The sequence below is a fragment of the Erpetoichthys calabaricus genome, chromosome 7 (assembly GCF_900747795.2).
Source record: "Erpetoichthys calabaricus chromosome 7, fErpCal1.3, whole genome shotgun sequence".
Lineage (NCBI taxonomy): Eukaryota > Metazoa > Chordata > Cladistia > Polypteriformes > Polypteridae > Erpetoichthys > Erpetoichthys calabaricus.
This window is the reverse complement of record NC_041400.2, coordinates 12,414,758-12,991,473: the sequence shown is the minus strand read 5'-3', so window position 1 is coordinate 12,991,473 and position 576,716 is coordinate 12,414,758. Positions and strand designations below refer to the sequence as shown.

The window sequence follows — 576,716 nt, the reverse complement described above, 5'->3', positions numbered from 1 at the left end:
TGTGTGACAACATATATACATTCTATATGTATATGTATGGGCGGCCCGGTGGCGCAGTGGGTAGCGCTGCTGCCTCGCAGTTGGGAGATCTGGGGACCTGGGTTCGATTCCCGGGTCCTCCCTGCGTGGAGTTTGCATGTTCTCCCCGTGTCTGCGTGGGTTTCCTCCGGGTGCTCCGGTTTCCTCCCACATTCCAAAGACATGCAGGTTAGGTGGATTGGCGATTCTGAATTGGCCCTAGTGTGTGCTTGGTGTGTGGGTGTGTTTGTGTGTGTCCTGCGGTGGGTTGGCACCCTGCCCAGGATTGGTTCCTGCCTTGTGCCCTGTGTTGGCTGGGATTGGCTCCAGCAGACCCCCGTGACCCTGTGTTCGGATTCAGCGGGTTGGATAATGGATGGATGGATGTATATGTATAATTATAATTGTAAATGTAATTACACATACACACACACGTACATATACACAAATACATATTAACAATATATAGGACATTCAGTTGTTTGAGTGTAGACTGGATTACATGTATTTAAATTCTAAACATCTGGGTCTCCGCTCCTATATGTCAGGAAGATAATTCAGAACTGAATTTTTTTTTTTTGTAACCTTAATTAAAAATGTAAGTAACGCTTCCTTAAAGAAATTAGTTACACATCTTGAGTTACTGTAATAACAGGCTTTAAACGAGATCCATCTTTCATTAGCAGAGATGACAACATCAGATAAGCCTCTACCGGTGAAATTCCACCTGTGTGTTACTGATGTGTCACAATTAATCACTTAATTTAATAAAAAAAAATCTTTGTTTATACCTCAACGTGTTAACAAACCCTAGTTTGCGATTTTTAAGTTCTGAAAGCACGTTATAGCCAAGCTTGCGCAGGGATGGCATGTAATTAACATGTCATAATCAAAATGACTAAGTTTGACACATTGTAATCACTGCATGGAGATTATAATGTAGCCACAGGCGATCCATGCGGCCTGTCTTAATATCATTTGCATAATGAAAGCACTGTGCCAGTAATAGCTTTTCTTTCTCTTATTATCATAATTTGACCCTGGGCTGTGATGACTCCGCCACTGTCAGCCATTACTTTGTAAGGCAAAATAACAAGGGAAAGAAAAAAAAACTCGGAACAAAGTCACCCTGCGCTCCCTTTCTTGTAGAAACTGTTTTCCATAATTGCAGACTTGTAAAGAAACTTCTGTTTTTAAAAGCTCATACAAAGTTTTTCCCATTAAGGCTTCAGTGTTTGCTTTCAAACAAGCCGAGCACATTTTGTGCTGTTTTTGTACTTTTACTGATTGTTTTCTTTGGTTTTATGTTTGTATTGCTTGGCTGGAAGCTTCCAGAGGTTAAGGTTGATAATTATCCAAAGGAGTTGATAAGTGACAATAATCACAAGACCCTGGTCAAAGGGGTCAGTATTCTGCGAGAAATGAGAAAGACACGGGAAATAATTTTGTAAGGGACCAGTGGTCTTATTTGACAAGCGTCTCAGAATTTCTCCAAAGAAGTCCGACTGGAATAAGAATTTGTCTTACCTCAGAGTTGGACATGAGAAGTAGTAAGGAAGTGTCCTACATCCGCGACCAGTGAGTCTGAGAATGAATTACGTCACACCCAGCATCACAATGGCACTTATGAAGGCGTTTTGATGATTTCCTAGGAAACTGCGTGATGTTTTGTAGTTTTTGAAAATTAATGCTAAGGCACCAAAAACATAATAATAATGAAAATAATAATATTCAGAGTGGTAGTAGAAGAAGAAGAAGAAGGATAACATATTTAAGGTAATTCTTTGCACTAGGCTGTATGTAATTATTGCCACTTTGCAACAATTAGATGGAACTGAGATGGAGAGTCCGAGGCGCACACACACCACATGAGAATAAAGAGTAGTAACGGGCATTTTTATTTGGCAATATATGATCCATAGCCGTACTTTTAGATGCATCACCTTCATGTTATTGTGGCCACGTGAAACACTGCATAAAGTAACAGTTACTGAAACTGGCCACGGCTATTCCTGCGCTGTTGCTGAAGTTGCGTTCGCTCTTCCAGTTGTAGCGGGGCCACATAGTGTTTAAATGTCAGTTCTGTGTGCGTCTCATTTCATTGTCCCGTTTACTGTTTATGTGCATCAGTTAATGCCGTCCCCGTAAAAAGGGGGACGGATGATGGAAGGAGACCACAGCCGCCAACCTGGAAAACACCTGTTTACAATCATTCAATCCCAGCCGTCACAGGACTATATAAGCCATCAGGAGGAGAGGGAAGAGAGGAGAGAAGGAGATTTTGTTTCAACATCACGACCACGAACCAACGGTACCAGTTATTGTCCACATCGCGCTTGCCAATCCAGTTTGTTTTTCCATCTGCCGGATTTATTTCACGGACCTCACCACGAAAGACCCCGGGGTAGGACTTAATCATCCACCATTCACACGAGGATTCACGGTGAGGCTGTTCCATTGTTTCCGGGGAGATTCAAACCACTCAATATCACTAATTCAGTCATCCGCTTTCAGGACAGTTTCATTATTGCCGGACTCACATTCTCATTCATTTTCAGTTTATCATTCATTGTTGTTTCCGTGTTGTGTGTTTATTTGTTACAGGGACAAGGGAGGGTTTTTGTTGTATATATTTATATATATTTGGTGGTGTTTTGTTATTGCTGGGGTGGAGGGATATTTGTATTTATATATGTTTCTATTTTTTGCATGTCGTCTTGTTTTACTTAATACATATAATCTGTTTAATTTTACATCCTGTTTTTGTGCTTATATTTTTCACCGTCGATTGTGGGGAAAAGTTCAAATGGTAAGAAGTACGGCTTGATAGTTAGATTATTTCTCAGTTAATTATCCAGGCCACTGGTCTTGGAGGTGTAGCTGCCGGCTGGGTAAAAGGGGTCGGCCGTTACACAGTGTTCAATTTAACAAATGTTCCAGGAGTCTCCACTTGCTTTCCTAAACCTTGCTGGCTGGTAAAGTTTAATGCGAATGTTCCAGGGCCACTAGGAATGCAGAGCTTGGTGTAACTTTGTGACCATTTACCTGTCAATCACACATCCAGCACCGCCTATCTTCAGGGTAATATACTGGCAACTACTGTCTGCATTCTTTCGTATTTTTGCTGGAAACGGTGAAGGCGGGAGGAGAAGTCATTGCGCATTAAAAAGTTGGTATGACGCTGGGAAAATTGCATCGCAAAGGAAGGTGACAATGTAGAAAAGTGATGTCATTTGTTTTTGAAATTCTTAATAGAGTTAAAAAAAGTGCGGAAACTTTTTGAACGTGAACTGGAAAGCAGACAAAATTCAGATCAGGGATGTCAATAAGCAAACTCTACAGAGGGAGCCAAGAAGTCCAAAATTGCTGAGTTTGAATTGAATAGATGATCATATATATCATAATAGAATGTATTTGAATATCCTTAGTGCATGGTGTTGTGTAGCACCAGAAAGGAGGAAGTGGAGCAGAGGTTGGAAGAGTGGAGGAGGACTTGGGAAGACAGAGAACTGAAGATAAACAAGATGATGGCAGAATAGTTGAGGTTTAATGATGATCAGAATTCAGAAGTTAGCCTGCAAGGAGGGCTATTGGAAAGAGTGGATATGTTTAAACATCTAGGATCAGTGGTAGTCCAAGATGGAAAATTAGATGCAGAGATAACCCATAGAGCACATTAGAAGAAGAATTAAGGTAAGGGTTAAAGGTCAGGTTTTTAAGAGGGTGGTAGGACCAGCAATGATGTTTGGAGTTGAGATATGGGCACTAAAGGGAGAACAAAAGAAGTTAGATGTGGCAGAAATAAAAATGTTGAGATGGATATGTGGAGTTACAACAAAAAAAAAGGAATAAGAAATGAGACAATCAGAGATACAGCAAAAATGGGAGAGATATCTAAGAAAGTCCACGAAAGTAGGTTGAAGTGGTAAGGGCATGTGAGGTGGACGATAATGAATATGTAGGCAAAAGAGTGATGGGAATGGAAGTACAAAGGCAGAGAAAATGAGGGAGGCCAAAGCAGTGGTGGACAGATCCAAACGGCAATAGGGACTCTACAAATCCATTGACTTCTCTCAAAAGTGGCCCACATTTGCAGGTTCATAAATGGACATCAGGTTTTGGACATTACTGGTCTTATATGCAGATGTGGGGAGCTTAGTGACATCAGACAAAGTGATGCTAGAATTCTTCTGGATGTCCATTATCTACCCTGAAGGCAAAAGGGAAAGAGGAATTAGATAGATAGATACTTTATCTATCTATCTATCCATCTATCTATCTATCTATCTATCTATCTATCTATCTATCTATCTATCTATCTATCTATCTATCTATCTATCTATCTATCTATCTATCTATCTAATTCCTCTTTCCCTTTTGCCTTCAGGGTACATAATGGGCATCCAGAAGAATTCTAGCATCACTTTGTCTGATGTCACTAAGCTCCCCACATCTGCATATAAGACCAGTAATGTCCAAAAGCTGATGTCCATTTTAGTGACAACATTAACCCATTCTCCATCTTGGATGTGGTGGACAAGGGGTTTCCTTCTTACTTGGTAAAGAATAAAAAAGGCATTGCATAAAGATAAAACTTAGGAAAGCACTTCTTCTAGAGCTGGTCCTCAAACAGTGCCATGTTGGATTTGAGGTGAGCTGTAAAGTTCTGGAGAGCCATAAGGGGCGGGGTTAGAGGCGGAGTCCAGAGGGAGGTCACGGATTGAATTCTGGGCTGTGATCTTTCTGTCTGACAGAGTCTGTTCTGTACAGAGAAGTTTTTTTTAATGATAAGGACTTGGAGAAGAGACAAAGATATGAGGGACATTCAAAAAGTTTCCACACTTTCGTATTTTCATTGGAAACAGTGAAGGCGGGAGGAGAAGTAATTGGGCATTAAAAAGTTGGTATGACGCTGGGAAAATTGCATCACAAAGGAAGGTGACAATTTAGAAAAGTGATGTCATTTGTTTTTGAAATTCTTAATAAATAGAGTTAAAAAAAGTGCAGAAACTTTTAGAACATCCCTCGTACATCGATAGATAGTACTTGTACTATCCATCCATCCATCCATTTTCCAACCCGCTGAATCCGAATACAGGGTCACGGGGGTCTGCTGGAGCCAATCCCAGCCAACACAGGGCACAAGGCAGGGAACCAATCCTGGGCAGGGTGCCAACCCACCGCAGAGTACTTGTACTACATATTTTAATATAATCACACCAAACAAGATAAAGAGTTAGGGCACCAGCCTGGTGGACCCCATTAGAATAATATGAGATAAATGAAAACAACAATAGGGACTTTGTAAGTCCTTTGACTTCATAAAAAGGTGGCTCCCAGAGACAGGGTCATGGTCTCATAGTTGCAGGTTCAGAACTGCACGCCGGCTTTCTGGTGTTGTTGTTCTTATATGCAGACATGAGCAGCTTTGTGACAACAAACCAAGTGACAGTAGAATTCTTCAGGCTCTCCATCATCTTCACTCAAGGCAAATGGGGAGAAGGGGTCAGTGACAGCATTGACCCATGGTCCGGAGATGAATTACATTTAATTTCAGGATCTTGAGGATAACCCAAGAGTATGAATACTAAAGCTATGAGAGGAAACCACAAAAACAGGCAATAGCAATAAAATGGTACTTGACAAGGAAATGTGAAGGCAATGTTTGTAATCAGCAGGCCAAAATTCATAAGCTACACCCAAAACAGTTCAGGAAGGAAAATCTTTCTTGTCTACTGCAATTGCTTGAAGAGAAGAGCACAACAGCTAAAAGGCAGCAGAAGGTAAAAAAATTGGGGGCAAATAAAAATGTACAAAACACCACGGGCAACATCAAACAAGCCGATTGTAAATCCAAAATTTTAAATGGTTTTGACATCACATGCAATGAGCTGGACACACGACCGCTGTATTATCTTTAGTAGGAGCAAAACTTTCTTTGTTACTGGCTACTACAAGAGATAAAAAGTGTGACAGAGTTAATATGACGACCTGACACCAAAGGTTTATTAGCAAAACTCAGCACTTGTGTACTCCATGGGAAGGCCAGGAGGAGTCGGGCTCAAATCTCAGAGGGGTGGCACAACCTGGACCCTTCATATTAGACACTGTATATACTGTATGTATATATATATATATATATATATATATATATATATATATATATCCATATAATTCACATATGACGTGTTAACAGTGAGCTGTGGAGCAGAATGTCGCCATCATTCTGAAGCGCAGTATATTTCATATAGTACATATTGTTAGTCTTTCACAAGAAATTACAAATAAAGCCAGTGGCATCTTTCTCTTCAATTCAACTAGTTCAAGTGTCTACTAATCGCATATTTTATGACATTCTAAATGCCTCTTGGGAACAGATTAATGGTTTAGAAAAAGCAAGAAAAATCTGATAGGATTTGGGGCAAATCTGCAGAGTTTTAAGTTTCCTATCGGTAAGCTTTTAAGTATTTACCAGCCATTATATTTGTCTTTCCTGAGCATTTCTTCAGACAGAAAAAAAAGAAAAGCGAATACAAATCTCTTGACATAGATTTAAAAAAAAGATTACCAGATACAAATAAGATAAGCTTTTCTTTCCTCTTTTTTTAAAAAAAGCTTTTTACTGACACGATATGTGGGGATTATAGCCAAGCATTTTAAAAGACATGCATGGAAAACAGCATAATGCCTTTTTTCTACTTATAAGGGAGAAAGTGCTTTTTTAATGGAAATTACACAAAGCGATTTAACTTCTTCATCAGTTAAATAGATGCCACACCAAGCGGAAAGTGATTTAGCTCTGCCTTTTAACTCCAGCAGGACTTATCTGACGTTAGGCTCTTCTTTCCAAAACTGTGAGCAATTCCATTTTTTGGAATATTAAGGAATTGTAATTATTTTCTGGGACTGCAATACTTACCTACTTGTTTATCTACCTATCTTTTACATATATATATATATATATATATATATATATATGTGTGTTTATATATATATCTATCTATAGACAGATTAACATACATACACAATAGATATGAAAGGCACTATATAATAGATAGATAAATATGTTAAAGGCACTATATAATAGATAGATAGATAGATAAATATGTGAAAGGCACTATATAATAGATAGATAGATAAGGCACTGTATAATAGATAGATAGATATGTGAAAGGCACTATATAATAGATAGATAGATAGAAGAGAAAGGCAATATAAAATAGATAGAGGCACTATATAATAGATAGATAGATAGAAGATAGATAGATAGATCTATAGATAGATAGATAGATACATATATACACAGATAGATAGATAGAAAGATAGATAGATATATAGATAGATAGATAAATAGATAGATAGATGGAGAAGGCACTGTATAATATAGATAGATAGATAGATAGATAGATAGATAGATAGATAGATAGATAGATAGATAGATAGATAGATAGATAGATAAGGCACTGTATAATAGATAGATAGATAGATAGATAAGGCACTGTATAATAGATAGATATGTGAAAGGCACTATAAGATAGATAGATAGATAGATAGATAGATAGATAGTAAGGATGTGCAATATCTGCAAAAAATTGATGTCGATATTTTCTGTGACTTTGACAATAACGATGATTAGATGATATTTTGCTGCCTTTAACAATGTGTTTGCAAAAGTCTTATTGATCTAGCTTGGTCTTGATAATAAGATATTAATTGAAGTCTACTAATGAGATTTATGGAAACAACAGTTAAGGAAAACAGGTAGCAGGAGACAGAGCTGGAGTTAGCAGAGTTAAAGATGCTAAGATTTGCATTGGGTGTGATGAGGATGGACAGGATTAGAAATGAAGACATTAGAGGGTCAGCTCAAGTTGGACGGTTGGGAGACAAAGTCAGAGAAGTGAGGTTGCGTTGGTTTGGACATGTGCAGAGGAGAGATGAGGGGTATATTGGGAGAAGGGTGCTAAGGATAGAGCTGTCAGGTAACAGGAAAAAAGGATGGCCTAAGAGAAGGTTTATGGATGTGGTGAGAGAGGACATGCAGGTGATGGGTGTGACAGAACAAGATGCAGAGGACAAGAAGATATGGAAGAAGATGATCCGCTGTGGCGACCCCTAACGGGAGCAGCCGAAAGAAGAAGAAGAAGAGGTTAAGGAAAACAGGTCTCATTTATTGACTTAAAACTGAAGTAAAATAACACAAAAACATTAAAATCACCCGTCAAAGTACTACTGACGTCAAACAGTAAAAGTTCGAGTAAATCATGTAAAAAGGAAAGAAAAGACAGAAAGAGAGACAGGCGGGACAGAGAACATGCCGGAGAGAGCGAAGGCTGCTGGTCTGGTGCGACCCCCATTAGGGCTGCAGGAGTCTGAGCAATTTCCAGGGAACAGGAGGATTAGGAGCGACCCGATGTGTTGCGTCTCCCACAGACACTGAGTTACAGGCAGCAGGAGACATGTAAGGCTCAACACGGCACCCATGGTTGACAAGGGTCCGGGAATGGGAACTCAAGCAAGAAATAGACTGTTGACTGCACCTATCGTGAGGACTTCTCCTTTGACTGCAAGAGCCCAGTCAGGGTAAGCAGAGGAGACTTCAGTTTTAGAGGGAAGCATTGGGGCTTGTGAGTTTTTAAAAACACTGCCTTTTGGATTTTAACCTCATTTTTAACGGATTGATTTTAACCCCCACCAATTAGCACTGTCGTTTTTTTTTTTTTTTGGATTGTTAATTTATTTATTAACCCTTAAACCGCCAGAACCAGCTGTAGTCGGTTCCCAGTGCAATTTGCCAGCATGCCGGAGCCGAGTATAGTCGGCGACGTACATTCATTAAATGCCGCAAACGGCTATATTCGTTTCCGAGTGCAATTTGCCAGCACGCCGGAGCTGATCAGTCAGTTCCGTATAATCGTTGAGCAGCCAGCTCATGATCGCTGCAGCCCTCTGTTTCATCTCTGCCCCTGGAATTCGGCCGCTGCACTAGACTAGCCGGGCAGCATCAGTGTTGGCCTCTGTGTGCTTATGTGCAGCCAGTTCAAGCGCAGTTGCCGCAGTCGGTGATTTACTGAATTTCATCAATGGTGTCAGTTGCACCTTGTGCATATAATAATAGATTACTGCAGTCTATTTTTTATAGCTTTTACAGTTCATTGGCAGTGTGTAAAATGATCAGTGGTGCAGTAATTGTGATGATCTTTGCATGAAAAAAATATGCTATCCATTAAAATTTCTCTTTTTCTTGGTGAATTGTGACGTTTCCTTAAAAAGTGCAGCAAAAAAGTATTTGGGGTCCAGGGGTGCATTAACCCCCCAAGTATGTGGAAGTTTAAGGGTTAAGAATATTGCACTGCACTATAGGAGACTTGGATTTTTGAGTGTTTTTAATCAAAGCACTGAACACTTTTACACCTACCCTTTGCTACGTGTGTGTCCTCATTTGCCCGGCTCATCTCGGTCTATGACTATCGACAGTTTCAGGTCCAAGAGACTCTCAGAACGTGACGGGATCGTCACATGCTGTTAAAAAGCTTGCTTTTATTGGAGTCTAGTAACAGAGAATTGCATTCTATTATTGCTATTACTTTTGAATAGGATTCATTGTTGCAAAACTTTTTACTAAGCAAAAAACGTAATAGCTGACTTTTGAGTGATGTAAATGAAAAATGTGAACTGCACCAACTTTCATTTCAGTTAACTGTTAAGCCATGCCGATACTGTCTAACTTGTTTCTGTTGGCCTTATAAGGGGTGCTGGTTGACCCCCAACCCTTCAGTTTCTCCGTCCTCTTCATTCATTTTACAATACATTTCAAGTGCTGAATTACTTAATTTTTCTCATGAATTTTCTGTACAAAGCAAAATGTTCAGGGTTATGCTTGCTCAGAAGAGTCTTTCAGCTTCTGCCGTACATCTGAGACATGCACTTTGAACTGGAATGTGCATGTGGGTGCGGACCCCACAATAGACTGGTGTCCCATCCAGGGTTGCTTCCTGTTTTACGTTTATAGTTTCTATGAACAGCTGGAGCTTCCCTTGACCATAAAGAAAAGGTGGAATAATAATAAGACTGACAGATGAGTGGCTGAAAACCGTTGTATTAATATCACATTGATTGTATGATTGTAACTGTATGAGTTTTTACATTTTTTGACTTACGGCAATCGACTTTTATTATCCATCCTACTACACTTGCTGAACAAACAGGCCCTAATGTTACGTGATTGTTTACTTCTTTTGTAAGTCGCTTTGGATAAAAGCATCTGCTAAGGAAATAAATGTAAAAAAAAAAATGTTCAGGTAGAAATTCTTTGTGCTTATTAATGAAATCTGTCCAGGCAATCGTATTCAGCGATGCAGGAAATGGCTACTGTACATTCCCTGATTAAATGCCAGTAAATATTTTTCTTTTCAGTCAATGACTTAATTAATTGCTGTGGTACAACCGTGAGTGGTTTGACTAATTAACTGTGTGTCAGTTCTGTGGTTTGTGTTACTAAAAGCCATCTTTCAATTTATCATGAGTATGTTGTACTTAATGCACTTCAATGGAGTTTTTTCCTCTTGTTGAGAACAGTATTCAGCAATCGCAAATTTGTATGTCAATTACTTTATCCTTCCTTCCTATGAGAATCATAATAGATTACATTTAGAAGGGCAGATAATGTGGAAGCTACAGTATTGTTATGGATGTACAAGGGACAGCAAGCGGGCTTGGGGCAGATATGTGGAGAGACATTTGACTGATCAAAGTCAAAACTTTACCACTGTGATCATACCATGTTGTGTATCTGCAGGAAAAGATTTGCAGCCCACCCAAACAAAATTACAGATAGCTACTGACTTTCCCTCGTACATTAAATTGATCCCAAGCCACTTTCACACTCACAAAGACTCAGAATGGGTGCCACTGAACGCAGTCGCTCACCATCTAGCATCACAGGTGTCCGTGTGTTTGATACAATACAATACAATACAATATTTTTGTATAGCCCAAAATCACACAAGAAGTGCCACAATGGGCTTTAACAGGTCCTGCCTCTTGACAACCCCCCCAGCCTTGACTCTCTAAGAAGACAAGGAAAAACTCCCCAAAAAAAAACCCCTTGTAGTGAAAAAATGGAAGAAACCTCACAAAAGGTGGTTCAAAGAGAGACCCCTTTACAGATAGGTTGGGCGTGCAGTGGGTGTCAAAAAGAAGGGGGTCAATACAATACAACACACAGAACAGAACAAATCCTCAATACAGTATAAAAATAAAAATTTTAGAAGTACGGAGTAGAATTTAACAGTAGATGATATCACATAATATGAGTTGGATTTGTTTAGAGTCCTGGAGACCTCATTCATCAAGCTGCCTCACCCATTTGGCCATTCTACAACTGAATTAGCGCCAATCCGATGAAAGGACCCCTCTTTCCCGACGATTCCTGCGATCCTCCATCAAGGATGACTTTACCTTAGGCAGGCAAAACAACTTGGCAGGTGGACCATGGCACCAAGTGCCACATTTGAATACCGAGAAGAGAAACAGAATAGGTGAGAGTTAGTATCAAATTATAACTATCGTGTTACTTATGTTTTAGTGCTAATGACTAACAACAGAGATGCAGTCTGCACAGTTAATCAGCAGCTCTAGTCAGGGTGTGCTAAACTGAAGTAGTGAGTCTTATGCTGGGATTTAAAAGCTGAGATCGAAGGAGCCTCTCTTATAGTAGCAGGCAGATCATTCCACAGTTTAGGGGCCCTGTAACTAAAAGCTCGACCTCCCACCGTTGTTTTATTAATCCTTGGAATCATAAACAGACCGTCATCTTGACATCTTAATGTGCGCTCAGGTTTCTATGTCATGATAAGTTCAGACAAGTAAGCTGGACCTTGGCCATTTAATGCTTTATATGTCAAAAGGAGGATTTTGATATCCGCCCTAAACTTAACCGGGACCCAGTGTAAGGATTAAAGAACTGGAGGTATGTGTTCGCATTTTCTTGTTCTTGTAATAATTCTTGCAGCAGCATTTTGGATTAACTGGAGGCTGTATAAAGAATAGTTTGAACATCCAGTGAACACCGCATTGCAGTAGTCAATCCTGCTAGAAATAAATGCATGAATTAATTTCTCAGAATCCTGTTTATTTAGAAATCGCCTTAATTTTCCAACATTTTTAAGATGGAAGAAAGATGATTTGGAGAACTTTGTAATATTTGATGATCCCACTTTTAGTAGGTGGCCTTCTGGCTCCAAATTTGACAACCTCTGTTTGAATTGGTCATTGCTTGAAATTTTTTGATCACCCTTCTTGGTATCAAAGTCTCTTTTGCTATCTCTTTTCTCAGTCTCTATGGCTTTTCCAGTAACATGGCACATCTCAAATATTAATACTGCTTGTATATCCCATACCAAATGGCATATAACAGAGACAGATGCATTGCATTTCTCATTCCAATAGATGGCATATCACAAAGATTTATAATAATAAACTGCATTGCATTTTCTATTCTGACAGGTGGTGCATCACAAACATTAACATTGCTGTTATTTATGACTAAGAACTGATCTGATGTTCACACCCACGTGGCTTGTGGCTCTGGGGTGATCACGCCTGTAATACCCAGCATTACTTGTTTGTGGCTGTATGTTGGAACCTCCAAATCCTGCTACCTCCTCCTGCTATGCTTTCTGCTGCTTTGCTATCGCTACTCATCTGTGCCACCGCACCCCTCCTGTCTCACTGTGCTGTGCTGCTTCTCCACTGCTACCAGATAAGTATTGCTCAGTATCATGCTAAAATACTCTAGTGACAAACTCCTTCATATTAAACAGTTTGTCCAGAGCAAATGGTCTGACTGGAATATCCTAAAAGACACTGGTATTTTGCAGCACCCGAAATATGCACATTGCGGGTCAGGTCACAGCCACTACCGGGCTGCGAATGAAAAGATTCACCGGCAGCATTTGCTCAGGAATACGCCATCCTACTCATGGCTGTGGAAATAGAAGTGTCAGTGTGTCAAATTTACAGTATGTGAAAATAAACTCAGGTCACGGCTCTGTGCAAAAAGAAGTCTCCTCAACTAATATTGCATTGTTTAATTTGAGATCTCTTAATGGCAAAGCATTGGTGCTGTCAGAATTCATCATTGACACCAAACTTGATATGCTGTGCTTAACAGAGACTTGGCAAAAACCAAATGAATTTACGTCTCTCACGGAGGCGACTTCAATTGGTTACACTTTCCTCACAGAGCCTCATAGCTCAAGACATGGCGGAGGACTTGCAATAATTGTCAGAGTGGAGTTAAACATCAAAAGAATCCCAATTGACTGTCCATTGTCTTTTGAATGTCTGGCTCTTAAACTAATAACGGAATCAGGTCCTGTCTTACTCATTGTTCTTTATCGTCCCTCCAAAATACAATGCATCCTTCTTATCTGATCTGACTGAACTATTAACCCACTTAAGTTCCTTTTCCCAGAGAGTCATTCTTCTTAGTGATTTCAACATCCATATTGACATCCCCACATCTAAACTGAGAAATGAATTCCTATCCTTCCTGGACTGTTTTGACTTGACACAACATGTTGATTTTCCCACCCACTCTAGTGGTCATATATTGGATCTGATCTGTACATCTGGACTATCTGTTGCCAACACTTACAGCACCGATTTGGGGCTCTCTGACCATAAAGCAGTACTTTTGACTGTCTCATTACCTCTCCCTCCTCTTACCTGTAAATGACAAATTTCTTTCCGAAAACCTTAAAAATGTCTGTCCCTCTATTCTGGATCCATTTCTGATCTTTTACTGTCTTCACCTATTCCATCAATACTAGATAGTCTTGTTCACCACTATAACACAGCCCTTCATTCAGCATTAGATAAAACAGCTCCTTTAAAACATAAGGAGGTTTCCTTTAAACTCTCAGCTCCTTGGTATAACTCAGAATTGCGATCTATGAAAGCAGCTGGCCGACGCCTTGAGAGAATGTCACGTAAGACTGGCCTCACCGTGCACATCCAGGCTTTCTCTGACCACCAAACAGTCTACAGAGAAGCACTAACTGCTGCCAAGAACACCAAATATGGCAGAATAATAGAAAGTGGCCACGATAACACAAGGGTTTTGTTCTCTGTAGTTAATAAACTAATCGAACATCTGGCCCAACTACCTCTTCTACTGAAGTCTATGAGGAATTCCTCCACTTTTTCCATAACAAAATTAAAGATCTAAATAATTCAACTAACATAAATACATCATCTGTTTAGATCTCTTTCTGCTTTCCCACTCCATACAGCTCCTTCTCTAAGTTCTCACCAGTCACATCTGCGTTTGTTAATAACCTGCTTTGTAAGATGAGGCCAACTACTTGTGTACTGGACCCCATCTCCACCACACTTCTCAAATCCTGCCTTCATGCCATAATCCCGACTGTTACAACAATAATAAACTCATCCCCTGACACAGGCTCTGTGCTGATCACTTTTAAAATCACTTCTGTAACCCCAATGTTAAAAAAAGACTGGTCTTGATGCTGACAATCTTAACAACTTTCGGCCTACTTCCCACTTACCTTTTCTGTCAAAAGTTCTTCAGCGTGTTGTAGCCTCCCAACTTACCAATTACCTAACCTCTAATAATTTGATGGAACCCTTTCAGTCTGTTTCAGGGCGCAGCACAGCTGTGAAACTGCTCTGCTATGGGTAACCAATGATTTGCTTATGGCGGCAGACCAGTATATTAATTCTACTAGGGGGCTCTGCACCCTGCTCGCTTCGCTCGCCAACCCCTGGTTGTGGGTAAGCTGAAATACAGTTGAAAGAGATTATTGTCATTCTTTGTAATTGTTACATATGTATCATGCGCCCTCCGTACTTGAGTGTGGGGCGGGATGCCGAAGCCTCTTGTGTTTGTTTTTTCTGTGAGGACATATGTATGTCTGTGAGTACTTATTGTATTACTGGAATGTGATTCACATATGCTGTGGAGTCCGGATCCTTGGGGCTTCTGCACCATCTCGGGTTTTTGCCTGCAGTGTGTTAGACGCGCGTTGTAGGCACCTGCACCTTTTGTACTATGTCGGGTTTGATTATGCTGTGTAGTGTGTTGTTGTAGGCGCATGCGTCCTCCGTACTATGTCGGGTGTGACTATGCTGTGTGTTTTGGACGTTTGGGGACGGTGTATAGCGCATTGTAGGCAGGACTCAGGACTCTGTAGTCTGTCCTGTTTCACTCTGTTGCGGGGGGCTGTATTCTTGTTTTTGTGTGGCTGTGTCGTCACCTATGGGCACGTTGCCTCATTTCTTATCCACGTTAGGTGAGCTCTTTTGTTTTTGAGCTGTGTCTCCTTTGTTCTCGGAGGATCGCGCTGTAGCCGTGTCTCCTGCGTGCATGGGTATCTCGGGTTTGACTATGCTGTGTTTTGTGGACATGTGGGGACTCCGTACTCTCTCCGGTTTGACTGTGGTGCTGGATGCGGATGCTTCTTGTGTTTGTTGTTTCTGTGAGTACTTATAGTATTGTATTAATGTAATGTGATTCACATATGCTGTGGAGTCCAGGTCTGTGGGGCTTCTGTACCATCTCGAGGTTTTGCCTGCGGTGTTGTAGACGCGTGATGTAGGCGCCTGCACCTTCCGTACTATGTCGGGTTTGACTCTGCTGTGTGTTGTGGACGTTTAGGGTTCCATATTCTCTGGGCTTGTTGCTTTATTTCTTATTTCTGTTAGTTGAGCTCTTTCGTTGTTGGCGGTGTATAGCGCGTTGTAGGCGCCTGTGCTTTCCGTACCATCTCGGGTTTGATTATGCAGTGTGTTGTGGACTTTTGTGGACTCTGTAGTCTGTCCCGTTTTACTCTGGGGCGGGGGGCTGTATCCTCTTTTTTGTGTGGCTGTGTCGTTACCACTTTATGTACTATCTCGGGTTTGATTTGTGAACCTTTGTGGACTCCGTAGTCTGTCCCGTTTCACTCTGGGGCGGGGCGCTGACTCCTCTTGTTTGTGTGGCGCCTGCGCACTATGTCTCCTGCGTCCATGGGCATGCACCTGCGTCCATATCCGGTTTACCATTCTCAGTTAGTAATATGGATTAGACCTCAGTGCAGCATTTGACACTCAGGTCAGAAATGACATTCTACTGTCCAGAATGGAGAACATGCTGGGTATCTCTGGCACTGCCCTCCAGTGGTTCAAGTCCTATCTGACTGATAGGCAAGAGTTTGTTAGTCTTGGCAACAGCAGATCCAGCTCAGCGCCAGTCACACAAGGAGTTCCTCAGGGCTCTGTCCTCAGCACTCTTCTCTTCTGTATTTATATGCTTCCCCCCTTGGCCATATTATACGTAGCTATGGACTGGGTTTTCATTTTTATGCAGACGATACTTAACTCTATTTCAATGTTAAAAGTGGAACTTCATCAGAGCTTTCTCAGCTCACAACCTGCCTCAGTGAAATTAATACCTGGAAGGACCAGAACTCTTTAAAATTAAACTGCAACAAAACTAACCTCCTGCAAATTGGGACTGAAGTGCAACTTAACAAAATGAGCTCCTTACCAGTCCATCTTGGCAGTGATCTCATCAGACCTGCCTCTACTGCAAAGAATCTTGGTGTCATTTTTGATTCCTCTCTTTCTTATTCCACCCACATAAATCAAATTAAACTTTCTTACTTTCACCTCCGTAACATATCCCGTGTTCGCTCCTTCCTCTCCTTTTCTAATGCTGAGAAACTCATCCGTGCTTTTATCACATTGTAACTCTCTGCTGGCAGGTGCCCCTTCTAATCTTATATCACAGCTCCAGCTTATTCAAAACTCAGCTGCAAGAGTCCTTACACGACACCAGCAGCAGCGAGCACATCACACCCATCCTGCTCCACCTTCACTGGCTCCCAGTGTCTTACAGAATCGAATATAAAATCCTACTAATAACCTACAAATCCTTAAATAACCTCGCTCCAAACTACATCAGTGACCTTCTCCATCACTATGTGCCTGTCAGCCCACTAAGGTCCTCTGATTCTGGAAATCTTCTTGTGCCTCACACTAATCTACACTCCATGGGTGACGGGGCCTTCAGCTGTATAGCGCCCAGACTCTGGAATGACCTACCGAAATTAATCAGGTCAGCTGACTCCATGAATTCTTTTAAAAAACAACTCAAAACTCATCTGTTCAGGAAGGCTTTTAGCTCTACTTGACTTTATTACCCTTTTCTCAGTTTACCTTTATGTCAAGATCCTCATGTAACCTCTGTGTGTGTGCTAGACCATCAATTATGTTGTCTGTTAGGCTTTTTTTCTCTAAATTTACTACCTTAATCTTCTTTATTTTTTTATCTGGTTTAGTACCTGCGGTGGGCTGGCGCCCTGCCCGGGGTTTGTTTCCTGCCTTGCGCTCTGTGTTGGCTGGAATTGGCTACAGTAGACCCCCGTGACCCTGTAGTTAGGATATAGCAGGTTGGATAATAGATGGCTGGACGGATGGTTTAGTACAATGCTATATACCGTATACCCTGCCATTCTTTCTTAAACTCTGTGAACTGCCTTGAACATGGGAAAGGTGGTATATAAATAAAATGTATTATTATTATTATTATTATGAACTCCATACCAAATGGAATATAACAGAGACAGATGAATTGCATTTGTTTTTCCAACAGGTGGCGCATCACAAACATTCATAATAATGCATTTTATTACTACATACAATGCAAGATAAATTCTAACAGATGGTGCACTGCAGACTTTAATGCTGTGGTGTCCACTGATTACTTAGATTTCATCCCATCTTTGATGGTGGTACAACCAGTGGCTTATAATTTAGAATCAAACCATAACAACTTTCACTTTGCCAATCTTCTATAAAGTGCTTTGGAAAGGCGCTATATAAATAAAATGTATTATTATTATTATTTGACCAAAGCATGAGGTGGTGCCCAATGTGGTATTGTGTGGTGGTTAAGGCTTTGGACTTCAAACCCTGAGGTTGTAGTGACCATGAACAAGTCACTTCATCTGCCTGTGCTCCAAATGGAAATAACAAATGAAACATAAGTTGTTTCTGAAATGTTGCAAGTAACCTTCGACAAAGGCCTTAGCCAAATAAGTAAACCAGTAAAATGAATAAAAATGTCATTAAAGCCTACAGATGTGGTACCCATTCCACTGACGCACTCCATTTTTGAAAGAAAAATGTGTGTGTCATTCAGCATCACACTTGAGCAGAGGCAGACTGTGAAAAAGTAACAAGTCCTCAGCCTCTCTGGATATGATGAGGCCAGTGGGGCATCCCTCCCATTTCCTGGTAGACATGACAGATAACAAAAGCTCCTGAGGATTTCATTTTCCACAGAGTCAATTCTGTTCTCCCCTCTTGGGTCGTTTAAACAGACCATTCCTGTTGAACCTTCTTATTTTGAAAGTGCAACTGTTGAAACCATTTTCTTTCTGGTGCCTCATGCAGGTCAGGCACCTGTCACCAAGTAATTACTGTAGGCACTCATGCAAGACCTGCGGTGGTCCTGCCAACCTGTATCACTGCTGGTTTAGTGCTTGAGTGAGTAGCCAAAAGTCAAATTGAAAACTGAAGAACCTTCTCTTCAGGACAAGGTGGCAGTTTTGAAGATGAAAGAAAAGTGCAGTTGGAGGGATATCAGGGACGCTGGGAAATATCAGAATTCAGAAGTTCATAGGGTCACCATTGTCATGTGCAGAGAGCACAGTGCAAAATCTCACTTGCATGTACTAATCGATAGTTCCCTCAATCACTTTACAGAAAAGACAAGATTTCAAAATAGTCTGCTTGTCAAATTGCATATCAAAAACATTTTATGATTAAATCAATACAATACAATACAATAAAGTTTATTTTTGTATAGCCCAAAATCACATAGGAAATGCTGCAATGGGCTTTAACAGGCCCTGCCTCTTGACAGCCCCCCAGCATTGACTCTCTAAGAAGACAAGGAAAAACTCCCAAAAAAACCTAGTAGGGAAAAATGGAAGAAACCTTGGGAAAGGCAGTTCAAAGAGAGACCCCTTTCCAGGTAGGTTGGGCGTGCAGTGGGTGTCAAAAGAAGGGGGTCAATACAATACAATACACAGAACAGAACAAATCCTCAATAAAAAATAAAAAATAAAATTTTTTTAGAAGTACGGAGCAGAATTTAACAGTAGATGATATCACATAATAAGATTTGTATAATTTTAGACTCCTGGAGACCTCATCCATCAGGCTGCCTCCCCCATTTGGCTATTCCATGACTGAAACAGTGCTGGGCCAGCCAATCCGATGAAAGGACCCCTCTTTCTCACAATTCCTGCAATCCTCCATCAGGGATGACTTTACCTTAGGCAGACAAAACAGCTTGGCGGGTGGGCCGTGGCACCAAGTGCCACATTTGAGTACCGAGAAGAGAAACAGAATAGGTGAGGGTTACTAACAAATTATAACTATAGTGTTACTTATGTTTAAGTGCTGATGACTAACAACAGAGATGCAGCCTGTGCAGTTAATCAGCAGCTCTAGTCAGGGTGTGCTAAACTGAAGTAGTGAGTCTTCAGCCGGGATTTAAAAGCTGAGACTGAAGGGGCATCTCTTATAGTAGCAGGCAGACCATTCCACAGTTTAGGGGCCCTGTAACTAAAAGCTCGACCTCCCACTGTTATTTTATTAATCCTTGGAACCATAAGCAGACCAGCATCTTGAGATCTTAATGTGTGCTCAGGTTTGTAAGTCATGATAAGTTCAGACAAATAAGACGGTCCTTGGCCATTTAATGCTTTATATGTTAAAAGAAGGATTTTGAAATCTGCCCTAAACTTAACCGGGAGCCAGTGTAAGGATTTAAGAACAGGAGTGATGTGTTCGTATCTTCTTGTTCTTGTAATAATTCTTGCAGCAGCATTTTGGATTAACTGGAGGCTGTATAAAGAACAGTTTGAACATCCAGTGAACACCGCATTGCAGTAGTCAATCCTACTAGAGATAAATGCATTAATTAATTTTTCAGAATCCTGTTTATTTAGAAAGCGCCTTAATTTCCTAACATTTTTAAGATGGAAGAAACCTGATTTGGACAACTTTGTAATATGCACTTTAAATGACATGCTAGAGTCAAAGATAACTCCTAGATTGCGGGCTGATTCAGTAAAATTAATTGGGATTCCAACTGAGTTAAATGATGACAAAATATTGTTGTGATCAGCGTCATTCCCTCCAACAATTAACATCTCTGTTTTATCAGTGTTTAAAGACAAGTAGTTCTCATTCATCCACTCCTTTATTTCGCTAACACAACTAATTAAAGACAACATCGGAGAAACTTCATCTGATTTAAATGAAAGGTATAACTGGGTGTCATCTGCATACGAGTGAAAATTAACATGATGTTTCCTAATGAGAGATCCCAGTGGAAGTATGTAAAGTGAAAACAGTAAAGGTCCCAGTACTGAGCCCTGCGGGACACCATATTGAACTTCTGTGTATAATGATGGAGTACTGTCAGCACATTTCTGTACATATTGGAATCGATTTGATAAATAAGAACTAAACCAAGCGAGCACAGTGCCTTTAAGCCCAACATCATTTTCTAGCCTGTGTAGTAAAATAGAATGGTCGACTGTGTCAAATGCTGCACTTAAGTCCAACAACATAATCGAGTCAAGTATGATAAATAGGAAAGTGATTTCTGGCAGACAGGGTGGCACGGAGGTGCAGTGGTAGCACTTCTGCCTCGCAGTAAGGAGACTGGGGTTTGCGTTCCTGGGATTGCGTGGGCTTCCTCCGGGTTCTCTGTTTTCTTCCCAATGTACAAAGATATGCAGTCAGGTGAATTGGCAATGCTAAATTGGCCCTAGTGTGTGTGTTTGTCCTGTGAGGGACTAGAGTGCCCTGTTCAGGGTTTGCTCCTGCCTTACACTCTATGCTAGCTGTAGTAGGCACCAGCACCCTCTGCATCCCTAGTCTGTGCTAAATGGATTAACAAATGACATGGCATCTGGCAGACCAGGTTGTGGAACCCTTAGTGGCAGATCCTCCTCATTTCAAGCACACTGCTAATGCACACAATGAAAACTTCTAAATGCAGTAAGCACTTGCACCTTTTAGCACGGCGACAATTGGTGACGTTATAGTCAGACAGCTAACAGAATAAAAGCACAAGACTGAGAGAAAAAAGTTGTTACACACTGTAAGAAAGGCGCTATATTACTTGACTTGACACGGGAGGCATGTATAAAAACAAAGAAACTTTATTTTTCTTCAGCTGGAGGGCACGTCTTTCCCGTAATCCCTCCAGCCACAACACAGTCCCAAGTACAGTACTTAAGCACCACCAAAACACTCCGCTTTTATTTTACGAGTGATGGATGAGAAACTTATTTTTTACTTTTTAGTACACTTTACCTTAATATAAGTGTGGTTTTTAAAAAGTATTTCTTTACATATATATTTTATTTTAAATCCTTCAATATAGATTGAACAAATTTGTAACACTTTATATTCTCAATATTCTTCATTGTATTTGGCCACAATAAAAAGATAATTTTTTATTTCCCAAATTGAAATGAATGCAGCATTTAGTGATAAAAAACTTCATATGCTAGCTTTAAGGCTGTGCCAGGTTTATAAGTCTCTAATTTTGCATTTAAATTGACATTTATTTGCATTTACTTTATTATGCATTATTTACAATTACAGTTAAGTCCATAAATATTTGGACAGAGACAACTTTTTTCTCATTTTGGTTCTGTACATTACCACAATGAATTTTAAACGAAACAACTCAGATGCAGTTGAAGTGCAGACTTTCAGCTTTAATTCAGTGGGGTGAACAAAATGATTGCATAAAAATGTGAGGCAACTAAAGCATTTTAATAACACAATCCCTTCATTTCAGGGGATCAAAAGTAATTGAACAATTGACTCAAAGGTTATTTCACGGCCAGGTGTGTTCAAGTCCGTCGTTATGTCATTATCAATGAAGCAGATAAAAGGTCTGGAGTTGATTTGAGGTATGGTGCTTGCATGTGGAAGATCTTGCTGTGAACAGACAACATGTAGTCAAAGGAGCTCTCCATGCAGGTGAAAGAAGCCATCCTTAAGCTGCAAAAACAGAAAAAACCCATCCGAGAAATTACTACAATATTACGAGTGGCAAAATCTACAGTTTGGTACATCCTGAGAAAGAAAGCAAGCACTGGTGAAATCAGCAATGCAAAAACACCTTGACGTCCACGGAAGACAACAGTGGTGGATGATCGCAGAATCATTTCCATGATGAAGAGAAACCCCTTCACAACAGCCAACCAAGTGAACAACACTCTCCAGGGGGTAGGCGTATCGATATCCAAGTCTACCATAAAGAGAAGACTGCATGAAAGTAAATCCAGAGGGTGCACTGCAAGGTGCAAGCCACTCATAAGCCTCAAGAATAGAAAGGCGAGATTGGACTTTGCTAAAGAACATCTAAAAAAGCCAGCACAGTTCTGGAAAAACATTCTTTGGACAGATGAAACCAAGATCAACCTCTACCAGAATGATGGCAAGAAAAAAGTATGGAGAACGTGTGGAACAGCTCATTATCCAAAGCATAGCACATCATCTGTAAAACACAGTGGAGGTAGTGTGATGGCTTGGGCGTGCATGGCTGCCAGTGGCACTGGGACACTAGTGTTTATTGATGATGTGACACAGGACAGAAGCAGTCAAATGAATTCTGAGGTGTTCAGAGACATACTGTCTGCTCAAATCCAGCTAAATGCAGTCAAATTGATTGGGCGGCGTTTCATGATACAGATGGACAATGACCCAAAACATACAGCCAAAGCAACCCAGGAGTTTATTAAAGCAAAGAAGTGGAAAATTCTTGAATGGCCGAGTCAGTCACCTGATCTTAACCCAACTGAGCAGGCATTTCACTTGTTGAAGACTAAACTTCAGACAGAAAGGCCCACAAACAAACAGTAACTGAAAGCCGCTGCAGTAAAGGCCTGGCAGAGCATTAAAAAGGAGGAAACCCAGCATCTGGTGATGTCCAGGAGTTCAAGACTTCAGGCTGTCATTGCCAGAAAAGGGTTTTCAACCAAGTATTAGAAATGAACATTTGATTTCCAGTTATTTCATTTGTCCAATTACTTTTGAGCCCCTGAAATGAAGAGATTGTGTTCAAAAAAATACTTTAGTTGCCTCACATTTTTATGCAATCGTTTTGTTCACCCCACTGAATTAAAGCTGAAAGTCTACACTTCAACTGCATCGGAGTTGTTTCATTTAAAATTCATTGTGGTAATGTACAGAACCAAAATGATGAAAAAGTTGTCTCTGTCCAAATATTTGTGGACCTAACTGTATGTGGTGTTTTTCCTGATAAGCACCTTCACAATTTCCCTTTCAATCCTCACACAAGAGTATAAAACACGAGCAGCTGGAGTGTTCTTTGAACAGTCATCAAACATCAAAACCAACCATTTCATGTCAGCAGCAGTTTTAGATGTGATTTTTTTTAATAAAACCTACTAAAATTTTTCTTTTTTTTTCTTCTATATCTGTCCTTCCTAACACGACTCCATCTCCAGGGAGTAACAGATATGAGAATAGTAACAATACGCATAGTAAACTGTAGCTGGCTATCAGGCCACGGCTCGTCTTTACCCTACTTGGACTTGACTTTGTTTGTAATACTAACATGACAAAATTTTCCCCAGCTTGGCTTTCATCTTGTCTGAAAGTGCTTCCTTGTGTGAAATTGTATACCGATTCTTTCTATAAAGTAATATTATTCCATCAGACTTTTGCCCTCTGCTTCAAAATAATGGGCTTCTCTTCTTCTCATGTTTTACAAAGAGTGGATGTATTTAATTCACCTGAATTTGCATGGATTTTCTTGACCTCAGAATTCTAATTAAATCAATTTGTAGGTAAATGTTATAAAATACACCAACTCCTACGCTAATGTAATATCTATATTTGTTTCCTGGTGAGCATTCTGTGGTTGACTGACCTACTCATGGATTCTTGAACGGGCCTGGGAATGTAAGTACGGAGGGCACTTTAGGTAACTGAAAATGGAAGGTCACTTGCTGTAGACAGATAGACAGATAGATGCAGGGTGGTGCAGGGAAATGGGAGATTTTCAATTGACGTTCAATGCATGAATAAATACATTACAAAATACATTTAATGATGAAATGTATTGTACAGGATATGCAATTAATGACAGTTCATTCAATATTCATTTTTATTTTTTGAAGAAAAGATCAAGAAGGTGTTGTCCATTTCTCCATACACATTCTGATAGCCTGTTGTGGAAATTCTGCATTGCTCGACTGTAACATGTCAAGGGGAATGCCCTCTTCAATCTAAATTTTTAGTTCAGCGATGGTTGCTGGACATTTATGGTACACTTGACTTTTAAGATGTGCCCACAGAAAAAAAAATCACAAACAGAGAGATCTGGGGATCTCGGAGGCCATGGAATGTCACCGTTGCTGGAAATGACTCGCCTTCCAAACATTCGTCGAATAGCTGCCATCCATTGTCGGGCAGTTTATCAAGAACCCATTTCTTTGAAATTACTCACCTGAGCAGATGGGACACGATCATGACGTCCTAACTGGTAATGACACCAAAATTCCCTTTGCACAGTAGTCTCACTAATACCATTTTTATAAAAGGCTTTCACAGCGAATGCTTGTTGCGCACCACTCCACTGCTCCATTATAACTGATGGCAAGGGGTTCTAAATGAGGTCACATTGGTCCCAAACAACTGCCAACACCCCAGGGTCGCCAACACCTAGTTCCAAAATTTCCCATTTCCCTGCACCACCCTGTAGATATGTGATAGGCACTATATAATAGATAGATAGATAGATAAAAGGCACTATAAGATAGATAGATAGATAGATAGATACTTTATTAATCCCAAGGGAAAATTCACATACTCCAGCAGCAGCATACTGATAAAGAAACAATATTAAATTAAAGAGTGATAAAAATGCAGGTATACAGACAGACAATCACTTTGTATAATGTTAATGTTTACCTCCCCGGTGGAACTGAAAAGTTTCATAGTGTGGCGGAGGAACGATCTCCTCAGTCTGTCAGTGGAGCAGGACGGTGACAGCAGTCTGTCGCTGAAGCTGCTCCTCTGTCTGGAGATGATCCTGTTCAGTGGATGCAGTGGATTCTCCATGATTGACAGGAGTCTGCTCAGCGCCCGTCGCTCTGCCATGGATGTGAAACTGTCCAGCTCCGTGCCTACAATAGAGCCTGCCTTCCTCACCAGTTTGTACAGGCGTGAAGCGTCCCTCTTCTTTATGCTGCCTCCCCAGCACACCAGCGCGTAGAAGAGGGCGCTCGCCACAACCGTCTGATAGAACATCTGCAGCATATTATTGCAGATGTTGAAGGACGCCAGCCTTCTAAGGAAGTATAGTCGGCTCTGTCCTCTCTTGCACAGAGCATCAGTATTGGCAGTCCAGTCCAATTTATCATCCAGCTGCACTCCCAGGTATTTATAGGTCTTGCACCCTCTGCACACAGTCACCTCTGATGATCACGGGGTTCAAGTATGAGAGAGTGCTCTATGCTCCAAATGTTAAAAAAATAAAAATGAAATCCATCCATCAAGCTGAATCCGAACACAGGGTCACGGGGGTCTGCTGGAGCCAATCCCAGCCAACACAGGGCACAAGGCAGGAACCAATCCCGGGCAGGGTGCCAGCCCACCGCAGGACACACACAAACACACCCACACACCAAGCACACACTAGGGCCAATTTAGAATCGCCAATCCACCTAACCTGCATGTCTTTGGACTGTGGGAGGAAACCCACACAGACAACATGCAAACTCCATGCAGGGAGGACCCGGGAAGCGAACCCAGGTCCCCAGGTCTCCCAACTGCGAGGCAGCAGCGCTACCCACTGCACCACCGTGACGCCCAAAAATGAAATCTTTCAAGTGAATGGTGATGGCTCAGAGTTGAGAGGTTTGAATTCTGGCCTTGTGTGGAGTTTGCACCTTCTCTGCTGTCGTTCATGGTTCCCACCTTTAACACTGAAGTGGAGTAAATAGATTCACCGATGGATGAATGGATGGATGGATTGTGTTTTCCTTGTATTTGTTTTTTTCTTGTCATTGGAGTCTTTGTTTCTTTAGTCATTTGCATATAAACCCAGACATCACAGCATTTAAACACATATCGATCATTTTCCTAAACTTTAATGTACAATGGGCTCATTTTAATGAAATTGGAAATGCTATTAAAATACCGTGCTCTCATTGTAAAACGCAATGGCCCTGTAATTATGCAAAAGTTTTTATGGGAAGAAATTATTCAATGTACAATAGACAAAGAAAAAAGAAAAAAAAAACATATAAAGACAGATGAAAAGAAGAGCAAAATCTGCTAATTATAGGAAAATTGCAGTTTATTTCAAAAGAAGAGCCCAGGTCCAATCACCAATTTTAAGGCTAATTTCTATTTACAACATCCATTTCAAATGTTTTCCTCTTTTATATTTCAGGCCACACACTGATGGAGAACCTCTGGTGTTTTGTTGTTTCTTCTGTCCTAACCACCATGAGCTCAGTTGCATGTGTAATAACTGACTCCGTTATCCTGTTGGAACTGCCAGTCAAACTTTAATATATTTTTATTTTCTATTTGTGGAAGGTAATATGGTGGCAAAGTGGTTAGTATGCCACAGACTGAGTGAAGCATCTTTCAGTGCGGGTGAGGCAGGCCATGTTGAAATTACTGCAGAACTCCATATCACAAGAGACAGCACCAAAAGCACGTGATCAGCCTTCAGTAACATTATTTATAAAATCAAACAAAGATCTTTAAACACTGGTACAAATCATAACTCGTACTTGCATTAAAACCTAAATTTTGAATTGCCTTACCAGAGTATGCCCTTAACAAGATATAATCAGAATATAAGTTTAATATGTCACTGTGCTCTGTACAAAAAATATTTTATAAATTCACTCACATGTACAGTTAACACAAGGCCAGATTTAGCACACAGGGGCTCATCATTTAGAACTGTTAGGCAACCATTACAAGACAAGAAAGGGACAACTGCAAAATGGGCAATGTGTACTATTTCTGTGTGTCAGAGTCAGAATGATATTGGATCTTCTTTGCCTTGTTTGAAATGGCATGATTTATCTAAGTGGGGACCTGCACATGGAGAAAGAGTATAAAGCATTGGAACATTGCCCGGCACACCTTTGAAGCCGACGGACGGATGGGAGATAACGTCATCCAATCCTGAAAATCCTTCCAGCGCAATAATGAAAATGTTAGACTGTATACATCGAGCTCCCACTTCGGTGACAGTCTTGTCATGGCTTCCTCGTCTGTTATGTCGCGTAAACCTTCATAAAAAAGTGAAGTTATTTCTCCTATGAGATTTCTTACCACCGTATCACTAAGGGAGGGGTATTACCTTTTAATATCATATCTATTGTTATAAGGATGCAATATAGCGCCCAACCCAGCACAGACTGACACAGAGGCACGTGCAAAATCCAAGCACACTTATTTTTCTTCAGCTGGAGGGCACGTCTTCCCCGTGAACCCCCCCAGCCACAACACAGTCCCAAAAGCATTTAATACAAACAACACAATCCTTCCTCTGGCACCACCACTCCTCCCAGGCAACCTCGTCCTCTTCCTCACGATTCTGGCCTTGAGTGGTGGCTGCCGGCCCTTTTTATAGCCCACCCGGAAGTGCTCCAAGTGCTTGATCACCTGCTTCTGATTGCACTTCCGGGCGGGGCTGTAGAGTTGTCCAGGCCGGCTCAGGGACCCATGCAGCACCCCCTGGCAGCCACCCCAGATCCCAACAGGGCTGTGGAGAACTCCATCTCCCATGGAGCCCTGCGGGAAACTTAGACACCATCCTCAGCCAGGGAGGCTGCCACCAAGCGTCACGGGGGAGGTATTGAGCAGTCCACGATTGCTCCCCCAGAACATGTGTAGAAGGCGAATCCCAGCCGGGCATGGGACCCGGCCGTCTGCCACACTATATAGTTTCGGGTTATGAAACATGCCGCAATTACAAAGGAACTTATTCCAACCAGGGAGCTAGCACCCCCTGCTGGATAGACAAGATCAAGTGTTTTTTGCTCAGTTTCATGACCAAAGCCTTTAGGCAGGGCTGTCCATCGCCAGAGTAGTAAGTCAAGTATCTGCGTGTAACATCCTGAGTGCCTATTGGCATAAAGAACAGCCCATCTAAGAGACAACAGAGACATCAGGGAGAGGCTCTGCTCCATCAGAGAGATTCTATTTATGAGGATGGCATCCATGTATTAGGCCAACTACTGAATCTAAACAAGCCACCCAAGAGAACTCCTTCTCTGATATAGATATTACCTTTATGGAAATTATTGCTTAACTCTTTGAGGGCAGAATACTTTTTCCAAAAAACACAGTTTTCTGAGAATCATACAAAGCAATGGTTTCACACAGAAATAAACATAAAATGTTTGTTGCTTTATGCTGTGGCCGCCAGTTTGTCAGGAATGAATGCCAAGCTGCCTGCCAGGCTGGAGTCGTATGTATTCGTAGTGTGTCAGCAAATGCCATTTGTGAATACCCTTTTTCTTCTGGTAGCATGTAAAAGTTATTACGTTCCTGACACCTTTATCCCAGATGGACATTTAAGGTATGATTGGTTATGTTTCTTTTTTGCTTTGTGCCCTCCCCCCACTATAACCTATCATCTATGGGGGAGGAGCAAAAGCTTTAGATTAGTCAAAAATTTCGATCTCCAGTTTTCGACAGATCTTGACGTTTTAGGGTCCCCAATGCCGAAAACATGGATATCTCCATGACACGTGTGTGTCTGTCTGTCTGCGTGTCACCGTTTCTTGAGACTGGCCTGGAGCTAAAACAGCTGGACAGAAACATACCAAACTCGAAGCTTATGCCTGTTATGAGATGACGATGTGCTGATTAGGTTTTCATCTGGGCTGGAGTCTTTATGCATTCGTAGTGCGTCACGATCTGGTTTGTTCCTCTTATCATCGTAAGTGGTTGTCCTCCCAGGCAAAAGCTGCCATAGGTGTGTCAGCTACATGAACCTGTTCAGCATTGAGATCAGCTGATACTGGTACCTCCTGTTCATTTTCGATCACTTGTATCGAAATCAGAGTCTGACAAGTCAGAGTCCAATTCGGCGATAATATGCGAACCCTCATCTACGGAGTATTTTGCTTCACGCATTCGCTTCACTCTCTCACCAGATGTCGATGCCAGTTATGTCGTTGTTTTCACCTTCACTATTGACGCATTCGCAGGGAGTCTCAATCAAACCAATGAAGCTAACTTCCTTCTAGCAACGGGAGTCCAAGTAAAACATAATAGTGGGTTTTGTCACCATTTACAGTTAATTGCCACCTCCGTTTGATAGAAGTCGACATCTGCCTGTGACGCTATAACCTCACCGGGACGCTGATACATTATAGTATGGATAGATACGGGGCAAGACTCTCTAAGTTTTACATATGAACCACAATGAGCAATATACCAGCAAGTTTACAATGGGAAAAAAAGGAAATTTTTTTTTTTTTTTTTACTTTTATAAGATTTTTTGGTCTTACCATCAGGTTGTTTGTTTAGTTTTTTTTTTCAGATGTTTCGCCGTATGTTTCTGGTGCAAGTCTTGCACGTAACATGCCATTTTTATCGACCGGTGTTTTAAAAGTGGCACAGACGCTAAACACAGTCACGGGTGCCTGGGTAGATCAAACGACAGCTATAGGAGGAGTCCAAGTTGTATTAGTAGTGTACATGTACCGTAATGTTTAAGTTTGTATATTAGTAACCTCGAGGTTAGGTATAAATGTTTTTGTTGTTTATTCTTTTATTATGTATATGTTGTTGTCGGATATTTTGATTTGTACTTGAAGTGTATGATTTCCCCGGCAGGTCTTAAATGGTATCTCCCTATGATTAGGTAAGCTGATCCTGGTAATGAAGAAAGCTTTATAAGTACAGTTGTGGCCGCAAGAGGGGGAATGATCGTTTGGAGAGAATACTGTAAGAGGGGTTAGGTAGTGCGGGACAGGCCAGACTAGGAGGTGCCTAGTGGCTGAGCTGTTGGTTGCTGTAAAGAATGTGTTAGGCTCCTTTTTTTTGAGGAGTTGTACTTTTGACCTGGGCTGAAACAGAGTCCAGTTTTGTATTATTTTAAGGCTGCTATTGCCCTTGCATGGACTGGAATTGATTATATATATATATATATATATATATATATATATTAGGGCAGTGGTTCTCAATCTGTGGGGTGTGCCCCCCTAGGGGGGCGCGAAGATGTGAAAAAAAGAAAACAAGAATCGAAAGTATGAAAAATACATCTATTGAAACCAAAACAAATTAACTTAAACTACATTCTGATACTAGAAAAATAAATATAGAGTTAAATAAATGTCGATAAAAGTTAAGTAGGTATAATAAAATACGCATCAATGATACAGTGCATCCGGAAAGTATTCACAGTGCATCACTTTTTCCACATTTTGTTATGTTACAGCCTTATTCCAAAATGGATTCAATTCATTTTTTTCCTCAGAATTCTACACACAACACCCCATAATGACAACGTGAAAAAAGTTTACTTGAGGTTTTTGCAAATTTATTAAAAATAAAAAAACTGAGAAATCCCATGTCCATAAGTATTCACAGCCTTTGCTCAATACTTTGTCGATGCACCTTTGGCAGCAATTCCAGCCTCAAGTCTTGTTGAATATGATGCCACAAGCTTGGCACACCTATCCTTGGCCAGTTTCGCCCATTCCTCTTTGCAGCACTCTCAAGCTCCATCAGGTTGGATGGGAAGCGTCGGTGAACAGCCATTTTTAGATCTCTCCAGAGATGTTCAATCGGATTCAAGTCTGGGCTCTGGCTGGGCCACTCAAGGACATTCACAGAGTTGTCCTGAAGCCACCTCCTTTGATATCTTGGCTGTGTGCTTAGGGTCGTTGTCCTGCTGAAAGATGAACCCGTCGCCCCAGTCTGAGGTCAAGAGCGCTCTGGAGCAGGTTTTCATCCAGGATGTCTCTGTACATTGCTGCAGTCATCTTTCCCTTTATCCTGACTAGTCTCACATTTCCTGCCACTGAAAAACATCCCCACAGCATGATGCTGCCACCACCATGCTTCACTGTAGGGATGGTATTGGCCTGGTGATGAGTGGTGCCTGGTTTCCTCCAAACATGACGCCTGGCATTCACACCAAAGAGTTCAATCTTTGTCTCATCAGACCAGAGAATTTTCTTTCTCATGGTCTGAGAGTCCTTCAGGTGCCTTTTGACAAACTCCAGGCGGGCTGCCATGTGCCTTTTACTAAGGAGTGTCTTCCGTCTGGCCACTCTACCATACAGGCCTGATTGGTGGATTGCTGCAGAGATGGTTGTCCTTCTGGAAGGTTCTCCTCTCTCCACGGAGGACCTCTGGAGCTCTGACAGAGTGACCATTGGGTTCTTGTTCACCTCCCTGACTAAGGCCCTTCTCCCCTGATCGCTCAGTTTAGATGGCCGGCCAGCTCTAGGAAGAGTCCTGGTGGTTTCGAACTTCTTCCACTTACAGATGATGGAGGCCACTGTGCTCATTGGGACCTTCAAAGCAGCAGAAATTTTTCTGTAACCTTCCCCAGATTTGTGCCTCGAGACAATCCTGTCTCGGAGGTCTACAGACAATTTCATTGACTTCATGCTTGGTTTGTGCTCTGACATGAACTTTCAACTGTGGGACCTTATCTAGACAGGTGTGTGCCTTTCCAAATCATGTCCAACCAACTGAATTTACCACAGGTGGACTCCAATTAAGCTGCAGAAACATCTCAAGGATGATCAGGGGAAACAGGATGCACCTGAGCTCAATTTTGAGCTTCATGGCAAAGGCTGTGAATACTTATGTACATGTGCTTTCTCAATGTGTTTATTTTTAATAAATTTGCAAAAATTTCAAGTAAAGTTTTTTCAAATTGTCATTATGGAGTGTTGTGTGTAGAATTATGAGGAAAAAAATTAATTTAATCCATTTTGGAATAAGGCTGTAACATAACAAAATGTGGAAAAAGTGATGCGCTGTGAATACTTTCCGGATGCACTGTATATCATTAATTAAAAAAGAACAAATTGGTAATAGTGGGCTCCTTTCAAAAAAAACGTTAGGGGGGGCGCGATTAAAACTGTTATGAAAACTCGGGTCGCAAATACTTAAAGGTTGAGAAACGCTGTATTAGGGTAAGAGCCTCAGTATTTTCCAATTTCTATTTTTCATCCTTTTTTTTTCTTCATGATTAGATTTTGTTTTGTCACAGGATTATTTATACGTTTTTGTGCATCCTTTTTACATTAACAACTGTTTTTTTTTTCACTACTCTATTGTGGAATAATAAAATGACCTTTTGTTTTGAACATCTGCCTCTCTCGTGCCTCTCTTATCACCCCCTCAGTCCTGGTCGGTCCCAAACTGCTAGCAGGACATCTGTTTTAGTAGACGGCTTGTGACACCACCCTGAAAGAGTTAATCTTTCTGACTTTAAAGTAAGGGTGTATTTGGGCTTTACATTAAGACATTATTACTACTTACTGTTTTATTTAGCTGCTTTGCTATTATTTAATTCTTAATAAATGATGTTTTACTTTTAACTTTCTATACTTTGTTTGAATATCGTGAGTGATTGAGGTACCTGGTGTGGGCAGACTGCCATTTTCTTTCTCTCAGGGTTAGCCGGCTTTTGAGAGATGTTTCCAACAGAGGACCGCACAGTGGGAATAGCACATCATTTTTTGATATACCATGCCCTGCGGTGGGCTGGCTCCCTGCCTGGGGTTTGTTTCCTGCCTTGCACCCTGTGTTGGCTGGGATTGGCTCCAGCAGACCCCCGTGACCCTGTTGTTAGGATATAGCGGGTTGAATAATGGATGGATGGATGGATGTTTGATATACGGCATTAAGCAAAGGTCTTTCAGCCTCCACGCGTTTAGGTTATTCTTGAGGATCAAGATGTGTTAGCCCTTTGACCTGGGTTATACCAGGGGATACCACGTATAGTACGATATGCTGTCTTTACAGACTCTTTTTATTTACTTTGATAATTTATTTTCATACCATTCATTTATGCAACACAGAGTTGCATCACGTGACTGATCGGTGTATTGCTGACGTTAGCAGAAGTTCTGCTATAAAAATGGTGATGACTCCATGTAACACTGGATAAAACTCAAACTCTTTAGTGGTAGTTAGCTTGATATCAGTTAGGCCAAGTGTTAGGTTTCATTTTGGGTTTTAGATCTCCTTTTTCAATTTGATTTTTGCCTTGCCCCCACGGTTTGTTTGCTTGTGTATCTTTTTCATCTTCCGGTTTAAACCCTGCCTGGCCCGTCTTCCCGCCTCATGTTATGATCTAACGGTCCTTTTTCTTTCACTCGCAGAAATCTACAGAGACTCTGTCTCACAAAACCGTGAAGGTGCATCAGCCTTTATATGTCTAGGCTATTCATGGGGACCACAGTATATATGTCTTTAGGTCTAGGTTATATCTTTTGTGAGCTCTCATGAGGAGTACTGAGGAGTGATAGGCTGTGCAGACATCACTCATAATCAGTGCTTGTCTGGAAAGGATCTGTGTGTGTTAACCTTAGGGTGTGAGCGGCTGGCCAGCCTATAACTAACTTGGTAAGTTCCATAAATACACCCACCTATCATATGAAGGGCATGATAGAGTTAAAAATGTTCAGAAGAAAGAATTCTCTTTGTCTATATGAGCCTCCTCTTTGAAATCTGGTGTACTCACAGTAATCCAAAGATGTGCATCTTGGGTAATTGGCTTCCTGTCTGAAGAAATATGAGACTTCACTCTGTCTGCTCCCCTTTTTCTTCCGGACATTATTACAGTCACTGATTGGACAGCCTTATTTAAACATAATAAGGACGGGGCCAATGTATTCAAAATTGTAACACTTTGTCTAATGCTTTTGATTAGGAACTAAATCTTTTAAATTTAAATGTCCCTTCTCAAAGCTGCCATAAAAGGTTGAATGATTTGCACAGCTTATTGAAAATCCTCAGAGAAGATCATTTATTATCATGTGATCATTATAATGCCATTGAACACAAGCTGTGCAGACCATAACAGGGAACTGCTAGAGTGTGTTGTAGGTCGATGAGACGGGAGCTGCCCTTGTGCAGTGAGGAGAAGGCAGCAATTGCAAATGCCATTTGTGAATACACTTTTTCTTCTGGTAGCATGTTAAAATTATTACTTGGCTGACACCTTTCTCCCAGGTGGCTTAGAACATTTAAGGTACGACTGGTTACATTTCTTTTTTGCTTTGTGCCCTCCTACGCCATAATCAATCGTCTATGGGGGAGGAGCGAAAGCTTTAGATTCTTCAAAAATTTCGAACTTCGGTTTTCGACAGATCTTGATGTTTTAGGGTCACCAATACCGAAAACATGGATATCTCTATGATGGGTGTGTGTGTGTCTGCGTGTCACAGTTTCTTGAGAATGGCCTAGAGCTAAAACGGCGGGACGTAAAAATACCAAACTCGAAGCATAACCCTGTTATGAGATGACGATGTGCTGATTAGGTTTTGAGCGAAATCATGCAAGAGAAAGAGGCACTCGAGAGGAACCCTCAAATAACGTAATTCTGCAATTAATTAGGAATTCTTCTCGTCAATTGCTATTGTAATAACCTATTTTATGATCAGAAACATCAGCATCAAAATAAATAATTACTGAAATGATTAGTTTGGGAAACTTGGTTCCTAGAGCGCAAAGCCTACTGGTGCTCACGTCCAAATTATTTTATCTGGTTGGAGCACAGGCCTTGCTCATGAATTGCCTTGCTCATGGTTACATTGTGTTAGCAGTGGGATTTAAACACATAATTTCAGGACTTAAAGTCCAAAGTCATATTGCCTCCATTATCTTTCAGAATGACATGGACCCAAGTAAATCAATATAAAATAAAGCAATTACAGAATAACCTTGGATTGCGAGTAACTGGTTCTGCAAGTGTTTTGCATGACAAGCAAAAATTTTTAATAAATTTTAACTTGATAAACGTGCGAGGTCTTGCAATACGAGTAGTACGTATTGGTTTGAATCCTACCTGGCAGGGAGAAAATTCTTTGTTAGTTGTGGTAATTACAACTCAAAGACACATGATATCCTATATGGTGTTCCGCAAGGCTCTATCCTGGGTCCTCTGCTCTTCTCAATCTACATGCTTCTGTTAGGTCAGATTATCTCGGGGCACAACATGAGCTACCACAGCTATGCTGATGACACACAGCTGTATTTATCAATAGTACCTGATGACCCCGATTCTCTTGATTCACTAACACAATGTCTGTCTTGTATTTCTGAATGTATGAGTAGTAATTTTCTCAAGCTAAATAAAGAGAACTGAAATTTTAGTGATTGGCAATAATGGATACAATGAGGTTATTAGAAATAAACTTGATGCATTAGGATTAAAAGTCAAGAAGGAGGTAAAAAACTTAGGGGTAACTGTTGACTGTAACCTGAATTTTAAATCACGTATTAATCAGATCACTAGGACAGCATTTTTTCACTTAAGAAACATAGCAAAAGTTAGATCTCTTATATCATTGAAAGATGCTGAGAAATTAGTTCACGTTTTTGTTTTCAGCTGACTAGATTACAGTAACGCACTCCTCTCAGGACCACCCAAAAAAGACATCAATCGTTTGCAACTAGTGCAGAATGCAGCTGCTAGAATCCTAACTAGGAAAAGAAAATCTGAGCACATTTCTCCAGTTTTGATGTCACTACATTGGTTACCTGTGTCATTCAGAATTGACTTTAAAATACTGCTTATGGTTTATAAAGCTTTAAATAATCTCACTTCATTTTATATATCGGAATGTCTGACACCCTATATTCCAAATCGTAACCTTAGATCCTCAAATGAGTGTCTTCTTAGAATTCCAAGAGCAAAACTTAAAAGAAGTGGTGAGGCGGGCGGCCTTCTGCTGTTATGCACCTAAAATATGGAATAGCCTGCCAATAGGAATTCGCCATGCTAATACAGTGGAGCACTTCAAAAAACTGCTGAAAACACATTACTATAGATAGATAGATAGATAGATAGATAGATAGATAGATAGATAGATAGATACTTTATTAATCCCAAGGGGAAATTCACATACTCCAGCAGCATGTTACTGATACAAAAAACAATATTAAATTAAAGATTGATAATAATGCAGGTAAAAACAGACAATAACTTTAAATAATGTTAACGTTGGAACTGAAGAGTCGCATAGTTTTGGGGAGGAACGATCTCCTCAATCTGTCAGTGGAGCAGGACAGTGACAGCAGTCTGTCGCTGAAGCTGCTCTTCTGTCTGGAGATGACACTGTTTAATGGATGCAGTGGATTTTCCATAATTCATAGGAGTTCTGCTGAGCGCCCGTCGCTCTGCCACAGTTGTCAAACTGTCCAGCTCCATGCCAACAATAGAGCCTGCCTTCCTCACCAGTTTGTCCAGGCGTGAGGCGTCTTTCTTCTTTATGCTGCCTCCCCAGCACACCACCGCGTAGAAGAGGGCACTTGCCACAACCGTCTGATAGAACATCTGCAGTATCTTATTACAGATGTTGAAGGATGCCAGCCTTCTAAGGAAGTATAACCGGCTCTGTCCTTTCTTACACAGAGCATCAGTATTGGCAGTCCAGTCTAATTTAACATCCAGCTGCACTCCCAGGTATTTATAGGTCTGCACCATCTGCACACAGTCACCTCTGATGATCACGGGGTCCATGAGGAGTCTGGGCCTCCTAAAATCCACCACCAGCTCCTTGGTTTTGCTGGTGTTCAGGTGTAGGTGGTTTAACATGGCCTTCTCATAACTTCACTTTAATTTAATCCTGATGCTCTGTATATTCAATTCATTATCATAACTATTCATGGTGGCTCAAAAATCCGTACTAACCCCTACTCTCTCTTCTGTTTCTCTTCCCGTTTTTTTGTGGTGGGGACCTGCGCCACCACCACCTAATCAAAGCACCGTGATGTTCCTACATTGATGGATTAAAAGCCAGAAGTCTGTATGACCATCATCATCAAGTCCTTCCATGAGAACCCTAAATACAAAGAGGACTGTTTCATTTATGTTTGGTAGAATGCCCAGAGGGGACTGGGTGGTCTCATGGTCTGGAACCCCTACAGATTTTATTTTTTTCTCTCCAGCCATCTGGAGTTTTTTTGTTTTTTCTGTCCTCCCTGGCCATCGGACCATACTCTTATTCTATGTTAATTAATGTTGTTTTATTTTAATTCTTACTTTGTCTTTTATTTTTCTTTTCTTCATCATGTAAAGCACTTTGAGCTACATTATTTGTATGAAAATGTGCTATATAAATAAATGTTGTTGTTGCGAACACGGTGAACGTGGCCTATCCTCTGAAGCCCTCTCTTAAACAGTGATACAATGGGAAACAAATAACTTTTCATCTCCTCTTTGTGGGATCAGCTGCTAGCCTACTACTTGCTGCCATGCCGCATGATCTGCATCTTGTGAGGGGCTTCGAACATTTAAAAGACCGTACCGCGGCTGTCCTAGTGTCTCACTGTCTCTCTTCCCCCAGACATCCTCAGTTACACTGGGGGCTCATGAGCCGCCGCGCCACTTTGAGGAGGAAGATTTTGTGTTCTTTTGATCAAGAGGTGGAGATGTGGCCACTGGTTTTGACGCTCCTGAAAGAGCCTTGTGTTTGTTTCCCATGTATTTGAATAAAGTTTCTGTCTCTTGAAAACACTGTGTGAACCTGTGCCACTTTGTGACCCAAGCGTGACAGTATGCGCTTTGTCTACCGAGCGTTATGTGATCACAACTGAGCCGATGGTGGTTCTCTCTCTCTCTCTCTCTCTCGCTGTGGGATTGTGGGTAACCGTCTCCAATGCTCGGTCTCAGTCGGCTTGCCTCACTCGTATAGTCAACATCCGCACGAGCGAATACTGTGCACTACAGCATGGTGACCATAATTCTTTGCAAAGGTAAAGTGCAGGTTAATTTGTTTTATGTATTTTTACTTTATATTTTTTATTAATCATTTTTATATGAATATTTTTGGATTGTGGAATGAATCATCTGAGTGTCCATTAATTCTTATGGGGAAATTCGCTTTGATATACGAGTGCTTTGGACTACAAGCACGTTTCCAAACAAATTATGCTCACAAACCAAGGCACCACTGTAATAGTATTATTCAGAAGCAAAGACTACAATTTTGTAATCAGTGTAAAGTGTTTTATTACCACAAACAAGAGTCCATACATTTCACCATCTATTACTGAGCACATAACGCAAATGCATTCAAATCACAAAAAAATGTCAAGACACTACTTGGAAAATCTGGGCCCTTTGTGTGACTTTGCTGAGATCTCTGCTAAAACTCAAGAGGTAACCCTGGGTCTTCGGCGAAAAGCATGAGACTAAAGAGCACGCCTGCATTTTATTTCTTTCTGATCTCATTGTAGGCTAGGAGAGAGCAAAAAGATGCTACGGAGATCTCTTTTCATTTGTATGGATGGGGCCAAAGTATACTGTCAATAGCAGGATTGAACCCACAACGTCAAAGTTTAAAGTCCAAAGCCTTGTAGCAGTGCTACTCAAATGGACCACAAATCCCAGCAGCCCCAAACTGTAATGGCAAGTTTAGGTACTGTGATATTTTGAGTACTGCAGAGAACTTGCACACACCTCTTATTTCAGACCGTATTTTACTGCTAAATGGATTTCATCAGACTGAGTGGAAAACACAGGAAGGGGACTAGAGATTTTATGTGTATGTGCAAAGGTGAAAAAGAGAGCACAGTACAATTAAACCTAAAATGTGCGATCAAGACATTGAAATGAGAACTGAATTCGTCCACATCACTCCTCAGGGGAGTAAGCAACATCATCCTGGCTGAGTCAAGAACAGAAATGATTCACTCAGGTGCCTGAAAAGAAGGAATCAAGTGTCTGGTAGGCCTGTTCCATTTGTGGACACTATAAGCCACACTTGCTCTATCCAAATATTAATGGCTTTAAATATAAACCTGTGGTACAATCTGAGCAAGTCTGGTCTTATCTTAATGCCACCTACAAGCCTGTTATTGACAGCAGCAGCTCTCTGTTATCCAACCCACATGTTTTTTACGTGTGTTTGGTGGGGTTGTTGTTAGTTTTTATTTTATGTATTTATTTATTTATTGGACCTTCTGTAAAACTTGAATTTGCCCTTGAGGACAAATAAAGCATATCTGTTGCAGGTGCCATGGAAGAAGGGCAGGCATCCTGGCCAGGATGGAGGATGAATTCTTGCCTGGACATGAGGCCATAATGGATGGACAGGGTGAATGGGCATACCGGTAGAAGTTCATTCCCACAGACGGCAGATGGAACTATTCCTCAGGAGGAGGAGGAGGTCAGGAGCAGGAACTGATACAGCGCATTGCCGCACCCACCACATGACAAGTCAACTCAGTATCCCAGATTAGGTTTTTCCCTGCAGGTTGGAGGGCCTACTTGCAGGGCTGGATGCAGGTTAACTCAAGGGCACAACAGAGTATTCCTCAGGCCTGAACCCAATTAGGACACCCCACAGGGTAACATAGGAGTTGGAAGTCTGGAAACACAAACCTGTTTGGGTCTTCGTGTAGGGTGCTGCTCGGGCAGGACCGCCTTGGTTTCCGCATGACCTGGTAGTGCTCCAGGAAAACTGGCCGTGACCCCAGAAGTAGTTCCTGGGTCGGGTTCAAAAACAAGTTAGAGTTGGGAGGCAGCAGGCAACACTCTACAGGAGGTGGAAGGAGAGAATTTGTATTTGTGCATTGTGGCTGGTATTTCTGTAAGAAAGGTGCTGGAATCGGATACAGATCTTTTATTTGAACCCAGAATTGTGCTTGGACATTATTATGTCTGTGGTTTGGGGCTAAGTGGCACCCCTTGTGGCTAATTCTGTCTATCTAACTCTAATAAACACAATAAAGCAAAGCATAACAAGAAGCACACAGGCAGTAAAATCAAACTCAACATCTAAGTACAAAGGAGCAGGGTTAACCGCTGCCACCCCAGAATTACAAACTAGTGTGTGACAGTTTATGATTTACAGCTCCAAATCCGTCTTTCAAAGAGTCACCTCTACATCTGGCCCTCTATTTGCTGACGATGCAGAACAAAATCTTTATTACTGTAAATCAAAATTAAGCCACTAAATTTTCTTATCTGGTCTCATCTTTGTCAGGAAATAAAAGAACTGCAAGCTGTCTTAGGGCAGATAGGGATGAATGGAAAATAAGAGGGCAGCAGAAGAGGCAGTGGAAAGTGGATGTAATTTAGTGCAACCTCAGCGTCCCTACAGTCATGAAAACAAGCACATGCTGTGGTCCTGAGATGTGTGATGTGCAGGATCTGTGGTGAGTGCAGTATTGACAAAAGCATAGATCCACTGAAATGATTATTAATATTTCATAAAGACAAGACTTCACCACTGCTGTGCGGATGTAAATAAGTGAACAGCATATGATATTTACCCCACTATAAAACATTCATGAGGAAAATGCTATTTGCAAAGGCTAAATATGACACTGTATTTACTATAGGTCAGCTGCCAGGGTCATACATTAAAAAAAGTTTCTGGTCTAATGGAGAGATAGCATTACACAGTAAAACCCATACAGTTTAGGCCATGGCCATACGCTTTAGTGAAAACATAAAAGCCGAGTTATTTTCCATTTTAATAGAAAGATGTCTTAAAAGGAGAATGATAGCTGACGAGCAGATTATCAATAGTAAGTGATCATAAAAGCATATCATTACACTGTTATATATGATAAATGTCTTACTATACATAGGGGAATAATTTAAATATGCAATGTTAAGTGAACTTAACTTAATATGAAATTATAAGGCTATTTTGACATGCAGACTAATTAAATGTTTAACATTGAACAATTGAAAAATGTGTTAGGAAAGGACAGTTAAAGTAAGAGGATAAAGTAAAGACATCAACAGGTGTGGGAGCTGAAGCACTCTATATCGTATTCTAAATAACATAAAAATCTCAGACCCACTTCATTCTGTTCACTGTCCCGAGAGGGTCTGAGTCCATCCTAATAGCACAGGCCACAAGGCAGGAATTAGCCCATCACAAGCCCACTCATCCACAAATGGAAAATGGCAATTAATGTGAATTCACGTCTTTGGGATGAAAACTGGAGAAACCTGAGGTAAATGCACCTAGTGTTCTTTATTTCGCCTTATACAATTTCTTGTATTAGGAATTTGTTAGTTTTCGCATACCCCTTTGGGGTCAGAGCACAGGGTCAGCCATTGTACAGCCCCCCTGGAGCAATTACAGGTTAAGGGTCTTGCTCAAGGGCCCAACAGAGTAGGATCTCTTTTGGCAGTGACGGGGATTCGAACCGGCAACCTTCTGGAACTTGATGTTTTTTTGGAAGAAATAAGTGGATAGGACTGGCGAGCTTTGTTGGGCTGAATGGCCTGTTCTCGTTTAATGTTCTAATTACAGATCCACATTGTTATGAAAACACATTTTAAACCATGCAAGGACTCGGATCAAGAACACTCCTACACTCCTACAACTCAACATAACCGAGTAAACATCATTCTGGGGTACTGGATGGGAACAAGTGTTACAGGACAAGGACACAGAATTGGTCACCACAAGTGAAGTGCTCACAACAAAACAAAAGCGAGTTACAATTCCTAAGCTGCAAAAACCTAACAACTCAGTTATAGACAAATTCACCAAAAAATTCACCAAACACATTGAAGGAGTCAGCATTTCAGATCCTTCCACCAGGCAGGAGCTACATTTGAAGAGTCTGGATTGAGATTTGATACCATGCAGAGGTGGCATCACTAGACACTAAGTGTACAAGAAGGATCTCACAAGTGTCTCTGTGGTGGACAGTCAGTGCCCTTGTCTGACTGGGATGCCTCCTTAACTCTTTCAGGGTGGGTGTCGATTTTTGTCGAAATTCATTGGTAGAGCACAGTAATCAGCCGTAAACTGCAAGAAAACTTGCCGTTACATTTTAGTTTGACTCTCTTTGCTAGAAGGAAAGTTAGTTTCATTGATTTGACCTCGAATACCAGCATGTGCATGAGTAGCAAAGAGCAAACAATCTCTGAAATGGTTTTGACATCTAGGAAGAGACCAAAGTATATACAATGCATCCAGAAAGTTTTCACAGCACAGATCCATAGCCTCAGAGCCACCACTCCACCCAGTTGGGAAGAGAATATGCAAAATATACACATAGACAGTGACCATAACAATAATAATAATAATAACAATGAGAAGGATTTAGGAGTCATAGTGGACTCTAAGCTATCGACTTCCCGACAGTGTTCAGAAGCCATTAAGAAGGCTAACAGAATGTCAGGTTATATAGCGCCTTGATGTGTGGAGTACAACTCACAGGAGGTTCTGCTCAAGCTTTATAACACACTGGTGAGGCCTCATCTGGAGTACTGGGTGCAGTTTGGGTCTCCAGGCTACAAAAAGGATATACAGTTAGGTCCATAAATATTTGGACAGAGACCACTTTTTTCTCATTTTGGTTCTGTACATTACCACAATGAATTTTAAATGAAACAACTCCGATGCAGTTGAAGTGCAGACTTTCAGCTTTAATTCAGTGGGGTGAACAAAACGATTACATAAAAATGTGAGGCAACTAAAGCATTTTTTTTAACACAATCCTTTCATTTCAGGGGCTCAAAAGTAATTGGACAAATTAAATAACTGGAAATAAAATGTTCATTTCTAATACTTGGTTGAAAACCCTTTGCTGGCAATGACAGTCTGAAGTCTTGAACTCCTGGACATCACCAGATGCTGGGTTTCCTCCTTTTTAATGCTCTGCCAGGCCTTTACTGCAGCGGCTTTCAGTTGCTGTTTGTTTGTGGGCCTTTCTGTCTGAAGTTTAGTCTTCAACAAGTGAAATGCCTGCTCAGTTGGGTTAAGATCAGGTGACTGACTTGGCCATTCAAGAATTTTCCACTTCTTTGCTTTAATAAACTCCTGGGTTGCTTTGGCTGTATGTTTTGGGTCATTGTCCATCTGTATCATGAAACGCCGCCCAATCAATTTGACTGTATTTAGCTGGATTTGAGCAGACAGTATGTCTCTGAACACCTCAGAATTCATTCGGCTGCTTCTGTCCTGTGTCACATCATCAATAAACACTAGTGTCCCAGTGCCACTGGCAGCCATGCACACCCAAGCCATCACACTGCCTCCCTCCACCGTGTTTTACAGATGATGTGGTATGCTTTGGCTAATGAGCTGTTCCACGCCTTCTCCATACTTTTTTCTTGCCATCATTCTGGTAGAGGTTGATCTTGGTTTCATCTGTCCAAAGAATGTTTTTCCAGAACTGTGCTGGCTTTTTTAGATGTTCTTTAGCAAAGTCCAATCCAATCTAGCCTTTCAATTCTTGAGGCTTATGAGTGGCTTGCACCTTGCAGTGCACCCTCTGTATTTACTTTCATGCAGTCTTCTCTTTATGGTAGACTTGGATATCGATACGCCGACCCCCTGGAGAGTGTTGTTCACTTGGTTGGCTGTTGTGAAGGGGTTTCTCTTCACCATGGAAATGATTCTGCGATCATCCACCACTGTTGTCTTCCGTGGACGTCCAGGTCTTTTTGCGTTGTTGAGTTCACCAGTGCTTGCTTTCTTTCTCAGGATGGACCAGACTGTAGATTTTGCCACTCGTAATATTGTAGCAATTTCTCGGATGGGTTTTTTCTGTTTTTGCAGCTTAAGGATGACTTCTTTCACCTGCATGGAGAGCTCCTTTGACCGCATGTTGTCTGTTCACAGCAAAATCTTCCACATGCAAGCACCACACCTCAAATCAACTCCAGGTCTTTTATCTGCTTCATTGATAATGACATAACGACGGACGACGGACGGACTTGCCCACACCTGCCCATGAAATAGCCTTTGAGTCAATTGTCCAATTACTTTTGAGCCCCTGAAATGAAGGGATTGTGTTCAAAAAATACTTTAGTCGCCTCACATTTTTATGCAATCGTTTTGTTCACCCCACTGAATTAAAGCTGAAAGTCTGCACTTCAACTTCATCGGAGTTGTTTCATTTAAAATTCATTGTGGTAATGTACAGACCAAAATTAGAAAAAAGTTGTCTCTGTCCAAATATTTATGGACCTAACTGTAGCAGCACTAGAAAAGGTCCAGAGAAGAGCAACTAGGCTGAGTCCAGGGCTATAGGGGACGAGTTATGAGGAAAGATTAAAAGAGCTGAGCCTTTACAGTTTAAGCAAAAGAAGATTAAGAGGTGACATGATTGAAGTGTTTAAAATTATGAAGGGAATTAGTCCAGTGGATCGAGATGGTCATTTTCAAATGAGTTCATCAAGAACACGAAGACATAGTTGGAAACTTGTTAAGGGTAAATTTCGCACAAACATTAGGAAGTTTTTCTTTACACAAAGAACGATGGACACTTGGAAGAAGCAACCAAGTAATGTGGTAGACAGTAAAACTTTAGGGACTTTCAAAATTCGACTTGATGTTTTTTTGGAAGAAATAAGTGGATAGGACTGGTGAGCTTTGTTGGGCTGAATGGCCTGTTCTCGTCTAATGTTCTAATTACAGATCCACATTGTTATGAAAACACATTTTAAACCATGCAAGGACTCAGATCAAAGAGCACTCCTACAACGCACTATGAAAACATAATCAGAAGTAAAAAAGGAACGTTATTTACATTTATTTGCCTAGCAGATGCTTCTGTCGAAAGCGACTTACAAAAGAACTCAACATAACCGAGTAAACATCATTCTGGGGTACTGGATGGGAACAAGTGTTACAGGACAAGGACACAGAATTGGTCACCACAAGTGAAGAGCTCACAACAAAACACTAACAATTCCTAAGCTGCAAAAACCTAACAACTCAGTTACAGACAAATTCACCAAAAAACTCACCAAACACATTGAAGGAGTCAGCATTTCAGATCCTTCCACCAGCCAGGAGCTACACTTGAAGAGTCTGGATTGAGATTTGATACCATGCAGAGGTGGCATCACTAGACACTAAGTGTACAAGAAGGATCTCACAAGTGTCTCTGTGGTGGACGGTCAGTGCCCTTGTCTGGCTGGGATGCCTCCTTAACTCTTTCAGGGTGGGTGTCGATTTTTGTCGAAATTCATCGGTAGAGCACAATAATCAGCTGTAAACTGCAAGAAAACTTGCCGTTACATTTTAGTTCGACTCTCTTTGCTAGAAGAAAAGTTAGTTTCATTGATTTGACCTCGAATACCAGCCCAAAGTAAAAACAGTGCATCCGGAAAGTATTCACAGCACATCACTTTCTCCACATTTTGTTATGTTACACCCTTATTCCGAAATGGATTAAATTCATTTTTTTTTTCAGAATTCTACACACAACATCCCATAATGACAACGTGAAAAAAGTTTACTTGAGATTTTTGCAAATTTATTAAAAATAAAAAAATTGAGAAAGCACATGTACATAAGTATTCACAGCCTTTGCCATAAAGCTCGAAATTGAGCTTAGGTGCATCCTGTTTCTCCTGATCATCTTTGAGATGTTTCTGCAGCTTACTTGGAGTCTACCTGTGGTAAATTCAGTTGACTGGACATGATTTGAAAAGGCACACACCTGTCTAGATAAGGTCCCACAGTTGACAATTCATGTCAGAGCACAAACCAAGCGTGAAGTCAAAGGAATTGTCTGTGGACCTCCGAGACAGGATTGTCTCGAGGCACAAATCTGGGGAAGGTTACAGAAAAATTTCTGCTGCTTTGAAGGTCCCAATGAGCACAGTGGCCTCCATCATCCGTAAGTGGAAGAAGTTCGAAACCACCAGGACTCTTCCTAGAGCTGGCCGGCCATCTAAACTGAGCGATAGGTCCTTAATCAGGGAGGTGACCAAGAACCCGATGGTCACTCTGTCAGAGCTCCAGAGGTCCTCTGTGGAGAGAGGAGAACCTTCCAGAAGGACAACCATCTCTGCAGCAATCCACCAATCAGGCCTGTATGGTAGAGTGGCCAGACAGAAGACACTCCTTAGTAAAAGGCACATGGCAGCCCGCCTGGAGTTTGCCAAAAGGCACCTGAAGGACTCTCAGACCATGAGAAAGAAAATTCTCTGGTCTGATGAGACAAAGATTGAACTCTTTGGTGTGAATGGCAAGTGTCACGTTTGGAGGAAACCAGGCACCACTCATCACCAGGCCAATACCATCCCTACAGTGAAGCATGGTGGTGGCAGCATCATGCTGTGGGGATGTTTTTCAGAGGCAGGAACTGGGAGACTAGTCAGGATAAAGGGAAAGATGACTGAAGCAATGTACAGAGACATCCTGGATGAAAACCTGCTCCAGAGCGCTCTTGACCTCAGACTGGGGCGACAGTTCATCTTTCAGCAGGACAACGACCCTAAGCACACAGCCAAGATATCAAAGGAGTGGCTTCAGGACAACTCTGTGAATGTCCTTGAGTGGCCCAGCTCAGTTACAGCCAGAGCCCAGACTTGAATCCGATTGAACATCTCTGGAGAGATCTTAAAATGGCTGTGCACCGACGCTTCCCATCCAACCTGATGGAGCTTGAGAGGTGCTGCAAAGAGGAATGGGCGAAACTGGCCAAGGATAGGTGTGCCAAGCTTGTGGCATCATATTCAAAAAGACTTGAGGCTGGAATTGCTGCCAAAGGTGCATCGACAAAGTATTGAGCAAAGGCTGTGAATACTTATGTACATGGGATTTCTCAGTTTTTTTATTTTTAATAAATTTGCAAAAACCTCAAGTAAACTTTTTTCACGTTGTCATTATGGGGTGTTGTGTGTAGAATTCTGAAAAAAAAATGAATTTAATCAATTTTAGAATAAGGCTGTGACATAACAAAAGGTGGAAAAAGTGATGCGCTGTGAATACTTTCCAGATGCACTATACGCAAACAATATACTCTGTGGACAACGTTTTATCTTTTATCGCTTAATCAACTCTGAATTTTCGGACTCAGATTTTGCTGGAGATTGAAAACAAATGTGTGGTATCCGCATCAGCTGATCAGTCCCTAGCTGATTGTGGTGCTGAACATCTTTGTGTAGCTGACGTGTCTGGGAGGACCACCACTTACGATGACAAGAGGTATAAACCAGATTGCATCACACTGTGACTGCCACCAGCGCTCACCTGCAAATTGAAGACAGCCAGGCACCCAGCCCGCCATGCATTTCTGCTGGCCATGGAGCTGCCCATGAGCCACCACTGCTGCCAGAGATGCCGAACTGGCGCCAACAGCAGCCACAGCACACAGCAACAGATGTTTTATGGTAATTTATGTGTGAAACGATTGCTTTTAGTGCTTTTTAGAAAACTGAAGGGTTTTTTTTTAGAAAAAATATTCAGCCCTCAAAGAGTTAAAGGAAGGACAAGCGGAAACTGCATGCTCACGGCATTATCTCCCCCGGATCACTATGAGGCCACCCTCTGAGTTTCTACGGCACCTCGGATTCCCACAGATCATACTGGCGTACTGGGAATTGGTGGCTCAGCCCTGTTGGGTTCCATCAGGGGCTGCTGCAGGGACTCTGGAGCCCTATGTATTTGGGCTCCCATCCCACCTTACCCAGAAGTGCTTCCGAACCAAGTCTATGGGAGACCGGATAGATAAAAGGAACCCGCTGCCACTGCTCCGGGAGCGAGAGTCGGGAGGGAGAAGACCAAGCTTGCTGGAAGAAGAATGGAAGTGGACAGAGAAAGACAAAGAAAGAAGGAGACGAAGAAGAAGGAAAAGAAGAAGAGTGCTTTATTAGTGTGCTTGTGCTTTTTACTGGGGCTGTGTAGGTGGGAAACCAAAGGAAAGAGTTTCCCACAGCGAAATAAAAGCCTAAGTGTGAAAGAACTTGTGTCTGAGTCAGGTGTTGGGGAGCTGGTGTGCCCCCTGCAGGCCAGGTGCAAACCCACCGATCTACAATGTAGGCAAGAATCAAGGATTTGAACTTAATATGTCCCTCTACAGGAAACCAATGTAGTAATCTGAAAAGATGAGTGACATGTGCCCGCCTCAGCTAGTTGAATGCCAGATGTGCTGCTGCATTTTGAATCATCTACACCAGCTTGGTGGATCAACTGCCAGAACAGAGTTGCAATCAGTGAGACATATAGAGACCCTAGATAATACCGTGTGGTCCTCTGGAGAGAGTAACAGATACAGTTACGTATCATCAGCATAGCACAGATATCACAAAACATTTACAGAGTCTTATTATTTCTACACAGGTGTTAACTGAATAACAGCATATTACACTTGGGGAAAAAAGGATTATGGGACCAAAAATAGGTTCAACAAAGCTATAAAACCTACAGTGGATTCAGGAAGTATTCAGACCCCAGCACTTCATCGAGTTGTAGAATTAATTTGAAATGGATACATTCACCATGTTGGCTGGGATTGGCTCCGGCAGACCCCCGTGACCCTGTGTTCGGATTCAGCGGGTTGGAATATGGATGGATGGATGGATGGACATTCACCATTTTGTCCATATATCTACACTCAATAAACCATAATGACAACATGAAAATGTGTTTTCAGAAAGATTCAAAAGCTGAAATCAGTCAATCGTGGAAGTAATCAGACCCATCTGCTGTGGCACTCCATATTATGGTTGTTGTTGCTTTATCTCTCCTTGAGATGTTTCTAGAAGCTGATTGGTGTCCACCTGTGACAAACTGAATTGACTGGACATTGTACAGAAAGGTGAACACCTGTGGATAAGGCAGCACAATTCACACTACATTTCAGGACAGGGAACTCTCTATAGACCTCCACAATCAGATTGTGGTGAGGCATAGACCAGGGCAAGGGGATAAATCCATTTTTAAAGTTTCTGGCCTCAATATCAATTGTGAAATGGAAGAAGCTGAGAGCCACCATGTTTCTTCCTGGAGTTGGCCATCCAGTCAAACTGAATAAATGGGCCAGACGGGCCTTGGTCAGGGAGTTGGATAAAGAACCAAGTGTTCACTCTAACAGAGCTTCAGAAGTCCTTTGTTGAGATGGGAACACTTGTGTGGAGGACGACCATTTCAGCAGCACTCTATCAATCAAGTGTTTATGGCAGAGTGGTCTCCCTGCTTGGAGTTTGCCAAATACTATTTAAAGGACTCTGAGACGATGAGGAAAAAGATTGGTCTGATGTGACAAAAATTGAACTCTTTGGGCAGGACTCCATGCTCAATGTCTGGTGAAGACCAGGCACTGCTCATCACCTGCCTAATACCATTGGTGATGGCAGCCTGCAGTGACAGGGAGATTGGTGAGAATTGAATGAAGAATGAATGCAGATAAACTCAAAGAGGACCTTGAAGAAAATCTACTCCAGAGTGAACACAACCTCAGACTGGCGTTACTGTTCAGCTTTTGACATGACAGTGAGCTGAAGCATACAACCAAGACAATCCTGCAGTGGCTTCATGACAAGTCTAGAAGTTTTTTTGATTGGCCTAACCAAAGCCCAGATTTAAACCCCACAGAACACCCATGGAGAGACCTAAAGATGGCAGTTTAGAGTCTCTTCCCATCCAATCTAACAGAAGTTGAGAGGATCTGCCAAGAAGATTGGGATAAATTACTTATATCTAGGTGTGTAAAACTGGTAGAGACTCATCCAAGAAGACTCAAAGCTTCCATTGCTGCCAGAGGGATTTTACAAAGTACTGAGTGAATGTCTGGATGCTTACTGTACATAAATGAGAGTTTTCAGTTTTTGATTTTTAATAAATTTGCAAGCCTTTCAGAAAACATGTTTTAACTTTGTCATTATGGATTATTGAGTATAGACAACGGGTGTCGAACTCCGGACCTGGAGGACCACAGTGGCTGCAGGTTTTCATTCTAACCCTTTTCTTAATCAGTGACCAGGTTTCACTGCTAATTAACTTCTTTTCCTTTCATTTCAATAATTCATTTTTCTTTGCATTTATATAACCCACACTCACCTCAGAGTACTGCACCCTCCACCCATCCTTCTGCTGATACCAGCATAGGTGAGAGTTTACCACAACCCACAATTACAGCAGCCCAGGTAAGCAGAGAGCTGAGGAGACTTTGTGCCAGCAAAGCAGCAGGTCCAGATGGAGTATTGCCACGACTGCTGAAGGTCTGTGCGTTGGAGCTGGGGAGTCCTCTACAGCGCATCTTCAACCTGAGCCTGGAACAGGGGAGAGTCCCGAGGCTTTGGAAAACATCTTGCATCACCCCAGTCCCAAAGGTATCACATCCAGGTGAGCTGAATGACTTCCGGCCTGTCGCTCTGACGTCACATGTGATGAACACCATGGAGTGGCTGCTGCTTCACCACCTGAGGCCACAGGTCCGTCACACCCTCGACCCTCTGCAGTTCGCATACCAGGAGTAGGTGGGAGCGGAGGATGCCATCATATATATGCTACACCGATCCCTCTCCCACTTGGACAGAGGCAGTGGTGCTGTAAGAATTATGTTTCTGGACTTCTCTAGGGCCTTCAGCACCATCCAACCTCGGCTCCTTAGGGTCAAGCTGACAGAGATGGGAGTAGATTCATACCTGGTAGTATGGATCGTGGACTATCTTAAAGACAGACCTCAGTATGTGCGTCTCGGGAATTGCAGGTCTGACATTGTGGTCAGCAACACAGGAGCGCCGCAGGGGACTGTACTTTCTCCGGTCCTGTTCAGCCTATATACATCAGACTTCCAATACAACTCAGAGTCCTGCCACGTGCAATAATTCGCTGATGACACTGCTATCGTGGGCTGCATCAGGAGTGGGCTGGAGGAGGAGTACAGGAACCTCATCAAGGACTTTGTTAAATGGTGCGACTCAAACCACCTACACCTGAACACCAGCAAAACCATGGAGCTGATGGTGGATTTTAGGAGGCCCAGGCCCCTCCTGGACCCCGTGATCATCAGAGGTGACTGTGTGCAGAGGGTGCAGACCGATAAATACCTGGGAGTGCAGCTGGATGATACACTGGACTGGACTGCCAATACTGATGCTCTGTGCAAGAAAGGACAGAGCCAACTATACTTCCTTAGAAGGCTGGCGTCCTTCAACATCTGCAATAAGATGCTGCAGATGTTCTATCAGACGGTTGTGGCAAGCGCCCTCTTCTACGCGGTGGTGTGCTGGGGAGGCAGCATAAAGAAGAAAGACGCCTCACGCCTGGACAAACTGGTGAGGAAGGCAGGCTCTATTGTAGGCACGGAGATGGACAGTCTGACATCTGTGGTGGAGCGACGGGCGCTGAGCAGAAGACTCCTGTCAATCATGGAGAATCCATGGGGAAATTCACATACTCCAGCAGCAGCATACTGATAAAAAACAATATTAAATTAAAGAGTGATAACAATGCAGATATAACAGACAATAACTTTGTATAATTTTAACGTTTACCCCCCCGGGTGGAATTGAAGAGTCGTATAGCTTGGGGGAGGAAAGATCTCCTCAGTCTGTCAGTGGAGCAGGACGGTGACAGCAGTCTGTCACTAAAGCTGCTCCTCTGTCTGGAGATGATCCTGTTCAGTGGATGCATTGGATTCTCCATGATTGACAGGAGTCTGCTCAGTGCCCGTCGCACTGCCACAGATGTCAAACTGTCCAGCTATTATTGTTTGGCTGCTAATTAAGGAAAAAGAGACAAACTAAGGGGCCTGAGACAAGTTAATTAAAATTAAGGCAAAAGAAGTGAATTAGCAGCAAAAACAAGTCACTAATGAAGAAGATGGTTGGAATGAAAACCTGCAGCCACTGCATTCCTCCAGGCCTGGAGTTTGACACCCCTAGTATAGACAGATGGCCAGAAATGGCAAATTTAACCTTTTAAAATTAATTCTACAGTACGATAAAGTGTGCAGTGAGTCTAAATACTTTCTGAAGCAACTGTCAGTCACTTTGAACAAATGCATTGGCTAAGTACGTGCCACTTTTCCTGTAATATCTTACCTAGAAGTGTTAAACTAGGGAACATTTCTATTTAAAAAGGAAATGCAAAAGCTCCCCACATAGGAGTTTGTATTTCAGTCATATCATGGTGGTCACTTCATAGAGGTGCACCTTTTGTGGCAATTGTCAGTTGCACATTAAAACATTATTTTGTTCATTTATCATCTAACGAGAGTAGCATGGTGGCACAGTAGTAATAATTATCCATCCATCCATTGTCCAACCCGCTGAATCCGAACACAGGGTCACGGGGTTCTGCTGGAGCCAATGCCAGCCAACACAGGGCACAAGGCTGGAACCAATACCGGGCAGGGTGCCAACCCACCGCAGGGCACACACAAACACACCCACACACCAAGCACACACTAGGGCCAATTTAGAATCGCCAATCCACCTAACCTGCATGTCTTTGGACTGTGGGAGGAAACCGGAGCGCCCGGAGGAAACCCACGCAGACACGGGGAGAACATGCAAACTCCACGCAGGAAGGACCCGGGAAGCGAACCCAGGTTCCCAGGTCTCCCAACTGCGAGGCAGCAGCGCTACCCACTGCACCACTGTGCCGCCCAGTAATAATTATAATAATAATAATTCATTTTATTTATAAGGCACTTTACATTTGTAGTAAACCTCAAAGTCAGTCAGTCAGTCATTGTCCAACCCTCTATATCCAAACACAGGGTCACGGGGGTCTGCTGGAGCCAATCCCAGCCAGCACAAGGCACAAGGCGGGAAACAAACCCGGGCATGGCGCCAGCCCACCGCAGGGCATACACACACCAAGCACACACTAGGGACAATTTAGGCTCGCCAATGCACCTAACCTGCATGCCTTTGGACTGTGGGAGGAAACCCACGCAGACACGGGGAGAACATGCAAACTCCACACAGGGAGGACTCAGGAAGTGAACCCAGGGCTCCTTACTGCAAAGCAGCAGCGCTAGCACTGAACCACCGTGCCTCTGTTTATTTCTAATAACCTCATTATATCCATAATTGCCAATCACTAAAATTTCAGCTTTCTCTTTATTTAGTTTGAGAAAATTACTACTCATCCATTCAGAAACACAAGTAAGACATTATATCAGTGAATCAACAGAGTCGGGGTCATCAGGCGCTATTGATAAGTACAGTTGTGCGTCGTCAGCATAGCTGTGGTAGCTCATGTTATGCCCCGAGTTAATCTGACCTAATGGAAGCATGTAAATCAAAAAGAGCAGCGGACCCAGGATAGAGCCTTGTGGAACACTATATAGAATATCATGTGTCATACTCAGGATTAAACAAGCTTAGAAAATGGTGTGATATTTTCTAACAATAAGGAATGTTGTTGTTTTGAAAGAAAAAAAAAACCTTTAGCAAAAAAGCTATTGAATTCTTTTAAAGGTATCCATCCTGCAAGTGCAGCTCACAGTATACTTTTACCGTGTCACTGAATCCAGGGAGAGACGGAGAGGCTTTTGTTTTCAGAGTTTGGCTCCTTGAAACCATAGAAAGGAAAAGGTTGATGAGCCTTTAGTTTCTTATGCATCAGCATTAGGAGGGTCACTGGCTCCATCAGTCCACACAAAGCTTTAAAGGACCTTGCAGTTTGTATGAAGTCAAAAAAAAATAAAATAAATAAATAAAAATGAAAGCTCCGGCAGTATTACATCTTGATCAACAAATGACTGATAATATTCCTGTGCACATCTTTCAGGGCCCTCGTTTGATGACAAAGCACGGCCTGCATCCCACATCCATTATCTGGTGCCCTCCCTGAGGCTAGAGCATCAATAACGCTTGCCTCCCTCGCTGGATACTGCCTGCCTTTTGAGAGAGGGGAGGACACGGAGGAAAGCTGATGGGCATTTTCACACCAGGCGCTCCATTATAGTCCTCTAGTCTTTCAGAACATTTACCGTGGATCGGTGGTGGGTTCGAGGTCTTTTATGGCTGCGCATTATTAAGACGTAGACGTACGAGGCAGAAAAAGTTCAGAGTCTTACATCTTCATTTCTTTCTAGATTTTTGTATAAAATAATACAAGAATTACAAATCAACAATGATGTGACGTGGACTCTGCAGGTATAAGGGTCAGGAGTGTCGGTTTATGGTCACATTAAACACCAAATAATGTGATCTCAGTGATTTTGACTGTGGCATGATTGTTGGTGCCAGATGGGCTGGTTGAAGTGCTTCTGTAACTGTTGATCTCCTCATAGAACAGTCTCCAGAGTTTATGTAGAATGATGTGAAAGACATCCAGTGAAAGGTAGTTCTGGGGACAGAAACACCATATTGATAACTGAGGTCAAAGGAGCATGGTGGTGCAGTGGTAGCGCTGCTGCCTCGCAGTAAGGAGACCTGGGTTCATTTCCCGGGTCCTTCCTGCATGGAGTTTGTATGTTCTCCCCGTGTCTGCGTGGGTTTCCTCCCGAAGTCCAAAGACATGCAGGTTAGGTGCATTGGCGATCCTAAATTGTCCCTAGTGTGTGCCTGGTGTGTGTGTATGTATGCCCTGTGGTGGACTGGCGCCCTGCCCGGGGTTTGTTCCTGCCTTGTGCCCTGTGTTGGCTGGGATTGGCTCCAGTGGACCCCCGTGACCCTGTGTTAGGATATAACAGGTTGGATAATGGATGGATGGAGGTCAAAGGAGAATGCCCACAGAAAGGCTACGGTAACTCAGAGTACCACTGTGGTGAGCTGAGAAGCAGTTTCTGAAATTCACAACACGTCTCACCTTAAGCTAGATGGGCTATAATAGCACAAGATCACATTGGGTTCCACTCCTGTCAGCCAAGAACAGAAAACTGAGGCTGCAGTGGGCACAGGCTTACCAAAACTGGACAGTTGAAGGCAGAGAAAATGTAGCCTGGTCCAATGAATTTCGATTTCTGCTGAGGCATACAGATGGTAAGATATGAATTTGGCAACAACAGCATGAATCCATACACCCTTGTGTCAACAGTCCAGGCTGGTAGTGATGGCGTTGTGTAGTGGTGTCGGGAATGTCTTCTTGGCACAATTTAGGCTTCTTAATACCAATCAACCAATCGATCAATCATCACTTGAATACCACAACATATTAGGGGTGTTGTTGCTGACCATGTGCATCCTGCCATGGCCATAATCTACCCATCTTCTAATGGCTGCTCCCAGCATTGTAATGCACCATGTTACAATGCAAAAGTCATCTCAAGCTGGTCTAATGAACATGACAATGGAGTTCACTGTTCTTCAGTGGCCTTCCAAGTCACCAGATTCTCAGAATACCTTTGGGATGTGGAAGAATAGGAAATTCACAGCAGAATATGTGAATGTGCTGCTGACAAATCTGCAGAAGTTGTGTGATGCAATCGTGTCAACATGGGCCAGAAACTCAAAGGAGTGTTTCCAACATTTTGTGGAATTCATGATCCATGAAGAGCTGTTTTGAGAGGAAAAGGAGGTCCTACCTAGTATTAGAACAAGTCAAGTCAAGTTGGGGAGCATGCACTGGTACAATGCATTGCCGCACCCACTACACAACGAAACAACTTGGGATCTCGGTTTGCAACCCCCCAGGCAGACACGCGGTCCTGTTCCACCCTCCGGAAATGACCCTCTATCTGCCGCAGCCAGGTGTTACGTGGGCGACCCCTTGATCTGGTCCAGCCACTCAGGTCCCCAACAATGAGGATCTTACGAGCTGGATCACCCTTGGAGAAACGCGCCACATGGCCGTAGTGCCGTAACTGACACTCCCTCACAATGCAGGTCATGTGCCTCTTTCGGGACTCCATGAACAACACAAAGTCAAACCAGCGGTACCCAAGGATTTTCCGGAGAGACAGAGTACCAAAGGAGTCCAGTCTTCATCTCAGGTCCCTGGATAGTGTCCATGTCTCGCAACCATATAGCAAGACAGGAAGCACCAGGACTCTAAAGACTTGGATCTATACTATATATATATATATATAATATATACATTGTGGGCTTTTATCCCTTGAAAAAACAACGCTGGAATCAAGAAAATGGTTTGGGGACTGTCCCCGTATTTTGCCCTAAGACAGTATATGAAAAAAGAGATCTTTTAAATTACAAGAACATTTGACAGTCTTTACTTTGTGAAAATGGTGGATTGATACAAAAAGGGTTATGGGAACAGGAAATGGTTGGTGTTAGGAACAGGAACTGGAAGTAACGTCATCGAGGTGAGCCGGATGTGATGTGATCTGGATGAGCCGGAAGTTATGTCATTGAGGATGGCCGGAAGTGACGTTGTTGCGGCCATTTTTTATACCTGGAAGTGGAGGAAATTATTTTTCTTCTGGCTTTCTGTGGAAAGAAGAGATCCAGGTAAGTACCACGTGACCAACTCATATCTCGCGATAGTTTACTCCCCTTTAGGCTCTTTGATTGCCTCCTGATCGCCCGTGTGTGACAACATATAATAATGCCCAGGGAATTTAAATTTTACTTACTTTTCTGAACATATTAATGCACTGTCAAAGGTGTGATGATTTACACATGCCTAGTGCACTGGCATAGGGCAAAATTTGTGGAGCCCCATCAATAACAGGTTAGGACCCCACCTTGAGGAAAAAACAATATGTTTCAAATTCATCTGCCTCCTCTCTGATGAAGCCAGAAACAATTCAAATAAAAGTCTTCTTCAGACATCAAATCACATCAATCCATGCCGTCTATGGCCAATTTATTGTGGTGTTAACGTAGTGTTGTAGCCAGTGGATTGCAGCAAAGGTGAGTGAGACCCGATGCCTGAATGACACTAACTTTTCACAAAGGTACATGGATTTCATAAAATTCCACTAAAACACATTCAAACATAAATGAAGATGGAAACAGCAAATGTGATGTTGTGTCTTAAACAGGACTCATTTTGCATTGTAACCACAAGGGGGTGCCACTGAGCACCAAACCACAGAAACAATAATGCCCACAGACAATTCTAGTACAGTAATCCCTCCTCCATTGTAGGGGTTGCGTTTCAGAGCCACCCGCAAAATAAGAAAATCCGCAAAGTAGACACCATATATTTATATGGTTATTTTTATATATTTTAAGTCCTTATCAACTCTCCCACATGGTTTATAAATATTCCCCGTACAGTTATACAATATAAACCCTTTATATTCTCTTAGTTATTAGGTAAGATTCATTGAAATTATGTATGTAAACACAGTCTATATACTACTCACAAACATACGTATCGTATATCATTGAGTTTTATTGAATACGTAATACAGTTTTAAACATATTGTAATTGAGAAGGTAATATAAAAATACGTGAAAAATCTATAACATGTAAATGCTGTACATAAAACCAAAATGTTATTTTAAAGATACTGTAGAGCGTCTCCGATATCACATTTGTTACAGCCATTATGATAGACAGGCCACCGGCAATAAATACCAACAATGCAAGGAAAAAATTGTAGAAAATGTGTGCACAGTTACAATAAACGTACATACATGTACTAAGTACATAGAAAAATAGTTTTGAGTACTCACCAACTTGTCAGATAACGATGACATTTACTGCACCGTCACAGCTGTTCTAAAGGAGCCTCTTCAGGCGACTGTGTAGCACCGCCATCGTCTTCTTCCACTGAAGGCGTACTAGGCAGTGTTTTGCGTGTAAGGAACATCGTGATGGGCAGTTGCTGGCGTTGCTTTTTCATTTGTGTAAAGAGGTTCCTATACACTTCTGTGGCGCCATCAAGAGCATTTTTAAATTGCAAAGAACGAATCATTTGCGGGTCCCATTCTTCAACTGATGTCTGGAGATCTTCTGCCATTCGTAGAATCGTCGCGAGACGCTCGAGAGTTAGCCCAGCACCCAGGAGCTTAACCGCGTGCTCTGATTGGGTAGCTTCTCAGCCATCCGCCAATAGTGTCCCTTGTCTGAATTCAAATGGGCAAATCAACTGAGGAAGCACACGTACTGTAGACCGAAGACATCCGCGAAGCAGTGAAAAATCTGCGATATATATTCACATATGCTTACATTTAAAATCCACCATGGAGTGAAGCCGCGAAAGACGAAGCGCGATATAGCGAGGGATCACTGTATCAGATAAAGTATTTTTATTTGTTACCAACTGTCTTAAAGAAACACCAGCCAAAAAGCACGAGTGCAAATTCTCTCCTTCCACAGAGTGTTGTCCGCTACCTCCTGACTCTCACTCAATTAAGTAAGGTGGAGGGCTCTCTTTAAATTCTGACCCAGAAACTGTTCCTGGTGTCACACTCAGGTCATCCAGAATCCAGTGCAGTCTTCTCCCGGAAGCATCCTCTGGCAGTGACAGGGCTACGATTCCGGACTCCATCTCCCATACCACCCTGAAAGTTAATCAGGATCATTCTTGAAGAACGCTGCCACCTGTAATTTGGGGGAATAAACTTCTACCGGTATGGCCGTTCGCTCAGTCCATCCATTATGGTCTCTTGGCTGGGTAAGAATTTCTCATTTATCCCAGCCAGGATGCCCGTTCTTCCTTCACGGCACCTATGGCGTGGACTTGTATGTGACCTTTACGTAATATGTTAGCTTACCACCTTTAAGATTATTATGCAGTGTGCTGCGCAAACAGGAAGGTGAGATATGTTCAAGCTGCGTCTTGTTCTGTATTTGTTCAGCAGTGACACTGGCATGAGTGAGAGAGTAGACGAGTGAGAAAAACATCTGTGAGGTGAGGTGAACACCTGCTATCGAATCTGTTTGAGTCTTAGCAAGCGTTTAGACTGGTAAGAGTTAGTCAGTGTGCTTAATTAGTCAGTAGTACATTTGTTAAAAATACCTTTCAGTGTAAATTAATACTGGTATCCACCAAAGCCATCAGAATTTTAATGATACCATGATTTGGATTCTTGGCTATAAGCCCAACGTCTAGTTGGGAATTACAGACAGTGACTTCTACTGCTCAGAGCTTATTCTGTGACTGTGTTGGTTACATTTGGTGACAACATGCACATGAAAGGACGAATTTAATAAAAATGGTGACACATTCTGTACTGTGCAGTTGTATTGCTCACCATTAATGATAACTGCAATGTATTTCTCTGCATCAAACCAAGTTCATTTCATTCTTGAGAAAAAACAATTAAAAATTACTTGAAATTCAGCTGAAACGCAATATTTTGTAGGTTTTTTTTCTGATCATTCAAATCTGATGAATTGCTATAACTTAAAACCACAGTGATTCACCTGCCCCCTGTAGAAAACGTAGCGACGTTGTTTAATTCTACAAACAAAAATACGGCTTCTCCGTTATGGACACAGGTGTCGAACTCTGGTCCTTGAGGGCCGCGGTGGCTGCATGTTTTCATTCTAACCATCTTCTTCATTAGTCAGCCGTTTTTAATGCTAATTAACTTCTTTTGCTTTAGTTTTAATTAACTTCACTCAGGCCCCTTAATTGTATCTTTTTCCTTAATTAGTAGCCAAACAATAATAAGAAATTAAACAAGCCACCATACAGTATTCACAGCACATCACTTTTTCCACATTTTGTTATGTTACAGCCTTATTCCAAAATGGATTAAATTCATTTTTTTCCTCAGAATTCTATACACAACACCCCATAATGACAGCATGAAAAAAGTTTACTTGAGATTTTTACAAATTTATTAAAAATAAAAAAATTGAGAAAGCACATGTACATAAGTATTCACAGCCTTTGCCATGAAGCTCAAAATTGAGCTCAGGTTCATCCTGCTTCCCCTGATCATCCTTGAGATGTTTCTGCAGCTTCATTGGAGTCCACCTGTGGTAAATTCAGTTGACTGGACATGATTTGGAAAGGCACACACCTGACTATATAAGGTCCCACAGTTGTCAGTTCATGTCAGAGCACAAACCAAGCATGAAGTCAAAGGAATTGTCTGTAGACCACCGAGACAGGATTGTCTCGAGGCACAAATCTGGGGAAGGTTACAGAAAAATTTCTGCTGCTTTGAAGGTCCCAATGAGCACAGTGGCCTCCATCATCCGTAAGTGGAAGAAGTTTGAAACCACCAGGACTCTTCCTAAAGCTGGCCGGCCATCAAAACTGAGCGATCGGGGGAGAAGGGCCTTAGTCAGGGAGGTGACCAAGAACCCGATGGTCACTCTGTCAGAGCTCCAGACAGGAGTCCAGAGGAGAACCTTCCAGAAGGACAACCATCTCTGCAGCAATCCACCAATCAGGCTGTATGGTAGAGTGGGCCAGACGGAAGCCACTCCTTAGTAAAAGGCACATGGCAGCCCACCTGGAGTTTGCCAAAAGGCACCTGAAGGACTCTCAGACCATGAGAAAGAAAATTCTCTGGTCTGATGAGACAAAGATTGAACTCTTTGGTGTGAATGCCAGGCGTCACGTTTGGAGGAAACCAGGCACCGCTCATCACCAGGCCAATACCATCCCTACAGTGAAGCATGGTGGTGGCAGCATCATGCTGTGGGGATGTTTTTCAGCGGCAGGAACTGGGAGACTAGTCAGGATAAAGGGAAAGATGACTGCAGCAATGTACAGAGACGTCCTGGATGAAAACCTGCTCCAGAGCGCTCTTGACCTCAGACTGGGGCGACGGTTCATCTTTCAGCAGGACAACGACCCTAAGCACACAGCCAAGATATCAAAGGAGTGGCTTCAGGACAACTCTGTGAATGTCTTTGAGTGGCCCAGCCAGAGCCCAGACTTGAATCCGATTGAACATCTCTGGAGAGATCTTAAAATGGCTGTGCACCGACGCTTCCTATCCAACCTGATGGAGCTTGAGAGGTGCTGCAAAGAGGAATGGGCGAAACTTGCCAAGGATAGGTGTGCCAAGCTTGTGGCATCATATTCAACAAGACTTGAGGCTGTAATTGCTGCCAAAGGTACATCGACAAAGTATTGAGCAAAGGCTGTGAATACTTATGGACATGGGATTTCTCAGTTTTTTTATTTTTAATAAATTCGAAAGCTTGCATATTGTAATCTTTTTAGTTAGCCAATAAAAGGTGTCATTTTGCTTGGCTTATCTCTACATTCATAATGGCTAACACGGTACAACACCCTAGTACTACAAAAACCTCAAGTAAACTTTTATCACGTTGTCATTATGGGGTGTTGTGTGTAGAATTCTGAGGAAAAAAATGAATTTAATCTATTTTGGAATAAGGCTGTAACATAACAAAATGTGGAAAAAGTGATGCGCTGTGAATACTTTCCAGATGCACAGTATAACAGAAAAAACAGAAAAATCAACAGATTTGGAAATGTCTGCTGTGGCAGAATGAGAGCAGCAACAAGCCATTGAATTAAATAACAGGCTTAATTAACAACAAGAATCAGCTTCTCATTAAGAGACTGTTTGGAGTTTGAAATCCCAGTTTAGCTGGTCATCTGTTGGCTCGTTTCATGTCTCATTTCTGTTTGGCTGCCATTTAATGAAGAAACAAATCAATTCAGAGGACTGAATCCTTAAAAACAGGGCTATTGAAATGAAGGGAAAAGGAGTTAATTAGCAGTGAAAACTGGTCACTGATTAGGAAATGAGTTAGAATGAAAACCTGTAGTCACTGCGGCTCTCCAGGCCTGGAGTTCGACACCCCTGGTTGTGGAGGTCTGCTCTTTACGTGAGTGTGGTACAAAATAAGCGGTGAGTTTGGGACCACGGTTACTTAACTCACTCTTGGAGTAGAAGGGCGGTGTCCTCGAAAACCGTACCAGAAGTGATGCTACGGCCCGTCCTAGGACTTGTCCCCTGTTCTGTGAGGAAGAGAGAACAGGGAGTTAGCGATCGCCATGGCCCCTGCCCTGTGCTTGGTATTCTTGCTTTTAGATGCTCCTTAACTTTTTATAGGGCTAATTTTTTTTTTCCTTTTGTCCCAAGGTTGAATATTTTCCCAAAAAACTTTTTTTGTTTTCTGAAAAGCCCACAACACAATGTTAACTGAGGTCACAAAACTGGGTGGGATAGTCGGATATTAAAACGGTGTCTAGGTTAGATTACATGTAAGTGTGACCAGACATCTGTCACAGTATTTTGCTTTGCACATTTGTTTCGCTCTCTCACCCGATGTTGATTCCATTCTCGACATTATTTTTTACGCTACTCACGCACATGCAGGGATTCAACGTCAGGTCACTGACTTTTAACAGTTCTCTTAGCAAAGAGGGTCTACCTGTAATGTAACGGTGAGTTTTATCAACGTTTACGGCTTTTTTTTTCACCATCTGCCTCCAAATGTCGACTTTAGTCGACATCTGCCCTCTACCCCTCGTGTCGACAAAAGTTGACATCCGCCCAAAAAGAGTCAAATGCTCGCAGGTGACGATAGATATCGAGTAAGATTGTGCAAACCCTACACAGACAACGAGTGGTCATAGGATTCAAACCCCCAAAAATTTCAGCGTTAACAGATTTCATTTTACTTTTGCGTATTACACTATAAATGTGTGCAAGTGCTCTGAATCGGCACTCAGTAAAGACAACGATATAAAAATGAATTCATTTGCAATGGAAAGCTCAGCATCTGTTTCATGCAATCAGTAGTTCTTGAGCGCCATTAATAGCAGTCAGGCTCTGCAGGCTGTGTGCGTTGCAGTATTTTTCACGAGATATTGATATCACACTATGCCAATCATTTAGCATATGAGGCTTCCAGAGTATAAATATATTGTGAGTCATAAGCGTCTACATGGGGCAATTATATTCTCTCAAGAGACTTCATAATAGAAAAGTGTGTCTTCGAAAGTGCTTGAAAGCGCCAGCGTATCCTTTGTTATATCAAACTTGTGACACAAGGGACAACTTCTGGGCAGCTCATAATTTTTATCATCACTATACCACTGGGAATCCGTACATTAACCGTATGCTTATTTTTATTTCTTAGATACGAGGCGGCTTGTAGTGTGCATACAAGACGTCTGCTGTAAATGGAAGCAACGTGGATAGATGGTTACCACTAATTACCTGATCTCGAGTTAATAAGATCATTGGTAGCATTCTGCCAGTGTGGGCTCAAACTATTTCACAGCAGCAGGCAAATAGCCGTCCAAACAGCAGCTGTGATGAGCCCAATCCACCGAAACCCTCTCCCCCCCTTTGTTCCAACTATTGAAATAAAGATCTGTAGCAACATGAATCTTTGAAATTGTAATTGAATCTAATGCTCCTTGGTATATTTCCAGCAACACAAGCCTGTTGTGTTATTATTGTAATTACCAATGTTATGAAGAAAGAAATACTTGCCTCGCAGCACAGTTTCTCAGAGGGTAGCTACAATGTTAAAGAGTATGTGTTTATTTGTTTAAATATTATTTATCTGTATTATATCAATTAAAGCTTAAATTAATCATTACTCTGTGAACAACAAGCATTCAAGCAATGTTACATGTATACACAGAAGTATGAAAGTGTACACGTTTTTCATCCATTTTTGTATCCTGTATCGCACAGCTTCTTTCCAAATACAGCATGTGCTGTTATGGCAAGTTCGTATAACTGGACGGCTTATCAACTATCCATTGCTTTGTTTGGAGACCAGTAGAGGGATGCTCAAGAAGCATCCCCAAAACCACCACAGGGTGACTTGCTATTTAAAATAAGCACACAAGGATAGGTAATGACAAGAGGAGTCAAGATAGGGAAGAGATGTTAGTGAGGTCAGCATGGGGCACTTACTCTGTGGTTGTTGAATGGATCCTATTGCCCCAACGCCATGACGGTGAGGACTGGGCCTCCATTTGTAAAATTAAGGTCCCGACTCTGTGTGGTTGTAATAGATCCCTGAGCATCTTTTTAAAAGAGTAGGGTGCTTCCCGATGTCCTGGCTAAATTCCCCACTATGGCCTTGTCCATTCTGGCCCCCTAATTCATCCCCTGAACCTGACTGACTACTTATCTCCTCTCACCCCTTCACCAAGTATACTGGTGCAAGAATAGCTGCTGGGCATTAGTGGTGGCTGAAATTTCTTATTTTCTGTATAATGTTCTTTTGAGTTGAGTTAGAAAAGCACTATATAACTAATCACTTACTCTGTATATTTATTATACAAATAAGTATGCTTATCCTTAGGAATGCCTTTTTATACTACGGGGTGTTTGATCCGACAGCCCTTGAAGAACCATCCTACCAACACACACTTCTTCCTTATCTCCCATAAACCTTGTAACAGCGATACTTAAATTAACTACAAATCCCAGCAACCCTGGTAGCATTTTGCTAATGGTCAGCTTCGGGTGTTGTCACTGGGGTTGCTGGGAAAAAAAAGGTACGGCACATACTTTAAAAGGTACGCCAGATGAAGCCAGCAAAAAATGGTTGATTTCTGTCTTTAATGTTTCTGCGTTTCTCCCCCATGGATTACAAATTGCCCACTGGACTATAACAACAAGGTCATTATTTAAAAAACACTTTGCTTTCTTTCTTTAAGCCATTCTACAAATATACCCGGGCAACAGCAGGTACTTTGGCTAGTATATTATAAACATACATACATACATATAGTGACCAGTAGGGGGCATTGCAGCACCCCTAAAACTCAGACACAACCACACAGACACAAGTCCCAGGTGCACATGCAAGGTTTAATAAATAAATATCTTACAGAGGCTCCCTTCTACTAGTGGCCACAAGCACAAAACAATCCTTTATCTCCCTTTCATTATTACCGTATTTACCCATGCACCACGCGCACATCTTTTCCCAAAAATTAGCATTAGAAAATCAGGTGCGCGTCATACACGAGGAAATTTTTTTCTGTAATGTTTACTTCTTCTGCTTGGGCTCTCTCTCTCTCTCTCTTGCTCATTGCGCACGCTCTCTCTCTCTCTGTCTCTCTCTCTCTCGTGCTCGCTCGCGTGCACTCTCTCTCTCTTGCTTATTCACTCACACTCTCTCTCTCTCTTGCTCATTCACTCTCACTCTCTCTCTCTCTCTCTCTCTCTTGCTTGTTCGCTCGTGCTTTCTCTCTCTCTCTCTTGCTCATTGCGCACACTCTCTCTCTCTCTGTCTCTCTCTCTCTCGTGCTCGCTCGCATGCACTCTCTCTCTCTCTTGCTCATTCACTCACTCTCTCTCTCTCTCTTGCTCATTCACTCTCACTTTCTCTCTCTCTCTCTTGCTTGTTCGCTCACGCTTTCTCTCTCTCTCTCTTGCTCATTCACTCGCACTCTCTCTCTCTCTCTCTCTCTCTCTTTCTCTCTCTCTCTCTTGTGCTCGCTCACACGCGCTCTCTCCCTCTCTCGCTCGCTCTTTCGTCATGCAACAAAAACAGAAGGGCATTTCACGGAAAACGTGCCCTAAACTCTTCCTATACAATCACAACGTGCGTCATACACAGGGAAATTTTTTTCGTGATTTTCTTTGTAAAAATTAGGGTACGTGTCTTACATGAGGGTGCGTGGTACACGAGTAACTATGGTACTTAACCGCCACACTTCCCTGATGAGCTAGTTCATCCTCCACATCCAACTCCGACTCGCCTCGATGAGGTCAAGTGGTCTCTTTTATCTTGGATCTGGGAGTACTTATGGTGCTGGGGCATAGCTCGATGGAAGTACTTCCAGGTCAATCAGAAGTCCCACAAATTCGGGATTATGATTTATAGTAGTTTGTATGGAAAAAGACATGCAGGTTATGATTATTTCAATAGCTTTATTAACTCAATAGCTTTAAGAAGATGATAAATAAGGAGACAAATAATACAAATGAATAATACAATAATTAATAAATAAATAATAATACAAGAATAAACTGTGTTTCACATACTCACAACTGTAAACATATTTTTGCCCAGTCCTGTATGTATATATATATATATATATATATATATATATATATATATATATATATATATATATATATATATATATATATATATATATATATATACAGTGTTTATATCTATACAGACATTAAGCCCGTTACAATAACGGGCGCTAGAACAGTAGTCCATAAACATTAGTAGGAACAGTCTATATTAAATGGCAAGGGACATTTTACCTCATTAAATTTTTTCCGTAAAATGCCTGTAATTTTCTCTGACAGTAATATTGTCTTTGCTGTCCGTAATATGTGTTTGATTTTCTGTCACAACAGTGGGCAATCAGCAGATTCTCCCCAGCAACTGATGTAATGTACATAAAAATAAATCTGCTTTTAAAAGTCATCGTATTGTAATATCATGAAAATTCGTATATTTAGAAAAACTCCTTCAACTGACACTTTACACTTTACCGGGCCAAGCTTCTTAATCGCAAATCTGACATACCTCAGAGTGAACACTTGCACAACAACACACACTAATCCCACCTCTTTGGGGAAGCTGGTCTCCGCGTCTCAGTACCCGATTGGATTTTTTGTGTTTTATGTTTTAGGTCTTACCTCATTTACCAAAATCCGATTGGATCGGCCGCGCGATATTTTATTGGTCCTGCCCTCTCTGTCTTGTGTGACGCGTCAGGCGGCCTTTGAAGCATCGCACAGTGCCCCACGCATGCGTACTTCACCAGAAGACACACACACACGGACACTGGACACACACAGGGGTTTTATTAAAGAGGATATAGTAGAGGGTTCCCCCCTGCTCGCTTCACTTGCCAACCCCCCCAGCCTGTGCTATGCACCAGCCACTTCACATCTCTGCCGCTCATGTTATGAAGAGGGGGGCTGAACACACGCCAAGGAGACACAGTCGCTCCTCTGAAACCCCCTCTTAAACAGTGATACAATGGGAAAGAAATACAGCTTTTTTACCTCCTCTTTCCTCGATCAGCTGCTGCTGCTGTCACGCCGCATGATCTGCATCTCTCACAGCGCTTCAAATATTTAAAAGCCTGTACAGCAGCTGTCTTTGTCATCTACTCTTTGTCTTTTATTTCCGGCCCGGGCGTGGTTAAATATCTTTGCATAAACTCTCATTTTGCATGATGCTCGTTCTTGATAGTTCAAGTTTATAATTTAAAAAATAGAATAAGAACCTGAAAATCTAACAACATCACATTAACGTTCGATAAATACTGAAAAGAATGATACCAAACATATATATGTAGGTTTTAAAATAAGCCCGATTAAAAGCATGACAAAAAAGTCACATAAATAAGTTGCACAAAATCGTTGCACTTTTAGGCTTAGGATTTTATATATATAGGGTATATATATATATATATATATATGTATACACATACATGCATATTATATAATATTTATAAATATAAATTCACACACTCTATATATACTGTATTATGTACTGTAGATTTCTTATGCTCAATTCACAGTGAAAAGGTTTTGGGTTAAGGGTGTTATACTCACTAATTGTGTCGTTGGAAAGTGGTGATGTTGTTTACATGTTAATCAGCACATGCAAGTCAAAATTCCACTGTAAGTGTTCCAGTAATGACCCCATTGACACTGTACCCACATGGGATTTTTAAAACATACGAATATGTGCAATTTGACAAACCAGAGGAGGCAATCCATCAAGTCAGCTTATTTTGCTCATCGCTAAGCTGTCCCGATATCTCATCCAGATTCTCCTTAAGGGTTGCTAAGGATGCTGCTTCAACACCATGTCTGTGGTACTAGGGTGTTGTACCATGTTAGCCATTATGGATGTGGCAAGAAGTTAAGCAAAAATGACCCCTTTTATAGGCTAACTAGAAAGATTACAACATGCAAGCTTTCAAGGCAACTCAGGCCCCTTCTTCAGGCAAGATGTAATGCAGAAAATGGAGTTCCCTGCAATTATATGGACAGTAGGAGAGATACAGCATTGGAAAACCATTAAGTGAGGCATCTCATATGTAAAAAAAATAATAGACCTCTCCAGGCTAAGATTTCTGTATTCCGTCGTGCCTGAAGAAGGGGCCTGAGTTTCCTTGAAAGCTTGCATGTTGTAATCTTTCTAGTTAGCCAATAAAAGGGGTCATTTTTGCTTAACTCCATGTCTTGGTAGTTTGCTACAAAGTGCTTCCTAGCTTCAGTTTTAAATGCACTTCCCCTTAATTTCCACTGATGTCTTTGAGTACTTGATTCACTGTTAAGTTAAAAGATCTCCTTTATCATTGCCTTTGAGGATTTTAAATATCTGGATTCAATTTAGAAGCCCAATTTGGGAACAACTTCCAGGATTACTTCCAGGACTACTTCCACAGGTAGGAATATCCTCTGGAATTCTTAGGGTTGTTCTACCACTAGTGATCCCAGATATCATTGCAATCCTAAATCCCAACCTTTACTAAAGGCCCAAAGACAGAGGTGTAGCAAACAGACACAGATGTACAAAAGTAAACTTCGCAGACTTCACAAGCTTGTAAAATTGGAAAAAGCACACCATCACCAACAGGGACACGTTCCACGACTTAAGCACATGTCCTACTCTGACAGGCTCAGAGAATTAAACCTGTTAAGTTTCAAGCAGAGGAGACCACATGGGGTCCTAATTGGTCTGTGTACGTTTTGGTATTTGAAATTTCATTTTAGAAGCAAAAACGAAAAAATAGAAAATGAAAGGAATTTTCAGATTTTGATTTTTGATTAAAGAATAAAATGAGGGAAAATAAGGTATTTTTTAATTCTATGGTAACAAATAGCAGTCATAAACTTAAAATTACAGATACTTTTCTGGATTTATTTGTGATTCAAATAATGAAAGTGTAATAGCTCAAAAACAAGAAAACAGACACATTTTCGTTGTTTGAGACCGGAGGTACTTCTGCGCGATTTTTGACGACACCTGCGAACAGTCCTCCTCACAACACATCGATCGACGGCCTTGAAGTTACACTGCATGGCATCACTAGAGGATGGACGATTACGTTGTTTTTCGGAACACTAAGAGAGTGACACTCCGGGACGAGAACATGACTGCAGAAAAACTGAGTCGCATCTTTCAGGTAAAAATACAAGCTTTGCAAACTTTGCTTCATTGATGTAGCAGTTCTTTTATAAACGTTATTGTTGTTACTTACTGTGAAATCGCTAACATTTGGTGATTTCATTTAGTAACAGTAAGTCTGGCAATTTTTATAGTGCTAGCATTTTGAATGGCTGCTCATTGACTTTTATCGGCTACTATAGCTAGTAAACATTTCAAGTATTAACAGTGTGCACAAGTGTAACACATGTTAGGAGAGCAACGTGATTTACAGAAAGTTTTCTTAACATGTGTTACACTTGTCAATGAGCAACCATTCACACATTTACACACATTCACACATTAGTCGATGTGTTGTGAGGAGGACTGTTCGCATGTGTCTTCAAAAATCGTGCAGAAGAAGAAGCACCTCCAGTGCAAGACAACGAAAATACGTCTGTTTGGCTGTTTTTGGGCTATAACACTTTCATTATTTGAATCACAAATAAATCCAGAAAAATATGTGTAATTTTAAGTTTATGACTGCTATTTGTTACCACAGAATTAAAAAATACCTTCTTTTCCCTCATTTTATTGTTTAATCAAAAACCAAAACCTGAAAATTCCTTTCATTTTCGTGTTTTCGTTTTTGCTTCTAAAATGAAATTTCAAATACCAAAAAGTACACGGACTAAATAGTCCTCCTCACAACACATCGATCGACTGCCTTGAAGTTACACTGGGATCAGGGTCCGTGTACTTTTTTAGTATTTCAAATTTCATTTTAGAAGCAAAAATGAAAGGAATTTTCATATTTTGATTTTTGATTAAAGAATAAAATGAGGGAAAATAAAGTATTTTTTAATTCTATGGTAACAAATAGCAGTCATAAACTTAAAATTACACATACTTTTCTGGATTTATTTGTGATTCAAATAATGAAAGTGTTATAGCTCAAAAACAACAAAACAGATGCATTTTCGTTGTCTAAAACCAGAGGTACTTCTTCTTCTGCACGATTTTTGACGACACCTGCGAACAGTCCTCCTCACAACACATCGACCGATGGCCTTGAAGTTACACTGCATGGCATCAGCAGAAGATGGACCATTAAGTTGTTTTTCAGAACAGTAAAAGAGTGACACTCCGGGATGAGGAAATGACTGCAGAAAAACTGAGTCATATCTTTCAGGTAAAAATACAAGCTTTGCAAACTTTGCTTCATTGACGTAGCAGTTCTTTTATAAACGTTATTGTTGTTGCTTACTGTGAAACAGCTAACATTTGGTGATTTCATTTACTAACACTAAGTCTGGCAAGTTTTATAGTGCTAGCATTCTGAATGTGTGTAAATGTGTGAATGGTTGCTCATTGACAAGTGTAACACATGTTAAGAAAACTTTCTGTAAATCACGATGCTCTCCTAACATGTGTTACACTTGTGCACACTATTAATACTCGAAACGTTTCCTAGCTATAGTAGCTGGTGTAGCAGATACGCGTGTCGTCCACCTCTCGAACCCTCAGGTACCACTCTTCGGACCAGGTGAAAGTATAATAATTCTTTATTATAATCTTATACTGTGCACAAAGCACCCTCCACTCCACACTCATATACAATAAACTCTTTCTCAATAATAACAATACTCCTCCTCTCCCAGACACGTCGCCACCCTACCTCCCAGCTCAGCTCAGTGTCTGGGCTTACCCAGAGTCCTTTTATAGACCCTGACCCGGAAGTGGCTCCAAGCCAAACCCACAAGTCCGTTTTCCTTCCGGGTCAGGGCAAAGTCCTTTTCTTCATCCCGGGAGCACATCGCTTCTTCCAGTCACGTGACTGGGATGCACTCCCGGGTTATAGGGCACACAAGAGCTTACTAGCCCCCCTACAGCGACTCCTGGCGGCCCCCAAGGTATCCAGCAGGGCTGTGTCAAAACACTACAAAGTCCATGAGGCCCTGCTGGAACTCGGGGCGCAAATATGCTGTCCGGAGGGCTCCTCCCAGCGGCCTGGGGGTGGCGACCGGAGTCCGTAGCCGGTCGTCTGTCACACTGGTAAAAGTCAAAGAGCAACCATTCAAAATGCTAGCATTATAAAAACTGCCAGACTTAGTGTTAGTAAATGAAATCACCAAATGTTAACTGTTTCACAGTAAGTAACAACAATAACATTCATAAAAGGACTGCTACATCAATGAAGCAAGGTTTGCAAAGCTTGTATTTTTACCTGAAAGAGGCAACTCAGTTTTTCTGCAGTCATGTCCTTGTCCCAGAGGAGTTTGCATTTTTCATTTTTCTGAAACAAAATTTCAAATACCAAAAGTACACGGACCCTAATTCAAGTCTTTAAAATCATCAAAGCCACTGATAAATTAGACCCAATAGAATTCTTCTATCTTAAGTGTGAATCATGTACTCGAGGACATCAGTGGAAATTAAGGAGATGTTCAATTAGGACGGAAGCAAGAAAGTACTTCTTAAGTCTGGAACAAACTACTAAGACATGGAGTTGAAGCAGAAATCTCAACAAACTGTTAGAACTTTCTGGATGAGATATTGGGGCAGCTTATCTATTAGCTAAATAAATGAGCTCGATGGACAAAATGGACTCCTCTCATTTGTCTAATTTTCTTATGTTCTACGTTCTTAGCAATCGTCATTTTCAGCAAGCTTTAAGTGCATTTTAAATAAGCTGACAACAGCACCAGAGATCTACAGTATCTGGGATAGCACAGATCACAGGGAATAGGAAAGAGAATTCACCATAAAAGAAAAGAGACTGCATGGGTCAGAATGACGTATGGACTAAATGATCTCCTTTCATTTGTTCAATTTTTTATTGTAGCTGCGTTTTCCCAAAATGAACAAAGTTCAGCAGCTCTAGTATGCAAAATAGGATTCAGGCAGAGCTGGACGCGTTGAAATGATTCCGCAAACAAAATATCTTCTTTTTAAACACTTTAATAAAAATTCAAAGTAAAACGGTTCACACAAAATTGAGAAAAATTGACATAGCAAAGAAAAGAAAAGTTCTTGTTTAAAAAAAGTTTTGTTTAAAGCTTAAAATTCTTGTTTCATTTCTTTAAGTTTGCTTATACAGTCGAACTGTTTCTAAGCGGTCAGAAAACTAACCCTAACCCTAACCCTAAACCTCAGGCACACCAGTGCAGAACACCCTTTGGAGCCACAACCCAGTACAAGCCTTCCTCTGGGGAAAAATAAAGTACGGAACAAACAAACAGTGGCAGGTAAAATATTAGGGAGACATGGAACATTGCTATAAATAATAATCACAGTTCGGAGAGAAACTAAACTATGAAGATATCTGGGATAGGGCCCATCACAAAAAACAATTTTCAGTCTCATTAGGACAAGGAGAAGTCTTGGTGTCAGCCCAAAACAAATTAGTATTGATGGCCAGTGTATTCTGAGCACCCATAAGTCTGAAAACACCTAGCTCACCATTGCAGCAGTGTGATCGGAGCTTATGGGAACTCTGTTTTTCCCTGCCCTAACCCCATTTTCATATTGTAAATGGGTCTTTCAGTCCCTGCTAGCACTGGGCTCTGTTCTAAAATACAACAAATGGCACAATTAACACACTCTATCTTAATTATGTCTGTCTCGTATGAAGGGGGTAAAAGGCTATACCATTGTCTAGGACTATGAAAGAAAATTAAATTCTATTCAGATTAAGCAAACGCTAGCATGAGTTTAACTTAAAGCATTAACCTTCTAAGATTGACTCTTACACTTATGTTCTGATTAGAATTATGACATTGACATAACATAACCTGCTTCGTCAAGCTTAGGGTCCTGGGGTCTTATTCTTGCATCAATGAGCACAAGGAAGAAAACCACTCTGGATGGGGTGTCCATCTAGTGCAAGGCCCACACATTCACTTCCACTCACAAGGGACCCAATTTGATTTGCCATTCTCCGTACCCGCATGTCTATGGAATGTCAAGTCAAGTTGGGGAGCATGTACCAGTACAGTGCGTTGCCGCACCCACTACATGACGAAACAGCTTGGGATCCCGGTTGGCAACCCTTCAAGGAAGACAAACGGTCGAGTCCCACCCTCCCTTTTATCCGCTGCAGTCAGTTATTACGTGGGTGACCCCTTGGCCTGGTTCAGCCACTCAGGTCCCCAACAATGAGGGTCCAATGAGTCTGATCACCTTCAGGGATTCGCACCACATGGTCGTACTGCCGTAGCTGACGCTCCCTCACAATACAGGTAATGTGCCTCATTCGGGACTCCATGAGCAACTGCGCATTCAACACAAAGTCAAACCAATGGTACCCAAGGATTTTCCGGAGAGACACAGTACCAAAGGAGTCCAGTCTTCATCTCAGGTCACTGGACAGCGTCCATGTCTCGCAACCATATAGCAAGACAGGAAGCAGCAGGACTCTAAAGACTTGGACCTTCATCCTTCTGCAGTGATATCAGGAGCGCCACACACCCCTTTCCAGCGACTTCATGACCCCCCATGCTCTCCCAATCCATCTACTGACTTCATAGGAAGAGTCACCAGAGTCATGAATGTCTCTGTCGAGGTAAGTAAACCTCTCAACGAGGTCAACACTCTCTCCGCAGACAGACACACTGCTGATGGCCGTGCCTAAGAGGTCATTACAGGCCTGGATTAAAGACCCCAGGTCTATGGAATGAGTAGGAGGATAAAGCACACGGATGTGCAAATCACACAAGAGATCAAGTGGACACGGGATACAAAATCAGCACCATAGATCTCTAAAGAATCAACTAAACACTGCACCACCGTACCACCCAACCAGAATTGTGTGTGCAAAACACTCAATTGTGGCTCATTAAAACTTGTTCTAAACATTGGCAACATTCTTAAAATTTAATTTTATAGATTTAAATAAGCAAGTGAACAAAGATCTAAAAAATGGGAAGTTTGAAGAGTTTCCCTGTTTTAAAGGGTTAAGGTTAGCCAAAACACATCAAAATGAATGTTCTTAATTGCAAATGCAGAATAAAGCTGTCTGTCAAACTCCGAGTCTGGTCCGCATCATCCGCACCACATATGCTCCAATAATACATGTTTAGCATTTGAGCATGCAAAAGGTCTTTATTATTTTCATCTCTCCGTCCCTTAATTCTCTGAAGTTAAAAAAAAAAGAAGAGACTTTTCTCATCAAAGCGGGAAGAAAAGCAGTCAGCCTAATGGGAAACCTGTTCCTTATTGCTCACTATGTAATGGGTCTTCCTCTCACCAGCTGAGACCACCAGAGAGCTATTCAGGCTTCATTGCTGCCCCAGTCTTTCATGTCTTGTTTTGCTGATGCCCATTTTGTTTTCCATTTACTTGTGCAGAAAATTAATACTTCTTTCCGCAAGACACGCCAAGTGACTTTGAAAAACCTATAAGAGTGCTCTGTATTTTAAACAGAAGATACAGAACATCCTTTTACTAAAAGATCCAAGTGTTTGACAAGACATGAAAAGAGAGAGTCTTTCAGATTGGGGGGGGGGGGTTATGGGGGGGGTGCACAGATGAGCCGGACAGCAAAGACGAGTAACACGAATCTACAGAGGAGGACACTGCATGATGACTGTGTGAGTGCTTTTCGTAACTGTAATGAACACCCTTGTTAGTGCAAAAGTACTTAATAGTTTAATTATTGGGTTTTAAAAATGACTGGAATACCTATGTGATGTCATTATCTTCCTGTGTTTAATTACTTACTAATTGATTCTTTAAATGAATGGCTTATTTTGCACCTGGACAGAGTTTCGTTCTTTGGAAGTGTATCTGTAATAAATGTCCCGAAAAGCAGTCCACCGTCAAAGCCATCTTTTATTTACATGTCATTCTCTTTAAGTAGTCAACATGTATCTATTATACTAGCCATCCATCCATTTTCCGAACATGGTGGCAGTCTGACCTAAAACTCCACAGGCAGGCTTCGGCCTTCACAGGGCCAAAAAAGGGATTTGTTGAGTCCAAGATCTTTATTGTCATACGATCCATACACAGTGTTGCAGCACACCATTTTTATGTTTCAGCTCTTCGTTCACTGGGGTTCAGATCTTTGTTTTATGTCCTTTTGGTCCATTTTTGATTCTTTTGTGTACAGTAATAGTGTTCATTATTTGTATTGATGTCTTAGTTATGTTCTGTGTGTTTTGTGGGCAATCCCCCAAGAGGTGGCGTCACCTGCAAATATCCACCAAGAAATGTCCTCCAGCCTATGAATCCAGAGGGTCTCCCACATTTCCTGGTGTTTTTTGGTGAAATGGTGTTTCTACTCTGCTTTTATTTTTTACTAGCAAAATACCCGTGCTTCGCAGCAGTGAAGTACTGCTTTAAAATTTTAAATAATAAACTGAGGGAAAAAGTACCAATATTTATTTATTAAGGATCTCTTTGTATACCACATTGTCAGTTAGGCCCTCCGGTTGTAATATGAACAAGCTGTGCGCTGAGCTTACTCTTGAGCATGCAACGTATAGTTGGCCATGTGAAAAGCAATCTTGCCTCAAATCAATGCCAACCTTTTGTAGGGTCTGTCCCTGAGACTTATTAATTGTCATTGCGAAGCAGAGCCTTACTGGAAATTGGAGGCATTTGAATTGAAATGGGAGATCAGAGGGTATAATGGGGATGCGATGAATAAAAACTCTCTCCCCTGAGCCACCGCCAGTAAAAATAGTTGCCTCAATTAGGTTCTTTTGCAGGCATGTCACCTGAAGTCTCGTGCCATTATATAGTTTCGGTGGCTGTAAGTTTCTCAGTAACATTATTGGTACCCCAACCTTCAAAATTAGATTATACTCAGGAGTGTGGACCGAGCTGCAGGCTATGGACGTATATATGTACGTAAGTAGGATTCAGTTAGCGTTGGGAACCTGCGTACCAAATTTCTTGAAGATGGGCCCATTAAGTAACAAAGACCGTTGGAAAGTTCAATATGGCAGCCGACAGTGGTGTCATACCACCGAAATAAGTACGTACATCGGTTTCGGTTAGCGCAGGGAAGCCGCCTACCAAATTTCGTGAAGATGGGGCCATAAATAAGAAAGTTTATCATGGCGGACGTTGTCGACCGTTTTGACTGTTACGTGTAGAATTTTGAAATGCAACCTGCATAACTTTTGTAAGTAAGCTGTAAGGAGTGAGCCTGCCAAATTTCAGCCTTCTACCTACACGGGAAGTTGGAGAATTAGTGATGAGTGAGTCAGTGAGGGTTTTGCCTTTTATTAGTATAGATGTATATGTATACTGTATATGTGTGTGTGTATGTGTATATATATATATATATATATATATATATATATATATATATATATATACAAATATATATATACAAATATATATATATATATATATACAAATATATATATATATACATATATATATATATATATATATATATATATATATATATATATATATATATATATAGCTGTACCCGGCCACGTGTTGCTGTGGCTCAGTCTGGTTAAATGGAAAAGAAAGAAAAGAGAAAGTGCACGTTTCTAATATGCTTAATTTCACAATGCTTGTGGGTATACAATATTTTGTTGTTCCATTGTCTGTGCAGAATGTTAAACTGAATAATATTGTTAAGTTCGTAGACGTCTTTGTTTTTGGCCGCAAGAATAGCTCGTTCACTCAGCCAATCGTGATTCTTATAATTGGTTTGAATATTGGGAAATACTTTTTCAACCAATTCTTCTTTTGACGTCACTAAATTGCAGAAGTTATGAGGCAATGAAATTCGTCCTGAGGTCAGATCAACCAGCACCTTTCCGTTCCCAATTTCCAGATTTCTCCAACCCCGTTAATGACAGTTTGCATTATTTGATTGTAAATGCCTTTTTGCTGAAGCGTTAGCTTAGGAATATTTGATTGCACATACGACAAAAGATCACCCGTGTTGTAATTTTGTTCACGACGCAATTCTACATCGAACGAAGCAGCAGCAGATCGATTCGGTGATGGCATTCCCAATTGATTGAGAACTTTGTTTGTGATTTCTAAGCACAAATCTTCAATCATTATCAACGCTTAGTTGTAGATGTCTGCTGTGACATCCATGTTTATATTTGAATTTTACTTGCGTATTTGACGGAAAATATCTTCAGCCATGTGCGATTTATATTTCTCCCATAACTGTGTTGGAGATGAAGGAGAGCAGGCGGTCAATATGATTGCAAACAATGCACGAATTTGATTTGGATGTGACGTGTTGCACGCATCATTAATGTATACATCCCAGTATCGGTCGCTCTCCAATAAATTCAGAGCTTGACATGTACTTCGGAAAGTGGCATGTGTAACGCCGTTGACAATTCTCAATTGCTGGAAAGACGTTGGACCGGGCACATTTACCAACAGCATGTTAACAAAGAAGCATTCATCTTGATTGGGATGCACGGTGTACAGTCTGCCTATCGTAGTTTCTTTGAATATGCCAGGTTGTCCATTGACTCGCTCTCCTTGTTTGCGTTGTTCAAATGATTTTCTACTTACATTCCATGTGTAATACGTAGACACTTCCGAATACAGCAGTGTTTTCGCAAACGCGTCATTTTGACATAACGTAAAGAGAGCAGTTAACGTTGTAGCCGGTGGATTCAGGGCTATTTGTTGCACATTTGCAGCTGTGAAATAAACGCGTTGTCCATTTTCTAGATGTACTGCTAAGTGAACAACATCTGGACTTCGTTCATGTATGGGAAATGAAAGAATTCGCCATACAGCTTCATTGCTGCTTATGTATCTTCCAGCCTAATGCTGTGCGATTTGATCGATATGTATGACCGCATTCCTATCACTTCTTTCTGGTTGCACGCCAAAAACTACCATGTCGCTGCCTTTATTCACATACTGTACTTACAAATGTATTTGATCGAAACATTGAAATAGAATCGTAAAATATTTAGTATGGCGTGTGTTGCCTTTACGTCCAACAGATGGCGCTGTGTTTATTAAAAAAAGCATGTTTTTACCTGTCACAAGTGTGACATCTATATAATATGTATATAAAAACACACGCATATTCGAATTCAACGTTGTGTCAAAATTTCAAAGCAATCGGTGAAGAACTTTCGGAGATTTAAGGTTTTGAACAAACGAATATCATGGTGGATTTTACTATTTTGTGTAGGGCAGGGTCAGTCTGTTGATCAGGAATTTCCGCACGGATGACTTGATCGATGAGAGCTGGTTTAATCCTATCCTTTAGCCACAATAGAATGTGTGCATGGGGAATACCTCGCTTTTGCCACTCTATGGTGTACATGTAGCAATTTGTACAGCCGAAAATGTTACTCTTCGTGAGCAAGTCTATCATTTTGCGAATCTTGAGATGAAATACACGACTGATAAGGTTGTGGCGATCGTGAGGTTTTTGACGTGGAAGGAGAATTTCAGTGATGTCAGGCCATTTAGGATTGCAAGTAAATGTGATGAATAAGTCAGGGCGGCCATAATGACGTACATATGTCATTGCGTCTTGTGTACGCTCGTGCATATAGCGAGGTCCTCCAGTGAAGGAAGATGGTAATATCACAGCTTGACCAAGTTCTATTAAATTAGTGTCGTTTTTGTCAATAGCATCTTTTAAGTGAACGTAATTAGGTCAGGAAGCTTACGTAAAAGAGTGAGAGAGACTTTACCACCATTACAGCACAAACCAGGAGACTCGCATTTCCACTTCTGAGCTTGACAATAGTCACAGTGAACATCCATGGATCCAATGTGTACTGTTTTGTCAGACTCATAATGTATGTTTGGGTCATACGCAAATCCACAATTGGCTTTTTTGAGCCAAACCTGTTGTTTTCGTATGAGCCGCTTTTCATTATTGGGATTGTATCTAGAAACAGAAGCTCTATTAACTTGTGGATTTGCCTCCATGTATTTAGCGACAGCATCCCTATGAACTTGTGGATTCACTTGCGAGTATTTAGTGACAGCGTCCCTATTAACTTGTGGATGTGCTTGCGAGTATTTAGCGACAGCGTCCCTATTAACTTGTGGATGTGCTTATGAATATGCTAAGCACAGTCCTTCACCCGCGAATATTTACCTTATATGGGCAGGCACTCAATCATGTGGGAGGCGTGATGATGCAAGACGCAACCGCCTCACACAGCGACCGAGCTGCCCACTATGGCCGTATATAGTATACGAAAGTAGGTTCCAGTTATGACCGTAATTTCAAAATGAAACCTGCCTAACTTTTGTAAGTAAGCTTTAAGGAATGAGCCTGCCAAATTTCAGCCTTCCACCTACACGGGAAGTTGGAGAATTAGTGATGAGTGAGTGAGTGAGTGAGTGAGTGAGTGAGTGAGTGAGTGAGTGAGTGAGTGAGTGAGTGAGTGAGTGAGTGAGTGAGTGAGTGAGTGAGTGAGTGAGTGAGTGAGTGAGTGAGTGAGTGAGTGAGTGAGTGAGTGAGTGAGTGAGTGAGTGAGTGAGGGCTTTGCCTTTTATTAGTATAGATATATATATTTTTGGATGTTTGACCTTCTGGCCCGTTGTTATGACCTCGCTTTGGATTTGTGATGTTTGGGACTACCTTATTTTGTAGGTCAAAGTTCTCCAGCTCCAGTCCTGGAGTGCTACTGTGGCTGCGAGCCTTTTCTCAATTAGTGGGCACTTTTTGATCTTAATTAACTTCTTCTCCCTTCATTTTAACAGTTTTTAAGACTTACTCCTCTGAATTGCTTCATTTTTCATATACAGTCATATGAAAAAGTTTGGGAACCCCTCTTAATTCTTTGGATTTTTGTTTCTCATTGGCTGAGCTTTCAAAGTAGCAACTTCCTTTTAATATCTGACATGCCTTATTGAAACAGTAGGATTTCAGCAGTGACATTAAGTTTATTGGATTAACAGAAAATATGTAATATGCATCATAACAAAACTAGACAGTTGCATAAATGTGGGCACCCCAACAGAGATATGACATCAATACTTAGTTGAGCCTCCTTTTCAAATCTAACAGCCTCTAGACGCTGTCCTCCTATAGCCTCTGATGAGTGTCTGGATTCTGGATGGAGGTATTGTTGACCATTCTTCATACAAAATCTCTCCAGTTCAGTTCAATTTGATGGGACAGCCTGCTTCAAATCATCCCATAGATTTTTGATGATATTCAAGTCAGGGGACTGTGACGGCCATTCCAGAACATTGTACTTCTCCCTCTGCATGAATGCCTTTGTAGATTTCGAACTGTGTTTTGGGTCATTGTCTTTTTGGAATATCCAACAGAATTGTAATCACACAGATTACAATTGATCACAGGTGGAAGGAAGCAAGTAACCACTATGGAAATGGTGGTCACTTACACCTGATTGAGTTTTGGGGGGGGGGGGGGGGGGGGTGTGATCCTTTATTAATCTCAGTATTTCTTGTTCTTTATTTTTTAAAATTCTTCTGAACTGTAGCTGTGATATCTTTCACTTGGATGTTAGAGATTGCATTAAGTAAGCAAAGCTGGAAAAAATATTGGTTTGTGTGTTTTCATTTAAGGCTGTAAAGCAAAAAAAAAAATGGGAATATTTCGATGGGGGGATTCTTTTCTATACCCACTGTATATATATATATATGTAGCAGTAGAGGCCTTTGTCCACCTCTCGGACCCTCAAGGTACCACTCCAAACACGATGTAAAAGTATAACAACTATTTATTTTATACTTTAACTGTGCACAAAGCACCCTATACACCACACTACTCATACAATAAACTCTCACTCCTCGCCCAGACACTTCGCCCTCCTACCTCCCAGCTCAGCTCAGTGTCTGGGCTTTCCCATGAGTCCTTTATACACCCTGACCCGGAGGTGCCTCTGTTCCATTACCCACAAGTCCGTATTCCTTCCGGGTCAGGGTAAACAGTCCTGTTCTTCAACCCGGGAGCACATCGTTTCATCCTGTCACGTGACCATGACGTACTCCCAGGTTATAGGGCACATACGAGCCTACGAACCCCCCTACAGCGACGCCTGGTGGCCCCCAAGGTATCCAGCAGGGCTGCGTATAAAAACTACATAGTCCATGAGGCCCTGCTGGAACTCGGGGGACGTTCAGGCTGTTGGGAGAGCTCCTCCTGGCGGCCTGGGGGTGAGAGTCGGAATCGAAAGCCGGCAATCCACCACAATATATATATATTCTACCTGGCAGAATTATTTTCAGTCAAAGGGTGCACTATTTGGCAATTTAGAGTTTCATTTGCTTTTACATTCATCTCATATCTGTGTGGATTTTCTCCACATCCCAAATGATCCCAGCAAGGATGTGCATCTCTGTAAGAGGGCCTTCTAATGGGTTGACATCGTGATGCTGTAAAAATGGGCACCCTGTGACCTAAAGATGTGATTAAGCAGTAACGATAAATGGATGGAACGGTATTAAGGGAAATCTGGCACGAGTACAAGTTTCCATTTTTGAAGATTCATTTAGAGGACCTAAGGACAGGGCTAGATTTGAAATTATACGCCGCATAATGTTACTCTTAGTTATGCAGAGTTCTCTTCCAGCTTAATCATTTGTATATACTTAAGACATCACTCTCGTCTAATAAATCCTGACAGTGTTTATCTGGCATTGCAAGCCCCTTGTTAATTAAGAACAGCTGTCTTGTCTTCTCTGTTAATTGATCAAGTAACAAAATAGATGCAGCGCACCAGGTACTGCGTTCAGCCGCCACTCTCGTGTCATCGCGTATTTTCTGTCCGTGTTGACTGGCTCTCTTTAGTCTTTACACTCATGCACTGGAAGTAGTAACTGTGCCGCACTTCACAGCCAAAGGTTATGCTTTTAGATTTTCTCACCTGTTAACCTGATGCTTTCCTGCTGCTCTCTGTGTTTTATTTTGCTTGTCACATTGAGGGGACGGCACTGCAGTACAGAACCTCTGCTCAGCACTCATAGGTGTCAGCCGCTTGCTTACCATAAATATGCATCATTACATGATTTTCCATCCATCCATTTTCCAACCCGCTGAATCCGAACACAGGGTCAGGGAGGTCTGCTGGAGCCAATCCCAGCCAACACAGGGCACAAGGCAGGAACCAATCCCGGGCAGGGTGCCAACCCACTGCAGGACACACACAAACACACCAAGCACACACTAGGGCCAATTTAGAATCGCCAATCTACCTAACCTGCATGTCTTTGGACTGTGGGAGGAAACCGGAGTGCCCGGAGGAAACCCACGCAGACACGGGGAGAACATGCAAACTCCACGCAGGGAGGACCCGGGAAGCGAACCCAGGTCCCCAGGTCTCCCAACTGTGAGGCAGCAGCGCTACCCACTGTGCCACCGTGCCACCCATTACATGATATTTCTGTATTAAAATCCTTATAATAAACACACATTCCATTTTAAAACCTGCTTAATCCAGTTAAGTAGCATGAGGAGCTGAAGCTCAACTTGGTAGCTTTGAGCATAAGGCAGGAGCCACGTCCGGATGAGGCATAAGTCTATCACAGGTATATCTTGTTGAAATAAATGACTGGACACACAACGAAGGTTTAGGGCAGCCACCCGCAGAGTTTGCCTGGCTGCAAAAGGGTTGAAGTTTTAGTACAATGTGTACGGATTTGAGTCCAATGTAGAACTGCTCAAGTATGGAGGATGAGGGGTTTTTATAGTCGGTTCCCAGGAAGTGACGTCCTCAGGGCTGGGACATTAAGTGACGTCCTCTGGGCTGGGACAGGAAGGATTTCTCGTATTTGGTCTGCAGAGAGAAAAGAGAAAGGTTTAGCGCAACCCACCGCCCTCTGCCTGGCTTAGAATTGGTGTTTTCTGGTCCCTTTGGTTGATTCCCAAGTGCACATATATGACAATCTATAATACAATAAAGCACTAAAATCTGTGTTTGTGTCTGGTGCCTCAGCTGTAGCCTGATTGGTCAGTTTGGCTTTGGCAAAACGATCGAAAGAGGCACAAGTACAAGACACAAATAGAAGTTAAGTATAGGAGATACACAGAGAGGTTAAAGCAGACAGGAGGTGAGCAAGGAGCCTCAAAATGGTAGAGTCTGAGGAGCCATCGAATGCACACCAGAGAGACGGTCAATGGAGGTTTAGACCCACGGGGATATACCAAGGAAAGGCGCTGAAGGTACACGTTAGGGCAAGAGATGGTGAATATTTGAAATCTATTCAATTATCTGTCAAAGACAGGTACCATGACTAATTACAGTATGTATTGCATTATTTCACTGCAAATCTAACAAGGATACAATGGCTGGGAAATGGTTAGTTTATCTTTTATGTTATGTGATTATCAATCTCACTAAGAAAAAAAACAGAGGAAAATATGAAAACAGTATCTCTAAGGCCACATTCACATTACCAGGGTACAGTGACTCAAGTCAGATTTTTTTTTTTTTGCCTTAATGTAACACAAATCTGATGTTTTCAGGGCTGTGTGAACATAGAAATCTGATCTTTTCAAATCAGATTTGAGTCATTTTCATACATGGATACTTAGACTGGTGGCCATGAGACATAAATGAGAACGGAAAGATCGGAATTCATGTGTTGTTTTTTTTCTTTTTTGCCTATACACGTGGTACTGAGTGTATCCATCAGAAGCCAGCACCAGCCTTGTGGCAAAACACCAATGGAGGAGAGCTTCAACTGTCACAGTCCCACCGTTACCGGCTTTTTTCTCATACTCACTCATCTCTTGGTGAAGCAATCCCAGCAATTGCTTTGACAACAGCATCTGCTTGCTGTCTGGTTTTACTTTTTTTTTTGCCATCTTGACCAAATCACGTACAGCTGACATACTGTTTGCCATCCTCCTGAGCATACACTAATTACTAGGGCGTCCATTTTGGTCGGGTTTAATACCATGAGACATCTCATAAACATGACATTTTTTGTTGTTGGTGACGCAGATGACCTGTGCACAAATTTATCAATGAGTGCACGTGTGCTGCTTCATAGGACTGGTGTGTTCAAATTACAGTCAGGTCACTAGTACTTACAGTATATGTGAGAACTGTGAAATGTCAAGATAGGCTAAATCAGAATTGAGCAATGAGGCTTGTAATGAGAACATAGGATAAGCTACTTCAAAACAATATAGATATATATATTATACGCCCATCCATCTATCTATCTGTCATTGTATAGTGCCTTTCATATCTATCTATCTATCTATCTATCTATCTATCTATCTATCTATCTATCTATCTATCTATCTATCTATCATTATATAGCGCCTTTCATATCTATCTATCTATCTATCATTATATAGTGCCTTTCATATCTATCTATCTATCTATCTATCTATCTATCTATCTATCTATCTATCTATCTATCTATCTATCTATCTATCATTATATAGTGCCTTTCATATCTATCTATCTATCTATCTATCTATCTATCTATCTATCTATCTATCTATCTATCTATCTATCTATCTATCTATCTATCTATCTATCTATCTATCTATCTATCTATTTACCTAACCTGCTTATCCAGAGCAGGGTCAGAGGAACACTGGAGCCTATCCTAGTAATCATAAAGCACAAGGCAGAAATAATGCCTGGATGTGGAACCTGAATATTATATTACAGGGGTTTGCATATTCTGCTCGTGTCCACATGAGTTTCCTCCCATAGCTCAAAAACGTGCAGGTTACGTGAACTGGTGTTGCTAATTGCCCTGAATATGTGTATGTGTGTTCACTGTGTGATGGACTGGTGCCCTATCTAGAGATTGTTCTCGCCTTGTGCCCAATGCTTTCTGGGATAGGCTCCAGCTGCCCCGTGAACTTACTCAGGATGATGTGGGTTTAGAAGATAGATAGATAGATAGATAGATAGATAGATAGATAGATAGATAGATAGATAGATAGATAGATAGATAGATAGATAGATAGATAGATAGATAGATAGATAGATAGTATGGTGGCTCAGTGGATGGAGCTACAGTATCATGGATTCTCTTTGAGGGGTTTGAGTTCTGCAGTTGGTTGTTAGCTGTGTAGAGTTCACATGTTCTTCCTGTGTCTAAGTTTTCTTCAGGTAATGCAGCTTCTTCTATCTACCCAAAGACATGGCAACTGTAAACTGGCTTCATCCAAGTGTGTGTGTGTGCATTACTTGTGATGGACTGGCACCCTGCCCAAGGATTGTTCTTGCCTCGTGCCCAATACTGGCTGGGGTAGGCTCCAGCTGCCCCGTGTTCAGGATTAAAACATGTTTAGGAGATGGATGAATAGATTAGAGTATGGTAGCTCAGTGGGTAACGCTACAGTTTCATGGATCCAGTGCGTGGGGTTTGAATCCTGTATCTTTTTGCTAGCTTTGTAGAGTTTGCAGGTTCTTCTTGTGTCTCTCTCTACGTTTTCTTCAGGTTATTCTTGTTTCTTCCTCCTACTCAAAATGTGCCATCTGTAAAGTGGATTCATGTAAGTGTCTGTGAGTTCCCTTTGATGGAGTGGCACCCTACCCTGGGCTATTTCCTACCTTGTAGCCAGTGTCGCCCGTGATCCTGTATTGGATTTAAGGAGTCTGGAGAATAACATGGTATTATATATTATATAATGGTATGGTGGCACAGTGGGTATTACAACAGCATCATATGTCCAACATCCTGGGATGAAACGATTGGTGGTTATTGAGTGTATGTTGTTGGCAGTTCATCCTTTGTCTGTTTAAATTTAACTCCACATCCCCAAAAACACACAAGTTCAATTAATTGGTGACTCTAAATTAAATCCAATTGAACATCTGCATGCTAAGTGATTACTGGGAACTTGTCATGTATCTTAATCATTGGATACCAGTTTCAAAATGAGCTCAAATGAATAGGCATCTTAGGTTCAAATAATCTGACATTATATAATGCAGAATAACATTTTAGGTTCAAAGAATCTGACATATTATAGTGCAGAATAACAGTTTAGATTCAAATAATCTGACATTATATAATGCAGAATAACTTTTAGGTTCAAATAATCTGACATTATAATGCAGAATAACACCTTAGGTTCAATTAATCTGACATATTATAGTGCAGAATAACAGTTTAGGTTCAAATAATCCGACATATTATAATGCAGAATAACAGTTTTGTTTGAAATAATCTGACATATTATAATGCAGAATAACAGTTTAGTTTGAAATAATCTGACATATTATAATGCAGAATAACAGTTTAGTTTCAAATAATCTGACATATTATAATGCCAGAATAACAGATTAGGTTCAAATAATCTGACATATTATAATGCAGAATAACATTTTAGGTTCAAATAAAATGACATATTATAATGCAAAATAACATTTTAGGTTCAAATAATCTGATATATTATAATGCAGAATAACATTTTAGGTACAAATAAGATGACATATTATAATGCAGAATAACATTTTAGGTTCAAATAATCTGACATATTATAATGCAGAATAACAGTTTATGTTCAAATAATCTGACATATTATAATGCAGAATAACAGTTTAGGTTCAAATAATCTGACATATTATAGTGCAGAATAACAGTTTAGTTTGAAATAATCTGACATATTATAATGCAGAATAGCACTTTAGGTTCAAATAATCTGACATATAATAGTGCAGAATAACAGTTTAGTTTGAAATAATCTGACATATTATAATGCAGAATAACAGTTTAGTTTCAAATAATCTGACATATTATAATGCAGAATAACAGATTAGGTTCAAATAATCTGACATATTATAATGCAGAATAACATTTTAGGTTCAAATAAAATGACATATTATAATGCAAAATAACATTTTAGGTTCAAATAATCTGATATATTATAATGCAGAATAACATTTTATGTTCAAATAAGATGACATATTATAATGCAGAATAACATTTTAGGTTCAAATAATCTGACATATTATAATGCAGAATAACAGTTTATGTTCAAATAATCTGACATATTATAATGCAGAATAGCACTTTAGGTTCAAATAATCTGACATATAATAGTGCAGAATAACAGTTTAGTTTGAAATAATCTGACATATTATAATGCAGAATAACACCTTAGGTTCAAATAACTGACATATTATAATGCAGAATAACAGTTTAGGTTCAAATAATCTGACATATTATAATGCAGAATAACAGTTTAGGTTCAAATAATCTGACATATTATAATGCAGAATAACACCTTAGGTTCAAATAACCTGACATATTATAATGCAGAATAACATTTTAGGTTCAAATAAAATGACATATTATAATGCAGAATAACATTTTAGGTTCAAATAATCTGATATATTATAATGCAGAATAACATTTTAGGTTCAAATAATCTGACATATTATAATGCAGAATAACAGTTTATGTTCAAATAATCTGACATATTATAATGCAGAATAACAGTTTAGGTTCAAATAATCTGACATATTATAATGCAGAATAACAGTTTAGTTTGAAATAATCTGACATATTATAATGCAGAATAACAGTTTAGTTTGAAATAATCTGACATATTATAATGCAGAATAACAGTTTAGTTTCAAATAATCTGACATATTATAATGCAGAATAACAGATTAGGTTCAAATAATCTGACATATTATAATGCAGAATAACATTTTAGGTTCAAATAAAATGACATATTATAATGCAAAATAACATTTTAGGTTCAAATAATCTGATATATTATAATGCAGAATAACATTTTAGGTACAAATAAGATGACATATTATAATGCAGAATAACATTTTAGGTTCAAATAATCTGACATATTATAATGCAGAATAACAGTTTATGTTCAAATAATCTGACATATTATAATGCAGAATAACAGTTTAGGTTCAAATAATCTGACATATTATAGTGCAGAATAACAGTTTAGTTTGAAATAATCTGACATATTATAATGCAGAATAGCACTTTAGGTTCAAATAATCTGACATATAATAGTGCAGAATAACAGTTTAGTTTGAAATAATATGACATATTATAATGCAGAATAACAGTTTAGTTTCAAATAATCTGACATATTATAATGCAGAATAACAGATTAGGTTCAAATAATCTGACATATTATAATGCAGAATAACATTTTAGGTTCAAATAAAATGACATATTATAATGCAAAATAACATTTTAGGTTCAAATAATCTGATATATTATAATGCAGAATAACATTTTATGTTCAAATAAGATGACATATTATAATGCAGAATAACATTTTAGGTTCAAATAATCTGACATATTATAATGCAGAATAACAGTTTATGTTCAAATAATCTGACATATTATAATGCAGAATAACAGTTTAGGTTCAAATAATCTGACATATTATAATGCAGAATAACAGTTTAGTTTCAAATAATTTGACATATTATAATGCAGAATAACAGATTAGGTTCAAATAATCTGACATATTATAATGCAGAATAACATTTTAGGTTCAAATAAAATGACATATTATAATGCAGAATAACGTTTTAGGTTCAAATAAGATGACATTTTATAATGCAGAATAACATTTTAGGTTCAAATAATCTGACATATTATAATGCAGAATAACAGTTTATGTTCAAATAATCTGACATGTTATAATGCAGAATAACAGTTTAGGTTCAAATAATCTGACATATTATAGTTCAGAATAACAGTTTAGTTTGAAATAATCTGACATATTATAATGCAGAATAACAGTTTAGTTTGAAATAATCTGACATATTATAATGCAGAATAACACCTTAGGTTCAAATAACTTGACATATTATAATGCAGAATAACAGTTTAGGTTCAAATAATCTGACATATTATAATGCAGAATAACATTTTAGGTTCAAATAATCTGACATATTATAATGCAGAATAACAGTTTAGTTTGAAATAATCTGACATATTATAATGCAGAATAACACCTTAGGTTCAAATAACCTGACATATTATAATGCAGAATAACAGTTTAGGTTCAAATAACCTGACATATTATAATGCAGAATAACATTTTAGGTTCAAATAATCTGATATATTATAATGCAGAATAACATTTTAGGTTCAAATAATCTGACATATTATAATGCAGAATAACATTTTAGGTTCAAATAATCTGATATATTATAATGCAGAATAACATTTTAGGTTCAAATAAGATGACATATTATAATGCAGAATAACACCTTAGGTTCAAATAATCTGACATTTTATAATGCAGAATAACATTTTAGGTTCAAATAATCTGACATATTATAATGCAGAATTAGCCAGAGTGCCATCACATCACACAATCTTCATGCTGGTTAAGAAGTAAAGCATATGAGTAGATATAATAGATTTCTGCAGTTGTGCCAGTTTCTAGTAGAGGATTAATTGCTTATTGCCAGCCAAAATAATTAAATTGCTGAAAGGCAGGCACTTGTTTTATTTTTTTTAATTGCTTTGTTTAAAAACATAAGAAAATTAGCTTTTCAAACCAATTTTTCACACTTCTTTAGCTAATTCTTGCATAATTATAGTGGCATCCCTTACATTTAATATGTCTGCTTCATTATAAAGTTTAGTCAAAAATAGAAAGTACATGTGATATCAATTACTTAAATAGAACTAAAAACAGCCTTCTGCTTGGCATTTATCTTAGTTAAACATTTTCTGTATGTACAAAGGAATTGAGGACACTCCAAAGCCAAAAGACAACTGGAAATTTTTGTATACCACCCAGAAGCCATTATTAATGGTATGATGACCAAGTCCAGCTCCTAAAAAGATTTTTTTTTTGTATTTCTTGCTCCTTTTGCAGTTTTCCTAACCTTTTTTTCCTGTGGTGGCACATTTTTTGTGTAACCAACACCATCCTAAGGCCCATCACTATTTTACTAACCATAAACACATTAAATCTCATATAGAATTGTCAACTGTCTGAAGGGCTGGGACTACCGGATGCTAATCTTGGCTTCATCAGACAAGAGAATGTGGTTTCTCGTGGTCTGAGAGACCTTTAGGTGCCTATTCCCAAACTCCAAGCAGGTTTTCATGCTGAGGAGAAGTTTCGTCTGACCACTCTGCCATGGAGCCCAAATTGGTGGAATGGTAGTGGTCCTTCTGAAAATTTCTCCCATCTCCTCACAGGTTCACTGGAGCTCAATCAGTCTGACTGTGAGGTTCTTGGTCACCTCTCTCACCAAGGCCCTTCTTCTACGAGGGCTCGGTTTGAACGAGTGTTCAGCTCTAGTGGAAGTCATAGTTGTTCCAAACTTCTTCCAATTAAGAATTATGGAGACTGTTGTGCTTTTGGGTAATTTCAATGCTGAAGAATTGCTTTTTTTTATTTTGCTTTCTCTAGAGCTGTGATCTGACACAATCCTGTCTCTAAGCTCTATGGGTAATTCCGTCAACCTCATGGCTTGAGTTTTGCTCAGGTACACATTATCGGACAAGGAACATTCTGTAGACAGGTCTGTGTGCCTCTCTAGTCAGTCCAATCAATTGAACTGAACACCAAGCAAGGTGACGATGATCAACAGAATGGGAGGCACCTGAGTATGAGATTTCAGGTTTTTATTTTTTTAATAAAATTTGCAAATATCTTCTAAGATCCTGTTGTCATTCTGGGGTAGAGAGTATTGTTTGATGAGGGAAAACTAATAAATGTTGTAGCGGTGCTACATGAATAGCGATGTCTTAAATATCTTCTGTGCTGAGTCACGTCTTTCACAGATTTGTCCCTTTTATATGGTCTGTGTTAATGCTGCCCACTGTAGACAAAGGGGGAAGGATAATGCCGTGGAACCGTGACCCCTTGTATTAGTTTTCCCTGTCAAACCCATCAATTCCATCCGGGTCATTGCTTATTTACACATCAGGATGAAAGGAAAAAGGAATCACTTATAACATCGATATTTCACAAAATGGAAAAAAGAGCCAAAAAAGATCACTGGTTCAAATAATTTTACACCTTTTCCAGCTTGCTGCTTTCAACACCGGACAGTAACAACTTCACCATTGCCACGTAAAACCCCACGGTTCTGCATTAGACAGACACGCCGAGGATAATACGTTTTTTTTGTCATTTAGGGAGAGGAACAAGTCAACAGTTTCATGTTATATATAATTATCTACGCGTGGAAGTGTGTGTGTCTGTCCGGCTCGGAAGTGAGAGGTAGAGTCGGGGTAAGGGTGCCGCCTCCGAGGAAACAGAAAACTTGCTTAGCTGCTAATATCACAAACGGGGCCATCATTATCAGCGAAACGAAACCTCAGAAAAAAGACAAAGTGGCTTAGCCACTAACATCAGCAAAACGGTATCCCTTTTACTGTTCCTCCCGCCGCGAATGCAAAAGCAAGGCGAACACGTCAGCAAAACGAATCCTCCTCGGAGAGAGATGCCCAGAGTAGTTCCATTCAATTACCTGACTACTCTACATTTCAATTTTTTTTCTGACGGTTTCAATAGTTTCTAGGACCCCGGGCTTTTTACAACACTGGCTTACACAGCTAGTCTTCTCATACAGGGTGAGGCAGAAAGGACAGACTTTTTTTACAAAATCACAAAATTGTTAATTTTTTCTTACAAAGAAATGTATTGAAAGATTTGAGTTCATATTGAAATAGCATTTGACAAAATCAAGTGTGGAAAACAACATTCTCCCATGCGGTGTCCGTTATCACTGATGCATTTCTGAAAGCGTTCATGGAAGTTGGCCTCCAGTCTTTTCAACATCGCTCTGTCGATTTGGGCGACTTCCACACGAATGGCTTCCTTTCAGTTCCTCCAATGTATGGGGCTTATGTTCGTATACATGTGCCTTGAGGTGACCCCACAAGAAATAATCGCACATGGATAAGTCAGGGGACTGAGGAGGCCAATGAATGTCACCAAACCTGGAAATGAGGTGACCAGGGAAGAGAGGGCGAATAACCTCCATTGATGCTCTAACTGTGTGGGCTGTCACCCCATCCAGTTGAAACCACACACGCCAGATGGGAATACGTTTTCGTCGTAATTCAGATAAAAAGAAGTTGTTTATCATCTTGATATAGCGCTCCGAACGATTACTGAGGTCAAGTTCAGAAGAATGCTTATAAGCAGATCGACTTGGACTGCGCAGCAGGTCTAGTCATACGCTTTCCACATTTTCAGGGGCACATGCCGTTTGTGTAGCCCCCGGCGGTCTTTTGTTCATTAGTGTACCTCGTGTACGAAGTGCTTTAACCCAACGTAGGATAGTGTTACGAGCACGAACAGCTTTATTTCTGTGGATATTGAAATGGCAACGAAACTCACGCTGAACTGCGGTAATAGATTGGTTGTTCTTGACAAAACAGTCATACGCAGAAACGCAGTGTTCTATCGTCCACGGCTCCATGGCTTCAACTAAAAAGAAAATAAAAAAATTCTAAGACTTCGCGAACCTAACGCCATCTACCGCTCATCTGTCACTCCACCTAGTGGTGAGTTCTAGCCATTTCAAAGACGTCCATCCTTTCTGCCTCACCCTGTATAATACTCTACCGTGGCTGTCCGTTTGTCTGTCCAGGATTTTAAATCACCTGTTGCTCGCAATCCATTTGAACTATTGACAGTGCATCCAGAAAGTATTCATAGCACATCACTTTTTCCACATTTTGTTATGTTACAGCCTTATTCCAAAATGGATTGAATTCATTTTTTTCCTCAGAATTCTACACACAACACCCCATAATGACAACGTGAAAAAAGTTTACTTGAGGTTTTTTCAAATTTATTAAAAATAAAAAAACTGAGAAATCCCATGTACATAAGTATTCACAGCCTTTGCTCAATACTTTGTCGATGCACCTTTGGCAGCAATTCCAGCCTCAAGTCTTCTTGAATATGATGCCACAAGCTTGGCACACCTATCCTTGGCCAGTTTCGCCCATTCCTCTTTGCAGCACCTCTCAAGCTCCATCAGGTTGGATGTGAAGCGTCGGTGCACAGCCATTTTAAGATCTCTCCAGAGATGTTCAATCAGATTCAAGTCTGGGCTCTGGCTGGGCCACTCAAGGACATTCACAGAGTTGTCCTGAAGCCACTCCTTTGATATCTTGGCTGTGTGCTTAGGGTCGTTGTCCTGCTGAAAGATGAACCGTCGCCCCAGTCTGAGGTCAAGAGCGCTCTGGAGCAGGTTTTCATCCAGGGTGTCTCTGTACATTGCTGCAGTCATCTTTCCCTTTATCCTGACTAGTCTCCCAGTCCCTGCCGCTGAAAAACATCCCCACAGCATGATGCTGCCACCACCATGCTTCATTGTAGGGATGGTATTGGCCTGGTGATGAGCGGTGCCAGGTTTCCTCCAAACGTGATGCCTGGCATTCACACCAAAGAGTTCAATCTTTGTCTCATCAGACCAGAGAATTTTCTTTCTCATGGTCTGAGAGTCCTTCAGGTGCCTTTTGGCAAACTCCAGGCGGGCTGCCATGTGCCTTTTACTAAGGAGTGGCTTCAGTCTGGCCACTCTACCATACAGGCCTGATTGGTGGATTGCTGCAGAGATGGTTGTCCTTCTGGAAGGTTCTCCTCTCTCCACAGAGGACCTCAGGAACTCTGACAGAGTGACCATCGGGTTCTTGGTCACCTCCCTGACTAAGGCCCTTCTCCCCCGATCGCTCAGTTTAGATGGCCAGCCAGCTCTAGGAAGAGTCCTGGTGGTTTCGAACTTCTTCCACTTTTGGATGATGGAGGCCACTGTGCTCATTGGGACCTTCAAAGTAGCAGAAATTTTTCTGTAACCTTCCCCAGATATGTGCCTTGAGACAATCCTGTCTCGGAGGTCTACAGGCAATTCCTTTAACTTCATGCTTGATTTGTGCTCTGACATGAACTGTCAACTGTGGGACCTTCTATAGACAGGTGTGTGCCTTTCCAAATCATGTCCAGTCAACTGAATTTACCACAGGTGGACTCCAATTAAGCTGCAGAAACATCTCAAGGATGATCAGGGGAAACAGGATGCACCTGAGATCAATTTCGAGCTTCACAGCAAAGGCTGTGAATACTTATGTACATGTGCTTTCTCAATTTTTTTATTTTTAAAAAATTTGCAAAAATCTCAAGTAAACTTTTTTCACGTTGTCATTATGGGGTGTTGTGTGTAGAATTCTGAGGAAAAAAATGAATTTAATCCATTTTGGAATAAGGCTGTAACATAACAAAATGTGGAAAAAGTGATGCGCTGTGAATACTTTCCGGATGCACTGTTCCTGAAATTTGGTCCACATATACTACGTGACATCTACTATCCACTTTCAAGATGATGATTACAGTTATTCCTCTTTTTATTTTATTATAGAATCAGCTCTCTGCAGCGACCAGCAGGGCGGCCGTGCGACGTATGCGTACAGGCGCCGTTCTCATTCCCTACCACCTTCGCCGTCACTTCCCGTACCTCTTAATATCTTAAATCCTTCTTAAGGCAGAATGAAGTCTTAAGTGCCAGGTTAAGTGAAAAATTTAGGAAAACGTACTAAGTAATTGCAATACCAATACTGACTTACTCAGTTTTAACACGAAAAGATGCCAACAAAAGAAGAGAAGAAGCGGACCGCTAGGGTGGAGAAAAGAAGAGCTGCTCAGGAGCAAGCGCATCAACCTCTGAGCAAGCGAATGGTAAATGAACAGAGAAAGAGGAGGAAAACTATAAAAGTATTCACTGCACGTTATCGTGCAGTGCATCATTACTGGTTTAATATTATAACCGTAGGACACTTTCCAGCTGGACAAGGCTCACATGCACTCATCATCCTCCGTCTAATCTTTTGGACTTTTATGTGTGTTTTCGAGTGTTCTGTGTGTCTCACTTGTTTCATGTCCAGCATAGGGACAAAGGAGGGTTTCTACTGTATATTTCTTTGTGCCATTTGATTATTTTATAGTGCCGTTCACTTTCCAGTGTAAATGTGTGGACGTTAGGGGTCACCGTTGCCCTTTTCACCCCAGACAGACAGACAGACCAAGCACACAGAAGTTATTTAATTTCTTCTTTTCCTTCTATGAAGTGCCCACAAGCACCACAGCCACTAATAAACAGGCAAGAAAAACACCAAGTGCAATAATCAATTTTCTCTTTCTCCACCACCACATCTCCCGACTCCGGCTCGTCTGCTGGGTTCCCAACAGTCCTTTAAATAATTCTTAACCAGGAAGTGCTTCTGTTCTTCTGCCCACGTGACTTGCCAGCACTTCCGGGTCAGCTAGAGAATCCAAGTTCTTTTAATCAGCCCGGAAGTACTTTGGGGCTTCCATCTTCAAGATCCACTAGTACTTCCGGGCAATAGGGAAAGCATGATTTCCCCCTGTGCTTTGACAGCTCCCCCTGGTGGCACCCACAGCATCCAACAGGGCTGAGAAGCCGAATTTCAAGTCCCAGGATGCCTTGCGGGTGTCCAGGGCACCGCTACACTCCAGGGGAGCTGCCAAGTAGCGTTTTCGGGGAGGCAGTGCTGACAAGAAGCTACCTTACCCCATTCTTCCATTTTAGGGGTGTCCAGGCCGGGTCGAACTCCCGGCCGTCTCCCAAAGCTGGTATGTGCTGTGTAAGGGGCCTTTGTAGGGAGTGAAATATACAGTTAGGTCCATAAATATTTGGACAGAGACAACATTTTTCTAATTTTGGTTCTGTACATTACCACAATGAATTTTAAATGAAACAACTCCGATGCAGTTGAAGTGCAGACTTTCAGCTTTAATTCAGTGGGGTGAACAAAACGATTGTATAAGAATGAGGCAACTAAAGCATTTTGTTAACACAATCCCTTCATTTCAGGGGCTCAGAAGTAAGTGGACAAATGAAATAACTGGAAATCAAATGTTCATTTCTAATACTTGGTTGAAAACCCTTTGCTGGCAATGACAGCCTGAAGTCTTGAACTCCTGGACATCACCAGATGTTTGGTTTCCTCCTTTTTAATGCTCTGCCAGGCCTTTACTGCAGCGGCTTTCAGTTGCTGTTTGTTTGTGGGCCTTTCTGTCTTAAGTTTAGTCTTCAACAAGTGAAATGCCTGCTCAATTAGGTTAAGATCAGGTGACTGACTTGGCCATTCAAGAATTTTCCACTCCTTTGCTTTAACAAAGTCCTGGGTTGCTTTGGCTGAATGTTTTGGGTCATTGTCCATCTGTATCATGAAACGCCGCCCAATCAATTTGACGTCATTTAGCTGGATTTGAGCAGACAGTATGTCTCTGAACACCTCAGAATTCATTCGGCTGCTTCTATCCTGTGTCACATCATCAATAAACACTAGTGTCCCAGTGCCACTGGCAGCCATGCACGCCCAAGCCATCCCACTGCCTCCACCGTGTTTTACAGATGATGTGCTATGCTTTGGATAATGAGCTGTTCCACGCCTTCTCCATACTTTTTTCTTGCCATCATTCTGGTAGAGGTTGATTTTGGTTTCATCTGTCCAAAGAATGTTTTTCCAGAACTGTGTTGGCTTTTTTAGATGTTCTTTAGCAAAGTCCAATCTAGCCTTTCTATTCTTGAGGCTTATGAGTGGCTTGCACCTTGCAGTGCACCCTCCGTGTTTACTTTCATGCAGTCTTCTCTTTATGGTAGACTTGGATATCGATACGCCGACCCCCTGGAGAGTGTTGTTCACTTGGTTGGCTGTTGTGAAGGGGTTTCTCTTCACCATGGAAATGATTCTGCGATCGTCCACCACTGTTGTGTTCCGTGGATGTCCAGGTCTTTTTGCGTTGCTGAGTTCACCAGTGCTTGCTTTCTTTCTCAGGATGTACCAAACTGTAGATTTTGCCACTCGTAATATTGTAGCAATTCCTCGGATGGGTTTTTTCTGTTTTCGCAGCTTAAGGATGGCTTCTTTCACCTGCATGGAGAGCTCCTTTCACCGCATGTTGTCTGTTCACAGCAAAATCTTCCACATGCAAGCACCACACCTCAGATCAACTCCAGGCCTTTTATCTGCTTAATTGATAATGACATAACGACGGACTTGGCCACACCTGCCCATGAACTAGCCTTTGAGTCAATTGTCCAATTACTTTTGAGCCACTGAAATGCTTTAGTTGCCTCACATTTTTATGAAATTGTTTTGTTCACCCCACTGAATTAAAGCTCAAAGTCTGCACTTCAACTGCATCTGAGTTGTTTCATTTAAAATTCATTGTGGTAATGTACAGAACCAAAATTAGAAAAAAGTTGTCTCTGTCCAAATATTTAAGGACCTAACTGTATACAGTATATATCATTTTGTTGTCTGTTCTTTTACACCATCAATATATATACTGTTTGCTTTTGCTTATTTAACCATCGAGTAGGGAAGATATTTGGAAGAGGTACGTCTTGTCTGGTCTGAATTTTTCCCATTTTCCCAGGCCACGGGTCTTGGTGGTGTAGCTGCCCTTCCAGACGAGTGGGTCGGCCGTTACAATGTAAATGATTTTATCACAAGGCTGTGAAGAATGTGAAGGGGTCTGAATACTTTCTGAATCCACTGCATGTCAGTAGTTTAATATGACACCAAAGGCTTTCCACTTTGAGGGGTCCTGGGCTCATAGTATCCTATTCAAGATAATCCTGGTCCACCACCCTTGTTTTTGTCAATATTTTCATGTTTCTTGGAATCTTATTCATCTTGACATGAAAATGCTCTTTGGGGACAGCTCTGCTTTTCTAATGCTTCATGTCTATATTTTTATGGATCTTTAATCCTAATGGCATTAAATTACTCCTCAAGTAAAGAAACCCACTTAATAATGCAGTAAGGGTATGAACTCGTCTGAATTCGAGGTGAGAGGTGTCTTGTTACAAAATGGGGAGTCTGGAAAATAAATCCGCGCAAGCTTACTTTAAACAGACCAGAAACGGAAAAGAGCAGACAAGCCACGGGAGTTCTCATCTCAGTTGTGGTGTGACGGGTTATTGCCATCTGCCCACAAAACAGACTACCGCAATTCTGACTCCAAGTATTTCATGTACTGTAGGGGTCATTTTGCAGTTGTGCCAATGCTGAACACCGAAAGCCGCAGACGTGACACAAAGCTCACCGCGCTTTTCCAGTCCATGCCTACCAGATGATTTTTCAAATGATTACAGATTTTTGTTTAGTTCTTTTCTGCTGTTTAAGAAACAGAAAAAAAACACAGGAAGATCATGAGGGGTTGGGGCACCTTGAAGGAAAACCCCGTCTATTTAACGGAAAATCAAGAAAATTCGCAAAAAGAAGCTAAACAGTCAAAAATCAAGATGGCGGTGGAACCTCTTAACCTTTAAACTGCCTCATACTTGGAGGGTTAATGCACCCCTGGACGCCAAATACTTTTTTGCTGCACTTTTTAAGGAAAAGTCAAAATTCACTAAGAAAAAGTAAAATTTTAATGGAACACCTATTTTTTTCATGCAAAGAGCATCACAATTGCTGCAGCTCTGATCATTTTACGCACTGACAATGAACTATAAAAACTATAAAAAAAAAACTATTGCAACAATCTATTATTACATGTACAAGGTGCAACTAACGCCATTGATGTAATTCAGTAAATCACCGACTGTGCCAGCTGCGCTTGAAGTGGCTGCACGTATGCACACTGTAGCATCAACAACAACAACAACAACATTTATTTATATAGCACATTTTCATACAAAAAGTAGCCCAAAGTGCTTTACATAATGAAGAAAAGAAAAATAAAAGACAAAATAAGAAATTAAAATAAGACAACATTAGTTAACATAGAAAAGGAGTAAGGTCCGATGGCCAGGGTGGACAGAAAAAAAAAAAAAAAAAGAAACTCCAGAAGGCGGAGAAAAAAATAAAATCTGCAGGGGTTCCAGGCCACAAGACCACCCAGTCCCCTCTGGGCATTCTACCTAACATAAATGAAATAGTCCTCTTTGTATTTAAGGTTCTCACGGAGAAACTTGATGCTGATGGTCATACAGACTTCTGGCTTTTAATCCATCCATCATTGCTGGAACATCATGGTGCTTTGAGTAGATGGAAAAAAGGACACCGGAAAAGGAAACAGAAGAGAGAGTATGGGTTAGTACAGATTTTAGAGCCACCATGAATAGTTATTATAATGAATTGGATATACAGAGTATCAGGATTTAAATTACAGTGAAGTTATGAGAAGGCCATGTTAAAGTAATGTGTTTTCAGCAGTTTTTTAAAGTGCTCCACTGTATTAGCCTGGCGAATTCCTATTGGCAGGCTATTCCATATTTTAGGTGCATAACAGCAGAAGGCCGCCCGCCTCACCACTTCTTTTAAGTTTTGTTCTTGGTATTCTAAGGAGACACTCAGTTGAGGATCTGAAGTTACGATTTGGAATATAAGACGTCAGACATTCTGATATATAAAATGGGGCGAGATTATTTAAGGTTTTATAAACCATAAGCAGAATTTTAAAGTCAATCCTGAATGACACAGGTAACCAGTGTAGTGACATTAAAACTGGAGAAATATGCTCAGATTTTCTTTTCCTGGTTATGATTCTAGCACCTGCATTCTGCACTAGTTGCAAACGATTTGCGTCTTTTTTGGGTAGTCCTGAGAGGATTGTGTTACGGTAATCTAGTTGACTGAAAACAAACGGGTGAACTAATTTATCAGCATTTTTCAATGATATAAGAGGTCTAACTTTTGCTATGTTTCTTAAGTAAAAAATTGCTGTCCTAGTGATCTGATTAATACGCAATTTAAAATTTAGATTACAGTCAACAGTTACCCCTAAGCTGTTTACCTCCGTTTTGACTTTTAATCCTAATGCATCTAGTTTATTTCTAATAGCCTCATTGTATCCATTATTGCCAATCACTAAGATTTCAGTTTTCTCTTTATTTAACTTGAGAAAGTTACTATTCATCCATTCTGAGATACAAGTTAGACATTGTGCTTAGTGAATCAAGAGAATTGGGGTCATCAGGTGCAATTGATAAATACAGCTGTGTGTCATCAGCATAGCTGTGGTAGCTCACATTGTGCCCTGAGCAGTACTGCAGTTGGTAAGAACTGCATCTCCCAGCAGTCCATGCAGGGGCTGTCAGGGTCAAAGGTTGTCAAATGAGGTTAAAAGGAGGACAGGTGACCAAAAAGGAAAAGTTTTTTTGTTGTTGTAAGTTGTGTGTTGCGTTTATCTGTCTGACTGCCTGCTGTTAATTGAGCTTATTTAATCATCGTGTCCTGGAGTGTATTCGTTTGTTGGGGTATGGATGTTCTGTCTACCTGTATACTGAGGACTGTGTTGGGATTCATTGGCTTTCCCAGAAGAAAAGGAGCACTCCTGAAACATCCATCCGACTTCATCCTACCGGTAGGACTGTGTTTTCCTTCACCCTTTCAACATACAGATCGCTGGACTTAACTTCGTCACCTCTCATTTCATCCGGTTTGGTTTGTACATGAACTTTGCTGTGTGGTGTTTGTATTTATATGTTAAATGTAATATCACCAAAGGGGTCAGGGGTGGTATTATTGTTTTCATTTAGTTAATTTAATTTCATTATATAATTAATTGTTTAATGTTCCCAGTGCGCTTCATTTGGTCTCTGTTGTGAGTGTGTGTGGGTCGATCCAAGGCTGGGGACATTCCTGGGATCTCCTCTATTAAAATAAATAAATCACCGTCATTTTTGATGGTGTGATTCTTAGCGGACCCTGACCGCTACAATACAGAGGCCAACACTGACGCTTGCAGGCTCATCTAGTGCAGCGGCAGAATTCCAGGGACAGTGATGCTGATTTGCTTGGGGAAGACAGCGGTCATGAGCTGGCTGGTCAATGAATGTACGACAAGGACTGATTAGCTCCGACTTGCTGGCAAATTGCACTGGGAACCAATAATAGCCAGTTACAGCATTCAACGATTGTACATTGCCGAATATACTCGGCTCCGGTGTGCTGGCAAATTGCTTTGGGAACAGACTATAGCTGGTTCTGGTGGTTTAAAGGTTTAAGAGGAAGCCTGAGAGGAAGAGACGGGGTCGGGAGGGGGGGGGGGTACCACGACCTGGAAGTGACATCACTGGTGCTGTCAGACGTTAGATCTGAAAGGGAGGGAGGAGGAGAAGCGATCTGCAACAGCGCCAACCCTCGTCTCAGGGTGGAATTACCATTAGACAAACCCGTCTCCCAAGTGCACGTGTGACAGCTGCCTCTAGGTTAGCATACTGGAGTAATCACTAAACACGTAGGTGAATAATCAGTGGGATTTTCAGCGTTTTTTTAAGTGAGCATAGTTGACACGCTCACATGGCAGAATCCAACATTCTCAAACCTGCTTCATCCAATTTAAGTTTTCAGCAACAAGACATTGCACAGGGTCCTGCCCCTCTTCATTGCTCCATATCCTCACACAGACTACAAACTGCGGGCATCAGAGTCAATGAGGAGCAGCTTATCCAGCTGAGTCATGGGAGAACTCCAACTTCTTAAGTGAGGAAGTGGGCTTCTGAATCCCTAAAGAGCAGAAATTTCAGTTGTAGTTTCAATTTACATAATCATTGCGAGTCTTTGGCAGTTCGCGGTCAGTGGCGTAGATAGGGGTGGTCCGCCCCGGGCAGCACATTTTTGGGGGTGGCATTATTGGCCAAAAGGCTCAGTGCAATTCGTGTGTAGGCAGCAGGGTTCGGAAAAAATATCACTCATGAATGAAAAAAGTCAAATTCTCTGATTTTTATCCACAAATGCTTCATAAATCATTTTCAGACTGTCCTTTTGTGACGGCATTTGAAAGTTATGAGGCAATAACAAAAATAAACAGAAACATTACACCGATAAGAATTTCTAGGAAGGTAAACAACTAATTTACAATTTAGAATTTAATTTCGTTATCAATCTGAATGCGTTCTTGCTCTGCGCAGAAAACATCCCCACCTATCACTTGTATGCTACACTGGTTCTGGTTTTCGCAGCTTAATTATATTAAACTAATAATAAGAACACGGCTTATCAGCGCATCTGTACTATATTCTTGTCTAGTTGATGCTTATAAATAATTATATGTGAAAAATGATTGCTGTTTCCCTAAATATGAATAAATCAATGCAAAATGTATCTTAATTTTTCTCTATACGTCATTTTACTTTTCTATTTAAATAGGTTAACATATTCAAATAGTGGCGGCGCAGTGGGTAGTGCTGCTGCCTCGCAGTTAGGAGACCCAGGTTCGTTTCCCGTGTCATCCCTGCGTGGAGTTTGCATGTTCTCCCCGTGTCTGCGTGGGTTTCCTCCCACAGTCCAAATTGTCCCTACTGTGTGCTTGGTGTGTGTGTGCGTGCGCCCTGCGGTGGGCTGGCGCCATGCCCGGGGTTTGTTTCCTGCCTTGTGCCCTTGTTTTTGGTTGGGATTGGCTCCAGCAGACCCCCGTGACCCTGTAGTTAGGATTTAGCGAGTTGGATAATGGATGGATATTCAGATATGTTGGAGGGTGGCAAATTGAAGCACCGCTCCGCCCTGAGCGGTACAAACTCGAGCTACACCACTGTCAGCGGTGTGCTGTCATGAAGCCAGACATGTAATGTGACACATCGCCAATAACTCACGTTAACTAGTCTATGACAAAAATCAAATGGTGACAACAGTGAGTCATCTTTCTAATGACAGCAACCTGCCAATAAGAGCCACATAAAGAGCGAGAAACCTCCATAATAACATTAAGTGTTGTGGGGAATCAGCCCTGGCAGACAGGCAAACACCGATGGTTCAAAACCACACACGTTTATTTACAGTATTTATAATAAATAACAAATCAGTCTCTCAATCACCAAACACCCTCAATCACCAATCACCCTCAAGTCCGGGCCTCTAAAAAGTCCTTTCTTCACCGCCTCCACTCCTCTCCTCCAAGCTTCATCCTCTTCCACCCGACTCTGGCTAATGACTGGAGGGAGGTGGCCCCTTTTATTTCCACCCGGATGTGCTCCAGGTGCCCCCTGATGAGCTTCCTGCAGCACTTCCGCCACACCAGGAAGCACCTGAAAGCACACTGGGTGTCCCTGGTATTTCTTCCACCATCACTCCGGGAGTGGCGGAAGTGCTGATGTCCAGGGCAGTGGCGTAGCTAGGGGCGGGCAGAGGGGGCAGTCTGCCCCGGGCGGCACATTTTTGGGGGCGGCATTATTGGCCAAAAGGCTCAGAATACTTCACGTGTAAGCAGCAGGGTTCGGAAAAATATCACTCATGAATGAAAAAAAGACAAATTCTCTGATTTTCATCCACAGATGCTTCAAAAATCATTTTCAGACGGTCCTTCTGTGACGGCATCAGACACGGCAGTTGAAATTTATGAGGCAATAACAAAAATAAACAGAAACATTACACAGATAAGAATTTCTAGGAAGATAAATAACTAATTCACAATGTATAATTTTGTTTTGTTATCAATCCAAATGCGTTGTTGCTCATCCCCACCTATCACTTGTACACCACACCGGTTCTGGTTTTCGCAGCGTAATTATATTAAACTAATAATCAGAACACGGCTTATCAGTGTGTCTGTACTATATTCTTGTCTAGTTGATGCTTATAAATAATTAAATGTGAAAAAAATATTGCTGTTTCTCTATATATAAATAAATCTATGCAAAATGCATATTAATTTTTCTCAATATGTCATTTTAATTTTCTGTTTAAATAAGTTAAGATATTCAGGTACATTAGAGGGCGGTAAATTGAAGCCCCGCCCTGCCCCGCCCCGAGTGGTGCGAACTCGAGCTACGCCACTGGTCCAGGGAGCCTTACTCATCCAGGCGCCGCCTGGCAGTTTTGAGCTTCCATGCTCAATTCCCATGGCCCTCACACAAACCAGGGCAGCTGCCCTCTAGTGGTCCGGGGGAGGCATAGTCCCTCTCTCGGTCCTTCTAGGCATCCCAGCTGGGCACAGCCCCCAGCCACCCGCCACAGTGTAGAAAAAGTGTTGTCATTTTAACAAGGTGTGACCGAAATGTACGCAAATCCACTGAAATGGAGGTCTGCAATGTGCACTTTAATCACGACGTCTGAATTGTTTGATTTGTAATTTTAAACTGTAGAGCAGATAGATAGATAGATAGATAGATAGATAGATAGATAGATAGATAGATAGATAGATAGATAGATAGATAGATAGATAGATAGATAGATAGATAGATAGATAGATAGATAGATAGATAGATAGATAGATAGATAGATAGATACTTTATTAATCCCAAGGGGAAATTCACCTACTCCAGCAGCACCTTACTGATACTAAAAACAATATTAAATTAAAGATTGATAACAATGCAGGTAAAAACAGACAATAACTTTAATATAATGTTAATGTTTACCCCACGGGTAGAACTGAAGAATGGCATAGTTTGGGGGAGGAACGATCTCCTCAGTCTGTCAGTGGAGCAGGACGGTGACAGCAGTCTGTCGCTGAAGCTGCTCCTCTGTCTAGAGATGATCCTGTTTAGTGGATGCAGTGGATTCTCCATAATTGACAGGAGCCTGCTGAGCGCCCGTCACTCTGCCACAGATGTCAAACTGTCCAGCTCCATGCCAACAATAGAGCCTGCCTTCCTCACCAGTTTGTCCAGGCGTGAGGCGTCTCTCTTCTTTATGCTGCCTCCCCAGCACACCACTGTGTAGAAGAGGGCGCTCGCCACAACCATCTGATAGAACATCTGCTGCATCTTATTGCAGATGTTGAAGGATGCCAGCCTTCTAAGGAAGTATAGTCGGCTCTGTCCTTTCTTACACAGAGCATCAGTATTGGCAGTCCAGTCCAATTTATCATCCAGCTGCACTCCCAGGTATTTATCGGTCTGCACCCTCTGCACACAGTCACCTCTGATGATCACGGGGTCCATGAGGGGTCTGGGCCCCCTAAAATCCACCACCAGCACCTTGATTTTGCTGGTGTTCAGGTGTAGGTGGTTTGAGTCGCACCATTTAACAAAGTCATTGATTAGGTCCCTATACTCCTCCTCCTGCCCACTCCTGATGCAGCCACCGATAGCAGTGTCATCAGCGAACTTTTGCACGTGGCAGGACTCCGAGTTGTGTTGGAAGTCTGATGTATATAGGCTGAACAGGACCGGAGAAAGTACAGTCCCTTGTGGCGCTCCTGTGTTGCTGAGCACAATGTCAGACGTGCAGTTCCCAAGACGCACATACTGAGGTCTGTCTGTAAGATAGTCCATGATCCATGCCACCAGGTATGAATCTACTCTCATCTCTGTCAGCTTGTCCCTAAGGAGCAGAGGTTGGATTGTGCTGAAGGTGCTAGAGAAGTCCAGAAACATAATTCTTACAGCACCATTGCCTCTGTCCAAGTGAGAGAGGGATCGATGATCTTTATTATTATTATCTAAATTATTCTTTGTCCCAAACATTATGGATGGCGCTGTATGAGTTTACTTTTGCAAACCTGCGGCAACACTAAAATAAAGAATAACCAAAAAAAAAAATAAAGAACAAAAAGGACATCAAAAACAAAATTTAAGCGTAATCCAAGGTAGTGGCCCTTAAACATAACAGCCTGTGCCTGGTTATTGTGTTCCCTTTAAGGTACAAAAAGGACTGGTGGGTTTCAGAAAATGTCCACTTCTCTGCCTTTTAATTTAAATAGGATTGAAGCGCTTTGAAATCTTAATTCTACTAGCACACTAAAAGCTATGCAGGCCAACATTCCGCTCTTTGATTCTCTAAAAGGTCTTCAAGCATCTACAAATTAAAATTGCAAAAAAAATGCCTTGTGCAGCAGGCTTTGGCAGTTTGTGGCCTGTCGGGTAATAGTAAGAAGAAAAATGATGCCATATTAGAAATTATATAGCATGCATTGGAACCTGTAGCCATCCCTGGAGCGCACACTGCGAGCGACTCCCCTGCTGTCTGCAGCATAAATTTCAGTCTCCAAAATGCACAGCCATCCATTTCTAATGGACAGAGGGAGCACAAGCAGATCCTTGTTTGAATTGTCGAACACGTCTAGGTCATGTTTATAATTTACTGCCTTCGCTAGAGCATGGCACCGGGTCTTCGCACATTACATTGGCTTGCAAAGTCATCAGTTGGCACCCACAGTTTTCAATATAGGAGGACAGCTGCCTGAGCTTCTGCTTCCATTAACAGGCTGGGGGAGACTTGGGTGGGCCTCCAGTGCCCTGTGCTTTGTTTAGTTTTTATATTATTGTTCTGAAAAAAAAAATATGATCAAGATTTATTACTCTAAAAATATTTCAAGTTTAAGCTTATTGTCACATGTATATAGTAGAATGAAATTCTTACTTGTGTGTCTTTGAAAATTAGATACCACATTAAGAAGCCAGTGGAGGCGAGCACTGCTGCGTTGTTGGACTTGTCAGTGTCGAGTTTGTTCATTCACCCCGTAATCTGAGTAGGCACTTCATTTCTTACTTTCATATCCTAAACATGTGTTACGCAGTATTGAAGACAACTCCTGTTGTAGCAGACCATCCATTTTTTAGAGGAGCAAAAAGTATAGGAACAGATGTGTACTTCTGTGAGGCTTCATTTTTGGTTGAATATTTCTTGCTTGCAATAACAGCAGTTTGTGAGGCTGAGGGACTGTGAGTCATAAATGGTGGTGTGTAAGGCCAGGTTTACACTTCAGCGGATGCTACTGCTACGCAAGTGTTGTACTGTTCATACTTGTGCACGTACTTTATGTAAATCTGGAGGATTACACCAGGTGGCAGTGTGAGATATCACCACGGTGAGAACAGGTTCGGCTTCGCCGTGTTGTGAATTGCCTGAAGCATCCATTAAATTCTGAGGACACCTTGCCACAATATCTCTGAAAAGGATATTTAATGATTAAATCCATCAATCCAGGGATGCGCCCATTCCAGCAAGCATCGGGTGCGAGGCAGAAACAAATCCCTAGAGGGGGCATCAGCACATCGCAAGGTGAACAAAAGCTCACACACACATACACTAGTGTCATTTTAGCATCACCAAATCCTCAAACCTGCAAGTCCTTGGAAGGAAACCGGAGCACACTGTGGAAACCCACCAGGAAAACGTGCAAACTCCAGGCAGGGAACACCAGGGACGTGACTCCCTGCGAGACAGCAGTGCTAAAGCCATGACATGTGCAAGTATTATCAGTATTCGTTATTTAAATAAAGTTGTTGGCTTATCTGTAAAATGTAGCATACATACTTTACTGCATTTCATGAATAAAGGGATCAATTCAATTCAATTCAATTTTATTTGTCATTCAGCAGAACATCCAAGATGTGCTGCAGAACGAAAATATGATGCACAAGACATTAATAAAAACACATAGTTAAAATCAGCCTACAATAAAATACTAAAATGCTTCATTTAAAAGACGAACGGCAGTAGGAAAAAAACTGTTTTTAAACCTGGTAGTTCTACATTTCAGGCTGCGGTACCTTCTGCTTGAAGGCATGAGGGAAAAGAGTTCAGAGGCAGAATAAGTTGGGTCTCTAGAAATCCGCACAGCTCTGGCCAGACAGCGTTGTTTTGCCAAATCTTGTACATTTGGCAACGGGGCTCCAATGATCCTCTCCGCAGCCCTCACCACTTTCCTCAGTGCTTTCCAGTCCGAAGCGCTGCAGCTCTCCTGCCACAGAGAGCTGCTGCTGGTTAGCACGCTCTCTATGGTCCCTCTGTAAAAAGTGGTGAGGACTGACTTACTGAGATGGGCCCTCTTTAGCCTCCGCAGAACGATCAAGCACTGGTGAGCTTTCTTGATGACGGAGGAGGTGTGCAGGGACCAGGTGAGGTTGTTTATCCATCCATCCATCCATTTTCCAACCCGCTGAATCCGAACACAGGGTCACGGGGGTCTGCTGGAGCCAATCCCAGCCAACACAGGGCACAAGGCAGGGAACCAATCCCGGGCAGGGTGCCAACCCACCGCAGGACACACACAAACACACCCACACACCAAGCACACACTAGGGCCAATTTAGAATCGCCAATCCACCCAACCTGCATGTCTTTGGACTGTGGGAGGAAACCGGAGCGCCCGGAGGAAACCCACGCAGACACGGGGAGAACATGCAAACTCCACGCAGGGTGGACCCGGGAAGTGAACCCGGGTCTCCTAACTGCGAGGCAGCAGCGCTACCACTGCGCCACCGTGCCGCCCGAGGTTGTTTATATCAAGTATAAATCTAAAGATTCTAAATGTGCAGAAAGCTGGAATATCATAAATGTGATGTGTTCAGAGTGGCGATCACTGCCTGCTGCTGCTGTCAGTTCAGGAGGAAGCCCCAGAAGCTTGTAGCGATTAACAACTGGGTCGGTTTTAAGTTGACAATTACGATGGTCTACTTTAATGATAAAGTAAACTACGAGGTTAAAGTGGACATTTCAAGATTACCAGCAAAAAATCACGGTCACAGCATGATAAAAGAATGTGACGTCAGAGTCTCTGTTTACTATCTACATGTGACAGCAAACTGCTCTGCAGAACCTACAAGACCGATGTGCCTACTTCGATGTTTGATGAATGGTTCGATGTGGTGAAGCAAAATGCTGACATACAAATGCATTTGTGGTGCTTTTCTTTTCAAGCGTCGCTTATTCCCCATCGTGATGGCGCGATACATTTTAAAGGTCTCAAATACCATCTTCTGTGCCATCTTTTTGCACCTTCACAACAGCATCAGAATGTACAGCGGCGTATTTGAGCCACAGAGAAAAAAAAAAATTAGCGACACGGTCTATTTTGTGATTAAAGTGGAAATTTCAGCTTTAATCTCGAAATTTCTACTTTAATCTCGTAGTTTATTATGTCATTAAAGTAGACCGTCCTAAGATTTATCTTAAAACCGTCCCAGTTTGTTAATCATTACGTGCGATTGGGGCTTCCTCCTGCGCTGACAGCAGCGGCAAGCAGCAATCGCCACACTGAACACATTAAGGTTCGCTTCCCGGTTCCTCCCTGTGTGGATAGCGCTTTGAGTACTGAGAAAAGCGCTATATAAATGTAATGAATTATTATTATTATTATTAAACTTATACTATTCCAGCTGTCTGCACATTTAGAATCCTTTGATTTATACTTTATATCACTTTAGATAGATAGATAGATAGATAGATACTTTATTAATCCCAAGGGGAAATTCACCTACTCCAGCTGCAGCATACAGATATTAAAAACAATATTAAATTAAAGAGTGATAACAATGCAGCTAAAAACAGACAATAACTTTGAATAATGTTAACGTTTACCCCGCCGGGTGGAACTGAAGAGTCGCATAGTGTGGGGGAGGAACGATCTCTTCAGTCTGTCATTGGAGCAGGACGGTGACAGCAGTCTGTCGCTGAAGCTGCTCCTCTGTCTGGAGATGATACTATTTAGTGGATGCAGTAGATTCTCCATTATTGATAGGAGCCTGATGAGCACCCGTCGCTCTGCCACAGATGTCAAACTGTCTAGCTCTATGCCTACAATAGAGCCTGCCTTCCTCACCAGTTTGTCCAGGCGTGAGGTGTCCCTCTTCTTTATGCTGCCTCCCCAGCACACCATCGCTTAGAAGAGGGTGCTCACCACAACCGTCTGATAGAACATCTGCAGCATCTTATTGCAGATGTTGAAGGACGCCAGCCTTCTAAGGAAGTATAGTCGGCTCTGTCCTCTCTTGCACAGAGCATCAGTATTGTCAGTCCAGTCCAGTTTATCATCCAGCTGCACTCCCAGGTATTTAAAGGTCTGCACCCTCTGCACACAGTCACCTCTGATGATCACGGGGTCTATGAGGGGTCTGGGCCTCCTAAAATCCACCACCAGCTCCTTGGTTTTGCTGGTGTTCAGGTGTATGTGGTTTGAGTCGCACCATTTAACAAAGTCATTGATTAGGTCCCTATACTCCTCCTCCTGCCCACTCCTGATGCAGCCCACGATAGCAGTGTCATCAGCGAACTTTTGCACGTGGCAGGACTCCGAGTTGTATTGGAATGATAAAATGTAGACTTAGGGATTTAGTGATACTAAAATGACGCTAGTGTGCGTGCGTGTATGTGTGTGCTTGTATTCAGCTTTCTATAAGCCGATACCCCATCCAGAGATTGTTTCTGCCTCACACCCAATGCTTGGTGGAATCGGCGCATCCCTGGATTGATGGATGTAATCATTAAACATTCATCCTTTTCAGAGATATTGTGGCAGGAGGAAGCCCCAGAAGCGCGTAGCGATTAACAACTGGGTCAGTTTTAAGATGACGTGTATTACGGTCTACTTCAATTATAAAATAAACTATAACACAGCGAAGCTGAATGTTGTTTTCTAACTGTGATGACATCTCACACTGCCACCCGGTGGAATCCTCCAAATTTACATAAAGTACGCGTGCAAGTATAAACAGTACACTGCTTGTGTAGCAGTAGCGTCCATAGGCCAGGTTTATACTTAATGTGACACAAGCGCCTAAGAAGCACCTCTGAGGAATCAGGCAATTCAGGGTTTCCTCCCAATCCCCCAAATACTTAAACTCTGAGTTTGTTTTTCTTTTTCCGCACATTATAGATTTATCTGTTTATTAATTGTGTTATTTGTCTATTGAGTCTGTATCTTAGTTTTTTGTTTCTGCCGCTCTATACATCTACATTGCCCCTTGGGATTAGTAAAGTTTATTGAATCTCATCATTGACATCACCAAATGGTTGGTTTCTTCTTTAGTTCTATTTTTCCAGATGATTACCTCATCCTCTTTTCGATTGTCCTTTGTTTCGGGTTTGTTTGCTTCAGTCTCCTCTTCGTGATCAGTTGACTTAAGGTCTGGCGATAAACTTGGCCAATCTAAAACCTTCCACTTTGTCCACTCGATCAAGACCTTTGTTGAGTTAGCCATGTGTTTGCCATCATTGTCTTACCGCATAATCAAGTTCCTCCCAATTAGTTTGGATGCATTTCTCTGTAAATTAGAGGAGAAAATGTTTGCGTAGATTTCAGAATTCATTCACAAGTTACATCATCAATTAAGTTTCGTGAGTCTGTCCCAAAGACAGCTTGTAGGTTTTGGATCATGTGCAGATCCCATCTTCCTCCACACTTTGGTAGAACTTAATCTTGGTTTCATTGGCCCATAAAACTCAACGTCATTTAAACCTCCAGACCAGCTTTCTGATTCTTACTACTGATGAGTGGTTCCCATCTTGTGGTATGGCCTCTTAACTCTCTGCTCTCCGAGTCTTCTTCGAATGGTGGATTGTGATATCTTCACTTCCATCTTGTGGAGGTTCTTGCTGATGTCACCAACTGTTGTTTTGGGGGTTTTCTTCATAGCTCTCGTGATGTTTTTTGCCTTTAGCTCTTGTTGGTTTACCTTAGCCAACACACCGGTGGTTTCTAACTTTTTCAGAACATTCCAGATCAGCGTATTGGCTGTGCAGAATGTTTGTGCCCTGCCTCAGATTGATTTTCCCTCTTTTCTCGGCTTCAGAATGGAAAGCTTTTCTCCCACAGACAGCTCTCTGGTCTTCATGTTGGCTTATCCTTTTCTGAATATCGGAGTTTTCTGAAAAGCACACAAAGCAATGGTTCCACACAGAAATCAACATAAAATGTCTGTTGCTGTATGCTGTGGCCACCAGTTCACCAAGAAGGCCCAGCAGGCTGGCCGCGGTGGTTTGTACCTCTTGTCATTTTAAGTGACGGTCCTCCCAGGTGAACAATGCTGTAGGCACGCCAGCTACACGAACCTGTTCAGTACCACGATCAGCTGGGGACCGATCAGCTGATGCTGGTACCTCACATTCGTTTTCGATCACTTGTATCAAAATCGGACTCCGACAAGTCACAGTCGAATTCAGCAATAATATGGAAAACGTTGTCCACAGACTGTTTTGCTTTACACATTTGCTTCAATCTCTCGACAGATGTTGATGCCATTTTTGCCGTTGTTTGCTCCTCGCTACTCACGTGAGTGCAGGGAATCTCGGTCAAACCAATGAAGCTAACTTTCCTTCTAGCAAAAATAGTCCAACTAAAACATCTTGGTGGCTTTTGTCACCATTTACAGTTGTTACCACCATCAACCCTTCCTTTTGGCAAAACTTGACATCCGCCCTGAAAGAGTTGATAACAAATGCGGCCTGCACATGTGAAGCTCTAAGGTGGCAACCAAGAGCTCACGTTCAAAGCCATTTATGATCTGACAGGACACACCTGCGGAACAAGGAACACCTGTGTCACAGGGTCCTACACTTTCGCTTGTCTAAAAAATTGGGTGGTCTGCTACACAAGGTGCTATCTCAAATATCATAAAGCACATCTAGATGTCAATACCAATACTCTCGTCTCACGTTCATCTTTTGATCTCAAACCCAAATGTCTTTAGTGTACAGCAAAACTAAATCAACTGGCCTTGATGTTCCAGTGCTTTCTTGGAGGACTGTACACCAAGTTCTTTAGCGTACTTACAGATGGAACTTGGATCCTTTTAAATTTTCCAGGCTGTCAATGTGGTGTAGTGGCTAACGCTGAGGTTGTGGATCCAAATCCCACTACTGACACCATGTGATCATGTGCTTCAATTGAAAAGAAAAACAAAAGAAAAGTGATTTGACTGTATCTCAAATGTTACCTTGGATTAAGGCATCCGTCAAGTAACAATCAAATATGTCTCAAGCCCTGAAGTAGGTTAGTCCACAAGGCATGGACGATTTCTGCCCACCCTTATCTGGGGAAGCATAGATGTCATCCCGGCTAAGAATCGAACTGGTATCCGTTGTAACAGTTGAGGCTGTTATCAACTTCTCGAACCCTCGGGTAATACGCCAAACACCAGGTAAAAGTCCAAGACTTTTTATTATTATGATAATAAAGTGCACTAAGCACCCTCCACTCCACACTATACATACAAATAGCAATAATCAATAATCAAATACAAATACCACTCCTCCTCTCCCAGACACTTTGAGCTGAGCTGGGAGGAAGGGTGGCAATGTCTGGGCTTTCCCAGAGTCCTTTATACCCCCTGACCCGGAGGTGTTTCTGTTCCATTACCCACAAGTCCTTATTCCTTCCGGGTCAGGGTAAACAGTTCTTATCTTCAACCCTGGAGCACGTCGTTACTTCCTGTCATGAGATTATGACGCATTTCCGGGTTATAGGGCATATATGAGTCCACGAGCCTCCCTACAGCGACTCCCGGTGGTCCCCAAGGTATCCAGCAGGGCTGTGTATAAAAACTACATAGTCCATTAGGCTGCGGTGGGTTGGCACCCTGCCCGGGATTGTTTCCTGCCTTGTGCCCTGTGTTGGCTGGGATTGGCTCCAGCAGACCCCCGTGACCCTGTGTTCGGATTCAGCGGGTTGGATAATGGATGGATGGATGGATAGTCCATGAGGCCCTGCTGGAATTCGGGGCCCATCCATGCTGTCAGGAGAGCTCCTTCTGGCGGCCTGGGGGTGAAGGCCGGAAACTCTCACCGGCCATCCATCACACCGTGCATAGTTGGGGCAGTCAACGTACCCACTGTGCCACCACCTTCATTTTCACAGTCTGTGGCACGTGAGGTGTAGGTGTGAAGTGAGGTGCCTCACAATTTCCACGCGTTGTTATCGACGGGTCACTCAGACTTCCATGCATTTGTTTATGCAGCGAATGGGAATTTCTGTCCCTAGCCAATCGTTCGCTTCATATGCAAATGTTGTTAGTCCTGTTTAAAAAGCACTTTTTTATTTAATTTATTAAAATAAAAATCTGTGAACTTTAAATTAGTCTGCCATAAAAAGATCTAATTTTGTTAATTTAAAAATTAGCAAACCAGCAAAGCGGAGATATTAATTGCATTTCCTCCGTCTCCCCGGGAGGGAGGACGACGGTGTGGTTAGTCATTTCTTGTGCCTGAAATAGACAAACCTCAGAATAAGAAAAGGGAATAAACTTTTTTGAGTCAGTAAATTACTACAGGGAATCCAATGGAACCTTTAATTAGCCTCGCTCTGTTGTAACATTGATTGAATTGCAGCACATCAATTATTAAATGTAACTTTTTTTTTTTCCCTTTTAATTCTTTGGGTGGAAAAGGATATGGCAAACCGCTTGGGCACTGCCTTTGAGTAAAATGTAATAATGAGGACTATTCTGGTTGGTGCAGCCCATGTGGGTACAAAGAGCTTGGCATTCTCTGTGATAAGAGGGACAAATGGAGGAACTCAAATGATACGCGGACGGGACTGGAAATCGTATCAGCCATTGGCCGACGTGCGCCGTGTGGTAGATATGTCTGAATTATTCTTGATGTCAGGACAGTCAGGAGGGCACATTTAAAAAAAAAAAAAAAAATGTAACGCACCCGTGCCCATGCAGAGAATTTTCTTTACTTCACTTCTTGCATTGAAACGCTGCAGAGGTAACTCAAATCAAAACGAGTCAGGTTTATTGTCACGTGAACTGAGTACCCTGAAATTCTTACTTGAATGTCTCCTCAGAACAGCTGACAAAATTACAGTGCAATAAATTAATTAAAAGTTTACACAGCAGGCAAAATATAGAGAAGTGTTCACCCCACTGGAAGTTTTTACATTTTATTGTTATATAACATTGAATCCTGCTGGATTGAATTTGGCATTTTTGACACTGATCAACAGAAAAAGACTCTTTGACATTAAAGTGAAAGTGTTCACGCCTTATTCTGCTTTTCTTTATGGCACTACCTATTTAAATAACGCTTAATAAATGTGCAACTTGTTATCTTGCTGTTCTAATACTCTTCTCTAATTAGATAGATAGATAGATAGATAGATAGATAGATAGATAGATAGATAGATAGATAGATAGATAGATAGATAGATAGATAGATAGATAGATAGATAGATAGATAGATAGATAGATAGATAGATAGATAGATAGATAGATAGATAGATAGATACTTTATTAATCCCTATGGGAAATTCACATTCTCCAGCAGCAGCATACTGATACAATAAATAATATTAAATTAAAGATTGATAATAATGCAGGTGAAAAACAGACAATAACTTTGTATAATGTTAAATGTTAACGTTTACCCCCCAGGCTGGGGTTACAAATATAAAAGGAAAGGGAGGTAGCAGTCAGTCCCAATACTGTGGTTAAAGTATGGGATTTGGGACCTTCTGTTAGGGCCTACATCAGTGCTGCCGAAACTCAGTCCTGGGGACCTCCTGTGGCTGCAGTGGTCTCATTTAATTAGCTGGTATTTTTTCTCTTATTCTACATTCAGAAAAAGCACCGCAGCATGATTTTTACATTTATAAGACATTTAGAAATATTTCTGCTTTTGCTATAGATTTAAATGCTGTGATAAAGAGACCAAAGAGACAGATTAACGGTTGGGGAACCGTCCCCATATACTGTCGATGGACACAGAATAATTGCTGCTTCTTTTACAGAGTGCAAGAATTAGCATATTAGATTTTTATGGTGGATGGACCGGAAATTGGACTAGAGGTGAAATGATGTGGATGGGATGGGATGGAGATGATGTCATCAGAGGGCGACCGAGTTGAAGTGTCACGTGGGGACGGCTGGAATGCGGATGGTCTTCCATGTTCGTGCTCTTTTTTTAGTGGAGACTTCACGTATTGGGATTCGTCTGCTCTTCGGTCTTTCTGATGAAAAAAGGACAGAAGTGTTAGTACGCCGTCTTATATCCCCTGTAACGGGCAGCCAGGATACACACCCGGGACGATGGAGGACTGCCCTCCGGGTTTGCAACACTGCCACAGAGCAGGGACGTTCAACCCTGCTGTGGCTCACGAACACCATCAGGGGGCGTATGGGGAACAGCTGAGCCCTCCTGTACAGGACTGCCATCTCACCCGGAAGTGCAGCCAGAAGCTAATCAGGGAACAGCTGGAGCACTTCCGGGCCCTCTATAAAAGGAGACAGTTGCCACAACTCAGGGGTGGAGTCGGGTGGCAGTGGACTGAGCTAGGAGCAGAGCACAGGAGTGGAGCTTGTTGGAGCAAAGGAAGAGTGGACTGAATACTGAGGGTATTGTCAGCACTGGGGGTTATTGTGTGCCGTGCCAGTACGTCAAATAAAGGTGTGTTGTGTGACGACAGCGTGGTGCCTGTCTGTAGTCCGGGCTATCTGTTACACCCCGTCCGGGGAGTTTTTGCGCTCCATTTGACCCCTTGGCTGTCCCCTAATCACACGTGTGTGACAATGCTTAACTCTCTCTTTGCTGATTTCATTATATTTGGCCCTTTCTCTGTCCAGTTTTCACCCTTCGTTGTATCTTATTAATGACAATTAAAAATGAACAGAGCAGACAGCCAGGGAAACAACACGGAATAATCAAAGGCTGCAACTACTTTACCATCAGACCCAATGATTAGTAAATAATGGATTAATTAAACAATTAGAACACCTGGAAAAGTAGAATGAAAATCAAAGAAAAAAACACATTATTCCCATATAACTGCTTGGATACATTTTAATATACACATATATGTTTTTTTATTTTTTTTACCAAACATAGTTTTCTAATTTCTATATTGGTCCCAAAACACAAAACTTGGAAAATAACCATTTACTTAATTAGCCCAGGAGTCCAATTAGAAAGCAAAAGTTGGTTGGTACAAAAACCTGCAGCCACAGTGGGGTCCCCAGGACCAAGTTTGGGAAGCACTGGTCTACATAATAAGGAGTAAGAAAGGGGTTAGGGGTAGGGTTAGGGTAGAGGAGATTGAAAGTGCACTGGTACACAGGTTCAATTGAAAATTTCTTTATCAGTATGCTGCTGCTGGAGTATGTGAATTTCCCCTTGGGATTAATAAAGTATCTATCTATCTATCCTTAGAAGGCTGGCGTCCTTCAACATCTGCAATAAGATGCTGCAGATGTTCTATGAGACGGTTGTGGCGAGCACCCTCTTCTACACGGTGGTGTGCTGGGGAGGCAGCATAAAGAAGAGGGACGCCGCACGCCTGGACAAACTGGTGAGAAAGGCAGGCTCTATTGTTGGCATGGAGCTGGACAGTTTAACATCTGTGGCAGAGCGACGGGCGCTGAGCAGACTCCTGTCAATAATGGAGAATCCACTGCATCCACTGAACAGGATCATCTCCAAACAGAGGAGCAGCTTCAGCGACAGACTGCTGTCACCGTCCTGCTCCACTGACAGACTGAGGAGATCGCTCCTCCACCACACTATGTGACTCTTCAATTCCACCGGGGAGGTAAACATTAACATTATTCAAAGATATTGTCTGTTATACCTGCATTGTTATCACTCTTTAATTTAATATTGTTTTTTATCAGTATGCTGCTGCTGGAGTATGGGAATTTCCCCTTGGGATTAATAAAGCTATCTATCTATCTATCTATCTATCTATCTATCTATCTATCTATCTATCTATCTATCTATCTATCTATCTATCTATCTATCTATCTATCTATCTATCTATCTATCTATCTATCTATCTATCTATGTAAAAAAACTAGACATTTAAAAAGGTTTAATTTGTAGTAAAATCCATAAAAACAGTTAAAATCATGCTCATTAAATGCATTTTAAAAAAACATTTCTAAAAATATATATTTTTATATTGTCACGTGTCTGGAGTACAGTGAAACGTTTGTGTAACTCAACATGCCCTCCAGTGCCAGGATGAGCGTGTAGAACTGCAGCACCTCTAAATTTCTGTCCTCCTTACCTGAAAAAACTACCGTAGGAAGAATGAAGGCTCTCTGTTTCATTTTCCGAGCAGGATACCAGAAGTATGAAGTGAACTGTACAAATGATGAATGAGTTTCATAAATCAGCAAAAGTCTACACTGATTGTGGCTCAAACACAGTGGTTGAAATAAAAAAAAATAATGCCAACTATCTATAAACATAAGGATAAGAGAAGACGGACAGACGTAAAGATAGGAAGGACAATGACAAGTAACACAAAACATAAAATTGCAAAAGCTTAGTTGAACTTTTCTCTCCAATAGAATAAAGGCACATAACTTATGAATTCTAATCTTTCAATTCAAGTGTTTGACATGGAAAAGTTCTGTAGCTGGTTATGAAGCTTCTATTGCCTGCAAGTGGTCTTCATTCACTCACAGATAGTCTCTGTGCTGGTTTAGCCCACCACACAAACACACACACACACACACACAGTTTCTGTGTGCACATGGGTACGAGTTGTGCTCTGTACTTTCTTACTGGATATAGAAAGACTTATAACTCAGCTAGAACTTATCCTTCATGAAGCCTATTTCATTTACACCAACGCTACAATACATTAGCTGGCTTTGCCCTAACTACGAAGTTACAATTAATAGTGCTTGGAGTCAAAGTGGGTGTACTTGTAGTTCTTTGTGTAAGCCAGCGGTTCTCAAACTGTGGGGCGCGCCTCCCTAGGGAAAGTAACCATATGTGGCGTAATTTTGCTATTCGTAGGGAAATTTTAAACTTGTAGTGGTGTATTGGCAGCAAAAAATATAGGAATAAATTTTATTAGGGTTTCAAAAAAACATTAGGGGGGCGCAATTAAAACTGTTATGAAAACTCGGGTCGCAAATACTTAAAGGTTGAGAACCGCTGGTGTAAGCAAATCTTTTTCCTGGTCAGCTTTCACCCGCTACGTGGAAGAATCTGCAGCGTATTTCCTTCCTTTAATTTTAGAAACTTGTAGCGGTCAGGTGCCACTAAGATTCACACCGTCGAAGAGACGGTGATTTATTTATTTTTTTGGTGTAGATTGCAGGGGCGCACCCAGCCTTGGCCCGATCCACACACACGCACAAGCAGAGACAAAAAACAACATTTAATAAAACAATTAAAGAATGCATTAAATACTAATAAATGAAATATAACTACACGCTAAATAATCCCACCCCAATCCCCTTATGGCGATGTACAATAAACACAAACAAAGCACAGTAATAAACACTCAAGACAATGTCCTTGCACAGTCCAATACAGCAAAAGCAGGTGAAATGATATGGTGTGAAGATGAGAATCTCGAGAACAGCTTTCATACAAAATGAGTGAAACAATCCTACCGGTAGTCCTGAGCGGCGAGGGATGAGATTTCCAGGAGCGCTCCTTTTGAAGACGCACAATAATTAATCCACCACTATACACACGACAGGCAGGCACGAGACAGTCCATTCATCCTAACGTGAAACGATCCAGGGCACAATTGACTTTTTAGACGACACGTTCGAAAGGATACACAAAAACACCAATCACCTTTTGCTCCATCAGACCTCCCTTTTCAACTTTTCCGCTGGCCTCTTTCGTCCCCAGCAGCCCCTTCTGTCCACTACCGTGATCCTATGCAGGTAACTCCCTTGGGCAGCTGGGAAGTGAAGTTCTCCCTATGGTAGCACTGCTACAAACTTGTCTCCTTCTTCACCTTGGTTGCCCTTTCTGGTTACTGGTGGTACTGCAGTTTTTTTTGACGTTCAACACGCCATATTTTGGTCCTCTTGTTGCTAGCAAAATCATGTGTTCTGAGCAAGTGGTGATTATATAATTTTTTATTATATATGATATGATATGGATTATATATAGATAGATATATCTATATCCACTTTCATAAAAACATTAACTGTCTGTATCTCATTCTGGTTGCCATGTCACTTTTATTCCAAAAGATGGCACATCAAACATTTGTAGTAATAAAACGCACTGCATCTGTCAATCCAACAGATGGCACATCACAATACTTAACACTGCTTTTATAACTCCCATACCAAATGGCATATAACAGAGACATACCGGTATGCATTTCATGGTGCACTGTAAACGTTAACACTGAAGTCTATGTTGATTATTAACATTTCAACCCCTCTTAGACGGGTAGCACAGCTAGTGCGTATGTATTATAATGAAATAAACTGGATTAGAAAGTGAATTATTAAAATAAACGTATTTTTTTACTTAGCGGATGCCTTTATCCAAAGCAACTGACATGTGAGATACAATTGGTCACATTTCTTTTTGTTTCTCCAATTAGAGCACAGGCAGGTGAAGTGGCATCCTCATGGTCACCAAGTAACAGAATTTAAACCTCAGGGTTTGCAGTTTAAAGCCTTAACCATTATGTCAGGCTGACTGCGATTTCTTGCGATTCACAGAGACTGTCTGCACTTTATCCATAAGTGCAACGTGTTCATACATACAAAATCAAAACACTGCGTTTCTGCATGAAACGGTAGAATGATAAATGCATGTTTTTATTTTTACTTTATTATGTAAATGGCTACTCAGCTCCTAGAAGTATCGGACTCAGTTACACAGTACATGAATGTTGCAGCTACAAATAAGCAGTGGGCTCATTTTTGACGTTTCTTACTAAGCATATTGAATTCAACTCACAAGCGCGTGCCACTTTCACTTGACGCTACCAACCACCAGCCCCCTTCACGCATGGTAATCAAACTTAAATCATTTTTGCAATATAACGGACCTGCCGCGTCTAAACTGGCCCATTTAAAATAATAAAGTGAGTTTCATTAGGATGGGAGAAGCTTACTCGGGCAAATTTTCTCCGAGTTTATTTTAAAATTTCAAATCAAAAGGTAATTTAGAAACGCGTACAAACTCGCGCACATTCCCAATTATGTGCCCACATCTCCCTTATAAATAACCGTGAAGCTTTGATGAATTAGAATCACCTTGAATTTTAAGTTTAACTGTTTACTGGACAGCGCACCTTAAAACTGCTGATTGTCTTTGTGTTGCTTCTTCGGAGACAAAGCAAGAAGAAATAAAATTAAACTGAAAATGGGAATTACTGTCCTGTTGACCATTAGGGCATCTCTGAATTGGTCCGCTACAAGGGTATGCATGGTGAGGACTTGACATGCAGTCCACTCCAGGCACTTTGATATAAAAAGACACATCTGAAGTCATATTGATAATTGCATACCATCAGTAAAATAACTTGCACCCAAAGCTTGCTGGGATACTGCTTAGGGTAAAGTGCGTTGAGAAAATGGACAAATGAGACCAGTCTGTGGTGGCGTGTTCTTTAGCATTAAAGTCTAAAACGGATGACTGATGAAGTCGGACTCTCCTTACAGACTGTGTGTACAGTCATGTGAAAAAGTAAAGTACACCCCATGAAAACTGTTGTCTTTGTCAGCATATCTGAACAGGCAAATTTTGATCTTACATCAAACAGTGTCTACACCTAAAGGTGATGACTGAACAAATGATGCATAAAGTTGACATGATGCTTTCATTCTCATAATCTAAATTAACAAAAATGCAGAGTTGTCACATGTCAAATATAAGTCCACCCCTACATTTATCACCAGGTCAGGTCAGGTTACACGGGTAGAGCACATCGCCTCACCCACCACATGACGAAAAAGTTCTGGTTGGGAACCCCCCAGGCAGACACGTGGTCCAGTCCCACCTTCTGGAAATGTCCCTCTATCTGCCACAACCAGGAAGTCACGTGGGCATCCCCATGACCTGGTCCAGCCACTCGGGTCTTCAATAATGAGGATCCTGTGAGCCTGATCACCCTCGGGGAATCGCGCCACATGGCCGTAGTGCCATAACCGATGCTTCCTCACAATGCAGGTTATGTGCCTCATTCAGGACTTCGTCAGCAACACAAAGTCAAACCTGTGGTACCCAAGGATCCTCCAAAGCAACACAGTACCAAAGGAGTCCAGTCTTTGTCTCAAGTCACTGGATAGCATCCATGTCTCGCAACCATATAGGAAGACAACTAGCACCAAGACTCTAAAGACCTGGACCTTCGTCCTTTTGCAGAGATACCAGAAGTGCCACACATCCTTTTCCAGTGACCTCATGACCCCCCATGCTCTCCCAATCCGTCTACTAACTTCATAGGAAGAGTCACCAGAGACATGAATGTCACTGCTCAGGTAAGTAAACCTCTTGACGAGGTCGACACTCTCTCCGCAGACAGACACACTGCTGATAGCCGTGCCCAAGAGGTCATTAAAGGCCTGGCTCTTGGTTTTTATCAGGACACTCGCAATCCCAGACACTCAGACTCCACACTCAGTCTCTCGAGCGCCCCGATCAGAGCCTCCATGGACTCCATGAAGATCACAGCATTATCAGCAAAGTCAAGATCTTCACCAACAGATTCCCCATAGCCACTGGACCCCACAACCCTGCCCAACACCCAGTCCATGCCGGCATTGAACAAAGTAGGAGCAAAAACACACCGCTGACGAACCCCAGAATCACCTGGGAAGAATGTAGAGGTTATGCCTCCATTCTACCAGTAAACAGGCCGGTCATGATATCCAGCAACCTTGGGTGACCCCGTAAAGTCTCAGGATGTCCCACAGGGCAGCTCAATGAACTAAGATATTCATAAAGCATTTGACTCCGTTGATCACCACCTCAAATTCAACAAATGTTATTGAGGAGTTCAAGATGAGACAGTCCGCAATGTCTTGTTTAAACTACAGATGATATTGAGGGTCTACTGTTCTCTTTGCTATTGACGTGTCTGGTGTCATCATGCCAAGAGGCCATCAGAAAGAAGGTTGTGGATGCCTAGGAGTCTGACATGGGATTTAAGAAGATCTCCAAAATTATTTAAATCCGATCATCCCACTGCAAGGAAAATCATCTACAAGTGGCGTAGATTTCAAACGACTGCTCGTTTGTCGAGGACTGGCCGGCCCAGCAAATTCAGTCCAAGTGCTGACCTTTCATACTAAAGGTCATTGCCAAGAACCCCAAAATTTCATCACAGGATCTTCAGGTAACTCTTGCAAAAGTTGCCATCAAAGGAGATGTATCTACAATCAGAAGGTGATTACACAAATGTGACCTGCATGCCAGGTGTGTCAGGAAAAAAGGTGATCTGTGGTGATCTGTGGGTTGTCTGTCACCATTCTCACAATCCTGTTCATATGCCGCTCCTGTATTTTTCTTGGCCTGCCAGACCTGCTGGGTTTAACAGCAACTGTGCCTGTGGCCTTCCATTTCCTGATTCCATTCCTTACAGTTACAGAAACTGACAGTTTAAACCTCTGAGATGTCTTTTTGTAGCCTTCCCCTAAACCAGGAGACTCAACAATCTTTGTGTTCAGATCTTTGGAGAGTTGCTTTGATGATCCCATGCTGTCACTCTTCAAAGGAGAGTCAAAGGGAAGGAAGCACAACTTGTAATTGACCACCTTAAATACCTTTATATCTCATGATGGGACACACCGTCTATGAAGGCTTAATGAGCTCATCACACCAATTTGGTGTTACAAGTAATCAGCATTGAGCAGTGACAGGCATTCAAATCAGCACAATGACAAGGGGACCCACATTTGTGCACAGCCAGTTTTTCACATTTGATTTAATTTCATACAACTAAATACTGCGTCACTAAAAATTGAAAAACACCGCAGTACTCAGATGTTCCTAGTAAATGAAAGACAGACCACTGTTATCTTTATTGTTGAAAGGAGAGTCAATTATTATGCAGGCTGAGAGGGGTTCCCAAACTTTTTCATATGACTGTATATAAAAAGTATTTAAAAAAGACCATATTAGATTAGACACCCTACATTTTACCATAGCAGATCAGTTTAAATACCTAGGGGTAAATATCACAAGTAAACATAAAGCTCTTTATCAACAAAATTTTGGCGTCTGTATGGAAAAAATTAAGCAAGACTTGCATAGATGGTCAACCCTTCATCTCACTCTAGCCGGAAGAATTAACGTTGTTAAGATGAATATCCTTCCTAAACTTCTCTTTTTATTTCAAAACATTTCAATATATATCAATAAATAGTTTTTTAAACAGTTAGATTCAATAATAACCTCATTCATTTGGAACTCAAAACACCCACGTATCCGAAGAGCGACTCTACAAAGACCTCAGGCAGAAGGTGGCATGGCTTTACCTAATTTTCAGTTTTATTACTGGGCAGCAAACATACAAGCCATAAAAACCTGGACACAAATAAATGCACATACACAGGCTTGGTCTGCAATAGAAGTAAAATCCTGTAGTACTTCTTTATATTCCCTGCTCTGCTCTCCAATAAATGAAAGTTATCGCAAATATACTAATAACCCAATTGTGCTTTACTCACTCAGAATATGGAACCAACTTAGAAAGCATTTTAAGATGGAAAATCTTTTATCAGTGGCACCTCTGCAAGAAAACCACCTCTTTCAACCTTCGCAAGTATATCCAGTTTTTAATACCTGGAAAAGTTTTGGGATTAAAATGCTCAGAGATCTTTATATAGACAACATATTTACATCTTTTGAACAATTACGTTTAAAATTCAACCTCCCAGCTACACATTTCTTTTACTATCTTCAAATTAGAAATTTTGTTAAACAGAAATTGCCCGATTTCCCCCACCTTGCACCCTCCACAATGCTGGAAAAAATACTGCTCAATTCCGAGGAAACAAACACTATTTCCGCAATATATAAAATCTTATTAGAGTCCCTACCTTTCAAAGATCCAAGAGGACATTGGGAAGAAGATCTCTTAATCAATATATCAGAAAAGGAGTGGAAGGTAACAAAGCAGAGAATTCACTCGAGTTCTATATGCGCAAAGCATAGAATTATTCAACTAAACATTATATATCGAGCTCATCTGTCTCGCTTAAAACTGTCCAAAATGTTTCCAGGGCAGAATCCAACCTGCGAGCGCTGCAACCAAGCTCCTGCCTCACTGGGTCACATGTTCTGGGCCTGCACCAAACTAACATCATTTTGGACAAAAATTTTTAAGTGCCTTTCAGACAGCCTTGGGGTCACAATCCCTCCTAACCCATTAACAGCTGTGTTTGGTGTCCTTCCAGATGGACTTGAAGTAGAGAAGGACAAGCAAACGGTGATTGCATTCACTACACTCTTGGCACGCAGACTTATTTTGTTAAATTGGAAGAATCCTAATTCTCCTCTTATAAGTCAGTGGGAAACCGATGTTTTATATTATTTGAAATTGGAAAAAATCAAATTCTCAGTTAGAGGATCTGTACAAATTTTTTTCAAAACCTGGCAGGATTTAATCAATATTATTTTAGAATAAGAGAAATAACTATTATTGCATTTAACTCCCTTCTCCATCTCTTATTTACATAGATATTTACTTCTCCCTTTCTTTTGTTTAATGTTGCCTTATTAAAAAGCCTTAAGCAATTTTTCTTTAGCTAAGCTCTCCTTCTCAGGGGTGGGGTTTGATTTGTCTTCAAATTTGTTGGGTTATAAATTGATCTGTTTGTATGGAATGATTACAATGAAAATTAATAAAATAAAAATATAAAAAAGACCAAACACAGTACGGCACACACATCCAACCAAGATCCTGTAATGTCAATGATTTTCAAACACAGAACAAAACTCGACAAAAACACTAAGTACACCAAGATCAGCCATAATCACAAAATCCAAGAACAGCCCAGTTCCAGATGCAGATTCAAATTTAAGGTGAAAAATTAATGGAAGTCCCAAGTGAGCAACATTCTGTGTAATATATAAAGTTCTGTCTTACCGTGATAGGATCTAGGCAAAGAAATGCAGGTATCCGGGAGTGTTCCACAGACGAAGACTTTTTCGGACGCAGACCAAACCACATGGACATCAGGCACTGGACATGAAAACAACAATTTCCAGAAAAGTATCCCTTAGTTAATTGTTTTTATAATCCAATATCGGGGTGAAGCATTGAAACACATAAGATGGACGACTGAGCTCCTAACAGCTTCTTGTGGTGCACATTTCTAGCCCGTGCCAGACCTCCTTTCACCCAGCAACCCCAGCAGCAACACCAATCGCAAACTTCTGCCAGGGCTGTTGGGATTTGTAGTTCGGTAAAGTTGCACGGCTGCTATGGAAGAGCATTCGTGCCAATAAAAATACAATCCAACAAGTTAACTCCATTGAAATTCAATAAATAAGCAAGTTGGCTATTTCCTTTTGCCGTGGTTTTATTGTGTCATCATTTAAAACAATGATGGATTGTTTTTTGATACAACACGTAATTTTGGTGTCAGTCTAAAATGCAACACAAAAGCACATTGTATTTTCATTCATGTTCATGGATCGCGTGTCATAATTAAACACAAAGCAGACGTGTTGCATTTCACTTAGAGGTAGCTCCGCATACAGGGCCGTTTTTGAGCATAGGTGGTAAAGGCAAGTGCCCTCTAGTGGTCTGTGTGCATTACTGCAGCCCCATATAGAGACTCCCGTCTTTATTTTGTTTAGAAAAATTTGCTGGACCGCACTACAACACAAAGAAATGTTTAGGTTGTGCACCTCAGCAGCGCCTGCTCTGTCCACTCGGCGCAGCACAATCAGTTGCCCAGAAACAGCCCTGGGCGACGTAACATTTTTTTTTAAAATACAGACCTACAACCACGCGGACTCAAAGCAAACATCCAATTATATTGTTTTAAATTATTTTCGCATATTCGGTTTTAATGTCTGATGACCTACACAGTCCAACAATAACACAAACAACAATTATGATGATGATGATGATGTCAATAATAACAGTCCTCAAACTTTAGTGTAGAAGAGACAGGCATAGTGAAATAAAGCTAAATGATCAAAATGGCAACAGGACTGTAATGAATTGCTAAAAGTTGATTTAAACCCAAACTGTGATCGTCTCCCAAATGGATAAACTTGTGTTAAAACTTAGCAAATATCATCCTCTGTTGCTCACCACCATTTGTGAGATTCACACTGGGCACACTAAAGCAGTTGTGCATCTTTTGGATTGGTAGTATTGTATTATTTGCATACATAAGCTTATGTTTAATAGGATTTGTGGGTAAAGATTCCTATTTAAAGATAATCATTATATTCTCAAACCCCACAAGCATCTTACAATGGAATGAATTTTGCAAGGAAATTTGTATTTTGCTCTGTTATATTCCATTTGATACAGAATTCATAAAAGTAGTGTAAATATTTCTAATGCACCATTTGTTGGAACAGGATTTGTCCAAGTAGTGTTAATATGTGTGATGCACCATCTGTTGGAAAAGAATTCGTAAAAGCAGTGTTAGTATGTGTGATGCACCATCTGTTGGAAAAGAATTCATAAAAGCAGTGTTAATATTTGTGATGCACCATCTGTTGGAAAATAATTTGTAAAAGTAGTGTTAATATTTGTGATGCAAGATCTGTTGGAACAGAATGTGTACAAGCAGTGTTAAAATGTGTGATGCACCATCTGTTGGAAAAGAATTCGTAAATACAGTGTTGATATGTGTGATACACCATCTGTTGGAAAAGAATTCATAAAAGCAGTGTTAATATTTATGATGCACCATCTGTTGGAAAAGAATTTGTAAAAGCATTGCTAATGTTTGTGATGCCCCATCAAGGCAGTGGGAACATTTTTAATCTCTCATCCTTTGAAACAGGATTTGTAAAAGCAGTGCTAAAGTTTGTGTTGCGCCATCTGTTGAAAGAGAAATAGTAAAAGCAGATTTAATGCTCTGTGGTGGGCTGGCGCCCTGCCCGGGATTTGTTCCTACCTTGAGCCCTGTGTTGGCTGGGATTGGCTCCAGCAGTCCCCCATGACCCTGTGTTAGGATATAACGTGTTGGATAATGGATGGATGTGTTTGATTTAATACTTGTGGTGCACCATCTGTGGGAACAGGATTCGTAAAAGCAATGCTAATGTTTGTGAATGCGCCATCTGTTGGAATTGGATTCGTAAAAGCAGTGTTAATGTTAGTGATGCCCCATCTGTTTGCAACAAGATTTGTGAAAGCAGTGCTAAAGTTTGTGATGTGCCATCTGTTGGAAAAGAAATAGTAAAAACAGAGTTAATATTTGTGATGCACCATCTTTTGGAACAGAATTCATAAAAGCAGTGTTAACATTTGTGATGAGCCATGTGTAATGGGAACAGGATTCGTAAAAGCAATGCTAATGTTTGTGATGCGCCATCTGTTGGAAATGGATTCGTAAAAGCAGTGCTAATGTTAGTGATGCCCCATCTGTTTGCAACAGGATTTGTGAAAGTGGTGCTAAGGTTTGTGATGCGCCACCTGTTGGATAGCAGAGACATCGCAATGGGATGGACACACAGACAGACACTTGTCCTTTTACTAAGGTTGGAAAAGTCAACAATTTTAACGGGGTGTACTTACTTTTTCACATCGCGGACAAAGTTTCAGATTGACACTTTAAAATTCATTTAAAATTCAGTTTTCTGAATACAAGCTTTTAACAACATCTAATAAAATCCATCCCTTCATTGATAAACGGACAGTTTAGCGCCCCCAAAGAGCAGCTCGACAGGCTTTAGGGGGATCCACGCAAACACAAGGATGCCATTACACCTACACACAGAAGGCACACCAGTCTGAGTTAAGTTTATGCAAGTGAAAGCTTTGATTACAATATCGGCCGATGATGATCACGCGCTCCTCTCCAACTGCCGTGTGCCAAGGGAATGGACGTTGATTATTAAATTTAACTGCCACAGTCACAGTACACAGCTTATTCATACTTAGAATGTTTTTATCCGGGTTACTTTCTTATTAGTATCTGAGTCTAACAAATTACAACTTGCCCTGTCATTAGTGAAATGGCATTAAAAGAGGTCAGAGCTGAAGGGGGCGGAGATGATGGTGGTCTTCCACTAACCCAATATTTGTTCCTAAGGTTAAAAGACGAACACAATTGCCGCAGGCTTAGCAGTAAGTGGTTAACCAACTGGCAACAACGCGCAATTTCTAATAAAAGCTTGGCTTGCCTAATTCTCCAAGAAAAGCACTAATTAGGAAAGCAATAATTATCTGTGTAATTGCTTTAAATGACTCTGCTAACTGAGAGCGCGGCGTGTTCAAAGCCGGCAGCGCACAGGCGGCGAGAGATCATCAAACGCCTTCTCTGCTGCCATCTAGCGGTCGATGTTGGGATGTTCAAGCGCCGAATGCGTTTTCTAAAATTGAGTCGATCTGCCGCCTTCCATTTTATAGCAGTCGGTTGAGCCTTCGCACAATTTACACTGTTCAAGTAATTAGATTTTTTTTGTTGTTGGAAGAACGGAACGCTTTTCATTTATTTATCAATAAAAAGCTTGTCTGCAGTAAATGTTTGTCATCCGAAAAAGTTTAAGCAGCTGTTGTTTTGCTGTCACAGTTTTGCATAAATTGTTTTTATTCGTTTATTTTTATGTACGCTATTTATGCTCCGAACATCAGATCCTGCCAGACAAGCAATATGGTTCATCCTGCTGAATACCTGGGATGCGTCGTTGTCCGTCTGTTCTCGGGGCGATCCGTCCAGCTATTAACTAACTCGCTGATTAAGTTATTGTCACGGGGTTGTGCTGGACGGGACAGTACAGGAGGGTCGTCACCGCCATTCGGAGCTGCCAGCGTGTAGAACAGTGCTAGTTAAAAATTTACAGCGCATTCGTTACTCGGACCCTTCAGGTTTTAAACATTTTTTATGTTGCAGACTTGTTCTAAAATCATTTAAATTATTTTTTCTCTCAACAAGCCACATTCAAAACCACACTAGAAAAACGCGAAAGGAATATTTTAGAAAATTGTTACTAGATATAAAAAACTGAAATTTCCCGTTGACGCAAATAATCAGACTCAATTACTCAGTACTTCGTTGAAGCCCCTTTGGAAGCATTTCCAGCCGGGAGTCTTGTTGGGTCTGACGCGACAAGCTTTGCACACCTGAATTGCGGGATTTGTTTTCTGCAGCCTTCACTGCGGCTCATTTCAAACTCCATCAGGGTTGGATGGTGACCATCAGGCATAGCTATGGTCAAAGTCCTTCCAGAGTAGACCCCACCAAGTGACTCCAAAATGAATTTTAATTTTTTTGTGCAGTGTTTCAGCTGCCTTTGCTGCTATTTTCGTTGATTTTGGTGCTTTACTTATTTGTGACCCTATATTAATAACGTTTGTTAATAGAAAATATCTGTTAGACAAGTCAAAGACGGGATGGTATCTAAATAATCAATTTAGACCTCAGTGTATTCAGCTTTAATGTTTGTGCTGCACAATCTATTGAAAAACATTCTGTAATGCATGTAGTAATAAATTTACATTTGTCATTCCAACAGATGGTGCATAACAAACATTTGTCGTAATAAAATGCACTGCTACAAATGTTTGTGATGTGCCATTTGTTTGAATGACATGAACAGTACATATGTCTCTAGTATATGTCATTTGATATGGGATTCGTTGATAAGGACAAAGTCCCAAAAATTACTGAGAGCACTAAAACACCAAGAAATGGTAATGCCATGACAACATTAAAAATAAGAAATCAAAGAAAAAAAAATCTAAAGTGTAACCTTTTAACTAAATAATAACTAAAACACAAACAGATGTTTCTTTTGCTTGCGGCATTATTCCATGAGGGATACTGGATATCAGCATATATCAGGTAATTGGACTGATACCCAGTTTGACCAACAGAGCTGAGGAATCTGACCAATCAGAAGATGCAGTGCACTAAGGCACCATTGAAATAAATAGAAAAAAATGATGAAAATGATCCTTTCTGGTTATGTGATGCATAACATGAAGAAAATGAAACTAAAACCTGCACAATACAGCATTCCTAAAAAGCTCTATTAACATTTGTGATGCACCATCTGTTGGAATAATAAATACAATGTTTTTACTACTAAAAATATTTGTGATGTGCCATAGGTTGAAATGATAAATACAATGTTTTTATGACTAAAACTATTTGCTATGCACCATCTGTTGGAATGACAAATGCAGTGCACATGTCTTTGTTATATACCTGTTGGTGTGGGAATAATAAAAATGGTGTTAATGTTTGTGATGCACCATCTGTTGGAATGACTAATGTAATGTATGCGTCTCTGATATATGTCATTTGGTATGGCGTTCATAAAGCAGTGTTAATATTTGTGATGTGCCATCTGTTGGAATGATCAATGCAATGCAGGTGTCTCTGTTATATATCATTTGATATGACATTCATAAAAGCAGTTTTAACGTTTCTGAAACGCCATCTGTTGAAATGATGAATGAAATGTTTTTTATTACTACACATGTTTGTGGTGTGCCATCTATTGGGATGACCAATGCAATGCATGTGTCTCTGTTATATATCATTTGGTATGATATTAATAAAAACAGTGTTAATGTTTGTGATGCACCATCTGTTGGGATGACCAATGCAATGCATGCGTCTCTGTTATATATAATTTGGTATGATGTTAATAAAAGCAGTGCTAATGTTTGTGATGTGCCATCTGTTGGAATAATGAATGCAATGTTTTTTATTACTACAAATCTTTGTGATGTGCCATCTGTTGGGATGACCAATGCAATGCATGTGTCTCTGTTATATATCATTTGGTATGATATTAATAAAAGCAGTGTTAATGTTTGTGATGTGTGATCTATTGGGATGACTAATGCAATGCATGTGTCTCTGTTATATATAATTTGGTATGATATTAATAAAAGCAGCGTTAATGTTTGTGATGCGTCATCTGTTGGGATGACAAATGCAATGCATGTGTCTCTGTTATATATAATTTAGTATGATATTAATAAAAGCAGTGTTAATGTTTGTGATGTGCCATCTGTTGGAATGACAAATGCAATGCATGTGTCTCAGTTATATATAATTTGGTATATTAATAAAAGCAGTGTTAATGTTTGTGATGTGCCATCTGTTGGAATGATGAATGCAATGTTTTTTATTGCTACAAATATTTGTGATGTGCCATCTGTTGGGATGACCAATGCAATGCATGCGTCTCTGTTATATATAATTTGGTATGATGTTAATAAAAGCAGTGCTAATGTTTGTGATGTGCCATCTGTTGGAATAATGAATGCAATGTTTTTTATTACTACAAATCTTTGTGATGTGCCATCTGTTGGGATGACCAATGCAATGCATGTGTCTCTGTTATATATCATTTGGTATGATATTAATAAAAGCAGTGTTAATGTTTGTGATGTGTGATCTGTTGGGATGACCAATGCATTGCATGTGTCTCTGTTATATATCATTTGGTATGATATTAATAAAAGCAGTGTTAATGTTTGTGATGTGTGATCTGTTGCGATGACAAATGCAATGCATGTGTCTGTTATATATCATTTGGTATGATATTAATAAAAGCAGTGTTAATGTTTGTGATGTGTGATCTATTGGGATGACCAATGCAATGCATGTTTCTCTGTTATATATCATTTGGTATGATATTAATAAAAGCAGTGTTAATGTTTGTGATGCGCCATCTGTTGGGATGACAAATGCAATGCATGTGTCTCAGTTATATATAATTTGGTATATTAATAAAAGCAGTGTTAATGTTTGTGATGTGCCATCTGTTGGAATGATGAATGCAATGTTTTTTATTGCTACAAATATTTGTGATGTGCCATCTGTTGGGATGACCAATGCAATGCACGTGTCTCTGTTATATATCATTTGATATAATATTAATAAAAGCAGTGTTAATGTTTGTGATGCGCAATGTGTTTGTATGTTGCAATGAAAGAGATGTAGCAGCCAGACAGACACATAGACACTTACCCTTTTCCAAGGCTGAGAAGGCACCTGAAAGCAGTAGAGGTTGATCTGGAAGAAGCCAAAGATTGAACAAAGTTAGATGTTTTGACATTCATTGCTAAATGGGACTTTGTAGAATCTCCCCCAACCCTTTCACTAAGCCTACAATAATTTCTGACAACCTGTGTGCCTGAAGCTTCATGTCAGAGGAACTTTTCAAAACTGAAACTTCTAAAGGACTACTTGTGATCTACCATGGGGCAGTCAAGGCTTTCTGAGCCTGCTATGTTTTCAGTTGAAAGCAAGTTGGTGAAAGGAGTTGATTTCGATGAAGTGATTCACAGATTTGCAGCTTTGAAGGCCTGGAATGAAAAGTTCTGCTTAAGTTGAGATGTTCACTAAGTGCTGAAATGCTTGTGCATTTGCTCCTGTTGAATTTTATGGTATTATTTCATTTAAATTTCCATAAGCATTTGCCTATAATTTCTACATTATTTAGGCTGTGATTGATTATACAAAGCTAATTCATTCATGCATCTCATGTAACAGTAAAATTTAACATTAAAATGAGCATAAGCTTGATGTAATTCTTAAACGTTTTTATTTCAAATTCAATTACCAAATTCTCACTTTAATGACATGAAACTATGTAAATGAAAATACATCAAGGCTATGAGTATGTTACTGTAATTTAAAGGTGTCATTTGAATTTTGCTAGTTGTTTATGTCCCTACTATTGCCATTACATTCAATGATACACGGCGTCCTGGAGTGGACAATGTTCAGTTTTTCAAACTGCAGACTACTTATATTAAGTTTTTAATTATTTTGCTGAAACAAACCAGGAGGAACTGAATTTACAGGCATTGCAAGCATCCTTTCTTGTTTGTTCTTCTTTTATTGTTCCTGTAATGTAAATGATAACCTTAGTGCTTCTGTGTTCATTATTGTACATCCTACTGGTGGAGAGAAAAGAAAGCGAGTAGAAAAAGAGAGAGCCACAGTGTGAATGGATGGACGCCGCCGGAATGGAAGTTACAGAATAAGTTTACAGCTTGGGAAAGGAAGAAGTACGGAGATACTAACAAGGTCAGACGCTCTGATCAGAGTCATTCATCATAAGGACAAGATAGCCAATCAGATGTGTGCCTTTTAACATAAATATGGCTCCTCCGAGGGACCAAAGGGGTGACAACAGAAGGCCAACAGAGGAAGCGACATCAGAGATGTGGTCATGTTAACCGATCACTAAATCAAAAGCCGCCCAGGACAACATCCACTATTTTCAATAAGGTTTTCTAAGGCGATCGATGTTCAGACTTTCCTATGTGCTTTAATTTCTTTTATACTTTTCTTCTATTTGGTATTGTTATATGTAAACCCACCAAATGAAAGGGGGCGCTATCAGTAACACTGTCATCGCCTTCTTTCCCCACAGTAATGACTAAGCTGCCCAGTGAGGCCTACTGACTCCGACCCTTCTGGTTCCTGCAGTCATGACGCTAATCTTAGTTTCATCAAACCAGAGATTCTTGATTCAGATGCTGGACCAGTCATTGGTTGGCCATTCTGCTTCTCCTTTTAATGGTTTAATTGGTTTTCCTTCACATAATCAACATCTGTAGATGACCCCGTGTCAGTGTTACTGTGAGTGCGCTCTGGTGTCCTATCCAGGGTCTTGTGGCCAAAGCTGCTGTTATCGGTACTGACTCCTTGCAACAGGATAAGCCAATTAGACAATAGATAGATGGAGTTAGCTCAAAGTTAGATGAATGTTATTGTTGTGACAGGCCAACTCAGGTAAAAGAGGATCTGGAAGATGACTGGACATTGTAATGACAGCTTGGTGCTTGTTGACACCACTTGCCAATAGTTTGTTACTCTTCTGGATATTTCATGTTCCTTCCAAGGAGGTCTCACTGCTGCCACACTAGCTGGAATTCATATGTAACTTTGGGAGGCTCACCCTGCAACTCGCTCTGAAGCTACTCATTTGAATGACAGAATGCCAGTGCATACTGTTGGTGACTCAGTGTCATTACATAACCCTCTCTTCAGAGTCCTCCTTTAAGCACTTCCATTGGTGTACAAACTCTTCCATATACAGTCATATGAAAAAGTTTGGGACCCCCTCTTAATTCTTTGGATTTTTGTTTCTCATTGGCTGAACTTTCAAAGTAGCATCTTCCTTTTAATATCTGACATGCCTTATGGACACAGTAGGATTTCAGCAGTGACATTAAGTTTATTGGATTAACAGAAAATATGCAATATGCATCATAACAAAATTAGACAGGTACATAAATGTGGGCACCCCAACAGAGATATGACATCAATACTTAGTTGAGCCTCCTTTTGTAAATCTAACACCTCTAGACGCTGTCCTCCTATAGCCTATGATGAATGTCTGGATTCTGGATGGAGGTATTGTTGACCATTCTTCATACAAAATCTCTCCAGTTCTCTCTGCAGGTCTGGCAGGCCAAGAAATATACAGGAGCGGCATATGAGCAGGATTGTGAGAATGGTTACAGACAACCCACAGATCACCTCCAAAGACCTGCAAGTAACTCCTATAGCCTCTGATGAGTGTATAGATTCTGGATGGAGGTATTGTTGACCATTCTTCATATAAAATCTCTCCAGTTCAGTTCAATTTGATGGACAGCCTGCTTCAGATCATCCCATAGATTTTCGATGATATTCAAGTCAGGGGACTTGACGGCCATTCCAGAACATTGTACTTCTCCCTCTGCATGAATGCCTTTGTAGATTTCCAACTGTGTTTTGGGTCATTGTCTTGCTGGAATATCCAACCCCTGTGTAACTTCAACTTTGTGACTGATGATTGAACATTATCCTGAAGAATTTGTTGATATTGGGTTGAATTCATCTGACCCTCGACTTTAACAAGGGCCCCAGTCCCTGAACTAGCCACACAGCCCCACAGCATGATGGAACCTCCACCAAATTTGAGAGTAGGTAGCAGGTGTTCTTCTTCCACCATGCAAAGCGCTTTTTGTTCTGACCAAATAACTCCATTTTTGTCTCATCAGTCCAAAGCACTTTGTTCCAAAATTAATCTGGCTTGTCTAAATGAGCATTTGCATACAACAAGCGACTCTGTTTGTGGTGTGAGTGCAGAAAGGGCTTCTTTCTCATCACCCTGCCATGCAGATGTTCTTTGTGCAAATTGTGCTGAATTGTAGAATGATGTTCAGATACACCATCTGCAGCCAGATGTTCTTACAGGTCTTTGGAGATGATTTGTGGGTTGTCTGTCACCATTCTCACAATCCTGCACTTATGCCGCTCCTGTATTTTTCTTGGCCTACCAGACCTGCTGGGTTTAACAGCAACTGTGCCTGTGGCCTTCCATTTCCTGATTCCATTCCTTACAGTTGAAACTGACAGTTTAAACCTCTGAGATGGCTTTTTGTAGCCTTCTCCTAAACCAGGAGACTCAACAATCTTTGTTTTCAGATCTTTGGAGAGTTGCTTTGAGGATCCCATGCTGTCACTCTACAGAGGAGAGTCAAAGGGAAGGAAGCCCAACTTGTAATTGACCATCTTAAATACTTTTATATCTCATGATTGGGCACACCAGTCTATGAAGGCTTAGCGAGCTCATCCAAGCAATTTGGTGTTACAAGTAATCAGCATTGAGCAGTGACAGGCATTCAAATCAGCAAAATGACAAGAGGACCCACATTTGTGGACAGCCAGTTTTTCACATTTGATTTAATTTCATACAACTAAATACTGCGTCACTAAAAATCTTTGTTCGGAAAACACCGCAGTGCTCAGATGTTCCTATGAAATGAAAGACAGACCACTGTTATCTTTATCGTTGAAAGGAGAGTCAATTATTATGCAGGCTGAGAGGGGTTCACAAACTTTTTCATATGACTGTAGCTGAGTGGTCTTCTCTTCTTCTGCAGTCATGTGGTTGGTGACAAGGCACATCAGCTGGGTTCTTCAGCACTGTGTTGTTGGAGGGTGTAGCAGAGATGCTGAGTGCTACGCTGGCATGCACTTCAATAGGGGTGTTAAAGGCTGCACTTCTGTGCAGTGGTCTGTCAAATGAATGTGGCAGGTGAACCTCCTTGTGTAAAACTGCTGGCATAGCCGGTCTCATCCTTTTCATTCTAGAACTCGTCACCAGACCTGTCTCACACAAGTTAGTGGCACCTCAATCTACTGCTAAACTTTACCCCATCTTCATTAACTTTGAAGTTGTGGTGGAAACCACACACCCAGGCCAACAGACCTTAGCAGATGAAGTAGCGTTTCTGAAGTGATGGAACTGCAGAGGTAGCCATCCCGCAATGCTCCTCCTTCCTGTACTGATGCTGTAAATGTCATTCCAGACCCTGAATCTCACCCTCAGAACTCTCCATGAACTCCTCTAAAGAGCCCGTAAAGTCCATTTTAGGTCTTTGTGGCGCTTGTTGCTTTACTGAGTTGGACTGTAGGTATTCAATTTATCCCACACCAATATGGCATTGCAGGGTTTTCACTGGCAACAACCCAATGAATTCTCACTTTTTACATCGATGTTTCAGGTTTGTTGACTTCCTTTATAAAGATGGCTTGAGGTCACCACACAAGTTAAAATTCATATGCGACTGTGACAGACGTGACGTTTTTATAGGCTCCCTGCAGCTTTTACTAAAGCTGCTTATTTCCATGATGGAATGCACGTTTATAGAGTCAGTGGCTCATCGGCAGGTTACTGCCACGTTTTAACTCCATTACAGTAAATGTAGAGGATCATTATTGTCACTTGTACTCTACGGCATGAACACTATATGTCCAAATGTTTGTGAACACCTGACCATCACACCAAGATGAGCTTTAATATGAAGTTGTCCCTCCCCTCCCCTTTGAGACTACAACAGTCTCTACTCTTCTAACAAGGCTTTCCAGAAAGTTGTGTAGTTTGTCTTTGGGAATTTGTACCCATTCACCCAAGAGAGCATTTGTGAGGTTAGGTGTTGATGTTGAACAAAAAGACACACAATCGGTGGTCCAGAAATTTTGAACAGGGTGCAGGTCAGGTCAGGGTTCTGTGCAGGCCACTCGAGTTCCTCAATGTCCTTATGGACCTGACTTTGTGTACCAGGCCACAATCATGCTGGAAAAGAAAATGACCTTCCAAACCTGTGACCACAACGATGTTTTCCACAGCAGCGGCACTTTCTGGTGCCTTGGGGACAGACTGAACGGGTGTCAGAGGACACCATAAGCCTTAAGAACTCAAGGACTGACTCCATCTATTCCTCAGTTGTCTCCTTACCTAGTCTTCAGGTATGGACAGCCCATACTCATGGTCGGAGGTGGACTCATCACTGGCTATTCCAATTGATGTGGTAGGAATTATTGATTTAGTAGAGATGGTGTGGAGAGATTACTCATTGGAAGGAAATGATAGTGGGGGTGGGGGGTGGGAGGTTGTAAAAAAAATAACAAAATCGGTTCAGGGCGTTAGCTTCATAACAACTGAATAAAAGTGTCTGGCCTGCTCTCTGTCTTTCTATCCTGCCATCTTGAGTGTAAATGAGTAAAAAGGAGACATCTTCTAATAGGTGAAGTGTAGCGCAGTAGCAGTCAGTTCTGGTTGCAGACAGTCCGTAATTGCAGTGACAAATGCATTGCAGGCTGCTGGCTCTGTCTATTTCCAGGTCAGATAAGACAACGAGAGTTGGGGCAGAGGACATATTACATCAGAACAATCTGGATGAGAACAGACCATTCAGCCCAGTAAAGCTTGCCAGTCCTGCCCACTCCTCCAAAATAACATCGTCGGGTTTTGAAAGTCCCTAAAGTCCTGCTGTCTGCAACACTGCTTGGTCACTTATTCTATGTGTCTGTGAAAAACTTCTTAATGTTTGTGAGAAATGTATCCTTAACCTTTTAACCGCCAACTCCCTAAATATTCCCCATGCCAGGAGAAATCTGAACAATTTTCGTTTTTTTACTTTACATTTATTCAAGCAGTATTTACCTGTTGAAATACCTGCTAAAATGTTTCAAATAAATGGTCAATCAAAGGACGTAGCTTGAACAAGCGGTCACGGTTTGGATCTTTCATATCTGGCTCAGATAACGGGCAGCAGTCCAGTTGAGATGCTGGGGATACACCCACTCATCGCCATCATCCGATGCGTCGTCATTCACAGTATCATGCAGTGCACGTTGCTGATCATCATTGTCGCTAAAATCTTCTTCAGAACTGCTACAATCATGATTAGAATTATTGTCCAAAATTGCCTGCAAAACCTCACTTGAAGTCAGTTTACGTTTCGCCATATTCACAGCTTTCACTTTCGAATCACATCACGTGATCGGCCAATACAAGCGCAGAGTTGTCGAAATACAACGTAGTAATAATACCCACGCCAAACTGTCAGTTATACTACGCGCCAAGCATTCACATAACCACAGGCAAATGTGCCGGATAATTCCGGCAGTAAGGCGTCAGCAATAAAGCTACGATGCCGGATATATCCGGCAGAGGGCGGTTAAGGGGTTACGTTTCCAACTGTGTCCCCGGGTTTTTGATGAACTCATTTTAAAGTCACAGTCTCGATCCAGTGGATTAATTCCTTCCATAATTTTAAACACTTCAGCCAGGTCTCCTCTTAATCTCCTTTTGCTTAACCCTTAAACTGCTGCATACTTGGGGGTTAATGCACCCCTGGACACCAAATACTTTTTTGCTGCACTTTTTAAGGAAACGTCACAAACAAAAGTGAAATTTTAATGGAGAGGATATTTTGTTTCATACAAAGAGCATCACAATTACTGCAACGCTGATCATTTTACACACTGCCAATGAATTGTAAAAACTATTAAAACAACTACTGGAACAACCTATTATTATATGTACAAGGTTCAACTGATGCCATTGAGGAAATTCAGTAAATCATCGAGCCAGAGTGAACTGAACGCTTGAAGCACACAGAGGTAAGCGCTGATGCTGGCAGGTTCGTCTAGTGCAGCGGCTGAATCCCAGGGACAGTGATACTGATTCACTAGGGGGGCGCCAGTGGTCATGAGCGGGCTGCTCAATGAATGTACGGTACTGACTGATCAGCTCTTGCATACTGGCAAATTGCACTGGGAAGCGACTATAGCCAGTTGCGGCGTTCAATGAATGTACATCGCTGAATATACTCGGCTCCAGTGTGCTGGCAAATTGCACTGGGAAACAACTTTAGCCGGTTGTGGAGTTCAATGAATGTACATCGCCGAATGTATGTTGCCAAATATACTCAGTTCCGGCATGCTGGCAAATTGCATTGGTTCCGGCAGTTTAAGTGTTAATCTGTAAAGGTTCAACTTTTTTAATCTTCCTCATAATTCATCCCCTGTAGCCCTGGACTCAGCCATGTCACTCTTCTCTGGACCTTCTCTAGTGCTGCTATGTCCTTTTTGTAGCATGGAGACCCAAACTGCACCCAGCACTCCAGGTGCGGCCTCACCAGTGGGTTATAAGATTTCAGCATGTGTGTGGGTCTGCATACAGTAATAAAGAATCTTGGGGTGGGAATAAAAGTATCTTCTGTTTTTGGATAAGGTCACCCCAACACCATTCCTTGATAAAACAAAAACACAATGGAGGACTGCGGGGTCAGAGGTGCCACCGTCCTCAAAGACTTTATAGCATACATGCATGGTCCACAGAGGCCTACATGACCTTCATACCAGAATGAGTTTTCTTGTCTTGCCAGTTTGCTGAGTCTAATAAACTTTACCTGCTGGTCAGAAGAGCAGACATACAGTAGTACCAGTTCAGTAACTGCTCATTGTTTTTACCACTTCATGTCCAAATGACCTTATCAAACCATAAATGACTGGCTAACAATCAGGTGTGTGGACTTCAGCGAATCTCTTCATCAGTGGGTCAAATAACGGACATTTCAGATGATGGTGGTGGCGTTGGCCTGTGCATCTCATGCTCATCGTTCTGAATTCTAAACACTGTGTGCGTACAAAGAAAGCCAGCAGCTCGTCATGACATCAGAGCTTGTGAGCAGCCTGTTTTCAGTGTGTGCTGCTTACATACTTGGGCCCGGGTGCAAGTAAACACAAAAGATCCCACCTAACTCTGCCCAACAATGAGCCAGGGCACAAGCAAAGTAGCCGGAAAAACGCAGACGTGATAATCTCCTGAACTTGATACAACTTGAATCATCATTTAGGGGCATATTTGGACCTGGAATGGACTAGCCATTGTGGAATGCAGGGGCACTCCAGCTGCCCCAACCCCGACACAGACAGGCAGAGACACGGGTTCCAGGAAAAGCACACGTTTATTCCTGTGGGAAGCACTTTTCCCTCGCTCCCCACAGCACAAATACACAGTCTGTTTCTTCTTTCCTTCTCTTCCTCTCTGTCCTCCTTCTCCTACGCCTCTTCCCGACTCTGGCTCCTCAAGCGGAGTGAGGCGGCTCATTTTATGTTGGCCCTGGGACTGTTCCAGATGGCTCATCAGTGTTACCTGGAATCACTCTCATATGTGGTGAGAGCCCAAAGTAGGGCTCTGCAGACCACCCCCTAGGCGGGCCTAATGGAACCCAACAGGGCTGTGTTAAACTCCAACTCCAAGCATGCCCTGCGGGAATCTATGATGCCACAGCCGCCCAGGAGGGCTGCCCTCTAGCATCTTCTCTCCCCCAGTCCTTCCACTAAGCTGGCGTCCAGGCCAGGTAATGGCTGTGGCCCGCTATCATATCCATGTATGGTCTGGGGGCCTCCAATTCACACAGACTGGGCAGTGCATATTTCTGCACACATTTAGAAGTGGCATCATCGCCTTCGTACGCTTCAGTATGACCGGAAATGGAACCTGCTGTGTAACGCAGTCGACTGGACATTTCTGAAGAACTGTCACTAATACAACAAATCGTCTTCTTCTTTAGCTGCTTCACGTCCTGCTGACACAAGCGACATGTCAAGAGCAGTCTGGGAAGACAGTGAGCGCTCAGTTAGTAATGGATGAGTGATATCATGGTGTGGCCGGGTATAAGAATGACAGGACTAAGAGCCAAAGGATTGTTGGGTCCTGGCATCAATAAACACTTGGGCGAAATTAAATAGTTAAAACCAAACAGGATCTCTGCCACTAATACACTTACCGGCCACTTTATTAGGTACACCTTGCCAGTACCAGGTTGGATGCCCTTTTGCTTTCAGAACTGCCCTAATTCTTCATGGCACTGACTCAACAAAGTGCTGCAAACATTCCTCAGGAATTTTGCACCATGGGTGGCATGGTGGTGCAGTGGTAGCGCTGCTGCCTCGCAGTTAGGAGACCCGGGTTCGCTTCCCGGGTCCTCCCTGCGTGGAGTTTGCATGTTCTCCCCGTGTCTGCGTGGGTTTCCTCCGGGCGCTCCGGTTTCCTCCCACAGTCCAAAGACATGCAGGTTAGGTGGATTGGCGATTCTAAATTGGCCCCAGTGTGTGCTTGCTGTGTGTGTGGGTGTGTTTGTGTGTGTCCTGCGGTGGGTTGGCACCCTGCCCAGGATTGGTTCCTGCCTTGTGCCCTGTGTTGGCTGGGATTGGCTCCAGCAGACCCCCGTGACCCTGTGTTCAGATTCAGCGGGTTGGATAATGGATGGATGGATTTTGCACCATATTGACATGATAGCATCACGCAGTTGCTGCAGATTTTGCCAGCTGCACATCCATGATGCGAATCTCCCGTTCCACCACATCTCAAAGGTACTCTGTTGGATTGAGATCTGGTGCCTGTGGAGACCATTTGAGTCCAGTGAACTCACCATCATGTTCAAGAAACCAGTTTGAGATGATTTGAGCTTTGTGACATGGAGCGTTATCCTGCTGGAAGGAGCCATCAGAAGATGGGGACACTGTATGGTCAACCCTTCATCTCACTCTAGCCGGAAGAATTAACATTGTTAAGATGAATATCCTTCCTAAACTTCTCTTTTTATTTCAAAACATCCCAATATATATCAATAAATCGTTTTTTAAACAGTTAGATTCAACAATAACCTCATTCATTTGGAACTCAAAACACCCACGTATCCGAAGAGCGACTCTACAAAGACCTCAGGCAGAAGGTGGCATGGCTTTACCTAATTTTCAGTTTTATTACTGGGCAGCAAACATACAAGCCATAAAAACCTGGACACAAATAAATGAACATACACAGGCTTGGTCCGCAATAGAAGTAAAATCCTGTAGTATTTCTTTATATTCCCTGCTCTGCTCTCCAATAAATGCAAGTTATCGCAAATATACTAATAACCCAATTGTGCTTTACTCACTCAGAATATGGAACCAAATTAGGAAGCATTTTAAGATGGAAAATCTTTTATCAGTGGCACCTCTGCAAGAGAACCACCTCTTTCAACCTTCGCAAGTATATCCAGTTTTTAATACCTGGAAAAGTTTTGGGATTAAAATGCTCAGAGATCTTTATATAGACAACATATTTACATCTTTTGAACAATTACGTTCAAAATTCAACCTCCCAGCTACACATTTCTTTTACTATCTTCAAATTAGAAATTTTGTTAAACAGAAATTGCCCGATTTCCCCCACCTTGCACCCTCCACAATGCTGGAAAAAATGCTGCTCAATTCCGAGGAAATTAACACTGTTTCCACAATATATAAAATCTTATTAGAGTCCCTACCTTTCAAAGATCCAAGAGGACATTGGGAAGAAGATCTCTTAATCAATATATCAGAAAAGGAGTGGAAGGTAGCAAAGCAGAGAATTCACTCGAGCTCCATATGCGCAAAGCATAGAATTATTCAACTAAAAATTATATATCGAGCTCATCTGTCTCGCTTAAAACTGTCCAAAATGTTTCCAGGCCAGGATCCAACCTGCGAGCGCTGCAACCAAGCTCCTGCCTCACTGGGTCACATGTTCTGGGCCTGCACCAAACTAACATCATTTTGGACAAACATTTTTAAGTGCCTCTCAGACAGCCTTGGGGTCACAATCCCTCCTAACCCACTAACAGCTGTGTTCGGTGTTCTTCCAGACGGACTTGAATTGGAGAAGGACAAACAAACGGTGATTGCATTCACTACACTTTTGGCACGCAGACTTATTTTGTTAAATTGGAAGAATCCTAAATCTCCTCTGATAAGTCAGTGGGAAACCGATGTTTTATATTATCTGAAATTGGAAAAAATCAAATTTTCAGTTAGAGGATCTGTACAACATTTTTTCAAAACATGGCAGGATTTAATCAATAATAAGAGAAATAATTATTATTGCATTTAACTCCCTTCTCCATCTCTTATTTACATAGATATTTACTTCTCCCTTTCTTTTGTTAAATGTTGCCTTATTAAAAAGCCTAAAGCAATTTTCCTTTAGCTAAGCTCTCCTTCTCAGGGGTGGGGTTTGATTTGTCTTCAAATTTGTTGGGTTATAAATTGATCTGTTTGTATGGAATGATTACAATGAAAATTAATAAAAATATATATAAAAAAAAAAAAATTAGATGGGGACACTGTGTCCATAAAGGGATGGGCATGGTCAGCAACAATACTCAGGCAGGCTGTGGCATTTAAACAAAGGGTCCAAAGTGTGCCAAGAAAATATCCCCTACACCAGCGGTTCTCAAACTGTAACAAAAGTAACAAAAAAGGGGACGTGAAGATGTGAAAAAAAAGAAAAGAATCGAAAATATGAAAAATACATCTATTGAAACCTAAACAAATTAACTTAAACTACATTCTGATACTAGAAAAATAAATACTGTATAGAGTTAGATAAATGTCTGCGGTGGGTTGGCACCCTGCCCAGGATTGGTTCCTGCCTTGTGCCCTGTGTTAGCTGGGATTGGCTCCAGCAGACCCCCGTGACCCTGTGTTCGGATTCAGCGGGTTGGAAAATGGATGGATGGATGGTTAGATAAATGTTGATAAAAGTTAAGTAGGTATAATAAAATATGCATCTATGATATATCATTAATTAAAAAAAAACAAATTGGTATTAGTGGGCTCCTTTCAAAAAAACATTAGGGGGGGTGTGATTAAAACTGTTATGAAAACTCGGGTCGCAAATACTTAAAGGTTGAGAAACGCTGATCTAAACTTTAAATGTTAGATGCAATTATTTCATCATTTCCAGAAAACAAGATCTTTTGTTTTATCGAGATCTCGATAAAATTATTTCGTTACCGCAAGAAAACAAAGTTCGTTTTCTCAAGATCTCGATAAAATGAGTCTGTTATCTCAAGGAAACAATTTTAAAAAATAACGATATTGCACATTTAATGGGCTAGAATTCAGTATTCTAAAGAAAATGACATTTCAGTGTGTTGCTTAGTGTAATGGGCTATAAACCAGTGTTTTAAAGAAAAGGCAGAATTTCTGGAAAATTCTGCTACAGGTTATTGTTGATGGCTATCTAGAGAACATAAATATTTACCTGCCTTGCTATAGTCAGACTGCTTTGATTTAGTATCTCATCTACACACAATGTGGGGATACAGAACTGTCTGCTTCCTTTGAAAATTAAATTAATGAAGTTTTGGGGACATTGGTTTCTAATCAGGTACTCAAAGTAAATGTGTTTAAAAGTTAAGTAGGTATAATAAAATATGCATCTGTGATATATCATTAATTAAAAAAAAGAACAAATTGGTATTAGTGGGCTCCTTTCAAAAAAACATTAGGGGGGGTGCAATTAAAACAGCTATGAAAACTTGGGTTGCAAATACTTAAAGGTTGAGAAACGCTGCCCTACACCATTACACCACCAGCACCATCAATACGAGGCAGGATGGATCCATACTTTCATATTGTTGATGCCAAATTCTGACCCCCCACCATCCGAATGTCACAGTAAAAATCGAGACACATCAGACCAGGTGACGTTTTTCCAATCTTCAATTGTTCAATTTTGCTGAGCCTGTGTGAATTGCAGCCTCAGTTGCCTGTTCTTAGCTGACAGGAGTGTCACCCCGGTGTGATCTCCTGCTGCTGTAGCCCACCTGCTTCAAGGTGTTCAGAGATGATCTTCTGCGCACCTCACTTGTAACGAGTGCTTATTTGAGTTCCTGTTGCCTTTCTATTAGCTCAGACCAGTCTGGCTATTCTTCTGTGACATCAGCAAGACATTTCCACTCACTGGATGTTTTCCCTTTTTTCTGATCATTCCCTGTAAACCCTAGAGATGGTTGTGTGTGAGCATCCCAGTAGATCAGCAGTTTCTGAAATTCTCAGACCAGCCTGTCTGGCACCAACACCCATGTCACGTTCAAAGTTACTTCAGTCCCCTTTCTTTCCATTCTAATCCTCGGTCTGAACTCCAGCATGTCGTCTTGACGATGTCTACAGGTCAGAATGCATTGAGTTGCTGCAATGTGATTGGCTGATCAGATATTTTTGTTAAGAAGCCGTTGAGCAGCTGTACCTAATAAAGTGGCTGGTGAGTGTAAGTCGGGATGTGTTGAGAGGAGTTCACTCCAGCAGTCAGCTCTGCTCATCAAGAGATGCCTCCTTCCGGGCGGCTGGGTTTGTTATGTTACCCTAATTGGAAGGGGCGGGGCTAAGTGCCCCCATTGGACGGTTTCTTTGCGCTGTGTGGAGAGAAGGAGAAAAAAAAACTGTTAGCAACAGCGCCCCCACTCGCCCAGGCGGGTTATCACATACCTCGAATGAGTCCATGAGGAGATCCTCAGACATACATGAAGTTAAATAGGAAACGACCGGCCAGTGAGGATGCAGGAATATTTCTGGGAAAAACAAAGAACAAATTTTTTTTTTATATACAAGTTAATAAATTTCAGGTCCCCTGTAGCCTGCGGGGTCCTGGACTGCAGCCCAGGTTTGCTTGGATTCTAGCTATGGTAATGCTCAGTTATTACTCAAGTATAAAGGGGTGTTGCAGCACCCTTAGCCCCTTCCTTTCATGTCCTTGGTAAAAAAGTGAAAGGGTCCGAGTACATTTCTGAAAGCGTTGAGGGGGTCTGAGTACCTTTTGAAGGCGCTGTATGTGAGCTTGTTCTGGGATGTGTTTCAATCGCTCGTGCTGGACATGTCAATGCTTAGTTCTGTCTGCTCTGTGAGGTACCACTGGGATGTGGCATAGGGGACCCCGGGGTCATGTGATCAAATCCCACTACTGACACTATGTGACCACAAGCAAGTCACTTCACCTGATTGGGCTCCAATTAGAAAAACAAAAGAAAGGCAACCAAACTGTGTCTCAACTGTTGTAAGCTGTCATCTTAGATCATACATCATATAGTGCTTTTCAGGTCTATCTATCTATTAAATAGTGCCTTTCATATCTCTCTCTCTCTCTCTATTAATTATATAGTGCTTTTCATATCTATCTATCATATAGTGCCATTCATATCTATCTGTCTAAGGCGGAGTGGTGGCTTTGAGGCTAAGGATCTGCACTGGCAATCGGAAAGTTGCCGGTTCGAATCCCGTAAATGCCAAAAGGGACTGCTCTGTTGGGCCCTTAAGCAAGGCCCTTAACCAGGAATTGCTGAGCGCTTTGAGTAGTGAGAAAAGCGCTATATAAATGCAAAGAATTATTATTAAGACAGGACATTTTCAGAGAGACGAGACGAGACATTTTCAGAGAGATAATTTCAAGTCCTGCGAGACGAGACTTTGTGCCAAGAGATGAATTGAAAACCTAACAGGCCCAAGCAGGGGCGGAAATAAAAGACAAAGAGTAGAAGACAAAGTAGAACGTCGTAAAGAGGTTCAAAAACGTCGGCGCGATACACATGCAGAGCAGGTTAGAGATTATAAAAGTACTAAAATTCGAAAGTCTCAAAAAGCTGATAGTAAAGATTGCATTAGTGCTAACAAACAGAAATTATTACTCTGTGAATTAACGGAACAGCGAAAAGAGATCAAATATATGGACACTAGCCATGTGCGCCCAACTACGTTGCGCGTGTTAAAGTTGTCTGTGAAGGGCTCCCTGTTTAAACGGGGCTGCCAGTCGTGAACTGGGCCCTTCGTCGCACAGCATTATAATTTTTTATAAGGGAAACAAAATTACAAAGCAAAACCCTTGGACATTGATTCGATAGAAACGGCCTACTCGGAATCACTGTCTGAATAGTAATTATATGATGGTGGAGGAGCATTTCTGCTTCTCTCCGTTCACAGTCCGTCTCGTTTTCTATGACGCTGTCGTTTCCTCTCACGATCTTTTCTCAACCTTTCTCCAATCTCGCAGGTTGCTTTGTGGCAATCCAAACAGTAAGGAAGAACCAACGCTTCTTTCTTGAACTCTAAACGCCGACTGATGGAAAATCACAGAAGTGTGTCCGACTTCTATACTCTGACTGCCGACTCCAAGAAGTGGGTGAACGTTCGATTTGGACGAAGTGCTGCCAACGACGGTCGATATAAACACAAAAAACCACAGTCTCGACAACGTAGCAGGTGTCGACGCCAGATCTAAACACAAAGAGTGTTATCGACAGTGCTTGTAAACAAAAGTAACAACCAAGGTGTTGTGTATTCAGCCAGTACAAACAGCACGTAGTCTCCTTTAGTTCAATCCTCTTTAATCACCACACTCCAACCTCATCCAACGATCCTCCCCTCACTTCCTCTCCTCCTCCATCACTACTGCCCTCTACTGAACACAGCAGGAACACCACACAAGGCAGTGAATTCGCGGACAAACAAAGATCAAGATCCAAATGAAGATTATACTAAAGATAGGTGATATGACAGAAGTATGTAGATATTGTTCGGCTTTAAAGTTTAAGTCTGAGACTTGTAGATCGTCTAATTCGTGTTGCCATCAGGGAAAAGTAGTGTTTCTTCCCAATGAAAAGGCCTATCTGCGGGAAATAAAGATTTGTTGTTTGGTGAAAGTGAAATCCACAAACACTACAGGCAAAATATCCAAATCTACAATAATCTGTTCGCGTTTGCATCATTCAATGCTCAGAATGTAGATTTACACGATTCAGAAACATACGCTCTGAGAATCTGTGGTCCTGCGTCAATTAAAGCTACGACTAGTTTAATTTCAAAGAAACCCCGATTCGGTCAGGTGTATATTTAAGATCACAGAGAAGCAATGCAACATAGAATCGAAAGAGTTAAACGATCGGACGTATTAGAAATTCTATAGCCAATAATGGATACAAATCCATACGTCCAAAAGTATCGCACTTTACACAAAATTTATCTGAAAAACACGGACACAGATTTGTATATGAATCTGAAAGATCACACTGGCATATATAATAAACCAACATGTGACAAATTGTCAATGAGAATAGTTTCGAAAGACGGAGATATCAAAGACAGAGTTGACATTCGTGTTTATCCAAAAGCAAAGCGTGATTCGTTGCAAGTGGCAGATCCGGGAAATGACGAGCGTGTAGGGGTTGGCAAGCAAAGCGAGCAGGGGGCAGAGCCCCCTAGTAAATAAATAAATAATTATACACTTGGAAGGTGGCATTTTGCTTTAGTCACTCCATGTCAGAACTCAAAGACCCCACACACACACATGTCCCTCAAACAGGGTTGAGGCCTTATCCACACACACACACACAGAGTCTCAAATGTCATTAGAAGTTGTTTTGTTGGAGGTCAACACACCATAAAGGGGCACCTCAACACATTCCTGTCCCAGTCCACAGGTAGCGTGTCATCACCATAGATATATTTCTAAAAACAGATTTGCCCTTTCTTATATACTTTTATACAAATGCAAAAATTCATTACACAACTGAAATGACATCGAAGGGGAATTTTACTGTCATTCTCATGCAATTAACAGTTAATTTAGCTAATTAACAATTAATTCATTAACAATTACTTTTTGAACTTAAATGACAATTAACATTTATGACAAACAGGACACTTGGTAGAGTAATAAAATTATAGTAGGAATGAAAGTCGGAGTAATTAACTGAGACTGTCTATACTGATTGAGATATCAGCTCTGCAGATTCAATATTGCCATCCTATGGCGGCACGACAGCGCGGCCCGGTGGGCGTAGGGGCGGAGCTGAAAAGCGCAGGGCTGCCACTTCAGCTGCCATTTCTGATTCAGCGAGTGACCCAAAATGTGTCACATGACCTGCCGGTGTAAATGATCACAAATTGCTATACACCACATCTCTTGATTTGTTAAAACATCTAACATCCTCACACCATTCTGAGTCCTGGGGGGATGCCAGTGCCAGAGCCCATCCTGGCAGCAATAGGCATAAGGCAGAAACCCACAGGATAAATCCGCACTTTTGACTCGCATCAATCAACCTGACCTGCACGTCTTTGGGGACGTCACCAGAAAACCAGGAACCCCCCCCACCCCCCGAAGGAAAATACCAAGCATGGGATTCCAGCTCAAGAAGGCAGGTTTATGAGGCAGCAGTGCCAAACGCCCGTCCACCATGAGACCCTCACTGACATTTAAACTCGTGTTGCTCCCTTATTTATGCCACATCGAAGCATAGTTCAAATTGTTAACCATTTGCTCCATAAAGTATGCAGATATTTCAGATCGATCCACATTTAAATATGAATAACTGACTTCTGCCACATCTAAGAACATTCAAAAATGAAACCTAATAATAATAATAAGAAGAAGAATCCATTTTATTCATATAGCGCCTTTCCCATGCTCAGGGCACTTAATCCAATTCAAGGTCATGGGAGTCAGAGGTTTAACACAGCAACACTGGGCACAAGGCAGGACCCTAACCCATTGGGGGTCACATGCCCGGGGGTTACACACACACACACACAGGCAATTTGGAATTGCCACTTAACTTTATGTTAGTTTACATTTTCTTTAAATAAAGAATAGTTGTAAGTCATCATTACAAAGGGATCCATAAAGGGACGTGTTTATTATAACAAGCTTGGAGGAATCGACTTCAACGCACTCTGCCAGTGCACAGACATAAAGGACACAATAAGGATATATAAAAACGAAAAACAAATTCACTTGCAAGTATTTAAGTTATTTAAATGTAAACCAATCAGCACACAGATGAATGGTACATCCTAATGTCACAGCTACATATCTGATATAATATATATATGCGCAAAATATTAAATGCTTTTGATAAACACACACATTTATCTCTAAAGAGAAACTTCTTACTTATAAATTCTAAAACTAAAATATGCTAAATTGTAATTATCTAATCATTCCCTTGGTTACTGGGTCAGGACATGACGGGTACAAAATGTCTCATTATTTTGCACAAAGCATCACTCATAAATTCACACAGCGATACATTTTTGCTCTTTTTGTGCTACGCTAACCGCTATACTACTCCTCCATTATTGCAGGTTTTGCTTCCTTCCCTTTGACTCTCCTCTGAAGAGTGACAGCATGGGATCCTCAAAGCAACTCTCCAAAGATCTGAAAACAAAGATTGTTGAGTCTCCTGATTTAGGGGAAGGCTACAAAAAGCCATCTCAGAGGTTTAAACTGTCAGTTTCTGTAACTGTAAGGAATGGAATCAGGAAATGGAAGGCCACAGGCACAGTTGCTGTTAAACCCAGCAGGTCTGGCAGGCCAAGAAAAATACAGGAGCGGCATATGAGCAGGATTGTGAGAATGGTGACAGACAACCCACAGATCACCTCCAAAGACCTGCAAGAAGATCTGGCTGCAGATGGTGTATCTGTACATCGTTCTACAATTCAGCGCAACTTACACAAAGAACATCTGTATGGCAGGGTGATGAGAAAGAAGCCCTCTCTGCACTCACGTCACAAACAGAGTCGCTTGTTGTATGCCAATGCTCATTTAGACAAGCCAGATTAATTTTGGAACAAAGTGCTTTGGACTGATGAGACAAAAATGGAGTTATTTGGTCAGAACAAAAAGCGCTTTGCATGGCAGAAGAAGAACACCGCAATCCAAGAAAAACACCTGCTACCTACTGTCAAATTTGGTGGAGGTTCCATCATGCTGTGGGGCTGTGTGGCTAGTTCAGGGACTGGGGCCCTTGTTAAAGTCGAGGGTCGCATGAATTCAACCCAATATCAACAAATTCTTCAGGATAATGTTCAAGCATCAGTCACAAAGTTGAAGTTACGCAGGGGTTGGATATTCCAACAAGACAATGACCCAAAACACAGTTGGAAATCTACAAAGGCATTCATGCAGAGGGAGAAGTACAATGTTCTGGAATGGCCGTCACAGTCCCCTGACTTGAATATCATCGAAAATCTATGGGATGATTTGAAGCAGGCTGTCCATCAAATTGAACTGAACTGGAGAGATTTTGTATGAAGAATGGTCAACAATACCTCCATCCAGAGTCCAGACACTCATCAGAGGCTATAGGAGGACAGCGTCTAGAGGCTGTTAGATTTACAAAAGGAGGCTCAGCTAAGTATTGATGTCATATCTCTGTTGGGTGCCCACATTTATGCACCTGTCTAATTTTGTTATGATCCATATTGCATATTTTCTGTTAATCCGATAAACTTAATGTCACTGCTGAAATCCTACTGTTTCCATAAGGCATGTCAGATATTAAAAGGAAGTTGCTACTTTGAAAGCTCAGCCAATGAAAAACAAAAATCCAAAGAATTAAGAGGGGTTCCCAAACTTTTTCATATGACTGTACATCCACATAAAACACTAAGAACAGAAAATTGTATTTTTATGGCGGTTTATAGAAACTATTACCTCCAAACCCTGATTGATTGACATGAGAGAGGGGTTCTAGGGCTGGAGTCACCCACCCTGGACAGTGTGCCAGTCCATCGCAGGGCACGTTTAATTTAGAATTGCTCATTTATTTCAGCTGCTCATCTTACTGTATGTTGTGCTTGTAAACTGGGCTCCCCAGAGCAAAGAACAGGAGAGAACATGCAGACTTGGACATGAGGGTAGGACTCCCATCACAGCACCACCATACTGCATCACAGATCCTCCGGTTTACTTTTTGAGAGCAGTTCTGTTGAGCCTGAGATTGTGCCCCCAATTCCCCCCAAACCCCCCTTTGCCTTTTACAACACAGACGCTGTAAAGAATCGCTGTGGTCATTGTCATCTCCTTTGAGCACCTGATTGACAGGAGCCTGGCTGTCTGGTAAGCGACACCGGTGAAAGGCGCCTTTCTTACGAGCCCACTCATGCCTCTCAAGGCGACATTTCTGTCCCGAGTCGAAGATCCGAGTCTTTGTGGCTGCAGTAAGCTGAATGGAAAACTCATTTCAGCCTTATGAATTTTTCGGTGGGCTCTTACGCTCAGGTTTCAAGGTTTCACCTTTGCCAGAAGGGCAGCAAAACAGGAGCAAGAGCATCCAACATTTGACACTTGGAAAGTCAGAAAGGAGCGAGACAATGGGGGTGAGGAGCGCTATTGTACGGCCTCCTGGGTCACGGATAGGTTACGCGAGGGTCCTAATTAGGAGCTGTAACTTATCCTGGACTGGGATTCTTCTGCGTGTGCTTCAAGAATGTGGTCATCTCCTTATGTCACCAGGCTCAGCAGGCACAGACTAATGGCGATTTATTTCTCATGTTTACCCAAAGTGACTTGAGGCTATGGCTCATAATCATATAATCTGTCATATAGTGCCTTTCATGTCTATTTATTTTGATAGATTCTTGTTTATCATGGCACCAGAGACTAGCGACACATTGCATGTTGGACAGGAAGTTTGTGAAGCGAGCGCAACCACCTGTGCAGGTTACACTTTTATCCAAAGCATCACCATTATTACAATTACAATTTATCTTCACCTCCCTGACCGAGGCCTGTCTTGCCTGGTAACTCAGTTTGGCCAGACATCCAACTCTAAAAAGAGTCCTGGTGGTTCCAAACTTCTTCCATTTCTCAATTCATGAGGCCAATGTGCTCCTGGAAACACTCCAAGCTTTAGAACTGCTTTTAATCCCTTTGCTATGGTCTACGCCTTACCACACTTTTAATTGTGGAGCTGTACCCAGAGATCCTTGGACTACATGGCTTGATTCCTGACATGCAGTGTGAATTTTGGGACCTTCTATGCACAAGTACAACTCATGGGCCATTTAAGGCTTACATGTCTGAAATTATCGTGACTTACAAACCAGAACATACATTAAGATCCCAAGATGCCAGTCTGCTTATTGGATGGATGGATGGATGGATGGATGGATGGATGGATGGATGGATGGATGGATGGATGGACAAAAGGCACTATATGATAGAGATAGATAGATAGATAGATAGATAGATAGATAGATAGATAGATAGATAGATAGATAGATAGATAGATAAAAGGCACTATAAGATAGATAGATAGATAGATAGATAGATAGATAGATAGATAGATAGATAGATAGATAGATAGATAGATAGATAGATAGATAGATAGATAGATAGATAGATAAAAGGCACTATATGATAGATAGATAGATAGATAGATAGATAGATAGATAGATAGATAGATAGATAGATAGATAGATAGATAGATAGATAAAAGGCACTATATGATAGATAGATAGATAGATAGATAGATAGATAGATAGATAGATAGATAGATAGATAGATAGATAGATAGATAGATAGATAGATAGATAGATAGATAGATAGATAAAAGGCACTATACGATAGATAGATAGATAGATAGATAGATAGATAGATAGATAGATAGATAGATAGATAGATAGATAGATAGATAGATAGATAGATAAAAGGCACTATATGATAGATAGATAGATAGATAGATAGATAGATAGATAGATAGATAGATAGATAGATAGATAGATAGATAGATAGATAGATAGATAGATAGATAGATAAAAGGCACTATATGATAGATAGATAGATAGATAGATAGATAGATAGATAGATAGATAGATAGATAGATAGATAGATAGATAGATAGATAAAAGGCACTATATGATAGATAGATAAAAGGCACTATATGATAGATAGATAGAGAGATAGATAGATAGATAGATAGATAGATAGATAGATAGATAGATAGATAGATAGATAGATAGATAGATAGATAGATAGATAGATAGATAAAAGGCACTATATGATAGATAGATAGATAGATAGATAGATAGATAGATAGATAGATAGATAGATAGATAGATAGATAGATAGATAGATAGATAGATAGATAAAAGGCACTATATGATAGATAGATAGATAGATAGATAGATAGATAGATAGATAGATAGATAGATAGATAGATAGATAGATAGATAGATAGATAAAAGGCACTATATGATAGATAGATAGATAGATAGATAGATAGATAGATAGATAGATAGATAGATAGATAGATAGATAGATAGATAGATAGATAGATAGATAGATAGATAGATATGAAAGGCACTATAAGATGAGCAGGTTAGAAAATGGATGAGTTCAAGAAGTGGATGAATGCCTGCATTCACCCAGCTTAGAAATACTAAATATAAACTGCCTAAAAAAATTAAAGGAACCCTTTGAAAACACATCCAATCTCAATGGGAAAGACAATCCTGCTGGCTCTCTCTACTGCTATGGACTGGTATGGTGATGATTTTTGAGTAATGAAAGGATGGAAATGAAAATGATCAACCGACAGAGGGCTGAATTCAAAGACACCCCGAAAATCAAAGGGAACAAAATGAGGTGGCAGGCAGGCAGGCAGGTGAGTCCATTTGGCCGAAATGTCATTGCAGCAACTCCAAATCGTACTCAGGTTTGTGGGCATCACTGAGTTCCTGGACAGGCTGAGGCGTAAGATGGACCGAAACATAATGTCCCACCCAGAGGTGTTCTATTGGATTGAGGTCAGGCAAGTGAGTGTGGGGGCCAGTCAATGCTATCAATTCCTTCATCCTCTCGCCGCATGAGGCCGGGCATTTTCGTGCACCAAGATTAACCAAGGACCCACTGCACCGGTATAGGGTCTCACAATGGGTCCAAGGATTTCACCCCGATACCCCATGGCAAGTCATGGTGCCATTATCTAGCATGTACAGGTCTGTGTGTCCGTCCATGGATATGCCTCACCAGACCACCACTGACCCCCCACCAAACCGGTCATGCTAAACGATGTTACAGGCAGCATAACGTTCTCCACGGCTTCTCCGGACTCTTTCACGTCTGTCACATGTGCTCAGGGTGAACCTGCTCTCGTCTGTGAAGAGCACAGGGCGCTTGCCAGTGGTGGACCTGCCAATTCTGGTACTCTATGGCAAATGCCAATCGAGCTCCACGGTACCCACTAGGGGAAGTCGGACCCTCAAGCCACCCTCATGAAGTCTGTTTCTCATTGTTTGGTCAGAGACATTCATACCAGTGGCCTGAATGCTGGAGGTCATTTTGTAGGCTCTGGCAGTGCTCATTCTGTTCCTCTTTGCCCAAAGGAGTAGATACCGGTGGGTGCTGCTGATGGGTTAAGGACCTTCTACGAGGGGCCCTGTCCAGCTCTCCTAGAGTAGCTGCCTGTCTGTCTCCTGGAATCTCCTCCATGCCCTCGAGACTGTGCTGGCAGATACAGCAAACATTCTAGCAATGCCACGTATTGATGTGCCATCCTGGAGAAGTTGGACTACCTGTGCCAGCTCTGTACGGTCCAGGTATGGCCTCATGCTACCAGTAGTGACACTGACCGTAGCCAAATGCAAAACGAGTGACAAAACAGATGAGGAGGGAAAAATGTCAGTGGCCTCCACCTGTTAAACCATTCATTCCTGTTTTGGGGGTCGTCTCATTGATGCCCCTCTAGTGCACCAAAGCAGCTGAAACTGATGAACAAGCCCCTCTGCTACTTCACTGACCTGATCAATAGCCCACAAGTTTCGCTGACTTGATGCTATACTCTCATTAAAAAGGGTTCCTTTCATTTTTTTGAGCAGTTTACTTTCTAAGATAGGAATGGATTACTGAGGTTAATGTAGTGGAGGGGGAATAAATGGGTTTGAGACCGAAAGACCACTTTAAACTAATATCCATCAAGAGAATTTGCAAACTGAGGAAAGAAAATTACGACAAGGCTGGTAAATGTCTGGCTGCAGGGGCTTGGGGAAAATTGAGGAATTAAGACTTCTGGCAGTGGCAGAAATAAAAAAATAATAATTAAACGTAAACATATTTGTTTGAATTGCAGTCTGAAAACGCTGAGGTGAAACTTGGCAAAGCAAATGGCAGATTATTTGTAGAGCAGCTGCCCCCTCTAGTGGTCAATTTCGTTTTTGATCATGAATTTTCACAAGGAGATACAAAATAATTTAAATGGTACTCAGAGGGGCTTGTCAGCCAGCACATGGCTGTTGTAATTCAAAAGAATCATTCAGAGCATGAATGAACTAATAAATGAAAGATAAGATTCTCACAACCGTTTAAAACTCAAGTCAGGTCCACAGACGATCTAAGCCTATTTTGGCAGCATCATTCACAATTTAGGGGTGCCAGTCCATCACAGGGCACACCTCCACATAGTCATCACTAAAAGGCTTGGGATGTGGAAGGACACCCACAAAGACACAAAGAAAACATGCAAAGTGCCCACAGACAGTGTAGACTTGGGATTCTGGAGCTGTGAGGTGCCAACCACTGTGCCACCATGAACTCTCAGGGTTTAAGTTTCAAGTCAAGTCAAGTCAAGTTGGGGAGCATGCACTGGTACAGCACGTTGTTGCACCCATTACACAACAAAACAACCCGGGATCCCGGTTGGCAACCCCCCATGCAGACACGCGGTCCAGTCCCACCCTCCGGAAATGACCCTCTATCTGCCACAGCCAGGTGTTACGTGGGTGACCCCTTGGCCTGGTCCAGCCACTCGGGTCCCCAACAATGAGGACCATGCGAGATGGATCACCCTCTGGGAAATGCGCCACATGGCCGTGGTGCCATAACTGACGCTCCCTCACAATGCTGGTAACGTGCCTCAATCGGGCACTTTCAAATTCACATCCTAAACAGAAAGATTAACACTATAACTGTTTAAATAGCAAGAAGGGGGAGCACAAACCCTGGGGTTTGTGTCCCAGGTCCTCCATGCATGGAGTTTGCATGTTCTTCTCATATCTGCATGGGTTTCCTCCCACAGACCTGCAAGTTGGTCCTAGATAAATTAGACCGGACTGCCAATACTGATGCTCTGTGCAAGAGAGGACAGAGCCGACTATACTTCGTTAGAAGGCTGGCGTCCTTCAAAATCTGCAATAAGATGCTGCAGATGTTCTATCAGACGGTTGAGGCGAGCGCCCTCTTCTACGTGGTGGTGTGCTGGGGAGGCAGCATAAAGAAGAGGGACACCTCACGACTGGACAAACTGGTGAGGAAGGCAGGCTCTATTGTTGGCATGGAGCTGGACAGTTTGACATCTGTGGCAGAGCGACGGGCGCTGAGCAGACTCCTGTCAATCATGGAGAATCCACTGCATCCACTGAACAGGATCATCTCCGGACAGAGGAGCAGCTTTAGTGACAGACTGCTGTCACCGTCCTGTTCCACTGACAGACTGAGGAGATCGTTCCTCCACCACACTATGTGACTCTTCAACTCCACCCCTATGGGGGGGGTTCATGGGGGATGTGTAAATGTTAACATTATACAAAGTTACTGTATACCTGCATTGTTATCACGCTTTAATTTAATATTTTTTATCAGTATGATACTGCTGGAGTATGTGAATTTCCCTTTGGGATTAATAAAGTATCTATCTATCTATCTATCTATCTATCTATCTATCTATCTATCTATCTATCTATCTATCTATCTAGTATATAGTGCCTTTATCTATCTATCTATCTATCTATCTATCTATCTATCTATCTATCTATCTATCTATCTATCTATCTATCTATCTATCTATCTATCTATCTATCTATCTATCTATCTAGTATATAGTGCCTTTATCTATCTATCTATCTATCTATCTAGTGGGTGTGTGAATGAGTCCCCCTGTGACACACTGGCGTCCTTGTCCAGGGTTTGCTCCTGACTTACCCCCTCCTATGCTAACTGGGATAGACTCCATCTCCCCTAAAACCCTCGCCTGGATTAAGCAGGTTAGAAAAACGACATCTTTACTGCTAACAAAAATTTATTTACAGTACATCATAATATAATGGTGCTAACATAAAAAGAGAATCATTACAAAGAGAAACCAATGATGTCAACTAGTGTGGGGTCCCAAGCACAATCGACACACTGTTCCACAGAGAATATTAAAGTATATAAAGAAAGTGGGTGAAATGGGTGGGGTGGGGGTGAGAGAAAGAAAGTCACTATACAAGATATATTGGCAGCGTGGTGGTCAGAGTAATTGAAGGGTTGTGACAACAGAAGAATTTTGGGGTACCAAAACGGCTCTCCCTGTTTTCCTTTCAGTCCTTAACAAAAAATAACCCTCAACGAAAAACGTAAAGAATCAAAAACAAAACATTTGCCACATACGGAGAATGGCTACTATGAATCCGGCTATGCCATGGTTATCACGGAGCTCCTTCGCTTGGGTTGGTCGTCTCCCTATTAAGCGACGCCTCCTTCCGGGTGGTTGCCATCCTTTTGTAGCTCGGGGATGGGAAGGGGCGGAGTCAGTTGCCCTCACTGGGTGATTAGTTGAAACTGTGGAGGATGAAAACAACAAGAGAGTTAGGGGCAGCAGTGTCCGTCAGGGATGGGAAGGGGCCGGAGTCAGTTGTCCTCACCGAGCGTTTAATTGGAACTGAGGAGGAAGAAAATGATAAGACAGTTAGCAGCAGCAGAGCCCCCTCACAGCCCTAGGGTGGTATCACATACCTGAGAAGAGCTTGGATGCCGATCCTCAGGTGTGCATGGATGACATCAGACATATTAAAGGAATGGAAGAGGAGACAGACAAAGGCACTATATAAGTTAGGGGTCGCCAACTCCGGTCCTGGAGGACCACCATGGCTGCAGGTTTTCATTCTAATCCTTTTCTTAATGAGTGACCTGTTTTTGCTGCTTCTTTTGAACTCATTTTAATTGACTTGTTCTTGAAGACTCAGACCCCTTCATTTTTTCTTTTTCCTTAATTAGCAGCCAAACAATAACGAGATACAAAATGAGCCAAAACATGACCAGCAAACTGTGTCGATCATACGATATGTGAAAATAAAGAAAGGTGAAGGTCTCAGGAATGTCAATCTGCTCAGGTCCCCAAAACATTTGAACAACAGCGCTCTTAGAAAAGAGAAAAACAACAATTTCGGAAATGTCTGCTATTGCACAACGAGAGCAGCAACAAGCCATGAAATTAAAGAACGGGTTTAATTAATGACAAGATTCGGCGCCTCATTAGATAGATAGATAGATAGATAGATAGATAGATAGATAGATAGATAGATAGATAGATATTTTATTAACTCTTTCAGGGCTGATGTCGACTTTTGACAAAATTCAGGGGTGGAGGACAGTAATCAGCTGTAAACTGCATCAAAACTCACCTTTACATTTTAGTTTGACTCACTTTACTAGAAGGAAAGTTACATAGCTTTGTTGATTTAACCTCAATTCCCTACGCATGCATGAGTAGCGAAGAGCAAACAACCTCTAAAATGGCACCAACATCTGGCGAGAGACCAAAGCGATGTGCAAAGCAAAATACTGCATGGACGTTTTACGTAATTTCGTTGAATAGGACTCTGACTTGTCGGACTCTGAATATAATGCAAGTGATCTGGAGATCAAAAACGAAAATGAGGTACCAGCATCATCCGTTTGGTCCCCAGCTGAATGTGGTGCTTAACACTTCCAGGTAGCTGATGCACCTACAGCAGCGTTTGCCTGGGAGGACCACTACTTATGATGACAAGAGGTACAAACCAGATTGCATCACACTGCGACCGCCAACGCCACTTACCTGCTGTGCGAATACAGCCAGGCAGCTGGCCCACTGTGTATTCCTGCTGACCAGCACGGTGCCCCCAACGCAGCTACTGTCGCCAGAGATGACGAACGTGCGCCAACAGCAGCCACAGCACATAGCAACAGATGTTTTATGTTGACTTATGTGTGAAAACATTGCTTTGTGTGCTTTTCAGAGTTTTTTGAAAAAATATTCAGCCCTCAAAGAGTTAATCCCAATGGGAAATTCACATTCTTCAGCAGCAGCATACTGATACAATAAATAATATTAAATTAAAGAATGATAATAATGCAGGTGAAGAACAGACAATAACTTTGTATAATGTTAAATGTTAACGTTTACCCCCCCGGGTGGAATTAAAGAGTCGCATAGTTTGGGGGAGGAACGATCTCCTCAATCTGTCAGTGGAGCAGGACAGTGACAGCAGTCTGTCGCTGAAGCTGCTCTTCTGTCTGGAGATGACATTATTTAGTGGATGCAGTGGATTCTCCATAATTGATAGGAGTCTGCTGAGCGCCCTTCGCTCTGCCACAGATGTTAAACTGTCCAGCTCCATGCCAACAATAGAGCTTGCCTTCCTCACCAGTTTGTCCAGGCGTGAGGCGTCTTTCCTCTTAATGCTGCCTCCCCAGCACACCACCGCGTAGAAGAGGGCGCTCGCCACAACTGTCTGATAGAACATCTGCAGCATCTTATTGCAGATTTTGAAGGACGCCAGCCTTCTAAGGAAGTATAACCAGCTCTGTCCTTTCTTACACAGAGCATCAGTATTAGCAGTCCAGTCTAATTTATCATCCAGCTGCACTCACAGATATTTATATGTCTGCACCATCTGCACACAGTCACCTTTGATGATCACGGGGTCCATGAGGGGTCTAGGCCTCCTAAAATCCACCACCAGCTCCTTGGTTTTGCTGGTGTTCAGGTGTAGGTGGTTTGAGTCGCACCATTTAACAAAGTCATTGATTAGGTCCCTATACTCCTCCTCCTCCTGCCCATTCCTGATGCAGCCCACGATAGCAGTGTCATCAGTGAACTTTTGCACATGGCAGGACTCCGAGTTGTATTGGAAGTCCGATGTATATAGGCTGAACAGGACCGGAGAAAGTACAGTCCATTGTGGCGCTCCTGTGTTGCTGACCACAATGTCAGAATTGCAGTTCCCAAGACGCACATACTGAGGTCTGTCTGTAAGATAGTCCACGATCCATGTCACTAGGTATGAATCTAATCCCATCTCTATCAGCTTGTCCCTAAGGAGCAGAGGTTGGATTGTGTTGAAGGTGCTAGAGAAGTCTAGAAACATAATTCTTACAGCACCACTGCCTCTGTCCAAGTGGCAGAGTGATCGGTGTAGCATATAGATGATGGCATCCTCCGCTTCCACCTTCTCCTGATATGCAAACTGCAGAGGGTCAAGGGTGTGTTGAACCTGTGGCCTAAGGTGGTGAAGCAGCAGCCTCTTCATGGTCTACATCACATGAGATGTCAGAGCAACAGGCCGAAAGTCATTCAGCTCACTAGGACGTGATACCTTTGGGACTGGGGTGATACAAGATGTTTTCCAAAGCCTCGGGACTCTCCCCTGTTCCAGGCTCAGGTTGAAGATGCGCTGTAGAGGACCCCCCAGCTCCGATGCACAGACCTTCAGCAGTCGTGGCGATACTCCATCTGGACCCGCTGCTTTGCTGGCACGAAGTCTCCTCAGCTCTCTGCTCACCTGCGCTGTTGTAATTATGGGTGGGGATGTCTCTCCTATGCTGGTATCAGCAGAAGGATGTGTGTAGGGTGCAGTACTCCGAGGTGAGAGTGAGAGTGGGTTAAGCAGTTGGTTGGAGTTTGAGTCCCTGATTTAGTTGGTCTTCTGTTGGCTCCCTTACTTCATATTTCATACTTCATTTGGGTTCCATTTAAGGAAAGAAATGAAGCAATTAAAAAGGATCGATGAAGAAATTCAGGGGAACAAATCTTAACAAAGCAATTCAGTTAAAATGAATTCACAAGAGGGCGGCACGGTGGCGCAGTGGGTAGCGCTGCTGTCTCGCAGTTGGGAGACCTGGGGACCTGGGTTCGTTTCCCGGGTCCTCCCTGCGTGGAGTTTGCATGTTCTCCCCGTGTCTGCGTGGGTTTCCTCCCACAGTCCAAAGACATGCAGGTTAGGTGGATTGGCGATTCTAAATTGGCCCTAGTGTGTGCTTGGTGTGTGGGTGTGTTTGTGTGTGTCCTGCGGTGCGTTGGCACCTTGCCCGGGATTGGTTCCTGCCTTGTGCCCTGTGTTGGCTGGGGTTGGCTCCAGCAGACCCCCGTGACCCTGTGTTCGGATTCAGCGGGTTGGAAAATGGATGGATGGATGAATTCACAAGAAGTTAATGAGCAGCACAAACAGGGCACTCATTAAAAACAAAAGGGTTAGAATGAAAACCTGTAGCCACGGTGGTGACTTGGCGACCCCTGATATAAGACAAATAGGTGGTGACTGAAAGTTGATATACAGGACAGAAAAACTGAAACGAAACTATAGAGTGGTCCACATCTAATTATGCAATTTTCATTACGCTATAACTTATTCAGGTTATTACATAGAGAATTCACAGCACTGTGAGTAATCACATAGAGATTTCACTTAAAATTCTTTTTGTTGCCGATAGATGGCAGCACCTGCCCTGCATTCCAAAATGTTGGGGAGACCGTTGTCAGTCAAACAGTTGCATAATTAGATCTGGACAACCCTGTACAGTATATGGGACAGATCACAGATAAAGAAAGGCACAAGTAAGAGAGATGGGTAGATAAAGAAAGGCACTATACAGGATGTGCTAACATATAAAGACACTATTTAGAACAGTTTTAGAGATAAAGATATTATTGGTCTGCGGTGGGTTGGCACCCTGCCCAGGATTGGTTCCTGCCTCGTGCCCTGTGTTGGCTGGGACAGGCTCCGGCAGACCCCCGTGACCCTGTGTTCGGATTCAGCAGGTTGGAAAATGGATGGATGGATGGATATCATTGGTGTTATCATACATAAAAAGCACTACTTAGGTACAGATATTTGCTAAACTGTTTTGAGACCTTTGGATAAACAAATGATTTAGGTGTGCTACAGATGGTTTGCACCAATCAGTATACAAATGTGTTTCTTAAAATTAACCAAACTTATTTAAGGTTGCAACCCTAACCCTCCAGTCTTGTCACACTGAGCTGAACTAAACACATGGTAAGCTCCTCTCAAGCTTGTTGTAATAAAGGACATCCACCTTGGAGACATTTATAATGGTGGTCTCGGTGAGTGGTATTTCCCTAACACCGATACGGCAATGACTTGTCCTCAAGATTTCTGAATCCTTTTTCACTTTCCGAACTTCTGACTTTCATACTGCAGAGTGCACTGCCTTAGCAGGTCCAGGTAATTCAACCTTTGATTTCTTCGGTGAAAAAGACCACCTACACCTCAAACCCAAGAAAGTTACCAAAAACTCAAACCATTGTACTTGCAGCATACATTTGTAACTTTATAATTCCATTTTATTTCGGACAGGCACAGATTCTGAGCCATTGGCACAGCGTATATACCAGTGGTTCTCAATCTGTGGGGCGGGCCCCCTTAGGGGGGGCGCAAAGATGTGAAAAAAAGAAAAACAAGAATGAAATACATCTATTGAAACCAAAACAAATTAACTTAAACTACATTCTGATACTAGAAAAATACAGTTAGATAAATGTTGATAAAAGTTAAGTAGGTATAATAAAATATCCATCCATCCATTTTCCAACCCGCTGAATCCGAACACAGGGTCACGGGGGTCTGCTGGAGCCAATCCCAGCCAACACAGGGCACAAGGCAGGGAACCAATCCTGGGCAGGGTGCCAACCCACCGCAGATAATAAAATATGCATCTATAATATATCATTAATTAAAAAAGAACAAATTGGTATTAGTGGGCTCCTTTTAAAAAAACGTTAGGGGGGCGCGATTAAAACTTAAAACGAAAAACTCGGGTCGCGAATACTTAAAAGGTTGAGAAACGCTGGTATATACAATGAATAATTATTTTTTGGGTCTTGATGAGATTCTTTTCAGTAACATTTATACAAAAGACTATGCACAAATATTTCTACCTTAAATTCTTAGGACAAAAAACAATTAAGCTTCAGCCCAGCCTTAACTTTTACAACCTATCCCAAAAGTCTCATTCTGGCTTTTACGGTGCTCATAGCACAGAAACAATGCGACTTTTTGTTGTTAATGAGGTTTTTAATGTCTTCTGGGAGCAGAAAACTTAGTTATGCTGTCAGATTTAAGTGCAGCTTTTGACACACCCGACTGCATTGTTGCACGTCCACTGACTTGAGAATTGCATTGAGCTCCTAAAAACTAAAAGTCCGGAGTACAGAGCTTAATTTAGCAGCAGTATACCCGGATCACAGGACCCCATCATTACGTTTTGCAGATAAGATAGTGGAAGCATGTACTGTGCCTGAAGGACATCATCTGAATACAAGAAATTCACTTTCACCCATATGCATATGATATTCGGCCTTATCTTTAATTCAGACATAATAAAGATGGGCTTATATGTATGGTAGCTTCAGCTCGATTGTTTCAATGAATTTAATCAGTGGCTTGCAGAGTCGGCCCTGGAGGTGTGCAGCAGCCGCAGGTTTTTCCTCCAACCCAATTTTTCTTTTTTAATGATAAGTCAATTACTGATTTAACAGCATGTTTATGCTTTATTTGAAGTCATTGGGTACATGTCTGATTTGCAGACTGAAGTTGCTATCTCATCACCTGGTCTCTAGGGAAAACAAAAATTATATCTACTGTATATCACAAAAGTGAGTACACCCCTCACATTTTTATAAATATTTTATTATATCTTTTCATGGGATAACACTGCAGATATGACACTTTGATACAATGTAAAGTAGTCCGTGTACAGCTTGTGTAAATTTGCTGTCCCCTCAAAATAACTCAACACACAGCCATTGATGTCTAAACCACTGGCAACAAAAGTGAGTACACCCCTAAGTGAAAAACGTCCAAATTGTGCCCAAAGTGTCAATATTTTGTGTGGCCACCATTATTTTCCAGCACTGCCTTAACTCTCTTGGGCATGGAGTTCACACGAGCTTCACAGGTTGCCACTGGAATCCTCTTCCACTCCTCTATGACGACATCACAGAGCTGGTGGATGCGAGAGACCTTGCGCTCCTCCACCTTCTGTTTCAGGATGCCCCACAAATGCTCAATAGGGTTTAGGTCTGGAGACATGCTTGGCCAGTCCAGCACCTTTACCCTCAGTTTCTTTAGCAAGGCAGTGGTCGTCTTGGAGGTGTGTTTGGGGTCGTTATCATGTTGGAATACTACCATGCGGCCCAGGGAGGGGTTCATGCACTGCTTCAGTATGTCGCAGAACCTGTTGGCATTCATGGTGCCCTCAATGAAGTGTAGCTCCCCAGTGCACTCATGCAGCCCCAAACCATGACACTCCCACCACCATGCTTGACTGTAGGCAAGACACACTTGTCTTTGTACTCCTCACTTGGTTGCCACCACACACGCTTGACACCATCTGAACCAAATAAGTTTATCTTGGTCTCATCAGACCACAGGACGTGGTTCCAGTAATCCAAGTCCTTAGTCTGCTTGTCTTCAGCAAACTGTTTGCAGGCTTTCTTGTGTATCATCTTTAGAAGAGGCTTCCTTCTGGGACGACGGCCATGCAGACCAATTTGATGCAGTGTACGGTGGGCGTATGGTCTGAGCACTGATAGGCTGACCCCCCCCACCCCTTCAACCTCTGCAGCAATGCTGGCAGCACTCATACGTCTGTTTTCAAAAGACAACCTGTGGATATGACGTTGAGCACGGGCACTCAACTTCTTTGGTCGACCATGGCGAGGCCTGTTCTGAGTGGAATCTGTCCCGTTAAACCACTGTATGGTCTTGGCCACCATACTGCAGCACAGTTTCAGGGTACTGGCAATCTTCTTATAGCCGAGGCCATCTTTAGGTAGAGCAAAAATTCTTGTTTTCAGATCCTCAGAGAGTTCTTTGCCATGAACTTCCAGTGACCAGTAAGAGAGTGCGAGAGCGAGAACACCAAATGTAACACACCTGAGACCTTGTAACACTAACGAGTCACATGACACCAGGGAGGGAAAAAGGCTAATTGGGCACAATTTGGACATTTTTCACTTAACGGGTGTACTCACTTTTGTTGCCAGCGGTTTATACATTAATGGATGTGTGTGGAGTTATTTTGAGGGGACAGCAGTACTAGGGTGTTGTACCGTGTCAGCCATTATGAATGTAGAGAAAAGCCAAGCAAAATGACACCTTTTATTGGCTAACTAAAAAGATTACAATATGCAAGCTTTCGAGGCAACTCAGGCCCCTTCTTCAGGCAAGATGTAATTTGAGGGGACAACAAATTTACACTATGATACAAGCTGTACATGGACTACTTTACAATGTATCAAAGTGTCATATTTTCAGTGTTGTCCTATGAAAAGATATAATAAAATATTTACAAAAAACGTGAGGGGGTACAGTATTCCAACATGATAGCGACCCCAAACACACCTCCAAGACGACCACTGTCTTGCTAAAGAAACTGAGGGTAAAGGTGCTGGACTGGCCAACCATGTCTCCAGACCTAAACCCTATTGACAAACTAGTTACAGTACAAGCTTGCTTGCCCCTTCTTTTCCTGTCAGCCAATAGCGTGCTGCTTAATGAAGCTGGGGTCATACAAAGGGTTAGCAAGCACGACGAGTTCAGCCATAATTTCGCACATGGTCATAAAATTAGAATATCATGACAAAGTTAATTTATTTCAGTAATTCCATTCAAAAAGTGAAACTTGTATATTAGATTCATTCATTACACACAGACTGATGTATTTCAAATGTTTATTTCTTTTAATGTTGATGATTATAACTGACAACTAATGAAAGTCCCAAATTCAGTATCTCGGAAAATTAGAATATTGTGAAAAGGTTCAATATTGAAGACACCTGGTGCCACACTCTAATCAGCTAATTAACTCAAAACACCTGCAAAAGCCTTTAAATGGTCTCTCAGTCGAGTTCTGTAGGCTACACAATCATGGGGAAGACTGCTGACTAGACAGTTGTCCAAAAGACGACCATTGACACCTCACACAAGGAGGGCAAGACACAAAAGGTCATTGCTAAAGAGGCTGGCTGTCCACAGAGCTCTGTGTCCAAGCACATTAATAGAGAGGCGAAGGGAAGGACAAGATGTGGTAGAAAAAAGTGGACAAGCAATAGGGATAACCGCACCCTGGAGAGGATTGGGAAACAAAACCCATTCAAAAATGTGGGGGAGATTCACAAAGAGTGGACTGCAGCTGGAGTCAGTGCTTCAAGAACCACCACGCACAGACGTATGCAAGACATGGGTTTCAGCTGTCGCATTCCTTGTGTCAAGCCACTCTTGAACAAGAGACAGCGTCAGAAGCGTCTCGCCTTTGGACTGCTGCTGAGTGGCTCAAAGTTATGTTCTCTGATGAAAGTAAATTTTGCATCTCCTTTGGAAATCAAGGTCCCAGAGTCTGGAGGAAGAGAGGAGAGGCACAGAATCCACGTTGCGTGAGGTCCAGTGTAAAGTTTCCACAGTCAGTGATGGTTTGGGGTGCCATGTCATCTGCTGGTGTTGGTCCATTGTGTTTTCTGAGGTCCAAGGTCAACGCAGCCGTCTACCAGGAAGTTTTAGAGCACTTCATGCTTCCTGCTGCTGACGAACTTTATGGAGATACAGATTTCATTTTCCAACAGGACCTGGCACCTGCACACAGTGCCAAAGCTACCAGTACCTGGTTTAAGGACCATGGTATCCCTGTTCTTGATTGGCCAGCAAACTCGCCTGACCTTAACCCCATAGAAAATCTATGGGGTATTGTGAAGAGGAAGATGCAATACGCCAGACCCAACAATTCAGAAGAGCTGAAGGCCACTATCAGAGCAACATGGGCTCTCATAACACCTGAGCAGTGCCACAGACTGATCGACTCCATGCCACGCCGCATTGCTGCAGTAATCCAGGCCAAAGGAGCCCCAACTAAATATTGAGTGCTGTACATGCTCATACTTTTCATGTTCATACCTTTCAGTTGGCCAACATTTCTAAAAATCCTTTTTTTGCATTGGTCTTAATTGATATTCTAATTTTCCGAGATACTGAATTTGGGACTTTCATTAGTTGTCAGTTATAATCATCAACATTAAAAGAAATAAACATTTGAAATACATCAGTCTGTGTGTAATGAATGAATCTAATATACAAGTTTCACTTTTTAAATGGAAATACTGAAATAAATCAACTTTGTCATGATATTCTAATTTTATGACCAGCACCTGTATATATATTATATATATATATATTTTTTTTTTTCTGATTTGGCATGTAAAACACAAGACATCAGATAAAAGAGTTTCTTTTCTATTTGTGAGGTCCAAACAATTCTTCATTCATTACATAACATGCACTGTACGCACTTACAGATGAGCATTCATTGGTGGTCAGTTCTCCTGCACACAGAGCCCATCTCTACAACTAAAGACAAAAATCAATCCCGTTTGATTTTGTTGGAGCAAGTCAAGCACTAACTGGAGTTGTATGAAAAGGAGGAAAAGTTCACTTGGTTAATTAATTATCAGTCTTGCATATGGCAATGCCAGGAATTAATTAAATTAATCTACTAAGTCTCTAACGTTATTTACCATACCTGTCTCTTCAGCCTTAGACTATTATCAATGAAACTCAAACATGACACTTTTACAAAACAAGAGTATTACAATTTATTGATAAACCCAAGAATTTTAGAAATATGATAACTGCAAATATACATGGGTTAATAAAAAAGTTAAGACAATTTGACAAATAGCAATAACCACAACGGAAATAAGCTGACACAACATGTTTGCAATGACTTCTGGGGTAGTTTGGACATGCTCTGCTGTTAATCTTTTTTGGAGCCAAGATCAAATGAATATGGACGCTCTGCTGCGGGACTGCACCATTGTTGAATTGCTGAACAACCTGACATAGGGAGACTTCTTTGGGCAAAGGGAGTGAAACCTGCTAAAATTCTTCACTGCAAGATGTTGGCTGGTGCAGATCAGTAAGCTGTGTGTAACCATACTGCACAAACATTATGGCACCTCAAGTCATTACGCACTATGGCATGTGAAGATCCATAACTGACACCCAAATGTGCAGTAATAGTGGACAACATAACCTGTTAGTCTCTGAAGAAGGTAATCACCATGTTGATGGTTGACCAGAACAATCTTCATCTGTTGCACTTGTTCTTCCTGCTTCAAACCTTTCTACCCATTCATAAACCTTTTGCTGAGTCCTGCTGTTTTCACTACCATACTAAGCCAACATCCCTCAGTTAATTTCAGCACTTTCACTTCCTCTTCCCAAAGAAATGTCACTGAGGCGTGTGGTTTAACAAATGCTGTAATCCCGCAGTGGAGCATCCATGTTTGTTTGACCTTGGCTTCAACAAGACTGATGGCAGAGTGCTGCACTGTGGTTGAACTACCCATAACCCACTGCAAAACCTGTTGTATTGCATCAGCTTCTGTCCGTAATGGTTACCATGAAATTTTCAAATTGCCTTTACTTTTTGATTTACCCTCACATATTCTTATATATAATTTGATAGTATTCGTATGTATGGTGTTCGCGTCAATACCTCGACTCAATTCAAGTTAGAACCATGCAATGGGACTCTGCCTCTGTAGTTTGAACATAACGTAGCAAACATGGACACAGCAGCAGAATTTTGAAGAAGTTATAAGCGATGGATAAGTTTTTCTAGGATTCCAGATAGAATAGCATTACAGTAATCTATATGTGAGGTGATTAATCAATACTTCAGTACTGTTGCGTAAGAACAGGATGAAGTCTAGAAAAGTTTCGAAGATGGAAGAAGACCGTCCGCGAAATGTTACTTATATGGGAGGAATATCCATCCATCCATTTTCCAACCCGCTGAATTCGAACACAGGGTCACGGGGGTCTGCTGGAGCTAATCCCAGCCAACACAGGGCACAAGGCAGGGAACCAATCCTGGGCAGGGCGCCAACCCACCGCAGGACACACACACAAAGCAACACACTAGGGCCAATTTAAAATCGGCAATCGACCTAACCTGCATGTCTTTGGACTGTGGGAGGAAACCGGAGCACCCGGAGGAAACCCACACAGACACGGGGAGAACATGCAAACTCCACGCAGGGAGGACCCGGGAAGCGAACCTGGGTCTCCTTACTGCGAGGCAGCAGCGCTACCACTGCGCCATCGTGCCGCCCATGGGAGGAATAATTTAATAATAATTATTATTATTAGTATTATTTAATAATTGCCTTTATTAGTGTATAAATGGATATAAATAATTACATTTAAAACGATTCGCCAAAATCTGTTGTATGTAAACGATACCGTTTTAAACGTTATTGTTTTTTCATCAGAAAACCCAGATTCCACGTTTACGTGTATTAGTTTAAATGGCACTTTTACCACTCGCAATAGGGCGGATGCGCTGACGTATCGTGTCGGCTGGGCAACACAGTGAATGCGGCATCTATCTATATATGTCTATGATTTGTTCGCTTTCCGACGTAGTGTAAATAAAGTAAATTCATCTCACTGTGATGCATATTCCGTACATAATACCATGTACCACATTATAATTCTCCTGCTTTACGCGAATATACCCATGCCACCGAAAAAAAGACGTACAATTCCACGGTCCACTTCAGATGCCAGAGAAAAGTCTATTTCAAGGGCGTCTCAAACGCCACAGCAGACACAATACAAAGTGGACGAACTTACAATAAAATGTGAATCAGAAAACTGTTTGTTCTATTTCTATGTTCTGTTTCTTTCATTTGGGAAATTCACCAGTTACAGATTCCCGGGCAACGCCGGGTACTCCTGCTAGTTAACTTATAAGGCAGGACGCATTACAGAAAAACATGCAACAAAGAAGAGGCGGACTGTTTAGAGTTCTGAATCTTGGCACACAAACAATTTCACAATACGAAGTCTTTAAGGTTGATGTTTGACGTCGTGCAAAGTTGTTGTTGCTCTGGGTGAAAGTGGAGGATTCTTCTTGCATTGGAGTGCGCTCTCTCTTTTGTGACATGGTCCTTTGTTCATGGTGTGCTGCGCTTTTCTCAGCTAGGCTTTTTATTGCGTTGTCTGCAACTTCGCGGGGAAAAACATTACTCTTCCTGGCACTACAGTTTAGATGCTGAAGTTTCCTCCATGAAATAATGGCTGCTTCTCTGTCTCCTCAGACTGGGCTCAGCTCTGGAACACAGCGTGACATGGCACTGTGGATCTCAACATTCAGCTCTCAAACAGAGAGCTGCTTATCAGCTTTTACGTTTTAGGCAGTACAGGAGCTCATTTCAGCGAGCGTTCCAAGAGAGATTCCCCATATGAGGAATGCAGCTAGTTTTAGAAAGAATGCGTAACCTCTCATAATTGGATTAAAATCACTTCCAGTTACACAATCAGTGCATTTTAATAGGGACATGATCACAGCTGCCACTAACTGAATTATAGCTCTTTGTTGGGACTCAATTGTACGTTTTTAAATTTTTGGTCAGAAGGGGCTTCTGCAAAGATGTCACCTCGACTCTGGAGTTCAGTTGCTTGCTTTGGAAAGTGGGAAAATGAAGCTGGACTTCTACATCACAGTTAATTATGCTGTCTTGACAGACCTGGTGAAGACTAGCAGAATGGGAAATGCCCACCTTGGCCTACACAGGGTGAGTCACTGGGTAGGTCACAGTAGATGATTTGATTTAAGGAAGTATGTCACCAAATACCACAAGTCCTGAAAAAAAACATTGTAGAAAGTCATAAAATAGAACATGGCCTTTAGTTGTCTCATGAATTAAGATTCCCCACCCTTACTTGCTTATTTGAGTCTAACAGATATATTCACTGCTTTAATAGATAGATAGATAGATAGATAGATAGATAGATAGATAGATAGATAGATAGATAGATAGATAGATAGATATACTTTATTAATCCCAAGGGGAAATTCACAATAATAATATACAATAATAATAATAATAATAATAGCTCCTTACATGCAAAAAAGATGCAAATGACAAAGAAAGGAGCAGTTTTGTGTTTATTTCCAGTTACACCAGTGTGTATTCATCATAAACTATCAGCTTTAGTAAAACTTTAGAGGAAACTGAAAAGAAAAAGTGGAGGACTAAGAATTACTCATCTGCTTCAGGCTACAAATCATTCATATGATATTCTTGGAAAAGGGAAAAAACGCCTACAACATAAAGATGACTTGACAGGGCAGAATGAAAACCTTAACAAGTCCAAATTAAATAACATCTGTTATTGGCAAGGACTGGGTTCCAATTAAGCAAACTGAGCTGGAACAAAACCCTACAGCAGGGGTCCTCAATCACAGTCCTGGAGGGCTGCAGGTTTTTGTTCTAACCCAGTTGCTTAATTAGAAAGCAATTCTTGCCAATAATTTAATTTCATGGCTTGTTAGTGTTTTAACTCTGCTATTTCAGGTCATTCTCATATCCTAGATTTTCTTCCCCTTTCTAAGGATATCATCCAAATGATTGGAAGGCTAAAATGGAGTAATTCTCAGTCCTTCACTTTTTTCTGTTCACTTTCCTTCCAAGTATTTAATTAAACCCAATAGTGCATGATAAATACACACAGAGGTGCAAATGGTAACAAGCTAAATGGAGACATGCTGGTCTCTTTTGTCATTTGCAAGCGATTGCTAATTAGGAACAATTAAAAACCAAGAATACAGCTGTTTAAGACTAAAATAAGCAATAAGGGTTCAAATTTTTAATGAGTGAGATGACTAAAATGAAGCAGAAGTATCACTTGAGTAATAAGTGATTCTTGCTAAGTTATTGGGTTGGAGCAAAAACCTGCAGCCACTGCAGCTCTCCAGGACCGTGATTAAGGACCCCTGTCCTACAACCACTACAGCCCTCCAGAACTGAATTGGCTGATCAATGAATGAGAAATAGCCACTTGTCTTTAAAAGCACAAAAAAACAAGTATAAATTGGAAGGAATATAATGGAGCAGGGGTGTCAAAGTCACAGGTAATGTATAGTTTCATTCCAGTCTCTCTTCTTAATTAGAAACCAGTTACTGATGCTAATTTAACATACCTCCTTTAATTGTAATTAACTTTTTTTTTTTTTTTAACTCAATAAGCAGCCAAACAAAGAAATGCAAAGCAAGCCAACAGATAACCAGCAAACTCAAGGGTCCAAAACAGTCCTGGAGAGGCACCGCTTTTATTCCAATTAAACTATCAAATAGCTGCAAACATAGTCCGTTATTTAATTCTATGGCTTGTTAATGCTGTCACTCTACCACAATTGTCATTTTCAAAACGGATTTTCTTTTATTTCCCCGGAGCTCTCCATCCAAATTATTTTTGTGGACCAGAAACGATCAATATTTCTCAGACCTTCACATTTTTGTTTTCAGATATCTGATTGAGATAAGACATCATATGAAAGATCCTACTTGCACTTGTGTTTAAGTTAGCATGGTCATCTGTTGGCTCACGTGGTACCTCATTATTGTTTTGGTTGCTATTTAAGGTAAAAAAGCAAACAATTAAAATCCAATTTAATTAAAAATCAAGACACATTCATATATTTCATTATCATTAGTAACTTGATACTAATAGATAGAACTTTATTTGCCCCCAATGGGATTTTTTTTTAACAGAAACTCTTTAAATAAATAAATACATAGACATATAAATAAGTATACACCTACGGTGTGCTGGCACCTTGCCCGGGGTTTGTTTCCTGCCTTGCGCCCTGTGTTGGCTAGGATTGGCTCCAGCAGACTCCTGTGACCGTGTAGTTAGGATATAGCGGGTTGGATAATGGATGGATGGAATATGTATACACACACACACACACACCAGAATGGCTAAAAAGGAAGGAAAATTTTAAAAAGAAAGAACTTCTGACTTGGCGGTCACAGTGAGGCACTATAGTTATACTGATAACAATGAAATATAATTCAATAATGAACGTGACTGGAATGAAAATCTGCGACCCAAAAGGAATAAAGTGTGACAGACACCCTTTGTACAGACAGTAACAAGGTACTGTTTAAATTTACAGTGTATGAATACGTATTTAGATGCAACTGGGGTGCTGTCTGGCACTAATCTGTCCTTCAGCTTTTTATAACTACAATTCAGGAAGATTAGTGTGCTTCTAGCATTTTGGGTAAAAATATGTTTAAGTAAAACTCAAGCATAATTGATTACTGCAATTATTTGTCTACAGGCTACTCAAATTTTTTTGTAGCTTACAGCTAGTTTAAAGTACTGCTGCACTACTCATTACTCAAAATCAGTAAGTTTGACCCAAAAAGTCTGTTCCTATATTAGTACATTGGCTTCCACTTAATGTCGAATGCAAAATCCTCCTCAAAAGATGCAAAGCTTTAAGTTTTCGTTTTCCAAACCGTAACAGAACGTATCAAACTATACATTCTGAAGTGTACATTACAACTACAAGAAAATTACAAGGATGAATAAAGCTACTGCAGGATGCTGAACACTTGGATGTGAGGCCAAAAATGTTGGCACTGCCTGCTTGAGTAAGGGAGAAAAAAAAACACTACTTTATTCAAATATACCCCAAGTAAGAGCAACAGGTTCAGCTATAGATACTGCAATATTACTTACTAGCTGTGCTACCCATTTTAGGCGTGTTGAAATCTAAGAAATCAACATGGACATCAGCAGATTAAGAGGTAATGTTTAAAGCAGAATGTATTTTGAAGTGCATGTACTAATTCAAATGGATTGCATTTTTCTGTCCAACACATTGTGCATCATTAACATTAGCACTGCTTATATGAATTCCATACAAAATAGCACAATACAGATGCACAGCTCTAGATGGGCACACAGATACACAAACACATGTCCTTTTATTTTGGTGAATTTGTTTAAAAACAAAAGCTTGTCAATCATTACAAATACAGGTAAACGTTGAACATTATTCAAGTTATTGTCTGTTTTTTACCTGCATTTTTTTTATTACTCTTTAATTTAATATATTTTTGCTGCTGGAGTATGTGAATTTCCCCCTGGGATTAATAAAGTATCTATCTATCTAAATAATTACTAATTTTATTTTTCCTTCTGTGATTTTCTTCTTCCATGCTCCTATCCATGGAATAAGACGGACAGATGTTAACCTTAAGATTCAACTGTTACTGACAACTCTAAAGTGACTTTGTTTACTTCAGGAAAGTAATTGCGTAAGTAATCGGGCTTTTAACTCATTAAACTGCTGAATTCTCAGATGGGGGAAGAGTGGCAAAAATTATAACTTAATTAATTACTGCCATAACTTGGTGTGAGGGAACAGGAAAAAAAATATTTTTGTGAAAATGCTTCACAAAAATTGGTTTGCAAGTTCATTGTCTATACAAGGTTATGGACAAGAGAAATTATGGCTTGAATACTACTGTTAAGGTTGTAATTTTCAGGGGTCAGTTTGGAAAATGACATCAAAGGGCATTAATTAAACAAAGTAAAAAGTTTATAAAACAGCCAAGATAATCACAAGGTATATGGTCTTCCTTCTCCACCTATGGTAGAACTTCTGGTTAAAAGATGCTTAGAAATCATGGACTTCTTACCAGAAATAAAAATAAAACATTCAGCATCATTTAGACAATGTGTCTAATCAAACCTTCATTGTGATAATTATTGACCAGAAAAAAATTAATCACATGAATGGATGAACAATGTTGTCACTAAACAACAGTTCAACCCTAAAATGAAACATCCACCTGAACTTAAAAAAGTTTAATAGACACTACATCAGAAAGCCCAAAAAGAGCAAAAGAATAAGAGACAGGGTTCTAAGTGGCTTCTCCTAATATGGAATCGATTCCAATTCATTTTAATGAATTTAATATTTACATTTATATAGAACTCCCCTCAGGTACTCTCCATTGTGAGTGGGGAGCCACTTCAATCACCACTAATGTGCAACCTCCACATAGAGGATTTGACTGCAGTCATTTTGTGCCAGAATGCTCAGCACGTTAGATATTAGGTAGTGAAAGGTGAGAGAGAATGAAACTTAGCCAATTAGAGAAAGGAGCTGATCAATCGGGCCAAAATGACCAGGCCGTTCTGGGCAATTCAGCCAGGATACACCCTACTCTTTATGAAGGATGCCCAGGAATATCTTCAGAACTTCGACTTCATGTTTCATCTAAAGGACAGTGCTATTTTTACAGCATACTGTTAGTGTACATTATTGCACCGGGGCATTGGGATCTACATTCAGACCACAGGGTAGGTTCGCTCTGCTTGCTATCACCTCTTCCAGCAGTAACCCAAGCTTTTCCTAGTTGGTCTCCAATCCAAGTACTGGCCAGGCCCAAACATGCTCAGGTGGAGTACTTGTTCTGAAGTGCATGTGGTATGGCAGCTGGCAAATTTTAGGATGGTCAAACTATTAAACTATTTAAAATATATTTCTGGACTACAGAAATGATTACCCTAAGTTCTTGTCAATAAGCCGCGGCTTATCTAAGGAAAAAAGTTATGAAAATGAAAAAATAGAATATCGGCTTATACATAAGTCCGGCTTATACATCCATCGCGGGGGTTGCGTTCCAGAGCCACCCGCGAAATAAGAATATCCGCGAAGTAGAAACCATATGTTTATATGGTTATTTTTATATTGTCATGCTTGAGTCACAGATTTGCGCAGAAACACAGGAGGTTGTAGAGAGACAGGAACGTTATTCAAACACTGCAAACAAACATTTGTCTCTTTCAAAAGTTTAAACTGTGCTCCATGACAAGACAGATGACAGTTCAGTCTCACAATTAAAAGAATGCAAACATATCTTCCTCTTCAAAGGAAGAAACAAATCAATATGTCTGTTTGGCTTTTAAGTATGCGAAGCACCGCGGCACAAAGCTGTTGAAGGCGGCAGCTCACACCCCCTCCGTCAGGAGCAGACAAAGAGAGGGAGAGTTTGTTTTTCAGTCAAAAATCAATACGTGCCCTTCGAGCTTTTAAGTATGCGAAGCACTGTGCAGCATGTCTTTTCAGGAATCAGCTTTACAAAAGATAGCAACGTGAAGATAATCTTTCAGCATTTTTAGACGAGCGTCTGTATCGTCTAGGTGTGCAAACAGCCCCCCTGCTCAATCCCCATACGTCAGGATCACAGATAGTCAGCGCAAGATTGACAGAAAAGTAAGCAATCTAGCTTCTCAGCCATCTGCCAATAGCGTCCCTTGTATGAAATCAACTGGGCAAACCAACTGAGGAAGCATGTACCAGAAATTAAAAGACCCATTGTCCGCAGAAATCCGCGATATATATTTAAATATGCTTACATATAAAATCACAATTTAAATGACCGCTACGCGCTCGTGTTGACTCGGCGACGCCCAGAGCAGAAAGAACGCGCTCCGGCCGCTCCAACCGCGCCATGCGGGGAGTGAGAGAGACGGCAATATCTCACACTCTCTCCCCCCTTAAAGAAATTAAATGGGCGCGAGTGAGACCACTGACCTCCCTCCCTTCTATTAGTTATAGGTTATAGTATGTTCGTCTTATCCATGAGTCCGGCTTATCTATGATACGATTTTATTTTAAAAATTCGTATGATTTTTGGTCTCCGGCTAATACATGAGTCCGGCTTATAGACAAGAACTTAGGGTACTATTTTCAGCAATTCTACTAATGTATATGCACATTCTGTTACCAAATTCTGGCTCTTGGATCACAGCTTGATTACCTATGACCAGCTGATTGGAATTTTCTATACTTCCCAATTACAAGAGAGACTGCTCTTTAATTAACTAGTAGCCCTGGGTGCTGTTCTGTCCTGTGCCTGCTGATGTCTGCATAAGTGCCAGCTTTCTCTCAGAGGTTATTAATGTTACTAGAAAATGCAAGATTCAAGAAAACAAGTGAAAAGATACCAAAGGTAGCAGTGGAGGCATTGTTAAATATTCTACTAAATGGAACAAAATTTACAAACACACACACACACACTCTTAAAATGAAAATCAAAAAGATACCAGTAAAAATGACCACCACTATTATCAGAATTAAAACCTTTATTAGTGTATTTATGTAGTCTGCATATGCAACACGCTTGAAGCTTATTGTCTCTAGTTCACATGTTCTACCAACGCCAAATTTTCTTCAGGTAAAACAAGCTCAAACATTTGACTGCTTTGCCAAAAAATAATAATAAAAAAAAAATGTCTGGCCAATTTTTCATCACTATTTGGTATCACTTCCGCACACATCTTTATGGCAAATACAACCCTTTCGTTTGGCCTCTATACAGCCGTTACAGATTCAAAGCTATAACACTGGCCACGTTTTTGTTGTCAAAGCTAATCACTAGTTGCACTTACAAAGTACAATTGCTAGTGTAATAAGAAAGAAATTAACAATGAAAAAAACATTTAAAAATCTTGCTACTGCCACAATAGGAAAAATAATGACAGACAGCAAGATCACAGTCATTAGTAATTTTACATAAGTGTGTATGTTTCCATCATTAAACAAGTTACAAGAACTCCCTTTTCTGCAGAAGGGAGGAATACCTTGTGTAGACCCTTTGTCTTAGGCTTTCCAACAATTTCATTGTGAAAATTAAGGATCTAAACAAATAATTCATGTTGATTACAATATCACAATTATGCAGTATTCTACTTGACAAGGCAGCATGCCAAATATTTTAAAAAACACTATTCTTTATTATATTATGTTGTTGAATAAAGGCTCCAGTCAAAGGCATTTATTTAAACTTTAAGACGTTCTGTTGCATCACTGCATTAAAACGTCCACGAACAAATATACTTGACCAATTCTATGTTTGTGGCAGTTGACATGATGATGGGAAAAGGAAGAAAAACAAAAAACCCACAAAAACAAAAAAAACTTAAGCAAATGGTATCAAAGCACTAAGGACTTCAGATTTTGTTTTTTTTTTTAATTAATAAATCTTACCTTTATCTTTTATTCTTTTTCTTTATATGCTACTTATTTAGAAGGAGGAAGTGGCCTTTACCTTCATTATAATAAAAAGAACTGTACTAAAAGTGAAAAGTTTACGAATTATTAAATTACAAAATTGTAGTATCTAGTCAAAATGGTATTTACACCCAAAATGGAATACATTTTGTATTTGTTTTCCTCAAATTTAGCACTTATTGGAAATATGCAAAGTGCATTTGAAGGGAAACTTTGAATGCAAAAGTAAAAAAACAAAATTGCTTTCAGGGATCATGAACTAAGATGGCTGCTCTTTGCTATTACATGATTTAAGAGTTGTGCTGTGTTAAAAAAGGGAAAAAAAAACCAAAAAAAAAACAACCAAAAAAAAACCAAAACAAAACACTTTCTTGCAGTGCTATGCCAAGTATTACAAAGTCTTCTAGAATTGCCCTGATTATCAATTCCACATTCAAGATATCCGAATTCTACTGACTAATACATTTAATATTAGGGATTTGGAGACAGAATTAAACAAGGTGCATAAAGCTGATGGGACATCAAGTGCCTTTTTGTCTGTTTTAACAGTGAAAAAGTCTGTAGGGGTCACCAACAAGTACTATGAAAAAACAGGTTGTCTATTATTCAGACTCCAATACATGTCTTCCAGTCCAGAGTTGAGTTTTAGGACATGCTTGAACAGCGGACAGATGGGGATCCCATTTGTGTCAATACTTTATCCAACCACTGCAAAGGTCCATTCAGGTGTAGTTCAATCCAGCAAGGAGTGCTTGTCACAGTCTGACGTCTGAAAAATGGAAAAAAAAAAAAAAGTATGAAACTAAGCAAAAGCAATAAGATACTCTTAACTGTTAGTGTGTTTGTAACATGTAATTAAAAACACCTACTTTAAACAGAAAATGTTAAGAACATTCCAGGTTTTAAAGGGGAAACTGATAGTCTTAAACTAGTAAACACCAGTACCTAAGAATTACTACCGAAAATGGGCATTTTAAACTACATATAATTAATGGCCCATTATATTTTAAACTTAACTGAATACTCGTTTACTCGCTTAATTTGCAAATTTCTGGTGTGATCTAAAACTTTAGGGATTCTGGTAGCTGAAGAAAAAGACATTATTTTAAAAGACGACCAGATTATTCCACGAGCAGTAGAAGCTGTGCTCTACAGTACGCAGATTCATGTGCAGAAACATTACTTTCCGATTTAGCTTCCTTTTACTAATGCAAATGTCATTGGAAAATGTTTATCTAGTATGCCCATATTTCAGTTTTGTATCTTCTCTGAATTTTTCTAGGTTTTATGTTGAGTGTACATTGACATTAACAACGAGGTCCTGAAGCTTCTGAACAGCTCAAGTACTTTAGCTTAATAAAAGTGAAATTCTCTACTTTTGCCACCTTTATTTAAACAATAAAAAGATTACTCATTTGTTTATATATTTGCATCTTTTTGAAAGCAAGAATTATAGGATTGTTAAGTGTTCAAAATCCACTGAAATTCTTAACTGCACGTGCTAATCGACATTGGCATCAATAAAGTTTATCTACTCTAATTAATACCTTACCTGTTGCCAATACAAGAGGAACTTGGATATAACCCGGTATCGACAGGCAAGGCAGTTATTTGAAAAAGCACTAGTAAAAACAAAGAGTTTAGTGCACTTTGGGAGGAGGGTGATAGTAGTGGAAAGAACGCACATAATGCAACATCATGTTGGAGAGTTATAGTCCACCAAATGTATCAGTGAGCTGCACAAAGAGGATATTTTTCTTTTATTTTAAAGCAGGATATATACTTTTTCATTATACCAGTTAAATTCTCTTATATACTTGATATTTCCCTACTAAAGAGAATCCATTTTCAATCCATACTTTTGAGTTAATGAAGGTCAAGAGGTTTCCAAAAGTGCCCCATACACAGTTTCCCACATTACATTCAGTAGAATGACCTTGTCATTTTCCCCAACCAACACTGTCTGTATAACTTCATTTTACTTGACAGTCAGATTCTTGATGTTTCAAGATATTCTCTGGGGATATACAAATCTGGGGAAGGTTACAGAAAAATTTCTGCTACTTTGAAGGTCCCAATGAGCACAGTATCATCCATCATCCGTAAGTGAAAGAAGTTCAAAACCACCAGGACTATTCCTAGAGCTGGCCAGCCATCTAAACTGATCGATCGGGGGAGAAGGGCCTTAGTCAGGGAGGTGACCACGAACCCGATGGTCACTCTGTCAGAGCTCCAGAGGTCCTCTGTGGAGAGAGGAGAACCTTCCAGAAGGACAACCATCTCTGCAGCAATCCACCAATCAGGCCTGTATGGTAGAGTGGCCTGACGGAAGCTACTCCTTAGTAAAAGGCACATGGCAGCCTGCCTAGAGTTTTCCACCTGAAGGACTCTCAGACCATGAGAAAGAAAACTCTCTGGTCTGATGAGACAAAGACTGAACTCTTTGGTGTGAATGCCAGGAGTCACGTTTGGAGGAAACCAGGCACCGCTCATCACCAGGCCAATACCATCCCTACAGTGAAGCATGGTGGTGGCAGCATCATGCTGTGGGGATGTTTTTCAGTGGCAGGGACTGGGAGACTAGTCAGGATAAAGGGAAAGATGACTGCAGCAATGTACAGAGATATCCTGGATGAAGAGTACTCTGGAGCAGGTTTTGACCTCAGACTGGGGCGACGGTTCATCTTTCAGCAGGACAACGACCCTAAGCACACAGCCAGGATATCAAAGGAGTGGCTTCAGGACAACTCTATTAATGTCCTTGAGTGGCCCAGCCAGAGCCCAGACTTGAATCCAATTGAACATCTCTGGAGAGATCTTAAAATGGCTGTGCACCAACGTTTCCCATCCAACCTGATGGAGCTTGAGAGGTGCTGCAAAGAGGAATGGGCGAAACTGGCCAAGGATAGGTGTGCCAAGCTTGTGGCATCATATTCAACAAGACTTGGCTATAATTGCTGCCAAAGGTTCATCGACAAAGTATTGAGCAAAGGCTGTGAATACTTACATACATGGGATTTCTCAGTTTTTTTATTTTTTAATAAATTTGCAAAAACCTTAAGTAAACTTTTTTCACATTGTCATTATGGGGTGTTGTGTGTAGAATTCTGAGGGAAAAAAATGAATTTAATCCATATTGGAATAAGGCTGTAACATAACAAAATGTGGAAAAAGTGATGCGGTGTGAATACTTTCCGGATGCACTGTATACAGTATATAATATAACCACACACACATTCCATGTTAAAAATAAACTCCCACATTACTGACAATGGCTTTGCAATAGTAACTGCACCAACAAGATGTAGTCCAATCATTGTTATTTTAAGACAGAGAATTGAATTTTAAAGAAGTCTATCTGTAGTACTAGGGTGTTGTACCGTGTTAGCCATTATGAATGTAGAGAAAAGCCAAGCAAAATGACACCTTTTATTGGCTAACTAGAAAGATGAGAAAATTGAAAAATACCCAAACACAAAAGTGCCTTTATTTATTGCTCAAGGAAAATGACTCTAAAGCACACCTGTATTCTGCACCCCATCCTTTGACAAAGCTCATTCTAATAGTGCACATCCTTGTTAGCTGGTATACTGCTTCAAAGCCTTGATTCACAGACTGTGCAAGAAGAGCAGCAAATTCTTGATTGTTAAAAATCTTTAAGTTGCAGCCTGTAATAAAAAACAAAAAAAGAAAATTTCCTAGCAATTTAACTTTAATGAAATGCTTACAGTAAGTTTATCTTGTAAACAATGTAAGCACTATTGAAAATATCACAAGGTCCATTAAATGTTAACACACACAACATATTGGATTTCAACAATCATTTCACACTGTTATGAAATAATTTGTATCGCTACAAATGCGTAAGATGTGCAGCTCAGTGGCTTTTAATTTATGAAAATATAATTTTACTGTGTAGAAATCAATGCAAGTACAAGTACACAAAATAAGCAATTTAAATAAGACAGGAATAATAATATAGAGAGTTCAGACATGCTCCAGAGATTAAACAGGTTATAAAATCCAAATAATTTTGTCATCACTTCTTAAGATGTTTTATATAGTTTGCATCACAATATGAATTTGATGTTAAATGCAATAAAGCTGGACAAAGTCAGCAATGAGCTTGTAGACAATGTAATTGTAGAAACAAAATATGCATGTCATACCTCTGTAAAACCCTTTTTGGTATAATACATATAAAAAGTAACAAGATATTTGGAAGAACATGCTAAAACTAGTTAAATTTGGGAAAAGAAACTTTTCATTCAATAACAAAATCTAAAGGCACTGTCCAAAGAATTTACTCAATGACACACAAACACAAAACACCTTCTTATATTACACATACATCATCACTTTGTTTAATTTCCTGGAAATCAAAATGGTGCAAAAATGTTTTCTTCGTTTTCTGAATTGTACACCTATTTTTTTCCTGACCCTGAGAAAACTATAAGAACAGCAACCAAATGTCAATCTAAGACCATCTAATTTTATATTATGTCCATATGATGATGTGATTGGCTGAACTGGCTGAAACAGTGACTTAGTACAACCAAATTGCATGTCAACATCCATCATTCCCTAGCAAATTTATTCCATTGGCCTAGGAAAGACTACTCATGTTTGGAACCTCATACAAGCATTCACTTTTTGGCAGCAATCAATATATTTCAGGGTGGGTGTGGTTGGGGAGGTAAAGTAATCAAGAAAATATTTTTGCTTTTTTGTCTGGGGAAATGTAGTGAACACAAAGTTTTATGGCTAAATTCTTAAATGTTTAAGAATAAGTGTGTCTATTAAATGTATCTGTCTAATAAATGTAGAATTCTACATAAATGATGGGTATATGTTTTTATATTCTAATGTATTAATATTAATAATAATAATAATTATTAATTCTTTGCATTTATATAGCGCTTTTCTCACTACTCAAAGCGCTAAGCAATTGCAGGTTAAGGGCCTTGCTCAAAGGCCCAACAGAGCAGAGTCCTTATTGGCATTTACGAGATTCGAACCGGCAACCTTCCAATTGCCAGTGCAGATCCCTAGCCTCAGAGCCACCACTCCATCCATATTGACATTTATTAGCCAGGTGGCGAAAACTTGAACAGTGAATTTATATTACTGATGCATAACTTGAAGGTCTAGATGCCCAAAAATGGTGTTTTGACCATTTATTTGGATTTGCTACACTTCACACATTTTCTGGGGACAGTATGATACTAACTAAATGCTATCTGTAAAATCACTTGTTAAAAAAAAAAAAAAATACAAAAATTATTAAAAAATCATTTATAAAGTGATTTTACAAGCTTACATCTTTTCCTGTCAAAGAGTTCATTACGGTTGCAGTTTATTAAGCGGAATTATAAAAAAGAAAATGTATGTAAGATAATGTCATTGATTATCTTACTTACTCCTAACTACACAAACATGTATGTAAAAAATGTGGTGTGTGTCACGGTGTGTAATGGGATGTGAAATGACCCACACATGAAGGACAACTGAACTATTAAAGACAACATAAAATAGGAAAAAGCAAGTATTACATTATCTCAATAATTTTATCTTAGAATATTACATCATACAAAAACAGAAATGTAAAGAATAAAACAGTACCACACTATTAATATTAGCGAAAAGCCCAAGGATATATTAAAAAAAAAAAAAAAAAAAATGTGTACCAGGTGGAATTTTACAGACGGTAGCAGGATGCCAGCCATATCTCTGATTACAATTTGGACTTTGTACAAAAATTGCACTGTCACTGAGGCACTCTGCAAAAACTTCTCCTCCAATGTAATACAGTCTCACTCCTCTTCCTAGAAGCAATTAAAGAGTACATTATAAAAAAAATACAATATTTCTGAACTTACACTTAAATTGTAATTTAGAACATCTGCCAGAAAGAAGTAATCTTTATTCATCAGAGAAAGTTTCTATTTACCTATGTGTCTCCTTGTCATCTCCACTGTTGCATTTCTGTTGACATTGGAGAGCAAACCTAGACAAAATCTTTCAGAGTTTGATGGATCTGTAAACCCATCCACAGTCAATGATGGCTGAGATGCATGAAAGGTTTCTCCAACTCTCTGATTTAATTCATAGTATGCTATAGAACACCAAAATGCTGGCTCGGAGTACGTCACTGGCTGAAGATCTGTTTAAATATAATAAAAAAAAACAAAACAAAAAAAAAAAAACACACCATTAGTGACCAACAATCCCTAATGCCTTTAACATGTATACAATATATGTCACTCTTTAATTTGGTATTGTTCTTGATCAGTTTGCTGCTGCTGGAGTATGTGAATTTCCCCTTGGGATTAATAAAGTATCTATCTATCTATCTATCTATTGTAAAGGACAGCCGGGTTCCATGCCCGACAGGGACGCCTCTGCTGCATCTGTTCCGGGGGAACCACCACGGGCAGCTCAATACCTCCCCTGGGATGCTTGGTGGCAGCCTCCCTGGCGGATGATGATTCCCCAGCCTATCGCATGGCTCCATGGGACATGGAGTCCTCCACAGCCTGGTTGGGGACTTGGATGGCCGCCAGGGGGAGCTGCATGGAGTCAGCAGCCTGGCTGGTCATATCTGCAGCCCCACCCGGAAGGACAATTAGGACCAGGTGGCCAAGCACCTGGAACGCTTCCGGGTGGGGTATAAAAAAGGCCAGCCACCACCGCTCGAGAGAGCCAGAGTCGGGAGGAGGAGGACTAAGCCTGAGGAGGAGTGGTGGTAAAGAAAGGAAGAAAAGAGTGTTGTGGTTTGTGAGTGTTTTGGGACTGTGTTGGGCCTGTGGGACACGGGGAAGGCGTGCCCCACGGCTGAAGAAAAATAAAGGAGTGTGCTTTATTTAAGTACGTGCCTCTATCTGAGTCTGTGCCGGGTCGGGCGCTATATAGCGCCGTATTACACTATCTATCTAATCCTGCCAACTACACTAATCTATCTATCTATCTATATAATATACACCAGGCGTTAATAAAATCTATGTAAATGCCACAAACTATAGAGTGTATATAACTACTCGAGTTATTACTCTTGTGTAATTTAATATATGTGGAGCACATATGGTACATAAAGTACTTGAATTGAAATATAGTTCATTTACTAGCCAGGGTACCTTAACATTCGAACTCAACTGAAAGTAAATACGAGTTTACATTGGGAGCTATAATTTCCACCCGTAGTTTAAAGAACTTCTGCTAGGCCCAGAGGTCACTCTGAATCAGCCAGGTGTCATAGACAAGCATGAGTGTGTGCATGCATGCAGTTGGGTCTTGCTATGCTTTAGCATCAGGTCTTATTCTTGCCCACAACCACTAAATTAAAATACAAAAATGTATATTCAAACATTAACAACACAACCTATTTTAATGGCTAGTTGTGAATTTAAAATTATTACAAAATATTTGCCCAAAATGAAGATCATGTGCAAAATTCTTTATTACCCATTTTTAACACTTCACATGTACACAAAATCTGAATAAAGACACCTTAAACTTGTTGTGTGCAGGAATACTTGATTTTCACATGTAAATACTTCCAAGTTACAAGTATTCTATCAAGTGATTTCTTCACCTGAACTCTGTGATGACAAAAATGATAAACACATGAAAAAACATGATATTCTGGAATTTATTTATGCTAATATATGTGGGTGCCATCATTTTTCAAAACACTTGCCAGTTTAAATCAAGACATGCTATGATTAGCACTGCTACTCCACAGCTCCAGAGTCCCAAGTTCAAATACCAATTCAGACACTGCCCATGTAGAGCTTGAACATTTTCCCCGATATCTGCATGAGTTTTCCTCCCATATCCTAAAGACATCAATGTACGATTAACTGTAGTAACTATAAACAGTTTCACTATGACTGGGAGTGTCTAAGTGTGTACACATGTTTGCTCTGTGACAGACTGTTGATACGCTCAGTGTTGTGCCAAAACCTGAACAGATATGCAGATTAGAAAACTGATGAATGGATGCAGCTTCATATTTTCAAAACAGTAAAGGTAAAGGATAAAACCAAAATAGATAACATAGGAATCTTGATAAGTTTTCCTTAGTTTATTAAAGACATTGCAATATTATACTATTCAATGAAACTTTAATCTGTTGATGCCAAAAATAGCCTGAAATACTTTATTTTCTGTTCTAACAATGTGCTCAGCCAGGATATTGAAATTTCTTTACCAGAGTCCTGCTAGGAGCATTACATTGAAAATTACATAGTTTTGATTTCAAGGCTTATTTGTACTTTGTGTTGGGTGGAATTGCAACCAAATTAATTATTAGCTGCAACTATTTCATTCCCAGACCTTTTTTGTATCTATCCTTTAGATGAAAGAAAGCATCAATGCAGATGTTAGTAATTATAGCTTTAGAAACAAAGTACATATTCAAATTCAAACTAAAATTTAAAAAAACAAACAACTGCATTGCTTTTCAGATTCAAGCTTTATTGTCAACCATGTAAATTTAAAAAATACACTTTGGCATTACAGCTGCAAAGTCTGTCCCCAGGCTGTCAAAAAAGTGTATTGTTTACACCCTTGTAATCAAGGTTTTAATTATAACTTCTGTATAAGCCTATGAAAGTCTTTTATCTTTGTCTTATCTTTAAAAGTTATAAGTTTGTCTTGATTTCAAATCTAGACTGAGTAATGATCTGTTCTCTCTGGGTGTTTTAACTTGGCTAGTTACATGGAAATTCATATAAGCAAAATACTAATATACACTATAAAGAAATAAAATTCCTAACAACAACATAAATAACAAAATAAATATTGTGCTGTGTTTGTGTTCAATAGTTGCAGATACTGTACTTTCAAGATCAAGATTACTACATATCACAGTTAATCAGGAAGAACAGTAAAGAAACCTGGTAATAATAACCTTGATAGAACTAACCCATTTACCAAATGGAATGATAATGAACTGAATATTGGTATGGGGGTGAAGGATCAGATAAATCTGTAGGATTTACATTTCAGTGTGCAAGAGCAGATTGAATACAATGAGGAGATGTTACCCCATGATTTTTAAAAAAAGTGTACGCATATCACTTTCTATGTAGCATTTCTACCCTGCTTGGAGACGTTCATACAACATAGTGGTGATGAAGGTCAAAGCGCATTCAAAAAGACATCCCACAGAAAAGAGTAAAAGCCTTATTATGGTGTTCGTTATTGACAATAAAAAGTGCTGACTTTCCATATTAAGAGTGTTGAAAATGATGTTCAGGAACTTAAAATTCAACACCACCTGTCACAATGGCTAATAGAGACAATGAATACTCTCATCTTGCCTAATGACTACTAAGTTTTTTTTTTTGTTATTGGCCTTTGGTTTAATTGTTTTAAAGGAGTGGCACTATAAAAGTTTCTCTCCAAAGATGGTTAGGCCTTTAAAAATTAATACTTTGTGTGGCGATTTACTAGTGTTACTTAGCCATTATATCATATCTTAAAAAATTCATAATAAACATACTTTATGTTGAAACTATTTGACATAATAGGGAATATTTTTCTCTACAAGTTAGACAGAAACAATATTTAACAGAAAATATTGCTCACTATACCATTTGTGAAAAAAGAATCACCTTGTTCCTGTTTTTTTCCTCAGACACATTGTATTGTATTGACCCCCTTCTTTTGACACCCACTGCACGCCCAACCTACCTGGAAAGGGGTCTCTCTTTGAACTGCCTTTCCCAAGGTTTCTTCCATTTTTTCCCTACAAGGTTTTTTTGGGAGTTTTTCCTTGTCTTCTTAGAGAGTCAAGGCTGGGGGGCTGTCAAGAGGCAGGGCCTGTTAAAGCCCATTGCGGCACTTCCTGTGTGATTTTGGGCTATACAAAAATAAACTGTACTGTATTGTATTGTATAATGTTGGCTCACCCTTTGGTAGCTTGGACAGTAGAGAAACATTGTCTTTCAACTTGGAGATTTTTAGGGTATTGTGATTGACGGTCTCAGGCTATAAAACTGAAGAGCAAACTGCCTTCACATTCCCAATTTAAATTAAATTAGCATTAAATTCAATTTTGATTTTATTAGCATAGCACTGATACTAACAGCGATGCAAATTTTACACTTTTTTTTTACTGATGCTTACAAACCTAACAGTTTTAAGTTATTTCTTTATCAGGCTTTTATCTAGTGCAGTGATGGTGGACCTTTTGGGCTCAGCATGTCAAAAATTCTGAAAATGCCTAACTTGATTCTGCTGACGTGTCGCCCCACTAAACAAAAGAGAAATAATTTTTTATATATTCATTTATTTAAAAAAATACAGCCCAATCATGTGTGTGTGGTGCTTTGTATTATAAAAGTAAAAGAAAAATCAGTGACTTACAACAGAGAAAATGATATACACACCGATAAATTGCGCTTACAATAGTGCATTACTTTTAATAGTAATTTGGAATTAAACTGAAACAATATTAAACACATTGCATTTGATTGGACATCAATTAATGACTTTTTTGGTGCAGAGTATTAATAGACATGTCTGAAATCGATGGTAGGTACTTTGTGTACTTCAAGCAAGCAGCACTAACTTCATCTGTCTGTCGGTTTCTTTTGTACATCTTCATGTTGTCTACTACTGAGAATAAGGTCTTGCGAAAGTATAATGTGGAAAATAAGCCAGTTTTAGGAAGGATTAAGTTGAGAGAAATGTAAAACAGCAGATACTTGGAGACTGCATTTGCAGATCTTGCACTTGTGCCATGAAAACAAGCCTCCGGTTCAAGACGATGTGCTGATATGGATGGTAAAGCTCTGGGTGGTGCAGGGTCTCATATTTCTTATATTTTGGTTTGTTCAGTTTTCTTGAAAACTCAGGTCTTGGTAAGTCACCCAAAATGTTGTGGCATGTCAACTTTGACATTTGTGCCATCCGTTTGCCATCACTGATCTAGTGCATCTTTCTAGGATGCACAGAGACGAACGTGTACATCAATATAAAAAAAATTTAATAGTTTTTCAATCATTTCAAGCCTACTATTTAAAGTTTAGGCATTTTTGTGGTAATACTGTTTGTAACAATGTTAAAACATGATTAATACTTTTATTTTCATATAAATTTCTCAGGATACTCGCCAGAAATGCCTCTAATGCTTCTGTCCCTTTAGGTCTAAATTTCAAGTCTCTGCTTATCACTTTGTACCAGTTACACCCAGTATATATACTGTATACTTTGAAGGAACAATAGAGGTAAATGTATTTCTACACTGTGATACTGGGTCTTTGAGACTCTATGTCATTCAAACTAAGTACAGGTGCTGGTCATAAAATTAGAATATCATGACAAAGTTGATTTATTTCAGTAATTCCATTCAAAAAGTGAAACTTGTATATTAGATTCATTCATTACACACAGACTGATGTATTTCAAATGTTTATTTCTTTTAATGTTGATGATTATAACTGACAACTAATGAAAGTCCCAAATTCCGTATCTCGGAAAATTAGAATATCAATTAAGACCAATGCAAAAAAAGGATTTTTAGAAATGTTGGCCAACTGAAAGGTATGAACATGAAAAGTATGAGCATGTACAGCACTCAATATTTAGTTGGGGCTCCTTTGGCCTGGATTACTGCAGCAATGTGGCGTGGCATGGAGTCGATCAGTCTGTGGCACTGCTCAGGTGTTATGAGAGCCCATGTTGCTCTGATAGTGGCCTTCAGCACTTCTGAATTGTTGGGTCTGGCGTATTGCATCTTCCTCTTCACAATACCACATAGATTTTCTATGGGGTTAAGGTCATGCGAGTTTGCTGGCCAATCAAGAACAAGGATATCATGGTCCTTAAACCAGGTACTGGTAGCTTTGGCACTGTGTGCAGGTGCCAGGTCCTGTTGGAAAATGAATTCTGCATCTCCATAAAGTTCGTCAGCAGCAGGAAGCATGAACTGCTCTAAAACTTCCTGGTAGACGGTAGTGTTGACCTTGGACCTCAGAAAACACAATGGACCAACACCAGCAGATGACATGGCACCCCAAACCATCACTGACTGTGGAAACTTTACACTGGACCTCACGCAACATGGATTCTGTGCCTCTCCTCTCTTCCTCCAGACTCTGGGACCTTGATTTCAAAAATTTGCAAAATTTACTTTCATCAGAGAACATAACTTTGGACCACTCAGCAGCAGTCCAAAGGCGAGACACTTCTGACGCTGTCTTTTGTTCAAGAGTGGCTTGACACAAGGAATGCGACAGCTGAAACCCATGTCTTGCATACGTCTATGCCTGGTGGTTCTTGAAGCACTGACTCCAGCTGCAGTCCACTCTTTGTGAATCTCCCCCACATTTTTGAATGGGTTTTGTTTCACAATCCTCTCCAGGGTGTGGTTATCCCTATTGCTTGTACACTTTTTTCTATCACATCTTGTCCTTCCCTTCGCCTCTCTATTGATGTGCTTGGACACAGAGCTCTGTGAACAGCCAGCCTCTTTAGCAATGACCTTTTGTGTCTTGCCTTCCTTGTGCAAGGTGTCAATGGTCGTCTTTTGGACAACTGTCAAGTCAGCAGTCTTCCCCATGATTGTGTAGCCCACAGAACTCGACTGAGAGACCATTTAAAGGCTTTTGCAGGTGTTTTGAGTTAATTAGCTGATTAGAGTGTGGCACCAGGTGTCTTCAATATTGAACCTTTTCACAATATTCTAATTTTCTGAGATACTGAATTTGGGACTTTCATTAGTTGTCAGTTATAATCATCACATTAAAAGAAATAAACATTTGAAATACATCAGTCTGTGTGTAATGAATGAATCTAATATACAAGTTTCACTTTTTGAATGGAATTACTGAAATAAATCAACTTTGTCATTATATTCTAATTTTATGACCAGCACCTATATATGTATAAAGTTTTATATATGAGCTATTAACTGCATCAGTAATCCACTTGCCTATTAAATCTTTGAACAGTGATGTGATAAAACTTATACCAAAAAATGAAGTGTTTTATTGAAAAAAGTTGCTTTAACCAGTCATTGACAAACTATGATAGCACCGAAATGCAATACAGAAGTAGGGTTTGGTGCTTAAAATGTGAATAGCACACAGAAAGGACAAACTATAGGCTGAACAAGTAAAAAAAAAATAAAATGTGAGCTGTGGCGAGCGGCTGGGCTGAGAAGGACCGGGAGAGGGACTATGCCTCCCCCGGACCACGAGAGGGCAGCCACCCTGGTTTGTGTAGGGGCCACGGGAATTGAGTATGGAAGCTCAACCCTATAGGGGCCCGTGGCCACTGCCACGAGGTGCCCAGAAGACTGAAGCTCAGGACGTCAGCACTTCCGCCACACCTGGAGGTGCTGGTGGAAGTATTACTAGGGACACCCGGAATGCTTCCAGGTGCTCATGTGGCACTTCCGCCACACCAGGAAGTGCCGCAGGAAGCTTGTCAGAGGGAGCACGTCAAGGTGGACATAAAAGGGGCCGCCTTCCTCCAGTCGTCAGCTGGAGTCGGGAGGAAGAGGATGAAGCTCGGAGCAGAGGAGTGGATGCGGTGCAGGAGGACAGGACTTTTAAGAGGCCCGGACTGGAGGGTGTTTGGTGCAGGGGCACTGGGTTGTGTGCGGGACTGATTACATCTGTAAATAATTGTAAATAAATGTGTGGTGGGTTTGAACATTGGTGCCTGCCTGTCTGTGTCGAGGCTGATCTTCCACAGAGCTTATAATAGGATCAACATAAAATTTGTTGTTACTCAAAGTAAATGTGCAAACCTGTGAATCTGTGTCAGGATCTTTTCATTTAAACCAAGTTTTGCAAATAACTTTGGTAAACATTGGAATGCACATCATTAGGCAGACCCACTAACATGCAATAGATAGATAGATACTTTATTAATCCCAAGGGGAAATTCACAATGTTTAGTTTTAAAGTTGAATTAACAGTACTGAAGTCTACTAAAACTTTTGGTCACAACACGATGAGAAAAGCCTGAAACGTTATTTGTGTAAAACGATTCCCGTTTGCCGTAGATGGATAAGGTGGCTGCTGTTAGACCCTGTCCTGGACTGGAAATGAGTTGCAACTTTGGCAACGACAACATGAGACAATATCCAAACATACAGCACTCGCAGATTAGTTTGGTTCTCCTCTGTATGAGGTAGGAATGTGACCTTCATGTTCATGCCAATTTACAGATTTTAAAGGAGAACATATTTATTATTTATTTTTAGCTGCAACAGCAGCATTGTGTCAGGAATCAAATCTGGAAGTGACCTTCTTTTGCACTAGATGCATGCTGCATTCAAATTAAATTGAAAGTCTCAATGTATTCAGGCACTCACTGTTTGTTAAAAGAAATTTCAGAATACAGTTGAATATATAACGACATTTAAAAACAAAAATGAAGGCTATATTAACTTTCTTGATCTTTTGCCTCTATATTTGTAGACTTGTATTTAGGCTCCTGCTACCTGTTAATGGCCTTTGCATTGTGTGCGTCAGGTCTTAATTTTAATTTTCTGTTGTTGGCACTGCTGGCATTTTTCTTTATCTTTTTTTTTTATTTTAAGCCAAATTGCTGGGCAAAGGGCAGAAATGACAAATGGAAAAATCAAGCCTAAACTAGGACAACCCAAACTTTATCCTTTCAGAAAACATAGGCACATTGAAAAGGAACTGTACAATGAACACAAACATCGAGGCAACTTATCTTGAAACGTGGTTTATGATTTGTCACACCCTTACTATACAGCATACAGTTAGTCTATAAGCTTTAAAAGCGCCATGCAAAAATAACATCCTGTGCTGTTACTGCTACATTTGGCTATTTGCATTTTTACATTGTAGCTGTGTTTTACACAAAATCCTTAATCCAAACTTGCTTTTAAAATTTGCCAGGTATACTTTTCAAGCCCTTCAGTTTTTTTTTTCATTTTTAAAATTAAAAAACAGTGCTGGTTTATTGTGCTCATCAGTTTAAATATTTGATCCTGCACTACAGTGTTGATGGTCCATGCTGAAGGTATACATTAATTAGTATTATGAATTACCAGTAGATAATTTTTGTTTATTACAGACCTACAATAACTAAATCAATATTGCCAGAACTAACAACTAAAATAATATGCTAAAAGGTTGAGGGTCATGTATGACTTAACTCTTTAAACATACAAACACTTTGGGACTTAATTGTAATACTGAACTTGCATTAGGCACGTGAACAGTAAACAGGCAACTGTGATAGAAAGAAGTACTGCAAGTTAGTGTTGTCAGAGGCACAACAAACGTATTGAAGTCAACTATAGTCCTACAAGACTGTCATTTTTAAAACCCACATTTATCCCAAGATGTGTAACAATACATACTGTATGCACTCAAAACACAGCTCACAAATGTTAAATGTGAACCCATCTTTTGATTTAAAAATCCTGGCTCAACACATACACACACACAAATTCATTCATAGTTAACAAGAACAAGCACCTGAGTGCCTACATTTCAATCTGTACAAGTGAACTTGAAAATAAGCATGAAAATTACCAACAGCAAAAAGATTAAAATTGCGGCAGCAGTCACTGGGAACTTTGACTGCAATTAAGTAGCTAAAGTACTGTATGCGTCTCCAAATAAAATTAACAATCACTACATAAAAAACACTGTTTCATAAAATGTCTGATTAAAAAAAAAAAAAAACAACAAAAGCCAGATTAAACAAGTAAATAAGTGGGACTTTAGGCGGGATTTAAATGTCAGAACAGTGGAAGTGATTTAGATATTAAGTGGCAACGCATACCAACATTTTGGGATGGCCACTGAAAAAGCTCAATTCCCATACCAAATATACTGACAGCATAGCACCCACAAGAGAGATTGGGAAGAATATCTGACCACCTTGAAGGTAAAATACTTAAGAAAATCTGAGGTATAGGAAGAATCTTGGCTATTTAAGGCTTCAAACTCAATCCTATCCCTACCAGGCAACCAAGAAACAGAAACCAAGACAGGAGTGAGATGTTCCTTGTTTGGGAGGCCTTTCATCAACCTGTCTGCAGGACTGACAGACAACAAAAAACAAACGAGTTACAGTAGTCAAGCCAATTATAAATAAAAGAACGGATATAATGGAGTGGGGCGGCACGGTGGCGCAGTGGATAGCGCTGCTGCCTCGCAGTTGGGAGACCTGGGGACCCGGGTTCGCTTCCCGGGCCCTCCCTGCGTGGAGTTTGCATGTTCTCCCCGTGTCTGCGTGGGTTTCCTCCGGGCACTCCGGTTTCCTCCCACAGTCCAAAGACATGCTGGTTAGGTGGATTGGCGATTCTAAATTGGCCCTAGTGTGTGCTTGGTGTTTGTGTGTGTCCTGCGGTGGGTTGGCACCCTGCCCAGGATTGGTTCCTGCCTTGTGCCCTGTGTTGGCTGGGATTGGCTCCAGCAGACCCCCGTGACCCTGTGTTTGGATTCAGCGGGTTGGAAAATGGATGGATGGATGGATATAATGGAGTGTATATGGCTAATTAGCAGGACTTCTAAAAAGAAGATCTGCCTTAGGATGATCAGATGCTCCAGGCTAAAATCCTTACAATTAGACATTTTCACTGCAATGCAACTATTTTAACCTCCATAGTCCAGCATTTGGATTGATAATGAAGCTTTCAGCTGAAAGAAAGGGCACTTGTACTTTTCCTGGTTTAAAGTATGGAAATAAGCATGATTTTAAAATCTAACTAACTGGAACATGTATTGATTAACCAACAGATTATCATATCAGTTGGTAGGTCAAGCTCTAAATTTGTTAGCAGCTGAAGTAACTTCCTGCAAGCTAAAATGTTAACATTTTATACTTAAAGAATCCCACTGCATAAAAAATTACAAAAAAAAAAAAAAATACCCATGCTGTGATTCACAGGCGAAAGCGTACTGGGTGATAACTCTGCCGGTGAACCTAAAAAACAAACAAAAATAATTTTAAATAAGCCTGTAATAAGAGTTTAAATTCATTATCAACTGACTGTAACAGAGGCTCAAATCATCTGTAGGTAACTTTGTAGATAATGGATTGTAAGGCAATAAGGCAATCATAAAAACAATTCTTATTTTTATTTTTAATGCAAAGCTAAAGAAAATGTACTTTATTCACAATTTCTACATTTTACGCTGAACCTGTACATTTTGAAGAGGAGTTTTTACCTGTGTCCATACTTTGGTTCATTTGTTGATCACTTGTCTCACCATCTTCACTGATATAACCGGGTGGTGGTGTTTCTACAAAGAATATATAAAAACATTATTTTAAGCACAATGCAAAGGAATAAATGTAACACTGCTAGAGAAAGTCTAGTCTAGTATGATTCTGAGACTGAGAGGAATGAGCTACAGTAAAAGATGAGCTTGGAGGAGTTAAACTTTTTCAATTTTAAGTAAATAGAGATTAATAGATGAGAAGATTAACGTTTTTAAAATAATGAAGGGAGCTAGGGAAGTGGATCCCATCAGTTACTTAAATTGTACAACTAGAATACGGGCACATGGCTGGAAACATGTCAAGGTAAGATTTCACACAAATGTTTGAAACATTTTCTTCAAGCAAACAACCATAAATTAATAAATTACAAAGCAATGTGATGGAAAGTAGGTCTTTTAGAGACCTTCAAATCTCAACTTGATGTTATTTCAGACAATCTGTTTTTTGTAGGTAAATGTGACAAATACCAAAATTTAATAAATAAGTATTAACTGAACAGATTAAAAATTGTTAACAAGACATGTCTTAAGTTCTAATTTTATGTTACAGATATGCTAGCCAAAACACTTGTAGATAGTGATTAGAGCTGTATTCAAAATACTGACAAAATATAGCATGAATAAACTTTTGCTGACACGTGAACTAATGCTGTCGTTGCTGCATCAATACTGATGCATCTAATTATCATATAAAGCATGTGAGCTTGAGAAAATGGTACCGTGTTCAAACATAAGACAGTGATCAATCTATAGCCCAGTAGGTCGCAAAACTAGGCTCTAAATTCCAAAAAATTGCCTAAACAGAAACAGCTACAGCCAGCACCACTGAAACTCAAAACAGACATCTGAGCACACTCTGGTCTCTCTATTATAAAAAAAAAATTCTGGGCGAGAAAGACTAGGGAGACGAGACGTGATCTTCATGTGAAGATTATGGAAGACACTTAAAAGACCCGCAAGACGAAAGAGACTGGCCACGGAGCGTCTCACAGGGACCTTAAACATGAGACTTTGTGCCAAGAGATTGACCCAGGACCGTCTCACGGGGACATAGAACATGAGATTCTTGCAAGACATGCCCTACTTACAACCAATATCAAATAATACCACGGGGAGCAAAACACTCAGTCGTGTAAAGGCTTTGAGCACACACAGATCCAGGGCTCTCAGAGCATATACGGCATACAAGGACAATACACTACAGATGAAACGTCGACGACTTAAGGGAAGAAGAAAGAGCAGCCTGGAGAAAGGAGACTAAACAGCGTTGGAGAGAAAAAAAAATGCAAAAAATAAAAACAATAATCTAGGTGCAAATTCAGAAAATAAGGAAAGTAATCATCAGCCCGGAACAAGTGGAATTGAAAAAGAAAAAAAAAACGCATGTCCAATCAGGCTCAGAATTAAATGAGTAAAAGACAAAGTAGAACTTCATAAAGACGTTCAAATATGTTGGCGCTATACACATGCAGAGCAGGTTAGAGATTATGAAAGCAGTGGAATTCGAAAGGCTCAAAAAACGTTGGTACGATATACATGTAGAGAAAGTTAAAGAATATGAAAGCAGGAAAAGTATAAAAAAGTAAAGATCGCATTAGCACAAACAATTGGAAATTGTTACTCGAAAAAAGGGAAAATAATCACCATGGACCAGGTCTCATTGGAAAAAAAAGCAGGACAAAGCGAGGTCAGAAATAAAAAACAGAGTAGAAAACAGAGTAAAACGTCAAAGAGGTTAAAAAACAAGGGGGCCAAACACATGCAGAGCAGGTTATAGATAACGAAAACAATGGAATTCAAAAGACTTAAAAAAAACTTAGGCACAAAAAACATGCAGAGCAAGATATGGAATATGATAGCAGAAAAAAACTAAAGTGTCAAAACAAAGAAAGTAAACTGCATTAGCGCAAACAGAGAAATTATTACTTGGAGAAATAACAAAAAGGCGTATAGAGATCAAATATATGGACACAGGTGATATGTCAGAAGTATGTATATATTGTAAGGCTTTAAAGTTTAAGTCAGAGAATTTCAAAAACGGGGTTTACCTCACATGCATTTATTGGTTACTTTGCAAAAAAAATTATTAACTGCTGAATATGCAGATCATTTTGTCTGTGCTGAAATTTCAAACAAAGAAACCTATCCTGAATAATGGTACAAAGTCATTAAACACATGCCTCACAGACCTCATTTAAAAGATTCAGCATGTGGGGACTCGAAAGATTCCAAATATTGTTTTTACCGAAGTTCTGAAATAAAAGTGAAACTAGTGAAATAGCAACAATTCAAAGAAAAAAAAATCTTAATGTGTATCCAGAAAACCAAACACGGGGGTTGGTGAGCGAAGCCCCCTAGTTTTATAATAAAAAATGTCTGTCAGTTATGTTGTCATAATGTTAATGTATCATATCATCTTGTAAACGTTTTATACCGTGTGTATCTTCTAGTAGTGGCCAGCTCTTATTGACGCCCGTTTCCAATAAAAGCCAGGTTTGAAGAGATGTAGCGACAAATAGACGCCAGTCTCCAATAGTAGCCGGTCTCGTTTAAGCGCCGATCTCCAATGACCCACTGCCTTTTCCGTACGCTAATCCTCTTTTCGTACCACCTGGGCTACTGCCCTCCTGCAGTGAATCATACGGTAAGTAACTTTTCGTGTCAAAAATGTTTTGTCGTCGGATGCTATCGAGGAAGGGAGAAAGTCAAAACGAAATTTCTTTGTGTACATTTTGCCCTTTCGTCTCCACGTCAATCACAACCCCACAGGGAGGGCAAAGGTGGGTGGAAGGGGTGGAAAGAACATGAAAATGCCATCTTCGACACGTTAATCCTCTCCTTTGACCAGGGAAGTAGGGGCTGTATTGTAGCATGACAGACAGACCATGATCACGTGAAAAACTCTGCGCCCTCTTCCTCGGTGACCTGTTAACCTTTACCTCCACTGACACTTTTGCCTTCAGAAGGGTCGTGCGGGTGTCTGTTCATGTCACTGTGTTCTTGGGGCCCGTGTTTGTAGTGTGAGCAATGGGAAGGAAACGGTCATTTGATTTACCATTCAAACTCCGTGCGGTAACATACGCAAAAGAACATTCAGGCGAAGAAGCTGCACGACATTTTGGGCTGGATCCAAAATGTATCCGAGAATGGCGCAAGCAGATGACTGATATTGAGAAAACGGCGGCAGAAAAAGGTGCCAGAAGTAAATGATTGCCTGGAAAGTGAGCGAAGAATTAGATGAACTGGTGTTAACATGGATTATTGAACAAAGACTGGAAGGTGCATGTGTCTCCATGAAAATAATCCGCACGAAAGCGAAAAGGATTTTTGATACGGAGATTGATGATGCTTCAAAAGGAAAAAAAACTTTCGTAGCCAGTGCTGGCTGGCTTGACAAATTTATGAAACGCCATCATTTAACGCTCCGTCGGAAGACATCGCTGACGCAGAAGGATCCAGAACAAGTTATTGACAAGCTTGTCTCTTTTATGATGTGGGTTGCCAATCAGTGAACTGCAGATGGAGTTAAGGACGGCGAAATCATTGGAATGGACGAGACATCTGCTTGGTTCGACATGTCTTGTTCTACAACAGTCGAACCAAGTGGCAGTAGGAGTGTTACAATAAAAACATCTGGTCACGAGAAATCTCATTTCACTGTCACATTGACAGCGAAAGCAGATGGCACAAAATTGAAGCTGTTTATTGTATTTCGGGGCGCAAAGCGAGAAGTGGCAAGACTACAGGATGTCCAAGAAGCTGTGGTAGCAACCTTAAAAAATGGATGGATGAATCAGGAATTAACAATAATGTGGTTGCAGAAAGTTTGCGATGTTTTCTGTTTCCGGAAGAGACTTCTTGTCTGGGACGCTTACCGCTGTCACATCAGTGAGGAAACGAAACAAGAACTGAAGAAATATAAAATGTCAACGGCAGTTATCCCTGGTGGTTGCACCAAGTCCGTCCAACCTGCTGATGTTGTTTGGAACAAGCCCCTGAAAGACAAGCTTCGAGAGTTGTATGACAATTGGATGGCAGGGGAAGAAGATAAGGAGTTTACAGCTGGCGGAAATTTGAAAGCGCCGGCACTACGTTTGTTAGTAACGTGGATAATATCAGCTTGGCAAGAAATCACCCCAGAAATGAAGGATTTTCTTATCAAGGATTGTGGAATCATCAATGCATGCGATGGACCGGAGGACGATCTTATCCATTGCTTTAAGGAGAGCCAGCCATGCCATGCTGGGAGTGCGAAACTGATTACTGCGTGACAACAAGTAATGGGAGTACCTGTATTGCCATCACAAGAAGAGGAAGATGAAGAAGTACTCGTAAATAACGAAGCAATCATTACCGATACAGACGACGAGTAGATGGTAAGTACTGTACTTTATTGTATTTTATCCAATCTCATGTCGTAATGTATACGTATATGTGTGAGTTTGGAGCTTATTGCATTTCCTTACGTTCCGCAGGGGACTTGTCGGGCTGATGAGCGCTTTCGTGCGAAATTCGGACTGGTGCAGGCCAGTGCTGGTGGAATCACTGGCAAGAAAGTTCAGTAGACATCTACCGTACCTGTTTTTCATGCTTACGGTAATACCGTGTACTGCTTTAATAATACTGTACTGATAATTTCATTAAATCCTGAAATGTTCATCCGGTGTTGTTGCCTACATTTTGTGGCCGTAAATACGGTACCATACCGTATTTTACTGCCAAATGAATCCCGTTTACCCATCACCATTCCATCTACGAGTCGAATAATAGCCTGTCTCCAACAACCGCTGGTCTCTTTTAAACGCCAGGCCGTCCGAATAATTTTTTGAATAAACGCCGGGGCTACTATTGGAAGATATACGGTATGCATCTTTTATTCTGAAGTTACTTCCAATAAACTTTCCCTAATAACTGATTTATATTCAAGAAAGTTCCTGACAAGAGTACCAATAGAAAATAGAATGAAATATACCACATCGAAAGCAGTGTAAATTAACAACAACTGCTAAGGAAAAGTACATGTTGAAGACACACCAAAAAAAAAAAAAAAAAAGTTACCTGGAATATAATTATTCGGTGGTTCAATTCCTGCAGGGAAATTAGTGTTTTCAGGTATGGAATGGGTATAGTCATCCAGAGGAGGCAGCTCTGTCAGAATTTCTGTGTGTCTTGGCACAAGAACAGGTGGTAAAACTGGAGCAGGATTAGATATTATGACATCAGGATTAATATGCACTTTTAATTTTATTCAATGAATAGTGCAAGTATCTGTTTCATCTATTGAACACTACAATGTTACATTTAGTGATTTTACTTTTAAAATATAATCTTTGATTTAAAAAATTAACAGTAGTCGCCTGTCTGAAAAACTAAACATTCAAAGAAGTTAAATACTTCACACAGACAACTGAAATTTAGTTTCCATTCAAGGGCCAAATCTGATTCAGCAAACAAAAATCAGGAAAACATATACATATATATTATATATACACACATATAATATAATATAATATAATATAATATAATATAATATAATATAATATAATATAATATAATATAATATACACACCATGCACAGTTGAAAAAAACCTATGTAACCTATTCTGGAATGGCACAGTATGAATGAGAGGCTTGATATCTAACATGGCTGCCAGCACTTTCTATTCATGCTTAACATAATAGGCTTTACTTGCTATAGGATATAAACACAACTAAAATGTGCAGAACAGAGTACAACAGGAGGCGACTAATAAAATGTAACTAACATGAGAGATGTATTTAAGTAAACACTGCTCAGAAAGTTGTTTCACTTATAATAAATAACATTGATAAATAACTGGATTAAGACAAAATTAAATATTTCGGCATGTATAAGCAAAACTCAAAACTAACACTGAACAGTAGCTGTATTTTGAAAAACAAATTCTTAAATGCAAGCCAACAGCTAAAGATACTATTTCTAACTCTTCAGTGTTCAGTATGGAAAGCATTTTCACCTTTTAATTTTCTGAACATCATACATTACTATACAGTTAATGCTACTTGTGGGCACCTAGTTTAAACTCAAAACATACCATATGTACCTTTTTATTCATGGGAAATGCACTTTATTTTTGCAATCTTTTCAATTTCCATAAGGAAACTCTGTCTCTGAAGAGTCTCAATGGCTGGGAACATTTTGCAAAAAGGCAAAACATTGCTTGATTTGATAGAGAAGCCAGCTGGTCTTTATCATTTATTAAGTGAATTAATGCTAGTCTTGCATAGCTAGACTATAGCTTGTATATTTTTATTTAAAGTGTAGATGAAAATAAAAGCTTTATGTCTCTTGACCTTGCATATTTTTTCACAAGTAATTTGACTTTCATGAAGCAATGAGGCTAGCCTTTTTGCATTTTAGGAATTGAAACTTTTTAACATTCAAAAAAATGTAATATTTAACTTTTTAAAACAGGTATATTGCTCAATCCATTTTTTGATTAAAAATTATGAACCTTTCTTTTATTTCTTCTTTACAAAATGAAAAACCTACTATATTTGCAATGTTTGGAAAAGCAAACTATTTCTATAATCAATGAGTATAATGAGAGACCTTAAAAATGATTTAATATGTATAGCAAGAATATTCGCTTATACTCCTGATTTGGTTGCTTGGAAAAATTTCATACAGAACTATAAAATTTAACTGCAATCAAAGTTCCTAAATTGTCTTAAATTCGAAGCTCCCTTCTTCCTCTCCGATTAGGATTTCAGAAAACAAAAAGCAGCTGGGCTATCTCTTCGAGGACAATATGATCTTCCACAATGAAAACTAAAGTGATCTGCCACATGGGAGGGCAGAATAAAGTATCTGCAGTGCTCTCCACTTCTACATTATCTTTCAGCTTTTAATTTCCTCAATGCTACTATGATATTAAGCTGGCGAGTAGATTTACTGTCTGAAAGCAATTCACAAAAATGACAATGTTGGAGTAAAAAAAAAAAAATCTACAGGACAACAATAAACACATTATGAGCCCTTAAATGACAAACGTATTTCTGAGGACTAGAGGTATACTAACGGTATGTTTTAGTACTAAGTCTGTTTCACGCGAAAGCTATAAAATAAAACAGCTCTTCAGTTCACCATATTCTCCATTCCCAGCTAGGCTACATTTTCTCTAGGTACTTTAAATTCTTCATAAAACTACAAGGGAAAGGCATATAAATGTCTGACACGTTTTACATTTTATTGCAGAGAGAAAATGCAAGGCAGAAGTTGGTCCTGCTTACATCTGAAATGTCAGAACAGACTTTGGCCAAAAGAACAACTAAATCTTTGGAATGGGTTTTACTACAAATTAGTTAAGCAACAGAGATATGTTTCAGTCTTAAGGTTTTCATATTTGCTAAATTAGCACATAAACAGAAATATGTATTAAGCAACTTTAAAAGACTAAAATGCTTACTAATTTTTTTTTATTTTTACTTAGAGAGAGAAAAAAAGAAACACAAGAACACATTCATACCTGGTGTTTCCACCCTCTGGTAGTGATAAGGATTAACGCACACCTCGTCCTTTTTAAGATTAAAAGCATATTCACAAGTCTCAATGGCTCGTAATTCATGATGACTGTGCAGATCCGGCCACCTCCATAACCGACAGTAGATGACATGTGGTAAACCTTTACGGTGAGAAACCTGCAAACGTCCATCTAGAGATCTAAAATGTCAAACAAAAGATGAAAATAATCAAGGCATGAGTACCTAAAATAGCCGCAAAGCAAGTGCAATTTACATTATCAACCATTCACACGGCTGTCCATATATGTTTAACAGCACCTTTGATTTGGATAAAATTTATAGTTACTGAAAAATGTATTTACCATAATGTGCTTATTTGTAAAATGAAGAACATGATCTTCTGGCTTTCCAAGATATTTACCAATACGACACTAATACGGTACTAATATTGTATGTGTTAGACAATATGTATTGAATGGTTAATATTACAGAACACTTGAATGAACTAAATTCTTCTATTTCTGATGAACTGCAAGCAATCTGCACTTGTACTGCTGTATTTTGAACTTTATTTCTCAGGTGATTAATTAAGAGCCAATCAACAACTTGTTGAAAAAGGTGGAGGATATGAAGGACTGTACAATAAAAAGGGGATGTAGAAAATAACACTCATCTTCTGATGAAAATACGGCACCACCAATGATTCCTTATGTGGGCATCTTTGAGTGTCTACACTTTTTCTGGCTCCCACTTTTTGGTATCAGATTCAGAATTCATCTAATTAAATTACTTGCTAATTACACAGTATTTTGTGCACTTAAGAACACATTCTATCTACTGTACAATTCTGAACAAATTTTAAGACAGTACACACTAAAAAGAAAAAAAAACGTTTTTAAATAATGTATCAGCAAAACTGCCATCTAAAAATGCTTCCTTACTTTATGTGGGAGAAAGTTCTCTCTGTCATGGCCCAAAACAATTTTGTTAAACTATTCTCTTTCAGGAATAATATGCATATCAATGTTTTTGATCCTTTGCAGCTCTAAAGACTGTTCCCAGTTACTCATGTTTTAACTTCCCTAACTGAAACAATTTTATACTCAGAAAAAGTTACACTAATCTTGTTTATTTGTGACATAGTTTAGTATATTCACCTGGTTTGGTCAGGATAGCTGTAAAGGCCTGTTGTATCCCACTGATCTATCGTATTTGGTGTACTCAGTCCCCAAATTTCAGAGCAATTGCTGTGTACAGAAATCAAAAGAAACAAAACAAAAAAAAAATTGATGTAAACATGGGGCATGGTTCATTCAAAAAATATCATGGTGAAAATAAGACATGGGAACAGACAAATTAGTCTCTTTTATGTGACAAGTAATAGCAGCCAACAAAAAGTAGAATTCCTCCTCATTCAAATTACGAGATCACATAAAAGAGGGCTACAGAATGGAATGAAAAAAAAAAGAAGGTGTAGGGAGTGAAGGGAGGAACACGCACAAGAAAAAAAAGTAAAAACAGTAAAACTTAAGATGTTTTAGAGTTTAACAGTTAGCTGCATTAAATATGAATTTCCAACCTTATATATATTTTTTAAATATGAGAACTGAATTAAAACCTACTACTGGCTTAAATATGATTTTTCTTCAAATTCTTTCAAAATTATTCTAAGGTGTGTGGACTTGGATGAAAAAAGTAAGAACAATTAGATGAAATACTACTCATTTAAAACAGCCAATTTGGTGAGGGGGGTCGCATAAAAACATAATATTAAAAGAAAATACCGCCTACATCTTTAAAAAATGAATATATGCATGGAGGTTGGCTGCCAAAGAATTATTTTAAAAGGTAATACATGAAGTGGGAAAACAAGATGTGAATATTTAGATTTTTTTAAGAATACCTAGATTAGCCTGTTCAATATAAAAAAAATGCATGAAACTTCCTTTTACAAATTCATCCATTTATCTTTTTAAGCCACTTAATATTAATTTTAAAGTTTACAGCAGAGTGTTAATTTAATTTCTAGATTAAATCCTCAAAGTACTGTAAGAAAAGTTTCACGACCTCAACTAAAATAAACATACAAGACTCTACAAAGATAAATATACGACAGACACTGACTGAATATTAATTTGTCACTGGATAATAAAACTTTACTGCTATATCACCACCTTTACAATACAGATCTCCACCTTTACAATACAAGTTATTTACTTTGATACTCATGCTTTATTCCATTAAATGATAACAAAGATCATTCAAACTAAATGGAAAGAAACTTTATCTCTGTGCTAAGCATCTGAAATACTGACATTGAACAATGCCTTGTTTTTATGCTTACATGAACAGAAAGCTTCACTCAAGATTTTGGCGACTGTGAAAGGCTCAATTCTACCACCCACTGCACTACAAAGAATGCTAATAGTAGATCAGAGAATGTACACTTGGCATCACTAAGTAGCCGTGGGAAACTGAAAGCTTCAAATTTAAGAATAAATATTTTTAAGGGGTGAAGGGAGGTGGTGGTATGGGTTAGAATGAAAAAAACACACCCTCAATCGTAATTGTGGCATCATTTGTGAAGCTTTCCTTGCATTTTAGAACAACTTGCAATGAATTTGGGTTTTAGCAAATTCTTCCAGTTTATTTATTTATTTTTTTTGCCTTTGACTGACTATAAAGGTACGTTTCTGGTTTACTGATGAGACATCACCATTACAAAGATATTCTTTATAAAACTGATCAGAATGACAATAACTGGACACCAAAACTGGGAATGCACAACAGTTAATTCTTCAAGTACGACCAAAAATGATTTTGTTGTGCAGATTTTCCCATACCCTAGCTTTACCTAATATGCACTATGCAATGAATAAGAAAGAAAAAAAAAAAAACGTAGAAAAGCAAGAAGTGTGGTTCTGGAGCTGGCAGATAAGGCAACAATGTGGTGTGGAGGATCTTGCGCATAAAACAGATGAAAGGTGAAATAAGAAACTCTACTACTTTAGTGTGCAAAAATGCACTCTAAAACAAAGAAATCTGATCCCTACAGTATTTCTAACAACTACAAGGAGATGCATTTAGACCATTTAAATGATTGCTAACAGGCTAGCAACTTTATATGTACATTTTCAATGTAACTTATTATCTTACATATGTTGAGATTTATTCATTTTTATATTTCATACAGGCCTATGTCCCTGCCTTTGATAAGCAGGCAAGAAACATGGATGGATCCCTATAAGGGTAGGCAAAAGTAGGTTTACAGTTGTGCCTTGTATGCAAGGCCGGCAATTTCAGCATTTACGAGATCGTACCTAAGTTTTGGAAGTTAACAAAGCTATTGAGTTAATACAGCTATTGCAGTAATCAAAACCTGCATGTCTGCTTCCATATGAACTATAAACCTACTTTTTCCAACTCCTAAATATCTAATAAACTGGACCTTAAGTAAACATTATCTCATGGGTGCTAATAATTTTCTCTCTCTCTTTTTTTTTTTTTTTTAAACTTGTGCCTAAAATTGCTATAGTGCCAATAAACTACAAGCTGCAAAATAATACCTAACACATCATATGCTTAATTAAGATACAATGGTCAATTACTATGCCCCATGGCCTCTTAATTCTTCAAGCCAATGTCAACTACAAAACAACAAATGAAAAGGCATATGCATTAAAACTCCCCCTGTTTATTTACACAAATTAAGCAATCTCCAATGGATATCACATCTTGAAAAATAACTTTATGTATGTCAAATCTGGTCTAGGACCATCTGCGCTAGTGAGCTGAACTAGGTCTTCAAAAGAGTTTGCACAAAATGGCAATTTCTGCACATGTATTTGCTTCTGGATTTTGAAAAGCAAACTTTTCCAGGTCTTCATCAAAAGGTAATTTAGACTTGGTGATACCAGGAACCTATCCCAAGTAATGTGTACATTGTAACATAATCCTCATAATCATCTTGTATCAAGGCTCCAAATTAGTGATAGTTCAGTGTTACAGGAAGCCATAGCCTAAATTAGCAGCAAAGAAAATTGATATTTTTTTTAAATTGCAGTTTGTGCACATTGTGTGCCAATAAAGAAGTTATCCACTTCAGATTGTTTAATTTTTCTATGAAGTTTAGAAAAATATTCAACCTAATGACATATTCGGACTAGATTAGGTTTACACCGGTTGGGGTAAATTAAGTGCCAGTACTAGTGATGGCCGGTATGACCAAAATTCTATATCACGGTATTTTTCAAAATTGTACCGGTTTCACGGTATTCAACAGTATTTTTTTCCCATGCATAAGTTAACTACATTTTCCACTGCAATTACTGCAGTAGACTGGCTAAGAATAACCTATTCCACTGTCATGAGAATTGTATATTGTACAAAAAACATTTTAATGTGCACACAAGTATTAATACAGGTTTGCATGGCCCCATAAAGTGATAGTTTTTAAGGAGGGGGCACTAATGAGGCACTAATGAAGAGAAGGAATCAAATTGCATGACAGTTGCTGTCAAAATATAGAACCTTTTTATTGAACAAATTATGCAAACAACTTAAACTAAAATTTTGACAACAAATTGTCAACCATCCAAAGAGGCATTTAGACTTAGTAAAATATTCAGGGGTGCTTGTCAAAAGTTGTATTTTTAGAAAAGGAACAAATGGTAAATATTTTTCGTAAACCAACTACACTTTCTGTTAATGTTAACAATCTCTGTCCACTGACATGTTAAAGTGACTTTTTAAACAATTTTACCATCATTAAACTGCATAATATTTAAACTAATAAACAATTAACAATAATGCAACTTCCAGTAATAATACTATTACTTCAAAACTTCAAGCCCAGGTACATTACACAGTATTCACCAAAACAAAACAAGTGCAACTTGGTGATGACATCTTTACGAACAAAACCATCATTAAGGCAAATTGCATTAATATGGACCTTGCTTCAAGCTAAGCTATATACATAAATAATAAAACTGCAACTTGCATTTATTAAAAAAAAAAAAAAAAAGGTCCAAAGGTCAGTTTTTAAATCCAGTTCGCCATGTCCAACTGCAGGACCGCAGGGCGTTGAGGTGATTGGGGCGAGTCGCACCTGATCATTCTCAATTGCTTCATCGGCTTACTGCAGCGTGTGAATAAGGCGCTGAGCCCAGGGAATCGTATATTTATGGGCCGGCAGGATACGGGGAAGGAAAAAAGACAAGATAGAACACAAGGAGGTTAAAAGAAGGGAAAAGGCAGTCATGGGAGACAATCCAGACACCAGGAAGGAGAAGGAAGCACGAGCTGGGGCTCCATGAGGGAGTGCAGGCTGAGGCGATCTAGAGGCTGGTTCACCCCACTGACAAAGTGTGTCGAGTGGGGTGAGTGAAATGTAAGACCTCCCAATGGATCTGAGGAGCGACTGAGTGAGCGCAAAGGAAGACAGGAGGTGTGCCGACCTCGGACGGTCTGGCTGCGCAGTGTGGCAGCAGCCAAGACGGGTTGGCAGAAAGCATCCAACGCAAGGGTGAGCCGTGGAGACAGAAGGTGGTGTGCTGCGATCAGGCGAGGAGAGAGACTGCATTTTAACGGATTTATTATGAATTTTATCCCCACGTTTCACTGGCTTTATGGATTTGCTATTTATTTGGGTACTATAGTTTTCTGAACACTGCACAACGGACACTTTTGGTTTTACTTTGACTGTTTTTAACAAAAGCACTTGAGCATTTTCCATCATCCTCTGGCTTCAATGAGATTTCTCAGCTCATCTCTGTCATAACTATCGACAGTGTTGGTTCAACAGACTCCCATGTAGGAAGAGGGAGTCTGTAGGGGACCGGCATCGTTACACTATTACACAGTAACCAGATACGTTACACAGTATTGAAAAAAAAATAAAACAAGTACAACTTGGCTTGCAGTATTATCCAGTAGTATAGAAACAGTATTCACACATTTGAACATAATGGTCCACATCAGACCTTTAAAAACCAAAGTATCTACAGGCACGGCCCTTTTTTCGTCAAAAGCTCTTCTGTGTCATCATGTTCAACTTTATCGTCTGCTACAGCTTCCGTTTCGGAATGTTCTCTGTCCATTTTCACCACTCAATACCTCCACTAACTCATGTACTCCGTTGCATGCGTGTTTAGCGGTGTAGCAGTGAAAAAGGTCCCCCCCTTAAACAGTTTCCCGCTGCGCCACGTTCCGAATGTTGTTCAGACTATTTAAACCGGTGTTCCAGTATAAGAAAAATCCATATCATAACAAAAATAAAAAAAACGTTTTTTGGTATTAACCGGTATACCGCCCAGCACTAGCCAGTACATACAGGAACTCTGTACCAGCATTTTCTTTTCTTGCCTTATCAGTGTATCATTACATACAATTAGTTCAGACCACATCAGCAATAGCAACCCTATATGTATTATAACAAATATATGTTCTTTGGCACCTCCAATGGGGACATACAGTTATGGCCGAAATTATCGGCACCCCTGGAATTTTCCCAGAAAATGCACCATTTCTCCCAGAAAATTGTTGCAATTACAAATGCTTTTGTATATACATGTTTATTTCCTTTATGTGCATTGGAACAACACAAAAAAAAACAGAGAAAAAAAGCCAAATCTGACATAATGTCACACAGAACTCCAAGAATGGGCCGGACAAAATTATTGGCACCTTTTCAAAATTGTGGGTAAATCGTTTTATTTCAAGCATATATATGATGCTCGTTTGAACTCACCTGTGGTAAGAAACGGGTGCTGGCAATAAAGCAATCACACCTGAAGCCAGTTAAAATGGAGAAAAGTTGACTCAACCTTTCTGTTGTGTGTCTGAGTGTGCCACACTAAGCATTGAGAACAGAAAGAAGAGCAGAGAACTGTCTGAGGACTTGAGAACAAAAATTGTGGAAAAATATCAACAATCTCAAGGCTACAAATCCATCTCCAGAGATCTTCATGTTCCTTTGTCCACTGTGCGCAACATAATCAAGAAGTTCACAACACATGGCACTGTAGCTAATCTCCCTGGATGGAAGAGATCTCAAAATTGCTGTTGGGAGAAGGCCCCCTTCAAATCTGAGAAACCTTGAGCAGTTTGCAAAAGAAGAGTGGTCAGAAATTCCAGATGAGAGGTGTAACAAGATTGTTGATGGTTATAGGAAGCGCTTGATTTCAGTTATTTTTTCCAAATATTAAGTAGAGGGTGCCAATAATTTTGTCCAGCCCAGTTTTTGAGTTTTGTGTGACATGTCACATTTGGGTTTTTTTCTCTGTTTTTTTTGTGTTGTTCTAATGCACATAAAGGAAATAAACATGTATACCAAAACATTTGTAATTGCAACAATTTTCTGGGAGAAATGGTGCATTTTCAAGGAAAATTCCAGGGGTGCCGATAATTTCGGCCATGACTGAACTACTACTTGATATACAGTAAATTGTACATAACACAATATGGGACCTCTGAAGGAATACCCCACAAACTCCCTGCAGCTTGGTCATAACTCCACCATCACCTCATCATTCGGGATGCACAACAGGGAGTACCAGCAGTTCTTTTTTTTATCTTGTACTTCAGGAACTGAGTAAAGTTAACTATTACTGGAGGACCTCTGTAATGTTATTGTCATTTGAATTGCTCAAATGATGGAACTACTGTATACTGGCATTTAAAGTTGGCTTACTTTGACAGTCTTTCTACAGAAGGTAAAACACTCCATAATCTTTACTGGGATGTGAACATGAGTCTATAAAAAAAAACCTGCTGACAACAGCTATTCAGAAAGGACTAAAATTTCAGATGTCCTACAGTAATATTTACTTTACCTATCCTTGCCTTCTGATGTAACCCAAACCAGAGGACTTAAAAGTTAATATTTTATTCTTATTTTCTTCACGATATGTTAATAAAATAGCCACATGATTGTGTTACAGATGGTTGTGAACCGTTATGAACGATCACATCAACTGTAGAACATAGTAGTTTAAAAGTAATTTTAAGAGAGTGTGAAGGAAACCGACACAGTGCACTTATCCATGAGAGGTCATTTTTTAAAACAACTATTTTATGTTTGCTTTCCCAAGTAATTTCATTAGTAGAATCAATGACAAAACTGATCTTAAGAATGACATTGATAAAAAGGGCAGATACACTACTGGTCAAAAGTTTCAGAACACCTCAGGTTGTCCAGTTTTTCTTCAAATTTAATCAGCTGAAATTGCAATAAAATGACCTAAGATGGTAAAAAGGTAAGAAGTAAACTGCCAGAGGTTCAAAGATGAGGTTAGCAAAAACTGAAGAAAAGGAAACTTCAGAATATTACAAATGAACCTTCTTCAGATAGAATAATAGATATATCACAAAACCTACAGATGGTCTGCAGCAATTAAAGTAAATTAAGCCTTGCAAGTTGCAGCAAACATTTTGCACGTGTCCCAATTTCTCTTGATTACTTAAAAACCACTCTGTCTGTGTTAAAGCAGAGTTGGAACAGTCTGCGCTACAACACTCTTTGAAGTACTACTTGGGCAATATTACACTATAGAAAGTTGTAAATTACACTGATAAATGGCAATTAACAAATTAAATGAGACATGAGCATTATTATCCTTAGAAGTGCAGGTCCTTTATTTAGAGAAATTGCAAGTAAAAATCGAAGTGTCGGTGAATACAGTGGTGCCCTGCTCAATCCAGAAGCAACTGGAGACTGTAAGAAACTCTGATAGGAAGAGATCTTGAAGACCCAAAATCAAACCCAATCACAAGACAAGTTTATCAGGGTCACAAGCTTGTGTGATTGGTGCCTCAAAGTACAACGGATTCAAGCACAGCTTAACAGTGCAGGTCAAAATAAGCAAGCCTCAGTTTGTACCATGAAGAGGAGACTTTGTCCTGCAGGTTTGACAGAGTGAGTGGCAGTAAGAAAGCCAATCCTTAAAGGACAAAGTGGGGCCAAATACTGGCTGTGAACTACTGTCGACTGGATGAAAGTCTTATGGACCAATGAATCAAAATTTGAAACCTTTGGTTCATCACGCAGGGTGTTTGTTATGACGTTGAGTTGGTGAAAGGATGGTTCCTCAGTGTGTGACAAAGTCAAACAAGGAGGAGGATGTGTGATGGTGGTCTGGGGTTCATTTGCTGGAGGCACAGTTGGCTGGAATTCTGAAACAAAACGGTTACCACAGTTTGGCTGCTATATCTGTAAAAGGTGGCTACTTTGATGAATCAAAAAATTTTAATGAAATTTTGTACATTTAATGACTCCTTGACTTATTTTTTATTTGCCATTGTTTATTTGTTTTATGCCTTGATTTCATAAATCAAAGACCTTAAATTGAGTGCATTTCCATAAAAACTGAAAAAAGCTGAGGTGTTCTAAAACCTTTGACCGGCAGTGCAAGTGAACAGCTTTCTTACATGTTTTAACGGTTTTCTTTGTGAAAAAGGAAATCTAAATTAACATATACATCTCATGTTTTGGAATGAGTTATATTTAAAATAAGCAGACTTTTAGTGCAGATTCCACTTTGTTTATATAAACTCATGTAGTCTTCACAGCTTTGGCAATAAAATGCTGCTCATTGCTTGTGCTATTTATTCTGCATTGCTTTTGTTTTTCTTTATCACACTCTGATACTTAATTTAATGCTGCCAATAAATCGAAAGAAAGGATTGAGAATTTCAAGTTAAAATACATTCTTGCATGGACTGACTGGAAACAATGCAGCAGTTAATTAAGATCAAGTCATTAAGAAAATAACTTAGTGAATGGATGAGAAATTTTAAATTAGAGGAGGATGAGTAAATGAGGAAGTAACCTTTAGAGGAAGACTTTACACACTGGCAAATTGTGTAATCAGGAAACTGCAGTATCTCACTACTAAGTTGTTGCAGGAAGTAAGTGCTGAACATGATGACTGCGTATACTGACAAATTCTTTCCACAGAATTTTGCAAAGTGGCAAGTGATCAGACTACTACTTTCATGTCCCATTTCCTGAAAATAGTAATGTTGATTGGTAAATTGTCATATTAATATAACTGGTGCACTACCAGAAGGTAGAGAAAGTACTCACTAAGCAGAACCTCCAAACAATCCACCCTATCACAGCACAAATCATAACCCAGGTACAATCCACATCCATGCACTAAACAAAGTGATAAAGTTCAGGTGGGCTATGAAAACAAAGGGCCACGACAGATAGTATTCTCCCACTTGTATTTATGATAACTTGCAAAAACCACCTACCTTGCAAATGGAGAAAAGAAAAATGGACAGTTCTAAGTTTTAAAGATTTTAAACAGACACTGTGTACCCTCTCTACCCACTTAATCCATCATAATAACAAGCACAATTTTCCCACTCCCTACTTGCATACTACAAACATACTTATAAGTATTTACTGAAGAAAATAAAGCAAACACAAAACATTTCCTGTTGTGTGAAACTAAAATGAATGTTTAACAGAAGTCAACTTCTTCCTCCTTAGTGATGCATTGTGAAATAAGCAGTACAACAGAGAAAGCAAATAATTTGTCAACAAGTAAAACTTTACTGCCATCTGGGCACCTTTGAAAAGTGGAACTGGTGTTTAACTCTGAAACACTGAATACAGAATCCAACCTTCCCTTTTCATCCCTAATACAGACTAAGTCCTAAAGCATTAAGTTTGGCTGCAGTGAACAGTATACACTTTGCAGGTAGATGGATTGATGGATTAAAATAAACAATTTATTAAAAAAATTCCAGAAATCTAAAATCCTTCCCATTAAAAAGCATTTGTGAATTTTTGAAATCAGGCAGAATGTTTATTTTGGGATGAACATCTTCAACTACCAAGTAATTTACTATTTTACATTTAACTTAAAAAGGTTTACTTCAACTTGTATATTTATCTCTTTTACTAGTCTGAAAGGTGAACTGGACAGCTTATTAAAAAACAAACAGAAGGCACACAGCTGGACTTCTGCCACGACAACTCACTTCTCCTGCTGCTTGAATCTGTACATGAAATTATCTCCATAACTGCAAAAACTTTAAAACACACAAAAAAATTGCTTATCTAGAATACATGAAAGAAGAAACAAGTTCCCCAAGTGCAGCTATGTTGACCATTTATACAGTGAATAAAACAAGAACTTTACATTTAAAATCACACTAAACACAACCTCACGGCTGCATTATCTAAAGATTATAATGATTCAATATTTCTTTGACACTATAGTTTATTGATGAAGCACCACAATAATCAGCTATCCATCAAGATGTGTTGCAGTAAACAATTGTAGCTTTGAATTCTGACAGATTTGACAGCTACATTGGGAACTTTTTAAAAAATATTTAATAAATATGAACTAAAATTACAAATAAACCATCCACAACCAACAACTAACAGTAACAAAAAAAAAGCAATTTTTATATCACTCGAGTTTAGATCAGGCATCTATGAAAGTATTTAAGCCTCAAAAGCCTATGTGGGGTTTTTAATTACAATACATTGTAAAATGCTATTACAAGACATTTATTTTTATGTATTCTATTAACACATTTCACTAAATTCTATTTTTACTGTTACTTCTGGATATGACTAATTGCTGCAAAAAAAATTTAATTAACAAAAACAACCTTTAAACCAGTTAATGAAGTCCCCTAGTGTATAGATCAGCTATATCATATTCAATTAATTCTTCCTGCATCACCATGGGGATTTCTTTAATATATTGCTGATGCCTTTCATGGGAAAGACCAACGTCAGGCAGCAGACCCTTTAGTTCACACCTAAGTATATTACGGGACACTCATAACTCCATTGTAAATTTTAGTAAAGTCAGATTTTCATTAAGAGTGTTTTTATTTAAATTTATGTGTTATAGAAAATAATCCTATAGGCCAAGACCAATCCCAGGAGCACTGGGAACAAGGCAAGAAACAGTCCTGGACAGGGAATCAGTCCATCACAGCGCCCACTAATGTGCGCACACACAAACCAGTTTGTAAAAGGAATTTAACCTAAACTACCAGTGATCCTAAGCCATATTTCAAGTGGCATGGCAAAGGGTCTGAATACTTTTGCAAAATTATTAATTGTCATGTTGACACAAGTTTCTAAAATCCTGTTATTTCTTTATCATTTGATGGTATTCAGTGTTGCTTGATATGAGGGAAAATGAATTTAACGGATTTCAATACGAGGCTGCAACAAAGCAAAATGTGAAAAGTTAAATACTTTCTGAATCCACTGTAATGTGCCAATCTGCAGTGGGTTTAAGTAATAGTTTTCTTAGAAAGTATATACAAATAAAAAAAATAAAGATGTTAAATGTATGATGTTTTCTCATGAAATGTTTTCATTTAGCATATAACAAGTTAAATAACAGATAACACCATTTGCAAAAACTGTAATGGTCTTTAGAAATCTGTTCCACCACACTGAAAGGTGGCATGAAGTTTCTTCCTCTTTCTAAAATGAGGAGATGCCTCTTTTTTTCTCATGAAACAAGTCTCAATAATTCCAGTCCATAAATGGTAGACTGTAGTAAAGGAAGCAAAGCAATAGAAATATTGGTAAATTATTTTTTCTAATGAAAACATTTAAACTATTAGACCACAAATAAGTTATAAAACTGCCTGAAACATCTGCATATTAAAAACAGAGCAATTCTTTTTTATAAAATAATTTTAAAAAAATCCCTGGAGGTTTTTAGCAGGAACTATTTGTTTTAAATAGTAGTAGTACTAGGGTGTTGTACCGTGTTAGCCATTATGAATGTAGTGAAAAGTCAAGCAAAATGACACCTTTTATTGGCTAACTAAAAAGATTACAATATGCAAACTTTCAAGGCAACTCAAGCCCCTTCTTGCTGCCTGAATAAAAAATTAAATAGTAGTAAAATAATACCTGTTCATAAATAAACGTGACCATTCATAGCAGAACATAATATTTCTTACTCAATGTGATAAAAGGTGAAAACGCAATGCAAGAGATTGCATGCTGAAAACAAGTCAAATGCTAATAATGAACTTAGAATAACTTCTCTGAATTAGAATGAACTCTATGCACTGTCAGAGCTGCTTCAGCACAACAGGGAAACCGAGCCTACAGCCCAGCAGCACTGAGCACAAGGCAGAAACCATCCATGGCACAGGGACAGTTCATTATATGTTCCACTCACTGCATTACTTTGGTGGTCATAAACATAAAATAATGAAAGACAAAATTTACTTTTAATCATCTTCTCACCAAGAAAGAAAAAAACAACAGCATAATTAAGAAGTCAATTGTATGAGTAAAGGAGAGAACCTGAGCTTTCTGTTTCAGTTTTGAATCTGTTTGTCTGTACAAACGTTAAAACACCTCAAGATGTGCAGGCAGACAAGTCACATAGCTGGTTTGAAGCTAAAAGGTTCAGGAAGGAACATGTAATACAGAGAGGGCGTGACTAAAAACATGACAAAATTTATTTTCATTATAGCCATATGTAAAAAAAAAAAAAAAAAAAAAAAAAAAAAAAAAAAAATTCTGCAACGTAATAATGTGTAAGGATGTTATTTTATGTAGAAAGAATTCCCCATTTTTTTGACACCTACAACTAAACACACAGCAAGCGAAGAAGCCTGGAAAGACTCATCTGCATAATAAGTTAATTCCACAATAATATGTTTTATTGGACAAAGACCTGCCTTTGACTCTGAAGTGAAAATGTGCTGTCAAACGGACAAGCACAGGATGAAATGAAGTTATTGTCAAAACTTTCTGAAGTTGATGTAACTTACAGATGCAAGTCTATATGCCTAGGAAAGACAAAAAACCTCTGCAACTCTGAAAGCCAACAGATAGAGACATACAAGTCTGAACCCCCTATGATAGGGGGGAAAAACAGTGGTAAATTAATGTTTATCTGAAAACTCAAAGTGTAAGAGCTCTGCTAAGCAACTACTGCAGCTATTTAAATGCTAAAATCCTTATGATCTTAGTTACCGAGTGAAAACCTCCTGTTGTGCAGTGGTCATCTTGGCAGACTGTGAACACAGTGGGAATAGGAAAAAAAAATCATGGAATATGGTATTTTAAACAGGAAAACTGAAACGGTAAACAAATTAATAATTTTATTAATCTTCTATAAAAGGTATCCTTGTGAATCCCGGGGACAATGAATATAGAGTGTAGAGTTTCAAATCCCTGGTAATTGTTTAACACATACAGTACACTGTTGATGTTCAATGCATTACTGTGTATATCAATCAAGTGGAGTGAGTTTTCAAACCAAACCTGTTCTACTGATACACTGGTAAAAGACTGAAAATTGTAATGATACATCAGTGCCTGACATCATCTAATTCAGATAACTGAATAAATAGGGATGAAAAGTATAAAAAGTACAATATTTTGTTTGTGAGATATTGATAATGTATCGATCTTCTCTCTGACAGCTTGTATGTGTGACTTTAGTTCAACTACTACTATGAACTTGTTGAACTTGGGATGGGATGAACTTGGGGATGCAGGTCAGACAAAGAAAGCAGGGTTTTAATTAAGAGTACAGCTATTCCCTATTATAAATATGAAATCGCTGATGACTAGCACAGCACTGGAATGTGAAAAAAAACAGTATACACCTTATAGCACAGTTAAATGATACTTTAATTTTTCTTAGGGAAATCAACTACTTTAATGAGAGTGGCAAACAAGTCTGCCATTAACTGTATAAAGCAGGTGTTAAAAACATAGCACTCCAGCATTTTACATTGAAACAGTTTTTGTTAATAAATTAAAAGGCACAAAAGCTAACAAACAGAAACACACAAATCCTTTAAAGTTCAATGTTAATAATTTCCTTTTAACAGAATGGAAAGAACTTGAAACATACTGTATTATTCTAATAGATTTGTGCATGATTAAATAAAACATTCTATGGCAAGAAAAGTAAAGCAAAAGAGACAAAACATTTCAAACTCAGTCAAGGTTTTATGGTTGTATGTAATCAAATATGAAAAGAATGTTTAAAAGATATGATTTCTCCCTTGTCTAACATTAAACATTGCCTGAGGCATTTATTAGAAAGTACAAATTAAGCAAATCATTTTCTGTTTTGTCAAAGTTCCTCAAAGTACTGTTTATGGAACTACCAAGTTTAGGCGAATAAAATAAACTATTGCCATTCAAAAGAAGCTCATAAAGTTGAAATGTTTTTCAGTGAAACGTATCTTTAACTTTCACCACTTTTATTTCTAAAACATGAATAGTAAAAATTCAGCATTTACTTGATGGCACCCTTCCAGCTATTGTTGTAAGGTTTTATTTAAAAAAAAAAAAAAAAAACCACACACACATATATATATTTACAACTAGGAAAAAAGATGTACTTCATCAGAAATCATACTGCAAACTTACAATCATATCTATATATCAAGGTTGGTGGTGTTTGCCAATAAACAGCTGAAGATTTCTGAGGTTGAGTGCTTAAGCGATATACAAGATGACCGAGGAGTGTGATTGTGATTTTTTTCTTCTATTTCTCCCTTGTTTTTAAGATGATATATGATTGAACTGTTGCTTGCATAACTCGATACTTGCGATTATTGTTGCATCCCTAATGCAAACTTCAAAACAGCAAAGAGATGACAAGCTGCTCATGGAAGTGAAATCCCTAGATAACTGCTTATTTGGAGAAAAGTAGGACATACAACATACTAATACAAGCTGAATCTAGCCTCTGTGTGGGCACCAGCTTTTCAGGGATGTACAGATAGAATTTAACAGCAATGTGTACTATATTCAGATAATCTGTTCCATAACTCTACAGGAGATGAGCATATTGTGGAAGATAACGTATTTGACTCAAATACTGATTTAAACTTTTTTTAATAAAGATATTATTCAAAACTTGAATAAAAAAAAAATGGATGTAACATGACAGACTGAAAGAGGAAACCGGTGGGGGGCTGTCAAATACCAATTTGTGCTTTCCTGAGAAAAAAGCAAAAACCTAATTTTATAAACAGGAAAAAAAAAACATATAGGGGGGGGGGGGGGGAACTTCAATGCCGATAATAAAAACTAAAATAAGAAAATACATAAAAGTACAAAAATAAAAATAACTGAAAAATGAACAGTTGTGATCATTAACTGTTATCTTGCAGTATGTTAGACTCTTGTGCAACTGCCTCTTGTGGCCACTACTGGCGCATACAGCAAAATGAGCCTATGATTCTGCAGTTGCGAGGCCTTATCTTATTGCTGCAGAAAGGTCCATCAAAGTCACAAGAAACTTAAAGGCAGAGTTCATATTTGTAGATGCTGAAATCCAAGGCATCCCAAAGGTGTTCTATAGGTTAAGGCCCAAAAGGGCTATTAGATGGACCAGTCTAATATGTTGCTCCTACTGTTGTGTGTTCACTCAAGGGTGGCAAGATCTTAGAGGGTCATTTGTCTTGCCGGTCTGCTCAGATCTTGCCTGCAGACAGAACTCAGCAGAGTAGCTTAATCCATAGCGTTTGGCAATTCTGGAACATGACATGCATGCCTGCCTGCCTTATACCCAAAGCACTCTCCCTTTCTTCTGCAGATATTCAAATCATTATGGAATGCACAGAAAACCAATCAAGTGTGACCTTTGTCATCTTGTGACCTTAACTTTGAGCAACAGACTTTTTAAAGGGATCTGATCAGGTAATGCATTTCACTTGGACCTCTCTGAATAAAAGTGCACCTAAAGAGCACGTTTAGCAAGATTTCAACGTCTCAATGTACAAGCTGTATCAGCGTTTTTCAAAGGAATAAAAACTGCCAACTTTTAATGAACGTACATAAGCTCTAACTTACTAGTGGGGGGGGCAGAGAGACAGTGTTTATAATGTTTATACATACAAACACATAAACTGCTGTTTAAATGTTTTAGAGCACCAACATTTTTATTTTTTTTTTAATTCAAGCAGGTAAACTCCAATGAACAGTGTTGGTGAACATCATATTACTCACTACTTACAAAAAAAAAAAAAAAAAAAATTATATGCTATATAGCTACTTATTCTAAAATTACAGTGCATTGCAAAACACGTTTATATGAAAAACTGTACACTTCACTAAAATGTGATCATTTTCTTGTGTTTTATAAATATGTTTGGTCATTTCATATGCTATAAAGTGAACACCATCCACCCCGAAGATTTATAGTACTGCATCACTCAACATCACCATTTCAGTATATCCATAGCTAATAAAGAAGATGAAAACTAAATTGACATAGGTCTCTGTTTTCAAAACAGCACAGAGCATACTCTGCCTGGCTGTGCAACTGAGCCCTGCAAAGGACCGGCATGCTTTTTCACTACAGTTGTTTCTTGCCTTTCATTCAGTGTGTGCATGCAGACCCATTAATGAAAAGCAGCAAAGAGAGGAGGAGTATTATATTCAAATGAGTGGGTGGCGTACATGATAAACAGATACACTTCAAAACGCAAGGAAGACATGCAAAAATAAATGATGACCTGTTGCATCACATTAAGTCCTTCAATCAACATTCCAAGCAACCAGGTAACAAGATTCCCCTCGAAATTCAACATTTAGGGTGCGAGGCACTGTGCTTGCATCATCAAGTAGTTGGGGAAAAAAATTCCGTGCAAAGCATATGGCAAAAAAATGGCGCTTGTGGCGGAGTCTGACAATATTTTTGCTGTGCTGCTCTCACAACTAACACAGATCTGTCAGGTATAAAGCAGGTGTTAGATGGTGGTTACAGCAATCTGGTGCGATAGAAGCATCTATCTTTAAAAGCGACACCAAAGTTCATACAAGAACAACCAAGTCATTTGTTTTTGTCACTTTGCTTTTGATTAGGAAAATTTGCATAAATCAAAGATCTAAAACATTTGGTAGTCTACCAGGCTTTGTGAGTACAGTGGAACCTCGGTTCACGAACATCTCGGTACACGTACATCTCGGTTTACGACCAAAAAGTTCGCCAAACTTTTGCCTCGGTTCACGACCACACACTCGGTATACGAACAAGCCAGGTTCCCTTTCGGTTTGTTCATGTTCAGTGTCTCCCTGTGCATTTCCTGTGCAGCGAGCAAGAGAGAGAGCGAGACAGCGCGACACACACACACACACACACACACACACACACACACACACACAGAGGCAGCGCGAGAGACAGAGGCACACACACAGGCAGCACGAGACAGAGAGAGCCGTGCACATACACAGGAGCACGTGCGCGCACACACACACACACACACACACAGGAGCGCTCTAGAGAGACACACTGTGAGCTGCAAAGCTGATCGCACCCCCAGAGAATACAGACGCTCCTGGGAAAACCCCTAAGAAACATGGACAGACTACCTTCATATTCCTCCTTTCCCTTCTGGCCGGCTCTGTCGCGTAATATGCCTCTCGCGCGGTGCTCCGCTTTCTTAAAAAGCCTGCACAGGATTCTTTCAGTTTGTTAAATTGGTTACTTGCTACTACTCCTTTCTTTCTCAGACATTCTCTGCCCCAGGCGGAGCTGTCATCTCTGACTTGTCATGGAGCACGTTTAAACTGTTGAAAAGAGACAAATGTTTGTTTGCAGTGCTTTGAATAAAGCTCCTTTTTTTCTACAACCTCCTGTGTCTCTGTGCAAATCTATGACCCAAGCGTGACAACACACACAGGCGCTCCAGGCTCGCAAAAGAGAGACGCACGCGCACACACACACACACAGGCACGAGAGAGAGGCGCACACACACAGGAGCGCTAGAGAGACACACACACAGGCACTCCAGGCTTGCAAAAGAGAGACGCACGCATACACAGGCGCGAGTGAGAGTGAGCGAGCAAGGGACGCATAAGGTAGAGAAGGCTAGTTTTTGTTTTCAGTTCTATTTACAGTGATCGGTCCGTAGCCTGCATTGTTGCAATGTTACTTTTCTTGGTGGTTTATTAAATTACGGATTTTTCAAATGTTCATTTTTGCCCCTGTGCTTAAAACTCACTAAAAAAAGTGTTTTTAGCGAGCGGTTCCTAGCACTATAGCGCAAACTATTGCAGTGCTAGTTTTCTCTGTTGTTCAAGGTTTTCTCAGTGTTATTCAATGTTTTTACATTTAGTTTACCATTACGCTGTGCATTCTATGGTATAATTAACTATATTTGTGCTTAAAAACTAAAAAATATATATATTTACATACAGTTTGTACGGTCTGGAACGGATTAATTGTATTTACATACAATCCTATGGGAGAAATTGCTTCGGTTCACGACCAACTCAGTTTACGACCAGAGTTTTGGAACGAATTATGGTCGTGAACCGAGGTTCCACTGTATGCAGTTTGGTTGTTTGGAATTAAAACTAGTCCCAGGCATCCGGACTATTTGCCCAACACTGTATTAGTGATGAAAATAATATGCTCTATACAAATAAGTCTAACCTTTTTTTTAAATATCTATCACATGCAAGGAACATAGTGCTTTTTTATATACAGTAATCCCTCCTCCATCGCGGGGGTTGCGTTCCAGAGCCACCCGCGAAATAAGAAAATCCGCGAAGTAGAAACCATATGTTTATATGGTTATTTTTATATTGTCGTGCTTGGGTCACAGATTTGCACAGAAACACAGGAGGTTGTAGAGAGACAGGAACGTTATTCAAACACTGCAAACAAACATTTGTCTCTTTTTCAAAAGTTTAAACTGTGCTCCATGACAAGACAGAGATGACAGTTCCGTCTCACAATTAAAAGAATGCAAACATATCTTCCTCTTCAAAGGAGTCAGGAGCAGAGACTGTCATAAAGGCAGAGGAAAATCAATAGGGCTGTTTGGCTTTTAAGTATGCGAAGCACCGCGGGCACAAAGCTGTTGAAGGCGGCAGCTCACACCCCCTCTGTCAAGAGCACAGAAAGAGAGAGAGAGAGACAGAGAAAAACAAGCAAGCAAAAATCAATACGTGCCCTTCGAGCTTTTAAGTATGCGAAGCACCGTGCAGCACAAAAGATAGCAATGTGAAGATAACCTTTCAGCATTTTTAGACGAGCGTCCGTATCGTCTAGGTGTGCGAACAGCCCCCCTGCTCAATCCCCCTACGTCAGGATCAGAGAAAGTCAGCGCAAGAGAAAGAGAAAAGTAAGCTGGGTAGCTTCTCAGCCATCTGCCAATAGTGTCCCTTGTATGAAATCAACTGGGCGGGCAAACAAACTGAGGAAGCATGTACCAGAAATTAAAAGACCCATTGTCCGCAGAAACCCGCGAAGCAGCGAAAAATCCGCGATATATATTTAAATATGCTTACATAGAAAATCCGCGATGGAGTGAAGCCGCGAAAGGCGAAGCGCGATATAGCGAGGGATTACTGTAGCAGAACAGTACTAACTGCTGGCAGGAGTAGATTAAAAACTCCATGTGAGCAAGGTAGTTGATAATCAAAATTTAGAGGTCTTTCAAATGCCTGTGGCTTAAGTGCTGCCATGCCTTTGATAGACTCTACAGCCTCTAACTGTCCAGAAGGATAACAAAACTCCACATTCCCCCTTCCCCCTTGTTTGCCAACAACATATCAAATCCACATCTCTCCTCGCCTGGCTGCATCAACTCTTTGCTTTATGCTGGGTGGCTACTAAAAGGCATACTACTTCTGCTGTTGATAAAGTAACAAGAGATCACAAGCAGACTAAAGTGAAAAGACAATTCTTTGTAAAACAATCTGTCATTTTCTTACCACCAGTTAGTTACTTCCATATGTTAGAATTCTGGATCACTTGTAAAAGTTCACATAGCTGTATAGAATATAAACAAGCAAGCACTGTGTACTTGAATGTTCTTGTTACTGAAAATAAATACCATTTTCATTTACATATTTACATTGCTCTATGGTGAGGAAATTTGCTACTCTATATGCCAGAGTTATTGGAAAACTATCAATTAAAATGAATCTGGGTCCACAAAAGTGAAAAAACATAAGCCATACGAAGCACTTTTTCAGCACAGCTAATCACACTAATACCACCAACTACAACCTTCAAGTTTACCCAAAAATCAAACACTAGCCAATGGAAACTTTCTACACCTTTTGCCTCATTACCCTAACTAGCAAGAGAAATGATAAAACAAACCTGTACCTTTCTTTGTTCAAAAGAGTTTTGCTTGGTGAAGTCATATATGTATAGGTCACGTTTACCTGAGGTGTTCCTGTTGGTGTGGATTAAGGAAATGCATCCCCTGAATAGTAAAATCTGTTAAAGCGATTTTTACAGCAAATATGCTGTGTTCACCGGTGACCCAATTTGCCAAATATTTTCCTGATTATATGCAATTTTGAAAAGTTAATTTCTATCACTATTTACTGTAACTAAATATTACTGTGTAAAAAATGATAATGAAAAGGAAACACTCAATACTCATGCGCAAGGGCCTACTAAGTGAGAGTACCTGATCTAAAAATCTGCATATGTCACACACTATTGATGCACATGAAACTGATGTTGCTTCACAACAAAATAAACCCTTTCTGTCAGGGTAACTAATCATTTCCAACAGTACGACACCCTGATAAACAGTAAAATGGCAGAACACTCACTTTCTTTGAATAAGTAATTCTCTGCACAAAGTGTGTCTCATTTTGTGAAGGGCTGTGCTTTCAGGTGTCATCATCTTTAACGAAGGTTTCATCTGCATCTTCTAAGCAACAGCATATGAATTAGAGGTCTACACAGTACTTCAGTCCCATTCCTGACTGCTCCTGTCATTTTCATCTCACTCATGGATGCTCCAGACCAAGTTCCATCCCATTTACATTCACTTTCTCCAACACCCAATCACATTCCCATTTTTGCCTTTTGGCTTAAAAGGAGTCTTAAAACAGCACAAAATTCCAAAAATTGTCCAGGATTTTGTCTTGTTCATTACTTTGTGTAAACAAAATGCAGACCCACATATTTTCAATGACATGTTTATGTTTTAAATTTGTGGTTATTTTAACTTGTGTGCAGTGGAGGATTTGTTTGATGACTCAGATGAGGTGACAGCTAGGAGGACTGGAAGAGTCACATTACTATTCAACACCAATTTCTAAGTATAAATGTGCCCAAAACACAAAAAGGCACATCTATAGATGAGTAAAATAGTAATAACAACAATAATAGCATTCATGTTTATGACTAGGATATAACTATTACATAGTTGAATGTGCAAACGGGAGAGCAAGGCATGTTTGACCTACAAGATCATGTTTGCTCTGAAGAGCACAAAACTGATGTTAAGGAAGACATCATCAGCAGAAGTGACAAACTACCTGGTGAGACTTGCTTCATGATATTTCAAAACTTTCTAAAAAATGAATCATTTTTTTAAAACCAATAAAGACTGCAGGAAAAAATAGCATGTTTTTGCATTTTCCCTTTTCTGTTATTACAACACAGGAAAAGGATATATAAATAGCAAGTCCATAAAAAGGTTACTAAGAAACTGAATATAAATCAAGACATTTAAAACGAATGAATTGTATAAATCAAAAAAACAGGTCCACTATATATGAAGGCATGTATCTTGTATTACTGCCCTGGTTTTGAAAAATAAAATTTAGTCACCCCAATATTTAGATGAAAATTCCTGCTTTGCTGGTAAGGCAAACATTTAAAATATGCATCAGCTGCACATGCACCGGGCAAGATATTAAACAACCACAGGCACTGAAAACACGAAGGCAAGTCAATACAGTTATAAAGGACGTCGGGGGGGGGGGGGGGGGGAGGTGGGGGGGAGAATAAAAAATGCCTGCAATCATTAACTTAAAAAGTCAGGTAAAAAAAAAAAAAGAAAAATAATAAGAAGAAGACACTACTGCATTCATTACAGACACATGCACGCTTTTTCTTCTTTTCTGAATGTGAAGCTAACCCGATAATATCAATGATAAATTTCAATAGTAAAACCTCTCTCGAAACAGTTTATTTTTCAACTAAAAAATGCCCAACTATCCACCAACGCAGGAATAAAGTTGACTTGTTCGTGTTCACTTACTAATATTAAAATTTTAGTCCTGCATCATAAATCATGCTTTACAGATGGCACAGCAAACAAAACAAAAAGGAAAAAAATATCACATTTGAACTCTGTGCACATGTCTCTTCTCTCTGTACTGTACTGCTGTCATTGAGGAGACATGCAGTTTAATAATTTAATTCTACTATATACATACACACACACAATAAAAAATTTGAAACTAAAATTCAGATGTGCCCACTTAAACCTAATATTTGGAGACATTTTCTTCCTTCGAGTGAATGACTCTTTATTGTGACTTGAACAGTTCAAGATATAAAAGAAAACAGACCAATCTGTGATTGGTTTTAAAAAGAACCTGTCTCTAACATTTGAAAGCTTGATATTTACTTCAGTTTCTAAGAATTATAATTAGGCTACAGTTTGAATTGTAATTTTGTTAAGGAGTTTGTATCTATTTGTCACCAAATAATATAAACGTATACACAGTAATTCTTCATTTTAGCAATTATTAAAAATATATACATACACACACACACGATAAAAAATTTGAAACTAAAATTCAGATGTGCCCATTTAAACCTAATATTTGGAGACATTTTCTTCCTTCGAGTGAATGACTCTTTATTGTGGCTTGAACAGTTCAAGATATAAAAGAAAACAGACCAATCTGTGATTGGTTTTAAAAAGAACCTGTCTCTAACATTTGAAAGCTTGATATTTATTTCAGTTTCTAAGAATTATAATTAGGCTGCAGTTTGAATTGTAATTCTGTTAAGGAGTTTGTATCTATTTGTCGTCAAATAATATAAACATATACAGAGTAATTCTTCATTTTAGCAATTATTAAAAATATTTATTCCTGCATAAATTTAGTTCACTATGGTTTATTACATAAAACTGTACTGCTCTCATAGCTTTGTTTTGAAAATGTAGGAACTTTTTCTTTATAATATAAGTACTTGTTTAGTACAAGTAATAAAAGCACAATGTTCACTAAATACAAAATTAGTGTGAATACATTGGTTTAACTCAGAAAATATAGCAATGTGCTTGACACATACCATAACTGAGTAATTACAATCACAACTTGCAGGTTGTGTTAACAATTTAACCCTTTAACCGCCAACTCCCTAAATATTCCCCAAGCCAGGCGAAATCTGAACAATTTTTGTTTTTTTACTTTTTTACATTTTTTTTACATTTTTTACATTTATTCAAGCAGTATTGACCACTAAATGTTGTGCAAGTTGCCAGTGTATACACGAAATCTATAAATGTAACCTGAATTCTCAGCTAAGCAAAACATCTTGATACCAAACCGTGCCCTTTTCAATGGTAGATACTGTCGAAACTGTAAGCGGCCCTTCCACGACAATAAACTTTCATCAACTGCAACTGACGGTCCTGGCATGTAGGGCAACTGAAATGCTTCAAATAAATGATCAATCAAAGGACGTAGCTTGAACAAGTGGTCGCGGTTTGGATCTTTCTTATCTGGCTCGTTTCTGTTGTCATTCAAATGAAAGAATTTCAGCAGCAAAGAGAATCGGTTACGTGTCATGACAGCTGCAAAAATAGGTGTTGCATACATAGGATCTGTAGACCAGTACATCTCAATATCTGGTTTTCTGATTATTCCCATCAACATCAAAATCCCAATGAATTTTTTCATTTCGTTTTCATCAGTGTCAAACCAAGCACGAACACGGGAATGTGGAGGTAAATTGGGATTTTTCTCAATAAACTGTGCTGCATACAGATTTGTCTGATGAACAAAATGTCTAATCAAATCAGGTGACACAAACAGCTCATAAAACTGCTCAGCAGTGTAATTGTTTACATCAACAATAAAGCCACATGTTCCCTCAAACGAATGCAGAAAAGGTAGTTCACCACGGGCAGCAGCCCAGCTGAGATACTGGGGATACACCCACTCAGCGCCGTCATCCGATGCGTCTTCATTCACAATATCATGCAGCGCACGTTGCTGCTCATCACTGTCACTAAAATCTTCTTCAGAACTGCTACAATCATGATCAGAACTGTCCAAAATCGCCTGCAAAGCCTCACTTGAAGTCAGTTTACGTTTCGCCATATTCACAGCTGTTACATGCGAATCACGTCACATGACCGGCCAAAACAACCACAGACTTGTCGAAATACAACGTAGTAATAATACCCACGCCAAACCGTCAGTTATACTACTTGCCAGGCATTCATATAACCACAGGCAAATGTGCCGGATAATTCCGGCAGTATAGCGCTAGCATTAAAACAGCGGTGCCGGATATATCCGGCAGAGGGCGGTGAAGGGGTTAAAAATGAGCCAAGAGGTTGTTCTTATCAGATGTAAACAACAACACATTGTTGCCTGTTAGGATATGACTAACTTCAATGTCAGTTTTTATTTAAAGGCTAAAGTTAGACATAACCTTTACATAAAGTTGGTCAAAGGGAATAACACATTGTAATATACTGCAAAACAAAGTATCAGTAATATATATTGTGGACAATTCTATGAAATTTCCCACACCTACTGCTTTGTCCCTTCTAGTATTAACAGCAATATTTTGGCAGGTAAGGAATATTAATTTATGCATATTTGCATTAATACTCAACATTTGTCTAGAACAAATATAGAGGATAATTTGGTTTCTTGTTTTCAGCTATCACAAACTGTCTGCTGATGAAATTTCAGCATAAGGCTAAATGTAAACATTGAGTTAATTACTTTATAAATGGTATGGACAATGAGCTCTTCAACCTCAGAAGAGCAGCCAAATATCTACTGTGAGTGAAGAAAGTATCCGCCACTTGACCACTACTACCACAACAACAATTTGTTACAAATGAAAATTATACTTAAGTGTTTTTCTTTTGTATATAACATTTTCATAGGCCATAAAAACTCTTACTGGTAAAGTAAAATATACAAAACAGAAAAATCCATCATCAGAAAGTATCAATACCCTTAATATCTATGATCATTAGCAGTAGGGTGTTGTACCACGTTAGCATTATGGATGCAATGAGAAGACAAGCAAAATGACACCTATTATTTGCTACTTAGTCAATAAAAGGAGTCACTTTGCTTGACTTCTTATCAACAATCATTAAAAAGGATGGTCTCAACCTGTTGGCATTAGGATTTAAAAAAAAATCCAGTTAAATTTGGTTTAAATGATTACTGTGTTATTTATACAGTTACATGAAAAAGCAAACCACATGAACATAACTTTTAACATCTGTGGACATATCAAGATTTGATCTTCATTAAAACATTATCTCCACTTAATAATTACATAAATTAACTCCCTGCCGCCTTTATATTTTCACATATTTATAAAACAAGTGTAATTATGCACCGGCAAGTTAACATGCAAGATGCTAAAAGAAGTCTCTAAGGACCAAAGAATTTGGTAATGGGGCCGTGATGGTGCAGAACAGCTCCATGCTACTGGAACCCATAGGTGCCTCTTGAACCCGCCAACGCCGATAACGTTTCCAAGGGATGAAGATGCAAATGAAGACGCTCCCATAAAGCAAAGGGAAGGTGTAAAGTGCTCAGTGCTTTTATTAAAACAAGTCCAAACCAACCCTATTCAGAAAGTGCAGTACTTAGTTAAATAAAAAAATAAATAAAATAATACAAGGAAGTTTAAAAAAAAAAAAATCAAATAAATAATCAATTAAAATGAGGTTAAAAACACAGTGCAGGAAGCTGTCCTTAAAAGCATGAGCCCTGGTGCATTCCCTTAAAAACAGACATCTCCTTAGCTTAATCCAGAGTGGGTCCTGCAACCAAGGAAGCCCCTAACAAGCAGTTCAGCCCATCTTCATTGCTGCTCCTAGGCCCGGGCCTCTGTAGCTTTCTCTGGCTCCTGACAGGGCACCCCATAAAGCCTCAGACTCTCAATGCCAGGCTTGTGCCTCTGTGGTCCATGGCACCACCCGCACCTCTTTCAGCCTCTCAATCCCCTGCAGCCGCGCTGCCTATCTCTGGCGAGTCGCTACAACTGAGCAGCGCCTCTGCCACTCCAGCTCCCAGGTCACTCAGTTAACAAACACAAGCCATGTAGAAACATATTGTAAGAATACAGGGGGCAAAAAAATTCCAAGGAGCAATATAACATTAACAAATAAAATTACCCGGCATATTTAAAGAACACATTTTGTCCCAAAACTCAGCAAGCAAACAAGATGAAAATTAGAGGAACATCTAAAAAATTCAAAACAACAACAATTTAAGATACTCTTGAATGTTTTAAAAAGGTAGTGATGCTCCTTGAGGATCCAAAGTCCTGACTAAAGTTCCTTCCACTGATTTTCAGTTATTAAAAACAATGCTCTGTAACCTTGGATCAATTCTACCTGAAGCAGGGAAAAAACATTCAACGCACAAAATATGTAACACGGGTAGCAACACACTACAAATGTCTTGAGGCTGTAATTGCAGCAGAAGCACCAGCTACCAAATATTAAATGTTTAATGACTATGGTGGGGAACACTTTCAAAGTGAGACTTGCTTTCTGTTTTGTATTTCATTTATTTTAATTTTCTTTCCTTTTATATTAGGTAATTATGTCTCATTACAGCCCAATTGGCTGTGCATAAATTTTACAGAAATAGCTGATATTCTACTACTCTGTTTGCTTCTCGAAGAGACAGTCAATAAACGCATTCCTAAATACATGTGTTGAACTCCTCCCTGGCACTGGAATTTTTATTTACTGTAAAACTTGAAAGCTCCCATTAGCTTAATTGCCTCTGCACATTTTTCATGTGAGCCAAAGCAACAATTGTAAAACCAGTCTGCATTGATGTGGCAGTTGCAGCAGTATGAAAGTGGCATTTTCTCAAAAACCCTTTGGCACTGGCAAAGCAGCACTTCCATTTAAATAATGTGGTTGGTCCAAACATTTACACAATGGTGAATAAAAACACAAAGAGTGAATACACAAAGATGAAACAATTTCAAATCCCACTGACGTGATAAGTTTTATCTATGTTAATGAGTGCAACAAATTTTAAGCTTTAGGTTATAATAATTAAAACAGCAAAAGGGCAATATTTCATGAGGAAGGCTCATGAAAGTTTCCCTGAATGGAAAAAGTAACAGAAGGATAAACTGAGACTAAGGACCTCATAAAAAAGCATTTTATTTTCAAGAGTGGTGGGATGTTTTTTTGTTGTTGTTTTAACTACTGACTTCAGTTTACCCAACCTCAAGAGGCTTGGAGGACATTCAGAAAAATATGGCTAAAACAAAATAATTAACAAGTTTGAAAGTGTACACAAGTGAGTTTGAGAGCTTAGTGAACTGTTTTGAAAGCAGGGGCACTTATTTATTTATTTTTTAATTCAAAGAGCCAATGATCACATATTTAATAAAAATATTTTTAACAATGTTATATTTAAAAATAACAGCGATAACAGAATACAATTACATCTGTTAGTAGACTACATTAAATACATGTTTTTAATAGTAGTACTCAATGGCATATAGTTTTTTTTTTTTTTTTTTTAAAGCCCATATAAGTTTGTAGTGCTTCAACAGCTTTCACAGACAGCAGATTTTAATTCAAGTAATGTAAACATGGCAACAATTGATGTCCTATTCTTGCTTGTTGGTCATGAAGAACCTGAAATGAAGTGTATATCAAATTTCTTAAACAACAATTTTGATAGAAGTATCCGATGGAGAATTAAAAACTTTTAAGTCTCCAAGTAAAATTGTTAGCGGTTTCAGACAATGATGGAGAGCAGGTCTGGAGGTTAGCTGATAATTTATATTTTCAAGTAAATTATAATGTATAAATAGGATATGCTTTAAATGTAAATAATTAGAAATTATTAATTTTGAATGTCTGCCATAACAGTTGGTCAGTTATGTTTATGTTGGTCCTCAGACTGACACCTTTATTTGCATTCTGCAACTTTTACAACTCTATGTCATGCACAATTTGTAGGTAAGTTCGTTGTTCCACGTGAATGTCACTGAGAGAATAAAACTGAATAAAAAAAAAAAACAAGTGCTAACTTTTACAAGTAGCCAAAATCTACACCGGGTGTTAAGACACAAATCAAATGTATGTTTTTATTATATTATAGTAATAATAATAATAATAGCAGCTCACTACTCAAATGTGGAGCACCCAGTCTCAAACCCGGGACCGTCGAGTTATAAGGCAGCGGTTCTTACCTCCGCACCATTCACGAATACATATAAACTCCCTGTCGATTGACATTTGAGCATGGGTTTTTAACTCCTTGACAGCAACATGAAAATCAAATGTGTTTTTTTTTCTTTAGTTATATTTTTGGAAAAAAAAAAAATGCATGTGTTTATTTGATATTTGGACTAAAGTCTTTGCACATTATACACTTTACGTCATTATTAGTATAGCATGGAAAAAGTTTCTGCTTTAGGTATGTGTTCAGCATTTCTTGCCTCACATTTCCTTTCATCCATCCATCCATTTTCTAACCCACTGAATCCGAACATAGGGTCACATAGATCCTTTCATCCTACACTTAATCCACATCTTTGTAGACACGGAACACACATGAAATGCATGTGTTCCAAATAACAATATACTGTATTATTTACCCAATACAACTCCAGGAACATCACATGCAGTTAAGGAGCCTTGGCTTGAGTTGGGAGAACTTTTGCCCGAGCTGAGATCAGTCAAGGTGGGCTGCTTGCTGCTTGAGCTGATCAACACATTTACAAAACAAAAGACACTGATGGAGAGGTGCAAAGGGATTTAAGGTGGGCTGGAATTAAGAGTTTTTTTAGGCTTCAGGGATTCTAGTGTTAAATGTAAATATACATGCACTTGTTTTATTAATTTTAAATTATTAATTGCATTACGTCATTTTGCTGTTAAAATATATTTTTTCTTCCATTAACTAGACATTCATAATTCTTGAGATGTAAAAACATATTATAAAATATAGATTACCATTTTAATTACGTAGTATTTAAAATGGTACAAAACGTATGCTGTATGACACACAGCAACAAATAAACACAGTAAAAGTCTTTTATATATAAAAAAAAAAAGCCTATCGTTTACTAAGAAACAATCTCAACTTTGTTCTTTTTCCAACTGAAAGTGTAAGCTGCTGTATTTCTGTTTTAAAGGGCAAAAAAAAAAAAAGTCTGAATTAATTAAAGTTGAATTACTTGTCGTTTGTCTAACTGCACAGGATAACTACATTAAAGAAAGTGGAGTAATAAACTGAAAAAAAGTAATCGAAGTAAAGACTAATACACCAGTCGCCTCTCGTTCACTGAGAAAACAAGCTTCTACTTCCTGCCCTGTTTACACAACAGGAAGTTTACTGCAATAGATAAAAATAAAGACTTGTGCAGGCTCAACTACTGTAATATCTTGTGTAAAGGAGTACTGCAACTAAATTACCACAAAGCTTAGAAAAGCAGGGGCTGAAAATATCTTTTTTATCTTGGGCCTATTTACTGATCAAGTCATTTTTTTAAACTGAAAATCGACCGATTTTGATTGGTGGCTGATTGATCTGCGCATCTCTAGCTAAAACACTGTTACCAAACAAGATTGGAAACTTGTACTTGAACTACTAGTTCATAAAATGTGATAAGATAGGTTAGTCTCGTCCGCTGCGGGAGATGGACATCTGAAGCAGAACCCCAGTTAGCGGCGGCGTTAATTTCTGTGTTATTTTTATTATCCCGAGGTATCCTGTATTTACCCAACTCGAAAAAGTTCTATCACAGTATATGCAAGCATATATAAACATGGGCGGTAAGAAAGGGGCTCAGAAAGAAACGGAAAAGAAACCCAAAGATGCACCAAATCTCACTGCATAGGGTTATAGAATATATAAAGGCTCCAAGGATGATGAATGAAACAATTGTAACCGGGAGCATCAGCTGTAAAGAGGCTTGCTGCTTCACATGCGGAGTGTGAAGGCTGAAACGATCTGTCTGAACTGAATGTAATGATCGCTGAGCTCAAGAAAGATATATACAAAGAAATAAATGGTATGCTCAAGACAAACGAGAAGCTGCGGCAGGATAATAAAGACTTGGAGAAACATGTATATAATCGCTTTGAGGCAGCCTTTAAAGGTATACTAGAAAAAACTGAAGAACACATTCAGGAAAATGGGTCAAAGTTTGAGGGAAAACAGAGCATTGGATGATCAGTTGAAAGAAGTTAAGCAAACATTTACGACTCGAATTGAAACAGCTGAATATCTGGCATCCACCGCTGACGGGAAAGCAACGGCTGCAAACTCCAAATGCAAAAAACTTGGAGACAGACTTCCTACTCTGGAAGATGGATGCAGAAGGAATAATATTAGAATCGAAGATATGTCAGTCTGTAATACAATGAATAAACACCCCACTCAATTGCCTTGTGGACAGTAACTATAATGTTTTATTAGCTTTGCTGTGTGTGAACATGTGGAAAAGAATTACAGTAACCCAACAGGATTAATGAACAAGACCATGCAAGAGTGTGATTAATAAACAGGAAAATAATATACAGGCCACCATCAACACTTCTTACCCTTCGGCACTGCCACTACCAGTATGTCTTACTGTAATTCTGTTAGTAAGCAGTGTTCTTAAAGCGGAAAAATGTAATTGTCTTGTTTTGTGCAAGCAGGTGACCTTCAGGATGAGCCCCTTTGGAGTGCTCATTAAGAGATCACAGCTAAAAACCTCTTGTATTCTCCTATAATTAGTTGAGGGAAAGGCATCTTAAACTCCACTTAATAAGTTTGCTCTGAACATAGCAGCATTTATCATACAAGTACAAAGTATGTTTCCACTTCACATAAAACAAAAAACAAAAAATAAAAAGATTTGATATATATTAGGGCTGTGCTATGTCTTAAAAATTCATCCTCACATTGTCATTTTAAAACATTGAATGTTTGATACTATTGCCTTGGGGGTTTATTCAAACCTGAAGAGATGCTTGTGGATTAAAAATAATTAGCTGCTCTACCCATGAACCACGGAAAGCATCTATATTAGGGCACAGGAGTTTTATAGTTAGTTTTGCTGACTCAGACTGCTGTAACTCAACACACACAAAAAAAAGCCCTACAAAACACAATTCAGTTTTGGCATGAAACCCTAAAATTAGATCTGCCTCATAAAATTGATTAAAAAACGTCTACTTACCAGAAAGCAGACATTTCTATAATTACTTTATCTCTATCAAAACACTCTGTCCTCAGTTGTTCTCTTACTACCGTCATCTTAACCAAAAAAAAAAACACAACAACAGCAATCCTACATGCGTTATAAGGAGAAAAAAAAAAAGTACTTTGTTGTTCCATCATGGCTTGTATAAAGCATATTTTGCCTTATTATTATGCATGCAAATAACATGCTGACAAAGTCATATATTGCCAAGTGTCGATTGGTATTGCGAGCTTGCACTATAAAATAAATGGCACTGATATATTTGTACAGTGTAATCAGTTTATTTCAGATTTATTATCTTGTATACACAATTCAATTGCATTCCTATTTGCCCTCTTGGATTTCAGAGCACGTTAGTATATGATATCAAAGGGATGGGGCTCCCCATGAAGCATCAAATGCCACTGGTACTGGCCCACATCAAGCACTACTCATAGGACCAAAGAAGCACCTACATTCTTCCATTTTCCTTTTCCGGCATCCAAATCTCACTGCATAGGGTTATAGAATATTTAAAGGCTCCAAGGATGGTGAATGAAACAATTGTAACGTTGCTGACAAGTTACATTAGCCTACAGATCTGTCACCCACCGTATCAGCTGACATTCCATTATGCAAATGAGGAGCATCCGGAGACCATATTCAATAGGTAAACCAGCCAAAGTCCCAAAAGATTCCAACTTGTGCAACCACAGTGAGCAAACATTTTAAGGACAGTAAGCTACCAAACAGTGATGTGAAGAGCGAGAAGGTACGGAGACTTGGCGTCCGAGAGCACCGTAGTGGCACATACCAGTGCTCTTCCCATGCAAACTTTCTGCATGACACATTGATAAGCCTGCCTTCAAACTGCTGCAGGACACAATTTATAAAAAAAATATATATATATATCACAAATAAATGACACCTTCACAGTTCTCAGTATAAGCCATTGTCAATTTTGGGAAATCATATGGTTATAGTTGACTTTCCAAGTACAGTGGAACCTCGGTTCACGAACATCTCGGTACACATTCAAATTGGTTTACAACCAAAAAGTTCGCCAAACTTTTGCCTCGGTTCACAACCACACACTCAGTATACGAACAAGCCAGTTTCCCTTTCAGTTTGTACATGTTCAGTCTCTCCCTGTGCATTTCCTGTGCAGCGAGCGAGAGTGAGAGAGCGCGACACACACACACACACACACACACACACAGGCAGCGCGAGAGAGAGCCGCGCGCGCACACAGGCAGCGCGAGAGAGAGAGCTGGATGCATAAGGTAGGAAGGCAGTTAAAGAATGCACTGGGCTTGATTTTGTTTTTACTTCTGTTTACAGTGATCGGTTCGTAGCGTGCATTGTTGTAATGTTACTTTTCTTGGTGGTTTATTAAATTACAGATTTTTTTCAAATGTTCATTTTTTTTCCCTGTGCTTAAAACTCAAAAAAAAGAGTGTTTTTAGCCAGCAGTTGGTATCGCTATAGCGCAAACTATTGCAGTTAGTTTTCTCTGTTGTTCAAGGTTTTCTCAGTCTTATTCAATGTTTTTACATTTAGTTTACTATTACGCTGTGCATTCCGTGGTTTAATTAACTATATTTGTGCTTAAAAACTTAAAAAAATACTGTATATATATTTACATACAGTTCGTATGGTCTGGAACGGATTAATTGTATTTATATACAATCCTATGGGGGAAATTGCTTCGGTTCACGACCAAATCGGTTTACGACCAGAGTTTTGGAACGAATTATGGTCGTGAACCGAGGTTCCACTGTACAGGTATAATTAAAAAGAAAAACTAATCTATTTCAAAGCAAATACATTTGCCATATATTGTTGTCACATATTAATCCTAAAATATTAAAGCTCATTTAAACAGGTAGGTCTATTACTAAAGATTTGAGACTAAATATTACATTCCAAACTATCATATAAAAAAAATAATGTCCTGAAATGCCTTTGTATTTTCTTTCTGATAAGAAAAAAATAGAATCACAAACCTGCCATCCTTTCAATTAACAATGCCATGGTCTTCAAAAATAATTCCCAATTGTCCAGAAAAAGTCCTACTATTTATCATTTCACATGATTTATGAAATGATTAAGAGCAAACTTTGTGTTCAATTTATTAATTCAATACGATCATATACTTAACTAAATCACCCAAAGTCTCAAAGATACTTGTCTGTTTAAATATAAACAGAATAGTTTATAGTGTTAAGTGGGACTATTTTCTACATTCCACAAATATTAATGTAATCATCAATTCTTAATTTGAATAAAACGTTTCTATTCTAATCCCAGATCTTCAATTAATAATAATAACAAAAAAAAAAAACAATGCTGAGGATCACACTCTACAAATAACTATTACAAGCTTTCTGGGTTTAAGAGGATTTTCTGTGAATGACTGCAAATTTAGGTCCTGACTTGATACCTCCTGGTATCGCTTTAAAGTTTACCCCCAAAAAGACTAACAACAAAATGGAACACATCAAACAGTATATTTGTAATTTATACAGCTGTCATATGTCAGCTGTTTTGCATGGATGGAGGTAATGCAGGTAAAACTGAACATTCTTTCAATGATTCAATAATTCTCAGAGATTCTGCACTGATCAAAACAGTCAGAGAGGCTAATGAACAGATTTACTTCTTAACACAAGACCAGCATATTCTCTAAGTGGTCGAAACCTTATCTTACAATTGCCAATGAAATGTGGGACACTCTCATGCTTGAAAAATGTTCTTTCATAGGGATTTGTGGCATTCTGCCTTGAAGACAGCAGGACTAAGGCCAGTGTCAAACTACAAAAAACCTCTTCAATGCTTTTAAGCCATTAGCCTTCATGTATGATCCAGACATGCAGTGTTGCAACATCCCAAGTGAACTCAATCAAATTGCTCTATAACTCTTTCAAACAAAAATCAAACATCTGATTTTTTCGATAGATGCAAAGTAGTACTAATGCTTTGCATTAAGAGAGATGAAAACCAGAGTGGTCTACCAGAAACACAATGCGAAGAAAGCAGGTGTTTTGGACTGTCCAAAGAAAAACTGGGTTTGTCTGCCTAATATCTTGTGTTTACTAGATTACAAAAGAATGGAAAAGGTAAATGGAGATTACAGCTGAACTGTACATACCAGGTCAACATTCGTGCTGCCAGTGGCACCGCCAAGTGTCATGTTAATTGGGTGACAAAATATTTGGTGTCAATTTTGAAACTGCTGAGAAGTTGTGAAGATGTTGTGCAATCCGTCAAGCCCTGTGATTTTTATTCAGTATAAATGGACATCCTCAAGGCAACAAGATTCAGCGACTGCAATCGTTAAGAATGATGTGATCTCTGAGTCAAAGTCATGTAGTTTGACTCTGAGTTTAGTATGAACTTTTAAGGCAACCTTGGCAATTCTCTATAATTCTGGAGCAAAATGGACAGACAAGTCAAAAGTGTCTAATGGAAATATTCAAGGACCTTGCGTGTAAAAAAAAAAAAAAAAAAAACCACCACCACCACCAAAAACTGGGTGTTCATTTTATTGAGCAGGGCTCTGGGTGACTTGACTGGATTAAAGGAACATGCACTTTCTATCAAAATATTCTTTTAGTAAATGTAAAGCCATCCATTTTTAAGCAGGACAATAATCAACAACAATAACTTATATCTTGTATAGCCCCAAATTACACAAAGAATGCCTCAATGGGCTTTAACAGGCCTATTTTAGACAGCCCCAGGTGAGTGGTTGTGCGATGTGCATCAAAAAATGGGGTCAGAAAAATACAGAAAACAAGTATCCAAAACACACAAACAAATCTAAAATCACAATGGATTAAGAAAAAGAACCTAAACCCATAAAATACCAAAATACTGTGTGAGCAACTCACCTTGAAACATTACAACTGTAACCAACTTGTAGAAGTTCTGAAGGAGGAGTGAGTGAAAATTTTGGCCTTGCCCTTCTAACAGACAGATCAAAACCGGAAACAATTTGTTGCAGTCACTACTGTTAAAGATGGCACATCCAGTTACTGAGTGTTTGGAAGTTAAATTGTCCACATGGTCCATCCATCAGTGCATAACATTTAAACAGGTATCAACATTTGTATATTCAGAGTTCCCTTTATCTAATACTGAGTTTCACTCATGTAATGATAATCCAGAAGCAGTACTGCAGAGAATGAGGTATGGGGCAAACACTGTGCTCGAACTACATGTTCCATTTACATCTTCAATAGAAACATATCTTTAGTTATTTAGTGGACAACACCACCTCAAAAAAAGAAAAAACCTAAGAGGTAGGTCTGAATAAGTTTAAAATTTTTACAATTTGCCCTGACCGATTATACTCCACATGGAATGGGATTCCATCGAGTCTTTCTTCTTGTATGATGTCTTATGTGTAAACGCATCCCTAAGCTATTAACTGTGCCTAGTGTCAAATAAACTAAATGGAAAATCTTGTTTTCTCCATCAGCAAAATATTTCAGATACAGTGATCCCTCGCTATATCGCGCTTCGCCTTTCGCGGCTTCACTCTATCGCAGATTTTATATGTAAGCATATTTAAATATATCGCGGATTTTTTGCTGGTTCACAGATTTCTGAGGACAATGGGTCTTTTAATTTCTGGTACATGCTTCCTCAGTTGGTTTGCCCAGTTGATTTCATACAAGGGACGCTATTGGCAGATGGCTGAGAAGCTACCCAACTTACTTTTCTCTCTCTCGCGCTGACTTTCTCTGATCCTGACGTAGGGGGTGTGAGCAGGGGGGCTGTTCGCACACCTAGACGATACGGAAGCTCGTCTAAAAATGCTGAAAGATTATCTTCACGTTGCTACCTTCTGTGCAGCTGCTTCGTGAAGCGACATGCTGCATGGTGCTTTGCATACTTAAAAGCTCGAAGGGCACGTATTGATTTTTGACTGTTTGTTTTTCTCTGTCTCTCTCTCTCCCTGCTCCTGACGGAGGGGGTGTGAGCTGCCACCTTCAACAGCTTTGTGCCGCGGGTGCTTCGCATACAGCCCTATTGATTTGTTTGCTTTCCTCTGTCTTTCTGACAGTCTGTGCTCCTGATGCGCACTCCTTTGAAGAGGAAGATATGTTTGCATTCTTTTAATTGTGAGACAGAACTGTCATCTCTGTCTTGTCATGGAGCACAGTTTAAACTTTTGAAAACGAGACAAATGTTTGTTTGCAGTGTTTGAATAACGTTCCTGTCTCTCTACAACCTCCTGTGTTTCTGCGCAAATCTGTGACCCAAGCATGACAATATAAAAATAACCATATAAACATATGGTTTCTACTTCGCGGATTTTCTTACTTTGCGGGTGGCTCTGGAACGCAACCCCCGCGATGGAGGAGGGATTACTGTATTCTTTTCTTAGACATTCAAGATATTAAGATCTTCATTAATTGCAACATTTATTTTTATCATTTCAAAAACTTCTATATAAATACAAGAGGTAAAAAATAAATGAAGTTCCCTATTAGTCTAGGAGTATCATTTACTAAACATACTTTCCAGGCCACAATATTGTTCTTAAACAAATATAAACACTACCCCACAGCTTGTTTGTCTATATGAGTACATCCCTGTTGTGCAGACTACATAGTCAGCTCTTCAATGACAATGGAAGCTAACCTACCCATTCAAAAATGTGAAGAGACTCAAACTATTCTTCCTTCTCTAGAGTATATTTTTGATACGACAGACCTAGAAGTTCTCAAACAACATTTGGAGCAACATTTCAAGTTTTAAAGTTGAAATGTATTTTTCAACCAGAATTTTTGGCCTTAGAAATGATGAATGCAGTTTAAAGTAATTTCCCTAAATTAAAAATGCCATGCTTTGCATTACCCAGCAAGGAATGGAACTAACAGCCAATATCTCTTGTCCATATATTGATCCACTACGGTTATTCTTCTGTCCAATGTCCCATTATTCATCAGTTTTGGTAGTCAGAGTCCCATTAATGCCAAGAGGAAATTTCAGTTTTACTAGACGGTTAAGTAGATTTTTTAATTACACTCACCTTGGAAAAAAGTTAAATCGGTTTAAACAAAAAATAGGTCAGAAATCTGCTGTTGAATTATTTGAAATTAAAAAAGAAACTAAACCGGAAAAAGATACAGTATATTCAAAAATAGTGCTTATGCCTATGTATAACAATTCACTTTTGGCTTTTTAAGATAATCCAGGTTTTAAATTGTTACCTTTGGTAAAATGGTTAAAGAGTATTGTGGTATAAGAAGGGAGAGAAGTGTGATTACTTTGTGTACATTTGCCCTTCACATATAAATGGGTGTTTAGTCAGTGACATCATACTTGCAGACAGCTCCACTTAATGTAGGTAGGCATCAACAGATTGTGTTAAGCATACAATTTAGAAGGTGACTAATGAGTTTGGAGGCGAGATAATACTTTTGAAATAAAAGGTTCAGTTTTCATTTTGGTTTACTTTTCCCAGATTACCTTAGCCTTGTGAAATGATGATTCACCAATCACATAAATGGCCAATTTTAAGGAAAAGAATATTAGAGTGTATGATCCAACAGCTTGCTGCATTATTATTTTAATATAGTTTTGGCTAGCCAATGATTAGTCAGCAGAGAAACCTGTGCTGACTGTGCAAATGCATGTTTGCCTCACTGCTTATGTTTAGGAGAACCAAAAAAAACCACTATCAACCACAACTAAACAAGCAAAAAATAAATGCATTATGTAGTAAAAAACTGTAATAGCACATAAACTCTGATACTAACAAATGTCAAATTACAACACTCCTTTAACAAAACCTGCATTTTAATTCTGGCTCACAGGCTTACTGCCAATATTGCAATCATCTCACTTAAGTAGTTCAGTTTGACTAAGAATCATTTATTTAAAAAATAAATAAATAAAAATAAAATAAAAATGAATCACAGCCCTGGCTCTCGACCTTAATTAGAAAAGGGTATGTAATACATTTTTCATTAAGAAGTTATCAGATTATGGAACACCATGTATTTATACAGCTTAACAAGTAAAGCAAGTACTTTCCTACTGTTCTCCAAATGTTTGCTACAGTGTGTACTGTTAGTGCAGCATCAAGTTGGAATGGGGAGGTGAGGGATGGTGGTACCTGTATATAACATTTATTTAAGTAAACAAATCTAACAAGTGACATGTAAAAGCGGCAGACTGGACATGCCCTACAATAAGCAAAAGTCCAATCATCTGTTATTTACAAAAAAAAAAAATCTACTATAAAATCTCAGATGGTGCACATCCTACATTTTCATTTAAACAATCGTGCAAATAAAAAAAAGAGTAAACACAACACAAGTCTAAACATGTATGCACATTTGCACATAAGCATAAGAAATAACAGAATTCATGCAGAGTATTTTCAGAGCAATAGTAAATAAAAATCTTGCATTTTGTGTGCCTATTAAAACACTAAGTTACATGTGCATAATTAACGAACAGAAAAAAACAAAACAAAAAACAATTATACATAAAGGAAACTTGTCTTAAAATAAATTCTACACTCAAATCTTTTAATCAATCATACTACCTACAGACACAACAGAGCTCCTGACTTAAGGGCAATGACTAATCCCACAAGATATTTAATCAGTCTGAGCAAAACATTAGTCTTCAAATTTTAAGCATAATTAAAGATTCTCCCCCACCATCTTTAAATGCCTTACCCTGGTTACTTATTTGTGCAGTTTAAAAAGATTAAAACCAGCATTTGGCTAATTGGCTAATAGGCAGCATAGATCTTGAATGCATTTACTAAGAAGATTGAGTAAGAAATCCGGTTTAAGTTTACAATTCCTATGGGGGTCTGTATTTTAGAAAGATAATCTGTTCTGTTCAGATTCAGGACATTCTGAAATCTACCAGTTTTTATGAACATCAAGGCTCAAACATACCACAGTAACACTGTATTTCTTTCTACATATGTACTTACCTTGGTATAGTTACACACTTGGTATTACAGTTCTGAGTGGTAATGGCTTTTTCTAATTCATCCAACTGTCCAGTTTTCTTGAGCTTTTTCACTAAACTTTTCACTGCTTTTTCACACCACTTCTCTTCTTGCCCATTTTGTTCCCCTCCACCAGCTCCCCCTGATCCACTTGCAGATTTTTTCCATCCGAGCAAGCGCTTCACAACTGGGGGTGTAAATGGAAGGATTGCTGACATTGTATCTGCAGAAGCGGTTTCAAATATGTCAATGAAGGCAACGTCTCTGAATGACCAGCAACCTGGGGGAAGGGAGAGGAGAGTAGAGAAGTAAGCACACAAATACACAAATTATGAATAGAGCATGAAATAAACACTTAACATTCAACTGTTTCTTGTACATAGAATTAATGTATAAATTACAATATAATTAAAAGGAACAGTCATATTAGGTATAAGTTAAATAAGAAAACTGACCTTGCATTTTCCTGTGCCATACATAATTAACATTTGTAGCCATGAGTATGTCTAAACATGTACCAGCCTATATTATCTTACAACCATTGGTCATGACCTTGAAATGGAGTAAGTGGACATGAGAATATTATGTAATGCCAAGTTATGTGTTGCAGAAAAAAAAAAAAAACACTGCATTGTCACATCTGTGGTATAAACTGCACTGCACTACACTGCCACACATCTAATGCCCTCTTTATAACAGAAGTTGGGGTGACGTAATTATTAATAGAAGACCTATGTAATTTTAGTCCCAACTGAATTGCTCACGAATGACAGAATTTTACTGTCAACATGGAATTGCATGGGACTAGTATAACCTGCAATTCCTTTTTACTGACTTTTTATAGAAGGTAAAAGCTCTGTAGTCTTACAGTCCATAAAAAGTTACTTAAATGAGCAATTCATAAGGGACTATAATTGCAGAGGTCCTCGGGTAATAATTTCTTTACCCCACCTCCTGATTAAGAACTATTCTCACCCAAAAGAGGTCTTGAAATAAAAAGTATGACATATATTTATTTTTATGAAATGCACAGATATCGGAATCCTATCTGGATCAGCAAATAATGGTTTAAAATAACTATCAGCATTGGACCAATAATTAGATTTGTCTGACAGGTCAAATATTTGATGATGGATATATTGCATTCCAGATGGCAACAATATTTGGGAATTACTGAGCTGCAGCACCAAAACAAAAAGTGTACATCAGCGCAACATAAAATATGCCATTTGTTATAACTAATATCAAACATTCTGTGCATGGAGTTTAGCATATCACCTTTGAACACTTCTTACAGCATCTCAAACTGTTTGGCTGCAGCCCTCATAAAACAACATGATTACTGTATGTACCCCACTACCTCACTGCACAGGGCAGTCCTCCAGCAAATGACACTGCTTACTGCAGTAACACAAAGGTGAGAGGAGAGATTTGAAACTCTGAATTTCATTTCAAAAGAATAAAGGGGGGTGTAAAAGAAATTTTGAATGTAGCAGCTTTATTGAAAATGAATTCTGAACCGAGAATAACCTGAAAAAAAAAACAAAGGTCAAACATCAAAGCACTAATACATGAGCGCTATGTGTGTAAATGGGACTGTTTTACACAACTGGCACCTTCATTTTCTTTCCTGCCCGCACATACTCTTGTGCATGAGAATACAATTCCAGTCGCTTACTGATTAACTTCCAGCTAGTATACTATTCTATAACTGTTCATGTTTTAAGCAGTCCAGTGCCTGTTTAAATTTTCTGCCTCCTGAACTTAGAGACAGGTAGTCATTTGATACTTGGGGGGGACAAACCCATAAAACAGACAATTCCAAGTACAAGTAACTAGGGGGCAGTACAGCATCAATACAAGTACCAAGGAACATTATATGTGCAATCCCTAGCTGCAGGTGCACAGCCAGTTGATCAGTTCCATGGAAAAAAAAAAATATCAAAGAAATTTGACAAAGATCATCCAGATGATTAAAACAATTATTGCAGTGGTGAAAATACTAATCCGGACAATCAGTCATTTTCTTTTACAGAACATATTGGGCTTTAAGGGCTGGTTGAGGACCATGAGTCCCATTACATAATGCCTAGTCTCTCTGATGTAACTCTTCCGGAGTTACACATAACTGTACGCAAACACCTTGTATATAATGTCACAAAGATACCATTCTGACATATGAATGTCTGATGAGTACTGCAGTAACGCTCAACTTAAAGGTAAATTTCGCACAAACAGTTAAGTTACAGTCTCAATCCACTGTATTAATTCCCTTCCTAATTTGTAAACACTTCAATCATGTCACCACTCAACACATCATTTTATGTAAACTGAGAAGGCTCAGCTCTTTTATGCTTTCTTCAAAACTCATCCCCTGTAGCCATGAAATTAGCGTAGATGCTCTTCTCTGAACTTTGTTCAGTGCTGCTATGTACTTTTTGTAGCTTTTGAGACCAAATCTCCACACAGTACTTCAGATGATGCCTCAAAAGTGCGCTATAAAACTTCAGCAGAACCTCCTTTAACTTGTACTCTACACATCAGGGTTCTATATAACCAAATATTCTGTTAGCCTCTTTAATGGTTTCTGATCACTGTCTAGTAATTGATAGTGATGAGTCTATGGTGAATCCTAAATCCTTCTCATAAGGTGTACTTTCAATTTTCAAACCTCCCATTGTGTATTCAAACCTCCCATTTTTACTTCCTACATTTACTTACATTAAATTTCATCTGCCAAAAATTTCGCCCAAGCCTGTATGCTGTCCAAGCCCCTCTGTAATGATCCAACGGATTCTAAATAATCTGCCAATCCACTTAACTTGGTATCATCTGCAAACTTCACCAGCATGCTATATTCATATTCATGTCCAAATAATTTGTATACATTAAATATAGCAATCGCCCTAACACTTACCCCTGTGGGAAACCATTCTTAACATCAATCAATTCTGAAAGGGTTCCTCGCACAATAGCCTTCTGTTTCCTGTGTCTGAGCCAATTCTGCCCCCATCAACACACTACACCTTGAGCTCTCACTTCTTTAAGTTTGATGCCCAACCTCTCATGTGGCACCATATTATTTATCCCGACTTTCAGAAAGCATTTGATATCATATGCTCCACTTTGATCATATTATTTTGTTGCTTCCTCACAGAATTCCAGGATCTTAGTAAAACACACACAACTTCCCTTGCCTGAACCCATGCAGACTGTTCAGTAAAACTTATGTACTTGTCATGTGTTGCTCAATCTTTTTCCTTTCACCTTTCTTCCATTAATTTACCAGAAGGGGCTGGGCGGTCTCATGGTCTGGTACCCCTGCAGATTTTATTTTTTTTCTCCAGCCATCTGGAGTTTTTTTGTTTTTTCTGTCCTCCCTGGCCATCGAACCTTACTCTTATTCTATGTTAATTAGTGTTGTCTTATTTTAAATTCTTACTTTGTCTTTTTTTTCTCTTCTTTTCATCATGTAACACACTTTGAGCTACATTATTTGTATGAAAATGTGCTATATAAATAAATGTTGTTGTGATGCATGTTAATCTTAGAAGCCTATAGTTACCTTTTAATATGGATAGTATTTGCCGTTTTTTCAGTCCTTTGGAACTTCCCCAGTGCACAGTTACTTCCATAAAAATATGCACAAAGAGATTATTCATGTACTCACTAACCTCCTTAAGAATGCAAGGAAAAATAGCTGGTCCTGGTGATTGGTTTGATTTCAGCCCATTTAATCTACGCAGTACTTCTCCCTCTACAATTTTCAAATCCCTCAGTACCTCTATATTAGTCCCTTTTTACTGCTGGAAGGTTATTTGTTTTCTCATATGTGAAGAACTCAGAAAAAATGCAAATTCAGAGCATATTCTATTGTCTTTATTTTTCAATTCAACTTTTCAATTCCTAACACACTTTACCTCCTCTTTGACAGCTCTTTTACTAACTCTAACCTCTGTAACTGCCTTTTAGCTTCCCTAATATCCTTCTTAATGGCTGCCCTCATGCTCTCACATGCAACACAGCTCAAATTATAGTTATTAGTCTTATACACCTTATACAGCCGTTTCTTTTTTCCTGGCAGCTTCTTTTCCAAATCTTTATTAACCCACTGCAGATTTTTTTTTTTCCTTACTAATTACAAATTTAGGTATGTACCCTGCGGTGGGTTGGCACCCTGCCCAGGATTGGTTCCCTGCCTTGTGCCCTGTGTTGGCTGGGATTGGCTCCAGCAGACCCCTGTGATCCTGTGTTCGGATTCAGCGGGTTGGAAAATGGATGGTTGGATAGGTATATACCTGATCCGTATTATATGTAAAAAGTTTTTAAACCTGTTCTACTGCTCCTGGACTGTCTCCACACATAAAAGCTTATCGCAGTCCATCCTCCTTACACATTGCTTCATTTGCTCAAAATCTGCCCTACCAAAAGTTAAACTTGACTGTTTTAGGCTTTGCATACTCGCTCTTCCAAAGCACTGAGAATGAGCTTCTAATGTTAAACAAAGAAAGCAAAGATGGACACCTTTCACAAACAGTGAGAAGTCAAGCAAAATGACACCTTTTATTGGCTAACTGAAAAAGATTACAATATGCAAGCTTTCGAGGCAACTCAGGACCCTTCTTCAGGCAAGATGTAATTGTTGCCTCAGAAGCTTGCATATTGTAATCTTTTTAGTTAGCCAATAAAAGGTGTCATTTTGCTTGACTTCTCACTACATTCATAATGGCAACAAAACCCTAGTACTATAAACAGTGAGTAAATCTGCTTTTATGCATGTGACTAATATGAACTCGAATGACACAGTCTGAACGGTCAAAAAAAATTAGTGAACACGGGTGAAACCTTAAACTCTATCTGTGACTGCTTAAGACTGGTAAAACACACTTCTTATTTATTTATCTTTTTAAGCGTATATCCGAAAGTCACTGCATGCTGCCACAGGCAGGAACACAGTCTCACTAACATCTTCTATGCACCGTCTCAAAAATTGACCAGCGGAATCTTTTGCATTATCATAGTGCTATGCTATGCTTTAGACTGTTACATTCTCGAAGTGACACGTCACATGAGCCAGAGATATTGCTGTGCTTCTCTAACACAGTGTGAGTGGTGCCAACCCACAAGTGATCACAAAAGAGCAATTAATTTTCTCTCTCTCATTGGAAAGAAACCTGGTCATATAAATGATGAAAGCAGAAGCTATACAAGTGAAAATAAACAGTGTATTCCTGGAAATGATGTGTGAGGGATAGCCAAGTCTGGAAAAGTGAAAAACCTTATAATGTTACATAGTAGTGTCTGGAGCAATATGAAAAGAAATATGCACTTTTCACATTGAATTTTAACACACATATTCAAATACACACATATTACAAATACCTAGAGTAGCAAAACTGCTTAAACATAACCAAACATACACACGGACAGAAAAAATTAATTCCAACCATCTTACTGAGAAGACTACATATGGTTGTCACTTTGAGAAACACTGAAAATGACTTGCTTTTGGTTGAGCCTTTCCCTTAAGGAAAATACTACAAACAGTGTTGACAAACTGTGACAAGTAGTAGTACAAATAGGAACTTAAAGGAATTTGTAGAGCTAACTATTGCAATTAACAAAAGATCCTTGAAAAAACAGATGTCATTGATAAAATACCCTCAAATTTATTCTTAATGAGCTAATGACCTACTTTGTGAAACCAAGGGAAATGAATAAAAGTTTGAAAAAGTGTATCAAAATGTACTTACTGCATTCAAATATCCCTCTCAAAAACATCCATCCATCCATCCATCCATTACCCAACCCGCTATATCCTAACTACAGGGTTACAGGAGTCTGCTACTATAAATATTATATTGGGGAAAATGAACCACAGCACAAGATTTCAGATAACATTACAGTACCACCTTGAAATGATGTTAGCTTGACATCACTTAAACAAATCAGTTTTGTCTTAAATTAGGATGCAACTTACAGTTTGCACCTACTGCATAAAGCAAAACTGTAACCATGTTCTCTTGATTTAACTATCATAATCAGAGAAATAAGCAACATTCAAGGAATCATTGCAAGAACAACAGTTATATGTTTTGTAGCAGATTCTTTGATATCAACTTTAAATTAAAAATGTAGACTCAATGAGAGACTTATGATAGTGTTGAATTAGGACCACTTACATCTTGAAAGATTTCTTGTATATATTGTCACTGTAAAACATTTTATATACATTTTTCATTGAACTAAATGCTAAACTGAAGCCACCACAATTTTATACTGCAAATCAAATAAGAGACAATGTACATTAAGACTTAACTGTCTCCTTACCACAATTACCATCATTCTGCTACTACACTGTCATCTGGACCATTCTAAACACCCCCCAAATCACTCCATACATAAAAGCCAACACTATAGGTACAATATTTATCATTCACTACAGTAAGGTATCATTAAATAAAAAAATATTATTGGTATCCATGGGCATTTCAAATAAGTATATTTTTTTCTATATATTTGAGATTAAGTCAAGTCAATAACCTCTAGACTGTGAGCAGATATGCTTCCTTGGAATGGCATGACTAAAGCTTGTCAGACAAAAACATAACAAGAAAAGCAAGCAGTAACAAACATACTCCCATTCAAGCATTCACCTCACATTTCTGCCAGGTATTTACAATTCAGGATTGTCAGAATGAATGCAAGTATGTCTTCCAAGCAGGTCAGCTAGTGATTTGCCTTTTCCATCTTAAGACAGCCACTATGAAGAAAACTTCATGCATTGACCACTGACCACAAATTTGTCGTGTTCAAATATTATTTCTCCTCTTTAACATCCTGTGCCGTAACTCATTACTGCTTTTTGATCCTGCATTTCAGAAGTTTTTAAATAAACTCTTCCAAAACAGAAGATATTAATTTTGGTTATACGGGGAATCCTTTGCATGTCTGATCGGCAATCAAAGGGGTAATTCAGAATTTTTTCTATTAGCTATGCCTCCGGTCTAGCATGGTGCCATCTAACAGGTAAAAATCAAATAATGCACAACCAAATTTCCATTAACATTTAACAATGGCTTTATCAATCTACCCCTTGATGGCCATAACAGCCTTGAAAGAGTAAAGTAAGCTTCAAGTAGTTCACGGTTTTGCTTTTTGTCCCCTTTATGTTCTACTAATCGAATCCGCATCTGGCCCAACAACCTCTTCTACTGAAGTCTGTGAGGAATTCCTCCACTTTTTCCGTAACAAAATTAAAGATCTAAATAATTTAACTAACAAATACATCATGTTTAGATCTCTTCCTGTTTTCCAACTCCATACAGCTCCTTCTCTAAGTTCTCAGCAGTCACATCTGCGTTTGTTAATAACCTGCTTTATAAGATGAGACAGACTACTTGTGTACTGGACCCCATCCCCAGCACACTATTTAAATCCTGCTTTCATGCCATAATCCCGACTGTTACAACAATAATAAACTCATCCCCTGACACAGGCTCTGTGCTGATCACTTTTACAATCGCTTCTGTAACTCCAATGTTAAAAAAGTCTGGTCTTGATGCTGACAATCTTAACAACTTTCGGCCTACTTCCCACTTACCTTTTCTGTCAAAAGTTCTTCAGCGTGTTGTAGCCTCCCAACTCACCGATTTACCTAACCTCTAATAATTTGATGGAACCCTTTCAGTTTGGTTTCAGGGTGCAGCACAGCTGTGAAACTGCTCTGCTACGGGTAACCAATGATTTGCTTATGGCAGCAGACTCTGGACAAAACAGCATATTAATTCTATTAGACCTCAGTGCAGCATTTGACCTGTGAGACATGACATTCTACTGTCCAGAATGGAGAACATGCTGGGTATCTCTGGCACTGCCCTCCAGTGGTTCAAGTCCTATCTGACTGGTAGGCAAGAGTTTGTTAGTCTTGGCAACAGCAGATCCAGCTCAGCGGCAGTCACACAAGGAGTTCCTCAGGGCTCTGTCCTCAGTACTCTTCTCTTCTGTATTTATATGCTTCCCCTTGGCCATATTATACGTAGCTATGGACTGGGTTTTCATTTTTATGCAGACGATACTTAACTCTATTTCAATGTTAAAAGTGAAACTTCATCAGAGCTTTCTCAGCTCACAACCTGCCTCAGTGAAATTAATACCTGGAAGGACCAGAACTCTTTAAAATTAAACTGCAACAAAACTAACCTCCTGCAAATTGGGACTGAAGTGCAACTTAATAAAATGAGCTCCTTCCCAGTCAATCTTGGCGGTGATCTCATCAGACCTGCCTCTACTGTAAAGAATCTTGGTGTCATTTTTGATTCCTCCCTTTCTTATTCCACCCACATAAATCACATTAAGAAGCTTTCTTACTTTCACCTCCGTAACATATCCCGTGTTCGCTCCTTCCTCTCCTTTTCTAATGCTGAGAAACTTGTCCATGCTTTTATCACATCCCACATTGATTATTTTAACTCTGCAGGCAGGTGCCCCTTCTAATCTTATATCACAGCTCCAGCTTATTCAAAACTCAGCTGCAAGAGTCCTTACACGAACCAGCAGCAGCGAGCACATCACACCCATCCTGCTCCACCTCCACTGGCTCCCTGTGTCCTACAGAATCGAATATAAAATCCTACTAATAACATACAAAGCCTTAATCGACCTTGCGCCAAACTACATCAGTGACCTTCTCCATCACTATGTGCCTGTCCGCCGACTAAGATCCTCTGATTCTGGCAATCTTTTTGTGCCTCACACTAATCTACACTCCATGGGTGACGGGGCCTTCAGCTGTATAGCGCCCAGACTCTGGAATGACCTACCAAAATTAATCAGGTCAGCAGACTCCATGAATTCTTTTAAAAAACAACTCAAAACTCATCTGTTCAGGAAGGCTTTTAGCTCTACTTGACTTTATTACCCTTCTCTCAGTTTACCTTTATGTCAAGATGCTCGTGTAACCTGTGTGTGTGTGTGCTAAACCATCAATTATGTTCTCTGTTAGGCTTTTTTTGTCTGAATTTACCGTCTTAATCTTCTTTATTTATTTATCTGGTTTGTACAATGCTATATACTGTATACCCTGCCGTTCTATCTTAAACTCTGTGAAGTGCCTTGAGCATGGGAAAGGCGCTATATAAATAAAATGTATTATTATTACTTTTCCTTTGTTTTTTATGTATTGATATTGAAGTAAATGGTTTTTATCTATTAAATTGTTATTTGTATGATTGAGTAGCATGTCACTGTAATGGTCTTCATTTCAAAAATAAAAACTAATTCCTATATATGTATGTTTTTTACAAACTGAACTCTAAACCATACTTTTACTATATTTATGAAAAAGAACATTGCACTAGGAATAAAACACTTATTTTTGAATAAAATTATTGTGTTTTGTTTTTAATTTCCAAATAACTGACCAATTAATTAATTAGTAAAATAGTTGTTAGTTGCAGCCCTAGATAAAAACACCACATACAACTTTTTATGGATTATCCATCCATCCATCCATCCTCTTCCGCTTATCCGAGGTCGGGTCGCGGGGGCAGCAGCTTGAGCAGAGATGCCCAGACTTCCCTCTCCCCAGCCACTTCTTCTAGCTCTTCCGGGAGAATCCCGAGGCATTCCCAGGCCAGCTGGGAGACATAGTCCCTCCAGCGTGTCCTGGGTCTTCCCCGGGGCCTCCTCCCGGTTGGACGTGCCCGGAACACCTCACCAGGGAGGCGTCTAGGAGGCATCCTGATCAGATGCCCGAGCCACCTCATCTGACTCCTCTCTTTATGGATTATTTCTCATGTAAAAACATTTCCTATTTGATCAATGGTAGATTAAAATTAATGACTGAACTTTACAAGAGCCAAGACATATACAGTATATACAGTAAAAACAAAATACAGTCAGTCACTGCTAGTATATGAGAACACTGTTCTGAATAATTATTCCAGATAAGAAAATTTGTGGGAAATGCACTACAAAATTAATTTTTCTGCACATCCTAGTGGGAAATAATACATGTCTGGAATTTTATAACAACATAAATACAGTAATACAACCAACATTGAAACATAAATTGATATTCAATCAAAACTGGGAAGACAAAATTAATGTGAACAGTTTGTCACAGATGTATTTAGGTTTACAAGTTAAACTAAAAACTCTGCATGTGATACTTTTTAACTGGCAAAAAATGCAATCAAAAAAGGAACCATTTGAGCCCATTCTGACAACCTCCTTTACCCAGCGATGCCCCGATTGATCAGCTGCTGATCCAAGATTGGTAGATTTTCACCCCAAATGAAAATCTCAAAAAACTACAGTAATCCCTCGCTACATCGCGCTTCGACTTTCGCGGCTTCACTCTATTGCGGATTTTATATTTAAGCATATTTAAATATATATCGTGGATTTTTCGCTGGTTCGTGGGTTTCAGTGGACAATGGGTCTTTTAATTTCTGGTACATGCTTCCTCAGTTGGTTTGCCCAGTTGATTTCACACAAGGGACGCTATTGGCAGATGGCTGAGAAGCTACCCAATCAGAGCACGTATTACGTATTAAATAAAACTCCTCAAATATATTGTGAGCACGGGGGCTGTTCGCACACCTAGAGGACACGACTGCTCCTCAAAAAACGCTGAAAGACTACCTTCACATTGCTCCCTTCCTTGCTGGGCTTACTTGTGGTTGCTTTGTTGCACTATATGCTTCCCGCACGGTGCTTCACATACTTAAAAGCTCAAACAGCACCTATTGACTTTTGATTGTTTGCTTTTCTCTCTCTCGCTCTGACATTCTCTGCTCCTGATGGAGCGGGTGTGAGCAGGGGGGCTGTTCGCATCCCTAGAGGATATGGACACTCGTCTAAAAAAAAGCTGAAAGACTACCTTCACATTGCTCCCTTCCTTGCAGCTGCTTTGTCAAGCGAAATGCTTCCCGCACGATGCTTCACATACTTAAAAGCTCGAACAGCACCTATCGGTTTTTGATTGATTGCTTTACTCTCTCTCTCAGACATTCTCTGCTCCTGACGCGCACTCCTTTGAAGAGGAAGATATGTTTGCATTCTTTTAATTGTGAGACGGAACTGTCATTTCTGTCTTGTCAAGGAGCATGTTTAAACTTTTGAAAGAGAGAAATGTTTGTTTGCAGTGTTTGAATAAAGTTCCTGTCTCTGTACAACCTCCTGTGTTTCTGTGCAAATCTGTGACCCAAGCATGACAATATAAACATATGGTTTCTACTTAGCGGATTTTCACCTTTTGCGGGGGGTTCTGGAACGCAACCCCTGCGATCGAGGAGGAATCACTGTATTTCTATTTCAGGAACTGCTTTCCTAAGCTTAAAATGAATTTGGTTGTAGTGCTCTTTACACAAAGTATTACAGTAGTTAAGGAATCTGTCATTTTGCTGCCAAACTACCTGTAAATAGGCAGCTGACAGTCAGACTTTTACAGACAGTGATGGCAGTAATATTGGCTTTTACATTTAATAAAGTGGAGTAATAAACTGAGAAAAAGGGAATCATTTGCTGTCCTGTGTAATTTGAGGAGCAACAGTGTTAAGAAAAGAGATGTATATTTTTAGTAGAAATTATAATTATAAGAGAATGAGTTCAGACCTTTTCATTTTGTCCTTTAAATAAAATGGATGTTCATTGTCTGAACATGGACAGTGAGCGAGCTTTTGTTTATACTGTGGCACACATCTTTATTCAAAAAATATCAGAAGGAAGAATTTGCCCTTGCTGCTTAGTACACAAGTATTTTTTAGGTTAAGTGATAAATTTTGTTAATTTTACATGTGAACTTTTAATGCATTAGCTTTGTATCTTCTTGATATACATGAATACTTTATTAGAATTTTGGCTTATAATTATAACAAGAATTTGAATTTTCTTTAATAATGTGGACAAATATTTTTGTGCATGTTTTTAGATTAAAAATGTTTTAAGGGTATTTTACAGTCACCGAAATGTTAAGTTTAATCGTTTGCTTAATTCACCAAAGGAGTTGTACTTTGTACACAGTTCACAATTTCTTTATATCTGTTGTTATCTGTACACTGCTTAAAATGCTAAGTTAATTTCATGGGATACAAATGTATAGCCTACAAATATCAAGGCTGCATGTAAAGGTAAATGTACAATAAAACAGATCAAAGGCTTGCATTCAAATCTGACTGAAGCTAACTCTACCAAACAGTTTGCAATCCAACAACATGGGTGCCAGACATAAGCCTGGATAAAGAAGGAACACTGATAAATAAATAAGACTTGGTGGAATCTCTTATTTATTTACTTATTTATTTATTTTAAAAAAAGGAATGAAGATGATGGTGAAAAAAAGAAGAATTCAAACTGGATGGTGACCATAACAAAAATATTCCACTCTTCAGCCTTGGAAGACTAGGGATTTTGGTGTTAAATGTGCTACCAAGTCCCATGCTGCAGCTTTGGGGATTAGAAGTGACAGTGAAAATAAATGATGCTGAACCCCAGAAGCGGAGGATGAACTTCACAGTTGGATGCGGAAATTTAAGATCAATGGCAAATCAGGAAGTACGAGATACTGAAACAAGAATCAAACAGAGCTAAGTATGTCATTATTGGCCACTGTAAAATGTGATGGAGAGGATGTGGAGAGATGAATAACTTTGTAAATTGCTTTGGTCTAGAAACAGCAGGCATGACGATGGAGTGGGAATGTTACTAAGTAAGAGGGCACAGGATTCACTAATGGGACACAATGCAAATGAGCAAGTAATGCAAGCCAGTTTCCGAGGATAACAGTAGCATATGCACCAACAGCATCTCATTGTGATGTGGAAATAAAAGATATTTTCCATTACACTGAATCATGTGCCGTCAAAGATTAAGAAAAGTGATGTCAAGATCATAGTTGGAGACTATGATAGGAAGCAAAAAATGTGGGATTTGAGGATGTGATGGGATACAATTAAATTTATGAAAAATGAAAAAGGAGAGTGCCTATCTGAAATTGCAAAAAACAAAGATTGTACATTGCTAACACCAAAATGAAAGCGGACATGGGAGTCACTGGACAGAAAAACTGAACCTGTCTGATATGATTCTGAAACAAAAATGAAAGAACTTTGTGACAAACTGCACAATGTTTTGAAGTGTAGATTATAAGTTCAGACAACCGATTAGTTCTGTGCAACATCAAGCTCAAAATAAAAAGTAACAAGAACTAGAAGAACACTGACCTGATGAGATACGGTTTAAATAAAATAAAATCAAATGCAGAGGATATACAAAAGAATGTAGCGAAATGGACAACAAAGTGATGACTATGGAAAGAATTTTGAGAAGCTACAAAAGATTGCAAACAAGAAATAAGACCCAAGAAAACCTTGAAATCAGATGATGATAGGAGAAAGCTGAACATCAAAAAGAGATAGAACGAGAAAACAAACATGAAATATGAAGAATTGCTTAAGGCGATGAAGTGTGCTAGGGCTGACAAAAACATGGACTGAGAATAGATGTGAAGAAATTGACCAACGCATAGTTGCAAACAGAACAATTAAAAGGAATCTTTCAAAGAACATTTTGAGTAATTAATGATAAATACAGTTATACACAGATAGATATGCAAGCAAAAAAAGAGACTGTTCATGTAAAGGATCTGTTTGCTGATACAAATGTATATAAAAAAGCAGACATTGGATAGACTGTAAAAGAAAGGTAGTCAATGAAACAGACAATGGAATTGTATTTGAAGTAGCAAAGGCAATCAAAAAGCCTGTTAACGAGCAGGAGTATTGGGATAGATAGAATACCAGCAGAACTGATTCTGTGTATTTCTTTGACTAATATATGTGGAAATCTTGGAGACAGGCCAGTGGCCAGAAAACTGGTATAAGACAAATACATTGGTACTACCAAAAAAGGGTGACTTGAAACGATACATAGATTACTTGTCAACAGCATTTATATCACATATAAGCAGTTGTTCTGAATGTCCTTCAAAAACAACTATGGATAGCCTTGGAGTATGGACACTGTATTCTCCTGTAAAGCTAGAAAGATTTAAGATTTTAGTTTTAGATTAAAGATTTCAGAATTTTACAATTAAGATTTTATTTATTTGGAGCTGATGAATAAATTTAGTGTGTTCTCTTATAAAACTTGAACGCTTATGGTCAGGATTGAGACTTTTCAATTTTGTACTACCCATTTTACTTATGTGAAACTGACCAAAGAATTTAGTTGTGCAACTTGTGTTCTCCTGTTAACACTTGAAGCTTTGACTGGTCAAAATTAAGATTTTAGTTTATTTTACATATATACCTATTTTGTAAATTTGAAATACAGTTCTATATAGATCTGTCATGTTCAACTTCTAACAGAAAATAAATATTTAAACCAAAATTAACCTTGTAATGTCTCTACATCTCACTTAGGAGTAAAAAGGAACCTTTAAGCTTGACAGAAACAGTGATTTTATTTATCTTGTGACATTTATCAATATCGACTGATTATAAAAAAAAAATGTTTTTTTTTAACAATTTTTTAAACAATTTTTTTCCAGCCCTAGCTGAGAGTAGGAGAATGGACAGCAATAAAAACGGGCAAGGAAAGAAAAGGCTTCTGGATACCAGCTGGAAAAGTCTGAAAAGCACCATCTGCCTCAACGGTCCCTAGATGGACTACAGAGGATCTCTGGATCTAACTGAAGCTACCATTTTACAGTGAAATTATATTTATACCAAATATTTTCATTATTCCTACTAATTAACTATTTAAATTCAAAAGAGTACAGTATACAATAAAATTGTGTTTTGCAGCAACAGTCAGCAAATGTCAAGTCACTAGGAAAAGCAAGAATTGATCTAAATCAAGAATGATTTACTCATTTGCAGTTGTATGTTCCATGTTCAAGAGTAAGGGGCGTCAGTTAACTAATATTAGCCCCTGGTGGGAAAAAAAAAACAAAACAACTATTACAAAAAGTACCCAATTACTTACATAGTACTTCTGATACATTCAATCAATTCTCATCACTATAACCAAAGCTGGATAATAAAGCTAGTTTGTAACTGTATTACAAACATTACCAGATTCAATATAGTTAATGTTTATAGTGAACAGGTAATTAATATTTAGTCAACATTTTTCATTTATCCCTACTGCCCATTGACCCCAGACAGAAAAAGAATGCTACAAATGAAAAACTACCAAATAATAAAACAAGGCACTGAACTCATCTTATACCTTTCTGTTTTCTGCCTCCATTAACAAAGACATTTAAAATATAAACCATTCTGATTCTGTAAAATGTTTAAAAGAAACTGGTAAAGATGATCAGCAGAATTCTTCCAACTGAACAAAGACTCGTACACTTTTTTGAAAACTGCAGTAAAAACCTGTAAATTCATTCAGGACGGAAACCTAGTAAAACAATGAAGGATCATGGGAAAAATTATTAGTGCTTCTAGTCAAAACCAGCACTTTAAAAGCTTTTGAAATGCTGTCCGATGATATGCATGGCCAGTTACAGTGGTAAGAAAGAAACAAAAAAGAGGATACAGTGCAGTGTTCCACTGAGAACAAATATCAACATTAATAGACACCAAATGGATTAGCAGGTCTGCAGAAATTTCAACAACAAATGTTCTGTTCATCTTAAGTCCAACATTTGGACTCATTTTTATTTACACAGTTTAATAGGTCAACAGAGCTTCATATTAAGAACATAAATAGTATTCATGTACAAAGTTGGACTACAGTTTTGAATATTACAGTCAAGTTTTTCAGTCTGAATATTGACAATGAGCATTGGTAATTTGAGGTGTCTTTAGTTTATATCACATTCCTGGATGCAGTATGTAATATTGCAAGATTTTTTACATTGCCACATTATCATCAATGAAAAAGAAAATCTTTACCCAGTGAGAGAGGTGCAGCTCCAGACTTTTTCAAAAAGAGGAGCTGGTCAATATGTCTCTCTCCCTGCCCTTCATTCGAAACATGCACTTGAAGTCAGACTTTAGGGGCTATATTCACAAAAAGATCAATCTCATACAAATGAATTTTAAGCAAATACAAACTAATGAAATTACAGAGAGAGAAAACAAAAACATTTCTCCTTAAATCTTTTTTTTGCCTGCCACACATACTCTGGCTACAGCAGTTCTGTGCAACCTTAAGCAAAACTGCTGGTCACAGAATACGAAATATATAGATTTGGTTCAAGACGCAAGAAAGTTTCATAAGCAAAAAAAAAAAAATGTCCTAAAAGATAATAGACCAATTAATTAAAATAACATGGATTTTTTCATATGCGACAACAACACAGTTTTAATGTGTTTTGATTGTAAGGCATGAATTTTAACAATTTGGGAGAACAGTCATGTTCATGGTTAAGCTTGTAGCCTCTCTGCACCTGGCCAACAAACTTCACACGCACATTTAAATACACTGAAATGAAACATTTTAAACAGGGCTCTCACCGCTGGTAGTGTTGCTGCCTCGTGATCCAGCTTCCCATGAATGAAACCCTGAATTTAGTTGCTGCCTGTGTCGACTTTGCACTCTCTCCCTCCATCTAATGTCGTTTTTTCTTGTATACACAAAGACATGTATGTTAGGATAAATAATTATTCCCAATTGCCCCTGTGGGAGTGGGCACTACAATGGAGAGGCACCCAAGTAAGGGCTGTGTGGTGCCTTGTGCCAATTGCCACCAAAATACACGGTGGCCTCCATGAAGCTGCACTAGGTTAAGCTGCTTTGTGAATTTAATGATATATTTAAATATGAAACTTAATGACTGGTGGACATCCCTACTAAACAGATGAGCTTATCTCAAAACGCATTGTTTAAAGCTAACCAGAAATTATTACTAATGTGTGTAGGGATCTCACAAGAACCAAAACTTTGTGCCTTCTTAATACGAAAATCCAGAAAACAATGGTTCCAGCTTTTTTATAGTATCGGTAGTACAAAGTGAAAGTCCGTAATGTAATGTACTCAAGTGTAACTGCAAGTAGACAAATTACTTCAGAAAACACAATAACACATGAGAAACACAGGAGTAAAAACTAAATATAAAAATGGATCACAATAGTGATGATACAGCACCATATTAACATGTCAAAAAGAAAAACAGCAGAAGTTCTGTCTGGAAGTGTTTTGAGTTCAATGAAGAAGACTTTCCTGTGTAATTGCAGGACTCAACTATATAAAAAAAAAAAACAAAAAAAAAACCACGCACTAGTTACTGTCACTCTTACCCCATTATGGAATTCGTTCAGAAACAGATTTGGGCGTGCTTCAGAGCAAAACAATGTGACTGATCAGATGAGGTCTAATCATTTAACTTATACTAGCCAACGCCCCGCCATAGCATACAGCGGTGCAAGAATAGGAACGGAAAACAGTGAGAAAGGAATTCAGAAATCAAGAAGAAATAAATACTTCTTGAAAGACGCAGTGTGTATGTAGAATTTCCGGCCAAGCAAGATTACATGTGAAAGTGATAAATAAAGCCGGCTTTCCGAATTTACATACTATGGCCATGGCATCCTGATAGTTTTCTTGCATGTATCTTGGACTTCCTGGAAATGTGGATGGTAATATGATCATTTTGCCTACACGTACGTTATTTTCAGCGTTTGCTTGTAGTGCGTCTGATAGTCCTTTGTACCGTTCCATGCGCAGATCTTGTTGATGTAATCTGAGATAGTTGAGACGTGTACCCTCTGTTTTAACATTCACATCTACGACGTACTGTTGGAATAGTTTGCCGCTGGAGTGTAAAATACTAAATGTATTCCTCATTGCTAATCTGTACAAGTAAAATTGGCATTGAGTAAGCCTTATGCTTTTATCGGGAACATGTTGTAAATCTTTGTGCCAGCCAGTGTCTCCATAAGGGAATAAAAGTGGGTAAACCATAGGATCGCAATTCATATTGAGCGTGGAAATCTGTTTACAGGAGCTGCCTATGGGATAGATGCAAATGTCCCTTTCGGCAGGCGGTTCGCCATCTTCTCTGACGAAAATCGCTGCAACATCGGTGTGACATGTCAGGGCATTGTATCACCATAAATCCTGCCTAGGGTTTTCCTTGAAAACCATTCGTACAGATGCTGTTGGATTGGACTGAGTGATTTCATGCATGTGTTTGTATGATTTAGCAAAGGGGTTGATGGTTCTGAGCATGGAATCTAGCTGGAGAAGTACATTTTCGCTGCATGCAGAGTTTGCTTTATTTTGTATTTTGCTGTGTCAAAAACATACACCTGTCCATATCCTGGAGAGGTAAAAGTGTTAGCATATGGTGGCGAGATTTGGTGATAAATTTGCCTGTGTATTTTAAAACAGTATGGTCCATGGCCAGGAGGTTGAGTTATCTGTGCACCCATGGAAGCGAATGCTAGAGAAGAGTTGTATTCTTGAATGTGTTCACGGTAATTTTTAGCTTCTGATGTTTGCTGTGTAAGAAGCTGTTGTAAAGACACAGGTGGCTCCCGCAAAGGTGGTAAAGCTACTTTACCGTTGTAGCAGCACCTCGAGTACTTGTTGGATGTATTACGCTCAGCAGGCCAGTATAGTGCATGACATGGAAGAGGACGAATAGGAGTGTGTGTGTGGGTGGGACCAGTTTTGAAGTGGAAGCAGGATGAACCAGAAGAGAAATATATATAAGAGATTGTCATCTATTTGTGAGAGGAGATGGAGAGCTTAATCACTTTTAATTAGTGTCCTATACAGTCCATATAAAAGGAGCAGAGGAAATGCATTCATTCTCCGATTATAATAAGCATGTCTACAGATTCATCCATTTTCTAATAGGCAAATACAACTCTGGGTCATGGGGGAACCTCACATGCATTCACAATTACACATAAAGGACCAAACTGCTGCAGAAAGTGAAAACAAAAAAGAAAAAAGGCAAAATCCAAATGAAGTGGATACTGGCTTGCCTACATGAACAATGAAATGAGCTAAACCATTTGTTAATGCCAAAATGAAATTTATTTAGTGCTTTAATGCATCGAAGCACAAACCACATTGACCATTTCAAAGCTGCCGTTACTGATAGCATTTAAGTATGTTATATTGGATTACAGAAAAAGGCACTTAAATAACAGCCATACTTTAATTAAAGACCACTAAAAGGGACTTCTGTTTTTGTCATGGTATCAAGTATTGTAAAATTTCACTGGTATTGGTATCGAACACAAAAATTCTGTTATCATGACATCCCTAAACATGTGCAAAATATACTAAAATGGGGTATTCCCCGTCTTACTGGGCAAGCGGTAAGATAGTTGAAATTTACTTATACTATGATCTGTGACAAACTAATTCTTTGAGAGATTAGTATTTTAAAAAAAAAAAAAAAAAAAAATGTTTTCTGAAAAGCAAAGGTTTCACACATAAAGCAACATAAAACATCTGTTGCTGCTCAAGCCGCTCACAGGTGGCACAATGGCTAGCAGGAATGCACTGCAGGCTGGCTGCCAGTCCGTCTTCACATGGCAGGGGTGTCAGCGGCAGCCACAGAACAACGGAATCTGGTTTGTACCTAGTCACTATAAGTGGCAGCTACACAAACGTGTTCAGCACAACAGTCAGATGGGAATCAATCAGCTGAAGCTGGTACCACACGTGCATTTTGGGTTACCTGCATCAAAACCTGAGTCTGACAAGTAAGAGTCCAATTCAGGAATAATATGCAAAACGTCTTACGCATAAAAACGTATTTTGCTTTGTGCATTTGCTTCGCTCTCTCACAAGATGTCAATGCCATTTTTGCCATTGTTTGCTCTTCGCTACTCATATGAGCATTGGGAATTCCGGTCAAACCAACAAAGAGAACTTTCCTTCTACCAAAAACAGTCGAATTAAAGCATAACAATGGGGTTGGTCACCGTTTACAGTTGATTGCCACCCTCAACCACTCCTCTCGAAAAAACTCGACATCCGCCCTGAACAAGTTTAAAAAGGCAATATGCCAAACAAGTTAATTTGGGATTTTTCAAAAAATTATCTCTCAAATCATTCAATTACCAGTTTAGGCATAACTACTTTTTACCATAAACCGTAAACAACTCCTATAACAAAAAAGTAAAACATGTTTATTCCACCAGTTATTTTTGGAAAATCTCATCAATGAGACATGAGGAAATTAATTTTCCTTGCCAGAAACTACTTTACCTAAAGAGTGTTTTTCTTTTTTTATTTAAATGTATACGACCCTTGAGAAAATGTTTTGAAGACACATCTATGTTAAAAAGAAAAAAAAAAACCCTTTCGAAACATGCCAAATGCAAAGTAATACCTACAGGGAAGACAGACAAAAATTTATATTTCTTGTAAGTACCCCAAACTTAAAAACCAACACCAATATTCTTACAACGTAAAAACTATGCTATTATATCCACTGTCTTTAAACTAGCCTGCTGAAATTGAGCTAACTAAAATAAACAATAAAACACAAACTGACTACATACATGTAGGGCACCAGTAACTAATTCTGAAAAGAATTTGTTGCCATAGAAAACTCTAAATACACAGGAAGAGAGTCTTGCAAGAGACACTGAGCCAAATACATTTTCATTAAAAAAAAGAAGAAAAAAAAAGCAATCACGGACAAATATATATTCTTTACATTGGAAAATTGCGCAACAGTAAGTAAAAAATACTACTAACTGGAAATTAAGCTTCTGAATTAGCACCATTGTATATGTATTTTATTCAACAATTAAGGGACAGTTGATGACCCATACTCCAAAGAAGGGTATGTGAGGGATATTTTGATGCTTGACTTAATTTTTTGCAAAATGTAAAATAATTCAATTTATTTCAGTTAATTTTTGTATAGCGCTCTTCACTGAGTGTGAGGTAAAATGCAAATGCAAACTTTACCGATTAAACAACAAGTACATAAAGACACCAAACAGTTAAATTGTGATTACCATAAAATGTAATGACTTAACAAAAAAGTTACTGCCATGCCAAGTGCCTACCACATTGTCAAATAAATTTGATTTTATTTAAGAAAGCAGCATAAAACAGACAGGCGTTAAGTCCAGAGCTGATTTAGGTACTGCATCCATTTTGACCAGGATAGGGTATGGCTCTTTGCTGCTCAGTACTAGAAAAAGCCAGAATTAAAATAAATAAAAAAAATAAATAACAGGCAATGAGGTTTCTGGATGTCAATTATTGGTTAAGCACAAGAGTAACATAAATAAATTAGTGATAATAAAAACAATGCAAGCTCATAAATAACTATAAAATGTGTTTCTTTTGTCCATGAGATGTACATCATTTAGACTGCATTTGAAACATGGTGCATTTTTGGTCACTATACTATTAAAAATACCACTTCTCTTCCATTCTTGCACAAAATGGCAAATTCTAATGTAACAGGCTAAAGGAAGCGAGTGTCTTAAAAGCTTGAAAAAGGCTTGTTGTGTCAGGACCTCATTTATGTCTTCAATAAGCTGACTCAGCAGAATTCCTTTGCTTCTACAATGAATCACAAACACAACGACACTGGTTGCATTTAATAGAAATGCATTTAGGATGTAACATGAGGATACTACTTATTTTATTGATTTTTTTTTTTGTTTTTAAGTGGCCAAATGAGAGACACCGGCACACTAAGGTTGGCTCTTTCTCCTGTTTTGCTCCTATTTTCAAGTTACCAGAGGCTATTATAAACTATGTTAATAAATTCACCAAACTAAATCAACTAAAAATAGTAGTGTAAAATAACTTTGCTACTCAACCAGACACCAAATATGTTTGTGCACATCACATGCTAAGGGACAATGAATGAATGGATAGATGGGTATGCTGTCACAGTCAAAAACCTAAGATGGACCACGTTTATTTCAGTTTTTATGTATACTAGGGGGCTTTGACCCCTGCTCGCTACACTCACCAACCCCTGTGCCTGCGCTACGCGCTGGCCTCTTTGTGGTTCTGTCGCTCACATATGGGTATGCAGTTATAAAATTTAAATAGATTTTTATTTTCATGGGAATTTTACATATGCATAATAGAACTATTCTACATTGCAGCGAGTAATTAACCATATAAAAAAAAAAAAGTAAAATGTAATAATTTGAAAGTAAATTATGCTTCATGTAGCATTATAAGTTATTCATTGCATAAACGATTTTGTTCTGTTTGGCTTTGAAATTAACATGCAAAAACTTTTTAAACTTACACTTTTTACTGTAAAACTTCAGTAAAAAACTATTTTTTGAATAAAATTTTCATCAATATCGCACTGAATTTTGATTCTGTGTTTGGATTTTCATCGTGACAACGCAACATACAACTGCCAGTGACTGAATTTCGTTTCTTTCTCTCTATTAAATAAAACGACTTTTTCGAATGTTTGGCTCTGAGATTTGTTAATTGTCTTTACAAAAGCTATTCTAACAGGAAACGGTTAACATTTTAATACGAATTGCATATCAAGATCTCCTTTGTTGTGTAATGTTATCGGCGGAAGATGTACTACATTGCTTTTCTTGGATACATCCTTTTCCTACAGTAATTTGTGCGGTGGAAGACTGGACAGTGTTAACGGTTGTAGATATTCTTAGGGATATTGAGAGTTGATGTTTTCATCTTCCGCACATTCACCACCAACTGTTTCAGCAGAGTCTATTGATATGCATTTAACCAATTTGCCATGTAACTGCTCGTCATTTTTGTCAAAAATTCATTTGACTTCGTTTCTCTGTGCTAGGATTGCCAGTGTATTCATTTTTTCTGTTGATAACCTTTTGTGATGAAATTCTTCAATAAGATTTGGACATAAGTCCAAATATCCATAGTAATCAGTGTGGTGTTCTAAGCTGTGGTCTCCTGGGGAAGCAACCAGAGCTCAAAAGAAGCACACTGCCTAAATAAACTTATCAGGAAAGCCTGCTCCATCACAAGGCAAAACTCTGGACACAATGGAAGCTATTGTGGAAAAGAGAATAGTGGCAAAATTGGATGCAATCGTATCCTTCAGGCGCTCTCTTGGAACACTTTTAGCCACAGGCTCATTCCACCATGGTGTGCTAAGAAGTGCCTCTTGGGATCTTTGCTCTCCAATGTTATTTGGAAATTCAATGCTCACACCCAATGTACTTGTTAGATAAATAAAAATAAATGTATTTATTTATAATACAATACAGTTTATTTTTGTATAGCCCAAAATCACACAGGAAGTGCCGCAATGGGCTTTAACAAGCCCTGCCTCTTGACAGCCCCCCAGCCTTGACTCTCTAACAAGACCAGGAAAAACTCCCAAAAAAACCTAGTAGGGAAAAATGGAAGAAACCTTGGGAAAGGCAGTTCAAAGAGAGACCCCTTTCCAGGTAGGTTGGGCATGCAGTAGGTGTCAAAAGAAGGGGGTCAATACAATACAATACACAGAACAGAACAAATCCTCAATAAAAAATAAAAATGTTTTAGAAATACAGAGCAGAATTTAACTTAGTTTTTACTTACTTGCATGGCGATTGATTGACTGGCTGCATTATATGTACTGCAAGTCTGTATCATTTTTTAGGTTTCTGCTGTTGTATACATCTGAATTTCCTCATTAGATTAATGAAGTTTAATATAAGACACAGGTTAAGTATAGTACACCTACTGGAGTTTCAACTTATGTTCTGAGAAACAAAATTTGACACAGGGGGGTTTAACTTAATCTAAGTGTATCAGAATGTCTGTTTTAGAGGTTCAATTAAAATGAAACCGTGATATTTAATCTCTATTTTCATGGCAGTGTTATTTTAACATGCCACTTAATGAATGAAAGGTAAAGTTTATACAATCTGCATGATGTTGTACAGTCTATGAAAGCAGCACCCAGTCAATTAAGGCAGAACCAAAATTCTGAAAAGACTACGGAGTTAAGATGTTTAGAGGGAGGAATAATTGTGAAAGCAACTTTTTGCCATCTAGAAGTGCTAGATAATGGATCACTTAATTTAAAACATTAAAAAGTGACTGTGAATTAACCTAATGTATCGCTAAAAGGATAGACAGACAACTTGGAAAAGGCATAAAAAAATTGATCAAATATGAGGTTTTAAACCTCATGACCACAGCTTGAAAAACAGAATGGACTGCAAATGGAGGGAAACATATCGGGAAATCAGAAAAGCAGATGGTTCTTCACAACATTTTAATGTTTCCTTTACTTAAATATAAAAGGCAGGCAGCATACAGATTTACCAATATAATGAAATATTGCAAAATAATAACTTATCGTGTTGCGTCAAAGTCTGTGAACCCTGCATGTCTCTAAAAAAAAAAAAAAAAAAAAAAAAAAACTGTATTCTAATATTTAATGAAGAATTCAAACAACAGACACAGATAAAAGCTATACATTGCATTGTTTCAGAAACTCTGCAATCTCTGCATGCAAGTGCAACTGAACCTTTTAACTGAGTAAGCAAGGGCACATCCTTTAGCATTTATGACAGCAACCAAACATTTCCTCTAGTTACTAATCAGTCTCTCACATCTGCTTCGAGGAATTCTTGTCCATTTTTCCTTACAAGAATGCTTCAGCAGCTCCAGGTTTCACATACACAGTCCCTACCATGTCTTTCTTGTATGTGAATTTCTATTGAGGATTTGGCATGACCAAACACCAATTTTTTTCCTTTAAATTCAGATGTTGGACGATTTGCTGAAATGTCAATGTTTATTGTCATGCTAGAAGCCCCATTTCCAGCTCAACTTTAACTTGCATATATGATGTTCTTAAGAAACATTTGTTATGATACCAAACCCTTTGTTGTATTGACTGTAAACAGCCCACATCCAAAAGGTATAAATACAGTGCAGAAAGAAAGATAGATAGAATGTGTAGTGATTGAAGTGTAAACAAGGTATATAAGATTTCTTTTTCCAATAGTTATTTCTTGGCCAAACTCTGTTTTTGTTGCAAATAGTATGTTCATTTTTAATCAATCAACAGAAAATTACTGCAAAAATCTACAGGACCATTCAAATTATATTTTGTGAACTTTGTTACTGAAAGCTAAGCATTTCTACAGATTTTCCTGCTATGAACCCAATGTGTCATTGAGCTTGTTATTACAGCAAGGATATTGCATGTGTTTTAAAAAAAAAAAAAAAAAAAAAAACCCTCTATGAAATGGTCTGTACAGTACTTCCCTGTAAATTAAACTTCAGTGTTATTGCAGGAAACTACTTAACAGACGGTTTAACAATACAACACAATACAACTGATTGTACTATACAATAACAGAATCAAGTACATTAACTTACGTAATATCTACTATGTACACAAATGTAGAGTAAATGGGAAATTCAAGAGAAAAACTTCAATAAAATATAATTTGAAACTAAACACATTCAGTCAAAGGAAGTAAACAAGCTGCACAGATGGACAGATTGGTATCAAAATGGCTTAATGTCTCTGTACACATCGACCTTAAAGAGATCCAGGTATATGTGTGTGTGTGTTTGTTCAACTCTCTCATCATCATCCAGCATGGTATGGCAAGAAAGCTGTCAGCTGTCTGCATTTATAAATTTGAGAGTGTGTTGTGTATATTTAAATAAATTATGTATCTCAAAAACTACTCCTGCAAAAATGTAGCAAATCCATGCGCCTAGTGCTATGCCTATACAGAGCAGACTGCAACAGTTTCGAGGGCAGCTGTTTTGAAGGATATGGAGATAATTAATGGGCCAAAAACAACAGACTTTGAGCCTGTAATAAGACAAACACAATGTAAATTGTGCAAAAGAAGAAATAAGACACAAGTTCATTTTTTTCAGGAGTTACTATCATACATATATCTGTGTGTTAAGAATTGGTATCATGGAAAATCTTTGCTAGAACGTAGTCATCCAGAAGCTCTAAACAAAGCGAAAGAGCCTTAATTTTCCTACAAAAATTGAATTGTAATTTTAAGACCTAAAAGTCAATTTCAATTTTCCAGACACACACACACACACAGTCAGCACATATACAGTAGACACAATGCTAAAATCAACTTTTCTTTATGTTTTGAATGACACAGAATTAGAGTCTAAACTTACCTCGATTGTGAATTTTTGACTCGAAACTTCAACTTACATGAAAGTAAAAGTAATCTGGTAAACCTTTGAAAGGGTCCAGGTGTTATTTAGCATGCCCTGAATGAGGTTCCGAATTGATCTTAGGAACATTGCTGTAGGATGTTCACACCTAGGTAGTGTCACCATGGTCTTGAATTTTCTGCATGTGTAGAATGCCCAATGGTAGACTCATAGAAAACTAAAGAAATTCACAGATTTCTGAATACCCAGATATACTAATGCACCTTCTACCATGGCCATGTGACAAGAAATTGGGAACAAATACTGTGCTCAGAATTACTCCATGCGTGGAAACTTCAATCTCCAAGCAGAAGGAAAAAAAAAAATCTTTCCAAACACTGAAGGATAAACAATTATTTTCAAGAGGGAAATGTTAGCTTTATTTTTCTGTTTATATGTTATTACTTAATGTGAGGATAATCTTATAGCAATACCAAACATTTAGTCATGCAAGTAAATCCAATTTTTTTCCCCATATAAATGGAAGCTTAGTGACAGGGACACACACGTCGTACAGAGTTAAGCTGTTGAAAACACTTGAGAAAATGTGATTTTAGCATGGCATCTGCATGTGCGCATCAGAAGAAAATCAAAATTGATTTTTACATGTGAAAATTTGAAAATATCAGAAAATGTAGCTTTTTGCATTGTATAGTACTAGCGGTTATCCACCCTCATACAGATGTACAATGACATCTTCAGAAAAACTTGACCTATCTTCTTCAAACATTTCAATCATGTTCATCTTGTTACAGGCTCCTTCAAAAACAATTTGACCAATGTCCAACAAAAACTATCAAACAAATTGCCGAATTTACCTGGGATTTTACAATGGGACCAAGCCCATTGATTTGCAAAATGTTTGTACAAGTAGTTTTTAACAAACATTCTTTATTTAAATATCAATGTACACACCCATTTGACCCAACATGTTTAAGTTTCAAATGAAATATTACTGGAACTGTTGATCTGATTCCATTTCCTGTTCATTTTACTCCGCATTTATTTGTGTACATAATATTAATAACGTAACTCTTTTAGGGCTAATTTTTTTTTTTCCTTTTCTCCCGGGGCTGAATATTTCCCAAAAAACTCAGTTTTCGAAAAAGTAAGGGTGTCACACATAAATCAACATGAAATACTTATTTATGACAAATGTCACTCTGTTCGTTTGTTCCAAGATCCTCTACAGTAAGTAAATTCACATACTTGTTTGTCTCATCACTCATACACTAAAAGGCATTTTCTGAAGAGAAAATGGCTGTCTTTCGTTTTCGAGATCGTTTGTACTTAAATCAGAGTTAGTTAAGTCAAAGTCCAATCCAGAGATAACACGTGAAAAAGCAAAAAATAAATAAATAATGCACACAGAGCATTTTGCTTTGCACATTCTCTTCGCTCTCTCACCTGATGTCGATGCCATTCTAGACATTGTTTACGCTACTCACGCACACACTAAAATTCGACATCAAGTCAACGAGTCTAACAGTCCTCCTAGAAAAGAGGGCCTACCTACAACATAGCTGTAAATGTTGACAAAACTCACTGTTGATTACCGCCCTTTACCCATGCTGTCAACAACAGTCGACATCCGCCCTAAAAGAGTTAAGGCTCCTGACTATAGTATCATAAGCCATGACATAAAGATCACCACTGGCTCATCTCACCCAGGTCATCACTGGTCTCAAAAACTTCCCTCTGATAAATGCTTCAAGTTAATTAAAATACAACTAACTAACACCTAGTTTACTTCTTTCCTCGAGACACAGGCCTTACAAACCAGTAATTAACCCATTTTTCTCACCTTCTCAAGTATTCGCTCACATATGACGATGTGAATAGTTATATGAAAAAGTTTGTGAACCCCTCACAGCCTGCATAATAATTGACTCTCCTTTCAACAAAAAAGATAACAGTGGTATGTCTTTCATTTCCTAGGAACATCTGAGTAGTGGGGTGATTTTTAGTGAAGCAGTATTTAGTTGTATGAAATTAAATCAAATGTGAAAAACTGGCTGTGCAAAAATAAGGGTCCCCTTGTAATTTTGCTGATTTGAATGCCTGTAACTGCTCAATACTGATTACTTGCAACACCAAATTGGTTGGATTAGCTTGTTAAACCTTGAACTTCATAGACAGGTATTTAAGTTGGTCAATTGCAAGTTGTGCTTCCCTTTGACTCTCCTCTGAAGAGTGACAGCATGGGATCCTCAAAGCAACTCTCCAAAGATCTGAAAACAAAGATTGTTCAGTCTCGTGGTTTAGGGGAAGGCTACAAAAAGCTATCTCAGAGGTTTAAACTGTCAGTTTCAACTGTAAGGAATGTAATCAGGAAATGGATTGCCACAGGCACAGTTGCTGTTAAACCCAGGTTTGGCAGGCCAAGAAAAATACAGGAGCGGCATATGAGCAGAATTGCGAGAATAGTCACCCTCCAAAGACCTGCAAAAACATCTTGCTGCAGATGGTGTATCTGTACATCGTTATACAATTCAGCGCAATTTGCACAAAGAACATCTGTATGGCAGGGTGATGAGAAAGAAGCCCTTTCTGCACTCACACCACAAACAGAGTCGCTTGTTGTATGCAAATACTCATTTAGACAAGCCAGATTCATTTTGTAACAAAGTGCTTTGGACTGATGAGACAAAAATTGAGTTATTTGATCATAACAAAAAGCACTTTGCAAGGCAGAAGAACAACACTGTATTCCAAGAAAAACACCTGCTACCTACTGTCAAACCTGGTGGAGGTTCCATCATGCTGTGGGGCTGTGTGACTAGTTCAGGGACTGGGGCCCTTGTTAAAGTCGAGGGTCAGATGAATTCAACCCAATATCAAAAAATCCTTCAGGATAATGTTCAAGCATCAGTCACAAAGTTGAAGTTACGCAGGGGTTGGATATTCCAACAAGACAATGACCCAAAACGCAGTTCGAAATCTACAAAGGCATTCATGCAGAGGAACAAGTACAATGTTCTGGAATGGCCGTCACAGTCCCCTGACTTGAATACAATTGAAAATCTATGGGATGATTTGAAGCAGGCTGTCCATGCTCGGCAGCCATCAAATTTAACAAAAGATTTTGTATGAAGAATGGTCAAAAATACCTCCATCCAGAATGCAGACACTCATCAAAGGCTATTGGAGGACAGCGTCTAGAGGCTGTTATATTTACAAAAGGAGGCTCAACTAAGTATTGATGTCATATCTCTGTTGGGATGCCCATATTTATGCATCTGTCTAATTTTGCTATGAGCCATATTGCATATTTTCTGTTAATCCAATAAATTTAATATCACTGCTGAAATACTACTATTTCCATAAGGCATGTCATATATTAAAAGGAAGTTGCCGCTTTGAAAGCTCAGCCAGTGATAAACAAAAATCCAAAGAATTAAGAGAGGTTCCCAAACTTTTTCATATGACTGTATGTGTGAACGCAAGTGCATACCGGACATGAATATACGACCATTTGCAAATCTCCTTAATAACTGCACAACTCGGCAACTGGTTACTATGTACTTGGTACGTCACCTGTCTAAGACAGGTAATATCAATTATTTTAAAAATGAACTATTTGGTATCTCTTGCCTTACGGGTGCCCTCAGTGTTTGTCCAACACCTTTCTTCAGTATTCTCCTGTATATGAGCTTGTCTTAGCCAACACTTACTCTTTGGTTCACGTTCTTGTAAAGCCTGCTTCTCAGACTCCAACTTTGAAATGTGTTGCTCACCTCCTGCCAGCTTTTTAACTACCACAGATCGTAGACGGGCCCCTATTACCTGCTGTGAAAATATCATTAGTATTTTTGGAAATACTTCCCACTTGATGACAACTCTCAGCTTTCGTCGGTACCCTTGTTTGTATCCACCTCACCTGCCTGGTACCGCCTGTCTCAATTGTACTTGACTGAGCAACCACAGTGAAACTGACCATGCAGACTCACCAATCAGATCAGATACCCACACACATTAGTGTTTTATAACCTAGATTGATAGAAAGATGTTGATTAACTTATGTTATTTATTTCATTTGTATAGAATGCCGTTTTCTGTTATAAACAGCTCTAAAACTACAATGTTTAAACTCCTTTCCTTTACACCAGTACTGGAAGATAAAAGTGATTTGATTATACTTTAAAAACTTCTGTTGTTTGATTTCTTGCAGTATCACTAAAGTGTAATTTATATGGAAGTACAGTCGTGGACAAAAATATGGTACCAAAACATCCTCCGAGAGCAACTTCTCCCAACCATCCAAGAACAGTATGATGACCAACAATGCCTTTTCCAGCATGCTGGAGCACCGGCCATAAGGCAAAAGTGGCAAACTAAAACAAAACATCAAAATTTTAGGTCCACGGCCAGGAAACTCCCCAGACCTTAATCTCATTGAGAACTTGTGGTCAATCCTCAAGAGGTGGGTGGACAAACAAAAACCCACCAATTCTGACAAACTCCAAGCATCGATTCTGGAAGAATGGGCTGCTATCAGTCAGGATTTGGCCCATGAGTTGTTTGACAGCATGCCAGGGTGAATTGCAGATGTCTTGTAAAAGAAATAAGGGCCAACGCTGCAAATATTGATTCTTTGCATAAATGTAATGTAAGTGTCAATAAAAGCCTTTGAAACTTATGAAATGCTTGTAATTCTACTTCAGTATACCACAGAAACATCTGACAAAAAGATCTAAAAAACACTGAATCAGCAAAATTTGTGAAAACCAACACTTGGGTCATTCTCAAAACCTTTGGCCATGACTGTATGGACTGTTCCATATTGACTTAGAACAGGAGATACATCTGCAAGATCAGATCATGTCAAACAGATTGTGTGGCCCAACTCCTAGTCTAGGCTTTAGTCTTATCACTTTCAGCCTATTGCAACTCTCTGCTGTCAGGAGTACTGGCATATGTCACCAAACAGATGCAGATAGTTCAGAATGCAGCAGCACACCTACTGTTCAACAAGCTAAGGCTGGCACACATCACTTCTGTTTTTCAGAGCACTACACTGGCTTCCTGTAGTATCACATATTAAGTTCATAACCTGGATGCTCACTTACAGAGTAGTCCATGGGTCAGCACTTTATATATAGAGACACTTGTGAGGCCTTCTGCTCCTTCTCAATCACTCAGGTCTGCTATTACACAAGGTCTAGTGATGCCAACTCTGCATGGTATTAAATCTCAGTCTAAACTCTTTTCATGTGTAACTCCTAGCTGGTTGGATGAGCTGCTCATTTAAAACTCTGACTCCCTCGATGTGTTTAAGAAACATTTGAAGACTCACTTGGGTGAATTTCTAATTGATACTACCTGTTACAATTTTGAAAAAAATCTAGAAATTGAAACTAGCTTGTATTCTGTTCTGAGCTCTTCATTTGTGATGATCAATTTACCCTGTCCTGCAACACTTGCTCCCAAACAATCCATTTTGATTACAACAGCATCTTTATATATAATACGCTACCATGGCTGTTCGTTTGTCTGCCCAGGATTTTAAATGACCTGTAGCTTACAAATCGTTTGATCTATTGACCTGAAATTTGGTACACATATGCTACGTGACATCTACTATCCGCTTTCGGGGTGATATTTGGTACTTGGGATAATAAAAGGTTATTCCTCTTTTCATTTTTATTTTATTGTAAAATTAACTCTCGGCAGCGACCAACAGGGCAGCCATGCGGTTCATGCGTACGGGCACCGTTCTCATCCCTACCACCTTCGCCAACACTTCCCTTACCTCTTCATATCTTAAATCATTCTTGAGGCAAAGACTTAAGTGCAAGCTTAAGAGAAAAATTAAAGAAAACGTACCAAGTAATTTCAACACAAACACTGACTTAATCAGTTTTAATGAGAAAAGATGCCGACAGAAAAAAAGAAGAAGCGGGCTGCTAGTGTGGAGAAAAAAAGAGCTGCTCAGGAAGCAGCAAGCGCATCAACCTCTGAGCAAACAAATGCTAAACGTACAGAGGATGAAAACATGGAATGCTCAAGTCAAGTGTATTCACTGCACGTTATCATGCAGTGCGCCATTACTAGTTTATTTATATATCATAAACAAGGGGAATGTAGCTAAAAAGACCTTCATCACTTGCAAAATTGACAACAAAAAATATAAATATAAAACAGAACAATGTACAGTCCTAGATTATGCCAACCTCTTTGGTAAGTCACTTTGGATAAAAGCGTCTGCTAAGCAAATAAATGTACAGTAATCCCTCGCTATATCGCGCTTCGCCATTCGCGGCTTCACTCCATCGCGGATTTTATATGTAAGCATATTTAAATATATATCGCGGATTTTTTGCTGGTTCGCGGATTTCTGCGGACAACAGGTCTTTTAATTTCTGGTACATGCTTCCTCAGTTGGTTTGCCCAGTTGATTTCATACAAGGGACGCTATTGGCAGATGGCTGAGAAGCTACCCAGCTTACTTTTCTCTCTCTCTTGCGCTGACTTTCCCTGATCCTGACGTAGGGGGATTGAGCAGGGGGGCTGTTCGCACACCTAGACGATACGGACGCTCGTCTAAAAATGCTGAAAGATTATCTTCACGTTGCTATCTTTTGTGCAGCTGCTTCCTGAAACGACATGCTGCACGGTGCTTCGCATACTTAAAAGCACGAAGGGCACGTATTGATTTTTGATTGAAAAACAAACTCTCTCTCTTTCTCTCTCCCTGCTCCTGACGGAGGGGGTGTGAGCTGCCACCTTCAACAGCTTTGTGCCGCGGTGCTTCGCATACTTAAAAGCCAAACAGCCCTATTGATTTGTTTGCTTTTCTCTCTCTCTCTGTGACAGTCACTGCTCCTGACACGCACTCCTTTGAAGAGGAAGATATGTTTGCATTCTTTTAATTGTGAGACAGAACTGTCATCTCTGTCTTGTCATGAGGCACAGTTTAAACTTTTGAAAAAGAGACAAATGTTTGTTTGCAGTGTTTGAATAACATTCCTGTCTCTCTACAACCTGTGTTTCTGCGCAAATCTGTGACCCAAGCATGACAATATAAAAATAACCATATAAACATATGGTTTCTACTTCGCGGATTTTCTTATTTCGCGGGTGGCTCTGGAACGCAACCCCCGCAATGGAGGAGAGATTACTGTAAATGATTTCTGAATCAGAGGATGAAAGAATGAAATGAATAGTGTGGGAGTGATAGGCCATGTTGTATAGACAAACAACCTGTGGTGGAGCCTATCTGAGCAGGATTGAAATTAGCTGTAAATCCAAAGCCTATGGTGAAACAAACACCAATTTTAACTAATATGAACACTTTAAAAAGTGATTTCATTCATCTGATAGTTAACATGAATATATGTGCACCAAGCACTGCCAACAATTTAATCCAAATCCAGAACATCAGACCAGTCATATAAGCCATCCCAACAACAGCTCCTCGCTGTGCTGTGGTCAGGAAAACAGTATGGTTGCCTAAAGATCTGTTCAGGTAAACCGAGGATGAGTCTCCCCCCTACCCCCTTAGTATACCCACAACGAGGAAAGTGTCTAGTGCTACATAATGTTCTAATGCCGATTCAATTATATGGAGTTATTTAAGTGGTTATTATTTATTGGTTTGTCACATTTTCTGTAATTCTAGTGTAATGCATTTCATACTATTGCATTTATTTAACATATTAATTTCTTTAAAATGTGTAAAGTTATGTGTTATTGTTTACTGTCCTTATTTATTGCAGTCTTGGACTCCAGCAACAAACCATTCTGATCAACCAGTCATTTGATAGAACTTTATTTGACCCATGGGGAAATATGGCTTTTTACACAAGCTCAATAATAAACAAATTATGACAAACAACAAACCTTTCACAAATATATACCAGAAAGTTAAAAAGAAAGAAATCTTGCGACTTGGCATTTATATGTATTATGCAGATGTATTGCTGTTGATATAAACAGACCCCAGTAGCATTTCTTGACACACTTCTGTTGAATAATTTCTTGCCTTAAAGTATTTATTGTTAGTGTGTCAGAAAGATAATTTGCTGCATTGTTCATAATGGTACACAATTCTGTCTTCAATCTCTCCTCCAAGTCAAGAGTGTGTCCCATAACTGAAAACAGATTTTATTTAAAGAGCTTCTGTACAAAAAGCCAAATTTCCACTTGGGGTCAAATAAAGTTCTATCAAATCTAATTTGTCTTTTCAATTACTTTGTTAATTCGGTGGACCTCTCTTGAATGGATGTTACCAGCCCAGCAAACCGCACTGTAGAAAACTGCACTGGCCATCAGAGTTATATAGCATGTGTGAAAAATGTCATTACCCACATTAAAAGTATGCAGCTTTCTAAGACGACAAAAAAAAAAAAAACACTTCTCTGCCCTTTCTTATACAGTTCATTTGTGTTACAAAACCAGTTCAGTCGGTCATTAATGTAGACCACCAGAGACTTTTAAAATGCAGCACTTGTACATCCACTCCCTGAACAGTGACCAAGCGTTGAGGTTCTTTGGTAAAAGCCAAAAATCAGTTCCTTGGTTTTGCTGGTGTTAAGTTGCCGGCAATTCTTTCTGCAGTGAGAAACAAAGTTCTTCACCTGACTCTTATACTGCGTCTCTCCATCACCTCTCCTTTATGAAATTATCCCTCAAGTGCAGAATGATCACAAAATCTAGGCATGTAACATGACTTGGCATTATATTTATAGTCTGATGCGTGCAGGGAGAAAAGAAAAAGGTAACAGGATTATTTCTTGTGGTGTTCACTCCGTCTTTCAGCCTCAAAAATTGCCCTCTGCCAAACAGTCCATTATCGAGGACCCCACAGGCACATACACCTGAATGTTGGTGTCTTCAACCAGCCATCTTTGGATAGATAGATAGGGATGGATCACACTTCTAAGGACATGTTTCTTTTGTACACACAACAAGCTGCACCTGCTATATTCAAATGCCAATGGCTTTAAAATGTTCATTTGGGACAGATTTTGCCATCTTACTGCCACCTACAAGTCGGTTATGGACAGCATCCAAGCCTTAAGTTCCTATAAGTGTTAAGGGGTTGTTGTTTGTTTCATATTTGTTTGTCATAATAGTTCTCTTTTGATGTTCTGTAAAGTTTTAAATATTCCCTTGGGGACAAATAAAGTATATCTATAAATATATCCGAGCTTATCTCTAAACAACAATGGCCTCATGGTACTGAAGATACTATATGCATAATTAAGTCATAAACATAACTTGATTTGATTCTCAGTATGTTACTAATGAATTGCTAAAACGCTGGCACTGAAATGTATCATTTGTTGCTGAAAATTCATGATTTATATTTTTTTGATAGAATGGAGTTTGGCTCTTCCAGTACAACATAAACAAAATGACCCAAGATGCAGATATGATAATTATGCAAATAAATGTAACATTCCGTACCACAAAATTATTTACCGGACCACGTAATCGAGGGATCTATATGGGAGAATCAAACAAAAATCGTGCTCTGGGCACGAGTGCCAAGTGGCGAGCACGTTTTGATGTATTTATTCTGCGGGATGATACTCGCGAGTCTTTCATGAAAAGCAAACTTAGTATAATCAGTCTAGTTGCAGCACACGGGATGAAAACAGTTAAGAGTGTAACTGTGTATTTACGTTTAGATTACGTAACAGAAGGGGAAAAAAAATCACCTCGGTGCATTAATGTCCCCCTTACTGAAAGGATAACTGAGTGCACAGAAGGCAACAGGAGATACAAGCACAGCAGTGCACAACTGTCCAAAAACAACAAACCCCAAACGGTGAAATAAAAGGATTACTCTAAGGCAAGCCCAGGCCACTTCTGATGCCTGTACGTAAACACCATTGTGGCACGCGTTTATCTTCACAAGAACACACACACACATACAAACTCACCTCGACACTGGATTGATGATTAGCGGGCTTCGGAGCTCTGGAAATCAAAGCGAAGAGTCCTTCCCCCGTTGAACAGTTCCTTCCAGGAACTCGGGTCCCGCTGCTTTTAAGGAGCGAGGAGGCAACAATAAATCCTGCCAGCAAACATGTAATCTCTCTGATAAATCAGCAAACAATTTTAAGTGAAAAAAGAATATCCAGAAAAAACTTAAAGAAAACATATACTGCGTATCGGCGTTTTAAGCCCGCTAAATAAAACTCAAAAGTATTAATACGACACTTTACAGGATGGGGGGGGGGGGGGGTTAAAACATCTTAAAAATAAACCTCTTCCGCCAAGTAAAATACACCTCCAAAAACTATCCTACAGAACGAGTTCAAATTGAACACGAACAGGGAGCAGAAATTCCAACTTTTAAAGCTTGAGAGTTTGGAATTACTATCAACGGAATTTCGTTTTCCTTTTTTATCCGCCCCGACACACTAGCTGACGAACGGCCTCACACACTTCAACCTACCAAGCTAAAGCACGCAACACGACACTTTGCTTTGCTATTCCCGCCCCCTTCCATTCCTATTGGTCAATCACACAGTTTCTACGTGAACAGGAGGGCGGGGAGCTGCCCCAGGATAGGCCCTGGAATCAGCTGCCAGTCAATCACACAACTGTCAACTCGTTAAAAAAAAAATCCCTGAATCAATCCCGCCCCCTCCCTATCGTCATCCCTCACCATACCCCCAACCCCGACTCAATCCAGGCCGCCATCGGGAAACAATTGTGGAGGAAGTGACCGCCTTTAGAGACTCGATTTTACAGAAACGACTGGATAAGTAACCTGTCGGTCTAATGACATCATAATAGGTTGGCCGCCACAAGGCGGACCTAAAAAAGCTAGCGGGGTTAGTTGAATCCTCTCAAAACATTCGAGCTCATGCAGCTTACGATTGCGTGTTCCTCCGCAGAAGAAAACGGTGGGAAAATAGTGCTGTCCGGATCTTAAACTTGAATGACACCGAAGCTGGAACTGAAAGAAATGAAAGCGCAGAGCGTGAACATTGCACTGTGTAAAAAGTGAAGAGAATGCTACTGTTTGTAAGATGAACACAAGAAAAAGTTTTAGAAGAATAGGCAATTGAGGCCCGTGTAACCACTAATGACATGTATTTGATACTATTGCAAAAATATTTTTTTTTTTAGAATAACAATTTATAAATAACTTTTCGGCATTAAAGTGAATAGGTAAAAGAGTTGACTGAACACATTTCCAAGAGAAATCTGATAATGTGAAAAAACAAGATAATAAGATAAATCGATAGATGGAAATTGAATTGATCCTGAAAGAAATTGCAGTGTTGCAGCAGATGACAAAATACATAAATACTGTATACACATAACAAGAATTATAATCTTACATCGACAAATTTGGCATTTTTAAGTAAGTCATTTTTCACAATCATGATACAGTATACTGTAGAGTGTGTTTGTGTGTCTGTTCATCCTATGATGGACTGTCGCCCTGTCCAGAGATTGTTCCTACTTTATGCCCTATTCTTTCTGGGATAGGCTCCAGCTACACTACAAAGCTGTCCAGGAGAAGCAAGTTTAGAAAATGAATGGGTGAATAAGACATCATTTCCAATTGGGTTACATACAGTAGGTGGGTTAGGATTCCTCCAGTTAAATAAGATGAGCTTGTTCAGGATACCACAGTAGATTTTTTCATTGCATGCCATTACTGTACAGTATTTCATATGGTGTTACTCCGAATATTGCTCTGAAAGGATTGGGAGTAACTTTAAATCTGAGGTTATGTGAGGGAAAGAGGCCACAATTTTAAAATCAAAATGGCTTACATGAAGAGCATTCTGAAAACATATAACCTTGTGACTCATGCAGTTGACAACATCCATCATAGTTCAGATCCTGCCCCAGGAGCATCATCGCTTGAATGCCATGGTCTATTTGGGTTTTGCCGCTGTCCATCCCTTTGTGGCGACAATTTACCCATCTTCTAATGGCTACTTCCAGTATGATAATGAACAGTGTTACAAAGCAAAAGTCATCTGAAACTTGTTTTATGAACATGACAATAAGCTGAGTGTTCTTCAGTGGTCTTCCCAGTCACCAAATATGAGTCCAATAAAACAACTTAGGGATGTGGTAGAATGGGAGATTCACAGCCTGAATGTGCAGTTGACAAATCTGCAGGGATTGTGTAATGCATTCATGTCAACATGAACCAGAATTTCATAGGAACACTTCCAACATCTTGTGGAATCCATGCCATGAGGAATGGAGCCTGTTTTGACAGCAAATGGAGGTCCTACCCAGTAGTAGAGAAGCAGCAAGTAAAACCTAACCTGCTTATTAAAAAATTAGAACGAAAGCACGTTTGAAGAAATTACTTTATGTCCTAGGTGTTTTAAATGTATAATAGATAGATAGATAGATAGATAGATAGATAGATAGATAGATAGATAGATAGATAGATAGATAGATAGATAGATAGATAGATAGATAGATAGATAGATAGATAGATAGTGCCATCCATGGGACAAAGACACATTTTCCCTTGATCTACCCCTCAGCTACACATTTTGTTTTGCCTGCCTAAGGAAAAGTCATCCCAGATGGAGGATCGCAGGAATCGTGGGAGAGAGGGGTCCTTTCATCGGATTGGCTGGCCCAGCACTGTTTCAGCTGTGGAATGGCCAAATGGGGGAGGCAGCTTGAAGGATGAGGTCTCCAGGACTCTACACAAATCCAAATCTTATTATGGGATATATCATCTACTGTTAAATTCTGCTCTGTACTTCTAAAATTTATATTTTTTATTTCTTACTATATTGAGAAATTGTTCTGTTCTGTGTACTGTATTGTATTGTATTGACCCCCTTCTTTTGACACCCACTGCACGCCCAGCCTACCTGGAAAGGGGTCTCTCTTTGAACTGCCTTTCCCAAGGTTTCTTCTATTTTTGCCTACAAAGTGTTTTGGGAGTTTTTCCTCTTAGAGAGTCAAGGCTGGGGGTCTGTCAAGAGGCAGGGCCTGTTAAAGCCCATTGCGGCACTTCCTGTGTGATTTTGGGCTATACAAAAATAAACTGTATTGTATTGTATTGTATTTTAAAATTGCAAATCAAACAATTCTGATGAGGATTTGCATACATTTCTTTCACATGACACTTTTTTACATGGTCCCCTAATTTCAGGGCACCATAATATTTAGGAAAATTGGTGTCCCAGGTGTTTCTGATTCCTCAGGTGTGTTTCATTGCTATCATAAGTTACCTCAGCTTTCTTCTACCCATTGGTATCTATGGTTGCCATTTTTCAACATGAGGACAAGAGCCAGTGTGGCAATGAAAGTCAAAGAAGCCATTATGAGTCTAAAAAAACAAGAATAAAACCATTAGATGCATTGGTAAAACCTTAGGATGACTTAAATGAAATGTCTGGAATATCATTAAGAAGAAAGAACACACTGATGAGCTCAATAATCACAAAGGGACTGATAGGCCAAGGAAGATCTCCACTGCTGATGACAGAAGAATCCTCACTATGGTAAAGAACCCCCCCCCCCCACCAAATGCCTGTCAGACAGATCAGAAACAGTCTGCAGGATGCCAATGTGGTTGTGTCAGAGACGACTATCAGCAGAACAATTCATGAACAAAAAAGCAGAGGCCACACTGCAAGATGCAAACCACTAATTTGCCACAAAATGGATGGCCAAATTACACTTTGTGAAAAAGGACTTAGCCTACAGAAATCTGGAAAAAGGTCTTGTGGACAAATGGGACAAAAATGAACCTGTATTAGAGTGATAGCAAGAGCAAAGTGTGGAGACCAAATAGGAACTGCCTGAGATCCACCTCATCTGTTAAACATGGCAGTGCTGGGGGTGTTATGGCTTGGGCATGTATGAGTGCCATAGGTTTTGGCACAACTCTCTTCATTGATGGTGGAACTGCTGACATCAGTGACATAATGAATACTGAGGGGTGTATAAACATCAGATCTGCTCAAGTTCCAGTGAATGCCTTCAAACGTATTGGATGGTGCTTCATCCTACAACAAGTCAAGTCAAGTTGGGGAGCATGCACAGGTACAGTGTGTTGCCACACCCACTACACGATGAAACAACTCCAGATCCCGGTTTGCAACCCCCCAGGCAGACACGCGGTCCAGTCCCACCCTCCGGAAATGACCCTCTATCTGCCACAGCCAGGTGTTATGTGGGCGACCCCTTGGCCTGGTCCAGTCACTCGGTTCCCCAACAATGAGGATCTTACGAGCCGGATCACCCTCGGGGAAATGCAGCACATGGCCGTAGTGCTGTAACTGATGCTGCCTCACAATGCAGGTAATGTGCCTTATTCGGGACTCCTTGAGCAACTGCTCATTCGACACAAAGTCAAACCAACAGTACCCAAGGATTTTCCGGAGAGACACAGTACCAAAGGAGTCCAGTCTTTGTCTCACGTCACTGGAGAGTGTCCATGTCTCGCAACCATTTAACCAGGACTCTAAAGACTTGCACCTTCGTCCTTTTGCATAGATATTGGGAGGGCCACACACCCTTTTCCAGCGACCTCATGACCCCCCATGCTCTCCCAATCCGTCTACTGACTTCATAGGAAGAGTCACCAGAGATATGAATTTCACTGCCAATTGTTCCTCACAGGTGGTGCAGTGGTAGTGCTGCTGCTTTGCAGTAAGGAGACTGTGGAAGATTGTGGGTTTGCTTCCCGGTTCCTCCTTGTGTGGATAATGCTTTGAGTACTGAGAAAAACGCTAAATAAATGTAATGATTTATTATTAAGGTAAGTAACAAGATAATGATCAAAGCATACTGCTGAGGCAATGAAGGAGTTTTTCAGAGCTGAAAATTGGAAAATTCTTGAATGGCGAAGTCAGTCACCTGATTTCTGTTCAATTGAGCTGGACTTCCATATTCCAAAGAGAACATTTAAGGGAACAAGAAAACCGAAACAAGCAGGAGCTCAAGATGGCTGCATTTGAGGCTTGGCTGAGCATCACCAGAGAAGGTCCTCAGGGCTTGGTGATGTCTATGAATCACAGACTTCAAGCAGTCATTGTATAACAGGGATATGCGACAAAGTCTTAATATGATGGCTTTAATAGACCTGCCATTGCTGTGTCCTAAACCGTATGGTTCCTGGAAATGGGGAGATCGTTTAGAAAAAGTGTTGTCATTTCTAAATGGTATGACTAAAATGTACGCAAATACTCTAAAATGATAGTCTGCAATGTGCACTTTAATCATGTCTGATTTGTAATTTTATACTGTGGGGCTGAACAGTAATCAAGAAGAATTGTCCAAAATGTAGATAGATAGATAGATAGATAGATAGATAGATAGATAGATAGATAGATAGATAGATAGATAGATAGATAGATAGATAGATAGATTCACACATGTGCACATGGGAGGCGGCTTTAAGGGTTCAAGTACATGTAATTACCCGCCGATCCAGGAGTTGGCACTGTTTTCTGATCTTTTCTCTCTCTCGCTGCAGCCCAGGTGGTTGATGGCCTAACTTCACTGACATCATCTCTGGAGTCCATCCTCTTGGACCCACCATTTCCTACCATCTTTTTTCATAAACTGGCAAACCAGTAATCTACTTTGCTTCTGTTAGGACTTGTGTCTGTAAAGACATCACCACAACTAATTGTGTGTTTAATCTACTCACACTGCCAAATTATACTAGGGTACCAAAGTGGTACCCCAAATCTTCATCTGTGTTCTTTCTGTCATTTTACAATAGATAGACGGAACATTTTTTGTCTCCAGGGGGAATTTTTTTTTTTTTTTTTTACAGATGCTCTTTAAATAAATAAGTACATAAACAGGTAGATATATAAACATATACACACACACTGTAGTTTCAGACATTGCAATTCTCAATTTAGATGCTTTCCACACAACTTGTTTATTAAAGAATTCATTCAGATTTGTCTTTTAAGCATGTTTGCATTCACTTCACTATTAATGTCATTTTTTATTTGTAGTTGTTGACATTTTCATTTTCTAAACCAGATAAAAGATTGGTCAGAACCAGTGCCATAATATTAGAATTAACTTTAAAAAGACTGGTGAGATGCTCAAATCTTTTCTTTGCTCTGATTAAAAGTCTGTTTTTAGACTGTGATTTTGTAACTTTTGTCTGGTCTTTAATCATTATGTATTCTTACTATATTGTCTTTCATATAAATCCAAACTTATTTATGTAGTTTTAGTTGTACTGATAGTATAATATTATCTTTTAACATTAATTTCAAGAACTGAGGCATGTCAAATTTTATTCAGTTTCAGTACCTTTACTATCACACAGGCATCTGGAAGAATTAACATTTTTATCTGTTCTTGCATTTACTAAGATATTTATTTTTCTGTGACATATATAAAAGAGGTGAAAGGACACACTATAGTTGAGATCAAGCTGATGAGTTTAGCGTGTTACTTTTATAGCATTTACTGTCACTGTGTGGTTTCTTCTAGTTAAAAGTCAACCACTCTACCTAAGCTTGAATCCAAACTAAACTTTTTCATAATGCATTCCTCAACAAGGTTTTTGAGAGAGTAATAAAATCAAACAAAAGTCTGTGCAAATTTAACACCCTCTCTGTGATTATAAAAACATATCACAATCGCACCTTCTGCTCCATCAACCTAGTCTGATCCTCTGCCTCAGTCTTCTCTTTATTCATGCATTTTATGAATCACTTATTGCAGTGTCCATCCTGACAGCTTTTAATACAAGGGTGCAACTGTCCTGTAATGGCAGACAGCACACCACTGGTCACACTCACTCACACAAGGACAATTAGAAATGGCCAGTCAGCAAAACATGCACACCTCTGGCATGTGGTAGGAAACTGAGAAAACTGAAAAAGTGAACAAAGTAAGACCGCCACAGCTACAGTGAATTTGAAGATTTTATCCCAGGAATTTGTGCCTCCCTTACTCTTTATAGGTTAATCAAATGCTTCCATTATTGAGGATGTAAGGGATTCTAGTTTGAATTCATTTAAATATTTGATATTTTCACTCTTATGTTGTGGACCACCAGGGGGCGGTAACACTGCCCAAACCTGACACAGACAGATGTGGGACACAAGTTCAGGGCACACGTTTTTATTTTTTTCCTTTTTCCCGTGGGAAACGACTTTCCCACGTGTACAGCACAGCGCACACTTCTATTCTTTCTCTCCTTTCTTTTCCTAAACTCCTCCTGGCAGGCTTCGTCTTCTCCATCCCGACTCTGGCTCTGGAGTAGTGGCTGCTGGCCCCTTATTAAGGCACCCTGAAGTGCTCCGGGTGCTTGTTGACCTAATTCTGGTAGCACAACCAGGCGGCGCCCATGGAACCCAACTAGGCTGCACCAAATTCCAGCTCCAGTGGAGTCCTGTGGGAGTCTGAGGCACCTCTGCAACCCGGGGCGGCTGCCACCTAGCGCTCCCGGGGAGGTAATGCTCTGGATTCACTCCAACCTCGGGTCCTTCCAGCGTAGAGACATCCCAGCTAGGCAAGTGCCCTGGCCATATGCTACAATGTGGCACTTTTAAATAAATGTATTGATAATAACATTGTAACTGTCTTGTTGATAAAGGAGCTCCTTTGCTATTTTTTTTTTCATTACATTTTTAAAGGCACTTAACAGAACAAGTTCCCATACTTACTTAAATATATGTGAGTCAGCTATTGTGAGTACTGCCACATCTACTTTGGGTCCCTCTTGAACTCAGGTTTCTTTAGGTTTCTTTACGTAGGTGGCTCCTTGATAACGTATCTGAGGAAAATAGAAAAAGAATCATGGTCTGTGAGATTTTTAGGAGATACGAGTCCTGCTAATGTAGGGAGTGTGGCCTATTGGCCAGGTTTTGGTCTTTCAACCCCATGGCTGCCTTTGCTCTTGAATCACTGTGTGACTGTGAAAATGAAAAAGGTGGTAGTTTTATTAAGTTACTATTACACTTTGACTGTTGACGGCACTGTAACAGAAGCAACAATGGTGGTGTGGTGATGTCATCATGGAAATATTAATCAGGGATAGCTTTTTAATAAAACCAATAAAGGAACAACAAGACCATTAAGCAATATGGCTGAATGTAGTACGTACTGTAACTAGTTAACGTAGAATGCACCACAACGGGTTAAAATATACAAATTTAGACAGCATACAATTGATTATAAAATCATTTAATATGTACTAGGCGATGCCACGACCAGTTGTCGCAGCCAAGGTGTCGGTACTACTTACCGACACAAAAAAAGCCCTGGTTGTATTGATATTGTAATAATATCTTTTAACATTAACTTCAAGAACTGAGCTGTGTCATATTTTTAAAACTGAGCTATAGATTTGTGTTTGTTCAGACCAGGGGTCCCCAACCACCGGTCCGCGACCCACTACCGGGCCGCAGCCGTCTGACAGCCGGGCCGCGAGAGAACTGCCGGCAACGGAGACTCACTCAGACTTTTCAGAACGCTTGGCGGGCGGGGCTTTGCAGCGGTGCAGAGAGAGGAGAGAGACCGAGGTGAGAGAGTATTACAACAAAGTATTTTTATGGTCCCGACAGTTTCCCCATATGACACGAGTCTATAGAAATCGCGTTACTACGAAGTACATTCAGCAGATGCTTTCATTACAACGAAGTGACCTTGAAATGCCTGAATGAATCATCCACAGAGCAGTTAGATCTGTGGTCGCAGCTCAGATGTGCACGTTTGCACAACGACCCCCAAACAGAAACATTGTAAAAAAAATTCTTTCTTCGAACTTTCCTCGTACTGTTTTTTTTTTTTGCTGTTTTTGTTTTCTGTGGTTTTCAGTGATGCCTTTTGCTTATTGCTTGTCAACATTTGAAAAACATCCATTGGAATTTAACTCATTGTCACCCTCCTATAGAAACGGCAGACATGAAAAAAATGATAACAGTGTTAATGTTTGTGATGTGCAATCTGTTGGAATGGCAAATGCAAAGCATATGTCTTTGTTATATGCAAAAAAAGAAGAAAAATCTCAGGTTGCAAACGTATGCGAACTGTTTAATAACTTAATAATAATAGAAATGTTATGTAAATTGTGTATAAAACTGCCCACCCCACCTACCCCTGCCCCACCCCCCCCCCCCCACCCCCGACCGGTACGTGGAAAAATTTGCGTCTAATAAAGTGATCCTTGCTGTCAAAAAGGTTGGGGACCACTGTGTTAGACAATCCATGGACTGGTGTTCACTCTAGAAAGGTGCTTTATCAATTAAACCTTTGTGAGTTCATAATAAGGACCTCTGGAGGGGCAGGGGGGAACTATTTGGCTGTGAAACAGGCTTGGCAACCAGCTTAGTTTCAAGATGTGTGTTGTTTGTGTTTTGTGGTAGTGTTAACTCCTCTGCATATAGTTATTTAACACACACAAGGGCAATTATAAATAACCCCTTTGGTATTACAGTTAAAACAATGTGCCATTGTTTTTTTTGAATAGTCATCATAGTAAGAATCATTATTAGGATAGATTAGTGTTTTTAGGACAGCAAACCAATAATGGCTTCAGTATGAACACTCCATGATTTTTTGTATGCATGCATTAGGAGTTGACCCCTCCATTAAAGTTAATATCCATCCATCCATCCATTATCCACCGCTTATCCGAGATCGGGTCGCGGGGGCAGCAGCCATTAAAGTTAATACATTTTTAAAATATCCAGCAGGTTCATCTTGCTCTGAGATGTCTACAGTGATAAAATATGTATCACCAGACTTGTCTATGATTATGCAGCAGGCACACATTCGATTTTTTCATATGGTTATATACCTAAAATAACATCTCAACATGTGGTGTAACAGAAAAAACAGCAAAGTGAGTTTAGAAAATAACTTGTTTCACTGTCAGCAAAGGTTATCACCATCTTCTTTATTCTTGAAAATGCTAGAGTTGACGTATAGTGCTGTCCCTGCTTACTTAGATTAGCAGAGATCATTCACACTTAGAAGCAAGCTTTCCTGTTGCACAGGCAGGTCTCACTTCCTAGTACTTGGTTACTCTTGCCGCTTTGGCGAGTTTAAAGCCAATCTTTTATCGGCTTTAAAAAAAAGGGCAGGGTTTTATATCCATATAGCCATGTCGTTCTCCGTGGGCGTGATTGCACGACCTCGGAGAGTTAATGAAGTAGTTGGAGTGAGTCGCACCTGCACGTGTGGGTGCGTTCGTTCTCAATTGCTTCATCGGCTTCCTGTGGTGTGTGATTAAGGCGCTGCGGCCATGGTGGTGCAGGTGGTTGCATATATACGGGTCGGCAGCAGGAAAGGGAGAAGGATGGATGGATGGATGGATGGATGGATGGATGGATGGATGGATGGATGGATGGAGGAAAAGAGGAAGAAAATGAAGGGGGTTAGAAGACGTGAAAGGCAGTCTTAGCAGGACGATCTGGCCGCCTGTAAGGAGGAGACAGCACGAGCTGGGGCCCTGCGAAGGAGTGTTAGGTTGAGGTGCTCTAGGGGCTAGTTCGCCCCACTGAATGTTCTATTGGAGTGAGGTGAGCAAGGCAGGTGTATTCCCGAGGGATCTGAGGAGAGACTGCGTGAACGTGAAGGATGAAGGGAGGAGAGCCGACCTTGGACGGTCTGGCAGTGATGTCCTTAATGGAAGCCAAGACGGAGGTCAATTGAAAGGAGCTCATGGCTGTTGGGTCTCCGCCGGCTGCGGGAGTAATGGGTGAGCCTGGGAGAATGAGAGATGGAGGTGGGCTAAGACCGGGAAGAGAGAAACTGCATTTTAACCTCGAGTTTTATTGGATTAATTTATTGATGGTTTTTACAGGTTTTTACGAGGCAATACATCCAGTTTTTGTAGGGTGTTGGGGGGACATCCATAAAACATGTCAATGCCAACGTAAAATAGCAATTTGTTGCAGTGTCCAGTTTTCCTGCCTTAGCTGTAGCTTTTTATTGCACTCATATTGCAATAAGCACCTAGCGAGAATGTGGCTGCATTTGTTAAACATGAGCAGAAACATTCCATTCATGCAAAATCCATATGCAATGCCAAGATCAGACTGTCAAATGTCATGTCACAGCGGCCTGGATGAAAGAAGCTTCGACAGATGTGATGGAACTGTATGTGGTGAATGGCTTGTTGCTAAGGTAACTGGCTGACCCTCACTGTTTCATAAGGCCTGTAATATTCATTGTAACAGCAATCAGGTCATTACATGTGCCAGGTGATACCCACTCAGATGCTGGTGCCTTACACCTTTCCTGAACCCAAAGAATGCAGAGGAGAGGCACTAAAATGCTATGTGTGACCTTGCGCTCTCAGTTGAGAAGCACTGCCAGGAACTTTTGAATGCAGACAGTGGGTTCTTGATGAGTCAGGTGAGAGGCTACTTAACCAGCCAATGTAGTTCGGCAGCATTGTGACTGCACATGTATGCGGTTAATTAGAATGCTCCTTATATGTATGTTTTAGGGTGGTGTTTGAGGCTCTTTCCCATCTCGTATATATACAGTCGACCCTTGATATACGACTGGCCTGACATGCGAACAACTTGCTTTACGACCAAAATTTCTGTTTTGAATTACGATCAACATCTTGTGTTACGACCCGAATGCGGTCACGTGTATCCGGTTGTGCGATTGTAAACAAACAGCCGAGAGCGTTTGTAAGGGTCAGTCGGAGCCCAGATACATGTGTTTGTGGACATAATTTCGGTCAGTGCAGTGATTTATATAATTTATTTCGATAATTGCTAAGGAAGGAAGCAAAGGTAACGAAGGTAAAGAAAGCGATAACAATTGAAATGAAGAAGGAAATTGTGTGGAAATATGAGAGTGGTGTTTGTGTGATCGATCTAGCTAATATGTACAGCATGTCGAAATCCACCATCTCGACAATTTTACAAAGAAAAGATTTGTATAAGGAAACTCCTTCCAAACAATAACCAGCTTCCATTTCATTCTCCTCCTCCTTCCTTCCTGCAAGCCAAAGATGTCAACTTAAATTGTGAGTACAGTATGAAATTGTTGTTTCTGGTAGGCTAGGCACTTTTTATAACTTTTTGGTTAGTACATTAGAAAAATTATTGGTGTTTTTTGTAAATTATACACATTATACAACCCTTTTTTAAAAAAAAAAGTTAAGTAAGTGTTGCTGTGGGAGGTTCGGAACACATTAAGGGCATTTCCATTATTTCTTATGGGAAAAATAGTCTTGACTTACAACTAACTTGAGTTACAACCAGCCCTCGCAAACGATTTGAGTTCGTAAGTCAAGGGTCCACTGTATTTCTCTTCTGGTTTGTCCTGCTTCTACTTCAAAACCGGTCCCGCCCACACGTAGCCGACACGGCATTTCTCGATTGCTATTCGTCCTCTTCCATGTCATGCGCTATACTGGCCTGCTGAGCGTAATACATCCAACAAGTACTCGAGGTGCTGCCACAACGGTAAAGTAGCTTTACCAGCTTTGCGGGAGCCACCTGTGTCTTTACAACAGCTTCTTACACAGCAAACATCAGAAGCTAATAATTACCGTGAACACATTCGAGAATTCAACTCTTCTCTAGCGTTTGCTGCCATGGGTGCACAGATAACTCAACCTCCTGGTCACGGACCATACTGTTTTAAAATACACAGGCAAATTTATAACCAAATCTCTCCACTATACGCTAACACTTCTACCTGTCCAGGATATGGACAGTTGTATGTTTTTGACACAGCGCAAGCTACTGAAGTACGCTTACAAAATAAAGCAAACTCTGCATGCAGCGAAAATGTACTTCTCCAGCTAGATTCCATGCTCAGAACCATCAACCCCTTCGCTAAATCATACAAACACATGCATGAAATCACTCAGTCCAATCCAACAGCATCTGTACGAATGGTTTTCAAGGAAAACCCTAGGCAGGATTTACGACGATACAATGCCCTGACATGTCACACTGATGTTGCAGCGATTTTCGTCAGAGAAGATGGCGAAATGCCTGCCGAAAGGGACATTTGCATCTATCCCATAGGCAGCTCCTGTAAACAGATTTCCATGCTCAACATGAATTGCGATCCTATGGTTTACCCACTTTTATTCCCTTATGGAAACATTGGCTGGCACAAAGATTTACAACATGTTCCCAATAAAAGAACCGCCAAGCAAATAAGGCTTACTCAATGCCAATTTTACGCGTACAGATTAGCAATGAGGAATACATTTAGTATTTTGCACTCCAGTGGCAAACTATTCCAACAGTACATCATAGATGCGTATGTTAAAACAGAGAGCGCGCGTCTCAACTATCTCAGATTACATCAACAAGATCTGCGTGTGGAACAGTACAAAGGACGCACTGCAAGCAAACGCTGAAAATAACAGCATACGTGTAGGCAAAATGACCATATTACCGTCCACATTTCCAGGAAGTCCAAGATACATGCAACAAAACTATCAGGATGCCATGGCCATAATACGTAAATTTGGAAAGCCTGATTTATTTATCACTTTCACATGTAATCCTGCTTGGCCGGAAATTCTACATGCACACTGCGTCTTTCAAGAAGTATTTATTTCTTCTTGATTTCTGAATTCCTTTCTCACCGTTTTCCGTTCCTGTTCTTACACCGCCATATGTTACGGCGGGCGTCGGCTAGTATGTTTATAAGGTGATTGTGATTTACAAATAATAAATTGTGTACATCAGGTTTTATAAATCATTTTTTAAATTTTTTTCTGATTTTTTTGGCATGCGCATATTTTCATGCTCAAATCCATGCAAAATTTTATAAATGAGGTCCCTGTTGAGTATAAATCAATGACTTTAATGGCTTGGCATAACCAATTGAATTTGAAGGCAAAAAGATGATGAACTTACTTATTGCGAATCACTGTGAAACAACAAATAAGGGCAAAAACATCTTTTAGAGCAGCACAAATTCAGGCTGATGGAGGGAGTGGAAACGTCTACATGAAGCAAGACCACAGAAATATATGCAGCTAATATTGCAAAGGTGTCCGTGCCATCTGTTCAGCATGCTCTCACAGTCACCCACATGCATTGACTCTGGCAATAATGACACTGTGGTTTTAATTCAGCAAGTGATGATAATTACTGAAATGCCACGGTGATGCTGTTGAAACTAAATTATGCGTTTGCAAACTAAAATTAACAGGTCAGTAGATGCTGCCATCTCTTAGACCCTACATATTGTAACTGAACACCTGGAAAGGAGGGGCATCTACTTCATTATGTGATTGATTATGTCTTCAGCATAATAATTATCCCCTATGAGCTAGTCCTGAAACTTAGTGTTCTGGGTGTGAGTAACTTCATCTTCAAAGAGACGGCTCCTTTCTCAGCCCCAGACTAAATTCATAACCATTGCTATAAACCCAATTATACCGACCACCATATGATTACATCTGTTGGTAACCCTACAATGACTAGGCTAACCTGCAAAAGCGACAAGACTGTATACTGCAATTAGGTGGTAGATTTAACAAAATGTTGTGGCAACAACAACCTGGCCCCGATTTTCAACTGCACAAAACAAGTAAAAGAGTCATTCTGTACTTCAGGAGATTTCAAGACTGAGCTAGTCATCATTAGCGAAAACTGCTAGCTGTTTCACATTCCTTGGGCCAAACAGTGGATTCAGAAAGTATTCAGGCCCCTTCACATTCTGCATACTTTATTGTGTTGTAGATTTAATTTTAAATGGATAAATTAGACATTTTTGCCTGCCAATCTACACTCAGTAACCCATAATGGCAAAGTGAAAACGTTTTTAGAAAGGTTTGCAAATGCATTCAAAATCCATCCATCCATCCATTTTCCAACCCGCTGAATCCGAACACAGGGTCACGGGGGTCTGCTGGAGCCAATCCCAGCCAACACAGGGCACAAGGCAGGGAACCAATCCCGGGCAGGGTGCCAACCCACCGCAGGACACACACACAAACACACCCACACACCAAGCACACACTAGGGCCAATTTAGAATCACCAATCCACCTAACCTGCATGTCTTTGGACTGTGGGAGGAAACCGGAGCGCCCGGAGGAAACCCACGCAGACATGGGGAGAACATGCAAACTCCACGCAGGGTGGACCCGAGAAGCGAACCCGGGTCTCCTAACTGCGAGGCAGCAGCGCTACCACTGCGCCACCGTGCCGCCCCGCATTCAAAATCAAAAATTGAAATCTTTCATTCAGATAAGAATTCACACCCTAAATTCAGTACTTTGTAGAAGCCCTAAAAGCAGCAATTCCAGCTTAAAATCTTCTTGCACAAGTCCCTATTAACTTTGCACACCTGGATTTGGACAGTTTATCCCATTTTTCCAGGCAGATCCTCTAAAGCTCCATTAGATAGATAGATAGATAGATAGATAGATAGATAGATAGATAGATAGATAGATAGATAGATAGATAGATAGATAGATAGATGTGAAAGGCACTATAGATAGATAGATAGATAGATAGATAGATAGATAGATAGATAGATAGATAGATAGATAGATAGATAGATAGATAGATAGATAGATAGATAGATAGATAGATAGATAGATAGATAGATAGATAGATAGATAGATAGATAGATAGATACTTTATTAATCCTAAGGGGAAATTCACATACTCCAGCAGCACCTTACTGATACAAAAAACAATATTAAATTAAAGATTGATAATAATGCAGGTAAAAACAGACAATAACTTTATATAATGTTAACGTTTACCCCCCCGGGTGGAATTGAAGAGTCGCATAGTTTGGGGGAGGAACGATCTCCTCAGTCTGTCAGTGGAGCAGGACAGTGACAGCAGTCTGTCGCTGAAGCTGCTCCTCTGTCTAGAGATGACACTGTTAAGTGGATGCAGTGGATTTTCCATAACTGATAGGAACCTGCTCAGCGCCCGTCGCTCTGTCACAGATGTCAAACTGTCCAGCTCCATGCCAACAACAGAGCCTGCCTTCCTTGCCAATTTGTCCAGGCGTGAGGCGTCTTTCTTCTTAATGCTGCCTCCCCAGCACACCACCGCGTAGAAGAGGGCGCTCGCCACAACCATCTGATAGAACATCTGCAGCATCTTATTGCAGATGTTGAAGGACGCCAGCCTTCTAAGGAAGTATAGTCGGCTCTGTCCTTTCTTACACAGAGCATCAGTATTGGCAGTCCAGTCTAATTTATCATCCAGCTACACTCCCAGGTATTTATAGGTCTGCACCATCTGCACATGGTCACCTCTGATGATCACGGGGTCCAGGAGGGGTCTGGGCCTCCTAAAATCCACCACCAGCTCCTTGGTTTTGCTGGTGTTCAGGTGTAGGTGGTTTGAGTCGCACCATTTAACAAAGTCATTGATTAGGTCCCTATACTCCTCCTCCTGCCCACTCCTGATGCAGCCCACGATAGCAGTGTCATCAGCGAACTTTTGCATGTGGCAGGACTCTGAGTTGTATTGGAAGTCTGATGATTAGACTGGACAAGAAGAATCTATTAACTGCCAATTTCAGGTCTCTCCACAGATGTTCTATGGGAATTAAGTCTGGGCTTTGGGCGGGCAACTCATGGACAGTCAGAGACTTGTCTCAAAGCCACTCCAGTGTTGTGTTATGTATGGTTCGGGTCATTATCATGCTGAAATGCCCCAATCCTGAGGCTGTGTGCACTCATGAACAAGTTTTCTTCAAGGATCTCTCTGTATTTGTGTAAATGTATCTTTTCCTTAATTATGACCAGTCGAACTGTCCCCGCTGCTGAGAAGTATCCCCAATGCATGATTCCGCCACCATGCTTCATTGAAGGGATGGTATTAGGCAGGTGATGAGACATAGTGCTTAGAGTTCTGCCCAAAGAGTTCAATTTTTGTCTCATCAGACAAGAGAACCTTTTTTCCTTGAGTCCTTTAAATACCTTGTACTCAAGAGTGGCTTCCATCTAGACACTCTACCATAAACGCTTGATTGATGGAGTGCTGCTGAGATGGCTGTCTTTCTGACAGGTTCTCCCATCCCAGGAGAGGAATTCTAAAGCTCTGTTAGAATGACTATTGTGTTCTTGGTCACCTTTCTGATCAAGATCCTTCTTGTCTGCCTTATTAGTTTGGCCAGACAGACAATTGTAGGAAGAGTCCCAATGGTCCGAATCTTCTTTCATGTCATAATGGTGATATTAGCATGTGATGCGGCTGCATAAGGATAGAAAGCCCATTTGGAGTGTTTTCCGATCATCAGTGAACATCATAGGACTTATCTTCTCATCAGCCAAAAAGTATCGATTATAAATATCAGTGAAATCAAGTCTGAAGAACTGAATCCACTATAGCACAAACTCTCAATTTCTTGGTCTGGAATACAATACTAAATCATCAAAGCTCAGACCAGATGTGTTTTAGAAAAACATTTTGTCTTCATGTTGAATAAGTTGAGTATAATGGGAGTGAGATGATTATATTGCTACTATCCCTTTTACAGTAGTGTAGCGTGGGTGTCAGCCGCCCGGGGCGGAGGAAAATTCTGCCACCCCCTTATTTAGGTATGGTTCAAATTTTTACAAGATATTATTATTATTTATTGTGAAATTTTGCCGCCCCCTAAAAGTGCCACCCGGGGCGGGCCGCCCCTGCCGCCCCCACTACGCTACGCCACTGCCCTTTTATAGATGTAGAGTTAAATATCAGCACACTATGTTGCACAATTTTGTACAATTTCATTTGCTGCCTTTCTGTTTGCACTTTGAGATTTACTGCTAATGTAAAGTGCCCTATAAATAAAATGCATTATTATTATTATTATTGTTCTCTGTTCTGCGTTACACTTTGACTGGTATTGTTAATCTGAGGACTACAATAAATACAAATTTAGATTTCCTTCCGAAAGCTTACACAAAGCAGTGCCATTTTATTTTTACAAAATTCTAGTTGTGCTCAATATTTAAGGGAGAGCATTTATGAAAGCTGCCTCCTAGTCATGACCTTACTAGTATAACTCATGTTTATATTTTTTCTTTATCATTGCTTTCCCTATTTTGTCCCAAATTTGATTATTCCTTAGAACATACAGTATCTGCTTTCAGTATCAGCCTTTGCTTTTTTATAACATTAAAACAATCTAGACAATCTAGCCCACCAATGCACACCATTCCTAACCACTTAATTCTTTTAAAATAACATCATCCAAGTTTTGAGGGTCTCTCAGTTCCTACTGCCCATCACACTATGTGGTCACTTATTCCATGTGTCTAACTGTGTCCCCGTGTTCTTGATGAACTCATTTTAAAGTCACCAGTCTCAATCCACTGGACTAACTCCCTTCATAATTTTAACCACTTCATTCATGTCTTCTGTTAATCTCCTTTTGCTTAAACTGTAAAGGCCTAGCTCTATTAATCTTTCTTTATGACTCATCCTTGTAGCCCCAGAATCCACCTAGTTATTCTTCTCTGGACTTTTTCCAGTGCTGCTATTTCCTTTTTGTAACCTGGAGACCAAAAATGCACACAGTACTCCAGATGTGGCCTCACCAGCATGTTATAATGCTTCAGCATTACCTCCTTGGACTTGTACTCCACTCATCAAGGTGCTATATAATATAACATTCCAAACCAAACATGTCCTCTAATGTTGGTCTGGTTATAATTCCAAGGGCCAAGCTTAAAAGAAGTAGTGAGGTGACCATTTGCTGTTATGCACCAAAAATCTGGAATACATTACCAACAGAGACTCACCAGACTAATACTGTAAAACATTTTTTAAAAACTGCTAAAAACCTTTTTTTCAATTTATCTTTTTCATAGCTACATTTTAGATGTTCTCTTAATAGACAAAATAGGTGCAGTATGTAATTATATCTTTCAGTGAACCTGGAAACTTTATTAATTTTTACTTTTCTCTGTTTTCTTTTCTGGTTTTTCTGTGGTTGCACACCTGGTTAAAGTCATGGGTGCCTCAGCTGTCCACAATACTCACTGCATCCAATTCTCCCAGATGAAGGCTGGGAAGAATGAGGAATGATTTAAGCACATTTATGTTAGGTAGAATGCCCAGTGGTGGCTGGGTGGTCTTTCGACTTTGAAACCCCTGTAGATTTTGTTTTTTTTTTTTCTCCAGCTTAACTGGAGTTTTTATTTTGTTTTTTTCTGTCCATCGGTCCATCTGACCTTATCATCATACTCATCAGTTGAGATTTACATTATGATATTGTATATAAAGATGCTACTATTCTACTAATTATATATCTGTTGTGAGGGACGGCCGGCGTTTCAGTCTGGCCGGGACGTCCCTCAACAGAGGAAAGGAGGAAAAGTAGCCTTTTCAGGGCACTGCATCCCCCAGGACGCTAGATGGCAGCTTCCCTGGACGTAAATGGTTCCCTGGATTCCCTCAGGGCATCATGGGATATGGAGTCCATTTCATCAGCCCTGTTGGATGCCGTGGTTGCCGCCAAGGGGAGCTCACCAAGAACCTGGGGACTATTATTGGTACAACAACCCGGAAGTACTTCAGAGTCACGAGGACGGAAGCCCCAGTATTTCCGAGATACTTGAAGGATAATGTGGCATTTGACCCTGAGAAGGAAAACTTCCGGGTCATGGACTATTTAAAGGACTCTGGGAATACCAGCAAGGAGCCGCAGTTGGGTGGGAGTGTGACGGAGCTGCTGGGAGTGGAGGATTGTTTATTGTATTGTTATTGATTAGAGAATTGTGGAGTGTGCGATGCTTGGTGCACTGTAACTGAAGAAATTCCATCCATCCATTTTCCAACCCCAACACAGGGTCATGGGGATCTGCTGGAGCCAATCCCAGCCAACACAGGGCACAAGGCAGGAAACAATCCCGGGCAGGGTGCCAACCCACCGCAGGACACACACAAACACACCCACACACCAAGCACACACTAGGGCCAATTTAGAATCGCCAATCCACCTAACCAGCATGTCTTTGGACTGTGGAAGGAAACCGGAGCGCCCGGAGGAAACCCACGCAGACACGGGGAGAACATGCAAACTCCACGCAGGGAGGACCCGGGAAGCGAACCCAGGTCTCCTAACTGCGAGGCAGCAGAGCTACCACTGCGCCACCGTGCTGCCCGCATGACAATGTCTGATTCTAAAATGTTATGATTGTGCTGAACTACTGTCTACATTTGATCTAATTTTCTTCTCATATATTGTTTAAAGTAACATGCAGTTCTTCAGTGTGAAAGATGTTAAATAAGTTTGCCATTTTACTTAATGCTTGTTATGTCCAATAATCACTTTGAGTCCTACAGTGGATATATTTTAATAATCCCAGGGTATGCATACAATGAATTTTACAGTGAACAAAACTAAAGATATTAGGTTAGATTACATTACATTATATGAACTTTATTAATCCCATGGGGAAATTCAGTTAATATAGTTCAGTCAATATAGTTTAGTGCTCCAGAAATTAACCCACATTTTCCCATTATTTCAGATACATATTTGCAGTTTCTTTTTATTTCTGCGTTGCTGCTTATCTTTCTTCATGCCTACCCTCTAACTACCCAAAAGCAGGAAAATGATGCATGGCTAGACATGATGTTGACAATACTAATGGATGTTTTGTCTAAAATATGTTCTTCTTGAGAAAAGTATTTCGGTCATGACGTAGAAAGATATCAGAGTTGCTCCAGCTATGACACAAAGTGCCCCAAATTGAAATTGATTCTTACTTCATGTCACCTTACTTTGTTCTTATTTATCCATGACTATTAATTTAATACAGACGGTCATGAGTTAAGATAACAAGTAGGTGTGGGATTGGATGGCCACGTCAGTTTTGAAATGTTGAATTCTTCATTTTTTTCAGTACTTTTGGGAGTATACAAATGACAGGTTTGATTCTGTCTAGTTAAGAAATTATGCCTGAAATATAAAGTCTTAAGTTCATGTCTAGTCCCCTAAGTCACATACTCTCAATTAGCAAGAACACAGTTATACTCTGTAGTGAATAAAATTGTGCATCTCATGTTAAATTTCAACACGCCATGTTATCACAAAGACCTGCACTGTGGCAACCTGGCTGGTGCTGCCTTATCACAGATGTGGCATCCTGAGTTCTAATCTTAGATGTGGACGTCTGTGCATTCTCTCCGTATCTGCACGGATATTTCTTTGGGTTCTCTGGTTTTTTTCCCACATCTCCAAAGATGTGCACATCAGATGAACTGATGATGATTTTAAACTGGACTTTTGTCAGTGTGGGCTGTGAGCTTGTGTGGACCCTGGCTACAGATGTTTCCTACCTTGCGTCCAGTGTTGCTGGCATGAGCTCCAGCCCTGCACAGATACATAAGCATGGTCTGTGTCTACTGGGTTCTTGGGCTTATTGACTTCTGAAATAAAGAATCAAGTCATTCGATGTTCTAGTGAATTCTTGGGCTAATGAATTCAGACTAGTAAAGTTTTAAGAAGTGTTTCATACATGGAGTTGAAATGTAGATCATCAAATCGGTCCAGAATCCAAAGAATAATCATAACAATATAAGCATGGTAAGCCTCCCACTCCCACAAAGAACTTCAAGATCCAAGCAAATGTGGGCAAGTCATTTGAACAGTGTTTTATGATGCCTATGTTGTAGTCCATATTGATTATATGTCTTTGTAGGACAAAGTGGGCATTAGGGTTAGGGTTATATTTCCCATTGGGATTAATAAAGTATCTATCTATCTATCTATCTATCTATCTATCTATCTATCTATCTATCTATCTATCTATCTATCTATCTATCTATCTATCTATCTATCTATCTATCTATCTATCTATCTATCTATCTATCTATCTATCTATAATATAGTGCCTTTCATATCTATCTATCTATCTATCTATCTATCTATCTATCTATCTATCTATCTATCTATCTATCTATCTATCTATCTATCTATCTATCTATCTATCTATCTATCTATCTATCTATCTATCTATTTAGTATATAGTGCCTTTCATATCTATCTATCTATCTATCTATCTATCTATCTATCTATCTATCTATCTATCTATCTATCTATCTATCTATCTATCTATCTATCTATCTATCTATCTATCTATCTATCTATCTATCTATCTATCTATCTATCTATCTATCTACCTACCCATTCTACTAGGCAAGACCTCATAAGACAGCACATTTAACAAAGATACAGAAATTCAGTTGCACATAAAAACAACTGCATTCTCAAACAAAAATACATGTCTGGAGACAAAACGTGTGTCGTGAATAGCGGCAAAATCCTGCATTACAAAGGCTCCACTTACAGGGCTTCAACATAAAACACCCATCCTCAACTCCTTCAGTCCGTGCATTTTAAATTGCAGCTGGGGTATCAGGGAGAGAGCAAACGAAACTGAACAAAAGACCTGATGCTGAGAGAAACAGAATAGCTAAACTTTCCGTCATCCTTTCATGAGCTCAGTAGCACAAGGTAAGTGAAGCTTAATAATTAATTTGGACATAATGGACAGAGGAGACAGACAGACACACTCACACACGTAGACCACTGTGGCTGCTGGGCTCCACACATTTGAGAAGTGCCTCTGTCTTTCCATCATTTTAACTTATGCCTCACTATATGATATAGCAACATCAAATCGAGTTTAGAAAAGCATTGCGGTCCATGGATACACAACATATGAAACCGTGGCAGCTACTTTGACATGGCATGTTTGCATTTCCAGTCAGACAGTAAAGTTAAATTTCTCTAGTTTTTTGTTTAGATGTGCAGTCAGGGGGTGGATGTTGTGCAGCCTCATCTGTGCATCTACTGGTGTCATTACGCAGATTTGTTTTTTTGGGTGTTTTGAGTCCTGAAATCTGCATCTGCTATGGTTCTTCTTTCTCCTCTCTCTTAACGGCAGTCCTTTTGATGGAGTGGGAAACACTGTTTACTTCAAATGCATATTTTGAATTCACATTTTCACCAACATCGCTGCCAATCGGCTCCTACACTATCGTGGTAACGCTGAACAACAGAGAGCACACACAGCACCGGCGACAACGTTATCTTTCACATTTACCACTCGTCCATTGATACCACTGAATGCAAAAGTATAATCTGAGGCTACAGAAAAGTTTTTCCCTTGCAACAGGTTATATTTATTTTAAAGACATGTAATGCTCTCTGCACAAGTAACACACATTTATATGTCTAATAGGATTTTTAAGGAGGTTTTTTGACTGTAGAAGATGGTTCATCATAAACAGAAGCTTGCAGTCTGTCTGACCAGGTTAACAAGAGCACCTCTGGTATTTACAGTTTGAAATCATTGTCTCTACTTTGTGCACCGCCTTCATGAGGCGTTGGATTAGTTTATAAATGTGACGCTCAATGAGCCATATGTACCGTATATGTTATATGTCTGGATTCAGCGAGACTACCTTCAGACAAAAAGGCACACAGATAGACATTCAATGTAGGCTTACGATCACAGACTGAACTCTATCTGGATTTGATGGACAAAATAACACACTTATAATCAAGCAATGGTTCTGTAACTGGAAGTGACCTTGGTCCAATCACCAGAGCTTTATACCTTCCTTCAAAACTAGATGCATTCATCTCTTCTCTTTCTCTTTGGGTTAGTTGTCCTCTTTGGGGAATTGAACGACGATGTTCTGTTCTCTTTGTGAGCCACTCACTTTGGGGCACTTTGGAGTGAGAAGCCATTCACTCAATGTCAGGGTTGTCTAACTCCGGTCCTGGTGGGCCGCAGTGGCTGCAGGTTTTCATTCTAACCCTTTTTGTAATCAGCGAGTAGTTTTCACTGCTAATTAACTCCTTTTCCCTACATTTTAATAGCCTTGTTTTTAGGGATTCAGTCCTCTGAATTAATTTGTTTCTTCATTAAATGACAGCCAAACACAAATGAGACGTGAAATGAGCCAACAGATGACCAGCTAAACTGGAATGTCAAACTTCATCCAATTTCACTCCAACCAGTTTCTTAATGAGAATCCGATTCTTGCTGTTAATTAAAGCCATTATTGAACATCATGGTTTGTTGCTGCTGTCATTCTACCACAGCACATTGTTGACTTTCTGTTTTTTCTAGATAGATAGATAGATAGATAGATAGATAGATAGATAGATAGATAGATAGATAGATAGATAGATAGATAGATAGATAGATAGATAGATAGATAGATAGATAGATAGATAGATAGATACTTTATTAATCCTAAGGGGAAATTCACATACTCCAGCAGCATATTGATAAAAAACAATATTAAATTAAAGAGTGATAACAATGCAGACAATAACTTTGTATAATGTTAACGTTTACCCCCCCCCCCGGTGGAATTGAAGAGTCACATAGTGTGGGGGAGGAACGATCTCCTCAGTCTGTCAGTGGAGCAGGACGGTGACAGCAGTCTGTCGCTGAAGCTGCTCCTCTGTCTTGAGATGATCCTGTTCAGTGGATGCAGTGGATTCTCCATGATTAACAGGAGTCTGCTCAGCGCCCGTCGCACTGCCACAGATGTTAAACTGTCCAGCTCTGTGCCTACAATAGAGCCTGCCTTCCTCACCAGTTTGTCCAGGTGTGAGGCGTCCCTCTTCTTTATGCTGCCTTCCCAGCACACCACCGCGTAGAAGAGGGCGCTCACCACAACTGTCTGATAGAACATCTGCAGCATCTTATTGCAGATGTTGAAGGACGTATAGTCGGCTCTGTCCTCTCTTGCACAGAGCATCAGTATTGGCATTCCAGTCCAATTTGTCATCCAGCTGCACTCCCAGGTATTTATAGGTCTGCGCCCTCAGCACACAGTCACCTCTGACGATCACGGGGTCCATGAGGGGCCTGGTCCTCCTAAAATCCACCACCATCTCCTAAGACCACCGTCAAGATGTCGCAGTGACCTGAGCAGACCAACATGACTGAGATGTTCACCTTTCTTTATTTTCAGGTTATCTGGTCATGTGGTGGCTCGTTTTGTGTCTCCTTATTGTTTGGCTCTTCATTAAGGAAAAAGAAACAACTAAGGGGTCTGAGTCACGTCAATTAAAACTAAAGCAAAACAAGTTAATCAGCAGCAAAAACGTCTCACTAATTAAGACGATGGTTAGAATGAAAACCTGCAGCCACTGTGGCCCACCAGGACCGGAGCTGGACACCCCTGTCTATGTGGAGCCAGGAGTTCACAACCTTTCTTTGGCCTGGTGGATATTCTCCATAGAGCTTTGGAACTGGATGCTCTAAACTAGTTCTAAGATCCACTCTGGCAAGACAGGCTCTGTGCCGAAGACCTGAGGAGACTGAAAAGCAGCATTACTTGAAGAAGGGAACTTCAGCATCTACTGTCTTGTGTCAGAAACAGCAACGCTTTCTCCTATGAAGTTGAAGATCACCTAGTACATTTTGCGTATTACATTAACCTTAATTCTAGTGTATTCTTGTCTTTTATTCATATAATCATTTCAGTAGTTCTTTTCATGACATTTCTAAACACAAATGCTTACATATTTTAGTATGCACTGCAGATCAAAATACTTAACTATTGTTACCTCCAGATTATTCTCTTACGGGAACCTTACCAAAATATTTAATTAATGACTGGCATTGCAAAGACATTTGGTGCCACAGCCCACCTGCCAAGTTGTTTTGCCTGCCTAAGGTAAAGTCATCCCTGATGGAGGATCGCAGGAATCGTGGGAAAGAGGGGTCCTTTTATCAGATTAGCGCTATTTCAGCTGTGGAATGGCCAAATGGGGGAGGCAGTTTGATGAATGAGGTCTCCAGGACTCTAAACAAATCCAAATCATGTTATGTGATATCATCTACTGTTAAATTCTACTCCATACTTCTAAAATTTTTATTTTTATACTGTATTGATGATTTGTTCTGTTCTGTGTATTGTATTGTATTGACCCCCTTTTTCTTTTTGACACCCACTGCACACCCAACCTACCTGGAAAGGGGTCTCTCTTTGAACTGCCTTTCCTGAGGTTTCTTCCATTTTTTCCCTACAAGGGTTTTTTGGGAGTTTTTTCTTGTCTTCTTAGAGAGTCAAGGCTGGGGGGCTGCCAAGAGGCAGGGCCTGTTAAAGCCCATTGCGGCACTTCTTGTGTGATTTTGGGCTATACAAAAATAAATTGCATTGTATTGTATTGTATAACTGATAATTGATTAACTAATTAACATCAATCAATCAGTTCTTTTTCTCACATCCACACATCATTTTGCTATATTTATTTGGCATCTCTGGGTGGGCAGAAACTGAAGTCCCTGAAATTGCTACATCTCAAATTATTATTATTAGCAGCACTCAATCAGGGACAAATGACTGTCCCTGCAAACACTCTGATTCACAGCAATGCCCCCCACTGTCATTGGATTGTGATGGCCCATACGATAGAATTCTTGTACAGACATAATCCCTAGGCATCTGCGCTCGAAACTGACCGGACCAGTGAGAGAAAGCTGGAGGCACAGACATAAAAGGTGCTGTAAAAACATCATTTTTGTTTTATTACAAGTACCAGCTCTTGACAGTTCAGTGTCACACAATCCTTAATGCACAATTCAATGATATGACACCGATAAAAAAAGCAAAAATCAGCAACAAGTGAATATGGACAGTATTTACAGTGGCTAAAAAATAAATAGTGATGAAAAAGAAAAACAAGCGACCTTCTTCCGCTTTCAATGGGTTCAAGTAAGGAAAGATTTTTCACACAATAATTGAAAAATAAAAAATCAAAAAGTGGAAAATAGGCACAAAAATAATATGTTACCAAAATTTGGATACCTCCATGAATGCACGGTTAATTGAAGGTTCTATTTACAAAGAATGCACTGTACTTTTCAATGTGCCTAAACCACTCTATAGCTCTGATGCTCACCTGTCAAAAGACAATCTTTGGTGTTTGCTTTTCCATTTTACATGTAAAGCAAGGCTTATCTAGCCAATTCTAGCATGTCTACTACTCTCAATCATCAAAGGTGACAAAACACGCACCTCATGTCGGACTCGAAGCAGGTGAATACTCTTTATATCTTCACTTGAAATGTGGCCACACGAACCTGGTGGCATTTGTATGCGTGAAACAGTGAACAATTTAACAGATTCTTCTCTCAGGTAGCTAGGCCTGAATTTCTTCCTACCTATATCTCCATACACAGCTGGCACACATGCTCACTCCTTGCTGGAAATCGAATTGGATGTCCAATTATCCTTCAGCAACATAGTGACACCAGGATGCTGGCAGGTTTATACTCGGGGCAGATGCATAGCTCTGAAGGTCTCCAGGACCCATGCAGCTGCCCAGTCGTATCTTCCAGGAGCACTTCTCTTAACCACCTCGTAATACTAAGGTAATATATCTATACACAAAAAGAAGGAATTAATGATATATAGTAAATAGTTGTTATAGCATTGACAAACTAAAACCCATGATGCGGCCCATTGCAAGGATGGGTTGCAAAGACTGCTCTATGAAAGAAATGCTATACTGTAAAAAAAATGTCTGTTAATTTATAGTGTCTTCTTCTTCTTTCGGCTGCTCCTGTTAGGGGTTGCCACAGCGGATCATCTTTTTCCATATCTTTCTGTCCTCTGCATCTTGTTCTATTACACCCATCACCTGCATGTCCTCTCTCACCACATCCATAAACCTTCTCTTAGGTGTTCCTCTTTTCCTCTTCCCTGGCGCCTCTATCCTTAGCATCTTTCTCTCAATATACTCAGCATCTCTCCTCTGCACATGTCCAAACCAACGCAATCTCACCTCTCTGACCCTCTAATGTCCTCATTTCTAATCCTGTCCATCTTTGTCACACCCAATGCAAATCTTAACATCTTTAACTCTGCCACCTCCTGCTCTGTCTCCTGCTTTCTGGTCAGTGCCACCGTCTCCAGTCCATATGACATAGCTGGTCTCACTACCGTCCTGTAGACCTTCCCTTTTACTCTTGCTGATATCCATCTGTCACAAATCACTCCTGACACTCTTCTCCACCCATTCCACCCTGCCTGCACTCTCTTTTTCACTTGTCGTCCCCATTACTCTGTACTGTTGATTCCAAGTATTTAAACTCATCCACCTTCGCCAACTCTACTCCCTGCATCCTCACCATTCCACTGACCTCTCTCTCATTCACACACATGTATTCTGTCTTGGTGGTCCTACTGACCTTCATTCCTCTCCTCTCTAGAGCAGATCTCCACCTCTCCAGGGTCTCCTCAACCTGCTCCCTACTATCACTAGAGATCACAATGTCATCAGCAAACATCATAGACCACAGGGACTCCTGTCTAATCTCGTCTGTCAACCTGTCCATCAGCATTGCAAATAAGAAAGGGCTCAGGGCCGATCCCTGATGTAATCCCACCTCCTCCTTGAATGCATCCATCACTCCTACTGCAGACCTCACCACGGTCACACTTCCCTTGTACATATCCTGTACAACTCTTACAAACTTCTCAAAACTGTTAAATAGTGAAGGTGAACAACTCTAAAATGTAAAATGGTAAAGAGCTGTTTCAGCAAAATTGAAAAGACAAATATATTTTTTACATTGTTAATCGATAAAAAATATTTATTTTTTCTGTGAAAAAGCGTGTGACAGATTAAGGTCTCCGTGACCCCTTGAACCCTCAGACCAGACGTTGGACACCAGATAAATGTCCAAATAAAGGTTTATTATTAGTAATAATAATAATAAATGTGCACAAAGCACCCTCCACTCCACAATACTCAATAATACACAATAATAATAATAATAACAACAACAACAACAATAACCAATCCTCCACTCCCAGACGCGTTGCCACCCTTCCACCCAGCTCAGCTCGCCATCTGGGATTTCCCATAGTCCTTTTATAGTCCTGATCCGGAAGTGTTTCGCCCTCTCTGTCCACGTGACTAGGAACACTTCCGGGTCATCAAAAAACTCTTCTTTACCCCGGAGGCACGTCGTTTCTTCCTGTCATGTGATCTTGACGCACCTCCGGGTTATAGGGCACATAAGAGTCCGACAACCTCCCTACAGCGACTCCTGGAGGCCCCCATGGTATCCAGCAGGGCTGTGCATATAAACTACAGAGTCCATGATGCCCTGCTGGAATTCGGGACACGTTCATGCTGTCGGGAGAGCTCCTCCTGGCGGCCTGGGGGTGAGGGCCGGAGTAGAAAGCCGGCAATCCTTCACAATACCCCCCCCCTTAGCGAAGCCAACTAGGGCGAAGCGACCAGCCCCGCGAGGGACGTCCTCCTCCAGGAGGACGCGTTAGCCAAACCTTGGCGACGTTGTCTAGGCTCCCCAGCGAACCTTGGGGGAACGGTGTATCTTCTGTACCACCGCTCCCCTGTCCTCTGGGGACAACTTCGCCACAAGTGGCCTGGCCGACGGCAGTTGTAGCACCGACGCTGCCCTCCTGGTAGTCTCTCTTCCCGAGACCTGAAACATCTCGGGAATTCTGTCAGTTCCACCCTCTCCTCCGCTAAGGAGGGTTTTTCGGCCGCTTTGCTGCTCTCTGCCCATTTCTTTACTTTGTCAGGAGACCCGCTTTTTATTTCGGGGATCTCCTGCTTACTCTGGGGCTTGTGCACAGCGTGAGGCTCTCTATGGAGAAGAGAGAGCCTCTTTGCTGTTTGCACGCCCGTTGTCCTATGTATTATAGGAGGCGGTGTCATTAGCACCACATCGTTCCGGGTAACAGCACTTTCCAGCTGCCCTGGTTTGATTGGCACTTCCTCCGCCCCTCCAATAACTAATGACAACTCCCTTATCACTTTATCAGGAGACTCCCGTTTCTCTTTTAGGATCTCCTTTTTAATCTGGGGTTTGTCCGCAGTTTTGATCTCTTTATTAACAGAAAAGAGTCCTTTTACTGTCTGAACGCCCTTTGACTTTACATTAACCCGAGGCGGCGTCTTCAGCACCTTATCGCCCCGAGAGACAGTACCTTCCAACTGCTCCGGTTTGATTGGCGCTTCCTCCGCCCCTTCTGTCCTTATCCCACACTCTCGTGTAGGGCTCGCAGTGGTTTGGCACCCGCTACTTATCAAACGCAGGCCCATTTCATACTGCGTCCCTATTTCATTATATACAGTACCGGTATTTCCTACTTGTACCGCCAAATCATATAACACGGGACGCTCTTGACCAAACCGCCACAGGTACTCGTTTACCTTTCTTAACGGCGCTTCAGCCGCAGCTCCCAGCTCTCCAACGATCTTCTTTATAGATGCCACAATCTGCAAGAAACTGTGCACGGGCTGAAGCAACTTTTCCAGCTCGCGCACATCAAAAAAGTTAATTAATTCAGCTGGAGGCAGGCATAAGCCATCACTAGCCAAACCTCCTAGCTGGGAGCCAATGAGCACGCCCTCTGTCGGCACGTGCTCTGACGGGCTTCGCGGAGGCTTCTGGGATTTGGAGTCTTTTTCGTCTGAGGGCCGGGTTGCCTTCTTTGGCAAACTGCCGTCTGTCTTTATTAATTTGTCGACAGATCGAACAGCTACATCCCAGCCCTCCTTACCTTCTTGCGGGTTGAGCGGTGCTTCGCTCGCCTCCCCCTTCCTTTTCGGAAAAACCAAGTCCGTCTTTTCCGGGTTGAAGACGTAAACAGCTGGACACGAACCTTTTCCTTCGGGGTGGGTCACGTGTCCGTCACCAGCACCCAACATGCGGAAGTCTTTCTCGCTCGACTGCTCCACTGATGTGAGTGCACTACTGCCTTCTGCATTCTCTCCTACCTCCCGCAGAACCTCCGGATGGACCCCTGGGAGGTATGCGCACGGGACAAAATGCGTTATTTTAAATAAGTTTTCAAATTCACTCCCGGCACATACCTCATTTCCATCGTCCTCTTCCGGATGCTTCTCCCGAAGCACGGAGCCACTCCGTGGCTCATCATGAGAGCAGGCAATGTTGAGCCTTAGACCTCCGCTGTTGCTGGCGCTCTGCTTTGTCTTCTTCTTTCCCATGACGACCTTGGTAAAGGTGAGGTTTGGCGATTTTTCTGCGTGTCTGGACGCTGCCTTCTCCGGGTTCTCTGCCCACAGTAACATTTATTTATGTACAGGTACTCTGCAAAAATCGACAGCAAGAGAATCCTGCCGACTACGCCAATTGTGACAGATTAAGGTCACCAAAAATGAGACAATGACATCAGAAAGAAAATTGTATTATACATTCCATTTCACTGCACCAAAACGTTGCTGCTTGTTGACCATGTCCGGTTGGCTCTAATACAATGTCTCATGGCTAAAAATATATTCTGTAAATTTAAACAGCAACCCTACTTTAATTTAACTCAAAATGATCGTACGTACTGGCTTTATGTAACTCTTTCTTAAATATTACTTTTAATTATTGTGCACCCGAAGCAAAAATAAATAAATAAATAAATAAATAATATTATTATAATATATTATTATAATATATTATCCATCCATCCATCCATTTTCCAACCCGCTGAATCCGAACACAAGGTCACAGGGGTCTGCTGGCGCCAATCCCAGCCAACACAGGGCACAAGGCAGGAACCAATCCCGGGCAGGGTGCCAACCCACAGCAGATTATAATATATTATAATATTTATAGTAATATAAATAATAATATAATAAATAAATAAAGTATAATGCAATTTTTCTGAACTTCAACATTTTTCTGAGATTTATTTTTCTTGGCACCATTTTCTAAATTTGCATACAATTACTATATTTGCCTAACGGAAGGCCCCCTTTTACCATATTGATCCTGATGACTTGCACATCTTTGCACAGTGGGAAAAATAACTTAAATAGAGTTATCAAACTTATGTTTCCTCAAGTGCTGAAGGTTTCTTGAGATCATGGAAGTTGATTTACGGTGGGTTGTTTTCAATAAACTGGCAAACCTCTAACACTTCATACATCACAAAAGAAAACTTTTCTTCTCCACCAGACAACATGTAATAATTTCATTAAACATTGAGTTATTTTCAATATATAAACTGGACTGGCCTAAAATTTTTGTTAGTGATTGCTGTTTTTTTTTTTTACTAATGCAAACTGTATACTAGTTTGTGCTTCTGACAGCTTTGTTGATGGTTTAATGATTGGCAAAATATTTACAGTATGATTTTCAGTTTATGTTAAAACCATAATTTCTATTGCAATGTGCTACAAACAAACAACAGTAATTTACTATATATAATATACAGCTTCAAAATGTACTTTTATGGTAAGATTCTTGTAACCACAGCTGCCAGTTTTTTACTGTGTCACACACGTGCGAGTAGGAGGCAGCTAAAGGGTCTGAGAAAGTGTAATAAAACATCTGACCAGGGGGCGGTGGAGTGCGCTGACTGTCTTTCTCAGTTCCCTACAGACCTTTCCCAGGAAATCCTGCAAGGTTCCGGCGCCTCAGAAGACATCACTTCCGAAGCCGGCCCCTTTGATGACGTCACTTTCGAAGCCGGCCCCTTTGCTGATGTCATTTCCGAAGCCGGGCCCTTTGATGACGTCACTTCTGGTTCCGGCCATTCTGATGACATCATTTCCTCTCCAGACCTTTAAAGCCTCCATCTTGAGCTACTATAGTCAGTTCAGTTGTGGACTCTGTTATATGCACATCGTGCTTCAAAAACATACTCTTTTGCAGCTGGGAAAAAAACAATATACAGTACGGGTGGCTGCCCCAAACCTTTATGATGTCTTTGGCATATTATTATCACAACTGTCAATTTAACATTTTATTTTTTACTTCTGCAACCAGAAAGGCAAGCAGGCTGAGGCTCAGAAGAACAAGGAAATGAACCATAAAACGGGGTTAAGTCAAAACCAAGAAACACAAATTACACTTTTGCTTTAACAAGGGAGAAAACAAGCTTGTAGTCAGAAAGAAAAGAAGCAAACAGTAGAATATGTGCAAGAGGTGCTTTAAGATCCATAAACTTGTTCGTTGTATGTGTCAGTCGATTGGATTCATAATCTGTAACCTGGTGCAACTCCCAGGTTTAAGGGCCTTATTGACCTGTCAATGCAATTTCATATTTAGGAAAAAAAATATATTTTAGGAATATGTGCCTAGCGCTGCTAAGCTTGTTTCTGCATCACTTGGGCAGTGCCTTCAGTTCTGTAGTGTTCTTGCCAAATGTTTGTTCAGATATGTGCATGTGTAGCCTGAACCTATAAGGCCTCACATGATGCTTGAAGGTTGAACCCTTTAAGTGACCCTTTGATTGATTTTTCTTGTGAAGCAGTTTAAAGGGTACGTGAACTTGGACAGCTTGCTATTCTGGAGTAGTAATCATCATTACAAAGTATTACATCTAGGAGGAACAAATGTTAGATTTGAATGCACAGTTGGAGGTCTGAAACTTGAAAGTATCCCTTATGAGAATGGCCTAGTGGATGGATCACTATCCACATCAAGACAGTGGACAGAACTGATCAAAAAGGCTAATAGAATATTAGGTTATAAAACATTAAGTGTGGTCTAAAAATCAAGGGAGGTTATGCTTAAGTTTTAAAATGCATTAATAAGGCCTCACCTGGAGTACTATGTGCAGTTTTGGTTTCCATATTATAAAAAGGACATAACAGCAATAGAGAAAGTCCAGAGACTAGCGACTAGGCTGTGTCATGATTTAGTATGATTGTGAGTCCTCAAAGGCGTCCAGTGCTTATTTCCATTGTTAGGTCTGCTTCCAGTCTTGTTAGGGGTGTTACTTCTGAGGTTGTGACCCATGTGTAATTGACACGATGGGATAAAAGGACAGCGATGAGTGTAAATTTTTATCCGATCTACAGATTACAAATCTCTGAAGTATTCAAAGTTTATCTTTGTGCTGTTCTCTCGCATGTACTTTTGTTTTTTCACCCTCTTGTTCTCGTAACCACAATTATTGTCTCTCATATTGGGTTTTGGTCTCATTTTGCTGTATTTTTTTTTTGTTTTGTTTTGTTTTTTTTACACAAACCTCCCAGTTTTTACCCAAAGGTTTATCTGCCAGTTCACTGGTAGAACAGGCTGATTCTGGAACTGAGGTATGAGCTATGGCAGCGTTTCTCAACCTTTAAGTATTTGCGACCCGAGTTTTCATAACAGTTTTAATGGCGCCCCCCTGACGTTTTTTTTTGAAAGGAGCCCACTAATACCAATTTGTTCTTTTTTAATTAATAATATATCATAGATGCATATTTTATTATACCTACTTAACTTTTATCGACATTTATCTAACTCTATATTTATTTTTCTAGTATCAGAATGTAGTTTAAGTTCATTTGTTTTGGTTTCAATAGATGTATTTTTCATATTTTCAATTCTTGTTTTCTTTTTTTCACATCTTCGAGGGGCTCGCCCCACAGTTTGAGAACCGCTGAGCTATGGGGGTTTATGCAAACAGAAATGAAAGAAATTTAAGGAAATTAGTGCAGTGGGTCCCAGCTGTAACTTCAAAATGAATCCAACAAGAACACGGGGACACAGTTGGAAGTTGCTGAAGTATGTCTGGTATTTTTCAAATCATAGGTATTCCTTCACAAACATTTTATCTGCCACGCGAAATTGTGTTCTAAAGTTAAAATTGTCTACAAATTTTAAAATATCTTGTCCTCCATTGTGGTTTAAAGTGGAAACTAATGAGACATGGGGCACCACTATAAAATAAAAACCTAAAAATTTACTAATAAGAATACATACATTACTTTTTTCTCACACTTTTGTGACCACAAAAGGGATCTAGAAATAATAATTTTATTGCATATTCCTGGTACTATTTTCATCTAGGTAAAGATATGTTTTGTATTTGCTTGTGTGAGTTTCATATAAATACAAAAGTAAATCAAAACAAAACCAACCATTTGGCAGGAAAAGTTTACTGTGATTTGGTCTTCTGAGAAGAAACCGTGACCTGGGAGGTGAATGATTATGGTAGAAGAAGACAAACACTGTGATGGCGTGCTCACATGGGGCCTCATGTATAACGCCGTGCGTAGAACTCACACTATAACATGGCGTAAGCACAAAAGCGGGAATGTGCGTACACACAGAAAAATCCAGATGCAGGAATCTGTACATACGCAAACTTTCACGTTCTTCCACTACATAAATCCCGATCAGCGTGAAAAGTAACGCACGTGCACGCGCCTTCTGTCCCACCCCAACTTCTCCCAGAATTACGTCTGTTTGAATATGCAAATAAATATAAATAGCCTTCTGTGAAAAGACAATGGGAAAAGCACGGGGGGAAATATAAGAATTTCAGCGAATACCAAGTGGAGGCAAAGGAAAAACGTACTATTTGTTGGTTTAAACAGTGGTATAAACAACAAAAAGGAAGTTAATCGAGTGACATATAGTGTCGGAGAAACTCGAAAGACCCAAGTTCACAAAGTCGCACAGTGCCCGAAATAAAAAAGAAATCACATATCAAAGTCGCCATGAAAAGGCAACTCGTAGCCCACCGTCTGAGTGTCATATGAAAGCTTATTAGGGTACAGACAAAAAAAATAGGCACACAGTGGGAAAAAAGCACGAAATGTCAACTTTAATCTCGAAATTTCCACTTTAATCACGTAGTTTATTTTGCCATTAAAGTAGAACATCATAAACTTCATCTTAAAATCATTTAATTTACTAGTTTCTCAAATCCCATTGTAACTAAAGTGGCACATTAAATGCTTTGTTCTGTATTTGATCTTCTATGTGCTCTACCTGTGTGAATCACTACCTGCTTCTTAAACGGGCTTTCTCTTTCTCCGACAGGACACATAATCCATTACATTCGTGATATTACAGCTCTCTGAATAATTAAAATACTGAGATGTATACGTGATATCTTTTTCATGATGATAGGAATGAAAGCATGTTATTAAACATGGGAACACGGTGGCGTAGTGCTTGTTCATGTCTCACGCAAGAGGCTTGCTGCGCCATGCGCGACCTTCAATGAAATAATTTATTACATAAGTACTGTCTCTTTCAAACGCACTAACCTCCAATTCCTGTCCTTACTTTTCTTTCTCCAAAAACCCAATCGCCACACAATCAGCTATATAGAAGCCATCTGTAAGCTTAAAACGCCGATTCTTCAAAACTTTTAAGGAACATTGAAATATCTTCGTAGTACATGTTTAATTATTATATCCATCTATCCTTCCAGTGTCGCGTCAGCACCAGCAAGAATACAACGCAATGCAGGAATAATCCCTGAACTAGCTAGCGCTGCGGCACCGTGTCCTCACATGTTTAATTATTAACAATAAAGATTATTTAAATGAAGTTAAAGTTTTATCTGTATAATATCATCAACATATTTTGCTGCATTTCATCTTAAAAATTATTTTGTCATCATATGTAAATACGCGCTTTATAAAGTGGCGCAGGTTGTGCAATATTATAACTGTAGTGCAAGTTTACAGTGAAGTAATTGTACTTATAAGTACAAACAGTTCTACAAGGAGCACTTGATGGACTGATTGAGTGCGTTTACAGTTCTTGGGATGAAACTTTTTCTAAACCGCGAAGTCCGTACAGGGAAGTCTCTGAAGCAATTTGCCTTGGCTCAGGCAGCGTCTGCTTCATGCTGTGTACTGATAATTCTCTTTCCGATCAGCTGCTGCTGTGAGTCCCCACTCAGATACAGTGATATAAATACTCCGAGTGGTGCAGTGAGAGTAATGTGGAAAAAGATGATCCGCTGTGGCAACACCTAACGGGAGCAGCTGAAAGAAGAAGAAGATGCAGTGAGAGTTACAACGCTAAAGCAGTTATGGTATATGGAATACTATGGCTATTCCCTGGACCATTATATTGCTGCAGGTTAATTACAACCAGATGCATTACACTAATAAACAATATGCAGTTAGTTTCAGTGTATTTATAAAGCCGCATCAGGAATGTGGAGCTAAGAAAGAAAGGGTGACCTCACAGGAACAGTAGCACTGCTTTGACGCTGGGTGCCGCCAGTCTGCAAAACTGAGCGGAGAAATTGCGTACGCCAAGATATGAGGTACTGTGGAAATGTGCATGGCTTTACGCCAAGCTTAGGTTTTATACATCACGATTTGAGTGTGGAAACGTTCGTACGCAACATTTCTGTGCATACGTGAGGCCCCTGGTGTTCTTTTAAAACAGCTGAATCTCATAGTTTTTTTTTTTTTTCAAAAATAACATGTATAAAGTATTTTGCAATGTGTGCGTAATCATAAGACATGGATCAATACTCAACAACTATTTTGGACTTATCCAGTAAATTTTTAAGCTTTTATATTCCAGTGATGCCCCATTAGCCTCCATTGGAAAGTGTCAATGAGGGCAATATATATTTTTTTAATTTATAGAAAACTTTAAAACACAATTTTGTGTGGCAAATGCATCAATGCCATGTTTGGGATGACATAAAATAACAATTAAATACCAAAGTTATCCTTTAAGGGAAGATTTTATACTAATTTTAGAAACTATTTCTTCAAGCAAAGAACCATAGACACATGAAATAGATGGTCGAATAGTTTGCTGTAGTGAAGAGCAAGACATTAGAGACTTTCGAAACTTGACTTGATGCTATTTTGGACAATCTGGATGAACATTGCTGGGCTGAAGGGAATGCTTATTTCACAATTTTTCCTACTGTTATAATAATTATGAATCATGTTGATTACTTATATGTAATATAACATACACTTTGCCCATTGAACAAAACGTGGAAATTTATTATTATTAATTTCTTTTTTTTGATGTTGAGTATTCGATGTTGATAACAGACGAGCTTCTTGGGCTAAATGACCCATTCTCGTTACAATTTTATAACATTGTAATCTACGGCATAAACCTAAATAAACCTTGCGTTAACCCATATAGACATACTGTACATCACATTACTTGAGCACTTTACTATCTGCTTATTAAGTCAATGTCCTGTACATTCTGTACATTTAATGAACTGATGATATGCTACAATTTCCTCTAACCCAGCTGTTGATAAGGGATAAATGGATATTTGCCTATTTTTTTGCTTTACGTCTTCACTACTCTTTTCATTTTGCACTTTTGGTGTTCATCCACAGTACAGGCATACATTTGGTAGAAATAATGTGGAATATTTTTTCATAATGGAAATTCTGATGCTTTAAGCATTTGTATTTCTGGACCTCACAATGGAGCCTGTGTGATGATGGCTAAGTATAATCTTTGGCTTTCTCAATTTTCTGTTTCTTATTGAGAAGCTCTCTTGAGCAGGTTTTTGATATAGCTTACTTAAATCAGAGCAGCTGCCTATTACAGATACGTTATACTTATTAAATACAGTGAAAGAAGAGAAGTACATATTTAACTTCTGCTGATTCAGTACAAAATCTTTGGTGTCATTAGTTTTAAACACCGTGTTATTATAGAGAGTTCAAATAAAAGGCATACAGAAGCATTGACTCTGCTTACTGGGTACAGAATTATGATCGACAGTCCCAAATGTTACTGGGTTGCCATCCATCCATTCATCCATCCATCCATTCTCTTCCACTTATCCGAGGTTGGGTCGCGGGGCAGCAGCTTGAGCAGAGATGCCCAGACTTCCCTCTCCCTGGCCACTTTTTCTAGCTCTTCCAGGGGAATCCCAAGGCGTTCCCAGGCCAGCTGAGAGACATAGTCCCTCCAGCGTGTCCTGGGTCTTCCCCTGGGTCTCCTCCCAGTTAGACGTGCCTGGAACACCTCACCAGGGAGGCGTCCAGGAGGCATCCTGATCAGATGCCCGAGCCACCTCATCTGACTCCTCTCGATGCGGAGGAGCAGAGGCTCTACTCTGAGCCCCTCCCGGATGACTGAGCTTCTCATCCTATCTTTAAGGGAGAGTCCAGACACCCTACGGAGGAAACTCATTTCAGCCGCTTGTATTCATGATCTCGTTCTTTCGGTCACTACCCATAGCTCATGACCATAGGTGAGGGTAGGAACATAGATCGACTGGTAAATTGAGAGGTTCGCCTTGCGGCTCAGCTCCTGCTGAAGCTCTGTCAGGTGTCATGGGGAATGTCATTGAATGGCCTTTTTTAGAAGTCCAGCCACAAATTCTCCATTGGACTGAGATCTTGACTCTGACTCGGCCACTTCACATTTAGCGTGTTTACATGCGCTTCAGTAACCTGATTTCTAAAATGCCATGTAAACCTTTATTCTGATTAGAGAAATCTGCTTATTGGCCTCTGAGAAAACCGATTAAAAGAGGTAGGTTTCTCTGTGAATAATCTAATTATATGGCCATGTAACCCCTTAACCAGTGTAATAAAGGAACACACACAAGTATAAAGGTTTGGGGTTTTTAGGCCCCATATACTGTAAAGCAAATGAAAAAAGCGTCAGTGTTTTTCTTCCCAGTACAACAGACAGTAAATTAAAGCAAGTCGGACAATTTATAACAGGGAACAGGAAGTGATGAAATGATAATGGGGAATGTCATGATGGATGATGGGAGAGTGATGTCATCATTGGGGGACCGGAGGTTAGAAAGGACCTCGGAAGTGGGTGGTACCAGAAGACTTCCAGGTTTGTTTATGGCGGCGGTGCTTTGGTCTTTCTGAAGGAACAAGAAAAGAGAGGTTAGTACCCCGCCATTGTCACCCGGCACGGCTTGTTGCAGCGCCCGTTGGGTCCTTACGCTGCTCCCCATGTGTGACACCAGGTTCCTGTTAAACATTTTGCATTCTCCGTATGTCAGCTGCACTTTATCAGCCTGTTCATGTGTTAGCTGCTCACACGCTTTCAGCAGCCACGGGTAGTTGTTTGGTGATTGCATTATTCCTCCTCTTGGCTGAAATAATCTGTCACAATATTTCATAAATTACTAAATTTATGTTGATGGGCTGAAAGTACAGTGCTAAACTCAGCAACACAATCTCTAGAGAAGTACGGTTTTAAAATAATGAGTAACCTAACTCAATACTTATCTTACTTAAGTAACAATACATGCATTATTATTCCACCAGCACTGGGTGTATGGTATGAAGCACATGTAATGTTATGCCAGTCTTTTGTAGGGCTCAATCACACAGCCAAGCAGAAACCTGTAAATCAAGTGTCAATTTGACTAAACATATTTATGAAAGACTAGAAAAGATCACAGGCATTATTTTTATTTTCTAATTCACGGTGGCTGATGATGACTTTTAACTCATTTTTGCGCAGTTCAGTCACATTGGAGCGTTTTGACAAAGGAGAACTCCAGAAGATTACTTGTGGATTAATAAGAAGCCAGATTTCTGCCTTAACAGGGATATTCATCTTAATCCAGTTATGTGTGTGGATGTAAACGCACTGAATGTTGTTTTGAAGCCATTCCTGATCAGCTTGGGCTTGTTGTCTTACAGGAAAACAAGTCTTTTCCGAAGGCGCAGGTTTCTGGCAGAGTACATGAGATTTTTGTTCAGAATTTCCCTTGAATATGCTGCAAAAGACTTTTTGGAAACACAGATTCAGCATTGTAATGTAAACACATGAAAATACAGACTCTAATCATTTGTGCATACGTATTATGTGACATTTTCCTGATTGGATCACGCTCACTACAAAGGCGCATTCCCTAATTGATCACTCTTTACGGATGTGACACAATTTAGGGGAAACAAAGTTTTTGCTCATGAAGTGTTGTGTTAATGCAGTGCACATTAAAAATAAATATATAGCATTTGTCTTAGAAATAGCCTGAAGAGGCTGCTGCAAGGGTTGGGCAAAGAGACAGAATATTTTAGGTTGTGGTTTAAGAAACTGGCTGATGTCATGTACCCAGTAAGATGTGATAGTTGTCATTTACAAAGAATTTCCATAATAAGGTAGGAGGGGAAATTGAAAGACATTGAGAAGAACAAAAATGTAGTAGAATGAGACTTTTATTTGGGTATGTTATTAGGGTATGTAAGCCAATGAACTAATCAGAGTAAATGATCAGATGGTATGTAGCATTTGTAGCATTTGAACCAATCAGAGTAAAGGTCTGATAGTGCGTAAGCAATAATTCCACACTGTTATGTAAATTCAGTTATCTAAAAGTATGGGTCTCTGTCTCTACTCTGTGCCCAATCCATGACACCTCTGCTTGGGGTACTTTCCTTTGGCAGAGTGCTGTAACGGCGTGCTCCCTCTTCTTGAAGAGAAATTAAAGACGCATGAACAAGCTTCCTCCCATCTGACGGTTTATAGTTTTTACTTAAGAAACCCATATTTCAATGTTGTGGACACAGAGGAATTGCTTTCTATGGCACTTGTTGTGTTGCTTACCTGTATGCATCTAAATTGCGTTTAGTACAGTATGAATGTTGCATACATGTGCAAAAAGCAAATAGCGGTTGCTGCACTGTTGAGAAAAATCCTTTTGCAACCTCTTCAAGGATTTTTCTGTTGACATGTACATGCCCAGTGCAGGAGAACGTCTACATCATATGTGTTTTCAGTCGTATCAGAGTGGACACAGATATTCTAGTAACAATATAAAAACGCTACTAGGGGCAGAGATTGGTTTGGTTTAAAAACACCCCTTTTCAAGTGGGGTCTGTTTTGTTAAGATTTGTCTTTTTTATTTCTGCTTTCTGTTTTTTTGGGGGGTACAGAATTGGCACTCCAGCCACTGTAAAAAACCTCACACTGTTCCAGTGTAGTACTGAGGTGTCACCCACGGCACTCAGGTCTCAATCTAGGTGGTACATTGTGTGGTGGGTGCAGCAACAAGCTATCAGCGCACGCTCCCAACCTGTCTCTCTCTCTCTGTCTCTCTTTGGTTTTTTTAATTTTCTGATGTTTTATTTTTTTCTAGCTTGACTATGAAGTCATTTGTCATGGAAGTTTGACTTGATTGTATGCAATGTTATTTTCTTGAAATAAAATTCATAAACAAATAAAATAAAATGAAAACACAGTTTTTTAATGAAAATTTACATAGTGTGCACATAGGCATAGTTAGATATGTCTCTGTGTAATACAGTATGTTGATGCCAGATTCTCAGTGGGGATGGTCTATCTCCTACACTTGAGGTGCTTCCAGCTAGGAGTTGTTTGGAGACCAATTTTAGATCTTCAAAATTCTCAAAGGCATCGATAAAGTAGATCCAGCCAAATTCTTTCAACTAAACCTTTGAATCATGCACTTGAAGACACTGGTGGAAATTAAGGGGAAGTGCATTTATGATTGAAGCTATCAAGCAGAATCCTTGACAACCTTTAAGGAGGATCTGGATGAGAAATTAGGACAGCTTAGCTATTAGTTAAACAAATGAGCTTTGTGGTCTGAATTATTTCCTCTCATTTGTCAAATTTTTTATGTTCTTCCAGTGGAGTTTCCAATGGTGACACCTCAATGTGTTTGGACTATTACTTTCCTTAAAGGTATACTCCACCCAAAAATTAATGATTTCTTGAATCTTATATTTTCATGCAGAACAAGAGAAAGAAGTTTATAAAATAATGGAATCTAACTGAATTCAAGACCCACCTCTCCCTCTCATTCATTGGTCAAGAATTCTGGCTTCAATTCAAAAGTACAGAATTTAGGGAAGGCACCTTTCCTGTCATGTTCTGCACTGATTTTCCCTGAAAGAAAGTATCGACTATATAATAAAACATTAAGGTCTGTGTGCCCAGTCCCTATATATATATATATATATATATATATATATATATATATATATATATATATATATATATATATATATATATATATATCCATCCATTTTCCAACCCGCTGAACACAGGGTCATGGGGATCTGCTGGAGCCAATCCCAGCCAACACAGGGCACAAGGCAGGAAACAATCCTGGGCAGGGTGCCAACCCACCACAGTATATATATATATATATATATATATATATATATATATAAAATTTTTATTGATTTTATTGAAATCACACAACATTCCATAGAAATAGAACAATTTTACAAAAATAGGATTGAAAACAAATCAACTCCCACCCCTGAGAAAGAGAGCATGGCCAGCAGAATAAAACTTAAAGCTAGTAAAAATAAGTAAATAGATGCATTAATAAGTAAATAAAGATAAATGTAGAAGAACAAGAAATGTGGAGAGAATCTGCTTCCTCAGTGCTTAAAAAGCTTATTCTAAAATGTTATTGATGAGACCCTGCCAGGTTTTGAAAAAGTTCTGCACAGATCCTCTAAGTGAGAATTTGATTTATTCCAATTTCAAATAATATATAACATCAGTTACCCACTGACTTAAAAGAGGAGAGTTAGGATTCTTCCAGTTTAGCAAGATAAGTCAACGTGCCAATAGTGTAGTAAAGGCAATTACAGTTTGTGTTTGTCCTTCTCCACGGGAGAACACCAAACACAGCTGTTAACGGGTTAGGAGGAATTGTGACCCCAAGGCTGTCTGAAAGGCACTTAAACATTTTGTCCAGAATGATGTTAATTTGGTGCAGGCCCAAAACATGTGACCCAGGGAGGCTGGAACTTGATTGCAACGTTCACAGGTTGGATCTCTTGCCCTGGAAACATTTTGGACAATTTTAAACGAGACAGAAGTTCTCGATATATAATTTTGAATTGAATAGTCCAATCCCTCTTTTGATCTGATTGGCCAGTTCAGCTTTGGTGATGCGACAAAAGAGGAAGTGAGAGTGTGAGACGCACTGGGAGGAGAAAAAGAGACATGAGACATGTGTAGAATGTGTAGAATGTCACTTTCAAAGATAGCAAGTATAAAACCAAACAGGAGGTGAGGAAGACGCCTTCGAAAGTAATGACAGAGTCCGAAGAGCAGGGAGCATCAGTTAAGAGACACTCACACAGAGGAAAGCTTCTGAAAGTACACGGTGGGCAAGAGATGGCAAATATTTTTTTATTCTATTACCTGTCTTTGACAGGTACGATGGCTAGTTAGTAATTTTAAATAAAAAATGTATGCATGTTGCAAGTTTTGAGCATTTGACTGGATAATAGACATGTGGACTATATAACACAAAATGTGATTTTTTTTCTTTTTCCATAGACAATAGACATCATTTCATTTTGGGAACGATGTGTTACCTTTGCATTCCATTATACCATAAACTTTTTTTCTCTGTAGTTCTTCGTGAAAATATGAGATTAAAAACTTTTCTTGGCCAACACTACGAACTACATGGGGTAAGTAACATATAAAAAATATCAAATATCATTTTTGGGTGGAGCATTCCTTTAATGCATATAAAGAAAGTAATCAGAACACTGTGCCTGCTAAAACAGGATTAGCCTGATCTTACTGGTCATATATTGCTTTTTTGGAGTCACCATTTCTGATGTACTGTAACACTTTGTTCTGTTCACCTGCATTTTCATTTGGTGTTTTATTTTTTTCAGAAATACAAAGTCACTCTTATTTGACGCTCAATCCACACATAAAGCAATTAAGAATTAGATAAAGAAAATAAAAATCAAATCCATCCATCCATTGTCCAACCTGCTATATCCTAACTACAGGGTCACAGGGGTTTGCTGGAGCTAATCCCAGCCAACACGGGGCGCAAGGCAGGAAACAAACCCTGGGCAGGGCGCCAGCCCACCGCAGATAAAAAGCAAAGGAAATTGATTAAGTTGGTTTCACATTGCTCCAACTACAAATCGACCACTCAGTCATTTCTAGTCAGAATTATTGTTATTTTATTAGCTCTGCTACCGATGTTAAGATGGATTGAATTTTAAGTAATCAACATAGACTTCGTCGTTAATGTTTACAGTGCACCATACTATATAGTTATATGCCATTTGATATGGGATTTGTAAAAGCAGTGTTAATGTTTGTGATGTGCCATCTGTTGGAATGGAAAATGCAGTGCATTTTATTACTAAAAATGCTTGTGATATGCCACCTTTTGGAATAACAGAGACAACAAAATGCACACAGAGGCAGACACACAGACATTTATCCTGTTTATTAAGGTGGATTTAAATGAGATCAGAGGTTGCTATTGTATGGCAACTGTGGGAATTCAGTGTATCAGAGTAATTTTTGAATAGTCCCAAAGGGAGTTGCCACTTATGGAAGAGCACTGAATTAAAATTTGCCACTAGGAATCAAATATGTCTTTTCTCACAACATGAGATACCCAACCCTGTTCAGAGTTTAGATAGGGAATGCCAGAGATGCCCAGAGGGGAATAGCCTACCTGATGTGAATTGTGAAATATTATTGGATTTCAATCTTAATTCTGTCAATACCAAATACCATGTTCACCTCCCTATAAGTGTACTTAGTACCAGTGGCGTATCTAGGGGCGGGCGGAGGGGGCGGTCCGCCCCAGGCGGCACGTTTTTGGGGGCGGCATTTTTGGTCACAAGGCTCAGAATACTACACGTGTAAGCAGCAGGGTTCGGAAAAATATCACTCATGAATGAATTCTCTGATTTTCATCCACAAATGCTTCAAATATCATTTTCATGAGGTCCTTCTGTGACGGCATCAGACACGGCAGTTGAAATTTATGAGGCAATAACAGAAATAAACAGAAACATTAGATGGATAGATAGATAGATAGATAGATAGATAGATAGATAGATAGATAGATAGATAGATAGATAGATAGATAGATAGATAGATAGATAGATAGATAGATAGATAGATAGATAGATAGATAGATAGATACTTTATTAATGCCAAGGGGAAATTCACAATTTTATTACACCGATAATAATTTCTAGGAATATAAACAACTAATTCACAATGTATAATTTCGTTTCGTTAACAATCCAAATGTGTTCTTGCTCATCCCCACCTATCACTTGTACACCACACCGGTTTTGGTTTTTGCAGCGTAATTATATTAAACTAATAATCAGAACACGGCTTATCAGTGCGTCTGTACTATATTCTTGTCTAGTTGATGCTTATAAATAATTATATGTGAAAAAAAATATTGCTGTTTCTCTATACAGTGGAACCTCAGTTCACAACCATAATTCGTTCCAAAACTCTGGTTGTAAACCGAGTTGGTCGTGAACCAAAGCAATTTCCCCCATAGGATTGTATGTAAATACAATTAATCCATTCCAGACCGTACGGACTGTATGTAAATATATATATTTTTTAGTTTTTAAGCACAAATATAGTTAATTATACCATAGAATGCACAGCGTAATAGTAAACTAAATGTAAAAACATTGAATAACACTGAGAAAACCTTGAACAACAGAGAAAACTAACACTGCAATAGTTTGCGCTATAGTGCTAGGAACCGCTTGCTAAAAACAGTTTTTTTTAATGAGTTTAAGCACAGGGGAAAAAAATGAACATTTGAAAAATCCGTAATTTAATAAACCACCAAGAAAAGTAACATTGCAACAGTGCAGGCTATGAACCGATCACTGTAAACAGAACTGAAAACAAAAGCAAGCCTTCTCTACCTTATGCGTCCCTCCCTCTCTTGCTCGCTCTCTCTCTCTCTCGCGCGCGCCTGTGTGTGTGTGCGTGCGTCTCTCTTTTGCAAGCCTGGAGCGCCTGTGTGTGTTGCTCTCTAGTGCGCTCCTGTGTGTGTGTGCGCACCTCTCTCTCGCTCCTGTGTGTGTGTGCGAGGCTCTCTCTGTCTCGTGCTGCCTGTGTGTGTGTGTGTGTGTGTGTGTGTGTGTCACGCTCTCTCGCTCTCTCTCTTGCTCACTGCACAGGAAATGCACAGGGAGAGACTGAACATGTACAAACCGAAAGGGAACCTGGCTTGTTCGTATACCGAGTGTGTGGTCGTGAACCGAGGCAAAAGTTTGGCGAACATTTTGGTCGTAAACCGATTTGTACGTGTACCAAGATGTTTGTGAACCGAGGTTCCACTGTATATAAATAAATCTATGCAAAATGTATCTTAATTTTTTTCTATACGTCATTTTAATTTTCTGTTTAAATAAGTTAACATCTGCGGTGGGTTGGCACCCTGCCCTGGATTGTTTCCTGCCTTGTGCCCTGTGTTGGCTGGGATTGTCTCCAGCAGACCCCCGTGACCCTGTGTTCGGATTCAGAGGGTTGGAAAATGGATGGATGGATAAGTTAACATATTCAGACACATTGGAGGGTGGCAAATTGAAGCCCCGTCCCCGAGTGGCGCGAACTCGAGCTACGCCACTGCTTAGTACCAGACCCCCTCATGAGAAGCTACATGTTCTGGTCACTCATGTACCGTAGTTAGAAATGCTGACATGATTACCCACATTACAGCTGAGCTGGGCTGAACAGCTAAGGTGTGGGTTGAAAGACCAGGGGGATCCACACAAGTTGTGAGGGTGGCCTGGTAATAAATAGGAACACATCTAATTAGAATATGTTTAGATCTCATTGTTCTCCAATGGCACATCCAAATTTACCCAGATCCAAACCTCCTTAGTGGACTCATCTATGTCAAAAATATGATTAAGGATTTGGTCAGGGAGCTCCTGGGAATTACACAAGAACAACTGCAGATTGTTATTTGAGATTGGGAGGTATGGTCTGATCTGCTGAGCCTGTCATCACCTTGGACCTCACCAGGACAAAGTAGCAGAGAAGATGAGAAGAGATGAGATCATCTCTTTACGTCACAGGATGAATAATTGAATGCATAACAGGGCGCACCTCATGAAAAATGTAGCAAATGGGAGTGATATATATTTAATTGGATTGTTCCAAATAAGAGGCAGTGTTGCTTACAGTAGTCAAATATGAATTGGGCGTTAAAGTTCCACTATAAATTGAAGAACGCTCTAGTGGAAAATGTTCTTGAAACTGCCTGCCTGTTTAACTAGGACATCCTGACATGTGTACCAGCACATTTCAGTCAGAAAATGAGGCCATATTCATATTTTGTTCTCTGATAACAGTTTACATTTAACAAGCCTTATTTTTTTAACTACTCAAGAATTTTAATGATTAACTATTTTGGGACTTTACATAATACCAAATTGAAGAGGGGCGTTTCTAGACCATACCATTTATCTGTATGCTGATTGGTGTAATTGAAATGCTTCCTAGGTATTATATGTAAACTACCAAAATACCCGCGCTTCGCAGCGGCGAAGTACTGCTTTAAAATTTTAAATAATAAACTGAGGGAAAATATACCAATAATTATTTGTTAAGGATCTCTTTGTATACCACGTTGTCAGTTCGCCCCTCCGGTTGTAATATGACCAAGCTGTGCGCTGAGCTTACTCTTGAGCATGCAACGTATAGTTGGCCATGTGAAAAGCAATCTTGCCTCAAATCAATGCCAACATTTTGTAGGGTCTATCCCTGAGACTTATTAATTGTCATTGCGAAGCAGAGCCTTACTGGAAATTGTAGGCATTTGAATTGAAATGGGAGATCAGAGGGTATAATGGGGGTGCGAGGAATAAAAAATCTCTCCTCTGAGCCACCGCCAGTAAAAATAGTTGCCTCAATTAGGTTCTTTTCTTAGGCATGTGACCTGAAGTCTTGTGCCGTTACAAAGTTTCGGTGGCTGTAAGTTTCTTAGTAACATTATTGGTGCCCCAACCTTCAAAATTAGATTATACTCAGAAGTGCCTGGAGGATTCAGAGTGTGGACCGAGCTGCAGGCTATGGACGTATATATGTACTGTGAAGGATTGTCGGCTTTCTACTCCGGCCCTCACCCCCAGGCCGCCAGGAGGAGCTCTCCCGACAGCATGAACGTGCCCCGAATTCCAGCAGGGCATCATGGACAATGTAGTTTATATGCACAGCCCTGCTGGATACCATGGGGGCCTCCAGGAGTCGCTGTAGGGAGGTTGTCGGACTCTTATGTGCCCTATAACCCGGAGGTGCGTCATGATCACATGACAGGAAGAAACGACGTGCCTCCGAGGTGAAGAAGAGTTTTTATATGACCCGGAAGTGTTCCTAGTCACGTGGACAGAGAGGGCGAAACACTTCCGGATCAGGACTATAAAAGGACTATGGGAAATCCCAGACGTCGAGCTGAGCTGGAAGGAAGGGTGGCAAAGTGTCTGGGAGTGTGGAGGATTATTATTATTATTGTTGTTATTATTATTATTATTGAATATTGTGGAGAGGAGGGTGCTTTGTGCACAATTATTATTATTAATAAATCATTATTTGGACTTTTACCTGGTGTCTGGAGTCGAGTCTGAGGGTTCAAGGGGTCACGGAGACCTCAAATTATCACAGTACGTAAGTAGGATTCAGTTAGCGTTGGGAACCAAATTTCTTGAAGATGGGCCCATTAAGTAACAAAGACCGTTGGAAAGTCCGGGAAGAACACTAAATGAGATAAAGTAAAAGTCTACTAAACACTAAAATACAAAAACGAAGTAGAAAGTAACACTAAACTGCAACACCGCCGGGAACACTGGCACACCACGTCTACTAAACACTATGAAACACTAAGTAGAAACACTAAAGGAAAAAATACTATTCAGTAAGTACCGCGTCTACTAAACAGTAAATCAGTAAAGGAGAAAGGACTAAACACTAAGGAAAAAGAGCGGCAAGACCGCGTCAGCTGCGGAGCTCAGCTCGGAGCGAAATGAAGTGAATGAAATGAGGTGAATGGGAGGGGAGATGATCACGTGACTCCACCACCCGCCTTAACTCTCCATCCCTCCACAAACACACAAACACAGTCTCTCGGATCCCAACTCTCCTTTATATATACAGTAATCCCTCGCTATATCGTGCTTCGCCTTTCGCGGCTTCACTCTATCGCGGATTTTATATGTAAGCATATTTAAATATATATCGCGGATTTTTTGCTGGTTTGCGGATTTCTGCGGACAATGGGTCTTTTAATTTCTGGTACATGCTTCCTCAGTTGGTTTGCCCAGTTGATTTCATACAAGGGACGCTATTGGCAGATGGCTGAGAAGCTACCCAACTTACTTTTCTCTCTCTCTCTCTTGCTCTGACATTCTCTGATCCTGACGTAGGGGGATTGAGCAGGGGGGCTGTTCGCACACCTAGACGATAGGGACGCTCGTCTAAAAAGATTATCTTCACTTTGCTCCGTTCTGTGCAGCTGCTTCGTGAAGCGACATGCTGCACAGTGCTTCGCATACTTAAAAGCACGAACGGCACGTATTGATTTTTGATTGTTTGTTTTTATCTCTCTCTCTCTCTCAGAGAGCTCCTGACGGAGGGGGTGTGAGCTTCCACCTTCAACAGCTTTGTGCCGCGGTGCTTCGCATACTTAAAAGCCAAACAGCCCTATTGATTTGTTTGCTTTTCTCTCTCTCTCCCTGACATTCTCTGCTCCTGACGCGCACTCCTTTGAAGAGGAAGATATGTTTGCATTCTTTTAAATTGTGAGACGGAACTGTCATCTCTGTCTTGTCATGGAGCACAGTTTAAACTTTTGAAAAAGAGACAAATGTTTGTTTGCAGTGTTTGAATAAAGCTCCTGTCTCTCTACAACTTCCTGTGTTTCTGTGCAAATCTGTGACCCAAGCATGACAATATAAAAATAACCATATAAACATATGGTTTCTACTTCGCGGATTTTCACCTTTCGCGGGGGGTTCTGGAACGCAACCCCCGCGATGGAGGAGGGATTACTGTATAGATGAACCTAAATGAGTAAGAAGCAGAGTTGACATACTGTATGTGTGGTTTTCACACCAAATTGGGCTATTTTTTCAAAAGCATTATGTGAGGGGAAATGTTGATTTGGCAGTGTTCTGCTTTTTGTGTTATTTTCAAGGGATATGTGTGGATGCACAAAGCCCAGAACCCATAAACCACAAAACAAAACCAAACACTGCCCAAGCAATCCCGTTGACATCGGCCAAACTCCAAGGAAAGGATTTCAATAACGGCAAAATTCTAAGGTGAAAGGACGTCAACAACGCCACAACTCAGAGGGGGAACAAGTTGGCAGCTTATCATTGGCTAGGGTGGTTCACAGCGCCATTAGGCAGGCTTTCAGCTTTTCATTTGTCATTGGACTGGAAGTGTTTCCAGGACTTGGCAACTCTGATAGGAGGAAACTAAGACGAACCAGTCATGTTATACAGAACTATGCTGGTTCACAAGGCATGGCTCCTCTGGCCATTCAAGGACATCCATGTTGGAGTTCATTTGTAACAACGGCTCAAGTCTCTTCTTGATTCATTAAGTATTTCCTAAAATTGTGCTTAAAGGATAAGTTCACAATTTTTCAAGTCAAAACTATATATATTTTTGCCACATAAAATTGTGTTCTAAAGTTAAATGTTTTGCAAAAATTAAAAAAAATATATATCTTACCCATTCTGGAACTTTACAATGGAGGGTATGTAGAGGCGTAGCTAGGGTTTTCAGCTCCCAGGGACAACTGAAGATTTCGCGCCCCCTCCTGTTTGCCAAAATGCAATGGGGAAGGGAAAGAAAATTTTTAAAAATGTATTCAAAATAATAGTATTTTAAGAAAAAAATTTCATATTTTTAATTTTAAATAGTTTTAAATTTTTAAATATTTTAATTTTTTAAAGCACTTTTATGCGTATATTTTCAAGGTTTCGCTAAATTTATAAAGATCATTATAAAATCCGTCATTAGTTTTTGTAAGAAAAAATTCATTTTCCACATTTAAAAATGATTTTAAAGAAAGTATATAGAAAATTATAAAGCAAAATAATTATATATTTATAAAAACTGCATTACTTACAATTTATTCGTACGAAAATATGATGGGGAAACATTTAGACTTTTGCAGCCATCTACTAGAATACTTCACCACAGCCCAATCAATTTTCTATCATACACATAAACACAAATCACTTGGCACACAGAAATGACGTTTGCAACAACTTAGACAATGATACACTAATGCCTCATGTCAGTCGCGCGACCAGTTTAATAATGTCAAAAATGTTTCTGGGTGGGAGTCAAGCATGTTAGAGTAGTGGAGGGGATAAATTATTGTCTGTTGGGTATGTTTTTTATTTACTTTTTAGTGCATTTAAGAATGGAAAACATTTCATTCTAAAATTTCGTAACATGGATGCTGCGCCCAGGGACAAATGTCCCCCCTTGCCCCCCACCTAGCTACGCCACTGAGGGTATGGGGCATGGAGGAAAAGCTTAAAAACTTTCCAAATACGCCAAGACACCTGCTGAGTATTGATCCACACATTCCGTGTTTCCGAGGCATGTTTGTGACAACAAAAGGGATCTGGAAATAATCACTTTACCGCATATTTCTGGAACTATTTTTCTTGTGGTAAGGATAAGTTTTCTATTCCCTGGTGTGCGTTCTCATATGAATATGGATATGAATTAAAACAAAACCAGCAAGGTGACATGAAATGTTTATCGTGATTTGGTGTATCAGGAGGAAACCATACACCTTTGGGGTGAAAGGTTGTTATTCAGACTAAGCGCTGAGTTATTGTGCACAGCTGTTTTTCTTTTAAAATGTCTGAATCTCATAATTTTGGTGATTTTTTGTTTAAAAATGACATGTGTAAATTATTTTACAACTAGACAAAGAACCCGTTTCGACAACGTAAGATGAAACGGGCACGAGTGGAATAGTAATAGGTATAAGCACCACAAACCTGATATAGGTGTATTGAATGAATGCGTAATTAGGCCTCAAGCTGTAGTCGAAATCGCCTTTCAGGCCTCTAGAGCTTTATTCAAAGTCGCCTTTCTCTTTGAATTTTCGTGGCTGTAGTCGCCTTTCTCTTTGAATTTTCACGGCCATAAATCCGCCGCCTGCCGCGATGTCGGTCTCGTAAGGTTTTTCAGGCAGCTGCGCAGAAGGCGACTGCGCATTCGGCTTCGGACATGCGCAGAAGGCGACATGCACAGAAGGCGACTGCGCATTTGGCTTCGGACGGACGTGAGTGAGTGAGTGAGTGAGTGAGTGAGTGAGTGAGTGAGTGAGTGAGTGAGTGAGTGAGTGAGTGAGTGAGTGAGTGAGTGAGTGAGTGAGTGAGTGAGTGAGTGAGTGAGTGAGTGAGGAGACTGGCGAATTATGTATTAAGATGTGTGTCTTTAATTACAAGACATGGATCAATACTTGACAACTGTCTTGGCTTGAAAAATTGACATACAGTGGAACCTCGGGTCACGAACGTCTCGGACCACGTACAAATCGGGTTACGACCAAAACGTTCGCCAAACTGTTGCATCTGTTCACACACTCGGGTAACGAACAGGCCAGTTTCCCTTCCGGTTCGTACGTGCTGATGATTTCTGCACATGTTCAGTCCCTACCTGTGCATTCCCTGTGCAGCGAGAGAGAGAGAGAGAGAGCGCGTGAGCAAGTGAGAGAGAGAGAGCGAGAGTGAGAGAGCACGAGTGAGTGAGAGAGAGAGCGCGCGAGCAAGTGAGAGAGAGAGAGCGAGAGTGAGAGAGCACGAGTGAGTGAGAGAGAGAGAGAGAGAGCGCGCGAGCAAGTGAGAGAGAGAGAGAGAGAGAGAGAGAGAGCGAGAGAGAGAGAGAGCGCGAGCGAGAGAGAGAGAGCACGAGTGAGTGAGAGAGAGAGAGAGAGCGAGTGAGCGAGAGAGAGAGAGAGCGTGAGTGAGTGTATATATATTTACATACAACTCGTATGGTCCAGAACGGATTAATTGTATTTATATACAGTCCTATGGGGGAAATTACTTCGGGTCACAACAACAACATTTATTTATATAGCACATTTTCATACAAAAAAGTAGCTCAAAGTGCTTTACATAGTGAAGAAAAGAAAAATATAGGACAAAATAAGAAATTAAAATAAGACATTAGTTAACATAGAATAAAAACTCCAGACGGCTGGAGAAAAAAAATAAAATCTGCAGGGGTTCCAGGCCACGAGACCGCCCAGTCCCCTCTGGTTCTCATGGAAGGACTTGATGATGATGGTCATGCAGACTTCTGTCTTGATCAAATCGGGTTGCGACCAGAGTTTTGGAACGAATTACGGTCGTGACCTGAGGTTCCACTGTATTTGGTAAGTTTTTATGCTTTTCCTCTGTGCCCCGTAGACTGCAATGTAAAGTGCCAGTGTGGGAAAGATATTTTTTTTAATTTATAAAAAACTCTTAACTTCAAAGCACAATTTTGCATGGCAAATTATATATTGTGGGGCAAATGCCCGGACACAGACAGGTAGACATCGTTTTATCACCCAACACACGTTAATTTACAATTATATACAACTATGAAACACGCACAAACCCAGTGCCGCAGCACCAATCACCCCAAAGCCCGGGCATCTTCATTATGCCTTTCTTCACCGAGCTCTGTCCTTCTTCCACCCGACTCCAGCCATCGAATGGAGTGAGGTGGCCCCTTTTATACACACCCGGATGTGCTCCAGGTGCCTCCTGATTAGCCATCGCCGGCACTCCCCAGTGTGGCGGAAGTACTGGCTGTGCACCCGGAAGCACTCCGGGTGTCCCATGTCTTCTTCCCCCCAGCACTTCTGGGTGTGGCAGGAGTGCTGAGGGCCAGGGCTCCATAGGCATTGGTGCGCCCCCTGGCGGTGACCACAGGCCCCTATAGGGTTGAGCTTCTAAGCTCTGTTCCCATGGTCCCCAAAGTCACCAGGGTGGTCGTCCCCACATGGTCTGGGGGAGGCGTAAGCCATTCTCCGGTCCTTCTGGGCGTCCCAGCTGGGTGCCACCCCCAGCCTCCTTTGACAATATAGCATTTTTTTTGAAGAAATAACTTTGACTTGAAAAATACTGAACCTGTTCCTTAAGCATTGATTCAGAAAACACAATTAAAGAAAAGACTTGAGCCATTGCTACGAACTTGAATCTTGAATCGAACTTGAATGAATTTGAACATGGACGTCCTTTCGCGTGGCAAATGCATACTGTACTGTATATAACATGTTAGTGAAGAAATAGCTTTGATTGAAAAATACCAAATTTATCCTTTAATAGTATTTTTACCACTTTTTGTCACTTTCTGTCTGGAATTGTGGAAAACTAGTTACAGCAGCATTGACTCTATAATACTTTTATTAGCTTTGATTCTAATGGCTGAGACTTTAGATTTGTTTTCTTCTTTGTACTTCTTGGTAATAAGAGTAATAATAATAATTCTTTACATTTGTATGGCACTTTCTCACTACTCAAAGTACTTCAGTTACTGGGGAACCACTTCAACTGCTACTAATGTGTGGCATCCACCTGGATGATGCAATGGCAGCCATTTTTTGTGCCACATTTCAGCTATTAAGTAGTGAATTGGTGAGAGAGAGTTAGCCAATTAGAGACAGGGAATGAATAGGGGGCCAGAATGACTAGGCCATGGTGGGCAATTTAGCCTGGACATCAGGATACACTCTACTCTTTACAAACAATGCCCAGGGGTCTTCTATAACCACAGAGAGTCAGGACCTCATTTTTTTTGTTTTGATATTATTGATTTTATTGACATCACACATCCATACAAATAAATACATTTTTACAAAATAGGATTGAAAACAAATCAACCCTAACCCCTGAGAAAGAGAGCTAGGCCAGCAGAATAAAACTTCCATCCATTTTCCAACCAATCCAACCACAGGGTCATGGGGGTCTGCTGGAGCCAATCCCAGCCAACACAGGGCAGGAACCAATCCCGGGCAGGGTGCCAACCCACCGCAGGACACACACAAACACACCAAGCACACACTAGGCCAATTTAGAATCACATATCTTTGGACTGTGGGAGGAAACCGGAGCGCCCAGAAGAAACCCACGCAGACACGGGGAGAACATGCAAACTCCATGCAGGGAAGACCCGGGATGCGAACCCGGGTCTCTTAACTGCGAGGCAGCAGCGCTACCACTGCGCCACCGTGGCGCCCAGAATAAAACTTAAAGCTAGTAAAATAAGTAAATAAATGAATTAATAACTGAATAAAGATAAATGGAAAAAAGGGGAGAGAATCTGCTTCTTCAGTGTTTTAAATTCTTATTCTAAAATGTTATTGATAAGATCCTGCCAGGTTTTGAAAGAAGTTCTGCACAGATCCTCTAAGTGTGAATTTGATTTTTTCCAGTTTCAAATAATATATAACATCAGTTACCCACTGACTTAAAAGAGAAGAGTTAGGATTCTACCAGTTGAGCAAGATAAGTCTATTTGCCAATAGTGTACTAAAGACAATCACAGTTTGTTTGTCCTTCTCCACTTTAAGCCCATCTGCAGGTACCCCAAATACAGCTGTTAGTGGATTAGGAGGGATTGTGACCCCAAGGCTGTCTGAAAGGCATTTAAAGATTTTGGTCCAGAATGATGTTAATTTGGTGCAGGCCCAAAACCCGTGACCTAGTGAGGCTTGAGCTCGATTGCAATGTTCGCAGGTTGGATCTCGCCCTGGAAACATTTTGGACAATTTGAAGCGAGAGAGATGTGCTCGATATATAATTTTGAGTTGAATAATTGTATGCTTTGCGCATATGGAGCTCGAGTGGATTCTCTGGACCTCGGTTTTACATCTCATCTGAAAAGACAGTGCCATTTTTACAGTGCAGTGTGACCACACTGGGACATTGGGATCCACATTCAGACCATAGGGTAAGCACCTCCTATTGGCCATACCAGCACCTCTTCTAGCAGCCACCCAAGCTTTTTCCTGCTTGGTCTCCCATCCATGTACTGGCCCAGGCCCGAACATGCTTAGCTTGAGTTGGATGAACTGTTCTGAAGTGCATGTTGTATGGCTGAAGGTTTAAATTAATGAAATATCATTTTACTAAGTAGTCAAGTGGAGTGCTATTCATTCATCCATTTTATTAAACTGCTGGTCCGGGTTAAGGATTGTTGTTACACTAATGCCTGTTAATAAAATTAAAAAGTATATTAATAGTATATTGCAAATGCTAATTAGATAGATAGATAGATAGATAGATAGATAGATAGATAGATAGATAGATAGATAGATAGATAGATAGATAGATAGATAGATAGATAGATAGATAGATAGATAGATAGATAGATAGATAGATAGATACTTTATTAATCCCAATGGGAAATTCACATTCTTCAGCAGCAGCATACTGATACAATAAATAATATTAAATTAAAGAATGATAATAATGCAGGTGAAGAACAGACAATAACATTGTATAATGTTAAATGTTAACGTTGAAGCTGCTCCTCTGTCTGGAGATGATACTATTTAGTGGATTGTCCATAATTGATAGGAGCCTGCTGAGCGCCCTTCGCTCTGACACAGATTTTAAACTGTCCAGCTCCATGCCAACAATAGAGCCTGCCTTCCTCACCAGTTTGTCCAGGCGTGAGGCGTCTTTCCTCTTAATGCTGACTCCCCAGCACACCACTGCATAGAAGAGGGCGCTCGCCACAACTGTCTGATAGAACATCTGCAGCATCTTATTGCAGATGTTGAAGGACGCCAGACTTCTAAGGTAGTATAACCGGCTCTGTCCTTTCTTGCACAGCGCATCAGTATTGGCAGTCCAGTCTAATTTATCATCCAGCTGCACTCCCAGGTATTTGTAGGTCTGCATCCTCTGCACACAGTCACCTTTGATGATCACTGGGTCCAGGAGGGGCCTGGTCCTCCTAAAATCCACCACCAGCTCCATGGTTTTGCTGGTGTTCAGGTGTAGGTAGTTTGAGTCGCACCATTTAACAAAGTCATTGATTAGGTCCCTATACTCCTCCTCCAGCCCATTCCTGATGCAGCCCACGATAGCAGTGTCATCAGCGAACTTTTGCACATGGCAGGACTCCGAGTTGTATTGGAAGTCCGATGTATATAGGCTGAACAGGACCGGAGAAAGTACAGTCCCCTGTGGCACTCCTGTGTTGCTGACCACAATGTCAGACGTGCAGTTCCCAAGACGCACATACTGAGGTCTGTCTTTAAGATAGTCCACGATCCATGCCACTAGGTATGAATCTAATCCCATCTATGTCAGCTTGTCCCTAAGGAGCAGAGGTTGGATTGTGTTGAAGGTGCTAGAGAAGTCTAGAAACATAATTCTTACAGCACCACTGCCTCTGTCCAAGTGAGAGATGGATTGGTGTAGCATATAGATGATGGCATCCTCCGCTCCCACCTTCTCCTGATATGCAAACTGCAGAGGGTCAAGGGCGTGTTGAACCTGTGGCCTAAGGTGGTGAAGCAGCAATAATTACAAATTACATTTTGTAATGGCAGTGATGGCTTTATTTTAACATTTTTGTCCCAGTGTGTGTCAGTGGAATTAATAATTTTCCTGCAGCAATGGTGCCAGTCATCATCATCTTAGTTTTATAATTATGCTAATATGCAGGTTTAATAGCAGAAGCATTAAGGGTGTGATGCCAGGATAATTGCAGTGGGAAAAATGTGGCTATAAAATGCAGATTGCTTTGCAGTGAGGTAATTATTTTGCACAGCATTCAACATCAGTATAATAGCTATGCATATTATTCAAGATGCACAGTTTAGGAGCTGCAAATATGATAAGAGGGATTTTAGTGATCACCACATGAGCATCTTTCTAATTATCAGATGCTTTTACAGGCTAGGGGTTATGATGAGTCCTGAAAACTTTTCATAAATTGAATTAAAATGGCAAATCCCAGGCATGCAAGGTTCAGGGATGAAAAATGCAAATTCCAGTGGAAAAAAAAGTTAACCCACTATAAATAGAAATAAGTGAAGATTGTCATCATCATCAACAACAACAGTGCCACATGTTATGCTAGACAATGTTGTAAAGCTGCCATACAACTATGTAACCCGTGTAGCAGATGGCCGATACCCTTGCCTGGCCAGGATGCCTCCATAGTGGAATGATTGGGAGAGGGAGCATACACAGGGCATTATCTTCCCTAGAGCACTAGATGGCAACCCTAACCTCCCCGGGTTGTAGCAGTGCCTCGGATTCCTACAGGGCCTAATGGGAGTTTGAGAATGGCAATGCCCTGTTGGGTTCTGTGGGTGCCACCAGTGGCTGCTGCAGGGACTGCAGTACAGTAATCCCTCGCTACTTCGCGGTTCACTTTTCGCGGATTCATGACTTCGCGGATTTTATATGTAAGCATATCTAAATACATAACGCGGATTTTTCGCTGCTTCGCGGGTTTCTGCGGACAATGGGTCTTTTTACTTGCTTCCTCAGTTGGTTTGCCCAGTTGATTTCATACAAGAGATGCTATTGGCGGATGGCTGAGAAGCTACCCAATCAGAGCACGCAGTTAAGTTCCTGTGTGCTGCTGATTGGCTCAGCGACGGAGTGCTGCATTAACCAGGAAGTCTCATCTCACTCATTCATCATTAACGTGCTCATGCTTCAGGGGCCGTGTCCAAGCACCAACAGAAGATGCAAATGATTGCAGAAAAGGTAAAAGTTTTGGATATGCTGAAGGAAGGGAACAGCTACACCGCTGCAGGACATTGATTCTTTTTATTTAAAAAGGAGGAAAAGCATATAAGATCTACGGCCACAGTGTCCTTTAACCAGGGTGCAAAACGAGTTGCAAGTGGACGTGATAAGGCAGTAGTCTGGATGGAATCTGCTTTAGGAATCTTTGCAACAACGTCGACGACGTCATGACCGCCTACAAGCTGCTACGTGTACTTCGCTATACAGTAAGTGTAAACTTATCTACCGATTTCATATTGCTTAGCAGTTGTCCCTGTTATTAATAGAGTAAATGGTGGGTTGTAAAAAATACAGGGAGGGTTTAAAAACATCCAAATACACGTTAAATAATTAAATAAATATGGTGTCCCTACTTCGTGGAAATTCAGTTATCGCGGTCGGCCTTGGAACCTATCTCCCACGATAAGTGAAGGATTACTGTATCCTATTTAATTGGGCTTCATCCTCACCCGGAAGTGTTTCCAGACCATGCTCACAGGCCACCGGAAGTGCTCCCGTGTGCAGGATAAAAGGAGTCAACCATAGACATAGAATTACTAGACACCACATGACCAGCAGTATCGTATGTCAACGTTGCCGCCGTATTGCGAGTGGCACTGCTGTGAAGTGATGGATAAAGATGCCGCACACATGTGTACGCATGTACGCTCCAAACCAGATCACAGGGATTACATTTCATAGGTAAAGCTGAACAATTGCTTTGGTTATATTTTGCCATTAGAAAATCCCATTTTATAATGTTAACTTTAGCTATGCCAGGCTAAGCTAGCAAAGCTATGCATTTATGTGTTCAAGTGAGCCTCTAAGCAACATTTTGGCTAAACGTATTTAGTCACTAACTATGTAGATTGTTGTTAGCTGTTAACATTTCTCAAACTTTGAAGGTTTCCCAAAGAAATCCACCTCAGGAAGCAATGGGAGGTAAGCCCTTAGATGGGATTTTGAGAAAGCTGTCCTGTGATGTGTGCCATGCTAGTTTGGTAACAGATGTTGTACTGGCATCATATGATCAAAGCTACCACTTGCTCACATTAAAAAAAACAAAGGAGGTTTCATGATTCCTTCTGAGGGTACAGTCAAGGTGGTTAAGGTAGATGAGCGTGTTATCGACAGTCGACATTAGGGCACCCCTCCTTTAACCGTCACCTTATCGTGGTGGAGGGGTTTGCGTGTCCCAATGATCCTAGGAGCTCTGTTGTCCGGGGCTTTATGCCCCTGGTAGGGCCACCCAAGGCAAACTGGTCCTAGGTGAGGGATGAGACAAAGAGCGGTTAAATAAACCTCCTATGAAGAAAAACAATTTTGGACGGCGTTTTCCCTTGCCCGGACGCGGGTCACCGGGGCCCCACTCTGGAGCCAGGCCTGGAGGTGGGGCTCGATGGTGAGCGCCTGGTGGCCGGGCCTGCACCCATGGGGCTCGGCCGGGCACAGCCCGAAGAGGCAACGTGGGTCCCTCTTCCCATTGGCTCACAACCTATGGGAGGGGCCAAGGAGGTCGGGTGCAGTGTGAGTTGGGTGGTGGCCGAAGGCGGGGACCTTGGCGGTCCGATCCTCGGCTACAGAAGCTGGCTCTTGGGACGTGGAATGTCACCTCTCTGAAGGGGAAGGAGCCTGAGCTAGTGCGCGAAGTTGAGAGGTTCCGGCTAGATATAGTCGGACTCACCTCGACGCACATCTTGGACTCTGGAACCAATCTCCTTGAGAGGGGCTGGACTCTCTACCACTCTGGAGTTGCCCCCGGTGAGAGGCGCCGAGCAGGTGTGGGTATACTTATTGCCCCCCCAACTTGGAGCCTGTACATTGGGGTTTACCCCGGTGGACGAGAGGGTAGCCTCCCTTCGCCTTCGGGTGGGGGGACGGGTCCTAACTGTTGTTTGTGCGTATGCACCGAACAGCAGTTCGGAGTACCCACCCTTTTTGGAGTCCCTGGAGGGGGTGCTAGAGGGCATACCTTCTGGGGACTCCCTCGTTCTGCTGGGAGACTTCAATGCTCACGTGGGCAATGACAGTGAGACCTGGAAGGGCGTGATTGGGAGGAATGGCCCCCCCCGATCTGAACCTGAGTGGTGTTTTGTTATTGGACTTCTGTGCTCGTCACGGATTGTCCATAACAAACACCATGTTCAAGCATAGGGGTGTTCATATGTGCACTTGGCACCAGGACACCCTAGGCCTCAGTTCGATGATCGACTTTGTGGTCGTGTCGTCGGACTTGCGGCCACATGTCTTGGACACTCGGGTGAAGAGAGGGGCGGAGCTGTCAACTGATCACCACCTGGTGGTGAGTTGGCTTCGATGGTGGGGGAGGATGCCGGTCAGGCCTGGTAGGCCCAAACGTGTTGTGAGGGTCTGCTGGGAACGTCTGGCAGAGCCCCCTGTCAGAAGTAGCTTCAACTCCCACCTCCGGCAGAACTTCGACCACATCCCGAGGGAGGTGGGGGACATTGAGTCCGAATGAGCCATGTTCCGTGCCTCTATTGTTGAGGCAGCTGACCGGAGCTGTGGCCGTAAGGTGGTCGGTGCCTGTCGTGGCGGCAATCCCCAAACCCGTTGGTGGACACCGGTGGTGAAGGATGCCGTCAAGCTGAAGAAGGAGTCCTACAGGACCCTTTTGTCCTGTGGGACCCCGGAGGCAGCTGATAGGTACCGGCAGGCCAAGCGGAATGCGGCTTTGGTGGTTGCTGAGGCAAAAAACTCGGGCGTGGGAGGAGTTTGGGGAGGCCATGGAGAATGACTTTCGGACGGCTTCGAGGAGATTCTGGTCCACCATCCGGCGTCTCAGGAAGGGGAAGCAGTGCAGTGTCAACACTGTATATGGTGGGGATGGTGCGCTGCTGACCTCGACTCGGGATGTTGTGGGTCGGTGGGGGGAGTACTTCGAAGACCTCCTCAATCCCATTAACATGCCTTCCAATGAGGAAGCAGAGCCTAGGGACTCAGAGGTGGGCTCCCCCATCTTTGGGACTGAGGTCACCGAGGTGGTCAAAAAACTCCTTGGTGGCAGGGCCCCGGGGGTGGATGAGATACGCCCGGAGTTCCTCAAGGCTCTGGATGTTGTAGGACTGTCTTGGCTGACACGCTTCTGCAACATCGCATGGACATCAGGGACAGTGCCTCTGGATTGGCAGACCGGGGTGGTGGTCCCCCTCTTTAAGAAGGGGGATCGGAGGGTGTGTTCCAACTACAGAGGGATCACACTCCTCAGCCCCCCTGGAAAAGTCTATTCAGGGGTCCTGGAGAGGAGGGTCCGTCAGATAGTCGAGCCTCGGATTCAGGAGGAACAGTGTGGTTTTCGTCCTGGTCGCGGAACAGTGGACCAGCTCTATACCCTTAGCAGGGTCCTGGAGGGTGCATGGGAGTTTGCCCAACCAGTCTACATGTGTTTTGTGGACTTAGAAAAGGCATTCGACCGTGTCCCTCGGGGAATCCTGTGGGGGGTACTCCGAGAGTATGGGGTACCGGCCCCCCTGATAAGGGCTGTTCAGTCCCTGTACGATCGGTGCCAGACCTTGGTCCGCATTGCCGGCAGTAAGTCGAACCCGTTTCCAGTGAGAGTTGGACTCCGCCAGGGCTGCCCCTTTGTCACCGATTCTGTTCATAACTTTTATGGACAGAATTTCTAGGCGCAGCCAGGGTGTTGAGGGGGTCCGGTTTGGTGGGCTCAGGATTGGGTCACTGCTTTTTGCAGATGATGTTGTCCTGTTTGCTTCATCAGGCCGTGATCTTCAGCTCTCTCTGGATCGGTTCGCAGCCGAGTGTGAAGCGGCTGGGATGAGAATCAGCACCTCCAAATCCGAGACCATGGTCCTCAGCCGGAAAAGGGTGGAGTGCCCTCTCAGGGTTGGTAGCGAGATCCTGCCCCAAGTGGAGGAGTTCAAGTATCTCGGGGTCTTGTTCACGAGTGAGGGAAGAATGGAGCGTGAGATCGACAGGTGGATTGGTGCGGCATCCGCAGTAATACGGGCGTTGCATTGGTCTGTCGTGGTGAAAAAGGAGCTGAGCCGCAAGGCGAAGCTCTCAATTTACCAGTCAATCTATGTTCCTACCCTCACCTATGGTCATGAGCTATGGGTAGTGACCGAAAGAACGAGATCGCGAATACAAGCGGCTGAAATGAGTTTCCTCCGCAGGGTGTCTGGGCTCTCCCTTAAAGATAGGGTGAGAAGCTCAGTCATCCGGGAGGGGCTCAGAGTAGAGCCGCTGCTCCTCCACATCGAGAGGAGTCAGATGAGGTGGCTCGGGCATCTGATCAGGATGCCTCCTGGTCGCCTCCCTGGTGAGGTGTTCCGGGCATGTCTAACCGGGAGGAGGCCCCGGGGAAGACCCAGGACACGCTGGAGGGACTATGTCTCTCGACTGGCCTGGGAACACCTTGGGATTCTCCCGGAAGAGCTAGAAGAAGTGGCCGGGGAGAGGGAAGTCTGGGCATCTCTGCTCAAGCTGCTGCCCCCGCGACCCAACCTCGGATAAGCGGGAGACAATGGATGGATGGATGGACATTAGGGCAAGCTATCAGTGTATCTGTGATCAATCAGTTTGTTCTGGCTCAGATTGGTTCAGATGATGTGTTTTTTCTCAAGGAGCACATTGAGGAAACACAGTTTGAAATTGACAACCATCATTTTATGCTCATGTCTTTAGTTGTGTCTGTCTTCCACAAACTAAGGCTGCACCATACTGCCAGACTGAATACTCTCAAATTACAGAGTGGCAACACACGGAAAAAAACTATAAGACAGTTCTATTTCAAGGATTTTAGATTCTATCCTGTATATATTTAAGTAACCACATTGTGTGTGTGTGTGAGAGAGAGAGAGGAATGAGTGAAATGTTTTCAGAAATTATTAAGCCAATTTGTATACAATAAAATTGTTTGTTTTTGTCATTGAATGTATCAACAACAACACAGGAGCGCCGCAGGGGACTGTACTTTCTCCGGTCCTGTTCAGCCTGTATACATTGGACTTCCAATACAACTCGGAGTCCTGCCACGTGCAAAAGTTCGCTGACTACACTGCTATCGTGGGCTGCATCAGGAGTGGGCAGGAGGTGGAGTATAGGAACCTCATCAAGGAGTTTGTTAAATGGTGCGACTCAAACCACCTACACCTGAACACCAGCAAAACCAAGGAGCTGGTGGTGAATTTTAGGAGGCCCAGGCCCCTCATGGACCCCGTGATCATCACAGGTGACTGTGTGCAGAAGGTGCAGACCTATAAATACCTGGGAGTGCAGCAGGATGATAAATTAGACTGGACTGCCAATACTGATGCTCTGTGTAAGAAAGGACAGAGCCGACTATAGTTCCTTATGAAGGCTGGTGTCCTTCAACATCTGCAATAAGATACTGCAGATGTTCTATCAGATGGTTGTGGCGAGCGCCCTCTTCGAGGCGGTGGTGTGCTGGGGAGTTAGCATAAAGAATAGGGACGCCTCACACCTGGACAAACTGGTGAGGAAGGCAGGCTCTATTGTAGGCACGGAGCTGAACAGTTTGACATCTGTGGCGGAGCGACAGGCGCTGAGCAGACTCCTGTCAATCATGGAGAATCCACTGCAGCCACTGAACAGGATCATCTCCAGACAGAGGAGCAGCTTCAGAGACAGACTGCTGTCACCGTCCTGCTCCACTGACAGACTGAGGAGATCGTTCCTCCACCACACTATGTGACTCTTCAATTCCACCCGGGGGGGTAAACGTTAACATTATATAAAGTTATTGTCTGTCTGTATACCTGCATTGTTATCGGCATTGTTATCACTCTTTAATTTAATATTGTTCTTTATCAGTATGCTGCTGCTGGAGTATGTGAATTTCCCCTTGGGATTAATAAAGTATCTATCTATCTATCTATCTATCTATCTATCTATCTATCTATCTATCTATCTATCTATCTATCTATCTATCTATCTATCTATCTATCTATCTATCTATCTATCTATCTATCTATCTATCTATCTATCTATCTATCTATCTATCTATCTATCTATCTGTTATATAGTGCCTTTCATATCTATCTATCTATCTATCTATCTATCTATCTATCTATCTATCTATCTATCTATCTATCTATCTATCTATCTATCTATCATATCCTTGTTTTAACAATGGTTCTTTTTTTCTGGCCGACAGATCAGAAATATCTCATCCAAGCTTCAGCTCTGTCATGTCTGTTGTGCTGGAAGCCATAAACCGATGATCGAAGCTCAACATTCAGTTTCAATATGGTTTGATTATACGTGCTTAATATTACAATGGAAATTTGCAGCAATGCCTGGTTTTACTAATATCATTGAAGAAATGTACTACTATCATATTGCAATTAGGGTTCCTAACGAGAGTGAAATTGCTTTTATTAACCATAAGCAGTTACATTCCATTAACACTTAAGTTGTCTGTGATGCCAAGATGAGACTGACAAGCATAACTTGGTGGCCAGGGTCAACACATGATTCATTTATGGTTTATTTTGACGCAAATTATTGTTGATCAGATGACTTGCTAGATTGTTGGTCAAGTAATTGGTCTGAACCCCCAGCATTTCAGATGGTCTGTACTATACATTGTAACAGCACTGACGTCACTGCATGTGTCAGGTGGTAATGACTAGCCACTCACACACTGGTACCTTACACTTTCACTGTTAAAAGAAAGATCAGACTGCCAGTTGCAGTCTTACTATTTTGTCTTTCAGACATTGGTCAAGTTTTCGTCTCAATAATTAATAATAATAATAATATTTCTGTGGTGAGTTGGCACCCTGCCCGAGATTGGTTCCTGCCTTGTGCCCTGTGTTGGCTGGGACTGGCTCCAGCAGACCCCCGTGACCCTGTGTTCGGATTCAGCGGGTTGGATAATGGATGGATGGATAATAATACATTTTATTTAATAGGCGCCTTTCTTGGCACTCAAGGTCACCTTACAATAAAATTAAACAACATTAGTAAAATTAAAACAAGAGAATGATAAATCAAAAAGCAATAATTAGCAAACAAACAAAGATAACTGACAGTAGCAGTGCAAAATTTGCAATTGGTATGCCAGTTTGAAAAGATAAGTTATAAGGGTAGTTTTAAAACGTGTTATTAAATCGAGCTGACGTATATGAAAGGGAAGAGAATTCCAGAGTTGAGGAGCACCATGAGAGATGCTGGAGCTCCCGTAGAACAGAGTTTGATGTGCGGTACAGAAAGTCGAGCTGCAGATGAGGATCTGAGTGAGCAAGAGGAGTGTAAGTCTGGAGAAGATCAGTGAAGTCGTGGAGAGCTTTAAATATTAAGAGTGGTATTGTGTATCGTATTCTGTAGTTAACAGTGAAGTTGAGAGAGAAGAGGTGTAATATGTTCAGTGGATTTAGAACAGCAGGTTATTATCCTGGCAGCAGAATTTTAAAGAAGTTGTAAGTGATGGATACGTTATTGTGGGATGCCAGATAGAATAGCGTTACAGTAATCTATACATGAGGTGACGAGGGCATTAACCGATATTTCAGTACTGTGTTGTATAAGAACAGGTCAAAGTCTAGAAATGTTTCAGAGATGGAAGAAAGCAGTCAGAGAAATGTTACTTATGTGGGAGAAATTAATTATTATTATTATATTTAATAATTGCCATTATTATTGTATACTGCGGTGGGCTGGCGCCCTGCCCAGGGTTTGTTTCCTGCCTTGCGCCCTGTGTTGGCTGGGATTGGCTCCAGCAGCCCCTGTGACCCTGTCGTTAGGATATAGCGGGTTGAATAATGGATGGCTGGATTATTAGTGTATAAATGTATATAAATAGTTACATTTAAACGATTCACCAAAATCTGTTGTATGTAAACGATACTGTTTTAGACGTTATTGTTTTATCATCAGAAAGCCCGGTTTCCACGTCTACCTTTTTTAGTTTAAATGGCACTTTTGCCACTCGCAATATGGTGGACGTGCTGACGTATCGTGTCGACTGGACAACACAGTGAATGCGCCGTCTATCTATATATGTCTATGGAGTCAACAGCCACTGCTTCAGGAGCCAGAGGCAGGACAGGGAGGACAACGCTTGCTGGAGGAGGAGGAGTGGAGGTAGAGGCAGTGGCAGATAGAAGAATAAGAGACAGATAGATAGATAGATAGATAGATAGATAGATAGATAGATAGATAGATAGATAGATAGATAGATAGATAGATAGATAGATAGATAGATAGATAGATAGATAGATAGATAGATAGATAGATAGATAGATAGATAGATAGATAGATAGATAGATAGATACTTTATTAATCCCAGGGGGAAATTCAGAATGTTGCTGTGCTTTGTGCTTATTGTGCTTTACAATGTGACTGCGTTGTTAGAAACGATTTGGGAAATGTTTCCCAACAAATAAACCTGTGTGCAGTGCTGGACTTGTGGACCTTGTGTCTGTCTGTGTCTGGTTTGGAGAGCTGGAGCGCCCCCCAACAGACCACACCTATAAAAAAAAAACACAAACCTAAACGACTCGACAAACAAGCTTACAAGATTCAAGCAGACAATCCAGTCAAACAGCAACATCGCGAACACCACTCATGGTCTGTTTCTGGCCGTTTCTCCAAGTGTTCGTAGCCAATGATATCCTTGGTTCCTTGGGGCTGCAGTCAGGAAGGTGACAAGCGTCTAGAGTTGCCAGTCCTTTGATATTCTCCTTTATAAACTACTGCATGGTCTCCTCCATCCAAATTCCAGTTCCGCAATAAAAACTTCCTGTGATAATCTTTTCTCATCCTTTCCAAGAATGTGTTTGAGCCATCACAGGTAAAATTGGGAGATGATGTCTTACAAGATCATTGCCTCTTCTTTGCGTCTGAAGATCTGACGGTGTAATTGGTTGTTGCTCTCACAGTTTAAGGGTATTTATGTATTTTATTTTTGTTTTTGGGTTACTATGTTTTTTATTTGTTTTATTTGTACATCTTTTCTGTTGTGGCAGGAGGCTAGGGGGCCAGACCCAGCCGGGATGCCTGGAAGGACTGGGACACAGTCTATACGTCTCCTGGGCCGCGAGGGGGCAACCGCCCTGGATAAGCAGGGGACCACAGGTACGGAGCAAGGAGGCACAAACCCGTGGGAGTCCGTGGCTACCGTCAGGGGGCGCCCCAAGTCTCATAAAGCCCGGGAGATCTGCACTTCCGCCACACTTGGGAAGGTGGAGGAAGGTCCTTCCAGCGACACCTGGAGTGCTTCCGGGTGCTCATGCGGCACTTCCTCCACACCAGGAAGTGCCACCGGAAGAACGTCATCAAGCACCTGGAGCACATCCTACAGTCGAGGAGTTAGAGCATGACGAAGCTCCAGGGACAGGAGGAAGAAAGGCGGCCCACAAACAGTTGAAGGCCCGAGTAAGGGTGCTTGGTGCGGGAAGCACTGTGTGTGTGCGAGACATGTGTTTGGGGACACTTGTGTAAATAAACGTGTGTGTTTTATGAACTGTCGGTGTCCATTTGGTTCTGTCTGGGCTGAACCTCTCACACTGTATACTACTTAGTTTTTACGTATTTCTGCTTGTCCCGCTATGTGCCATGTATTTTGTGGGTGCTTCCCCAAAATGTGGGTACACCTGCCTATCACTATCAAGGGACTGTCCTCAGCCCTATAAAAACTGGGAAAACAAGCAGTCCCTTGTGGTTCATTTAACACTCTTGGTTGTTTTGGTAAGTGATATTGATTATTGCACTTTTTTTTGTGGATTTCCTGGATTTTGACCTTCATGCTTCATCAGTAATGGTTCTTTCTGGATTTGTGTCTTAGGACTTATTTGTCACTTGATTGCTTATTTCAAGGAACTGCTGCTATGTCTTTTGCACTATTAGGAGCTTTTGTTAAGAGAAATATGTTTGTGAAATATACAGTACTGTTACAAAGAATGCTTTCAGAAATATCCATCCATCCATCCATTTTCCAACCCGCTGAATCCGAACACAGGGTCACGGGGGGCTGCTGGAGCCAATCCCAGCCAACACAGGGCACAAGGCAGGAACCGATCCCGGGCAGGGTGCCAACCCACCGCAGGACACACACAAACACACCCACACACCAAGCACACACTAGGGCCAATTTAGAATCGCCAATCCACCTAACCAGCATGTCTTTGGACTGTGGGAGGAAACCAGAGCACCCGGAGGAAACCCACACAGGCACGGGGAGAACATGCAAAGTCCACGCAGGGAGGACCCAGGAAGCGAACCCGGGTCTCCTAACTGTGAGGCAGCAGCGCTACCACTGCGCCACCGTGCTGCCCTTTCAGAAATATAAATAATGATTGTTTATTGTTATCAATTTACAAAATGTAAAGTGAGCGAACAAAAGAAAAATCTAAATCAAATCAATATTTGGTGTTCCTACCTTTTGCCTTCACACCAGCATCAATTCTTAGAGGTCCACTTGCACAAAGTCAGAGATTTTGTAGGATTCTAGTCAGGTGTCTGATCAACCAATTCTACCAAACAGGTGCTAATGATCATCAATGTCACACGTAGGTTGAAACACAGTCATTAACTGAAACAGAAACAGCTTAAAACTGGGTGAGGAACAGCCAAACTCTGCTACCAAGGCGAGGTTGTGGAAGACAGTTTCATGTCATGGCAAGATTGAGCACAGCAACAAGACACAAGGTAGTTCTACTGCATCAGCAAGGTCTCTTCCAGACAAAGATTTCAAAGCAGACTGGGATTTCAAGATGTGCTGTTCAAGCTCTTTTGAAGAAGCACAAAGAAATGAGCAACGTTGAGGATCGAAGACGCAGTGGTCGGCCAAGGAAGTGCAGCAGATGAAAGACACATCAAGCTTATTACCCTTCGAAATCAGAAGATGTCCAGCAGTGCCATCAGCTCAGAACTGGCAGAAACCAGTGGGACCCAGGTACACCCATCTACTGTCCGGAGAAGTCTGGCCAGAAGTGGTCTTCATGGAAGAGTTGCAGCCAAAAAGCCATACCTCCGATGTGGAAACAAGGCCAAGTGACTCAAGTATGCGGGAAAACATAGGAACTGGGGTACAGAAAAATGGCAGCAGGTGCTCTGGACTGATGAGTCAAAATTTGAAATATTTGGCTGTAGCAGAAGGCAGTTTGTTCATTGAAAGGCTGGAGAGTGGTACAATAACGAGTGTCTGCAGGCAACAGTGAAGCATGGTGGAGGTTCCTTGAACGTTTGGGGCTGCATTTCTGCAAATGGAGTTGGAGATTTGGTCAGGATTAATGGTGTTCTCAATGCTGAGAAATACAGGCAGATACTTATCCATGGGCGGCACGGTGGCACAGTGGGTAGCGCTGCTGCCTCGCAGTTGGGTCACCTGGGGACCTGGGTTCGATTCCCGGGTCCTCCCTGCGTGGAGTTTGCATGTTCTCCCCGTGTCTGCGTGGGTTTCCTCCGGGCGCTCCGGTTTCCTCCCACAGTCCAAAGACATGCAGGTTAGGTGGATTGGAGATTCTAAATTGGCCCTAGTGTGTGCTTGGTGTGTGGGTGTGTTTGTGTGTGTGTCCTGCGGTGGGTTGGCACCCTGCCCGGGATTGGTTCCTGCCTTGTGCCCTGTGTTGGCTGGGATTGGCTCCGGCAGACCCCCGTGACCCTGTGTTCGGATTCAGCGGGTTGGAAAATGGATGGATACTTATCCATCATGCGATACCATCAGGGAGGCGTATGATTGGCCCCAAATTCATTCTGCAGCAGGACAACGACCCCAAACATACAGCCAAAGTCATTAAGAACTATCTTCAGCGTTAAGAAGAACAAGAAGTCCTGGAAGTGATGGTATGGCCCCCACAGAGCTCTGATCTCAACATCATCGAGTGTGTCTGGGATTACATGAAGAGACAGAAGGATGTGAGGAAGCCGACATCCACAGAAGATCTGTGGTTAGTTCTCCAAGATGTTTGGAACAACCTACCAGCCGAGTTCCTTCAAAAACTGTGTGCAAGTGTACCTAGAAGAATTGATGCTGTTTTGAAGGCAAAGGGAGGTCACACCAAATATTGATTTGATTTAGATTTCTCTTTTGTTCATTCACTGCATTTTGTTGATTGATGAAAATAAATGATTAACACTTCCATCTTTGAAAGCATTCTTTGTTGATTGCATTTTTTCACACCTGCCTAAAACTTTTGCACAGTACTGTATATTTTTTCTTTTAAAGATTCTTTGCCTGCCTGCTATGTATACAAAGGTTGATGGATTCTTCCTCTTGTAGGACTTTTTGAGTTCGCCCAAGTTCGTAACATGAAGATGGTAGCACACATTTCTACACATTCACATTTTTGGATCTCTCAAAAAAAAACTTGAAGAAAATTGAATTATTTAGAAACTAGGCTCAGGACTTTGTCTCACATTTTGTGTTTTAAAACTCAGTTCTTATGTATATTTTTATTTCTCACAGTTTTGTCTGTTATGCGTAATGAGAGGTGAGGCACAAGGGAAGTAATGGAGGTGACCAGAAGAAGAAACATTGAGATTTCTGGCTAATAAAGTCATTGGCAGAAGGTTTATGTCCAAATTTTCATCAAACCAAAACGCTAACCAAAAATCAAAGCCCTAGCAGCAGGAATCAACAATCGCTGCAGCGATACAACGGCCCAAATCCCAAATCAAAATTAAAACTGTAACTAAATTCTAAAAATAAATTTAATCCAGTTGATACGAAATTCAAAATAGTAGTCCCTGACAGATATGTAAAGTAAGCTACTTGAGCAAGATACTCCTTTTCACGCAACTTTGAAAATATGAGTATCGGTAAGATAGGTGTATGGAATGTTTAATGCTATTTTGAGCTTGCTGATCATGAATATAATAAAAATATTTTAATATATTACTCTTTACACCTGGTCCTAGCCCTCGAAGAGCTACTCCCAGAAGGTTAAAATGAGTCATTTCAAACAGAATCATTTTAGACTATTTGAAGGTCAGTACCTACAAACATGATATTTTTGATTTTTGATCCTTTGGTAGCTCCGTGCAGTTTGTCCCCCATATGAGAATCAAATCAGTGACATGGCAGCACTAACTGCTGAGATATCCTACACAGTATATGAAAAAAAATAGTCATGAGAGAATGAAAGTGCAGAAGCTGCAGATTACTGAGTGTCTGCGCCCCCCTGCTGGCATGAGAAAATTACAAAATCTCACTTTTTTCACATTGCTAATTATTTATTTCACTTCTCCTTAATTACCACAAAAAGACAAACTAATGTAGCTAACCACACATGGGTGCTAATGTGTTGGTAGGAAGCAGAATGTAAAGGTACCGTATCTTCATTTTTCACATACATCTCCTAAAATTAGTCTAGGCTAGAAGGCGCATTGCATTTTCAGAATTCCTCTGTTGGTCATACTGCACTACCCATAGACACAGTATGCATTTGTTCATTTAAAGGGCCGCGAAGCTGTCCAGCCTTAACTCCCGGGGTACTCAAAGTTGCAAATAGTGATGTATTAGTGGTTATTCATTGCATTAGTTATAGTATGACTGGTGACCATATATAAAATTTACTGGACCTACTGAATCAAATTTTAGGTTAGATAGATAGATAGATAGATAGATAGATAGATAGATAGATAGATAGATAGATAGATAGATAGATAGATAGATAGATAGATAGATAGATAGATAGGAAAGGCACTATATACTAGATAGATAGATGGATAGATAGGAAAGGCACTATATAATAGATAGATAGATAGGGAAGGCACTATATACTAGATAGATAGATCAATAGATAGGAAAGGCACTATATAATAGATAGATGGATAGATAGGAAAGGCACTATATAATAGATAGATGGATAGATAGGAAAGGCACTATATAATAGATAGATAGATAGATAGATAGATAGATAGATAGATAGATAGATAGATAGATAGATAGATAGATAGATAGATAGATAGATAGATAGATAGATAGATAGGAAAGGCACTATATACTAGACAGATAGATGGATAGATAGGAAAGGCACTATATACTAGATAGATAGATGGATAGATAGGAAAGGCACTATATAATAGATAGATAGATAGGGAAGGCACTATATACTAGATAGATAGATCAATAGATAGGAAAGGCACTATATAATAGATAGATAGATGGATAGATAGGAAAGACACTATATAATAGATAGATGGATAGATAGGAACGGCACTATATAATAGATAGATAGATAGATAGATAGATAGATAGATAGATAGATAGATAGATAGATAGATAGATAGATAGATAGATAGATAGATAGATAGATAGATAGATAGATACTTTATTAATCCCAAGGGAAATTCACATACTCCAGCAGCAGACATACTAATAAAAAACAATATTAAATTAAAGAGTGATAACAATCTATCTTACTAAACCACAGTTAATTTATGCACGGCGGACGCACAGAGGTGCATGAGTACTGCCACAGTCAAACGCGGCGACTTCCCAGAGTCAGTAGGTGGCGCCCAAAGAACAGAACATACTGCGCCATTGTGCCCGCCCCACAGTCAAACGCAGTGCCTTCCCAAAACGCAGCGGCTTCCCAGAGTCACCGCCCCAGAGTCAAACGCAGACAATAACTTTATATAATGTTAACGTTTACCCCCTCGGGTGGAATTGAAGAGTCGCATAGTGTGGCGGAGGAATGATCTCCTCAGTCTGTCAGTGGAGCAGGACGGTGACAGCAGTCCATCGCTGAAGCTGCTCCTCTGTCTGGAGATGATCCTGTTCAGTGGATTCTCCATGATTGACAGGAGTCTGCTCAGCGCCCGTCGCTCTGACACGGATGTCAAACTGTCCAGCTCCGTGCCTACAATAGAGCCTGCCTTCCTCACCAGTTTGTCCAGGCGTGAGGCGTCTCTCTTCTTTATGCTGCCTCCCCAGCACACCACAGCGTAGAACAGGGCACTCGCCACAACTGTCTGATAGAACATCTGCAGCATCTTATTGCAGATGTTGAAGGGCGCCAGTTTTCTAAGGAAGTATAGTCGGCTCTGTCCTCTCTTGCACAGAGTATCAGTATTATCAGGTTACGGAGACATGGAGTTATTTGCACCTACCTAAGTGCATAGGTGTGGCGATTCTCCAGTTCCACAAAATAGCAAAGGGTGAGGCCCACAAAACAGGTAAAACCACAAGGCCAAGTGTGACCCCAGGAAAATGGGAGGCTTTAGGCCTGTCTAGGCCTCAAAATACAAATAAACTATTAAAGTTTCAAAAATAGTAAATAGTTTCAAACTCTTGAAAAATGTCTAACCAAGGCAAGATCCGTGCAACTTTGGCAGGAGCAGAGATAAGTCCCACCAGGAATCTTATAAATTAAAAAAATACTCCACCCAATAATGGTATTTTTTTATATGTTTATCCCATGCAGTTTATAGTAATAGCTGAGAACAGTTTTTAATCTCAAGTTTTTATGCAGCATGAGAGAGAAAAGTTTATGATATGATAGAAACCAACAGTAAAAAACGTTCATGGAAAAATGAAAACAAATCGTAATGTTACTTGTGCTCATAATCCGCATATCCATTATCCAGTCATATGCACAAAAGTTTTATTGACTGAGAAAAGGCCAGTCAGTCCAAAAATGAGCATCGAGGAATAATAACACTAATAACGATTACTTTGTGTGTCCGTAACACCTTCTTAAAGGTACCGAAACATTCTGAACTACAAAGATAGCAATGATGAGCTCTTTATTTTCTGCATCTACTGACATTGAAAACTGAGGAGCTTTTCTTGGTCGTTGACCTGAGTGCTGAAGCCCTAAATTTAGACTATGAGGTGATCTAATTTAGGCTATTTATTGGTTATAGTTGAGGTTGGAGCTACAGGAGTGAAAACAAAAGGGCCCAAATCCTCGAAACAAACACAGTTAATCCACTTTTTACTTTGATGAACGAGTATTATGTTCCTAATGCATTTTTTCAATTGTGTATTTTTTCCAGCCAGTTGAGGTTAACAAAACATTAGTGCCTTGTGACACCTACTGTAATGTTGGCAGCAGAAGATGGAATTTGAACCTCTATGTACCGCAGGACACGCAACTCACACGGAAGCTACCTAAGAAGGATTGTTGGAAAAAGAAGTGAAAAAAATGATCTTTCATTAAAGGGAGAATCTATTATATGGATTTGTCAATCTTTAAAATGTCTTTCAGTTTCAAGTCACCAGGGGTCTTGTTTGTAAAACTTTGTGTGTGTTCAAATGTGAAAATATGCATGCGCCAAAAAACAGAATCATACACGTCAAAACAAATCCAATTTATAAAAACTGGTGTACGCACATTTGTATGCAATTTACCCTTTATAAATCACAATCATCTTGTAAATATGATTACGTGAACGTGCCTCGAAAGCTGCCCACTTGTCACCCTGAAACAACACACCTTTATGGGCTGGCACCTGACACATCCAGACACTGCCACCTGCATCTGAGGAGTCTTACGGTGTTCTACACACAGCATTGAAGCACCTCTCCTCTACCCTCTGGTTTCAGGTAAAAGTGTAAGGTACCAGTTTGTGAGTGGCTAGTCATTACCACCTGACACATGCAGTGACGTCAGTGCTGTTACAATGTATAGTACAGACCATCTGAAATGCTGGGGGTTCAGACCAATTACTTGACCAACAATCTAGCAAGTCATCTGATCAACAATAATTTGCGTCAAAATAAACCATAAATGAATCATGTGTTGACCCTGGCCACCAAGTTATGCTTGTCAGTCTCATCTTGGCATCACAGACAACTTAAGTGTTAATGGAATGTAACTGCTTATGGTTAATAAAAGCAATTTCACTCTCGTTAGGAACCCTAATTGCAATATGATAGTAGTACATTTCTTCAATGATATTAGTAAAACCAGGCATTGCTGCAAATTTCCATTGTAATATTAAGCACGTATAATCAAACCATATTGAAACTGAATGTTGAGCTTCGATCATCGGTTTATGGCTTCCAGCACAACAGACATGACAGAGCTGAAGCTTGGATGAGATATTTCTGATCTGTCGGCCAGAAAAAAAGAACCATTGTTAAAACAAGGATATGATAGATAGATAGATAGATAGATAGATAGATAGATAGATAGATAGATAGATAGATAGATAGATAGATAGATAGATAGATAGATAGATAGATAGATAGATAGATAGATAGATAGATAGATATGAAAGGCACTATATAACAGATAGATAGATAGATAGATAGATAGATAGATAGATAGATAGATAGATAGATAGATAGATAGATAGATAGATAGATAGATAGATAGATAGATAGATATGAAAGGCACTATATAACAGATAGATAGATAGATAGATAGATAGATAGATAGATAGATAGATAGATAGATAGATAGATAGATAGATAGATAGATAGATAGATAGATAGATAGATACTTTATTAATCCCAAGGGGAAATTCACATACTCCAGCAGCAGACATACTAATAAAAAACAATATTAAATTAAAGAGTGATAACAATCTATCTTACTAAACCACAGTTAATTTATGCACGGCGGACACACTGAGGCGCATGTGTACTGCCACAGTCAAACGCGGCGGCTTCCCAGAGTCAGTAGGTGGCGCCCAAAGAACAGAACGTACTGCGCTGTTGCGCCCGCCCCACAGTCAAACGCAGTGCCTTCCCAAAATGCGGCGGCTTCCCAGAGTCACCGCCCCAGAGTCAAACGCAGACAATAACTTTATATAATGTTAACGTTTACCCCCTCGGGTGGAATTGAAGAGTTGCATAGTGTGGGGGATGAATGATCTCCTCAGTCTGTCAGTGGAGCAGGACGGTGACAGCAGTCTGTCTCTGAAGCTGCTCCTCTGTCTGGAGATGATTCTGTTTAGTGGATGCAGTGGATTCTCCTTGATTGACAGGAGTCTGCTCAGCGCCCATCGCTCTGCCACAGATGTCAAACTGTCCAGCTCCGTGCCTACAATAGAGCCTGCCTTCCTCACCAGTTTGTCCAGGCATGAGACGTCCCTCTTCTTTATGCTGCCTCCCCAGCACACCACCGCGTAGAAGAGGGCGCTCAACAAAACCGTCTGGTAGAACATCTGCAGCATCTTATTGCAGATGTTGAAGGACGCCAGCCATCTAAGGAAGTATAGTCGGCTCTGTCCTCTCTTACAGAGTATCAGTATTGGCAGTCCAGTCTAATTTATCATCCAGCTGCACTCCCAGGTATTTATAGGTCTGCACCCTCTGCACACAGTCACCTCTGATGATCACGGGGTCCATGAGGGGCCTGGGCCTCCTAAAATCCACCACCAGCTCCTTGGTTTTGCTGGTGTTCAGGTGTAGATGGTTTGAGTCGCACCATTTAATAAAGTCCTTAATTAGGTTCCTATACTCCTCCTCCTGCCCACTCCTGATGCAGCCCACGATAGCAGTGTCGTCAGCGAACTTTTGCACGTTGCAGGACTCCGAGTTGTATTGGAAGTCTGATGTATATAGGCTGAACAGGACCGGAGAAAGTACAGTCCCCTGTGGCGCTCCTGTGTTGCTGACCACAATGTCAGATCTGCAGTTCCCAAGACGCACATACTGAGGTCTGTCTGTAAGATAGTCCACGATCCATGCCACCAGGTATGAATCTACTCCCATCTCTGTCAGCTTGTCCCTAAGGAGCAGAGGTTGGATGGTGTTGAAGGCACTAGAGAAGTCCAGAAACTTAATTCTTACAGCACCACTGCCTCTGTCCAAGTAGGAGAGGGATCGGTGTAGCATATAGATGATGGCATCCTCCACTCCCACTTTCTCCTGGTATGCGAACTGCAGAGGGTCGAGGGCATGGCGGACCTGAGGCATCAGGTGGTGAAGCAGCAGCCTCTCCATGGTCTTCATCACATGTGACGTCAGAGCGACAGGCCGGAAGTCGTTCAGCTCACTAGGACGTGATACCTTTGGGACTGGGGTGATGCAAGATGTTTTCCAAAGCCTCGGGACTCTCCCCTGTTCCAGGCTCAGGTTGAAGATGCGCTGTAGAGGACCCCCCAGCTAAGTGTACCAAATAGAGGTATGCTGGGAAGGCCGTTTACCTTCATCGAGTAACTAATAAAAAAATACTGAAGGTAAACGGTTCTACGTAATGGTGTTGACCGCGGGTGTTTTATAGTGTAAATTGAAAGGACTGTTGCAGTCATTTTGTGTTTATTTAAACGCCTCCTTAATTACAAGCAATGTGATTTTTTAAATCTAAACAAACTACATTTTTTAATCTAAACAGTACATCACTTCACTTAACCTATATCCATCCATCCATCCATTTTCCAACCCGCTGAATCCGAACACAGGGTCACGGGGGTCTGCTGGAGCCAATCCCAGCCAACACAGGGCACAAGGCAGGAACCAATCCCGGGCATGGTGCCAACCCACTGCAGGACACACACAAACACACCCACACACTAAGCACACACTAGCGCCAATTTAGAATCGCCAATCCACCTAACCTGCATGTCTTTGGACTGTGGGAGGAAACCCACGCAGACACGGGGAGAACATGCAAACTCCACGCAGGGAGGACCTGGGAAGCGAACCCAGGTCCCCAGGTCTCCCAACTGCGAGGCAGCAGTGCTACCCACTGCGCCACCGTGCCGCCCCTCACTTAACCTATAGAATATGTGAAATCATAGTACTTTTTATAAATGGAATTTTTTTTCTATTTAACCATTTCACTCTAAACGGTAAGTAGAATGTAAATCACAAATAAATTAAAGGACACAAGCTGTAACTGTTTATGAAATGAATGGTAAGAAAAGTATATTCATAACGAATTAAAAATAAAATTACGTGGATGTGAACGATGAGGGCATCAACGGAGCAAAGCATTGGGCGATTCCACTAACTATACATTTCTGAAGCAGGGCTGGCAAAGCACCTTTTAAGTATCTGGGCTCTCCTTTATCGCTCGGTATAAAGCTGAATTGTGCCCAATATGAGGTTGTTAATAATATCCGTTTGCATTGTCACTCATTTTATCTCACCTAAGGGGTGCGGTTTTGTTTTGAGTAAGTTACAGCAAATGTCCAGTTATCGCTCACAAAAACCAATCGATTCTTGGAACTTTGATGCCATCCAGTTCAGCAACATCCGTCAGCTGGTTACTGTTGTTTGTTGTATTTACTGCACACGGCTCAGTTTTGAAGTTAGCGTTTTATTTCCTAATTCGATTACACATTAAGAAAAAAAAATGTTGGAAAGTGTTTATACAAGAATATGTGGCGTGTCGTCGCCGTCAGCTGTGTAGCCGGGTGCTGGCACATGCCTAGAACGGGCAGACAGACAGAAGGACCCGACGGTGAACGCAACTAAAGATGACTGAACACTACAAACGCACTTTTATCAAATGTATACCTTTTAATATTTGAAGGTGGTTTCTTTTCCCTAAATGATGCTATAGGGGCTCGCTTACAATTAACGGAATATGTCAATAAAGCAATGTGTGTAGAAAATAACATTTTAAGAAAATAAAGACTCGGTCAGTTCATCAAGTGGTCTACTACTGAAGAAGTATCTTTAGGTAAACTATATTAGGTAGCTAGCGAGTACTTCAAAAGACTGAGTCCTATTTGTACAGTTTAATGTTACAATTGTAAGCATGACAACAATGCGCACTCTTAGTACTTTTAAGAAATGTATTTGTATTTCATTTGGTTAAAACACTGTATTCAATTTATTATACACTTATGAATGAACAGTGAGCATTTAACTAATTTCATTACGTATATCATATTAACCATGATCTGAATTACATTCATTAATCCTAATACTCATAGATGTTAATATTAACTTTTTAAATGACTAAATATTGTGAATAGAAATGTATCTCTTTGTCAAATTATTATTGTTAAAGTGCAAACTCAAGCTGGCTTTATAGGCATAACTGAATTTACTTTTGCAGAGCAGAAAAATGTACCCTCCACATTGAAAAATATTACTAGCAATACCACGAAACGCCAGCAGATGTCAGTGATGCAATAGTAAAGAGAACTTAGTGAACGGCGCGCTTTTGTAAATCAGAACTACAGGCTTACATTTATCGTGTTCTGGTAAAAGAGTCTTTGATCAGAGCAGATTTAGATTTGTGTAGTTTTAATAATAACAAATTATTTTTGCTTGCTATGTGTGTGGAGATTAATATCTATTTGTCTATCTGTTTTAGAGTAATTTTCACATCTATCTATTGTATATGTGCCTTTCGTATCTATATTTCTGTCTTATCCGTTATATATTACATTTCTTATCTAAATATCTATACACTGAGTGCTTTCAACCAACAAATTATTCATCAGAAGTGTGTCAGGAAACGCTACTGGGACTCCATCATACCATTATGTCAGCATAATGCCTCCGAGTGACTGTGACAGCCAAGTCAGTGCTTTTCTTTCTTTTGAATTTTCTCACTGTATTTCATGCCAGTGTGTGTTTAGACCAAAGTGTGCATGTATATTTATTTATTTACTTATATACTTAATTATTACAAAGCCAAATTTAAAATCTCTATCTATCTATCTATCTATCTATCTATCTATCTATCTATCTATCTATCTATCTATCTATCTATCTATCTATCTATCTATCTATCTATCTATCTAGTATATAGTGCCTTTCCTATCTATCTATCTATCTATCTATCTATCTATCTATCTATCTATCTATCTATCTATCTATCTATCTATCTATCTATCTAGTATATAGTGCCTTTCCTATCTATCTATCTATCTATCTATCTATCTATCTATCTATCTATCTATCTATCTATCTATCTATCAATCATATAGTGCCTTTCCTATCTATCTATCTATCTATCTATCTATCTATCTATCTATCTATCTATCTATCTATCTATCTATCTATCTATCTATCTATCTATCTATCTAGTAAATAGTGCCATTCCTATCTATCTATCTATCTATCTATCTATCTATCTATCTATCTATCTATCTATCTATCTATCTATCTATCTATCTATCTATCTATCTATCTATCTATCATATAGTGCCTTTCCTATCTATCTATCTATCTATCTATCTATCTATCTATCTATCTATCTATCTATCTATCTATCTATCTATCTATCATATAGTGCCTTTCCTATCTATCTATCTATCTATCTATCTATCTATCTATCTATCTATCTATCTATCTATCTATCTATCTATCTATCTATCTATCTAGTATATAGTGCCTTTCCTATCTATCTATCTATCTATCTATCTATCTATCTATCTATCTATCTATCTATCTATCTATCTATCTATCTATCTATCTATCTATCTATCTATCTATCTATCTATCTATCTATCTAGTAAATAGTGCCTTTCCTATCTATCTATCTATCTATCTATCTATCTATCTATCTATCTATCTATCTATCTATCTATCTATCTATCTATCTATCTATCATATAGTGCCTTTCCTATCTATCTATCTATCTATCTATCTATCTATCTATCTATCTATCTATCTATCTATCTATCTATCTATCTATCTATCTATCTATCTATCTATCTATCTATCTATCTATCTATCTATCTATCATATAGTGCCTTTCCTATCTATCTATCTATCTATCTATCTATCTATCTATCTATCTATCTATCTATCTATCTATCTATCTATCTATCTATCTATCATATAGTGCCTTTCCTATCTATCTATCTATCTATCTATCTATCTATCTATCTATCTATCTATCTATCTATCTATCTATCTATCTATCTATCTATCTATCTATCTATCTATCTAGTATATAGTGCCTTTCCTATCTATCTATCTATCTATCTATCTATCTATCTATCTATCTATCTATCTATCTATCTATCTATCTATCTATCTATCTATCTATCTATCTATCTATCTATCTAGTAAATAGTGCCTTTCCTATCTATCTATCTATCTATCTATCTATCTATCTATCTATCTATCTATCTATCTATCTATCTATCTATCTATCTATCTATCATATAGTGCCTTTCCTATCTATCTATCTATCTATCTATCTATCTATCTATCTATCTATCTATCTATCTATCTATCTATCTATCTATCTATCTATCTATCTATCTATCTATCTATCTATCATATAGTGCCTTTCCTATCTATCTATCTATCTATCTATCTATCTATCTATCTATCTATCTATCTATCTATCTATCTATCTATCTATCTATCTATCTATCTAGTATATAGTGCCTTTCCTATCTATCTATCTATCTATCTATCTATCTATCTATCTATCTATCTATCTATCTATCTATCTAGTAAATAGTGCCTTTCCTATCTATCTATCTATCTATCTATCTATCTATCTATCTATCTATCTATCTATCTATCTATCTATCTATCTATCTATCTATCTATCTATCTATCTATCTATCTATCTATCTATCTATCTATCTATCTATCTAGTAAATAGTGCCTTTCCTATCTATCTATCTATCTATCTATCTATCTATCTATCTATCTATCTATCTATCTATCTATCTATCTATCTATCTATCTATCTATCTATCTATCTATCTATCTATCTATCATATAGTGCCTTTCCTATCTATCTATCTATCTATCTATCTATCTATCTATCTATCTATCTATCTATCTATCTATCTATCTATCTATCTATCTATCTATCTAGTATATAGTGCCTTTCCTATCTATCTATCTATCTATCTATCTATCTATCTATCTATCTATCTATCTATCTATCTATCTATCTATCTATCTATCTATCTATCTATCTATCTGTCTAGTAAATAGTGCCTTTCCTATCTATCTATCTATCTATCTATCTATCTATCTATCTATCTATCTATCTATCTATCTATCTATCTATCTATCTATCTATCTATCTATCTATCTAGTATATAGTGCCTTTCCTATCTATCTATCTATCTATCTATCTATCTATCTATCTATCTATCTATCTATCTATCTATCTATCTATCTATCTATCTATCTATCTAGTAAATAGTGCCTTTCCTATCTATCTATCTATCTATCTATCTATCTATCTATCTATCTATCTATCTATCTATCTATCTATCTATCTATCTATCTATCTATCTAGTAAATAGTGCCTTTCCTATCTATCTATCTATCTATCTATCTATCTATCTATCTATCTATCTATCTATCTATCTATCTATCTATCTATCTATCTATCTATCTATCTATCTATCTATCTATCTATCTATCTATCTATCTATCTATCTATCATATAGTGCCTTTCCTATCTATCTATCTATCTATCTATCTATCTATCTATCTATCTATCTATCTATCTATCTATCTATCTATCTATCTATCTATCTAGTATATAGTGCCTTTTCTATCTATCTATCTATCTATCTATCTATCTATCTATCTATCTATCTATCTATCTATCTATCTATCTATCTATCTATCTAGTATATAGTGCCTTTCCTATCTATCTATCTATCTATCTATCTATCTATCTATCTATCTATCTATCTATCTATCTATCTATCTATCTATCTATCTATCTATCTATCTATCTATCTATCTAGTATATAGTGCCTTTCCTATCTATCTATCTATCTATCTATCTATCTATCTATCTATCTATCTATCTATCTATCTATCTATCTATCTATCTATCTATCTATCTATCTATCTATCTATCTATCTATCTATCTAGTATATATTGCCTTTCCTATCTATCTATCTATCTATCTATCTATCTATCTATCTATCTATCTATCTATCTATCTATCTATCTATCTATCTATCTATCTATCTATCTATCTATCTATCTATGCATACATACAGGGCTATTCAAAATGAAAGAGCTGATTTAAAAATTTTATTTCAAGCAAACTGTATAAGACAGAAACATATTCCGCATTCATCACTGGAGAGAGGAAAGTTCAAAGTTTCGTCCTAAGGTCCTTGAGGTTTCATTCACTCAACATGAGCACCATGTGTAGCACGACAAACATCAAAATGGTAGACCATTTCTTGCCACACACGAATCAACTGGTCTCTAGTTACTGAATTCACAGCTTACTCAATTTGATGTCGCAAATCTTAAACATTAGCCGGCATAGGGGGAAGAAACACTCTTTCTTTAATGTACCCCCATAGATAAAAATCGCAGGGAGTAATGTCTGGAGACCTGAGAGACTATGAACAAGATCTTGTTGTCCACCTCTTCCAATCCATTGTCCTGAAATGGTGTCGTTCAGGTAACGCCGGACCTCCAAGTGGAAATGAGGCAGGGCACCATCTTGCATGAAAATGAAGTCATTTGAATCTTCTTGAAGTTGAGGAAACAACCAGTTTTATAGCATGTGCAGGTATGAAAATCCGGTCAGAAAAGTTCCACAAACTTTGCTTGTAGAAATGGTACAAAACACATTGAACTTTGGTGAGTCTTTTTCATGTTTGACGACTATGCAAGGATTTCCAAGCCCCCAAAATCTAACATTGTGATGATTAACCTTACCAGACAGATGGAAAGTTGATTCATCCGAAAAAATTAGTCGTTTGGGGAAAATTGTCCTCTTCTATATCCTCCGGAATTGCACTGCAAAATTCCAACCTTTTTTCATGGTTGTCATGCCTGCACTAATTGCAACTTGTATGTATGTATATATATATATATATATATATATATATATATATATATATATATATATCCATCCATTATCCAACCCACTATATCCTAACTACAGGGTCATGGGGGGTCTGCTTGAGCCAATCCCAGCCAACACACACACACATATATGTAATACTGCCTTCCAAATCAATCTATCCATCTGTCCATCATTTCATGCAGAGGTAATCACACCTTATCCTGGAGGGCCACACTGTCTACATCAGGCATGTCAAACTCACTACCATTGGTGGGCTGCTTCGACTGCCATATGTGCGTCAGCGGGCCGCACTGTAACAAATACTATTATACTATTATACAAAGTTACTGTAGCTTTCTGTCCAATACTGAAAACTTTAAAAAATGTAACACTTAAAGTTTAAAGTTTAAAGAAAAGCAATTTATTTCCATACAGTCTCCATACAACAGTGTAGAATTAGAGTCTTAGCCTCTTAGCTAGGTCCTTATTATATGATTATATTCATTATATTATATTCATTGCTTATATAGGAGCCTTGCAGTGTGAGATTTATTTCTTTTGTCCCGACACTTGGCATTTCTTGTTAGTAACCAGTTTGTCAATATCAGGCTTGAAATCTTGTGCAGCTGCAACTTTTATGAGTGATGAAAGGTGCTCGACTGTAAGTCTTGAGCGATGTGGTGTTTTGGTAGCATTCATTAATGAAAACAATTGCTCACAAAGGTAAGTGCTTCCGAACATTGACAGTACTCTTGATGCCAACTTACGGATCTGCACATACGAGGGTGGCAGGTAAGCATACAAGCCTGGCACACCAACTTTGTCGTATTTTGCCTTCAGAATAGAATCTGACTGCAGTTCAATCAATTCCATTTGGATATTCTCAGGCGCATTCTCAACATTGTAAGAGAACAGCGCAATGCCCTGTTCGTGTGAACTGAAATCACGAAAATGCTCACTGAATTCATTGCTCAGTAATTCAAGTTGGAAAACAAATCCTCCAAAAATCAAATTTTACTTTATTAAGTTTACTTCAAAGTGTATATTGTAAAATAAGCCGATATGCAAAAAGCCAACTGATCTACAATAATTTTACAAACTCAAAATCACAAAAATATGTTAATAAACAACTCACCAACTTCTCATGTCCACTTCAGATCTTCAGCTGTAGTCTGCACTAACTGTTCGTTACAATACTAGCACAAAATTACATGAAACTAGAGCAAAAAAACGTGAAAATATGCGAGCTATTACTACTCGTGATGGTCAGTTCTGCCCAGTGGCCAGTCTCAGCAGCCCAGTCAATAGTGTAGCCTTAACAGGGACGGCTCGTGACGGCCTGGGCAGAGAAAGAATTGGTGGCCCCTTCGCCTGGCAATGTCAATACGGTATCTTATGCACGGCGGATGGCCACATCCATTGCGGACACTGAATAGCCGCCTCGTGCTCATGACACGCTTCTATATGTGTGTGTCCGTAACTTGAAAACCAAGTGGCGGCCCATGATATTCTCATTACAGCAGAACGTTATAATACTACATATAGCTTACTGCTCTGCGATGCTCTATGTTCTAGCGACATTTGTAAATACAGCGTACTAATTAACAAGAAACACAATGTTTTTCGGCCACATTGCCGTCAGCTGTGTCATTATTTTCTCTTTCTGTTTTAAATTCAATATATATTGGCGTGGCGGCCCCTGGGATTTGGCGGCACTGTGCAGGTGCACAGTTTGCACATGCCTAAGGCCGTCCCTGCTGCCTGCTGCTGCAGCCTAGCATTTCAGTTGTGACGCTGCGGCTCATTAACTTTGGTCAAGGCTCGTGGCTATACTAGCAGATGACATTTCCGGTACCGTAATGAGATGGGAAAACGCGCTTTTGTCAGAAGGCAGAAGTAAGAAAAGTCAATAAGTAACACCGAAGATGCAGAATGATTCAATCTCAAATGATAGTAATCATTTTGTACAAGTTCAGTGCTAACTAGGATCTGTCATGCGGGCCACACAGATTTCTGTAGCGGGCCGCATGCAGCCCGGGGGCCGCGTGTTTGACATGCTTGGTCTACATGTTTTCATTTCTGCCCTTTCTTAATTGAGGACCAATGCTGCTGTTCATTGACGTCTTTTCCATTTATTTTAATTGCCTTGTTTTTTAAAACTCCATCCTCTGAATTGCTTCTTTTTTCCTTAAATAGCAGCCAAACAAAAAATATGGTGTGAAGTGAACAAACAGAAGACCAGCTCAGTCAGGGCCTCTTCATTAGTAGCTGATTCCTATTGTAAATTAAACCTGCTTTTTTAACTCCATGGCTTGTTGTTACCCTCGTTGTGCCGTAGAAGATATTTCTAAAAGTGTTGATTTTCTTTATTCTAAGAGGACTGTCAAAATGTTTTGAGGACCTGAGCAGATCATCATTTATTGAGACCGTCACCTTTCTTAATTTTCAGATATTGCATGATGGATACATGTTAACTGGTCATTTTTTGGGTCATTTTGTAGTCTCTAATTAACAGCCAAATAATAAAAACAAAAATTAAGTAATTAAGGGGTCTGAGTGTAAAAGGGAATATCAATTAAAGTTAAGGCAAAAGAAGTTAATTAGTGGCAAAAACTGGTCATTAATTAAGAAAATTGTTTCAATGAAAATATGCAGCCACTGTGGCTCTTGACCACCTTTAATTTCAAGAAATGTTAAGAGTTATTCTGCAATTTATTGATTACCCTCTCAAATATACAACATTGCTTTTGTTCTTCTAGACTGCTAAAACAAAATTAATTTGAGTAAAAGTGTGTTCTTTCCCTTTTATCATCGCAGATCAGTTTAAATACAAGTAAACATAAAGCTCTTATTCAACAAAATTTTGCTGTCTGCATGGAAAAACTTAAGCAAGAATTGCATTGGTGGTCTACTCTCCATGTCACTTTAACAGGGAGAATTAACACTGTCAAGATGAATATCCTTCCTAAGCTTCTTTTTCTATTTCAAAGCTTCCCCATATACATTAACAAATAATTTTTAAGAAATTAGATTCTCATAACCTCATTTATTTGGAATTCAAAACATCCACGCATCAAAAGGGCAACCCTACAAAGACCTAAGGCAGAAGGTGGCATGGCTTTAACTAACTTTCAGTTTTATTACTGGGTGGCAGATATCCATCCTCTTCCGCTTATCCGAGGTCGGGTCGCAGGGGCAGCAGCTTGAGCAGAGATGCCCAGACTTCCCTCGCCCCGGCCACTTCTTCTAGCTCTTCCGGGAGAATCCCGAGGTGTTCCCAGGCCAGTCGAGAGACATAGTCCCTCCAGCGTGTCCTGGGTCTTCCCTGGGGCCTCCTCCCGGTTGGACGTGCCCTGGAACACCTCACCAGGGAGGCGTCCAGGAGGCATCCTGATCAGATGCCCGAGCCACCTCATCTGACTCCTCTCGATGTGGAGGAGCAGCGGCTCTACTCTGAGTCCCTCCCGGATGACTGAGCTTCTCACCCTATTTTTAAGGGAGAGCCCAGACACCGTGCGGAGGAAACTCATTTCAGCCGCTTGTATTCGCGATCTCGTTCTTTCAGTCACTACCCATAGCTCATGACCATAGGTGAGGGTAGGAACATAGATCGACTGGTAAATCGAGAGCTTTGCCTTACAGCTCAGCTCCTTTTTCACCACGACAGACCAATGCAGAGCCCACATCATTGCGGACACCGCACCGATCCGCCTGTTGATCTCACGCTCCATTCTTCCCTCACTCGTGAACAAGACCCCGAGATACTTGAACTCCTCCACTTGGGGCAGGATCTCGCTCCCAAGCCTGAGAGGGCACTCCACCCTTTTCCGGCTGACGACCATGGTCTCGGATTTGGAGGTGCTGATTCCCATCCCAGCCGCTTCACACTCGGCTGCGAACCGATCCAGAGAGAGCTGAAGATCACGGCCTGATAAAGCAAACAGGACAACATCATCTGCAAAAAGCAGTGACCCAATCCTGAGTCCACCAAACCGGACCCCCTCAACACCCTGGCTGCACCTAGAAATTCTGTCCATAAATGTTATGAACAGAATCGGTGACAAAGGGCAGCCCTGGCGGAGTCCAACTCTCACTGGAAACGGGTTCGACTTACTGCTGGCAAAGCAGACCAAGCTCTGACACCGGTTGTACAGGGACCGAACAGCCCTTATCAGGGGGTCCGGTACCCCATACTCCCGGAGCACCCCCCAACAGGATTCCCCGAGGGACACGGTCGAACGCCTTTTCCAAGTCCACAAAACACATGTAGACTGGTTGGGCGAACTCCCATGCACCCTCCAGGATTCTGCTAAGGGTGTAGAGCTGGTCCACTGTTCCGCGACCAGGACGAAAACCACACTGTTCCTCCTGAATCCGAGGTTCAACTATCCGACGGACCCTCCTCTCCAGAACCCCTGAATAGACTTTTCCAGGGAGGCTGAGGAGTGTGATCCCTCTGTAGTTGGATCTTCTTAAACAGGGGGACCACCACCCTGGTTGTGGCAGATATACAAGCTATAAAACATGAACATTGACACAAACAGGTGAACACACACAGGCTTGGTCCACAACAGAAATAAAATCCTGCAGCACTTCTTTATATTCCGTGATTTGTGCCCCAGTAAATACAAGGTGTCGCCAATATACTAAGAACCCAATTGTCCTTCATTCATTCAGAATATGGAATCAATGTAGGAAGCACTTCAAGATGGTGAAGCTTTTATCTGTGGCACCTCTACATTGTAACCACCTTTTTCCACCCTCTGAAACTTACTTTTTAATGTTTGGAAAACGTACGGGATTAAATCATTTAGAGATTTGTACATAGATACACTTCTTTGTATCCTACAATTACATTCCAAATTTAGCTTTCCATCAACACAATTTTTCCACTATTTCCAATTTTGCTAAACAAAATTTGTCCAGTTTTCCTCACCTACCACCTACTTCTATTCCGGAAGAAATATTGATCAGTCTTGAAGACTCAGAAGACATTTCTATAATATCTAAAAACATTTTAAAGTCCCCTCCTTTCAAAAATCCCAGAGTGCAGTGGGAAAATGATCTCTTACTCAGCATTTCAGAAATGGAGTGGAAGGCAGCCATGCACAGAATTCATTCCAGCTCCATATGTGTAAAGCATACAATTATTCAACTTTTCAAGCACATCAGTCTCATTTAAAGTCGTCCAAAATGTTTCCAGGGCAAGATCCAACCTGCGAATGTTGTACTTGAGCTTCAGCCTCATTGGGCCACATGTTTTGGGTGTCTACCAAATTAACAGCCTTGATCACTTGCTCACCTACCAGTGACCGGAACAGTCTGGTTTTACGCCTAAGAAGTCTACCATCGACCGCATCCTGGCACTGAGCGCAAATGCGATTATCGGCAGAGTTTCTTTGCAGCCTTTGTCGATTTTTGTAAAGAGTTCGACTCAGTTGATCGAGTTGCCCTGTGGGACATCCTGTGGGTTCGTGGGATCCCCTCAAGGTTGCTGGATATCATGGCCAGCCTGTACACTGGTACTGTAAGTGCTATGCAGAGTGGAGGCAGGACCTCTGTGTTTTTCCCAGTTGATTCTGGGGTTTGTCAGGGGTCTGTTCTGCTCCTACTCTGTTCAATGCTTGTATGGACTGGGTGTTGGGCAAGGTCATGGGGTCCAGCGGCTGTGGGGCATCTGTTGGTGAAGAAAGGTTCACGGATCTTGGCTTTGCTGATGATGCTGTGATCTTCGTGGAGTCAATGGAGGCTCTGATCGGGGCACTCGAGAGACTGAGCAAGGAGTCTGAGTGTCTGGACTTGCGAGTGTCCTGATAAAAACCAAAGAGCCAGGCCTTTAATGCCCACTTAGGCACGGCCATCAGCAGTGTGTCTGTCTGTAGAGAGAGTGTCGACCTCATTGAGAGGTTTACTTACCTTGGCAGTGACATTCATGTCTCTGGTGACTCTTCCTATGAAGTCAGTAGACGGATTGGGAGAGCATGGGGGGTCATGAGCTCGCTGGAAAAAGGTGTGTGGTGATCCCAATATCTCTGTTAAAGGATGAAGGTCCAAGTCTTTAGAGTCCTGGTGCTTCCTGTCTTGCTAAATGGTTGCGAGACATGGACGCTATCCACTGACCTGAGATGAAGACTGGACTCCTTTGGTACTGTGTCTCTCCGGAAAATCCTTGGGTACCATCGGTTTGACTTTGTTTTGCTCATGGAGTCCTGAATGAGGCACATGACCTGCATCGTGAGGGAGCGTCAGTTACAGCACTACGGCCATGTGGCACGTTACCCTGAAGGTGATCCGGCTCATAAGATCCTCATTGTTGGGGACCCAAGTGGCTGGACCAGGCCAAGGGGTCGCCCACGTAACACCTGGCTGCTACAGATAGAGGGTCATTTCTGGAGAATGGACCACGTGTCTGTCTGGGGGGTTGCCAACAAGGATCCCGAGTTGTTTTGTCGTGTAGTGGGTGCGGCAACGTGCTGTATCAGTGCATGCTCCCCAACTTGACTTGACTTGTGCCACAATCCCTCCTAATCCACTAACTGCTGTGTTTGGTGGACTCCCAGACGGGCGTAAAGTGTAGAAGGACAAGCAAACTGGAATTACCTTTACTTCACTATTAGCACATTGACTTTCTTGCTTAAATGGAAGAATCCTAGCCCACCACTTTTAAGTCAGTGGGTAACTGAAATTATATACTACATGAAATTGGAAAAAATCAAATTCTTGATTAGAGGATCTGTTCAAAACTTTTTTAAAACCTGGCAGGATCGAATCAATAATATTTTAAATTAAGCATTTTTATTAGGGAAAAGGATTCTCTTCCCTCTGTTCTACTCTTAAAGTTTTACTGTGGCTGTTGGCCTTCCTCTCTTTCTCATGGGTGGGGACTGAACTGAATTTAGTTTTGTTAAATTTGACTTTTTTGTATGAAATGTTACTTGCTTTCAATAAATTTAATAATTGTTATTTATTTTCACTTGTTTTTTTCTGTATAATGTTTAAAAATATTCAGTCTATTGAATGGACCATGTAAATGTGCAGGATGTTAACATCAATGCTGTGTGTAATAAGTCAAAGTTAACCACAATTTAGTGAGTACAGTAAAGCCTTGAATTGCGAGTAACTTGGTCTGCGAGTGTTTTGCAAGACGAGTTAAAAATTTTAATAAATTTCACCTTGCTAAACGAGCAAGGACTTGCAATATGAGTAGTAGTACGTATAGGCTTTGTCTGCTGAGCGTCACGTGATCACAACTGAGCTGATGGTTCTCTCTCTCTCGCTGCGGGATTGTGGGTAATCGTCTCCCATGCTCCATCTCAGTTAGCGTGCCTCACTCATATAGTCAACATCCATACGAGCGTATACTGTTTACTATAGCATTGTGACCACATGTGTGTGTTGTAAAATGTGAGTCCCTGTCATGCACCCCAAAACACGAGGCTGAGTCTCAGTACTTTAACAACACCAGCTTTATTCAGCTTGAAACAGGAACAGCACGGTTATTTATTGTAGCGGGATCTGCCGCTCTCCTATATGCAGACACAGCAGTCAGGCAGGGTCATGCCCAGGATAGTGCCCAAGTAATACAGTGCCCTGCGCATTTATAATGTTCCTTGTGTCACCCATCAACGGCGGGTGCTTATAGCATGTCTTTGATCCTTTCGGATTCGCTTTTACGGCGAACTGCTACAGTGCTGGGAGCCTGCGGTTGCTTCGGGACGCTCTTCCGCGTGTTGTTCCGTTGGGTGGAATCCCAAAAGAGTTTAGAAACCTTACAGTGCGTAAAGCATTTTTTTATTTTGTGTCCAAGTACAGTGACTCTTCAGGCAAAAGCAGCTGTCATTGGAGAGGCTCCTTGTTAAAGTCGCAATAAAAGAAGAAGATTCCAGTGAGCCAACAGACAGCAGGGATTCTGTTAGTTAGAGTAAAAGTCGTCCTACAGAATAACCCTCCTCTCCCTCGTCTCCCTCGCACCAGCCATGATTCTTTTCAAAGGTAAAGTGCAGGTTAATTTGTTTTATGTATTTTTACTTTATATTTTGTATTAACCATTTTTATATGAATAGTTTTGAGTTGTGGTACGAATCATCTGAGTTTCCATTATTTCTTATGGGGAAATTTGCTTTGATATACGAGTGCTTTGGATTACAAGCGTGTTTCCGGAACGAATTATACTCGCAATCCAAGGTTCCACTGTATTCCTTTTGATCTTAACCCTTCAAAACTTAGTGACAGTACAAGATTACAGATCAAAGACTAAAGCTATCATTTTTACAGAGTATGCTATAGATGAAATTATATTTACTCCCCCAAATTCCAATTATCCTGAATAATTAACTATTTCAATTCAGAATTCAGATGGGTGTTCAGTTTATGTACCAATAGCTGTTCTACCCGTCTACAAATACAGTTTCCTGTGAAATTGTATTTTTCCATTGACCATCAACAAAAGCCAGCGTCAGTCTCTAGGAAAAGCCAGCATTGATTTACATCAGGAATATTTTACTCCTAGACAATTGTGTGTAACATTTTAAGAGGATGGTTTTCCCGTGAACTAATGATAGATAGATAGATAGATAGATAGATAGATAGATAGATAGATAGATAGATAGATAGATAGATAGATAGATAGATAGATAGATAGATAGATAGATAGATAGATAGATAGATAGATAGATAGATAGATAGATACTTTATTAATCCCAAGGGGAAATTCACCTACTCCAGCAGCAGCATACTGATAAAAAAACAATATTAAATTAAAGAGTGATAACAATGCAGGTATACAGACAGACAATAACTTTATATAATGTTAACGTTTACCCCCCCGGTGGAAATGAAGAGTCACATAGTGTGGGGGAGGAACGATCTCCTCAGTCTGTCAGTGGAGCAGGACGGTGACAGCAGTCTGTCGCTGAAGCTGCTCCTCTCTCTGGAGATGATCCTGTTCAGTGGATGCAGTGGATTCTCCATGATTGACAGGAGTCTGCTCAGCACCCATCGCTCTCCACAGATGTCAAACTGTCCAGCTCCGTGCCAACAATAGTGCCTGCCTTCCTCACCAGTTTGTTCAGGCGTGAGGCGTCCCTCTTCTTTATGTTGCCTCCCCAGCACACCACCGCGTAGAAGAGGGCACTCGCCACAACCGTCTGATAGAACATCTGGAGCATCTTATTGCAGATGTTGAAAGACGCCAGCCTTCTAAGGAAGTATAGTCGGCTCTGTCCTTTCTTGCACAGAGCATCAGTATTGTCAGTCCAGTCTAATTTATCATCCAGCTGCACTCCCAGGTATTTATAGGTCAGCACCCTCTGCACACAGTCACCTCTGATGATCACGGGGTCCAGGAGGGGCCTGGTCCTCCTAAAATCCACCACCAGCTCCTTGGTTTTGCTGGTGTTCAGTTGTAGGTGGTTTGAGTCGCACCATTTAACAAAGTCCTTTATTAGGTTCCTATACTCCTCCTCCTGCCCACTCCTGATTTTGCCCATGAAAGCAGTGTCATCAGTGAACTTTTGCACGTGGCAGGACTCTGAGTTGTATTGGAAGTCTGATATATATAGGCTGAACAGGACTGGAGAAAGTACAGTCCCTTGTGGCGCTCTTGTGTTGCTGACCACAATGTCAGACCTGCAGTTCCCGAGACGCACATACTGAGGTCTGTTTGTAAGATAGTCCACGATCCATGCCACCAGGTATGAATCTACTCCCATCTCTGTCAGCTTGTCCCTAAGGAGCAGAGGTTGGATGGTATTGAAGGTGCTAGAGAAGTCCAGAAACATAATTCTTATAGCACCACTGCCTCTGTCCAAGTGGTATTAGCTCCTGGCAGTATTTCTGATACATTTGATTAACCAATGGCACTATGACTGAGGCCCACTGTATGAGGAAACACAACTAGCATAATCAACACCCATGCAGCAGTTCTGACGTAACGACTCACACGTCTGGAGAAATGGGGTCACTAATAGCTTCTTCACTTTCACCTGCAGCCTAGAAGACGAAGCCTGCTAACATCATTTCTGGGTTAGCCCCACCTCTTCCGTCCCATAGGCTATTTAAAGAGCGAAAGCACTAGAAGTTGCCGTAGAACAGTATGGAGCTCCAAGAAACCCAAAGAGAGCAGCCTAAGAAGAGACGCAGCACTGGAGAAGCAGTGTCTGTAATTCTGGTTCACTGTTTGGACTTCTTATTTTAAATTAACTTTGTTGCATTACACGGTGTACCAGCTGGTCCCCAGCCCTTCATTATTTACCTCTTGTTTTCTGATTATTACAACACAAATATTTTATAGACTGATAGGAAAAACAGTTTAAGATAGATGAGAACTGTTGATATGTGTGTGTTTGTGTGTGAACAGGATTTACCGTATTTACCTATTTATTTATGTATGCATTTGTGTATGTTATATTGAATAATATATTTACAGTTAGAAGTCTATGCTCCTTAACAGAAATGTGGCACTTCTTGATTTAAATAAAATTACAAAAAAAAAGCAGAAAAACACCGAGTACCAAAGACAACCCAATATAAATTATTTATTTCATTACATGTAAACCATCTTCCTTTTAAATAGGTGCTCTTCCAGAACTGTGTTGGCTACCAGAGCCATATAAAGTAACTCTCGCGTCCAAGATCTGGGGCACAGAAAGCATCATTTTTTAGACTTTGCTTAATAAAAAATTCCCATGCTGTACATGATCATACTTTTAGAATTCATTTTAAATTACAAAGATACCCACAACACATCAAATGAGAAAAAACAAAGAAAAGTACCAACAGTTAGTCCTTCTTCACGTATACACCAAGTCTCTTAAAATGCTAAAAAATAATAATTACCATAGAGGACATCATATCAGAGTCAGGAGACATTGCAGTTCAACCAAGCAAAGTAAAAAGAAGAACCTTACAAGATAAATCTATTCATAAAAGAGCAGGTCACAGACCCTTCTGTTACGTAAGAACAAGTGTTAATGGGGCAAGGTATGAATATATAAAATATACAGCAATATAGCAAACACTGGTTTAAATATTTGTATATAAATATTCTGAAATACATTTTCACCCAATAAATCTGAACAATACATTCCATCAGAAAATATAAGGCTGGCAATTATTTGAAATTTTTACTAAGGCAAATGTATGTCATTAGTTTAACCTAAAGCATCCTCTGTGGAGTATTTCGAAATATAAAAATAATTGCAAAGATTTTCTTTTGTAACAAGAGAAGGACTCCTTCAGAGTCACTTAGTTTATAGCAGTCGGCATCTTTGGATATCTCAGAATCTTCATAACATAAAGAAGCAATGTAGAAGTGTTTTAGGATGCCCATAATGCACATGCATGTGTATTCACACACAAACCTGTACATTTACATGTATTTACTGTATTTGTAATAATTAAATGATGGTGTGTTTCTCTCATTTACAGTATGATCGGTGTGCTGTAGCGGAGGGCTTTCCATGGAGTGCACTGAATAACAGGATCTTTGCCTGGGATGAAACATTGTGGCTAAATGTAAAAGTAGAGGCATTGAGTCTTTGCTTTCCTTATCTTGGTGAGGACAGAATGTTGGACCCTTTTGATAATAATAATAATAATAATATTGATAATAATAATAAGAAGTGGGCTATGCCATGAACTGAAGTTCTATCTGGCTCTTGAATTTTGCCCAATGCTGCTGTCACTGGCTCTGACCCTGATCACTCAATGTTTAAATGTCTATGTTAGAATAATATTATCATGTCACTAAACAATGAAAATTAAAGTTAGGACAATGAAAGGTCCATCTTCAGTACTTCTGATCATGGGGTCTTTAAAGTGAGAGTCTAAAAGCTCCATTAATACAGGACTTTGTGGAACTGTAACTACCTAAATGCTGATATTACTTGATATTGAAGTGGTGACGTCTAAATGCGTCCATGTAAAAATCACAACTAGTTCCCAGAGAATGTGTAATCTAAGTTATCTGCATTTTTGCATTCTTCTCAAACTGCTAAGTCCATAGCCCACCCATCTTAATTAAAGGACGAATGTTTGTGTGTGTGTGTCTGTGTATCTGTGTCTCTTTCTGGTTGCTGGGGTTAGGAAAATAAATTAAAAGATAGACAAAACATGTATAGGCAGGGTAAAAAAAATCCAAAATGATTTTAAAAATACCAAATAGTTGGCTAAAAATAAGAAAACTGGCTTTCTGGGCCTATTCTGTTATGGAATGTTCTACACTGGCAACAGCAGTGTGGTAGCGACTTTCTTACACACACTTTGATAGATAGATAGATAGATAGATAGATAGATAGATAGATAGATAGATAGATAGATAGATAGATAGATAGATAGATAGATAGATAGATAGATAGATAGATAGATAGATAGATACTTTATTAATCCCAATGGGAAATTCACAAATGTTTATAAAATCTGGTGCACACCCAAAACATGTGACCCAGTGAGGCTGGAGCTCGATTGCAGCGTTCGCTGGTTGGCTGGACTACAGCATGTTTATAAGAAATAAAAGCCCCAACGTGACTAAGCTAGATTCACTCAACCAGGCCAGTGACACGTTTTCCCAGCAAAACACTTCGACTATATGAGTGGTCAGCTCAACGAGCGACAAAACTGTATGGCACTCTGTCTGAAGGGAGAAAGGCCACAGCGAGGGAAGGGCGTCGGGTGCGTGTTATTATACCAGACCAAATGAACAACCCATGTATCCAATAAAACACACTTTATTTAATGCAAAGAATTATTATTATTTAACACACTATGTTAATTGCTTAGATTTCAACGCGTCCTAGTGGCACAGCTAGTAATAATCTAAGACTCTTTGCAGAACCCTTGGCTCTCTTTAAGAAGTACTCTTTCTAAAACACGAGTAGATATTTCAGATGCTCCATTATTTCAGAATCCATGTCATTTTTCAAATATCAAACTTTGCAAATTAAGGAATTACCTGTTCATATTTACTGTGACCTAGTTTATAGAATAAGTCTCGTCATCCTCTGGACAAACCACCCCAGTGTGTTTTCTTTGAAGTGCTAAGCCAGCGTTTCTCAACCTTTAAGTATTTGCGACTCGAGTTTTCATAACAGTTTTAATCGCTCCCCCCTAACGTTTTTTTTGAAACCCTAATAAAATTTATTCCTATATTTTTTGCTGCCGATACACCGCTCCAAGTTTAAAATTTTCCTACGAATAGCAAAATTATGCCACATATGGCAACATTCGCGCCAGTTTGAGAACCGCTGTGCTAAGCTAAAAGTCATTCAGTTCTGTGGGGTTCACATTAACCCAGTGGTTCTCAAACTCAGTCGGGGGACCCTCCCGCAGATGCAGATTTTTGTTTCCAGTCTCACAATCTGTGAGTCAAGTCATCTCGTGTAATTTTCTTCCCAGTGAGGGTCACAGTTCAGTTAATTATTTTAACATTAAATGATCTCATTGTTTTAGCTGTCCTTTTTTCTCTTATCTAATGCTGCATTCAGAAAGGCACGGCAGTGTGACTTTTACACTTAAAGGACATTTAAAAATATTTGTAGCTTAGCTGTAGCTTTAAATGCTAAACCCTCTTTTCTTGTTTTCTTATTTATTTGCCCTTTCTTTATGTAGTTTGCTCTTTTAATTATTTCCTAATAATGACAATAAGCAACAAGCAGAACAGAGGCAGCATCAGGCCCACTAATGTGGTTAGTAGTATTGTAAATAGTGACTGAAATAACCAGCACAGCAGAATGAAAATCACATGATTCAAATTTTAACATGTGAAAAACCACTAAATTGTCCCCTTGTAATAAAGTATCTATCTATCTATCTATCTATCTATCTATCTATCTATCTATCTATCTATCTATCTATCTATCTATCTATCTATCTATCTATCTATCTATCTATCTATCTATCTATCTATCTATCTATCTATCTATCTATCTATCTATCTATCTATCTATCTATCTATCTATCTATCTATCTATCTATCTATCTATCTAATATACATATATTTGCTTGGTACATTCTAATAAAAATTTACCAAACTTAGTTATGTAGGTCTTTCTTTGACCCCAAAACACAGAAACTGAAAAATAACAGCTAACTCAATTAGGCTACGACTCAAATAAAAAAGAGATTAGGTTGGAACCAAAACCTGCAGCCCGATTTTCCCCATCTCCCACCTTCCTCTATACTGGAAAAAGTATTGCTCAGTCTCGAAGACTCAGACAGCATTTCTGCAATATATAAAAATATTTTACAGTCCCTCCCTTTCAAAGATCCAAGAGGACAATGGGAAAAGGATCTCTCACTCAACATCTCAGAAAAGGAGTGGAAGGTAGCAATGCAGAGAATTCATTCAAGCTCCATTTGCGCAACACATACAATTATTCAATTCAAAGTTATATATCAAACACATCTGTCTCGCTTGAAATTGTCCAAAATGTTTCCAGAGCAAGAGAGCCAACCTGCAAACGTTGCAATCGAGCTCTAGCCTCACTTGGCCACATGTTTTGAGCCTGCACCAAATTAACATCATTCTGGACCAAAATTTTTAAGTGCCTTTCAGACAGCCTTGGGGTCACAATCCCTCCTAACCCATTAACAGCTGTGTTTGGTGGGCACACAGAGGGGCTTAAAGTGGAGAAGGACAAACAAACTGTGATTGCCTTTACTACACTATTGGCACGCAGACCTATTTTGCTAAACTGGAAGAATCCTAACTCTCCTCTTTTAAGTCAGTGGTGTAACTCAGCGTTTCTCAGCCTTTAAGTATTTGCGACCCGAGTTTTCATAACAGTTTTAATCGCGCTCCCCTAACGGTTATTTGAAACCCTAATAAAACTTATTCCTATATTTTTTGCTGCTGATACACCGCTACAAGTTTAAAATTTTCCTACGAATAGCGAAATCACGCCACATATGGCAACATTTGCGCCCCCTTTGTTGTTACTTCGGGGGGGGCGCACCCCACAGTTTGAGAACCGCTGGGGTAACCGATGTTTTATATTATTTGAAATTGCAAATAAATCAAATTCTCACTTAGAGGATCTGTGCAGAACTTTTTCAAAACCTGGCGGGATCTCATCAATAACATTTTAAAGCACTGAGGAAATAGATTCGCTCCCCATTTTTTTTTAAATTTTATTTTTTTTTTCTTCTCTATGTATCTGTATCTGCCTATTAAACTCATCAATATATTTTATTTTAAATTTAATTCCGTTGGCCATGCTCTCCTTCTCAGGGGTGGGGGTTGATTTGTTTTCAATCCTATTTTTTTTTTTGTAAAAATTGATCTATTTGTATGGAATAATTACAATAAAATCAATAAAATTAAAAAAAAAAAAAAAAACCTGCAGTCATATAATGACTGAGTATGTGAACTACTCCAGTAACCCTGTTTACACAAATGCAGGGGACATTATTAAAAGAAAGCAAAAATATTAAAAATACACCTATGAGGCTGAAAATATCTTGAACTTATAAAAATGATTGTATGACTAAGCAGAATACAGTGGAACCTCAGTTCACGACCATAATTCATTCCAAAACTCCAATTTGGTCGTGAACCGAAGCAATTTTCCCCATAGGATTGTATGTAAATACAATTAATCCGTTCCAGACCATTCGAACTGTATGTAAATATATATATTTTTTTAAGTTTTTAAGCACGAATATAGTTAACTAAACCATAGAATGCACAGCGTAATAGTAAACTAAATGTAAAAGCATTGAATAACACTGAGAAAACCTTGAACAACAGAGAAAACTAACACTGCAATAGTTTGCGCTATAGTGCTAGGAACCGCTGGCTAAAAACGCTTTTTTTTAATGAGTTTTAAGACCAGGGGAAAAAATCCGTAATTTAATAAACCGCCAAGAAAAGTAACATTGCAACAATGCACACTACGAACCAATCGCTGTAAACAGAAGTGAAATCAAAATCAAGCCCAGTACATTCTTTAACTGCCTTCCTACCTTATGCGTCCTGCTCTCTCTCTCTCTCGTGCTGCCTGTGTGTGTGCGTCTGTCTCTCGCGCTGTGCGCATCTCTCTCTCTCTCTCTCTCTCTCTCTCTCTCGTGTGTGTGTCACTCTCTCTCGCTCTCTCTCTCTCGTGTGTGTGTCACTCTCTCTCGCTCTCTCTCTCTCTCGTGTGTGTGTCACTCTCTCTCGCTCTCTCTCTTGCTCGCTGCACAGGAAATGCACAGGGTGAGACTGAACATGTACAAACCGAAAGGGAAACTGGCTTGTTCGTATACCGAGTGTGTGGTCGTGAACCGAGGCAAAAGTCTGGCGAACTTTTTTGGTCATAAAACGATTTGTACGTGTACTGAGACATTCGTGAACCGAGGTTCCACTGTAATGGAAACTCGTTTTTTGTCTCTTCCGTGTTAAGCATGTGTGTCAGTTGCCACGCTTTGTATATTACCAGGTATTATTTTCTCAAATATTTTCTTCCCTTTGAAAAGGTTGAAACATTTATTTTGTTCATCTAAAGTATCTGCACATCACAATCCTTGACTGAAACAGAGCAGTGGGGAGCATGGAAGTTGTAATAATAAAGGTCCGCAGTCCTGAAGATTGATGGGTTTTCAGTTTATATGCCAATAGCTGTGCTGCCCATCTAAGACAGGATGAAATCTAAATCTAAAATGTACACCTCCACATATTCAGCATTAACGTTTGCAGCTGGAATGTATTTTGTGATGCATGTATTAATAAAATGCATTGTGTTTTTCATCCCAATAGAGGACATATGACAATGCACTGGTTCAAATGCATTCATTTTTTATGTAAAGCCTTTCTGATCTTTTGTGGCCTTGACCGAATAGTTTTACAGTTTTGTCCCTGGGTAAGCTGCGAAGGTACTTAGGTCTCTACTTCGGAAATCGACAAGAGTGTTTCCTAAGTGTTTCCATTTTATTCTCATACAATGTTTGCACAGATTTCAATATAACACGCCTGTGTTAACAGGGCTATTGCAAGTTTCCTTTGCCAAACGTTATTTCCAGAAATATTGACTCGGCACGACTGTAATCCAGTAATTTATCTGAAAATTCTTGGTACAGCCTGCACATGTGAAATAAGACTATGCTAAGAGCTCCTAGCAGGTCGAGTTACCAGGAATGTCAAATCGGACTTTGACCGTACAGTTAACCCAAATTCTTTGGGTAGCTGGCATGGTTGACAGATGCTATCATAAGCGACCCCTTGCCAGGGCAACTGGCTTGGGTTAACTAGTAACAAAATTGATTCCATCATTCTGTTAGTCTGGAGACTCTGCATCAGTGTTTGATGCTCAAAACCAATAATATCACATATTTTCTTTGGCAGGTGCATGAGACAATAACATGCAAAATTAGACTGATAATGAATAATAATAAATAATTCTTTGTATTTATAGAGCACTTTTCTCACTACTCAAAGCGCTCAGCAATTGCAGGTTAAGGGCCTGGCTCAAGGGCTCAACAGAGCAGAGTCCCTTTTTGGCATTTACGGGATTCGAACCGGCAACCTTCCGACTACCAGTGCAGATCCCTGGCCTCAGAGCCACCAGTCCACCTGCAAAAAGGAGATCAATGGCCACTCTATGACTCCAGCTTTGGAGGCACACATGACCTTACCTGAATAATTTACTACAAAATTTGAAATGAAAGTCTGGCAAGTGAGGAAAGTGCTACTGTTAGTGAACCCCATTGGCCAGTGCTGGGACTGGCAGCATCAAAGTGAGAGGTTTTATAAAAACTACCAGGGTTCTAAGTCTGTCAATTTTTATGTGCGTTTTAATATACATTGTGCACAATTCCATGCTGCCTCCATGGGTATAAAATAGGATGCCACTCTTACTGAAAGCCAGCATACAAGGCTGATGGTTGCTTGTTAAATTACGGGAGGTAATAAACTGTTCCTTTGACAGCAACAACATAGAACTATTTATGGTCATCGTGCTTGGTAACGGACACTTCAGTCACATTTCAGGGTATTCAAAATCATGTAACATCCATCCATCCATCTAATATCCAAACCGCTATATCCTAACTACAGGGTCAGGGGGGGTCTGCTGGAGCCAATCCCAGCCAACACAGGGCACAAAGCAGGAAACAGGGCAGGGCAGATATCTATCTATCTATCTATTATATACTGCCTTTCACATATCTATCTATCTATTATATAGTGCCTTTCACATATCCATCTATCTCTCTAGATATTATATAGTGCCTTTCACATATCTATCTATCTATCTATCTATCTATCTATCTATCTATCTATCTATCTATCTATCTATCTATCTATCTATCTATCTATCTATCTATCTATCTATCTAATCCTGCCAACTACTCCAAAATATTCATCTGTATGCTATATGATGCATTTCTATCTATCTATCTATCTAATCCTGCCAACTATGCTAAAATATTCATCTGTATGCTATATAATACATTTCTATGTATCTAATCCTGCCAGTTATGCTAACATATTCATCTGTATGCTATATAATGCATTTCTATCCATCTAGCTATCTAATCCTGCCAACTACGCCAAAATATTCATCTGTATGCTATATAATGTATTTCTATCTATCTATCTAATCCTGCCAACTATGCTAAAATATTCATCTGTATGCTATATAATGCATTTCTATCTATCTATCTAATCCTGCCAACTATGCTAAAATATTCATCTGTATGCTATATAATGCATTTCTATCTAATCCTGCCAACTACGCCAAAATATTCATCTGTATGCTATATAATGCATTTCTATCTATCTATCTATCTATCTATCTATCTATCTATCTATCTATCTATCTATCTATCTATCTATCTATCTATCTATCTATTATATAGTGCCTTTCACATATCTATCTATCTATTATATAGTGCCTTTCACATATCCATCTATCTCTCTAGATATTATATAGTGCCTTTCACATATCTATCTATCTATCTATCTATTGGGATTAATAAAGTATCTATCTATCTATCTATCTATCTATCTATCTATCTATCTATCTATCTATCTATCTATCTATCTATCTATCTATCTATCTATCTATCTATCTATCTAATCCTGCCAACTATGCTAAAATATTCATCTGTATGCTATATAATGCATTTCTATGTATCTAATCCTGCCAGTTATGCTAACATATTCATCTGTATGCTATATAATGCATTTCTATCCATCTAGCTATCTAATCCTGCCAACTACGCCAAAATATTCATCTGTATGCTATATAATGCATTTCTATCTATCTATCTATCTAATCCTGCCAACTATGCTAAAATATTCATCTGTATGCTATATAATGCATTTCTATCTAATCCTGCCAACTACGCCAAAATATTCATCTGTATGCTATATAATGCATTTCTATCTATCTATCTATCTATCTATCTATCTATCTATCTATCTATCTATCTATCACTCATTGGTTATTAGATGGTGATCTGGTGAGAGCGATAGATAGCCAATTAAAGACAGGAAATGATTTGGCAGCCAGAATTGATGATAACAACATGATCGATTTACCTGGGATATCTGGGTACACTCTACTATTTTTGGCGGATATCTGTCATCCAACCCGCTATATCCTATCATGGGGGTCTGCTGGAGCCAATCCCAGGGCGCAAGGCAGGAAACAAACCCCGGGCAGGGCGCCAGCCCACCGCAGGGCACACACACAAACACACACACACACTAAGCACAATTTAGGATCGCCAATGCACCTAACCTGCATGTCTTTGGACTGTGGGAGGAAACATCATGTAACATTCCTATCAAAAATCTTTGTTAAGCAAAACAGTTAATTTAGTTAATTGATTATCACTTATATTTTGTACCAGAATTGATGATTTCTCATTAGAACAAGGTTGTTCTTCTCTTTCATTCCTTTGTCACATCATAGATTGTGCAGGCGGAGTGCTGTGGTGTGCCATGAACCATAAGGATGCCAGTGCAGTCCCTCACCTCCATCTTAATATGTGACCCTGAGTAAGTCGCTTAACCCAACCTCGGTCCTGCGGACCCCACTGTGGCTGCGGGTTTTTGTTTCAACCGGCTTCTGTTTTTAATTAGACTTCTGGGCTAATTAACTCTTTCAGGGCTGATGTTGACTTTTGTCAAAATTCAGGGGTAGAGGACAGTAATCAGCTGTAAACTTCGACAGAACTCTCCCTTATGTTTAAGTTTGACTCTCTTTGCTAGAAAGAAAGTTAAGTAGCTTTGTTGATTTAACCCTGATTCCCTGCGTGTGTTATGAAGAGCAAACAACATCTAAAATGGCATCGACATCTGGCGAAAAAAATAAATACTCCATGGACATTTTACACATTATTGCTGATTCGGACTCTGACTTGTCGGACTTGGAAATTGATGCAAGCGATCGGGAGATCATCAAAAACGAAAATGAGGTACCAGCATCAGCTGATTAGTCCCCAGTTGATCGTGGTATTGAACATGTTTGTGTAGCTGATACACCTACAGCAGCGTTCGCCTGGGAGGACCACCACTTATGATGACAAGAGGTGCAAACCATATTGCGTCACACTGCGACTGCCACTGCTGTGCGAAGACAGCCAGGCATGCCGAGCCCACCATGCATTTCTGTTGGCCATCAAGGTACCTCTGCGCAGCCACTGACGCCAGAGTTGCCGAAAATGTGCCAACAGCAGCCACAGCACGTAGCAACGGACGTTTTATGTTGATTTATGTGTGAAACCATTGCTTTGTGTGCTTTTCAGAAAACTGAGTGTTTTGGAAAAATATTCAGCCCTCAAAGAGTTAAGTGATGTGTTATTTGCCAAGTTCTGTGTTTTTAATGAACAATATAGAAATTAGAAAACTAAGTTTGGTAAAAACATATATATTAAAATGTACCAAGCAGTTATATGGGAATAATGTATTTGTTTCTTTTTAACAATATTTTCATCGTGATTTTCATTCATACTTTTCTAGGTGTTCTAATTGTTTAATTAATCCATTATTTACTAATTAGTCATTTAGCCCGTTACAATAACGGGCGCTAGAACAGTAGTGCATACACATTAGTAGGAACAGTCTGTATTAAATGGCAAGGGACTTTGACCTCATTCTTTTTGTTGGTCGTATTTTTCTTTCTTTCAGCCTTTCTTTTGTTGATGTTTACTTGCTGAGCTGACCGTTCTTCGTGGGCTGCCGCTGTATATTGTGTGTCTTTAATTTTCTGTGACAGTAATACTGTCTATTCAATAAGGGCGTGCACAAAAAGGCGAGCTTTATTCACTGCACCCAATTGAGGTCGCCCTTTTGAGGCTCGCTTTTTTGTGTGCGCCCTTATTGAAGGATACCGTCTACATCCGCTGGCTTGTACGTCCGTAATATCCCTTTAATTTTCTCTGCCGATAATACAGGCGTGCTCGTCGGTAATATGCCTTTAATCTCCTCTGACAGTAATACTGGTTTGTATGTGACTGTAACATGAGTCACTGTATTGTGTACCTTTAATTTCCTCTCGCAGTAATACTGGTTTGTATTTCCGTAAAACGCCTCTACCTTTCTCTGACAGTAATATCGCGCATAGCACCGTGCCCCGCGCATGCGCACTTCATCAGAAGACACACACACATGGACACCTGGACGCACACATGGATTTTATATATATAGATTAGTGGGTCTGATGCTAAAGTAGTTGCAGTATTTGCTTATTCCGTGTTGTTTGCCAGCGTGTCTGCTCTGCTCATTTTTAATTGTCATTAATAAGACACAACGAAGGGGAAAAACTGCAGAGAGAAAGGGACAAATATAATGAAATCAACAAAACTGAGTTAAGCATTTAAATCTACAGAAAAAGCAGAAATATTTCTAAATGTCTTACAAATGTAAAAATCATGCTTTTCTGAATGAATGTAATACCAGCTAATCAAATGAGATCAGTGCTATCAGGTGTTGCCACTGATTAGGAATCTGACTGGAACAAAAACCAGCAGCCACAGTGGGCCCTCAGGACCGAGTCTGGGAAACACTGGGCCTTAACCCACCTATGCTTTCAATTGTAAAAATAATAAAAACATATGTAAGCAAATATACCTTATCCAGGCTATGTGAGCCACCTCGGATAGAGGATACCCAAATATATAATAATATTATTATTCACTTGGGAATGTGATTAAAAGTAGGAGAGCTACAAAAGAAGGCAGAGATATGAACATCTAACATTAACTCTGCGTGTTTGTTAACTTTGACAGTCAGATGGAGTCTGTGCTTTCTGCCGTGTTTATAACATTTTGTATTTAACATTTAGTATCCATCCATTATCCAACCCGCTATATCCTATCATGTGGGTCCGCTGGAGCCAATCCCAGCCAACACAGGGTGCAAGGCAGGAAACAAACCCTGGGCAGGGCGCCAGCCCACCGCAGGGCATACACACACACCAAGCACAATTTAGGATCGCCAATGCACCTAACCTGCATGTCTTTGGACTGTGAGAGGAAACCCACACAGACACGGGGAGAACATGCAAACTCCATGCAGGGAGGACCCGGGAAGCGAACTCAGGTCTCCTTACTGCATGGCAGCAGTGCTACCCACTGCGCCACCGTGCCGCCTGTATTTTAGTATCCATCCATTGTCCAACCCACTGAATCCGAACACAGGGTCACGGGGGTCTGCTGGAGCCAATCCCAGCCAACACAGGGCACAAGGCAGGAACCAATCCCGGGCAGGGTGCCAACCCACCGCAGGTATTTTAGTATTGTACTCTGAAATCATTTTCAGGCTCGCCCAAAGTGTTTGTTGACCTAAGACATCCAATTATTTAGGCTTCAGCAGACCACACACTACACTAGAATATATCCTAAAAGAGAAAAATGAAGATGAAATTATTCAATTTAAAAGGGTATATATGGTCATTTTGTTTTGTTTATTTTTCTCTGACTAACAATTATGTAGGTGTACCCTGATAAAAAAAAACATGATTTTCATTTCTTTTAAATAATTCAATCAAAGCAAAAGGTTACATTACTTTCACAAGTCTGGTATTATTGTCTTTAATTAAACTAAAATGTTTGTAAGTCCCTAACATTTGTGTTAAAGCCAGTGAATAATTAGAAAGCACTCACTTGAAGAAAGTTTTCTTAAACAATGTTCTGTAAAGCTTCAAAATAACCGGAAATATCTGGACTCTAAAACACTCACATGGTGACCTACATTTTGTGAATAACACCATCTGAATCAGGAACTAAATGTGTTAACGCTCTCACCATTTTGACCTTAACGTCTGTGGCATACTAGACAATCTGATGTCCTTTATGTGAGGAGAAAAGCTGTGAATGTAAATGGAAAAAATTGGTTGTCCTCACAAAAAACCACCACTGTGGCCCAGTTTTGAATTCAGCACAAGTGTTAAAGCAACTTAAAAGTGTCAGTTTACAATCACTTTAATATGACGATAATGATGTCTTTAGAATATTTTCATTGAATTGTGAATTAGTATATGCATGAAGTAGTGATATCATTTTAGTTAAAAACATGACCCTGTGTGACATCGGCTTGTATGCAGCAGATGTTGATTTGAATCTGCCTTTGGGTGCCTTCTGCACGGGAGTTGCAGTTTCCTCCCTAGGCCACCTTTATTTTCTGTTAGCACTCTGTCTTAAAAAATATGTGGACAAAATTAATAGCCCCCCCCCCCCCCCCCCTTCAGTGAGTTCAAAAATGAACTGTGTTTGCCCTGCAGTCAACTTTACACCTGCTCTGGGAGAATTATCTAATAAATGCGATTATAGTTTCGACAAGTGCTAACATCACCAAACAAAGAAGTAACCGATGACAGAAACACGAGTATATAAACAAGTCCGTCAAAAAGACCTCGGGGATTTCAAAACGTTTTAGCTACAGTAATATGGAAAAAAACAAAAACGTTTCTTATATAAAATATGCCAAGGATTTCAGTATTTAATGTTACAGCATAAGAGGTCTTCATATGAATACTTGCTTACAGGGTAAAAACGATAACTACGTCAGGCTCTGTGATTTTAAAAATATTTTGATAATCCAGCAGGCATTTTTTCAGTGAACCAGTATTTATATAAAAACATGCATAGAACCTACTGTGTAATATGTGTGTAACAGTCTTTCATTTTTAGTATTACATTAACTTATAATGGGGCCAAAGGCTGCACTTCTCATTGATAGCATCAAGTGTAAGCATCAGATAAACTCCAGAAGGCATGAAGTTAACGTTAGATCAGAAGAAGTAATCTACTGGTGGTATCGTGTTATGTGGACACAAGCTGGGGTTTGGTCAGTCACAGCCTGGGCTACAGTGTCCGATGTTGAAATAACCACAACATTTAATGCATATCATTTAGAACATCTAGAGAATATTACAATATATATTAATAAACAAACATTATCCATCCATCCATCCATCCATAATCCAACCCGCTATATCCTAACTACAGGGTCACGGGGGTCTGCTGGAGCCAATCCCAGCCAACACAGGGCACAAGGCAGGAACAAATCCCAGGCAGGGTGCCAGCCTAAACAAACATTATATTGATAGGAAATATGTGTATGAATCTTTGCTTTGTAATTGATTGTTTTTGTTCAATAGCTAGACTGTGACAATTAGGGGTATTCAGTGCCAGGTAGGCTATGATTAAGCAGTGTTGCTTAAATACATACGTGTGTGTATATATGTGCATATGTGTGTGTGCGCGCGCACTTATTCTATTCAGCCAACCATTTTTAAACCCATTAAGTCCAGCTCATTGGCATGGGGAGTTATTAGACACAAGGCAGAATCCATCGTAGATGAGTAGTCACCACTTTGCTAAAGAATACACAAACTCATAGAAGAGAATTTAATATAACTAATTGGAGTATGCCAGGAAAAAAAACAACTAGATGAAACAGTGTATACACATCGTGTACTGTTTTTTGCTTTATTAAGCATTGTATGATGGTGTGCTCTAACACGGGTCAGTCAGTCATTCTACAAATATCCTAACACAGGGTCACGGGGGTCTGCTGGAGGCAGGAACAAACCCCGGGCAGGGTGCCAGCCCACTGCAGGGCACACACACACACCAAGCACACACTAGGGACAATTTAGGATCTCCAATGCACCTAACCTGCATGTGTTTGGACTGAGGGAGGAAAACCATGCAGACACAGGGAGAACATGCAAACTCCACACAGGGAGGACCCGGGAAGCGAACCCAGGTCTCCTTACTGCGCGGCAGCAGCGATACCACTGCGCTTCCATGCCGCCCTCCAAACATGCTACCAGCAATTCAATATTTTCGGTACCTGAAGTAAAGAGTAGCTTTTAAAGACTCAAGTGTTTGTGCTTTTCTCCCTGATGTTCTGGGACAATTCACACACACACACACACACACACATACCCACCCAACAAACCTCTAGCTCCTGCAGTTTGACATGCTGGAGAATTCAAACGAGAACTGCTGCTTGTATTTATGTGAAGTGTGGCAAGTGAGGAGGAAGGGGTTATGGAGTTATCCGTTATTTGCTTTGGCACTGTTTTGGCATTTCGGTACCAGTCCAAAATCTGGGAACATACAAACTCCACGCAGGGATGACCTGGGAAGCGAACCCAGGTCACCTTACTGAGAGGCAGCAGCGCTACCACTGCACCACCCACTCTAACAAGGGTGCTATTAAAAAATAAAGATTGATTAAAGTACACACACACACTTACACGAGATATAGGGCAACACAGCAGTTATGGCCGTGGGCTCATATGCCATCTGGGCACTATCTGTGTGGAGTTTGTACATTCTCCATGTCCTTACTTAGGTAACTAGCTTTCGTCCAAAATGAATTATTTGATTTTTTTTAATGCTTAAAGGACAAAAGATATGTTTTTATTTTTCAGTGCAGTGAAAGTTTACCAATGCATTTGTGCCTACTTAATACGCCTTACCCACACGCACGATCAGTACAAACATGGGATATTTGATTTGAGTCAGATGAAAAACCTACATATATGCTATGTAATAATAATAATTCTTTGCATTTATATAGCGCTTTTTCTCACTACTCAAAGCGCTCAGCAATTACAGGTTAAGGGACTTGCTCAAGGTGCCCAACAGAGCAGAGTCCCTATTGGCATTTTTACCTTCCGATTGCCAGTGCAGATCCCTAGCCTCAGAGCCACCACTCCGCCTGTGTGTTTCTGTTTAATACAATGAAGTGGACTAACATAAAGATAATCAATGTGGCCCCTGAGTTTCCATCGCAGCTACTCATGCAAGTGGACTGATACAGTAAGAATCCTACCTTGATGGCCCCATTGTGTGTGTGTGTTTTTAAATACAGTGGAACCTCGGTTTGCGAGTAACTTGGTTTACGAGTGTTTTGCAAGACGAGCAAAAATTTTTAATAAATTTTGACTTGATAAACGAGCGAGGTCTTGCAGTACGAGTAGTTTGTCTGCTGAGTGTCATGTGATCACAACTGAGCTGATGGTTCTTCTCTCTCTCTCGCTGCGGGATTGTGGGTAATCGTCTCCTATTCTCTGTCTGAGTTGGCGTGCCTCACTCATATAGTCAACATCCGTACGAGCGTATACTGTTTACTGCAGCATTAGCATTGTGACTGTGTGTGTGCGCGCGCGCGCGTGTGTGCTGTGACGTGCGAGTTCCCGTCTTTCACCCTAAAACACGAAGCTGAGTCTCAGTACTTTAGCAACACCAGCTTTATTCAGCTTGAAACAGCAACAGCGCGGTTATTTATTGTAGCGGGATCTGCCGCTCTCTTATACACAGACACAGCAGTAGTACTGTGCCCTGCGCATTTATAATGTTCCTTGTTCCTTGTATCACCCATCGACGGCAGGCGCTTATAACATGTCCGCAATCTTTTCAGATTCGCTTTTACGGCGAACTGCTACAGCGCTGGGAGACTGCGATTGCTTTGGGACGCTCTTCCGCGTGTCGTCCCGTTGGGTGGAATCCCAGAAGAGTTAAGAAACTCACTCGCACCAGCCATGGTTCTTTTCAAAGGTAAAGTGCAGGTTAATTTGTTTTATGTATTTTTACTTTATATTTTGTATTAATCATTTTTATATGAATAGTTTTGGATTGTGGAACGAATCATCTGAGTTTTCATTATTTCTTATAGGGAAATTCACTTTGATATATGAGTGCTTTGCAGTGATGGGTCGTTCTTGAACGAATGAACGAATCTTTAATGTGACTCGGGAAGAACGAGTCGTCTCGTGGGAGTGACAGAGTCGTCAAGTCATAGTGACAGAAATTGACAGACCTTTTTTATTTACAAGAAAATGCGTTTTAGATATTTTTGATCTGCGGTGGGTTGGCACCCTGCCTGGGATTGGTTCCTGCCTTGTGCCCTGTGTTGGCTGGGATTGGCTCCAGCAGACCCCCGTGACCCTGTGTTTGGATTCAGCTGGTTGGAAAATGGATGGATGGATGGATATTTTTGATAATTTTATGATAATTTCTAAATATTATCCAACATACAACAAATGGAATTTTACGTTAGTATTTGACTGAGGTACTGAGCCGGTAAGTGGTCACGTGACAAAAGAACGAACGACTCGAGGAATGAACTAATCAATTCTCTTTCCGGCTCTGACTGCATAGGTTAAGCTTATGGGGCCTGTCACGTGATGAACGAACGTCTCGAACCCGAAGACTCGAGAGATGAACTAATCAATTCTTTTTCCGGCTCAGACTGCCTTGGTTAGCTAATTGGGCTGTCACGTGATGAACGAACGACTCAAACCCGAAAACTTGTCAGATAAGAGGCGAGGTGAGCGAATCATAGACTAAAGACCCAGGTAAACAATGAATTAATATTTTCTGTTTCTTATAGCATTATAGTTTTGTCTTGTTTGTAGTGTGATCAACATTTGTGTAAGTAGTAGATGTGTTAGGGAGGTAACAGGTAACATTTTAATTATATTTTGCTAAAATGAACGAAATGACTCGAAAAAGGATTTGTTCATTTTGCTGAACGAGACTCAAAGGTCCGAGTCGGTAAAATGATCCGAACTTCCCATCACTAGTGCTTTGGACTACGAGCACGTTTCCGGAACGAATTATGCTCGCAAACCGAGGTTCCACTGTAATTCTTACTTTCCAAGAAAAGGTTGATTTATAACAGAAGCAACACTATACACTGATTTAGACAAAGGATGAAGGTCACAGATTCTGATTAAATATTTTCCAGCTTTGCAGGTATTTGGGGGAAACACTCAAGAAGGAGAGACAAACATTCCCCCGAAAACAGTTTTTTAGTTTCTTGAGAACATTATGAAAAACAATTGTTCACAATAAATGCATTGCACATAAAAGCATACTGATGGAACGCTCGGTTTTCCTGATTTGCAGAAATGAATGTGTGTTGAACCAGGGAATGCTATAAATGTTGCACACTGATACAAATCCTGTTCTGAACAGAGACACACAATCGCATAGGCAGTATAAATATGAAAACATGCAACTTGGGCGGGGGGGCTTCTGTTGGTCCTATAAAAATGCTGCATATGCCCAGGATACATTTTAATGCATTTAGGGCGCAAAAGCTGAAATAATGCCACTGGTCTACAGTATTAAGAACATTCATTTTTTTAATAATGTTATGTATTGTGTTTGTTTTTTTTTTTTTTTTGTTAACTCTGATGCCAATAAATAACCGTTATACCCAAACTTAGGGTAACTTTATTCTCCATGGTTAGCAGTTTTGCTTTGATGCCAAAAAAATAACGTTTTCTTTTAACCCATCTCTGAGTAGCTCTGTTCTCCATGGCTGAATAACATTAGTAGTTTTAGATTGTGCATCATTGCAGTGATAGTTTTTCTATATTTCAATTTTGGATTTCACTTAAAATATTTTTGTCTTGCTCAGAAGAGGCAAAACCCACAAATTTCTTTTTTTTTTTGTTTCAGTTGGTGGCTTCTGGAATGGGAGTTGCGTGACCGAGTCTCATTCCCCAAGTGTCGTTTGCACTTGAAAAGAAAGGCCGGTGTGGAAGGCTGTTCTCATGAGTCAAAGCAAAAGCAAAAATCCCTTGATTTTTCTCTGCTTCCAAAATATGATTCCTTTCTGGTAGTTTTACTTCAGTAGCCTGTAGCCTACTGTCCAGATTGTCCATGCTCAGGCTCAAGGCATTTCGAGGATGTAGATGGCTTTCCAGAAAGCATTTTTCATTGGGGTCTGAGATGGCCATTCCAAGTGAAGGTGGTAGGTGCCGGGCACCCATTTCTTCTTGAGCGTTATGGTGATTACTCTGAGAGTATAGCAGACTGGTAGAACGCCAGGCAGTTGGCTTTCGGCCTCTCCTCGGGCGGGAGACACGGCAACTTTGCCTCTTGATGTGGCGATGAAGGTGGTCAGAGCGTGTGAAGCTTTTATAGCAGTGCTCACACTGGTAGGGGCGCACGCCGGTGTGAATGCGCAGGTGGTTCTTCAGATCATAATTGTGCACAAACTTTGAGTTGCAGTGGATGCAGATGTACGGCCTTTCACCTGTGTGCTTTCGCATGTGGATCTTCAGTTTATCTTGCCTGGAAAAAAAAAAAAAAGAAAAAGTCGGTCAAAGTCAATCTTACTCCATGAACATAAATCCATCCATCCATTATCCAACCTGCTATATCCTAACTACAGGGTCACGGGGGTCTGCTGGAGCCAATCCCAGCCAACACAGGAGACAAACCCCAGGCAGGGTGCCAGCCCACCGCAGGACACACACCCACACACCAAGCACAATTTAGGATCACCAATGCACCTAACCTGCATGTCTTTGGACTGTGGGAGGAAACCCACGCAGACATGGGGAGAACATGCAAACTCCATGCAGGGAGAACCCGGGAAGCGAACCCAGGTCTCCTAACTGCGAGGCAGCAATGCTACCACTGCACCACCATGCCGCCCATAAATCCATTCTTATTTTTGAAATATGTAACTGCACAAAATAAAACGTACAAATGGATTTTTAAAATATACAGCATACAAAAATATTCACGGTGGTACAGTGGTAGCGCTGCTGCCTCGCAGTTAGGAGACCCGGGTTCGCTTCCCGGGTCCTCAGTGTCTGCGTGGGTTTTCTCCCACAGTCCAGAGACATGCAGGTTAGGTGGATTGGCAGTCCTAAATCCTCCCTAGTGTGTGTTTGGTGTGTGTGTGTGCGGTGGGCTGGCGCCCTGCCCGGTGTTTGTTCCTGCCTTGCACTCTGCGCTGGCTGGGATTGTCTCCAGCAGACCCCCGTGACCCTGTGTTAGGATATAGCAGTTTGGAGAATGACTGACTGATCCTTGTTAGAGCACACCATCATACAATGCTTAATAAAGCAAAAAACAGTACACGTTGTGTACACACTGTTTCAACTAGTTGTTTTTTTCCCTGGCATACTTCAAAGCCATTTTTGTTTGATTAATTAGTTATATTAAATTCCCTTCTATGAGTTTGTGTATTCTTTAGCAAAGTGGTGACTACTCATCTACGATGGATTATGCCTTGTGTCTAATAACTCCCCATGTCAATAAGCTGGACTTAATGGGTTTAAAAATGGGTGGCTGGATAGAATAAGTGCGCACATACACACACATACACACATATATAGACATACGTATGTATTTAAGCAACACTGCTTAATCATAGCTTACCTGGCACTGAATAGCCCTAATTGTCACAGTTTAGCTATTGAACAAAAACAATCAATTACAAAGCAAAGATTCATACACATATTTCCTATCAATATAATGTTTGTTTATTAATATATATTGTGATATTCTCTAGATGTTCTAAATGATGTGCATTAAATGTTGTGGTTATTTCAACATCGGACAATGTAGCCCAGGCTGTGACTGACCAAACCCCAGCTTGTGTCCACATAACAGGACATAGCGGGTTGGACAATGACTGAATGACAAAAATATTCATAATCCATCAATAGCACGGGATTAGGATGTAGTTCAACTATGCCATTAGGTGTCGCATGCCTACTGTCTTGTAAATCAGTCTACCATGTGGCATTGTGCTGAGCTGATCGAGATGCGTATTTCTGATATTTATTCTACAATGGTGTGTATGACTTCAGCAATTTTCAGGTGGATGATAAATTGGACTGGACTGCCAATACTGATACTTTGTGCAAGAAAGGACGGAGCCGACTATACTTCCTTAGAAGGCTGGCGTCCTTCAACATCTGCAATAAGATGCTGCAGATGTTCTATCAGACGGTTGTGTTGAGCGCCCTCTTCTACGCAGTAGTGTGCTGGGGAGAAAACATAAAGAAGAAGGACGCCTCACGCCTGGACAAACTGGTGAGGAAGGCAGGCTCTATTGTAGACATGGAGCTGGACAGATTAACATCCGTGGCAGAGTGACGGACACTGAGCAGGCTCCTGTCAATCATGGAGAATCCACTGCAACCACTGAACAGGATCATCTCCAGACAGAGGAGCAGCTTCAGCGACAGACTGCTGTCACCGTCCTGCTCCACTGACAGACTGAGGAGATCGTTCCTCCACCACACTATGTGACTCTTCAATTCCACCCGGGGGGGGGGTAAACGTTAACATTATACAAAGTTATTGTCTGTTATACCTGCATTGTTATCACTCTTTAATTTAATATTGTTTTTTATCAATATGCTGCTGCTGGAGTATGTGAATTTCCCATTGGGATTAATAAAGTATCTATCTATCTATCTATCTATCTATCTATCTATCTATCTATCTATCTATCTATCTATCTATCTATCTATCTATCTATCTATCTATCTATCTATCTATCTATCTAATGTTTGTTTATTAATATATATTGTGATATTCTCTAGATGTTCTAAATGATGTGCATTAAATGTTGTGGTTATTTCAACATCGGACACTGTAGCCCAGGCTGTGACTGACCAAACCCCAGCTTGTATTCACATAACAGGACATAGCAGGTTGGACAATGACTGACCGACAAAAATAGATAGATAGATAGATAGATAGATAGATAGATAGATAGATAGATAGATAGATAGATAGATAGATAGATAGATAGATAGATAGATAGATAGATAGATAGATAGATAGATAGATAGATAGATAGATAGATAGATAGATTTGAAATTTTTACTAAAGCAAATGTATGTCATTAGTTTAACCTAAAGCATCCTCTGTGGAGTATTTCGAAATAGAAAAATAATTGCAAAGATTTTCTTTTGTAACAAGAGAAGGACTCCTTCAGAGTCACTTAGTTTATAGCAGTCGGCATCTTTGGATATCTCAGAATCTTCATAACATAAAGAAGCAATGTAGAAGTGTTTTAGGATGCCCATAATGCACATGCATGTGTATTCACACACAAACCTGTACATTTACATTAATTTACTGTATTTGTAATAATGAAATGATGGTGTGTTTCTCTCATTTACAGTATGATCGGTGTGCTGTAGCGGAGGGCTTTCCATGGAGAGCACTGAATAACAGGATCTTTGCCTGGGATGAAACATTGTGGCTAAATGTAAAAGTAGAGGCATTGAGTCTTTGCTTTCCTTATCTTGGTGAGGACAGAATGTTGGACCCTTTTGATAATAATAATAATAATAATAATAATATTGATAATAATAAGAAGAAGTGGGCTATGCCATGAACTGAAGTTCTATCTGGCTCTTGAATTTTGCCCAATGCTGCTGTCACTGGCTCTGACCCTGATCACTCAATGTTTAAATGTCTATGTTAGAATAATATTATCATGTCACTAAACAATGAAAATTAAAGTTAGGACAATGAAAGGTCCATCTTCAGTACTTCTGATCATGGGGTCTTTAAAGTGAGAGTCTAAAAGCTCCATTAATACAGGACTTTGTGGAACTGTAACTACCTAAATGCTGATATTACTTGATATTGAAGTGGTGACGTCTAAATGCGTCCATATAAAAATCACAACTAGTTCCCAGAGAATGTGTAATCTAAGTTATCTGCATTTTTGCATTCTTCTCAAACTGCTAAGTCCATAGCCCACCCACCTTAATTAAAGGACGAATGTTTGTGTGTGTGTGTCTGTGTATCTGTGTCTCTTTCTGGTTGCTGGGGTTAGGAAAATAAATTAAAAGATAGACAAAACATGTATAGGCAGGGTAAAAAAAAATCCAAAATGATTTTAAAAATACCAAATAGTTGGCTAAAAATAAGAAAACTGGCTTTCTGGGCCTATTCTGTTATGGAATGTTCTACACTGGCAACAGCAGTGTGGTAGCGACTTTCTTACACACACTTTGATAGATAGATAGATAGATAGATAGATAGATAGATAGATAGATAGATAGATAGATAGATAGATAGATAGATAGATAGATAGATAGATAGATAGATAGATAGATAGATAGATAGATAGATAGATAGATAGATAGATAGATACTTTATTAATCCCAAGGGGAAATTCACAAATATGCATAATCCGTCAATAGCACGGGATTAGGATGTAGTTCAACTATGCCGTTAGGTGTCGCATGCCTACTGTCTTGTAAATCAGTCTACCATGTGGCATTGTGCTGAGCTGATTGAGATGCATATTTCTGATATTTATTCTACAATGGTGTGTATGAATTCAGCAATTTTCAGCAATGCACATCAGGTTGCATCGAATATCAAGACAACGATGACTGGGTTTTTTAACATTAGCAGACTTGTTAATAAAGAGTCTCCCTGTGAATAGACTGTTAATCAGCAACATTACACTGAACTGCTGAGGCATTTGCAGCAAGGTATCAGGAATAAAACGTCCAGAGCAGTAGTGCATGCAAAACTGCATTCTGCACAATGACAGCACACATCCACACAGTTTTTGACAGAAAACAAACTGATTTCTACTTCACAATGGCCTTAATCGACAGATCTCACTTCCTGTGATTTTGTTTTTCCCTGAAATTAAAATTGAGACTGAAGCCAAGATGACTTGTTATTGTGAGAGAAATCCGTGAAAAATAAATGGCAGAGAGCTGTAGACACAGTAATACAAGACGAGGACAGGAAATGTGTTTAGGAATGGGAGAAATGAAAGGACAAGTGTATTGCATCTCAAGGAAAGTATTTTGACAGTGATTAAAAGGGAATAGCTGTAAGTTGTATTTTTGAACAATTCTAGGAGTTTTTGCGTCCTCACTCAGATATTTATTTATCTGTTTCCTTTCATTTCAGGGATGTATGGAAGTTGCTCAGTACTGGAAAAGTACTTAAAAAAACAATTTTCCAAACAGTATCCATCCATTTTCCAACCCGCTATATCCTAACTACAGAGTCAGTTATTACTGTCACAACAGAAGCATTGTGTGATACACTATACTATCATTTACACAAAACTGGCGGAAACGTGGACGGCACGGTGGCGCAGTAGTAGCGCTGCTGCCTCGCAGTTAGTTCGCTTCCCGGGTCCTCCCTGAGTGGAGTTTGCATGTTCTCCCCGTGTCTGCTCTGGTTTCCTCCCACAGTCCAAAGACATGCAGGTTAGATGCATTGGTGGTTCTAAATAGTCCCTACTGTGTGCTTGTTGTGTGTGTGTGTGTGTGTGCGCACCCTGTGGTGGGCTGGCGCCCTGCCCGGGGTTTGTTTCCTGCCTTGCGCCCTGTGTTGGCTGGGATTGGCTCCAGGAGACCCCCGTGACCCTGTAGTTAGGATATAGCGGGTTGGATAATAGATGGATGATCTATATGAGATGTAGCAATGTACTGTATATCCGTAATGATCTGTAGTTTGATGTTCAGTAGTAGTAATAATATCAATTGTACAGAGTCCAGGGAAATTCTTACTTGCACATCCAATTAACATGCAACATGTCACTACTCTCTGGCACCTTGATAAACAAGAGTGTAGTAAAATATAAACTTCATTTTATTGAACAGAAATATTTTCATCACAACTCTGAGGCTAGGGATCTGCGCTGCCAATCGGAAGGTTGCAGGTTCGAATCCCGTAAATGCCAAAAGAGACTCTGCTCTGTTGGGCCATTGAGCAAGGCCCTTAACCTGCAATTGCTGAGCACTTTGAGTAGTGAGAAAAGCGCTATATAAATGCAAAGAATTATTATTATTATTATAATTACAAGAGGGATCCACCCCCTGCTCGCTTCGCTCGCCTACCCCCGGCGTTGGGTATCCTGAAATACATTAGTCGAGCTTGTTCGTTTTGGAGTCGTGCCCGCTTTGCCCGCGGCATTTTAGACGCGCGTTGTAGGCACCTGCGTTCATTGAGTTTATCCTGGCGGGCTCGTGTTTGTATATCCGTCAGTTGAGCTCGTTCGTTTTGAACCCGTGCCTGCTTTGCTTCCGCAGTTTCAGACGCACATTGTAGGCGCCTGCGTTCATTGATCTTATCCAGCTGGGCTCATGTTTGTATCGTTGAACTGTATTGTGTTTGAATTTGGTGTAAAGCGTTCAGCGGTTTGTACAATCCCAAGCAGCACATTATTCCTAACTTCACTCCGCAGGAGTGCCACTCACAATATGGCGGTGACGCCTGCGCATTCCGTACTATGTCGGGTTTCACTATGCTGTGTAGGCGCCTTTGCCTTTCGTACTTTCCTGTGCGTTCCGACGCGCGATGTAGGCGCCTGCACCTTCCGTACTATGTCGGGTTTGCCTCTGCTGTGTGGTGTGGACGTTTATGGTTCCGTATTCTCTGGGCTTGTTGCTTTATTTCTTATTTCTGTTAGTTGAGCTCTTTCGTTGTTGGCGGTGTATAGCGCGTTTCAGGCGCCTGCGCTTTCCGTACCATCTCGGGTTTGATTATGCGGTGTGTTGTGGACTTTTGTGGACTCTGTAGTGTGTCCCGTTTTACTCTGGGCCGGGGGGCTGTATCCTCTTTTTTGGTGTGGCTGTGTCATTACCGCTTTCCGTACTATCTCAGGTTTGATTTGTGAACCTTTGTGGACTCCGGAGTCTGTCCCGTTTCACTCTGGGGCGGGGGGCTGATTCCTCGTTTTTGTGTGGCGCCTGCGCACTATGTCTCCTGTATCCATGGGCATGTACCTGCGTCCATATCCGGTTTACCATTCTCGGTTAGTAATATGGATTCCTTTTAGAATCTACCAATGGTTGAATGCTTCTAAAGATCAAATAATACGTTTTTATTGCTGGTAATTTACCCACAATGCTGGATCAGTATCTTTCACGTTGTTGCTGCCAGTGTGTAGTTTTTTTTTCTTGGAGGTATTCTGGTTTTCTCCCTACATCCTAAAGATATGCCGCTAAGGTTGAATCGAGATTCAGAACTGGCCCTGTCAGTGTGTGAGCGAGAGGACTGTGTGATGGACTGATGCCCTTTTTAGATGTAGTTCTTGTCCTGTGCAAGATTCTTCTGTGATGACCTCCAGCCCCCTACAACCATAACATCTGAGTCTGTTACGTTCATTTAACTGATAATGTAAATAATGTGCCCTCTAGTATACCCAATGACATATTGTGCAATGTATAAACTAGTTTAGCTGCTGTTCTATCTATTGATAAATCTCACCTGGTAAACCGAACCTCGCAGATATTACACATGTATGGCTTCTCTCCAGTGTGCGTCCTCATATGCCGAGGCAGTTTTCCTGCTCCCTGGATCACCTTGTTACATATAGGGCATTGTTGGGAGGCTTTGGGTTTCATTTTTCTTTCTTCCTCAAGTTGCCACGGTGGAAAGAGTCCAGTAAGATGGGTGGCACTTAAAAAGTTCAGGTAAGTGCTGAAGTCACTCTCTTCTTTAATGGGTCCAAGCTGAGTTCTAGAACTGAGGCCAATTAGGTCTTTAAAAAATTCACTGGGAAAGCCGTTGGGTTGGAGTTCATCTTTAAGCTCCTCTTTAATTTTCTCTTTCTTAATTACCAGATCCAGAGGACCACTTTCCATTTCTTGGTGGCGGTGGTCAAGAATCTGAGGAAAGGCAGCAAAATCCCCAGCCCACATGGGTGGAAAAAAGCTGGGCATAAGTGGGGAAAAGTTTGGTCTGCTGTCAGGTAGGTTTATTTTTGGATAAAGCCCTTCTTGCAATAGAGATTCGATGGAGAAGTCTCGTAGGGGTCCATATGTTCCACCATCCAGACAAGTGGCTCCTTGCTCCTTTGGTTTATCGGTAAATTGTTCAACAATTTTGAAGTCCCTTGATTTGTCCCTGCAAAAATCTTCTTCAGGTGTGCGCTCTGGGTTAGAGGTGCTTGGGCAACTGTTCTGTGCAATGGCTGATTTCTCTGATTCCTGTGGCTCTAAAATTTCAGATGCATTTTCTTCTTCCTCTTCGTCCTCTTCCTCATCATCCTCTTCCTCATCTTCTTCTTCATCTGCCTCCCTATGTGTCTCCATAATTTCAAGGCACACATTAATTACACATGGAATCTCCAGCATCTGAGCAGCATTGAGGATTTCCTTAACATTAGAGGCAGTGATAGTTAATGTGGAGGTGTAAGTAAACTCTAAGATTGCGCCCAAGGATTCCGGGGTAACAAAATCAATCTCATAAACATTGTGCTGTTCACCTGAGGAGCCCACAGTGAAGAGCTTTTGAAAGTACTTGCTGCAGGCAGCCAAGACAGAGCGGTGCGTGTAGTACTCGTGCTCTTTGACAATGAGAAGGACGTCACATAGGAGCCCATTTTGCCTTTGCTCATTAAGGCTGCACAGAACATCACTGCTGTGGTTGGGGAAAGGGATCCCAATCAGGTCATCATCACTACTTGCCATATTTTCATCAGAATCTAAAAAGAGAACAGAAATAAAATTATTTTCAAACACACAGATGTCAGAAATAGCACAGACCTAATCTCAATTGACTTTTTTGACATAGCATTTTCATGTAAGCAGTTACATGGGAGGCATTGGGGAGTAACTTCATCACATTTCCTGGAGTCATGGATCCGAATCCTCGATCACCCACTGCGTCTGGTGCATTTACTGAATATGTTCACTCCACGTCCATGCGATTTTCCTCTAGGTACTCTGTTTCGTCTCTCATATTACAAACCCTTCTGTATGTTAACTGGTGATGCCATATTGAACCAAGTGAGTACGTTAGTGGTCCTATCATTCAGCTGATTGTCCCCTCTAGATTGTATTACTCTCAAGCTTGGATACAGCTTCTAGGGGGTACAACCATAAGCTGAAATATAATGAATAATGGATGTTAGCCATTCTACCTTCCAATTACAGTGACTAGAGTTCAAGTTCCACACCCCAAAGTTGTCTGCTTGGAGTTTGTATGTTCTCCCATTGTTTGTGTGGATTTTTTTGTCCCACATGCCCAAAACCGCAGGTGTGTGAGTGTGCGCATGAATGGGTCCTGTGATAGACTGGTACTGTTTCCTCCCTTTTGTCCAGTGTTTCTGGGACAGGGGCATCAGCATACTGTGACCCTGACTGGTTTAAGTGGGTTTGATTATGAATGTTACCAAGATGAAATCCTGTCACTGCCGGTAAATGAGACTCTGCTTCATTTTAGAAGTAATGGAATCTGACCTGAGTGAGATGTAGAAATGTATGTCTTAATGATCTGCAATTTAGTAGTAGTAGTTAAGACTGTCAAGTGTACTGTACAGAATACACCGAAACAGTTACTTGCATGCCCACCCAGCATGCAACACATTACCATTCTTTGACCTCATGATAGATAGATAGATAGATAGATAGATAGATAGATAGATAGATAGATAGATAGATAGATAGATAGATAGATAGATAGATAGATAGACCACTATATGATAGATAGATAGATAGATAGATAGATAGATAGATAGATAGATAGATAGATAGATAGATAGATAGATAGATAGATAGATAGATAGATAGATAGATAGATAGATAGATAGATAGATAGATAGATAGATAGATAGATAGAGTGGTGGAACGCACCTATGACACTGGATCCAGGGGAGCAGCCATGGGATGCACGTGACGTCCCCTGTAACACTTGGTGCTACGACCCCCGGGTTGCATCGGGGCTGGTAATATGGTTGGGCTCCGTGGAAACCGCCAGGGGGAGCAGCAAGGCTTAACAAGCTCGTCTGGGCAGGAGCACAGCCACACCCGGAAGTGCAGCCAGAAGTAGGTCAACGAGCACCTGGAGCACTTCCGGGTTGGCTATAAGAGAAGCCTGCATCCACTACACAGGGCGCCAGAGTGAAGAAGAAGAAGAAGAAGAAGAAGAAGAAGAAGAAGAAGAAGAAGAAGAAGAAGAAGAAGAAGAAGAAGAAGAAGAAGAAGAAGAAGAAGAAGAAGAAGCCGCCGCCGCCGCCGCCGCCGCCGCCCTGGGAGGAGTGGAGGAAAGATGAGTGTGGTTTGGGGTGTTTTATTTGTGTTTTGGGACTGTGTTGTGCCTGTGGGGTTCACGGGGAAGACGTGACCAACAGGTGAAGAAAAATAAATGTTTTGTTTATTTTGCCCGTGCCTCCCGTGTCGGGTTGGCGCCAAACAAGCGCCAGTATCACAATAGTTAGTTAGATAGATAGGTAGATAGATAGATACTTTATTAATCCCAAGGGGAAATTCACATACTCCAGCAGCAGCATACTGATAAAAAACAATATTAAATTAAAGAGCAATAAAAGCGCAGTGCAAGTTAAAAAATGCAAGGTGGAGAGTGCAAGGCAGGTATAATATTCCATAATCTTGTATAATGTTAATGTTTACCCCCCCCCCGGGTGGAATTGAAGAGTCGCATAGTGTGGGGGAGGAACGATCTCCTCAGTCTGTCAGTGGAGCAGGACGGTGACAGCAGTCTGTCTCTGAAGCTGCTCCTCTGTCTGGAGATGATCCTGTTCAGTGGCTGCAGTGGATTCTCCATGATTGACAGGAGTCTGCTCAGCGCCCGTCGCTCTGCCACAGATGTCAAACTGTCCAGCTCTGTGCCTACAATAGAGCCTGCCTTCCTCACCAGTTTGTCCAGGCGTGAGGCGTCCCTCTTCTTTATGCTGCCTCCCCAGCACACCACCACGTAGAAGAGGGCGCTTGCCACAATTGTTTGATAGAACATCTGCAGCATCTTATTATCTTATTCTAAGGAAGTATAGTCAGCTCTGTCCTCTCTTGCACAGATCATCAGTATTGGCAGTCCAGTCCAGTTTATCATCCAGCTGCACTCCCAGGTATTTATAGGTCTGCACCCTCTGCACACAGTCACCTCTGATGATCACGGGGGTCCATGAGGGGCCTGGTCCTCCTAAAATCCACCACCAGCTCTTTGGTTTTGCTGGTGTTCAGGTGTAGGTGGTTTGAGTCGCACCATTTAACAAAGTCCTTGATTAGGTTCCTATACTCCTCCTCCTGCCCACTCCTGATGCAGCCCACGATAGCAGTGTCGTCAGCGAACTTTTGCACGTGGCAGGACTCCGAGTTGTATTGGAGGTCCGATGTATATAGGCTGAACAGGACCGGAGAAAGTACAGTCCCCTGCTGACCGCAATGTCAGACCTGCAGTTCCCGAGACGCACATACTGAGAAATGTAGAATGTTTTACAATACAGAACTTAATTTTATTTTCATCAATAGCGGGGTGGACAATGACTGACTGACTGACTGTTACATGGAGAAGTCTATGAATGATTGAAATTAAATGTATTTATTGATAGTAAAGATCAATTAATGAAATACTGTAACTGTTTATTACAGATAATTTCCATCCATCCATCCATTTTCCAACCCGCTGAATCCGAACACAGGGTCACGGGGGTCTGCTGGAGCCAATCCCAGCCAACACAGGGCACAAGGCAGGAAACAATCCTGGGCAGGGTGCCAACCCACCGCAGTACAGATAATTTCATTTGTCCATATTGAAAAATAAATGCTATAATTTAATACAAATGCGCTTACCACCAAAGCATTGATAACTTACATTCCAACCACTACCTAATCCTGATGTTTATGTGATGTAATGAAACTTTGAAGTCAGTCAGTCAGTCAGTCAGTCAGTCAGTCAGTCATTGTCCAACCCGCTATATCCTAACAGCCAGTGCGCTCACGCTGGGAATTCTACTCCAAATCCGCGCCTCCTGCTGCCTTCGCTGGCCTTATGCAGCGAGCCAACCTTCTCCTGGTCACTCCTGCCCCCAGGAAATGCTCAGCAGGAGCGACCAGTACCGTCGGCCCTCGGGTGCCGGCCAAACACCCCACTCGGGCTCGCCTCTCCCAGCTGCCTGCAAATCAGCGTGAGACTGCGCTTGCTCGCTCGCTTTCTCTATGCTTCCTGCCATCTTCTTCACCTTTATCCTCCCGTTCATTTTTTTTTTTTTTTGATTCCTTCCTTCTTTTTACCTTACCCGCCTCGCGCTTCTATTAAATTACGGGGACAGATGTGGCAATTAGCAGCTCCCGGCATCAATTACGGATGCGGACGACTCCTCACCTGTGCACTTTAGTGAGGACCGTCCGCATCACATACAGTATCACCTGGGAACCGCTCCTGCCACACATGCCATGTGTGGCCCAGATGACTTGAGCTGTGGACCTGCTACACCACACATATTAGTTCAATAACTCCTGTACTTAAGTAACACACTGTTACTGTTACATCTAACAAGTTATGAACTTTTTTATCAGATGGTTAAAAAATGTCCTGTGTAGATCACGAATAAACTACAAATAAAAGAGAAATTCCTATTTACTACTAGAATATCCTAGGAACTCCACCTTAGTGCTAGAGTGTTCTCTGTTTCTTTTTTTTAACTGTTTAGATAGATAGATAGATAGATAGATAGATAGATAGATAGATAGATAGATAGATAGATAGATAGATAGATAGATAGATACTTACTAATCATTTAGCCAGCTAAGAACGCCACAAGAATTCATATGTAGTAACAATACAAATAAAATGTTCAGAATGGGGCAATCTCTAAATGTTTCACAATCAGGCCGAAATTACACAGATAATGAAGCTGTCTGTAATGGACAGAAATAAGCCTTGTGGAGAAATGAATGTGCAAACATCACCTCTTTACTTTGGTTTGTGGACTATGCAAACCAATGCACTGTGTCATACTATTAATTTAACAAACATTCAGATGTTTAACAGCTTGTGACTGTGATGGCATGTCTGCTGAGTCAGTCACTTAGAGAAAATGTTACAGGAGGTGCTTTTTAAAGTTTTATGGTAAAAAGTGTGTCTTAGAAAATGATGTGCTTTTCTGATATATATATATATATATATATATATATATATATATATATATATTTTATATATACAGTGCATCCAGAAAGTATTCACAGCACATCACTTTTTCCACATTTTGTTATGTTACAGCCTTATTCCAAAATGGATTAAATTCATTTTTTTCCTCAGAATTCTACACACAACACCCCATAATGACAACATGAAAAAAGTATACTTGAGATTTTTGCAAATTTATTAAAAATAAAAAAACTGAGAAATCCCATGTACATAAGTATGCCCCTTTGGCAGCAATTACAGCCTCAAGTATTGTTGAATATGATGCCACAAGCTTGGCACACCTATCCTTGGCCAGTTTCGCCCATTCCTCTTTGCAGCACCTCTCAAGTTCCTTCAGGTTGGATGGGAAGCGTCGGTGCACAGCCATTTTAAGATCACTCCAGTGCTGGAGGCACCCACGGGGAGAACATGCAAACTCCACACAGGGAGGACCCGGGAAGCAGCGCTACTGTCTTGTTTAAAGATAAAAACCTATGGTGATGTCATTTTATAGTGAATTAGATGGCATCATTAATATGTGATACAACACATTTTATTGTAAAAATTAGCTGCAGACACTGTTAACTTTTAAGGCATTAACACATAATAAAAATTATTGTGGTCACAGTATCATTGACAGGCCACAAGAACACAAAATATATACGATTTAGAGTCTTGGGTTCAAAGTTTACCTGTAAACTTATTATAGCAAAATGTTTGCCTGTACTGTGAAAAGCACTATATAGAAATACATTGAAACATACCAGGTACATTTTTATCAGAAATAATGACAATAAATTTGATATTTGAATGCTGGAGGTACAATAAAAGGCCAAAATAAAGTCCATACACCATCTCCAGTATAATGCACAAAGCATATGTGCCATACTTTACATCCATCCATCCATCCATTGTCCAACCCGCTGAATCCGAACACAGGGTCACGGGGGTCTGCTGGAGCCAATCCCAGCCAACACAGGGCACAAGGCAGAGAACCAATCCCGGGCAGGGTGCCAACCCACTGCAGGACACACCAAGCACACAAACTAGGGCCAATTTAGAATCGCCAATCCACCTAACCTGCATGTCTTTGGACTGTGGGAGGAAACCCACGCAGACACGGGGAGAACATGCAAACTCCACGCAGGGTGGACCCAGGAAGCGAACCCAGGTCTCCTAACTGCAAGGCAGCAGCGCTACCACTGCGCCACCGTGCCGCCTGCCATACTTTACAGTTATCAAATATTTTGTACAGGTCATTTATTTTCTAAACCCATTCATCCATTTTCCAAGCCCATTTAATCCCTGAGCAGAGTAACAGGGAAGCTTGAGCCCATCTCAGCAAGCAGTGGACACAAGGCAGGGACCACCCCTGGACAGGGTGCCAGTCTATCGCAGGGTGATTAAACAGACACACACACACACACACAAATCTAGTATTGCCAATCCGAGTAACCTGTATGTTTCTGGACGGTGGGAGGAAACCCATGTGGACAAGGGAAGAACATGCAAACTCCACACTGGGAGGAACCGGGACATGAATCCAACCTTTCTTGTTGCAAGGCAGCAGCACTACTACTGTACCGCCATGTCACTCCCTTTTCTATCCCCACTTATTCCAATATGAAATTCACATGGAACCAGGACCTGCCCCGTGCAGTTTATAGTGTAAGAAAGGAACAAAGCCATGTTGGTGGTTAATCCATCACACACACACACAATCACTCACCAATTCAGAGTTACCAGTTAACTTACCCTGCACATGAATGGGATGTGGGAATGAAACTGGAATACCTGGGTAAAGCAATGTAAGAAAACAGTACGTGTTTGAGAAAAAGAGGGAGCGAGAATGTACCTGGTCGGGATTTACGTTCATTTCAATGTATTTCTATATAGTGCTTTTCACAGTACAGGCAAACATTTTGCTGTAATAAGTTTACAGGTAAACTTTGAACCCAAGACTAGATTTGTGTGTGTGTGTGTCTGTTTAATCACCCTGCGATAGACTGGCACCCTGTCCAAGGGTGGTCCCTGCCTTGTGTCCACTGCTTGCTGAGATGGGCTCAAGCTTCCCTGTTACCCCGCTCAGGGATTAAATGGGCTTGGAAGATGGATGAATGGGTTTAGAAAATAAATGACCTGTCCAAAATATTTGATAACTGTAAAGTATGGCGGGGCGGCACGGTGGCGCTGCTGCCTCGCAGTTGGGAGACCTGGGGACCTGGGTTCGCTTCCCGGGTCCTCCCTGCGTGGAGTTTGCATGTTCTCCCCGTGTCTGCGTGGGTTTCCTCCCACAGTCCAAAGACATACAGGTTAGGTGGATTGGCGATTCTAAATTGGCCCTAGTGTGTGCTTGGTGTGTGGGTGTGTTTGTGTGTGTCCTGCGGTGGGTTGGCACCCTGCCCGGGATTGGTTCCTGCCTTGTGCCCTGTGTTGGCTGGGATTGGCTCCAGCAGACCCCCGTGACCCTGTGTTCGGATTCAGCAGGTTGGAAAATGGATGGATGGATGGATGTAAAGTGTGGCACATATGCTTTGTACATTATACTGGAGATGGTGTATGGGCTTTATTTTGGCCTTTTATTGTACCTCCAGCATTCAAATATCAAATTTATTGTCATTATTTCTTTCTTTTTTTAAAAAGACTAAGATAAAAATGTACCTGGTACGTTTCAATGTATTTCTATATAGTGCTTTTCACAGTACAGGCAAACATTTTGCTGTAATAAGTTTACAGGTAAACTTTGAACCCAAGACTCTAAATTGTATATATTTTGTGTTCTTGTGGTCTGGTGCCTGTCAATGATACTGTGACCGCATGAATTTTTATTATCTGTTAATGCTTTAAAAGGGGTGGCGTAGTGGGTAGCGCTGCTGCCTCGCAGTTAGGAGACCTGGGTTTGCTTCCCGGGTGGAGTTTGCATGTTCTCCCCGTGTCTGCGTGGGTTTCCTCCCACAGCCCAAAGACATGCAGGTTAGGTGCATTGGCGATTCTAAATTGTCCCTAGTGTGTGTGCTTGGTGTGTGGGTATGTGTGTGTGTCCTGTGGTGGGTTGGCACCCTGCCCAAGATTTGATAGATAGATAGATAGATAGATAGATAGATAGATAGATAGATAGATAGATAGATAGATAGATAGATAGATAGATAGATAGATAGATAGATAGATAGATACTTTATTAATCCCGATGGGAAATTCACATTCTTCAGCAGCAGCATACTGATACAATAAATAATATTAAATTAAAGAATGATAATAATACAGGTGAAAAAAAACAGACAATAACTATGTATAATGTTAAATATTAACGTTTACCCCCCCTGGTGGAATTAAAGAGTCGCATAGTTTGGGGGAGGAACGATCTCCTCAATCTGTCAGTGGAGCAGGACAGTGACAGCAGTCTGTCGCTGAAGCTGCTCTTCTATCTGGAGATGATACTATTAAGTGGATGCAGTGGATTCTCCATAATTGATAGGAGCCTGCTGAGCGCCCGTCGCTCTGCCACAGATGTTAAACTGTCTAGCTCCATGCCAACAATAGATAATTTTTTACAATAAAATGTGTTGTATCAAATATTAATGATGCCATCTGATTCACTGTAAAATAACATCACCATAGGTTTTTATCTTTAAACAAGTCAGTAGCGCTGCTGCCTCGCAGTAAGGAGACCTGGGTTCGCTTCCCGGGTCCTCCCTACATGGAGTTTGCATGTTCTCCCCGTGTCTGCGTGGCTTTCCTCCCACAGTCCAAAGACATGCAGGTTAGGTGCATTGGCGATTCTAAATTGTGCTTGGTGTGTGCTTGGTGTGTGTGTGTGCCCTGCGGTGGGCTGGTACCCTGTGCTGGCTGGGATTGGCTCCAGCAGACCCCTGTGACCCTGTGTTAGGATATAGCGGGTTGGACAATGACTGACAAGACAAAATAGTAAAGCAAATAATATATTTTAACATTACTGAAGGTAAAAGTGATTATTTTGAAGGCAGAAATATTTATGTGGTATGACATACAGCAAACGGAATTAAGCAAGCAATAAAGCCATACTCGCTTATATGGATGTATAATGTTAAGCAATTAAATCATGATGTGTTTAAAAACACTCATTGTGTGTGTGTGTGTATAATGTGTGTATAAACTCCACTGAGGGTGTGGTAGTTCAAAATCCAGGACACAGTCCTGCCAGAAAAAGCACCTGGAGCGAGGGCAGGATCCTGTATGTATTGGCTCCCACCCACCCTATCAAATATAAAACACAAACTTACAGGAGTTTCAGGTAATGCACCTGTCGTTCAGCCCTCAGGTCTGATGGGTGCTGCTTCTGTTGTTTCAGTTGACTGTTATGAATGCTGCGTGCAAAGACTTGAACTAAACTATGAAAAGAAACTCAGAAATACACTACATCTCGGAGTTTAAAATGAATACCCTTCTGCCAAATGTGAGAAAAGCACATTAGAGGCCATCACAATACAACTAACATCAACATGACATAGAAATCTCAAAAAGTTTTATTATTGTCTAAATCTTCCTGATTAAGAGGGCAAGTAAATTTTGGAAACTTGTGTAATCTGCAGTAAAAGCCTACATCTTGCTCTAGTTTCCATTTTATTCAACTTCTCCGTTTGTCTATTAAAGACGGAGGAACCTACAGTTAGGTCCATAAATATTTGGACAGAGTCAACTTTGTTCTAATTTTGGTTCTGTACGTTACACACAATTAATTTTAAATGAAACAACTTGGATGCAGTTGAACCGAGTATTAGAAATGAACATTTTATTTACAGTTATTTAATTTGTCCAATTACTTTTGAGCCCCTGAAATGAAGGGATTGTGTTCAAAAAATGCTTTAGTTGAAAAAAAATCGTTTTGTTCACCCCACTGAATTAAAGCTGAAAGTCTGCACTTCAACTGCATCTGAGTTGTTTCATTTAAAATTCATTGTGGTAACGTACAGAACCAAAATTAGAACAAAGTTGTCTCTGTCCAAATATTTATGGACAGAGAAGTTGTTAGGAACAACTGCAGAAATATAGCTATAATAGATAGACAGACAGCTAAATTTATGTAACACTCTGGACGCTCAAAGCACTTTACACAGATAGAGGGGAGCCACTTCCAACACCATCAATGTGTAGCATGCTCCTCAATCATGGTGGTGGAGGAGATGAGAGAGGTAGTTAGCTAGTCAGGGACAACAGATTAATAGGGGGGGGGGCTGAATGGACAAGGCAGTGATGGACAATTTAGACACAACAGTAGGGTAAGCAGAGTCGGGATTTTGGTTTTACATCTCATATGAACTATAGCATTTGCTCCCTGCTGGCCTTACTAACACCTCTTCCTAAAGCAAGTTTTTGAATTGGCCAAGTACAAAAATGCTGGCATACCATTATAGCATTATATAATAGCTGAGATATCTGTTTATCCATCTTATACTGTATGCTGCATCCCTGTTACATAGTGCCTTATCTATCTATCTATCTATCTATCTATCTATCTATCTATCTATCTATCTATCTATCTATCTATCATATAGTGCCTTTCAGATTATCTATCTATCTATCATATAGTGCCTTTCAGATTATCTATCTATCAATCATATAGTGCCTTTCAGATTATCTATCTATCTATCTATCTATCTATCATATAGTGCCTTTCAGATTATCTATCTATCTATCTATCTATCAATCATATAGTGCCTTTCAGATTATCTATCTATCTATCAATCATATAGTGCCTTTCAGATTATCTATCTATCTATCTATCTATCTATCTATCTATCTATCTATCTATCTATCTATCTATCTATCTATCATATAGTGCCTTTCAGATTATCTATCTATCTATCTATCAATCATATAGTGCCTTTCAGATTATTTATCTATCTATCTATCATATAGTGCCTTTCAGATTATCTATCTATCTATCTATCTATCTATCTATCTATCTATCTATCTATCTATCTATCTATCTATCTATCTATCTATCTATCTATCTATCTATCATATAGTGCCTTTCAGATTATCTATCTATCATATAGTGCCTTTCAGATTATCTATCTATCTATCAATCATATAGTGCCTTTCAGATTATCTATCTATCTATCTATCTATCTATCTATCTATCTATCTATCTATCTATCTATCTATCTATCTATCTATCTATCTATCTATCTATCATATAGTGCCTTTCAGATTATCTATCTATCTATCTATCTATCTATCTATCTATCTATCTATCTATCTATCTATCTATCTATCTATCTATCTATCATATAGTGCCTTTCAGATTATCTATCTATCTATCTATCTATCTATCTATCTATCTATCTATCTATCTATCTATCTATCTATCTATCTATCTATCTATCTATCTATCTATCTATCATATAGTGCCTTTCAGATTATCTATCTATCTATCATATAGTGCCTTTCAGATTATCTATCTATCTATCATATAGTGCCTTTCAGTTTATCTATCTATCTATCTATCTATCTATCTATCTATCTATCTATCTATCTATCTATCTATCTATCTATCTATCATATAGTGCCTTTCAGATTATCTATCTATCTATCTATTACTATACCTTACAATTAGTATACAGTTCTGCCATAATTTTTACTACCCTTCCTCAGTTTTTTATTTTAATCTTTTTTAGTAATCATTATGATGTTTTCTTTAGTAATAAACATTTTTGTTTCTACTGGAGATGAGCCGGAGACTATACAGAATACAGGATCTTGAATATAATATCAAACATGAGAAGTACATACACCGAGAAACTTCCAGCATAAAATACTGAATTACTACAGTAGATAGATTTTAACAGTTCAATAGACTTGAACAGATCTTCAGGAATGCCTAATACAATAACTCTACAACCTGCTGCTAAATATATTCCTTCCTTGATTACATGATTGCTAGGAGCTGGACTCTTCACTGCTTCAGTAGCGAAGAAAAATTGTTAAGAATAAGTAAAATCATTGTGTTTTTATTTTTGTATTTAAAAAAGGTTATTTGTATGTTCTAATTTGCAGCACAAAGAATATTTTCTGAATGCGCTTTTTCTTCTTCCTAAAACTTATTGATAGTTGTTTGAGTGTAGTGCATTTCAGCCTGGACCCTTAAGCTCCGTTACACAGACACTGTAGCTGTGTTACTTACAGTTATGAGGGAGGTTCTACACAATTTCCAGGCCTGGTTCTGTTAAGACATCACACCTCATGCTTTCTTTATTTGTGTCACCGGTTCCTGTGAGGTTTACACATCCTCCAAGTCCCTGTGTTGGTTTTCTCAGGTAATGCTGGTTTTCCTCCATCATTCCAAAGGACTGTATGTTGGGTTATTTGGCCTTGTATGAGTGAGTGTGTTTTGTTTGGTCCGGTATTGTGATGCAGCCCTGAAATGGATTAAGGAGATTCACAAATGGACAGATTAATGGTTGGATGGAAATTAAAATGGATTGAGCCATCGATCATGATTAAATAAAAGAAATTGTTGAAATTTTAAATATCTGCGGTGAATAAAAATATGTAATGTAGCTCAGCATTTGCTGCCTGAAACTGGATTTTTCACATGCATTGCTGATATACAGGTTGAGACCAAACAGGCATAACAGAAATATTGTGGCGCTGGTGGGGAAGAGGATTTGGCAGAATGATTATGAGTGAAGTTTTTCCAATCATTCGACTGTCTCCTAATAGAAACCATTCTGTAACTCCACACCCCTCTCCCCATGCAAGTCATTAACTCAAATTAAATTCCTGATCACAGCCAACAACTCCGATGTAATCCACATGACGATAATTAAAACTCATTTAAAAGTGTGAGTCACTTCAGTTTCAATAAGTTGGTCACTCTGAATTATCAAACTGAGCCACAATGTAAAGAAGAAAGCAGAGTTTTTCCCTGTGATCAGGATTTAAACTGGTACTTTGTATTGGGCAAAGCCTTAATCGATAGACAGTGGCATCTTTATGTGACAAATGAGTAGCACTGGTACTAGTGATGGCAGGAGTGCTGTCATTGATCATTTAATATCGGGCACTGGTTTCTGAGCCGCCTTAGCTTTGGGTACTGTTTGAGTGCTTCTGAAAAATTATAGAGCACTGGCCACTTCATCTTACTGAAGTACTGCTTTAATTTTGTCTAAATAATTTGTCACTTTCTCCTCTTGCAATGTTGTATTGTCTACCATGTTTGTGACAGGCAGGTCATACTGTATTTTTAATATGAAATGTTAAATGATGTTAGACATTCATTAATAGTGACCACAAAGAGTCCATCCATCCATTAACTAATGTGCTATAACCTAACTTACAGGGTCACAGAGGTCTGCTGGAGCCAATCCCAGCCAGCACAGACAAAAAAGCAGGAAACAAACCCCAGACAGGACACACACAAACTAGGAACGCCAGTGCTTTAACCTGTATGGCTTTACTGTGGGATGAAACCCACGCAGACACGGGGAGAACATGCAAACTCCACGCAGGGAGGACCCGGGAAGTGAACCCAGGTCTCCTAACTGCGAGGCAGCAGCGCTACCACTGCGCCACCACAAAGAGTCCCATGTCTTTAATACTGGACCCAGACTGGTGGGGCTATTTAGTGTAAGCAATGTATCCTAGTGGCTGACATACTGGACTGTAAATGACAAGGTTGCCAGTTCAGTTCTGATCATTGATTCACTTTTTATCCAAGTCGTTAAACCTGACAGGACTGATATTGTAGAACTTTCTACAGTGATACTTGTACAGAAGTTTCCATGTACAGTGGAACCTCGGGCAGGGGCGGCTTTAGGCATGTGCCAACTGTGTACCTGCACAGGGCTGCCAAATCCCAGGGACCGCCATGCCAATATATATTGAATATAAAACAGAGAAAATAACGACATGGCTGACAGCAATGTGGCAGAAAAAACATTGTGTTTCTTATTAATTAGTACGCTGTATTTACTAATGTCGCTAGAGTCGGAGCAGTAAGCTATATGTAGTATTGTAACGTCCGCAACGGGCGTGGCTATCCGCCGTGCATAACATACCATATTGACATTGGCGGGTGAAGGGGCCACCGATTCTTTCTCTGCCCAGGGCCGCAACGAACCTAGAGCCGCCCCTGCCTCGGGTCACGAACGTCTCTGAACACGTACAAATCGGGTTACGACCAAAACGTTCGCCAAACTTTTGCATCTGTTCATGACCACACACTCGGGTGACGAACAAGCCAGTTTCCCTTCCGGTTCGTACGCGCCGATGATTTCCGTACGTGTTCAGTCTCTCCCTGTGCATTCCCTGTGCAGCGAGTGTGAGTGAGTGAGTGAGTGAGTGAGTGAGTGAGTGAGTGAGTGAGTGAGTGAGTGAGTGAGTGAGTGAGTGAGTGAGTGAGTGAGCGAGCGAGCAAGAGAGAGAGAGAGAGAGAGAGAGAGAGAGCAAGAGAGCCCAAGCAGAAGAAGTAAGTAAACACTTAGTTTACTATTACACTGTGCATTCTATGGTATAATTAACTATTTTTGTGCTTAAAAATCTTTTTTAAAAAAAAATATGTTTACATACAGCTCCTACGGTCCAGAACGGATTAATTGTATTTACATACAATCCTATGGGGGAAATTACTTTCCACTGTACAGTGCTTTGGGGCAGTTTTCACATGGGAGATCGAGACATCCATTGATGGGGTAAAATTCTACTGCAGAACAAACTCCTGGACAAACCAATGTTCATTTACAAAGAAACAATTTTGATTCTGTAGTCAACACTGGGAGAACAGTCAAAGTCCACATAGACAGTCCCTTGGGCATAATTCATTACTTGGCAAGCTGTAGCTATAACATATCAGTCCCACTATAAAATGGTGGCATATAAAATCAAATATTTTAGTTGATATTACTACTTACTACAAACAATATTTAAGGAATATGACAGTAATTGTTTCTGATTCAACATCAGGCTTTGTGTGTATGTAAATTTCTTTATACGATATTTTATTTATTGTATAGCACTTGGGGTGGCACGGTGGCGCAGTGGTAGCGTTGCTGCCTTGCAGTAAGGAGGCCTGAGTTCACTTCCCGGGTCCTCCCTGCATGGAGTTTGCATGTTCTCTCCATGTCTGTGTGGGGCATGGGGCAGGTGTGCAATCGTCATCACATTCTCACCTCTGCTTAATCCACCCTACACCTGTAAAATGTGTCTAATTTGCACTATGGAAATGTGCTAAATAAAATATCTTCTAAATTGCTTATAATTTGAGTGAAACAATTCTCTGAAGCCCTGTGCTTAGCGGCGCTGCCTCACAGATCTAATGTTGTACGTTTGAATGCCATACCCAGTCGTTGTCTGTGGCAGTATGTCCCTTTTTCTCCATGCCTGCTTGTTTTTTTTTATCCCATACTGTATACCCAGGACCCTACCTGCCAATTTTATGTGGCAACTATACATTTTCTGCTGTGTTAGTGTGGGTGTGTAATGTATGTGAGTGGGTCTTTAAATGGACTGAAACCATTTCTAGAGCTAGTAATGCCTTGCTCTGATGCTGCCTCAGATGAGATATAAAAGTGAGGTTCTGACATTCTGTGGTCAAAAAAGGTCACTGAGTATCCGCCAAAAAAAGTAGAGTGTACCCAGATATCCCAGGTAAATCGATCATGTTGTTATCATCAATTCTGGCTGCCAAATCATTTCCTGTCTTTAAATGGCTATCTATCGCTCTCACCAGATCACCATCTAATAACCAATGAGTGATAGATAGATAGATAGATAGATAGATAGATAGATAGATATATAGATAGATAGATAGATAGATAGATAGATAGATAGATAGATAGATAGATAGATAGATAGATAGATAGATAGATAGATAGATAGAAATGCATTATATAGCATACAGATGAATATTTTGGAGTAGATGGCAGGATTAGATAGATAGATAGATAGATAGATAGATAGATAGATAGATAGATAGATAGATAGATAGATAGATAGATAGATAGATAGATAGATAGATAGATAGATAGATAGATAGATATGCATTATATAGCATACAGATGAATATTTTGGCGTAGTTGGCAGGATTAGATAGATAGATAGAAATGCATTATATAGCATACAGATGAATATTTTGGCGTAGTTGGCAGGATTAGATAGATAGATGGATAGAAATGCATTATATAGCATACAGATGAATATTTTAGCATAGTTGGCAGGATTAGATAGATAGAAATGCATTATATAGCATACAGATGAATATTTTAGCATAGTTGGCAGGATTAGATAGATAGAAATGCATTATATAGCATACAGATGAATATTTTAGCATAGTTGGCAGGATTAGATAGATAGATAGAAATGCATTATATAGCATACAGATGAATATTTTGGCGTAGTTGGCAGGATTAGATAGATAGATAGATAGATAGATAGAAATGCATTATATAGCATACAGATGAATATTTTGGCGTAGTTGGCAGGATTAGATAGATAGATGGATAGAAATGCATTATATAGCATACAGATGAATATTTTAGCATAGTTGGCAGGATTGGATAGATAGAAATGCATTATATAGCATACAGATGAATATTTTGGCGTAGTTGGCAGGATTAGATAGATAGATGGATAGAAATGAATTATATAGCATACAGATGAATATTTTGGCGTAGTTGGCAGGATTAGATAGATAGAAATGCATTATATAGCATACAGATGAATATTTTAGCATAGTTGGCAGGATTAGATAGATAGAAATGCATTATATAGCATACAGATGAATATTTTAGCATAGTTGGCAGGATTAGATAGATAGATAGAAATGCATTATATAGCATACAGATGAATATTTTGGCGTAGTTGGCAGGATTAGATAGATAGATTGAAAGAAATGCATTATATAGCATACAGATGAATATTTTAGCGTAGTTGGCAGGATTAGATAGATAGATAGATAGATAGATAGATAGATAGATAGATAGATAGATAGATAGATAGATAGATAGATAGATAGATAGATAGATAGATAGATAGATAGATAGATAGATAGATAGATAGATAGATACTTTATTATTCTCTGTCGGTCCTGACATTTTTCACCAGCGCAGCCAGTTCGTCGATCTTCTTTGGTAGTGAGTTCACATTTCCCAGGATCACAGAAGGCACTGAAGGCTTGTATCACCACTTTCTCGCTAGCTTCTTAGCCTTTAGCTTAGCGCCGACTCTGTTGCCATGATACCACCTTCTTACCTCGTCGGGTAAACAGGGAACCACACCGGCACAGGCCCTTGTTCTCAGCGCTTGAAGTTGACTATCTGAACAGACGAGTATCGATGTGTAAAAATCCATGTCCAAGTAGTAAAAAAGTGTCCAGGGAACGAGTCCACATAAAAGAAAGTGGTAGGAGTGATCAGAGAAATAGAGAAAAGGTAGAAAGATAAAGTCATACACAGAACTGCTGGAAAGGCTGCCACTCGTGTCGGCGCCTGATAGATGGAAGACGAGCATACTGGAGGAAAAATGACTGCTATTGAATCAACCAGGTGGATGCTGAAGTGGCTCACTGCTGTCTATGTAAAGGACTTTGAGTTTCCAGAAAAGTGCTGTATAAATGTAACTATCTGTCCCTGAAATGGATTTATTGGGTTTATAAATGTTATGTATGTTATGGCTTCAGTTGACTGGAGAGAGAAGTAACATGTTGAACTGTAAATCTGCATAGGTTTATGCTTTTCTATATTGGTCAATCAAAACCAACTTTAACTCTTTGAGGGCTGAATATTTTGTCCAAAAAGCTCAGTTTTCTGAAAAGCACACAATGCACTATTTTCACACATAAATCAACATAAAATGTCTGTCACTACGTGCTGCGGCTGCTGTTGGCGCCTGTTTGTCATCTCTGGCAGCTGCGGCTGCCCAGGGGCGGCTTGATGGCCTTGCAGGAATGCATGGAATGCGGGCCGGCTACCTCTCTGTCTTCGCACATCAGGTGGGCGACGGTGGCAGTCGCAGTGTGATGCAATATGGTTTGTACCTCTTGTCATCATGAGTGGTGGTCCTCCTAGGCGAACGCTGGTGTAAGCGTATCAGCTACACGAACGTGTTCAGCACCTCGATCAGCTGGGGACCAATAGGCTGATGCTGATACCTCAGTTTCTCCAGATCACTTGCATCAACCTCAGAGTCCGAAAAGTCAGAGTCTGATTCAGCGATAATACAGAAAACATCCATGGAGTACTTTGCTTTGCACATTTGCTTTAGTCTCACCAGATGCTGGTGCCATTTTTGAGGCTGTTTGTTCTTCACTACTTAAATCAACAAAGCTACGTAACTTTCCCTCAAGCAAAGAGAGTCGAACTAAAACATAAGGGAGAGTTTTGTCTCAGTTTATAGCCGATTACCATCCTCTACCCCTGAATTTTGACGAAAGTCAACATCAGCCCTGAAGGAGTTAAACCATTAACTGAAAAGCAAGTTAACTTTTTCAGCTACTATATTTGGATGATCATATTCTGGTTTAAAATGGTGTCAGAGAGTGGCATGTTGGTTGTATTGTGTACACGCGACAATGCGACTACTACTACTGTGGCTCTGACCAATTACTAACTCTGCGGCATTAAGTAGTCATTTAATGCTGTACTTTATAGAGGTGTTCACCGTGGAAAGATGCTATTATAAAATAAAAGTGCATTTTTTGAAAAAATAATTAAAATTTGACTGGAAAAATCAGACAGTGTGGTTCAATATTGCTTGAGTTCACAGGCAGGCAGTGTAGTGTGTCCTTCTGGCTAAGGTTCGGCCCTCACCAGTGATTCACTGGGTGACCCTGAACATCCCTCATCCTTCCGTTGCTCTGAATGTTAAAAAGAAATAAAAGGCTATAACCGTGTATTTGTAAGGTGGTTTGAAATGGTGCTCAGTATAGAAGACACTATATAAAATAAAGAAAAAATACAATAAACGTTTAAGTGCCAACAAGTTTTTAATTCCATTCATTTGGCTACGTGGAAGGTGTCGACCTTAATTACGGCACCCAGCCCTTCAAACATTTAAGTATTTTTTTAAACCTTTATCCTACAAGAGGAAATGTTCTAATCTGATTTATCTTCTTCTCATTGCTAAAACAGTTGGCTGACCTTGCAGTTTCATTTGCAGGTCGCCCACCCTCTCACTGCCTGGCATTGGTATGTTCCCCTGCCGAAATGGGCGTACAAGGCCATGGGAAAATGTCATCTTTTACACAGGCCACCACAGCTGCAGAAGCACCTACAGCAGGCCGGCCTGCACAGTTTAGCCAGGATAAGGCAGTAAAGCCCACCCATCTCATTTAAGGATAGATAGCGGAGGAGTACAAAACAACCACAGCATCAAATAATAGGAAAGACACATTCTTGAAATGTGGGAATACAGAAGAGAGGGTAAAGCATTATTTGTGTTAGCCTTAAGGTTAATGTACCTTGACACAATGGAAAGGACACAGTTGTTGAAAAAATCAGTAACTATCGAATACTAGAAATACCAAAACAAATGCCAAAATGAAAATGCATGCATTATTTGATTAAATAAAAACTGTAAGTAGTAAATTAAAATAATTCAGGTACTAACAGTGAGAACCCTCTTCAAATGTTGTTGTTCTTTAAATTCTATTATATGCCTTTGCAGTTACTGATGCTACTTTATTTACTACCCTTGTCGTATGTAATGTTAGGCGTGGACCCATCCCTGGATGGGATGCCAACATACTACAAGGCACACTTAATCACACACACCATATACCAGGTCAGTAGTTGTACCAGTTAAGGAAACCTGCCTGGCTTCAGGATATCTGGAGAAAATGCACAAGCAGTCGGTACAAACACTTACCATGGCAGGAGCTGACCCCAAGTACACGGAGCTGTAGGACAGTACTAACTACACCACCGAGCTGCAGTCACCTACACACTCAATCCCCAAATAACATTACATACATTTCTGTGGCATTCGAGAGAAAAGAAGAGTACTTAGAGAAAACCCATACGTAGATGAGGAAAACCCAAAAAAATGCAAGGAACCAGGTGCAGATTTAAACTCTGGACCATGGAACTGATGGCAACAGCACTAACCTCTGTGCTGTACTGTAAAGACCTTTTTACTTATTGATTTACTTAACTACTCCGGTTTCCTCCCACAGTCCAAAGACTTGCAGGTTAGGTGCATTGACGATTCTAAATTGTCCGTAGTGTGTGCTTGGTGTGTGGATGTGTGTTTGTGTGGGCGCCCTGCCTGGGGTTTGTTTCCTGCCTTGCACCCTGTGTTGGCTGGGATTGGCTCCAGCAGACCCCCATGACCCTGTAGTTAGGATATACTGTAGCGGGTTGGATAATGGACGGATGGATTTACTTAACTTTTAATTAGTCATATGAAAAAGTTTGGGAACCCCTCTGCATTCTTTGGATTTTTGTTTCTCACTGGCTGAGCTTTCAAAGTAGCAACTTCCTTTTAATATCTGACATGCCTTATGGAAACAGTAGGATTTCAGCAGTGACATTAAGTTTATTGGATTAACAGAAAATATGCAATATGTATCATAACAAAATTAGACAGGTGCATAAATGTAGGCACCCCAACAGAGATATGACATCAATACTTAGTTGAGCCTCCTTTTGCTAATCTAACAGCCTCTAGACGCTGTCCTCCTATAGCCTTTGATGAGTGTCTGGATTCTGGATGGAGGTATTGTTGACCATTCTTCATACAAAATCTCTCCAGTTCAGTTCAATTTGATGGACAGCCTGTTTCAAATCATCCCATAGATTTTCGATGATATTCAAGTTAGGGGACTATGACAGCCATTCCAGAACATTGTACTTCTCCCTCTGCATGAATGCCTTTGTAGATTTCCAACTGTGTTTCGGGTCATTGTCTTGTTGGAATATCCAACCCCTGCGTAACTTCAACTTTGTGACTGATGCTTGAACATTATCCTGAAGAATTTGTTGATATCGGGGTGAATTCATGCGACCCTCGACTTTAACAAGGGCCCCAGTCCCTGAACTAGCCACACAGCCCCACAGCATGATGGAACCTCCACCTAATTTGACAGTAGGTAGCAGGTGTTTTTCTTGGAATGCGGTGTTCTTCTTCCTTCTTTTTGTTCTGACCAAATAACTCCATTTTTGTCTCATTAGTCCAAAGCACTTTGTTCCAAAATGAATCTGGCTTGTCTAAATGAGCATTGGCATACAACAAGTGACTCTGTTTGTGGCATGAGTGCAGAAAGGGCTTCTTTCTCATCACCCTGCCATACAGATGTTCTTTGTGCAAATTACGTTGAATTATAGAACGATGTACAGATACACCATCTGCAGCCAGGTGTTCTTGCAGGTCTTTGGAGGTGATCTGTGGGTTGTCTGTCACCATTCTAACAATCCTGTTCATATGCCGCTCTTGTATTTTTCTTGTCCTGCCAGACCTGCTGGGTTTAACATCAACTGTGCCTGTGGCCTTCCATTTCCTGACTCCATTCCTTACAGTTGAAACTGACAGTTTAAACCTCTGAGATGGCTTTTTGTAGCCTTCCCCTAAACCATGAGACTCAACAATCTTTGTTTTCAGATCTTTGGAGAGTTGCTTTGATGATCCCATGGTGTCACTCTTCAGAGGAGAGTCAAAGGGAAGGAAGCCCAACTTGTAATTGACCACCTTAAATACCTTTATATCTCATGATTGGACACACCTGTCTATGAAGGCTTAATGAGCTCATCCAACCAATTTGGTGTTACAAGTAATCAGCATTGAGCAGTGACAGGCATTCAAATCAGCACAATGACAAGGGGGCCCACATTTGTGCACAGCCAGTTTTTCACATTTGATTTAATTTCATACAACTAAATACTGCGTCACTAAAAATCTTTGTTCGGAAAACACCGCAGTGCTCAGATGTTCCTAGGAAATGAAAGACATACCACTGTTATCTTTGTTGTTGAAAGGAGAGTCGGTTATTATGCAGGCTGAGAGGGGTTCACAAACTTTTTCATATGACTGTATGCTAATTTGAGGAAAGAAACGCAATTATAAATTTTAATATACTGCTTACACAAGGCAACTAAAGCTTGATCACACGATCAGAAGCTTGTCCTCTCACTTGAACCACCCTCTAAGATTTAAGGACTGCATTTAAAGCAAGGTTTAGGAGAAAAATGGTCAATAATAATACCAGAATGAAATAGGTCAAATATGTCATAAATCAAAAAAGGTGGTTATTAGATTATTTATATCAATTTTACTTTTCTGAATCCATCTATCCAGCCATCCATTGTCTGAACCTGCTTAATGTAATTCAGTCACAGCCTTTCTTTGTAGCACCAGGCACGACAAATTCACTTATTCAAAGTCAAATATGTATATTTAGGAGGGCATAGTGTAGACGAGCAGGATGAGTTGTTTGGTTATACATTATAACATTATACTTTATACAGTAAAGTGATAAGTATGCACATATTAACCTAAGGACTGCAATCTAAGGTTCATGCTTATCATTGCACTAGTGCTGTCAGTATAGACACCAGCAACTCATTAGCCTATATTTGAAACTTAGAGGGATTTGCATTTACATTTATTGGCATAGCAGACACTTTAATCCAAAGCGACTTTCAAAAGATGTCAAAATAATCAGGTAAACATCAGTGAGGAGGACTATTTGGGAACAAGAGCAACAGGACAAGGTTATAAAATTGATCATCACATGTAAGAGCTCAGAACAAAATACAAGTGAGTTACACTTCTTTGGATAAAAAACCTAACAGCCTCAGTTATAAAGTAATTCACCAAACAGTGGCGTAGCTGTGGGCAAGGGGGGACATCTGTCCCCGGGCCCAGCATCCAGGGAGCGCCAAATCGATGTTAAATTCCCTTCCCCATTGCATTTTGGGAAACAGGAGGGGGCGCGAAATCTTCAGTTGTCCCCGGGCGCTGAAAACCCTAGCTACGCCTCTGCCAAACAAGAGGGTCTTCAAACACTTCTTAAACGCATTGATGGAGTCAGAAATTCAAATGGAGGTGAGCAGCTTGTTAGACTAGATTATTATGCCACACAGAGGTGGCATCACCATATGCTGTCAGAAATGGGAATGGGTGCAATTTATGTGCAAATAAATGTTGTGGTTCTTTTTAAGTACAACACAAATTTTGCAACAAAACTTTAAAGAAAAACACAGAAACGATCTCACTATGGAGAACGTAAACGTTTGTAACAATAGTATGAATTGAAAAGAATATGGGGAATAAAACAAACATCCTTCAGTTCATCCATTTTTTGAAGCCATTTTTCCAGTACAGGATCCAAGAAGTGGCACGGACGGCACAGAGACATCTGATCTTATGTCATTGGAAGAAATGATTTCTGTAGCAAAGGAAACTCAAATGAAAGAGACCAATGTGGTATGGTATTGGTACTACATATGGTGAAGAGGTGTTACAGTTTGTCCTGAACATTCCCAGTTCTGAACTGGGTGACCCAACATTCCAACAATTTTCTAGAAATAGGAAAATACTGTGTTTTCCATATGATGTTCTTTGTGGTAAAGACAGGCCCCATGTGTATTTGTATTATTCCCCCCTTCGTCACATGCCTTTGTGGGGATTTTAAAAGCTGTTAACTATTAAAAAGGTATAATATTAAACATATTTTGATGGATACTTCTGTTGTATCATTTGTTTAATTAGATACATTATGTGGACCCTTTTACGATTTGTGGCCTTTTATTATTCGGGAATCAACAACCACACAACTGCAAAGGGGGCAGATTTTTGACAATATATAGCAAAAAAATTTCAATGTAAGTCAAGAGAGGTTGTGTTCAAATTCTACTGAGTGCTTCTATGTATTTTGTAAAGTACCAAGGTTAATGCTACAAAAGTTCATTATTTTCTCTATAATGAAATAATTGTAAGCAACGATATACTAAATATGGGTAATTTATTTTGCAAACAAATGTTTATTGAGAATTTTCAAAAAACAAACACATGAAAACTGTGACAGCACAAGTAATTGGTTATAAAAAGGTACAGGACAACACAAGAAAGGCACAGGAAGTCCCCCCTCAGTCACCCATCTGCCATGTCACCTAACCCCACTGTAGGAGAAAGTGAAATTGATGGGGTTGATGAGAAAATTCAAAATTTCCCTCATAGAAAGGGGGAGGAATTGGGAAAAGAACACTGTGCTAATCCCAGGAGACTTTAAGGCATCATCCCTTCTAGTGAACATTTCTTCATTAGTGGAGGGAAACTAAATTCAGTATTTTTAAACCAGCGTGACACTCAAACTGGCAATATCTTCAGAATTGTGTTATATAATGTCAAGGGAAAATGCATCCAAATGCTGCAAAATTATAATTCTTGTTTGCCAGAAAGCTCTCAAGGCCAAACAAAGCAAGTCCAATGGTGTAAAACTCTTATTAGGCATTGAATGTATTATGATATAACAATGGTATTATTGCAGCGTGTAGCTTCTAGTTATTAAATAACAAAGACAAGACTTGAACTTGTCTGCCTAGCGGTAGATCTGAGCCTTCGAACATTATCCATAAGATGACAATCGAAATGTGACTTTAGTGCTCTGCAGGCCCCGATGTAGGTAGGCATAGACAATTCTTGTGCCATTGACTGCTATATGTTGGTGTGGTTTTGTGTTTTTTTGCAGTTGATTGGTTTTCTGTTAAATGATTCACAGGTGTTGTTTTCCATATGAAAAGAAACTGTAGATATACCGTATATACTCGAGTATAAGCCGACCCAAATATAAGCCGAGGTACCTAATTTTACCTACAAAAACTGGAAAAACTTATTGACTCGAGTATAAGCCTAGGGTGGGAAATGCAGTAGCTACTGGTAAGATTCAATAATAAAAATAAATAAAAATAAAATTGCCATACATTAATTTAAATCTTTAAAAACAAGCCCGGTGCATTCTTTAACTGCCTTCTCTGCCTTATGCAGCCAGCCCTCTCTCTCTATCGCGCGCGTGTATGTATATATGTGTGTGTGTGTGTGTGTGTGTGTGTGTGTGTCTCTCTCTCTCGCGCTCTCACACTGTGTGTGTGTGTGTCTCTCTCTCTCGTATGCATGTGTGTGTGTGTCTCTCTCTCTCTCTCTCTCTCTGCGCGCGCGTGTGTGTGTGTCTCTGTCTCTGTCTCACTCTCTCTCTCTCTCTCTCTCTCTCGCGCTCTCACACTGTGTGTGTGTGTGTCTCTCTCTCTCGTATGCATGTGTGTGTGTGTCTCTCTCTCTCTCTCTGTGCGCGTGTGTGTGTGTGTGTGTCTCTGTCTCTGTCTCTGTCTCTCTCTCTCTCTCTCGCGGCACGCATGTGTGTGTGTCTCTCTCTCTCTCGTATGCGTGTGTCTCTCTCTCTCGTATGCGTGTGTGTGTGTGTCTCTCTCTCTCTCTCTCTGCGCGCGTGTGCGTCTCTCTGTCTCTGTCTCACTCTCTCTCTCTCTCGCGGCACGTGTGTGTGTGTGTCTCTGTCTCTCTCTCTCTCTGCGCACGCTCTCTCTTTCGCAGCAGGACCTGACTCGACTATAAGGCGAGGGTGACGTTTTTCAGCACATTTTGGGTGCTGAAAAACTCGGCTTATATTCGAGTATATACGTTATGTAATTATCTAAGTACCTGTAACGGTGCAGTGAATACCCTTGTCTTGAGCATTCCTAGTTTTCATCCTCTTTCTCTGTATGTTTAACATTTGTTTACTCAGAGGTTGATGTGCTTTGTGCTTCCTGAGCAGCTCTTCTTTACTGCACCCTCTTCTCTTCTTCCATTGGCATCTATTCGCGTTAAAACTGATTAAGTCAGTGTTTGTGTTACACTTACTTAGTATGTTTTTCTTAATTTTTCAGTTAAGCTGGCACTTAAGTCTTCAATCTGCCTCAAGAATGATTTTAGATATGAAGAGGTAGGGGAAGTGACGGCGAAAGTGGTAGGGAATGAGAACCGTGCACATACACATGTGCCACATGGCCGCCCTGCTGCACGCTGCCAAGAGTTGACTCTACAATAAAATAAAATAAAAATAAAAAGAGTAATAAAAATCTTCACCCCGAAAACGGATAGTATGTGTATACCAAATTTCAGGTCAGTAAGTGAAACGGTTTGCGAGCTACAGGTGATTTAAAATCCTGGACAAACAAACAAACAGCCACGGTAGCGTATTATTTTAGAAGATATATAGTACATTGCATTTGTTTCAAATTTCAAGTAATTATGTATCTGTAATAGTGCATACTGCACTGGGCTTATACTGTAAGTGTACAGTTTATAAGAAAAAAGTGAATTGAAACTCCAGTGTTTCTTGGCTTGCAGTTTTACATACTGTATATTAATGGTTGAGAAAAAGTAATTAAATACACATTATGCTTAAGGATCAACATATTATGTTGTTCATATCTTGCCTGTAGTCTGCCATACTTTAATGAACTTTACTTTTTGCAATTAATTAAACCAGTTCATACTAGCTAGAAATTTCTGAGTGTCTGTGTTAGCTGAACTGGATAAAAATCAAAAATAAATATACAATGCTAAAAATAAAGTGTTTGCCCCTTCCTTATTTAATCTGATGTACTCCATGTAATTTGTCGTGATTTCAAGGAAAAAATGTTTTCGTGCAGAAAGAGAGAAACAAGTTTATGATATCATAGAACACAATGGCGATCCGTGGTGTACAAAGGCAAACTATTTTAAGAACATCCATGGAAAAAAGAAAAACTCTTAAATTACTCGTAAATTACAATTCACATGTCGGTTATTCATTTGTATGCTCAAAAGATGTGCAAAACATGTGTTTTTTTGCTAAAATAATATCAAATATATACTACTCACATCATAAACAAAAATAATGCCTCATGGCAGGGGTGTCAAACTTCTGGCCTGGAGGGCCGCAGTTGCTGCAGGTTTTCATTCTCGCCCTTTTCCTAATCAGTGACCAGTTTTCACTGCTAATTCACTTTTTTCCCCTTTATTTTAACAGCCAAGTTAGAAGGATTCAGTCCTCTGAATTGATTCATTTCCTCATTAAATGACAGCCAAACAGAAATGAGATGTGAAAGGAGCCAACATGACCAGCTTAAACTGGGGCTTCAAACTCCAACCAGTTTCTTAATGAGAAGCCGATGCTTGCTGTTAATTAAACCCGTTATTTAATTCCATGGCTTGTTGCTGCTCTTGTTTTGCAACAGCAGAGATTTCCAAAACTGTTGATTTTTTTGTGTTTTATAAGAACATCGTCAAAGTGTTTTAGTGAGTTGAGAGATCAACCTTACTGAGACCATCACCTTTCTTTATTTTCAGATATTGTGTGATGTGGCAGCTTGTTTCGTGTCTCATTATTGTTTGGCTGCTAATTAAGGAAGAAGAAACAATCAAGTTAATTAAAAGAAGAAATTAGCAGCAAAAATTGGTCACTAATTAAGAAGATGGTTAGAATGAAAACCTGCAGCCACTGTGGCCCTCCAGGACTGGAGTTCGACACCCCTGCCTCATGGGAATAACTTTTTGTAACTGAAGACTCGCCTCTTCCCCCTCATTCATTGGTTAAGAGTCCTGTCCTCAATTCAAAGGCACTGTATTATGGAAATGTGTTTTCGGGAAGAAACTGTTAATAATAAATGCATGCATTTAGCACTTTTTGAGCATACAACTGGATAATGATCATGTGAATTATGCAGCAAGAGTAATAAGAGAATTTTGTTCATTTTTTACCATAGACATTTGCCGTTGTAAAACACAAGTCCCCATTCAGTTCTATTGTGTAATTTGTTTTCTTTTGCTCTGCATTAAAACATGATATTAAAAATGTTTCTTCATTACAAACTACAAGAGGTAAGTAACATATAAAATATATCATTTTTGGGTGGAGTATTGTTTCACAGGCGGCAGGGTGGCACAGTGGTAGCGTTGCTGCCTCGCAGTAAGGAGACCTGGGTTCGCTTCCGGGGTCCTCCCTGCGTGGAGTTTGCATGTTCTCCCCGTGTCTGCGTGGGTTTCCTCCCACAGTCCATTGGCGATCCTAAATTGGCCTGTGGGTGTGTGCATGTGTTTGTGTCCTGCGGTGGGTTGGTGCCCTGCCCGGGGTTTGTTCCTGCCTTGCACGCTGTGTTGGCTGGGATTGGCTCCAGCAGATCCCCGTGACCCTGTGTTCGGATTCAGCGGGTTGGAAAATGGATGGATGGATGGATGGGTATTGTTTCAAACTATAAAATTGAAAGTAGCAGGTTTCTGTGTAAATACTACTGTCTTCAATGAAACTCACTACACACAAGTAAATTGAAATTCAAATAACTGAACTGAACTGCATTGGCCTCCTTATTTTTCTTTTTTGGTCTAGTTTCTCTGCTACTTATACTGCCCTTATTTTTTGCTTTTGTGTTGTGAAATCAGCTTAAATTTGGGTATGTGTTGGCATGGAGTGTATGTGATGTTTGCTCCTCGACATAAAATAACCGCTAGAATAAATGTATTTAGGGAAATTTACACTTACAGGCAACGTCACAAATTTCTTTTGAACTAAAGATGTAACGGTAGAAACTGTGATTATTGCAGCATGTCTCCTACAAAAAAATCACAGCTAGCAAATACGACTCTCATCAAGGTGGTCAATTTCATGTAAATGTTACTTACACCTCAATATTTTTATAATGATACAACTGTCTTTGTTAATGTGATTCTTCCTTCACGTAGGACTGAAATGTAAGTTAGGCTTCGACTACAAAAGTGCTGAGTAGTCATCTCAGTAGTTTTCCTTACTAACCCCAGACAGGAAATTCCAACAGGCACTGCTTGTTTCCAGTGTCACATGCCTCAGGGAGCTGGCTTTGTCTAAACTAAGCTAGGCTGTGATGAAAACAGCAGTGAACGGGTTGCTTGAGCTGTGCCACCAGAGGCAGAGCAGTAATGAGTTGTGCTGGAGGGCTCTGCTGCTGTAGACTGAGCGCCAGGAGCAATCAGGCACTGTAGGAAATGGAGGTGACAGCTGACAAGTTCTCCACTTAAATGGCATTCAGGTTTTCATCTGTGGTACAAGTGTGTACTCTGGTCCAAACTCTAAACTTTACGAAAAGTAAATCTTTATGACAGATAAACATCTCTGAAAGCACTCATAATCAAAAGTTACTTTGCAGGACAAACAAGATAAAAATTTGAAAAAAAGTTATATTTGTGAATATTTACAAATACAAATTTTAAATCAGTAAAACATCATGATAAAAGAAATAATAATTGATTCCAATAGCTTTTATTTATTTTTTTACCTCAGCAAAAATAAGCTTCCTTGTTTATACAGTTATGTCCATAAATATTTGGACAGAGACATCCATCCATCCATTTTCCATCCCGCTGAATCCGAACACAGGGTCACGGGGGTCTGCTGGAGCCAATCCCAGCCAACACAGGGCACAAGGCAGGAACCAATCCAGGGCAGGGTGCCTAGCACACACTAGGGCCAATTTAGAATAGTCAATCTACCTAACCTGCGTGTCTTTGGACTGTGGGAGGAAACCGACGCAGACACAGGGAGAACATGCAAACTCCACGCAGGGAGGACCCGGGAAGTGAACCCAGGTCTCCTAACTGCGAGGCAGCAGTACTACCACTGCGCCACCGTGCCACCCTGGACAGGAACAACTTTTTTCTAATTTTGGTTCTGTACATCACCACAATGAATTTTAAATGAAACAACTCAGATACAGTTGAAGTGCAGACTTTCAGCTTTAATTCAGTGGGGTGAACAAAACGATTGCATAAAAATGTGAGGCAACTAAAGCATTTTTTGAACACAATCCCTTCATTTCAGGGGCTCAAAAGTAATTGGACAAATTAAATAACTGGAAATAAAATGTTCATTTCTAATACTTGGTTGAAAACCCTTTGCTGGCAATGACAGCCTGAAGTTTGAACTCCTGGACATCACCAGATGTTGGGTTTCCTCCTTTTTAATGCTCTGCCAGGCCTTTACTGCAGCGGCTTTCAGTTGCTGGCTGTTTGTGGGCCTTTCTGTCTGAAGTTTAGTCTTCAACAAGTGAAATGCCTGCTCAGTTGGGTTAAGATCAAGTGACTGACTTGGCCATTCAAGAATTTTCCACTTCTTTGCTTTAATAAACTCCTGGGTTGCTTTGGCTGTATGTTTTGGGTCATTGTCCATCTGTATCATGAAACGCCGCCCAATCAATTTGACTGCATTTAGCTGGATTTGAGCAGACAGTATGTCTCTGAACACCTCAGAATTCATTTGGCTGCTTCTGTCCTGTGTCACATCATCAATAAACACTAGTGTCCCAGTGCCACTGGCAGCCATGCACGCCCAAGCTATCATACTCCCTCCACCGTGTTTTACAGATGATGTGCTATGCTTTGGATAATGAGCTGTTCCACGCCTTCTCCATACTTTCTTCTTGCCATCATTCTGGTAGAGGTTGATCTTGGTTTCATCTGTCCAAAGAATGTTTTTCCAGAACTGTGCTGGCTTTTTTAGATGTTCTTTAGCAAAGTCCAATCTCGCCTTTCTATTCTTGAGGCTTATGAGTGGCTTGCACCTTGCAGTGCACCCTCTGTATTTACTTTCATGCAGTCTTCTCTTTATGGTAGACTTGGATATCGATACGCCGACCCCCTGGAGAGTGTTGTTCACTTGGTTGGCTGTTGTGAAGGGGTTTCTCTTCACCGTGGAAATGATTCTGCGATCATCCACCACTGTTGTCTTCCGTGGACGTCCAGGTCTTTGTGCGTTGCTGAGTTCACCAGTGCTTGCTTTCTTTCTCAGGATGTACCAAACTGTAGATTTTGCCACTCGTAATATTGTAGTAATTTCTCGGATGGGTTTTTTCTGTTTTCGCTGTTTAAGGATGGCTTCTTTCACCTGCATGGAGAACTCCTTTGACCGCATGTTGTCTGTTCAGAGCAAAATCTTCCACATGCAAGCACCACACCTCAAATCAACTCCAGGCCTTTTATCTGTTTAATTGATAAGGACATAACGACGGACTTGACCACACCTGCCCATCAAATAGCCTTTGAGTCAATTGTCCAATTACTTTTGAGCCCCTGAAATGAAGGGATTGTGTTAACAAAATGCTTTAGTTGCCTCACATTTTTATGCAATCGTTTTGTTCACTCCACTGAATTAAAGCTGAAAGTCTGCACTTCAACTGCATCTGAGTTGTTTTATTTAAAAGTCATTGTGGTAATGTACAGAACCAAAATTAGAAACAAGTTGTCTCTGTCCAAATATTTATGGACGTAACTGTATATTATGTTATTAATTTAACTTTAAATCATTTGATATTACTTTACTTTATTGACTTTTTTGATTAAATGGGTCTAGAAATTGCATGCTACAGTATTACTATACCCCAGTGGTTCTCAATCTGTGGGACGGGCCCCCTTAGGGGGGTGTGAAGTAACAAAAAGGGGGTGCGAAGATGTGAAAAAAAGAAAACAAGAATCAAAAATATAAAAAATACATCTAGTGAAACCAAAACAAATTAACTTAAACTACATTCTGATACTAAAATAAATGTCGATAAAAGTTAAGTAGGTATAATAAAATATCCATCCATTTTCCAACCCGCTGAATCCGTACACAGGGTCACAGGGTCTGCTGGAGCCAATCCCAGCCAACACAGGGCACAAGGCAGGGAACCAATCCTGGGCAGGGTGCCAACCCACCGCAGGACACACACCAAGCACACACCAAGGCCAATTTAGAATCGCCAATCCACCTAACCTGCATGTCTTTGGACTGTGAGAGGAAACCAGAGAACATGCAAACTCCACGCAGGGAGGACCTGGGAAGTGAACCCAGGACCCCAGGTCTCCCAACTGCGAGGCAGCAGCGCTATCCACTGCGCCACCGTGCCACCCATAATAAAATATGCATCTATGATATATCATTAATTAAAAAAGAGCAAATTGGTATTAGTGGGCTCCTTTCAAAAAAACGTTAGGGGGGCGCAATTAAAACTGTTATGAAAACTCGGGTTGCAAATACTTAAAGGTTGAGAAACGCTGCTATACCCTACCATTTTCTAAGCCTGTTCAATCCTGAGCAAACTCGCGTGGGGGCTGAAGCCTTTCCCAGCAAGCATAGGGTGCAAGGCAGGAACGGTTCTATAGATAAGGTGCCAGTCCATCGCAGGGTCAACAAACAGACAGACAAACTTCAGGAGCCTGTTTAGTGTTACCAATCCATCTAACCTGCATATCTCTGACCTATGGGTGGAAACTGGAGCACCTGGAGGAAACCTGTGCAGAAATGGGGAGAACATGCAAACCTCATGGAGGCTGGAACCAAGATGTGAACCCTGGTCTGCTTACAGTGAGGCTGCTATGGCATTACATTATCTATATTTCTTCGGGACAGCACAATTGCAAAATGATTATGTATTGTTGTGTCACAGCGCCAGAGACTGAAGTGTAATTCTCTGTTAACTCACTGCCTGTGTAGAGTTGCGTGTTCTCTCTGTGTCCATCTCAGCTTATTCTACATAACAAAAGTGAATCAATTAGATTAAGTCATGCCTCTCATCTGGCTATGTGTGAGCAAGTGGAATGAGCGTGTGCCTTTAATGGAGTTGCATCACTTACACCTCTGGTTTCAACAAAGTCGTGAAAATTAGACAAGCCCATGTTACCCATCAAAATGACAAATAGACACTACATTTGATTCGGTATTGAACACCTGTGTGTCAAGTACTGTGTATACATTAACTATTATCTATACCAGGGGTGTCGAACTCCAGTCCTGGAGGGCCGCAGTGGCTGCAGGTTTTCATTCTAACCATCTTCTTAATTAGTGACCAATTTTTGCTGCTAATTACTTCTTTTAATTAACTTGATTCTGGCCCTTTAGTTGTTTCTTTTTCCTTAATTAGCAGCCAAACAATAATGAGACACGAAACAAGCTGCCACATCACACAATATCTGAAAATAAAGAAAGGTGATGGTCTCAGTAAAGCTGATCTCACAACTCACCAAAACACTTTTACGATGTTCTTAGAAAAAACAAAAAATCAACAGTTTTGGAAATGTCTGCTGTTGCAGAATGAGAGCAGCAACAAGCAGTGGAATTAAATAACGGGTTTAATTAACAGCAAAGCCCCCTCCTTAAGGACAGGCCTTCAAAGACGGGGACCAAGTTGAGACTGCAATAACTTGTAAAAAGTAATAGAATGTGGAACGCTATATTGAATGTAGTGAATAACCAAATGTTATTATGACTTGTAAGACTGTAAAGGATTTTGTTTTTTTTTTCATATACAGTGCATCCGGAAAGTATTCACAGCGCATCACTTTCTCCACATTTTGTTATGTTACAGCCTTATTCCAAAATGGATTAAATTCATTTTTTTCTCAGAATTCTACACACAACACCCCATAATGACAACATGAAAAAAGTTTACTTGAGATTTTTGCAAATTTATTAAAAATAAAAAAACTGAGAAATCCCATGTCCATAAGTATTCACAGCCTTTGCTCAATACTTTGTCGATGCCCCTTTGGCAGCAATTCCAGCCTCAAGTCTTTTTGAATATGATGCCACAAGCTTGGCACACCTATCCTTGGCCAGTTTCGCCCATTCCTCTTTGCAGCACCTCTCAAGCTCCATCAGGTTGGATGGGAAGCGTCGGTGCACAGCCATTTTAAGATCTCTCCAGAGATGTTCAATCAGATTCAAGTCTGGGCTCAGGCTGGGCCACTCAAGGACATTCACAGAGTTGTCCTGAAGCCACTCCTTTGATATCTTGGCTGTGTGCTTAGGGTCGTTGTCCTGCTGAAAGATGAACCGTCGCCCCAGTCTGAGGTCAAGAGCGCTCTGGAGCAGGTTTTCATCCAGGGTGTCTCTGTACATTGCTGCAGTCATCTTTCCCTTTATCCTGACTAGTCTCCCAGTCCCTGCCACTGAAAAACATCTCCACAGCATGATGCTGCCACCACCATGCTTCACTGTAGGGATGGTATTGGCCTGGTGATGAGCGGTGCCTGGTTTCCTCTAAACATGACGCCTGGCATTCACACCAAAGAGTTCAATCTTTGTCTCATCAGACCAGAGAATTTTCTTTCTCAAGGTCTGAGAGTCCTTCAGGTGCCTTTTGGCAAACTCCAGGTTAGCTGCCATGTGCCTTTTACTAAGGAGTGGCTTCCGTCTGGCCACTCTACCATACAGGCCTGATTGGTGGATTGCTGCAGAGATGGTTGTCCTTCTAGAAGGTTCTCCTCTCTCCACAGAGGACCTCTGGAGCTCTGACAGAGTGACCATCGGGTTCTTGGTCACCTCCCTGACTAAGGCCCTTCTCCCCCAATCACTCAGTTTAGATGGCCGGCCAGCTCTAGGAAGAGTCCTGGTGGTTTTGAACTTCTTCCACTTACGGATGATGGAGGCCACTGTGCTCATTGGGACCTTCAAAGCAGCAGAAATTTTTCTGTAACCTTCCCCAGCTTTGTGCCTCGAGACAATCCTGTCTCTGAGGTCTACAGACAATTCCTTTCACTTAATGCTTGGTTTGTGCTCTGACATGAACTGTCAACTGTGGGACCTTATATAGACAGGTGTGTGCCTTTCCAAATCATGTCCAGTCAACTGAATTTACCACAGGTGGACTCCAATGAAGCTGCAGAAACATCTCAAGGATGATCAGGAGAAACAGGATGCACCTGAGCTCAATTCTGAGCTTCATGGCAAAGGCTGTGAATACTTATGTACATGTGCTTTCTCAATTTTTTTATTTTTAATAAATGTGCAAAAACCTCAAGTAAACTTTTTTCACGTTGTCATTATGGGGTGTTGTGTGTAGAATTCTGAGGAAAAAAATGAATTTAATCCATTTTGGAATAAGGCTTGTAACATAACAAAATGTGGAAAAAGTGATGTGCTGTGAATACTTTCCGGATTCACTGTATATGAGCAATGTATATGTAAATAAGGTGTAGTAGGAATCGGGTAGTGTAAGACTGTATTAGACTATAGCTGAATACAGTCGTTATAGATTGTAAGAGTACTAGATTGTGTTTTATATGTATCACTCAAACATATATGTAAATAAAGTATATTTTTTCAAAAAAAAAATGCTTGCTATTGATTGTTGTTACTTTACTGATGCAAACTGTGTACTGGGGTTTAACCCTGACAATACATATTGTTTATTGATTGACATATTTGTTACACAACATGAATTTCTGGTTATGGTTAATCATTCCCTTCTGTTGGAATTTGTTGCAAAGAACAAATAGTTTTTACTTCAAAATTATACTGAATAATCTAAAAATATTGTCACCTTCTTTTTTACGGTAAAATTCTGGTGACCCCAGCTGCCAGTATTTTACTGTAAATTTAACATTTTTTTTTTTTTTGCAGTGTAGGGTGCCTATAATGACAGCTCAGGTTTCAGGCATAAACCCGCCCTGACTTAGTAGAAGTTCATTACAGAGTTTCCACTTCAGTTGTCCCTATAAACGGATGAATCTGCTGCAGTTCTGAGGTCTTCCTTTTTGGTATATTTAATAGCTGTAAAATCATTTTTTATTCAAATGAATATTTTCTTTTTTACAAGTAAAAATTGACATTTGATCTCCCAATGACCACAAATGGCAAAAGCTACAGATGATTAGTAGCCAGCATTAGTCTAATAAGACCTTTAGTCATAACTTAATCTAGATATAAGAAAATGAGATAACAGCACAGAGAAGGAAACTGTGACTTCCAAAAATCTTCTCTGTTATGTTTAGCACGCTCAGTCCCATGTAAGATGCTATTTTAGTCATCTAGTGATAACATCTAAATGACTGCATTATAATGTGGGCATTCCCCTAAACATGTGATCCTCCCACACCTCACAAGGCTCTGCAAAGGTGAAGCGCCCAGCCGTCAACTAAGCCGCACTGATGAACAAGTAAAGGTCGTGCAAAACCTGCATAGAGATGCTCTGATTAAGTGAGATTTAAAAAATAAAAACTATGAAATGTATAAAATGAGGGGCGGCACGGTGGCGTAGTGGGTAGTGCCTCGCAGTTAGGAGACCCGGGTTCGCTTCCCGGGTCCTCCCTGCATGGCGTTTGCATGTTCTCCCCATGTCTGCGTGGGTTTCCTCCTACAGCCCAAAGACATGCAGGTTAGGTGCATTGGCAATCCTAAATTGTCCCTGGTGTGTGTGCCCTGCGGTAGGCTGGTGCCCTGCCCAAGGTTTGTTTCCTGCCTTGCGCGCTGGGATTGGCTCCAGCAGACCCCCGTGACCCTGTAGTTAGGATATAGAGGGTTGGATAATGGATGGATGGATGTATAAAATGATAAAAAAAACAGGTTCATCATCATGAACCAATGTGTTTATTGATTCATTGATTTGTTTTCCTGACCAGTGTGTTGAAACCAATCCTGGCTGTACTGGAAACAATCCTAAATGGCTTGCCCATCCTTCATAAACAGTATATGAATTCATATATTTTGAAAAAGGGTGGCACAGTGGGGCAGTGGGTAGCGCTGCTGCCTCGCAGTAAGGAGACCCGGGTTCGCTTCCCGGGTCCTCCCTGCATGGAGTTTGCATGTTCTCCCCGTGTCTGCGTGGGTTTCCTCCCACAGTCCAAAGACATGCAGGTTAGATGTATTGGCGATTCTAAATTGTTGCTTGGTGTGTGTGCCCTGCGATGGGCTGGCACCCTGCCCGGGGGTTTGATTCCTGCCTTGCGCCCTGTGTTGGCTGGGATTGGCTCCAGCAGACCCCCGTGACCCTGTAATTAGGATATAGCGGGTTGGATAATGGATGGATGGATATTTTGAAAACTTGCTTTTTCTGGAGAGGTCTCTAAATGGCATAATCCCAGACATCTTTAACAGGTTAAATACTGCATAGCTAAAAACAAAGTCTGAAATTGGTGATTATCATTTCTACGGGCAACAGATAGGAACGTATCTGCCTTAACATACATCTGACATTAGATCCCTATATTTAATAAACGATGAGCTTCTGGATTGCTGGTAATGTGGCAATGTCAATCAATCAATCAATGTCAAGGACTTTGTTAAATGGTGCGACTCAAACCACCTACACCTGAACACCAGCAAAACCAAGGAGCTGGTGGTGGATTTTAGGAGGCCCAGACCACTCATAGACCCCGTGATCATCAAAGGTGACTGTGTGAAGATGGTGCAGAACTATAAATACCTGGGAGTGCAGCTGGATGATAAATTAGACTGGACTGCCAATACTGATGCTCTGTGCAAGAAAGGACAGAGCCGGTTATACTTCCTTAGAAGGCTGGCATCCTTCAACATCTGCAATAAGATGCTGCAGATGTTCTATCAGACAGTTGTGGCGAGCGCCCTCTTCTACGCCGTGGTGTGCTGGGGAGGCAGCATTAAGAAGAAAAATGCCTCACGCCTGGACAAACTGGTGAGGAAGGCAGGCTCTATTGTTGGCATGGAGCTGGACAGCTTGACATCTGTGGCAGAGCGATGGGCGCTGAGCAGGCTCCTATCAATTATGGAGAATCCACTGCATCCACTTAATAGTACCATCTCCAGACAGAAGAGCAGCTTCAGCGACAGACTGCTGTCAATGTCCTGCTCCACAGACAGATTGAGGAGATTGTTCCTCCCCCAAACTATGCGACTCTTTAATTCCACCAGGGGGGGTAAACGTTAACATTTAACATTATACATAGTTATTGTCTGTTTTTCACCTGCATTATTATCATTCTTTAATTTAATATTATTTATTGTATCAGTATGCTGCTGCTGAAGAATGTGACTTTCCCATTGGGATTAATAAAGTATCTATCTATCTATCTATCTATCTATCTATCTATCTATCTATCTATCTATCTATCTATCTATCTATCTATCTATCTATCTATCTATCTATCTATCTATCTATCTATCTATCTATCTATCTATGTGGACTGGAGCACTACACAGTGCATACAATAAAGATTTAGAACAAAATTTCATTTATAGAATGATAGAATAGAATGAAAGTTAGGTAGTGTGTGCATTGCCCCTTTCTGTGATAAAGAAAAACAAACTGCCTGACAGAGCTGGCACTGTACAAAGGGTTAATAGCTGCGGCAAGTTCAGCCACAATCTAATGCCTACTTTTTCTTTTTTTCCATTCTGCAGTGGTACATAAAACACAATGCATTAAACAAATCTGTTTGTGAGGTTCAAAAACACCTGCATTCCTTATTCCTTGTGGTTATATTATACGGATCATACTTCAGGATGAGAATTCATTGGTTGTCATTTTGTCACAAGAGCCCCACCCCATGACGTTCAATTTTGTTACGGAGTGTCACTGACCAGTTGGAGTGAGTCACTGAGCATGTCACACTACATGACTGTGCTTCATGGTAGCTCGCCTCCAACCCACTGAGATTACATAAATGAAGTCTGGGACTGAAAACCGCTGATAAAGTCGTGTCATGTGATGTGGCCTTTTCACAGACGGCACCATTACAAAGCACTTTACAAAACTGTCACGACAACAATTCAAAAACAAGAAGATAAAGTGCAAATCGAGCTCACGCTTTTTACTTTCTTCTATTGTAGCACTCATTTAATGCAGGGTTGGTTCCTGTCTTGTGCCTGATCCCTCCAGGAAAGGCCCTGTCCCACCAGGTTAAGCAGGTTTGAAAATGGCGTGTTATTTTATGCCTTGTTTTAAAGTTTACTTCTATATGTTTATTTATTCATAAATATGACTGGTAATATTTCTCAAATATATTTGTACTATTATTTATACTTTTGTGATTCCTTATATGCAATTACCAAAAAAAAAACTTCCTAACTACTTTTATTTTATATTGTTACTTTCAGTAGTGAGACCCATTCCAAGGTGATTCACAGATACAGAGATGCAGTTCAAATGATGAGTTAGGGGCTGAGATCTGTCCTGGCCGGTGCTGTTGTTTGAATCAGCCACTTTCTGCTGTTTAATCCAAAATATCAGTCTCTAAGCCAAGCTATCAAACGAACATATTTTATATAGCACCATTTCTCATAATGATGACTATACCAAGCAAGAGAGGACAGAGCCAACTACACTTCCTTATAGAAGGCTGTCGTCTTTCAACATCTGCAATAAGATGCTGCAGATGTTCTATCAGACGGCTGTGGTGAGCGCCCTCTTCTACGCTTTGGTGTGCTGGGGAGGCAGCATTAAGAAGAAGGACGCCTCACGCCTGGACAAACCGATGAGGAAGGCAGGTTCTATTGTAGGCATGGAGCTGGACAGTTTGACATCCGTGGCAGAGCGACGGGCGCTGAGCAGACTCCTGTCAATCATGGAGAATCCACTGCATCCACTAAACAGGATCATCTCCAGACAGAGGAGCAGCTTCAGCGACAGACTGCTGTCACCATCCTGCTCCACTGACACACTGAGGAGATCGTTCCTCCCTCACACTATGCGACTCTTCAACTCCACTGGGGGGGTAAACGTTAACATTATACAAACTTATTGTCTGTCTGTATACCTGCATTGTTATCACTCTTTAATTTAATATTGTTTTTATCAGTATGCTGCTGCTGGAGTAGGTGAATTTCCCCTTGGGGATTAATAAAGTGTCTATCTATCTATCTATCTATCTATCTATCTATCTATCTATCTATCTATCTATCTATCTATCTATCTATCTATCTATCTATCTATCTATCTATCTATTATATAGTGCCTATCACATCTATCTATCATTAATTAATATGTATTGCACCTTTCCTATGTATCTGTGATTCATTAATGTAGTGTCTCTCATATCTGATTCTCTTTCTATTGTAAAGGAAGGCAGGGATAGGCTGGCTTCCCAAATTAGATGGCTGGTGTTCCCTTTCTTTGGTGGGATAGCAAAGTGGAAGGACGGGGGAGACCACCTATCAGGCTTGTATACTCCCCCGGTGTGCTAGGTGGTAGTGACTCTTTGCTGGATCGGCCATGCACATACCCATAGGGCAACCTGGGAATTGTAGTCCTCGCCTCACTCATGGAGATGCATGAGTTAGAATGGGAAGAGGACAAATCTCACCTGGGCAATGTAGAGAAGAAAGGAAAAGGGTATGGAGATCTGTTATGCCCCCTACAGGCCATGATTAATATATGATAATATAGTGCCTTTCTTAAGTATCTATCATTAATTAATGTAGCACTTTTCATATTTATTTATCTATAATATAATGCCTTTCATATGTATCTGTCATTAATTAACATAATGCTTACTGATGTATCAATCATTAATTAATATTGTGCCCTTCACATCTATCTATCTATCTATCTATCTATCTATCTATCTATCTATCTATCTATCTATCTATCTATCTATCTATCTATCTATCTATCTATCTATCTATCTATCTATCTATCTAATACTGTTGTGTCTGTTTTCCTAAAGTTGAAGCCGAGGTATCTTTCTGGATTACAGACACCCCGCTAGGCCATGCTGCTTAGCAAATGAATGTGGGTTTGTAGCCGGGATTGTGCATATCATCTGGGAGCACATTAAAGACACAGTATAATATAAAGTGACTAGGGGATTTGCCCCCTGCTCACTTTGCTCACCAATCCCCACAGCCTGCACTACACGCTAGCCACTTTGGGTTTCTGTTGCTCGCGTTGTGAAGAGGGGGGCTGAACGCACCCCAAGCAGACGCTTACGCTCCTCCGAAACCCCCTCTTAGATACAATGGGAAACAAATTGTTTTTTTTTTTTTTTACCTCCTCTTTGCTCAATCAGCTGCTGTTGCTGCTGCTGCCGTGCCGTGTGATCTGCATCTCACGTGGCACTTCAAACATTTAAAAGTCTGTACAGCAGCTGTCCTACTCTTTGTCTTTTTTTTCCGGCCCCGGGCCTGGTTAAATCTCTTGGCACAAAGTGTCATCTCGCGGGACGTGAGTTCTTGGTATTTTTTAGTTTATAATTCAAAAATGTAATAAGAATCTGAAAATCTATCAATATCACATTAAAGTTTGATAAATCCTGACAAGAATGATACCAAACATATAGGTTTTAAAATAAGCCCGATTTAAAGCGTGACAAAAAAAATCACATAAAATCATTGCACTTTTAGGCTTAGGATTTTATATATACTGTATAGAGAGAGTAGATTAGATTGTTTCCGTATTTCTGAAATTATAGCGCCTACAGGTTAAACGACTCAGGTTAACTGTGGTGGGGTGTGAACCAGCAGCCTTGTACATTTTAGTTCAGCAGTAAGGCGCTTAATAAATACTACTTTATGCAGCACTTACCCCCCCCACCCCCCCTCCTACAAGCTGAATTTGGTTGTTGTTGTTGTTTAACCATTTAGTTGAGTCCGACTGTTTTTGGCTTGATAGACTTTGGCACACCGGGCCTTTTTATCTAAAACTGCTCTCTCCTCTGAGTTCTTTCACGGATACATTGTTTCAGTAATGCGGCCTCTCCATCTTTGCCTCTGTTGTCGTCTTTTCCTTTTGCCTTCAATTTTCCCCAACATGAGAGTCTTCTTCATTATGTGGCCCAGGACCACCTGCTTATCACACATGATTCAGGGATGTTCTTAGGCATACGCGAACTACGCATCTGCGTAGGGCCCCGGCCCGGCCCCGACTTACAATTTTATTTTTTTATTTTTATTTATTTTTTTGTTGTCAGGCTGTGGGCCTGGGGCCCCTGTCATACCCCTGGCACTGCAGCTGTCTGTGCCAGTCCCGGGAAATTCAGTTCAGTGCATCTCTTAGTCTTATTAACAAGGGTAATTTATTATCCAAATTGCAATCTTCACCTAAATCCCTAATAACAACAACAACACTTATTTCTAGAGCACATTTTCATACAAATAATGTCGCTCAAAGTGCTTTACATGATGAAGAAAAAAATAAAAGACAAAGTAAGAATTAAAATACGACAACTTTAATTAACACAGAGTAAGAGTAAGGTCCGATGGCCAGGGGGGGACAGAAAAAACAAAAAAAAATTCCAGACGGCTGGAAAGAAAAAAAATAAAATCTGCAGGGGTACCAGACCATGAGACCACCCAGCCCCCTCTGGGCATTCTACCTAACATAAATGAAACAGTCCTCTTTGTATTTAGGGTTCCCACTGGAAGGACTTGATGATGATGGTCATGCAGACTTCTGGCTTTAGGAACATCATGGTGCTTTGTAATAATAATATTGTCACGCCGTCGTAACTTTGCCAAATGCACTGTAGCAAACGTTAATTTTAGAGATTCGTTTCGGATTCATTCAGAGAGATCCCCATAAAATCATGAAATATTACCAGCCTTTACCAGATCCAGAACAAAATCAATATTTTACCACTCTGCATACACACAAGCGTATATGTAGACCTACTGGTTATCTAAGGCCTTTTCCAGACGTTTTATTAGAACACCTTCCTGAGCTCCAGGGGGGCGAGGCCCCCCAGGACACCCACCCCCCCCCTCCCCATCCAGGGCCTGCACATTTCTAAACCGCGTAGGGCCCCCAAACTGCTAAGAACGGCCCTGCATGATTTGACACACCAGAGTAACACTCAATGACACGCTGGATCCTCTCCAATTTGCTTACAGAGCAAACAGAACTACAGAGGATGCCATTGCGCTAACAATAAACACTGCCCTCACCCACCTGGAAAGAGGAAATACATATGTAAGAATGCTGTTCATAGATTACAGCTCGGCATTCAACACCATCATCCCCTCAAAACTCGTCTTGAAGCTTGACGACCTTGAGTTGGGGACGACCATCTGCAGATGGATTTTCTCTTTCCTCACAAACAGGCCCCAGGTAGTGAGAGTCGGCAAACACACGTCCTCATCACTCATTTTAAACACAGGAGCGCCGCAGGGCTGTGTGCTTAGCCCCCTCTTGTATTCCTTGTTCACACACGACTGTGTTACAAAACATGGCACAAACACCATCATCAAGTTTGCAGACGACACAACCATCATAGGCCTTATCACTGACAACGATGAGACAGCCTACAGAGAGGACGTGCTGGCACTGAGTAATTGGTGCCTGGATAACAACTTGTCTCTTAACATCAGCAAAACTAAGGAGATGATCGTGGACTATCGGAAACAACAAGGCAGAGAACACCAGGCCATCTACATCAGCGGCGTAGAAGTTGAAAGGGTTAACAGCTTCAAGTTCCTCGGAGAAAACATCACCGAGGATCTCACGTGGACCCTTCACATAGACAGTGTGGTCAAGAAAGCTCGCCAGCGGCTCTACTTCCTGAGGAGGCTGAGGAAGTTTGGCATGAATGCCAGCATCACCTCAAACTTTTACAGGAGTGTGGTCGAGAGTCTGCTGACGGGCTGCATTACTGTCTGGTACGGGAGCTGCTCTGCCAGCAGCCGGAAATCACTACAGAGAGTGGTGAAGGCAGCAGAGCACATCACGGGCAAGAGTCTTCCTGCCATTGAAGACATTTACCTCCATCGGTGCTTGCGTAAGACAAGCAGCATCATAAAGGACCACAGCCATGCAGCACGCCAGCTGTTCTCCTTGTTACCGTCTGGCAGACGATACAGGAGTCTGGCTGCTCGGACTACAAGACTTAAGAACAGTTTTTACCACCAGGCCATTCGACTCCTCAACAGCAACACCTGAACACTTGCATACACTTACATGACACCTACATTGCACTACTCACACACAAACTGTACCTGCACACACTCTGAATACTGACTGGAACATGCATCTGCACTTTATGGAATATGTATCTGTACTTATAATACATTATCTGTGCAATAACTGTCATTTGTACTTGCTGCTCATTCAACTCATATTGCTCTATAACTTCTTTTAAAATGTACACATTTTATTTTATATAGCTAGTCTATTTTTAACTTGTAATTTTTTTTTTTTTTTAGCTTTATTGGATCTAGGCTGAGTGAGTTGTTTTTCTCGTCATACACATTTCATTGTATGTTGACCCTGTGTTAACCTATATATGACAAATAAACCTAAACCTAACCTAACCTAATAGCTTGTAGTCCAAGATGTCATCCTTATCTAGTCTGGGGCATCCCAGAAGTTTACCAATGTGTCCATCTATCCATTTTCAAAACTTGTTGAATGTAACTCAGCATTGTAGTCCTGTAGTCTGCAATAGTTTGTCTCACTATCTCAACAGTGATCGTAAAACATCTGTACAATACTCTTCCTGTTAAGTACAGTGGCATGATATTCATTTTTGAAAAAGGAACTGTACAAAATAACATTGATCTGGTAGTGTGAGCCAGTGGCAGGGTTGCTGTTAACCCAATTCTAGTAATGCTGGAATCGAGCAACCAAAAAATGGGCAGGAGGCATTTTTGTCAGCCCTTGGCAGGTCACATAAATGCTCACAGAGCCACACTCACACATACGTTTCTAATTTGACATGAGTGTCTCAGAGGTGTGAGAGAAAAACTCACACAAGGTGAACATGCATACTCCGCACAGGCAGTGATTTAACACTGGGACTAGTGGGACATAAGAAATTTAACGGATGAGAGGAGACCATTCAATCTATCAAGTTCTATCCAAGCCGTCCCAAAGTATTCAGCAAGATGTAATTAAGCAAAAGGACAAAGAGACACAGGAAAAGTCGCCTGACACTTTCCAGGAAGCAGCCAGAGATCTCATACTTTTGTCATATCCTCTGGATGGGTTACAAGTTTACATCCATAAAAAAAAAAAAAAAATTGTGATCAGTTGAGAACCTTGAACATTTCTCCTCGACGTCGGTTTGATAGCACTCCCTGCCCTTGGAAACACCCATGACGAACCCTGGCCAAACCAAACAGCTGCTGGGCTGAAACAACAACTGCGATAAGAGGAAGCACTCACCCACCCTTCAAAAGCACACGGCTGTGTTTGCTTAGACGTGCTCTCCTTCATTATGATGCCAGGAGGATCTGAGAAGGATGTGCCACATGGATGGGTGGATAAGGATTTTTCCACTGCAAAGGTCCTGTCTTGCAGTTCCCAGAGTGTGTCTCCAAACCCCACCCTGTCCCTTGACAAAACGATCTGCCGTTAACCTGCACAATCGCTCCATTTCTGCCTGTTAGCCTGCTTTTGATCTTAACTACCATTAAAAAATCACAGAGAGATAAAAACACATTCAGACACTAAAGCGTTATGAAAAGATCAAATCATATGTGAAGTCTAAAAAAACGGCAAAACAGTGATAACCCCAAATGACCAATTAAAAATGGCTCAATTAATTTCTGTTACCTGAATATGGCAGGGGGTGGCGCAGTGGTAACGCTGCTGCCTCACAGTTAGGAGACCCAGGTTCGCTTCCCGGGTCCTCCCTGCGTGGAGTTTGCATGTTCTCCCCGTGTCTGCGTGGGTTTCCTCCCACAGTCCAAAGACATGCAGGTTAGGTGCATTGGCGATTCTAAATTGTCCTTGGTGTGTTTTTGTGTGGGTGCCCTGCCTGGGGTTTGTTTCCTACCTTGTGCCATGTGTTGGCTGGGATTGGCTCCAGCAGACCCCCCCGTGACCCTGTATTCAGATTCAGCGGGTTGGGAAATGGATGGATGGATGGATGAATATGGCAGGTTAGGTAAACAAGTCATTTAGGGCTCACAGGTGATAAGGACGCAGTCGTATTTATGGAGGGTTTGAACAAATCCGGAAGGAGGACCACATAAATATGGAAGGGAATAGTGCTGGGAGGTCCTCCCTGCGTGGAGTTTGCATGTTCTCCCCGTGTCTGCATGGGTTTCCTCCCACAGTCCAAAGACATGCAGGTTTGGTGCATTGGTGATTCTAAATTGTCCCTGGTGTGTGCTTGGTGTGTGTGTCTGCCCTGCGGTGGGCTGGCGCCCTGCCCGAGGTTTGGTTTCCTGCCTTGTGCCCTGTGTTGGCTGGGATTGGCTCCAGCAGGCCCCCGTGACCCTGTAGTCAGGATATAGTGGGTTGGATAATGGATGGCTGGATAGTGCTGGGAGGTATACCGGTTCATACCGAAAACCGTTTTTTATTTTTGTTATGATATGGATTTTTCTTATACCGCAACACCGGTTTAAATAGCCTGAACAACGTTCGGAACGTGGTGAGGCGGGAAACTGTTTAATGGGGGACCTTTTTAACTGCTACACCGCTAAACACGCATGCAACGGAGTACAAGCGTTAGTGGAGGTATTGAGCAGTGAAAATTGACAGAGAACATTTTGAAACTGAAGCTGTAGCAGACGATAAAGTTGAACATGATGACATAGGAGAAGTTTTGCCGAAAGAAGGAGTCACGTCTGTTGCTGTCTGGAGATACTTTGGTTTTAAAAGGTCGGATGTGGACCAAACAACTATCTACTGCAAACGCTGTCGAGCTAAAGTTGTCAACATGAGCAATTTGCTGCACCACCTTAGCCGCAAACATGCTTTGGAGTGCCATTAATGTATGGAACTAAGATTGGCACCCGCCACGTCCTCAGGTAAAACTGAAAAAGCAAGAGGACACTCGAGTCAGACGTCACTTGTAGACGTGTTTGCTAGAGTAGTGCCTACGACAAAAAAAGCAAGCGGTGGATCGAGAGAACCGACGCCATTACAATCCATATAGCTAACGTGTCAGTGGTCAGAGATTGTTAACATTAACAGAAAGTGGAGTTGGTTTACAAAAAAATATTTATTATTTATTCCTTTCTAAGACATGTTCTGTGCAATAAAATTTTTGCCAAGCACCTCTGGATATCTGACTAAGTCTAAATGCCTCTTTGGATGGTTGAAAATATGTTGTCAAAATTATAGTTTAAGTTGTCTGCAAAATTTGTTCAATAAAAAGATTCTATATTTTGACTACAACTGTCATGCAATGTGATTAGTGCCACCCCTTAAAAACTGTCACTTTATGGGGTCATGTAAACCTGTATTAACACTTGGGTGCACATTAAACAGTTTTTCTTGTATAATGTACAAGTCTCATGACAGTGGAGTAGATCATTCTTAGCCAGTCTACTGCAGTAATTGAAGGGGAACAAAGTGGGTAACATCCAAAATACCGTTGAATATCGTGAAACTGGGATAATTTTGAAAAATACCGTGATACAGAATTTTGGTCATACCGACAAGATGTCCAGAGCAGAGTGACTACGACGACAGTAGGCCGCTTCTGGGACACAGAGGAAAGACAGAAGGAGATGAACCTCTTGAGCTTAAACAAACACAGATTAAAAGATGACACGACTCAAGTGTTTACAATTATGAAGGGAATTGTGGATTTCTGTGGATCCAAGCCGTGACTTTAAAATCGGTTCAATAAGAACACGGGGGCACAGTTGGAAACTTGCGGATGGTGAATTTCACACACGTGTTACAACGGTTTTCTTCACACAAAGAACCAGAGACACGCAAAGTCGTGTGGTGGACAGCAGGACTTGAGGGCTCTTCTGATTTTCATGTGATGCGATTTTAGACAATTGAGACTAATAGGATGGACGAACATGTTGGGCTGAGTGGCCTGTTCTCATCACAGATTTATTACGTTCTAATGCTCTACTTAGGGGGGGGGGTGATTCCTTCTCTTCATTAGTGCCACCCCCTTGAAAACGAAAACTTTATGGGGCCATGCAAACCTGTATTAATACTTATGTGCACATTAAAATGTTTTCTTGTACAATGTATAATTCTCAGGACAGTGGAATAGGTTATTCTTAGCCAGTCTACTGCAGTAATTGAAGTGGAAAATGTGGTTAACATCCACTCATGCATGGGGAGCAAAATACCGTTGAATACCGTGAAACTGGGATAACTTTGAAAAATACCGTGATATAGAATTTTGATCATACCGCCCAGCACTAGAAGGGAATATGCAAGCTGTCCAAAGATGATATCCCAGTCAGTAACTGCACTTGGCTTATCGTGTTGAGAGGGGGTAACTGGGTAACTTTACCAATAGCAGAGGCTCCAGCCTGGGGACAAAGAGTAAGAGGAGACAAAATAACCCTCCTGCTATCTGTCCACTTTCAGGATTTATTCCTTATTCACTTCAACGACTTAAAGAGAGATAATCACAACAGCATTTGGTGCAAAGCAGAAGAAGCCAGTTTTGGAAGGGGTGCCATCATCGGGTGCATACCCACACTGGCCCGGCATAGTCACCATTTAAGTCAAGCTGTGCCTTTTTGAGATGTGGTAGGAAATCCAAAGACTGATCAAACTTCCAATGCTGTGAGTGACTGTGGAGTAGCATTCAGGTTCCGGCAACTGTGGGAAAGCATTTCTAACTGCTGCACCATCCCTTTCTGTCTTTCTCTATGCCTATCTATGAGGCCACAGCTCATCAGGCAGCCTTGGCAGCAAGGTAGAAACTAATTCCAGAAAGTGTGCCAACGCTTACTATTACTGTAATCTAACCTGTTGCAGGAAATCCACACAGACATGAGAAGAACATGAGGACTCCGCACAGACAGCACAAAGGTGAGGCTTCATCCATCCATCCATCCATTGTCCAACCCGCTATATCCTAACTACAGAGTCACGGGGGGTCTGCTGGAGCCAATCCTAGCCAACACAGGGCGCAATTTAGAATCGCCAATCCACCTAACCTGCATGTCTTTGGACTGTGGGAGGAAACCCACGCAGACACAGGGAGAACCCGGGAAGCGAACCCAGATGGGTCTCCTAACTGCGAGGCAGCAGCGCTACCCACTGTGCCACCCGGTGAGGATTCAGATTCAGCTAATACTGCTGATCATTACACTACTGTGCCACCCAAGCAATAATGCATCAAGCAAAATCTGAAAGAATCTTACCGGTGCAAAGAAAATATCTTTCTTCAATACCTGGATGTGACCAGTTCATACCACAAACATTGCTTAGAATCCAGTAATAGTCTGTATGTAATAATAATACTGTACATTCGTGGTCCACTCAAATATGCCTTACACCTCCCTGGAGTAAATGTGTAACGCTTTTACTTTAATTCACTTGTAAATTACTTTTGCTTTACTCTTGGGGGCACTGTGGGCTTGGAGACTTTATGGCTTCTTATTGTTTGGTTTCTCTGCTGAGTAAAACGGGTGGGTTAGGTTAAGAGGTGGCCGAAATGCAGGTGTTTTATAGGATTCCAGTAAACCGCTTAGAGTGTTTATAAGGCGTAATCTGTTCTCGTTTCTCAGTATTCACTGGGGCAGTGAAACACTGAGGAACACTAATCCACTATAAGACATTTCAGAAACGTGGGCAAATAGTATTTAATTCAAAGAATACGGTCTGCAGTGGGCTTGCGCCCTGCCCGGGGTTTGCTTCCTGCCTTGTGCCCTGTGTTGGCTGGGATTGGCTCCAGCAGACTCTCATGACCCTGTAGTTAGGATATAGCGGGTTGGAAAATGGAAGGATGGATGGATGTCCCTGGTGTGTGGGTGTGTGTGTGTGTGTGCCCTGCAGTGGGCATGGAACCATGCCTGGGGTTTGTTCCTGCCTTGTGCCCTGTGTTGGCTGGGATTGGCTCCAGCAGACCCCCGTGACCCTGTAGTTAGGATATAGCGGGTTGGATAATGGATGGATGGATAAATTCTGCAAATGGTTTCAATTGAAAGAATAATGCAAACTGGTTTGTTGCTTTTTCATAACAGAAAGAGCTTACATCTTCTAATCTCTCAAATACTGAAATATAAATATGAAAATGCTTTTTCATACTGAAGATGTATCTCACTTCACTACACTTTCATAAGACCACTAATAAACTCCAATGTACCTCTATTTTCTTTCTTTCTTTAACAGTTACACCCTTTGTGACACACGGTAAATACAAAAGATTATATTTGGTGGGCATTAAGTGTGATTTACGTCTGACATCCTGTGCAAGAATGTACTTCAACAAATAATCACAAAGGAAAATGATAAAATGCTGCTGCAAAAAACACTAAGCCATTGATGCCTTTTAAAAAAAATTGAGATCCTGTTTAACATTTTACTGTATAAAGTAGTGTTAATTAATATTTGTTTAAAAAATGTCATTTGACCTATCAATCGGTTTTATATCTGTTTTATTTAGTGCCTTCCATACCTATCTGTGAATAATTCATAGGCTTTTAATATCCCTGCAGCATATAATATCACTTTTTACCTGAAAAGCAGTTCAGGTCCTTGCTGTCTTTTTACTTTTTCCTCTGTGAGCTCCACTTGGCTGCTATTCCCATGCACACACTGCCAGTCAGTCATTATCCAACCTGCTATATCCTAACTACAGGGTCACGGGGGTCTGCTGGAGCCAATCCCAGCCAGCACAGGGCACAAGGCAGGAACAAACCCCAGGCAGGGTGCCAGCCCACCGCAGGGCACACACACACCCAGCACAACTTAGGATCGCCAATGCACCTAACCTGCATGTCTTTGGACTGTGGGAGGAAACCCACGCAGACACGGGGAGAACATGAAAACTCCACGCAGGGAAGCAAACCCGGGTCTCCTTACTGTGAGCGCTACCACTGAGCCACCGTGCCGCCCTGCACATACTGTATTTCCATAAAATATCATACTGACAAAACTGACATATACAGTAAATAGTGACTGAATCTGCATGAAAATGTTTGGTTAACTGCCCTGATCAGCCTTAATAATAATAATTCTTTGCATTTATATAGCGCTTTTCTCACTACTCAAAGCGCTCAGCGACTGCAGGTTAAGGGCCTTGCTCAAGGGTTCCAACAGAGCAGAGTCCCTATTGGCGTTTACAGGATTCGAACTGGCAACCTTCCGCTTGCCAGCGCAAAACCCTAGCCTCAGAGCCACCACTCCGCCCATTAGCCTTGATTAGCCACTGCCAATATTGTTAAAATCTCCTAACCCCAGCTGAGAATGGGTTATTAAAAATGAGTACAGAGTGCAACTGTCCTGTATACTGTAATTACCATTTTGTTTTAAAAACATATGGACGACAAAAAATGTTTAGGCAGTCAAACTGCAAGCAGCAGTCAGTGGTGCTACTGTAGACCACTGAGGGTCTTCTTTGGTCAGTTGGCACCCACCCATCATAACACTGAACATTACTGCTGGAACTCTGTGTTTTAAAAATATATCTAGTTACGGGTGGGGCGGCACGGTGGCGCAGTGGGTAGCGCTGCTGCCTCGCAGTTGGGAGACCTGGGGACCTGGGGTCGCTTCCCGGGTCCTCCCTGCGTGGAGTTTGCATGTTCTCCCCGTGTCTGTGTGGGTTTCCTCCGGGCGCTCTGGTTTCCTCCCACAGTCCAAAGACATGCAGGTTAGGTGGATTGGCGATTCTAAATTGGCCCTACTGTGTGCTTGGTGTGTGGGTGTGTTTGTGTGTGTCCTGCGGTGGGTTGGCACCCTGCCCGGGATTGGTTCCTGCCTTGTGCCCTGTGTTGGCTGGGATTGGCTCCAGCAGACCCCCGTGACCCTGTAGTTAGGATATAGCGGGTTGGAAAATGGATGGATGGATAGTCACGGGTTCAGTAACTGACGGCAAGACATCTTAATACTAATGTTTACATTAAAGGCCAGGACTATACACTTACTTTCAATGCCTTTTCAGTAAAAGTATAATACATTTATTTTGTTATCCCTCTATGTATGAAACGACAAAACATCCAGTAGCCGGTGTTCCTGCCTGGACATAATGTTGTCTGGCATCCACAAGCGAGCAGGAATGTCTGATGAGCAAAGGCAACAAGACCCACAAAGAAAGATGGATGGTAGGATGAGAATGTCCAGTAAAGAATGGCAACGAGACCCGTGTGATCGAAACGGATACTCTTACTACTGTATGCCCGTTTTTAAGAAACATGCTTCGCTATGCTATGTATTATTAGTTTCAATTTTTAAATGCATAAGGGCAAAAGCACACAAAATGAGTGAGAAGTTTCATTTGCTCCTTCCTATGTGGTGTACATGTCAATTGGCGCAGTAAAAGTTACGCCCTGATGACATGTCTGAAACCATAGTGATACAAGAACACGTAATGCACAGTGCGCACATGTCGTCTCCAACAGCTGTGGAAACTGCCAGGAGGCATGGAAGAGTGCAAATTCTATCAAGTGGTCCTTTGAGATTTTGAATTGTGGGTGGAAGAGGTTAGCCGTCCTCTGTGCTCCACAGGATTTCTATAATCTGGTGTTTTAAGGGATATGTTCGATTTTTTTTTATATATCTTATGATTGGAGTGTCCTTATAAAACCCACTTTTTAGTCTTCACAGACCCTCAGCTCCGACTGAAATAGAACAATCTATTTATCCATTATAGTGCTTTTCCTATCTACTGTATCAGTCTATTGTGATTTTATATATGTAGTGTACTGCCTTTAATATCTATTACACGTAGTACTTTTTATATCAATTTATCACTTTTAACATCTACCCCTATAAAGATCAGTATTGACTGAGCACTACCAGTGTTTCAAGTTGCAACTTCAGTCACTGAAGAACACACTTCCATAAATAAAGTTCACCTTCTTTTAGGCCATACAATCCATCCATCCATTATCCAACGCACTATATCCTAACTACAGGGTCACGGGGGTCTGCTGGAGCCAATCCCAGCCAACACAGGATGCAAGGCAGGAAACAAACCCCAGGCAGGGTGCCAGCCTACCGCAGGGCACACACACACACACACACACCCCCACACACCAGGGACATCCATCCATCCTTCCATTTTCCAACCCGCTATATCCTAACTACAGGGTCATGGGAGTCTGCTGGAGCCAATCCCAGCCAACACAGGGCGCAAGGTAGGAAACAAACTCCGGGCAGGGTGCCAGCCCACTGCAGGGCACACATACACACCAGGGACATCCATCCATCCTTCCATTTTCCAACCCGCTATATCCTAACTACAGGGTCACAGGGGTCTGCTGGAGCCAATCCCACCCAACACAGGGCACAAGGCAGGAAACAAACCCCAGGCAGGGTGCCAGCCCACCGCAGGACACACACACACACACACCCCCACACACCAGGGACATCCATCCATCCTTCCATTTTCAAACCCGCTATATCCTAACTACAGGGTCATGGGAGTCTGCTGGAGCCAATCCCAGCCAACACAGGGCGCAAGGTAGGAAACAAACCCCGGGCAGGGTGCCAGCCCACTGCAGGGCACACACACACACCAGGGACATCCATCCATCCTTCCATTTTCCAACCCGCTATATCCTAACTACAGGGTCACGGGGGTCTGCTGGAGCCAATCCCAGCCAACACAGGATGCAAGGCAGGAAACAAACCCCAGGCAGGGTGCCAGCCTACCGCAGGGCACACACACACACACACACACCCCCACACACCAGGGACATCCATCCATCCTTCCATTTTCCAACCCGCTATATCCTAACTACAGGGTCATGGGAGTCTGCTGGAGCCAATCCCAGCCAACACAGGGCGCAAGGTAGGAAACAAACTCCGGGCAGGGTGCCAGCCCACTGCAGGGCACACATACACACCAGGGACATCCATCCATCCTTCCATTTTCCAACCCGCTATATCCTAACTACAGGGTCACAGGGGTCTGCTGGAGCCAATCCCACCCAACACAGGGCACAAGGCAGGAAACAAACCCCAGGCAGGGTGCCAGCCCACCGCAGGACACACACACACACACACCCCCACACACCAGGGACATCCATCCATCCTTCCATTTTCAAACCCGCTATATCCTAACTACAGGGTCATGGGAGTCTGCTGGAGCCAATCCCAGCCAACACAGGGCGCAAGGTAGGAAACAAACCCCGGGCAGGGTGCCAGCCCACTGCAGGGCACACACACACACCAGGGACATCCATCCATCCTTCCATTTTCCAACCCGCTATATCCTAACTACAGGGTCACGGGAGTCTGCTGGAGCCAATCCCAGCCAACACAGGGCGCAAGGTAGGAAACAAACCCCGGGCAGGGTGCCAGCCCACCGCAGGGCGCACACACACACCAGGGACATCCATCCATCCTTCCATTTTCCAACCCGCTATATCCTAACTACAGGGTCACGGGAGTCTGCTGGAGCCAATCCCAGCCAACACAGGGCGCAAGGTAGGAAACAATCCGGGGCAGGGCGCCAACCCACCGCAGGACACACACCCACACACCAAGCACACACTAGGGACAATTTAGAATCGCCAATACACCTAACCTGCATGTCTTTGGACTGTGGGAGTAAACCCACGCAGACACGGGGAGAACATGCAAACTCCATGCAGCGGAGGATCCGGGTCTCCTTACTGCGAGGCAGCAGCGCTACCCACTGCGCCACCGTTAGGCCATACAATTCAAAACACAAATGTTATCAGGCTAAAGACTGATACAAATGAGTAGGTTCTGTATACAATACACTAATCAGCTGCCCCTGGCGTTTTCCGGCATATTGCATGTGTAAGCTCCTCTTCTGACTAGCTAGTTTTCTACTGTTCAGGTGCTTCTTCATGAAGCCCCGTTGGTCCTCATGAACTACCTTCCCTTTTGCTCTTCTTAGAACATCTACCGTCATCCTCACCCTCTCATCCTTCAGCAGATTGTACTTTTGTTATGCTGCTATCTTAACCAATGATCCTAGAACTAACTGCAGTAATAAACGTTGTGTGATTTGCATTGTGGGGCGGCACGGTGGCACAGTGGGTAGTGCTGCTGCCTCACACTTATTCCTCCCTGCGTGGAGTTTGCATGTTCTCCCCGTGTCTGCGTGGGTTCCCTCCGGGTACTCCGGTTTCCTCCCACAGTCCAAAGACATGCAGGTTAGGTGCATTGGCGATCCTCAATTGTCCCTAGTGTGTGTGTATGGGTGTGTGTGCCCTGCGGTGGGCTGGTGCACTGCCTGGGGTTTGTTTCCTGCCTTGCGCCCTGTGTTGGCTGGGATTGGCTCCAGCAGACTCCCATGACCCTGTAGTTAGGATATAGCGGGTTTGAAAATGGAAGGATGGATGGATGTCCCTGGTGTGTGGGGGTGCGTGTGTGTGTGTGTCCTGCGGTGGGCTGGCACCCTGCCTGGGGTTTGTTTCCTGCCTTGTGCCCTGTGTTGGGTGGGATTGGCTCCAGCAGACCCCTGTGACCCTGTAGTTAGGATATAGCGGGTTGGAAAATGGAAGGATGGATGGATGTCCCTGGTGTGTATGTGTGCCCTGCAGTGGGCTGGCACCCTGCCCGGAGTTTGTTTCCTACCTTGCGCCCTGTGTTGGCTGGGATTGGCTCCAGCAGACTCCCATGACCCTGTAGTTAGGATATAGCGGGTTGGAAAATGGAAGGATGGATGGATGTCCCTGGTGTGTGGGGGTGTGTGTGTGTGTGTGTGTGCCCTGCGGTAGGCTGGCACCCTGCCTGGGGTTTGTTTCCTGCCTTGCATCCTGTGTTGGCTGGGATTGGCTCCAGCAGACCCCCGTGACCCTGTAGTTAGGATATAGCGGCTTGGATAATGGATGGATGGATATGTAACAGGTTCCATAAATAGTCTTGAACAGATGATAAGAGATTTGTGAAGTACCAGTGGCTCCCGATTTTACAAGGACTCTGCATGCCAGCAATAACTTAGGCTACCTTCAGGTTTTTGTGATCTGTTGTTTCCTGCTAACCAACCATACATAAAGATTTCTGCTTTGTCCACAAATGTGCCTACTGTGCCTTGCGCCCTGTGTTGGCTGGGATTGGCTCCAGCAGACCCCCATGACCCTGTAGTTAGGATATAGCGGGTTGGATAATGGATGGATGGATGGATTTGCATTGCATTCTCCTTCACTTTTTAATGTTGTTGTTGTTGTGATGTCTCAAACCCACTTGATCCATCTCATGGTCGCAGGGGATGAAGGATATTAGGTCCAAGACAGGAGTGCCACAGGACAGGGTGTTAGATTTGGAATTCCCAAGTCAATACTGCTTACCTTTGGGGACTGTGAGAAGAAAACCCAAATAGACAGGGGAGAGAGAGAGCATGCAGACGTCACACAGACAACAGCTGATTGGAAATCGAAGCTTGGGTGACAGATTCATGAGGTGACAGCACTGCCTACTGTGCCACCATTATTTTTTTTTTTTTTGGTCTAAAATTTTTTTTCATGTACAGTGTCAAGAAAAAATATTTGTGTCGATATTCGATATTGTGTATTCCCCCTTGGGATTAATAAAGTATCTATCTATCTATCTATCTATCTATCTATCTATCTATCTATCTATCTATCTATCTATCTATCTATCTATCTATCTATCTATCTATCTTATAGTGCCCTTCATACTCTATCTATCTATCTATCTATCTATCTATCTATCTATCTATCTATCTATCTATCTACCTATCTATCTATCTATCTATCTATCTATCTATCTATCTTATAGTGCCCTTCATACTCTATCTATCTATCTATTTATCTTTTTATCTATCTTATAGTGCCCTTCATACTCTATCTATCTATCTATCTATCTATCTATCTATCTATCTATCTATCTATCTATCTATCTATCTATCTATCTATCTATCTATCTATCTTATAGTGCCCTTCATACTCTATCTATCTATCTATCTATCTATCTATCTATCTATCTATCTATCTATCTATCTATCTATCTATCTATCTATCTATCTTATAGTACCCTTCATACTCTATCTATCTATCTATCTATCTATCTATCTATCTATCTATCTATCTATCTATCTATCTATCTATCTATCTTATAGTGCCCTTCATACTCTATCTATCTATCTATCTATCTATCTATCTATCTATCTATCTATCTATCTATCTATCTATCTATCTATCTATCTATCTATCTATCTATCTATCTATCTAATAGTGCCCTTCATACTCTATCTATCTATCTATCTATCTATCTATCTATCTATCTATCTATCTATCTATCTATCTATCTATCTATCTATCTATCTATCTATCTATCTAATAGTGCCCTTCATACTCTATCTATCTATCTACAGTATCAATTCTGTACAGTGATGTTAGTTAATCTCCAACAATGCCTATCATTTATTTTGAATAAATAAGAAATACAGATAGTTCATTTTTATATACTGACTGTAGTGAGATGCTTTGGGTAAAGATATCCATTAAGTAAATGAAATTATTAACAATGAAATGCAATATGTTGTGCTTGCTTCATATTAATACAGTACATAAGGTCAAAAGCAATGTAGCCATCAATGAATTATTACAGTAATCTGTCAATAGCAATTTTGACACAGTCACCAAAAAGCTCCTATTGATTTCTGGAACAGCAAACATTACTTTATTTTATATATCGTCTTTTACAATAATCTGAGGATACATTTAACATACATTTGCTTCCAGTTATTTCACCCTTGAATAAAAAATGAGGTTCAGAATCTGGCAGAAGAATGGAGACAAACACTTTAAAACAGAAATTCAGACGTCTTTAACAAAGATGCTTCGTGCCAAGTAATAAAGTGTGAAATTTGTGCTCTTTTCATTTTGCTCTGTCACACTCGATGTAAAAAGTTTTTGTTATGCTGTCCCTGATGGCCCTGCATCGTGAGCTCAAGATAAACCCTCGATTTTTTTTTCTGGCTCACAAATTAAGAAATATTAACAAGTACTCGGTGCCAACGGCCAGGCATTCAGAAGCAGCTGCCGATCGTGACATGCAGTCTGCCCACCTACCATAAAATGCTCACAGCCTTCCAGAGAAAACAAAATGCTCTTACGTCTCCGTGAGTCTTCAAGAATAAGGAGATGAAGGAAGTGAACTGTTAGCTAATGCACTGACAGTGTTCTAAACAAAAAGGTATTCGCAATTAGAGTTCATCCTTCCACTTTACACTTAGTAACCCGTATAGAATGAGACGAACAACTCGTGACTCTCAGAGTGCCAATGGCATACGCACTTTAGGCTTCATTTGAACAACACACAGGTACCCGACAACCAAAAAAAGGGCAAACAAAACTCATTTTTAATAGCTGGGACCTACCGGAGTAAAAACTTATTAAAAGCACATGTTTTCTGACATGGCTAATAGGAATGATATTATTGACATTTATCTCATTCGTAACCATCAATTCATAACAGAAGAAGAAATTCTCGATCCGGCTTAATCCGATTCACAGTCACCAGGGACCCCACACTATCCTGGAAGCATCGGGTGCAAGTCAGAAAAAAAACTTTGGACAGATTGCCATTACATTTAAGACTCCACCATCAATTCAGTCAGTCTTTATGTTTTATAGTGCCTTTCAGGTTGAATAATCTCATAAAACAGGTTTGGAGTACAACTCAGCGCAATCCTTCATCCCGTACTAAGATACTTATCTTTGATTCAGATCAAACCTTTATGAAAGAATCCTACACATCTCAAATCTTTTTACAAAAATAAAATGCAATAAATTAAAATTGGAAAGGGAAGTTAGAGCTACTGCATCACAGCTTCGGAGTCCCGAGTTTGAATTCCAGCATGGATGCTGGCTGTGTTCACTTTCCAAATTCTACCTACTGTATGTTTCTGAAATATGTACAAATTCGAATTATAAGAAAATGTAAACTTGTACCATATAAGCAAATGTGCCCTGTGATGGACTGGCACCTCATCTACACTCTTAAAATATCGGTTCTAATGGCACTTTACTGGGTTGTATGGTTCCCCATAGAACCATAACTTGAAAAAGAACCATCTCATGCTGTGAAGGGTTCTTTGCATATGAAGTTTCTCCTTTGGGCTTTGAAAAGGTTCTTAATTTGTGGACAAAACAGAAATCTTTATGTATGGTTGGCTAGCAGGAAACAACAGATCACAAAAACCTGAAGGTAGCCTACGTTATTGTAGGCATGTAGAGTCCTTGTAAAATCAGGAGCCACTGGTATTTCATAAATCTCTTATCATCTGTTCAAGGCTCTTTATGGAACCTGTTACATATCCATCCATCCATTATCCAACCCGCTATATCCTAACTACAGGGTCACGCGGGTCTGTTGGAGCCAATCCCAGCCAACACAGGGCACAAGGCAGGGAACCAATCCTGGGCAGGGTGCCAACCCACCGCAGGACACACACAAACACACCCACACACCAAGCACACACTAGGGCCAATTTAGAATCGCCAATCCACCTAACCAGCATGTCTTTGGACTGTGGGAGGAAACCGGAGCGCCCAGAGGAAACCCACGCAGACACGGGGAGAACATGCAAACTCCACTCAGGGAGGACCCGGGAAGCGAACCCGGGTCCCCAGGTCTCCCAACTGCGAGGCAGCAGCACTACCCACTGCGCCACCGTGCCAATCCTGTTACATATCCATCCATCCATTATCCAACCCGCTATATCCTAACTACAGGGTCACGCGGGTCTGTTGGAGCCAATCCCAGCCAACACAGGGTGCAAGGCAGGAAACAAACCCCTGGTAGGGCGCCAGCCCACCCACACACACACACACACACACACAAACACACACTAGGGACAATTTAGGATCACCAATGCACCTAACCTGCATGTCTTTGGACACTGTGGGAGGAAACCCACGCAGACAACATGGAAACTCCACGCAGGGAGGACCCAAGAAGTGAACCCGGGTTTCCTAACTGCGAGGCGGCAGCGCTACTCACTGCGCCACCGTGCAGCCCTGTAACATATCTAAATACATAAAATTTCTTTCTGAAACCTTCATGTGGTTGGTCCTTTTAGGAACTAAAAATGGTTCCCTATAGCAGCGTTTCTCAACCTTTTAAGTATTTGCGACCCGAGTTTTCATAACAGTTTTAATTGCGCCACCCCAACGTTTTTTTTGAAAGGAGCCCACTAATACCAATTTGTTCTTTTTTAATTAATGATATATCATAGATGCATATTTTATTATACCTACTTAACTTTTATCGACATTTATCTAACTCTATATTTATTTTTCTAGTATCAGAATGTAGTATAAGTTAATTTGTTTTGGTTTCAATTGATGTATTTTTCATATTTTCCATTCTTGTTTTCTTTTTTTCACATCTTCACGCCCCCATTTTTGTTTACTTTGCGCCCCCCCACCACAGATTGAGAACCACTGGACTAATTACCAGTCATCACCTTCTCAGTTGGGGCTTTAAGCATACACTTGTTATTAACTGTAGTTCTAAGTCACTAGTTTTAGTTTTGTGTCATTTTTGTGGTTCTGGATTCATATTTTCCATTGTTATTGTATTGTCGTACTCCTGGATCTGGTGCTTAGCTCTTCACTGTGCAACTGGGTACTGGATTTCCTCACCGGCAGACCTCAGCAAGTGCATATTGGTGGAAAAGCCTCCTCCATCATCACCATCAACACTGGCACCCCGCAGGGCAGCGTGCTGAGCCCCCTGCTTTACTCTCTCTGCACCCATGGCTGCGTAGCTAAGTACAGCTCTAACACCATCCTCAAGTTTGCTGACCATACCACTGTAATAGGTCTGACCAGTGTGGCCCGCCCCACAGTTTGAGAACCTCTGCCCTTATAGCACTGCTCTGAAAATCACTTTGGCACATTTATGTTTTTAAGAGAGTAATGCTGGCTTCCTCCCAGTGCTACAGGAGCTCTCCACTAGATAGATAGATAGATAGATAGATAGATAGATAGATAGATAGATAGATAGATAGATAGATAGATAGATAGATAGATAGATAGATAGATAGATAGATAGATAGATAGATAGATAGATAGATAGATAGATAGATAGATAGATAGATAGATAGATAGATAGATAGATAGATAGATAGATAGATAGATATGAAAGGCACTACATAATAGATAGATAGATAGATAGATAGATAGATAGATAGATAGATAGATAGATAGATAGATAGATAGATAGATAGATAGATAGATAGATAGATAGATAGATAGATACTTTATTAATCCCAGGGGGAAATTCACATACTCCAGCAGCAAAAAATATTAAGTTAAAGAGTAATAAAAAATGCAGGTAAAAAACAGACAATAACTTGAATAATGTTCAACGTTTACCCCCTGTGGTGGAATTGAAGAGTCGCATAGTTTGGGGGAGGAATGATCTTCTCAGTCTGTCAGTGGAGCAGGACGGTGACAGCAGTGAACTACCGTGAACTAGATAGGTGAGTTAAAAAATCGATGGATAATTTACAAAGAATCACATTTTTAAAGACAAAGAATACCCAAAAAGCGGGAATTCCAGTATTGTCAGCTGAGTAAAACAACTTTTCAGGCAGGCTAAAGCAGGACATGAGTGGGAAAAGAACATCTCGGCCCAGATCCAGTTGAGAAGAATGCCAGTCAGTTAGATATCATTGAGTTAGCTTTATTTTTGTTTAGCTCCTTTTTCAGTACACTTTAAAAACACGTGTTTCAGATCAAAACAAAAAAAAGAACAGTTTGCAACTAGTTTTTTGATTTGTATCAACTTCTGTTAAGATTAACAAGACATGTCAATGAATACAGAGAATTAGCCTTTCCTTTACATTTAGTTATTTTGAATTGCCATGCACTTAGTACTTTGCAGTAGTTTTTTAGTCACTATACAAAAAAAAAGTTGTTGCAAAGTACTTTTTCCATCCATCCATCCATTTTCCAACCCGCTGAATCCGAACACAGGGTCACGGGGGCTTCTGGAGCCAATCCCAGCCAACACAGGGCACAAGGCAGGAACCAATCCCAGGCAGGGTGCCAACCCACCGCAGGACACACACAAACACACCAAGCACACACTAGGGCCAATTTAGAATCGCCAATCCACCTAACCTGCATGTCTTTGGACTGTGGGAGGAAACCCACGCAGACACGGGGAGAACATGCAAACTCCACGGAGGGAGGACGTGGGAAGCGAACCCAGGTCCCCAGGCCTCCCAACTGCGAGGCAGCAGCGCTACCCACTGCGCCACCATGCCGCCCAAAGTACTTTTTCTCAAAATGTAAAGGTATTTTAAGCATCATCCATCTTATAAACCTACTTAGCCAGGGCAGGGTCACGGGGCAACTGGAGCCAAACCATCACGGGGTGACCACACAATCCAACATCAGCGCACACTCACACTGCACTCTTACAAATGACAGTTCTGTAACGGCACTTTTAATAAAGGCAACGTAATGGTCCCTTGTAGAACCAACGGTTCTTTGCATGACATTTGGTTCTTTGGGCTATGCAAAGGGTTCTAACGTGTGGGCAAAAGAGAAATCCTTAAACATATGGCAGGCTACCTACCCTTCATGGTTATTTACGGAGCTTGTTACGGATCTTGATCAATAAGAGTTCTTTCTTTGTCCTACATATGGATGGTTCTTCGGTTCCTCTATGGCACTGCTTTGAAAAACCGCTTTGGCACCTCTGCGTTTTTTTTTTTAGAGAGTAGGGCAAATTTAGCAACATTTCACCAGCCTTCGTATTATCTGTAAACCCCCACCGAAACAGGAAGAGCATGCAAGGTCCATGCATGGGGCACTCAGGACATGAACCCTGGTCTCCTCATTGTGAGGCAGCAGTGATGCCCCAGTGTACTTAGTAAATACGTTGTATACAAGTTTCAAAACTGACATTTCATATATTTCAGATGATCCAAACTGTTTGTTAGCATTTTCAAATTAAAGTGTGACGTGGAGAAAGATGACGATACCCAGCCAAGTTGGTGAAGTCACCCCAACATAATTTAGTGAGTTTATGAAAAGGAGTTCAGGTTACTTAAAATAGTAAGTTGAAGTAAATACTGTTATTATTGCGTCAGCACAACTTATTAGATAAGGCTTGCAATTCAGAAAGTTTAACAAAATCATTAAATTTGAATTATAGTTCGCAACCACTCATTTAATTGGGTTTTGGCTAAAGGTATCCTCAGTACCGCCGCTCCCTATACGCAGAGTACGCAGTCTGCGTAGGCCAGCAACTCCCAGGGGGCACCATCCCAGCTGCTCAAAAAAATCGTTTTTATATATTATAATAATAAATTAATATTAATAATATACATATACAAATAAACAAAAATATAAACGTATATATTGCATTTTACGGTGAACGCAGAGTAGGCTAAGTAAGCACACGTGATGACGCGCGTGCCCTCACCTCTGTTACGGCTGCCTATTTGGCCAAAAATGATAATAATTGAACAATATGCCTCGTCCTGGAAAGAGACATCAACAGTCCGGCGCCGAGAAACGAAAGAAAAAAAAAAGCCCAAGATGAAGCCCGTGCATCACTTTCAGGTACGTTCATAATAATCCTGTGAAACTTTATTTTATTCTGTCGACCTCATTTACGACTTTGCCTCAAGAAAAAGCAGAAGTGTGCCTTTGTAAATTTTGAACTTTGGAAAGCTCCAGCAGATGACAGTGTTGATTTTATTTCAGTTTATTATTGTTTATTTATTATAAATGTTTTATTTAAAGTGTAATTTTAGTTTGTATTTTTTGCTGTAGGGCTACAATTGTAATTTATAAATGACACGATTTATTTATGTATTTACTTTTATTTGAATAAAGTTCTATTTTGGCCCCTATAGTAGGTGTTTTTTTTTAATTATTTTATTTTTACTTCCGTAATATTTGGGGGAGGGGGCACAAAAGTAAATTTCTGCTTAGGGCACCCATTTGGCCAGCAGCGGCCCTGGGTATCCTGAATTATTTTTCAGAGTGTGGATGGCTCGGTGAGCTGGCGCGGAAAACGTAAACTAAATAAAATGCCTTTTCGTTTTGGTCAGATGGGCAGTGTGTGTGTGTGTGTGTTTGTGTATACTGTCACTGTCCTGCTCCACAGACAGATTGAGGAGATCGTTCCTCCCCCAAACTATGTGACTCTTTAATTCCACCAGGGGGGGTAAACGTTAATATTTAACATTATACATAGTTATTGTCTGTTTTTTCACCTGCATTATTATCATTCTTTAATTTAATATTATTTATTGTATCAGTATGCTGCTGCTGAAGAATGTGAATTTCCCATTGGGATTAATAAAGTATCTATCTATCTATCTATCTATCTATCTATCTATCTATCTATCTATCTATCTATCTATCTATCTAAAACACTATGTCTGTTTTATTTACGGTTTTACTGGACTAATATAACGGGTATGTCACTATTATTTTTGGTTTCAGTTAGGGTGAACCTGTAAATTTACACTCCAGGGTGTAAAAGCTCACTGTGTATGATGAGCGCTCCTTTCACTTTTGTATTTACGTATTGTACGTCCCTCCGACAGAGCATCTGGCACATGAATACATGTAAATACAATGCCAATGTAAGCTATATAAGCGCATTTCCACTAGAGTCCATACAATTTGTTTTTTTAACTGTCTTTAGCTATTATTTTTAAGCACGTTGAGCTACTTTCATGTATGAAAATGTTTCATAGAAATAAACGTAGTTGCTTACCACTAGGGCATGTTTAAACTCTTGCTTTTGTCAGCATATTATGACTCAATCATACTGTAAATCTACAAAGTGTATTTTTTTAAAACATAAACAGCATGTTTATAATAAATTACAGTCTTTTAATATTAACAAACCGGAGCGCATGCAGATAATGAATGGCACGCCACAGCCGCGATCCACCTGGCAGAAGCTCCATCCGCCTCATGAACGGCAGAGCGCCTGCGCCGATTCCGACGGCAATCGGTACAAAGCACGAAACTGGTGAGGCCACCGCACAGAAATGATTGTACTCCTGGCTTGTAATAATAATAAAAAAAAAGTTTAACATCCCTTCTTTCGAGACAGCCGCCACTATGAAAGTCGCTCAGTTAAAGGTATTTCTTGTGGTTGGCTGCCTCCTGACCCCTCAACACTCTTAAAGCAACAGGCGAATTTCCAGTTAAAAAGCGGCTCCTACCTTTCAGTCGCGCTTGTCTTTCCTTAAGGCAAGAAGGTGGGACGAAGTGGCCTCTCGCATCGCTACTGCGCCATCGAGAAGCCAGCGGTCACCGGTACACCACTAAAGTTCACCCCTTCACTCATTTAGTTCAAGACGGCAAGAAATAACGAATATTCCGTAAAAGAGATAAAAAAAAAAAGCTTCTTTCCTTAGAACGCGAGAAGGCGGACTGCGTGGAGCCCAGCGGGGGGGAAAATGCAGAAACACTGCAGCGCTGCGATGTCACCGCACTAGTTTTTATAGCAGGGTGGGTAGCTTGAAAGATAATAATACCCCATCCTCCTCCACAAAACAAGTTAAGCACAGTGTGTAATAAGCTCATGGCTCAGACACCCTTTGATTTAGGTCAGACAAAATGAATTTTTAGTTTTCAGTTAAAATGACTTTGGCAGGCGCGTGCGAAAGGATAGCAAATGTCTATACGTCTGTATACCACAAATGTTCCCCTTAATTCAGAAATACGGAGAGAAATGACACATTTGTCCACACATTTCTGCTTCACCTCCCTAAGTTTACTGGTGTACCACGAATTGGAGTGTGCCCTGCGATGGATTGGCGTTCCGACCGGGGTTGCTTTCTGCTTTTTAATCTTCAGTGTTGAGTGAGATAAAATGACTTGCTAGCAGCCGGGGTAGTGTTGGCTGGCATAACCTGCAGTTTACTAGGCGGTAATGTCCCATCAGGTGTTAATCCCCGCGATTCTTTACTGGAGAAAGATAACATGGATGGCGTGTATTTTATTGCTCGCGTTTGGACTGTAAAGCTAACGTCTCCGGCTAGTTTTATAGGAAAAGGCACGACGGAGGAGAAGGTTATGACCCTTTATACCCCACATCCTCAATCACACTTTCGTTTCTACTGTACAACAAGTGATATATGGGTAGTCTTATATGGACGAATATTTAGGACAAAAATAAATAAATAAATAACAGTACTATGAAATGTGATAAAAAAATTAATAAAAACATTAGATAGATAGATAGATAGATAGATAGATAGATAGATAGATAGATAGATAGATAGATAGATAGATAGATAGATAGATAGATACTTTATTAATCCCAATGGGAAATTCACATTCTCCAGCAGCAGCATACTGATACAATAAATAATATTAAATTAAAGAATGATAATAATGCAGGTGAAAAACAGACAATAACTTTGTATAATGTTAAATGTTAACGTTTACACCCCCGGGTGGAATTGAAGAGTCGCATAGTTTGGCGGAGGAACGATCTCCTCAGTCTGTCAGTGGAGCAGGACATTGACAGCAGTCTGTCGCTGAAGCTGCTCCTCTGTCTGGAGAGGATCCTGTTCAGTGGATGCAGTGGATTCTCCATGATTGACAGGAGTCTGCTCAGTGCCCATCGCTCTGCCACGGATGTGAAACTGTCCAGCTCCATGCCAACAATAGAGCCTGCCTTCCTCACCAGTTTGTCCAGGCATGAGGCGTCTTTCCTCTTAATGCTGCCTCCCCAGCACACCACCATGTAGAAGAGGGCGCTCGCCACAACTGTCTGATAGAACATCTGCAGCATCTTATTGCAGATGTTGGAGGACGCCAGCCTTCTAAGGAAGTATAGTCGGCTCTGTCCTTTCTTGCACAGAGCATCAGTATTGGCAGTCCAGTCCAATTTATCATCCAGCTGCACTCCCAGATATTTATAGGTCTGCACCATCTGCACACAGTCAGCTTTGATGATCACGGGGTCTATGAGGGGTCTGGGCCTCCTAAAATCCACCACCAACTCCTTGGTTTTGCTGATGTTCAGTTGTAGGTGGTTTGAGTCGCACCATTTAACAAAGTCATTGATTAGGTCCCTATACTCATCCTCCAGCCCATTCCTGATGGGGCCCACATTATGAAATGTAAGTATAAATACCTTAATGCGTATTAAAATATAGGGTTTTGTTTTGCTGCTTCAACCTTTATCCATCCATCCATCCATCTTCCAACCCGCTGAATCCAAACACAGGGTCACGGGTTGTCTGCTGGAGCCAATCCCAGCCAACACAGGGCACAAGGCAGGAACCAATCCCGGGCAGGGTGCCAACCCACCGCATTTCAACCTTTATGTATTTACTTAATTACTGGGAAAGTTAATTGTTGAAAACAGGTAATAGAACACATTCAGGGTTGTAGCTAACCTCAGAGCATTCTGGGTACGTGTCCGGGGGCCTGTAACGGCAAAGGGCCTTTTCACCCCCAAACCCCACAGCATCGCCAATAAAATATCTGCAAGATGAAATTGCCAAGGGGGAGCTGAAGATGTAGAGTCTTGCACTGATATCAAGATTAAGAAATACTGTGCTGTTAAAAGTATGAAAAACTCTGTTAAGGATGCCAAGTCTCCCAGGGGCACAGCTGGTCAAATCCATAAGGTGATCTAGTGGATCCTGAGAGACCGCCAAACTCATATGAAAACAAGCAGGCATTGTTTATGAAAGTAAAAGTGTGCATGCTCCATATGCCAAGGGGCGCGATATCTACACAAAGGGGTGCTGTTTGTACTACTGAAGGGGCACGCGCTCCACAAGGTGAGGGTGTCCTAAAAAGGTCATTGAAGTCAAGAAATACAGACTACTACAGACAACAATGGGCAATCCGTCCAAATGGGTTTTGATCAACACTACCAAGGGGCCTATGAAGGTCTCAGTCTCAAGTCAAGTCAAGTCAAGTTGTGGAGCATGCAGTGGTACAGTGCGTTGCCGCACCCACTACACTTCGAAACTGCTCAGGATCCCGGTTGGCAACCCCCCCAGGCAGACACGCGGAAATGACCCTCTATCTGCCGCAGCCAGGTGTTACGTGGGCGTCTCCTTGGCCTGGTCCAGCCACTCGGGTCCCCAACAGTGAGGATCTAATGAGCCGGATCACCCTATGGGAAATGCGCCACATGGCTGTAGTGCCATACCTCACAATGCGGGTCATGTGCCTCATTCGGGACTCCATGAGCAACACAAAGTCAAACCAACGGTACCCAAGGATTTTCCGGAGAGACACAGTACTGATGGAGTCCAGTCTTCATCTCAGGTCAGTGGATAGCGTCCATGTCTCACAACCATATAGTAAGACAGGAAGCACCAGGACTCTAAAGACTTGGACCTTCGTCCTTTTACATAGATATCGGGAGCGCCACACACCCCTTTCCAGTGACCTCATGACCCCCCCATGCTCTCCCAATCCGTCTACTGACTTCACAGGAAGAGTCACCAGAGACATGAATGTCACTGCCAAGGTAAGTAAACCTCTCAACAAGGTCGACACTCTCTCCGCAGACAGACACACTGCTGATGGCCATGCCCAACAGGTCATTAAATGCCTGGCTCTTTGGTTTTTATCAGGACAATCGCAAGTCCAGACAGTCAGACTCCTTGCTCAGTCTCTCAAGACCCCCGATCAGAGCTTCCATTGACTCCGTGAAGATCACAGAATCGTCAGCAAAGTCAAGATCCATGAATCTCTCTTCACCAACAGATGCCCCACAGCCGCTGGACCCCACGACCCTGCCCAACACCCAGTCCATACAAACATTGAGCAGAGTAGGAGCAGAACAGACCCCTGACGAACCCCAGAATCAACTGGGAAAAACGCAGAGGTCCTGCCTCCACTCTGCACAGCACTCACAGTACCAGTGTACAGGCCGGCCATGATATCCAGCAACCTCGAGGGGATCCTGCAAATCATCAGGATGCCCCACAGGGCAGCTCGATCAACTGAGTCGAACGCTTTATGAAAATTGACAAAAGCTGCAAAGAAACTCTGCCGATTTTCGCGTTTGCGCTCTAAGAGAACCCTCAGTCCCAGGATGCAGTCAATGGTAGACTTCTTAGGCGTAAAACCAGACTGTTTCGGTTGCTGGTAGGTGAGCAAGTGATCACGGATCCTATTGAGGACCACCCTAGCAAGGACCTTACCCAGCACCGAGAGCGGTGTTATCCCCCTGTAGTTGCTGCAATCCAGGCGATCACCCTTCCCTTTCCAGATAGGGACGACAAGTCCCGTTTTCCAGTCAGTTGGGATGATGCCAGTCTCCCAAATGGAAGCAAAGATTGCTTGCAATGCCAGGAGGACAGCCTTACCACCAGCCTGGAAAAGTTCACCCCGGATACCACAGATCCCTGCAGCATATCCCCCCCTCAGCTGGTTCACCACCTATGCAATCTCAGTGAGACTGGGTGGTTCACAGCTAATTGGAGGATCAGCCCCAAAAACCGTGGACCCAGAGATAGCCAACGTCCTAGCCAGAGGATCAGATTTGAACAACTGCTCAAAGTAGATAATTTCTATCTCTTACTTTACGTGCACTCTTAGTGTTTGTCCAACACCTTTCCTCAGTATCCTTGTGTGTCTCAACTTGTCTTGCCCAATGCTTCCTCTCTCAACTGCATTCCTGTAAGGCCTGCTTCCCAGAATCTTTCATTTCAAGGCACCTTGCTGGTTTCTAGTCCACTTTTTGACTGCCACTGATGGTCGATGTTTCCTTATTATTCACTGTGAAAACATCATTCAGTTCTTCCAATACTTCCTGTCTTTGAAGGAGACTCTCAGCATTCTTCCTACTCCCTTTTTTGTTGTCTTCATGTGTCTCAGCCTCTCTTGCCTGGCACTTTCTCTTTCAAGCACAATCCCATGAATCCGGCTTCTCATATCTGTAATTTCTAAGCACTTTGCTAGCCTCTTGGCCACTTTCTGTCCACCACCAGTGGTAGACAGGACCCCCTATACTCACAATAAAAACATCATACTGACACTTTCCAACTCTGAAGGTGACTCAGGTTGCATCTTGTTGGTATTACTCACATTGTTATTGCTGAAATGCTCCATTTTAACTCCTTTGCCAAACTAACGAATCAGACCAAAGCCAAAGTGACCTATCAGGTTGCTCAGAGGGACCTGACACGTGCGCAGACTTCAGCGTTTTATTATATGGTAGATTTCTTCATTTATTTATTTCAGTGACACTGAAAACAACATGAAATAATCCCTGAAATGAAAACTGTCACTTTCACTTGTCAAAGCTGAGAGGGTGGGCTCTAGCATATGCTGTTTTTTGATTGGTGAATCTTTGGTGGCTTGGGCATAATATGTGCTTTGTTTGAATCCTGTCGCTCATGCGCATGCTCAAAATTGCTACTTTGCATGTCAGATACGAGCGCAAGAAAAACTTGCCTAGAATGTCTGCAAGAAGTGGCTACTTTCATTTAAGGAACCTCAAATTCATTATTTGGGGTCTACAACTGAAGTGTCTGCTCTAAATGTGGCACTGGATAGCCAAAGGTTTATGTCCGCTCTACCGATGATTCACCAATCAAAAAGCAGTGCCTGCCCTTTCAACTTTGATGAGTGAAAGTGACAGTTTTCATTTCAGAGCTTATTCCATGTGGCGTGTTGTCACTGAAAGAAAGAAAGAAAGAAAGAAAGAAAGAAAGAAAGAAAGAAAGAAAGAAAGAAAGAAAGAAAGAAAGAATTAAACAAATACACAAAGTAAAAAGCAACAAAATATATTTCATGACATTTAATTATTTATAGTCACATTTCAAGTTATTATTATTTATTTTTTACATTTCACAGTACTTCAATTTATTTGAATATTAATTGATAGAATTTTGTCCAAAATGTTCCTCCATAGCAGAGAACAGCAAGTCATTTGGATACATGGGTTGTGTTTAGTGGACTACTGTAATCTGATGTAACATGTACAGTCATATGAAAAAGTTTGTCAACCCCTCTCAACCTGCATAATAACTGACTCTCCTTTCAACAAACAAGATAACGGTGGTATGTCTTTCATTTCCTAGGAACATCTGAGTACTGCGGTGTTTTCCAAACAAAGATTTTTAGTGACGCAGTATTTAGTTATATGAAATTAAATCAAACATGAAAAACTAGCTGTGCACAAATGTGGGTCCCCTTGTCATTGTGCTGATTTGAATGCCTGTCACTGCTCAATGCTGATTACTTGTAACACCAAATTGGTTTGATGAGCTCGTCAAGCCTTCATAGACAGGTGTGTCCAATCATGAGATATAAAGGTATTTAAGGTGGTCAATTACAAGTTGGGCTTCCTTCCCTTTGACTCTCCTCTGAAGAGTGACAGCATGGGATCCTCAAAGCAACTCTCCAAAGATCTGAAAACAAAGATTGTTCAGTCTCATGGTTTAGGGGAAGGCTACAAAAAGCCATCTCAGAGGTTTAAACTGTCAGTTTCGACTGTAAGGAATGGAATCAGGAAATGGAAGGCCACAGGCACAGTTGCTGTTAAACCCAGCAGGTCTGGCAGGCCAAGACAAATACAGGAGTGGCATATGAGCAGGATTGTGAGAATGGTTACAGACAACCCACAGATCACCTCCAAAGACCTGCAAATACATCTTGCTGTAGATGGTGTATCTGTACATCGCTCTACAATTCAACGCAATTTGCGCAAAGCACATCTGTATGGCTGGGTGATGAGAAAGAAGCCCTTTCTGCACTCATGTCACAAACAGAGTCGCTTGTTGTATGCCAATGCTCATTTAGACAAGCCAGATTCATTTTGGAACAGAGTGTTTTGGACTGATGAGACAAAAATTGAGTTATTTGGTTAGAACAAAAAGTGCTTTGCATGGTGGAAGAAGAACACCACATTCCAAAAAAAACACCTGCTACCTACTGTCAAATTTGGTGGAGGTTTCCATCATGCTGTGGGGCTGTGTGGCTAGTTCAACCCAATATCAACAAATTCTTCAGGATAATGTTCAAGCATCAGTCACAAAGTTGAAGTTATGCAGGGGTTGGATATTCCAACAAGAAAATGACCCAAAACACAGTTTGAAATCTACAAAGGCATTCATGCAGTGGGAGAAGTACAATGTTCTGGAATGGCCGTCACAGTCCCCTGACTTGAATATCATCAAAAATCTATGAGATGATTTGAAACAGGCTGTCCATGCTCGGCAGCCATCAAATTGAACTGAACTGTAGAGATTTTGTATGAAGAATGGTCAACAATACTTCCATCCAGAATCTAGACACTCATCACAGGCTATAGGACAGCGGTTCTCAAACTGGGCTCCATGGTCCCCTAGCTGTTTCGGTGGGACCGTGAGAAATGATTGCATATTTATACTATTTATATTTTTATAATTATTAACCTTTACCATCCAAGGGGAAGTAAGTGATTGAGCTCCGTCGTTACCCCCACCTCCTAGACTCGACTACTAATCCGCTGTTCCGTTATTCGCTGCCATGCATTGTTTTCCCACCGTTATCGCTCGGCACAAACCAGCCCTTATTATTTTTATCATAATCAAAAATTCTTTTGTAGAATCAAAATACTTGCGAACAGTTTTTGTATATTTTAGAAGCAAATAAGAGCGTTAAAGGTGGATACAGATAATCAACAAACAACATATTTTACATTTTTTATCTTTTTAAGTGGTGAAATTGCCCGCTCAACGCAAATGAAGTAAAAGTGTTCATAATGAGACAATTCAAAATAAAGCAATTGCTAAGAGGCAGATTAAAAAATCGACAATGAAGAAAGAGCCTTGATGATCTGGTTGTTCCACTGATTTTGATTTGAATATAATTTTAAGGTCTCATTGAAGAAGAACGACATCTAACAGTGGATAGAATTAGATAAGATCCAAATTCTTCTTGTGAAATAGTGTTTTGTTGCTAAAAAGAAATAGGAAAAATACTTAAGCTTAGGAACTCCATACTACCCGAACTCTATGAAAACAATCGCCCCCTGAGAGTAAACACCCGTACTTATTTATTGACATGACTTGAACGCGACATATTTCTGAATTTTATTGCGATACGGAACGAAAAATGAATACTGTACCAAAACAAAATCTCGAAACAGATTAGACGCGACAAATGATATGAGAGTTGCACTGGCCAAAACAAAGCAAAACATAGAAGAACTGGTTAAGGCAAAGCAGGTGCATCCATCCTATTAAAATTTTAACTTAAATTTAATAACTAAGGTGTACATAATATTTTCTGAATAAATAATTGTTTGTCAAAAAATGTTTTATTCACAGCAGCCTGTACCTATGCAGTGCAGCGCAGTGGGTATGTGGCGCCCCCAATTATCTTGAAATAATATTGATTTTTTAATTTTTAATAAAAGGGTCCGTGAGCCATCGAACAATTTTTAAAGGGACCGCCACGCAAGAAATTCTAAAGAAGTTTGAAAAATCGGTGCTATAGGAGGACAGCGTCTAGAGGCTGTTAGATTTACAAAAGGAGGCTCAACTAAGTATTGATGTCATATCTCTGTTGGGGTGCCCACATTTATGCACCTGTCTAATTTTGTTATGATCCATATTGCATATTTTCTGTTAATCCAATAAACTTAATGTCACTGCTGAAATCCTACTGTTTCCATAAGGCATGTCAGATATTAAAAGGAAGTTGCTACTTTGCAAGCTCAGCCAATGAGAAACAAAAATCCAAAGAATTAAGAGGGGTTCCCCAACTTTTCCTTATGACTGTATGTCACTATTATTTTTGGTTTCAGTGTTTACTGATTTTAGGCGCCATTCACATTTCAAGCCTCGATGCTCAATTCTGATTTTTTAGCTCAGATTGGATCTCCCTATCTTGACAGTTCACAATTATAAGTACAAGTGGCCTGAATCTAACTGTAATGTGAATGCATCTGTCATCCAAACATTAATAAATATGTGCACTGGTCACCTACGTCACCAACAACAAAAAATGTCATATTTGTGACATGACTAATGGTATTACAAATGGATGTGCTAGTGGCTAGTGTATGCATTGCATTTTGTTCTGGAGGAACGGCAAACAGTTCAGCAACTGTACGTTATTAGGTCGAGAAGGTCGATAAATAGCTAGACGGCCAGCTTTGGCCGTTTTCGCAACTTTTTCTGGCACTGCTGTACCAAGAGATGTGTGAGTACGAGGAAGGAGACAGCAATGGTGGGAGTGCAACTCTTGTCACAGCTGTAGCTCTCCTCCATTGCTGTTGTTTTGCCTCACTGCCAGAGCTGGCTGATGATGGCAGCGCTAAGCCCGTGTGTATAGGCGAAAAAAAACATATGACTGTGATCCGATACGTATCCACATATGAAAGTGACTCAAATCTGATTTGAAAAAATTGGATTTCTGTATCCACACAGTCACAAAAAAACATCAGATATGTGTCAAAGTAAGGCAAAAGAAATCAGATTCAAGTCAGTTCAGTCTGGTAATGTGAACATAGCCTTCGTGATTGCATTAAAATAAATGAATTGCAAACTATTAAGAAACAGAGCACTATAATAAAATTCAGATCAGCAACCTCTACCCGTCTAGAGAACTAAGAAAGAAAAGGATTATATAAGAAGTAATTAAAACTGCAGAAATACCCAAAAGATTAGCAGGCTGAATTACCTAAGGACCACATCATTAAATGCCTGACAAGTTCTATAGAGCTTTTGAGCTTTTCCTTGTAAAGTGAACATGACATTCTTTACCCAAGGCAACTTAAACATTTGACAGGTACATTTAGTTGGAGCACAAGCAGGTGAAGTGACTTTCTCATGGTGAGATATGAACCTACAAGCTCAGGGTTTGTGGTCCAAAGGCTTTACCACTACACCACACTGCCTGCACATTCTGACAGCAGCTTAGTCCAACACAGGAGAGTGGAGATCTGGAGCCTATCTTAGCAACACTGAGGCACAAGGCAGGAAACAGTCCTCAGTGGGCCAGCAGCCCCTCATGGAGAGCACTCTGGCACACACTCAGCACTCAGACAGGGCCAGTTTAGAATTGACGATCAACCGGCATTGATCAACATGGAGGAAAATATGCAGATTCCACACAGACAGCGACTGGGTGTGGGATTCAAACCCAGCTATGCGGGACGTGTAAGGCATCAGTAACACCTACTGTGCCACCAAAGTGCCATAAACTGAATTTAATTTTTTTCAAATTTCCCTCTTGTCTTATAGTAGCTGGGTTAGGATCCTTCCAGCTGAGCAAGATAAGATAGCTTGTAGCAGTCAGCGTCATAACATGTTGTTTATTAAGCAGTAATGTCTCACTAGGTGTCAATCCCAAAGCATAGCAGATTAAAGATTATTGTGAATCTAAGACTGTCTCTCTATTATAAAAAAACAAATCTTGGGAGGGAGATGAGGGAGACGAGACGTGATCTTCTCGGAAGACACTTTGAAGTCCCGCGAGACTACTTGCACGACACACCCTACTTACAAACAAATTCTCAGAGACACTTTAACGTCCCGCGAGACAAAGAAGTGAGAAAAAAGGACAGCTGCTGTACAGGCTTTTAAATGATCGATGCGCAGCGCAACATGCAGATCACGCAGCACATCACAAGCAGTAGCTGCTGTACTGGCTTTTAAATGATCAACGCGCAGCACGACATACAGATCATGCAGCACGTCACAAGCATTAGTAGCTGCTGTACAGGCTTTTAAATGATTGACGAGCAGCGCGACATGCAGATCACGCAGCACGTCACAAGCAGCATTTGCTGTACTGGCCTTTAAATGATCGAGGCGCAGCGTGACATGCAGATCACGCAGCACGTCACAAGCAGCATTTGCTGTACTGGCCTTTAAATGATCGAGGCGCAGCGTGACATGCAGATTACGCAGCACATCACAAGCAGTAGCTGCTGTACTGGCTTTTAAATGATCGATGCACAGCACAACAATGCAGATTACGCAAGCACGTCACAGGCAGAATTTGCTGTACTGGCTTTTAAATGATTGACACGCAGCACGACATGCAGATCACGCAGCACATCACAAGCAGTAGCAGCTGTACAGGCTTTTAAATGATCGATGCGCAGCACGACATGCAGATTACGCAGCACGTCACAGCCAGCATTTGCTGTACTGGCCTTTAAATGATCGATGCGCAGCATGACATGCAGATCACACAGCACGTCACAAGCAGCAGTAGCTGCTGTACAAGTTTTTAAGTGATCGACGCGCAGCGTGACATGCAGATTACGCAGCACATCACAAGCAGTAGCTGCTGTACTGGCTTTTAAATGATCGACGCGCAGCGTGACATGCAGATCACGCAGCACGTCACAAGCAGTAGCTGCTGTACTGGCTTTTAAATGATCGATGCGCAGCACGACATGCAGATCACGCAGCACGTCACAGGCAGCATTTGCTGTACTGGCTTTTAAATGATTGACACGCAGCACGACATGCAGATTACGCAGCACGTCACAAGCAGTAGCTGCTGTACTGGCTTTTAAATGATCGATGCGCAGCACGACATGCAGATTACGCAAGCACGTCACAGGCAGAATTTGCTGTACTGGCTTTTAAATGATTGACACGCAGCACGACATGCAGATCACGCAGCACATCACAAGCAGTAGCAGCTGTACAGGCTTTTAAATGATTGATGCGCAGCACGACATGCAGATTACGCAGCACGTCACAGCCAGCATTTGCTGTACTGGCCTTTAAATGATCGATGCGCAGCACGACATGCAGATCACACAGCACGTCACAAGCAGCAGTAGCTGCTGTACAGGTTTTTAAGTGATCGACGCGCAGCGTGACATGCAGATTACGCAGCACGTCACAAGCAGTAGCTGCTGTACTGGCTTTTAAATGATTGACGCGCAGCGTGACATGCAGATCACGCAGCACGTCACAAGCAGTAGCTGCTGTACTGGCCTTTAAATGATCGATGTGCAGCACGACATGCAGATCACACAGCACGTCACAAGCAGCAGTAGCTGCTGTACAGGTTTTTAAGTGATCAACGCGCAGCGTGACATGCAGATCACGCAGCACATCACAAGCAGTAGCAGCTGTACAGGCTTTTAAATGATCGATGCGCAGCACGACATGCAGATTACGCAGCACGTCACAGCCAGCATTTGCTGTACTGGCCTTTAAATGATCGATGCGCAGCACGACATGCAGATCACACAGCACGTCACAAGCAGCAGTAGCTGCTGTACAGGTTTTTAAGTGATCGACGCGCAGCGTGACATGCAGATTACGCAGCACGTCACAAGCAGTAGCTGCTGTACTGGCTTTTAAATGATTGACGCGCAGCGTGACATGCAGATCACGCAGCACGTCACAAGCAGTAGCTGCTGTACTGGCCTTTAAATGATCGATGCGCAGCACGACATGCAGATCACACAGCACGTCACAAGCAGCAGTAGCTGCTGTACAGGTTTTTAAGTGATCGACGCGCAGCGTGACATGCAGATCACGCAGCACGTCACAAGCAGTAGCTGCTGTACTGGCTTTTAAATGATTGACGCGCAGCGTGACATGCAGATCACGCAGCACGTCACAAGCAGTAGCTGCTGTACTGGCCTTTAAATGATCGATGTGCAGCACGACATGCAGATCACACAGCACGTCACAAGCAGCAGTAGCTGCTGTACAGGTTTTTAAGTGATCGACGCGCAGCGTGACATGCAGATCACGCAGCACATCACAAGCAGTAGCAGCTGTACAGGCTTTTAAATGATCGATGCGCAGCACGACATGCAGATTACGCAGCACGTCACAGCCAGCATTTGCTGTACTGGCCTTTAAATGATCGATGCGCAGCACGACATGCAGATCACACAGCACGTCACAAGCAGCAGTAGCTGCTGTACAGGTTTTTAAGTGATCGACGCGCAGCGTGACATGCAGATTACGCAGCACGTCACAAGCAGTAGCTGCTGTACTGGCTTTTAAATGATTGACGCGCAGCGTGACATGCAGATCACGCAGCACGTCACAAGCAGTAGCTGCTGTACTGGCCTTTAAATGATCGATGCGCAGCACGACATGCAGATCACACAGCACGTCACAAGCAGCAGTAGCTGCTGTACAGGTTTTTAAGTGATCGACGCGCAGCGTGACATGCAGATCACGCAGCACGTCACAAGCAGTAGCTGCTGTACTGGCTTTTAAATGATCGACACACAGCACAACATACAGATCACACAGCACATCACAAGCAGCAGTAGCTGTACTGGCTTTTAAATGATCAACGCGCAGCACGACATGCAGATCACACAGCACAGCACTAGCTGCCCCTTTGGGGGATAGCTCATTCACTACAGCTTTATTACTGACAAATATCAAGAAATAAAAAATGAGTGAAATGAAAATAGTAATCTCTTTAAATTGCATATCCGGATAACCAAACCCAGGGGTTGGCGAGCGAGAGCCCCCTAGTCTGATTAAAAGAAAAGATTTAATTCCAATAAGCCCCTAGCAAGAGGCATTGTCACAATGTAAAACCCACTGAGGCAGCTGCCAGACGACAACCCGCACATGTAGGGTCTTCACCTGAGTGCATTTTGGCCTGTCTGAGTCCATAACAATGTGTGTTGAGTCTGACCGTGCAATTAGAACAGACAAGGAAGAGTGTAATTAATGTCAGACTGACTTCCATTCAATGTCAGAAAATCAAACTGAAAGGCTCCATTCCCAGCGTCATCCCAGACGTTTTGAGAAGTGCTGGGGTAAATTGGATGCCCCACCTGCAGTTCTTATAAAACGTATGCATCCCCCTTGGGAGTTTTCACCTTTTCTTGCTATACAACATTGGATCACAATGGAGTTAGTTTGGATTTTTTGTGACTGATCAACAGAAAAAGTCTCTTTAATGTCAAAGTGAACACAGATCTCTACAAAGTGGTATAAATTAATGACAAGTATAAAGCACAAAGTAATTGATGACTGTGAATATTATCCACCTAAGTCATTACTGGTGCAGCTAACTGGAAGTCCCAGAATTAGTTCAATGGAGACCACCTGTCTGGGGTTTCAGTTCATTGTCGTCTAAATGTGTTTGAACGTGGCAGGGACAATTGGCGGGCTAACCTGCACAATGAAGAATAAAGAACACTCCAAGCAACTCTGTGAAAAGCACAAACCAGGGAACGGAGACAAGAAAATATCCAAGTCACTAAAATAAATCAGTCAATCATGAAGAAATGGCAAGACATTGGTAGAGCTGTAAATCTGCCGTGAGCAGGCTGTATACATAAACATAGAAGAAGAGAATGAGGAAAGACACCAAAACACCTTTGAGACCTCTGAAGGAGTCACAAGTTACAGTTGATGACATTGGAGAGACTGTGTAGACAACAACTGGTGCTCCATCAGTCACAGCTTTGTGAGAGAGTGCACAAGAAATAAACACGTACAGGATATCTTGGCTGTAGTTTGCACAGAAGGCACGTGGGAGACTCTAAAGTCAGCTGGAAGAAGGTGCTTTGATCTGATGAAGCCAAACTTCAGCTTTTTGGCCATCAGACTAAGACACCATGTTTGGTGTAAACCAAACACTTTACATTGTCACATTCCCCTCTGTGTAGCATGGTGGTGACAGCATCAGGCTTTGGGGATGCGTCTCCGCAGCAGGCAATGGATGGTAAAATGAACGCAGTAAAATATGATGAAATCCTGGAGGACAAACCGATGGAGTCTCCAAGAAACGTGCACCTTGGGAGAAGACCAGCAAGACAATGAACCCAAGCATAAAGGCACAGTGATAGCTTAAATACAGCAATGTTAAAGTCCTGGAGTGGCCCAGTCCAAGTCCAGATCTCATTTCAATTGGGAATTTGTGGCTGGACTTGCAAACGACTGGTCTCCATAAAACCTGACAGAGCTTGAGAAGATTTGTGAAGAAGAAGAAGAATTGGGGGAAAAATAGCAGAGTCCACATGTGCAAAGCTGATAGAGACCTGTAACACAGACTCAAGGCTGTCATGGCTGGCACCTACTAAATACTGACTTTAAGGGGTGAATACTTACACGATCAATTAGTTTGTGATTTATGTTTATAATGAATTTAGACTAGTTTGTAGAGATCTGTTTTCACTTTGACATCTACTGATCAGTGTCATAAAAGTCAAATGAAATCCACTGGGATTCAATGTTATAACAATAAAATGTGAAAATATCCAAACAGGGTGAATATGTTTTATAGCCACTGTAGGTCTTTAGCAGTTATCGTCTCTACCAGAGATAAAGAAGACAGGTTAGGAAAGCTGGCCAGATTTCTCTTAGTAAAGTCTCCAACGTAGTAAAAAAATGTTTTGACAAAGTGTTACATTGTGATGCATCTGTCTCCAGAGGATTCAGACATACTGAGGACAGACAAACATCTGAATGTGCCAATGCCAAGTGCATGCCATACGCTGTGAAGAAATCTGTGTTTGTTTTAAGGGGATGTGACTGACATCTCAGTCTTCAAGTGTCTTCAATTGGCATCATGTTTTGGGTACAATGGATTTCTACCTATTTGGTGGTCATTGATGGTAACTGATGCTCAGGGTAAATCACATGAGGAGGTTTTAATGTGGGATTTTCTCTGCCAAGCTAACTAAGCTAGTGCAAGTTAATTTCTTTCAGATGTTTTAGATAGTCTGATTAATACACATAGTCACAACCCAGAATTAGAACTGGACGTTAAGGAGAGCCATGTTGTAGTCTTAGCTGACTTAGCTTCTCCGCGGCTCCTCAACTCCTGTAGAAATTTGATATTTTTTAGTGTGTTTACTGTCACAGGTGGGGGTGCTGGAGTGATTCACCAGAGCAGATCTCATGTGAGGACTGGGAAGTGGGCTGTCCTGCATTGTGCAATATTTGAATATCTTTTTTAGGAACATTTAATTGGTGCAGAAGGTTTGGTGTGGGGGGGGGGGGGTCATTTATCTTTTTAAAGGGCTATTCAATAACAAAACAAAAGAACTGGGTAGACATAATTGTGAATTTGTATACAAAGACAAACAAGAGAACAAGGTGCAGTGCTATAGAACTGTGGAAAATACACCATGGCAGACAACTTGAGCAGGTGACAGACATACAGTATCTCATTGGGTACAGCCTGGTAGTAGAAAGTGGGTGAAGAAACCAGAGAGGGACATTCAGAGTCGAGTCATAATGACCTCCCAGTGTGCAGCTGGGTGAGAGCCTCCATCATACTGGTAGCTCAGGAATTAACAGTCAGCCCGAATGCCAAGAATGCCAGCAACATTTTAAAAATGAAAGGAAACCTATCTATGTATGTAATCCTGCCAACTACACTAAAGTAAATCTGTATAATCCTGCCAACTACGCTAAAATATCTGTCTATCTATCTATCTATGATACAGTGCCTTTCACATCTATCTATCTATCTATCTATCTATCTATCTATCTATCTATCTATCTATCTATCTATCTATCTATCTATCTATCTATCTATCTATCTATCTATCTATGTAATCCTGCCAACTACACTAAAGGAAATATCTATCTATCTATCTATCTATCTATCTATCTATCTATCTATCTATCTATCTATCTATCTATCTATCTATCTATCTATCTATCTATCTATCTATCTATCTATCTATCTATCTATCTATCTATTTAATCCTGCCAACTACACTAAATATCCATCTACCTATTTAATCCTGCCAACTACACTAAAGTAAATATCTATCTATCTATCTATCTATCTATCTATCTATCTATCTATCTATCTATCTATCTATCTATCTATCTATCTATCTATCTATCTATCTATCTATCTATCTATCTATCTATCTATCTATCTATCTATCTATCTATCTATCTATCTATCTATTTAATCCTGCCAACTACACTAAATATCCATCTATCTATTTAATCCTGCCAACTACACTAAAGTAAATATCTATCTATCTATCTATCTATCTATCTATCTATCTATCTATCTATCTATCTATCTATCTATCTATCTATCTATCTATCTATCTATCTATCTATCTATCTATCTATCTATCTATCTATCTACACCATGTGGCCAAAAGTGTGTGTTTGAGTTCAGGTGTTTCTTTGTTAACAGGTTATGTAAATCATCTCATAGCCATGCAATCTCCATTGACAAACAGTGGCAGCAGAATGGGTCATACTGAAGAGCTCAGTGACTTTAAATATGGCACTGTTACAGTATGTCACCTTTGCCTCAAGTCGATATGTCAAGTTTCCAATCTGCTAGATGTGCCCTGGTCAACAAATCGGGTGTTGTTGGATGCCATTAGAACTTGCTGTATTGCATAATGCCTATTGTAAAGTTTGGTGGAGGATGGATAATAGCAGGGTTTTGGGTAGAGCCCTTGATTCCTATTAATGCTACAGCATACTAAGACATTTTAGACAATTCTGTGCTTCCAGCTTTCCTACGGTTTGTGGAAGGCCCTTTCTGTTTTGGCATGACTGTGCATAAAGACAGGTCCATAAAGACAAGGAGGAACTCATGTGGCCTGCACAAAACCCTGACTTCAACGCTACTGAGCACCTTTGGAGTGAACTGGAACACCGACTGTGAGCCAGGTGTTCTCTTCCAACATCGTCACCTGACCTCACAAATGCTATTTTGGCTAAATGAGCAAATGGGCACACAGGTGCACTCCAAAAGCTTGTGGAAAGAAAACTGGAGGCTGTTGTAACCAGAAAATGGCAGTATAACTTCATATTAATACCCATGGTTTTGGAATGGGATATCGCAAAGCTCATATACTGCTGGTGTGATGATGGTCAGGTGTTCACAAATGTAGTGTATCTATCTAACAAAAATAACCAGTGGAAAGTCTATTAATAAAAGGAGTGTTCGGATGGATCACATCCATTTCCCACAAAGCCTTGTGCCAGTCACTGCTCAATGAATGACCTGCCATACTTGACAGGTGTCGGTCCTTTACACGTCACACCTCTGCTGCTGTCATAGCGTCGTCTTATGCTCTATGAAATATGACTACAGTGTTGATCCTGAATGGCTTGCCCTTTTGTTATTCTCTGAGCCTCATCGTTTGTTTGCATGTTCTCCTCCTATTTGTGTGTTTCCCTTCAGATGGTATTTAACTGAGGATGAAATTTGTAGACCTGACTAATGGAGGCCGACCAGCCGTGGTGTTTAACTTTGTCGCAGTTTGATCGGCATGACTCAGAGTCAGTGCTACCGTAGCTTGCCATTATTTCAAGATTTTACTTTAAGGAATGTCCAACTTATTTCTTCAGTGTTTTTGATTACAACTTCCACCCTTGGCAAGCCTGAACGTAACAGCTGATCAGAGGCTGTCTGGATCAATGCGACGAGCCCCTTGCCAAATGGCAGGATTTATTGTGTTGACACTAGCGGGATAGCTGCCTTGTGTGGAGTCATGGTCACTGCCGGCGAGTTTAGATGTTCTGTTCAACTGATGCATCATGTCGGCACTGCACAGCTCGTGTTCTTAAAGGTGCAAAACTCAAATGAAGAGAGGATGCACGCGCCTTTGAGAGCATTGGGCTGGGATGAAAGCGCATGGAACCTTCTCCTATTTTCTGCCACGTAGAAATAATGATCACCTAATTATTAAATTGTTATCTGTAATTTAGGTTGATTTTCAAACAATTTATGACAGCGTTCTCAGTGAAAGATGCCATGCAGAATAAAGACTAAGTGAAGAAAGGACCCCTCGGGCCCGGTACTTCTGTTTTTAATTTGCTTTCTAGGCATTTCACAATAATGTTCATGGTGAACGGCACCTACCATATTAAACAGGTTGATTATTTTTTTTAAAGTTTTTGCTTTGTGTTAAAGACTTGAGGAGGGCACACCATCACAAACCTCTGATTTGCAGATGATGTTGACAGTCTGGCGGGAGGTGAAACTGTGCTTGCCCACCGGGTGGGATGCCTGGCAGAAGCAGCATCGACAAATGGAATGGAGATTTCAACAAAGATATAGCTCACGGGCAGAGGTTGGAGAGCATTACCCAGTTCAGGCACCTGAGTTCTGTCATCAGTGAAGAGGGATGAAAAACTGAAGTCATATCAAGGTGTGAGCAGACAGAAGCAGCCCTGGACAAACTGAAGCTGATCTGGAGAGACAACTGGAACATTCTGAAGGCCAAGGGGAGACTACTGTATGCCTTGGTTCTTTCAGTCTTTCCATAAGCATGTGAATCCTGGACTATGTTGGTAGAACTTCAGTGAAAAATCCAAAAGGTGGAGATGAGATCCTACTGAACTGTTTTGGGAATTTCTGGCTTCAAGCAGGTCACCGATGATAAGATCTGTTGCATCATCTAAAAACATTCTGGCATCTATGAAGAGCTCCTTGTGATAGTAAAGAGGAGGATGCTAAAGTGGTGTGCTTATGCCACAAGCTCTGAGAAAATCTCCAGGGCAACCTTGTAAGGAACGGTGCAGGGAAAAAGGAGGAGAGGCAGATGATGAAAAGAAAGTGAAGGAATGACATCTCTAGGAAAACGTGGCCACAAATGGCTGAATGTTCAATTGCATAGCTCTGCCATGACCACACTCGGTCAAGAGTCCAGACCAGACCAAAGACTTTATAATAATGTTCACTTAGTAATATATAAGACTAGCTGTGTAAGCCCATGCTGTAAAAACCTGGGGTCCTAGAAACTATTGAAATAGTCAGAAGAAAAATCGAAATGTAGAAATGTCAGGTAATTGAAAGGAACTACTCTGGGGGGTCTCTCTCCTAGGAGGTTTTAATTTGCTGATGTGCTCACCTCGCTTGTGCATTAGTGGCGGGAGGAAAAGCAAAAGGGATACCGTGGTGCCGATGTTAGTGGCTAAGCGACTTTGTCTTTCTTCAGAGGTTTCGTTTTGCTGACGTGCTCGCCTCGTTTGTGTCATTAGCGGCTAAGTGAGTTTTCTGTTTACTTGGAGGTGGAGGCCTTACCCCGACTCGACCTCTCACTTCCGGGCTGGACAGACAGACACACACACTTCCACGCTTACACGTTTATATATAAGATGTTCAGTGAATAATTATTTTAAAAAATTTATTTATGAAATGTTTTATTGTGAAAAGTGCAACAGAAAATTAAAAGAATAATGTGTCGTAAGCATAACATTCTCAGAAGTGCTTAATCCCATTGAGGTTGGATAGGAGCCACCATCTATCTATTTATCTATCCATCTATTATATAATGTCTTTTATCTATCTATCTATTATATAGTGTCTTTTATCTATCTATCATTATATAGTGCCTTTCATATCTATCTATCTATCTATCTATCTATTATATAGTATCTATCTATCTATCATTATACAGTGCCTTTCATATCTAATCTATTATATAGTGCCTTTCATATCTATCTATCTATTATATAGTGCCTTTCATATCTATCTATTATATAGTGTCTTTTATATATCTATCTATCTATCTATCATTATACAGTGCCTTTCATATCTATCTATCTATCTATCATTATATAGTGCCTTTCATATCTATCTATCTATCTATTATATAGTGCCTTTCATATCTATCTATTGTATAGTGTCTTTTATCTATCTATTTATCTATTATATAGTGTTTTTTATCTATCTATTGTATAGTGTCTTTTATCTATCTATCTATCTATCATTATATAGTGCCTTTCATATCTATCTATCTATCTATCTATCTATTATATAGTGTCTTTTATCTATCTATCTATCTATCTATCTATCTATCTATCTATCTATCTATCTATCTATCTATTATATAGTGTTTTTTATCTATCTATCTATCTATCTATCTATCTATCTATCTATCTATCTATCTATCTATCTATCTATCATTATATAGTGCCTTTCATATCTATCTATCTATCTATTATATAGTGCCTTTCATATCTATCTATTATATAGTGGCTTTTATATATCTATCTATCTATCATTATATAGTGCCTTTCATATCTATCTATCTATCTATCTATCTATCTATCTATCTATCTATCTATCTATCTATCTATCTATCTATCTATCTATCTATCTATCTATCTATCTATCTATCTATCTATCTATCTATCTATCTATCTACACCATGTGGCCAAAAGTGTGTGTTTGAGCTCAGGTGTTTCTTTGTTAACAGGTCATGTAAATCATCTCATAGCCATGCAATCTCCATTGACAAACAGTGGCAGCAGAATGGGTCACACTGAAGAGCTCAGTGACTTTAAATATGGCACTGTTACAGTATGTCACCTTTGCCTCAAGTCGATATGTCAAATTTCCAATCTGCTAGATGTGCCCTGGTTAACAAATTGGGGTTTGTTGGATGCCAGGAGAACTTGCTGTATTGCATAATGCCTATTGTAAAGTTTGGTGGAGGATGGATAATAGCAGGGTTTTGGGTAGACCCCTTGATTCCTATTAATGCTACGGCATACAAAGACATTTTGGACAATTCTGCGCTTCCAGCTTTCTTATGTTTTGTGGAAAGCCCTTTCTGTTTTGGTATGACTGTGCATAAAGACAAGGAGAAACTCATGTGGCCTGCACAAGACCCTGACTTCAACGCTACTGAGCACCTTTGGAGTGAACTGAAACACCGACTGTGAGCCAGGTCTTCTCTTCCAACATCGGTGCCTGACCTCACACCTCAGCGCTGTGGCCATGTCAGAGGTACCCATACAGCTGGGTGGCAGTCTCCATCATTAAATCCCTGCCAGAATGCCAAGGATACCAATCAATGACTTCAGCGTACTTGTAAGAGTCACTCAAAGGCAAACTAAACAGGGCATGTTTTTAGAGACGTTGGGGGTAAAACCTACACAGGCAAATGGAGAAACATGCAAACTCTATATGGGGAATCACTAAGCACAGGACTTGAATCCAGGATGGTGGATCTGCTATGTAGAAGATGATGCTAACCACTATGGATCTGTATGACCCTGTCCATTGCAGGGCCAGGGCACACACAGACATCCAGAGTCACCTGACACTGGGATATAAAACAGATTAAAAACATGACTTTTTGTTATATCTATAACAAAAGATATGCAAAATCTACGTTTTGTACCTAGTACTTGTATGCAAAATTTGATTGACCTAAGTGAAAGCGTACTAAAGTTATCGTGTTTAGACACACACAGACAGACACACACAGACATAATTCCAAAACTATTTTCAGACTCTGGGAGGTCTAAAACATTGAGATTCATAAAAATCTCGAAATTGAATTTTTGGACGATTACAGTACTTTCCTTACAAGAAAGTAAATCGGACTAAGGGAGGTCTAAAACATTGAGATTCAACAAATTCCCAAAGTCGAATTTTTGGAGGATTCCGATACTTTTCCGATTCTTCGTATACAAGAAAGTCAGGGAGGACTAAAATGTCGAGATTCATCAAAATCTCCACGTCGAATTTTTGGACGATAACAATACTTTCCCCATACTTTGCATATGAGAAAGTAAAAAATGGAACGATGTGATATGCCTTTTGTGGTCTGTCAACACCACCTGCATCCTGAAAATGGCCTTTCTCCTGAGGAGGCTAAAGAGCTTTGGGGTAGGAACCAAAATCTTGCTGACCTTGTACCGCTGCTCTATTGTAGGTATCCTGACCAGATGTATCACAGTGTTGTTTGATAGCCTGACTTGCCTGGATCGCAAGCTCCTCCAGTCCATACTGCTTTTCAGATCATTGGGGCTGACCTTCCACAGCTTCAAACCAACGTTTCCACCTGTTGCCTATGGAGGGCTGGGTCCATCATCTCTGATGGCAGCCATCCTGCTCATCTGATTTTCACTTCTGCCTTTTTGGTAAATGCTACCGGAGCCTCACCGCATTTTCCAGGGACAATTCAGTGACTTCTTCTGATCCCCCTCAAAAGGATCCTGGCAGACTGGGCACAGGGCAGGAACCATCCCTGAACATGGCAATCTGTGGATTTACATTTACTGTCCAGTCTTGTTAATTTTAAATGTGAGTTGTGGACATGCAGAGACCAAGGAAGGATGTGGTGCTGCAAGGGGCAACAGCTCATTACTAGGCACACACACACACACACATAATTAGCCCCACCAACCCAATTCAGAGTCCCCATGGGATCTGGAAGGGATTGGGACACAAAGAACACACACACTGTACAAGGGTTTGGTCGATATTTTAACCTGACTCTTTAACCACCATATCACAGGACTTCCAGTAAACAAATCAGTAAATATTACTACAATGAAAAGTATATTAAAAATAGAGTTTATAGTTTAGACTGGTGCAAGGACTGAGGCCAGCTGCCATGTCAGCACCTGTGTCCTCCAACCTTCTGTCCACTACCCGCACAGGATAATTCAGACCCTCGCCATCAGCTGCTACAGAGCATGAACCGCTCATTAGTCTAAAAGAGTAGCAATTTAAGGCAAGTGCCTGACACAGCTAGGCTGGCACTGCCTATCCGGCTTTAGTCAAAAATGGTTCTCATCATATAACTGCCTGGATCTTTTCACTGCCATTTTATGATGTTTATTTTCCTTGACCAAGTTTTCAATAGATTTGGTTTGCCAGGTGAGATAGACCATTGAATGGAATGGCCATGGCGTTCTTTTAGTCCTGCCTGATTCCAAACTTACGTTGTGTATAATTGTAACACATATAGCAACAATAGTGCTGGTGAATTAGAGGTGGCACTGCTGGTACAACAGTAGTTGTCACGTCAGCCAAATATAATTATAAGTCAGTCAGTCAGTCATTTCCCAACCCGCTATATTCTAACACAGGGTCACGAGGGTCTGCTGGAGCCAATCCTAGCCAGCACAGGACGCAAGGCAGGAACAAATCCCCGGGCAGGGTGCCAGCCCACCGCAGTGTAATTATAGGACCTATGATAAAATTACTCTGTGCGCCACAATCAAAAATGATTTCAATATCAACTGCTCATACATTCAGTTAATATCTCATACTTAACAGCGCTGGCACACTGAGTATTGATGCTGTCTCACAGCACTGTGAATCTGGGGTCAGTTCCTAGTCTGGTCCCCATCTTAATGGAGTTCACACATTCTCTCAGTTCCCACATGGGTTTCAATGAAGATTCGAGTTCTTTGCTAAATTCCAAAGGCAAACAGATAATAATAATAATAATAATAATAATAATAATAAAACAATAACAACAATAATAAGATCAGGCCTTGGACACCCAGCATTTACATTTATTTGCTTGGCAGACATTTTTATACAAAGCAACTTACAAAAGTGGTAAACATAATCAACTAACATTAGGCCTGGGCCTGTTTGTTCAGAAAGTGTAGTATGACGGATAACAAAAAGTGGATTGCCACAAGTGAAAAAGATGTAATGTCTATCTATCTATCTATCTATCTATCTATCTATCTATCTATCTATCTATCTATCTATCTATCTATCTATCTATCTATCTATCTATCTATCTATCTATCTATCTATCTATCTAGATGTGATGCATCCTGTCAGGATGGATTCCACAGTACACCTGTAGAATCTGCACAGGGTTGTGTGGGATATCCGGGCCTTACTCAGTCTCCTGAGGAAGTAGAGGTGTTGTTGGGCTTTCTTGACTACTGCCGCAGTGTGACTTGCCCATTTAAGGTCATCAGTGAGGGTGACTCCAAGGAACCTAAAGCTGCTGACCTGCTCCACAACCTCACCGCCGATGTAGATGGGGCTGTGCTCTGCTGCCTGTTTGCGGAAATCCACAATCATCTCCTTAGTTTTTGCTAACGTTGAGGGTGAGGTTGTTGTCCTGACACCATTCTGACAGGAGTCTGACCTCCTCCCTGTAGGCCGTCTCACCGTCCTCACTGATCAGACCTATTACAGTGGTATGGTCAGCAAACTTGAGGATGGTGTTAGAGCTGTATTTAGCTACGCAGTCATGGGTGCAGAGAGAGTAAAGCAGGGGGATCAGCACGCTGCCCTGCGGGGTGCCAGTGTTGATGGTGATGATGGAGGAGGTTTTTCCACCAATATGCACTTGCTGAGGTCTGCTGGTGAGGAAATCCAGTACCTACTTGCACATTGAAGAGCTAAGCCCCAGATCCAGGAGTATGACGATACAATAACAATGGAAAATATGAATCCAGAAAAATGACACAAAACTAAAACTAGTGACTTAGAACTATAGTTAATAACAAGTGTATGCTTAAAGCCCCAACTGAGAAGGTGATGACTGGTAATTAGTCCAGTGGTTCTCAATCTGTGGTGGGGGGCGCAAAGTAAACAAAAACGGGGGTGCGAAGATGTGAAAAAAAGAAAACAAGAATGGAAAATATGAAAAATACATCTATTGAAACCAAAACAAATTAAGTTAAACTACATTCTGATACTAGAAGAATAAATATAGAGTTAGATAAATGTCGATAAAAGTTAAGTAGGTATAATAAAATATGCATCTATGATATATCATTAATTAAAAAAGAACAAATTGGTATTCGTGGGCTCCTTTCCAAAAAAAACGTTAGGGGGGCGCGATTAAAACTGTTATGAAAACTCGAGTCGCAAATACTTAAAGGTTGAGAAACGCTGAATTAGTCTGATCCCTCACTGCTGTACAAAAGACCTGGGTGCCAGCCCAATAAGACCTAAACATGCCAGCCTGCCTACTGCCTGTCTTGAAAGTGAAGAGCAGGCAACTTCCGCAGTTATTCCCGTTACTCTTATTATGATTTGGATTTGGCTAAATATGCTAATACATACAAATTTCCAGTTGTAAAGATGTGTCAAGTTACTCACAGAAAGACGGATGGTGTGGTTGGTTCTGTAATTAATTATTAACTTTCATCTTGCTAATTGGAACAAGCAGTTAGATTTGTCAGAATGAAAAAAAAAAGCTCTTCCCAAATTTATTTTTAAGCTTTTTTTTTTTTAAGATTTTTTTTAACAAGCTCCTAAATTCTAACATCTGGTCTAAATTTTAAAATAGCATTAGGTTAACCTCATCTAAACCATTCAGACTTTTGTAAACAACAGTGAAATGTCCCAATTAGCTTCTGTACTGAAATGTTTTAATTCTTACAAGCCAACGATCATGTTTCATGCCAGAGGAAGCGACCTAACCCCTCAGTATTAAATAATAAAATAAAGCAAGTCTGATGGGATGTCTTATTGGCAAGTGGGTGCCAGGGAAGGCTGGCATAGGCCAGGGGCAGCGCTTAGCAAGGACCAAGCAGAGCGAGGAAATGTTACACTAGCAGTGGGGAATGGAGGGCACATCAAATAAAGCCAGACCAGAAACGGCTAGAAACGCCAGAATTCAATTTGTAGACATTCTGAATGAAATTCTTTTATTGGCAAAATTTTATCGAGAAAAAGGAAATTATGGTCACTAGAGGTAAAAATGGGAAATGTATACTCAGGAAACCGCTAATCCACATGAACTGATTTTGAGATCTACATCTGAGGAGTGTAGTGTGGAGGATTGCCGGCGTTTTACTCCGGCCCTCACCCCCAGGCCGCCAGGAGGAGCTCTCCCGACAGCATGATCGTGCCCCGAGTTCCAGCAGGGCCTCATGGACTATGTAGTGTTTATACACAGCCCTGCTGGATACCTTGGGGGCCACGGGGAGTCGCTGTAGGGGGGCTCGCGGACTCTTATGTGCCCTACAACCCGGGAGTACGTCATGGTCACGTGACAGGAAGGAACGACGTGCTCCCGGGTTGAAGAAAAGGACTGATTACCCTGACCTGGAAGGAATAAGGAACTGTGGACTGATTGGACAGGAACACCTCCGGGTCAGGGTGTATAAAAGGATTGTAGGAAAGCCCAGACATTGAGCTGAGCTGGGAGGTAGGAGGGCGAAGTGTCTGGGCGAGGAGGAGAGTATTGTAATATTGAGATAGTTATTGTGATTTATATGAGTGTGGAGTGGAGGGTGCTTTGTGTGCGTCAAGACAAAATAAAGAAGTCTTGTACTTTTATCCAGTGTCTGGAGTGGTACCTGAGGGTGTTAGAGGTGGCTCCACGCCTCTACTGCTACAGTAGATAGATAGATAGATAGATAGATAGATAGATAGATAGATAGATAGATAGATAGATAGATAGATAGATAGATAACCCAGGGAGGACCCGGGAAGTGAACCCAGGTCTCCTTACTGCGAGGCAGCAGCGCTACCCACTGTGCCACCGTGCCACCCTACAGTGGACCTGTGGGTGCTTATCATAGATTATTTGTTTCCATAAAATATTTAGAGAAGATCTTTAAATAAGAGAGAAAGATTAAAGGATTGAGAATTTATAGTAAGCTTCTGACCACAAAATATTCCAATTAGCAGACCCCTGTGACCCTGTGTTAGGATATAGCGGGTTGGATATAGCAGGGAACCAATCCTGGGCAGGGCGCCAACCCACCACAGTTGTATAAATATGTAAAAGAATAATTAATTATTATTTAACGGAGTAATAATCATGAAATGATAATAATATATTTACTCTGTTACCGTTAAACTGATGTCCACTATGCTCTAAAGACTTGGACCTTTGTCCTTTTGCAGAGATGTCAGGAGCGCCACACACCCCTTTCTAGCGACCTCATGACCCCCCATGCTCTCCCAATCCATCTACTGACTTCATAGGAAGAGTCATCAGAGACATGAATGTCACTGCTGAGGTAAGTAAACCTCCCGACGAGGTCGACATTCTCTCTGCAGACAGAAACACTGCCGATGGCCGTGCCCAAGAGGTCACTAAAGGCCTGGCTCTTTGGTTTTTATCAGAACCCTCACAAGCCCAGTCACTCAGACCCCTCGCTCAGTCTCTCGAGACCCCCGATCAGAGCCTCAATTTACTCTGTGAAGATCACAGCATCGTCAGCAAAGTCAATATCCGTGAATCTTTCTTCACCAACAGATGCCCCACAACCGCTGAACCCACGACCTTGCCCAACACCCAGTCCATACAAGCATTGAACAGAGTAGGATCATGACCACTGCCTGTTATTTGACTGTGTTTTTAGCCTGTTGGCATATTCTCTCTATGTCTTTGTGGGATTTTTCTCACGGTGCTCTGGTTTTTCTCCAAAAAAAAAACAAAAACGTGCAGGTTAGGTGAACGTTCGATTCTAAATTGGCCCTGTTTGGTTGTCGGTGCGGGCATAAGTGTGGCCTACAATGAGCCTGTTGCTAAGGACACTTGTAAAATGCCCAAAAATGACTGTGAGAAAAAACATAGGACCCAGAAAAGATCACTGAGAGAACAAACCAAGAATGAGTTAGAGGTCAAAACCAGGAAATCAATAAATCGAAACAAACAAAACTTAATACTAAGGTCATAAATGAAATCCAGGAGCAGCACTTAGCAAGGCCCAAGCAGAGAGAGGAGAAGTGGCACTAGCAGTGGGACTTTGTTTCTCTCGCTACACCTTATGGACACATTTTGTCTTCTCAGGTGTTTTATTCTCAACTTATCTTAAACAACTTGTTTCCAAAGTGAATCCTGGGAAGTGCAGGTATTCCAGCTCAAGGTTACATGGAGCCTGAGTCTGTCCCTGTAATATTGGATGCAAGGTAGAAACCCGCAAAACTCCTTGAAGACGTTGACGAGGCTCAGATTTCAACCTAAGAGGCAACGGTGCTAACGTCTGTGGATTTTAATGATACGGCTTGCCTTTCTAAAGCAGTGTGTGTTACTTATATCCTAAACAGAAGGGAGCAGTGGGCCAGTGATATTCTGCGTGGACTTATCCACCCTCTGCAGTGCCCTATGGCCCTGGGATGACTAGCGGCCATTCTAGGATGTAATGCAGCCAGTGAAGATGGACTCCACTGGTGAGCATAAATGCAGATGCGTGTGCGTTCCTCAAAGTTCTGATGAATTAAAGGTGTGATTTTCTTTAATTCAAACTGGGGGGCTTCGCCCTCTGCTCACTTCGCTCCCCAACTCCCCTGCCAGTGCTACGCGCCAGAAACTTCACATCTCTACCGCTCGTCTCTGTGGATTTCACTTTCACCAAACAACAAAAGTTTTAATTCTCGCGGATACGCCTCTTCATTGGGAAGAAACACTACTTTTCCCTGATGGCAACACAAATTAGACGATTTACAAGTCTCTGACTTAAAGTTTAAAGCCGAACAATATCTACATACTTCTGTCATACCGCCTATGTCCATTGTGGGGAACAGCCCGGACACAGACAGGTAGACATGATGGTTTCACCACACACACGTTTATCTTTATATATAATCTTCATTTGGATCTTGATCTTTGTTTGTCCGCGAATTCACTGCCTTGTGTGGTGTTCCTGCTGTGTTCAGTAGAGGGCAGTAGTGATGGAGGAGGAGAGGAAGTGAGGGGAGGATCGTTGGATGAGGTTGGAGTGTGGTGATTAAAGAGGATTGAACTAAAGTATCTATCTATCTATCTATCTATCTATCTATCTATCTATCTATCTATCTATCTATCTATCTATCTATCTATCTATCTATCTATCTATCTAAAGGAGACTACGTGCTGTTTGTACTGGCTGCATACACAACACCTTGGTTGTTACCTTTCTTTACAAACACTGTCGATAGCACCTCTTTGTGTTTAGATCTGGCGTCAACACCTGCTTCGTTGTCGAGACTGTGGTTTTTTGTGTTTCTATCGACCGTCGTTGGCAGCACTTCGTCCAAATCGAATGTTCACCCACTTCTTGGAGTCGGCAGTCAGAATATACAAATCGGGCACACTTCTGTGATTTTCCATCAGTCGGCGTTTGGAGTTCAAGAAAGAAGCATTGGTTCTTCCTTTCTCTTTGGATTGCCACAAAGCAACCTGCGAGATTGGAGAAAGGCTGAGAACAGATTGTGAGAGGAAATGACAGCGTCATGAAAACGAGACGGACTGTGAACGGAGAGAAGCAGAAATGCTCCTCCACCACCACATAATTACTATTCGGACAGTGATTCCGAGTAGGCCGTTCCTATCGAATCAATGTCCAAGGGTTTTGTTTTCTAATTTTGTTTCCCTTATAAAAAATCATAATGCTGTGCGGCGAAGGGCCCAGTTCATGACTGGCAGCCGCGTTTAAACAGGGAGCCCTTCACAGAAAACTTTAACACACGCAACGTAGTTGGGCGCACATGGCTAGTTTATAATATTTGCAGTGCACATACCCAGTGCCGCAGCACCAATCAACCCTTTAAGTCCGTGTCCACAACACAATGCCTTCTCAGTCTCTGGTCCGCCTCCACTCCTCTCCACCAAGCTCCGTCCTTCTTCCACCCGATTCTTGCCCATGACTGGAGGGAGGCAGCCCTTTTTATACACTCCGGATGGACTCCAGGTGCATCCTAAGGAGCTTCTGTAGCCACACCCCTGTGTGGTGGAAGCTCTGTCGGTGTATCCGGAAGTCCTCCGGGTGTCCCCAATCCTCTTCCCCCCAGCACTTCCGGGTGTGGCGGAAGTGCTGAGGTCCAGGGCTCCCAAGGCATCGGGGCACCCCCTGGCGGTGACCACGGGCCCCTACAGGGCTGAGCTTCCAAGCTCTGTACCCGTGGCCCCCAAAGCAACCAGGGAGGACGCCCCCTCGTGTTCTGGAGGAGGCACAAGCCCTCCTCCGGTCCTCCTGGGCATCCGAGCCGGGCATGAACCCCAGCCGGGTACCACACCATATATTCAATTTCCTTTCGCTTCTACCCGTTCATCAGTATTGCATTGAATTTTGATTCCGTGTTTGGAATTACATCGTGACAATGCAACGTATAACTGCCCGTGAGTGAATATCGTTTCCTTCTCTCTGCACGAACTGTGTCTGACAATAGCATTCACACAAATGAGAAATGATTGAACCGTGTGCGTAGTTGTAAATGTTTTAGATGTGGGCAGGACTTTTCCGTAACTCTTTGCATAAAGTCTCGTCTTGCGGGGCTTGAAATTTTGTATCTCGCGGGATTTCACTTTCACCAAACAACAAATCCTTTAATTCTCATGGATACGCCTCTTCATTGGGAATACACGCTACTTTTTCCCTGACGGCAACACAAATTAGACGAACTACAAGTCTCTGACTTAAAGTTTAAATCTGAACAATATATTCGATTTCTTTTCGCTGTTCCGTTATTTCATTATATTATATTATTAGTAATAATTTCCATTTGTTTGTGCTAATGCGATCTTTACTATCATTTTTTTGAGATTTTTGAATTTTCATACTTTCATTATCTCTAACCTGCTCTGCATGTGTATCACGCCAACCTTTTTGAATTCTTTATGAATGTGTTACTTTGTCATCTAGTCTTTGTCTTTTATTTCCGGCATCGGGCCTGGTTAAATCTCTTGGCACAAGATCTCGTCTCGCGGGACGTGGAAGTGTCTCTCTGAGAAAGTCACGTCTCGTCTCTCTTCCCAAGATTTTTTAATTAAAATAGAGAGACATTGATATACAGGGCACAGAGCAGATACGCTATAATGATGTGTTGGCCAGAAAAATTCATCCACCCATTCATCCATTATCCAACCTGCTTTATTCTAACTACAGGGTCACGGGGGTCTGCTGGAGCCAATCCTAACCAAAACAAGGGCACAAGGCAGGAAACAAACCCTGGACAGGGTGCCAGCCACCTCAGGGCATACACACACACACCCGGGACAATTTAGAATTGGCAATCCACCTAACCTGCATGTCTTTGGACTGTGGGAGGAAACCCACGCAGACACAAGGAGAACATGCAGACTCTACACAAAGAGAACCCGGGAAGCGAACCCGGGTCTCCTAACTGCAAGGCAGCAGCGCTACCCACTTCGCCACCATGCTGCCTACAGAAAAATGATAAATGAATTCTTTTTTTACTATTTTTCATTTTTATGTCAACCAGAAGACTGTGAAATTATTGAGGGTCTGTAGTCTTGACATATTAAATACACAGTTTACTTGTTAGATTACATGTCATAGCTACCAGAAAAGGCTAGACATGCTCATCCATCCATCCATCCATTTTCCAACCCGCTGAATCCGAACATAGGGTCACGGGGGTCTGCAGGAGCCAATCCCAGCCAACACAGGGCACAAGGCAGGAACCAATCACGGGCAGGGTGCCAACCCACCGCAGGACACACACACACCAAGCACACAGTAGGGCCAATTTAGAATCGCCAATCCACCTAACCTGCATGTCTTTGGACTGTGGGAGGGAACCGGAGCGCCCGGAGGAAACCCACGCAGACACGGGGAGAACATGCAAACTCCACACAGGGAGGACCTGGGAAGCGAACCTGGGTCCCCAGATCTCCCAACTGCGAGGCAGCAGCACTACCCACTGCGCCACCATGCTGCCCACAGAAAAATGATAAATGAATTCTTTTTTACTATTTTTCATTTTTTATGTCAACCAGAAGACTGTAAAAGTATTGAGGGTCTGTAGTCTTGACATATTAAATACACAGTTTACTTGTTAGATTACATGTCATAGCTACCAGGAAAGGCTGACGTGCTCATAAAGGGATAAAGACCCAAAGAAGCAGGACAGGACCACAGAATGTTATCCAGTGATCAGTTAGAATCCAACAGGGGTGAGCTACCAGCCCATCTCATGCTCATTAGCAGTGAGGCAAAAACACACAGGCCTTCACTATTCACAAATGTGATGTCTAACAGAAAAGGAGTGTGTCACTTTAAAAATGATTATTTGTTATACTGTCAACTGCTATGAAATATTAATAAGTCAGTTGTTTCCTTTTCGATTTTGCTCGTGCTGGTTTAGGAGGAATCACTGAGGAGGAGGGCAGAGGGTTGATGTCGTTCCACACTTTTGCTGGCTTAAGGTAAAGCTGCAGCCTTTGTGTGTGGGTGGAAAAATCCTCACGCAGCACTGAAGGAACACAGAGGGGCAGAGGAGGGAGCAGCTATCTAAATTCAGACTTGGTACAAAATAAAAATGATTCAAAACAAGGAAGGACAATAAAAAAGAAAAAAAGAAAATGAACCGTTGTGTGCTGAAAGCAGAAATGTAAAATCTGACCAGTAATGAAATCAATCTGACCACCAGAGAAAGACACTCCAACTATGAATATATAGCTGTAGCTGTGTTTTATAACCATCAAGACGTCGTGACTGTGATGGACTGGTGTCCCATCTGGGAATGGTTCCTACCTCATAAATAAAGCTGGTTCAATAAGTTCCTGCACCCTGCAACCCTTAGGTTGGATTATGTGAGTGAAAAAGAATGAATGACATTGGGCACTATTAAGGCATCATACACATTACTGAAAGCAATCCAGTTCTTCCCATTGCCAATAATATTAATTAATAACATTCGTAATTCATATTACCATTAAACTTTAACTTTTTAATGTTAATCAAACTCTGGGTGACAGGGAGAATTGCTGCCTCAGAAATCCAATATCCTAGATCAGGGGTAGTCCTGGAAGGTTGCAGTGGCTGCAGGTTTTCATTCTCACCCTTTTCCTAATCAGTGACCATTTTTTACTGCTAATTAACTTCTTTTCCCTTCATTTTAATAGCCCTGTTTTTAAGGATTCAGTGCTCTGAATTAATTTTTTTTTCTTTAAAGGACAGCCAAACAGAAATCAAATGTGAAACAAGCCAACAGTTGACCAGCTAAATTGGGGCTTCAAACTCCAACTAATTTCATTCCAACCAGTCTCTTAATGAGAAGCCAATATTTGCTGTTAATTAAACCCATTATTTAATTCCACAGCTTGTTGTTGCTCTCATTCTAACATAGCAGACATTTCCATAACTGTTGATTTTCTGTTTTTTCTAAGAACATTGTCAAAATGTTCTGGGGACCTGAGAGATCAACCTTACTGAGACCTTCACCTTTCTTTATTTTCAGATATTGTGTGATGGGCACAGGTGAGCTGGTCATGTGGCATCTTGTTTTGTGTCTCATTATTGTTTGGCAGCTAATTAAAGAAAAAGAAACAACTAAGGGGCCTGAATCAAGTTAATTAAATTTAAGGCAAAAGAAGTTAATTAGTAACAAATACTAATGAAGAAGTTGGTTAGAATGAAAACCCGCAGCCACTGCGGCCCTCCAGGACTGGAGTTTGCCACCCCTGTCCTAGATTCCGATTTCTCACCCATTCCCTGTTCATGTGGCATTTGCATATTCTTTCTATGTCTTTGTTTGATTTTCCTCACAGTGCTCTGGTTTTTCTCCCACCCCCTACCAAAAATATGTGCGGGTTAGGTGAACTTTCAATTCTAAATAGTCCCTATTTGGGTGTGCATAAGTGTGACCTACAACGAGCTTAGTGCTAAGGCCCAAAAATTACTGTGAGCAAAAACATAGGACTCAGAAAAGATCACTGAACTGAGAGAACAAACCATGAATGAGTCAAGAGGTCAAAACCAGGAAGTCGATAAATCGAAACAAACAAAACGTAACACTAAGGTCATAAATGAAATCCACATGTTAAAAAAACAAACAAACTAGACAATAACACACATACTGTATATAAATCTCTGTTACGCTTGGCCTCCTCTACAGGACTGACTCCTGCCTTGCACACAATGGCAAATCCTTGCATTACAAACCTTTTGCCTGCTGGAAACTTTTCTCATGATTATGAAATATGCAGTTTTTTGACAAAGCTGAAGAAGTAAAGTTCTGGTCCATTAAAGTCAGTCATCTGCACTGAAAAGTGAGAGAAGCCACTCAGGCTAGGAGAGCACTGCCCTTTACGTCCACACTGGTCTGAAGTTCAAACCTGCTGAAACTTTGACATGCTGGCATAAATCACTCTGGCACCGTTACAGCAAAGTAATCCATTAAATAAAATGTGTCTTACTTGGAGTGGGCAGATTCCCTCTTGCACAACAACCAAGAGCTTTTCTTTTCTTTTGAGCGTATTGTCTGAAAAATGGAAAAAAGAACAAATGTGTTTCGACTTCTCATGATTGCTTAAAAACTAATGATGAGACTCATCCTTCAGTAACACCAAATTCACTATGTTCATTACTAATTGATAATTAGTCTCATTGCCTGCACAATATTTTTAAAAGAGTGGGGCTGAGGAGTACAATTGATTATAAATAAATTATGAAACCAATATGGAGCACAAAGAGGAGCAACAATTAGCCTCCACACACAGTTTTTTTTAACTAATCCATGAAAAGATCTACCTTTAGAATAGATAGATAGACAGATGTGAAAGGCACTATATAACAGATAGATAGATAGATAGATAGATAGATAGATAGATAGATAGATAGATAGATAGATAGATAGATAGATAGATAGATAGATAGATAGATAGATAGATAGATAGACAGATGTGAAAGGCACTATATAACAGATAGATAGATAGATAGATAGATAGATAGATAGATAGATAGATAGATAGATAGATAGATAGATAGATAGATAGATAGATAGATAGATAGATAGATATTTGGGAATATCCACAAACTCAGATACTGATCTGTCTGATACACCATTCTTTATATTTTTCTAATTAATGTATTATTTATGGTATTTTCACACACTTTGCAGCAATCAAAACTGGGCACTTCGTTACAGCACTTCCATATAAATGTCACTTTAGTGATACAACAGGAAATCACTCAATGGAAGATTTTTACAAGGTGTAAGTACTTTGAATCAAGTATATGAACTTATGTAATCTTTATTACGTTGATACCACTCCAGGACGAGAGGGGGTGCTGTTGCTAAAGGCGTTCTACATGCAGCCCTGAGAAGAAACCCAGCATGGCCACAGAGGCCCAGTTATAATGCCCAGAGTTGGCCCCACCCCTTCCAGTCAGATTGCCCTAAAATCAGATGGCAAAGGAAGGTGACAGCAGATTCACAACCAGGAGTTGGTCCTGAATGAGCTCCAATGCAAGATCCAAGAAAGGCAAAGAAAGAGAGAACTCTGTGTGGATTGATTTTAGTCAGCCATCTTTTCAGTTGTAATGCAGTACATCCCTTTTGCTTTCGTTTGTTTGCTTATTAAATTGGGATACTGGGTTGGTACCCAAACAATTTCTTCTGCCTTGCTCTGGTCTGTCAAATGGTCACCACGTACACAATTAAACACTTCGTGGAATGAACAGGAATGAGGACAACTTAAATAATATTGGATCTGAAACTAAACACAATGGGTCAAATGAAGGAAACAGGCTGCATAGACAGTTTGGTCCAGGGGTGAGTTAACGTTTCTGTCCACATTGACCATTTATAGGTCTATTGTTAGTGTTTGGCTTCATTTTTTTTCTTTCATTATCCAGCATGTGCTCTTGTAGGGCAAACAAGCTGTCAGCGATCCACACTGTGTGTGCTTCCATGTGACTTTCTATGTGCGTACATGCATAGTTAAAGAGAGTAGATATCTCAAAAAATACTCATGCAAAAATTTTGCAAATCAATAGGCTTGGCCCTATGACTAAATGGAGCAGCCTGCAAAAATCCTGGTTACATTGTTTCTACAGCACTTGTCGTTGGAAATAGGGCAAGCCATTTTTGAAGGATATGGACATAAGTATTGGACCAAAAACCACAAACCCAGAATCTGTGACAATGCAAAAATGATGTAATTTGTTTGAAAAAGATTGGTCAATTTCTTCATAAGTTATTGTTAAACATATGCTTCCACACACAGACACGATGCTAAAATCAACTTTTCTCAATGTGTTGAACTCAGAGAACCAGAATCTGAATTTAGCTCAACTGCGATTCTTTGGCCCCATTCAAAAAGCATCCAGGTAGAATTAGTATAAAGTATGATGCAGCACTACAGAAAACCCAAAATGGCAACAGCTACGAACAACAAGAAGTTGAAGCAAACATTTAGGAATTTAATTAAAACACAGAATTTTAACAGCAATAAGGTCACTCGGGAGTTTGGTGACACCTGCAGCAGGTGATTGGAATTTGAACTGGGCCTCACCACTTACAGTCATATGAAAAAGTTTGGGAACCCCTCTTAATTCTTTGGATTTTTGTGTATCATTGGCTGATCTTTCAAAGTAGCAACTTCCTTTTAATATCTGACATGCCTTATGGACACAGTAGGATTTCAGCAGTGACATTAAGTTTATTGAATTAACAGAAAATATGCAATATGCATCATAACAAAATTACACAGGTGCATAAATGTGGGCCCCCCAACAGAGATATGACATCAATACTTAGTTGAGCCTCCTTTTGTAAATCTAACAGCCTCTAGACGGTGTCCTCCTATAGCCTTTGATGAGTGTCTGGATTCTGGATGGAGGTATTGTTGACCATTCTTCATACAAAATCTCTCCAGTTCAGTTCAATTTGATGGACAGCCTGCTTCAAATCATCCCATAGATTTTCGATGATATTCAAGTCAGGGGAATGTGACGGCCATTCCAGAACATTTGTACTTCTCCCTCTGCATGAATGCCTTTGTAGATTTCGAACTGTGTTTTGGGTCATTGTCTTGTTGGAATATCCAACCCCTGAGTAACTTCAACTTTGACTGATGCTTGAACATTATGCTGAAGAATTTGTTGATATTGGGTTGAATTCATCCGACCCTCGACTTTAACAAGGGCCCCAGTCCCTGAACTAGCTACACAGCCCCACAGCATGATGGGACCTCAACCAGATTTGACAGCAGGTAGCAGGTGTTTTTGTTGGAATGCAGTGTTCTTCTTCTGCCATGCAAAGCACTTTTTGTTATGGCCAAATAACTCAATGTCTGTCTCATCAGTCCAAAGCACTTTGTTCCAACATGAATCTGGCTTTTCTAAATGAGCATTGGCATACAACAAGCGACTCTGTTTGTGGCGTGAGTGCAGAAAGGGCTTCCTTCTCATCACCCTGCCATATAGATGTTCTTTGTGCAAATTGCGCTGAATTGTAGAACAATGTACAGATACACCATCTGCAGCAACATGTTCTTGCAGGTCTTTGGAGGTGATCTGTGGGTTGTCTGTCACCATTCTCACAATCCTGCTCATATTCCGCTCTTGTATTTTTCTTGGCCTGCCAGACCTGCTGGGTTTAACAGCAACTGTGCCTGTGGCCTTCCATTTCCTGATTCCATTCCTTACAGTTGAAACTGACAGTTTAAACCTCTGAGATAGCTTTTTGTAGCCTTCCCCTAAACCAGGAGACTCAACAATCTTTGTTTTCAGATCTTTGGAGAGTTGCTTTGATGGTCCCATGCTGTCACTCTACAGAGGAGAGTCAAAGGGAAGGAAGCACAACTTGCAATTGACCACCTTAAATACCTTTATATCTCATGATTGGACACACCGGTCTATGAAGGCTTAATGAGCTCATCCAACCAATTTGGTGTTACAAGTAATCAGCATTGAGCAGTGACAGGCATTCAAATCAGCACAATGACAAGGGGACCCACATTTGTGCACAGCCAGTTTTTCACATTTGATATAATTTCATACAACTAAATACTGCGTCACTAAAAATCTTTGTTCAGAAAACACCGCAGTACTCAGATGTTCCTAGGAAATGAAAGACATACCACTGTTATCTTTGTTGAAAGGAGAGTCCATTATTATACAGGCTGAGAGGGGTTCACAAACTTTTTCATATGACTGTACACTCTGGTGTATAAGCACCTATGGATTCTATGCATTAAGGCGAGGAGAATCAATTCATTGCTAACAATTCTGTCAGTTATGTAACTGTTATAATATTACAAGTAAGCCCGTGATTCGCTAGCGAATCGGAAATCCAAGAATGGCAATCAGTTTCTGTTCCGTCCGATATCTGGATGGATGACATATCATGGAGGGTGGGTGCGTCGGGGGAAATGTCATTTAATTACATAAGCATATCCGTAGTAAAGCGGTCTCGTTTTGTGGAGATGTGATTCCGTTGCCTTTGCTGATACCGACTGTTGGCAGAGTGGAGCACAGAAAGTTCAGTTTACAGGCTGTGGTGTTCGTGTGCCAGCCACTGAGTCTGGGAAGCCGCTGGGTTAGAGTCTGTGACCGTGTTTTGGGATGTCGCTGCGTTTGACTCTGGGGCGGTTTTTTTTATTGTTTGTTTTCCATCTGGTGTCGTATCTGTGTTTTCTGTGGCTGGACTGTTAATAATGTATTACTGTAATACTGTAATGTGATTGAAATATGCTGTGTAGTCTGGATCTTTGTGGATTCTGTACTGTAATACCATAATGTGATTCAAACATGCTATGCAGTGCGCTGAATCGTTTCGTTTTTGTTTTCACCGTGGCTGTGTCGTCCGCTATGGGTTCGGATTTGTATTTCCGTTAGTTTAGCTGTTTCGTTTTTGAGCCGTGACTCCTTTGCCTGGGACCTGTTTCGTGCGCTTCATTGGCGATCACACTGGTAGGCGTGTTTCCTGTGGTTGTGTCGTTACCTATGGGTGGGCTCGTTGCAGAGCGGCAGTGCGCGTGCGCTTCGATGCGTCCTGTGCCCTGCATCCATAACCTTCGGTTAGTAATATGGATGGTATGTTATTCCTTTCATATAAGCAAAAAAGTGAAATCTCCTATAATACTAGCAGTCGTGTGTAGCATACATGCCAAGAGCAATTCTTTTGAGCATCAGAGTGCGTTTCTCTGACATCTAATGTCACAGGCGTTCCATGGATTAGATGACTTGTCATTGACATCAGCAGTTAGGATTGTCTCTTGTGAAGAACAAAGCAGGCGTGCCAGTGACGTCTCACACTCTAGTGAAGCATGCGGTCCTGCTGCGGGCAATGAAATTCTGAAACTTTAAGTGCTTTGGTATTTACACACACTTAGAAGCACCAGTACTGTGATGCCAAAATGGATAAACCATACAAAAGCCCAACTGCTCCAAAGAGAACACACAGAAATATGGGGTTCAGCCCATCTGTCTCAATTTAGAATCTCAAAATTCTTCTGCTCATCTCCTGTCCCGTCTGAGGATATCTCAGTTGAGTCCATTTATGTGATTACACTTATGCAGGCCACTAGAATGTCTCACCATCATGTTGGACATCTGCTAGGGTCCCCAAAGCCTGTAGTTGCATGTAATGGACCAGTAAATGATTTTGTTTGCAGAAGGACTGTACTTCTTTACATCATACCAAACACCAAACAGCAATATGGGATGGAGTCATAATGTGACTAAAGACACCCATTTAATTCAGTGCGACCTCAAAGCCCACATCAGCTTCTCGCAGGCAGCAGGGCTTATTGGTGGAGGCACTGAACTTGAAACGTAAACTTGCTGCTAGTCATAAAATACATTCCTTTTTGATTATACCAGCATTTCTCAGTCTGAAATCTTTTCCAAATCTTTTTATAATTTTATTAATATTCATTGTAACTATGGGAAGTTGAATACTTCAATATAAACTGAGACTATTGTGTTCTTTCCCTATCTGTTGTGACCACTAGGGACGTCACTGAGCCCCGAACACTACAGTAGACACAACTCATTCAAACACAGTTTAGGGATAAAATAAAAGTTTCATTACCCAAAGACGCATTTACAGGCTTTTTAACAATCACACAATATATTTATCATTAACAAAACTCCTTCTCCTCCTCTGCCTCATGACTCTGACTCAGCTGGATGAACCAGAACACCTCCTTTATGCTGGACCCTGAAGCACTTCTGGTGTCATGGCATTACATGCCAGCAGCAGATCTGGTTCAAATGGAAGTTACCCAAAATATGGAGGTCCATTTTTCACAGCACCCACTGCAGTACCCCAGGACCATGACCATTCCGTACCCAGGCAGCCCTCTGGTGTTCATACTGGGCTCCTGCCAAGGGAACACTACCATCTTTCATGCTGGGGGGACAAATTCAAAAGGTCCACATATCCATCGCTCATCCATTATATGATCAGGGACTGAAACTGAGGACCATCAAGGTCGGGTTGTGTCTCCATTCTTGTGCTCCATTCATTAAAGCCTCCCAGCCGGATATGTTATCAATTCCACCCCCTGTTGGGATGCCAGTCCATCCTGCCCGGCACTTACACTGTACAGTTGACCCTTGATATACAGGGGAAGCGTTGACATGCTAACAACTTGCTTTACGACCAAAATTTCTGTTTTGAATTACGACCAACATCTTGCGTTACGACCCGAATGCGGTCACGTGTATCCGCTTGTGAGATTGTAAACAAACAGTCGAGAGTATTTGTAAGCGTCAGTCGGATCCCAGATACATGTGTTTGTGGACGTAATTTCGGTCAGTGCAGTGCTTTATATAATTTATTTTGATAATTGCTAAGGAAGGAAGCGAAGGTAACGAAGCTAAAGAAAGCGATCACAATCTAAATGAAGAAGGAAATTGTGTGGAAATATGAGAGTGGCTTTCGTGTGATCGATCTCGCTAATATGTACAGCATGTCGAAATCCACCATCTCGACAATTTTACAAAGAAAAGATTCGTATAAGGAAACTCCTTCCAAACAATAACCAGCTTCCATTTCATTCTCCTCCTCCTTCCTTCCTGCAAGCCAAAGATGTCAACTTAAATGGTGAGTACAGTATGAAATTGTTGTTTCTGGTAGGCTAGGCACTTTTTATAACTTTTTGGTTAGTACATTAGAAAAATTATTGGTGTTTTTTGTAAATTCTGCACATTATACAACCCATCCATCCATCCATCCATTGTCTCCCGCTTGTCCGAGGTCGGGTCGCGGGGGCAGCAGCTTGAGCAGAGATGCCCAAACTTCCCTCTCCCCGGCCACTTCTTCTAGCTCTTCCGGGAGAATCCCAAGGCGTTCCCAGGCCAGTCGAGAGACATAGTCCCTCCAACGTGTCCTGGGTCTTCCCCGGGGCCTCCTCCCGGTTGGACGTGCCCGGAACACCTCACCAGGGAGGTGTCCAGGAGGCATCCTGATCAGATGCCCGAGCCACCTCATCTGACTCCTCTCGATGCGGAGGAGCAGCGGCTCTACTCTGAGCCCCTCCAGGATGACTGAGCTTCTCACCCTATCTTTAAGGGAAAGCCCAGACACCCTGCGGAGGAAACTCATTTCAGCCGCTTGTATTCGCGATCTCGTTCTTTCAGTCACTACCCATAGCTCATGACCATAGGTGAGGATAGGAACATAGATCGACTGGTAAATTGAGAGCTTCGCCTTACGGCTCAGCTCCTTTTTCACCACGACAGACCAATGCAGAGCCTGCATTACTGCGGACGCCGCACCGATCCGCCTGTCGATCTCACGCTCCATTCTTCCCTCACTCGTGAACAAGACCCCGAGATACTTGAACTCCTCCACTTGGGGCAGGATCTCGCTACCAACCCTGAGAGGTCACTCCACCCTTTTCCGGCCGGTTATACAACCCTATTCTATTAAAAAAAGTTAAGTAAGTGTTGCTGTGGGAGGTTCGGAACACATTAAGGGCATTTCCATTATTTCTTATGGGAAAAATAGTCTTGACTTACAACCAACTTGAGTTACAACCAGCCCTTGTGAACGAATCGATTTCATAAGTCAAGGGTCCACTGTATATTGTTTGCCCTTTGCAGTCTTTAGTACAGCTGACATCCTCCCTGACCATTTTTAGTGCTAAATGAAAACTGCATTGCCAGTAGTATATCTATCTAACTGCATTTTACATACTTTAATATTCTCAAGCCTGGTTAATCTAAATCAGGGGTGCCCAACTCCAGTCCTAAAGGGCCGCAGTGGCTGCAGGTTTTCATTCTAACCCTTTTCTTAATTAGTGATCTGTTTTTGCTGCTAATTAACTTCTTTTGAATTAATTTTATTTGACTTGGTTTTTAAGAAATGTTTCCCTGAATTTTTTCATCATACCTCTGAATTGCTTCATTTCTTTACTTAAATGGCATCCAAACAGAAGTGAAATGTGAAGTGAGTGAGCCAACAGAGGACCAACTAAGTCAGGGCCTCAAACTCCAACCAATTTCATTCCAAGCAGTTGCTTAATTAGGCGCAGAGTCTTGTCGTTAATTAAACCCGTTCTTTAATTCCATGGCTTGTTGCTGCTCTCACTGTGCAATATCAGACATTTCTGAAATTGTGAATTTTCTCTTTTCTAAGAGCAGATCAGCATTCCTGAGACCTTCACCTTTCTTTATTTTCAGATTTTGTATGACGGTTTGCTTGCCATGTTTTGGCTCATTTTGTATCTCATTATTGTTTGGCTGCTAATTAAGGAAAAAGAAACCATTAAGGAGTCTGAGTGTTCAAGAGCAAGTCAATTACAATTAATTCAAAAGAAGTTCATTAGCAGCAAAAACAGGCCACTAATTAAGAAAAGGGTTAGAATGAAAACCTGCAGCCACTGCGGCCCTCCAGGACTGGAGTTGGGAACCCCTGATCTAAATGAAGATCACAGGGAGCTGAAGGCTATTTTAGAAGAACTAGGTACAGGGCAGGGAATGATGCCAGTTTGTCACAGGAGTCTCTAACTGCCTCTAACTAAACTAAAAGATGCAATACACTGTCATACATGGCTGGGGGTCAGACCCAGCTGGGATGCCTGGAAGGACCAAGACGGGGCACATTTGTCCTCCGGGCCACGAGGGGGCAACTGCCCTGGAGTAGAAGAGGCCCACGGAAGGGGAGCAGGAAGGCTCAGGACCGTTGGGGCCTCTGTTCACTGCCAGGGGGCGCCCCGAGCCTCATGGAGTCCAGGACTTATGTACTTCCGCCACACAGATGGAGGACAATCCTTCCAGGGTCACCCGGAGTGCTTCCGGGTGATCTCCTGACGCTTCCGCCACACCAGGACGTGACGTCAGGTAGAGCACCTGGAGCTCATCCGGGTGAGGATAAATGGGGCCGCCTCCCTCCTGTCAGGGAGCTGGAGTCGGGAGCAGGAGCAGGACGAAACTCCTGGAGAGAGAGAGAGGACAGGTGGCCCAGGGACGAGGAGAGAGAAAGCCCAGGAGAGAGGTGACTGGGGCTGAAGGCACTGTGGTTGTGCGGGACTGAGTGTTGTTGTGTGGAGAAGAAGAGAAATAAAGAAGTCTTTTGGATAAAGATGTGGTCTCAGACTGGTGGTGTCCGGGCGTATATCATAACACACTTATGGTCTTTCGCTTGTAAATGCACCCTTCTGATCAGCTTCAGAAGTCCACTTCAGTGCTGTCACCTCTGTTAAAAATACAAGCTCGGTGTTGGTTTCTGTGCAGCAAACGATTTTGTGCCTTGCCTCTTTTTTTTTTCTTGGCAGACTTAACGTCACCCTGTCTGAAGGGTCTACTCTGGTCCGCCACAACCCTCTTGGCCACAGACGATAACAGCTCATGCGTCAAATTCACCCTTCGAGCAGAATATAGGGAAGCAGCTTCAAACTGGGAAACACCCAGCGTTGCACCACACCCCTCTCATGTCCTGCTGCCGCTGCTCCAACCGTGATTCATACTGTAAAAAGCTGCAGGCTGCAATTATTGAACACATCAGGGCTTTAGCCCCATAGCCATGGCCTCGACAGCCTCTCTCTTCCCTCACTGTAATAGCAGTGGGACCGTTTTTGGCTGGAGCAACGTATAGTTTACAAACTTCCCAATCTCCCTTCCCTCAAATAGGAAACCTTGCATTAAGTCATCCAAGGACAACACCCACACCCCCAGAACTCATAATCTTGGGTTTCTGGGAGGTCATTATGTGAGCACACAAGGGAACGAGAGGGGTGGGGAAGGAAGCCAGGGAGATGAGGAGGGGTGAAGGCGACAGACAGGGGAGAGCGGGAGTGAGATAACCAGCATGGGGATATTCTGGAGATGGTTTCATCACTTTAGGCACTTTATGTCATTGTTAACTTAATGCTCCCACCCAGCCTCTGCCTGATGTCACTTGACAGGGCCCGCCATCTCATTCACATGCTGTACATGTCACTATTGCTACGGCATTAGCGGGGACTTCCCATTGACTCTGATGTTATTTTTACTTAAGATTTCTTACTCCACCCAAACAAAATTCCACATCAGATAAACTTTTAACAACAAGCAAAAAGTTCTGGCTCTTTTGAGTTTCTTTAAAAAAGAAACAGACGTACTGTAGCTGTAGGGATGTCCCCACAATAGAATTTCTGGTGGGCACATTTTTGCGTAATTCATCTTTTCATTGATAACTACAGTATATAGTAAGTGTTGGTCGGCATGCTGTACTTATCAAACCTTCACATTGCCTCTCATTCATTTTCATGTTATGATTACAAGTCTACAACAGTTGTGATTTGTGTTTGCTATACATTTTTTATGTTTTTTTAATAATTTATATTTTGCTGTAGGTTTTTGGGTTACCTTTTAGCTGGGATTCTGTCTTAAAGTAGTTAAAAATATCTGAAGCCACGTTGTTTTTTGACTGTGCACCGCCATTTTCAGTAGCGTTTGCCACTATTTTGCCACTGTACTGCCTACACTGGGTACAGGCAGTTTTAAAAGAAAAAGGACTTGAGAGAAGTTGCAAGGTCAAAATAGAAGATCTGAAAAAATAAATAAAGATTAAAGACCAAAGCTGCGATACAATGTGAGATTTCCTAGTCAAGAGGGAACATGTAATCAGAGCCAGACTGAGCAGATATTACGTGAAGTCAAGGAACAGAAGAAGAATTTGCAACCAGAATATACTAAGAATGATTATTTTATTTTTAATGAGGAATCCGAAATTACAGATGATGGAGGAAATGCACCCACTGACCGTTATACAGTCGCATTGATGATGTCATGCATGACATGTCTCATATCTGTGTCCTGCTCCTCAAGACCCCTTTTCAAGCTTTGAGACCGTATGATTATATTATATACACTAGCCGTTCCCCGCGGTAGTGAAACAGGACAAACTTTTAAACAAAAAGGTATCGCTAGCTAAGCGGAGGCGAGGTACACTCCAAAACACAGAAGTAGACCGACTCCCCACTCCTGACATCACGCTTCCCCCTACACTCAGCCCACAGCATCTGTCTCGGTATTAGCGCGAATATATCGCACCTGCAAGCAAACTGTGACACTTACTATAGCGTGATGAGAGAAGTCGCAAAATCATCCAGGATGTTCAAGTAAATTCTAGAAAAAAACCCAATCTAAATCCGTTAAGTAATTATCTTGTTCGCTAGCTAAGTGGATGTAAGATATGCCTCGAGGCTGGCGTGTGAGTGAGGAGGACTCCACCCCGCCGCGTCTCTCTCAAATTTGCGTAAATAATTCGGTACTGCAAGTGAACTATGATACTTAGCGTCGCAAAATTAACTGCAATGTTCAAGTAAATTCTAGAAAAAAACCCAATCTAAATCCGTTAAGTAATTATCTTGTTCGCTAGCTAAGTGGATGTAAGATATGCCCCGAGGCTGGCGTGTGAGTGAGGAGGACTCTACCCCACCGCGTCTCTCTCAAATTCGCGTAAATAATTCAGTACTGCAAGTGAACTATGATACTTAGAGTCGCAAAATTAACTGGAATGTTCAAGCGAATTCTAGAAAAAAACCCGATCTAAATCAGTTAAGTAGTTCTCTCGTTCGCTAACTAAGCGGAGTTAAGGTTACGACCCAAGGCAGACGCATGAGTGAGGAGGAATACAAACCCCCTACCCAAATCCCGATGAGTTTCTCTCGGATTCGCATTAATAAATCGTTACCGCAAGCAAACTCTGATACTTAGCACGATGAAAAAGATGCAAAATCAATGTACTGTTCAAGCAAATTATACAAAAAAACCCAATCTAAATCCGTTAAGTAGTTTTCTTGTGAAAAGTGGACAGACATACTGACAGACAGACAGATGTTGGATTTTATATACATACTAGCTGATTACCGAGTGGCTTCGCTCACTGTGTGCAAGGGAAAAAATTAAAATGTAGTATTTATAAAATAAGTTTGTTAATTGCCAATTTTATTTTTCAACAAATAAACAGCATTTACAATAACATAGAAATCAATATAATCAACATTATTAACATCATTATCATATGAGAATATGAAGTAATATATAAGAAGCACATTGCATATAAATATAAATTATTAAACAGTAAAATATTTTGATAAAAGAAAAAAGAACAATATACCGTGCATCCGGAAAGTATTCACAGCGCTTCATCACTTTTTCCACATTTTGTTATGTTACAGCCTTATTCCAAAATGGATTAAATTCATTTTTTTCCTCAGAATTCTACACACAACACCCCATAATGACAACGTGAGAAAAGTTTACTTGAGATTCTTGCAAATTTATTAAAAATAAAGAAATTGAGAAAGCACATGTACATAAGTATTCACAGCCTTTGCTCAATACTTTGTCGATGCAGTCTTTTTGAATATGATGCCACAAGCTTGGCACACCTATCCTTGGCCAGTTTCGCCCATTCCTCTTTGCAGCACCTCTCAAGCTCCATCAGGTTGGATGGGAAGCGTCGGTGCACAGCCATTTTAAGATCTCTCCAGAGATGTTCAATCGGATTCAAGTCTGGGCTCTGGCTGGGCCACTCAAGGACATTCACAGAGTTGTCCTGAAGCCACTCCTTTGATATCTTGGCTGTGTGCTTAGGGTCGTTGTCCTGCTGAAAGATGAACTGTCGCCCCAGTAGGAGGTCAAGAGCGCTCTGGAGCAGGTTTTCGTCCAGGATGTCTCTGTACATTGCTGCAGTCATCTTTCCCTTTATCCTGACTAGTCTCCCAGTCCCTGCTGCTGAAAAACATCCCCACAGCATGATGCTGCCACCACCATGCTTCACTGTAGGGATGGTATTGGCCTGGTGATGAGCAGTGCCTGGTTTCCTCCAAACGTGACGCCTGGCATTCACACCAAAGAGTTCAATCTTTGTCTCATCAGACCAGAGAATTTTCTTTCTCATGGTCTGAGAGTCCTTCAGGTGCCTTTTGGCAAACCTAGGCGGGCTGCCATGTGCCTTTTACTAAGGATTGGCTTCCGTCTGGCCACTCTACCATACAAGCCTGATTGGTGGATTGCTGCAGAGATGGTTGTCCTTCTGGAAGGTTCTCCTCTGGACTCCTGTCTGGAGCTCTGACTGAGTGACCATCGAGTTCTTGGTCACCTTCCTGACCAAGGCCCTTCTCCCCCGATCACTCAGTTTAGATGGCCGGCCAGCTCTAGGAAGAGTCCTGGTGGTTTCGAACTTCTTCCACTTATGGATGATGGAGGACACTGTGCTCATTGGGACCTTCAAAGCAGCAGATATTTTTCTGTAACCTTCCCCAGATTTGTGCCTCGAGACAATCCTGTCTCGGAGGTCTACAGACAATTCCTTTGACTTCATGCTTGGTTTGTGCTCTGACATGAACTGTCAACTGTGGGACCTTCTATAGACAGGTGTGTGCCTTTCCAAATCATGTTCAGTCAACTGAATTTACCACAGGTGGACTCCAATGAAGCTGCAGAAACATCTCAAGGATGATCAGGGGAAACAGGATGCACCTGAGCTCAGTTTTGAGCTTCATGGCAAAGGCTGTGAATACTTATGTACATGTGCTTTCTCAAATTTTTTATTTTTAATAAATTTGCAAAAATCTCAAGTAAACTTTTTTCACGTTGTCATTATGGGGTGTTGTGTGTAGAATTCTGAGGAAGAAAATGAATTTAATCCATTTTGGAATAAGGCTGTAACATAACAAAATGTGGAGAAAGTGATGAAGTGCTGGGAATACTTTCTGTATGCACTGTATAAGAAGCGTATAAATTATTAAACAGTAAAACATTAACATTTAAGAAGTAAAGATACATTGAGTACTACTGCAGTGCTTTCGGGTATACTACATTTTTTGTTTGCCCATTACGTGCATAAATGTATACATTTTTTGGTGTACCTACCCGAGAACACGCGACATACGTATAACTGACCGTGGGAGAAGCATGGATTTTAAACACGCGTTGAGTTCATCTGCTGGTGTCCCTCGTGGAATAACTGGTAATGTTTGACGAAAATCTCCTGCGAGTAAAACGACAGTACCTCCCATTATTTTGGTAGGATCTCTGAGAAATCTTGCATTGTTCGGTTCAAGGCTTCATAAGCTCTTTTATGTGCCATGGTGCACTCATCCCAAACTATTATCTTTGAATGTTGCAAGACTTTTGCCTTTCCAGAGCCCTTGCGTATGTTGCAAATTGGATTTTCGTCATGAGCGAGGTTTAATGGTAATTGCAGTGCCGAATGTGCTGTATGGCCTCCATCTAATAATGTAGAAGCGATTCCTGATGAAGCTACAGCCAGAGCGATGTCACCATTCGCTCTCTTGGCTAGAATTGGGTTTATTAAGAATGTTTTTCCTGTTTCTCTCTGGTCATATGTAATTTCCATTTCAAATGCTCATATGTACTTTCCGTTTCAAACGCGAAAAGAATTTTATATACAGTATATAGATATATACAGTATATATAAAATTTTGTCTTTTGTAGAAATGTAATGGCTTCCTGATGGTGTTATAGTTTTTTTCACCGACTTTCTGTAGTGGTCCTGAAGTAAAGTATCAGCTCAAGGTCTGTTTAAGCAGCCATCGAGATATTTGCAAAAAGGACGCCGCTCAGGCTGCATAGCATATTGACACACACACTCAAATACACCCCGACCCGTGTTTCATTATCCACCCAAACTTTCCTCTACCCATCTTCTGCTTTCCACTTGCCACCTGCATCCCTACATTCACTTTTCACCCCACCCTTAGGCTGTAACGAGCCAAACCCATGTACCTACGTCATGCCAAATGTCCCAAAGCAAGCTGTATGAATTACACCCCACCCCATGAAAGAAGCACAAATTCTGGGGGACACCCTGTCTGTAAAATGACTCTCTCACCCACACCCTTAAGTTTCATAAGAGTGTCTGGAAATTTCATGTCTCAGGGTTTTCAAAGTATATGAAAAATGATAAAAGGCAGCCTCTTTAATTTTCTCTGTTTCTTCCCAAATAGATTGTTTTCAAATTTATTAACTTTACACTCATTTAAGAACTCATTAAGTAATTCTTTAATCATTTATTCTGTATTTGGCAGACTCATTAACTCAAGGTAACTTAAAAGATCAGAATACAGTTCACTGTAGCTCCGTATTAATCCCTGCCATTTATCTGACAGGGGTTCTCACTGTTGCTATATTTCCCATCATCACTTTTTGAAATTATAAATGCATAGGTTTTTTGCTCATACCTGCTGTTAAAATGTGTCAGCAATGCTTCCTCGCTACCCGCTGGCATCTGTCACTACTGTTTACACAGGGAGTTTCTAATGGGTGGGGTCCAGAGTTATGATGTGTTATCCACGTAATAATAAAGCAACAGAAATTAAATAAATGCAGTGCATAAATTGATAGATGTGTAAACGATCCAATCATATTCGGTATTGGAAATGGTTGCCTCCTTCATACAACCGCAGATCGACAAAGCACGCCATATTGGCAAAGGTATCCACAAGCATTGTAGGGGTGATGGCAGTAATTTCCTGCTCAGTGTTTCATTGTAATTATTCCAGTGTACGCGTCTTGTTCTTGTATACTTTTCTTTTCAGCTCTCCCCAAAGGAAGAAATCTGGAGGTGACAGGTCCAGGTAGAGACATGGATCTCATTGCATTCATATATGGAATGAATAGCACCCAAAAGATTCTCTGTTACCCTATATTCCTGCAGCACCACCCTAGTGTTTTGGAATTTAGATTTATAATATTATTTTTGCCTCTAAGTTCCAAGTTACAGTAAGTATTATGCTGCTGCTGGAGAATGTGAATTTCCCCTTGGGATTAATAAAGTATCTATCTGTCTATTTAGAATTTTTTTTCTTTTTTTTTTTCAGTATACTTTTTTTTCCTTTGGATTATTTGTTAATTCAAATCAATTTAATTTTCATGTTTATTTTTCTGTCATTTAATTTTTTCTTTTCTTTACTTTTGAAATGACTATTTTTCTGTAAAATCAACATCCATCCATTATCCAACCCACTATATCCTAACTACAGGGTCACGGGGTCTGCTGGAGCCAATCCCAGCCAACACAGGGCTCAAGGCAGGAAACAAACCCCGAGCAGGGTGCCCGCCTACCACAGCCCACACACACCCACACTGGGGACAATTTAGGATCACCAACGTACCTAACCTGCATGTCTTTGGACCGTGGGAGGAAACCCACGTAGACACGGGGAGAACATGCAAACTCCACGCAGGGAGAACCCGGGTCTCCTAACTGCAAGGCAGCAGCACTACCCACTGCGCCACTGTGCCACCCTAAAATCAACATCCATCCATCCATTATCCAACCCGCTGAATCCGTAAAATCAACATTTAATTACTAATTATACTTGATTGTTATTGGGGGATTAAGTAAGTGGGTTCTACTCTCGTCTTTGTGAATTGCCCCCAAGAAGCAATTATGACTGCAAGCTGGGACAGTGAAGAAGTATACATGCTATACATGTCCAAAAAGACTAGGCTTAAAAAAATCAAATCTTGAAGCTGCAGTTTATACCAATAATACAAATGCATACACTTGTACTATTAGTTGTGGTACATGATGCCATCATTCGACTCTCTTTTTTGCTATAGCTGTTGAACCACTTGTGCTGGATGCACAAGAATACAAAGATTTGGGGAATTTGCAGAAGAAGCGCAGTACAAAAGATTCTGTTTATCCAGAGATGATATGCTACTCTAATATGCTATCGACTCTAAGCTCCAGTATGTGATAAATATCATTCACAAATATTAGAAGTCTCTTCATGAAACATACATAAAAACTCCAGCACTTACTGTATTCTTAAGCTTTAAAGACCTATTTTGAAATAATTTACTCCCCATTTAGGAAAGCATAAAGCAGCAGCTTTGTTACCAGAACAACATACACATCTCAGGCATTGGGTCCGAGACTTTATGAATATTGTATGGTGTCTATGAAATTAACATAGTAGTAATCTATTAATATTAAAATGTCATTTTTACATTTTCTCTGGGCTAATTACTCGTATTTCTTTCCTCCATTTTCATATTCAGTATAATAATTGCTGTAATAGAGACTGATTCAAAGGATAGTGCTGCTGCCTCATCGATCCAGCATTTTAGATTTGAATCCTGCTCACTCTAGTTGTCCGTGTGCAGCTTGCATATTTTTTGTTTGCTTGAGTTTTCCTTTGGTTATTCTGTTTTTTTTCTCACACATACCCAAAAAGGCACAGATGAGGTTCATTAAATTGGACCCATGAGTGCGAGTAGACATTGTGATAGACTGCTGTTTCAAGCATGGCTGATTCCTGCCTTGTGCCAGATATTGCCAGCATAGCTTCACAGTCTTCCAAAATCGTGAATTGATTTAACCAGGTATGAGAATTTTATGTTACAGTATGTAGAGAAAAGCCAAGCAAAATGACACCTTTTATTGGCTAACTAGAAAGATTACAATATGCAAGCTTTCGAGGCAACTCAGGCCCCTTCTTCAGGCAAGATGTAATCATCTTGATTACATCTTGCCTGAAGAAGGGGCCTGAGTTGCCTCTAAAGCTTGCATATTGTAATCTTTCTAGTTAGCCAATAAAAGGTGTCATTTTGCTTGGCTTTTCTCTACATTCACATTCATAATGGCTAACACGGTACAGCACCCTAATGTTACAGTATGTAATCTAAGGCTGGAAAAGAGAAGGTGGCACAGGTGCACAGACGACCCCAAAGAGATGTTGGTGTGGTGGCAGGAAAGGAATCCTCTCATAGAGCCAAAGTTGTGAATGTTAAATTAACTGACGATCCCATACTGACCCTGTGTGGGTGTGTGCAGGCGTGGCACTTAAACCAGGGCTGGTCCCTACAATGCACTCAATGCCACCAGGGTCAGCTTCAGGCCCACAGGGCCCTGAGCTGAATTAAGCAGGTCTGGGAATGTTATGTATTGTTGGAAAATCTTTCAAGGTATGCTTTAATGAAGCTGTGCAAATCTGCAGGACTACTGAAGAGCTTTAGTTTTAAGTGACCTTCAGTTGCTTTCTATTCTGTGAGTCATTTGAGAAGCACAGCACAGACAGAGCTACAGTTTACAATGCACAGTCCATCATTGACTCTGTTTTGGTCATTTAAACCCATCTGCACTCTTCTACTTTCCCCCTTTAATGCCAAGTTCAAAACTGGATTTTGATGAAAGATTTCTATTCACTGACCTCAGTGGACCGTTTGTAATGTTAGTGACTCCTGACATATGAAACCACTTCAGTGTTTTTTTTTATACTAGTGGTTTGCTGGATTACTTTTTGTTTTTTTTTTTAATTTGGCTAAAATAGATCACCATCCAACATGACAGTGAATATTTGTTTGGCAGTCACGCAGCTACACTGAAACAAATGGGCTTCTCTTTATCCAGTCATATGAAAAAGTTTGGGAACCCCTCTTAATTCTTTGGATTTTTGTTTCTCATTGGCTGATCTTTCAAAGTAGCAACTTCCTTTTAATATCTGACATGCCTTATGGAAACAGTAGTATTTCAGCAGTGGCATTAAGTTTATTGGATTAACAGAAAATATGCAATATGGATCATAACAAAATTAGACAGGTGCATAAATGTGGGCACCCCAACAGAGATATGACATCAATACTTAGTTGAGCCTCCTTTTGCTAATCTAACAGCCTCTAGACGCTGTCTTCCTATAGCCTCTGATGAGTGTCTGGATTCTGGATGGAGGTATTGTTGACCATTCTTCATACAAAATCTCTCCAGTTCAGTTCAATTTGATGGCATGGACAGCTTGCTTCAGATCATCCCATAGATTTTCGATGATATTCAAGTCAGGGGACTGTGACGGCCATTCCAGAACATTGTACTTCTCCCACTGCATGAATGCCTTTGTTGGTTTCGAACTGTGTTTTGGGTCATTGTCTTGTTGGAATATCCAACCCCTGCGTAACTTCAGCTTTGTGACTGATGCTTGAACATTATCCTGAAGAAGTTGATGATATTGGGTTGAATTCATCTGACCCTCGACTTTAGCAAGGGCCCCAGTCCCTGAACTAGCCATACAGCCCCACAGCATGATGGAACCTCCACCAAATTTGACAGTAGGTGGCAGGTGTTTTTCTTGGAATGCAGTGTTCTTCTTCTGCAATGCAAAGTGCTTTTTGTTATGACCAAATAACTCCATTTTTGTCTCATCAGTCCAAAGCACTTTGTTCCAAAATGAATCTGGCTTGTCTAAATGAGCATTGGCATACAACAAGCGACTCTGTTTGTGGCATGAGTGCAGAGAGGGCTTCTTTCTCATCACCCTGCCATACAGATGTTCTTTGTGCAAATTGTGATGAATTGTAGAACGATGTACAGATACACCATCTGCAGCCAGATGTTCTTGCAGGTCTTTGGAGGTGATCTGTGGGTTGTCTGTCACCATTCTCACAATCCTGCTCATATGCCACTCCTGTATTTGTCTTGGCCTGCCAGACCTGCTGGGTTTAACAGCAACTGTGCCTGTGGCCTTCCATTTCCTGATTCCATTCCTTACAGTTACAGAAACTGACAGTTTAAACCTCTGAGATGGCTTTTTGTAGCCTTCCCCTAAACCAGGAGACTCAACAATCTTTGTTTTCAGATCTTTGGAGAGTTGCTTTGAGGATCCCATGCTGTCACTCTTCAGAGGAGAGTCAAAGAGAAGCACAACTTGCAGTTGACCACCTTAAATACCTTTATATCTCGTGATTGGACACACCTGTCTATGAAGGCTTAATGAGCTCATCCAACCAATTTGGTGTTACAAGTAATCAGCATTGAGCAGTGACAGGCATTCAAATCAGCACAATGACAAGGGGACCCACATTTGTGCACAGCCAGTTTTTCACATTTGATTTAATTTCATACAACTAAATACTGCGTCACTAAAAATCTTTGTTCGGAAAACACCGCAGTACTCAGATATTCCTAGGAAATGAAAGACATACCACTGTTATCTTTTGTTGTTGAAAGGAGAGTCAATCATTATGCAGGCTGAGAGGGGTTCCCCGACTTTTTCATATGACTGTATATTTTGTGAATTTCCCCTTGGGATTAATAAAGTATCTATCTATCTATCTATCTATCTATCTATCTATCTATCTATCTATCTATCTATCTATCTATCTATCTATCTATCTATCTATCTATCTATTATATAGTGCCTTTCATATCTATCTATTATATAGTGCCTTTCATATCTATCTATCAATCTATTATATAGTGACTTTCATATCTATCTATCTATTGCCTTTTATGAAAAAACACAGTTGTTTCCTAGTTGTACAAATGTAGCATATGTGCATTAAGTGACCTGCTCTGGCTCATAAAGTAAGCTAAGTTATATGTAAAAATTAAATAAATGAAGAAACGTTACTTGACACAGCACCTTCAGGGCCTGGCAAACTGAGCTGGCTGTTTATGTCACAGTCAGTGGTGCAAACTTTGTATAATATAGTGTCTTCTCATAATAAATTACATTACAAGGTGTTGCATAGGTAAGAACATTTTTTGTTGTATTTATATAAACAATCTACTTATAGGATTAGTGACTTGTTCAGGATCACACAGTCAGTCAATGGTGGGAAGTGAATAGCAAGCTTAATTTAATATAATACTCTTCACAGGAAACATATCTTTAAGGCTCTTTACGGGTTTTATTTTACAATTTTTTTTTACATTTCAAGAATTGGATCACCAGGTGTTTAAGTGACTTATTCACGGTCACACAATGAGGGAATAGCAGGAAGTCAATATACAAGCCAGAATTAGCTTTTCCACCACGGTGTGCTAAGATGCGCCTCTCGGGGTCTTTTCTGCCCACTGCTATCAGGCAATTCAATGTATCCTCCCGATGTAGTCTTTAAGTTCATTTTGAAACTTCTGCGCAATATAAATATTGATTAATTGTATTGATTGTATTTTTCCTCTGAGTCTGTATCCTTGTTTGTATGTTTCTGCTGATGCATTCATCTGAATTTCACTTTGGGAGTAATAAAGGTTATCTAATCTGATCTAATCTACTGTAATCTACCGTATATACTCACGTATAAGTCGGGTCTTGAAACCCGAAAAATCAATCATAAAATCAGACCCCGACTTGTATGCCTGTTCAAAAATGCGACACTTCATTTTTTTTTTTTATTTACATCTTCTTGCCTCCTCCAATCTCACATCAGTCTCACATCAGTTTCTCAGACGCATCGAATTTTGTTGCAGCAGCGCAGATACCAATTTCTTTCTCTACTTCAACAACATTTAATTTAAAAGCAGCTTCATATTTTCTTCTAATCGAACGCACCATCGTAGATAAGGGATGCTCTTACGATAAGTGTATGAGGGTGTGAGATACACAAAACACTTCAAATGTCGCTTCGGAATAGTTCAGGTATCACCGTGTGGTCACGTAGGCACAATAGAGAGAGAGCGGTTAGGATCACACGCTGATACAGCGCATTGCCACACCCACAATGAAAAAAAAGCCAGTGTGCTCCGTGGTGACTCTCTCAGGTGGGCGTCAGCATATCGTAATCTCTTGGACCAATAGTGTGAGTTTTCCGCATTCGACTTATACGACCAACATTATAAAATACCAGAAATTATACAGCAAAATCAAGTCCCGACTTATCCGCAGGAGAATTTATCCATCAGTATATATGGTAATCTAATCTAATTTTAGATAGAATGCCTAGTGGGGGACTGGGTGGTCTCCTGGCCTTGGAACCCCTGTAGATTGTGTTTTTTCTCTAGCCCCCTGGAGTTTTTTTTTGTTTCTTCCATCCTCCCTGAACATTGGGCCTTACTTTATTCTTTTTTAATTAGTATTGCCTAATTTTTAATTTTTTTCTTTTTTCTTTCTTCATCTTGTGAAGCACTTTGAGCTCCGTCATTTGTATGAAAATGTGCTCTAGAAATAAATGTTGTTGTTGTAATCTAATCTAAATATATAGTGCCTTTTTCTGGTGGCGTCTTCACCAAACCTTTTATCATGCAAATACCATTCTTTCCCTGTTTCTTTAACTGAAGAACTGATAAGAGACTCACACAAGGTTACGCAATGAGTCCAAAACTCAGACTAAATAAACCATCCATTTTGTATAGCTCTGTTTGCAAATAACTACATTATTTCCCTTATTCTAATCACTGGAGTACTAGAAGTTAACCCAAGTCACTCAGGATCTCATGGGCGCCAGTGGATAGGGCAGAAGAAACAAAAGCACTGTGCCTTCAGAAAATAGATAGATAGATAGATAGATAGATAGATAGATAGATAGATAGATAGATAGATAGATAGATAGATAGATAGATAGATAGATAGATAGATAGATAGATAGATAGATAGATAGATACTTTATTAATCCCTAAGGGGAAATTCACAATTCGCTGGCATATTCCGACCCCTTCACTTTTTTCACATTTTGTAGCTTCATGCTAAAATCATTTAAATTCATTTTTTCCCACAAAGGCTGTGAATATTTATGTCAATGTTTTATTTCCATTTTTAATTGATAAACTTTGAATTTTTTTTTATTTCTGATAAATTTGCAAAATATGTGTCAATAAAGGGGACGGCACAGTGGCGCAGTGGGTAGCGCTGCTGCCCTCGCAGTTGGGAGACCTGGGGACCTGGGTTTGCTTCCCGGGTCCTCCCTGCGTGGAGTTTGCATGTTCTCCCCGTGTCTGCGTGGGTTTCCTCCGGGCACTCCGGTTTCCTCCCACAGTCCAAAGACATGCAGGTTAGGTGGATTGGCGATTCTGAATTGGCCCTAGTGTGTGCTTGGTGTGTGTGTGTGTGTTTGTGTGTGTCCTGCGGTGGGTTAGCACCCTGCCCAGGATTGGTTCCTGCCTTGTGCCCTGTGTTGGTTGGAATTGGCTCCAGCAGACCCCTGTGACCTTGTGTTCAGATTCCGCGGGTTGGAAAATGGATGGATGTGTCGATAAAGAGAGAAAAAAATAATTTTAAACGATTTTAGCACAAGGCTGCAACATAACACAATGTGTAAAGAGTGACGGGGGATGTATACTTTCTGAAGGCACTGTATATTCTGAATTTATTAATACAGTCTGCCTAACTACTTATTCTTCATTTGTGAAGAAAACAATTATGAATTCCTGCTGTCCAGATACATCTTCTTAGGCATAGATAAAATCTGTGAAGTTATGGATTTGTGGTCAGCTGTTGCTGTTGGCACAATCCAATGGGTTCAAAGTCCTTGCCAGTTACTGCCTGTATGGCAATGAAACATTCGTCTCATGTCTGCATGGCTTTTCTCTGTGGCATATCATTTCGTTTCTTTCTACATCCCAGAGATGTGCAGGTTGTGTTAATAAGGCCTATAAGTTTGACTGGGGTGAGAAAATGTGAGGGTGGGTGTGGGTTGATTCCTCTCAAGCATTCAGGGCTGATGGGATATGCTCTGTCTCACTATGACCCTGGAACAGGATAACGGTTTCTGGAAATAAACTCCTTTATATTCCTGTAATGACTTTTAGGACTGCACACCTAGTACATCCAAATAGAACGATAATGAAACAGATCTGGACAGATTTAGCACCTAATTTTATAACTATTTTTAACTTGTATTCTATTATAATAACGCACTCTTAAATCTTCTTAATTGTAATGTTTTACGCTCATATTTTGCAGAATTAAGAGGAGGACAGTTACTCGGTACTTCAACATTTGTTATTCGGGCTCCTATTCAGAAGCCTGGCCATCTTAGCACAAAAGGAGAGGTGAGGTTTCATGGGAGCTCTGGCAGTATGGCCCACACATTTTACCACCATGAAAGTAACTGCCAGCTTAAAGAGGAAATATTTTCAGAGTTAAGACCTAAAATGACAGTCCAAGATGAACTTGGAGTCTAAAGAAATGAAGGAGACAAAGGGCATGGTTGTAGGGAGAGAGAGAAGTGTGTTAGCTCATCGGTGACATTACCGAGGTGTCGGGTTCAAGAGCTCCCAGAAGTCAGATGGGAGCATAGATTAGAACCGGCATTGTCACATTTGGTGGCAGCAGTGGGATGAGATGGCAGTGGGGACCGAAGAGCAGGACACAGAGCAGCAAGCGGGACTGGTGCCAGACATTTTAAAAGAACCCACGGACCCGAGCCAGAGGAGGACATTTTAAAGGACGGAGCTTTTTTATGGACATATATTTATTGATTGTTTTTATTGTCATTTTAAAGTTTTTATTCTTTTAATGTTCTGTTTTTATAAGGGGGGCTTGGGTTGGTTTTTAGTGTGAGATTTGTTTTACTGCTTTTATTAATTATTTTAGTGCAGTGGTAGTGTGGCTGAGCTGTGGACCTGGGCCGCCAGTTCAACAGGGCTGGCAGTGGCATGGAGCCTTCCCGTGCAACTGGGGCTTATAGGGGGTGCAATGTGGTGTAGCAGGTCCACAGCTCACATCAAAAAGGCCACTTTTTAAATAAATAATTGGTGTACTCGCGGTTTAGCGAGGGGGCATGGTATATGTGGCCGGAGCGGTTTCCAAGTGATGCATGATGCGGATGGTCCTCACTAAAGTGCACAGGTGAGGATTCGTCCACATCCGTAATTGTTCCCGGGAGTTGCTAATTGCCACATCCCCGTAATAAATAGAAGTGTGAGGTGGCTAGCAAGGGGGGAAACGAAAACAAAGAAATGTAAGTTGCAGAAGGCGGTAGGAAGCAGGGTAGAGGAAAGCTGGTGCAGGAGGCTTGCACTGATTGCGGGCAGCTGAACAGTGAGCCTGGGTGTTTGGTCAGCACCCCGGGAGCAGTCGATTGTGGTCGCTCTCGCTAAGCATGTAGTGAGGAGCGGGAGTGACCAGAAGGAGGATGGCTCACCGCATAAGGCCAAGAAGGCAGCGGGAGTTGAGACTTGGGACGTGAAAGCCCCAGCATGAGCGCCCTGGTCACTGGGCAGCCCAAGTCACGGTTTGGTAAAGCCCACTGGAGCCAGGGATCGGCGAGGCGAATGGACCAGCAGGAGAAGGCAGAAAGCAGATCAGCTGCAGGTAGGGTGGCTCCCCTGGTGCATAGCCTGGACGGGAGAAGCAGGGGAGTCACCAGTAAAAGAAAGGCACCAGGCTTTGTGTTTAAACGGACAGCTTCCAGCCATTGTTTTAACCTTTTTTTTTCTATTGTGTTTTTAACCTCCACCTCTCACCTATTTTATAGATTATTTATTTAATGACATATATTTAAAGCACTGCACTATTTATTTGAGCACTGTTTTCTTTTGTTGGTTTTAAATAAAAGCACTTGGCACTTTTTGCACCAACCCCTTGCTTTGTTGTGCCTCACTGCCTAGCTCATTGGTGACATTACCAACGGTGTCGGGTTCTAGAGCTCCCAGAAGTCAAATGGGATCATGGAGTAGAACCCACATCGTCACAAGAAGTTGATAGAATTTCAGAAAGAGGTTAAGGAGTTGAGAAGTTGCATTGTTGGGAGAGTAGACCAACCATGCCAAGGGATAGCCAAGGATGCTCATTTACATTACTCAGGTCCTAAAGGGGCTTAGACTTTGAAATTTTGTCTCAATCGTATGTTCTGTTACTCCTTCCCTTACACCTACCCTTGACTATTTATTACTTACCAGTAACGGCACGTATTGAATACACTTGACTTGAGCATTCCTAGCTTTCCTCCTCTTTCTCTGTACATTTACCATTCGTTTGCTCAGAGGCTGATGCACTTGCTGTCTCCTGAGAAGATCTTCTTTTCTCCACCCTAGCGGCACACTGCTTCTTCTCTTCTTTCGTCGGCATCTTTTCGTGTTAAAATGATTAAGTCTGTGTTTGTGTTGCAATTACTTAATACGCTTTCCTTAATTTTTTACTTAAGCTGGCACTTAAGTCTTCAATCTGCCTCAAGAATGATTTAAGATATGAAGGGGTAGAGGAAGTGACAGCGAAGGTGGTAGGGATGAGAATGGCACCCGTACGCATGCGCCACACGCCTGCCCTGCTGCCCGCTGCCGAGAGTTGATTCTACAATTAAATAAAAAGTGGAATAACCTTGGAGGTCAATCATCACCTTGAAAGCGGATAGTAGACGTCACTTAGCATATGTGTACCAAATTTCAGGTCAATAGGTCAAACGTTTACAGGTGATTTAAAAATCCTGGACAGTCACTACCAAGGTAAGTAAACCTCTCGACGAGGTCGACACTCTCTCCGCAGACAGATACACTGCTGATGGCCGTGCCCAAGAGGTCATTAAAGGCCTGGCTGTTGGTTTTTATCAGGACACTCGCAAGCCCTGACACTCAGACTCCTCGCTCAGTCTCTCGAGACCCCCAATCAGAGCCTCCATTGACTCCACAAAAATCACAGCAGCGTCAGCAAAGTCAAGATCAGTAAATCTCTCTTCACCAACAGATGCCCCACAGCCGCTGGAACCCACCACCCTGCCCAACACCCAGTCCATACAAGCACTGAACAGAGTAGGAGCAAGAAGTCTTTAGAGTCCTGATGCTTCTTGTCTGAGATGAAGACTGGACTCCTTCAGTTCTGTGTCTCTCCGGAGAATCCTTAGGTACCACTGGTTTGACTTTGCGTTGCTCATGGAGTCCGGAATGAGGTGCATAACCTGCATTGTGAGGGAGTGTCAGTTACGGCACTACGGCCATGTGGCCCATTTCCCCAAGGGTGATCCGGCTCGTAAGATCCTCATTGTTGGGGAAACGAGTGGCTGGACCAGACAAGGGTTCGCCCACGTAACACCTGGCTGCGGCATATAGAGGGTCATTTCCGGAGGGTGGGACTGGACCGCGTGTCTGCCTGGGGGGCTGCCAACTGGGATCCCGAGTTGTTTTGTTGTGTAGTGGGTGCGGCGATGCGCTGTACCAGTACATGCTCCCCAACTTGACTTGACTTGACAGAGAAAAACACACATGCAAATGTAGGCTTGAAGCACCTCAGGTTTCTTTCAGTAGATCACTAAAGGTGCCTGAAGCTTTCTATGTCTGAGGCATTTGACGTGAAGGACGGAATCCCATTTTACAGTGAACCTGCAGCAGGCAGAATGATGGATAAGCACTCGACTGCAGGTGCAACAGAGTGTCAGCTTTGGATAGACCGAGCGACTGCTTCTTTTTTATTTTTTTTTTACCGGGTGGTTACGAAATCTGAGCGAGCCAATGGGTTCATTAGTAACTGCTCTGACGGCGCACCTGCACGGCTCTCTGACTGCTTGGTAAAATCATCTGTTCTGTTTGCTCACTGGGTGGGGTTCTGTTGGGTGAACTGCTTAGCCGTCCCAGGCTAGATAAGACTTGCCCTGATGCTGGGTAGGGTCCCAAGAGGACCAGGTGTTCATTTGTTGTTTTGTAACTTTGTTTTTCTGCCACCCCTCTTTCATTTTGAGATGAAGGAGTGCTGTTTCTTACTAGTAGAAGTGCCTTCCGTGCAGATATTTAAATCTAGGAGAGAAGCGTCAAGGGTCACCTTTCAATAACCTGAAATAAAATTCCTGCACACAAACAAGGCAAGCACGATAATGGATTTCAGTTTGCTGAATTCTCATCTGTGGATCGACTCTCTTTGTAAGCATTGCTGCACTGTGTAAATATCACACAAACAGCAATTTAATATGCATACTAACACAAGTAATTACTCAGGGTGAGGTGTGTAGCTGGGTATAACATTGCCTCATGCACAGAGAGCAAAGGGTTAGTGTGAGGGGAACTTGTTCAGAATTAGGTGCTGTTAAAAGTGCTGGGGCCTCTGCTCTTTTTAATATATATAAATGACCTGGAGAAGAATATAATCAATAAGCTGAGTACATTTGCAGATGATAGCAAACTAGTTGGAAGGGCAGATCATCTAGAATCCATTGATTCATTATAGAGGGACTTGGACAGCATACAGAATGGGTCGATTTGTGGCAGATGAATTTTAATGTCAGTATAAATGTAAAGTATTTCAAGCAGGGGACGGCACGGTGGCACAGTGGGTAGCGCTGCTGCCTCGTAGTTGGGAGATCTGGGGACCTGGGTTTGCTTCCCGGGTCCTCCCTGCGTGGAGTTTGCATGTTCTCCCCGTGTCTGCGTGGGTTTCCTCCCACAGTCCAAAGACATGCAGGTTAGGTGGATTGGTGATTCTAAATTGGCCCTAATGTGTGCTTGGTGTGTGGGTGTGTTTGTGTGTGTATGTCCTGCGGTGGGTTGGCACCCTGCCCAGGTTTGGTTCCTGCCTTGTGCCCTGGGATTGGCTCCAGCAGACCCCCCGTGACCCTGTGTTCGGATTCAGCGGGTTGGAGAATGGATGGATGGATGGATTTCAAGCAGGAAAGAAAAAATGTCAGATTTCACGACACAGTCGGAAACTTAAAAATACACTTTATGAGAAGGAGCTGGGATGGGAGTCCTAGTGGACTCATTATTATTTACGTCAGGATAGTGAACAGAAACAATCAAGAAGGCTAATCGGATGTTAGGTTATCTATCACGATGTGTGGGGTACAAGTCAAGGAAGGTTCTGCTTATCTTATATATAAACGTCTACGCGTGGAAGTGTGTGTGTCCGTCTGTCCAGCCCGGAAGTGCGAGGCTATAACATGAAGCTGAAAGAAAGTGACTCCGTCGACAAAGTAAGAGAGAAACTCGTTTAGCTGCTGATAGACAAGGGGGGCGAGCACGTCCACAAAACGAAACCGCCGACTCTGCATTTCAAATTTTTATTCTGACGATTTCAATAGTTTCTAGCAGCCTGGGCTTTTTACAGCACAGGCTTACACAACTAGTCTTATATACTGTATAAACATCTATGCATGGAAGTGTGTGTGTCTTTCTGTCCGGCCTGGAGTGCAAGACTACAGCATGAAGCTCAAAGAGCCGGCAAGGTGGCCACAAGTTTACGAGTCAGAAGAAGACAGAAGTACGAGGCTACAGCATGAAGCTGAAAGAAAGCGACTGTGTCACCAAAGTGAAAAACAAACGAGAGAGAAACTCGTTTAGCCGCTGATAGACAAGGGGGGCGAGCATGTCCGCAAAATGAAACCGCTGACTCTGCATTTCAGTTATTCTTTTGACGATTTCAATAGTTTCTAGCAGCCTGGGCTTTTTACAGCATGGGCTTATGCAGCTAATGTTATATATAAATGTCTATGTGTGTAAGTGCGTGAATCTGTCTTTCCAGCCCAGAAGTGCGAGGCTACAGCATGAAGCTCAAAGAGCCGGCAAGGCAGCCGTAAGTTCACGAGTCAGAAGAAGACAGAAGTACGATGCTATAGCATGAAGCTGAAAGAAAATGACTCCATCGCCAAAGTGAAAGACAAACGAGAGAAACTCGTTTAGCCGCTGATAGACAAGAGGGGTGAGAATGTTCGCAGAATTAAACCGCCGACTCTGCATTTCAATTTTTCTTCTGACAATTTCAATAGTTTCTAGCAGCCTGGGTTTTTTACAGCATGGGCTTACAAACCTAGTCTTATATATAAACGTCTACGCGTAGAAGTGTGTGTGTGTGTGTCTGTCTGTCCGGCCCAGAACTGCAAGGCTATAGCATGAAGTTCAAAGAGACGGCAAGGAAGCCCCAAGTTAACAAGTCGGAAGAAGACAGAAGTATGAGGCTACAGCATGAAGCTGAAAGAAAATGACTCCATCGCTAAAGTGAAAGACAAACGAGAGAGAAACTCGTTTAGCCGCTGATAGACAAGGGGAGCGAGCATGTCCGCAAAATGAAACCGCTGACTCTGCATTTCAGTTATTCTTTTGACGATTTCAATAGTTTCTAGCAGCCTGGGCTTTTTACAGCATGGGCTTATGCAGCTAATGTTATATATAAACGTCTATGTGTGTAAGTGCGTGAGTCTGTCTGTCCAGCCCAGAAGTGCGAGGCTACAGCATGAAGCTCAAAGATCTGGCAAGGCAGCCATAAGTTTACGAGTCAGAAGAAGACAGAAGTACGATGCTATAGTATGAAGCTGAAAGAAAGCAACTCCATCGTTAAAGTGAAAGACAAACGAGAGAGAAACTCGTTTAGCCGCAGATAGATAGATAGATAGATAGATAGATAGAGTAGATAGATAGATAGATAGATAGATAGATAGATAGATAGATAGATAGATAGATAGATAGATAGATAGATAGATAGATAGATAGATCTAAGTGTGTGGGAAATGTGACAGTGGTGAGGTCTGCGGTAGGAGTGACAGAGGTGGGATTACATCAGGGATCGGCTCTGAGCCCTTTCTTCTTTGCAATGGTGATGGACAGGTAGACAGATGAGATTAGACAGGAGTCCCCATGGACTATGATGTTTGCTGATGACATTGTGATCTGTAGTGAGAGTAGGGAGCAGGATGAGGAGACCCTGGAGAGGTGGAGATATGCTCTAGAGAGGAGAGGAATTAAGGTCAGTAGGAACAAGACAGGATACATGTGTGTGAATGAGAGGGAGGTCAGTGGAATGGTGAGGATGCAAGGAGTAGAGCTGGCGAAGGTGGATAAGTTTAAATACTTGGGATCAACAGTACAGAGTAATGGGGATTGTGGAAGGGAAGTGAAGAAGAGAGTGCAGGCAGGGTGGAATGGGTGGAGAAGAGTGTCAGGAGTGATTTGTGACAGACGGGTATCAGCAAGAGTGAAAGGGAAGGTCTACAGGATGGTGGTGAGACCAGCTATGGTATATGGGTTGTTGACGATGGCACTGACCAGAAAGTAGGAGACAGAGCTGGAGGTGGCAGAGTTAAAGATGCTAAGATTTGCATTGGGTGTAACGAGGATGGACAGGATTAGAAATGAGGACATTAGAGGGTCAGCTCAAGTTGGACGGTTGGGAGACAAAGTCAGAGAGGTGAGATTGCGCTGATTTGGACATGTGCAGAGGAGAGATGCTGGGTATATTGGGAGAAGGATGCTAAGGATAGAGCTGCCAGGTAAGAGGAGAAGATTAAGGCCTAAGAGAAGGTTTATGGATGTGGTGAGATAGGACATGCAGGTGATGGGTGTAACAGAACAAGATGGAGAGGACAGGAAGATATGGAAGAAGATGATCTGCTGTGGCAACACCTAACGGGAGCAGCCGAAAGAACAAGAAGAGTCTTTGGCTTCTAATTTCTGGTTTCAGTATTAAACTTCTGTCATTCAGAGAAATAAATCACTAATGAATTCATTTTGATGAGTGCCACTCTTGCAGTTGGCTCGGTCTCTTAAATGCTCTTGTGTTGTGCTCAGCCACTCGCTCCAGCACCGTCTCAGGTGTGGACACATGTGTAGCTGCCCTGATATTTCCTTCATTGGCACCTCCTTCACCAGCTCCCCAAGGCAGGCACCCCTCGTAACTATTTAAACAATGTAAAAAGGCTATAAATAGTTACAAAAAAGAGAAGAGTCACCATCTCCATAGTGCGACTCACTGTAGCAGTCAGAAGGCTGTCTGAAAATCATTTGACAAGGTTGTAAACTACCACGACATACTGTAGATTCATCGTTCATTATTATGTGCAGGGTCCTCATCTCAATATATATATATAATATATATATATATATATATATATATATATATATATATATATATATAAAACATCCAACGTCTGTCTGTCTGTCTGTATGAATGTCTTTTCACGAGAGAACTACTTAACGGATTTAGATTGGGTTTTTTTTTTTCCATAATTTGCTTGAACATTCCGGTTGATTTTGCAACTTCTCTCATCGTGCCATAGTATTATAGTTCAGTTGAGGCACTGATTTATTCGAGCGAATTTGAGAGACAGGCTGTGAGCCGAGGGGAGGGGGAGGCAGGACCTCAGGAGTAGGGAGCCAGGCGTGTTGGAGCGTACCTTGCCTCCACTTAGCTAGAGATACCTGTTTGTTCAGCAGACATTATTATCAGTAACGTTTGAGGTTTTGGAGAGAGAGATCACAGCTTACGTGTGTTTTAGAGGGTACCTGCTCATTGGCAGAGATATCACACCTACGTGATCTTCTCCCCACTCAGGGGACGCTCTCCTGTCAGATCTGAACACGATCAGATACAATGCCAATGTTTCACGTCCTACCTTCCGCTTGGCCAGAGATACCTCGCCAACTTTTTACATTTTTGCCAAAGAGATCACAGCTACATTCTTGCCCCTGATAGGAAAACCAAAAATATTGTATATCAACAGGCCCTTGGATATGAAAGCTATCAATATAAATTCTTCTCAATATAAATGATTACATATATTTTTAATGATTTATAAAGATTGTCCTGTTTCACTACTATTCGGGCAGAGTTGCTGGGGACATCTAGCATGATACAGGGTAGGGCATAAAGATCTACCACATTTCGAGGGAGAACTGTGCGGGCTGTAGTAGGGGCAGAGAGGTAAGGTACGTCTCATTTGGTAGGTTAGGCTCTGTCCATCATGAGTTGGACCTGTGAACATCGGCGCTTTGTTGTTCAAGCGTATTATGAGAATAACCATTCTGTGATAGAGACGCAGAGAGTGTTCCGTACACAGTTGCGCTTGGTCGAAATGCATCTGTACCAGATCGGAAAACAATTTTGCTATGGATTTATAATCTTCAGGCAACTGGGTCCACACTGAAAAGAAAATCACCTGGCAGACCTATTAGGGAACATGTGTGGTTTCAACAGGACGGGGCCACAGCTCACACAGCACGACCTTCGCTCGGAGTGTTGAGGGAAATGTTCCCTTGGCATTTGATCTCTTTAAGGGGAGACGTGGGGTGGCCGGCACGGTCACCAGATTTAAACCCATGTGACTTTTTCCTTTGGGGATACCTAAAGGAAAAGGTTTTCAAGCATCGTCCTCAATCTCTTGAGGATCTGAAGGAAAGTATAAGACAGGAAACTCCAGAGAATGATGGAGAACTTCCGGGAACGTCTTCAGCAATGTATTGCCAATGACAGCCTCCATTTGTCTGATATTATTTTTAAAACCCATCCATCCATCCATTTTCCAACCCGCTGAATCCGAACACAGGGTCACGGGGGTCTGCTGGAGCCAATCCCAGCCAACACAGGGCACAAGGTAGGGAACCAATCCCAGGCAGGGTGCCAACCCACTGCAGGACACACACCCATTGAACCCATCCATCCATCCATTTTCCAACCTGCTGAATCCGAACACAGGGTCACGGGGGTCTGCTGGAGCCAATCCCAGCCAACATAGGGCACAAGGCAGGAACCAATCCCGAGCAAGGGTGCCAACCCACTGCAGGACACACACCCATTGAACCCATTGAAAGAAAACTGTTTTTTATGTACTTTTCAGAAATATATACAATTTTTTTTTAGATAGCTTCGTTTATTTTGTATACCCCTTCAAAATGTGGGAGATCTTTATGCCCCACCCTGTAATTACAAACTCTAAAGTTATACACATGAGTCAGGATTCAAACCCAGAGCAGTGAGGTAACATTGATAACCACTACACCTCCATACATTCCGCCGATAGCCGTTAAAAAATAAAAGATCAAAGAAATGAAGGCTAAAATATAATGCACAAAAGAATATCGAGAAATAGGCCATGAACTAGTTCAGACAGAAACACTCGCCTCCTTTGCCATCTTCCAAAACAAGACGCTTTACCCAGTTTAAGAACTCGTCAGAAAGGCAGTGGACTGGCAGCCTGTGTACCTGAACAGAGTTACAGCAGGTCAGCTAAGGAGCCAATACAGGCCCTGATAAGGTGTCCCATCACACCTACAAGACCCTCCCAGCCCCACACCTCCCTCTCCTTCAGTAAACACGCTGTGGCAGGATCTGAAGAGTCTTGTGAACTCAGGTGTAAGGCCACAATTACTGTGGGCTACTCAGACTGTTTAACTGACTGCAACCATCATCACCTGAGGGTACCACCTAAAACATGACTGACAGAAACATTCTGACTGCCAAAAAGCAACAATTAGGAATAACGTTAAATGCATTCAACAAAGGATAGAAGAAACTGAAAATCTGCAGCAAATATTAAAATGGAGGATTTCACATACATATAAAAATGACAAAAAAAAAATTAACTATATAATAAGTTTCATTATTTTGATTGAGAAGCAGTCTGGTTGATAACTGAAGTTGCTGTGAACTTACTCTGCTGCCATATGTCATCAAAATATATAAATTCTGATAAATATTCATTAATATAATATCAATTAAAACATGAATTAAATATTAATTAATATTGATTTTATAATATTTTTAATATTAATATTTAACTATGTTTGTTTTTACCATTACTAAATTTAAAATGCACAGGCAAAGAAAAAAAAGACAGACAGATAGGCTAATCATATTCTGGGCACAATAAAATGAGAGGTTTCTACCCTTTTAAATAAGTATGATGTTTAAATTTGCAAAATTAAAGAGACTACATCCTTTTTGTCTATTTCTGTAAATATCTTGCCCTTTCACTGTTCTGCTGGCCTGGGGAGGGGGCATTACTGACTGTATGCTGCCTCAGTAGTCCTGGATAAGCTCCTTGTACATCTTGTAAGTTGAGGCCCTTCTGGAGTTTTAAGTTCTGGGTTGCAATAAGCAATGCTTGGGCTTTTTCACACAACCACTGTAGTACTAGGGTGTTGTACCGTGTTAGCCATTATGAATGTAGAGAAAAGCCAAGCAAAATGACACCTTTTATTGGCTAACTAAAAAGATTACAATATGCAAGCTTTCGAGGCAACTCAGGCCCCTTCTTCAGGCAAGATGTAATCATACAACCACTCAAACCTTTACAAGATATTTTGTGCAAAATCTTCTTTTAAGAAGGGGGATTTTTACGCCCATTCTTTATGTTGAGTAACCTGAAAGCTAATTTCAAAGCTGCATGTTTATGTGGGGTGGCATTGTGGCACAGTTGTTAGAGCTGTTAGATTCTGCATCTCTGGTTTGAATCCTCTGCCTGGTCATTGTATGTATGGGGTCTGCCCTTTCTCCCTGTGTCTTTGTCATTTTAAAAGATGTGCTGGTAAAAGACATTAAGTTGGCCACAGTGTGACACCACATGCAAGCAATGGGAAGGAGAGTCTGCCTGTTCAGGTCCATTCCCTACAAGTGTATATACTGAAACACAGAATAACATTCAGCCATCCATTATCCAACCCGCTACATCCTATCTACAGGGTCACGGGGGTCTGCTGGAGCCAATCCCAGCCAACACAGGGCGCAAGGCAGGAAACAAACCTGGGCAGAGCGCCAGCCCACCGCAGGGCACGCACAGGCACGCACACACACACACCCCAATCACACACTAGGGACAATTTAGAATCGCCAATCCACCTAACCTGCATGTCTTTGGACTGTGGGAGGAAACCGGAGTACCTGGAGGAAACCCACAAAGACACAAGGAGAACAACTGCGCTACGCAATATGCCACTGTGACACCCACAGAATAACATACATATGAAATTAAAAAATAATTGCAAAATAGTGTAATGTTTTGTATTTTTCAACATATTCGTATTTACAGTATATGAAATATATTGCCAAAAGTAGATAGATAGATAGATAGATAGATAGATAGATAGATAGATAGATAGATATTTTAGCGTAGTTGGCAGGATTAGATAGATAGATAGATAGATAGATAGATAGATAGATAGATAGATAGATAGATAGATAGATAGATAGATAGATAGATAGATAGATAGATATTTTAGCGTAGTTGGCAGGATCAGATAGATAGATAGATAGATAGATAGATAGATAGATAGATAGATAGATAGATAGATAGATAGATAGATAGATAGATAGATAGATAGATAGATAGATACTTTATTAATCTCAAGGGGAAATTCACATACTCCAGCAGCAGCATGCTGATAAAGAAAATATTAAAGAGTGATAACAATGCAGGTATACAGACAGACAATAACTTTGAATAATGTTAACGTTTACCCCCCCGGGTGGAATTGAAGAGTCACATAGCGTGGGGGAGGAACGATCTCCTCAGATGGTGACAGCAGTCTGTCACTGAAGCTGCTCTTCTGTCTGGAGATGATCCTGTTCAGTGGATGCAGTGGATTCTCCATGATTGACAGGAGTCTGCTCAGCGCCCGTCACTCTGCCACAGATGTCAAACTGTCCAGCTCCGTGCCTACAATAGAGCCCTGCCTTCCTCACCAGTTTGTCCAGCCGTGAGGCGTCCCTTTTCTTAATGCTGCTTCCCCAGCACACCACCGCATAGAACAGGGCGCTCGCCACAACCGTCTGATAGAAGATCTGCAGCATCTTATTACAGATGTTGAAGGACGCCAGCCTTCTAAGGAAGTATAGTCGGCTCTGTCCTTTCTTACACAGAGCATCAGTATTGGCAGTCCAGTCCAGTTTATCATCCAGCTGTACTCCCAGGTATTTAAAGGTCTGCACCCTCTGCACACAGTCACCTCTGATGATCACGGGGTCCATGAGGGGCCTGGTCCTCCTAAATCCACCACCAGCTCCTTGGTTTTGCTGGTGTTCAGTTGTAGGTGGTTTGAGTTTCACCATTTAACAAAGTCCTTGATGAGGTCCCTATACTCCTCCTCCTGCCCACTCCTGATGCAGCCCATGATAGCAGTGTCGTCAGCGAACTTTTGCACGTGGCACTTTTTGGGTGTGACATGATTGCACTAATTATGTACTAACAGTTCTGTTACAATCCTCAGAACAATAAGAAGTCCCACCCGGTAAGTCATGTCATTTCTTCTCTTTCTACGATTCGCCTCTTGTGTGTCCCAAGTTATTCCTGAAGTAAGGTTTTAGTTGAATGAAGAATCTTCAAGAAGACACTACAGTGGTGTTTTGACTGCTTTTCACCAAGAATGGATTGATCCTTCTAATTTTTGGCTACTTTATACATTTTTTACATCTCTCTATTATAAAAAAATCTTGAGATGAGACAAGACTATTTCCAAGAGATTTAATCAAGTCCTGGCCTCATCTCAACCATTTATCGTTAATGGCCCACACCCACAATCCTCTCACCTCTCATACATGTGAATGCTTTTGTCAGACACAATTCCTGTGCTCTCAGCTCTTATAAATTTTTATATTTTACTCACTTTAACTTCGTAATAAAAGAAGACTTATTATGTCAAAATCTTAATGAAGAATTTCATCCCAAAGGGTTATCAACAGAAGAAATGAGTACACGGGCCATCCTAGCACCGAGAAATGATGAAGTCAAACAAATTTATTTGAAAATTGTCAATCGGTTAAATGGCAAATCAGTCAAATGCGTATCGATAGACTACTGAAACAGTTGGTGCAGAAGATGAAAATATCAACTCACAATATCACAAAGAATATCTACAACCATTAACACCATCAGGTCATCCACTGGCTAAATTACTGTTGAAAGTTGCATGTATCGTAATGTTATTACGTAATTTATGTCTGAGTGATGGCTATGCAATAGGACAAGATTAGCTGTATTGAAAATTAGTTGAACAATTCTGACATGTAAAATTTTAACAGGCGAAAAAAAAAGGTAATGTAGTCCATCTTCAGGGAATAACATTAGACACCAAAGGAGATCTTGATATGCCATTCGTATTAAAACATTTACAGTTTCCTGTTAGAATAGCTTTAGCAAAGACAATTAACAAATCACAGAGACAAACACTCGAAAAAGTCTGTTTATTTATTAGAGAGAAAGAAACGAAATTCACTCACGGACAGATGTAAACGTTGTGTTGTCACGATGTAACTCCAAAAACTGAATCAATATTCAAAGCGATATTGACAATCTGTTTAAACTGAACATCCGCTCCCCCATACGTGAGCAACAGAGCCGCGAAGTGACTAGCGAGCAGAGCGCAGTGCCCCCTAGTTATAGAGCATCGGGCGTGTTACACAGAATGGGTCTGACAAAAATACTTAATGGGAAGGATTTCAGTGTGACACGACCTTTGACATGATTTCCATTTGCCCCAGAATGGAGAAGAACTCTTTAGAGGATGGCTGACATCACTTCCACTCTGGATTTATCAGCCTGACTTCTTCCACTTCCTCAATTACTGTTATGAACTAGAGAGGTGATGTGATGTAACTCGAGAGATAAAACGTATGCAACTCCAGCTAGTAATAAGGGCAAAAACATCTATCTATGTATCTATCTATCTATCTATGTAATCCTGCCAACTACGCTATCATATCTATCAATCTATCTACATATGTAATCCTGCCAACTACGCTATCATATCTATCAATCTATCTATCTATGTATCTATCTATGTAATCCTGCCAACTACGCTATCATATCTATCAATCTATCTATCTATGTAATCCTGCCAACTACGCTATCACATCTATCTATCTATGTAATCCTGCCAACTACGCTATCATATCTATCAATCTATCTATCTATGTAATCCTGCCAACTACGCTATCATATCTCTCTATCTATCTATGTAATCCTGCCAACTATGCTATCACATCTATCTATCTATGTATCTATCTATGTAATCCTGCCAACTACGCTATCATATATATCAATCTATCTATCTATCTATGTAATCCTGCCAACTACGCTATCATATCTATCTATCTATCTATCTATCTATCTACAGACAATTAACTATTTTATATATATATATATATATATATATATATGTGTATATATATATATATATATATATATATATACACACACACATATATCTGTGGCCCTGGTATGGATTAAGCAGGTTTGAAAATAAATAGCATGACTATATATACAGTAAATATAGAGTATATTTATGTATATGGATGATATATAATATAAAATATGATGATTATGATATTTAGATTTACGATATATGGATTTTTGTAGCATTTTAGCTTCCGGTTTAATTACGTACTTTTTGTAATTGCCTTGTGCTCAATTTTTTCAACTTGTTCTCTGTTGCTTTTGATGCTTGCACTTTCATTCATTGTATATATTATAACTTGCTTTATAGGTCTCTTTGGATAAAGGTGTCTGCTAAATAAATAAATAGATACATAAATAAATATAATATTTATATTATTTCTTCAGTCACATCATTAATTAACATCTTTACTCATGCAGCACCGTGGAGGAAGGATAAATATTTCTCCTTAAAATCAGAAGTTCTTTTAGAGGTTAATATATCTGTGAATTTTTATGACAATACTAAATACTCCTGTCTAAAAAATGTCTGTATTGTAATCTAGCTGAATCTTTCCAAAATGTAGGAGTTATCGTTGACACTGATTCAGCCCTCAGTCAATGGAAAACCTGCTTTAACTGCCTTAAAAATACCACAAAATTTAAAGAGGTTTCTTTAGCTTCAGGATCTTACAGGTTTGTTTACTCATTTGTCGGAAGCAGAACTGATTGCTGTAAACGGTCATGTTTAGGCTGTTCAAATTGTTCACTTATTCCTCTTCAGTTAATTCAAAACAAGGCAGAAAGTATCATAATTAAAATTAAGAAGTTTTGCCATAACTTCAGTTCTAAAGTGACTTCCTTTGCTTTAAATTAAGTTTGGAATCAATCATCCATCTCATATATAAAGTTGTAAATGTTTTAGCTCTTATCTTACAGGATGCATTAGTGGTGTCACTACATTCTCATAATGCAGACCTCCTTAAAATGTCCTGAATAAATTAAACTTGTGTAGGAGGTTGAGTCTTTAGCTGTAGGGTGGTCAAACTCTGGGAAGATCAGACTACCATTATTAAAGAAACCACATCAGTCTCAACAGTTAAGTGGAGGCTGAAGAAATATTTTAGCATTGTATATAAGCTTCTTCTGTGATTGTTTCATCCATCCATCCCAGTATCCAACCCGCTATATCCTAACACAGGGTCACGGGGGTCTGCTGGAGCCAATCCCAGCCACACAGGGCACAAGGCAGGAACAAACCCCGGGCAGGGTGTCAGCCCACCGCAGTGATTGTTTCATGTTGCTGTCTTATATTGCTTTATAATTGTAGTAAATATTTTTTTTTTTCCCCCTGCGGTGGGTTGGCACCCTGCCCAGGATTGGTTCCCTGCCTTGTGCCCCTGTGTTGGCTGGGATTGGCTCCAGCAGACCCCCCGTGACCCTGTGTTCGGATTCAGTGGGTTGGAAAATGGATGGATGGATATATTTTTTTTCAATATATGTTTGAGTCTTTTCCTCTCATGTTATGATCTCAATTATTATTATCATCATACGTGGCTGATATTGTTAGCCAAGATGATCAACAGCATTTGAGATGAAACAGGGGGCATTTCTTTTGTTTTTCCAATGGGAGCACAGCCAGGTGAAGAGACCTGCTGATGGTCACAGCACATCAGCAGTGGGATCTGAACCCACAACCTCAGGGTTTGCAGTCCAAAGCGTTAACCGCTACGCTACACGGCTGAACTGAAAGCTACTCACTAGCTATACAGAAATACAGAAATATGCATACATTACTGAACTCAGTCATACCAATATATTATATAACTCAGACACAAGCCCTGAATGAGATGTCCATCCATTACAGGTCACAATTACTACATAGGCGAGTTTACAGTCTGCACTTAAACTAACATGCACATATCTGGGATAGATAGATAGATAGATAGATAGATAGATAGATAGATAGATAGATAGATAGATAGATAGATAGATAGATAGATAGATAGATAGATAGATAGATAGTGCCATTCCTATCTATCTATCTATCTATCTATCTATCTATCTATCTATCTATCTATCTATCTATCTATCTATCTATCTATCTATCTATCTATCTATGTGATAGATAGATAGATAGATAGATAGATAGATAGATAGATAGATAGATAGATAGATAGATAGATAGATAGATAGATAGATAGATAGATAGATAGATAGATAGATCCCCAAGAAGGACGTGTAACCATTACAGAGTGATTAACTGGACCAGTGAGGGTCAAACTCCGACCCATGAGGCTGCAGGGCTGATCAGTTTACTGCAGTGCTGCTCAATTCTAAGGAATATGTTTTCGGCTAACTGGCATCACAGCTGTATTAGTGTGTGAGTGCTTCCAGTAAATGAATGGTGGTGTTACCATAACCTTAAGATGGATTTAGGTGATAATGAATAAAGAAATTAACATATAATGTTTAAAAACATATCATTAAAATATGTAATAAAAGTGATAATTTATTATTTATGTATTCATTAAATTTTCCAAGCCCGCTTAGTCCAGTACAAGACCACATGCTACTAGAGCAAATCCTGGCCCCACTGGATACAAAGTATAAGAAATTCACTGAACAAAGCACTCTGATGCACACATAAACATCAAGTCACCATATACCAGCCTGGCCTGAATATCTTTGAGATGTGGGAGCAAACCTGAACAGCTAGGAAAACACTTTGGGAAATGGAGAGGATGCTCAAACTCCAAACAGAGAGCACATCGAGTGGGAAACTGGAGTTTCAGGACAGCATCATGGTGTCAACATGCCGGACATCACCAATTCAATTAATCCATTTTTTATTTTATATAGCGCCTTTAGGCACATGCTTCATCAGAATGGTATTTCGAGAACATTAAAAGCAAACTGCCATACCGTATCAGCAATATATTGATTGGATTATTTGTACAGGTACACATACTGTATGCATACAAAATACAATACAAGGGGAGGTGAAAAGAAAACTCTTCTCAGGAAGCCCACCATAGCCATAGCTCTTTCAATATTATCTCAAGTCAAGATCTTCAGGTCCCTAAGATTTTACCATCAATTATTCTACAAGGTTAACTTTTTTACTATCTGTTTGCGCTAACATTAATTTTATTCCTAATATGATTTTTTTCAGTTTTATTGTCATTCAATCAGTCAGTTTTTGTTGCATTTGAAGTGTATTTTATAGAACACATCATCCAAGCTACTTTGTAAAACACAGATTAGAGTAATTAAAGGCAAGAAGATTGGTACAAATGTGTAATGCAAGATAATTCAAATATAGAACAATAAAACCTAGAAATATGTATACAACTGCTATAGATTGGCAATATGGAGGACAGGGGGGTAGCTGATCTAAAACATGACAGGGCTTTCAGGGGCAATGGGAATGTTAAAAATGACAATTATTACTATTTTTATTATTATTATTTAGAAGACCACTTTATCCAAGGAAACTTACAAAGCAAATTGCAATCCATACAAGAATGATCAGATGGTGTAAGCATCAAAAGCAAGAGAAAATAAAACAAAAAAAACGAGCAAAACTAAGTCCCAAACAAATCTTCCTAAACTCTTTGTCAGTGCAGCAGCAGCTATATAAAATAAAGATTGACCAAAACTCATACTTTATAAATAGACTGCTACAAATGTATTTATACACTTTAAAGCTGTGGTTCTCAAACTCAGCCCCGGGGAGCACATGTGGCCGCAGGTTTTTATTCCAACCAGTTTCACAAACATTGAGTCATTTTCCCTCTAACTGATCTCATTTAAAAAGCTGTTTTTCTTTGCTCTTTTCTTCTTCTCCATTCAGAAGTGCACAAGCAGTACTGTGATTTTAACTTTTATAAGACATTTAGAAACCTTTCTATCTTTGCTACGGCTTTAAATGCTAAACGTATGACTGTCGTTCGTTGTTTGCTTTTTTTCTGTGTAATTTACTCCCATAAATGTGTCCTAATTACGACAATGAGCAATGAGAAGATAGATCAGCAAGCCAGCAGCTGATCGAGCAAAGAGGGGGTAAAAATATAACTGTTATTTGTTTCCCATTGTATCACCGTTTAAGAGGGTGTTTCAGAGAAGCTGCCCCGTCTCCTTGTAGTGCGTTCAGCACCCCCCCCCTTCACAACGGCGCATAGCGCAGGCAGGAGGCATAGGCAAGTGAAGTACAGATCATGCGGCACAGCGGCAGCAGCAGCAGCAAGTCAAGTTCAAAGTTTATTGTCATGTCTATCTATCTATCTATATTATATAGTGCCTTTCACATCTATCTATCTATCTATCTATCTATCTATCTATCTATCTATCTATCTATCTATCTATCTATCTATCTATCTATCTATCTATCTGTGTTATATAGTGCCTTTCACATCTATCTATCTATCTGTGTTATATGGTGCCTTTCACATCTATCTATCTATCTATCTAATCTATCTATCTATCTGTGTTATATAGTGCCTTTCACATCTGTCTATCTATCTATGTTATATAGTGCCTTTCACATCTATCTATCTATCTATCTGTGTTATATAGTGCCTTTCACATCTATCTATCTATCTATCTGTGTTATATAGTGCCTTTCACATCTATCTATCTATCTGTGTTATATAGTGCCTTTCACAGCTATCTATCTATCTATCTATCTATCTATCTATCTATCTATCTATCTATCTATCTATCTATCTATCTATCTATCTATCTATCTGTGTTATATAGAGCCTTTCACATCTATCTATCTATCTATCTATCTATCTGTGTTATATGGTGCCTTTCACATCTATCTATCCATCTATGTTATATTTTGCCTTTCACATCTATCTATCTTTGTGTTATATAGTGCCTTTCACATCTATCTATCTATCTATCTATCTATCTATCTATCTATCTATCTATCTGTGTTAGATAGATAGATAAATAGATGTGAAAGGCACTATATAACATAGATAGATAGATAGATAGATAGATAGATAGATAGATAGATAGATAGATAGATAGATAGATAGATAGATAGTGCCTTTCACATCTATCTATCTGTGTTATATAGAGCCTTTCACATCTATCTATCTATCTATCTATCTATCTATCTATCTATCTATCTATCTATCTATCTATCTATCTATGCATGCCCACACGGAGCCGGTTACGTCAAACGCTGTTACTGGTATGTGTGGACTGTATAAACTTGCGTGCAAATTTAATAAAAATAATGTTAACATCCACTAGAATTTCTCTTTACAGTATTCAGCTAAATTTTTGCAAGATAACACGTGGGCTTTATCAAAATATATATGTTTTAACTTCACTTTTATGTATTCGTTTATCTCAGTTTCTACATTTACAGCAAAACATAAAAACTGCTTAATTAGGCTAGGAGTCCGATTAAAAACAGGACCTGGATGGAATAAAACCTGTAGCCATGTGTGGTCTGAGAGCCACTGATTTAAAGACAGCTACTGGATTCAGCATCCCGAGGACTCCCTGTCTGTGTGGAGTCTGCACATTCTCCGTGTCTGTAAGGGTCTTCCTCCTGCTTCCCTTTCAAATTTCGGAGAAGGTGCATGTCGGGCTTGGCATGAGTGAGCCGTGTGATGGCTGGCTTGCCAGGCACGGTTGGTTCCTACCTTGTACCCAAGGTCTCCAGCTACCTTCACTCCTGAATTTGATTAAGTGAGTATGAGAATTAATGTTACACTCTACTAATGCTTCTAAAATGGCACTTTACTGGATTGTGTGCTTCCTGTTAGGACCGTTGCTCAAATAAGAACCACTTACATCTGAGAAAGGTGCCTTGCATATGAAATTGCTTCTTTAGGTTTCAAAAATTTCCTAACATGTGGGTAAAACAGAAACGGTTAATGTGTAGATAAAGAAAATCTCAACTTATTCTGTGTTATTGTATGCAGCAAGGGCCCATTTAACTCTTTCAGGGCGGATGTCGACTTTTCTCGAAATTTAGGAATAGGGATGTTAATCATCCGTAAAGTGCGACAAAACTCGCTGGTATGTTTTAGTTCAACTCTCTTTGCTAGAAGGAAAGTTAGCTTCCTTGATTTGACTTGGATTTCCTACACGTGCATAAGCAGCGGAGAGCAAACAACCTCTAAATTGGAATCGACATCGGGCGAGAGACTAAAGCAGATATGCAAAGCATCGTGGATGACATTTTGCTTATTCTCGCTGAATCAGACTCTGACTTGTGGGATTTAAGTGATCTGGAGATCCTAAACAAAAGTGAGGTACTGACATTAGCTGATCACACCCCGGCTGATCGTGGTGCTGTTAGTGTAGCTGATGCACCAACAGCAACGTTCACCTGGGAGGACCACCACTTACAATGACAAGAGGTACAAACCAGATTGTGTCGCATTGCGCTTGCCACCAACAGCCAGGCAGCCAACCCGCCGTGCATTCCTGTTGCCCGTCGAGCCGTCCCCACGCAGTTTCCAGACACAGAGAACGGGCACCGACAAAAGCCACAGAAATGGATGTTTGATGTTGATTTACGTGTGAAACAATTGCTTTGTGTGCTTTTCAGAAAACAGTTTTTTGGAAAAAATATTCAGCCCTCCAAGAGTTAAAATCAGGAACCCACTGCAATTTTACAAATTAGGGTTAGGGTTAGGGTTAATTTTAGGGTTAGGGTTATCTACTTATTGAACCTGTTGCTAAACTAATTAATAAACATTGATTCTGGAACCGTCGTGTGGATGGTCCCCCCAGCCTATGAGATATTTCCGAAGAACCACTTTGCCACCTTTATTTTTTAAGAGTGTACTGTAGCTCTGGATAAGCAGATTTAGAAAATATCCAGATTTTCTTCTAACACCCCAAAAAGGTGCTGGTTAATTTAGTTTTCATTTGAAAATTCAATATGTACGAGTGAGTGTGCCCTGTAGTGGATCGGGGTCTCATTTAGAGTCAGTTCCTGTCTTGTCTCAAGTGTACTGACAGAATTGTCTCCATTCAGTGTTCAAAACAGGATAGACTTATAAATAAAGATTAAAATGGTAATAAACATTTACCTTATTATCCATCCATCCATTATCCAACCCGCTATATCCTAACTACAGGGTCACGGGGGTCTGCTGGAGCCAATCCCAGCCAACACAGGGTGCAAGACAGGAAGCAAACCCCGGGAAGGGCGCCAGCACACACACACACCAAGCACACACTCAGGACAATTTAGAATCGCCAATGCACCTAACCTGCATGTCTTTGGACTGTGGGACGAAACCCACACAGACACGGGGAGAACATGCAAACTCCACGCAGGGAGGACCCGGGAAGCGAACCCAGGCCTCCTTACTGCAAGGCAGCAGCGCTACCCACTGCGCCAGCGTGCTGCCCTACCTTATTATTTCAAATTCATTTAAATGTATCAATGAGACATATACCTACAGCATATGCTGTCTCTAAATGTATGCCGATAACAGAAATGTGAGTCGTCTGTCCCAGGAATGAAGTATAAGACGTTGCAGAAGCAAAGATGGCCAGACATCCCTTTTAAAGCTCCACTGGGGGACACCAAGGTATTCCCAGGCCAGCTGGAAAACTATAATCTTTCCAGCATGTCCTAGGTCTTCCCCAAAGGTCCCCTTTCCGGTTGGGTATGCCGAATAAAACTCTGCAGGGAGCCAACAAGGAGGCCAGAATCACCTCAACTGGCTCCTTCCAATGTGGAGGAGCAGCGGCCCTACTTTGAGCTTCTCCTGTGCTTCTCATCTTATCTCTAAGCAAGAGTGGCATTTGGGAGGGGGTGGAAAGTGGGGTGACCTAAACGGGCCCCGCTTTTGAGGTCTGCGTGTCCCGTTTGAGTGGATTTGTCAAGTTATCCATCCATCCATCCATTTTCCAACCCACTATATCCTAACTACAGGGTCACGGGGGTCTGCTGGAGCCAAGGCAGGACACAAACCCTGGGCAGGGTGCCACACACACCAAGCACACACTCGGGACAATTTAGAATCACTAATGCACCTAACCTGCATGTCTTCGGACTGTGGGAGGAAACCCACGCAGACACGGGGAGAACATGCAAACTGCATGCAGGGAGGACCCGGGAAGCGAACCCGGGTCTCCTAACTGCGAGGCAGCAGCGCTACCACTGCGCCACCGTGCCGCCCCATTTTAATTATGTGTCAATGGCCCATCCTCCCATTTTCTATCACTTATTTGGTCTAGGTCAGAGGTCACTGACAGGCAGACCGCGGTCCGGGTTCCGGACCCAGAAGCTGTCTCATACAGACCCAGACTTAAAGCCAAAACAGAAGGTTATGATTTAAAACCTGACGGGGCGCTTCTATTTTAGCCGGCGCAGCTTTTGTAGTCTTTACCCACTGCGCCATCGTGCCACCCTACCTTATTATTTCAAATTCATTTAAATGTATCAATGAGACATATACCTACAGCATATGCTGTCTCTAAATGTATGCCGATGACAGAAATGTGAGTCGTCTGTCCCAGGAATGAAGTATAAGAAGTTGCAGCAGCGTTCATTTCTGAATTAACCCAAAATAAAGGAATAATTACATTTCCATTAATCCTGCGAATCGAAAAGCAACCGACCATACATCTTCGAGCGACAACTTAATTATTTTGCTCCAGTTCATCAGTAGTTTAAAGAAACGGATGATTTTGAGATTGCCTAGAACACAGCTTGAAGAAGCCGTCTGACAGACTATATACATTGTATGAATATGTGTGCATATAATAAATATATCATATAATGAAGCCTTGCTCATCCACAAATAAGCAGTCTCAATACAATCTCTCCCCAAAAATAGCATACGCTGGTATGAAATTAAAAACAACAAAAGGAAATCCAAAGTGCTGACCTTTTGTCACAGGTCTCCCGGTTTTCAGTTTTCTTCGGCGTCCAGCCTGTCAGGGCAGCACAGCCGTGTCCTTCAAGACACAGAAGAGAAGTGCTTGGCTTTGTGGTTGAGGCACTGCATTGTCACTGATTCATGAAAGGAAAATTAAGCCTTCCAAGAGACGTTATAAGAATGCACTCCCACCCCTCCCTCTAAACCAAAACTATTTGGCACAAATCCTCACACGTCCACCTGTGCGGCTGAGCGGTTACAAAAGACTCCAGCAAGCTTGGGTTTGCAACCTGCTCACTGACTGGCTTGGCAGGGCTGACATGTGGGAAGACACCGAGGGTCAGGCCAAGGCGGCGACGTCACCGAGCCGGGTTTTTTTTTTTTTTTTTTCTTAAGAGCAGAAAAAGAAGCCAAGGAAAGCAGAAAAGAATCTAACCTGACAATTCCTAGTGAAGTATTGGCTTGTGTACTTAGTCCCAAATGTTTGCCTTAGATCAGGTGTACTAAGACACTCACATGCACGCACATCCGGTACATGGATGGACAAAAAAAACGAAAAAAAGAAGCTTCTATATGTAAAGGTCCATGGGACTTTATTGTCCATCTGTGTGTACGAGTGGCTGGGAGTGTGTGCGTCAAGCTTTATCTTGAATTGACAAAGTGTGCTGGGAAAGGGCTCGGCTTAGAATCTGTGTGTACAGCAATTAAATTGAAATTATAAGGGTGTGGGATGCTTTCCTTTTATTCTGTTGAAAACTCTGGGATTAGCCGTGACAGCTTTTTGAAATTTGCTCTCTCCCCCCCCCATATTTTTTTTTTTTTTTGGATTCACATTTTCCAAATTGTCTTCAGTTCTGAATTGTTAAAATGCCATAAAGAGAAGCTTAAAGCGAGAAGTAATGAAGGCGCACTAGCCAAAAATCTCCAAACCGGTAATGCTAATTCATCGGGGCTACACCCAAAATAAGGATAGGTAACTTCAATTGCTCTTATTTGTGTCAGAGGGTTGGGACGGACTGTGAAGTGCACTTCTGCAGCCTGTATATCCTGATTTATGAGATGGGAAGGCGACCTTTCTGCATTGCTTTGATGGCTTGGCAAATTGCCTTCCATTTGTTTCCCTGTCATCATCACCAGTCTTTCAAAAAAAAAAGAAAAACAGAACTCATGCTCATTCGACAGCCAGTTTGACAACACTGCATACTGAACTATGATTCATTCTTTTAATGATGGGTACAGTGGGTAACAGTCGAAGTGCTTGGCATGCAGATTTCATTCTGGGTTGTGCTGCTTTTTGTGTGGCTTCTCTTCTAGAGACCCGAGTTTGCTCCTGTAGCCCAAAGACAAGCTGATGGATCAGCTGGCATTTATAACTCACACAGATGTATATGCAAGTTTCCTTTGCGTGTGATGCTGCTTCACCCACGCATTGTGCTGGCAAGTGGCGACAGATACCAGCTCCCCAAACTGCACATCTCCGCATATCTCCACATAACTGAACTTGATAGATGCAAACATGGAGATCACATTATACATTTTTATTATCCATCCATCCACCCGCTATATCCTAACTACAGGGTCACGGGGGTCTGCTGGAGCTAATCCCAGCCAACACAGGCAGTGGCGTAGCGTAGTGGGGGCGGCAGGGGCGGCACTTTTAGGGGGCGGCAAAATTTCACAATAAATAATAATAATATCTTGTAAAAATTTGAACCATACCTAAATAAGGGAGCGGCGGAATTTTCCTCCGCCCTGGGCGGCTGACACCCACGCTACGCTACTGAACACAGGGCGCAAGGCGGGAAACAAACCTTGGGCAGGGCGTCAGCCCACCACAGGGTGCACACACTCGGGACAATTTAGAATCGCCAATGAACCTAACCTGCGGTTCTATTCAATAAGGGCGCGCACAAAAAGGCGACCTTCAAAAGGGCGACCTCAATTGGACGCGGAGAATAAAAGCGCACATAAATAAAAGCGATCTTCAAAAGGGCGACCTCAATTGAGCGCCGAATAAAGGCGCGCGCAAATAAAGGAGCGCTTCAAAAGGATGACCTTCGGAGCAAATTAAATTAATTGTCCTTGATTATGCTAATAGACCGCATCTCGAATATCTACGTGGCATTGCACATAATCTACAGCTTCAAGTGTAACTTGCTTTCACCTTTTTATACATTCAGTCATTGCCTTAATCGAATTTTCTGTAATTTTGAAAACAACGAAATATAGAGAGCTTTAGAAATAGTTCGTTAGAAGTAGTTCGTTAGAAGTTCATGCATTAATTAATTGGATGTTTTAATATTCTTGCTTTCACCTTTTAATACGTTCAATCATTGCCTTTATCTAATACATTTTCTGTAATTTTGTTGCGTTTGCCTTTATTCGCTGCGCCCAATTGACGTCACCCTTTTGAAGCACTCCTTTATTTATGCGTGCAGTTATTCGGCGCTCAATTGAGGTCGTCCTTTTTAAGCTCGCCTTTATTTGCACGCGCCTTTATTCGGCGCTCAATTGAGGTCGTCCTTTTTAAGCTCGCCTTTATTTGCACGCGCCTTTATTCGGCGCTCAATTGAGGTCGTCCTTTTTAAGCTCGCCTTTATTTGCACGCGCCTTTATTCGGCGCTCAATTGAGGTCGTCCTTTTTAAGCTCGCCTTTATTTGCACGCGCCTTTATTCGGCGCTCAATTGAGGTCGCCCTTTTGAAGATCGCTTTTATGTGTGCGCCCTTATTGACAGATACCCTAACCTGCATGTCTTTGGACTGTGGGAGGAAACCCACGCAGACACAGGGAGAACATGCAAACTCCACGCATGGAGGACCCGGGAAGCGAACCCAGGTCTCCTAACTGCGAGGCACCACTGCGCCACTGTGCCGCCCCATTTTAATTATGTGTCAATAGCCCATCCTCCCATTGTCTATCACTATATTTGGTCTAGGTCAGAGGTCACTGACAGGCGGACCGTGGTCCGGGTTCCGGACCCAGAAGCTGTCTCATACAGACCCAGACATAAAGCCAAAACAGAAGGTTATGATTTAAAACCTGACGGCGCGCCTCTATTTTAGCCGGCGCAGCTTTTGTAGTCTTTACGGTAATGTTTTAGTGGATGAGGAAATGCACAGACCAATTGTATGCGCGTTAAGCCATTTCACGTGGTACCACTCAGCCAATCAAGTCTGTGGATTCTAGCTGGAAGAAAGTGAGAGATACAGACGACTGCGCTGGAAAAAGAAAAGACGGGTGAGACGGAGAAAGGGACAGAAAAATAAGGCGCTCTCCAAAAAAAGGAAAGTGGACAGTGAAAATAGTTAGACAACATGAGCTTCAGGACCATTGCTACAAGAAATTTTCTCTAATTGGACCTCTTTAGATTTTAGTTGAATACCCCTGGTCTAGGTCATGGGGGCAGCAGTCTAAGCAAAGATGGCCAGACATCCCTTTTAAAGCTCCACTGGGGGACACCAAGGTATTCCCAGGCCAGCTGGAAAACTATAATCTTTCCAGCATGTCCTAGGTCTGCCCCAAAGGTCCTCTTTCCGGTTGGGTATGTCGAATAAAACTCTGCAGGGTGGCAACAAGGAGGCCAGAATCACCTCAACTGGCTCCTTCCAATGTGGAGGAGCAGCGGCCCTACTTTGAGCTTCTCCTGTGCTTCTCATCTTATCTCTAAGCAAGAGTGGCATTTGGGAGGGGGTGACAAGTGGGGTGACCCGCTTTTGAGGTCTGCGTGTCCCATTTGAGTGGATTTGTCAAGTTTTCCATCCATCCATCCATCCATCCATCCATTATCCAACCCACTATATCCTAACTACAGGGTCACGGGGGTCTGCGGGAGCCAAGGCAGGACACAAACCCCGGTAAGGGCGCCAGCCCCCCGCAGGGTGCGCACACACACCAAGCACACACTAGGGACAATTTAGGATCGCCAATGCACCTAACCTGCATGTCTTTGGACTGTGGGAGGAAACTGGAGCACCCGGAGGAAACCCACACAGACACGGGGAGAACTCCATGCAGGGAGGACCAGGAAGCGAAGGACCAGGTCTCCTAACTGCGAGGCAGCAGCACTACCCACTGCGCCACCGTGCTGCCGTCAAGTTATTTTTTCCAGTATATTTATATATACTGTACATATTTGAGATGCTTCTATGAGGAACCCTTTTAAAATCCCTCTTCACGGTCAAATTCTGTACAGGAACGTCTTTGAAAACATTCCATAGTTCACCTTCATCGCCTGAAAAGGGTCGCCAGTATAATCCATCCATCCATTTTCCAACCCGCTGAATCCGAACACAGGATCACGGGGGTCTGCTGGAGCCAATCCCCAGCCAACACAGGGCACAAGGCAGGAACCAATCCCGGGCAGGGTGCCAACCCACCGCAGCGCCAGTATAATCCCTTCCTAAAATAGGTATAGCCCATTAGTAAAGACATTGCAGATCCAGATTAGACTACGAAGATGTCATCGATGACTTTTCCAATCGGAAGGCAAGAAAAGTGGATTTTCATCTCTGAACCTGGAAACCGGTGAGAGATTTCATGACGATACCTCTATGTTAATTTCACACCTCCTGTCGAAACACTGAAACTCACATTATATTTGTAGGCCATAAATATGTCCGAATATTAACGCACAAAAACATGATAACCGGCTGACATGACATCAACGTGAGTTATGACTATGACATCCTGCATATCGAGACTCAGAGTATACTTGCAATTTGGGTACGTTTTCTAGAAAAGGCCCTGCTAATTTCCGCATGACACTGCATCGCATTTCGCACTGTCGTGGTATTGTCATGAATTATGAATTGCACTTTTTAAACAGATTATAGATTAAAAAGATTATAACTTTCTTGATCTGAATCAAAATAAAATGAAGGTGTTTAAAGTGGGTCCATCAGTGGGACCCAAATTGGTCCTGGACTTCTCGGCTCTTTCTCTGTCTTTTGCAAACCTCAAGTTCGCAGTCTTGGTGTTATTTTTGACAGTAACCTCTCTTTTGAGAAACAGATTAATTTTGTAGTCAAGAGTTGCATTTTCCAGCTTTGTCTTTTAGGTGAGATCAAGCCTTTTTTTATCTTCTGGAGATCTTAAGAAAGCTACTCCTGCTTTTATCTTTTCTCGCCCTGATTACTGCAACTCGCTGTATTCTGAGATTAGCAAATCCCTGATACGCAGGTTACAGTTGGTCCAGAATTCTGCCGCTTGCTTTCTGGTTGGGGCAGCATAACCCTAACCCTGACCTAACAGGCCAACTCAGGCAGGATGGCTTTTGGAGCCACAACCTAGTGGGAACCAGTCTTTGCTGTTGGGGGATTAGCAACTGTAGCCCCCACCATTTAAACTAAAAATAATACCCAGTTAGATATAAAAGAACAGAATAATGGCAAATACAGAGGGAAGTTGACCAAAGTGGAACCAGGCCAACTCAGGCAGGACACTTCTGGAGCCTCGACCCAGTACGGGTCATTCTATGTTGCAATATAAAATAAAAAATACACACTTTTAAAAACAGTGGCAATGCCCCCATCATGACGAGTCAGCCGAGGAGAGTTTAAAAATGAATAACTTGATGGTACCAAGTCAGTAAAACATGAAGAGTTGCCACTTATAATCCAGGTCTCAGTGATGAAAAAGAAATCCAGTTTATTTGAGATAATAAAGTCTTGCAGAATAAAAGTTTTATTAGATACTGATCTCACGTTCAAGAGAGTAGTCTTGATGGAAGTAGAAGAGCTCACTGCGGGATGAGCACGGGTGAACGTGCGAAAATTAGCAGCGTTTACTCCCCGAGAGCACAACAAGGAAGAATGATGCCGCCTTGAGATGGAGAAATTAAATCCGGTATCCAGCGACCATGGACCAGGGATGGAGTCCTGTGTAGGAGAAGATGGTTTAATAGACAACTCGCAGGCATTGGGAATCCAAGCTCTGGGACTTGAGTCGGCGTTGTTTAACAGCAATAGCGGCTCTTTTTCAATGGCGGCAGCGAGAGGCGTTCAGCTCACTGATACAGGAGAACACCGGCGTCCAGGAGAAGAAGTCATGAGATGAATAAAACAAAGGTGGAAGTTCACATAATATCTCATCAGGAGATGAAAATTGAGAGGAAAGCAAGCAAGAAAATATGTTAAGTAAAGAATCACGATTGTAGAACAGTGGCCGTTGAGATAAACGAATACATAAAAGTGAAGTTAAAACATATATATTTTGATAAAGCCCACGTGTTATCTTGCAAAAATTTAGCTGAATACTGTAAAGAGAAAATCTGGTGGATGTTAACATTATTTTTATTAAATTTGCACGCAAGTTTATACAGTCCACACATACCAGTAACAGCGTTTGACGTAACCGGCCCCGTGTGGGCATGCATAGATAGATAGATAGATAGATAGATAGATAGATAGATAGATAGATAGATAGATAGATAGATAGATAGATAGATAGATAGATAGATAGATAGATAGATAGATAGATAGATAGATAGATAGATAGATAGATAGATACTTTATTAATCCCAAGGGGAAATTCACATACTCTAGCAGCAGCATACTGATACAAAAACAATATTAAATTAAAGAGTAATAAAAATGAAGGTATACAGACAGATGTATAATGTTAACGTTTACCCCGGGGGTGGAATTGAAGAGTCGCATAGTGTGTGGGAGGAACGATCTCCTCAGTCTGTCAGTGGAGCAGGACGGTGACAGCAGTCTGTCGCTGAAGCTGCTCCTCTGTCTTAAGATGATCCTGTTCAGTGGATGCAGTGGATTCTCCATGATTGACAGGAGTCTGCTCAGCGCCCATCACTCTGCCATGGATGTCAAACTGTCCAGCTCCATGCCTACAATAGAGCCTGCCTTCCTCACCAGTTTGTCCAGGCGTGAGGCGTCTTTCTTCTTAATGCTGCCTCCCCAGCACACCACCACGTAGAAGAGGGCGCTCGCCACAACCGTGTGATAGAACATCTGCAGCATCTTATTGCAGATGCTAAAAATAATACCCAGTTAGATACAAAAGAACAGAATAATGGCAAATACAGAGGGAAGTTGACCAAAGTGGAACCAGGCCAACTCAGGCAGGACTACTTCTGGAGCCTCGACCCAGTACGGGTCATTCTCTGTTGCAAAATAAAATAAAAAATCAAAACACACAAAATAGGGATAGATAATTTAACAAACTAACACAGAAAAGAAGTGAGGGGAAGCAAAGGAAGGGGGAACACAAAGGGAGTTGGACCAAGGTTAACTCCAGGCCAACTCAGGCAGGATGGCTTTTGGAGCCACATTCCAGTGCAAACCAATCATTGCCAGAAATAGATTAAAAATAGGAGCAACCACAAAGAACACAGTCAGGAGATATAAGATATGAGCAAGCTTGGATGAGGACCCTACAACAGAACTAACCAGCTTTAGTTACAGTAAAAAAAACCAGGTGAGGCGGAAATGTCGGCCCAAAACAAATTAGTATTGATGGCCAGTACATTCGGAGCATCCATAAGACTGAAAGCATCTAACTCAACATTGGAGTAGTGTAATCGGAGCTTATGGGAACTCTGCCTTTCTCCTAAACCTAACCCTAATTTCTGATTCTGTTTCTCCAATATTAGCTTCTTTACACTGGCTGCCTGTCAGTTTTCGAATTGATTTTAAAATCTTGTTGCTTGTTTTTAAATCTTTACATGGGTCTGCTCCTGCCTATTTATCTGAATCGTGTGCTTTACACCAGCCATCTAGAGTGCTTAGATCTTTTGGTCAGTTGTCTCTTGTTGTCCCTCGTACCAAGTGTAAGACTAAGGGCTTGTGCAGCTGCTGCTCCTCGCCTGTGGAACTCTTTACCTCGTCACATAAAGGAGTCGTCTACAATTCAAAACAAGATTAAAGACTCATTTCTATTCACTTGCTTTCTGTGACCTTCAGTAATACCGATGGTTTCCACATTGTGATTATGTAATCTTACTTCTATTTATTATTTATTTCATTTATGTTCATTTATTTTATTTCTATTTATTTTATTTATGTCAATTGCATGTTTGTTCTTCTTTTATTGTAAAACACTTTGGCCACAGCATTCCTATGTTATTTTAAAAGTGCTATATAAATAAATTGACATTGACATTATAATGTCCATGTCAATGTCAATGTCAATTTATTTATTTAGCAAATTTAAAACAACATAGGAATGCTGTGGCCAAAGTGTTTTACAATAATAGAAGAAAAAAAAAGGGCCAGGAGATCAGAGAATTCAGAAATGAAGATATCATGTGGCAAGTGGCTGGAGGTGGCACCTAGCCGGTATGCCCAGAAGGACCGGAGGAGGGATTGCGCCTCCTCCAGACCACGAAGGGGCGACCGCCCTGGTGGCTTTGGGGACCACAGGAACAGAGTTTAGAAGCTCAGCCCTACAGGGGCCCGTAGTCACCGCCAGGGGGCGCCCCAATGCCTAAGGAGCCCTGGCTCTCAATACTTCCACCACACCCGGAAGTGCAGCCAGTACTTCCGCCACACTTGGGAGTGCCGGTGGAAGATTAGCGGGAGGCACCTGGAGCACATCCGGGTGATTATAAAAGGGGCCGCCTCCTTCCATTCGTTGGCTTGAGTTGGGAGGAAGAGAGACGGAGCTCGGGAGGAGAGGAGTGGATGCGGCCTGAAGAAAGAGAGGCATTGGAAGGGCCTGGACTTTGGGGAAGTTCTGGCACTTTATTATTGTAAATATGAGCGGTGTAAATAAATGTGTGTTGGGTGATGAGCCATTGGTGTCCTCCTGTCTGTGTCCGGGCCACTTACCACAATCATTAATTGCAGGAGGTCTATAAACCACAGAAAACAACAAAGAAGGGGAGCTGCACACTTCGAAAAGTTGCAGTTCGAAGCTAATAAACGGACCCCTTGTAAGGCTCCGACACAAGAACATACTTTAAAAACAGTGGCAATGCCCCCATCACGATGAGTCAGCCGAGGAGAGTTTAAAAATGAATAACTTGATGGTACCAAGTCAGTAAAACATGAAGAGTCGCCACTTATAATCCAGGTCTCAGTGATGAAAAAGAAATCCAGTTTATTTGAGATAATAAAGTCTTGCAGAATAAAAGTTTTATCAGACACTGATCTCACGTTCAAGAGAGCACCCTTGATGGAAGTAGAAGAGCTCGCTGCAAGATGAGCATGGGTGAACGTTCGAAGATTAGCAGCATTTACTCCCCGAGAGGACAATGAGGAAGTATGATGTCACCTTGAGATGGAAAAATTAAATCTGGTATCCAGCGCCCATGGACCAGGGATGGAGTCCTGTGCAGGAGAAGATGGTTTCATAGATGACTCGCAGGCATCGGGGATCCAAGCTCTGGGACTTGAGTCGGTGTTGTTTAACAGCAATAGCGGCTCTTGTTCAACGGTGGCGGCGAGAGGCGTTCAGCTCGCTGATACAGGTGAACACTGGCGTCCAGGTGAAGAAGTCAGGAGGTGAATAAAACAAAGGTGGAAGTTCACATAATATCTCATCAGGAGATGAAAATTGAGAGGAAAGCAAGCAAGAAAATATGTTAAGTAAAGAATCACGATTGTAGAACAGTGGACGTTGAGATAAACGAATACATAAAAGTGAAGTTAAAACATATATATTTTGATAAAGCCCACGTGTTATCTTGCAAAAATTTAGCTGAATACTGTAAAGAGAAATTCTAGTGGATGTTAACATTATTTTTATTAAATTTGCACGCAAGTTTATACAGTCCACACATACCAGTAACAGCGTTTGATGTAACCGGCCCCGTGTGGGCATGCATAGATAGATAGATAGATAGATAGATAGATAGATAGATAGATAGATAGATAGATAGATAGATAGATAGATAGATAGATAGATAGATAGATAGATAGACACTTTATTAATCCCCAAGGGGAAATTCACATACTCCAGCAGCAGAAGACTGATAAAAAACAATATTAAATTAAAGAGTGATAACAATGCAGGTATAACAGATAATAACTTTGTATAATGTTAAATGTTTACGTTTACCCCCCCCCCCCCCCCCGGGTGGAATTGAAGAGTCGCATAGTGTGGGGGAGGAACGATCTCCTCAGCCTGTCAGTGGAGCAGGACGGCGACAGCAATCTCTCGCTGAAGCTGCTCCTCTGTCTGGAGATGATCCTGTTCAGTGGATTCTCCATGATGGACAGGAGTCTGCTCAGCACCCGTCACTCTGCCACAGATGTCAAACTGTCCAGCTCCATGCCTACAATAGAGCCTGCCTTACTCACCAGTTTGTCCAGGCGTGAGGCGTCCCTTTTCATTATACTGCCTCCCCAGCACACCATAGCATAGAAGAGGGCGCTCGCCACAACTGTTTGATAGAACATCTACAGCATCTTGTAGCAGATACTGAAGGACGCCAGCCTTCTAAGGAAGTATAGTCAGTTCTGTCTTTTCTTACACAGAGCATCAGTATTGGCAGTCCAGTCCAATTTATCATCCAGCTGCACTCCCAGGTATTTATAGGTCTGCACCCTCTGCACACAGTCACCTCTGATGATCACGGGGTCCATGAGGGGTCTCCTAAAATCCACCACCAGCTCCTTGGTTTTGCTGGTGTTCAGGTATAGGTGGTTTGAGTCGCACCATTTAACAAAGTCCTTGATGAGGTTCCTATACTCCTCTTCCTTCCCACTCCTGATGCAGCCCACGATAGCAGTGTCGTCAGCGAACTTTTGCACGTGGCAGGACTCCGAGTTGTATTGGAAGTCCGATGTATTTTGGCTGAACAGGACTGGAGAAAGTACAGTCCCCTGCGGCGCTCCTGTGTTGCTGACCACAATGTCAGACCTGCAGTTCCCGAGATGCACATACTGAGGTCTGTCTGTAAGATAAGCTTAGTCAGCCCAAGGCCCCACACACCCCTCTGTCTCTAAGGTTAAGCCCAGACACCCCACAGAGGAAGCTCGTTTTACTGTTTGAGTATTGGTGATCAAGTTCTCTTAATTACTACTCAAGGTTTGTGGCCATAGACAAGGGTAAGAATGTAGATCAACTAGTAAATTGAGACCTTTGCCTTTTGGCTCAGTTTCCTCTTCAGCATGACTGACCAGTTACAATGTCTGTATGACTGCTGACACTGCTCTGATCTACTTGTCAATCTCCTGGTCTCTTCTACCCTCACTTGTGGACATGACCCTGAGATACTTGAACTTCTCCACTTTAGATAGCACCTCTGGCCTAACCTGGCTGAGAACCATGACCTTAGACTTGGAGGGTGCTGATCCTCATCCAGACAGCTTCACATGTGGCTTTAAAATGTCTGTGGTCACTGCCTGATGAAGTCAACAGTATCATATCATCTGCAAAAAGCAGAAACGTGATCCTGAGGTCACCAAAATGGACTCCTTTCTCCCCTTGGCTGTGCTTAGAAATTCTGTATATAAAATTATGAATAAGATCTGTGACGAATGGCAACTTCAGAGAAGTCCCACACCCAGCAGGAACAACTGACTGACTGCTGACAATGCAAACCAAATTCTTGCTCCTGTTGTACAGGGACCAAATAGCCCAGCATGCCATATTCACAAAAAACCTTCCACAGGACACCCCAAAGTATTTTCCCAAGAAAAAAAAAAAAAAAGCAGTAACCAATATTCTCAATATGTTCACATTTCAGTCAAGTAATGTTTTGAAGGAGCATTTTCTTGGATCCAGAGATGCCGGCCCATCACACACATGGGGTCAAATCAGAATTTGCTTAATGCATGTCTTTGGGATGTGGAATGAAAACTCCAGGGCTCAGAGAAAAACCTTTGCAGACTCAGGTGAGAACGTAGAAACTCCACAGTGACAATAACAGGGGGTCTGGGATTTCAGGACGGGATGTTTAATCTCTGAGGCAGCAGCACCAATCACTGACACCTCTCTGATCAACAAACAAACCTTATTTTATATTGCGCCCTTTCTGTGTGTACTCACTATGTCGAATACCCCCATATGTTAGGCAAAGAGCACCAACAAGCATGCACTGCAAGGTCGCCAATCCACGAGATATAAGTATGCTTCTCTTTGACATGGCAATATGTTGATTGCTACTATAAGAGATACCCCTTCAGTCTCAGCTTGATTCAACTTGATGGCTGAAGTCTCCAGGACTCTAAACAAATCCAAATCATATTATGTGATATCATCTACTGTTAAATACTGCTCCGTACTTGTAATATTTCTATTGCACCATTATATTGTATTGAGCATTACTTGTGTTCTGTTCTGTGTATTGTATTGTATTGTACTGACCCCCTGACACCCACTGCACGCCTAACCTATCTGGTAAGGGGTCTCTTTTTGAACGGCCTGTCCCGAGGTTTCTTCCATTTTTTCCCTACAAGGGTTTTTTTTTTCTGGGAGTTTTCCCTTGTCTTCTTTGAGAGTCAAGGCTGGGGGGCTGTCAAGAGGAAGGGCCTGTTAAAGCCCATTGCAGCACTTCTTGTGTGATTTTGGGCTATATAAAAATAAATTGTATTGTATTATATTGTTGATTTCACTTTACAGTATTTATCCCCATAGTAACAAACAAATGCATAGTGAAATATTCTCTTCTTATTGTCAATGCTGACGAGCAACTGTTAAAGTTGTGAATTTCCTCTTGGGATTAATAAAATATCTATCTATCTAAAACACATCCTTCTCCACCAACAAGCAGTGGAAATGCAAACTTACCCTGGAAAAATTACATTGAGCAATCAAATAGGAGTATTGAAAAATAGGAAAAACAAATGTAACAGGCAACTTAATGCACTCGTAAGAATCTAAAGGGTTTTCGGCATAAAATAAATTTGTGTGAGTTGCTTTTGTTTTTCTTTATGATTATCTTTTTTTAAATTTTGACTTTGACTTCATTGCACTGTCATTTTTGGACTTTTACTGGTTGTGGTTGGCACCTTTTTATTGACTTTCAGCTAGGTTGATGTGGGCCATGTGACGAACGTTGTTACAAGTTACGTCACTGTGGTTTGGTTATTAAAAATGCCATCGTAATGGCAGAGGAAGACTCTCTTAAAAGCAAACAATGTTTGTGTCATTTTCTTAAATTCAGGTTAAAGGAATATGGTTTCATTTTTGAGTTTCACTTTTGACTTTCCGTATATACTCACGCTTAAGTTCTCCCGTGGATAAGTCGGGACTTGATTTTACCATATAATTTCTGATATTTTATAATGTCGGTCGTATAATTGTGAATTTCCCCTTGGGGATTAATAAAGTACCTATCTATCTAACTACAGAGTGGTCTAGATCTAACTATGCAATTATTGTATTGCATTGCATTAAAAGTTGCATAGTTAGATAGATAGATAGATAGAGGGTGGTCTAGATCTAACTGTGCAACTTTTAATGCAATGCAATACAATAATTGCATAGTTTTTTACTTCTGGGACTTGCTTCCTCCGTTGGTTTGCCCAGTTGATTTCATACAAGAGATGCTATTGGCGGATGGCTGAGAAGCTACCCAATCAGAGCACGCAGTTAAGTTCCTGTGTGCTGCTGATTGGCTCAGCGACGGAGTGCTGCATTAACCAGGAAGTCTCATCTCACTTATTCAGCATTAACGTGCTCCTGCTTCAGGGGCCGTGTCCAAGCGCCAACAGAAGATGCAAATGATTGCAGAAAAGGTAAAAGTTTTGGATATGTTGAAGGAAGGGAACAGCTACACCGCTGCAGGACACCATTACAGCATCAATGAGTCCACGATTCTTTTTATTTAAAAAGGAGGAAAAGCATATAAGATCTACGGCCGCAGTGTCCTTTAACCAGGGCGCAAAACGAGTTGCAAGTGGACGCGATAAGGCAGTAGTCTGGATGGAATCTGCTTTAGGAATCTTTGCAACAAGGTCGACGACGTCATGACCGCCCTACAAGCTGCTCTTCGACTGGAAAAAGAAGCAGCGGCAGCAACTGCCAATCACAATGTTTTTGCAGCCTCGCAAAAAAGAGTCAGTTCCTACTACTACGGATACACCTTCGGAAACCGTGGAGGAGTTGCCCCAGGAAATGGCACCGCCGTCTGAAGAGACGTTAAATACAGTCATCGGCTGCGCAGTAAAAGTCATCATCACCTTCATCGTCATCATTTTTACTGCGCAGCATATTCATCACCATCATCACGTCATATATAGCTACGTGTACTTCGCTATACAGTAAGTGTAAACTTATCTACCGATTTCATATTGCTTAGCAGTTATCCCTGTTATTAACAGAGTAAAGGGTGGGTTGTAAACAATACAGGGAGGGTTTAAAAACGTCCAAATACACGTTAAATAATTAAATAAATATGGTGTCCCTACTTTGCGGAAATTCAGTTATCGCGGTCGGCCTTGGAACCTATCTCCCGCGATAAGTGAGGGATTACTGTAATTGTGACCTGTAATGGATGGACATGCGGAAATGCGGAAAACTCAAGCTATTGGTCCAAGAGATTATTATATGCTGACGCCCACCTGAGAGAGTAACCACGGAGCACACTGGCTTTTTTATTTCTATGTATCGTGCCTATGTGACCACACGGTGATACCCGGACTATTCTGAAGCAACGTTTGCACTGTTTTGTGTTTTTTGTATCTCACGCCCTTATACACCTTCATCGTAAGAGCATCCCTTATCTACGATGGAGTGTTCGACCAGAAGAAAATATGAAGCTGGTTTTAAATTAAAAGTTGTGGAAGTGGTGAAAGAAATTGATAACTGCGCTGCTGCAACAAAATTCAATGTGTCTGAGAAACTGGGGCGGGATTGGAGGAAGCAAGAAGATGTTAAAAAAATTAATAAATGAGTAAGTGTTGTATTTTTGAACAGGCGTATAAGTCGGGGTCTGATCTTATGATCGATTTTTCTGGTTTCAAGACCCAACATATACGCGAGTATATATGGAACTCTTTTTGAGATTTGCCCATGTACTACACATTGCCTGTTCACTATTCCTTGTCTGCACAAGGTGACAGCAGTAATTTTAATATTCAAATCAAGAGATGGAGTCAAAGTTAGAAATGTGCCAGGTTCAGTACTACAGAGTTAAATAAATCAAGGGAAATAAATGAGGTGAGAAGGGTCTGAAGTCCATACTTTTATGAGTAATGTATGCCAAAACAAAAGACAAAATTGTAGTCAAAAAGGAAGAGAATTCATAGAAAACTCTGCCAGGAAAGACTAATTGTAGTGATTGTAATAAGGGCAGTCAGTCCAAAAAATTACAAATTGATGATCAGGAGAAAAGACAAGAGCCAAAGGTCAAAGTGAGAGTCAAAAACCAAAAGAGTGAAATGTCAAAGTTGAAATTCAAAGGGAGAGGTTTGTTTCAAAATACCAGAAATCAAGATTCTCAAAATAAGTAGTATGCTATATAGTAGTAGTTTGGGCCAATCTTGGATACTTATGACTATTTAGGATTATCCGTATACCGGCACATTGATGACATCGTGGAAAATCCCCATTCAAACAGACGACCCAAAACCCGGAAAACAGCAGTACCCGCCCCAAAACAATGAAATATTAAAAATCTTAATCAGAGCCTTAAACAAAATTCTGATTGCTAAATTGAATTAACTGGGTATTAAAACCCCTAACCTGACACCAAGAGGAGTATTACAGCTTCAGGTAAACTAAAAAAAAATGAAATAGAAGCACAATTCAAAACAGAGAATCATGACACCAATGTAGCAAGTGTTACAAATTAATATATCACTGTCAGGTTCTGCTCACTTTTAGAACCCTTTGGACATTTGTTACTTAATCGGAATATTATTTTTACTTGCCACACTTTTATTTTGGGCAGCAACAGTGACACAGCGGCAGTGCTGCTGCCTCACAGTAAGGAGACCAGGGTTCGCGCTCTGGGCCATCCCTGCGTGGAGTGTGTATTGTGACCACTGCTGCAGGGGGACGCCTCTTAAACAGTTTTTTCAATGGGAAATAAACACACTCTTCAGCTCCTCTTAGCGGGATCAGCTGCAGGCTTGCCGCTCCTCTCGAAGGGCTTTGAACATGGCCATCCTGTATTCTCACTCTCTCCTGTCTCTGTTCCCCCAGACTCCCTCTGCTCCGGCCTCTGTCTCCGAGCTGCCGTACCCCCTTGATGAAGAAGACTTTGTGCTCCTTTGAGCAGGAATTGGGGCTGATGTGTCAAGTTTGACGGCTGCTCCTCATGAGGCCTCATCACCTCTGAATGAGACTTGTGTTTGTATCTGCCTTCTTCTTCTTCTTCTTTCAGCTGCTCCTGTCAGGGGTTGCCACAGTGGATCATCTTCTTCCATATCTTCCTGTCCTCCTTATCTTGCTCTATCAAACCCATCACTTTCATATCTTCTCTCACCACATTCATAAACCTTCTCTTAGGCCTTCCTCTTTCCCTCTTCTCTGGCAGCTCTATCCTTAGCATCCTTATCCCAATATACAGCAATAAAGTTTCTACTCCTTAGAAAACCTTCTGTACTCTCCTTTGCAGCTTTGTAACCCAAGTTCGACAGTATGTTCTCCCTGTGTCTGCCCTGGTTTCCTCCCGCTGTCCAAAGACATGCCAACTAGGTGAATTCTAACTTGGCCCTAGTGTGGGTTTAGTGTGTGTGTGTGTGTGCGCGTGTGTGTGCAATTGCTCTGTGATGGATTTGTGCTCCGTCCAGGGTTTGCACACTATGCTAGCTGGGACCCTAGCATGGCTTAAATGGGTTACAAAATTACATATTTTTATTTTAAATTCTTTGCTACATTATGATGCCATCAGTTTACCAAGGTCACTCATTGTTTTTCTGGAGGTCCTGAGGTTCTGAGGGTGACATCTAACATGAAGATGAAAGGTTTGCAGTGTCTCCCATATGAAGTTTAAAATCCATAAAGGAATGACTCTTTACCATCTGAACAGAAAAAGTTATCAATTAAAAGAATTTCAGATTTCACTCGAGTTAGAATTGTCCCTCTTGAGAAAGTTTGTCCTTTCCAATCTACTATCTCTTTTTTTGACTAGGAGTTCTTCTTAGTCACTGCAGACTTTTGTCAATCAATCTGTTCCATCAGTAATTATTTCTAATTTTTACGGGTCACAATCAGCACTAGCAGTCTGTCTGTTTATTGGCTTAGGTACGTAGTTGTTTATGGTGTTCAGAGATAAGCAGCGTGAAGAATTACCGTATATGCTCCAATAGAGGCCCCCCGGCGTTTATTTGCAAAAACTAGCCTCGGCTCCCGGCGCTTAATAGAGACCGGCTGCTATTAGAGACCGGCCATTATTAACAAAAACCTTCAGAACGCAATATTTTTTCGTGCGTGTCGGTACAGGCAGGTACACAAAAATATCGGCTAAAATTACAAATAGCTACTTTTTTTGAATTTTTCATGGTGCATAAGACTGTTAAAGATAAATAGCAATGTCAATAACAATGTCTTTCTGTACCTTTCGCTGCTATTCTTCGTCCGAATCCACAATGACGGCTTTGTTGTTGTCCAGTTCACTATCGTCTTCCTCTTCTTCCAGGTTTGTCACGAAGCTTTGAATTCTTGCCGCCGACAATTTCTCTCTACCTTCAACCCGGCAAGAAAATGAAGCAGTTTTAAAAACCGGTATATCCGTATTTCTTATACAGTGTATCTGGAAAGTATTCCCAGCGCATCACTTTTTTCCACATTTTGTTATGTTACAGCCTTATTCCAAAATGGATTAAAATCATTTTTTTTCCTCAGAATTCTACACACAACACCCCATAATGACAATGTGAAAAAAGTTTATTGAGGTTTTTGCAAATTTATTAAAAATAAAAACATTGAGAAAGCACATGTACGTAAGTATTCACAGCCTTTGCCATGAAGCTCAAAATTGAGCTCAGGTGCATCCTGTTCCCACTGATCATCCTTGAGATGTTTCTACACTTCATTGGAGTCCACCTGTGGTAAATTCAGTTGACTGGACATGATTTGGAAAGGCACACACCTGACTATATAAGGTCCCACAGTTGACAGTTCATGTCAGAGCACAAACCAAGCATGAAGTCAAAGGATTGTCCTGTAGACCTCCCGAGACAGGATTGTCTCGAGGCACAAATCTGGGGAAGGTTACAGAAAAATTTCTGCTGCTTTGAAGGTCCCAATGAGCACAGTGGCCTCCATCATCCGTAAGTGGAAGAAGTTTAAAACCACCAGGACTCTTCCTAGAGCTGGCCGGCCATCTAAACTGAGCAATCGGGGGAGAAGGGCCTTAGTCAGGGAAGTGACCAAGAACCCGATGGTCACTCTGTCAGAGCTCCAGAGGTCCTCTGTGGAGAGAGGAGAAACTTCCAGAAGGACAACCATCTCTGCAGCAATCCACCAATCAGGCCTGTATGGTAGAGTGGTCAGACGGAAGCCACTCCTTAGTAAAAGGCACATGGCAGCCCGCCTGGAGTTTGCCAAAAGGCACCTGAAGGATTCTCAGACCATGAGAAAGAAAATTCTCTGGTCTGATGAGACAAAGATTGAACTCTTTGGCGTGAATGCCAGGCATCACGTTTGGAGGAAACCAGGCACCACTCATCGCCAGGCCAATACCATCCCTATTGTGAAGCATGGTGGTGGCAGCATCATGCTGTGGGGATGTTTTTCAGCGGCAGGGACTGGGAGACTAGTCAGGATAAAGGGAAAGATGACTGCAGCAATGTACAGAGACACCCTGGATGAAAACCTGCTCCAGAGCGCTCTTGACCTCAGACTGGGGCGACGGTTCATCTTTCAGCAGGACAACGACCCTAAGCACACAGCCAAGATATCAAAGGAGTGGCTTCAGGACAACTCTGTGAATGTCCTTGAGTGGCCCAGCCAGAGCCCAGACTTGAATCTGATTGAACATCTCTGGAGAGATCTTAAATGGCTGTGCACCGACGCTTCCATCCAACCTGATGGAGCTTGAGAGGTGCTGCAAAGAGGAATGGGCGAAACTGGCCAAGGATAGGTGTGCCAAGCTTGTGGCATCATAATCAAAAAGACTTGAGGCTGGAATTGCTGCCAAAGGTGCATCGACAAAGTATTGAGCAAAGGCTGTGAATACTTATGGACATGGGATTTCTCAGTTTTTTTATTTTTAATAAATCTGCAAATACCTCAAGTAAACTTTTTTCACGTTGTCATTATGGGGTGTTGTGTGTAGAATTCTGAGGAAAACAATGAATTTAATCCATTTTGGAGTAAGGCCGTAACATAACAAAATGTGGAAAAAGTGATGTGCTGTGAATACTTTCCGGATGCACTGTATATGCAACGTGCTGACATGCACATGTATTACACACTTCTATAAAGATACAGACACTTACAATGTACGCTAGTAGGCAAATATCAAAGACCCGGCTACTGTTAGAGACCGGCTACTATTTGGCCGCGTCCCCTCTGAAGCTCGGCGATTATTAGAGACCGGTGACAATAAGAGACTCGGCGTTTATTGGAGCATATACGGTACACAAATGTAATTGCTTTCTGAAACATTGATTTGTTACATTCTTTGGCTAATTTTTCACTTTGCTGTTGGGGACTACCAGGAGGCGCACCAGCCATGACACAGACAGACATGGGACACAAGTGCAAACACACACTTTTATTTTTTGTCTGTTTTTTCCCGTGGGAAATGCCTTCCCCCATTTCCCACCGGTACAGCACAGTCACAAGCACAGCAAATACAGTTCAGCATAAAACCTTTTTCTTCTTCTCTGTTGCCTTCACTCCTACCCACAAGCTTTGTTCTCCTCCACCCGACTCTGGCTCCCTGAATGGAGTGAGGCAGCTCCTTTTATGTAGGCCTTGGGAATGTTCCAAGTGACTCATCAATCGAACCTGGAATCACTCAGAGGTGTGGTGAAAGACCAAAGGGATGGCTCTGCAGCTCCCCCTGGTGGCCCCCTACGGAATCTAACATAAAACTCCAACTCCCAGCGTGCCCTACGGGAATCCATGGTGCCACAGCCACCCAGGAGGGCTGCCCTCTAACATCCCTTCCGGGTAATGGCTGTGGCCACCTGTCACACTGTGTATTTGTAATATCTAGTATAAATGTTAATTGAATGACATACTGTCATGTCATTTTCCAACTTGCTTAATCCAGATCAAGGTCACAACAAGTGCTGGAGCCTATGCCAGTTAGCATATGGGCACAAGGGCATGAACAAACCTGGAACAGGGCGTCAGTTCATCAGAGAGCAAAAACACACACACACCAAAAACACATTGGGGTCAATGAAGCATCGCCAATTCACCTGCATGTTTTCAGCCACTAGGAGGAACCCAGTCACACAGGTCAGAGACGTGGGGAGAACATGCAAACTCCATGCAGGGAGGACCCGAGAAGGAAACACTCTCTTTTCCTGCGAGGCAGCAGCACTACCACTGCACCACTGTGCTGACCTGATATAATGTCATCTAGAGAATTAGGGAATTGGTGAAGAAAGATTCACTGATCTTGAGTTTGCTGATGATGCTGTGATCTTCATGGAGTCAATGGAAGCTCTGATTGGAGGTGAGGAGTCTGAGTGTCTGGGCTTGCGAGGGTCCTGACAAAAAACAAAGAGCCAGGCTTTTAATGGCTTCCTGGGCACAGCTATCAGCAGTGTGTTTGTCTGCGGAGAGAGTGTTGACCTCGTTGAGAGGTTTACTTACCTCGACAGAAACATTCACGTGTCTGGTGACTCTTCTTATGAAGTCAGTAGACAGATTGGGTGAGAAAGGGGGGGTCATGAGGTCACTGGAAAGGGGTGTGTGGCGCTCCTGATATCTGCAAAAGGACGAAGGTCCAAGTCTTTAGAGTCTTGGTGCTTCCTGTCTTGCTATATGGTTGTGAGACATGGACGCTATCCAGTGACCTGAGATGAAGACTGGACTCCTTCGGTACTGTGTCTCTTCAGAGAATCCTTGGAATTTGTGTTGCTCATGGAGTCCCAAATGAGGCACATGACCTGCATTGTGAGGGAGCGTCAGTTACGGCCCTTCTGCCATGTGGCGCGATTCCCAGTGGGTGGTCCGGCTTGCAGGATCCTCATTGTTAGGGTTGTACCAGGCCAAGGGGTCACCAACGTCACACCTGACTGCGGCAAATAAAGGGTCATTTCCGGTGAGGGGAACTGGACCACGTGTCTGCCTGGGGGGTTGCCAACCGGGATCCCGTGTGGTGTACCAGTGCATGCTCCCCAACTTGACTTGACTTAGGGAATTAATTGGTGACATAAGGAAATAAGTCTTCTGAAAGTAATGTATTGTGATTTCTGTCCCCCAGAATTTTAGAAATGTGATCATTGATAAGAAGTGCACCATCTATAATGGGATAGAGGAGAACTGACCCGAGCTTTACAGCTTAGTTACTTCCATATCCTTTCTTTTTTATTTGTCCGTGCACCTTTCAAACTAGAGAAAATACTAACAGGAACAAAAGTAGGTTAAGAAGGGGTTAGCTTCGAGGACATGTACAGGCCTCAGTTAGACTGGGCTAGAATGGCTGCTGGGTCATGCCTGAGCTGTTTCATTGGAACCTACACATCCACTGATTGAAGAGATGTATGAAAAAGCCATGACACCCCTTTAAAATAAGTGTGATACAGAGGATCAGTTTCACTCTACCCTTGTATATCCATGGAGGAGGCCAGAACACTCCTTTATCTCCATTGAAGACCAAGCCAGACCAGAGGCCATTCAACATACTGGGACAGAGAGCCACCTGGTAGGAAGCATATGGATGCAAAATAAACTGCTACTTCAGTAGTATTGCAATATTTTACAAACACTTATTTTACTCGGCTTATTTACATTTTGGCCATAATTAGAAATCTTAAGTCAATTTACATCTGAATAAAAGTGTAACTGTCTCTCTTTCTGACTATTTTAGTTCTCTACTTTTTTGCCTGAAATCATAGATATGAAGGGTACTTTAACATAAACTGCTCAAAAAAATTAAAGGAACCCTTTTTAATGAGAGTATAGCATCACGTCAATGAACCTTCTGTGCTATCGATCTGGTCAGTTAAGTTGCAGAGGGGCTTGTTAATCAGTTTTAGCTGCTTTGGCGCACTAGAGGGGCAACAATGAGATGATCCTCAAAACAGCAATGAATGGTTTAACAGGTGGAGGCCACTGACATTTTTCCCACCTCATCTGTTTTGTCATTTGTTTTGCATTTGGCTACGGTTGGTGTCACTACTGGTAGCATGAGGCCATACATGAAACCTACAGAGGTGGCACAGGTAGTCCAACTTCTCCTGGATGGCACATCAATACGTGGCATTGCCTGAAGGTTTGCTGTGTCTACCAGCACAGTCTCAAGGGCATGGAGGAGATTCCAGGAGACAGACAGGCAGTTCCTCTAGGAGAGCTGGACAGAGTCCCTTGTAGAAGGTCTTTAACTCATCAGCAGGACTGACTGGTATCTGCTCCTTTGGGCGAGGAGGAACAGGATGAGCAATGCCAGAGCCTACAAAATGACCTCCAGCAGGCAGGCAACTGGTGTGAATGTCTCTGACCAAACAATCAGAAACAGACTTCATGAGGGTGGCCTGAGGTCCCGGCATCCTCTAGTGGGCCACCGTGGAGCTCGACTGGCATTTGCCATAGAATACCTGAATTGGCAGGTCCACCACTGGTGCCCTGTGCTTTTCACAGACGAGAGCAGGTTCACCCTGAGCACATGTGACAGTCGTGAAAGGGTCTGGAGAAGCCATGGAGAACGATATGCTGCCTGTAACATCGTTCAGCGTGACCGGTTTGGTGGTGGGTCAGTGGTGGTCTGGGGAGGCATATCCATGGAGGGACGCACAGACCTCTACAGGCTAGACAACGGCACCTTGACTTGCCATTAGGTATCAGGATGAAATCCTTTGACCCATTGTCAGACCCTATGCTGGTGCAGTGGCACCTGGGTTCCTCCTGGTGCAGAACAATGCCCGGCCTCATGTGGCGAGAGGATGAAGGAATTGATACAATCGAGTGGCCCCCACACTCACTCGCCTGACCTCAATCCAACAGAACACCTCTGGGTAGGACATTATGTTTCAGTCTATTCGACACCGCCAGGTTGCATCTCAGACTGACTAGGAGCTCAGTGATGTCCTGGTCCAGATGTGGGGGGAGATTCCCCAGGACACCATCAGTCGTCTCATTAGGACGTTGTCAGGCAGGCATACAAGCACTTGGAGGGGTATGGGGGGGGGCATACAAACTACTGAGTACGATTTGCAGTTGCTGCAATGAAAGTTTGGCAAAAAGGACTCGCCTGCCTGCCTGCCGCATCGTTTTTTCCCTTTGATTTTCGGGGTGTCTTTGAATTTAGCCCTCTGTCGGTTGATCATTTTCATTTCCATCCTTTCATTCCTAACACATCAGCATATTAGTCCATAGCAGTAGAGATAGCCAGCAGGATTTTTTTCCCCCATTGAGATCTGATGAGTTGTCAAAGGGTCCCTTTAATTTTTTTGAGCAGTGCTTGGCTTTGACTGAAGGATTTAACCCGAGTCTCCAGAGGAAGGCTACATGAACACAGAAAAATGACACAAGAAAGGAAATGGACCCTGGATCCAAGGGCCATAAGACAAGACTATGAACAGAAAAGCTATGAACAGAATCAGTGACAAAGGGCAGCCCTGGCGACTCTCACTGGAAACGGGTTCGACTTACTGCCGGCAATGCGGACCAAGCTCTGACACCAATCGTACAGAGACCGAACAACCCTTATCAGGGGGTCCGGTACCCCATACTTTCGGAGTACCCCCCACAGGATTCCCCGAGGGACACGGTCGAACGCCTTTTCCAAGTCCACAAAACACATGTAGACTGGTTGGGCAAACTCCCATGCACCCTCCAAGACCCTGCAGTCTTGGACAGTAAATATATTAAGGTGTTCATAAGTGGCAGTTCTAAATTGGCATTATTTGGATATATGCATATATATGGAGGATACAGTTCAATAAATACATTGATTTTGGAATGTGACAGTTAGTCAGTCATTCTCCAACCCGCTCTATCCTAACTACAGGGTCATGGGGGTCTGCTGTAGCCAATCCCAGCCAACACAGGGCACAAGGCAGGAACAAACGCCGGGCAGGGTGCCAGCCCACCGCAGGGCACACACACACACCAAGTGCATTTCAGGATCGTCAATGCACCTAACCTGCATGTCTTTGGACTGTGGGAGGAAACCCACGCAGACACGGGGAGAACATGCAAACTCCACGCAGGGAGGACCCGGGAAGCGAACCCAGGTCTCCTTACTGCATGGCAGCAGCGCTACCACTGCGCCACCGTGCCGCCCACATATGATTTATCCTGTTTAAAAAGCACTTAGTGATTAATGAGTTGGATTATAAAGTACTACTTTAGTTATAGCACTAAATGCACTATATGCACTGGTGAGGCCTCATCTGGAGTACTGGGTGCAGTTTTGGTCTCCAGGCTACAAAAAGGACATAACAGCACTGGAAAAGGTCCAGAGAAGAGCGACTAGGCTGATTCCAGGGCTACAGGGGTTGAATTATGAGGAAAGATTAAAAGAGCTGAGCCTTTACAGTTTAAGCAAAAGAAGATTAAGAGGTGACCTGATTGAAGTGTTTAAAATTATGAAGGGAATTAGTCCAGTGGATCGAGACTGTGACTTTAAAATGAGTTCATCAAGAACACGGGGACACAGTTGGAAACCTGTGAAGGGGAAATTTCGCACAAACATTAGGAAGTTTTTCTTTACACAAAGAACGATAGAAACTTGGAATAAGCAACCAAGTAGTGTGGTAGACAATAAGACGTTAGGGTCTCAAAACTCGACTTGATGTTTTCTTGGAAGAAATAAGTGGATAGGACTGGTGAGCTTTGTTGGGCTGAATGGCCTGTTCTCGTCAAGAGTGTTCTAATGTTCTATAGTGGGTTCATGATACCCCCATAATTTAAGATCAGTATTAAGATGGAGTTTACAATGTTCTTAGCATTATAATGCATTAGGGAAACTCACCCCCAAAACGTTTTTATGCTATTAAGTTCTAAATGTACTTACAGCTTACCAGGGGTAATTCAGGTAAAAGAAGTTGTTGTTTATGAAATTTTTCTGTATTACTTTGGATTCAAAATAATTAGCAAGTTAAGTCATAATTAAGCCAAACAGTTCCTAAGATGTAATGAGGGTGGTGATGGGACAATCACGACTGAAAGCACGAATGGGTTTAGAGCATAATTGGATTTTAACTTAAAATGAAACAAATCTCTAATCTTGTTTGCCCTGATTCTGAGAATCCCTTTAAACTTAATGAGAATCTCATTAAAGGAGAGGTACAGTATGTTTGACAGAATAGAATAACAATCCACAAACAGCCAACCAAATATATTCTTACAAATCTTTTAACAGCTTATACTGTTGGGGGACTACTGAACCAAAGAACAGGAAAAGAAATTAAAACTGTGCACAGAACATTGCATTTGCAGTGGGTTTTACCAGATTTGTACATTTCTAGGAGTAGATCGTGTAACGTGTATATCAAATAAGCAAAAAATAACAGATGGAGAAGGCTGGAGATGACAGCATCTGCCAACACAAGACAAATCAGATGCACACAGTACAGGTTTTATGCTTGTTTAGCAGCAGATTACTGTGACACACTATATGTTTATAATGATCATAGGTCATTTTCACAACCTACACATACTGTATCTCTCGTGGCTTAATATGCAGTAAAAATACCAACAGTAATGCCAGCACAGACATTTATCAAAATATGTTCGAAACTCTTCAAATATACTGTATGATAGACAGAAATCTAGTTCTACATATAAAGATATATTACATATTTTGATTCTTTATAAGCACAGTTTAAGGAAACTACTCCAATCACTTTACTCATGTCATTATGGAGCCAATAACTTTCCATTCAGCCTGGTTACAGCTGAGGTAATAAAAACTACATTGCCAAGTGTTCATTGTGTTAGGGTCCCAAGGTAACCCTATTTCTCCCTTTCCACTCTTTATTATGTAGACCTGAACAAAATGGCTGAAAACCCATCCATCCATCCATCCATCCATTGTCTCCCGCTTATCCGAGGTCGGGTCGCGGGGGGCAGCAGCTTGAGCAGAGATACCCAGACTTCCCTCTCCACGGCCACTTCTTCTAGCTCTTCCAGAAGAATCTCAAGGCGTTCCCAGGCCAGCCGAGAGACATAGTCCCTCCAGCGTGTCCTGGGTCTTCCCCAGGGCCTTCTCCTGGTTAGACATGTCCAGAACACCTCACCAGGGAGGCGTCCAGGAGGCATCCTGATCAGATGCCCGAGCCACCTCATCTGACTCCTCTCGATGTGGAGGAGCAGCGGCTCTACTCTGAGCCCCTCCCGGATGACTGAGCTTCTCACCCTATCTTTTAAGGGAGAGCCCAGACACCCTGCGGAGGAAACTCATTTCAGCCGCTTGTATTCGCGATCTCGTTCTTTCGGTCACTACCATAGCTCATGACCATAGGTGAGGGTAGGAACATAGATCGACTGGTAAATTGAGAGCTTCGCCTTGCGGCTCAGCTCCTTTTTCACTACAACAGACCGATGCTGAGCCCGCATTACTGCGGACGCTGCACCGATTCGCCTGTCGATCTCACGCTCCATTCTTCCCTCCACTCGTGAACAAGACCCCGAGATTCTTGAACTCCTCCACTTGGGGCAGGATCTCGCTACCAACCCTGAGAGGGCACTCCACCCTTTTCCGGCTGAGGACCATGGTCTCGGATTTGGAGGTGCTGATTCCCATCCCAGCCGCTTCACACTCAGCTGCGAACCGATCTAGAGAGAGCTGAAGAAAAACAGCCTGATAAAGCGAACAGGACAAGATCATCTGCAAAAAGCAGTGACCCAATCCTGAGTCCACCAAACCGGACCCTCTCAACACCCTGGCTGCACCTAGAAATTCTGTCCATAAAAGCTATGAACAGAATCGGTGACAAAGGGCAGCACTGGCGACTCTCACTGGAAACGGGTTCGACTTACTGCCGGCAATGCGGACCAAGCTCTGACACCCGATCGTACAGGGACCGAACAACCCTTATCAGGGGGGTCCGGTACCCCATACTCTCTGACTACCCCCCACAGGATTCCCCGAGGGACACGGTCGAACGCCTTTTCCAAGTCCACAAAACACATGTAGACTGGTTGGGCAAACTCCCATGCACCCTCCAAGACCCTGCTAAGGGTGTAGAGCTGGTCCACTGTTCCACGACCAGGACGAAAACCACACTGTTCCTCCTGAATCCGAGGTTCGACTATCTGACGGACCCTCCTCTCCAGGACCCCTGAATAGACTTTTCCAGGAAGGCTGAGAAGTGTGATCCCTCTGTAGTTGGAACACACCCTCCGATCCCCCTTCTTTAAGAAGGGGGACCACCACCCCGGTCTGCCAATCCAGAGGCACTGTCCCTGATGCCATGCGAAGTTGCAGAGACGTGTCAACCAAGACAGTCCTACAACATCCAGAGCCTTGAAGAACTTCGGGCGTATCTCATCCACCCCCGGGGCCCTGCCACCAAGGAGTTTTTTGACCACCTCGGTGACCTCAGTCCCAGAGATGGGGGAGCCCACCTCCGAGTCCCCAGGCTCTGCTTCCTCATTGGAAGGCATGTTAGTGGGATTGAGGAGGTCTTCAAAGTACTCCCCCCACCGACCCACAACGTCCCGAGTCGAGGTCAGCAGCGCACCATCCCCACCATATACAGTGTTGACACTGCACTGCTTCCCCCTCCTGAGATGCCGCATGGTGGACCAGAATCTCCTCGAAGCCGTCCGAAAGTCGTTCTCCATGGCCTCCCCAAACTTCTCCCACACCCGAGTTTTTGCCTCAGCAACCACCAAAGCTGCATTCTGCTTGGCCTGCTGGTACCTATCAGCTGCCTCCAGAGTCCCACAGGACAAAAAGGTCCTATAGGACTCTTTCTTCAGCTTGACGGCATCCCTCACCGCCGGTGTCCACCAACGGGTTCGGGGATTGCCGCCATGACAGGCACTGACCACCTTACGGCCACAGCTCCAGTCAGCCGCCTCAACAATAGAGGCACGGAACATGGCCCATTCGGACTCAATGTCCCCCACCTCCCTCGGGACATGTTCGAAGTTCTCCCGG

At 40.8% G+C, this 576,716-nt stretch overlaps 3 protein-coding genes across 5 annotated transcripts; all 3 read right to left on the bottom strand.

The window, feature by feature from the left end:
• Positions 1-104,218: 104,218 nt before the first annotated feature.
• On the bottom strand, positions 104,219-358,279 carry LOC127528794 (uncharacterized). The gene is made up of 2 exons (XM_051929835.1): positions 357,517-358,279; positions 104,219-104,634 (listed from the first exon to the last, which is right to left on the bottom strand). The coding sequence occupies exons 1-2, from the start codon at positions 358,148-358,150 to the stop codon at positions 104,309-104,311; spliced, it is 960 nt and encodes a 319-aa protein (XP_051785795.1). The 5' UTR covers positions 358,151-358,279; the 3' UTR covers positions 104,219-104,308.
• smad2 (SMAD family member 2) lies at positions 178,232-280,615 on the bottom strand. 2 transcript variants are annotated; one of them, XM_028805021.2, is made up of 11 exons: positions 280,078-280,614; positions 244,058-244,355; positions 205,066-205,155; positions 203,914-204,107; positions 201,464-201,598; positions 196,352-196,426; positions 196,053-196,106; positions 185,128-185,340; positions 184,865-185,002; positions 182,701-182,845; positions 178,232-179,946 (listed from the first exon to the last, which is right to left on the bottom strand). In XM_028805021.2, the coding sequence occupies exons 2-11, from the start codon at positions 244,291-244,293 to the stop codon at positions 179,823-179,825; spliced, it is 1,404 nt and encodes a 467-aa protein (XP_028660854.1). In that variant the 5' UTR covers positions 244,294-244,355; positions 280,078-280,614; the 3' UTR covers positions 178,232-179,822. The 2 variants fall into 2 exon arrangements, with proteins under 2 accessions (XP_028660854.1, XP_028660855.1); XM_028805022.2 differs by lacking the exon at positions 205,066-205,155 and having other exon boundaries at positions 280,078-280,615.
• A 35,506-nt stretch (positions 358,280-393,785) lies between the features above and the next one.
• LOC114654458 (zinc finger and BTB domain-containing protein 7C) lies at positions 393,786-548,971 on the bottom strand. Of its 2 annotated transcripts, XM_051929793.1 has the most exons (4): positions 548,637-548,971; positions 501,207-501,271; positions 401,359-402,577; positions 393,786-394,425 (listed from the first exon to the last, which is right to left on the bottom strand). In XM_051929793.1, exons 3-4 carry the CDS (start codon positions 402,561-402,563, stop codon positions 393,804-393,806), a joined length of 1,827 nt encoding a protein of 608 aa, XP_051785753.1. In that variant the 5' UTR covers positions 402,564-402,577; positions 501,207-501,271; positions 548,637-548,971; the 3' UTR covers positions 393,786-393,803. The 2 variants fall into 2 exon arrangements, with proteins under 2 accessions (XP_051785753.1, XP_051785755.1); XM_051929795.1 differs by lacking the exons at positions 501,207-501,271; positions 548,637-548,971 and adding an exon at positions 466,687-466,927.
• Positions 548,972-576,716: the final 27,745 nt, after the last annotated feature.

Bases quoted from the DNA above. Each gene is read 5' to 3' on its own strand.
- smad2 (XM_028805021.2), bottom strand. From the start codon at position 244,293: ATGTCAGCAATCCTTCCATTTACACCCCCAGTTGTGAAGCGCTTGCTC. The intron at 196,427-201,463 runs GTAACTTTTTTT...TATTCTTTGTAG, and splicing joins ACCGAATAATTATATTCCAG to AAACACCACCACCCGGTTAT. The intron at 179,947-182,700 runs GTGTGCTTTAGA...TCCATTTTTCAG, and splicing joins GGATGGGGTGCAGAATACAG to ACGTCAGACTGTGACAAGCA.
- LOC127528794 (XM_051929835.1), bottom strand. From the start codon at position 358,150: ATGAAGACCATGGAGAGGCTGCTGCTTCACCACCTGATGCCTCAGGTC. The intron at 104,635-357,516 runs GTGTGCAGAGGG...TGATCATCAGAG, and splicing joins CGTGATCATCAGAGGTGACT to GTGACTGTGTGCAGAGGGTG.
- LOC114654458 (XM_051929793.1), bottom strand. From the start codon at position 402,563: ATGGCAAGTAGTGATGATGACCTGATTGGGATCCCTTTCCCCAACCAC. The intron at 394,426-401,358 runs GTGAGATTTATC...TTTTTTTTCCAG, and splicing joins TGCGAGGTTCGGTTTACCAG to GCAAGATAAACTGAAGATCC.